General features: G+C 44.2%; 6 protein-coding genes and 2 pseudogenes across 14 annotated transcripts; 3 read left to right on the top strand and 5 right to left on the bottom strand.

Moving 5' to 3' along the window:
* Positions 1-590: 590 nt before the first annotated feature.
* Positions 591-24,882, bottom strand: LOC120978093 (annotated as a pseudogene).
* A 6,395-nt stretch (positions 24,883-31,277) lies between these two features.
* On the bottom strand, positions 31,278-55,723 carry LOC120978094 (annotated as a pseudogene).
* Positions 55,724-82,272: 26,549 nt separating this feature from the next.
* On the top strand, positions 82,273-105,268 carry PGRMC1 (progesterone receptor membrane component 1). 3 transcript variants are annotated; one of them, XM_040405780.1, is made up of 4 exons: positions 82,273-82,416; positions 82,610-82,934; positions 101,960-102,115; positions 104,397-105,268. In XM_040405780.1, the coding sequence occupies exons 2-4, from the start codon at positions 82,661-82,663 to the stop codon at positions 104,501-104,503; spliced, it is 537 nt and encodes a 178-aa protein (XP_040261714.1). In that variant the 5' UTR covers positions 82,273-82,416; positions 82,610-82,660; the 3' UTR covers positions 104,504-105,268. The 3 variants fall into 3 exon arrangements, with proteins under 3 accessions (XP_040261714.1, XP_040261715.1, XP_040261713.1); XM_040405781.1 differs by having other exon boundaries at positions 82,330-82,477; positions 82,609-82,934; XM_040405779.1 differs by having other exon boundaries at positions 82,377-82,534.
* Positions 105,269-119,268: 14,000 nt separating this feature from the next.
* LOC120977764 (A-kinase anchor protein 17B) lies at positions 119,269-178,627 on the bottom strand. Of its 3 annotated transcripts, none has more exons than XM_040405856.1 (5): positions 178,533-178,627; positions 131,848-132,614; positions 129,582-129,706; positions 122,699-122,939; positions 119,269-121,618 (listed from the first exon to the last, which is right to left on the bottom strand). In XM_040405856.1, the coding sequence occupies exons 2-5, from the start codon at positions 132,598-132,600 to the stop codon at positions 120,014-120,016; spliced, it is 2,724 nt and encodes a 907-aa protein (XP_040261790.1). In that variant the 5' UTR covers positions 132,601-132,614; positions 178,533-178,627; the 3' UTR covers positions 119,269-120,013. The 3 variants fall into 3 exon arrangements, with proteins under 3 accessions (XP_040261790.1, XP_040261789.1, XP_040261791.1); XM_040405855.1 differs by lacking the exon at positions 178,533-178,627 and adding an exon at positions 152,699-152,754; XM_040405857.1 differs by lacking the exon at positions 178,533-178,627 and having other exon boundaries at positions 129,582-129,677; positions 131,848-132,015.
* A 14,370-nt stretch (positions 178,628-192,997) lies between these two features.
* Positions 192,998-330,531, top strand: KIAA1210 (KIAA1210 ortholog). Of its 4 annotated transcripts, XM_040442579.1 has the most exons (14): positions 192,998-193,115; positions 224,477-224,530; positions 289,826-289,902; positions 302,418-302,586; positions 304,031-304,154; positions 304,502-304,660; positions 305,741-305,806; positions 319,101-319,310; positions 320,094-320,153; positions 320,312-320,396; positions 323,331-324,788; positions 325,242-325,345; positions 326,427-326,517; positions 330,089-330,530. In XM_040442579.1, exons 3-14 carry the CDS (start codon positions 289,836-289,838, stop codon positions 330,229-330,231), a joined length of 2,736 nt encoding a protein of 911 aa, XP_040298513.1. In that variant the 5' UTR covers positions 192,998-193,115; positions 224,477-224,530; positions 289,826-289,835; the 3' UTR covers positions 330,232-330,530. The 4 variants fall into 4 exon arrangements, with proteins under 4 accessions (XP_040298513.1, XP_040298512.1, XP_040298514.1 ...); XM_040442578.1 differs by lacking the exons at positions 192,998-193,115; positions 224,477-224,530 and adding an exon at positions 253,026-253,219; XM_040442580.1 differs by lacking the exons at positions 192,998-193,115; positions 224,477-224,530 and adding an exon at positions 253,026-253,212.
* Positions 330,532-422,855: 92,324 nt separating this feature from the next.
* LONRF3 (LON peptidase N-terminal domain and ring finger 3) lies at positions 422,856-454,895 on the bottom strand. 2 transcript variants are annotated; one of them, XM_040404760.1, is made up of 12 exons: positions 454,184-454,895; positions 442,679-442,797; positions 440,350-440,472; positions 439,877-440,026; positions 438,450-438,693; positions 437,210-437,297; positions 434,252-434,366; positions 433,127-433,248; positions 432,528-432,686; positions 427,352-427,514; positions 425,062-425,211; positions 422,856-423,318 (listed from the first exon to the last, which is right to left on the bottom strand). In XM_040404760.1, exons 1-12 carry the CDS (start codon positions 454,803-454,805, stop codon positions 423,160-423,162), a joined length of 2,214 nt encoding a protein of 737 aa, XP_040260694.1. In that variant the 5' UTR covers positions 454,806-454,895; the 3' UTR covers positions 422,856-423,159. The 2 variants fall into 2 exon arrangements, with proteins under 2 accessions (XP_040260694.1, XP_040260695.1); XM_040404761.1 differs by lacking the exon at positions 454,184-454,895 and adding an exon at positions 452,608-452,714.
* A 57,172-nt stretch (positions 454,896-512,067) lies between these two features.
* LOC121009576 (COMM domain-containing protein 5-like) lies at positions 512,068-535,936 on the bottom strand. The gene is made up of 7 exons (XM_040442795.1): positions 535,757-535,936; positions 519,242-519,396; positions 518,288-518,316; positions 517,137-517,187; positions 516,053-516,148; positions 515,449-515,524; positions 512,068-512,298 (listed from the first exon to the last, which is right to left on the bottom strand). The coding sequence occupies exons 1-7, from the start codon at positions 535,911-535,913 to the stop codon at positions 512,197-512,199; spliced, it is 666 nt and encodes a 221-aa protein (XP_040298729.1). The 5' UTR covers positions 535,914-535,936; the 3' UTR covers positions 512,068-512,196.
* Positions 535,937-542,901: 6,965 nt separating this feature from the next.
* On the top strand, positions 542,902-561,813 carry FAM199X (family with sequence similarity 199, X-linked). The gene is made up of 6 exons (XM_040405808.1): positions 542,902-543,219; positions 545,983-546,202; positions 547,449-547,598; positions 556,548-556,709; positions 556,999-557,259; positions 561,036-561,813. The coding sequence occupies exons 1-6, from the start codon at positions 543,053-543,055 to the stop codon at positions 561,204-561,206; spliced, it is 1,131 nt and encodes a 376-aa protein (XP_040261742.1). The 5' UTR covers positions 542,902-543,052; the 3' UTR covers positions 561,207-561,813.
* Positions 561,814-576,716: the final 14,903 nt, after the last annotated feature.

Consider the following 576,716-nt stretch of genomic DNA (forward strand, 5'->3'; position numbering starts at 1 on the left):
GGGATGCAAGCCCCGCCTACAAGGGGTGTGGCTAAGCTGTGTGAATGACATGTACTAGGTGTAAGGGTATGATAAAGGGGCACTCCTACTATGGACACTTATGGAACACCCACAGGATCTGCTGTATATGGCTGATAGGTGTGTGACCCAGAGGTGGGAGCTCCATCTGTGCGGCTGTACTCGCTGCTCCCTGGTCTTCTCTAGGTGTTGCATAGTGCTGACTGTGTACAGCATGTGCTGTGCAATGTCCGGTCACAATGCAGTGCGGGCCCAGAGAAGGACAGAGAGCGGGGAGCGGAGGAAGAGCGGCAGGATATGCTGAGGGGCAGCGCCGTCCAAAAAGGCAAGCTCATTTAGTTATTTTTGGACTGGTCTGAGGTCAGACGTGGGAGGTCCGATGAAAAGAAAATATTTTTTTTCTGATTTTCCTCCTCTAAACCCTAGGTGCGTCTTCTAAAGCGTAGAATAAGGTGCATGTTGGATTCTCCTAACATGTAAGTTCCCCTGTATCATCTATTAACTCTGAAATATGCTTCATTTGTTCAAAACTAAATCCATAAAATAAAAGGGAAAAAATAAATAAAAATCTTCTATTCCTCGACCCGACACCCCCTCCCATCAACTACCTGATCTTTATTGCAGCGTCTCAGGATGGCCTCCACCGGTCCTACTGGGTCAATCAACTGCTCAATTTTCACACAGTTCCGCAAAATCATGGCGGCATCGGATGTAGACGTCGCCATGACGATACCCGGGCAGTCCAGAAGTTTGATGTGCTTGTCTAGGTGAACCTCTTGCAGGCATCTGGTTGGAAAACAGGTTGGAGGCTTAGAAATAAATAATAATTTCAAATAATAAAATGCCCAAAAATAATATATTAATCCCTTAAGTACAGCGCTCATTTTTGGTTTTGCATTTTCGTTTTTTTCTGCCCACGTTGTTATTTTCTTTTTAAGCCGTCCATTCATATTCAGTGATTCACCACGTCCCAATAGCCATAACTTTTTTTTCCCTGTTCATATAGCCAAATTAGTTTTTTTTTTTGTTTTTTTTTACAGGACAAGCTATAGTTTTATTGGTACAATGTTTGTGGTATGTACAACTTGATCACCGTTTTCTTGAGAAAAATGGCACAATCTGTAAGTTTTCCCTGATCACGCCAGGTCTAACAAAGTGGGCACGGTGTCGGCATGCAGGCCCGTCTCTTTCATCATTTTCTACGCCTGTTTTAGGCGTAAAAAAAATAAATTATCTAAATGTAAAGACAGCATGGAAGCTGGCTTACATTTATACTGGAGGAGGATGCACCGAAGTTACAGATGCAAGAAAAAGTATGTGAACCCTTTGGGATGATATGGATTTCTGCACAAATTGCCTGTTTACATGGCGTGTTCAATAAAAACATGGTAACATTTAATTCTTTGTGTGTTATTAGTTTAAGCCGACTGTGATTGTCTATGGTTGTGACTTAGATGAAGATCAAATCACATTTTATGACCAATTTGTGCAGAAATCCATATAATTTCAAAGGGTTCACATACTTTTTCTTGCAACTGTATTTCTGCGGCAGATCCACCACCAGATATAGGGGTTCATTTAAAAAATAATAAAAATTTTTTTTATTAACTATTAGCCCCTTAGGATCTTTTGATCCCTTGTCATATTCAACCCATTAGGGTGAATAGGGTTTTTACACTGTCCCTGCTGAGCTGTGCTTTGTGCACAGCGCAGCAGGGAGGTTACCATGGCAGCCATCACAAGCGTCCAGGCTGCCATGGTAATCGATCAGGGCCCCACAATGTCACTGCAGGGGTTCTCATCGGAAGGCAGAGGGAGCCGCATTCCTCTGCCTAACTCCACACGTGTGGTGATCAGCATTGATCGCCGCACCTGAGGATTTAAAGGACGTGGTTCCCCATCATTGTGGCCAGGTACAGTACATTTGGTATCCTTACTTGGTGACTCCGGGCGTTGCTCCAACACTTCACGCTCGCGCCCTCTTCAGGCTGTTAATTAAACAGCTTTTTCCCACATTAGGAAAACCTGGAGAGAAGCGAATAGTTTGGGATAAAGAGACACATTTTCTTTCCGAGACCCCTCCCTGCCCCCCAATGAAAAAGCAGGTACGTGCTCCTCATGAGACTCCTAATGAACTTTTACTTAGGCAGGTTACCTTTATTGGACCCACTAGTCATAGCAAGTGAGGTCCCATACAAGCAGCAGATGGCGGACGATCAGCGACACCATATTTACCTCTGCCAGATGTCACAGGTCTGCACATTAGTCTAATGCATGAAGATAATGACGAGAGAACCGCCATAGACAGTCCACCCCTCTTCTATACCTAGACATGTATGTTAAAGGGGTTTTTCCCAATGATGGCGTGTCACTAGGATTAGGTCCGAGTAGGGGGGGTGCAACCATTGTAACCCCTGCCGATCACTAGATCAATGGGCATTAAGAAAGTGTTGTGCCCCTTTGGCTCTTCTAACTTGACCATAATGGGACAGCCATGGGATTCCTTCACAAGTGATTGGCAAAGGGTCTCCTTGTTAATAGGTTCTAATGTTTTGGAGTCTGCCAGAAAGAAGCGGGCACCCCTTTAAAGGGTAGTTGCAAAAATATTGGGGATGGTCGGGCATGCTAAAAGAATAAAAATCCCCATTAACCTGCTGGTGCTGTCCATGTTCCTGCAGGATGGCTCCAGGCCCCACCGGACTGGAAGTGTGATGTGTCGGTAAATGTGGAGACAGTGACGAATTTAACCAGAGTTTATCCATAAGGAAATCTTTCCGAAACCTAACGAATAATTTCCCAGCTTTGCCGTCTGTAAGCGACTGCCCGGGGCACTGCTTAGCTAAAGATGTACCCCATGGAAGATAACACTGGATGTCAATGTGCCACCTTATGGCCCAAGAGGGCAGGGAAAGAAAGATGGCAGCCAGGATCCAGTGACGATTTCTGCAGGGCTAAGGGTTTATGACATCAGATCACAGAAGACCACACCACGCACCTACAACCCCGACGGTTATGGACGTCTTGATGTCCTGATTTCTGCAGTAGTTTCCAAGAAGTTTCATAAGACAATCAGCTCCTATGCAGGCGCCTGAGCTAAGCAGGTCCTCCGATGCTTGGGTGACCGGTACTCTGCTTTGTTGCTACAACATACAGATAGAAAATGACTAGAACACTGCAGTATCATATACTACACTTCATGTAAAACTATGCAGTAAATATAATCTGCACCTCTCATGATGTCATCGGCCGTATAAGTACAAGTAGAAAAGTGGCGGCAGGTAACATGGCAGAGGGGGTGAGAGGTCCAGTTACTAAGGCAATGGTACAATGCCAGCCACTCAGTCTCTGGGGTTGAGTTTCCTACCATCGCTATATACAGGAGACAACGCAAGCAGTAGCACTGCTGACAGATGCCCTTTTAAGAGGGGAGTCCTGCACAAGTACTTGCCACTCAATTGAAAATAGGATGGAAGCAAGCTGGGCCCCTCTCTTCAAGGGCCCCATAGCAACTGCATTCCTAAGAAAGCGAGAGTACAACCCGGCGCGGCCACTAGACAATGATCGGAGCCTTCCGCTTGTAGCTCCGTCCGCTGTATAGTTTGCCGCACCAGCCCGAAGCGGCTGGTCAGCGGGGGGGGGGGGTGTCAGGTCAATACTAATCTGATATTGATGACCTCTCCTAAAGTCACCCCCAAAAAAAACTTTTTAAATCAGTGGTACCCAAGAGCTGTGAATGACCGACAAGAGGCAGCCACAAGGAGAAAGCTACCAATCAGTGGCAGGGGAGCCGCAGCTCATGAATACGAGGACTCCTGAGTGCGTGCATTACAGTGAGCAGAGTCCAGAGCGCCGGATCCGCTGGAGCCGCTCACCAGTCATCTGAAGAAAAGGACTTGGCAAAAAATACTACGTGACCCGGCGTTGTAAACAGGGTCTCTGTCACTAGTTTATGCCGCTTTTAGATAGTAACACTGGTGACAGGTTCCCTTTAAAGGGGCAGTCCACTGTAGCTTTGGCACCATAACTACATGGCTCTGTCTATTGTGCAGTGGATGGGAGGTGGTTTCTACAGCACGGTTTGCATTTTCTTCAGTGCAATAACCGATACACATTGGACAGAGCCGTGCCGTTCTGGTGCCAGAAAAGATGACCGACGAGGGTGCGCAGCGCCAGAGCTCCTGCCGATCATGTCATGGCCTAATTACTCATAAAAGAATGAACAGCCCCTTTAAGTATGGAGGAAAGCCTTCACATTGCAGAAAGCCAAGTACCAGGTTCTTATTCTGTTGCTGTGTAGACGCCTTGAACGCCACCGTAGGAAACTCATTCCGCAGGTACTTCAGCCATTTCTCCACTATAGGTTTGGACACAAGATCTGGAAAGAAATTAATGTATTTTTATAAACTGTCGATTAAACCCAGGCAACACGCAGAATGCCACCTTGTCCAGAATACTAACAACCATGATATATTAGAAGTTTATCTATATGTTGGGGTCCTGATGCCCGTCCCAGTACAGTGTACATAAAATCACGTTGGGCTGTGCACTGGCGTTACACCCATCAGCAGATTGCAGCCAACGGTTGACAGCAGCCCGTCAGCTGTTAACCACCTCAGCCCCCATAGCTTAAACACCCTGAAAGACCAGGCCACTTTTTACACTTCTGACCTACACTACTTTCACCGTTTATTGCTCGGTCATGCAACTTACCACCCAAATGAATTTTACCTCCTTTTCTTCTCACTAATAGAGCTTTCATTTGGTGGTATTTCATTGCTGCTGACATTTTTACTTTTTTTGTTATTAATCGAAATTTAACGATTTTTTTGCAAAAAAATGACATTTTTCACTTTCAGTTGTAAAATTTTGCAAAAAAAAACGACATCCATATATAAATTTTGCTCTAAATTTATTGTTCTACATGTCTTTGATTAAAAAAAAATGTTTGGGTAAAAAAAAAATGGTTTGGGTAAAAGTTATAGCGTTTACAAACTATGGTACAAAAATGTGAATTTCCGCTTTTTGAAGCAGCTCTGACTTTCTGAGCACCTGTCATGTTTCCTGAGGTTCTACAATGGCCAGACAGTACAAACACCCCACAAATGACCCCATTTCGGAAAATACACACCCTAAGGTATTCGCTGATGGGCATAGTGAGTTCATAGAACTTTTTATTTTTTGTCACAAGTTAGCGGAAAATGATGATTTTTTTCTTTTTTTTTTTTTTTCTTACAAAGTCTCATATTCCACTAACTTGTGACAAAAAATAAAAACTTCCATGAACTCACTATGCCCATCAGCGAATACCCTGGGGTCTCTTCTTTCCAAAATGGGGTCACTTGTGGGGTAGTTATACTGCCCTGGCATTCTAGGGGCCCAAATGTGTGGTAAGGAGTTTGAAATCAAATTCTGTAAAAATTGACGAGTGAAATCCGAAAGGTGCTCTTTGGAATGTGGGCCCCTTTGCCCACCTAGGCTGCAAAAAACTGTCACACATCTGGTATCTCCGTATTCAGTAGAAGTTGGGGAATGTGTTTTGGGGTGTCTTTTTACATATACCCATGCTGGGTGAGATAAATATCTTGGTCAAATGCCAACTTTGTATAAAAAAATGGGAAAAGTTGTCTTTTGCCAAGATATTTCTCTCACCCAGCATGGGTATATGTAAAAAGACACCCCAAAACACATTCCCCACCTTCTCCTGAGTACGGAGATACCAGATGTGTGACACTTTTTTGCAGCCTAGGTGGGCAAAGGGGCCCATATTCCAAAGAGCACCTTTCGGATTTCACTCGTCATTTTTTACAGAATTTGATTTCAAACTCCTTACCACACATTTGGGCCCCTAGAATGCCAGGGCAGTATAACTACCCCACAAGTGACCCCATTTTGGAAAGAATAGACCCCAGGGTATTCGCTGATGGGCATAGTGAGTTCATGGAAGTTTTTATTTTTTGTCACAAGTTAGTGGAATATGAGACTTTGTATGAAAAAAAATAAATAAATAAATAAAAATCATCATTTTCCACTAACTTGTGACAAAAAATAAAAAATTCTAGGAACTCGCCATGCCCCTCACGGAATACCTTGGGGTGTCTTCTTTCCAAAATGGGGTCACTTGTGGGGTAGTTATACTGCCCTGGCATTTTCCAGGGACCCTAATGTGTGGTAAGTAGGTAAATGACCAGTGAAATCCGAAAGGTGCTCTTTGGAATATGGGCCCCTTTGCCCACCTAGGCTGCAAAAAAGTGTCACACATCTGGTATCGCCGTATTCAGGAGACGTTGGGGAATGTGTTTTGGGGTGTCTTTTTACATATACCCATGCTGGGTGAGATAAATATCTTGGTCAAATGCCAACTTTGTATAAAAAAATGGGAAAAGTTGTCTTTTGCCAAGATATTTCTCTCACCCAGCATGGGTATATGTAAAATGACACCCCAAAACACATTCCCCACCTTCTCCTGAGTACGGAGATACCAGATGTGTGACACTTTTTTGCAGCCTAGGTGGGCAAAGGGGCCCATATTCCAAAGAGCACCTTTCGGATTTCACTCGTCATTTTTTACAGAATTTGATTTCAAACTCCTTACCACACATTTGGGCCCCTAGAATGCCAGGGCAGTATAACTACCCCACAAGTGACCCCATTTTGGAAAGAAGAGACCCCAGGGTATTCGCTGATGGGCATAGTGAGTTCATGGAAGTTTTTATTTTTTGTCACAAGTTAGTGGAATATGAGACTTTGTATGAAAAAAATAAATAAATAAAAAAATCATCATTTTCCACTAACTTGTGACAAAAAATAAAAAATTCTAGGAACTCGCCATGCCCCTCACGGAATACCTTGGGGTGTCTTCTTTCCAAAATGGGGTCACTTATGGGGTAGTTATACTGCCCTGGCATTTTCCAGGGGCCCTAATGTGTGGTAAGTAGGTAAATGACCAGTGAAATCCGAAAGGTGCTCTTTGGAATGTGGGCCCCTTTGCCCACCTAGGCTGCAAAAAAGTGTCACACATCTGGTATCGCCGTATTCAGGAGACGTTGGGGAATGTGTTTTGGGGTGTCTTTTTACATATACCCATGCTGGGTGAGAGAAATATCTTGGCAAAAGACAACTTTTTCCATTTTTTTATACAAAGTTGGCATTTGACCAAGATATTTATCTCACCCAGCATGGGTATATGTAAAATGACACCCCAAAACACATTGCCCAACTTCTCCTGAGTACGGCGATACCAGATGTGTGACACTTTCTTGCAGCCTAGATGCGCAAAGGGGCCCAAATTCCTTTTAGGAGGGCATTTTTAGACATTTGGATACCAGACTTCTTCTCACGCTTTGGGGCCCCTAGAATGCCAGGGCAGTATAAATACCCCACATGTGACCCCATTTTGGAAAGAAGACACCCCAAGGTATTCAATGAGGGGCATGGCGAGTTCATAGAAATTTTTTTTTTTTTGGCACAAGTTAGCGGAAATTGATATTTTTTATTTTTTTCTCACAAAGTCTCCCGTTCCGCTAACTTGGGACAAAAATTTCAATCTTTCATGGACTCAATATGCCCCTCACGGAATACCTGGGGGTGTCTTCTTTCCGAAATGGGGTCACATGTGGGGTATTTATACTGCCCTGGCATTCTAGGGGCCCTAAAGCGTGAGAAGAAGTCTGGAATATAAATGTCTAAAAAATTTTACACATTTGGATTCCGTGAGGGGTATGGTGAGTTCATGTGAGATTTTATTTTTTGTCACAAGTTAGTGGAATATGTGACTTTGTAAGAAAAAAAAAAAATTCCGCTAACTTGGGCCAAAAAAAAGACTGAATGCAGCCTTACAGTGGGGGGGGGGATCAATGACAGGGGGGTGATCAATGACAGGGGGGGTGATCAATGACAGGGGGGGTGATCAATGACAGGGGGGTGATCAGGGAGTCTATATGGGGTGATCACCCAACTGTCATTGATCACCCCCCTGTAAGGCTGCATTCAGACGTCCGTATGATTTTTACGGATCCGATCAGTCTATCAGTGGATCCGTAAAAATCATGCGGACATCTGAATGGAGCTTTACAGGGGGGTGATCAATGACAGAGGGGTAATCAATGACAGGGGGGTGATCAGGGAGTCTATATGGGGTGATCACCACAGTCATTGATCACTCCCCTGTAAGGCTGCATTCAGACGTCCGTATGATTTTTACGGATCCGATCAGTCTATCAGTGGATCCGTAAAAATCATGCGGACATCTGAATGGAGCTTTACAGGGGGGTGATCAATGACAGAGGGGTAATCAATGACAGGGGGGTGATCAGGGAGTCTATATGGGGTGATCACCTCCGTCATTGATCACTCCCCTGTAAGGCTGCATTCAGACGTCCGTATGATTTTTACGGATCCGATCAGTCTATCAGTGGATCCGTAAAAATCATGCGGACATCTGAATGGAGCTTTACAGGGGGGTGATCAATGACAGAGGGGTAATCAATGACAGGGGGGTGATCAGGGAGTCTATATGGGGTGATCACCACAGTCATTGATCACTCCCCTGTAAGGCTGCATTCAGACGTCCGTATGATTTTTACGGATCCGATCAGTCTATCAGTGGATCCGTAAAAATCATGCGGACATCTGAATGGAGCTTTACAGGGGGGTGATCAATGACAGGGGGGTAATCAATGACAGGGGGGTGATCAGGGAGTCTATATGGGGTGATCACCACAGTCATTGATCACTCCCCTGTAAGGCTGCATTCAGACGTCCGTATGATTTTTACGGATCCGATCAGTCTATCAGTGGATCCGTAAAAATCATGCGGACATCTGAATGGAGCTTTACAGGGGGGTGATCAATGACAGGGGGGTAATCAATGACAGGGGGGTGATCAGGGAGTCTATATGGGGTGATCAGGGGTGATCAAGGGCTAATAAGGGGTTAATAAGTGACGGGGGGGGGGGGGGTGTAGTGTAGTGGTGCTTGGTGCAACATATTACTGAGCTACCTGTGTCCTCTGGTGGTCGATCCAAACAAAGGGGACCACCAGAGGACCAGGTAGCAGGTATATTAGACGCTGTTATCAAAACAGCGTCTAATATACCTGTTAGGGGTTAAAAAAATCACATCTCCAGCCTGCCAGCGAACGATCGCCGCTGGCAGGCTGGAGATCCACTCGCTTACCTTCCGATCCTGTGAACGCGCGCGCCTGTGTGCGCGCGTTCACAGGAAATCTCGCGTCTCGCGAGAGGACGCACCGGCGCGTCCACCCAGAACAACAGGACCGCCGCAAAGACGCAATCCTGCGTACGGCGGTCCTGAGGAGGTTAAAGGGGTTTTCTAAGTGTTTTTGTTTTTTTTTACTGACGACCTTCCCCCTAAATAAGTAATCAGTTTCTGATCGGTGGGGGTCCGACACCCAGGACCCCTGCCGATTAGCTGTTTGAGAAGGCACTGGCACTCGCAGTAGCACCATAGCCTCCTCACAGCTTAGTCATGCGATGTCACGTTCATCGGTCACAAGGCCGAGGCGCAGCTCAGTCCCTTTCACTTCAATAAAGCTGAGCTGCGCCTAGGCCTTGTGAGCGATGAACGTGACGTTGCGTGACTTAGACTAAGCTGTGTGGAGGCCGCTGCGAGCTCAGCTTCATTGAAGTGAAAAAAGGCTGAGCTGCGATACCAAGCACAACCACTAGAAAATGGATGGCGCTGTGCTTGGTGGGTACATTTTCATATAACACATACCTATTTTGTTAAGAACTAAGACCAGCCTTTTGTGTGTACCGCTCTGCACCACAGCCTGCTCCACCTGTGGGCAGCGACAACCCAGTGGATCCCGGGCATCCAGGACTTCAAGGATAACGTCAGCTGCTTCCACAACCTACATGACAAGAGGGAAGAGGACGTCAGGTAGAGCCTCAGGTGGTCACATCAGAATTTCTAGATTACTGGATGCTAGATTAAAAGCATGTCATTGTCTTAAAGGGGTATCCTGTGACGGCTATGGTATGTCCGAGAGAAGATACAAGCGGCACTTCTGCTATCAGTGATGCGGTGCGCGCGTCCCGGGAAGAAGATCCACAGATAATTGTATAGAAAGGACCAGCACTCGCTTTAGTAGTAGTTTCAAAAGGATTTAATGGTCACATACAAGTGGTAAGTGACGCGTTTCGGCTACTGTGAGCCTTTGTCAAACATAGTGTATACAAGTTTACAAGCAATTTAAATAGCCCGTGGTGGAGCCGGAAATGACATCAGGTTACCATGACAGCATTGTAAACAAAGGGCACAACAATGCAGAGATAATGATTGAACAAGTGGATGAACAGATGACTGTCATTACTGGATAGGGCACCATGCTTAGCAGTGCTGCATACTGTAGATCATATTATTTTTGGGGTATAATATTACATACTAGATGCTAGATACTATAGCAAGCTAATTCAGAAGAAAAAAGAAGAAAAATAACATAATTAATTCTCGGTGCACCATGCTTTACAGTGCCACATTTTGCTAAATCTTACATAATAATGTCAAAGACTGAATGCAGCGGTGCTGCAATTATGCGTGGTACACTTACGCCCTGATCAAGCACTAAATGACATGGATTGGAGTCAAGTTCTCTGTGGAAGAAAGAAAGAGGGAACATGTTGAAAGGGTCACTGTACATTGTGGCTTATAAAAAACTATTTAAATCATAATCACGATTTAAACCCTTTGGTTCTAGGGTTTGGAGGCGATGAATCCAAAAAGCTTCTCTTTTTTTGAGCATCTTACACCTGTCTCCTCCTCTCCTGGGTAGTGATACGTGCTCTATTATCTGGAAGCGCAGCTGGGAAATGGCATGTCGGTGTTTCTCAAAATGATATGGGATGGGAAGTAGTACATTTTTCTTTCTAATGGTAGATTTATGTTTACAGAAATGGTCTTTCATCCTCATGGAGGTCTCACCGACATACACAAGACCGCAGGGACACTTCAAGAGATAGACCACGAAATTGCTGTTACAGGTAAAGAAGCCATTTATTTTAAATTTTTCCCCTGTGTATGGGTGGGTGAAGTGTTCTCCTTTAATGGCACTCGAGCAGTGTATGCATTGAAGGCATGGGTATGTCCCATTCTTAGGTGTTGAGAGGGTGGCCTGGCGCTGGGTATGTCTGTCACTACCTACATCAGCCCTGACTAGGATGTCTCGGATGTTTTTGCACCTTTTGTAGCATATCATAGGTGGAGATTGAAATTCCGTGACATTGGGGTAAGCTCTGCTGAGAATACTCCAATGTTTGTTGAGGATAGTCCTGCATTTATTGACCCAAGGGTGGTATTTCACCACGAAGGGAACTCGATGCACAACAGGCGAAACCACCTAAAGACAGCTCCACTACTAGTGAAAAACAGCCACGAGTTCCCTTCGTGGTGAAATACCACCCTTGGGTCAATAAATGCAGGACTATCCTCAACAAACATTGGAGTATTCTCAGTAGAGCTTACCCCAATGTCACAGAATTTTAATCTCCACCTATGATATGCTACAAAAGGTGCAAAAACATCCGAGACATCCTAGTCAGGGCTGATGTAGGTAGTGACAGACATACCCAGCGCCAGGCCACCCTCTCAACACCTAAGAATGGGACATACCCATGCCTTCAATGCATACACTGCTCGAGTGCCATTAAAGGAGAACACTTCACCCACCCATACACAGGGGAAAAATTTAAAATAAATGGCTTCTTTACCTGTAATAGCAATTTCGTGGTCTATCTCTTGAAGTGTCCCTGTGGTCTTGTGTATGTCGGTGAGACCTCCATGAGGATGAAAGACCATTTCTGCAAACATAAACCTACCATTAGAAAGAAAAATGTACTACTTCCCATCCCATATCATTTTGAGAAACACCGACATGCCATTTCCCAGCTGCGCTTCCAGATAATAGAGCGCGTATCACTGCCCGGAGAGGAGGAGACAGGTGTAAAATGCTCAAAAAAAGAGAAGCTTTTTGGATTCATCGCCTCCAAACCCTAGAACCAAAGGGTTTAAATCGTGATTATGATTTAAATAGTTTTTTATAAGCCACAATGTACAGTGACCCTTTCAACATGTTCCCTCTTTCTTTCTTCCACAGAGAACTTGACTCCAATCCATGTCATTTAGTGCTTGATCAGGGCGTAAGTGTACCACGCATAATTGCAGCACCGCTGCATTCAGTCTTTGACATTATTATGTAAGATTTAGCAAAATGTGGCACTGTAAAGCATGGTGCACGAGAATTAATTATGTTCTTTTTCTTCTTTTTTCTTCTGAATTAGCTTGCTATAGTATCTAGCATCTATTATGTAATATTACACCCCAAAAATAATATGATCTACAGTATGCAGCACTGCTAAGCATGGTGCCCTATCCAGTAATGACAGTCATCTGTTCATCCACTTGTTCAATCATTATCTCTGCATTGTTGTGCCCTTTGTTTACAATGCTGTCATGGTAACCTGATGTCATTTCCGGCTCCACCGCGGGCTATTTAAATTGCTTGTAAACTTGTATACACTATGTTTGACAAAGGCTCACAGTAGCCGAAACGCGTCACTTACCACTTGTATGTGACCATTAAATCCATTTGAAACTACTACTAAAGCGAGTGCTGGTCCTTTCTATACAATTATCTGTGGATCTTCCTCCCGGGACGCGCGCACCGCATCACTGATAGCAGAAGTGCCGCTTGTATCTTCTCTCGGATCTATTGCTATTTTACTAAGCGAGCACCTGCAAGACCAAGCTGATGAATTCCTCCAACTTCGCATACACCGAAGAACGGGCACGAGAAATAGTGTCCGGGATTACCGCGAATGCCGATTTTCTGAAGGTACCATCTGCTGAGTACAAGGGACACGAGTGGGAGAAGGAAGCAAGGAAACAGACAGCTTGGGAGCTGCACACTACTACGCTGGCTGAATACTGCAGACTTCAACGCATCCCACGAGGTCTCAGAGTAAACCTCAGACCAACATTCTTTTGTGACAATATAAACTATTGCACCCAATTTGCAAATATTCTGAATAAATGTTCTATGGACCTAATGGTCCTGACCATTGAATATCTGACCCAGGCTTTAGCGGAAAGCAGAGAGAAGATCTCCTCCATCGAATCCCAAATAAAGGATACCTTGTCCATCGATGAACTCACAGCCATTAAGTCCAAAGTTGACAAAGTCTGTGGCGACCTCAGGAAAGACATTGAGGTGACTAAACGCAATAAGTTCATCAGGGACTTTGAGGATTATGAGTCCAAAAGGGTTTACAGATGGCAGGACTTATCTGGAACCGCCACTCCACTAACAAGGAATACAACACGCCGATGGGACTCCCAGTCTTCTGGATCTGGCAGCGACTATACTCCTGGTGCCTGCCGCGCTCCTTTTTTAGGGAGAAATAAAACCCAAGCAGCAAAAAGAACACCAGAAGGGCAGGACGCCATCATAGGAGGAATCGACGCACCGAGGACCACGCGCTCACAGGTACAGACACATCTTTAGTCCTGAACATTTCATCTAAAATATTGAGTCCACTTCAAATGCAAGTGCTGCAGAAGGGTTTATCCTTCAGCCCCACTGGACATTTGGACACATTTGAACTGAAAATGGACTGACAAAGGTTTTTTCGTAACCTGCGGCTCAAAGCACACTTTGCTACTGAGACAAGATCACAATGTACCAATGAGACAATGGACGTTTCAAAACTATCCTTGCAACAATTTGGTTTAAGGACCAAAAGCAAATTTCAACCACCGAAAACGTACCACCCCATTGAAACGTTTATATCTCTGGTACAACGTGACATCTCCAAGAATATGCATGGTCTCCGGACAGGGGATTATCATATGTCACAAAATTTATCACCTCTAGAAAGGGATGCTCTTGTACAATTGTTGGAGGATAAATCTATAATAGTGAAACCTGCAGACAAAGGGGGAGCCCTGGTCGTGCTGGACAGAGAGTACTATGTGGGGGAGATTTTGCAACAGTTATCTGATGTTGATACATATCAGTCATTGACCTCTGACCCTGTATATACCATTAAAGCTAAACTACAGGCAATCACTAATGACTACATTAAAAACAATACCATTGATGTGAAAATGGGGGAATACATTATACATCAACATCCTACCACACCTGTATTTTATACATTGCCAAAGGTACATAAATCCCTCACCAGCCCCCCAGGACGTCCTATTGTTGCACTTACAGATTCCATCTTGTCAGCCCCAGCCATCATCCTAGAAAGGGCACTCACTCCACTCACCAAAAAGGCACCGTCATATCTTCTGGATACCAATGATTTCCTGAGACAAATACGTGATCTCCAACTCATGGAAAGTGATATATTGGCTACATTTGATGTATGTAGCCTCTATACATCCATCGGACATCAGAAAGGCATTAGGGCAGTGGAATGGTTATTGGCATTGTCTACCTACAATGAGAATGAAAAAAAATTCTTCCTAAGTTTGCTCACTACCATATTGCATGAAAATTACTTCCTGTTTCAGGATACCTTCTTTCGCCAGCAGCGGGGGACCGCCATGGGTTCGAATGCCGCACCGCCTTACGCAAATTGTTATATGTCATGGTTCGAAAAAGAATATATATACGGTGATACTCTATACAAGGACCACTGCATTTTCTGGAGACGATTTATCGATTATATATTTTGCGTGTGGCGGGGCGACATTTGAACCCTCGAACAATTCAGGCAGTACATCAACTCTGTATGGAAGGAACTGCAGTTCACCATGCACTCAGATATGTCTAAAATTAATTTCCTGGACACATGGGTTATAAAAGATGAGAAGGGACAGATACACACAGATCTGTACACCAAGAATACTCACCGTAACAGTCTACTGCACTTCACCAGCAACCATCCTCCTGCAGTCAAAAAATCACTTCCCTATTCACAATTACAGAGAGTGAACAGGATAGTGTCTGACACCAATATGAAAACAGCACGTCAGGAAGAAATGCTAGACCAATTTCGTGACAGAGGGTATCCGCGAGACCTATTAAATGCACAACAGGCGAAACCACCTAAAGACAGTACCACTACTAGTGGAAAAACAGCCACGAGTTCCCTTCGTGGTGAAATACCACCCTTGGGTCAATAAATGCAGGACTATCCTCAACAAACATTGGAGTATTCTCAGTAGAGCTTACCCCAATGTCACGGAATTTCAATCTCCACCTATGATATGCTACAAAAGGTGCAAAAACATCCGAGACATCCTAGTCAGGGCTGATGTAGGTAGTGACAGACATACCCAGCGCCAGGCCACCCTCTCAACACCTAAGAATGGGACATACCCATGCCTTCAATGCATACACTGCTCGACTGCCATTAAAGGAGAACACTTCACCCACCCATACACAGGGGAAAAATTTAAAATAAATGGCTTCTTTACCTGTAACAGCAATTTCGTGGTCTATCTCTTGAAGTGTCCCTGCGGTCTTGTGTATGTCGGTGAGACCTCCATGAGGATGAAAGACCGTTTCTGTAAACATAAACCTACCATTAGAAAGAAAAATTTACTACTTCCCATCCCATATCATTTTGAGAAACACCGACATGCCATCTCCCAGCTGCGCTTCCAGATAATAGAACACGTATCACTGCCCAGGAGAGGAGGAGACAGGTTGTTGAGGGAAGTGTCAAAAATATGTGTATATACAGGGAGTGCAGAATTATTAGGCATGTTGTATTTTTGAGGATTAATTTTATTATTGAACAACAACCATGTTCTCAATGAACCCAAAAAACTCATTAATATCAAAGCTGAATATTTTTGGAAGTAGTTTTTAGTTTGTTTTTAGTTTTAGCTATTTTAGGGGGATATCTGTGTGTGCAGGTGACTATTACTGTGCATAATTATTAGGCAAATTAACAAAAAACAAATATATACCCATTTCAATTATTTATTTTTACCAGTGAAACCAATATAACATCTCAACATTCACAAATATACATTTCTGACATTCAAAAACAAAACAAAAACAAATCAGTGACCAATATAGCCACCTTTCTTTGCAAGGACACTCAAAAGCCTGCCATCCATGGATTCTGTCAGTGTTTTGATCTGTTCACCATCAACATTGCGTGCAGCAGCAACCACAGCCTCCCAGACACTGTTCAGAGAGGTGTACTGTTTTCCCTCCTTGTAAATCTCACATTTGATGATGGACCACAGGTTCTCAATGGGGTTCAGATCAGGTGAACAAGGAGGCCATGTCATTAGATTTTCTTCTTTTATACCCTTTCTTGCCAGCCACGCTGTGGAGTACTTGGACGCGTGTGATAGAGCATTGTCCTGCATGAAAATCATGTTTTTCTTGAAGGATGCAGACTTCTTCCTGTACCACTGCTTGAAGAAGGTGTCTTCCAGAAACTGGCAGTAGGACTGGGAGTTGAGCTTGACTCCATCCTCAACCCGAAAAGGCCCCACAAGCTCATCTTTGATGATACCAGCCCAAACCAGTACTCCACCTCCACCTTGCTGGCGTCTGAGTCGGACTGGAGCTCTCTGCCCTTTACCAATCCAGCCACGGGCCCATCCATCTGGCCCATCAAGACTCACTCTCATTTCATCAGTCCATAAAACCTTAGAAAAATCAGTCTTGAGATATTTCTTGGCCCAGTCTTGACGTTTCAGCTTGTGTGTCTTGTTCAGTGGTGGTCGTCTTTCAGCCTTTCTTACCTTGGCCATGTCTCTGAGTATTGCACACCATGTGCTTTTGGGCACTCCAGTGATGTTGCAGCTCTGAAATATGGCCAAACTGGTGGCAAGTGGCATCTTGGCAGCTGCACGCTTGACTTTTCTCAGTTCATGGGCAGTTATTTTGCGCCTTGGTTTTTCCACACGCTTCTTGCGACCCTGTTGACTATTTTGAATGAAACGCTTGATTCTTCGATGATCACGCTTCAGAAGCTTTGCAATTTTAAGAGTGCTGCATCCCTCTGCAAGATATCTCACTATTTTTGACTTTTCTGAGCCTGTCAAGTCCTTCTTTTGACCCATTTTGCCTAATAATTATGCACACCTAATATAGGGTGTTGATGTCATTAGACCACACCCCTTCTCATTACAGAGATGCACATCACCTAATATGCTTAATTGGTAGTAGGCTTTCGAGCCTATACAGCTTGGAGTAAGACAACATGCATAAAGAGGATGATGTGGTCAAAATACTCATTTGCCTAATAATTCTGCACTCCCTGTATATATGTGTGCCCAGGCATATGTGCATATATATATGTATATATATGGGCCTTTTCTCTGGGCCCGTCTAGGTGGGTTGTGTATGCATACATAGAGATGTATGTATGCCCCCTTCTGGCAGCATACATCTCTTTGTATATAGCATATGACATATATATATATATATATATATATATATATATAGTATATTGTAATATAGGTGGGCTTACTTGCCCCCTATATGTATGCGTGTCCATTCATATATGTTTATGGATGTGCCTCAAGCATCCATAAACATATATGGCCGTTGCTCTGATGCCCCCAAATCCCCCGCTCAGATGCGGCTGCTGGGGGTGGTGGAGGAGACCGACAGTTGGACAATTATGTCCAGCGTCGGCCTCTACAAAGGACAGAGGATCAATAAGATCCTCTGCCCTTTGTCACCATCTCCGGCCGCGCTGGAGATGATGCTCCTAACAGAGACATGGGAACAAAGAGTTCCCATGCCCTTGTGAGTGGCTGACCTCCGGCGCTGTAATTACAGCGCCGGAGGTAGGCGTCCGCTTCACAGGCGGGAGGATCAAAGGAAGCCCCCTGGAAGTGCGCTCTGGGATCCTCGGGCCGGCGCGGTGACGTCATATCACCGCGCCGGCCCACGAGTTCAGGCCGGCGGTGCGCATGCACACGGCGGCAATGATGGGACTGCGAGCGGGCGCCGCCAAGTTTAAATAGGCCGGCGGCGCTCCTCTCAGCAGTCAAGAAGATGACCGGCAGGAAGAATCATCCCCTGGACCAACGAGCCCCCCTGGACAACGAGCATTAAACCCTAAGTATCCTCCTATATACCCCCCTGCTGATATATATCCCCCTGCTGATATATATCCCCCTGCTGATATATATCCCCCTGCTGATATATACCCCCCTGCTGATATATACCCCCCTGCTGATTTATCCCCCGCCTGCTGCTATATACCCCCCCTGCTGCTATATACCCCCCTGCTGCTCAATATACCCCCCTGCTGCTATATATATTCTATATATACTCCCCTGATACTCCCCTGCTCCTCTGATATTCCCCTGATCCCTGATTCTCCTATTCCCCTGCACTGTGTACCCCTATAGCCCTGCTCCCCTTGGTTTCCCCTCATACACCCTTACCCCTGTACCCTTGGTCCCCGCTACCCTGGTATTACCCCTGATACCCCTTCTGGCTGCTTTGTTTACCCCAGCTGCCGCAGTGTCTGTATTTACCCCTTGTAATTCCCCGTACGGATAGTATATTGCCAGGATTGGGTGGGCTCTGTATAAAGTGTATATATGAGATTGTAGATAAATTCTGGGGAGGAATTGGGACTGTGAGTGTAGTTAGGATCATATTAGTGTATTGTTATAGTATGTGTACTTATTGCTGTGTGCTGCTATAACTATATGTATCTATTCCCTTGATATAGATATATATGGTTATAAACATTTGTAGAAGCAAGGCACCACAGCAATAGTTTGTAGTGTATTGTTGGTACTATATGATTAGTGTATTACGTATGTTATATTCTGTAAGGATTAATAAATACTGTGTTATTTATACTTATTTTGTGACGTGTGGTTACTAGCGGTAGTCAGTAAGGCGCACGCAGCTAGTTTAGTGATTAGTGTAAGGCAATCAGTAGCGATTTGTTGTTAAGTAAGGCACAAATAGGCGGAGCTATCATAAGACGACTCACGCTTATTTATGAATATTAATTATTGAGATTTGCATAAATATCAATAAGTAATATCCCCTTTAACACAGGTGTAAAATGCTCAAAAAAAGAGAAGCTTTTTGGATTCATCGCCTCCAAACCCTAGAACCAAAGGGTTTAAATCGTGATTATGATTTAAATAGTTTTTTATAAGCCACAATGTACAGTGACCCTTTCAACATGTTCCCTCTTTCTTTCTTCCACAGAGAACTTGACTCCAATCCATGTCATTTAGTGCTTGATCAGGGCGTAAGTTTACCACAAAATCACTGTAGAATTGCAGTGGCCAATATGGCGGAGCTGCTCAGACCCCAAACACTGTAGCGTGTTTCTCATTGGGCGAGCAGTCCCATCGCATGTGAACCACAGAAATATCGTGGCAGATATGGAGGAGCTGCTCAAACCCCAAACACTGTAGCGTGTTTCTCATTGGGGGAGCAGTCCCACCGCATGTGGACCGCAGCAAACGACCATCCCGAGCAAATAATGCGTACAAAGGAGGACGCCAGCGCGGTCCACATGCACCACAGAAGCATCCTGCACAGGCAGAGCATTGTGCGGATGAAAATACAATTATATAAATCACTGAAGAAAATGCACCAAAAGGATATGTCACTGACTAAACTAGCTGGTCATACAAGCAGATATTAAAAGCTGAGACTTCCGCCAATATGTTCCTGTCAGGAAGATATCGGAGCCCATCATTGCACCACGTCACGGTCACTCAGCATGGCAAAGGGTCCTACCACTACGCTACCTATGGTGTGAACACGGTCTGAAGGTGATGTAATCCAGCTCACAGCCCAGCCTGCACACAAATGCCTAGCAGGACAGCCAGTGCAATGTGAACAAAGCAGGACCGCGAGCCCCACCCATATCAGACCATGTGATGAAGGATTCTACAGTGATTTTGTTTTATATGTCTTGAATGTGCCTTCATCTGGCAATTGAACATTCCTTTGCACCTGGAATCCTTCATCACATGGTCTGATATGGGTGGGGCTCACAGTCCTGCTTTGTTCACATTACACTGGCTGTCCTGCTAGGCATTTGTGTGGACTTGCCATGGACTGCTGGGATGGATCCTAAGGATATCAGTACGGGACCAGCTGATGCCACAAGGGCTACATTCTACTAAAATCTCCAAAATGTCGGAGCTCTACACACCTTCTGCTCAAACTCCCTCTGCCGCCTCAGTGCATCGTTCTGAAACGTGTCCAAGCTCCTTCTCTTCGCCAGTTCTTTCTGCCGGGCATCTTTTTGCTTTGCTTTCATCTCTTCTACCTGCGATGAAGAGAGATAGTCCATCAGCGCAAAATCTGCACCCGGGTGCTACACTTTTACCTTTGAAGGGGTTGTCTCATCTTGGACATTGGGGTCATATTGGTAGGATATGCCCCCAATGTCTGATAAGTGCTGGTCTCATACCTAAGCCTAAAATGGAGCCCGCAAAGTGACAGAGGGCGCACCCTGCATGTGCAGGCGCCATCCATTGATTTCTATGGGGGTGCTGAAAATAGCCCATATTCTCCACCACTCTATTGATTTCAATAGGACTTATGGCCGGCTCTCCCATAAAAATAAATGGAGGTCGCTCTCCGTCACTTTGTGGGCTCCAGTCTAAGGACAGATGGGACCCACACCTATCAGACACTGGGGGCATTTCCTAGCGATATGACCCCAATGTCCAAGACGGGACAACCCCTTTAAAATAGGCCAGTGAATGGAAAGAAAGCCTTGCGTGCACGGCCACCTCTCTGTTCTCCGCTATGGGACTGCCAGAAATAGCCGAGCCAGCGATCGGTTACTTTTGAAATTCACATAGCGGTGGATGCAGGGTGGGCGCTCTACCTTCACTTCAGAGGTCCCATTCTGGAGACAGGAGCGGGTCCTGCCATCTGATGTTGATGGCATATTCTATTGCAGGGATGTCCAACCTGCAGCAGTCCAGCTGTTGTAAAGCTACAACTCTCACCATGTCCTGCTGTAGCCAGTCTGGGCATGCTGGGAGTTGTAGTTTTGCAACAGCTGGAGTGCTGCAGGTTGGGCATCCCTGTCCTAGTGAATTGTTGAGATAAGACGACCCCGGGTGATGAGATCCCCATTATTTGGCACATAATACATCCGCACGGTGCTCTGCTATAACTGCCCTTATAGAATAACTGAGCTTCCATTATAAGATGTCAGAATCTCCCCAGGAGCCAATGATAATAATATTAATAAATTATTATTTATATAGCGCCAACGTATTCCGCAGCGCTTTACAATTCAGGGGTTCATGTACAGTCATAAATAACATAGCAACAGACAAGTCAATAATTAGAACAAGAAGAATGAGGGCCCTGTTCGCAAGAGCTCACAATCTATGAGAGGAAAGGGGTGACACAAAAGGTAAAAGTGCTTGTTTTGTGCAATGGATCTTTGGAAAACAGGGGAGTATATATAAAGCCGCATGAGCTGTCACCAGCCCATATCTGTAGTGCTTCAGGGTGCAGGGGAGAGTTTGGTGGAGGATCAGGTTTAGGAAATGATTATAAATGGTCAATATTTCGAGAGGAGTTTGGTTAGGGGATGTGAAAGGCCACCCTAAAAAGAGGTGTTTGTAGGGAGCGCCTTAAACTGTATATATTGTGATTTAACCTAATTGCTTGGGGGTAGGGCATTCCAGAGAAATGGTGCAGCTCTGGAGAAGTCTTGGAGCCGGGAGTGAGAGGTTCAGATTAAGGTGGATGTCAGTCGTAAGTCGTTTGCAGAGCGTAGAGCACGGGTAGACAGAAAAGAAGGAGGAGATGTAGGGGGGGGGGGGGGCAGTACTGTGGAGAGCTTTGTGGGTAAGGACTGTATGGGCAACCAGTGCAATGACTGGCACAGGGCGGAGGCATCGGAGTAGTGGTTGGACAGATAGGTGGCCCTGGCTGCTGCATTGAGGATAGATTGGAGAGGGGAAAGTCTGGTGACGGGGAGGCCAATTAATAGTGAGTTACAGTAATCGAGGCGGGAATGGATCAGGGCAACAATGAGAGGTTTTGATGTTTCCATAGTGAGGAAGGGGCGGATTCTAGAGATGTTTTTGAGGTGCGGGCGCAATAAACGGGCGAGAGATTGATATAGGTGGTGAAGGAAAGATCAGTGTCAAAAGTCACCCCGAGACAGCAGGCGTGCTGCCCATGAGTGATGATCGTGTCGCACGCTGAGATGGAGATAGCAGGTTTGGGTAGGTTAGTAGATGGAGAGAACAGAAGAAGTTCAGTTGCAGACGGAGAGAGGACATGAAGTTAGAGACGGCGGACAGACAGCCACTGGTGTTCTGTAATACAGCAAGGGTGATGTCGGGGGATGACGTGTATAGTTGTGCGTCATCAGCATAGAGATAGTCCTGGAAATCAAATCTGCTGATGGTCTGTCCAATTGGGGCTATGTAGAGAGAGAAAAGCAGAGGACCAAGGACTGAACCCTGAGGAACCCCAACTGCAAGAGAGCGAGGAGAAGAAGTGGAGCCAGCGAGTGATACACTGAAAGAGCAGTCAGAGAGATATGAAGAAAACATGGAGAGGGCAGTGTCCTTTAGGCTGATAGATTGGAGCAGGTGAGTAGGAGATGGTGGCCTACAGGGTCAAAAGCTGCAGAGAGGTCCAGGAGAATGAGCAGAGAGTAGTCACCATTGTATTTTGCTGTCAGGAGGTCGTCACTTTGGTGAGGGCAGTTTCTGTAGAATGTAGGGTGTGAAAACCTTATTGTAATGGATCAAGGAGAGAGTGAGCAGAGAGATAGCGGATGAGGCGAGAGAAGAGCAGACGCTCCAGGAGTTTTGGGATGAAGGGAAGATTGGAGACTGGTCTGTAGTTAGTTCTGCAGGACGGGTCAAGAGAAGGGTTTTTTAACAGTGGAGTAATGATTGAGTGTTTGACCCCCCCGGACCACCCCAAGTCCCTGTATACATGGTATGATAAGCGGCACACCGGACGGGAGTATCGCCCACATACAAAGCCTTAGCCTCACCCTCTTTTTCTTCTGCTCGGCCTCCCTTTTGACCTGCTCTTTGAAGTGGGAGAGGTTCAAGACGCCGGGATCTTTCTTGACATTTTTCCCAGCATTCAGTGGGTTCTTCCCCTGTCAAACCAAAACAACCAGAGAGAAGTGGACTGATGGGGGGGGGGAGGGGTCCAACACCTGGCACCCCCACTGGACGTACAGGGCTGTCCATTTGGATGACAGGTCACATGACCACTGAGACCAATCACTGCACGGTACAACATCATCAGGGTGGACAGCGATTGCCCGCCGTGATCATGTGTCAGGTCGTCCTGGCACACGTCTAATCATCATATACGCTTCTAAACATGGAGCGGTGGGCACAGGGTAACAGTGGTAGGTCGTTAAGGTAAGTGTATCAAAAATCTTGCCATTTTACACCCATAGGATCCTTGATTTACATTATAGAAAACCCCTTTAAAGAATAGCAAGCTCTGATACATCTTAAACTGGTCGCACACGGTTTACGGTAGTCCTGTGATGTCACTTTACTGTTTTTCTATGTGGGGAGGGGGGGGCGGAGTTAATGCTGTATATTTACTGTAACTAACAGCAACCCAAATGTCACCTTAGACCCCAGCCTTAAACACTTCCACTTTAAGACAGTAGGATGTTAGGAGTTGTAGTCTCAGAGCAGGCAGAGCTCTCCACACACAGCACACGTGCTTCCTTCCTCATGCCGGGATTTGTAGTTCCTGCTGCACTCTAAACACTTGAGCGAGCGGCTGGAGAAACTACATCTCCCGTCATGCCTCACTCCGCCACAGTGTTAAAGATGTGTGAATTTTATTCTATATTTTGTATATCTAGGACTGTAATGAGTTAAACTTTTTCTTCTCCAAGTGCCTCCCCCCCCACCCTTCTCTTTGTCTCAAGCAGGAGAGGAAGGGGGGCAAAGTGCTGCAGGCAGTGTCTGATTCCTCATCTTTCTGCAGGTGTCCCATGGAGTGTGGTGGAATGCGTAGACCAATCATATGACTTGATGATATGTATATATTATTCACTGCCTATAGAGAAGCACCTCTTTGAAGTGTCACATATGACGTATGCAGTATTATTGTTAGAATAGAAGCCATTACAAAATGGCGATGGTAACCAGATGTTTACATTAGTTCACATTCCAAAGTAGGGCCCAGTGCGCAGATGCAGGTGTATTATCTCCTCTCTCTTATCTCTTCTTCCTTTTTGACCAATGAAACAATGTTTTAGCCTCAGAGAGGACTGCCCTCTTCTGAAGATGTATATACGGCTTACCCCATGTAATAAAAGTTAGAGATTGCATTGACCATCTATGTGTCAGCGTCTAGTTTCTCAGCCACGCGTGGATATTAACCCCTGGGGGGGTACATTGATTCGGAACACCAGAGTGTATCTAAAATGCCCTAATTTAGGGCGTCTTTATCAAAATGGCGACCACGAAGGGACTCTGAGCGAATGTAGCATCAAACAGCTGACAAGACGGGCCCCTGAGCTTGACGAACGGCAGAGGGGAGAGGATTGCAACCTCAAAGAAAGGTGAGAAAACTTTTTATCTCATCTGCCTTTCTGCTATTTACTTCGTCATGCTCAGATAGCTCAGTCCGCTGTGGGGTGGTACTGATGTAAGTATAGTAGTCGGCTGTAATGCTGAAAGCTTAGAGTCTATTGAACCAATAGTCTGAAATCATAGATCACTCTGGTGTGTATATGTTTTGTGTGTGTCTATGATTTATGTGAGGAGTGAGTTGAGCACAGACGGTAAAACCACAGACAAAGGGAGGGGACAGTAACCTCCTGGTTTGGAAGGGGGCGCTGTAGCGCCGAGGTGTGGGACAAAGGAACTCCGGCTGACCTGACCAGGAAGATGGTAGTTCCACATGACTCATTGTTCTAAGGGAAGACTGCGGAGACTACCTGACCTGACCCTAGGAAGACGGTAGTTCCACATGACTCATTGATCAAAGGGAAGACTGCGGAGACTACCTGACCTGACCCCAGGAAGACGCGACGGAGCCCGTCTGACCCCTGGTTTTGGGGAAGACGTGCGGGGAGTCGCAGCTGACTAGACAGACGTGATAGTCAGATTTGAGCAAACCAGTGGGAGGGTGAATCCTTTGTCTGCGGAAGAAAGGGCTAAAGGTGCTGATCACTCCTCTGTTTTGTGTGTGTGTCATTTTTAAATACTGTTTTTAAGATGGGTCAGTCCCAGTATTATGAAGGAGAAAATACAGCCCCTAGCTAGTAGCGAGGAAAGAGGGAGATTATAGGATGTGATATGGAGAATTGAAAGTTAAAATGTGACAAAGAATGTTAGAGAAAGTGTGGCCCCGGACAGAAGGTCGCCCGGCTGGCAACAGGGATGAAAATCTGTAAGAAACTGTGAAGTTAGAGCTTACAGACTGAGGGCATCAGAACTCCGGTGATGTTGAAAGGGGAGAAAACAGAGCAGTGTCAGGATGATAATTGATGGCATTAGCAAGAAAGAAAGTGCCCCAGTGTCTGCAATCAGAAAGGCGCTTGTGTTAAATGTTCAGAAATGAACTGGTTAAATAGGGAAGATCCAAAAAAGATGGTCAGGAACTGTGAAATAGAGAAATTCATTCCCCCCCCCCCCCCACCTTCACACAGAAACATTCCTGAGATAAGAGGAGCAGGGAAAGGGTGGAGGGAATCATGGGGGCAGGGAATCATGCAGAGTAAGTGATGTTATATGTGTAATATTATTATAGAAGACAAAGAATTGTTCAATAATCTTCTTTCTTCTTTCCCAAGCAGTGTACTGTGGGAATCCAGCTTTTAACAAAATGACTGTATGATTATAACATGTATATTGTCTTACAGCGACAGACCATCAGCAATTCTGGGTGTGGTGTGGCTATCTGTTTCCAGAAAAGCTGTGTTTGTCTGTGCTGCAAGTTTTGGGATGAAACAATGTGGGTTGGAAGACATAAATGATTCAGTGGAATGTGAATGGGTGTGGCTTTGAGTTGTAATTGAGGCGAATATGTGTGAAGACTGATTATGAGCTGTTAATGAAAATGAGTACATGAAAATGTATATGAATGCGTATGGAGTACGGTATTTGTTTTTTTAAATAATATGCGCATTGAGAATTTTATTTTATTTTTCTTGGAAGTTTTTGTTTTTTATTGGTGCCAACAGCATTGATCAAGCTGTACATTTTTTTTATCAAAGTCAATGAAAAGTTTCTTATGGGCCCTTTGTGTGTTCATGTCTGTATTGTCAGATCTGTTTGTTTCAATGTTTGAAGTTACGTGTTACATTTAAAGTGTTGTGCTAAACATCAGAGCTCTGTTCTAATGGACAGCTGGCAGATTACTGATGGACAAAAGGGGGACCACAGCGTCCGACTGAAGGGGGTGGACTTAGATGACTCAGAGCGGAGGGAGGAGGATAGGGGTGGACGTTACAGACGACAGCCCTTGTGCCCATCCCCTAGTTATAAGACACTCCCATGGAAGATGAGAAGTCCTGTTTTGTTTTCCAGTCTATTAATTCCGCGATAGGGAAAGTTGGATACTTCTGTAAGCCAAAATGCAGAGTAACATCAAGCGGCATTGGGTGGTTCAGTGGTGCCAACCATAGGTAGTGTTCCTTTCGCATTGCTTCAGCCCTGATGCCAAACGCCTCATTGAAGTGAGGAAAAAGTAAGTCTGCCACCCTGTGATGGGCCTGCAGAGTCTGTGGGACCCAGATCCCAGAAGAGAGAGTGTTGTGCTGTGTGTGGTACTCCTCGTCCACACCACACAAGAGGATTGTATTCTATGTTGACCATGCCCGGATCACTGTCCGTCCCCACAGACACCCATGTTTTTTGTTATAAGAAGAACACAAAGACAGGTAAGGGAGGGGGGGAGTTAGATCAAGATTAGGAAACCGGAAATCCAGTATCGGCTCTACTTTTAAACATTTTTAGCAGATTCAGTCTGGCCCAATGATATCCCTCACTCTGGGTGATAAAGAAGTAGTCCCGTTTTTGATTGATACTGGAGCAGCCAAGACAGTTGTGCACAGCAAACATGGCCTCCCCTGATTTACTCTCCAAGGACACCAGTCTTTGGGTAGAAGTGGATGGGAAAGTAGTACTCTCCCTTCTCAACAGAAACCATCCATATTAGATTTGCCCCTGACCAAGATGCGCTTGCCCGTTTACTGGTCAGTGGTAACGCCCCTTGTTGCCTCCTGGGTGCAGATTTGCTTGCAAAAGAACATGCTGGTATCTCACATCAGGAGGACGGCACTGTGAAGCTTACAGGTGCCCTCAACGACCAGGAACTTTGTTTGTTGGCCATTAGTGATAAAATTCCCTGGTCCATGTTTGTATCAGTACTCCCAGAAGCTGAGAAAGCAAAACCACTCACCATTGGATGGTACATGACCTACATGCCGTTAATGAAGCCACAGTTTCTAACACCCTCATCGTGCCCAACACACACACCTTGTTGGCTCAGGTTCCCATTACCCCTACTCACTCCACTGTGATTGATTTGTCCTTTAGTCCCTACCGCCTCACAGATGAGGTGGTAGATGCTTTTTATGCCTAGAACTGGCAATTTTGTGTTCCCCCACAATGTACTATCAGATTATTACATTTAGATTGTATTGTTATGAAGTGAGTGGCCATGACTCAGCTGTCCTCACCCAACAGCATGGCCAGCAATAACGCCCCGTAGCATATTATTCAGTCAGACTTAATCCCGTGGCCAGAGGTGCCCCTTTCTGCATCAGAGCTGTAGTAGTTGTACTAGCTATGCTTGATGAAAGCTCGGAGATAGCTCTGAACCACAAAGTGATGGTGATATTACATCTATCCTCATGAACGTACAATCAAAAATGATTGTTTTGTTGCCCGTTATTTGAGAATGCAGTGTTCCATTTTGTTGCCTGACAATGTTGCTCTCTAAAGGTGTAATATTTTGGACCCAGCCACCCTGTTGCCTCTGGACCAAGGGGGGAGGGAAGAGTTAGGGCACCGCACTTTGAACTTTTCTTCCAGATTCAAAGGAAGAGGCTCCTGACTGTTTGCAGATGATATCACAAGAGGTAGTGGGATTTGGTAAATCAGCCATTAGGTTTTCTAGATCATGTGCTCTTTGTGGATGGATCAAGGTATGGCCAGGATGGCAGGTACTACACAGGTTGGGCACTGGTGATTAAACGTGAACTACCACACATGTCTGCTCAAGAAGTGGAGCTAAAAGACTCTGAAGATGGCTTGCAGATATGCAGATGGAAAAACAGACAACATTTACACTGATTCCAGGTGTGCTTTTGGGATAGCCCATGACTATGGGCCCACATGGAAAGCCAGAGACTCCTTGATCGCTTCAGGTAAACCCATCGAAAATGGGGAAGCAGTGAGGTCTCTGATGGAAGCCCTCTTGTCACTAACATGAGAGGTGATGATAGCAACACAAGGCCACTGTAAACAGATGCAGAGGAGGCAAAGGGGAAAGCCACGGCAGATCAGGCGGCAAAAATGGCTGCCAAATTACCTAAGCAGACCCCTGTCTTAAGTGGCCACAGTTCAGGTCCCTGAAATAACTCCTCCTGTCTCCCGAAAGTTCTTAAGACCTTACAGAACCAGATGGGGAAGGAGGAAAGGGACTGGTGGATGGGAAAGGGGGGACTACAAATAAGAAGGGAAAACTTTACCTTCCCAGGTCCTTCTACTCCACGATGGCACAGGCAACCCATGGAGTGATGCACCAGACAAAAACTGCTATGTGTGATTTAGTATGCAGCATATGGTACGCCCCAGGATTTAGCACTGTAACAGTCAGACATACTCAAGGATAAACGGTTGTGCCCACAACAAAGTGGGCAAGGTGGTTAAGGTACCCAAGAAACACTTCTTGCTTTTTGTATCTGTTTCAACGTTTGCAGACTACCTTAAATTACCCATGGTGGGCATGTATGAGTATGTATTGATATGTGATGACTTGTTTTCAGGATGGCCAAAACCGTACCTAAAGAAGTAAAGAAGATTATGGCCGAAGTTGTGTGCAGGTATGGGGTACCTTAGATCATTGAAAGTGACACAGGTGTTCACTTCACAGGTGAAGTGATGCAGGAGACGATGAAGGTTTTGGGTGTAGGACAGACCTTACATGCTTCGTACCATCCACAAAGCAGCAGTAGAGTAGGGAAAAGGAACTGAACGGGACACTAAGTTAAGATTCAAAAAGCCTTAGAGTGCCTGCTGGTAGCCCTCTTTTAGTAAGGTATACGCCTAACCGTGAGACAGGCCTTTGTCCCTATAAGGTCCTTTTTGGGTCAGCCCCTAGGATGGGATTTATTTCCCACAGCAGTTTCAGATGCAACATGGTTGTCTGGCAGATTATGTGATCAGTTTTGTACAAGCATTTGACTAAAGTACATTTTCGAGTTTTTGCTTCACTTCCAGGTTTTGATAAAGTACCAGGAACCCACCCAATTGTGTCTGGAGATTGGGTGGTAGAAAAAGACACATTAGAAAAGTCCTAAAACCCTGGTTTGATGGTCCATTCCGAGTGTTGTTGACCACAAGCACAGTGAAGCTCAAAGAAAGCATAATTGGATTGATTTCAAGGAAGTGTTGAGACTGGTTTTCCCTTGTGTGACTGTTGATCTTGACGCAAAAGAATATGGAAAAATTGTATTAAAACATTGATCCAGAAAATCAGAAGCACTGATGACCTCCAGTCTCCCCCATATAATGTCAACGCCAGTTAGGGAAAGATCATCTGACTTCCCCGTGCTCAAATCCAGTGTCACGGGAGGCTGTTCGCTAGGTATGGTTTGTCATGGAAGCTGGTGAAGAGGAGGCGGAGCATTGGGACAGATGTTTAGGTTTAGGGAGAGAATGAAATTCAAGGGGGGACTGTTAAAGAAGTGTGAATTTTATTCTATATTTTGTATCTCTAGGACTGTAATGAGTTAACTTTTTCTTTTCCAAGTGCCTTCCTTCCACCCCTCTCTTTGTTTCAAGACTGTAGAAGAGAGGGGGGGGGGGGGCAAAGAGCTGTGCCGTGAGAAGTGTCTGATTTCTCATCTTTCTACAGGTGTCCCATAGAGTGTGGTGGAATGCGTAAGCCAATCATATGGCTTGATGATATGTATATATTATCCACTGCCTATAGAGAAGCACCTCTTTGAAGTGTCACATATGACAGTTTGTAGTTTTGAAACAGCTGCAGGACCACAGGTTTGGCATCCCTGGCCCAGAACATGTGACCGATGAACGAGAGATCATTGGCCTAGGAAGAGGTTGTGATGCTCATGGAGGTCGGTGCAACTGTGGAGGTCTCGGGTGTCGGACCCCCCGCAGATCTGATATTGATGACCTACAATATTAATTACCAGATAACTACTTTAATGTAACTGGATTTTCAGAAGAGCAGCGTCCGGTAACCGCATTCCCCAGTAACCGATCCGTACATTGGGACAGTGACTATATTACGTACTTTCTGCTCCAGGTGCGTTATTCCTTGCTGGATCCCTGAAAACACCTCTAAAGGGGACCTCTGCCTAAATTTATACAAATAAAATAAATTCTCTTGGTTACAACTTCCTTAAAGGGGTTGTCTCACTTCAGCAGATGCCATTTATAACGAAGAGAAAGTTAATACAAGCCACTTACTAATGTATTGTGATTGTCCATATTACCTCCTTTGCTGGCTGGATTAATTTTTCCATCATATTATACACTGCTCGTTTCCATGGTTACGACCACACTTGATTGCAGCAGCTGTGGTCGTTCTTGCACACTATAGGAAAAAGCGCAGGTCTGTTGGATGGGACTGCAGGAGTGTCCATAGTCCAGCACTTTTTTCTTTAGTGTGAAAGCACGACCACCGCTGATGGATTACAGGGTGGTCGTAGCTCCTGGATATGACAAGTGTATAATGTGATGGAAAAATGAATCCAGCCAGCAAAGGAGACAATATGGAGAATCACCATACATTAGTAAGTGTCTTGTATTAACTTTCTCTACATGATAAATGCTATTTGCCGAAATGACACAACCCCTTTAAAAAGGGAGTCACCGCCAATACATGTTTTTATGGTCCGGCAGGTGCACCTCACCGCTATGTTTGATCCTCAGTGGGAATGCTACCGCCATATACGTGCCAACTTTAAGAGCTCAAACTCCTTGTTCATAGGGTTTGGAGACTGGACTGTGACGCAAATTGCCCCTGTAGCTTCATAAAGCCGAATGGGAGACTTGTAGTTTCCATCTGAGCAGTCAGACACCATCAGTCATACACCCTCTGCAGGAGAATCGGATTTTAATGGTCTTAGTGTCCTCATCACAGAGTGTTAATCTGCTGGGTGTCAGGGCGGCCAAATAACCCCTGGAGATTCAGTCATCGCCAAATCCGAAATTCATTGCTTGTGTTAATGTGTCCGACAACTTGATGGCGATTTTATCTGCGAGAAAACAGAGCAATGTTAGGTTTACCCCCAGTCATCCATCAAGTCATAGCTACTGGTTACAGTGGGAATTACTATCCAGTAACGTCTTACCGCAGTGTGAGGGCTCATGCACATAGCTGCCGGGCCTGTGCTGCAGACTACAAATTGCGGTCCGCAATGAACAGGCACTGACCGTGGGACCGCCGCATACGGACGCAGGACCCATTCACTTGAATAGGGTTCGCAATCCGCATCAGACGGTCCACACCACAAAACAGTAATGTATGCACTACTTTTTTTGCGGTGTGGAGGAACGGACAGAAAACCCACCGCACCTTCTGGATTGCAGACCCATTCACGTGCACAAACGTCCAGTCCCCGTAAATTGAGGAACCGCTGTTTGCAGGCTGCAATACGGGCACTGGCCGACAACAGCCGTGTGCATAAGCCCTAACTGTTAAAGATTTTTACGTTCCTTGAACCTGCGACTTTAGAACTAGACTTAATGGTACATGAAGAGGTTTTCCAGGAATCGGCAGGTCCCACAAATCCACCTTGGGGCTTGTTCACATCTGCGTTGGAGGCTCAGTTACAGATTCCGTCTAAAACAGAGGACCGATCCGTACATCGGGACAGTAACTATATTACATACTTTATTCTACAGGTCAGTGATTTCTTTTTGGATCTCGGAAAATCCCTCTAAAGGGGACCTCTGCCTAAATTTATCCAGGGTGCAATTTCCTTAAAGGGAGTCACCACCGATGCACGTTTTTAAAGGGGTTGTCCAAGTTATATTTATTGATCAGCTATCCTCAGGATAGGTCATCAATATCAGATCTACACCCGGCACCCCCGCCGATCAGCTGTTTGAAGAGAAGGCGCGCGCCGTGCCAGCGCCTCCTTCTCTTCACTGTTTACCTTCTCGCTGTTGCATCTGCAGCAGTGAGCCGGTATAATTACACCCAAGCCGTCCCTTTCATTTAAATGGTACAGATCGCTCCTATACAAGCGTATTGGAACTATCAGTCCCATTGAAATGAATGGGACGGTTAGGTGCAATTACACCTGCTCACCGCTGACTGAAACACTATGTGAATAGGGAGCTCCCTACTCTCCGCTGACTGATTTTGGGGGACAGAAGGATGGGGCTAAATTTGTTTTCATTCGATCCTTTTGTTCTCCCAGGAAATAAGCCGCCCCCAAAGAGTACGACTGCAGCTTTCCCCTCTCTCCAGATTGAATACACAAGCGCTTAGCCGTACGTATATGAGGATAGGGGGGGGGGGGGGGGGGGGGGGGGTGTAGCTGTCGGCTGATTGATCGTTTGCCCAAGTTACTAAATGTATGGCCAGCTGTAGGTCCCATGTATACGACCTACGTATCCTGGCCATGTGCATGCCACCTCTTTTTTTCTTTTTTTAATTCTGTAGAAATGTCCGATCCTGTAAAATGTACAGGAATAGGACATGTTCTATCTTTTTTGTGGAGCCGTGGAATGGACATAAAGATATGGACATTGAAATTAATAGGTCCACATCTGATACACAAAAAATGCGCAAAAGTTGTGTGCATAAGCCCTTAGTCTGAGCGTCTATGTATAAGGACCATGCAGACGGTCAGCCTCAGTTACCGCCGTACACATCACCAGTCCTGCAGCGGCCGGCCACTCACTTGCTCTTTTCTGCAGCTTCTTCCTCCTCTTGCTCGCCGCCTGTAGCGCCTGTCCTTGTTGCAGTGGATCCACCGACTGGATTTCCATCAAGCTGGGAGCTTTGGGGACTCGCTCCGTTTCCTCCTGGGACTTGCTTTTGGCGGCTTTAATCTCCACCGTCGGTTATACCATGTACACATCGGTTATACCATGTACAGTGCTGTGCTTGGTAAGCTCCTGGAAGGCCGCCGCGCTCCTGAAACAGCTGATTGTCAGGAGTGCCAGGACTCAGACCCTCACTGATGTAAGGATAGGTCATCAATATTATTTCCCGGATAACACCTTTAAAGTATAACTCCAAGCAAAATGGATACTGTATGATGCCTTGTTCTAACACTCCAGTACGCACCGATAAGTCCTGATAGTCATGAGCCCCGGCGTTCTCCGCCCCCTGCCAGCGTTTATTCCAACTGAATTTACAGAAGGGGGCGGAGAAAGCCAGAAGCTCATGAATATTTAGGACTCATCAGCATGCGCTGGAACTGTTCAATACAAATTTTAGCAAAACGGCTGAGCTAATTACAGAAAGTGACTCTGCATTCAGCCACCGGGATCTGTCAGTAGTTTATGGTGTCCTTAGTTAGGAGGCCATAACACTGGCGACAGATTCCCTTTAAGGGGGAGCGCATGACCTCTCTGAATCCCTCTGTCATGGCCGCCTCCTGCCCCCCACTTGACATGACACTGTCTGCTCCGCCTGGAATGCTGCCATGTCCTCCTATGCTTTGCTGAGCCCACTCCTCCAGATTGGGGAAAGGGGAGTCTACTGCCCCCCACATAACAAATGATCATTTATCCCGTCAGCAGGATCAACCCTATTATACCAGGCGTCCTGCCTGCTATGCATCCTGCTGATACAAATGATACCCGCAATGCATTTATGTAGATAAGGTCTCTGATGCACTGAGGGGGCGTGGCCAGCACTGCACTGCTGAGGTGCACTGAAGGGCTAGGCCCCACCCCTCAGTGCACTTAAGCTCTTATTTGCATAAAACAATAAAGTATTATTTCTTTGGACCACCGCCACTGATGTTCACAAGACTTTGTGATAAATGTTATCATTTTAATCAGCTGAATCAACCCTACCTACCTGGTTTGATCCTGCTGACAGATGCTCTTTCCAGTAATTATTTTTTATCAAGTGCCCGAAGCCTGCCTCCTGAAACCGAAGATTCCTACTTACCTGCTCCACTCCGTCCTCTGTCCTGACCCCGCTGTCTCCATCTTCCAGTCCCCGCGCTGTTTACATCTGGCTGGGGGCGTGTCACATGCATCACTCCAGCTGTAATGTGGCCACAAGCGGCACGCCCCCTTGAGGCCGGTCATTGGCTAGAGCGATGCCCAGCCGTATGTAAACCGTGCGGGGACTGGAAGATGGGGTCAGGACGAAGGAGCAGCACGGAGCAGGTAAGTAGGAATCTTCTGTTTCAGGGGGCGTACTGCAGGAAAAAAACTATTATTGGAAAACCCCTTCAAGATTTTTTGGGCCTACCTCGTCATTGTTGTCCTCTTCCATTGCAACGGGCGCTGCCTCGATATTTTCTGCAGAATACCGCCATTCTGTGTCCTCTGCCTCCCGCCCGGCCCCGGTTGTCAAATCTGAACTCTCCATCGCAATACCCTGAGGAGCAGACTGGACTTCTGTACGGGGAGAAGGAGCGGACATGAGATGTAGAATTGTACGACTATTAGGCTACTTTCACACTAGCGTTTTTACTGGATCCGGCAGGGTTCAGCAAAAACGCTTCCGTTACTGATAATACAACCATCTGCATCGGTTATGAACGGATCCGGTTGTATTATCTTTAACATTGCCAAGACGGATCCGTCATGAACTCCATTGAAAGTCAATGGGGGACGGATCAGTTTTCTATTGTGGCAGAGAAAATGGATCTGTCCCCATTGACTTGCATTGGGGATCATGCCGGATCCGTCTTGCTCCGCATCCCAGGATGGAAAGCAAATTACAACATGTTGTGGTTTGCTCTCCGGTATGGGAACGCAACTAAAGGGAACGCAACGGAAAATAATGCATTTTGGAGCACTCCGTTCTGTTCAGTTCAGTTTTATCCCCATTGACAATGAATGACCCCTATGACGGATCTCAATACCGGAAAACTAAAACGCTAGTGTGAAAGTAGCCTTACAGGACGGATCTAATGATGGAGGACGCAGAGAAGCTGGGCCCCAGGCCTCGTACTTACGTGACAAAGACTCATTATTATCCATCTCCAAGGCTTCGAAATCAAACGCCTTCCCCATTTCTGTGACTATCTCCGCACTGATGTGAGTTGGTAACGTGTGCGTCTCAGGAGGGTGCGTGAAGTAGCTGATTCTACCACTGCGGGTGAGACGGGCATTCATCATACAAGATGGCCGAACACTCCAGATGCCAGTCTACCCCTGGGTCTAGGGGAATAAGCAGTCTCCTATGTAAAGGCCCTTCTGAATCGGCCGATAAGGGACTGAACGAGTGTCATATAAGAGGCCATGTTCCTGGGAACCCCAACAATCGGTGGTTTAGGGTGGGTGCTGCGGCCCCTTCCTTGTCCTGTGACATCACATACATCGGTCAATGGGGCCTTTCTATGCTTTAGTCACATTCAAGTGAATAGGATTGGGCTGCAGTACCAAGCACGACCCCTATGCAATGTGTGGCGCTGTGCTGGGTACACTATGTAGAGACCACATTGCTCGTTTGAACTCGACAGCCCCTTCAAATAGGTGATCGGCAGGGGTGTCTGAGTAATCAGATATTCCTGGAAAACTCCTTTGATGCCTTTCCTTCCCGTGTCGGCACAGCCACAGGTGTCAGGAGATAATGGGAGTTGTGGTTTTGCAGCAGCAGGAGAGCCACCGATTGGGTAAGACTGCTATAGGCCACGACCTGTAAACCGCTGCTCCCTGTTCTCCAGGACTGTGAATGGGATCTCAGGATTAAAGCGCTCACCTGACCCAATCCGTTAGAACAGACTTGGCGGCTTTCTCGTGGTCTGGCATCCCGCCCTTCTTCAGCTTCCCTTGCCTTTTTGCCAACATGGCCAAGAACTCGGAGGTGTCCCTGAAATCTGTCACCTTGTAGTGCTGCAGGATCTGCGAGACAGGAAAGTCCTACATTAGTCTATTTACCCCTGAAACCTATGGACCTTACAAGGGTATGACCACACGGCGCCATCGTTTGGTATTGGGGCGCGGCCGCACTGCGATCAAGAACCGTGCAGCAGCTCTTGCCTAATAAAGCCGACGAGACTGTAATGTTAAAGCCGCTCTGCATTGTTAACGGTCGTGCGGTATTACCAGTAACAATGCAGACCGGCTACATACCGCAGCCTCGTTAGTATAATTAGGCCCTGCACGGCGGCGCGGTTCCCTCTCGGTACGACCACATGGCGCAGCTATGGGATGCAGCAGAGTTTTGTGCGGCCATACGAGCCGCATCTATTAACCAATTACGGCCGCAGTGTTTCCACGGTCTTCAGTAGTAATGGTGGTTTTGCGGATAGAAGAAACCATGTGGTTGTAACTGGCTAATAAGATGCAGCTGAGGGCTCCTATCTTTTGCGGTGCGGAGGAACGGACCCAAAAGCGTTTCTGAGCGATTCCGTGCGCTTCCGATCCGTGACTCTGCTCCGCAAAAGATATTTTGCTGTATCTTTTAGCCGGATCATGGATTCATTCAAGTCAATGGGCTCGCACCCGCAGTATGGAGGGCACACGGCTGGTGCCCGTGTATTGGGTACCCGCTGTATATAGTCCGCAATACAGGCACGGAGGCCTTGCGTTCTGTGAAAAAGACAGAAGACGGCACAGAAGGACCCGGTGAGGATATACTGTGCCAGCGGTGAGGGTGTGGGGGGGTTGTCCCGGAGGAGGACACTCATTTCCTGCTGCTCTGCCCCAAATACTCAGCAGTGAGGACGACTTCAGACACTTTCTAAACTCATCCCAGACTTAAGCCGCTGGGGAAGAAGAAACAAGTGCGGAGGTAGCCGCGGAATAGATTGACTGAGACACGCGCCCTTTATTATGCCCTCCATCATGAACACGGTGTGACTCTTGTTCACAGTTTTACCACAGCCAACGAAGGGTGTGACACACGGGGAGGGGGCTTGGCTTATGTCGTCACTCAATTATCTCCCAGGATACAGGGGGAGGAGTCATGTGCACTGTATAAACTGGGTGTGTGTGTGTGTGTCAATAAAGTTCAGTTCATGGTTTCCCCAGCAATAGGCCTCAGCTGATGTGTGGGATGATTTCACGCCTGACAGGATTATTTACGATCCGGGCAGGAAAAGGGCGACCCGTGACGGTGGGAGTTGACCAGACCGCCACACGCGCCTCTTAATAAATCTGGCGCCTGTTCTGACGGCTTGTGTGCAAAAAACTGAAATTTACACCAGTTTTTGTAATAAATGATAGTAAATCTGTAGGGCCACGGGAAGCCCAGCCCCTCACTGTTTTATCTACACTTTTAAAATGTTAAGAAAATGAAAAACGTGCAAATTATTATAGAAAATTGTAAAGGACAAAGCTGCCCCAATATACCTGACATCATGCCACCGACTGAGAGGGACTGAGCATCATGGGCTTCATCCCCCCATTACCCTGTTGTTCCTCTAGACCAGGGGTACTCAACAGGCGGACCGCGGTCCAAATACGGACCGCAGCCGCCAGTTGTCCGGACCCCGGCCATCCTTCAGAGCGCTCCTCCTCCTGCACACTGTACCGTACAGGAGGAGGAGCTTACCGGCGCACTTCCTCCTGTCCCACTCCCAGAGCGCTGAACGCAGTGAGACATGTAGCGCTCCTCCTCTCCTGCACACTCTGGTACGTGTAGGAGGAGGAGCTTACCGGCGCACTTCCTCCTGTCCCACTCCCAGGGCGCTGAACGCAGTGAGACATGTAGCGCTCCTCCTCTCCTGCACACTCTGGTACGTGCAGGAGGAGGAGCTTACCGGCGCACTTCCTCCTTCCCAGGGGCGCAGTGAGAGACGGCTCCCTCCACATGCAGGCACCAGCGCTTTCTCCCTCAGTGCGCTCACAGGTCCCTCCTCCCCCGCAGCAGCGGCAGCACGTAAGGGAGCTTCAAGCTCCAAAGGACACTTACGTGCTGCTGGAGAGGGGAGGGACATCACCGCTGCCACCAATGATATAAATGTCACATTTGGGGAGGAAGGGGGACGTGGAGAGGGCTACAGAGAGGCGGGAACACGTCACTGACTGCAGGAAAGGACTCCAGTCAGTGTCGTGTTCCCATCTCTCCTGGGCCATCTTCTTTAGGTAACCTGGATTAAATAAAGTGATTAAGCCCCATCAAACCATGATAGTTTTGTTCCGTATCCAATTCCCATTATTGGGGCATTGGATGCGGACCCCTTAGTTTCAATGGAGCGGAAAAAGATGCAGACAGCACACAGTGTGCTGTCTGCATCTCTTGTGGCCCCATTGTAATTAAGGGGCCGCATCCAATCCCCCAATAATGGGAATTGGATGCGGAACAAAACTATCATATGTCTGTTCTGTGGCTTGGGTTGCCACCCGGCCAGTAGTTCACCAGCAAGGCTGGTATTTTAGTTCCCTTGCCGGTGCCAGAATTTTCCTGTAAGGACTGTTAGGCTCCTTTCACACTTGCGGCAGGACGGATCCGACAGGCTGTTCACCCTGTCAGATCCGTCCTGCCGCTATTTCGCCGTCCTGCCACTCCCCATTGACTATAGCGGGAGTGGAGCTACGGCGCAGCATGGCAGTGCACGGCTTGAGGCCGCCAGACGAAAAAGTCGGACATGTAGTACTTTTAGTCTGGCGGCCTCTCACCGTGCTGCGCTGTAGCTCTGCCCCCATCCCCATTATAGTCGATGGGCACAGAGCAGCGGCACGGCGAAGTAGTGGCAAGATGGATCTGACAGGGTGAGCAGCCTGTCGGATCCGTCCTGCTGCAAGTGTGAAAGTACCCTTACTAATGAGCGCTTCCATCATGGAACGCCCATTAGTACAGCCTTTACCTCCACCGCTACTTGTGCTAGTAAAAAATTAAATAAAATTACGGTACCTCCACCTCCATTTGCTCACGCTGTGGAGAACACTCCCTGCTGACTAGAAGCTCAGGACAGGACCTACAAGACGTCATCACGTTGGAGCACCGGTCCTGAGCTTGCAGTCAGCAGCGAATGTTCACCGCAGCCAGGTGAATGCTAATTTTATTTTTTATTTTTTGCAAAAGCAGAGAAGAGGGGCACTAATGGGGGCATTACTCTTACTGGGGGCACTAATGGGGACATTATTCTTACTGGGGCACTAATGTGGCCATTACTAATTCTGGGACTTACCCGGGGCGCTCCACTATAACGTCAGAGCGCCCCACGCGCATGGATCACATGATCGCATGGATCACGTGATCCGTGCGACGTAGGGGCGTTGTGACATCATTGTGGAGCACCCCGGGAGGGGCACGGACGGTAAGTATCTTCTCCCCCAGCTCCCCACTACTTTACCATGGCAGCCGGGACTTTAGTAGCGTCCTGGCTGCCATGGTAACACTGAAAGCATTTTTAAGACTGATCAGTCTTCAAATGCTTTCAGGTGTGTGGCGTTGTGATGGATCCGGCGGGCATTTCCGGCGACGGAAGTGCATGCCGGATCCTCACAACGCCAATGTGAAAGAGGCCTTAGGGTACTTTCACAATGGCGTTTTTCCTTTCCGGCGTAGAGATCTGTCCTCGGGTCTCTATGCCGGAAAGAAACTGATCAGGATTATCCTAATGCATTCTGAATGGAGAGAAATCCGTTCAGGATGCATCAGGATGTCTTCAGTTCAGTCTTTTTGACATTTCAGGACGGAGATAATACCGCAGCATGGTGCGGTTTTATCTCCGTCCTGAAATGCCGGAACACATGACTGAACGCTGGATCCGGCATTAAGAAAAGACTGAAAGACGGATCCGTCCATCCGGTCTGCGCATGCACAGACCTTTAAAACTGTGAAAAAAAAATACAAGACGGACCCGTCTCTCCGCACGGCAAACGGCGAGACGGATCCGCGCTTGCAATGCATTTTTAGATGGATCCACAAGCCGGATCAGTCTACAAATGCTTTCAGTTGTCATGCGGTGTGACGGATCCAGCGGGACGGAACAGCCTGCCGGATCCTCACAACGCAAGTGTGAAAGCACCCTCAGTGCGTTTTTTTCCCTCACAGATTTTCATACGTATAAGCCACAGCGTAATACAGTACCACCAGAGTGTAAATGAGATTACTCAAATTTCATTTACACTCTGCTTTAGGTGCAGAAATTGACCTAATCTGCACCATGTCGAACCACATACAAACTAAAACAAAAAATTCCCCAAAACTGTAATAAACATCCTCGCCATTCACACAAGACTACATTAATATCAAAATGACCAACACAGAATAGGGAACCTATTTTAATTATGTATTATAGGGCACCTACACAAGTGGCAGATTTTGTGGCAGAAAATTCCGTGATTGAAAACCAGTTCCACCTGAAGTCATGGAAAAATCCATGTGCTTGCCGCCCCATTGAAATGAATGGAACTGATTTTCAGTCGCAAAATTTCCTGCCACAAAATCTGGCGAGTTAAAGCACTGTTAGTGTCAATTTGCAAGCTAAGGGTACTTTCACACCTTCGGCATGGCTAGCCGCCGGATCCGCCATGCCGCAATTAACCGTGCACTGCTGTGCTGCCGCTCCATCCCCATTAACTATAATGGGGTGGGGGCGGAGCTATGGCGCAGCACGGCAGTGATCGCCACACTAAAAAGTTGGACATGCAGGACTTTTAGACCAGCAATCTCTGGCCGTGCTGTGCCGTATAGCTCCGCCCCCTGCCCCTATTACAGTCAATGGGGACGGAGCGGCAGCAAACGGGCACTTGCGGCATGGTGGATCCGGCGAGCTGTTCACCTGCCAGAACAGCCTGCCGGATAGCCATGCCACAGGTGTGAAAATACTCTAAAAGACATTAAAAATTCTTTGGTCTTCCCCCCTGCAGGAAAAAAAAAAATCTGTGATAAAACTTAATAACAAAGAAAGTGTCACAGAAAATTGAGTCATGTAAAAATAAAAATAAAAATAAATCCAAAATTATTTTGGCATCCCAAAAAATAAAAGTGGCCCATTACACCACCAAATCGTTAAATCACAAAAAAGTGTCTGGCCATTAAATGGGGTGTTCAGTTTGAATAAGAAACCAGACAACACTTAGGAATAGGATGCAATAAAGAACAGAGCAGTACCTACCTACAAAATCCAGCACTGCTGTTCTGGTTCTCCCTACTAGGCTCTGTTTACTTGGGTGCAACAGCAACTTCACAAGTGACCGCTGCAGCCAAGAGGCCAGCTTGGCTGCAGTGATCACATGTTATGGACATGACATCACCATCGCAGCTGAGAAAACAGAACCCAGATTGGAAAACTTGAGCGGCAGTTCTAGAGTTGCAGGGTAAGTACCATCCTATTCTTTATTCAGGCTAATCTTCAGTGTTGTCCGGATACTTTCTGAAACTGGACAACCTTTTTTTATTTGGTTCATTGGAGATGTTTAAAATGCAGTATGCTCCAAGTCATACTTTTTGACATTTTTGACATATCCGTTGTAATAGAAATGTAAGAACATATAAAAAAAAACTAAAAAATTTGTGAAAAACACGTTAAATCCATGGGATTCGCGAACCAAAAATAAAAACCACTAGAAGCAAGTGTCTATTTTTAATGGAGACCTTAGTGTACTATTATCTCATTCTGTTGCAATATTTAAAGATCATCAAAATTTTATTTTTAGGTCATATCATCCAGCCCTAGGCTTATGAGGGAGAGAATGTAGCCTAAGATAGAACACCAACGCTCAGACAGAAGGAGCAGGAAAGTTTCAGAGTAGCACAGTGCTTCCAGAGGGAGCAGAAGAGTATCAGAGTGCTGCCAGAGCGAGCATCAGAGTGCTGCTAGGGGGAGTATCAGAGTGCTGCCAGAGCGAGCATCAGAGTGCTGCTAGGGGGAGTATCAGAGTGCTGCCAGAGCGAGCATCAAAGTGCTGCTAGGGGGAGTATCAGAGTGCTGCCAGAGTGAGCATCAGAGTGCTGCTAGGGGGAGTATCAGAGTGCTGCCAGAGCGAGCATCAGAGTGCTGCTAGGGGGAGTATCAAAGTGCTGCCAGAGCGAGCATCAGAGTGCTGCTAGGGGGGAGTATCAGAGTGCTGCCAGAGCGAGCATCAGAGTGCTGCTAGGGGGAGTATCAGAGTGCTGCCAGAGCGAGCATCAGAGTGCTGCTAGGGGGAGTATCAAAGTGCTGCCAGAGCGAGCATCAGAGTGCTGCTAGGGGGAGTATCAAAGTGCTGCCAGAGCGAGCATCAAAGTGCTGCTAGGGGGAGTATCAAAGTGCTGCCAGAGCGAGCATCAGAGTGCTGCTAGGGGGAGTATCAAAGTGCTGCCAGATCGAGCATCAGAGTGCTGCTAGGGGGAGTATCAAAGTGCTGCCAGGAGGAGCAACAGAGACAAGACAGCTCAGGAAACAACTTGAAAATCTAGCAGCAGGTCTGTAGGAGACAACAATTGTTGCCTAGTTGAGCCAAGCATTGCCCTACCAGTCAAGCCACACTCTGGCTGAGGAGACTGGTATCCTCCAGCCATACATCACTGCCCCAGGCAAGATAGACACCACATTTGTCCACTGTTACAAACACAATATAATAAGCCATGGCTAGCACATCAAAAAAAAAGAAAAGTAGACTCAGAAAATTGAGATTTCAAAGATGAATGGACTGCGAAATATTGTTTTATTCTTATGAATGTTGCCAACCCAAAGCCAATGTGTTTAATATGCAACGAAACAGTGGCCCTTATAAAATTAAGTAATGTAAAATGACATTATGAAACAAAACATAAAAGTTTTGAACAGAATTATCCAGAAAATTCTGAGATACGAAAAAAAGAAATTGCTTCGTTAACTGCATCATATCAAGCTTCTACTAAGCGTCTTGTTAGTTCAAGGTCCTAGCAGGAAAAAACAACTGAATCATCACTGAGGGTTGCTTGGATTTTAGGAAGACACAAAAAAACATTTTCAGATGCAGAGATTGTTAAAGAATGTATGGTAGAAGTTGTAGACGCCATGTTTGATGGTAAACAGAAGAAGAATTTCAAGGAAAAATCTAACAAATTCCCTTGTCTGATTCCACGCCAGCACGCCGAACTGAAATAATTTCAGAAGATCTGCTCTCCCAGTTTGAGGTGAAAATGAAAAAGGCAGATTGCCTTTCATTAGCTGTGGATGAATCGTGTGATGCAACTGATAATGCCCAGCTCATGGTATTTGTTAGATTTTATAACGACACACAAAAAGATTTTTGTGAAGATCTACTTGGCATGACTGCCCTCCATGCTCACACAAGAGGTGAAGATCTTTATGGAGCAATTACAGAAATGCTGAAGAAAAGGGACATTAACTTGAATTCAGTTATTTCAGTTGTAACGGATGGAGCTCCTGCTATGGTAGGAAAAGGGTTGGTGCCACGCTTGAAAGTGCTCAATCCTAGTTTGATTTCTTACCATTGGATAATACACCAGTCTATCTTGTGTGCTAACCTTGGAGAAAAACATGCAAATGTCATGGAAAATGTTATGAAGCTGATTCATTTTCTCCGGGCCTCTTCAGCACTTCAACATCGTCTGCTGAAAGACTTTTTAACTGATGTCAATGCTGCCTTCAGTGATCTACTTGTCCACAACAATGTAAGGTGGCTTCGTAAGGGCAGAGTTTTAGAACGCTTTTGGAGGATTCGGAAAGAGCTGGAAAAGTTTTTAGATGAACAGAAGACAGAAAAAGCATTTTTGTGATTTATGAGCAACAAAGACAAAATGGAAATCGTTGCTTTCCTGGCAGATATTACAAGTCATTTAAATGCTTTAAATATAAAACTACAAGGCAAAAATCAAACTATTTTTGACCTTGTGGAAGCAGTGAGGGCTTTTCAGAAGAAATTAGAAGTTTTTCAAAGTGATCTTAAAGAGAACTTGCTTCATTTTCCAAAGCTTGATGAATATAGCCAACAAGAAAATACCAAAGAAAGTGCATTCTCCAACCATGGGGACTTCATGCAAGGCCTAATTGACGCGAGGGCGGAGCTTGCCAATGGCGGAGTGAGCAGCACACTGCCTGAGCTCCTGAGCACCGCCGGCATTTACAGCCCCATATAGCATCCAGAAGCCCACAGATTTTTCATGGGTCGCAAGAGGGGCACAGCTAACACCCCGGCACCCGCATCACGAGAATCGGGGGACATCACAAAGTTCCTGTGCCCGTCCAGCCAGCCTGAAAGCCTGAGATCCGGCGCCACAACCTCCAAGATGGCGGAGCAGGCGCGGGAAACGAGCGCCTCTACTCCTCTGACTAGAGGGAAAACTGCGGCCCTCACCTCCAGGAACCAGGGGGAACATAGCACCGGAGGACCTCCGGTTTCATATGCAGCAGTGGCAGCAGCGGTGAGTCCTACCTTGGGGTCCGTCCCTTCATCGCCAGCCTCCAGGGGTTCAGAGGCCTATTCAGGCCCACAGCTCTCCCACCACAGCTCCCCTGCCTTGTCGGCTGCCTCCAGTAGATCGCCCACTGCCCTCTCCCATGAGGATGACTGGGACTGGAAGCTCCATTTAAAATCCCTTCCCACTACTGCTGAGGTAGATGCTTTGCTCAGCAGGATGGAAGCTTCCCACAAGCAAGATATTGCGGCCTTGCATCAGGATATCAGGCATGTGGGGCAGAGGGTAGAGGAGGTGGAGAACAAACAGGAGCAGATCTTTAATACTCTGGATTGTCACCGTGCAGTCATTAATGAGCACGCTGCTCAAATGCAGGACATTCTAACCCACATGGACGATATTGAAAACCGCAATAGGAGAAACAACCTCCGAATAAGGGGGGTCCCTGAATCTGTAGAAGATCTGCCATCCTGGGCGCAACGCCATTTTGCCTCACTTTTGGAAATTAATCCGGACAGGATCATTGAGATAGATCGGATCCATCGGGCGCTGGGCCCAAAATCAACGGACCTGAAACGTCCCAGGGACATTATTTGCCGTATTCACTTTTACAAGGAGAAGGAGTCCATCCTCAAAGCTGCTCGAGCTGCGGCTGGCCCTGAATCGGGCCCGAATACCATCCAGATCCTCCCGGACCTAGCACGCCGCACCTTACAACTTAGGAAGGCCTTGAAACCGCTTCTATCCACACTCAGGGACAATGAGATCCTGTATAGATGGGGGTATCCCTTCCAGCTCTCGGCCAAGAGAAACGGGAAGTCTGCTACGTTCAAATCTCTTGAAGACCTCCCCAGATTTCTGGCTACACTAGATCTCCCCGCGGTGGAGCTGCCTGACTGGCCCAGACCCCTCATGGTGCCGCCCGTTAGTGATCGTGAAGAATGGCAAGAGGCGATCCCGAAACCGCAGAGGCATCCCAGACGCCATTCCAGACCACCTGTTTGAGCCTAATTGGCTTTCGTGGGACTTCACATATTATCCCAATGCGCTGGTTCAGTGTATAGTATTCATGTTCTAATGTTTTATGCTATATGTTATATATCTTTGATATTCCTTTTTATATGCCGGGGTCAGTGGGGCTGCTGCCTTGCCCTTGACCTCTCCTCCCCTCGTTAGGGGTATCGACACCTGGTGTCGAACGTGACTATAGTCACTTACTAGTCTACCTCGGAGCCATAGTTTTTGGCTCTCTCTTATAGGAGGTTTTTCTTTTGTTTTGTTTTTTTTCTTTTCTTTTTCTTTGTTGTTTTATCTGCGTGTTGCTTGTTAGTCCTTGTCTCTTTCCTTTTGTTTGGATCCTCGTGTTCCCTCCCCCACTTAATCCAGTTTCCTCTCAGAGGTCGGTAAGATGTCCCCTCTCTCTTTTTGTACGTATAATGCCAGGGGCCTAAATAAACCAGAAAAACGTAGCCAGATTCTATATCGCTTTCACCGGAAGCGGGTCATGCTTATTATGTTCCAGGAGACCCACTTTAAGCTTGCCTCGGTTCCCAGGTGTGACCGTGGGTATTACACGACTTGGTTCCATAGTCCCAACCCCGTCAAAAAAGCAGGAGGTGTATCTATTGCATTCCATAAATCTTTTCGGCCTACGATTTTGGCTACAGATATTGATAGTAGGGGGCGCTATGTATTCCTCAAGCTGTCTGATGGTCCACGTGTATACACGGTTGCTAATGTCTATTTTCCCAACCAGGGGCAGATTCCATATGGCTCCAAGATTCTCAGGAAACTGGCTCGCTTTGCAGATGGATCCTCTATCATCCTGGGCGGTGATCTGAATATGGTGATGGACCCGGATCTGGATTCTTCGTCTGGTAGGTCAGCTATCTCTCCGACATCCCAGCGTTCCTTTAGGGAAATCCTGTCCTCTCTCCGCCTTGTAGATCTCTGGAGGGTGCTGCATCCGGGAGTCAGAGATTTCAGTTTTCATTCTTTAGCCCACAATAGCTATGCCAGACTAGACCATTTATTTATTTCACAATCTTTGCTTGAGGAGGATCCACTTAGCTCAACGGATGGCTTCCTTTGGTCTGACCACACTCCAGTGTATGGCCTACTGAGATTTCAGCAGACGCCTTCCCGTCCCTTCACGTGGAGATTGAATGACAATCTTCTTAACGACCTGGTGTGCATGTCAGACATTAGGAGGGCCATCTCTGAGTTTACAGTTAACCACCAAACAGACCCCTCTCCCCCGCCGATTAAATGGGAAGCCCTTAAGTGTGTGCTCAGGGGGATTTTCATATCTCATGGCGCTAGACTCAAAAAGGAGAAGTCCGCTAAACTCTCCTCCCTACTTTCACAACTCGACGGGAAAGAGACCTCAAATAAATTGACCCCCTCTGATCAGTTGAAAGCTGATATCTCGCTGCTCCGCCAACAAGTAATTCAAATTCTAGACCAAAGATCACTATGTTTGCGTGATAAGGTAAAATTTGGATTTTTTGAATATGGCGATAAAAGTGGGAAGTGGCTTGCCAGAGCTCTACATCCTAGGTTACCCCAGACCCAGATATCCTCACTTAACACATCCGACAAGGGAATTGTTTATGCTCCATCCGAAATCTCATCAGAATTCCGCACCTATTATAGCTCTCTTTATGACTTGAACACAGGGAGGGACTCAGCGTCTGCTTCCTTTACACAGGATACTAAAGATTATCTAGACCAATTCGGCCCTGAAAAGATTCCTAGCGTAGATTCTTTGGCGCTGGAAGATGACTTTTCATCCCCAGAAATTGCGGGAGTTATAAGAGATCTCAAAAATGGGAAAAGCCCAGGCCCAGATGGCCTTACCCCACGCTTTTATAAGCTTCTTATAGATGAGCTATCCCCCTTATTACTCGAATCTTTTAATTCCATAGCAGTGGGAACCCCCTTCCCTCCCCAAACTTTACAGGCCCATATAACGGTTATACCTAAACCTGATAAAGATCCCTCTTATTGCTCCAATTATAGGCCTATTTCTCTTTTAAACGTGGACCTAAAGGTGTACGCTAAATTACTAGCCTTACGATTACACCCCCTCATCCCGAAGTATATCCATCAGGAACAGGTGGGCTTTGTCCCGGGCAGGGAAGCTCGAGATAGTACCTTGAAGACCTTGGGCATCATAGCTAGAGCTAGGAATACTAGGTCTCCTCTGTGTTTACTTTCAGTGGATGCAGAGAAGGCCTTTGACAGGGTCAATTGGGGCTTCTTAACCTTAACCCTGGAGCATTTAGGACTCGGTTCTAAAATGATTAAACGTATTATGGCTCTCTACTCTTCTCCCTCAGCTCAGGTAAGGGCTAATGGCCTTTTATCCACACCTTTTGCTATCAAGAATGGTACACGCCAGGGTTGCCCCTTATCCCCCTTCCTATATATTCTGACCATGGAATCCTTAGCTAATGCGCTGCGCAATAATCAAGATATAAAGGGGGTGAGAGTTGGAACTAAGGAGCATAAACTTTCCCTTTTTGCCGATGATTTGCTTCTCTATCTCTCGGACCCCAGAATAGGCCTTCCTTCGGTCCTGCGGGAATTTGAGAGATTTGGGAGGCTTAGTAACTTCAAAGTTAATATCCAGAAATCTGAAATCTTGAATATTTCGTTACCACGCAGGGAAATTTCTCATGTTAAAGAAAGCTTCTCGTTTAAAGTAGCCTCGGACTCGATTCGCCACTTAGGCATTAACCTCCCAGCAAACCCCAATCTCCTCTTTCAAATGAACTACAAACCCTTATTTAGGAAGGTAGAGGCTTCTCTCCAGAAGTGGTCCCCCCTGCAGATTTCTTGGTTTGGTAGAATAAATGCCCTAAAGATGGATATCTTACCCAAATTCCTCTACCTGTTCCAGACTGCCCCGTGTATTATACCAAATAGTTTTTTTGCCCAATTGCGGTCATTAGCTTCTAGGTTTATCTGGAATGGCACTAAGGCCAGGGTGAGTTACAGAGTTTTATCCAGAGCGAAGAGTGTGGGGGGAGCTGGCCTTCCTGACTTCCAGGCATATTTTAGAGCTTCCATTTCTAATTGTGTTCTAGACCTTATACACAAACGATCTCTGAAACTTTGGGTAGACATAGAACACACCCTCGAGCCCCATATGGTACCTGGGATATTTTGGCTCCCTATAGCAACACTAAATAGCCTTCTACATACTCTTTGTTCTCCCCTACTTCAGATCCTGATCAAACTATGGAGTAGATTTGCCTCCAAAATCAAGTTAATCTCCGCACCGGGTCCTTTGACGCATATTGTGGCTCATCCTGGCCTCCCCTCACAGATCAAGAATCTCCCCTTCTTCCGCACAATTCCCCCGCCCCGGATCCTAATTAGGGACATCTTTAACAGCTCAGGGCTCCTACCTCTCGTGGATCTATCACACATATTCCAAAACTCCCCGAGCCGCTGGTTCCACTACTTTCAACTTCGTAGCTTCTTGGGCTCTCTGGCTCCCGGATCGCAGCTGTCTGCCCCTCTGACAAATTTTGAAAAGCTCTGTGTTGCCAACACAGGCCCAGATCATGGTATTTCTTTGATATATGGCTTGCTGGGTGCCGGTGGAGATGGGGACCTATCACTCGTTGAACAGATGAGAGGTGTTGGGTTTGCCTCTGGTTGGGAGAGTGAACTGACGTTCTCCCTGTCCTCTGAGCAATGGAATCGTTCCCTCTTATTTACGCATAAATCATCCAGGTCCTGTCGTTTACAGGAGTTGAACTATAAGATCCTTACTCGTTGGTATAGGACGCCGGTTAAGTTGCATCATTTTTATCCATCGGTCCCCAACACCTGTTGGCGGTGCCATTCAGAGGTTGGTTCCATGCTACATATCTGGTGGGACTGCCCTGGGGTCGCCCCTTTGTGGCAAGATGTTTTTTCTCTGTATAATGCACTTTACCGGTCTACTATATCTCCCTCCCCTTTGATTGCCCTGCTCTCTATATTCCCGGGTAGGATCAAACATGTCAAAAAGGGAGTACTTAAAACATTTGTCCTTTCTATGAGACAGATCATACCACGCCAGTGGAGATCCTCAGACAGTTTGCAGAGAATTACGTGGATACGTGCCCTGGATGCCTTATTCAGGATGGAAGAAATGGAAGCTGAGGCCTGTAACCAAGTCCAAACATTTGCACTAACCTGGGAACCTTGGAATCAATTTAGGAGCTCCTCTCGTTTTCAAACCTGGTTGGTCTCAGGTGACTGTACCTGGGATACGTGATATGATGTCTTGTCCTTTCCCCTTCCCCCCCGCCCCCCCTACTTTCCACCCCCCCTCCCTCCCCTGTCTTTTGTTTCGTCGTGTTTTGTTCTTGTCTGTCCCCCTGTCTCTCCTAGGTTAACGATTTAATCTGTTTCACTTAAGAGTTACATATTAGTAGCCCTTTGTTCAAAACGCCATCACTGAGTATCTCAGGATTGTGTCCTAAGTTCCTTTTGCCTTCCCTTTCAGTAGTCAAGGTTCTTCATATCGTACTGTATGTATCTAATATTGCTGAACCTCTCCTTTAGCATTTATTTGATGGCATTTGTTTTCTCTGGTCTTCATGGTTGCGTCCCAGAGAAATATGGTGGTCTCTGAATCCATCTGTGCACTTTATTTTATGTTTTACATGGTCTTGGAAATGGAATTGGAGATATACTTTTCATACAATGTCTTGGTTGCTATGTATGATTGTTGTGTTCTTTTTCTATTCAATAAAAATAGATTCAACACCAAGGCCTAATTGACAATTTTAAAAGTCGCTTCCAAGACTTCACAATTGGCCAAAAAGTTTTGCTATGTATTAAAAATCCATATCTGGTAAAAAACATTGGGCGTTTTGCTACTGAGGCCCATCATGCTTTTACCTGGGCAAATTCTGCTACCCTACAGATGGAGCTAATTGATCTGCAAGAAGATGCTGTTTTAAAAGTTCAGTTGAATGATTGTGACCCCGTTTTCTTCTGGACAAAACTGGTTATTCCAGCTAAATATCCACTTATACAAAAAATAGCAATCTATGTCCTTACTATGTTTGGTTCTACATACACTTGTGAATCTGCATTCTCCACTATGAGTCTGGTGAAGAACAGATACCGCACTCAGATCACAGATGAGCATTTGCACCAGTGTGTTCGAATGGCAGTCACCCCCTTTGTACCGAATTTCAAAGGGCTGGTGAAAGAGAAAAAATGCCAATTTTCACACTAAAAACAATTATAAATCTGAATGTAAATAGTTCTACAAAGTTTGCAAGACATTAAAAAGATGGCATCTTTACTGTTGGCGTTCAGCTCGGACCTTCACCTGACTGCAGACCCAGGTATGTGGACCTTTAATAAAACTAGTTGAGTACCCCTGCTCTAGACTACCGTCCACCCCCCATCAATACCCTATGTTCTGGTAAAGCTGTAAGGTTTTGCTCCTGCCAATAAAGTTTTTTCCAATAGTAGGAACATGTCAGGCTATGATGTCATAATGGCTCCTAGGACAACGCACTTCTAGAACCTGGCTGGCTGGACGGCTCTGCGGCCATTGCTGGTCTGCTCTTCTGTACGATCAGTGCTACTGCCACATTTTGGCGTTTTTTGGATATTTTTCCTGGTATTACCAGGACTTCTCTCTTGTCTTTCCTCATCCGAGGTCCAAGACTTATCGGGCCCTCCTCAATGGAGGTGCCGGAGCCCCTCAGGAGCTCCACTCCCTGCAGCACAAACCATCCGCGCTGCAGGAGAGCCTGTCTACTGGACATGGCAGAAAATTGCAAAAAAGATCTGCAAGAAAAGGTGAACACGCACATGACGGTGATCGCCCACTACGGCCCAGAGAGCCTCGGCGCCCTCCTCCGAGATATAAGCAAAAGTCTCCAGAACCTGGAAGATTATATGGGCCCAAAGGAAAGTGAAATGGAGGCTACAATAAAGTGGATGAAAGTGAGCGGCGATAAGATGATCAAGATGGGCAAAAACCTCCGAAACATGGACATCAGCGACTATGAAATTGATATAGAGCAATACATCGCTGCCAAAGAGGAAGAGGAGGCCGAAAGGGCGATGAAGGCCAAGCGTGTAATGGAGGAGGCCAAGGAGAAAGATCGGAACCTACAGAAACACAGACGCAACATCATCTCCTCCATGCGGCAGAGGATTAGAGCCGCCGTGAGAGCCGTGACCCAAAGGTTTACAAGCTGCATCCAATAAAGCGCCCACTAGTGGTGAAGATCAATCCCCCTGGTTGTGACTGGCCCCCCCCCCCGGCCTCCATCTAGAGACATCACTCCTCTGACTATACTGATGGTTAATAAATATACCATTTACATTTCTGTTTTGCTGCTTCTGCTCTGATAATTTTTTGATAGATTTGTGTCTGCCGTTAGTATGTAAATTAGGGGGATGCAAGCCCCGCCTACAAGGGGTGTGGCTAAGCTGTGTGAATGACATGTACTAGGTGTAAGGGTATGATAAAGGGGCACTCCTACTATGGACACTTATGGAACACCCACAGGATCTGCTGTATATGGCTGATAGGTGTGTGACCCAGAGGTGGGAGCTTCATCTGTGCGGCTGTACTCGCTGCTCCCTGGTCTTCTCTAGGTGTTGCATAGTGCTGACTGTGTACAGCATGTGCTGTGCAATGTCCGGTCACAATGCAGTGCGGGCCCAGAGAAGGACAGGGAGCGGTGAGTGGAGGAAGAGCGGCAGGATATGCTGAGGGGCAGCGCCGTCCAAAGAGGCAAGCTCATTTAGTTATTTTTGGACTGGTCTGAGGTCAGACGTGGGAGGTCCGATGAAAAGAAAATATTTTTTTTCTGATTTCCCTCCTCTAAACCCTAGGTGCGTCTTCTAAAGCGTAGAATAAGGTGCATGTTGGATTCTCCTAACATGTAAGTTCCCCTGTATCATCTATTAACTCTGAAATATGCTTCATTTGTTCAAAACTAAATCCATAAAATAAAGGGGAAAAATAAATAAAAATCTTCTATTCCTCTACCCAACACCCTCTCCCATCAACTACCTGATCTTTATTGCAGCGTCTCAGGATGGCCTCCACCGGTCCTACTGGGTCAATCAACTGCTCAATTTTCACACAGTTTCGCAAAATCATGGCGGCATCGGATGTAGACGTCGCCATGACGATACCCGGGCAGTCCAGAAGTTTGATGTGCTTGTCTAGGTGAACCTCTTGCAGGCATCTGGTTGGAAAACAGGTTGGAGGTTTAGAAATAAATAATAATTTCAAATAATAAAATGTCAAAAAATAATATATTAATCCCTTAAGTACAGCGCCCATTTTTGGTTTTGCATTTTCGTTTTTTTCTGCCCACGTTGTTATTTTCTTTTTAAGCCGTCCATTCATATTCAGTGATTCACCACGTCCCAATAGCCATAACTTTTTTTTCCCTGTTCATATAGCCAAATTTTTTATTTTTTTTTACAGGACAAACTATAGTTTTATTGGTACAATGTTTGTGGTATGTACAACTTGATCACCGTTTTCTTGTGAAAAATGGCACAATCTGTAAGTTTTCCCTGATCACGCCAGGTCTAACAAAGTGGGCACGGTGTCGGCATGCAGGCCCGTCTCTTTTATCATTTTCTACGCCTGTTTTAGGCGTAAATTTTTTTTAAATCTAAATGTAAGACAGCATGGAAGCTGGCTTACATTTATACTGGAGGAGGATGCACTGAAGTTACAGATGCAAGAAAAAGTATGTGAACCCTTTGGGATGATATGGATTTCTGCACAAATTGCCTGTTTACATGGTGTGTTCAATAAAAACATGGTAACATTTAATTCTTTGTGTGTTATTAGTTTAAGCCGACTGTGATTGTCTATGGTTGTGACTTAGATGAAGATCAAATCACATTTTATGACCAATTTGTGCAGAAATCCATATAATTTCAAAGGGTTCACATACTTTTTCTTGCAACTGTATTTCTGCGGCAGATCCACCACCAGATATAGGGGTTCATTTAAAAAATAATATATTTTTTTTTAATTAACTATTAGCCCCTTAGGATCTTTTGATCCCTTGTCATATTCAACCCATTAGAGATCTATTAGGGTGAATAGGGTTTTTACACTGTCCCTGCTGAGCTGTGCTTTGTGCACAGCGCAGCAGGGAGGTTACCATGGCAGCCATCACAAGCGTCCAGGCTGCCATGGTAATCGATCAGGGCCCCACAATGTCACTGCAGGGGTTCTGATCGGAAGGCAGTGGGACCCGCATTCCTCTGCCTAACTCCACACGTGCCGTGATCAGCATTGATCGCCGCACCTGAGGATTTAAAGGACGTGGTTCCCCATCATTGTGGCCAGGTACAGTACATTTGGTATCCTTACTTGGTGACTCCGGGCGTTGCTCCAACACTGCACGCTCGCGCCCTCTTCAGGCTGTTAATTAAACTGCTCTTTCCCACATTAGGAAAACCTGGAGAGAAGCGAATAGTTTGGGATAAAGAGACACATTTTCTTTCCGAGACCCCTCCCTGCCCCCCAATGAAAAAGCAGGTACGTGCTCCTCATGAGACTCCTAATGAACTTTTACTTAGGCAGGTTACCTTTCTTGGACCCACTAGTCATAGCAAGTGAGGTCCCATACAAGCAGCAGGTGGCGGACGATCAGCGACACCATATTTACCTCTGCCATATGTCACAGGTCTGCACATTAGTCTAATGCATGAAGATAATGACGAGAGAACCGCCATAGACAGTCCACCCCTCTTCTATACCTAGACATGTATGTTAAAGGGGTTTTTCCCAATGATGGCGTGTCACTAGGATTAGGTCCGAGTAGGGGGGGTGCAACTATTGTAACCCCTGCCGATCACTAGATCAATGGGCATTAAGAAAGTGTTGTGCCCCTTTGGCTCTTCTAACTTGACCATAATGGGACAGCCATGGGATTCCTTCACAAGTGATTGGCAAAGGGTCTCCTTGTTAATAGGTTCTAATGTTTTGGAGTCTGCCAGAAAGAAGCAGGCACCCCTTTAAAGGGTAGTTGCAAAAATATTGGGGATGGTCGGGCATGCTAAAAGAATAAAAATCCCCATTAACCTGCTGGTGCTGTCCATGTTCCTGCAGGATGGCTCCAGGCCCCACCGGACTGGAAGTATGATGTGTCGGTAAATGTGGAGACAGTGACGAATTTAACCAGAGTTTATCCATAAGGGAATCTTTCCGAAACCTAACGAATAATTTCCCAGCTTTTCCGTCTGTAAGCGACTGCCCGGGGCACTGCTTAGCTAAAGATGTACCCCATGGAAGATAACACTGGATGTCAATGTGCCACCTTATGGCCCAAGAGGGCAGGGAAAGAAAGATGGCAGCCAGGATCCAGTGCCGATTTCTGCAGGGCTAAGGGTTTATGACATCAGATCACAGAAGACCACACCACGCACCTACAACCCCGACGGTTATGGACGTCTTGATGTCCTAATTTCTGCAGTAGTTTCCAAGAAGTTTCATAAGACAATCAGCTCCTATGCAGGCGCCTGAGCTAAGCAGGTCCTCCGATGCTTGGGTGACCGGTACTCTGCTTTGTTGCTACAACATACAGATAGAAAATGACTAGAACACTGCAGTATCATATACTACACTTGATGTAAAACTATGCAATAAATATAATCTGCACCTCTCATGATGTCATCGGCCGTATAAGTACGAGTAGAAAAGTGGCGGCAGGTAACATGGCAGAGGGGGTGAGACTAGACCATTGTGCCACATAAGAGGACACTGGTATTATAGAAAATGAATGCAGGTCAAGCTACACCTCTGGCTGGAGGGAGGTGGCGCCATTTCAATTTCTGCCCCTGGCCATAAAGCACTGAGGGAAGGGGGGCACAAGCTGAACTCTTGCACCAAGGCCCATGGGCCTTTAGCTACACCCCTGGGAACAAAGATCAGCCTAAAAAGCCGGTGTTTGTGAATGGCCCGCAAAATATTACCTGAGAAAACAGGGTACACGATGGTGCCAATACTCTGCGATAAATGAAAGAACCAGCTGGTCCTACCTCATCCAGGGTGTCGCTGGCGTGATGTAAGTGATCAAACTGCCCAGACATGCCCTCAACCCTCTGCACCCGGGCCACACTTAGTCCTCCCACAATGTAGTTATGCCCCCTTACAGTAGTGCTGCCCCCTCACAATAATGTTGTTTCCCCCCTTAGTGACCCCCCCGTAGTGTTAATAATAATAAAAAAAAGTAATACATAAATCCTGTTCCCCCGATGATCGGTGAGCATCCTTCTCCCTCCATCAGGAGGTGCAATGTGGTGATGTCATCACGCCTGCTGAATTGGGCAGAGGGGCAATGATCCTCAGCCTGTGCACTCTTCTTCACAGCTCAGCAGGCGCGATGATGTCACTGAATCACACCTGCTGCTGGGGAGAGCACAGGCCGGTGAATGGTGGAGCGGTGAGCTGACGGCTCCCTGCTTCACTACTGTATTCAACTGTATCTGTGTCCTCAGTACGCAGATAACGTTAAAATCAGGACATACCTCAGCCAGCCCCGGACCGCAGGAGAGCCACCTAACTCTGGGACTGTCCCTCTGGATCCTGAACAGTTGGGAGGTATTCAACTGTGGCACAATATGGCAGTATATAAACACTTAAGAGGGTTGTCTGGTCATGAAATGGTGTAAAATAAAGAAATCACTAGTACTTACCCAATAAAGTGTATTCCGGTTGTCTGAAGTTATCCACTATCCACAGGATAGGGGATAACTATTAGATCGGTGGGGGTCCTACCGATCACGAGGTACAAATCTGCTGACAGGTGCCCTTTAAAATCCTGGACAACCCACCAGTTGTCTCCTATACAGAAGTGCTGTATGTATGCCATATTAGGATATGGATTTAGTAGTGGGGTTCCCCTATAAGTCAGAATGGAGGGCCGCCCTGGTGGACATAATGGGGGCCTTTATTATCTTGGTGTTTATTACCCCCTGTGCTGCCAGAGGATGCACCTAATTTATGACGAGGAGTGTGCGTCTGGAGTGAAATTACCTGAGTAGAGGGGGTTTTTGACAATTTTTACGTTTGGGAATGGAGTAAATGTTTGTGAATGTGTCGGGCAGATAGAAAGGATGGCGTAAAACCACCCATGAGACAAAATATTGGGGCACATTTTACATAAACATAGAAGAGGATTCTTTACGGTAAAGCCTCTTGCACACGAAGTACGGTCCCCAATGCACGGGTAACGTCCGTGCGGCGGCTGAGACGGACCGAGACCCATTCAACTTGAATGGGTCCGTGATCCATCCGCACCGCACAGACAGAAACACCACAGAAGCACTCCGTAGTGCTTCCGTGGGGTTCCGATTCGTGCTTCAGTTCCGCATCTCCGTGATTGCGGACCCATTCAAGTGAATGGGTCCGCATCCGTGATGCGGAGTGCACACGGGCAAAACACACAATGTTCGTGTGCAAGAGGCCTAAGAGCAATTAGACTATGGAGGGGCCTGGATGTATTTCTGGAGTGTAATAATATTACAGGCTATAGCTACTAGAGAGGGGTCGTTGATCCAGGGAGTTATTCCGATTGCCTGATTGGAGTCGGGAAGGAATTTTTTTCCCCTTAGGCCTCATGCACACGACCGTTGTGTGTTTTGTGGTCTGCAAGTTGCGGATCCGCAAAACACGGATGGCGTCCGTGTGCGCTCCGCAATTTGCGGAACGGCACAGCCAGCCATTGATATAACTGCCTATTCTTGTCCGCAAAACAAGACAAGACAAGAATAGGACAGGTTATATATTTTTTTGCGGCCCCACGGAACGGAGCAACAGATGCGGACAGCACACGGAGTGCTGTCCGCATCTTTTGCGGCCCCATTAAAGTGAATGGGTCCACATTCGAGCCGCAAAAACTGCAGCTTGGATGCGGACCAAAACAACAGTCGTGTGCATGAAGCCTTAAAGGGGTACTGCACTTTCATTTAACTGATGATCTATCCTCTGGATAGATCATCAGCTTCTGATCGGCGGGGGTCCGACACCCGGGACCCCCGCCGATCAGCTGTTTGAGAAGGCAGCGGCGCTCCAGCAGCGCCGCGGCCTTCTCACTGTTTACCGCTGGCCCAGTGACGTCACGACTAGTATCAACTAGCGTGGGCCGGGGCTAAGCTCTGTTCACTTGAATGGAGCTTAGCCCTCCCCACGCTAGTTGATACTAGTTGTGATGTCACTGGGCCGGCGGTAAACAGTGAGAAGGCCGCGGCGCTGCTGGAGTGCGACACCCGTGAACACACAGCCCTACACCAAGAGGGAGGGAATAAAGAGGTGCTGTCGTGGGGTCAGGAAAATCCGATTGCCGGTAAGTGTAATCATCATTTTTCCCCTCCCCCACGACAGCACCTTAGAGAGAGATTTCAGAGATCATCCCCAGGGTGGGAGACAGTACTCAAGACCTTTGTGCCAAAGAGAAGGTCAGAAATAGAGTCAAGCTGTAGCCTATAGTGCTTATAGAAAGTGGACGGAGAAGACCAGGTGGCAGCCCGACAGATCTGTTCAATGGAAACGCTGGCCCTCTCTGCCCAGGAAGTGGACACCACCCTCGTGGAGTGAGCCCTCACAGAAACAGGGGGAGAAACACCGGACACTGAATACGGCAAGGAAATAGCTTCTCTGATCCAGCGGGCAATAGATGCCTTAGAGCAGCGGTTCTCAACCTAGGGGTCGCGACCCCTTTGGGGGTCGATCGGCCCTTTCCGGGGGGTCGCCTGAGGCTTCCTATTGTGGGTCCAGGCCCGTCGCTAACAGACAGGCAAAACAAGCAATTGCTTTGGGCCCCGAGCTGGTTGGGGCCCCGAGCCAAGCAGAGCCGATGCTTGTTTTGCGGCTGAGTAACTCAGAAGATCCGATGGTATATTCTAACCCCCAGGCGTTCCCATGGTATATTCTAACCCCCAGGCGTTCCCATGGTGACAGGGACGCTTGCCTGGGGGTTAGAATATACAAGGGCCACGCCGCTCACAGCAGTATATTTATAAACTAATCAGTAACTACTTTAACTTTAATCATTGCTCATTGCTGAGCTCTTTACTTGGATTATAATTTATTTGGATATGGGATATCTTACTTTGTCTTAGCTCCGGTAATAGCAGGCAGTGCGGGGGGCGGCGCTCACTCACTGACGTCACGCGCCTGCTCCTCCCACTAGGCGGCGCAGGCGCGTGACGTCAGTGAGTGAGCGCCGCCCCCCGCACTGCCTGCTTTTACCGGAGCTAAGACAAAGTAAGATATCCCATATCCAAATAAATTATAATCCAAGTAAAGAGCTCATCAATGAGCAATGATTAAAGTTAAAGTAGTTACTGATTAGTTTATAAATATACTGCTGTGAGCGTCGGGGAGGGAGATCTGTGGATGGCACTGTAGGGGGATCTGTGGATGGCAGTGCCATCCACAGATCCGCCTACAGTGCCATCCACAGATCGCCCCTCCTCTAAACAGTGCCATCCACAGATCTCCCCCCTAAACAGTGCCATCCACAGATCCCCCCTAAACAGTGCCATCCACAGATCCCCCCTAAACAGTGCCATCCACAGATCCCCCCTCCCCTAAACAGTGCCATCAGATACTGCAAAATACACCTCCTGACTAGTGTTGAGCGAACTTCTGTTTTAAGTTCGGCGTCTAAAGTTCGGCTTCCGGTTAGCGGAGAATCCCGATATGGATTCCGAATTCCGTTGTGGTCCGTGGTAGCGGAATCAATAATGGCCGATTATTGATTCTGCTACCACGGACCACAACGAAATTCAGAATCCATATCGGGATTCTCCGCTAACCAGGAGCCGAACTTTAGACGCCGAACTTAAAACAGAAGTTCGCTCAACACTACTCCTGACATCAAGGGAATGCAGCTCCTTCTCACTGTCATCTTTTGGTTCTGAAAAGAAAGCTGGAAGAACTACCTCCTGAGACCTATTTGTCCTAGAAGGAACCTTCGGCATAAAACTGGGATCTGGTCTGAGAACTACCCTGTCTTCTCTGATGGACATAAAAGGGGGGTTAATGGAGAGGGCCTGAATCTCCCCAACCCTCCTGGCTGACGTTAAAGCTACCAGCAAAACTAGCTTAAGGGTAAGCAATTTAACTGAGCAAGAAACTAGAGGCTCAAAAGGATGTTTGGTTAGGGCATTTAACACTAAGTTAAGATCCCAGGGAGGAAATCTAGAGCCCGTCACTGGCGTAATTCTATCAACTGCCTTAAAAAACCTAATGACCCAAGGGTCCATGGCTAAACTCCTTCTCCCTAAGACCGACAATGCTGACACCTGCACCTTCAGTGTACTTTTTGCCAACCCGAGGGACAACCCTCTCTATAAAAAATCCAACACCTGAACCACTGAAAATTCTAATGGCCAGGAAACCCCTTCTGCGCCTATAAAGGACAGGAACTTTCTCCAGACTCGAGCATAGATAATGTTCGTCACCTCCTTCCTACTTTTCATTAGAGTGGAAATGACCTCCTTTGAGAATCCCTGACTAGCTAAAAATGACCTCTCAAATTCCACGCCAGAAGATGTAGAGACTCTACTTCCGGGTGGAACACTGGACCCTGCGACAACAGGTCCGGAATTCCTGGCAGGATCCACGGATCTGAAACTGACATGGCTCTTCGGCCAGAAGGGTGCTATCAGGATCACTCTTGCCCCCTCGTATCTGATCTTCCTTATCACTAGCGGAATCAACTGTAGAGGGGGAAAGGCATAACCTAGAGGGAAGTCCCATCTCTGTAGGAAGGCATCCACTCCAGATGGGAACTCCTCTGGACTGAGGGAAAATAATTTTTCTACCTTTCTGTTCTCCCTTGTGGCGAACATGTCTACTGATGGCAGACCCCATAAATCCACTATTTGGGAGAAAATAAAAAACCTCCCCCTGATGCAACTTGTGGCGACTCAAGAAGTCTGCTCGAGAATTCTCGACTCCTCTGATGTGAATGGCTGATAGATGAAGCACTCTCCCTTCTATCTCCTCGAAAATCCATTCTGTCTCTCTTTGTAAGGAATCTGACCTGGTTCCTCACTGATGATTGAGATATGAGACAACCGTCCGATTGTCGGACATCACTCTCACATGTTTGTTCTGGATCATTGGAAGAGCTGCTCTCAAGGCCAGCAAAACGGCTCGTAGCTCTTTCCGATTTGACGAAAACCATCTCTGACCCTGGGACCACTCTCCCTGAAAATTCTGATCTTCCACGTGAGCCCCCCATCCCCAGGGGCTGGCGTCTGTAGTTACTACTACTGGTTCCGGAAAGGACCAGGGAACTCCCTGAGTCAAATTCTCTACTTCCTTCCACCAGTCTAGGGATGAAAGAGTTACGTCTGATAATATTATAATCGACTCCAGGGACGTCCCTGCCCGTTTCGTGGCAGCCAGGATCTGTCGAGAGTGTCGTTGAGCCCACTGGACTGCTGGCATGCAGGATGTCAGAACTCCCAACAGTGACATAGCTTTCCTTATGGACAAGGCTTCTCCTGACTGAACCCTCTGAACTACTTCCTGAACCCCAGCTACCTTCTCCTCGGTGAGGAAAGTTTTCTCCAGCCTGGAATTTAAAACCAGACCCAAGAAAACCTGGCTTGTTGACGGCTGCATCCTGGACTTCTGGACGTTTAACAGCCACCCTATGGACTGAAGTTACCTCCATCACCCGATTCAGCGCCCTGACACACGCCTCCTGAGATTGGGCCACCACCAGAAAATCGTCCAGGTAAGGCATAAACGTGATGTTCTCCTTTCTGATGAAGGAAGCCATCTCCACCACTACCTTGGTAAAGATCCGAGGCGCCATGGAAAGGCCAAAGGGAAGCGCCTGGAACTGAAAGTGAAGAAGACCCGACTCGGTTCTTACTCGGTTCTTACAGCCACCCGGAGGAATCTCTGGTGATCTGGATGTATCGGAATATGATGGTAGGCATCTTTTAAATCCAGAACCGCCATATGACAGCCTGGAGATAAAAGATATATTGCTGACCTGATGGTTTCCATTTTGAATTTTCTGGCTTTCAGAAATTTGTTCAGGTATTTCAGATTTATTATTGTCCGGTATGACCCATCTGGTTTCTTCACTAGGAACAGGGTAGAATAGAAACCTTTCCCTAGCTCTGACTCTGGGACAGGAATTAACACCTTTTTGCTTGTAAATTTTTTTATTTCTTGCAACATTACGAGAGAAGATCTTGAAATCTTTCTGCGGGATATCTCAAGAATTCCAATCTTAGACCCTCCCGCAGAAGACCTACCAACCATTTTCCTGCCATCTTCTCCCAAACAGGAAAGAAGAATTTTAATCTTCCTCCTACTGGGATCATGGCGTCATTGCTTTCCTTGTTTTCCCGTACGGGCTGTGGCTGATCTAAACAAAAAACCTTTACTCCCAGATCCAGGCATTGCTCCCTGCTCTCTATCCCCCGTCTGCTTCTTATTCTGAAATCTTGACGGGTTCCGAAAGGGCCGTTTATACTGCTTGAACTGAGTGAAGGACTCCTGGGGAAGTTTTTTCTTCCTATCTGCCGCTTTTTCGAGTAAAGAATCTAGTTCAGACCCGAAAAGAAACTGGCCATCACAGGGAATGCTACATAGCCTCAGCTTGGACGGCATATCTCCCCCTTTCCAATTTTTAGGACACAAAGCCCGTCTTGCAGAATTGGAAAGGGATGCGGCTCTTGCTTCCAGCCTCACCACGTTCACTGAGGCATCCGCAATAAAGTCTGCGGCCTTTTGGAAAGTGGGTATGGATGCCAACAACTGCTCTCTAGGGCATTTATCCCTGATCTGCCCCTCCAGTCTATCTAACCACAGTGACATAGACCTCGCAACAACAGTGGCAGCTATACTAGGCCTAAAAGCAGCCGCAGAAGATTCCCACAAATTCTTAAGGGAAGAATCTATCCTCTTATCTAAAGGATCCCTTAAAAATCCCATATCCTCAAAAGGCAAGGAGGATCTCTTAGAAATCTTTGAAATGGCCACATCCAGTCTTGGGGCCTTGTCCCAAGATGTAGAAGCCTCTTCCTCAAAGGGGTACTTCTGTTTAAAGGTCTTAGAAATAAATGGCTTCTTATCTGGCTTTTACCACTCTCTCTATCACCGCCGAAATAGATCTATGAACAGGGAAACATCTACGCGTCCTTTCTCTAAGCCCCTCAAACACGGCATCTTCTACAGATCTGTCCTCCTTGGTATCCTCTAACTCCAAGGTAGATGGATAACTTTTAATAATTTGTCCGTATCCTCTGCTGGAAATAGGAACTTCCCTTCTCTTGTATTATTTTCAGAGGAGGAGGAACCATTAGAGTCCTTATCCCCGGAGAGAGATTCACTATCTTCTGCTTCCACGTCAGATTCCTGCCTCACCGCTCTTCTCCTCTTCCTACCGGCTTTCAGGGACATTTTAACTTCGGACATAATAGATTTTAAATCTTTCAGAAGACTCGGAGTCTCTTCAGACACCGTCTTCTCAATGCACTGCTGACAGAGCTTCTTAGTGTAAGAAGAAGACATCGAGCACTTGCAGATAGGGCATTCCTTGTTCTTTTTCTTGGCCACCACCTTCTTAGGCACCGTCTAAGAAAAGGGAACATACCCATATCTAAGGAAACAGCCTAAACCCTTTAAGGACCAACATTAGAACTCACAATACCGGCGGCAGGATTTCAATATCTGCACTTTCAGACCTCTTTTCTTCATCCATAATAGTAGGTAAACCTGCACTGATAAAAACATTGCCAAAGTTACCCTTCTGCCACCAAGTGCCCCTCTCACCTGAGAGATACACAGCTTCCTGCAGACCCACCACGCCACAGACACCACTGGGACAGAACTTCTGGCACCCCGATTCAGTAACAGGGGATCCGAACAACCCAGGACGCTGTCATACCTGAACAGAGCTTTTAAACTTGCCGGGATGCCGAACTTCCGGTCACCTTCTGCCCTCTGTGGACTACAATCCCCGCACCACCTTCCTGCTACCCAACACCTGTGGGCGAGGAAGGACTCAGGCAGGTACAAGCACGCAGCCGCTGACCCTCCGGCCAAACTGCAGGCTCCCGTACCAGGACAGGAAACCTCACTGAGGTGGGAGAGTTGCTCCACCTTTTTATGCTGCAGGTTTCCTGTCCTGGGGGCGGAGCCATCTCTCTAAGGTGCTGTCGTGGGGGAGGGGAAAATCAATAGTGATAAAAAAAAAAAAAAGTTAAGTTAAATGTCCCGCAGAGCTCTTGTATGACCTTATGAGGGACACAAAGTGTAAAATAAAAATAAAAAATAAATAAAGTTTTAACATGTAAAAAATCCCCCCCCCCCAATTAAAATGTTAAAAATAGTAAAAATTCATAAAATAGACATATTTGGTATCACCGCGTCCGTAACGACTGGCTCTATAAAAATATCACATCATCTACCCCATCAGGTGAACGTCGTAAAAAAAAAACACATTAATCTTACGTCAAAAAAGATTTTTACCTCACCTCCCAAAAAACATAATATCAATCAACCCAAAAGTTGTATTTACCCTAAAAATGGTAGCAATAAAAACATCACCTCATCTGGCAAAAAACAAGCCCTCACAAAAGACCATAGCCAGAAAAATGTAAAAGAAATATGGCTCTAAGAAAATGGCAACACAAAAACATGATTTTTTTTTCTAAAAATGTTCTTATTGTGTAAAACGTAAAAAAAAACAAAACCTAGACATAGTTGGCATTGTTGCGTCCATAACGGCCGGATCTATAAAAATTTCACATGCGCTACCCCATTAAGTGAACGGTGTAAAAAAAAATTATAAAATAGAAAAATTACATCGAACTGCTTTTTTGTGACTTCACCTCCCGAAAAATTTGATAAAAAGCTACCAGAAAGCCAAATTTACCCCAAAATGGTGCCAATAAAAACTACAGCTTGTCCCGCAGAAAATAAGCCCTTACACAGCTCAGCCAACCAAAAGATTTTAAAGTTATCACTCTTAAAAACCATGACAGAAAATTCTATGTTAGAAAATCCAGATGCCACTTCTTCCCTTCTGAACCCTGGCGTATCCCCGAATAACAGTTTACGACCACAATTGTGGTATTACTGTATTCAGGAGAAAGTGGGTAGCAAATTCTGGGGGGATATTCTCCTGTTATCTTTTGTGAAAAAGAAAGTTTGGGGCTAAAGCACCATTTTCTTGTAAAAAAAAAGAAGTAATTTTTTATTTTCACAGCCAAGTATTATAAATTCTATGAAACTCCTGTTGGGTCAAGTGCTTACTGCACCCTTTAAAAATTCCTTGGGTGGTGATTTTTACAAAATGTGGTCACTTTTTAGGGGTTTTCACTGTGGGGATACCTCAGGGTCTCTTCAAATGCATTCTCTCTATAGTCAATTTTCGGACCCTTTTAAAATATACTTTTTATTATTTATCTTTAAAATAAATGCCCCCTACTGGTGGTTTGATGTCATACAGAGAGTGCGAGCCTCCAGCCGGCTACTCTTATAGCATCTGCCACACTTATGACATACAAAATCAGACTTACACAGTGTACAATGTGGATTAGAAGGTCAACGGTTAGTATGGGAATTCTTTCCCTAGTACACACTTCTTCTAACCTTTGCCCAGGGGTCGCCCCTGATGGTGGGGTTCCCTGTCCGCGTACCTTCTCTCCTTTCCCTGTAACACCCTAACAGTGATAATGTAGTGTAAACAATTAACAAAAATATGATACTGCCACAACAGAGATGATTGTTGTACAATTGTCATGGTCTTACCTGCTTGCTGCTCTCCTTCGTTTGACATGTGCTGGCGGCCATCTTGGGTCCTGGGTTTCTTGTAGCCTTCCACCCTGCGGCTCCTCCTTCCCCTGGGAGGAGCTGGATGCCTAGCTCATATATATAGGAGGTCTGTGGCTTCAGTTCCTTGCTTGGTCCTCTTGTGCTCACATGCTTCTAAGACTGCTGCTGCTTCCTGGTTCCTGATCCTGGCTTCGTCTGACTACCCTGCTGGTTCCTGATCCTGGCTTCGTCTGACTACCCTGCTGGTTCCTGATCCTGGCTTCGTCTGACTACCCTGCTGGTTCCTGATCCTGGCTTCGTCTGACTACCCTTCTGGTTCCTGACCTCTGGCTTCGCAAAGACTCTGCTCGGTTTCACCATCCGTTTGGACTTTTGCTTTACAGCTTTATTTTCAATAAAGCCTTCTTATTTCCACTTATCTCTTGTTGTACGTCTGGTTCATGGTTCCGTGACATTAGGACCAAGCCATGAATTCTGACGGTACAGGGCCATCCTCGCTACCCACGCTGGTTGACAGACTTGATCAGCAGGATCACCTGTTGGGTCGGTTCGCTGTGGCGTTGCAAACCCTGCTTGAACGCACGGCTCATTTCGCTCCCGTTGCCGATGGGTCGGTTGTCGCTCCTGGGCTCGCTCCTACTGCCGCTCCGGTTGTTGCGCCAGAGTCTACCCCGACACCTGTTGTTGCGCCTGCGGTGTTTCGGGGTATGACCGGTTCTGCCCCTCTTCCACAGCGCTTTGGGGGAGAGCCAACTCAGTGCCGAGGTTTCCTTAACCAGGTGGGCATTTATTTCGAGTTGCTGCCACATGCCTTTCCTACTGAGAGATCAAAGGTGGGCTTCTTGATCTCGCTGCTCTCGGACAAGGCCTTGGCCTGGGCCAGCCCTTTATGGGAGAACAACAATCCGGTGGTTGCCGAGTTTTCCGGTTTTGTTGCTTCTCTTCGGAAGGTATTCGATGTGCCGGCTCGTGCTGCCTCTGCTGCGAAGCTCCTTATGTCCATCAGACAGGGTTCACGATCCGTAGCTGAATACGCCATTGAGTTTCGTACCCTGGCAGCAGAGGTGGGCTGGAATAATGAGGCTCTGGTCGCTGCTTTCTCTCATGGTCTCTCGGATGCCTTGAAGGATGAGGTTGCAGCTAAGGACCTACCAGTTGAGCTAGAGTCTCTTATTTCTTTCCTGATTTTGATTGACACCAGACTCAGGGAGAGACCTTCCTTTAAGGAGAACCTGCGGAGGTCTTCTAACAGATTGGTGCCTACGTTTGCTGTCCCACCCGTGCCTCCCTCTCCTCCCACGCCTCCTGGGGATGACTTGTCTGGGGGTGAACCCATGCAGCTGGGGTTTGCTCGCCTGTCCGAGGGGGAGAGGGCACTCCGGAGACGCGAGGGCCGATGCATGTACTGTGGTCTCGGTGGGCATTTTCGGTTGGCATGTCCGAACCGTCCGGGAAACGCTCGTACCCTGAGATCCTGTCGGGGGCAGATCTTGGGTGGAGTCTCCTCGTCCCCGGTTTCCCGTGTTGACAAACCACTGATCACTGTTGTCCTCTCCTGGGTCGGGGGCTCGGTGACGACCCAGGCGTTGGTGGACTCTGGTGCTGGTGGTTTGTTCATTGATAGTGTGTTCGCTGCCGCCAATTCCATTCCTCTGCAGGCTCGAGGTTCCCCACTGGCTCTTGAGGCGATAGATGGCAGACCCCTTCTGCCGCCACACGTGACTCATGAGACCCTTCCAGTGGGGATAGCCATTGGTGCCGTTCACAGAGAGTCGGTCTGCCTCCAGGTTATTTCGTCTCCACACTACTCGGTGGTCTTGGGGTACCCCTGGCTCCAGAAGCATAATCCGACTTTCGATTGGAGATCGGTCGAGATCCTCTCGTGGTCACCGCAGTGTGGGGCTAGTTGCATCCATGGGTCTGTCAAGTTGCTGTGTACTTCCTCGGACTCTCTGTTGCCTCCTGAATACGAGGAGTACCGGGATGTATTCGATAAGGTGCGCGCGGTTGCCCTACCTCCGCACCGCCCATACGATTGTGCCATAGAGTTACAATCTGGTGCCGTTCCTCCTCGTGGCAAAGTCTATCCACTGTCGGTAGCGGAGAATGAGGCCATGGAGGAGTACGTGAGGGAGGCGCTTTCACGCGGACACATTCGCAAATCTTCGTCCCCGGCAGGGGCTGGATTTTTCTTTGTGAAAAAGAAGGGCGGTGAGTTGAGGCCTTGCATCGATTACAGGGGTCTCAATCGCATCACGATCAAGAACGCTTACCCGATACCCTTGATTTCCGAGCTGTTCGATCGCCTTAAAGGGGCCACGGTCTTTACCAAACTCGACCTGAGGGCGGCATATAACCTGGTAAGGATCAAGGCGGGCGATGAGTGGAAGACCGCGTTTAACACCAGGACCGGTCATTACGAATCCTTGGTTATGCCCTTTGGGTTGTGCAATGCGCCCGCAGTCTTTCAGGAATTCATCAACGATGTTTTCCGTGACCTGTTGCAGCAGTGTGTGGTAGTCTATTTGGATGACATCTTGGTATATTCTGAATCCATGGAGGCCCACATTCTGGATGTCAGACGAGTGTTGCAACGGTTACGAGAGAACAAGCTGTTCGGTAAGCTTGAGAAATGCGAATTTCACCGATCCCAGGTAACCTTCTTAGGTTACATCATTTCCGCTGAGGGGTTCTCCATGGATCCTGAGAAGGTTTCGGCTGTCTTACAGTGGCCCCAGCCCAGTGGTCTTCGTTCCCTGCAGCGCTTTTTGGGCTTCGCCAATTATTATCGGAAGTTCATCAGGGACTTTTCCATGCTGGCCAAGCCTCTCACGGATCTGACCAGGAAGGGCAGTAATTCCCAGGTCTGGCCGCTCAAGGCCATCCGAGCTTTTGAGGCCCTAAAGTCCGCCTTTGTGTCGGCTCCGATTCTGTCGCATCCCAACCCTGGGTTGCCCTTTGTCCTCGAGGTGGACGCGTCTGAGACGGGAGTAGGCGCCCTTCTGTCTCAGCGTAGAACACCAGAGGGTCCTCTGCTTCCTTGTGGGTTTTACTCCCGGAAACTGTCTTCCGCGGAGTGCAACTATCAGATTGGTGACAGGGAGTTATTGGCCATCGTGCAGGCCCTTAAAGAATGGAGGCACTTGCTCGAGGGTTCGGTGGTTCCGGTTCTCATCCTGACGGACCACAAGAATCTGACCTACCTTTCTGAGGCCAAGAGATTGACACCACGTCAGGCCAGATGGGCTCTGTTCTTGTCACGTTTTAATTACGTGGTCTCCTACCTACCCGGTTCCAAGAACATCAGGGCGGATGCCTTATCACGGCAGTACTCCGAGCTGTCCAGGGAGGAGTCGATTCCGACTTCGGTCATACCTCCGAATCAGATCCTGGCCGCCATTCGCACCAGCCTGACCTCTCCCCTGGGTGAGCAGATTTTGGCGGCTCAATCTGGTGCTCCCTCTGGGAGACCCAACGGCAGATGTTTTGTGCCTGAGGAGTTGCGCACTCGGTTGTTGCGAACCTACCATAACTCCAAGACCGCGGGGCATCCTGGAAAGAATCAGCTGTCCTGGGCTGTTTCACGTCTGTTCTGGTGGCCTTCCCTACGTTCCGACATCGCCGCATATGTAGCGGCATGCTCCGTTTGTGCCCAGAGTAAGTCCCCTCGGCACCTTCCGTTGGGCCTTCTGCAACCCATAGCCACCGGGGAGCGCCCATGGTCACACCTGGGGATGGATTTCATTGTGGACCTCCCTGCATCCCGAGGCCATACGGTCATTCTCATGATTGTGGATCGGTTTTCCAAAATGTGCCACTGTGTTCCTCTCAAGAAGTTACCCTCTGCACAAGAGTTGGCCACGATTTTTGCCAGGGAGGTCTTCCGGTTGCACGGTTTGCCTAAGGAGATTGTGTCGGATCGGGGGAGTCAGTTTGTGTCCAGGTTCTGGCGCGCCTTTTGCTCCCAGTTGGGGATTCATCTCTCCTTCTCCTCGGCCTACCACCCTCAGTCCAATGGGGCCGCAGAACGATCCAATCAGGCCTTGGAGCAATTCCTTCGTTGCTATGTCTCCGATCACCAAGACAATTGGGTTGACCTCCTGCCTTGGGCTGAGTTTGCCAGGAACACGGCGGTGAACTCTTCCTCTGGGACGTCTCCCTTCATGGCCAATTATGGGTTCCAACCTGCCGTGTTACCGGAGGTATTCTCTCCGCAGGATATTCCGGCTGTGGAGGATCACCTTTCCGTCCTACGTGCTTCTTGGGTACAGATCCAGAAGTCCCTTGAGGTCTCTGCGCAGCGCCAGAGATTCCAGGCTGATCGCAGACGAGCGCCGGCTCCTTCCTACCAGGTCGGAGACCGTGTATGGTTGTCCACCCGCAACCTCAACCTTCGAGTGCCCACTACCAAGCTGGCGCCTCGCTTTGTTGGTCCCTTCCGAGTGCTTCGCAGGGTAAACCCGGTAGCCTATGCCCTTGCGCTTCCTCCTGGCATGCGGATCTCCAACGTGTTTCATGTCTCCCTGTTGAAACCACTGGTGTGTAATCGTTTCACTTCCTCGGTTCCTCGGCCTCGTCCGGTCCAAGTGGGCAATCGTGAGGAATATGAGGTGAGCAATATCCTGGACTCACGCCTGGTCCGCGGTCGGTTGCAGTTTTTGGTCCATTGGCGTGGTTATGGTCCAGAGGAGCGTTCCTGGGTTCCCTCCGCAGATGTCCATGCTCCTGCCTTGCTCCGAGCCTTCCACGCACGCTTCCCTCAGAGACCGTTTTGTGCTCCGCGGAGGAGGGGCCCTTGAGGGGGAGGTACTGTCATGGTCTTACCTGCTTGCTGCTCTCCTTCGTTTGACATGTGCTGGCGGCCATCTTGGGTCCTGGGTTTCTTGTAGCCTTCCACCCTGCGGCTCCTCCTTCCCCTGGGAGGAGCTGGATGCCTAGCTCATATATATAGGAGGTCTGTGGCTTCAGTTCCTTGCTTGGTCCTCTTGTGCTCACATGCTTCTAAGACTGCTGCTGCTTCCTGGTTCCTGATCCTGGCTTCGTCTGACTACCCTGCTGGTTCCTGATCCTGGCTTCGTCTGACTACCCTGCTGGTTCCTGATCCTGGCTTCGTCTGACTACCCTGCTGGTTCCTGATCCTGGCTTCGTCTGACTACCCTTCTGGTTCCTGACCTCTGGCTTCGCAAAGACTCTGCTCGGTTTCACCATCCGTTTGGACTTTTGCTTTACAGCTTTATTTTCAATAAAGCCTTCTTATTTCCACTTATCTCTTGTTGTACGTCTGGTTCATGGTTCCGTGACAACAATGCGATGCTCCAACGCGTTTCGCCCACTCAAGGGCTCCTCAGGGGGTCTCGGTTCCAGTAATACAGATAATATAGTAATACTTGTTACAGTGTCTATCTAGTGATACCACTTATTGCGGTGTCTAGATAGATGATATGATCATCGTATAAACATTAATCCATTTGTCGTCTAAAATGAATATTGCAGACGTCATAATCAACAATGGTACAACAGACCTTATCAGATGCGGGCTGGGTATCGCGCTAGCTCCTGTTTTGATAGTAGGGGCTGCTACCTGTAATCCAACATATATAATAAAAAAACAAGTACTGGATGCAAGTGGAGATATATACAGAGAGACCCTTAATCAAGGTCATACTCTTTGCTTCAACATCCAAGGACATTCAGGTACACTTACGGTTAAGCTCCCAGCTCCTATCGTGACTGCCTCCTCCCAGGGTCAATATGGCAGTGGCGTACATGGGAAATTCTGTGCTTTAAAAATCGGCGCTCCTCAGGCCCTTCCGGCTCGTGGAACGCACACCGCAACCTTACTTCCGGTTCTGCGGATCGCTAGGACACCGGCCTCTAGCGATTGCTAGGAATAAGGGTACTTTCACACTTGCGTCAGACTGATCCGGCAAGCAGTTCCGCCGACGGAATTGCCCGCCGGATCCGACAAAACGCACACCGCCGCACATTTTTAACGTATCCGTCGTTCCGTCAAGGACCATAAAAGCCGGATCCGTCGTTCAGTTTCATTCCGTCGTCAATTTTCGCCGGATCCGTCGTAAAAGCAGATCCGTCTATTCCGTTTTCTTCCGTTTTTAGACGGAAAGACGGATCCGGCGTTTAAATTTAGAGATAAAAAGATGCTATCTGTTAAGCAAATACCACAACTGGCTATAAAAGATAACAGAAGGTCACAAAAAGATGCAAGCTGTTAAAGCAAATACTACAACTGGCTATAAAAGACAACCGAAGGTCACTTACCACTCAGAAGTTCCTTCAGCAGAGTGCAAAGATGATGCCGGACCATATTTGTTTTGGATTTCAGGCTTTAATTCTGGTTTCACGCTGGAGAAGACGTCTTCGAGCCAGACGGCGTAGAAAGCGTCGCTATAGGGTGCATCCAATAACCTCTGCAAGAGTAAGAAGGGGAGTTTTTGAAACTCTGTTTCCTGAATTGAGGGATTATCCTGAAAAATTCTTTAACTACTTACGGATGACGGTAGAAAGTTTTGATGACCTTTTACAACGTGTGTCACCTCACATTCAAAGACAAGACACCACTTTCCGTCGCTGTGTTTCCCCAGCAGAACGCCTATTGTTGACCATAAGGTAAAGTACATACTTTATTACATATTGTACCAATATTTGGTCAAAATTTTTAAAAGCTGCTGTTTGATAGTGTGAAGCCCTAAATTTTTTAAGCAAAATTTGCTTACTTTTTCTGGGATCACTGTACAAAGTGTCTAATTTTGGCCCCAATTGATGCTCATCATTTTTTTTTAAATTGTACATCTTGTTTGGAAAAGTTTGAATCAATATACTCGTCATTGAAGATGTAGAATGAACTGTGATGAATATTGTTCGCCATGGAGAACAAACATTTATCGTTGAATTTTATTAAAAATTATATTGGCCACAGAAAAAATCTTGACCAAACTAATATATGTAGGGGTGCAATAAAATTGCGTCAGATTGATATACCTTGTATATTATGTTGTTTGGTAAAATTTTTAATACCCTTTTTTTTCTTTTAAAATTTAGGTTTTTGGCAAGTGAAGAAAGTTTCAGCTCACTCCATTTTCAATTTCGCCTTGGGATATCAACTGTCTCAATAATTGTCAAGGAGACATGCCGTGTTTTGTGGGAACAACTGCATGATGAATTCATCCCACATCCAACTCGACAGCATTGGACAAAAATATCTGAAAGATTTTGGGATGTTTGTCAGTTTCCCAACTGCATAGGTGCGGTAGACGGGAAACATATCCGTATTATCAAGCCCCACGGAACCGGATCTGAGTTTTTCAATTACAAGAAATATTTTTCAATAATACTAATGGCCATCGCAGATGCTCAATATCGTTTTGTTGCAGTGGACGTAGGGGCCTATGGACGCGCCAACGATTCCATGGTATTTAAAAATTCAAATATGGGCCGTAGTCTATATAACGGACAATTCGATTTTCCTCTCCCTCAACCACTGCCAGGTACTGATGGCCCACCCATGCCGTTTGTATTGGTTGGTGATGAGGCATTCCAAATGTGTGGAAATCGAATTAAACCATATTCCAGCCGCGGATTAGATTTAAAAAAACGCACATACAACTACCGCTTGACCAGGGCTCGAAGAATGGTTGAATGCACATTTGGAATTTTGGTCGCAAAATGGAGGATTTTCACTAAACCAATTCAGATGAAGGTTGAATCGGTCGACGAGGTTGTAAAGTCTGCTGTGGTGTTACACAACTACCTCCTTCAAAAAGAACCACTCAATTTGGAACAGGTACCGGAGGACAGCGAGATCGCAAGCATTCAAAGTTGTCGACATCGGTCAACTGTAGCGGTTGCACGGATGAGAGACTCGTTTGCGGATTATTTCTGCTCTGAAGCAGGAAGGGTGGACTGGCAGGACCGATTTGTATAAACATTTTGGGATTCATTTTCAAATAACCGTTAATTTATGTTTGTTGTCCCGTTGGTTGATGGTTACAGTGTGTTGTATTTGATTTCAATTGCATTTTGGGTTCAATAAATATTGTTTTTACGTAATTGAGATTTTATTTTAATATATTGATGTGCCCACGCTGGAGGAGCGACACATACTTCTGTCGCTCCACTGGCGCTGGTAGATTTAATCAGGCCTGTTATGGAGACTGAGGTTAAATCTGCCCACGCTGGAGGAGCGACAATTAGTTGTGTCGCTCCGCCAGTGCTGGGAGATTTTAATTTTATTAAAATTAAAAATATCTATCTTTATAAAAAAAAAAAAATTAAACAGTCCTTGGATTTAAAAAAAATAAATAAATAAGATTTATTATAAATAACAATAAAATAAATAATTACAAATTAAGGAAGGTATGGTGGGGGGTTGAGGGAAGTGATTGGTTTGGGTCCACTCTGTCCTGTTGTTCTTCTGCCACTGTGGACAACAAAGTGCGTGTTGATGCAAGTGGCACAGAGGGAGTATGAAGAGTGGATTGGGCAGGAGAAGGAGTTTCCCGAGCAACAGTAGAGGGAGTGGTGAAAGAGGTAGGAGCATAGTAAGAAGGAGGAGAAGAAAAGTGTTGAGAAAAGAGCTCGGGGGTTTGGGATGGGGGTGGGTTGTGGGAAGGGGGAGGGTGGGAATGCTGAGCCTGTTGCGGCTGTAAACTTGGATAGGTGTGGGATGGGGGATAGGTGAAGGATGGGGGATAGGTGTAGGATGGGGGATACGGCAGGGGTGGGGGAATGGATGTGGGGCGGTGTGCCAGTTGCCACAAAACGCTGTCCATTTGTCTTCTGGCCTCATACTGCTGGTTGGGTGATAAGCGTTCCAGCGCAGGTAACAACGACACAATATAGTGATGTATCGGACTCATTTGTGTCGTCAACACCGCCCCCTCCTGAAGACGACGCAAATGATCCTCCACAGATGCAACCCTATTTGTGATCCCCGCCAAGGACTCATACATGAGCCTTGTGAGGTCTTCGTAGTTAGCCTGGCAGCTCCTACCTGACCTCTGGCGACACATGAGGGCCTCAAAAAGTGGTGGCATCGTTGCCATAGTTGCGTCGCCAGAGGTCACAAGTAGGGGAACCTGGTGTTCCTGACCAGCAGTAGGAGCAGGGCGAGAGGGACCCGCGGCGGCTTGCTCTTCAGGGACCGCCTCCTGAGGAACTTCGGGCGCAAGAGTGCTGCTTGATGTTCTGTGAAGCAAAGGGAGAAACAGTGGGATAGAGGTGAGCAAAGAGACTTCAGAAGCTACATAGGCAGTGCTCCAGACTAAAAAAAATACCTAGTAGCCATTGGCTCCTGAACTGAAAAATTTAGGAGCCAAATCAAATTTTTAGTCGCCAAATCGAAACTGAATCAAAATTTTGCTATCGTGACAACGCTACGCTGATCAGATCGGCGTAGGGTTGTTTTGAAACCAAAATTTTAATTCGCTTTCGTCACCATAAAAAAGTATTGCGATACTCAATACCGCGCAAAAAAATAAAATAAAAAACACCAAAAAAAGCCGCGTGCATTTAGCATTTTATGAAACGTTCGGCCCATAATAGAACAGTCCTATGCTATTTTTTGGGGTGACAAGGTGACTAAAAAATGGCGAATGCTCACCGCATAGGAGATATTTTTTAATAATTTAATAGTTTGGACTTTTCGGACGCAGCGCTATGTAATATGTTTATTTAATGTTTATATATTTTATATGTAAAATTGGGAAAGGGGGGATTTAAACTTAATATTTTAGGGTACTTTCACACTAGCGTTTTTCTTTTCCGGCATAGAGTTCCGTCCTAGGGGCTCTATACCGGAAAGGAACTGATAGGGCATATCCCCATGCATTCTGAATGGAGAGAAATCCGTTCAGGATGCATCAGGACGTCTTCAGTTCAGTCATTCTGATCAGGCAAAAGATAAAACCACAGCATGCTATGGTTTTATCTCCGGCGAAAAAAACTGAAGACTTGCCTGAATGCCGGATCCAGCATTTTTCCCCATAGGAATGTATTAGTGCCGGATCCGGCATTCAGAATACCGGAATGCACCCGCACTGAATCCGGACCCATTCACTTCTATGGGGCTGTGCACATGAGCGGTGATTTTCACACATCACTTGTGCGTTGCGTGAGAATCGCAGCATGCTCTATATTCTGCGTTTTTCACGCAACGCAGGCCCCATAGAAGTTAATGGGGCTGCGTGAAAATCGCAAGCAAGTGCGGATGCGGTGCGATTTTCACGCACGGTTGCTAGGAGATGATTGGGATGGAGACCCGATGATTATTATTTTCCCTTATAACATGGTTATAAGGGGAAATAATAGCATTCTGAATACAGACTGCTAAGTAGAAGGTCAATATAATAAACATTGGTGGCGCAGTGCGCCCCCCCAACACCCCAATATAATAAACATTGGTGGCGCACTGTGCCCCCCCAACACTCCAGTATAATAAACATTGGTGGCGCAGTGCGCCCCCCAACACGCCAGTATAACAAACATTTGTGGCGCAGTGCGCCCCCCCAACACCCCAATATAATAAACATTGGTGGCGCAGTGCGCCCCCCAACACTCCAGTATAATAAACATTGGTGGCGCAGTGCGCCCCCCAACACTCCAGTATAATAAACATTGGTGGCGCAGTGCGCCCCCCCATATAATAAACATTGGTGGCGCAGTGCGCCCCCCCATCACCCCAATATAATAAACATTGGTGGCGCAGTGCGCCCCCCAACACTCCAGTATAATAAACATTGGTGGCGCAGTGCGCCCCCCAACACTGCAGTATAAAAAACATTGGTGGCGCAGTGCGCCCCCCCCCATATAATAAACATTGGTGGCGCAGTGCGCCCCCCACCCCCCTAATATAATAAACATTGGTGGCGCAGTGTGCCCCCCCATCACCCCAATATAATAAACATTGGTGGCGCAGTGCGCCCCCCCATATAATAAACATTGGTGGCGCAGTGTGCCCCCCCATATAATAAACATTGGTGGCGCAGTGTGCCCCCCCAACACTCCAGTATAATAAACATTGGTGGCGCAGTGCGCCCCCCCATCACCCCAATATAATAAACATTGGTGGCGCAGTGTGCCCCCCCCCCCAATATAATAAACATTGGTGGCGCAGTGGGAAGTGCCAATAAGGGTTAAAAAATAAATAGAAAATTTACTCACCTCCTCCAGTTGATCCGTAGCTGCCGGTCTCCTGTACTTACTTCTTTCTTCAGGACCTGTGGTGACATCACTGTGCTCATCACATGATTCATCACCATGGTAATGGGCCATGTGATGAGCTCAGTGACGTCACCACAGGTCCTGAAGAAAGAAGTAAGTACAGGAGACCGGCAGCTACGGATCAACTGGAGGAGGTGAGTAAATTTTCTTTTATTATTTTTAACCCTCATTGGCACTTCCCACTGAGCCACCAATGTTTATTATACTGGGAAGGGGGGGGGGGGGGGGGGCACTGTGCCACCAACGTTTCTTATACTGGGGAAGGGCACACTGTGCCACCAACGTTTCTTATACTGGGGGGGGGGGGGGGCGCACTGTGCCACCAACGTTTCTTATACTGGGGGGGGGGGGCGCACTGTGCCACCAACGTTTCTTATACAAATACAGGAGGCGGGTGCAGGTATCAAATAGCCGGCACCCGACCTTTGTGACAGGGGGCTGCGATCAGCTACAATTAACCCCTCAGGTACCGCACCTGAAGGGTTAACTCAACTGCAGCTGATCGCAGCTCCCTGTCACAGAGGTCGGGTGTCGGCTATTTGATACCGGCACCCACCTCCTGTATTTGTATTACAGGTCAGTTATCTTCATTGGTGGCGCAGTGGCCACAGCTCCTCCCCTCCTCCTCCTGTCTCTCTTCTTATTGGTGGAGGCGGCGGCAGCAGCAGCACAGGGGGGAGGGAGAGACTCCTCCTGCGCTGCTGAGAACGATCATCTCCTGTGCCGCCGCTGTATTGAGCAGAGCTGCGGCGGCGGGTCTAGTCGCAAATGGCGACAAGACTAAAAAGTCTTGTCGCCATTTGTAAATTCTAAGTCGCATTGGCGACCATTTTGGTCGCCATCTGGAGCCCTGCTGGTGCTGTTGAGGGCACTGTTAAAAGGGCGGGCGCTGTGGACGGAACTGTAGCTGGTCTCTACACTGCCCTGAATATTGTAGGCTTAGGTAAGTCCAAGACAGGCAGTTCTGTTAGTGTTAGGGACCCATCTGCGGAAGCCACCTTGACGCCTGGTAAATGGGCCCGACACACGATTGATCAAAAATGTGCGCGAAGAGCTTCTATTTTTTCATTTATAGTAGGTATAATACCACTTTATCTTAGAATTAGGGATCGACCGATTATCGGTTTGGCCGATATTATCGGCCGATATTGAGGATTTTGAACGTTATCGGTATCGGCATCTATTTTGCCGATATACCGATAACGTATTGGGAACACAGAACGCGCTGCTCTCAGCGCTCTCTGTGTTCCCTCCGCAGCACAGGGGAGAAGGAAGCAGTGTCTCCTCCCCCTGTGCTGCTGCTGCCGCTGCCGCCAATGACAGAAAAGAAGACAAGAGGAGGGGAGGGGCTGTGGCCGCTGCGCCACCAATGAAGATAAGCCTTTCATTCATTCATATACAGGAGGCGGGAGCTGGCTGCAGAATCACATAGCCGGCTCCCAGCATCTATGAGCGATAGCTGCGATCCGCGGTAGTTAACTCCTCAGGTGCCGAGGATCGCAGCTACCGCTCATAGAGGTCGGGAGCCGGCTATGGGATTCTGCAGCCAGCTCCCGCCTCCTGTATATGAATGAGAGACTTATCTTCATTGGTGGCGCAGTGCGCCCCCCCCCCCCCCCCCCCAAGCCCCCCAGTATTAATCATTGGTGGCGCAGTGCACCCCCACCCCAATCCCGGCCAATAGTAAAAACATTGGTGGCGCAGTGCGCCCCCCCCCACCCAGTATTACTCATTGGTGGCAGTGGCCACAGGATCCCCTCTCCCCTGCTCCTCCGATCGGAGCCCCAGCTGTGTAATCCTGGGGCTCCGATCGGTTACCATGGCAGCCAGGACGCTACTGAAGCCCTGGCTGCCATGGTAAGCTCCATTCTGCTGTGTGCACAAAGCACAGAGCAGCAGGGACAGTGTGAGATCCTATTCACCCTGATAGAGATCTATCAGGGGGAATAGGACAAGGGTTCTAGTCCCTAAGGGGGCTAAAAGTTAGTAAAAAAAAAAACACAAAAATATTAAGTATAAATGAAAAAGACTTATAAAAAAAAAAATACACATTAACAATAAACAAAAAAATACACATTAACAATAAACATATTAATTTTCAGCAGATTTGTGTAGGAATTTTTTTTTTTCTCAAAAATGAAAATTCCCAGAATATCGGTATAAATTATCGGCTATCGGCCTGAAAGTTCACAAATTATCGGTATCGGCCCTAAAAAATCAATATCGGTCAATCCCTACTTAGAATGATCCCCATTTCTTGGTTCTATTGTTTGCATGTGAAATGTTTTTATTAGGCTGCCGGAATAAATGTCGGACATGTCGTAGTTTTATTTCGGCAACCTCTTGCCGTGCCTCGCCGGAACTCAGCCCCCGCCCCCATTATAGTCAAAGGGGACGGAGCGGCAGTCCGGGGGCACACGGTCACTAGCGGCAGGACGGATCTGACAGGCTGGAGGTCCGTGCCGCTAGTGTGAAAGTAGCCTCAGTTCTCTGTATGCTTGCTTTATGAATATGCACCTGTGACCATGAATGTGCTAGTCTAAATTTTCTTGTAGCATTATTTCAGTGTCATCTAATACATTCCAGAACTGTAAAGCCCCTTTCACACGAGCGAGTTTTCCGTGCGGGTGCAATGCGTGACGTGAACGCATAGCACCCGCACTGAATCCTGACCCATTCATTTCAATGTGTCTGTGTATATCAGCATTGTTTTTCACGCATCAGTTCTGCGTTGCGTGAAAATCGCAGCATGTTCTATATTCTGCGTTTTTCATGCAGCCCTGGCCCCATAGAAGTGAATGGGGCTGCGTAAAAAACACATTGCATCCGCAAGCAAGTGCAGGTGTGATGCATTTTTCACTGATGGTTGCTAGGAGATGTTGTTTGTAAACCTTCAGTTTTTTAGCACGCGCGTGAAAAACGCATCAAAACGCATTGCACCCGCGCGGAAAAAACTGAACAACTGAACGCAATCGCAGACAAAACTGACTGAACTTGCTTGCAAAATAGTGCGAGTTTCACTGAACGCACCCGGACCTAATCCGTCACGCTCGTGTGAAAGGGGCCTTAGGCCCCTTTCACACGGGCGTTGCGGGAAAATGTGCGGATGCGTTGCGGGAACACCCGCGATTTTTCCGCGCGAGTGCAAAACATTGTAATGCGTTTTGCACTCGCGTGAGAAAAATCGCACATGTTTGGTACCCAAACCCGAACTTCTTCACAGAAGTTCGGGCTTGGGATCGGTGTTCTGTAGATTGTATTATTTTCCCTTATAACATGGTTATAAGGGAAAATAATAGCTTTCTAAATACAGAATGCATAGTAAAACAGCGCTGGAGGGGTTAAAAGAAATAATCATTTAACTCACCTTAATCCACTTGATCACGGCCCGGCATCTGCTTCTTTCCCCTTTACTGAATAGGACCTGTGGTGAGCATTAATTATAGTTCAAGGACCTGTGATGACGTCACTCCGGTCATCACATGGTACGTCACATGATCTTTGCCGGGCTACGCGATCAAGTGGATTAAGGTGAGTTAAATGATTATTTCTTTTTTCTTTAACCCCTCCAGCGCTGTTTTACTATGCAGTCTGTATTCAGAATGCTATTATTTTCCCTTATAACCATGTTATAAGGGAAAATAATAATGATCGGATCCCCATCCCGATTGTCTCCTAGCAACCATGCGTGAAAATCGCACCGCATCCGCACTTGCTTGCGGATGCTTTCGATTTTCACGGAACCCCATTCATTTCTATGGGGCCTGCGTTGCGTGAAAAACGCAGAATATAGAGCATGCTGCGATTTTCACGCAACGCACAAGTGATGCGTGAAAATCACCGCTCATGTGAACAGCCCCATAGAAATGAATGGGTCGGTATTCAGTGCGGGTGCAATGCGTTCAACTCACGCATCGCATCCACGCGGAATACTCGCCCGTGTGAAAGGGGCCTAAGGGTTACATAGCATCATAAATCAATATAATGCTAAGTGACCCCCGTCAGTGCTGGGAGCTGACACACGCTCGTCTGCAAGGGGCCTTAGAGGCGCGGCAGTGCAGAAAAAAATTGCCGCGGCGCACTCCTTTTCAAAAGTTGGGAGGTATGCCATCGTAAGAAGCTGATCTTAGGGTACTTTCACACTAGCGTTATTCTTTTCCGGCATAGAGTTCCTTCCTAGGGGCTCAATTCTGGAAAAGAACTGATCAGTTTTATCCTAATGCATTCTGAAAGGAGAGAAATCCGTTCAGGATGCATCAGTTCAGTCTTTTTGCCTTTTCGGGACGAAGATAATACCGCAGCATGCCTGAAGGCATTTTTTTCCATAGGCATGTATTAGTGCCGGATCCAGGCACATCCTTCTGCAGACCAAAAAAAATGAATGCTGGATCCGTTTTTCCGGATGACACTGGAAAGTCGGATCCGGTATTTCAATGCATTTGTAAGGCCTCTTTCACACTTGCGTTGTCCGGATCCGGCGTGTACTCCACTTGCCGGAATTACACTCCGGATCCGGAAAAACGCAAGTGTACTGAAAGCATTTGAAGACGGAACCGTCTTCCAAATGCTTTCAGTGTTACTATGGCACCCAGAACGCTATTAAAGTCCTGGTTGCCATAGTAGGAGCGGGGAGCGGTATACTTACAGTCCGTGCGGCTCCCGGGGCGCTCCAGAACGACGTCAGAGCGCCCCATGCGCATGGATGACGTGATCCATGCGATTGGGGCGCCCTGACGTCACTCTGGAGCGCCCGGGGAGCCGTACGGACGGTAAGTACACTGCTCCCCGCTCCCCGCTACACTTACCATGGCTGTCAGGACTTTAGCGTCCCGGCAGCCATGGTAACCACTCTGAAAAAGCTAAATGTCGGCTCCGGCAATGCCCCGAAACGACGTTTAGCTTAAGGCCGGATCCGGATCAATGCCTTCCAATGGGCATTAATTCCGGATCCGGCCTTGCGGCAAGTGTTCAGGATTTTTGGCCTGAGCAAAAAGCGCAGCATGCTGCGGTATTTTCTCCGGCCAACAAACGTTCCGTTCCGGAACTGAAGACATCCTGATGCATCCTGAACGGATTTCTCTCCATTCAGAATGCATTAGGATAATCCTGATCAGGATTCTTCCGGCATAGAGCCCCGACGACGGAACTCTATGCCGGAAGACAAGAACGCAAGTGTGAAAGAGCCCTAAGACGGTTCAGGATCCTGATCAGTCTAACAAATGCCATCAGTTGGCATATGTTTTGCCGAATCCGGGGACAGACCCACTTGCCGATCACTGTGCCACAAGTGTGAATGTAGCCCACGTAAACAAGCCCTATTTTCTGACAGGCGTTTAAAAAGTCACAAAAAAGGTGTCTTGCGACTAATTTTTATGTCAAAAACTGGCCTAAAAATGTTGGTAAATGAGCTCCAGTGAGTGCACACGCCTGACCATTGCTCCATACACAGTGCTGGTTGGGAGTAGTGTCTGGTGGTGTGGACTGTGGAGGAGAGGTAATGTCCACAGTGAGGAGGCGATGAGGCCGGAGGCTCCACATCAGTCCTGAACCACCAGACTGCTGCCGCGTGCGCCACTCTCTCTAGAACTGACATTTGACCTGGAACAGGAGGCGCGCAGAGCCCCGCCCCCTTCCTGCGTCACGCGCGGCGCAGGCCAATCCCGCCCGTGTGCGGACTGTGGTGCTGAGGGGCGGGGGAGGGAGCGCCAGTGTGCGGGACGTTACAGCGCTGGTGAGTAGTGCGGGCTGTGCGGTGTCTCCGGGGGATAGTGCGTGCAGTCCGCCAGCAGCGCGCTAAGGGAGTGTTCACACCTGGCGGATTTGTGGCGTTCCTTTAGGAATCCCCCCCTGTACGTACAGTGTGTTAGGTGAGTGAGTGTGTGGCGCAGGTCCCTGGGAACATGTCCGTCTTTGTCATCCTGCAGGTGTGCGGACCTTACTGAAGTGCCCCCAGACCACCTGTAGCACCAGCGACCATGGCTGAGGAGGGCATCCTGCAGGAGATCTTCACCTCCCCCCTCAATATCTGCCTCCTGTGCCTGTGCCTGTACCTGCTCTACAAGATCCTGAGGGGGGACAAGCCCCCGGAGTCGGAGGAGAGCCGGGAGGAGCGCCTGCCCAAAATGAAGAGGAGAGACTTCACAGTGGCCCAGCTGAAGGAGTACGATGGGGCCGAGAACCCCAGGATCCTCATGGCCATCAATGGCAAGGTGTTCGATGTCACCAGGGGCAAGAAGTTTTATGGGCCAGGTGAGACTTGGTGGGAAATATTCTGGATTCTCAGACCGCCATAGATCTGTCCGTGGTCTGGTGAGGCTGATCCCGCAGGAATGGTGGTAGTGCCCGGGCACAGGTGTTGTAGACGATCTGATAAGTGGTCTGTGCCCAGCTCCAGTCTGCCGCCAGTCCATGAGATGACCCCCCTGCGGCCAATGTTCACCCGCCATGGCCGTGAACCTTCACCCTTACCTCTGCCTGCAGTAAATGTTGGCTGAGTCATTGTAGATTAGGGAATGTCGGGTACTGGGGGAGGGAAGGGGGGCTGTATTCACACGTGCAGGTTTTGCCATGGTTCCGGTTTGGTTTTTCATACAGTTTTTGTACAGAAAACTTACTTGGCCATTTTACAAAAATCGTGGCAAAAGTACACACCTAACAAATTACATCAGAAAGCACTGTGCACGCAGGACGGCGCCTCACTAAGGCTGCCCTCACAGTTGCATTGGCCGGCAGACAAGCCGCATTTGTCTGGCTGAAACCTGGCATTTATAACAGAACCTGTCCGGATCCCATTAAAGTCAATGGGGATCTGGTGGTACACCGTTGTGTCCCGAAATACCAGATACGGTGAGCTCCAGTAGCCTGATCCTCTGACAACTGTGAACGAAGCCTAAGGGCTCATTCAGACGGCCGTAAGTGTTCTGCGGTCCGCAAATTGTGAAGGTACTTGATGGGGTCACTTACTATTACGGCTCCTGCACACGAACGTATTTTCTTTCCGCGTGCATTCCATTTCCGTGTTTCCGTTCTGCAAAAAAATAGAACCTGTCCTATTATGTCTGCATTACAGACAAGGATAGGACTGTTCTATCAGGGGCCAGCTGTTCCGTTCCACAAAATACGGAATGCGCACAGACGTCATCCGTATTTTTTGCGGACTGCATAATATATACGGTCGTGTGCATGAGCCCTTAGGGTCGTGAGCGCGCCATATGTCCCGGAGCAGCATACATCATGCGCACAGCATCATAAGTTACTATGATGTTGTGCTTATTGGGCCGCCCGCTGTGCTATTGTCCCGCACTCGTAAGATCATATGAGTGCGGGACAATATTCCCACGGACGGCCCGATTTGTACAGCATCATAGTAACCTATGATGCTGTGCGCACGATGTATGCCGCTCCGGGACATATGGCCCGCTCACAGACCGTATATGTGTCGGAGGGCATACGTTCGTGTGCAAGGGCCCTTTAATGTGAGGTACTAAAGTGATTACACCGTATCCTTCACATTAATGATAAGTGACCCCTATCATTTATCTCACATAATGGCAACACTGGGGTTAATGAGAGTTACATTAACCCCTGAATGTCCCTCTATGCTGCTGGCTCGGTCGTGCACCATCCCCCCCCCTTAGCCCACCATCTCAGCTTGGTATCAAAATGCTGACAACGACAGTATTGAACAGAACTGGGCATCAAAGTATCGAAAAAGTATCAATATTTCACTACCCGGTGCCTCAGAGGTTAATAGCCTGTGTCATCTGACTGGCTGCCGCAAGGGGAAGTTTTTGCATTTCTTGCCTACCCGGGGCGGTCATATGGGCATTCGTCAGGTGATCATATCTTACGGCTGGCACCTAGAACCATCCATTCTGGGCAGCAGATCATACAATGCAAACAGGGATCTGCTGCCCAGAAATACTCGGTGACGTGTGCAGATCTCAGTTACAGGTCCGTCCAGTTCTGACTTTCTCCCGTCAATTATATGACATTGTTAAATTAATTAGAAGCATCTTCTTTTTTTTTTTTTTTTAATGCTGACATCGTATCTGCCATTAACAGGGTATTGCCATGACAGACAATGGGGGCATATCGCTAGGATATGTTCCCCCTTGATGGGTGCCACCTCTGGGACCCGCACCTACCAGGAACCGCTTTTAGCAAATGAGGCAGTGGGAAAAATGGCCCATGGGTGATTGAAAGGGGTTTAGGCAGAAACCCTTCTGTCCTTTGTGGGGGGCCTGGTTTGATCCTTGCTATGGGGCCCTTACTTCTCTATGTACGCTGCTGCCACACATGTATTTACAAATAATAATGAGATCACCTCTAAGGTGTCCCACCCCCCTGCCCCCATATGTTGAACAAACCCAATTTAATGGTTCAGCCCTGAACCCGGACAAACCCATAATTTCACCCTAGCAGCCCCCCTGACTTGAGCATCGGAGTAGTTCATGCTCTTTTGTTTACAATCGCACACTGCCGGGCGGAAGCTTCCACCCGGCAGTGTGTTCGGTGATGTCACCGGCTGTGATGGGCGGGCTTTATCACTTCCCTAGCTGTTTTACTGGCTAGGGCAGCGCTAAAGCACGCCCATCAGTGCCGATACGTCACCAGATCTCCAAAAAATGCCTTTGCCCTGCGTGATTTAGCGCAGGGCAAAGGAGAGCATCGGAGCATGAGTCAGGGGGGCTGCCTGGGTGAAAATGGAGGTATTTCCGGGTTCAGCTCTGAACCTGGACAACACCTTTTAAGCCTTGGATACCTTCCATCCAATTTAATAATCTGGTCTCTCCTTTATAGCAGGGCTGGCCAACCTGCGGCTCTCCAGCTGTTGTAAAACTACAATTCCCACCATGCCCTGCTGTAGGCTGATAGCTGTAAGCAGTCTGGGCATGCTGGGAGTTGTAATTTTACAACAGCTGGAGGGCCGCAGGTTGGCCATTCCTGCTTTATAGTATGTGAGGCCCAAAACTGAATCCTATGTTCAAGATGTGGAAGGGGTAATATTGCAGTACATTGGGATCATGGATTTTTATCTTTACATACCCTAAATCATATTTTCTTTTGCAGCTGCTGCCTGACATTGAGTACTGATGCTTAAAGGGTTTTTTCGAAACTTAGAAACTGGTGAACTATCCAGAGGATAGCTCATCAATCTTAGATTGGTGGGGTTCTGACTCCCAGGACCTCCGCCAATCAGATGTTTGAGAAGGCAACGGCACTCATAGTAGCGCCACAGCCTTCTCGCTGGTTTCCCTAGGCCAGTGACGTCACGTTCATCGGTCACGTGGCCTAGGAACAGCTCAGAAGTGAATGCGTCTGAGCTCGATACCAAGCACAGCCGCTATACAGTGTACATCGCCGTGCCTGGTGAGCACAGAGAAGGCCGTGGCGCTCACAGAAGCATTGGTGGTCTCCCCCGCTCCCACTACAGGTCCGCGTGGTCTCCCCCGCTCCCACTACAGGTCCGCGTGGTCTCCCCCGCTCCCACTACAGGTCCGCGTGGTCTCCCCCGCTCCCACTACAGGTCCGCGTGGTCTCCCCCGCTCCCACTACAGGTCCGCGTGGTCTCCCCCGCTCCCACTACAGGTCCGCGTGGTCTCCCCCGCTCCCACTACAGGTCCGCGTGGTCTCCCCCGCTCCCACTACAGGTCCGCGTGGTCTCCCCCGCTCCCACTACAGGTCCGCGTGGTCTCCCCCGCTCCCACTACAGGTCCGCGTGGTCTCCCCCGCTCCCACTACAGGTCCGCGTGGTCTCCCCCGCTCCCACTACAGGTCCGCGTGGTCTCCCCCGCTCCCACTACAGGTCCGCGTGGTCTCCCCCGCTCCCACTACAGGTCCGCGTGGTCTCCCCCGCTCCCACTACAGGTCCGCGTGGTCTCCCCCGCTCCCGACTTTAGCCCATTTTGAGTATGTGCCATTTTACAATGACTGCTTTTTGCAAAATCCAGATTTATCACATCTGCTGCATGACCAGCATCCAGATTTGCACTAACCTCATTGAAACCCAGCATGTAGGATTGACACCAAGTGTTTTGCATTAATGTATGCTGGTTATTACTTATTCATTTACCGCTATATACTTTTTCAGCTCATCTCTAGAATACCTTCAGATATTTTACATACCACAGATGTCAAACTTTCCGATCGGTAGTTACATGATTCCACCTTTTTATCTTTCCTAAATATCTGTACCAAATCGTCCGTCCTCCAGTCCTGTGGCACTGACCCTGTTACAGAAGACGAAGATTCAATGATCTATCCGTTACTGACCTTAATACCCTCAATACCCCCTGGATTTATTTTACGTGCAGACTGCCATTTAGCAGGGGGTCAGTGCAGGCGCTCACTGATGGCGGCGGGTGAAGTGTAATACTTGAGAGCGCGAGGGGAGGAGCTAGGATTGATTGCAGTGGCGGGCTTGTGCACGTTGAAAAAAACTATGGCCACCGGGGCACTTATTGCCTCAAAGTGCCTTTCTGGGGAACAGAAACCGGTAAAGGGAAGAAAATGTATGGTTTACCGATATAAGTGCAGTGCACTAGTTACAATATATATACATTCTAGGTGACACTCCCTTTAACCACAAAGTGCAAATGATACTATAGGACAGGGCTGGCCAACCTGCGGCTCTCCAGCTGTTGTAAAACTACAACTCCCACCATGCCCTGCTGTAGGCAGACTGGAGAGCCGCAGGTTGGCCAGCCCTGTTATAGGAGCTTGTAAGCAACACTCCTGGTAAAGACTATTGTATGTCATTGAGATGGTTTGATGTTTTTAATCTTCAAGTTATTCTTTTATTTCCTAAGGCAAATACTGGTATAATCCTTCCAGCCATTATTTGTCGGTAGACACCCTACTACTCCAGAAATGCTTGCGTATCGTATTTCATAGTGCTCGCATAACTTGTTGAACCAGTTTAATTGTTATGTGCTATTAAAAATAATATAAAATAATATATATTATATATTAGGGCTGCACGATATGGGAATTTTGTGCGATTGTGATTAGGGCCCTAAAAATTGCGATAACGATATGCGATGCGATATTTTAAGGGAATTGTGCAAGAGGTCTATTTGCTTGGATTTTCAAGGCAAAAGCACACAGAAATTACTGATAATGCTGAAATGTAGTTATGCTTAACTCAAGAACTGAAATGCACAGTGTTTTTCAAAATAAAACATCTTTTACTAAATTAAATAACATATTTGTATTACTGCAAAAGTACAAAATACAAAACTTGCCATTTTCTTAATAGCACAGAACAGATAAACAGAATAAATAGAAGAACATTTATTCATTAAAATAACGACTTGCCTCCAGCCCCTCCTCCCTCCCCGCACTGTAACTGATGTATCGCCGGCCGCGCTGTGCAACATAGCGGCTGGCGATACATCCGTGTCAGCCACGTTAAAAGTCAACCATCGCTTTATAAGACGCACTGCCATTTTCCCCCCACTTTTGGGGGAAAAAAGTTTGTCTTAGGCCTCTTTCACACGACCGTATGGCTTTTTCAGTGTTTTGCGGTCCGTTTTAAACGGATCCGTTGTGTTTCCGTTTTTCCGTTCCGTTTTTCCGTATGGCATATACAGTAATTTAATAGAAAAAATTGGGCTGGGCATAACATTTTCAATAGATGGCTCCGCAAAAAACGGAACGGATAAGGAAGACATACGGATGCATTTCCGTATGTGTTCAGTTTTTTTTGCGGACCCATTCACTTGAATGGAGCCACGGAACGTGATTTGCGTTCAATAATAGGACATGTTCTATCTTTTAACGGAACAGAAAAACGGAAATACGGAAACGGAATGCATACGGAGTACATTCCGTTTTTTTTGCGGACCCATTGAAATGAATGGTACCGTATACGGAACGCAAAAAACGGCCCGCAAAACGGAAAAAATAAACGGTCGTGTGAAAGAGGCCTTATAAAGCGAAAAATATGGTAATATAATTGCAGCATTTTTGGGTCGGCCAATTGGCGATTGCGATATGGCGATTGATGGTGATATATTGTGCAGTGTGTATATGTAATATATATATATATATATATATATATATATATATATATATATATATATATATATATATATATATAATTTTTATTATTTTTTGTTCTATTTTTCATCTGCAGGCTGTTCTTTCTTGTTCAGAGCGAAATGATGGCTCGGTGTCCTGCTCCTGTCCTCCAGTGAATGATCTTCTAAACTAATTTGTGATTTCGTAAATCAGTTTTAGTAGTTTGTTCAGCAGAGGAGAGTTTAGCTGGCGACCGAGCCATCATTTCACTCTGCACGAAACAGAGCAGCCTGAAATGTATGTGCAAACATGCAGTCTGCAGACAAAAAAAACTAGCACGTTTTTGGAAAAATGTTTTCACACCAAAATAAGTAGTACCCAATTATAAAAAGCGGTATTCAAAGGCGTCTACAATTTTTAAACCATGTCATGAAAAGAAAACTAAGAGTGAGAGAAAAGCCACTAAATACACACACTCTTCATATTGCGTTACATAATTTCTTATTGGCTAAAACCTATATCACTATTTACTGTACCAGCATTTGGGGAATCTGGTTTTAACCCCTTCAAGACCAAGTTAGTTTTTACCTTCAGGGCCTGGCCATTTTTCACCTTTCTGCCCAGGCCATTTTTGGCAAATCTGACGTGTCAGTTTATGTGGTAATAACTACAAAACGCTTTTACTTATCCAGGCCGTTCTGAGATTGTTTTCTCGTCACATATTGTACTTCACGACAGTGGTAAAATGGAGTCAAAAAATTTCATTTTTATTTATAAATACCAAAAATTTATTTTTTAAATTTGCAAATTTCTATTTCTCTACTTTTATAATAGACAGAAATAACTCCAAAAATAGTTATTACTTTACATTCCCTATATGTCTACTTAATGTTTGGATCATTTTGTGAATGCCATTTTATTTTTTTTGGGACGTTAGAAGGCTTAGAAGTTTAAAAGCAAACCTTGAAATGTTTCTGAAAATTTCCAAAACCCACTTTTTAAGGACCAGTTCAGGTCTAAAGTCACTTTGAGGCTTACATAATAGAAACCACCCAAAAATGACCCCATTTTAGAAACTACACCCCTCGAGGTATTCAAAACTGATTTTACAAACTTTGTTAACCCTTTGGGTGTTCCACAAGAATTAATGGAAAATGGAGATGAAATTTCAGAATTTCACTTTTTTGGCAGATTTTCTATTTTAATCCATTTTTTTTTCCAGTAACAAAGCAAGGGTAAACAGACAATGAAAACGCAATATTTGTTACCCTGATTCTGTATATTACATCTGTACGCTTAAAGGGTTTCTATCACTTGGGATCACATAATTTGATGTCAGACACTAGCGATTTGCTAGTGTCTGCTCTTGCCAACCATCCTAATATAACAGCTTTTGGCCCTGCGGTTTTGATAGAAAACGAACTTTTATAAATATGCTAATGAGCCTCTAGGTGCTATGTGGGCGTCATTAGCACCTAGAGGCTCCGTCTACCTTCATACACAGCCGCCGCCCAGCTCGTCCCTCCAGCCCGCCCATGTCCTCCTCCGTGTGACGCAGCGGCCGAATTCTCGCGCATGCGCCGTGCGCGGCTGTATTCGGCGCATTTGAGATGTCTGAGCTCTGAGCGGTCAGACATTCAATGCGCATGCGCCGAATACAGCCGCGCACGGCGCATGCGCGGGAATTCGTACGCCGCGTCACACGGAGGATCGCATTCAGGAAGACATGGGCGGGCTGGAGGGACGCGCTGGGCGGTGGCTGTGTATGAAGGTAGACGGAGCCTCTAGGTGCTAATGACGCCCACATAGCACCTAGAGGCTCATTAGCATATTTATAAAAGTTCGTTTTCTATCAAAACCGCAGGGCCAAAAGCTGTTATATTAGGATGGTTGGCAAGAGCAGACACTAGCAAATCGCTAGTGTCTGACATCAAATTATGTGATCCCAAGTGATAGAAACCCTTTAAACAGCTGTACTGTCACACGGCAGGGCCATGTGACATTTGAAGACCCTCTGATGCACCCCTAGAGTAGAAACTCCAAAAAGTGACCCCATTTTGGAAACTACAGGATAAGGTGGCAGTTTTGTTTGTACTATTTTAGGGTACATATGATTTTTGGTTGCTTTTTATTTTTTGTTATTTGCAATGTTTATCTGACAGGTTAGATCATGTGGTATTTTTTTATGGAGCAGGTTGTTACGGACGCGACAATACCAAATATGACTACTTTTTTGGTTTGTTTCAGTTTTACATAATAAAGCATTTTTTAAGAAAAAAATAAGATTTTTAAGTGTCTCCATATTCTGAAAGCCATAGTTTTTATTTTTTTGGGCGACTGTCTTATGTAGGGTCTCCTTTTTTTGCAGGATGAGATGACTGTTTTATTGGTACAATTTTGGAGTGTGTATGACTTTTTGATCGCTTGGTATTACACTTTTTGTGATGTAAGGTGGCTTTTTTGACATACAGCGAAGGGGTAGGCAAGGGGGTGCGGTTACTGTGACTTGAAGCAAAGAGGCCGCTGCCCCCTTGACTTCAAGCCTGACAAGAAAATTGCGTGGGCAGGGGATAAAAGAAAGTTTTCAGAGCTTTTGCTGCATCGGCCTTCAGGAAGAAAATGATCGTCAGAAACGCGCTGCTGGCTACTCTCCTTTTAAATTATTTTTACCTTTTGACCTCACAGTACAAGTTAACGTTTTAGTATTTAAATTTACTAACTGGTGGTCACTCAGGACCTATTTACGTTTTTGGATCATGTACTGTTTATTAAATTAAAACTTCACTTTTATTTCATATTTTTAATATATATGTAGTATTTTTACGCTTGGAACATAACTACTAAACTATAGACGTTAAAACTCTCAGTGATGCGGTCTTACGCAATTTATTCCTACCTATATGCTCAATGATTCGCTGTTGTAGCTGGCTTGTATCAATGGACTAAACAGCAGGGGGGAAGGTAAGTGGAGACAGGGGGTGAGGGGTAGGGACATGTGACGGATAGTGAAGATAATTGAGGTACTTTATGAATAGGTTAGAGATGGTGTTGCTGTGTAGTAGCTTTATTATACGCTCCTATATACTCTGGAGCGTTAATCTACTGTGTGATAGATTTACTTCACTTTTGTTTGTAATTGTTTCAGCCTCTGCTGCTCTTATTTTTCCTCCTCCTGCTCAGCTGCTACTCATATTTCTCCTCTTCCCTCTCTGTTATATAACTTGTCCTATGTTATTTCTATTGCTGCCGCATGCTATATGACTCTGTAGATGTGCCCATATATTTGAGCATACTGCCGCTATTTCTTTGCCTAAAACCTAAACACTCCTACACTCTGCTTCCCGACATGTTTCGCTGTGTAACCAGCGTCTTCAGGGGATAAAGCATGTGTTATTCTCAGGTACTGCTGGCGGCTTGGGATGGTTTTTGGAGGTGACGGGTTCCCTTTAAAGGGAATATATCATTTTGCTGCACCCACAAAACCTATGTGGCAGATTGCAATGGCTGCGAGGCTTTCTGGCTGTGGCACAACTGGCCCATTTGTCCTTACCCTTAAAGGGAACCTGTCACCGGGATTTTTGTGTATAGAGCTGAGGACATGGGTTGCTAGATGGCTGCTAGTATATCCGCAATACCCAGTCCCCATAGCTCTGTGTGCTTTTATTGTGTCAAAAAAAAGATTTGTTACATATGCAAATTAACCTGAGATGTGTCCTGTCCCTGACTCATCTCACCTACAGGACTCATCTCAGGGTAATTTGCATATGTATCAAATTGGTTTTTTTACACAATAAAAGCACACAGAGCTATGGGGACTGGGTATTGCGGATGTGCTAGTGGCCATCTAGCAACCCATGTCCTCAGCTCTATGCACAAAATCCCGGCGACAGGTTCCTTTTAAGGGGTTATACCCATCTTGTATAGTGATGGATATGCCCATTAGCCTATGATGCCAGAGTCCGAACCCCTGCTGATACTCGGTTCCTCACTGAAGGTTGACCTTCACTGATTTGCATGCAGAAGAGCCATATGGTTTTACAGTATATGCAAAGGGAATGAGATTTTTAAGAGCTCTCATCCACCTGCTGCAAATGAAAATCGTATGGTGTCCTATGGTGCACATTTTAAATGTGTGGTGTCACGTGGCCAAGGCAGAGCTCAGTCCCACTCAAGTGAATGGACCTCAGCTGCAATACCAAGCACTGCCACTATACAATGGACGGCGCTGTGCTTGGTGAGCTGTGAGGAGGCCTCAGTGCTCATTGGACACCCACGATCTTATATTGATGACTTACCCTTCGGACAGGCAATCAATCTCGAAATCCCAGACAACCCCTTGACGTGCTGCAGATTTAACTCTGCAATACTCAATGTGAGATCTGTGGTAAATCCACAGCGTAAATTCAGTTGCAGAAAACCCATCCCATGTGGCGGTATCCTTAAAGGTGCTCTACTATAAAGGAGTTTGCTGTGTGTTATAGATCTAGCTTTTATTCATGTAACTCGTATATCTACATTGCTTCCAGGCATATACTGTAGGGTATGGCACGTGGCGTGACTTAGATCTGTGTCCCCGACTGCAGTGATAACAGCGGCGGTTTCATAATGTTTAGTTGGACATTGAAGTGATTTGCGAAACGATGAATGACAGAACTTAGACCTTTGTACTCTGTAATATAGCGGCACTTCAGGGATTATGTTGTGGCTTATCTGAGTAGTTTAGGTGGTTACTAGTTAGTTTAAACAAATAATCTCAGTTGTGATGGGCTTAATGCATTTTTAAAATGTTATTAGTCTGTATTAGGGTACTTGCACACATTGCGGATTAAGCGCAGTTTTTCTGTGCAGATTCTTGTGCAGAACAACCGCTGCATTACAACACATTACCGACAAAGCGTATGAGACTAGACAAATCTCATGTAAAATTTGCTCTGGCCAGAACTTGAACTTGCGTTCAGATTTTGAAACGCATAGATTATCCGTGAGGTTCTGTTGTCCGGATTTCACCCAATCTAAGGGTGAGATCTATGGCAAAACCACATCAAACCCGCAAGTAAGGACTCGTGCACAGAAAAGTATTTTTGTATATTTTCGTGTCCGTTGCACTTTTTTTGCGCACACTAATGCGGAATTATTCATTTCAATGGGTCTGCAAAAAAAATAGAAATGGAAGTTACTCCGTGTGTATTGCGTTTCCGTATGTCTGTATTTACGTTCCGCAAAAAAATATAACGTGTCCTATTATTGTCGACAAGGATAGGACTGTTCTATTAGGGGCCAGCTGTTCTGTTCTGCAAAATACGGGATGCACACAGACGTCATCTGTCTGCTCCGCTCACAGATGGTCGTAACGGGGGATAGGAAGTCCGGGTATTGTGGCCGACACGCACCTGTATAGCAGCTGCTTATAATCTCTTTGACTATAATCTCCTGCTTGCATTATGCTTTATGCAGCTGTATTTTGGTTCCTGTTCTGTCCTCATATTCAATAATGCAGGGGTCAGCAACCTTCTAAACTCCAGCTGCTGTGAAGCTACAACTCCCAGCATGCACCATTCACTTCTGTGTGAGTTTTGAGAACGGCCAAGCAAGAGTGCATGCTGGGGATTGTAGTTTCACCACAGCTGGAGTGCCAGAAGTTACCCATCCCATAATGGGTTTCAGAAGAGAAGATGAGGTTTTCGTCTCTTTGCTGGGTCGGTTCGTGCCTTTGACAGATCAGCATTCGGCCATTTGAATTTCCCCTCCGTCTAGTGTGAGACTGTTCTTCTGTTACACCTTGCATGAGCTCTCTAATCCCACCGTCAGCAACTGGATTGTGGATTTCATTTTTGTTCTTTGCACGTCATAAATAGTTAATGATAAGAAGAAAAAAAAACTTCTGAATAAGCATAAAGTCATTCTAGCTTATAGATTTGTAATGTATTGCGCAACCCCGGACATCGCAGCCGATAGTTTAAAAACCAAATATTTATTTATTTCACACTTATATAGCGCTACTATATTCCGCATCGCTTTACAGACATTAGCACCCAACTGTCCCCAGTGGGGCTCACAATCTAAGGACCCTATTAGTATGTCTTTGGAGTGTGGGAGGAAATCGGAAACCCAGGCAAACACGGGGAGAACATTCAAACTATTCTGCATGGAGTTTGTAAGGCGTGATAAAGAATGCCGACAGATACTGCATTAACCAGTTTATATATGAAATATGTATGAGGGTTGTTAAGCTGGGTGTGGCCCCCCAACACTGATGCCATAACCTCCCTCTACACCCCTCAGTCTATTAGGGTGCGACCACATGGTCGGGTTTCTTAGGCTACTTTCACACTAGCGTTCTGCTGTCTGCTCGTGAGCTCCGTTTGAAGGGGCTCACGAGCGGAGCAGAACGCTTCCGTCCAGCCCTGATGCAGTCTGAATGGATGCGGATCCGCTCAGACTGCATCAGTCTGGCGGCGTTCAGCCTCCGCTCCGCTCGCCTCCGCACGGCCAGGCGGACAGCTGAACGCTGCTTGCAGCGTTCGGGTGTCCGCCTGGCCGTGCGGAGGCGAGCGGATCCGTCCACACTTACAATGTAAGTCAATGGGGACGGATCCGCTTGAAGATGACACAATGTGGCTCAATCTTCAAGCGGATCCGTTCCCCATTGACTTTCAATGTAAAGTCTGAACGGATCCGCTCAGGCTACTTTTCCCTACGCCTCCACAACGGCAGTAAACATGGAGAGATTATCCCGCCTTCTCAGGGACAGGAAAACAGCTTTGTGGACCAGCCCATATAAGGCCCCCTCCCTCTTACCTCTCCAGTTGTTTTCCTGTCCCTCAGAAGGTCAGGACTTGCCGGAATGGATCAGTCACGCGCCCAGCCTTTTCGGTTTGTATCCCGGCTCTGGCCGGAGGGCTGAGGCAGGGGATAGGGTCGCGGAACTCTATAAAAGTTCCTCCTTCCCTGAGGTTTAAGCCCAGCGTTGCTGGCCACCCCGGGCTTTGGACCCGCGTCCAGTGCGGACCGGCCCTGTTCTGCGAGCCGGGGGAGCGTTCCTGGGCCTGGGATCGCTCCCCACTTCTTCCCCTATGCGCGCGCGCCGGCAGTTGGATTCTATGTGACGTCGGAAGGCCGGCGCGTGACGCGAGGGGGGGGCGGGGCATATGTCGTCATCAGTGGGAACCAGGAAGTAAAAGAGCGCGGCTGCCGGCGTCCAGATGCAGCTCCTGCGCTCTTCTCCTGAGAAAGATGTCCCAGCAAGCTGACGATTCGCCCAGGCGGCCCACAGATACCTCCAGGCCCTCTAGCCCGGTAAGCCTCCTCCCATTACTAAAATAACAGGGTGCTTATCCTGTATGGGGGTCTCCTTGGTGGTGGTTCTTTACCCTTCTCTTTTAGAGACTAAGGATAAAACTTTCCTCTCTAACTTTGTGTCTCTCAGGGTAAAGAATCCTCAAAAAAGGATCCGCCTTTGAAGAAAAAATGCGTAATGTGCAAGAAATCGCTGTCTGGTTCATACAAGAAATCATTGTGCCAAAAGTGTTGTGACAAGGTTGTGTCAGAGGAGACCCCATCCTTAATTGAAAGTCTGAAAACCATAATCAGAGAAGAAGTGGGTGCAGCTGTAGAAGCTAAGTTATCTACATTGCCTCCCAGACCATCTACCTCAGGAGCCATAGTCTCTAATATGCAGGACTCTGACCTGGATGAAGGTGAAATTTCCTCTGGGTCTGACTCTGATACTTCAGATCAAGCAGGCGGTAAACCTCTCTGTTCAGTTGAGGAGACGGATTCCCTTCTGAAAACTATTAGGGCTACAATAAACCTGGAAGAGCCCAGAGAACCCCTTTCAGTACAGGACCAATTGTTTGCTGGATTAGGGGACAGGAAAAAACGTGTTTTTCCCGTCCACCCTAACATCCGAGCGTTAATACACTCAGAATGGAGAGACCCTGAGAAAAAACAGTCCGCCTCTAAGTGGTTAAAGAGAAAATACCCTTTCGCGGAAGATGATTCTGTGGCCTGGGATAAGACCCCTAAAGTAGATGCCCCAGTAGCAAGAATCTCCAAAAAAACTGCCCTTCCATTTGAAGACCTCGGCCTTCTGAAAGATCCGATGGACAAAAGATGTGAAAGCCTCCTTAAAAAGATGTGGGAATCCTCTACGGCCACTCTAAGACCAGGGATCTCTGCAACTTATACAGCTAGAACCCTGGGCCTTTGGTTGGGACAGTTGGAGGAACATCTAGAGTCAGGCACTCCACGAGAAGACATCCTAGCTTCTATACCTATGCTAAAACAAGCCGCTAATTTTATGGCAGACGCGTCAGCAGACATAGTGAAGCTTTCAGCCAGATCTGCTGCCCTCTCTAACTCTGCTAGAAGAGCAGTATGGTTACGCACCTGGTCTGGTGACACAGCCTCTAAAAACAAGCTGTGCACTCTGCCATGTGAGGGAGATAGGGTGTTTGGTACGGCCTTGGACGACATTCTAGAGAAAGCTTCAGATAGAAAAAAGGGCTTTCCTACAGAATCAAAATTTTTTCAACAAAGACGGTCCTTTCGGTCCCAGAAACGAACAGGGCGGCACAAGAAGCCTGTCGCTAGCCCTGGTGGTGACAAAAATCTTCAGTTGGGCAGAAAAGAATATTCAGTCCCTTTCAGCAGCACATGTGAGAGGAAAAGAGAATCAGGTGGCGGACTTCCTCAGCCGGGACCAGCTAAACGCAGGAGAGTGGATGCTAAACCCTCAGGTATTCAAGCAGATCTGTTCCAGGTGGGGAACGCCGAAGATCGACCTGTTCGCCAGGAGAAAAAACAGACAGGTTCCGAATTTCTACTCTCTGGCGGTAGAAGATCAACCCTTAAAGGTGGATGCGCTCTCGGTACCCTGGCCGCCAATCCTGTTATATGCATTCCCACCATTCTCCCTCATACAGCGGGTCATAGCAAAGATTTTAGAAGAGAGAGTACGAATCATCCTGATCACTCCATTTTGGCCCCGCAGATCATGGTTTCCGATCCTGAAGATTCTGGCAGGAGAAGAATTCTGGATCCTCCCTCCTCGCCCAGACCTTCTACTTCAGGGTCCGGTCTCTCATCCTCAAGTCGCCCAACTCCGTCTGACGGCCTGGAGGCTGAAAGAAACATCCTGAGGAACAAAGGTTTCTCTAGGAAAGTGATCTCCACCTTACTTCTTAGTAGGAAACCAGTCACCTCGAAAATATATCTGAGGGCCTGGAAATCCTTTCTACTCTTCGGGGAGGATAAATACGACCCATCAGGAGAACCTCAGATGTCCCTCATACTGGACTTTCTCCAAGCAGGGTTGGATAAAGGCCTCGCAGTAAGTACTTTGAAGGTTCAGATAGCAGCCTTGAGTGTATTTATGGACTGTAAACTGGCTAACATGGAAATAATAAAAAGGTTTTTTAAGGCAGCCATCAGGATTCGCCCTAGGTTAAGATCCCTAGTGCCTCCCTGGGACTTAAGCTTGGTACTGTCCAAGCTTATGTACCCTCCATTTGAGCCTATTACAGATATACCCTTAAGAATTCTTACTCTTAAGACATCATTCCTGCTAGCCATCACTACGGCCAGAAGGGTAGGCGAAATACAAGCTTTTTCTATCCTGCCTCCATACCTTTCCGTTTCTGACGACAGGATCACACTAAAACATGCTCCTGAATTCCTCCCAAAAGTAGTCTCTAAATTCCACTGCCAACAGGAAATTATCCTTCCCTCCTTTTGTTCTCAGGCAAAGAACGAAAAAGAGAGACTTTTTCATAACCTGGACGTCAGGAGATGTGTCCTCCAATACCTGGAAGCCACTAAGGAGATTAGGAAGACTAATCAACTTCTAATTCAATACCTGGGCATGTTGAAGGGGAAAGCTGCCAGCAAAACTTCAATATCAAGATGGATCAAGTCCTGTATCTATCTAGCCTACCAGACAGAGGGTGTTCCTCCTCCACCGTTTCTCAAAGCTCACTCTACCAGGGCCCTAGCCACATCCTGGGCCGAGGGTGCTTCAGCTTCCTTAGAGGACATCTGCCGTGCAGCCACATGGTCCAATCCATGTACATTTTTTAGACATTACAAGTTAGATGTTTCTGCAAATAGGGATTTAGCCTTTGGGCGGAGAGTCCTATCTGCAGTTGTCCCACCCTAGGCTATTATCCTATGTTACTTCCTCCATGTTTACTGCCGTTGTGGAGGCGTAGGGAAAAGACTTACATTACTCTTACCGGTAATCGTTTTTTCCCTTTAGCCTCCACAACGGCAGGAGGATTTCCCCCCCAAAAAAAAAAAAAAAAAAATCTACTATATTTAGATATACATTATTTAATACGTATTCATACTTATATATTCTATTGATGAAATATATATGTTCTTCTAAGTTAGAGCAGACTGGCTCTGATATTTGTTACTTTTGTTCTTTATTAAACCTTCCTTGCATTTATCTCTGAGTACTAGGTTACTAACTGGAGAGGTAAGAGGGAGGGGGCCTTATATGGGCTGGTCCACAAAGCTGTTTTCCTGTCCCTGAGAAGGCGGGATAATCTCTCCATGTTTACTGCCGTTGTGGAGGCTAAAGGGAAAAAACGATTACCGGTAAGAGTAATGTAAGTCTTTCACACTTAGAAAATTTTCTAAGTTTTAATGCAGACGGATCCGTTCTGAACGGATGCGAACGTCTGCATTATCGGAGCGGATCCGTCTGATGAAACATCAGACGGATCCGCTCCGAACGCTAGTGTGAAAGTAGCCTTAATGCAGTTTTGGAAGCCAAAACCGGGAGTGAATTCAAAAAAGAGAAGCTGTATCTGTTCTTCTATAGTTTCTCTGCTTTTATGATCCACTCCTGATTTTTGGCTTCCAAAACTAGATCAGAAAACCTGATGGCTGCACCCTTACAGTTCTAATAGTATTTTATGCTGTCCATACTAACGGCAGAATAAAGTAGAGACAGGTGAGTTGATTTCAGTGGTCTGTCATTTATAACTTAAAAGTAAGTGGTTGCCGAGAACTAACATTGCAGACTGGGCCTGGAAAAGAGTCCCGGCCACCTGAGAAGAGTCCTGGTTATCCATGAATTCCTGCTCTCCCGCCCACCTGCTGATGGCTGACAGTCTTCTACCTAGATTTCTCCCTTTCTCTCTAGGAGAGAACTGCCAATCATCAGCAGATGGGATTATGAATAACCAGGACTCTTCTCAGGTAGATTTGACTCTTTTCAAGGCCTGGGCTGCAATGATTATGATGCTGATAATGATTATGGTTCTGAGCAACCACTTACTTTTAGGCTACTTTCACACCTGCGTTAGGTGCGGATCCGTCTGGTATCTGCACAGACGGATCCGCACCTATAATGCAAACGCTTAGATCCGTTCAGAACGGATCCGTTTGCATTACCATGAACAAAAAAAAATATATATATATTTTTTGTTTTGTTTTTTGTTCATGATAATGCAAACGGATCCGTTTTGACTTTACATTGAAAGTCAATGGGGGACGGATCCGTTTGAAAATTGAGCCATATTGTGTCATCTTCAAACGGATCCGTCCCCATTGACTTACATTGTAAGTCTGGACGGATCCGTTTGCCTCCGCACGGCCAGGCGGACACCCGAGCGCTGCAAGCTGCGTTCAGGGGTCCGCCTGCGGAGCGGAGGACAAACGGTGCCAAACTGATGCATTCTGAGCGGATCCGCATCCACTCAGAATGCATTAGGGCTGGACGGATCCGTTCGGGGCCGCTTGTGAGAGCCTTCAAACGGAACTCACAAGCGGAGCCCCGAACGCTAGTGTGAAAGTAGCCTTAGCTCATGAGTGACACACCGCTGAAATCAGCATTTCTGTCACTATATTATGCTGCCCTCAGTGAGGTCAAGATAAAGTTCCCTTTTAAAGGAAATTGTGTCACCAAAAACTATCTGCCAGTTAAAATCAGATAGTAAGTAACATGCTTTTTTTTTTTTTTTTTTTCTAATCTCTTTTGTGTTTTCTGATTACAGATTTTTTTAGTCTGATATCTGAACATGATTATGGGGTGGCCATCTTGCCTGAGCTGTTTGTAACATTTAGAAAGCATTATGGGCCATAGACACAATGGACAGGAGCGGACCTTATAAAGGGCTCATGCACACAAATTTTAGATTTTTATTTAATTTTTTTTACTTTTTCCTTCTCTGTTGGTTTTTTTGCAGCCCGTATGTGGAACCATTCACTCCAATGGGGCCACAAAAAAATGAAATGACTCCATGTCCGCATGTTCGTTCCGCAAAAAAAAAAAATTAGAACATGTCTTATTATTATCCACATTATATGGACAAGGATAGGACTGTTCTATTAGGGGCCAGCTGTTCCTTTAATGCAAAATGCACAGTATCCGTGTTTTGCAGACTGCAAAACATCCCATGGTCGTTTTCATGAGCCCTAACTCTTGTGGTAGAGATTTCTTGGCATGCTCTGTGACCTGTCGAGGTCATTGTACAATACGTTTGACAGTCGGTTGTGAGTGGTGGATCCTGTCTTATCTGACATTCTAATCCTGCCTGTACTGATATCACTGTGTAGATAAGCAGGTAACTGCAGTAAAGTGATCTGTTCAGAGAAAGAAGTGACGTCTGTTATTAGGCTTAGTGGTCAGTGTAAAAGCTGCAGGATTTTATGGTTTTTCGTTTAAATATTGAAATGGAAAATTAAAAAATAACTATCACAAAGTCTTTAAAAATAACATAAAAACATGATTTAAACAATAGTTCATGTTCTGATGGCACGTTCCCTTTGTAGATCAATCATGAGATAAAGAGTTAGTGTATGAGATGTTACTATCCATGTAGTAGTAGTAGTAAAATGTAAGGGACAAGGGAACGAACACGAGTTTCTGATATTTGGCCTGTGTAAAGTTGCGACTAAATAAAAAAAAATGCTTGTTCCTTGTGTGAATTTATCACTTATGCAGCACATTAAGTCGTCATTTCTGGGCAGTAGATTGTGCGGTGTGAACAGCGATCTGCTGCCCAGAAACAATGTGTCTGTATGAGGACAAGCGATGACAGTAGCCATTGCTTTTCCCCGTACAGTGGAGGTGATTGCTACATGTAAATGCAGCTCTTTCCTCCACTGACGAGACTTGGCTGCTCAGTTGGAGCATGTAAACGTGCCTTAAATGATATAGCCGGAGCCAAATATGACTGACCTCATATGACTTTCCCGATTGGCATGTTGGATTGCTTCAGGTGTAGTTCTTCTGTTTTCAGAGGGACCTTACGGTGTGTTTGCTGGCCGAGACGCCTCACGAGGTCTGGCCACCTTCTGCCTGGATAAAGAAGCCCTGACGGACACGTTCGATGATCTGTCAGACCTGACAGCTTCCCAGAAGGACACGCTAAGTGACTGGGAATCACAGTTTACCTGTAAGTTCAATATGTAGTTGTTGTTACCACTTTGTTCTGTGTGAAAATGAAAACTAGCCATAGACATAAGAATAGCCGAACATGTGAGGTTTCCATTTTTCATGGTTGGTGTTGATTATGTGATACAAACATAGGATTTCATGTAATATCAATATTGGTTATGTCCGTGTTAAGGCCGGTGTCCCAATGATTATTTCCTGTGGTCTATATAGCAGCACATTTCTTATTTCCTGTCCTGTAATAACACAGATCCTGACTGTTACAAACAGGGCTGTGGCGTCGGAGTCGGGGGAAATTTTGGGTACCTGGAGTCGGCAAACAATGCACCGACTCCTACTAAATTTAGATTGGAATAAAAAAAAAAAAAAGCAAGTTTAAATGTCCCAATTCACAAAAAGTTAGAATTAATGACTTCTCTACTGTAAGAATAAAGACCAATGCATGCAGTGCCTCACGTAACCACAAAACGAACCCGTTAAGTGACGGTGAAGAAGCATGCTTTTCATGTGCTTCACTAAATGGCACGCAACGCACAGTTAGGAGCTGCAATACCTATACTTTCCATAGTGTTGTGTTCTGCTTTTACAGGGAACGCAGCGTCCATGTGTAACCTAGCCTCTCACTGATAAGGGATTAAATAAATATGTTTTTTGCAGGACTAGAGAGTGAGACACTTGTATAAGTGAAGGGAATGGAGGGCCAATAGTTCAAGACTGAAGCTGTAAACCATTGGAAAAACTGCTGTCATTTAGCTAAGGCTATAAAAACTTGTAAACTCCGATTGTTAGCTTAAACTTTAAACATGACTATGGGATTCTCCTAGGAAAATCATGTTTTAGAATAAATGCCCCTTCCTGGATCCCCCCACTGCCCTATCTTCAGCAGCAGATAAGCACACAAAGGAGAAAGCAGCAGCCCAACTACCTCTCTGCTAGAAGAGCTTAGAAGAACTTGGTGGAACAGCTTCTTGGATTCAACTGCATATTCGCATATTAATACAGAGGAGTCGGAAGTACATAAAACTGAGGAGTCGGAGTCGGAACATTTATCTACCGACTCCACAGCCCTGGTTACAAACACGAGTGACACAGAACTGATTGGGATATTTTAAAAGTTATGTTTTTTTGCATCTGCATTTTCTTTTTGCGTTTTTCTGCAGTGAAGTGCCAGCTCCAGATGTTAGCTGAAGGTCTATGGGAAATATGAAACGCAGAAGACACAAGCAATTTTTTTATTTTATTTTTTGCTGCTGATTGTCCATTAGATGGCTTTTTAAATGTCTTTTTTATTTATTTTTTTGCATAAAAATGTTGCAAGTTCCGATTGTGCCACTTGTTAAATGCCTGTGTGCCTAAATTCAGGTGCATGCAGCATTTATACACTGCCCTCAAAACTGGGGAGGGCAATAATCAGCCCCCGTCAAATTCACTAACAATTACACCAATTTCCTGTAAATAATTGAAATCTACTTCAGTCAGGGGCTAGAGAAGATTCCGGATTAAGCGCATAGACTGGTGCCTGATGTCATAAATTTAGCTCAGCCTCCGGCAGTGCAGGAGATGTCAAAGACTGGTATAAAATGCCAGTCTTTAATAAATGACCCCCTTTGTGTGCAAAAAAAATTAATAAAAAAAACTTCAAACAATGGCACAAAAATGCCATGAAGAATACAGTAGTGGGCAAATAAACTGGGCAAAAAATGCCTTCAGAAAACACACGTGACCAAAGAAAATACATGCGGTTATTCTGGAGCTTTTAGGGTAAATGCACACGTTCAGGATTTATGTGCAGACAATCTGCACTGAAATCTGCAGGTGTTAGCAGGGAACTCCGTGCAGTCAATCCGCATCAATTGGTGCAGATTGTCCGCATGCGGATTTTGCTGTCCCCACTGGAGTGAATGGAGAAGATCTGCACCATAGGTCAAAATCCGCATCATGTGCATGAGCATTTCAAATTCTTATAGAATACAATGTGCATGACCTACAGTGCAGACGCATGCAATCCTGATCGTGTGCATTTAGCCTTACATCCCAAAATAATGCCAGGAAAAGTGTGTGTGTGTGTGTGTGTGTGTGTGTGTGTGTGTGTGTGTGTGTACCCTAATGAAAGATTATAAAAGTTACTGTAGTTATCAAGATCTGTTTGGGAGCAGTCCTTGTCTACTCCCAGTGCATGTAAATCTCTTCTGCCCATGTGAGGATCACACGATACAAGGCGGAGCTGTATGGGGCACTGTGACTTCTACACATAATATACTGTCTATTGCCCTGTTTTCCAGTTAAGTACCATCATGTCGGGAAGCTTCTGAGAGAGGGAGAGGAGCCCACAGAATATACTGATGAAGAGGACGTAAAAGATTCTTCAGATCAGAAGAAGATAAACTAAAGAAGCGAGTTTTAGTATGACCTCTACCATTCCAGAGCGCGCATTGTAATTGCTTCAACCATAGTCTACGATATGTGCACAAGTAGATGCCAGCAATGGTGATCCCGAATGTTATTGCAGCACCTTCTGTGCACCACCTTTCCTATTTCTCTCTTGCTAGGAGCAGTGTTTAATTGCAAGGCTCTCTATGATGCACTAAGAGCACCATATATAACACTAAATTCCTAATACTGTAAAATTCTAACATCTGCTAGAATGCGAGTCATTTTATTCTGTCTGAAACCGTCTAAAAGTTTGTGGGTGCGCAACCGGTGACCCCCAATGCCATTCTCTGTGGCCCCTAATTATCAGCCCTTTTGTTTTGTGTCCCACAGCTCAGGGAGAGGTAAGAGTGCTGTCATTATACAGCAGCTCTGTTCTCTCTTCCCTGCACTGATCTTGGATATCGGTGCGAGTCCTGGACGATACTTGTAAGCTGTGTGGTAGGCAACTTAAAGGGTTTTTTGAGATTCTTAAAAACATGGCTGCCTAAAATGAAGTAAAAATCCAGTAGTCACTTTTTTATGTTTTGCCACGCTCTGGTCCTGCAGTTATAGTGCAAGTAACCACTGCTGTCAATCATTGGTCTCAGCGGTCATGTGCTGTTCATGCACATGTGACTGCTGAGGCCGGTGATAGGCTGCAGCGGTCACGTGAACGCTGGATGTGACATCATTGCTGCGTGATAAGCTGGGACTGGAATTTGCTGCTGGAGTGGCGAGACATTTGAAAGTTAAAGCGGTTATCCCATGACTAATGTAAAAAATTAAAATCAAAGATCATATACATGACAATCTCTTTCTAACAAAGCCAGACCCAGCCCTGTACCTCACATGGATCCAGAGATCTCCACATTCATTGCTCTACTAGATTTAGATAAAGCTGACAGCTCAGGGGAGTGTCTTTTCTGCTGCAGCTTGGGGCGTGTCCATGATCTCCCTATCACAGCTCAGGAGGCAGTTGAAGTCTGAAACTGGGCATGTGCGGCCTTCTCAGTGAGCAGGTCAAATAAATAAGAAAGAAAAACAAACAAACAGCAGGTGGCGCTATACAGAAACATATTTAATAACTCGGCGTCTATACTATTTTTAATTAAGTTCAATTACAAAAGCATTCAGGTGCTGGTTTAAAAACTACAATATTTTTCAAGAGACAACCCCTTTAAGGGATTTTTCTTTATTGTACTGCCCCACTCTCAGCATTGTTTTATCAGTCTCAGAAAACCCTTTATACAAGTGGTTGAGGAAAAACTGTTATTGTGTTGGGCTGATATAAATATTTCACGGGTGGAGGGGGTCTATCTCTGGAAGAGGATTAGGGGACCACACATGCATGCTGCTCTTTCCTGGTTCAGTGTTCTGATAGGGGGGAAATCCCAACAAGTTGAACCCCCTTCTATGTCTTTAGCAGAAATGTCTCAGTTTTATTGTGGCCCTTGGGAATGGTACAAACTAATAATATGGCCCTCGGACCAGAATAGATTGTGCACCCCCTGATTTAGACAGTCTGATGCTCTCTTGTTAGCAGTAATCCGGGAAGTACCGGGCCATTTGCAGTGTTCATTAATATCTCTGAATTTATTTTGTTCAGTTTTTTTTATTTTTTATTCAGCAGATGTTCTATCTGTTTCTGGGAATAACAACCCGTGTAGGAGCTGTAAGGGCAGGGATTAGAGGTTGCCTCGCAGGTCCTTTTGACCTAGACATGGTTAGCAGTATGGTAGAAATCTTATATTTTACATTTATATAAGAGAATGTTATATGTTGCCTACATAATATGCTTGATATATTACTTAGAAGAGCTGCTGAATCTGCAGGAAATCTCAGAAATTCCATTTAAAGGCTATAATTGTAAAATGTGAAAGACACTTTGCTATGAATGGAGGGGAATTGCATCCAATATGAGGCCTAACATCCACCCAGGAAATGTCAGCAGTCAGTGTCGGTGTGCCTTTCTTCTCTTCTGGATGGGACCCTTGTTGGTCTCATACGTGATTTGTTCTGGAATGTAGTTTCTTTTACAGCTGTGAGCGAACATTATTACCGGCAGGTCTGATTAATATGATACTGCATAGTATTGGATCAGCCTGTATACAGTATAACAACAATTGGAGAAGGTTCAGTAATTGAACTGACCATGAAGAGCTCATTACACCCTCCCGCATTGGCCCTGTGCTGATCCCCAGTGTGTGTAGTCCCTGTGGCGGCAGTATTTCAGTCCATACAATGCAGATTACATGAGGCCTCATTCTTATACCAGTTTACCTGTTACATACATTTTGTTAATGTGGCAATATCAGTCTGCTGCCTAGGAACCAGTGACTTTGTAGAGACATGACAAACTTCAAATAGGCTTTCCAGGATCAGAAGAAAAAGATCCCCCTTTTTCAGAAACTGCACCATTTCAGTCCATGGCACGCTCTGATATTGCAGTTCATCCCCAGTTAAGTGAACAGGGCTTAAAGGGGTTATCCACCTTTGAAACAATTTTCGGCAGCTCCCCCAACCCACTGGATCTGTGGAGGGAAGCATACTTGGCTGCCCTCCACCGATTTAGCTCTGGCTCCTTTTGTTCACTGTACTCCGGTTTCCTGATTTCCAACTTTTGGAGTGGACGGGGTCATGTGCCACTGCAATCAATGACTGGCCGCAGTGGTGATGTGTCCTCCAAGCCGTATGTTGCTGGTCACATGCCTCTTGGGGGAGACATCATTGGCTGGAGCGGCACACATGACCCACTCTGGAAGTTGACCAGCAGGAAACCAGAGCATTGCAGACTGAAGGAGATGGAAATAAGCAACGGGAAGCAGGTCCCACATGTCCAGCAGGGAGAGGGGCTGCCTAAATAGTAGGAACGACCTCAAAAATCTGCTGAAAATAATCTAAACTTACCCTTAAAATGAACAACTACAGCCTCATAATGTGGACATGGGCCATGCATTTATTGTTTCTTCTACCTGGTTATAGGTGTGGCAGGCAAAACGACGCCTGTAATTGACACAATGTGATATTCAGAATACGATCATCCTGGCTGCAGTTGGGAGATCCATTCTTAGTTTTTTTTTTTTATATATATATACAATCCTTAACCAATGAAAATGGACACGGTTCCCTAATGGCCCGGCCACGCTGTCAGTTTTCCTCATGCGGCTTTGGAAGCCAAAATCAGGAGTGGATCATAACTGGATAGAAAGTAAAAGGATAGATACAACTTCTCCCCTTTTTTGAATTCTCTCCTGGTTTTGGTTTCCAAAACCTGACAGTGTGACACCACCCTTAGGAAGTTTAAGGATTTTTGCCTTCTGTTTTGTGCTAGGATGCATTCCTTTTGGTGAAAACTCATAAGCCTTACAGTTGTATACCAACATTTTTATTCTTAAAGGGGTTGTCCGGGTTCGGAGCTGAACCCGGACATACCCATATTTTCACCCAGGCAGCCCCCCTGATGCTAGCATCGGAGGATCTCCTGCTCTGATGGGCTCCCTAGCACTAGATCACGCAGGGAACGGCCTCTTTTGTTTGCAACAACACACTGCCGGGTGGAAGCTTCCGCCCGGCAGTGTGTTCGGTGACTTTACCGGCTCGAATGGGCGTGCTTTAGCGCTGCCCTAGCCGTTTTACTGGCTAGGGCAGTGCTAAAACCCGCCCATCAGTGCCTATGACGTCACCGGGTTTCCTGGCAGCCCCATGGAGAGCCCAGTTCATCACCGGAACACCTGAAAATGCCTTTGCTCTGCGTGATTTAGCGAAAGGCAAAGGAGATAATCGAAGCATGAAATGCTCCGATGCTCAAGTCAGAGGGTTGCCTGGGTGAAAATGGAGGTATGTCCGGGTTCAGCTCTGAACCCAGACAACCCCTTTAACATAATTTGGGGGACGTTTATTTTTCAGTACTTTTTATTGACTATTTTATACTGACCATGTTAGTATAAGTAGATGTATGTGTGTCTTCATATCATTCCAGTTAATATAATTACTTTAATCCAAAAATAGTCACTCCAGGAAGAGTTGACTTGAAATTGGGGTTCAGGTTTTCCTAGTTATATTTCGGAGCAGGGCGGGTGTAGCCTAAAGCAGACAACTCCTTTGAAACCTATCAGTCAGATGCTCGGGCTCCATTCAGATTAATCTGCTATGTGGCCTACACTTTTAGGAGTGTGATATATGTTCATATAAAAGATGCAGGAACGGAAATAAAAGATGAAAAGCACAATGTGTAAATTCTGTGCAGGTTTAGTTAATAAAATGCTCTTTCATAACTGTTTGGCATTTGCTTCACCAGAGATCTCCTGTATCAAGTTCCTTCTGACATCTACATTACACTTTGGGTATTGACAGCATTTTGTGCAGTTTTCTGGAATGCATCGTAACTCGGTGCAAATATTTCGGTCAAGAATGAGAGATTTGTATTTAAAGGGGTTTTATGAGAGTTTAGATGTTAGGGGTTTTATGAGAGTACTGATGACATGACCTCAGGATAGGTTATCAATATCTGATCTGTGGTGAGGGCCGACTCCCAGCTGTTTAAGAGGTTCTGGCGCTTTGGTGAGCACTGTGGTCTCTTCCTAGGCTAGGGACTTCACATTTGTCAGTCATATGGTCTATGCGCAGCTTAGCCCCATTCAAGTGAAGGGGCCTGGGCTGCAATACCAAGCACAGCCACTATGCAATGCACGGCACTGTGCTTGGTGAGGAGCAGAGCACTGTGTCCTCTTCAGACAACTGATCAGGAGGGGTGCAGGTGTCAGACCCCCACCAATCCGATAATGATCACCTATCCTGAGAAAAGGCCATCAATGTTACTCCTAGAAAACCCTTTTAACATATTTACAGAACAGCAAAGGGGTTGTCTCACCTTCAACTTGCTAGGATATGCCACCAATGTCAGATAGGTGTGGGTCCCTCTGGGACCCGCATCTATCTCTAGAACAGAGTGCACCGCGCATGCCAGCACTCAACTATTTTCGGCACTTTTGTAGAAATGAATGAAGGGCAGCTGTGCACCTTGTTCTAGAGAGAGACGCAGGTCCCACCTCTGGGACCTGCATCTATCTCACATTGGTGGTATATCCTAGCAATATGCCACCAATGTTGGAGGTGAGACAACACGTTTAATGAGAATTTTTGTCCATTTTCTGTGTTAGGGCATACTGATCTCATCAAGGGTACTTTCGCTCTGGACCTTCTTTATAAGCCAGAACAAAGAGGAGCTCTGTACGCTCAGTTCCAATTCTGTGGTCTCAAGCTGGTCCATGTTTTACATCGGTGACCTTTCATCTGAATGCTCATCTTGTAATACTACACTTGTCCGTGGCTTCTGGAGAAATCGACTGTTTGACAGGAGCAGGCTTTGGGGTGATCAGTTGCTGGTGGACCCAATTTGATAGAGGTTGTCTGTGATGGACAGATTCCAGAGAAAACGGTCTCCTGGTTTCCTCAATGGCTGAAGTACTGGTATGCCCACAACCCACTAGGGTGATCTCCGCTACTAAAAGTGCTTCTCAGCCAAATACAAAAAAAGTTAGTCCTTTCCCCCTGAAGTATTTGTCATATGTACTAGCCCTGGGACAAGAGAGACAAAATTGATGCCTTCTAGGGGAACATACATTAAGAGAGAAGAATCAAATAATTAGACAATAAATTGCCAATGTATTTGTATAATTTCTTTATATTTGCTCTTGGCCACCGCTCTACAGTTCTAAAAGCATTAGAGGGTAGTGATGCCCGGGTTATAATGACATTAGGGCTCGTGACACTTGATACATATCTAATATTTAAAGCACAAATAAAAGTAGCTACAAAGTCAATAAAAGGTTATCACATGCTAACATCATTTTATCTGTAAATATGTAACAAAGCCATGATCAAACACACGGCTTCCCCTGCAGCATTTTACTTGCGTTTGACGTTGAAGGCTGTAATACAGGGATCAGCACTCCTGATGCTCTGAAACTACAACTCCCAGCATGCACACTTGGCTGTTCTTGTAACTCCCTTAGTAGTGAAATAAGGATACTGGGAGTTGTAGTTTTAGGACAGCAGGAGTGCCCAAGGTTGCTGTAGCGCATAGCTGAACTAGAACAGCCAAAAACCACAGCGTCACAAAATATTCACACTATGGCCAAATGCTCTTATTTACACACTAATCTATCAGGGGGCAAACGTCCATGAGGTACATCTAGGGATTTAGGCGAAATTGTTAACTTTTAAAATTTTGCATGGACTCTGGGCAGTGCTGAGGCCCAGACATCACCTTGTTCAGGCTGATGACTAAGGCCTCTGCTCCGGGTGCGTTCAGTAAAACTCGCACCATTTTGCAAGCAAGTTAATTCAGTTGTCTGTGATTGCGTTCAGTTTTTTCTGCGTGGGCGCAATGCGTTTTTCATGCGCGTGATAAAAACTGAAGGTTTACAAACAACATCTCTCAGCAACCATCTGTGAAAAACACAATGTATCCACGCTTGCGGATGCAATGTGTTTTTCACTGAAGCCCCATTCACTTCTATGGGGCCAGGGCTGCGGGAAAAACACAGACTATAGAACATGCTGCGTTTTTCACGCAACGCAGAACTGTGTGGAAAACTCGCTCATGTGTAAGGGGCCTAAGGCGGATGCAATGCGATTTTCACGGATAGTTGCTCAGGAGATGATGTTAATAAATAGGGATGAGCCCCGGGACCCCATTAAAATCCATTTACTTTATTTTCCATTATAACATGGTTATAATGGAAAAAAATTTGCATTCTTTAATATAGAATGCTAAGTAAAATGTCCATTGAGGGTTAAAAATAATAATAAAAAAATTACTAACCTCATCCACTTGATCGCTCAGCCGTTATCGTTTTCTTTCTTCTTGCAGAATCGGCAAAAGGACCTGAGCTGACGTCACAGTGTTCACCATGTGGTGAGCGTGATGACGTCAGCGCAGGTCCTTTTGCTGGTCCTGCAAGAAGAAGAAGAAAGAAGACGATAACGGCTGAGCGATCAAGTGGATAAGGTTAGTAATTTTTTTTATTATTTATTTTTAACCCTCAATGGACATTTTACTTAGCATTCTTTAATACAAAATGCTATTATTTTCCTTTATAAACATGTTATAATGGAAAATAATAAAATCTACAGAACACCGAACCAAAACCTGAACTTCAGTGAAGACCAGGTTCGGGTCTGGGTACCAACATTCAGGTTTTTATCACGCACGTGCAAAACGCATTAAAACGCTTTGCACTCGCGTGGAAAAAACTGAACAACGCAATTGCAGACAAATTGCGTGCGAACTCGCGCAGGTTTCCCATGAACTTGCCCGCAACGCATCCGGACTGAATCCAGCCCGCTCGTCTGCAAGGGGCCTAAGGGTACAGCCACGCAGTCAGGTTTCCTGAGGCGGTTTTTAAAGCCAAAACCAAGAGTGGATTAAAAGAAATAAGTTGTATCTGTCCTTTTATACTTTCTTTCCTTTTATGATCCACTCCTGATTTTCGCTTAAAAAAACCTGAGCACGTAGCAGCACGCTAAAAATGTAGACTACCTGGATTATACAAATGAATGGGTGCTATTGAACTTCCCTCAGTAGCAATCCGCCCAGACCTGCGGCACAGGCTCCGGCCAATTTGCTGGCAGTGTTGTGTTCAGTCCATGAAATATGTTCCTTGTGACAGGTAAACCGCTCCTGTGACACAAACTCACGGCATTATAAGGCCTTGTTTACATTTCCGTGTTCATTTGACATCTATCGAAAATCTGTTCGTGTTTCAGCCATGACGACGTGCGTGGAGAATCCGTGTTTGGTCTGTATCATCTGTGTTCCACAGACACTGTTTGGCTGACAACTAGTTTCCAGAGCATCTCCTACCAATGGTCTGTGAAACACTGACAGAACATGGATGCCATCTGTGTTGTCAATGGTTTTTAACAGACCCATAGTCCATGAAAAATATAGTTGAATAGTAGTTTATTGCTGCTGCACCTCAACATCATGTCTGTTAGTGTAAACCCACACTACCACTGTTCTCTGTGCAAGTTGTTTTTTTTAGTTAACTTTATTAACAACTTGATAACATCACCTAGAGACAGTCATGTTACAAATCATCTACAAACAAGCAACCATCTAAATACATACACAGTGAAGTAGTTGTAATAGCCGCAATAAAAATCTGTTTCAACCATTAGTCGTCCTTAGTTATGATATTGATGCGTCCTGGGTGCTGTGACCCAGCACATATATATCAGGTAACCCTGTTGCTTTCTGAATGCCAGGGGCCACATTATGAAAACTAGATGCATACGTGGGTGATTTGCACTGGTAGAAAGTTACGTGAGCAGAATTTTAAATACATGTATTTTATAAATGGTGTTCTATAAAGACATAAAATAAATACTGGAATATCCATTTAAAGGGGCTGAACCCAGACATACCCTTATTTTCACCCAGGCAGCCCCCCCCCCCCCCCCTTTCCCGAGGCTAGCATCGGCCTCATCCACCGATGCACTCCATTGCCCTGCGCTAAATCAGCCCGGCAGTGTGTTCGGTGACGTCACCGGCTCTGATGGGTGGTCTTTAGCGCCTTCATCAATGCCGGTGACGTCACTGGGCTTCCTGGCAGCCCCATGGAGAGCCCCAGTAAGTCACCGGATCTCCAAAAAATGCCTTTGCCCTGCACGATTTAGCGCAGGGCAAAGGAAAGCATTGGAGCATGAACTGCTCCGATGCTTAAAGGGAACCTGTCCCCTGGATATAGCGCTGAGAAAATGGATTGCTAGCACATCCGCAATACCCAGTCCCCATAGCTCTGTGTGCTTTTATTGTGTATAAAAACCGATCTGATACATATGCAAATTAACCCGAGATGAGTCAGAGCTTGAAAATATGACTCTTCTCTGGTCACACGAGTAAGATATGACTTATGTTAATTTGCATAAAAAGCGGGAAGTACAAAAATGCATAATACTTATTGAATTCGTCTGCAAATGAAATTAAAAGTGTAATTTATATGTTTAGGGTAACACAATGAACATTTAGAAACGCTCAGTGAGGGTAGCATAGTAGAGGTGACAGGTTCCCTTTAAGTCAGGGGGGCTGCCGGGGTGAAAATGGAGGTCTGTCCAGGTTCAGATCTGAACCCAGACAACCCCTTTAAGTTCCAGAACCAAAAGCAACCAGTAACCACCAAATTTATAGTGCCACCATGAGTGTACTACAACCATCAAGCTTCTATTATTTTGTGAAGAAAAAAAGTCTTCTATTTAACCAATGTGTAATCATTTCTTAAAAGGGAACCGTAGATCACCTCTTACAAATTAGCTGGACATAAGTAGTATTCGGTCTCAGTCACATGCTGCCTGTTTCCCTGGGCAAGAAATGTGGAGGCCGGCAGAAGGGGTCTCCACAACAGTCCTCCACCCAGGCAATGAGGTCTGTTGGTTTTAATAAGATACAAAGAGTATATACCATACATGTATGTATACAGTATATAACACTATGGAGGAGAATTGGGTCAAACAAAAGGAGGAGTTCATCATGTGGCCCAAATTTAGTAGACGTTTTAAACCAGTATTTCTAAACCTTTTGATGCCATCATGTACCCCCTAGTGATGAAGCTGCAGCAGAGTACCCAAGGATGTGATTAATGATGAATTAAAAAAAAATATAAGGCTATACTCGCATTGCTGTCAGAGGCTATATGTTAAGCATCAGTCAACAATTCCTTCAGATTTGATGGAAAGAATAGCGCAGTAAGCACCGCAAATCTTCCTGCCAAAATGACAGACACCACATTTGGACCCACAATGGCTCACTATTACTTTTCATATTAAAACATTCAGGAGCGTGTATAACTACATATCTGTTAAATCTCCATTCTCTTTCCTCATCTTCTCCATTTGTCCCAGATTGCCAAGACAACTTATTCCAACCATTTCTTGTATCTGCAGAGTTTTCCACACAAACATCTTAGGTCCCTCCCCACAAGTTTCTTGTCCCGGGGTCCATACTGTGCTCCCCAAATACTATTCTGCAGAAACAGATAGTCCCCCTGAAAATACTTGTACCATACAGATACCCCCTTTGCCACAGTGTCCTAAATATTGTGCCTAGCACCCCTGACAGCAATAGTGCAAGAAACAGTCTGTTAAGCTGATACTGCACCTGTGTGCCACCCATTTTTACAGTGCTCCCAAAAGTTCACCAAGCGTAATAACTGTATCCTAGAGTGCCCTAGTTATTAGTAGTGCCCACTACAGTTCCCACAATAGTAATAATTCTCCACTAGAGTGTGCCATTATGAGTGATGCATAGCTTGCCCAATAATAAGAATTCCTCCCATAATGCCACAGTAGTAATAATGTCCTCTACAGTGTATAATAGCCACAATAACGCCCCTCATAATGCCTCATTGTGCCCCCAGTAGTAATAAACCCCCATAAATCCTCCAGTAGTTATAAATCTCCCTATAGTACCTCAATAGTAGCAATACTTTCTATAGTGCCCCCAGTAGTAATAAAGCCCTCAAAATGCCCTCTGTCATAAAGCCCCCATAGTGCCCACTAGTAGTATGCTTCTCCAAAGTGGAAAAAAATAATCACATACACATCTGACTCCTCTTCCCTGTGGCATCTGGGATGAAAGTGCAGAAGGCGCGGCCGATGCAGAGAGAGCAGAGCCTCTAGGTGGTGCTCCTAAAGGCTCATTTACATATATTAAAACATGATTTTTCTCAGCAATGCGGGCACCTATAAACGTGGGACCAACACGGATGTCTTCAGCCGACATTCACTCGTGAAACAGGTCAGCCAGTGTCATAGGTACAAATCTGCTGACAGATGCCCTTTAAACAGCAAATACCTTACCGACTGACCCCAATGCAAAAGGGTAACACCATTGGGGCTCTGGAGGGGGTAATGGTTGGCAGGAGGGTTGTAGGGGGACACATAGCCTGTACTAAAAGGCAGGCAGCAGCCTCTTAATCTCCTACACCTCTCTCCCACAGTAACTCTCAAAACGGAAGCACCGCAGAGAAATTCCCTCATGCAAACACTTCTGATCATGCAGAGGGAGGGATGCTGAACACTTCTCTTCCACTTCATTCACTTGCTATCGGCATTGACCAATCTCACGGCTAGGCTCCACCACACCCCTTGTAATGCTGCCACCTACTGGGCACAATAATTATCTCTCATCTAAAACAGAGGAAAGATCATTACAGCTGTCTGAGGCTGTTATTGTGCCTCCCGGGCCCCTGTGCAGTACTAGGAGTGGGTAGACTGAAGGTACAGCTCTTTTCTCTCCTATTAGGTCCTAGTTCAGCCTCTGGCACCTTGCTGCTCCTGTAAGGCACATGAGCATCAGCCCAAACCTGCAGTTCTGGTGCAGGCCCCTACTTCCCCCTTAGTGGTGAAGGCTCAGGGCATATGCCCCCAGGTACCCTGCCTTTAAACTTGCCCTGTGTATACATGTATGCCTACACGTACTACTTTGAAAAAATGCTATAAAACAGTGACAAAACCAAGATGTGCCAAGCAGTATGACTGGTCCATGCAGATAGCAAGAGAGAAGAACAGCCTAATACTTTCTACTCTACATGATCCAGAGAAAATTCACCATAGACAGATTTGCTTTAGGGCTCATGCCCACGAGCGTAAGCGCTCAGTGCCCGACCATGGGACAGCCACCTACAGATCGTGTACCCATCCACTTGAATGGGATCCGCACCGCCAAAAAAAATTGTGCATGCACTACTTTTTTGCGGAACAGAAGCACGGAATGGAACCCCACAGAATCACTCCGTAGTGCTTCCGTTCATCACCTCCGGATTTGTGGACCCAGTCAAGTGAATGGGTCCGCATCAGTGATGCGGAATGCACATGGCCGGTGTCCCGTGTATTGCGGACCTGCAATACGGCCACGGGGGACACACGGTCGTGTGCAAGAGGCCTTAGAGTGAAAAAAATCCTTCCTGAACCCCTCAAGCAGTTGAACCGATCCCCAGATCAATTCACACAAGCTTTTTTGGTCTGGGAAACACAATGTGTGTGACGGCCACATTTCCTCTGACGTGAACCCACAGCATCATACTGATGTAGGATGCTGCGAGATCCTGCCTGATTGTGGGTCTACTGTACCGTATTCACATAATGCTCCCATCTTCGGTCCAGGAAATGTGGATATGGAGTGCGCTTCCCCTATTGAACATTCTTGTGTGCAACTGACCTAATATCCATCTGGTTGGTGTGAATGAACCAGAGTGACTTACACAGGTAATATGCAAAGTAAAAATAAAACAAGCAATATATCAGGTAAATCCAAATTTATTTTATTTGTAGGATTTCCTGATGGTTTCTTGATACTGCTCCTATGAGAAGATTAGATACGGTTTTCTAACAGGTGATATAACATTATCCATGCTTTCTTTTACACGCTGTGTCCACTCTGCCCATAGTCTTGAAAAACGATACTGTTTTGTGTATACAGCTTGTATGCAGACCGATATGTCTCCAGGGTTACAGAATACAGACAAACCCTGCAGGTATGTGTACGCCTTCCCATCTATGCCCTCTTCTGCAGTGGTAGATTAGAAATAATGAGGGACATGGGAAGCAGAATAATACATAACTGCAGGGCAGGGGCGGACTAGGAACTCAAAGAAAAAGAAACAAAACATGGCCCCATGTTGTAGGTTGGTCAAAATTGACAGAAAATGGGGCAACACAAGTAGGCTGGGGCAACACAAGTAGGCAGGGACAGCACAAGTAGGCAGGGACACCACAAGTAGGCAGGGACACCACAAGTAGGCAGGGACACCACAAGTAGGCAGGGACAGCACAAGTAGGCAGGGACAGCACAAGTAGGCAGGGACAGCAGTACCATACAGCAGCACAGAATATCGTCCTAGCAGAACCAAATATCACAGTGCAGCATAAAATACTACCATTCGAAGGACACATGCGGCTATTGGTCAGGTGCATAAGTATGCTCCTAGCATAAATTAATGCTGATAGCATCAAATCATTATGTACCCGGCGGCCGTGAGGAGGGTTTGGGTGGCCCCCTGGGCATTGGCCCATAGAGAACTTTCCCTGTAGGGTCTATGGCCAATCTGCCCCTGCTTCAGGATTTATCTATAGTCAGGAGCGTAAGGGCTTATGGGACTCAATACAAAAAGGTCAGATTGAGCCCCCAGATCAATTGCTACTCACAGTTACTAGACGCAGCCCATCCACATGCATGGCCCACCGATGCTGCACTACGAACCAGTGTTTACAGTGCATTTACATCTCTGATTGTCAAACTCTGCAGATGCAGACGACTCCAAAGGAAAGTTGCTTTCACACCACATTGTGCTTTTTGTGCAATCCTATTCATGCACTTGTTCTCTGGTGTCAGCCAGTGCATGACTATCCAACTTTATTCTACTTGGGCTGTAGGTCCAGATATGGGCTTCTCATTAGTTAATGGATACTTCTACACACCACCACTACTCCACGTAGTTGTAGGGGAACAGTATAATCTCCTATACAGCTCAGTATCCTCTTCCATATAGACATGTGCTATGAGGCCACTGTAACCCCTACAACTGCCCATCTGCATTTTTCACTGCAGCTTCCCTTCCTTAACTAGATGCTGACACTCTGCTATGTTTGGCATTAAAACGTTAAAGGAGTTGTCAGAGTTATTTTTTTGTTCTATGTTCCTAACTGGGCAAATGTAACAGCTTTCCAATTAACTCACTTTATCTGCAGTGCCTGGTTTATCAGATTTCACTGAGGGTCACATGACCTGTGATGTCAGCTTCTCTCCCTGCTCTGATAAAGGTCGTTTACAAGCCTGTAAACGAGACGTCACTGTGCTGGCCATGCCCCCCTTCTCTGCCGGGCTGCTCTCTCCTAGGATTCTTAACCCCTTCAGCTGCACAGACTGGGTAGCTGCAGCAGGCAGTGAGGAGACAATTCTGGGCACTGGAGCTGACAGACTAGAGAGAGCATTGCACAAGAAGGTAGGGGAAAGATCCTGTGTGTATTAGCAGTGTCATTAAACAGCTGAGACTTGTAGTTCTACACTTACAAGTTGCTGTTGATTCTCCCAGCAGGCAGACATGTCACTCAGGGCAGCACTTGTATTCACTCCCTTAGCAGAGCGGGGGGAGGGGCAGAGATAGTTTTTATTGCATGTAAACAAAGGGCCAGAAAAGAACCAGGGAAATGAGGAAATAGATATTTTTATTTTTGCATAAAACTTGCTTAGCTTAGTTATATATTGCTGCCCATCAGATTTTCAGTGCTATATATTTTTTTTTTCATAACTCGGACAATCCCTTTAATGATCTTATTTCTGACAGTGGGGAATTTCTAACCATAAATCTTCCCCGTCTCCTCCAATCCAGGGTCTCAGATTTACCATACTTTGGATGCCAAATATCAAAGGAAATGAGAAAGGAGATCAAACAAGTAGTGTGGTGATGGGGCCTTCCTGGCTTAAGGGCCCCATTGCAACTTTGACTACTGCAACCCCTGTAGTTCTGCCATAGTCTATAATCATATTGGTATGCATAGATGTACAGTTTATATCAAGACTATTTGCAGAAGTGCATCTTTCTTCTTTTAGATACAATGGAGCAATAAAAGAAATGAAGTGCAAAAGTATACACACCCTTAAATTTTCAACAAACTGTGCAACTATAAACCATTAGTCAATGCATTACTATTTCCTGAAAATAAATATGTAATAAGGCACTAGAGAATAGTTCTTAAAGTGTAGTTGTCACTTCAATTTTTTTTAATATGTAGAGACAGTGGGTGTAAATATTTTTGCAATTTACTTCATAAGGAAAATGTGTTAATTTTTATTAGAAAACCATATGTAAAGTCTCCCATTAGCTGCCCTCTAAGTATATCCCTCAACTGAACACTAGACAGTGAATAATTGTAAGATACAGAGGCAGGTTTCTCAGCATGCCACTGGTCTCACAAGCCCAGCCTCCGCCTCCTTATATGTAAGTATACAATGTTTCTGTACATACACTGTTTGCGGCAGCCCTACTCCTCTCCCTTCCTGGAAAAATAGTGGGGGCTCTGCTGCCAGTGCTGATCGCTGGCAGGAGATAAACTGTCTGAAGGGAAGCATATCAAATCATTTTTAGTAACATATGTATAGGGAGGCAGAGGCTGTGGCAGGGAGACCAGAGGCAGGCTAAGAAGCCTGCCTCTGCATCACATAGTTATCTAGTGTCTTCAGAGTCCAGTAGATGCTGAAGATGGATTTTATTTATCAATCCTCTGTTAGAGAGTTTCTTAGTTGAGAATTTGCATACAGTTTTCATAAAATAATCAACATATTGCTAAAAATAAACGTATTTTTCTAATTAAGTGTGTTACAAAAACACAATCACTGTCCATACACATTAAAAATGAAATGATAGTTATACCCTAACATCAACTATGTGAAACATGATCCATTTTTTTTTTACAATATTTTCAAAATCTAATTTTTACATGTTTCCCCCTTGTAGAAGTGACGTTCCCAATCCCAGTAATCAGAGTATGAACTTTTTGCTTGACCTCCAGGCTGCTTTTTTTCTGCCATAAGATGACCTGAACCTAGACTACAGCTAGTTTGAGTTTCATCTGCATCCCATGGGGAGTCTTCATGTTCAACTGACTCATCAACTGAAACATCTTCTGCAAAGCACTTATCTGAAGGTCTCAAGGTTTTTTCCTCAGAACCTGAACCCACTTTCTTGTGTACCTTTCGTCTTGGCTTGCCATTATGGCGGTGTCGCAAGATGTCTCCTTTGTGCTGATCATCATCACTTGAGCTGCTCTCACTTTCTGAGCTTGAGTACATTTCTTTATTTACTTTTTTCTCTTCCAAAAGGCAGATGCGATTTTTTAACTTTGCCTTTTTTCTTTTCCATGTTGCTCGAAATTCAGCCTCCGTGTCAGAATCAGAGTCTGTTGTTTCAGAGTCATATTGTAAAGCTGCTTTCTTCCTGTGGGCATGAGCCACTTTGTGTCTTGAATGTTTTTTTAATTGGTGGTAATATGAATGCAACAGGCTATCCAAAATATCCTCATGGTGGCAGAACTGAGGATTGCCAGAAACATTGTAGTGTTTTAATTTTTTGAGTTGTTTAATTCTCCTTTGCTTTCTTGAAGTTCTTCTGATATTAGTTTGTTTACCTGAGATTCCACTGAGATCCTCGCTGAAGTATTCTGATGTGCTGCTTATCTCTTCCAGCACTTCTTTTAGTTCACTGTTGGGCACTGAGCTAAGGCTGTCATTATCATTATCATCCCATGTTTCTTTATATGACCTTTCACGAGTCTTTATCAAACGAGGCTTCACTGCTTTCGTAACTGGAACCTCATGTTCAGTCACAAGAAGCTTGTTACATTCAGTAGCATCTTTTCTTTGCTCTAGAGGAACTTGTGGTTTCACTTCTGACTGTTCAAGAGGGTCTTCCCATTTGCCACTATCTTCTTCGGATTCCTCCTCCAACTCAGGCATAAAGTTCATCTCTGCAAAATGCCCATTAAGGTTCTGAAGCTTTATCTGGAAGCTGTTTCCTTTCCAACGCACTACTCTCCGACACCATGGGTTGTTCTGACTTTCTTTGGTTTCCAAAAATAATCTGGCATACTCTGGATAATGGTAATAATTTAACAAGTAGTTAATAAATTCATCAGTTTCATAAATTTTCTTCTTTTTAGAAGATTTGTTTATGGGATCATCTTGAGATAGTTTAAAAATTCGTCGACTATGATAAGTAATTTTTGGGTCTTGCTCTTTACATGTTTCGTCTTCAAAGTAAGGCTCTTCATCAGCTAATTTCTGGTCATTGTTTTCAGTCATTGTGTCCTTTCTTTCTCCACACTCGTGCAACTGAGTATCTTCCTTGGATACTATAATTTCCGCTTCATCTTCAAAGCAAATATCCGTTTCATGGCGATTGCTTTTCTCCTCATCCGAAAAAGGCAAGGACATAACCTTACTGTTCTCAGAGTATGTGGACACAGAACAGTCACTGAATCCAGCAAATTCACAGTTCATTTGCTCTTCTTCAAGTTTATTGACTTGAACCAAATCCTTCAGAGACAAAACAAGGATGTTTAGCTACTTTGATACATTAATGGTGCATGAGGCTAACAATCTATGGGTAAGTATATCTGAGAACTATGGTAAAACAGACTTTTTAAAGGGATATTCTGTTAAAGTCATGGTATAAGCTGCATATTGCTAAAAATAACAATGACTAAGTTGATGGTGCTAAAGTGGTGATGTGCATCCCATACTTTTGGTATCCGTCTGTGCATTTCGGTTTGCAAGAAAATGAAGTTTGTGCTGTATGAAAATGAGGTACAAAGTGTCCAGCAGGACATTTCCAATCTTTCAAAGAGCCAAAACCCGCCTCTTCAAAGAGCCCAAGCTCGCTTCTCCTCCCATTCCCTGGGCCTCCACACTACAGAACATAATGTAGGCATCAGCCTTACTGGCGGCCATTCCACTTCTGGTGGTCCCACAGTGATGAAGCCAGTGTTGCTGCTTCATACCCACAGTGATGCCAATGCCCACAGTATGTAAATAGGTGTACAGGCCAAGGCAGACTTCCAGTATGCACCTGAGTGGGATGTTGACACAGCGGAGAGGTGACGTCATAGGTAGAGAGCACACAAAGGAAGTACTTTGAGTGGAAGAAGAAGCAGGCTTAGTCTCCATCATTGGTTGAAAATGCCCTGCTGGGCACTTTGTGCCTCATTTGCATTCAGTACAAACTTCATTTTCTTGCGATCAGATATGCACATGAAGATACCAAAAGGTATATTTTAAACCCTGTTTGAGTGCACAACAGCACCTTAGCAATGGACAGATACCCTTTAAAACAACACTTCCAGCATTTTGACCCCAGCATCCAATATCTCAAAAGGTTTGCCCACACCAGACAGCATCTTTGATCTGAGCAAGGGCACAGGGCCCTAGAGTTTTTCATTGCACTGCTGTTGAGTTAAACCTCATGCCTGGTGTAGCAACCTTTGAGGTATCATGATGCATCTGATCATTTCAGAACTCTTAGAGCAAACCACATGATATGTTTCATTAACAAACATCTGGATGAATCTTATCTGTTAACTGTCAGAGGCACCTGCAGAACTTGTGGCAAACACGTACATTAACTTTATCCAAGACAGCAGTAAGTAGCTTTATTGACTCAAGTCGCCTCTGAGCAAGGAGCATTTTCCTCTCCTGCCATTCTTCTGTGTCCTCTTCTTCTTCCTCAGGACAGTTCTCTTGCTGCTGCTGCTGCTGTTGCTGTGCCTTTTGCTCATTCTGCTTCTGTTTTAGCAGTTTCCTTTTCAGCCTGGCCCTTCTTTTCCTTGCTCTTGCCTTTCTCTCTGCAAGTTTTCTTTTTCTAGAGAAATAGAGAAACATTAGGTCTTCCTGAAATTTATGACAGGCTAGAACGCATAATAAATGGGCCATTGGATGCTTACAATATATATTACTAATATGCCTTACATAAATTACCACCAATATAGCGGTTATGTAGCTAAGTGTATCAAAAAAGTGGATTTAAACTGAAAATGTAAAATGATCATATATTGCAATATACTGTACATGCAATAAAATTGTTAGGTTCTTTATATACAACACATTTTATTCTCTGGCAGCGCCCCCTGCTGTTTTTCTTGTGGCCAAAATTCTGGTTCACCTTCTTTTGCACTTAGTGGTTGACCTACATGCTCAGTGGCTTCCCCACTTTCTTTCTAATCTTAGTGATGGTGTAGGGATCTCAAAGAGAAGGAGGTGAAGTGCCCAGACACCATTCATAATCGGCAAGGGTCATGGTAATCAGATCTGTACCAGATCGTAAAGATATGCAATATTTAATAGTACAGAACTCCTTTAAGGGACAATTCACACTTTGCTATAGTGGTGCTACAGAAAATCACATAAATCAGAAAATGTAACAATGGAAAAATGAGCGAGCACTCATACACTTGGCAACCAAATTGACATATGCAGAAAATATTTATTGTTAAATCCCCATAAAATTCAAGTAATAAAGAATTTTTGAATTTTATGGGGATTTAACAATAAATATTTTCCATTGTTACATTTACTTTTTAACAGAGGGTGGGGTGATTCCCTCTATATGAGCTTGCAGCACCACCCTGTAACTACTAAGGAGTGAGCCACTACAACCCACTACTATTTCCATAAATCAGAAAATGATGTTCATATATATGATCACTCGCATGAATCAAGAAAAAAAGGGAAGTGAATAGTGATCTGGACTATTTAAGACGCAACTTTTACTTCTTATATATTATAAAATATATCCCTCAAAATATAATGGAGGTTCAATGTGAATACGATTTTCCACGATCCCGCACACAGGGGGACTCCTTGGAAACAAAGACAACTGTGTCCACACTTATACATTCAGTGTGAGACACTATGGGGAAACAAGAGCCGGTATGCACTAGCACCTTAGGTGGACAAATATAAGGTAGCAATGACCGGTATGCACTGGCACCTTATGTACACAATTGAGCAATGATGTGGGAGATGACATATAACAGTATATACATAATGCACGGCGGCATCAAAGAAAAAAAAAAAACACACAATGATTAGGTGCAAGGGTTCACTATGCAAGAGAATGCACAGCTGCACCTGTATCATGAAGGTGCACGGCGGCACCAATGAAACCCAGTGTCCTACCCTACAGATGATGGACTCTTCAGACACCTTAGTTTCACGGTTTCTTGGCAGGGTGGTCCGGTTCGATGGTAGGAGGTCCTTGAGATATGAGGGAATCACAGGAAGATGCCCCTATATGTCCCTACAATAGTCCTATAGGTCTAACCACGGAGTGTCCCACTAATTGGGCCCCCATCCAGAACCTAACCCTGGAATTGCGTTCCCCATTTTGCCCTGAAAAGATTCCGACATGCACGTTTTTGAAGGCAGAAACAGTCCTCTCATCAGGGGAATATGAAAAGTGGGCTATAAATCATTCACTTGCCGGAGAAGATATTCACCACTAAGCGTTTGCTGGAGCAAATGCAAAAGCCACTGGGAAGGATAATTCCCAGTGGAGTAAAATGCACAGGTAGGTGCCAAAAAGAAAGGGAAAAAGGAAGAGGGACAGATGGAAGACCCCCTCCCCTAATTGCGGTACACAATTTGGGCCGCAGGCATAGATGTTACCTGGCTGTCTGCAGGGGCCCTCCAGTATTTGAAGTGTCGCATCCACCTGTGCGCACAGCGAGCAGCGTGATGACGTCAACAATCGCGAGATATGGCGGGCGCATGCACAGAAGGATTGCCAGGGACCGGAGTGTAGCGCGCATTTAAGGGCACTCACTGCGCCTGCGCCAATGGCAGAGATCGAAAGTAAGTCACCGCGCAGGCGCGCCAACTCCAATACACACGCTATAGCTTTTAGATACACTGCCGACATCGCCGAACATAACAACCCTCATGCCAATGTCGATGGCATGAGGGAAAACACCACAGTGTATAGGATACAAACACAAAGATGGCTGTCCACCATATATATATATATATATATATACTGTGGAAGCATATTTAGCATAAACAGGGCAAAATATAGATAAATAGATTGTCCATGAATATGGGCATCGATATAGGAGCACCATATTGGTGTGTTCTAATGGGCATCGGGATATATGCCCATATAGCCTACACCTGAACAGACCCAGATATGGGTATGTAATAGATAAGGAATGGTATTTGTGGTGGTTTGATGTTTTAATTTCCTGACCATGGGTAGAAGGAAGACTCAAGGGGGGTGGTGGGCACCATATGAGAAAGAGTCTGTTATAATGGAATATGCAGAAAATATCATTGGGACAAATTCCTTGTAGTACTTCAGGGTACGTGAAGGAATGGGCAAATCTCAATTGACACTTTTAATAGGTGCTAAAGGAAGCAACCAAAATGAAGTTGTTCATTTAAGCCTCTAGGGGATACCGTATCAAGTTTGAATGTCCAGCGTGCTTCCCGCTGTAGGAGGAGACGATCCCAATCACCACCACGTGTAGGCGGTGGGATTTTGTCAATGCCTATAGCCTTAATGCAATTTGAGTCCCCCCCCGTGGGTGTCATTCACATGCCGGGCCACTGGTGTATCGCGCTCATTCGCGATGTCGCCCAGGTGCTCCCCGAGGCGTCTCCGCAACTCTTTTAGTTTTACCTATATATATATTCAAGTCCGCACATGCATGTGATCTTATAGATCACACCCCGTGTGCGGCAATTGATGAAGTCCTAGATGGTAAGAGACTTCTGCAAATTCGAGCTGTAGAAGGTTTTACTGCTCTGTAGTATCTTGCATGCCACACAGCCACTGCACCTATAACAGCCATTCATCTTACAGTCCAACCAAGTGGTCCCTTGAGTGGCTGGGGTATAGTGGCTGTGGACAAACATATCTTTGAGGCTATTGCCTCTTCTAAAGGAGATCTGCGGATAACTGAAAATGGTCTCTTTAATCTCAGGGTCCATCAATAAGACGGGCCAATGTTGACGGAGGATATCCCCGATTTGTCCTGATGCCTCATCAAATGTTGCGATGAGGCGGATCTGTTTTCGGTATCCTCTTTAACCTTAGGTACCAGCAGATCAGACCGCTTTGCTGATAGAGCGGCCTGATATGCTAGTTTTAGAACACCATTGGGGTATCCTCTAGCAAGGAACCGCTTTTGTAGGACCCTTGCTTGATCGACGAACTCGGTCTTACTGGAGCAGTTGCGTCTTAGACGCAAATATTGGCTTTTTGGTATACCCCTTTTCTGAGAAAAGGGGTGGCCACTGTCCCAGTGTAGTACAGAGTTCGTTGAGGTGGGCTTCCTGTAGATTGTTGTGTCAAGCTCATTTGAGATGCCTCTAGATATTTTAATATCCAGAAACGCCAAGTTGTCCCTATTTGCTTCTGATGTGAAGCGTAATCCTATTTCATTGAAGTTAAGTTTGACCACAAACTCCAAAAAGGACTCTGTAGTGTCATTCCAGATGACAAAAATGTCATCTATGTACCGTGCGCACATTAAAATGGGCCCGGTACATGACGACATTGAATCACCAAAGACCATCAATTGATGATGTTTCCATTGAGGATAGCAGCATCCTGGGCAGTATTGATGTTGAGGCCCTGTACTCCTCCATTCCCCATGAGGCAGGACTCAGGGCAGTTGAGTATTATCTCAACATGAGAGGAATTCAGTACAGGGCACATCATCAATTTGTTTTGAAATTACTAAGGTTCCTTCTACAGCTCGAATTTGCAGAAGTCTTTAATATCTAGGACTTCATCAATTGCCGCACACGGGGTGTGATCTATAAGATCACATGCATGTGCGGACTTGAATATATAGGTAAAACTAAAAGAGTTGCGGAGACGCCTCGGGTAGCACCTGGGCGACATCGCGAATTAGCGCGATACAACAGTGGCCTGGCATGTGAATGACACCCACGGGGGGGGACGACTCAAATTGCATTAAGGCTATAGGCATTGACAAAATCTCACCGCCTACACGTGGTGGTGATTGGAATCATCTCCTCCTACAGCGGGAAGCACGCTGGACATTCAAACTTGATACGGTATCCCCTAGAGGCTTAAATGAACAACTTCATTTGGGTTGCTTCCTTTAGCACCTATTAAAAGTGTCAATTGAGATTTGCCCATTCCTTCGCGTACCCTGAAGTACTACAAGGAATTTGTCCCGATGATATTTTCTGCATATTCCATTATAACAGACTCTTTCTCATATGGTGCCCACCATCCCCCTTGAGTCGTCTTTCTAGCCATGGTCAGGAAATTAAAACCATCAAACCACCACAAATACCATTCCTTATCTATTACATACCCCTATCTGGGTCTGTTCAGGTGTAGGCTTTATGGGCATATATCCCGATGCCCATTAGAACACACCAATATGGTGCTCCTATATCGATGCCCATATTCATGGACAATCTATATTTTGCCCGCTTTATGCTAAATATGCTTCCACAGTATATATATGGTGGACAGCCATCTTTGTGTTTGTATCCTATACACTGTGGTGTTTTCCCTCATGCCATCGACATTGGCATGAGGGTTGTTATGTTCGGCGATGTCGGCAGTGTATCTAAAAGCTATAGCGTGTGTATTGGAGTTGGCGCACCTGCGCGGTGACTTACTTTCAATCCCAGCCATTGGCGCAGGCACAGTGAGTGCCCTTCAATGCGCGCTACACTCCGGTTCCTGGCAATCCTTCTGCGCATGCTCCCGCCATATCTCGCGATTGTTGACGTCATCACGCTGCGTGCTGTGCGCACAGGTGGACGCGACACTTCAAATACCGGAGGGCCCCTGCAGACAGCCAGGTAACATCTATGCCTGCGGCCCCAATTGCGTACCGCAATTAGGGGAGGGGGTCTTCCATCTGTCCCTCTTCCTTTTTCCCTTTCTTTTTGGCACCTACCTGTGCATTTTACTCCACTGGGAATTATCCTTCCCAGTGGCTTTTGCATTTGCTGGCAAGCATTTTCTCAAGGAAACGCTTGGTGGTGAATATCTTCTCCGGCAAGTGAATGATTTATAGCCCACTTTTCATATTCCCCAGATGAGAGGACTGTTTCTGCCTCAGAAACGTGCATGTCGGGATCTTTTCAGGGCAAAATAGGGAACGCAATTCCAGGGTTAGGTTCCGGACGGAGGCCCAATTAGTGGGACACTCCGTGGTTAGCCCTATAGGGTCATCCAGGGACATATAGGAGCATCTTTCTGTGATTCCCTCATATCACAAGGACCTCCTACCATCGAACCGGACCACCCTGCCAAGAAACAGTGAAACGAAGGTGTCTGAAGAGTCCATCATCTGTAGGGTAGGACACTGGGTTTCATTGGTGCCGCCGTGCACCTTCATGATACAGGTGCAGCTGTGCATTCTCTTGCATGGTGAACCCTTTGACCTAATCATTGTGTGATTTTTTCTTTGATGCCACCGTGCATTATGTATATACTGTTATATGTCATCTCCCACATCATTGCTCAATTGTGCACCTAAGGTGCCAGTGCATACCGGTCATTGCTACCTTATATTTGTGCACCTAAGGTGCTAGTGCATACCGGCTCTTGTTTCCCCATAGTGTCTCACACTGAATGTATAAGTGTGGACACAGTTGTCTTTGTTTCCAAGGAGTCCCCCTGTGTGCGGGATCGTGGAAAATCGTATTCACATTGAACCTCCATTATATTTTGAGGGATTTATTTTATAATGTATAAGAAGTAAAAGTTACGTCTTAAATAGTCCAGATCACTATTCACTTCCCTTTTTTTCTACAGAAAAATCACACTATCATACTGAGCTTGGGAGTAACTTTTGTAGTAAACTTTTATTTTATTTTTTTACTACAAAATGTATGAACATTCGCAAATGTAATGTAAATGTTTCAGAAGGTCCTCTGACCTGGGGATAGGTCAGGTAAAGCAGTGATGGTGGAGGCAGCCATTCCAGACTGCCTGTCAGTAATTCCATTGAATAATGTTATATTTGTAACTAACAGATTAGCAGATATAGGTACCACAACTGTTGATCCATCAACATTCAAAGGTGGGAAGGTGAATACAGATCATTTGAAGACCAAGGAAAGAAGGACAAGACACAGGGGACAATTTGGAAGTCCACATAATCTTAAACTTTCATGTTTTGATGGGGCTGTGCCATAGTCACTTGTTACAACCCTGACCATATCTAACCTGGTAGGCTTTAGACAAGGTATGCAAACTTTCAGGGGTTCTCCAGGATTTACATATTGATGGCTTATACTCAGGACTGAAGGTCTTCTCAAAGAGGTGGTCTACAGAGTACTATGATGAAGTTCTACAGACAGACAGTTCTGCTACCTTAATGGTAAATCAGGGGTCCTTCTGCACACTATGATGTCAACATCATCAAGAGATGACTCCACTCAGTGCAATATCAATCAGGATACAGAAATATTCATAAATGCATTATTCTATGGACATCATTAATCCCACCTCTCAGCCTCCTCCTCTTCCTTCTCCTGTTTCCGCTGCTGCTCCAGCTCTTGTAATTTGAGATGTTCAACGTTCCTCTTGTTTATGGCCTCCTCACTAAAGTGGTTGGTTTCATCAAAAGATATCTGATTAAACAAGTTATAATATAAAAATGTTATTGGAATTATTGCATGTCTGTGTAGCTTCTGAGCGTCCTTTATATCCACAATTACTACAATCTATAATTCATACTCCAGACAAGTAGGGATGTACTCTAATAACTCTTAATACTTATGTTCACATCACATTGTGACATATATTTAGAGCATATGGTGAGATAGCTCCCAACATAGATGCTAAACGTGTCAACAGGGTTAAATAAGCTTACCATGAGCCAAAAGACCAACCTTTCAGTTCCATCTGGCCATTGTATATCGTCTACCGCAAAAAAAGGCATGGTGTAGTAGCTTATGCTAGGACTTATACAATGGTGACCAGTAAAAAAGTATGCCGTGTGGTATACTCCTTTTAGGCTACTTTCACACCAGCGTTTTTGCTGGATCCGGCAAGGTTCAGCAAAAACGCTTCCGTTACTTATAATACAACCATCTGCATCTGTTATAAACGGATCCGGTTGTATTATCTTTAACATAGTCAAGACAGACCCGTCATGAACTCCATTGAAAGTCAATGGAGGACGGATCAGTTTTCTATTGTGTCAGAGAAAATGGATCCGTCCCTATTCACTTGCATTGTGGGTCATGACGGATCCGTCTTGCTCCTCATCCCAGGACGGAAAGCAAACCGCAGCATGCTGCAGTTTGCTCTCCTGTATGAGAACAGAATGCATTTTGGAGCATTCTTTTCAGTTACGTTTTGTCCCCATTGACAATGAATGGGGACAAAACGGAAGCATTTTTTTCCGGTATTGAGACGCTCTGACGGATCTCAATACCGGAAAATATTAACGCTAGTGTGAAAGTAGCCTTACATAAGGATCCTCAGTGTGATAGATCCGGCAAGGTTTCAAGGCACTCCGCTTAAAAAGGGGGCAGAGTCCCTTTAAATGTTGCAGGCACGGGTTCCACTCTTCATCCACCTCGTAGGTAACTTCTGCCTACTGCTGAATGGAGGAATGGACTTGCTTTAATTTGGTATGATACCTTTTTAATGATGTTCACACTATATGGATTTTATGTGGTAATACATAGATATTCATTCTGAAGTCCTTGTCTGGTGCATTTCTTGTTTTTAACTCTTTCTATGGAGTCCCATCACTCTGACATGATGGGGACGAACCCTGTTTATTTAACTTTTATTACGGTTGTGTTCTAGATTGTCTCCGTTAGATCCTGAACCCAGGACCTACTGAATGGGAAGGCAGAAACCTTACTGGTTAAGCCTCTGCGTCTGGAGGAAAGAAGGTTTGTACACAAACATAGAAGAGGATTCTTTACGGTAAGAGCAGTAAGACTATGGAACTCTCTGCCTGAGGAGGTGGTGATGGTGAGTACAATAAAGGAATTCAAGAGGGGCCTGGATGTATTTCTGGAGTGTAATAATATTACAGGCTATAGCTACTAGAGAGGGGTCGTTGATCCAGGGAGTTATTCCGATTGGAGTCGGGGAGGAAATTTTTCCCCCTTAAGTGGGGAAAATTGGCTTCTACCTCACAGGGTTTGTTTTTGCCTTCCTCTGGATCAACTTGCAGGATGACAGGCCGAACTGGATGGACAAATGTCTTTTTTTGGCTTTTTATACTATGTTACTATGTATTCTAAACTCAATATAAACCTCAATAGTATTATTCCCATGCATATACTGGTATGGGTGTTTAAAAGGATAACAGCAGCAATAGTATAATTTATTTAGTAATTACAAAAACCTTAATGGTGCAGAATAAATTACAATAACACACTGTGTATATATTTATTTGTGTGCACGATTTATTTTGCATCATTAAACTTTTATAATTACTAATGAAATTCTTTTGCTGTTATCTGGGGGGGGGGGGATTCTGATGTTCTGACCTTTGCTATGGGATCGTATGATTTGTGTGGAAGTAGTGTGCAAAATAGACTTAAAGTAAAAAACTAAAAAAGCTATTGAAGACAAAAACAGGTGCAATATCCCATAGTAACCAATCAGAATCCACTTTATATTTAATCTAAAGGAGTAATCTGATCATTTGCCATAAGGGGATCTGTCACATTTTGTCTGGTCTAGTTTCCATGCATACTAGTTTCTCTTTAGCCATCTACGGTAAATAACCATTGTATTATTTCACCTTAACATCACATGCCAGATATTTTCCATCCTCAGTGTTAAACATGAGCATCATCCCTTGTAGTGACCGCACTGCATCTATAGCACTTGACATATTTTGAAACTGGAGGAAAGCATCAAAAGGATGAAGACCACCAGTTCCCTGCTGGTTTCCACTCCCGTCTTCTCTATATGGATCCAGCATAGGTATGTCAATATTCACAATGCTTCCAAATTTTTCAAAAGTGCTTCTCAAAACCTCTTCACTTGGCTTTTCGGAGTTTGAATCCATTGCCAAGAACCATTTACTTGGCAAGCCCTCCAAATGAATGCACGATGGTGATGTAAAATTCTCTGCATTGTCCTCCGAATCTTCTTTTTCTGTAAGTAATTTCTTAGTGGTGTCATTGGCTGGAAGGTCAGCAGGCGCCTGAATTACTACCATGTTTAATGGTATAGGCAGGCAACTGATTGGCAAGCTTTGCCCGTTAAGCTTTTCAAAAAATTTGTTAGCCAGAAGTTTAGTGTCTGTTTCTCCTTCAATTCGAATACATTCTTTTGTTGTTCTTGAAACCCTAAGAGAACTAAATTTGTCTGGAGCAACCACATTTTTCAGCTCTTCCAAAATGTCCCAGTTTGATATTGGTCTGCATTCTTCTGTTTCATCCGGAAGTATAATCGAGATGATTAATTTTGCTTTGGGTTTAAGATACAGATGGTAAAGGGCACTTAGCTCCACGGCTTCAGAGTCATCGTATACTGGAGTAACTATCATTGTGCTAAGGCGATCTGCAACAAAGCAGAAGACAGTATATTAGAGACCACTACTTTGGACATACACAATAAGAGCTCATACACACAGCCATATTATAGCTCCATTTTGTATGACAACACAATAGGGCTTTCATCGAGGTGCATGAGAACCTCTGTATGCCACGGATTTCATACAGAGGCAATGCAATGTTTTGTTTTCTGTCAAATTAAGTGCAAATATGAGGAAACAAAACTATTGCAGTCCAATGGAGCTTTCCCTCTCTAGAGCGATTGCTGCTAGAATCAAATTTATTTTTACATGGGCCCACAGTTATTAATCAGTTTATGCTAGTTGTTGTAAGCTGAGCTACAAAATGGTACAATTTGTTTTAAAAAAAAATTCACGTTCTGTACCATTCTCACAAAAAAGGAAGGGTTAAGCTTTTAGATACATTTATAATATAAACACTAAAGCCATAAAATGGTGCAAATCTTGGTACCAAATCTAGACATAGAATTAATTTTCTGACCTTCAGACAGCCAAATTTATTAAGAGGCATTAACCCATTATTAAGTTTGGCGCAACTCGAAACACCAGACTTAATAAATCTGATAGAGCCTGTATGGCTCTGTAGTAAAAGAGCTGTACAGGCTCAGAAATAAAAGGGTCATACAGGGTCCATACACAGCTGTACAGATTCCTGAGCTCTGTGCACAAGCCCCTACTTACGGTATATAGAGAAGTTTAATAAAATTCACATATACTCTGTGTAAAGCCCGTTGCACATGAGCATATTCAGTTTGGGAAATACGGTGTGGCGGCCACATTTCCCAGACACGGGCCACTGTTCATCTGACCCAAACTCACTGTACCACAGTGTATTTTGTTGCTGCGAGTTCCTGCTTAACCACTGCTCTACTGTACTGTACTCACACACCGTCAGGGATGACCTGCCCATAGACCCTTCATAAAAAATTTCCCATGAGCCAATGCCCACCTGTGCCGTCCTCATAGCCACCAGCCAGGTAAATAATGATCTGACATTGCCCTCTTGACTCCGTAACTCAACTGTATTGCTATCTTGAGGCAACTGGAGTAGTAGGACACTCTGGCCACCACAGAGGGGCAGTTTTTGGGAAGGTATTTTGTGATGCACTGTGGTACTTGGCTCTGTTAGGGTGATATAATGTGCTGCATTATTGTATTGCTGGCCCTGCTTACTTGTGTTGGCCTTGCCTCATGTCAATTTGGACCCGACTGCAAAATGGGACAACTTTTAGGTTTTTCCCCAGGGGCACTTTAAGTTCCCAGTCAGCCCCTGCACAACGTGTTTCCTGGACTGAACATGCTCCTGTAAAACAGGCCTTTGAGTTTCAGGGACCTAGAAACTATGAATAATCTATGCAAGTGCAATTCATGTTATTAGTGCGAGTCCATTCATATGAAGATTTAAAGTCCCTTTACATGGGCCAGCACAGCAGGTAATTATCGGGAATGATCGGCTTGTTCCTGATAACTGCCTGCTCATCAGAGGTGGTTTTACATGCAGCAATCACCTCTGCCGTATGGAGATGAGGGATCACTGACGTAATTGCTCTTCCCCGTAGAGGAACTTTGTTTCTGAGCAGCACAGCTGTTTAGACACCATAATCAGCTGCCCAGAAATGATCATTTAGGTGATCACATCAGCAATGTTTTCATCTGATTGCATAATGGACAGCATCTTTACATAGGGCAATTATTGGGAACACTCCTTCAGGTATAAAGAGGCCTTTACGCATGGATTTCACCCATTTGAGTACATTAGGTCAAACGTACAGCAGCTTCTGCAATAGAGCAAACTGCAGATTTTGTTTTCAAAACATTTCCTAAGATCTGGGAGAATGTGTGCTCTACATATATAATGGTTTAGAAAAGCTCTGCATTTATTTTACCGTTGCTGAGGACTTAACAGTTAAAATCAAATCCCAATTCATTCTTACTCATCCTTCATCTAGCACTCCCTAATTGAAGGCAAACGATCTCTTGTGGATTTGTTTGCAGTATGAATATAGCAGTGCCCTTCCAGTGAAAGACGTGAATTGTGTAAACATGCTATTATGAAGGTCAACCGTTCCAGGCTGTTTAACAGCAAATTTTTCAAGTGTTTGGAGCTCATCATAGTGCCCCTTAGAGTACATTCACACGACCCTATGTATTTTGAGATCCACAAATGGCGGATCCGCAAAACACGGATACCAGTCGTGTGCGTTTCTTATGATAGCCCTATGATAGAAATGCCTATTGTCCACAATTTCGGACAAGAATACGACATGCTCTGTCTTTTTTTGCGGGGCTGTGGAACCATGTGCTGTCCACATCTTTTGCGGCCCCACTGAGATGAATGGGCCCGCATCTATTCCGCAAAATTAAGAAACTGATGCAGACCCATAAATATGGTTGTGTGACTGTACCCTTACTATGACTCTCTAGTCAATCTTTCATCTGTGGGATCTGAACTTTGATGCTCTTTTATTGAGGTATAGACCCCCTTGCCTAAAAGGACCCTTCTGCAGGTACACACAATGTACCAATGGTATGTCTGCCCCTGAACCATTCACTATGTGATAATTAAAGGGGTTATCCTATGATTCATGTAAAAAATAAATATCAAACATCCTATTGTACATGGCAATCTCTGTTTTAACAAAACTAGAACCAGCCCTGTACCTCACATGGTTCCAGAGCTCCCCCTGGAACTGAGCATGTGTGTCCCCCTCAGCAAGGTGGACAGAGAAATAAGTAAAAAAAAGCAAACCGCAGGTAGCGCTATAGAAATCCATTTTATTGAATAACTCAGAGTCTATACTAGTTTTTTAATTACATGCAATTACAAAAAGGTATTCAGATGCAGTTTTGAAAAATTTAGAATATTTTTCATAGGTCAACCCCTTTAAAAAGATGCACAGGAACACTAAACCCTTAGACCTCTTTTACTGACCGTCGGAAACTGTTCGGGAAAAAAATTATGGTTTTGCGATTGCATTCAGTGTCTTTTTTTTCTGTCCAGATTGTATGCATTTTTTACAAACGTGAGGAAAACTGAAGAACAACACTTAACATCTCCTAGCAACCATCAGTAAAAAAAAGACCTTGCATCCGGATGCCTTCCGTTTTTCATGCAGTTCCATTCATATCTATGGGACCACAGCTGCGTGAAAAACACACTATATAAAACATACTGTGATTTTTCATGAATGGAAAGATGATGCGTGAAAAACGACACTCGTGTACACAGACCTATTGAAGTGAATGGATCAGGATTCAGTCCGGATGCTGTGCGTTCGCAACACGCATTACATCCAGACAGCAAACTTGATCTTGTGAAAGGGCCATAAGCGTGCTCTTCAGGAAAAAGCGCAGCATGTTCTGTATTGTGCGTTTTTCCTGCAGCTATGGCTCCATTGAACTGAATGGGGCTTACGTGATAAACGGAAGGCATCCGGATGTAATGCGTTCTTCACTGATGGTTACAAGGAGATTGTTATTCTTTAGTTTTTCTTCACATGCGTGAAAAACGCATGCAATCTGGATACAGAATGCAGATTGAACTTGCATGCAAGACCATCAGTTTTTCCATGAACAGATCCCGACACAATCCGGATCGCTCATGTGAAAGAGGCCTTAATGCTGTATTACACAGCCCGACGGTAAGGCTAGAATCTCCGTAGCGATTTCAGATCTGGCATTCGGTAAAAGCAAGGTCATGCAGAGATACACAGCATTATAAATTGTTATCATGCCGCACACTCATGAAAATCAGCAGTGTCCATAATGGGAAATCACGCTCGCACACAGAGCATGATTCCCACACAGGACACGCTCGTCTGAAAGAGCCCTAAGGAAAAAATGCAGTTGAGTGGGAAATGTTTTCATAAGTGTGTATGGGTGTGTACACGAATCTGCTGTGAGGCCCATGAAGGGTGGATCAGGTTGGTGTAACTGTTGTCTGTGAGCTATGTCTGATATTGCGCTTTATCTTCTAAAAAAATGGTAGCCCCCCCCCCCCAAAAAAAACACCAAAACCTGCAAAACACCACAAAAGCACCAAAATAAAAAAACCCTATGTGCTCCGTACAGATTCTTTTCTGGTGTTTTTTTATTATTTTTTTTCTGTTATTATTATTAGAGATCAGCAAATTTCTCAAAAATTCGATTTGGCCGGTTCACCCAATTTTCCGAAAATATTAGATCCAAATTTATTAGCGGCAAATCACGTTAAAAAACAGCTATTTCCTGGTTGCAGAGAGCCTGTTCTATTAAACATTTATACAAGTAGAGCCCCCCTGACAGAGTGGAGAGGGTGTCAGCAGTAAGTTTGTGTTGACGTCACTGATTATTTTGCCCTTCCTCTGATCCGTCAGAACAATAACCCCCCAAAAAACTGATCCTGTCTGTTGAGCATCTGCCTTCACCCGATCAGTATTTGGTCAGTAATCCATCAGTATTGCTAATGCCAAAAAAAACAGGAGTGGATCCAAAACAGAGATGACACATGAATGGAATATTTGCATGTCTTCTGTGTTTTGTACCCACTCCTGCTTTTGGCTACCAAATCATAAGCCAATTCTGATGGGACCATACAGGCCTTACGGCTACTACACAGACAGGATCTGTCATGTGTCTAATTTTTCCTTCCTTCTGACAGATCAGAAGAAGGGTGAAATAAATGATGATGTCAACCAGGCCAAAAAGGCAAAATAGTGGCCCATTCATGGAGTGGGGAGGGTGGGAGAACAGCTTGAGAAGTCCACAGAGTGGCCCAATGACATAGTGTTGAAGTAGCAGCAACATGAGGAGACTACAGAGTGGCCCAGTGAAATAGTGTGGAGGTGGCAGCTGCATCAGCAGCATGAGGAGACCACAGAGTGGCCCATTTACATAGTGTTGAGTTGGCAGCAGCACGAGGAAGCCGCATAGTGGCCCAGTGACAGTGTTGATTTAGCAGCAGCATGAGGAGGCCACAGAGTGGCAAGGTGACATAGTATGGAGGTGGCAGCATCAGCAGCATAAGGAGGCCACATAGTGGCAAAGTGACATAGTGTAGAGGTAGCAGCAGCATGAGGAGGCCACAGAGTGGCACAATGACAGAGTGTGGAGGTGGCAGCAGCATCAGGAGACCACAGATTGACCCAGTGACAGAGTGGGGAAGTGGGTGGCAATAACAATACCTGCTGACGATGGTGGGTGTAAGAAGGAGCACATGTGTCATGCCCGGCTCTGACTATGTGCGGAGGTCGGACAGAAAAGCAGCACGTGTTTAGTGTTTGTTTTGGAGTCGTGCTGGATCCGCCTCCCATCAGGTGCACTGGGTGGGGTCATTAGTTTAAATGGCTCTCAATTAGGTTTACCCCAGCACCACAATCAAGGAATACTTCGACAAAAAAAATTCTTGACTCTAGCGCCACGAAGGAGAAAACGGGAACTGCAGGGAGCTTGCATACCTGCCTGCTCCACCACACCATTCACGCTACCAAGTGACAGGGAAGTTTTTTTTTCTCTCTTTTTCACTTCCACCTGCAGTTTAACATAAGGACAAGCAAAAATAAAATGACCACTCTTTCCACAAGAGTAACACAGTTTGTGCAATTTCCTAAAGTCTCTACTATTAGAATGGCAAGAAACCTGACCCAGCTGCATGGGTTCCTCCGCTATCCCAGAGTTACCTGTAACATCACCCGGGGAGGTAGTAGAGACGAAACCACTCGCAGAAGGGATCCCTTGCGCGGAGGGAGCCCTACACCTTTCTCTGATACGTCCATCTAACCGTACTGCTAAAGACATGGCATTCTCCAAAGAGTCTGGGTATTCATGAAAAGCAAGGGCATCCTTCAATCTCTCAGATAACCCTTGACAAAACTGACTACGTAACGCGGGATCATTCCACTCTGATTCCGTAGCCCATCTCCTAAACTCAACACAGTAAGCCTCTGCAGTATGTCTACCCTGAAATAAATTACATAACCTCGATTCAGCCATCGAGACCCGATCTGGGTCATCGTAGATTAATCCCAGAGCCTTAAAAAAATTCCTCCACCGAGAACCGGGTGGCAGAGAAAAGGCCCAGGATTGCGTGTCCCCTTTAAGCAGAGAAGTGATTATTCCTATCCTCTGACTCTCATCACCTGACGATGGACGCAGCCGAAAATACAATTTGCAGGATTCTCTAAAACGGATAAAGTCATCCGTACCCCCTGAAAATCGATCAGGAAGAGCCACTTTAGGCTCCACACAAATTTGACCTGCACCTGATGCCAGAGCATTCTGACACCGTTTGACCGAACCACGTAGCTCCGCAACCTCTAGGGATAGCCCCTGCATGCGGTCAACTAACGCTTCAATTGACGCCATCACAAAACCGCTGAGCAATGACAGTCAAAGTTTGGGCGGGTTATAATGTCACGGTGGACAAGCACTCAGACACACAGAAAAACCAACAACCAGGCTCTGAGCGAGAAGCAGGGGAAGGGTCACCTCCTAGCTATACCTGACCTCTCTCCCTGCACTGCTCAGCCCACAGGCAGACCTTGGTGGTAGGAATGCTGTGTCCTCGTGCCTGGGCTAATACACCCTAAATTCCCTGAGATGGTGAAAAGGGGAAATAGGAGCAGCCTGCTCGCACAGAACCTGGAAGGGAGAGATGACACAAACACCACTAAAACAGCAAACAACAAACAACAAAAACAGAAACCACACTTATCTTATCAAAGCTGGGACAGAAAACCTTCCTTCCTTCCTTCCTAGGCCAGACTGATTTCTATAACCCGCTCAGAGCACTGGAATTGAGAGCCATTTAACCCCCTAGTGACCACCCATAAGTGTTTTTACTGACGTAAACAAAGGGGGTTTTAGCTAAACGGCTGGCTTTAATCAATCATTACATGTACTTAAAATGGTGTATTAAAAACTAGAACTTGTCCTGCAAAAAATAAGACCTCCTATAAGTACATTTATGAAAAAACAAAAAAGTTCTAGCTCTTGGAATGCAATTTTTTAAAAATGTGCTTGGTCACTAAAGGGTTTTAAACTAATGACCCCACCCAGTGCACCTGATGGGAGGCGGATCCAGCACGACTCCAAAACAAACACTAAACACGTGCTGCTATTCTGGCCGACCTCCACACATAGTCAGAGCCGGGCATGACAACATGGCATCAGATGTGTGGCATCAGGCGCATGGCAGCATCAGAATAGTAGCTGAGGCAGGTAGCCAGAAGAAACCGGTCTCTTTTGTCAAGGTTTGGGTGAGGCAGCATGGATGATCTAATCTGATGCATCAGGCATTGGTGGGTGGAAATCCTGGCTGATCTATGCCTGATTCATCTTGACAAAAGGTCAGTCTTTTCACATTTTGGGTGGACAGGCGAGTTCACCTTGGGGGAACTATGGCCCCCGTCGCACTAAACACCCGCTCTGATGCCACACTACTGGCTGGGCAGGACAGCTTTTCCAGGGCAAACTCAGCCAGTTGCGGCCACAAATCCAGTTTGTCTGCCCAGTAGATCTTCAATGTAGGGTGGCAGGGTACTGTCCAAGTATGCCACCACCTACTGGTTCAGGTTCTGCTCCAGGTCTAGATGCTGCTGGTGAGTAGTTTCTTCACTAGGCAGATTAAGAAAGCTGCTCATTATTGACTCTGGACTTAGGCTACCTTCACACTTGCGTTTGGTGCGGATCAGTTATGGATCTGCACAGACGGATCCGTTCAGATAATACAAACATCTCCATCCGTTCAGAACGGATCCGTTTGTATTCTCTTTAACATAATCAAGACGGATTAGTCTTGAACACCATTGAAAGTCAATGGGGACGGATCAGTTTTCTATTGTGCCAGATTGTGTCATAGAAAATGGATCCATCCCCATTGACTTACATTGTGTGTCAGAACAGATCTGTTTGGCTCAGTTTCGTCAGACTGACACCAAAACGGTGCAAGCCTCTAAAGCGGAATGGAGACGGAACGGAGGAAAACTGATGCATTCTGAGCGGATCCTTTTCTATTCAGAATGCATTAGAGCAAAACTGATCCGCCAGTGTGAAAGTAGCCTTAAGCTGCTGCTGATGGAACTGGTACTGCTCCTACCCCCTTCCCCCTCCGTAGCCATGGCAGAGGAACGTGAGAGCAGAGGTGCCCCCTGGTCAGACTTGCGAGAGGATAGACATGTCGCAGATAGGCAGCAGTCAACTGACTACATAGGATGTCTCTATAGTAGTTCAGTTTGTCCTCCTCTCAGCGGGTGTAAAAAAAGGCCCCCATTTTGGACCGATAGTGAGGGTCCAACAAGGTGGATCGACAGAAGTCATCCCTCTGCCGAATGGTGACAATTCGGCTGTCACTACCCAAGCAAGTGAGCATGCATCGGGCCATTTGCGCAAGTGACTCAGAGGGACTCCCTGCCTCCATCTCCACTGCATACTGCCACGGTATGCCTGGGTCATCTGCCTCGTCTTCCTCATCTCCCTCTTGCTCCTCCTCTTCTGTCACCTATGTAGAAAAAACCCCCATTTCGCTAAACATTGCTAGTGCTCCAATGTCCTCCTTCTCATGTGGCACGTCTCCAGGCCCCCGACCAGCCAGATGTACCAGCATCTGTTCCAGGCTATGAAGCAGTGAAATGACAGTGTTCATCCCGTAGTCCTGGAGACTGACAAATAAAGTGGCATCCTCAAAGGGCCTGAGCAAATGGCAGGTGTCACGCATGAGCGGCCACTGGCTGACATCGAAGTTACACAGGGGAGTACTCCTGTCCGCTTGGATCATCAAGAAATCGTTTATGGCCTCTCTCTGTTCGTATAGTCGGTCCAACATTTTGAGGGGGAAATTCCAACGAGTGGAAATGTCGCATATCAGCCTATGTTGGGGGACCCCGTTCTGCCGCTGCAGCTCAAGGAGGCTGTGCTTGGTGGTGTACAAGTGGCTGAAGTGCATGCAAAGTTTCCTGACAATTTTTAGGATGTCTTGCAGATGGGTGGAAGACTTCAGGAACCGCTTGACAACCAGATTGAACACGTGTGCCATGCAGGGCGCATGCCTCAGCCCTCCTTGATGCAGCGCCGACACCATGTTCTTCCCGTTGTTGGTCAACATGGTTACGATTCTGAGTTGTCGCGGAGAAAGCCAGGATTCCATTTCCTGATGAAGGATACAGAGCAGTTCCTCCCCTGTATGACTCCGTTCGCCCAGGCAAACGAGGTGTAGAACAGTGTGACACCGCCATACCCTGCACATGTGGTATGCTGGAGGAGCACTGTGAATTGTCCCTGCAGTGGAGGATGAGGAGGCAGAGGTGGACATGGTCACAGGACCAATGGCATGAGAATGTGGAGGCGGCGTCACCTGGCCAAGTTGCTGGTTGCGGTCCACAGCATAGGCACGGCCAGCACACGTTTGTGTGCAAGAGGCCTAAGGGTACTTTCACACTTGCGGCAGAGGATTCCGGCTGGCTAACAAGTGGATTAAGGTGAGTTAAATTATTTTTATTTTATTTTTTTTAACTCCTCCATCCCTATTTTACTAAGCATTCTGTATTAAGAATGCTATCATTTTCCCTTATAACCATGTTATAAGGGAAAATAATAAAATCTACACAACACCTAACCCAAACCCGAACTTCTGTGAAGAAGTCCGGGTTCGGGTCTGGGTACCAAACATGCTGATTTTTCTCACGCACGTGCAAAACGCATTAAAACACTTTGCACTCGCGAAAATCGCACATTTTCCCGCGACGCACCCACATCTTATCGGACCCTCACACGTGACGGCCGTGTGAAAGAGGCCCAGGTCTTGGCAGTCTGTCAAAACACCAGAAAAATGCCAGAGATTTCATATGCTGTGTTTTAAAACAAATGCCAGAGATTCAAAAGATGCCACCTAAAAATACTTGTGTGTTCTGTGATTCATATTTCCCTTAGACATTCAGGTAACATCTGGACCTGGCAATTTTACAGTAAAAAAAAAAAAAAAAAAAATACAGAAAAAATCCTAGGTGCACCAGGTTTGGAATAGTCCACCAGAGGACCAGAGGTGCTTTCGGTGGCCCAGGCTTTGATACCTTAGTGGGCCCCCAAAGGACCAGAAGAAAAAAACCTTTGGAGCCAATCACTTGCCACTTCTTTGATTAAAACCAAGACTCTATAGAATATAGATGATATAAGGCCCCTTTCTCAAAAGCTTTCCGCGTGGGTGCGATGCGTGAAGTGAATGTATAGCACCCGCACTGAATCCTGACCCATTCATTTCAATGGGTCTGTGTACATGAGCATTTTTTTTCATGCATCAGTTTTTCAGGCAGCCCTGGCCCCATAGAAGTGAATGGGGCTTTAGTGAAAAACGGATTGCATCCGCAAGCAAGTGCGGATGCAATGCGTTTTTTAACTGATGGTTGCAAACAGATGTTTGAAAACCTTCAGTTTTTTTCACGCACGTGAAAAACGCATCAAAACGCATTGCACTCGCGCAGAAAAAAAAACAAACTTAAGAATTGAATGCAATCGCAGACAAAAAACTGTCTGAACTTGCTAAAATGGTGCGAGTTTCACTGAACGCAGCCTGAAAGCATCTGGAGCCAATCTGTATCGTTTGTGTGAAAAGGGCTGTCCGCATCCTTTGCTCAGTTTCGTGGTCCGCAAAAAAATATAACCTGTCCTATTCTTGTCGTTTTGCGGACAGGAATAGGCAGTTATATCAATGGCTATCCGTGCTGTTCCGCAAAACGTCTGTGTTTTTCAAACCGCAAAACACACAACGGTCATGTGCATGAGGCCTTATGATGAGGCGTGCGCATCTGTCGCTGTCCTTGCGCCTGACATAAAGACTATGTCAGCCCCAGGCTAGCATAGTTTTTCGCTAACATTTACACCTGTTTCCAGGTTTAAATGTTACAAAATCTGCCGGGGCGGGAGTCCCGACACGTCCCCGTCACATCTAAGTGGCGGACACAGCTTAAAACCAGGCGTGCGACTAAATAGTCACACGGCCAGGTAAAAAAAAGGGGACTTGCAACTATTTTACGCCTAAAATAGACGCAAGTCCGTAGTAAAGGCGCCCCATTTTCTTTGCTGGTACTGTATAACGCTGCAGATTTGCGCCACGAAAATCCACAACAGCAGAAAATCTTTGTGCTTTATGTATGGAAATGATTTTCTGAAATTTCAGCAACTTATTTTTGCTGCATTGAATCAAGTTTTGAAATACTTTTGCACTTATGATGGAGAAAGGGATGACAAAGATATTTGATACATGGTAAACAAGATACTGACAGGGATTTAATAGATCTCCAAGCACAGCAGCTAATAACAAAGACCGTGCAGGGGAGAGGTAATTATACAGCGCGGGCCTCAGAGGAGCAGGCGCAACATCTGGCACCCACTTTATTTTTCATCATATTCCTCTCATCGTCCTTATAAAGAAACCATTTCATATCTGTTGTGGATCAAATGTAATAAAATCTCTTACTGTAAATAAATAAAAAAACATTATAATTGACTGTAGATAATGATAGGACACCGCAGGGAATGGGAATATATATATATATATATATATATATATATATATATATATATATATATATACACACACATACACACACACACACACATACACAGAACATATGCAGACATAGGGGGCCCTTTACTAACATCATAAAAAATATATATATATTATCTCAAGACTTTTTTGCGACTTTTTAAACACCCATGCGACAATTTTATTGCACAGGCGTTTTTATGCCTTCCATACCTCTTGGTGGAGTGGTGGGGGCCAGGGCTTTGGCAAATTTACTAACATTTACGCTTGGAACCAGGCCTAAAAGAGGAGTGAAAACTGGCGTAGTTTTCACTCCAGGTGCACGGACTGCTGGAGGTGCGCCTCGTTATAAATTAGGTGCTTCCTCCGGCTGCGCAGGCGCTATCAAAGACAGGCATAAAAGGACGTTCTTTGATGAATGACCCCCCATAGAATGCACATTGGTGGTGGGGAGGCTATTTTAGTTGTAAATAAATAAATAAATAAAAAATAAAAAAGTCCCTTTTTTGACTGGCTGTGCGACAATATTTGCACAAGGCTGTTTTTATGCTGTGTTTGACAGTTGGGTGGGACGGGGGTGTATCTGGGGGGCCATGCTGGGGCCCCGGCAAATTTACTAACATTTATGTCAGGTGTAAATGTTGACGAAAAATTACTCCGGCCTGGGACTAGAGTAGTTTTCACATCAGGCGCACAGACTTCCCTAGATGCTCCTAATAAGGGCTCATGCCCACGGCCGTGGGGCAGCTGCATGAGGATCGTGGACCCATTCACTTAAATGGGCTCCGCACCGCAAAAAAGTAGTGCATGCACTCCTTTTTTGTGGTACGGAGGCACGGGCAGAGACACCATGGAAGCACACTCCGTAGTGCTTCTGTGGGGTTCTGATATGTGCCTCCTTTCCGCATCTCTGTGATTGCGGACCCATTGAAATGATTGGGTCCGCGATCAGTGGTGCACATGGCCAATGCCCGTGTATTGCGGACCCCCTGTATGCGGGCAGTAATACGGCAATGGCAGTGTGCATGAGCCCTAGGCCAAATGTTACAGCAGTGTGGGGGGAATCTAAGACTGGCATAAAAAGCCAGTCTTATGTCTCATTCACACGTCAGTGTTCGTTCAGTGATTTCCATCAGTGATTTTGAGCCATAACCAGGTGCGGCTCTAAACACAGAACAGGAGCAGATCTTTCCCTTATGTCTGTGGAGGCTCCAATCCTGGTTTTAACTCACAATCACTGATGAAAATCACTGACCGAACACTGACTGTGTGAATGAGGCTTTAGTAAATGACCACTAGAATGTCCTCAGATTGCTGGAGGCTAGATAATTGCAAGGAAGTCATTGGGGGAGATTTACCAAACTGGTGTAAAGGAAAACTGGTTTAGTTACCCATAGCAGCCAATCAGATTCCACCTTTCATTTTCCAAAGGAGCTCTGAAAAATGAAAGGTGGAATCTGATTGGTTGTTATGGGCAACTAAGGCTGAGTTCATACCTCAGTTATTGTGAGCCATAAACAAACAGGTGCAGATCTTGTCATTATACTTCATCTCTGTGTAGGTTTCACCCCTGGTTTTGGCTCACAATCACTGATCAAATAACTGAAGTGTGCCTAAGGGCCCTTGCACACGACCGTATGCCCTCTGAGACGTACGGTCCGTGAGCGGCATTGATCGTGTGCACAGGAGTACACAGCATTATAGATTACAATGATGCTGTGCACGTCGGGCTATTGTCCCGCACTCATATGATCTTATGAGTGCACAGCGCCATTGTAATCTATGATGCCGTGTGCTCCCGTGCGCACGATCAATGCATACATATGGCCCGCTCTCGGACCGTATGACTCGGAGGGCCTACGGTCGTGTGCAAGGGCCCCAAGTCAGTTTTCCTTTACACCATTTGTGATAAATCTACCCCTTTGTGGGATCAGCGAGATGCCCTCTCTACTACTGTGCACAGCCGCAATATTAAATGGGATCCACTTTATTTATATGACCACCCATAATGTCCCCTAGTTGCGCTGCTGACCCACAGATTTTACAGTAAGGAACCATCCGTCTTCTGTCATGTCACACTCGGCAGACTTGTTGCATACATGTCCCATCAGTTTCATCTGATTGGGCTTTGTAAAAATCCATGCACACGCTGCAGAAACAACCCCATTCAGATGTTTGGAACAGCCACAGAATGGTCAACAAAATAAATCTGCCATATGTGAACATACCCCAAGGCTACAGGCACACAACCGTGCGGAATACGCTGGCGCTACATAAATACAGATTAGCATTATTGCCAGTGCTTACTGTACACTTCACGGTCATTGTGGCTTTAACACGCATGTACTGTTAGGAAATGAAGCGGAAAACACATGAAGCGCTTGCACAGAGAAGCACACCGATACCAGCCGTGTAGAGCAGGCGGCACTACGGTTTATAGAGGTAGCAGCAGAAATACAGGAACTTGGAGTACACCAATTAGATACCACGTCTCATAAAGTCTGTGTGTTAACCCTGCTACATCCATACAAACCGCTACATCAGAAGTGTCAATCAAAATCCTATTTTTATACGATGGACTGGACGGTTTAGCAAACTTTTCTCCTTACCTTAGCTGCGAGCAGGGTGCAGCACGGCTCCAGGCAGAGATGGCAGGTGGAAGATGTGTGAGCGGCTTCCTGCTTCTGCAGAAAAGGATTCTAATCTTAGCTTCTGAAAAGCACAGGGGGTTTACCAAAGGCCGCTTACTGGCTCCTGTACTGCATCTGCCAATTAATTGACTATCTGCTGATAGGTCCTGCCTCCAACCTGAAAATCCCAGGGCATGTCACTGGAATGAGCTCATTTACCTTCCTCAATGGAAAGAGCGCTCTCTGTGAGGGCATGTTCACACCACTGATCAGCTACTAAATCCACATAACAGTTTCCCCATTGACTCTAATGGTAAAAACTTTACCTTGTGCACACAGTATAAGGGCTTGTTCACACGACCGTATGGCTTTTTCAGTGTTTTGCGGGCCGTTTTTAACGGATCCGTTTTTCCATTTTTTGTTTCAGTAGTGTTTCCGGTTTCATTCCGTTTTTCCGTTCCGTTTTTGCGTATGGCATATACAGTATACAGTAATTACATTGAAAAAATTGGGCTGGGCATAAAATTTTCAATAGATGGTTCTGCAAAAACGGAACGGATACGGAAGACATATGGAGTACATTCCATATGTGTTCCGTTTTTTTTGCGGACCCATTGACTTGAATGGAGCCACGGAATGTGATTTGCAGGCAATAATAGGACATGTTCTATCTTTGAACGGAACGGAAAAACGGAAATACAGAAACGGAATGCATACGGAGGAAATTTAGTTTTTCGGCGAACCATTGAAATGAATGGTTCCGTATACGAAAAAAAGCTACATTCACACGACCATATGTGTTTTGCGTTCTGCAGATGCGGACAGCACACAGTGGGCTGTCCGCATTTTTTGCAGACCCATTGAGATGAATGGCTCCTCATCCAATCCGCAAAAAGAATGGAACAGACACGGAAACAAAATACGGTAGTGTGAATGTAGCCTAAAAATGGTAGAGGTTTTCTCAGTAGCTGATTTGAAAAATGCCTCTTAGGCCTCATGCACATGACCGTATTTTTTGCAGATCTCACACGGACCTGTTCATTTTTAGGGGTCCCCGCAAAAAAAGATGGACAGCACAAGGATGCCATCCGTGTACTGTCCACATCTGTGCAGCTGGGCCGCAAATGATAGAACCTGTCCTATTCTTGTCCATTTTTAATAGGCTTTTTGAAAGTAGGCCCCATGAAAATTGAGGGATATGCAACGGGCGCCTCCCCCTAGGGCCCTCTATATAAAAACGCGTGACAAGGTTTAGGAATGCCGAGTGGTATAGTGTGGCCTAAAATGTCTCTCTCTGTGTGTCACGGTGCTCCTACATGGATACGGCTGGACCCCAGGCTTTGGTTCTGAAGAAATAAATAGTTGAGGGATTTGAAAGAAAGATTCAGTCCAGACCATGTATGTAGTTGAACGGCAGCTTAAGGCTACATGCACACAAACGTTGTTTGTTTCCGTGTCAGTTCAGTTTTTTTTGCGGATAGGATGCGGACCCATTAATTTCAATGGGTCCGCAAAAAATGCGGACAACACACCGTGTGCTGTCCGTATCAGTATGCCCTGAAAAAAAAATAGAACATGTCCTATTCTTGTCCGTTTTAGGCATTGTTATAATGGATCCGCAAAAAAAAAAACACGGATGGCATACGGATGTCAGCCGTTTTTTTTTGCGGACCACAAAACCTATATGGTCGTGTGCATGTAGCCTTATTTTGCATAAACATTTCTTCAAACTGTTTATAGGCTTTGTCTTGGTACCAGCAGGCTTTAGCATTAAAACTGGCAGGCAAACTCCACTCTGCTACATCTGTTTCTCTCTGGCTCTGTTGTACTGTACTGTATAACTCAGCTTTTTCTGTATGCTGCACTTCTCTTTGTATGGTCTGTCTCTAGATTAGGCCAGGGATACTTTCCTCCTGGCTCCTGAATTTCTAAGCTTTGGCCTCCATGGCCAGCAGAGCTGAGGGTGCTCTGGCTGGCTTGGGCACTTTCACACCTTCCCCTGGCAGGGGGTAAGCTAGACTAACTCTCCCTAATCCCCACCCTTCCTGCAGGAAGTGGTACTAGCCCACTCCTCCACAGAGGAGGGGTTAGAGGGGGGTTCTATTTAAGATAGCTCTGCCATTTTTGCTGCCACCTGCTGGTGAACCAGGCACATTACATTTGAACATAACAGTTGCATAACATTAGAAATGCACAGTGTGGTGAACCTCGAATAAATACACAAGATGACATTGTGTTAGACCATTAAAGAGAGTAGCAGGATGCAGTAGTGGTAACACTCTCTGGGGTGTAGATGCACACATCTGTATTTATCAGATCTGCGGATATGGCCGTATGCAGTAGGCCATAAAGCAGATTTGCAGATATGCATAGAAGTCAATGGGAAGCAGGGAAACCTCAACTCTTCTAAAACTCTCGAAAAAACGAATCTAAAACCACCACCAAATTACAAATCTGCAGTGGATTGGAGCTGTGTGAACATACCCTTATGCTACGTGCACACGGGTGAGGGTAAACATGCAGAAAATCCGCACCAAAACTGAATCAAAAGCCACATGTGTTGGTGTACCTGCACACATTGCAGATTTGTATGCAGAAAATGTGCATGAAAACCTCATAAAAAGGGTTCATTCACACAGCTGTATGAACGGTTCCGCACCCATTCCGCAATTTTGCGGAAGGTCTGCGGATCTATTTATTTCATTTGCTGTCCGCATCCATTATTCCGTACCGCTCCACAGAAAAGATAGAACATGTCCTATTCTTGTCCGCAATTGCGGACAAGAATAGGCATTTTCTATTGTGGTTGCAAATTGCGGATCCGCAAAGCACTATGGCCGTCTGAATGGGCCCAAACAGTGACAAAAACATACATAAATACACACTATTTAGGCTAGTTTCACACAAGCGGCAGCCTTCTCCGGCAGGCTGTTCCGGCGAGTGAACAGCCTACTGGATCCATGTCGTAGTTTTATTCCGGCCGCCTCTTGGCATGTTTGCCGTGCTGCCTCTGGAACTCCGGCCCGCCCCCATTATAATTAATGGGGCCGGAGCGGACCTCCGGTGGCACGCGTGCACTAGCGGACCCGGCAGGCTGTTCACCAGCCCGAACAGCCTGCCGGAGACGGCTGCCGCTACTAGCCTTATTGTGTTTTTTATGCATTTGTGTTTTTTATGCCATTTTTGTTGCAGATTTTCTGTTTATTTTAACAACCCATTGAAGCAGTGGTGTACATAGAGTAGTAAGGGCCCCATAGCAAGGATCAAAGCAGGCCCTCCACACAGGACAGGGGGGTTTCCGCCTAAACCTTTTTCAATCACCCTTGCACCATTTTTTTCCACTGCCTCGTTTGCTAAATGTTGTTTCTTTAGAGGGTAGAGTCCTGACCAAGTTTTCACCCCCAGTAGAAGAGGAGGAGATCTCAACTGAGCCCCCTCTTGCCCTGGGCCATAGCAGTTGCATGGTCTGCCGCTATGGTAGTTACGCCCCTGCATTGAAGTCTATGGAGAAAACCACAGGAGCCTCATTTCAGTCACAGATCCTCCTACATTACCTCAGATGCCCCCATTCCAGTCATAGATGCCTCTATAGTACTAGAAACTTCTGTCCCAATGTCAGGTCCCCTCAGAGTTCAAGTATCAGTCACATATACTCCTATTTCAGCCACAGATCCCTAACAATAGTAGACATCGATGCCCCCTGGAGACCAGACCTCACTTTCCTATTGCACCAAGGCTGGGTTTCTTCCTTCATATTATATGTGGTGCTCATGTCTGCATTTCAGACTGATGTTAGTACCGATGTCAGTCAAAGGCACCAGGGAAGCAGGTTGTGATCGATAAATTACATTTATTGGATCTTCCACAACTCTGCTAACTGTAATATACTGAACTCAATAAAACTGTACACAGAAGTCTCCTAAGCTCCCTCTAGTGGTGACTGTAAGAAGTCAGCATGTTATCGTCTAACTTCTTAACAACCAGCCCTGATAAGACATTAAACAGACACTCCTATCAAACTTTTAGTTTGTATTAACAACCTATATTAGTGTTGTGTGTCTTTTAAAAAAATTCTATATAATAAAATCCCTCTGTGCCTGCGCTGTGTCCGTGCATGTGTGCCGAAGTTAAATGCGCGATGCTCCAACCAATAGAATCGCAGTGCACCATACAGCCGTCCGGACCTCCCACATCATCGCGTTGCCAGCCAATAGAAACGCGGTGCACCTCAGGCATCCTGAACCGCCCACAGCAACAGTGCGGTAACATCAAAGCCGCCCCACACGCCGCAGGTACCGCCAACAATTGCGGCGGCCACCCAGACCGCCCACATTAGTACGCCGGCGGCCAATAAAAACACATTGCACCTCAGGCCTCCTGAACCGCCCACAGCTACAGCGCTGTCCTACATGCCGCCGGTACCGCCCACAATTGGGGTGGCCAATAAACACAGGGCTCACCACCCGCCGCTCGGACCGCCTACAGCAGCGCACCATTATTATGGTGTGCTGTGTCAGTTTGAGCGCCGCCATTAAATGAAGCAGAAGAGCCGCCATTACAGTCTTGTCAGACACAGATACAGCAGCTGCTGCTGCCATCAGTACTGGCCACCAGTTGCTGCCAGTGGTCTCAGCACCACCAGTCTGTGCCAGCCATCTCAGCCATCAGTCACAGTGCCCGTCGTCTCAGCCATCAGTCAGTGCCAGCCGTCTCAGCCATCAGTCAGTGCCACCAGCCACAGCCACCAGTCACGATCAACACCGCCCCCACACGCCATCCGCACGACCACACCCCGAGCGCCGGCTGCTCAACGCCGTCCCCCACGCCGTCCATGGAACGCGGTGTGATGATTGCTCTGCGCCCCGGCCAATTCTAGCGCCTGTTTTTGTAACGGGCATAATGTCTAGTTAGATATAATAGGGGATGGTTTTATGTCCTGGCTACTTAACTTCCTCTTTGTTTGGAATTGTAGCATGGCAAATAGCCCTCCTTAAAGGGGTTATCTGACTATTTGTAACTGATGACCCATCCTCTGGATATGTCATCAGTATCTGATCAGCGGGGATCCGCCGATCAGCTGTTTGAGAAGGCACGGTGCTTCAGTGAGTGCCGCAGCCTTCTTGCTGCTTACACTAGGCCGTGACGTCACAACTATTGTGAGACATGAGACAACCCCTTTAAAGCTATGTCCACATCTGCATTACAGTATTCACGTAGTCTGTTCCGGCAGAAGAGCAGACTACTAGAATTACCGTATCTGGCATAGATGGACACCACCAGGACCTGTCACCTCTCCCTTCCCTATAATGGAATCTGTCAGGTTTCCGGTATGAATGTTGGCTTTCTGCTGAAAAATATATGAATTAGGCATAAAGATTGTGTGGGTCTATGGCACATCAAACTCCACATCCGCAGCAGAAATCTGAGTATCAGCCTTGGATATCTACCATGGAGAGTCTAGTAAATACTTGTCAGATTTGTGTCAACATATCCCTATAATACAATCTGAAAAACTGGCATCTGAAGTCAAACAAAATACACTTGATATCCTCAGTGCTATTTACTACATCAGTCATCACAGACTAGCCCAGAAATCCGATCTGTAATACAGGTGAAACTCGTAAAATTAGAATATCGTGTAAAAGTCCATTTATTTCAGTAAGGTCTCATGCACACGACCGTTCCGTTTTTGCGGTCCGCTGTAAGCCATAATCATCCCAATTATACCAAATAAAGGCTTGAAACCTCTCGCTTTGCATGTAATGAGTCTATCTCATATGTTAGTTTCAGCTTTTAAGTTGCATTACTGAAATAAATGAACTTTGCACGTTATTCTAATTTTCCGAGTTTCACCTGTACAAGGAGCCACAGATAGTGGGCATTCTTACCCTCTGGTTAACCCGCTGTCAGGTGAGCACCCACTTACCTGCGGCAGCTGACGTTCTTATGCTTTGGAGATCTTCTCAATGTGACGGCTCACTGATGCATGGCTTATTAAATCGCTGCCTATTTTGTCCTCCAGTTACAGGCTTGGGAATCAGACTACAACCATCAGTATACTGCGATTTTCTTGTATATAATTGTCAGAAGACAAGTGGAGAAACACTCCCCCTGCTGGACAATATAGGAAATTTGCTCTAAAAAGAGGTGGAACGTCTGCAGCAGAGTGCAATAGCACACTCACAAAAAAAAGTGTCACTTTGCAGACGGTCTTCAGACAAATTTACAAAAGTGCACCAAATACACAAAATTGGCCATCTGTCAGCAGATTTGCACCTATGAAACTGGCTGACCTGTTAGGCTACTTTCACACTGGAGTTATGGTTTCCATTTGTGAGATCCGTTCAGGGCTCTCACAAGCGGTCCAAAACGCATCAGTTTTGCCCTAATGCATTCTGAATGGAAAAGGATACGCTCAGAATGCATCAGTTTGCCTCCGTTCCGTCTCCATTCTGCTTTGGAGGCGGACACGAAAAACATTGCTTGCAGCGTTTTGACGTCTGCCTGACGATGCGGAAGCAAACGGATCCGTCCTCAGTGCTCCAGACTAAAAAAAATACCTAGTAGCCATTGGCTGCTGAAAAATTTAGGAGCCAAATCAAATTTTTAGTCGAAACCGAATCAAAATTTTGGTATCGTGACAGCACTACGCCGATTAGATCGGCGTAGGGTTGTTTTGATACCAAAATTTTGATTCGCTTTCGTCACCATAAAAAAGTATTGTGATTCTCAATACCGCGCAAAAAAAAAACACACCAAAAAAAGCCGTGTGCATTTCGCATTTTATGAAACATTCGGCCCATAATAGAACAGTCCTATCCTATTTTTTGGGGTGACAAGGTGACTAAGAAATGGCGAATGCTCACCGCATAGGAGATATTTTTTAATAATTTAATAGTTTGGACAGCGCTATGTAATATGTTTATTTATTTATTGTTTATATACACTGCTCAAAAAAATAAAGGGAACACAAAAATAACACATCCTAGATCTGAATTAATTAAATATTCTTCTGAAATACTTTGTTCTTTACATAGTTGAATGTGCTGACAACAAAATCACACAAAAATAAAAAAAATGGAAATCTAATTTTTCAACCCATGGAGGTCTGGATTTGGAGTCACACTCAAAATTAAAGTGGAAAAACACACTACAGGCTGATCCAACTTTGATGTAATGTCCTAAAAACAAGTCAAAAAAAGGCTCAGTAGTGTGTGTGGCCTCCACGTGCCTGTATGACCTCCCTACAACGCCTGTGCATGCTCCTGATGAGGTGGCGGACGGTCTCCTGAGGGATCTCCTCCCAGACCTGGACTAAAGCATCTGCCAACTCCTGGACAGTCTGTGGTGCAACGTGACGTTGGTGGATAGAGTGAGACATGATGTCCCAGATGTGCTCAATTGGATTCAGGTCTGGGGAACGGGCGGGCCAGTCCATAGCATCAATGCCTTCGTCTTGCAGGAACTGCTGACACACTCCAGCCACATGAGGTCTAGCATTGTCTTGCATTAGGAGGAACCCAGGGCCAACCGCACCAGCATATGGTCTCACAAGGGGTCTGAGGATCTCATCTCGGTACTTAATGGCAGTCAGGCTACCTCTGGCGAGCACATGGAGGGCTGTGCGGCCCTCCAAAGAAATGCCACCCCACACCATTACTGACCCAATGCCAAACCGGTCATGCTGGAGGATGTTGCAGGCAGCAGAACGTTCTCCACAGCGTCTCCAGACTCTGTCACGTCTGTCACATGTGCTCAGTGTGAACCTGCTTTCATCTGTGAAGAGCACAGGGCGCCAGTGGCGAATTTGCCAATCTTGGTGTTCTCTGGCAAATGCCAAACGTCCTGCACGGTGTTGGGCTGTAAGCACAACCCCCACCTGTGGACGTCGGGCCCTCATATCACCCTCATGGAGTCTGTTTCTGACCGTTTGAGCAGACACATGCACATTTGTGGCCTGCTGGAGGTCATTTTGCAGGGCTCTGGCAGTGCTCCTCCTGTTCCTCCTTGCACAAAGGCAGAGGTAGCGGTCCTGCTGCTGGGTTGTTGCCCTCCTACGGCCTCCTCCACGTCTCCTGATGTACTGGCCTGTCTCCTGGTAGCGCCTCCATGCTCTGGACACTACTCTGACAGACACAGCAAACCTTCTTGCCACAGCTCGCATTGATGTGCCATCCTGGATAAGCTGCACTACCTGAGCCACTTGTGTGGGTTGTAGACTCAGTCTCATGCTACCACTGGAGTGAAAACACCGCCAGCATTCAAAAGTGACCAAAACATCAGCCAGGAAGCAGAGGAACTGAGAAGCGGTCTGTGGTCACCACCTGCAGAACCACTCCTTTATTGGGGGCGTCTTGCTAATTGCCTATAATTTCCACCTGTCTATCCCATTTGCACAACAGCATGTGAAATTGATTGTCACTCAGTGTTGCTTCCTAAGTGGACAGTTTGATTTCACAAAAGTGTGATTGACTTGGAGTTACATTGTGTTGTTTAAGTGTTCCCTTAATTTTTTTGAGCAGTGTATTTTATATGTAAAATTGGGAAAGGGGGGATTTAAACTTAATATTTTAGGGTACTTTCACACTAGCGTTTTTCTTTTCCGGCATAGAGTTCCGTCCTAGGGGCTCTATACCAGAAAAGAACTGATCAGGCATATCCCCATGCATTCTGAATGGAGAGCAATCCGTTCAGGATGCATCAGGATGTCTTCAGTTCAGTCATTTTGACTGATCAGGCAAAAGATAAAACCACAGCATGCTACGGTTTTATCTACGGCGAAAAAAACTGAAGATTTGCCTGAATGCCGGATCCAGCATTTTTCCCCATAGGAATGTATTAGTGGCAGATCTGGCATTCAAAATACCGGAATGCACCCGCACTAAATCCGGACCCATTCACTTCTATGGTGCTGTGCACATGAGCGGTGATTTTCACGCATCACTTGTGCGTTGCGTGAAAATCGCAGCAAGCTCTATGTTTTGCGTTTTTCACGCAACGCAGGCCCCATAGAAGTTAATGGGGCTGCGTGAAAATCGCAAGCAAGTGCAGATGCGGTGCGATTTTCACGCATGGTTGCTAGGATGAAAGTCTATTCACTGTATTATTTTCCCTTATAACATGGTTATAAGGGAAAATAATAGCACTCTTTAATACAGAATGCATAGTAGAAGGTCAATATAATAAACATTGGTGGCGCAGTGCGCCCCCCCAACACCCCAGTATGATAAACATTGGTGGCGCAGTGCGCCCCCCCAATATAATAAACATTGGTGGCGCAGTGCGCCCCCCCAACACCCCAGTATAATAAACATTGGTGGCGCAGTGCGCCCCCCCCAATATAATAAACATTGGCGCAGTTCGCCCCCCCCAATATAATAAACATTGGTGGTGCAGTGCGCCCCCCCAATATAATAAACATTGGTGGTGCAGTGCGCCCCCCAACACCCCAGTATAATAAACATTGGTGGCACAGTGCACCCCCCCAATATAATAAACATTGGCGGTGCAGTGCGCCCCCCAATATAATAAACATTGGTGGTGCAGTGCGCCCCCCAACACCCCAGTATAATAAACATTGGTGGCACAGTGCACCCCCCCAATATAATAAACATTGGTGGTGCAGTGTGCCCCCCCCAACACCCCAGTATAATAAACATTGGTGGCGCAGTGCGCCCCCCCAATATAACAAACATTGGTGGTGCAGTGCGCCCCCCAACACCCCAGTATAATAAACATTGGTGGCACAGTGCACCCCCCCAATATAATAAACATTGGTGGCGCAGTGCGCCCCCCCAACACCCCAGTATAATAAACATTGGTGGCGCAGTGCGCCCCCCCAATATAACAAACATTGGTGGCGCAGTGCGCCCCCCCCCCTCAATATAATAAACATTGGTGGCGCAGTGGTCAGTGCCAATGAGGGTTAAAAAATAAATTAAAAAAATTACCTCCCCTCCTCCAATTGATCGTCTCCTTTTCTTTCTTCAGGACCTGTCAAAGGACCTGTGGTGACATCACTGTGCTCATCACATGATACATCACATGATCCATCACCATGGTAATGGACCACGTGATGAGCTCAGTGACGTCACCACAGGTCCTGAAGAAAGAACAGGAGACCGGCAGCTACGCGATCAACTGGAGGAGGTGAGTTAATTTTTTTAACCCTCATTGGCACTTCCCACTGAGCCACCAATGTTTCTTATACTGGGGTGTTGGGGGGGCGCACTGTGCCACCAATGTTTCTTATACAAATACAGGAGGCGGGTGCCGGAATCAAATAGCCGGCACCCGACCTCTGTGACAGGGAGCTGCGATCAGCAACAGTTAACCCCTCAGGTACCGCACCTGAAGGGTTAACTCAACTGCAGCTGATCGCAGCTCCCTGTCACAAAGGTCGGGTGCCGGCTATTTGATTCCAGCACCCGCCTCCTGTATTTGTATTACAGGTCAGTTTTCTTCATTGGTGGCGCAGTGGCCACAGCTCCTCCCCTCCTCCTCCCATCTCTCTTCTTATTGACAGCGGCGGGGGCAGCAGCACAGGGGGAGGGAGACTCCTTCTCCACTGCGCTGCTGAGAAGAACATCGGCGGCGGAGCAGAGAACTATCATCTCCTGTGCCCGCCGCTGTATTCAACTGCAGAGCTGCGGTGGCGGATCTAGTCGCAAATGGCGACAAGACTAAAAAGTCTTGTCGCCATTTGTAAATTCTAAGTCGCATTGGCGACCATTTTGGTCGCCATCTGGAGCCCTGGTCCTGACACACAATGTAAGTCAATGGGGACGGATACCTTTTCACTGACACAATCTGGCACAATAGAAAACGGATCCGTCCCTCATTGACTTTCAATGGTGTTCAAGACGGATCCGTTTTGGCTATGTTAAAGATAATACAAACGGATCCGTTCTGAACGGATGAATGCGGTTGTATTATCTGAATAGACGGATCCGCACCAAACGCAAGTATGAAAGTAGCCTTAATCTATACAGCTCAGTAGAAACCCTTTATGATTTAGAAACAGTTAACCGGGATTGTGTTAGTAAATGTTGAAGCAGTATTGTTTTCATGTTAGCTGGAATGTAGTCCCGGGGATAGGTCTCTAGACACACCGTGAGGCCCCCAGGCTCATTGTCATGGCACTGATACCGAGGTGAATGTCATTGCTGCAGAGACAAAATTACGATTTATAAACCACAGTTTTGCATTTGTGACATTTCGGTTTTCGTGGATCCTCAGCAGAACAGACCAGCACTTGTTTTGTGGAAATGAGTCACAACAGTGTTAGGCCTCATGCACATGAATGTTGTTTGTTTCCATGTCCGTTCCGTTTTTTTTTGCGGATAGTATGCAGACACATTCATTTCAATGGGTCTGCAAAAAATGCAGACAGCACGCCGTGTGCTATCCGCATCTGTATGTCCGTTCCGTAGCCCCACAAAAAAAAGATAACTTAAGATGTCTTATCCTTGTCCGTTTTAGGCTTTGTTACAATGGATCCGCAAAAAAAAACTAAAAACGGATGGCATACGGATGTCATCCATTTTTTTGCGGATCCGCAATTTGCGGACCGCAAAACACATACGGTCGTGTGCATGTAGCCTTACACAAATCTTTATCCTCTAACCCTGATACAAGGAAGTGATCCCTTCCCTAAAATAAAAAAATAAAAAACTAGATATTTAGTGATGACTCCTCTAGGCGTCGGCCATGAAGCAATAGCAGAACTGAGACAGAACTGACAAGTAAAATGAAGATGAAAGCAGACATAGAATGGACAGAGCAGAGGAATGGACAGGACGTGACTGAGAGACCATTACCGTAGACATGAGATGTTTGTCAGCATCTGCTGTAATCTCCTGACTGGTGACAAATAGTGATCTGCTGACACCTGGCCTGCAACTTCAATTGCTGACCGCACTTTAGGGCTGTATTACACCCAAAAAACTGAAGTTACGTTGCTCAGACAGAAGGTCAGGATGTGTAACGCCCCCAAGTGGCATAACCACTCCTACACCCTGCTTCTGTCTGTATATGCCAGGGCTGGCCAACCTGCGGCTCTCCAGCTGTTGCAAAACTACAACTCCCAGCATGCCCAGACAGCCTACAACTATCAGCCTACAGCAGGGCATGGTGGGAATTGTAGTTTTACAACAGCTGGAGAGCCGCAGGTTAGCCATCCCTGGTATATGCAATAACCATTTCATCTTCTGTCTTTATTCCAGGTCCTCCACGTAGTGTGCATTTCTTCCTATGCATTTGTATTGTTCATGTAATAACCTGGTTCCCCAGCGGGTGGCAGCAGACTTGGCAGTGCTACTTTACAGAGGGTGGAACCTGGCTTTCCAGCTCTCTTAAAGGGTTTCTGTCATCAGAAAAATCGTTATGTGCTAATGTCAGCAGAACATAACTGTATGACTTATATCTCCCCGCCTGCCGCCGTTCCCTCAAAAGAAAGACTTTTATAATATGCTAATGAGCCTCTAGGTGCTAGTCGGGCGTTGCTGCAGCACCTAAAGGCTCCGTCTTCTCACCTTTTGGCCCGCCCATGTCCAGTTGATTGACGTCCTAGTTCTCCTCTGTGGCCATGAAATCCCGCGTCTGTGCTGTCCCGTTTAGTATTCGGCGCAGGCGCAGTGAGTGAAGGACGCTCTCCTGCTGCCGGCTTCACTCACTGCGCCTGCACCGAATGCTAAACGGGACGGCGCAGGTGCAATGAGCAGGACACTGGGTCAGTGGGCATGCTATGCAGTGGGTCAGTATATAAGTGTATAAGTTCGTGACCCCAGTTGCAGCTTGCGCAGGTACTATAGCAGGGCCTTTTAAGATGGTATGAGCTCACGTACTAGGTAAGGAATGCCAGAGGGGGAGATTGTCTCTGTATTGTGTCAACGGTGTCTCCTACCTGTAGTACGGCTGGACTCCTGTATCCTGGCTCACATACAACAAAATTGAGTGCTGTCAATAGGAGTAATGGATGAATGATGGAATTCCACACAGAAAATAGGGTCCAACTTGTCTTTACTTGATGCAATTATATGCAGCTTTAGATCCATACAATGTACAGCAGTAGTCTAGGATCCCAGCAGGTATTGGCAATATGTGGCAGGAATTATATATATATATATATATATATATATATTCTGCATCTGGTTCATACGCCTTTAAGAATCTGGCAGGTATCTATCTTCTGCTCTGTCTATGGTCTGCTTGATATGGGTCTGACTAGCTGTGGAGGTACTTATCTTCTCCTTGTTTTGGAATCTGTACTTACAGGACTACTCGCAGGGAATGGTGGTTTCTTCCTGGAGATCTGATAGTTCTGTGAAGGGCTGCTTTCTTGGTCTACCAGCTGAGGTAAGGGACTCAGGCTGGGAAGGTTGATCTTGGGCCTCAGCAGAGGCTTGAATCCTTGGTTGGGTTCCCTGTTTCTGGGAGCTCCTATTCACACAGCCTACCCCAACAGGGGGTGGCTGGTACACTGCCTAGAACTTTCTTTCCTCCCTCTGAAGTAGGATGTGGGAACATTCCACTCCTCCTCAGATAGGGGGAAGCTAGCCTGGAATGGTATATTCCAGTCTAGGTATACTAACTAACTGTAGACTGCCTACATATTGCTGCCACCTGCTGGTGTACATCAAGAATTACAGCATATACATATTTAACAGTCCCAGTAAATCCAGATAATATAAATGCAATGTCATATTACACAGGATGTTAACACATTTACACGTTAACATCATGAAGCAGGGGAACAGAGTTTTAGTGACATACTCTGGGATGTTACACAGGCGAGGGATTTTACGGGCACAGAGGAGAGCTCGGACGTCAATCAACTGGACATGGGCGTGCAAAACGGTGAGAAGACGGAGCAAGTAAACAGAAAAAAACAGTTCCGGCACTGTGCTTTTCATATGAACTTCCTCTTTATTCTTGTAACAAATATCCAAGTGCAGACAAATCCATACAGCAAGCGATAGTTTACGCGTTTCGGACAACAATGTTCTTAGTCGTAACAATGATGTCTACCGGACAGGGAAATTCAAAGCTCCACATCCCAACCCCCCATGAAATGGGAGGTGGAGACACAGAACTACAATTAACCCTCCAGCAGCAATCCACCTGTTGTCCCATACAATGTGAACTAAAAACTTTTATAGCCGAATCTATATACATTCTTTTTCAAGTTGTCCCGGCATCCTCATATATCCTCTTGTTAGAAACACAAGATCAATAATGTACATAGATATATCATAAAATATGGAAAAACAAACAAACAAGGAAACAAAGAAAAAACGCACAATGTGTACAGGGACAGACATGAGACAAGGCTATACATTTAAAACAAATAGGCAATAGAACCATATGCACTTCATCAGCAATCCATGATCCTGATCACTGATTTAAACCTGTAGGTACTCTGGTGTTAAGTCTAAAGATCGGTTGCGGACCTCAAAAAACGGCACGACCGTGTGCATGAGGCCTTACACATACAAAATTGCATGTTTTGCACAAATGATTACCGCACTTTGTAAAACCCTTATATTTAATCCAAGTAACCTGTGAATTTTTGTTCTTAGATATAAATAATGAGGGGGGGGGGGGGAAGAGAACTGGCAAGAGTGGGTGCTCTTCTAGACACTATTCTACAGCCGTTTTTTCAAAGTGTTGTACAGAATCTCGTCATCATATAATAATCCACGGATCCGCAAAACAAAGACACTGGCAATGTACGTTCCGCATTTTGCGGACGGCACATCGCCGGCACTAAATAGAATATGCCTAATCTTGTCCGCAATTGCGGATAAGAATAGGACATGTTCTATTTTTTTCGGGAACGGAAATGCGGACCCGGAAGTGCGGGTCTGCATTTCCGGATCCGGGCAGCACATCGTGTCGCCCCATAGAAATGAATGGGTCCGCAATTCCGTTCCGCAAAATGCGGAACAGAATAGCGGACGTGTGAATGGACCCTCATAGTGTATACTGGATGATGACTATTCGCACGTGAAATGGAATTGCCCACCATTTCTTTCCCATAGGTTTCTGTAAATACCACCTCATTTGAGAGACCACTCAGTTTTAGATCCAGAAAACAAATGTCATGTACATCAACCATGTATGTAAAACGCAGATTATATGCATTTTCATTTAAATATTGTCCATGTCCAAAATCTGATATGGCAGACACATCCCCGCGTCCATAATAACCTGCTCTATAAATATACCCCATGATCTAACCTGTCAGATGAATGTTGTAAATAACAAAAAATAAAAACGGTGCCAAAACAGCTATTTCATGTTACACCTTGCCTCACAAAAAGTGTAATATAGAGCAACCAAAAATCATATGTACCCTAAAATAGTACCAACAAAACTGCCACCCTATCCCGTAGTTTCCAAAATAGGGTCACTTTTTTGGAGTTTTATCTCTATTTTCCATTAATTCTTGTGGAACACCTAAAGGGTTAACAAAGTTTGTAAAATCAGTTTTGTATACCTTGAGGGGTGTAGTTTCTAAAATGGGGTCACTTTTTTGGAGTTTCTATTCTAGGGGTGCATCAGGGGGGCTTCAAATGGGACATGGTGTCAAAAAACCAGTCCAGCAAAATCTGCCTTCCAAAAACAGTATGGCATTCCTTTCCTTCTGTGCCCTGCCGTGTGCCCATACAGCAGTTTACGACCACATATGGGGTGTTTCTGTAAACTACAGAATCAGGGCCATAAATATTGAGTTTTGTTTGGCTGTTAACCCTTGCTTTGTAATGGGAAAAAATGTATTCAAATGGAAAATCTGCCAAAAAAGTGAAGTTTTGAAATTTTATCTCTATTTTCCATTAATTCTTGTGGAACACCAAAATGATCCAAACATAAAGTAGACATATGGGGTAAATTAATAACTATTTTTGGAGGTATTACTATGTATTATAGAAGTAGAGAAATTGAAACTTGGAAATTTGCAAATTTTTCAAAGTTTTTGGTAAATTTGGTATTTTTTTTATAAATAAAAATGAATTTTTTTGACTCCATTTTAGTGTCATGAAGTACAATATGGGACGAAAAAACAATTTCAAAATGGCCTGGATAAGTAAAAGCGTTTTAAAGTTATTCACACATAAAGTGACACCGGTCAGATTTGCAAAAAATGGCCTGGTCCTTAAGGTGAAAATGAGCCCGGTCCATAAGTGGTTAAAGAGGACCTTTCATCAGTTTTAACATAGGCTAATTATGGTATTACCTTGTAGGATGGCCCCCACTGATGCCATGCCATGGATGCTTTTTCTTCTTCCAAAATGCCCCCCCACCCCCTCCCTTCGCCCGCTGTTGTTCCCCGTTGATTTGGCGCCTTGTATTGTAATGAGCAGTATCATCGCAATGGGGCGGAGACGCAGTCTTCTGCTGTCGGCGTCTCCTTCTCCCTGTCTGTGAGAGCGATCCAATCAGAGCGGACTGCTCACAGCCAGAGAGAAGGAATCTCACGAGAACTTGATCTCCTTCTCCCTTGCTGTGAGCAGTCCTCTCTGATTGGATAGCGTTCACAGCCTGAAGGAGACGCCCACAGCAGAAGACTGCGTCTCCTCCTCATTGTGATGATACTGCTCATTAGAATACAAGGTGCCAAATCAACGGGGAGCAACAGCGGACGATTGGGGGGGGGGGCTTTTGAAAAAAAAAAAAACATCCATGGCATCAGTGGGGGCCACCCTACAAGGTAATACCATAATTAATTAGCCTATGTTAAAACTGATGAAAGGTCCTCTTTAAACACTCTCCTCCAAGGAGAAAGTACGTTCTGGTAAGAACCAGTTGGTTCCTGTACTCCATGCTGTACGGAGAAATGCAGACGCTCATCCCTGTGGGACTGAGCTCTCCATAAAATCCAGCCAGGACAAGAAGTTCCTAGGATGACAGTGAGAGACAGACTTAGAACAACAGCAACAAGCAGAAAGGAAAGCATTCCTATTTAATATTGCTGACATAGCAGAGCTGAGGGAGTACACTACAGATTCAGCAGAGAGAAGTTTGTTTGCCTGCCAAAGTCCTGCTAAAACCTGTTGGGAACCAAGACAAGTTCTGTGGATTGTTTGGATGATCGTTTATGCAAAGTAAAGCAACTGTTGAACTTTCATACAACCAAGTCTGGACTCAACTTTATTTCTACACTATCCAAGTTAACTACCCTTTTGCACTGCTTCGGACGGCCCCGCCTGGGATCCAACTGTATCCAGGTAAGGAGCACCGTGACACGTGCAACACAACATCTTCAGGGATATTGTGGCCACTTCTACACCTCCCTGGCAATCCTACCCCTGGGTACCAACATAACCATCTACAAAGGGTGCCGTTGCTTGACCGCAGCTGGCGTCACGTTTACTTGCTCTATAAGACGGACATATTTCGGAGAAACCTCCTAAGGGGCAAGGGATACCCCAAACTCTGAACCTGTCCGTTGCAGATGCTAACTTCAGTGTGGAGCAAGGTCTATGGAGCATGATGCTCTTTGTTCTAAATGCAAGTCGAATCTCCACCACAATCCACATAAATTCTAGTATTAAAGTAGGAGACAAAGTGTGGTTTTCTACTAGATTCATTGGTCATTTTAAGATACTTGTTTAACCCCTTAAGGACTCGGCCCTATTTCACCTTCTGGACTTGGCCATTTTTTGCAAATCTGACCAGTGTCACTTTAAGTGCTGATAACTTTAAAAAGCTTTGACTTATCCAGGCCATTCTGAGATTGTTTTTTCGTCACATATTGTAAAATGAAGTAAAAAAAAATCATTTAAAAAAATACAAAATTTACCAAACATTTGTACAAAATTGCAAATTTCCAAGTTTAAATTTCTCTACTTCTATAATACATAGTAATACCTCCAAAAATAGTTATTACTTTACATTCCCCATACAGTACAGACCAAAAGTTTGGACACACCTTCTCATTCAAAGAGTTTTCTTTATTTTCACGACTATGAAGGCATCAAAACTATGAATTAACACATGTGGAATTATATACATAACAAACAAGTGTGAAACAACTGAAAATATGTCATATTCTAGGTTCTTCAAAGTAGCCACCTTTTGCTTTGATTACTGCTTTGCACACTCTTGGCATTCTCTTGATGAGCTTCAAGAGGTAGTCCCCTGAAATGGTTTTCACTTCACAGGTGTGCCTTATAAATGGGGTTGGGACCATCAGTTGTGTTGAGTAGAAGTCAGGTGGATACACAGCTGATAGTCCTACTGAATAGACTGTTAGAATTTGTATTAGGCCTCATGCACACGACCGTTGTGTGTATCCGCGTCCGTGGTTCCGTTTTCCGTTTTTTTTCGCGGCTCCATTGACTTTCAATGGGTCCGTGGAAAAAATCGGAAAATGCACCGTTTGGCAGCCGCATCCGTGATCCGTGTTTCCTGGCCGTGAAAAAAATATGACCTGTCCTATTTTTTTCACGGTCAACGGTTCGCGGACCCATTCAAGTCAATGGGTCCGTGAAAAATCACGGATGCACACAAGATTGTCATCCGCGTCCGTGATCCGTGTCCGTGATCCGTGTCCGTTTTCCCTATCATTTTCAATGCAAACTTGACTTAGTTTTTTTTTTCACTTTTCATGTCCGTGGATCCTCCAAAAATCAAGGAAGACTCACGGACGAAAAAACGGTCACGGATCACAGACCAACGGAACACCGTTTTGCGGACCGTGAAAAAATACTGTCGTGTGCATGAGGCCTTATGGCAAGAAAAAAGCAGCTAAGTAAAGAAAAACGAGTGGCCATCATTACTTTAAGAAATGAAGGTCAGTCAGTCAGCCGAAAAATTGGGAAAACTTTGAAAGTAAGGGCTATTTGACCATGAAGGAGAGTGATGGGGTGCTGCACCAGATGACCTGGCCTCCACAGTCACCGGACCTGAACCCAATCGAGATGGTTTGGGGTGAGCTGGACCGCAGAGTGAAGGCAAAAGGGCCAACAAGTGCTAAGCATCTCTGGGAACTCCTTCAAGACTGTTGGAAGACCATTTCAGGGGACTACCTCTTGAAGCTCATCAAGAGAATGCCAAGAGTGTGCAAAGCAGTAATCAAAGCAAAAGGTGGCTACTTTGAAGAACCTAGAATATGACATATTTTCAGTTGTTTCACACTTGTTTGTTATGTATATAATTCCACATGTGTTAATTCATAGTTTTGATGCCTTCATAGTCATGAAAATAAAGAAAACTCTTTGAATGAGAAGGTGTGTCCAAACTTTTGGTCTGTACTGTATGTCTACTTCATGTTTGGATCATTTTGGGAATGATATTTTATTTTTTGGGGATGTTACAAGGCTTCGAAGTTTAGAAGCAAATCTTGAAATTTTCCAGAAATTTTCAAAAACCCAATTTTTAGGGACCAGTTCAGGTCTGAAGTCACTTTGCGAGGCTTACATAATAGAAACCACCTAAAAATGACCCCATTCTATAAACTACACCCCTCAAGGTATTCAAAACTGATTTTTATAAACTTTGTTAAACCTTTAGGTGTTCCACAAGAATTAATGGAAAATAGAGATACAATTTAAAAATTTCCCTTTTTTGGCAGATTTTCCATTTTAAGATTTTTTTTCCAGTTACAAAGCAAGGGTTAACAGCCAAACCAAACTCAATATTTATGGCCCTGATTCTGTAGTTTACAGAAACACCACATATGTGGTCGTAAACTACTGTACGGGCACACGGCAGGGCGCAGAAGGAAAGGAATGCCATACGGTTTTTGGAAGGCAGATTTTGCTGGACTGTTTTTTTTGACACCATGTCCCATTTGAAGCCCCCCTGATGCAACCCTAGAGTAGAAACTCCATAAAAGTGACCCCATCTAAGAAACTACACCTCTCAAGGTATTCAAAACAGATTTTACAAACGTCATTAACCCTTTAGGTGTTCCACAAGAGTTGTTGGCAAATGGAGATGAAATTTCAGAATTTCAATTTTTTGGCAAATTTTCCATTTTTCCCAGTAACAAAGCAAGGGTTAACAGCCAAACCAAACTCGATATTTATGGCCCTGATTCTGTAGTTTACAGAAACACCCCATATCTGGTCGTAAACAGCTGTTTACACTTTTTGTGAGGCAAGATAGAAAGAAATAGCTGTTTTGGCACCGTTTTTATTTGTTGTTATTTACAACATTCATCTGACAGGTTAGATCATTTGATATTTTTATAGACCAGGTTGTCACGGATGCGGCAATACCTAATATGTATACTTTTTTTTTATTTATGTAAGTTTTACACAATAATATTTTTGAAACCAAAAAAAATCATGTTTTAGTGTCTCCATATTCTGAGAGCCAAAGTTTTTTCAGTTTTTTGGCGATTATCTTAGGTAGGGTCTCATTTTTTGAGGGATGAGATGACGGTTTTATTGGCACTATTTTGGGGTGCATATGACATTTTGATCGCTTGCTATTACACTTTTTGTGATGTAAGGTGACAAAAAATGGTTTATTTAGCACAGTTTTAATTTTTTATTTTTTACGGTGTTCATCTGAGGGGTTAGGTCATGTGATATGTTTATAGAGCCGGTCAATACGAACGCGGCGATACCAAATATGTATACTTTTTTATTTATTTATGTAAGTTTTAAACAATAACAGCTTTTTTAAAACAAAAAAATGATGTTTTAGTGTCTCCATATTCTGAGCCATAGTTTTTTTATTTTTTCGGCGATTGTCTCAGATAGGGGCTCATTTTTTGCGGGACGAGGTGACGGTTAGATTGGTACTATTTTGGAGGGCAAATGCATTTTTGATCGCTTGCTGTTGTACTTTTTGTGATGTAAGGTGACAAAAAATTGTTTATTTAGCACAGTTTTTATTTTTTATTTACAGTGTTCATTCCCCTATTTTTTACCAATTTTTTTTAACTTTATTTGAGGAAAATGAAGTTTTTGTTTATTTTTACTTGAAACGTTTAATTTTTTGGGGGGAAAACTTTATTTTTTGTCCCACTTTGGGACTTGAACTTTTGGGGGTCTAATCCTTTACAATGCATTCCAATACTTCTGTATTGGAATGCATTGGCTGTATGAGTAATACTGTGTGTATTACTCATACAGTTTCCGGCCTGTGAGATCCAGGGGGCTGGATCTCACAGGCTCGTCACCGGAAGGCAGCGCAGATGCCTCAGGAAGGCATTGCGCTGCCTTCCATGCCATCGGGTCCCCCCCACAGCCCCATGGGGACCCGATGGCACCACCGCCGCTCCAGGTAAAAGCCGCAAACCGCAGGTCTGAATTGACCTGCGGTTTGCGGCGATCGCCGACACGGGGGTCACGGGACCCCCCGCGCATTTAGCCGAGGTGCCTGCTCAATGATTTGAGCAGGGACCTTGATCCGATCACCGCCCGCCGGGCGGCGGAGATCGGAACAGCACATGATGTACCGGTACATCATGGGTCCTTAAGGACTCGGGAACCTTGCCATACCGATACGTCATGTGTCCCTAAGGGGTTAAAGAAAAAGTCCAGCTCACGTCCACTGTAATGACTTGGTGCACGGATCCAAACCAGGTAAATTCAGTATGGGAGTAGAAATGATTAAAACGATCCAGCACTTTATAAAATCTTCATGCGCTTTATTGGCATCGTAGAAAATAATTCACAAGCAAAACACCTTCACCCAAACTGCAGTTGACGCGTTTCGAAGAGTAATGTTCTTAGGGTACTTTCACACTTGCGTTTTTCTTTTCCGGCATAGAGTTCAGTTCTTTTCCGGTATAGAGCCCCTAGGACGGATCAGTTTAATCCTAATGCATTCTGAATGGAGAGCAATCCGTTCAGGATGCATCAGGATGTCTTCAGTTCAGTCTTTTTGACTGATCAGGATGGAGATAATACCGCAGCATGCTACGGTTTTATCTCCGGCCAAAAAAACTGAAGACTTGCCTGAATTTTTTTTCCATAGGAATGTATTAGTGCCGGATCCGGCATTTAAAATACCGGAATGCCGGATCCGTCCTTCCAGTTTGCGCATGCGCAGAGCGGTAAAAATGTAAATTAAAAAAAATCAAAACGGATCTGTTTGTCTGTATGACAAACGGACAGACGGATCCGTTCTTGCAATGCATTTGTAAGAAGGATCAGGATCCTGATCAGTCTTAAAATGCAATCAGTTGGCATCCGTTTTGCCGGATCCGGCAGCCAGTCCCGGCAACGAAACTGCCTGCCGGATTCCTCTGCCGCAAGTGTGAAAGTAGCCTTAGTCGTTAGTTACGACTAAGGCTACTTTCACACTTGCGTTTTGTGCGGATCTGTTTGTATTATCTTTAACATAGCCAAGACGGATTCTTCTTGAACACCATTGAAAGTCAATGGAGGACAGATCAGTTTTCTATCGTTCCAGATTGTGTCAGTGAAAACGGATCCGTCCCCATTGACTTACATTGTGTGCCAGGACGGATCCGTTTGGCTCAGTTTCATCAGACATACACCAAAACGCTGCAAGCAGCGTTTTGGTGTCCGTCTCCAAAGCGGAATGGAGACTGAACTGATGCACTGATCCATTTTGGACAGCTTGTGAGAGCCCTGAATGGATCTCACAAATGGAAAGCCAAAACGCGAGTGTGAAAGTAGACTTAGAACATTACTGTTCGAAACGCGTCAACTGCAACTGCTGTTTGGGTGAAGGTGTCTTGCTTGTGAATTATTTGCTACGACATCAATAAAGCGCATGAAGATTTTATAAAGTTCTTTTAAGATACTAAAATAAATTCATCCAGTCTTGTGTATGTTGGACTTGCCTTGAAGCATTGTTCCCTTTTTAGGCCTGTGTCTCCTCTTAGAAGGTATGTCCATAGACCCAAACTGTTCTTGTCCATATTCAGCCTGAGTATGTGGTCCAGAATATCCTGGATGCTAAGTGTTGTGGCAGACAGCTCCATTATCATGTTGAATGTGCAATGAGCGCAGGATACGGTTATACGCACTGACACCAAATTATGCAATGACTGGGTCAGGTGTAGATGATAGTCTATGTTTTGTAGTTGCTTGTGACGCCAATTGCAGCGTGCGCAGGGTACTATCACAGGGCCCTCCCAAGGTGTTATATTGCACGTCCCAGGTTAGGAATGCCAGAATGGTGTAATGGCTTATAATGTCTCTATAAGGTGATAATGGTGTCAACGGTGTCTCCTACCTGGGTACGGCTGGACTTCTGGCTCACTTGCAATAAATTGAGTGTAGTGATAATAGGAGTAATAGAGGGATTTTGCAGCAGAAATTGATATCCAGACCTTTAGGTGAAGTTCAAACTTGTCTTTACTGAGAGTAACTTTCATCCAAGCAAGGTACAGCGTTGGTCTTAGGTACCAGCAGGCTTTCAGGAGTGGTTGGCAGGAATTAATCTTCTGCTCTAAAAACCTGGAGCTTGCAGGAAAGGACATCTGCTTGTTAGCTCTATACTGTGGCAGGAATTTGGCTTCTGCACTTCTCTATATCTTCTGCTTTATGGGGACTGACTAGCTGAGGAGGAATATGGCTTCTCCTAGGTCTCTGGACTTTACTCACAGATAAGCTCTCAGGGAATGCTTTCTTCCTGGAACTGGAGGTTGTCTGCTGTTTCTGTCATCCAGCTGAGGCTGCAGGGCTCATGCTGGGGATTGTGATCAATGTCTCAGCACGAGACTTGGTCCTGGCTTGGTTCCCTATATCAGGAGCTCCTAACACATACACCCTACCCCTAGCAGGGGGTGGGCTACACTCCTCTCTAACTTCCTTCTCCACCCAGGGTGTAGGATGTGGGAATAGTCCACACCTCCACAGAGGGGGAGCTAAGCTGGAATAAACAACTCCAGCCTAGATGTACTAAACTGTAATTAGTTCCTTACCAATCCATTGCTGCCACCTGCAGGTGAACATGGAAAATTACCAGACAATTTACATTTAACATAGTTTATGCACATTTGTGAATGACATAATGTAAAATCATATCAGGTGACAAGGTAAAGGCTCTTAGGAGACAGTAGCGGGGTAGTGGAGTATAGTAACACAATTCTGGGGTGTTACATTCCCCCTTACTTTGAGTTAAGCCGCCCTCGGCTTATGCTTAGGAGGGAAGGAACCAGCTCTGGGGTACCCAAATAAATTCAAAGTGCTGCATGTATTACACATAAAGACAAACAAAGACAAACATATAACGGCTACCCTGAGGTTCCTGCCCGCATGAGTAGGGTGTCCTAAGTAACAGTTTCCCTCTCGGTATAACCAGTGAACCAACGGTCTGCACAAATCACTCACTACTGACTGACTTTTGGAGTATTGTCCACCAATACCAAAGAAAGCATGGGGGTGTCTTTACTCTGTAGTCCCGCCATTATGTAATGAAATCCCCGCAAATGGAAGGGTGGCTTTATCCTGTATTCCCTTCCTTGCACCAAAGTCAAAATATAAGGCTTATAGCACGATCACTATGGTGATGGGTAGCTAAAAGTGTCTCTAAGGCTTGAGGTACCATACCTTAGGCAAAGGCACAGAAGGGGAGGTATTAGCTTTTCCATGCACTTCTGGCAGTCACAGGAGGAGGGTAAAGTAATCCCATGGAACTCCTGGAAGACACCTCAGGGTGGGAGCAATCCTGAACAAATAACAAACGGGAAGGAGGGGTCAAAAAATTCTAGCCATTCCCGAAGCAACGGGGCTACCCGTGTAGTTACTGGACCTGCCGGGACTTACCACTTGGTCCTACCCTGGGTACCTATGGGTATATAACACCGGGTGTAGGCCATTAGTAATAAGCATTCATATAGGCAGTCCGTATAAAGGGGGGAGAGAACAAGAGCTGTAAAGCAAGGCACACAAGAGTAAGGTGCTACTGTTCTGGCTAAGTACAAAAGTAAGTGCAATTTCACAATAAGTGCATAAAGGTCACATTGCCGCACCTAGAAAAGAATACACACAATGGGCATATGATACTTAAACGTTGCATAACCTGTAAACATTAATGCAAAAACATAGTGCATTTATTAGTGCAATAAGTAATCAATAGCATGCTCAAATATGACTTGAGTCCTTTTTCTTGAAGTGCTTGATGTAGAATCCTCTGGAAACAGGTAAAAGTCAATTGTAATCCACAGGAAACAAGAGAGTTAATTGTAATCCAATGAAAGGTATAAAATGTCACATAAAAGCACATAAAATAGCAGCATAATAAGAACCATAGTTCCATAAGGCTATCAAGTAACCTGAGAAAGGGGGTAAAACAATGTAAAACGTGGTTGCAAAGGGTTAAAGTAGTTGGGGGGGAGTTCTCACAAGAGTGGCCATCCAGCTGAGGCTGTAACTAGTGGCAACGGATTAAAACAGAACTGGCCAACAGTCTCTCAGTTTTCAAGACCAGTCCACGCTGTGGCTCCCTTAAGTTCTTTTTATTTTTAGTGAGAAGGGCATTTAGAGAAGGACGTCCAGGTCCTCCTCGCTGCTGGAGCTACTAAATCTCATTAGAGGGCGCTCCTGTTTCTGATAGCTCACTGTTGCAGCAGTTGTGGTGCGCCACTGCCCTCTAGTGGTGCCTTTTGGTAATGGCTGAGCAGTCAGCCTGGTGAATGCAGCTGTAACATGCTGTAAGCCGTGATCCCTAGCCGGTGCAGAGGTGGGCAAAACCTCTGGCTGAAGGGGTTCTGGCAGGCAAACTGGGGGTGCCTGTGGTAGCTTCCAGGGCAAAATGTAGGGGTGCACCCTGGGGTTAAAGGTCAGCACAGAATTGTTAATTTGGCCCACCCATAGTGTTGGTGGTGCGGCCAGGTCTGGGATGAGGGGCTCCGGCTCTGGCTGTTCTCTGAACCTCATCCTGCCGTCGGGGGTCCCTTGTAGGCAGCGGACTCTCCCTGCAGAGCCTGGGTCTTCCTGCCAGGTCTCTGGGGTTAATGCAGGGGACAATGGTTTGGCCAGTAAAGTCACACCAGCAGGGAAAGGGCCTTGGATAGAGCGCATTGAGGTGTATTCTACTTGGTCACCCACATACAGGTTGTGGCGGGCCTGCGGCAAGTAGTGGCGCTTCACGGAGTGGTGGCGCACAAATATTTCGGCCCCTGAGTGATTGTCCTGGAGGAAGCCCACTCCTCTCTCCACAGCAAACCAGAGGACTGTCCCTGTGCGTCGGACGAGCTTTGGGTTACCTGGCCGGGGGTCATCTAGAACCTGCTTGACCCACTCCTCTATAGCTGTTTTGTACTCCCAAGAGGTCTGGGCGTGGGCTGTGATCTCGACCGGGACCTCCGGGTTAAGCCTCCCTGACTTGGGGGTTTCTTTTCTGGGCGGCAAAGTGGAAACTCCGGCCGCCTCCGCCGCACCAACAAGCGTGCGTAGCGGAGTCTGTTCAGGCCCGCTAGCAGTGGTGGGACCCACCGGGCGCGGTGCAGGGGCAGACACTGGCTGGATCGGGGTCTCAGGGAGCAGGGGTGCTACAACCTGTTGTTGCGGCTGGGTGGCCGGTTCCGGTGCCTCCTGCTAGCGCTTGGCGGTGGTCGCGGCCGTGTCTAGAGCTGTAAATGCCATCAGCGATGCAGGCATGTCTGCGTCCTGGGCGACTTGGTTGGCGGTGGCTTCCGCAGGGGCAGGTTCGTCGCTGGCGGCCATCTTGGGGGACGTCTTGCCTGTGTGTTCGGCCATCGCGGAGGGATCCACAGCCTCCGGGGTCTGTACTGCCAACACGACGTCATCATCCGTGGGAGCGGGTTCAGGAATGGCGGCTGTCTCGCCACCAGCTGGGGAACTCGCAGCCTCTGAGGCTACTCCAAAAGCGTTGGGGTCAGCTCTCTTCACAAGCTGGGAGACCCAGATCTCTGGTAGGTGAGTCACATAAACGGGTACTCCTCATACGGACATCTGGTTCCACTTAGGTGATGGGAGCGCCATCTTTCTTGCGCCTCCTCTCTCACTCGGTACAGGGAATGAGGGTGGAGCCCAGAGGGAGGAGTCTTCACTCCCTTGGCTCACATTGCAAAATTCTTGGTGGGCAGGCTTGAGAGTTCCCGCTTCTAGGGGGGCGTATTCAGCATTTTTGCGCTCCTGAGAGGGCGTTCTTGAGTTTTCCGGCTTCTGAAGGGCATGAAGAAGTGGCGCCATTACACGAATATGGCGAATTAACCCTTGGAGTGCTGGTGCGCACTTTGTAGCGCTTTCTGGCACAGCAATAAAGTCAATTTTTAGGGTTTTGGCACAATTCTTAGGCCTTGTAGCAGTGTTAAACATGCAGTTTGCTCCTGATGAGGCACACAATTCGACCTGATCCTGTTGGCACACAGTTGGATCATGTTATGGCAGGGATAGGCACACAATCTGATCCTGTTGGCACACAACTCGATCCTGTTCCAGTGACGCCAAAAATGCAATGAGCGCAGGACACGGTTATACGCACTGACGCCAAATTATGCAATGACTGGGTCTGGTGTAGATGATAGTCTATGTTTTGTAGTTGTTCGTGACGCCAATTGCAGCTTGTGCAGGGTACTATCACAGAGCCCTCCCAAGGTGTTATAATGCACGTCCCAGGTTAGGAATGCTAGAGTGTTGTGATTGCCTATAATGTCTCTTTATGGTGACGATGATGGTGTCAACGGTGTCTCCTACCTGGGTACGGCCGGACTCCTGGCTCACTTGCAATAAATTGAGTGTAGTGATAGTAGGAGTAATAGAGGGATTTTGGAGCAGAAATTGATATCCAGACCTTTAGGTGAAGTTCAAACTTGTCTTTACTGAGAGTAACTTTCATCCAAGCAAGGTACAGCTTTGGTCTTAGGTCCCAGCAGGCTTTCAGCAATGGTTGGCAGGAATTAATCTTCTGCTCTATGTAACTGTCATGAACACACACAGACAGGGGGGAGGGAGTGACCACTGCTCTCCACCCTCGCCCCTGACCCTGCCTACTTGCCTCGCTAGTCCTGATGACTAGGGACAACTGGACGGCAGTCCCTAACTTGGTGTAAGTGCAGGGAGGATAAACAGACAACAAACAGAATGAATACTGACCGAGTCAAAACCAGGAAGGCAGCGCAGTACAAAGGAACAAGCAGAGAATGGTCAGGAGAAAGCCAAGGTCGTTTACCAGGAGCAGCTAGAAGTACCAAAGGAGTAACCAGGGATTGTCTGGAGCAGGCCGGGATCAGGAACCAGGAAGGCAATACAGCACGGTGGGAACAGACAGGGAGACGTCGGATAAACAGGAGGTAAATACACCAGAAATCCAAGACACAGGTGGAACCTGAATAACAGGCAATCTGTGGCCAGCAGATTGCCTGTTTAAATAGGGAGCCAGAGGGGTCATGTGACGTGGCCAGCGTCACATGACTCCACACAGACTACACAGCCGAGCGATCAGCTTGGCGCTCAGCCCTAAAACCATTCGCATGAATGCGCATAGACGTGCGGGGGGCACGCATAGTATTATCAGCAGCACGGGCGACGCCAGACGCGCTGATGATGCGCGCACGCTCCGGACGTGTCTGCCTCCTAGACCGTGCCGTGACAGTACCCCCCCTTTTACGCTGGGCCACCGGACCCAAGGACTCAGGTGACGGTTTCTCGGGATGATCCTGATGAAATTTCTTAACCAGTCTAGGGGCATGAACCTCCCTAGCTGATACCCAAGACTTCTCCTAGGGTCCATAGCTCTTCCAATGCACCAGATACTGCAAGGAATTACGCACTCTCCTGACATCCACAATTTTAGATACCATATACTCCACAGAATCCTTAACCAGAACAGGCAGAGGCGCGGCTTGTGACGGTACAACAGGTTCGATGTATTTTTTTAGTAGGGACTTGTGAAATACATCGTGAATGTGGAACGAGTCGGGCAATTCTAACCTAAATGATACAGGATTAATCACCTCTACGATTTCGTACGGCCCAATAAAGCGAGGAGCAAACTTTTTTCAAGCAACTTTGAGTGAAAGATTTTTAGAGGACAGCCACACCTGAAAGTTCACCCCCGTGGAACGTCTCCTATTGGCCTTGACTCTTTGAGAATTTTGAACTTTTTCTAGGTTCGATTGAACCCGAGCCCATACTGTGCACAGTTTTGAGGAGATCTTATCCGCCTCGGGATTACACGAGGAGACGGATGACCCAGAAAGAAAATGAGGATGAAAGCCATAGTTACAAAAAAAAGGAGAGACCCCAGCAGAGGAATTAACACGGTTATTCAGAGCAAACTCAGCTAACGGAAGGTATTTTACCCACAACTGTTGATCATCTGCAACATATGCCCTGAGAAATTGTTCCACCCACTGATTGAGGCGCTCAGTCTGTCCATTACTTTCAGTGTGATAAGCAGATGAAAAGGACAGAGAAATCTGGCATCTCAGACAAAGGCCCTCCTTGGACACAAACTGCACACCCCTGTCAGATACAATATTTTCTGGAATGCCATGTAAACGTACAATTTGTTCCACAAACAAAGATGCTAGGGTCTTCGCACTCTGGAGTTTAGGCAGGGGAATAAAGTGAGCCATCTTGCTGAATCTATCGGCCACTACCCAATCCACAGTCTTACCCTCCGCAGGTGGCAGATCAGTGATAAAATCCATTGAGATATGACACCAGGGTCTACTGGGAAGGGGTAAGGGTCGTAGGTCTCCAGCCGGGCGAGTCCTAGGGGTCTTAGACCTCGCACAAACCTCACAGGCCAACACATAAGACTTGACGTCTCTAGTTAAAGTAGGCCACCAGAATGATCTGGAAACCAGCTCTTTAGTGCCCTCAATGCCTGGATGTCCACAAAAAACAGAGTCATGACACTCACCCAGCAGTTGGAGACGAAACTGTATGGGAACAAACAACTTATCTGTAGGAGTGGATGACGGAGCTAGGTGTTGTTCATCCTTGATGAGAGTCGTGATGTCCTGAGACAAGGCTGCTATCAAGACCATAGCTGGTAAAATGGTTTCAGGTGGAGTCTCTGTAGGCTGGTACGCACAGAAACTCAGCGATTGTGCGTCGGCCTTCACGTTTCTACTTCCTGGTCTGAAAGTGATGGAAAAATTAAAGCGTGTAAAAAACAATGCCCATCTAGCCTGACGGGGATTTAACCTTTTAGCCAACTCGAGAAACATTAGGTTCTTATGATCGTTAACAACAGTAACACAATGTTTTGCCCCCTCAAGAAAATGTCTCCATTCTTCAAATGCCCACTTAATGGCCAGTAACTCACGATTCCCTATGTCATAATTTCTCTCAGAGGGGGAAAACTTTCTGGAAAAAAAGGCACAAGGTCTCAGGTTAGTGAGGGTAGCAGGACCTTGCGATAGGACTGCTCCTGCCCCGTCCTCAGAAGCATCCACCTCCACGATAAAAGTTTTTTCCTGATCTGGCTAGGTTAGAACGGGAGCACTACTGAAAGCCTCCTTTAGGGTTTCAAATGAATCTAAGGCCTCAGTAGAACAATTTTCCAGATCCGCCCCTTTTTTAGTGAGGTCGGTCAGTGGTCTAGCGATTACCGAGAAATTCTTTATGAACTTACGGTAGTAGTTAGCGAATCCAAGGAAACATAATGCCTTGAAGGATGATGGTCTTACCCATCCCTTAATCACTAAAAGCTTGCTAGAATCCATCTATATGGCGTGGGGTGTCAGAACATGTCCAAGAAATATAATCTCCTGCACCCCAAAGACACAATTTTCCTGTTTAGCAGATAATTGGTTCTCTCTCCACACCTCCAACACCTGTCTAACATGAAACACATGACTCTCAAAATCAGGGGAAAATATCAAAATGTTGTAGAGATATACAATGACGAATTTTCCCAAGAACTCCCTAAGAATATCGTTCATGAAATTTTGGAACACAGCCGGGGCATTGCTGAGTCCAAAAGGCATAATAAGATATTCAAAGTGACCAGCCGGGGTATTGAACGCTGTCTTCCACTCGCCCCCCTCCTTGATTCTGATTAAATTGTATGCTCCTCTTAAATCAATCTTAGAAAACCAGGCCGCCCCTAATACCTGGTTAAATAAATCTGGAATCAATGGGAGGGAGTAAGTATTCCGGATAGTGATCTTGTTTAATTTCCGGTAATCTATACAGGGTCTAAGATCACCATCCTTCTTCTTAACAAAGAAAACCCCCGCCCCCATAGGAGAAAACGAGGGTCTAATGTGCTCCTTAATGAGACTCTCCTTAATGTAATCTTCCATGGCCTCACGTTCAGGTTTAGAAAGATTGTATATACTCCCCTTAGGAATCCTTGCCCCCTTCTCCAGGACTATGGCGCAATCATAAGGTCTATGGGGAGGAAGATCCTCCGGGGATGACGACGAGAACACATCAGCATATTCCTTTATGACTGCGGGTAATACCTCAGACTCCAGAGAACCCAACCCGTACTCTAGACAAACACGAGCCGCACTCAGATCCCCAACTCACCAGTTCCCCTCTGGTCCAATCAATCGCTGGATTGTGTAATTGGAGCCACGGCATCCCGAATACCACCTCGACTGGTAAGTTCTCCAGGACTAACAGGGAACATTTCTCTAAGTGGCACACTCCCACAGCTAAGGAAATCTCTGAGGTACATGAACTCACAGTACCCCCCACCAGGGGAGTGGAGTCAATGGCCATGATATGGATGGGCATAGGTAAAACAAAAATTGGAATACCCTGTCTAGTAGCATACCCATGGTCAATAAAGCTGGCCGCTGAGCCCGAATCTATAAAGGCCTGACCCGACCACTTATTAGAACCCAGAGAAATGGTTATAGGAACTAAAAGCTTACTCTTAGTAATAACTGGGAGTACCTGGTCCCTTGGCAGTCTGGTCTTGGAAGCCTTATCAGAAAGGATCCTCTTTGGACACTGATTGATCCAATGGTCAGGATTTCCGCAGTAGAAACAGACCCCACGTCTGCGGCGCTGATCCGCTCTGGTCATGCCAATCTGCATAGGTTCTTCAGAGGGGACTTCAACACCACTCCTGGAACAAAACGCAGACTGGACCAACACCTGAGAAGAGAACTGTCGTTCCTGTCGTCTTTCTCTCACACGTCGGTCGAGTCGGACTGCTAGGGTCATAGTCTCCTCAAGAGTCTCTGGGAGCTGATTACTCACTAGTAGGTCTTTTAGATTATCAGATAGGCCTGACCTGAATTGACACTTATGAACTGGCTCATTCCACCTTGAGGGAACACACCACCTTCTAAATTGGGTGAAATACTCCTCTGCAAAGAGGTTGCCTTGAACCAATGCTTTCAGCGCGGTTTCGGCTACCAGGGCCCTGTCTGGTTCATCATACAGGGTACCCAGAGCCTGAAAAAAACCTCTACTGTGGTCAAACAACTAGCATCAGGGGGTAAAAAAAAGGCCCACTCCTGGGGATCCCCCTGTAAGCGGGAAATAACAATGCCCACAATGCCGACCCGGAAGACAAGGGGCGTAAACTAAAATATAGTTTACAGCTCTCCTTAAAGGAGTGAAACTTCCTCCGATCTCCAGAGAAGGGTTCTGGAAGCTTGATCGGTGGCTCCATATGAGGGCTCAAGTTCGGACCAGAGGCCTAAGGAGCAGCGGCGTCTTGTCCTATTTCTAGGCAACAAATCTTCTCCCCTACCTCCTGCACCATTTGCGTCAGGTTTGACACATGCTCAGTCAGGGTCACTAGAGGATTTATGCTACAGTGGTTTCAGTAGGCCTGTTATTCTGTAATGGTCATGAACACACACACACACAGGCAGGGGGGAGGCCGTGACCACTGCGCTCCACCCTCGCCCCTGCCTACTTGCTTTGCTAGTCCTGATGATTAGGGACAACTGGACGGCAGTCCCTAACTTGGTGTAAGTGCAGGGAGGACAAACAGACAACAAGCAGAACGAATATGGACAGAGTCAAAACCAGGAAGGCAGCGCAGTACAAAGGAACAAGCAGAGAATGGTCAGGAGAAACCCGAGGTCGTTTACCAGGAGCAGCTAGAAGTACCAAAGGAGTAACCAGGGATTGTCTGGAGCAGGCCAGGATCAGGAACCAGGAAGGCGGACTCGGTGTCCCATCAGCCGCAGACCTGATGCATAGCTAAATTACCCGATCGGTTTTCGGGTGACCGCCAAAGTTTTTTAGCTTTCAAGGAAAGCTGTAAACTTTATTTTCGACTACGTCCTCACTCCTTTGGTCCTGATCCACAGAGGGTTGGTATTATCATCTCCCTGCTTCAAGGGGACCCCCAGGAATGGGCCTTTTCTTTGCCTCCCCTTGTCTAAATTCTGTGGACCTTTTTTTCCAGGCGTTAGGGGTTCTTTATGATGAACCAGACCGAGCCTCTGTGGCAGAATCCAATCTTAAGGTCCTTACTCAGGGGAATCGTCCCGTGGAGGATTATTGTACGCAGTTCCGCAAGTGGTGCGTTCCCTCGGGTTTGAACGAACCAGCGCTCAAATGTCAATTTAGGGCAGGCTTGACTGAGAAGTTAAAAGACATGTTGGTTTGTTATCCCTGTCCTGACTCTTTAGAGGAGACCATGACGCTAGCCATCAGACTAGATAGACGGATCAGAGAGAGACAGCGAGAGCATTTGTTTTCTCCTCATACCCTTCTTCCAAGATGGAGGCCCACTCGGACGAGCCCATGCAACTCGGGATGATGCGAAGAGAGCTACGCCGCCGTCGGGGCTCTTGTTTTTATTGTGGGGATCCCGACCACTGGATCCATCAGTGTCCTAAAGCTCTGCCTTCTGGAAAGTCATCCAAGTCTGAAGTATCGAAGGACAAGGTTCTCCCGGAGGTGGTAAGAAGTAAATTATTGTTGCCGGTTTCCATTGCCTTTGGGGTCTTAAAGGGGTCAGGAAATGCCTTTATGGATTCAGGGTCAGCTTTTAGTTTTATTGATTACAAATTTGTTGAACAAATGGGAATTCCTATACTAGAATTGTCCACCCCGATCCAGGCTGTTGGCATCGATTCTAACCCCATTGCTAGGGAGCACGGTAAAACTCTGTACCCTGGAGGTTACCCTGTCTGTGGGGGTCTGCCACTCAGAGGAATGCTCTTTATTTGTTTTAGAAAATCTTCCTGTTCAGCTAGTCCTTGGTATGCCCTGGCTTTAACAACACAATCCGGTCATTAACTGGAGTTCGGGCGAGTTAGAGAGATGGGGGCCTAACTGTAGTTCTTGCTTAACCATAGTTCAAGCTGGGGTTTCATCAGATATTATTCCTCATTTTATTTCTGATTATTCAGATGTTTTTTCCACCACTGAGACAGATACTCTCCCTCCCTATAGGTCTTATGACTGTGTTATCGACTTGGTACCCGATTCCAGGACCGGATTTATAATCTTTCCGGTCCTGAGCGCAGGGCCATGAAAGACTATATCTAGGAGAGTCTCAAGAAGGCACATATTAGGCCCTCCACCTCTCCCCTGGGAGCAGGATTCTTTTTCGTTAAAAAGAAGGACGGTGGTCTCAGGCCCTGCATTGACTATAGAAATTTGAATAAAATCACTATTAGGAATCAGTATTCCATCCCGTTGATTCCTGATTTGTTTAACCATATTTTGGGTGCTTCGTGGTTTTCTAAATTTGATTTGAGAGGAGCGTATAACCTAGTTCGTATTAAAGAGGGAGATGAGTGGAAAACTGCTTTTAATACTCCAGAGGGACACTTTGAGTATCTTGTTATGCCATTCGGTCTTTGCAATGCCCCAGCTGTGTTTCAGAATTTCATGAACGACATTTTTAGAGAACTCATCGGCAAAGTTATGATTGTTTATTTTTATGATATTCTTGTCTTTTCACCTGACTGGGATTCTCATGTGTCTCACATCAGATTGGTTCTTAAAATCCTCAGGGAGAATCATCTGTCCGTTAAATTAGAGAAATGTTTGTTTGGAGTTCAAGAGATTCCTTATCTCGGCTATATTCTTAGTCCTCATTCATTTAAAATGGATCCCAGTAAGGTTCAGGCTATCCAAGACTGGGTAAGACCATCCTCCTTAAAGGAACTTCAACGCTTTTTAGGATTCGCCAATTTTTACCGTAAATTCATAAAGAATAAGAATTTAACTAAAAAAGGTTCTGATCTGGTTAACTGGTTGTTGGAGGCCTGTCGGGCCTTTGATACCCTTAAAAATTGTTTCAGATGGCTCCAGTCTTAGTTCAGCCCGATACCGAGGAACCTTTTGTGGTGGAGGTTGATGCCTCAGAGGATGGTGTGGGGCCCCTCCTTTCTCAGGGGTCTTCTAACCTCACTAATTTAAGGCCATGCACCTTCTTCTCTCGTAAGTTCTCTCCTTCGGAGAGAAATTACGATATTGGAAACCGCGAATTACTGGCCATAAAATGGGCATTTGAGGAATGGAGGCATTTTTTAGAAGGGGCTAGACACTGTATTACTGTCCTCACCGATCATAAGAACTTAGTGTTTCTTGAGGCGGCCAAACGCCTTAATCCTAGACAACGCAGATGGGCCCTGTTTTTTACTCGTTTTAATTTTTCTGTTACTTTCAGACCAGGTAGTAAAAATATTAAGGCAGATGCCATATCCCGGAGTTTTAATGCCGTCCAACCTCCTGACACCCCCCCGGAACCCATCTTGCCGGCAAGCATGTTTGTGGCAGCAATTTCTGCGGATCTTTCCTCTGACATTCAACGGGCTCAGCAACTTGCTCCTCCACAAACACCGGCAGATATGTTATTTGTTCCTGAGTGCTTTCGTTTTCAATTATTGGGTGAATGTCATGACTCCGTGCTCTCTGGTCATCCAGGTATTGCTGCCACTAAGGAATTGCTGCTGAGGTCTTTCTGGTGGCCCACTTTGTCTAAGGATGTACGGTCTTATGTTTTGGCTTGCGATGTTTGTGCCAGGTCTAAGACCCTGAGAACACTTCCCGCTGGTGAACTTCAACCACTACCCATTCCCTGCAAGCCATGGTCTCACATTTCCATGGATTTTATTTCTGATCTGCCCCCTTCTGAGGGAAAATCAGTGGTGTGGGTAGTGGTTGACCGTTTTAGCAAGATGGTGCACTTTGTTCCTTGAAGTAAGCTCCCTGATGCGAAGACCTTAGCATCCTTGTTCATTGAACATGTGGTACGTCTGCATTGGGTCCCTGAGAATATCGTCTCTGATAGAGGGGTTCAGTTTGTTTCTGGTTTCTGGAGGGCTTTTAGTCGAAGATGCGACATCTCTTTATCCTTTTCGTCTGCTTTCCATCCACAGACCAATGGGCAGACGGAACGGTTAAATCAGGCAGTGGAGCTGTTTCTAAGGTGCTATGTATCACATAACCAACTCTTATGGGTGAAATACCTCCTGTTGGCAGAATTCGCTATTAACAATCGAGTTAATTCTTCCACGGGGGTGTCTCCTTTTTTTTGTAACAGTGGTTTGCATCCTCGCTTTTGTTCTAGTCCCTCTGTATCCTCACTCAACCCGCAGGCAGATTCTTTTACCTCTAGATTGTGCCCAGTCTGGGCACAGGTTCAAACGAACCTGGAAAAGACCCAGGAAACCCAGTGTAAACATGCCAATAAGAGACGTTCCAAGGGGGTAAATCTGGTACTCGGCGATAAGGTGTGGTTGTCGACTAAGAATCTTTCTTTGAAACAGGGTTCTAGGAAATTCTCTCCGCGTTTCATTGGACCATACAATATTATTGAAGTTGTTAACCCAGTGTCCTTTAGACTTAAGCTACCCGACTCCTTTCGTATTCATGATGTGTTTCATAAGTCGTTGCTTAAGGCTACTTTCACACTACCGTTCAGAGCGGATCCGTCTGATGTTTCATCAGACGGATCCGCTCCTATAATGCAGACGTTTGCATCCGTTCAGAACGGATCCGTCTGCATTATAACTTAGAAAAATTTCTAAGTGTGAAAGTAGCCTGAGCGGATCCGTCCAGACTTTACATTGAAAGTCAATGGGGGGCGGATCCGTTTGAAGATTGAGCCATATTGTGTCATCTTCAAACGGATCCGTCCCCATTGACTTACATTGTAAGTCTGGACGGATCCGCTCGCCTCCGCACGGCCAGGCGGACACCCGAACGCTGCTTGCAGCGTTCAGGGCTGAATGCTGGCAGACGGATGCATTCTCAGTGGATCCGCCTCCACTGAGAATGCATTAGGGCCGGACGGCTGCGTTCAGGGCCGCTTGTGAGCGCCTTCAAACGGAGCTCACGAGCGGACACCCGAACGCAGGTGTGAAAGTAGCCTAAGAGATATGTGTCACCAGTGGTTCCGGTTAAAAAACCTCCTCCACCTGTGGAGGTTGAAGGTCAGGAGGAATTCATAATCTCTAGAATTATTGACGTTAGAAAGGTTAGGAACTCCTTTCAATACCTGGTCCACTGGAAAGGCTATGGACCCACGCCCCGAGGCTCCACGCGCCGAGGCTCATCAAGAAGTTTCATAATGAGCACCCTGGGAGATTTGTACCCAAGGGCTTGGGTCCGGTGGCCCCTCGTAAAAGGGGGGGTACTGTAACGGGGTGCCGAAGGCGCACTCGGTCTCCCATCAGCCGCAGACCTGCTGCTTAGCTCCGGGAGCGAGGATCTGTGTTCAGCCTCGTTCCCAGGGCGGCTTTTGCTAGCTGGGAGGCTCCCTGCTCCTAGGTCTGCCTTGAGTGCCGAGCTGATCACTCGGTGCTCGACTTGTTTGTTTGTCTGTCGGTCATGTGACGCTGGCCACGTCACATGACCCTCACTCACCACTATAAATACAGGCAACCTGCTGGCTACAGGTTGCCTGTGACTTTGGTCCCTTAGGCTGTGTATTATTATTGTTATTTAGCTTACCTTTGGATTTGACCCTTGATCTGCTTCCTGACACCTCTTCTGCCTGCTCCCTGAACCTTGACGCTACCTCTCGTATTTTGACCTCGGCTTGCTTTTGGATTTTGTCTTTGCCTCTTCTCTTGTACTGACGTGACCTCCTGGACTGACCCTGGCTAGTTGACCCGCCTCGCCCTTCCGTTTTTGGTGGTACCTTGCTTGTTCCACCTCTCTGTCCGCTCTAGTGCTACCTCTCATTGGCTGTCCGCTTCCCTGCTGTCTCTATCTCTCTGCTTGCACTTACTCAGGTAAGGGACTGTCGCCCGGTTGCGCCCCGTCACCTAGGGCGGGCTGTGCAAGTAGGCAGGGACAGGGGACCGGGTGGCAGCTCAGGGGGTACACCTCCGCTCTATCTTTATACCCGCGACTCTACCCCGTGACAGCAATACAGCACAGCGGGAACAGACAGGGAGACGTCGGATAAACAGGAGGTAAATACACCAGGAATTCAAGGAGACACAATGGAACCTGAAGAACAGGCATTCTGTGGCCAGCAGATTGCCTGTTTAAATAGGGAGCCAGAAGGGTCATGTGACATGGCCAGCGTCACATGACTCCACACAGACTACACAGCCGAGCGCTCAGATCGGTGCTCAGCCCTAAAACCATTCGCATGAATGCGCATAGACGCGTGTGGGCGTATTATCAGGAGCGCTGGCGACGCCGGATGTGCCCGCCTCCTAGACCGCGCCGTGACACTTTATAAACCTGGAGCTTGCAGGAAAGAACGTCTGCTTGTTAGCTCTATACTGTGGCAGGAATTTGGCTTCTGCACTTCTCTATATCTTCTGCTTTATGGGGACTGACTAGCTGAGGAGGAATATGGCTTCTCCTAGGTCTCTGGACTTTACTCACAGATAAGCTCTCAGGGAATGCTTTCTTCCTGGAACTGGAGGTTGTCTGCTGTTCCTGTCATCCAGCTGAGGCTGCTGGGATTGTGATCAATGTCTCAGCACGAGACTTGGTCCTGGCTTGGTTCTCTATATCAGGAACTCCTAACGCACACACCCTACCCCTAGCAGGGGGTGGGCTACACTCCTCTCTAACTCCCTCTCCACCCAGGGTGTAGGATGTGGGAATAGTCCACACCTCCACAGAGCGGGAGCTAAGCTGGAATGAACCATTCCAGCCTAGATGTACTAAACTGTAACTAGTTCCTTACCAATCCATTGCTGCCACCTGCTGGTGAACATGGAAAATTACCAGGCAATTTACATTTAACATAGTTTATGCACATTTGTGAATGACATAATGTAAAATCATATCAGATGACAAGGTAAAGGCTCTTAGGAGACAGTAGCAGGGTAGTGGAGTGTAGTAACACAACTCTGGGGTGTTACAAATGGCAGGATTATGGCCCAGAACAAAGGTCCTGACTCCTGAGAACTGGCTAGGAACATCCATACTGATAAATTGTTAAGAGTCTTTCATGCAGCCACTCCAGGCAGACCCTGAATTAAAGAGGTTATCCCATGATTAATGTTAAAAATTGAGATCAGATACCATATAGTACATGACAACAGCAGGTGGCACTATACTGATACATTTTATTGAATAAGGGCTCATGCACACGACCGTGTGCTAGCCAGGCCTGTGCTGCGGACCATAGTGCTTCTGTGGGCTTCCGATCCGTGCTTCCGTTCTGCACCACACCTCCTGGATTGCCAACTCATTCAAGTGAATGGGTCCGCATCCATTAAGCCGGGTGTACACGGCCGGTGCCTGTGTATTGCGGACCCACTGTATGCGGGCCGCAATATGGCCACGGCCGGGCAACAGCCTTGTGCATCAGCCCTTACTCAGTGTCTAGGATACATTTTTAATTACGCAAAGAAAAGGGGGTTAGTCAGCACCTCCCAATGCGCAGGTGCACGCTGCCATGGCTGAAAACAGAGAAAAAAGGGAGTAATGTAGCAGCATCCTGCAAACCAGATAAACTTCAATAATGCCATAGTCACAAAAAATATTGTACAGTTTTTAAACAAGGACCTGGAACTGAAGGATTTTGTAATTAAAAATGTGAGGAAAAAAAGGGGGGAATGCAGCAGCACCCTGCAAACCAGATAAAGTTCAATAATGCCATAGTCACAAAAAATATTATAGTGCTAATGCCCGGCAGACGGGCTCAGATGATTTTGTACAAAATGCATTTGCCAAGCATCTCACTTTATAAATAAGCGTAGCATTAGCACTATAATATTTTTGGTGACTATGGCATTATTGAACTTTATCTGGTTTGCAGAGTGCTGCTGCATTCCCCCCTTTTTTTCTCACATTTTTTATTACAACATCCTTCAGTTCCAGGTCCTTGTTTAAAAACTGTACAATATTTTTTGTGGGATAACCCTTTAAGGGCTCTTCAGACACCAAAAAGTGGTGGAATTTGGCGCATCAAGGGTTTCTATAGTGGGGAAATTAAGGAGAGGATTGTGGAACATCTAAAATCCCATGGATTGAAAGATGAAAAACAGCATGGGTTTACTTCAGGGAGATCACGTCAAACTAATCTTATTGATTTTTTTTGACTGGGTGACTAAAATAGATGGTGGAGGTGCAGTAGACATCGCTTATCTAGACTTTAGAAAGGCTTTTGATACTGTCCCACATAGAAGGCTTATCAATAAATTGCAGTCTTTGGGCTTGGACTCCCATATTGTTGAATGGATTAGGCAGTGGCTGAGGGACAGACAACAGAGGGTTGTAGTCATTGGAGTATATTCAGACCATGGTCTTGTTACCAGTGGGGTACCTCAGGGATCTGTTCTGGGACCCATATTGTTTAATATCTTTATCAGCGAAATTGCAGAAGGCCTCAATGGTAAGGTGTGTCTTTTTGCTGATGACACAAAGATTTGTAACAGGGTTGATGTTCCTGGAGGGATACACCAAATGGAAAAGGATTTAGGAAAACTAGAGGAATGGTCAAAAATCTGGCAACTAAAATGTTGATAAGTGCAAGATAATGCACCTGGGGCGTAAAAACCCAAGAGCAGAATATAAAATCAGTGATACAGTCCTAACCTCAGTATCTGAGGAAAGGGATTTAGGGATCATTATTTCAGAAGACTTAAAGGTAGGCAGACAATGTCATAGAGCAGCAGGAAATGCTAGCAGAATGCTTGGGTGTATAGGGAGAGGCATTACCAGTAGAAAGAGGGAGGTGCTCATGCCGCTCTACAGAGCACTAGTGAGACCTCATCTGGAGTATTGTGCGCAGTACTGGAGACCATATCTCCAGAAGGATATTGATACTTTGGAGAGAGTTCAGAGAAGAGCTACTAAACTAGTACATGGATTGCAGGATAAAACTTACCAGGAAAGATTAAAGGACCTTAACATGTATAGCTTGGAAGAAAGACGAGTAGATAGAGGTAAAAAATGAACCTTATATAAAGCGGCGCTGCTGCAGAAGACAGGACTCAAGTAGGTAAAATAAAGCGGGTCTTTATTTGTATATTTATTTGTATTTGTTTATTTATATAAGGTTCATTTTTTTACCTCTATCTACTATTCTCTATACCCCGGACACCGTACTCCACGGCCACGGGTAAGAACCTGGGCAGCAGCAGCAGTCACCCCCGCAAGCTGGACGGGCTTTTACCAGCACAAGTGATCCAAAGGAGTTGTGACTCATCACAACCCGATACGGTAAGCGCAATCAGTGCATTGCTTTTTCTAAAATATCATACGGTTTTACACACGAGGCGCTGCCTCCTGTCTCTTTCTTTTTATCTATATTGGAAGAAAGACGAGACAGAGAGGATATGATAGAAACTTTTAAATACATAAAGGGAATCACCAAGGTAAAAGAGGAGAGACTATTTAAAAGAAGAAAAACTGCTACAAGAGGACATAGTTTTAAATTAGAGGGGCAAAGGTTTAAAAGTAATATCAGGAAGTATTACTTTACTGAGAGAGTAGTGGATGCATGGAATAGCCTTCCTGCAGAAGTGGTAGCTGCAAATACAGTGAAGGAGTTTAAGCATGTATGGGATAGGCATAATGCCATCCTTCATATAAGATAGGGCCGGGGGCTATTCATAGTATTCAGTATATTGGGCAGACTAGATGGGCCAAATGGTTCTTATCTGCCGACACATTCTATCTTTCTATACTTTTTTCTGACTTGCTCCACAAGGGGGGCGGGGGGGCTTATCAGAAAGGGTTGGACCTTTGTGGGAAATGGTGCCAGGCCTAAGATGCACCATTGTGTGCCAAAATTACGCCACAATTCTGGCTTAAAATTCTGTCTCAAAGTAAACAAACCAAAGTTGGTGTAGAGTCAGAGAAAAGCGTCTATCCCTGCACCAGATTTAACATCCAGCCTGAGCTCCTGGTGCAGGTCTAGACACCCTATGTAAGTTTATACTATCCTATCTATAGGATTAGTAAATCGAGGCCTGTGTGTCTTACCACTAGATTGTTCTTTATGGTTCCCTTTTAGGCCTCTTTCACACGAACAATACGGATTGGCTCAGGGTGCGTTCAGGGAAACTCGCACCATTTTGCAAACAAGTTCAGTCAGTTTTGTCTGCGATTGCGTTCAGTTGTTCAGTTTTTTCCGCGTGGGTACAATGCGTTTTTCACACGTGTGATAAAAAACGGAAGGTTTACAAACAACATCTTTTGACAACCATCGGTGAAAAACGCATTGCATCTGCACTTGCTTCCGGATGCAATACTTTTTTCACTGAAGCCCCATTCACTTCTATGGGGCCAGGGCTGCGTGAAAAACACAGAATATAGAACATGCTGAGATTTTCACGCAACGCAGAACTGATGCGTGAAAAAAAACCACTCATGTACACAGACCCATTGAAATGAATGGGTCAGGATTCAGTGGGGTTGCTATATGCGTTCACGTCACGCATTGCACCCGTGCGGAAAAATCGCTCGTGTGAAAGAGGTCTTAGAGAAGGTTTTGTCAAAATGCCAGACAAAGCACCAAGACCTACAACATGCTGCGTTTTTGAAAAGCCAGAAAGACAAAAAAAAAAATGCGTGTGTCCTGCATTTTATATATCCCATAGACCAGGGCTGGCCAAGCTGCGGCTCTCCAGCTGTTGCAAAACTACAACTCCCAGCATGCCCAGTCTGCCTACAGCAGGGAATGGTGGGAGTTGTAGTTTTACAACAGCTGGAGAGCCGCAGGTTGGCCAGCCCTGCCATAGACATTGAGCTAAAAGTTTCAGTGTGCAAAATGCGAGCCAAAACCTGTGTGACAGTACCCTGAAGGCATCTGCATAGTGGCACACAGAGTTCCTGTGGTCTGTGGCTACAGCCATGGGCAGTTGATGTGCTGCTGTATGCTTCTCTATAAGGCACTATATTGTCACCCTAGAAATATATACTGTATACAAACATTCAAGTTGAATGGGTCTCGATCCGTCCCGGCCGCCGCATGGATGTTACCCATGCATTGGGGACCGCAAATTGCAGTCCCCAATGCACGGAACGGCCGCACAACGGCCGTGTGCATGAGGCCTCAGTGTTTGATCAGTGATTGTGATTAGTGTTTTTTTTTTTCAGCCCGTATGCAGAACCATTCACTTCAATGGGGCTGCAAAAAAACTGAAAATTACTTCATTTGCATTCTGTTTCCGTTTGTCCACATGGTCGTTACTCAAAAAATAGAACATGTCCTATTATTGTCTGCGTTACGGACAAGTATAGGACTTTTCTATTAGGGGCCATCTGTTCCGTTCTGTGGAATGCACATGGCCGGTATCCGTGTTTTGAGGATTCACAATTTGCAGCCGGCAAAACAACAATGGTCGTGGGCCTGACCCCTTAGGCTACTTTCACACCAGCGTTTTTGCTGGATCCGTCAGGGATCAGCAAAAACGCTTCCATCATAATAATACAACCATATGCATCCGTTATGAACGGATCCGGTTGTATTTCCTTTAGGCCTTATTCACACGTCCGTTGTTTCTTTCCTGATCTGTTCCGTTTTTTGCGGAACAGATCTGGACCAGATCTGGACCCATTCATTTTCAATGGGTCCTGAAAAAAAATCAGACATTGAGCTGTCCGTTTTTTTTCAGGACCCATTGAAAATGAATGGGTCCAAATCTGGTCCAGATCTGTTCCGCAAAAAACGGAACAGATCAGGAAAGAAACAACGGACGTGTGAATGGACCCTAAACATAGCAATGACGGATCCGTCTCTAAAACCATTAAAACCATTGTAAGTCAATGGGGGACGGATCCGTTTTCTTTTGTGTCAGAGAAAACTTATCCGTCCCAATTGACTTACATTGTGAGTCATGACAGATCCGTCTTGCAGCGTTATTCTGTCCGCGATGGGGATGCAACCAAACGGAACGGAATGCATTTTGGTGCACTCTGTTTAGTTTAGTTTTGTCCCCGTTGACAACGAATGTGGACAAAACGGAAGCGTTTTTCTGTGGTATTTAGATCCGGAAAGGGAAAGCGCAGATGTGAAAGTAGCCTTAGGCCTCATTCACACATACGTGAAAACCCATCCTGCCGTCCTGCTGAGTGCACTGCGTCATTGGTTGCTATGACGCCGTGCGCTTCGTGCCGCCACCGCTGTACAGTAATACACTCTGTATTACTGTACAGCGGCACGAAGCGCACGGCGTCATAGCAACCAATGACGCTGTGCGCTCGCGCACTCAGCAGGACAGGTTTTCACGGACCGTGGTCCACGTATGTGTGAATGAGGCCTTATTCAGTGTTTGATCAGTGATTTCCATCAGTGATTGTGAGCCATAACCAGCAGTGAAGCCTAAACAGAGTGTGCTGCCCGTTGCCATATTGCGGACCGGATTTGTGGATCCGCAATACACAGGCGCCGTTCCGTGGGCATTCCACATCACAGATGCAGACCCATTCACTTCAATGGGTCCACAAATCCGGAGATGCGGAAGCACGGAGCGGAAGCACTACGGGGTGCTTCTGTGGGGTTTCGTCCCGTACTTCCGTTCTGCAAAAATATAGAACATGTCCTATGTTTTTGCGGAACGGGCGGATCGTGGACCCATTAAAGTGAATGGTTCCGCGATCCACTGCGGCTGCCCCACGGACGGTGTTCGTGCATTGCAGCCCGCATTTTGCGGGCCACAGCACGACCACGGGGCGCACACGTTCGTGTGCAGGAGGCCTAATGGAAAGATATGCTCCAGTTCAGTGTTTAGAGCTGCACCTGGCTTTGGCTAACAATCACTGTCCAAGCACTGATATGTGAATAAGGCCTTATGCCAAAAAAAGGTTGCATGACCCCTTTTTCTAACACATGTGTTTCTATACCGTCCTCGCCACTTGGAAGTGGCGGTGCGACGTAACATTGGCCCTGGCAAATTTACTAAAATTTACACCTGGGAACATGCGTGGAGTCGTTTTTCACTCCTGTTGCAAGATGCACCTAATTCATGACGAGGAGCATGCCTCATCATAAATTATGCTCATCCATTAGCATCGCTGGGGGCGCTTAAACTGGCATAAGGATGTTAAGTCAATGACCCCCATAATCTGCCACATGTGAAGGCACCCTAAGGTTATGGCTAGAGATGAGTGAAACGAGCTTCGGATGCTACATCCAAAGCTGCTTCGCTAAAAAAATCTTTATAACACTGTACGGAGATTCGTCTCCGTACAGTATTGGAATGTATGGGCTCAGATTAGCTAAAGTAAGTTATTCATGAAGTCGTGCAAGACTTCGGTAATTGATTATTACAGTGAAAAACCACTTCAAAATGTGGAACCGAACTTGGCTCTATACTGATACACTTTATTGAATGAGGGCTCATGCACACGACCGTGTGCTGGCCGAGCGCTTACCGAAGTTATTTAACAAAGTCTCGTGCGACTTCGTGAATTTCTTACTTCGGCTCATCGGAGCCCATACATTCTAATACTGTACGGAGACGAGTCTCCGTACAGTATTATAACTCATTTTTTTTAGAGAAGTGACTTCGGATGTAGCACCCGAAGTCGCTTCACTCATCTCTTGTTACGGACGCCCAGTCAGGTTTCCTGATGCAGTTTCAGAACCCAAAACCAGGAATGAATATATAAAAAAATAAAAAAAAATAAAAAAAAAGAGAAGTGGTATCTGTCCTATATACTAGGGAAGCCCAACCTGCGTCCCTCCAGCTGTTGCAAAACTACAACTCCCAGCATGCCTGGACAGCCTACAGAAGGCATGCTCAACCTGCGGCCCTCTAGCTGTTGTAAAACTACAACTCCCACCATGCCCTGCTGTATTCTGTTCGGGCATGCTGGGAGTTGTAGTTTTGCAACAGCCGGAGGGCCGCAGGTCGAGCATCCCTGATTTATACGTGCTCTACTTTTATGATCCACTTCTGATTTTGGCTTCCAAAACTGCATGCAGAAACCTGAGCGTGGGGCCGCACACTAAAGAGGTGGATGTGCGGGAATGAGTGCACACAGGGATTCCACCCCCAGCAGGCTGCAGATCCCTGGGTGCTGCGCTCACTCTGGGCGGTGACACTGGCTGGAGAGGAAACTGTGGATGGAGCAGCAGCACGTCAGCTCAAGGAGGAAGGAAGGGAAGGCACAAGACCTGGGCTGCAGCTTGTAAGTAACCATCAGCTATCCTACCACTGTATGGGGGGCTCGTGATCTTGGGGGGTTAGTGGTGGCCCAAGTGGGGCACTTACCATTCATTCATTTGTGCTAAGTTTACCACTTAACAAAGTCTATGTGGAAGCTTGAAGGAACACAGGCTATCTGCCTGAACATGCTGTCGGCTATAATTGAAGGCGTCTGTAAATAATTATCTGCTGATTGTCTTGTGAGCGATGAAGTCTGGTTAGAAGATGTCCTCAGCTAACCAAATGGAAGAAATGGAATATATTTACACATAGGCAATGCCCATGTCCCGTTAGTAATGTCTGCTTAGTTATCTCTAATACGGCTCAAATGGAATCATTGTGATTTTAAATAATATAGTAAGGCTATTTTCACATCTGCGTTTTTGCTGTATCCGGCAGAGGATCCGCCAACACGCATCCGGTCAATAATGCAACTGTCTTCTTTCGTTCAGAGCAGATCCGGTTGTATTATCTCCATGTTCTGAACATGATCCGACACTAAAACCGTTGTAAGTCAAGGGGCGCCGGTTAATTTTTTTTTTTTTATGTCTGAAAAAACGGATCCGGCGTTATTGACTTCCATTAAAGGTTAAGCGAACTTCTGTTTTCAAGTTTGGTGTACAAGGTTCGGGATATCTACCCGATAACTTATGGTCCGTGGTAGCGGAATCCATAACAGAATTCTTGGATAACCCGAACCTTGTACGCCAAACTTGAAAACAGAAGGTTCGCCCATCCCTACTTACATTGTGTTTCACGCCGGATCCGTCTTGATCAGTATCCCATGCCGCACACGGTTTTGTGTCTGGCATGGGAACGCACTCCATTCTGGTTTGTTCAGTTTTTTCCCCATTGACAATGAATAGGGACAAAACTGATGCTTTTTCCTCCGGTTTTGAGATCCTCTGCCAGATCTCAAAATCAAAATGGAAGACGCAGATGTGAAAGCAGCCTTAGGCCTCATGCACACAAACGTTTATTCTTTCCATGTCCGTTCAGTTTTTTTTTTTTGCGGACCGTATACGGAACCATTCATTTCAATGGGTCCACAAAAAAAAAAGAAAGTTACTCCGTGTGCATTCCGTTTCCGTATTTCCGTTCCGCAAAAAAATAGAACATGTCCTATTATGTCTGCATTACGGACAAGGATAGTACTGTTCTATTAGGGGCCAGCTGTTCCGTTCTGCAAAATACGTAATGCACACGGACGTCATTCGTATTCTTTGCGGACCGTAAATACATACGGTCGTGTGCATGAGGCCTTATTTGTATTATTCTATTCTTTATTTTTATTATTAGTTTCTATCTGTGCAAAAAGTCCCTTGATTACTTCTCTTTGTTAGGGCGCATTCACTCGAACATGGTTTGGTTCCGCATCCGAGATGCATTTTTTGCGGCTTGGATGAGGACCCATTCACTGCAATGGGGCTGCAAAAGATGCGGACAGCACTCCGCGTGCTGTCCGCATCCGTTGCTCTGTTCCGTGGCCTCGTAAAAGTTATAGATCATGTCCTATTCTTGTCTGTTTTGCACACAAGAATAGGCATTTCTATAATGGGCTGCCCGTTCCGCCAATTTTTTTTGCATTTGCATTTTTTTTTGCCTGTAATTTGCGGGACAGATACATGGATGACATCCGTGTGCTGTCTGTATTTTTGCGGTCCCATAGAAATGATTGGGTCGTACACGGACTAAAAATATGGTTGTGTGCATGAGGCCATAAGGGGATCAGCTGTCTGAAACCTGGAAAGCTTTAGGGTCCATTCACACATCTGTATGTGTTTTACAAATTGTGGATCTGAAAAACATGGACACCGGCAATGTGCGTTCCGCATTTTGCGGACCGCACATCGCCGGCACGCTCATAGAAAATGCCCTTTCTTGCCCGCCATTGCGGACAAGAATAGGACATGTTCTATTTTTGTGCGGATCCGCAAATGAATGGGTACGCACCTGTTCCACAAAATTGCGGAATGGATGCGGACCCATTTTGCGGACGTGTGAATGGACCTTTCTTCTATTGCTCTGTGGTGCCACGATGGAGCACTCTGTTGTGGAGATATTCTCCCCTAGAAGTAATACTTCTGTAACACAGCATTTCGTGGTACATGTACCATTTCTTTTTTGTTGTTGTGTGGATTGCATAAGAATTCAACTGACAGTCTCCATATGAATTCAGGGGTATATGGAGTTACAGTAGAGCCTCAAAGAAGTCTAGGGTGTTGCGTTAAAGGGGTTATCCGATCTTAGACAATGGGGGGATATCGCTAGGATATGCCCCCATTGTCTGATAGGTGCGGGTCGCACCTACAAGGAGAACGGAGTCTGGGAGAGTTGTGGCTGGAGGACCATGGATTTCCCAGGGTCCGTCCACCACCAGGCGCAGCTCCCCGCCTCTCCCATTGAAGTGAATGGGAGCGCATCGGGCATGCGCGGCCGCAGCTCCCATTCATTTCTATGGGGACGACGCTCGGCTATTTTCGGCGGCTCCATAGAAATAAATGGAGGGCGGCTGCGCATGCGCAGTGCGCCCTCTTTGAGTTTCTCCGCTACGTTCTCCTTGTAAGTGTGGGTCCCAGAGGTAGGACCCGCACCTATCAGACAATGAGGGCATATCCTAGCGATATGCCCCCATTGTCTCAGATGGGATAACCCCTTTAAGGATTATCCTAATGAGGGCCCTTGCACACGACCATATGCCCTCCGAGACATACGGTCTGTGAGCGGGCCATATGTCCAGGACCGGCATTGATCGTGCGCACGGGAGTACACAACGTCATAGATTACAATGATGCTGTGCACTGATAAGATCATATGAGTGCGGGACAAAAGCCCCGCTGGCGGCCCGACGTGCACAGCATCATTGTAATCTATAATGCTGTGCGCTCCCGTGCACACGATCAATGCCCTGACCCTGACTTAGACCGTCTGCACACGGGTGCTGGTGAACACACATAAGATCCACATGAATTCCGTGCAGATTCATGTGCATTTTTGCACCATGTGCACACCAAAATCTAATAATGGATTTTGGTGCAGATTAGGGCTCATGCACACGGCTGTAGCCTGTTTTGCGGTCTGCAGATTGTGGATCCACAAAACATGAATAGCGGCCATGTGCTTTCCGCATTTTACAGAACGTCCAGCCCCCCTAATAGAACAGTCCTATCCTTGTGCGTAGGACATGTTCTATATTTTTGCGGATGCCACGGAATGGACATATGAATGCGGACAGCACTTCATGGAAGTGAATGGGTCCGCATCCGACCCACAAAAAATACGGATGGGATGCGGGTCGTATGTATGGGCCCTTAGATGCAGTTTTGCTACAGACCCCTTCATTAGAAAAGTGTGAAATCCGCAGCTAAAACCACAAGCATAATTGACATGCTGTGGGTTTGGAAATCTCATACACTTTGCTGGTACTGTCCTACGCAATGTTTTTTTTCGCGTGGGGAAATAAACGCACGTATTCTGCAATGTGTGCAGGTGGCCTAATATGGCTGTGTGCACGAGCCCTAAAGTCAACTACTTTCCATGTCCAAATTATTGCCTCTTTGGGTAGACCCACATGCAGTGCATTTTTCTCCCACAAATCCCTGGCATATTCGTGACAAAGTCTGCATGTGTAACATGAATTTTTCTGCGGATCCACAGTGGATTTCATCCCCGCTACATTAAAAGGGGTGAGAATGCACAACAGAATTTGACATACTGCAGGTTTCAATATCTAAACCACAGTTCAAGTTGCTTGTTAGATGAAATCCGTAAAATCTCATCCACTTGCCTGTTACTGTATTCTGCTGCAGGTTCCGCAGTAAAATCAGTAGTAATTTCCGGTATGTGTTAACCTATCTTAGAATAGAGCTCAATATCAATTGGCTTCTTGTCACGCTCAGTTGGAGATGTCCAGGTCAGCTAAACACCTTTATTAGGACAGGGCGGGAATCTGCGATGCAGTGATTTAGCAGTTTTTGGTACTTTTATTTTACTTTTTTGTAGGCAAAAAATGCCAGTTCCAGATGCTGCATGGAAGTCTAAGGCTATTTTCACAGTTGCGGCAGTGTTATCCGGCAAGCAGTTCCATTGTCGTAACTGTCTGTCGGATCCGCCGATCTGGATGTAACTGAAAGCATGCGCAAACCGGAAGGACAGATCTGGCATTCCGGTATTTTGAATGCCGGATCCGGCACTAATACATTCCTATGGGGAAAAATGCCGGCATTCAGGCAAGTCTTCAGTTTTTTTCGCCGGAGATAAAACCGTAGCATGCTACGGTTTTCTCTTTTGCCTGATCAGTCAAAATGACTGAACTGAAGACATCCTGATGCATCCTGAACGGATTACTCTCTATTCATAATGCATGGGGATATACCTGATCAGTTCTTTTCCGGTATAGAGCCCCTGTGACAGAACTCTATGCCGGAAAAGAAAAACGCTAGTGTGAAAGTACCCTAAGGCCCCTTTCACACGGGCGAGTATTCCGCGCGAATGCGATGCGTGAGTTGAAGGCTGTGCACACGAGCGGTGATTTTCACGCATCACTTGTGCGTTGCGTGAAAATCGCAGCATGCTCTATATTCTGCGGTTTTCACGCAACACAGGCCCCGTAGAAGTGAATGGGGCCGCGTGAAAATCGCAAGCACCCGCAAGCAAGTGCGGATGCGGTGCGATTTTCACGCATGGTTGCTAGGTGACGATCGGGCTGGGGACCCGATCTGTATTATTTTCCCTTATAACATGGTTATAAGGGAAAATAATAGCATTCTGAATACAGCATGCAAAGTAAAATAGTGATGGAGGGGTTAAAAATAAAAAAAATTAACTCACTGAGTCCACTTGATCGCGTAGTTGCGGATCTCTGTCTTCTTCTGTAATGTTGAGCTGCCGGCTAAGGACCTGTGGTGACGTCACATCACATGATCCAATCACATGGTCCCTCACCATGGTGATGAGCACAGTGACGTCATCAAAGGTCCTATTCCTGTGCACAGAAGAGAAGCCGGGCTGCGCGATCAAGTGGATTAAGGTGAGTTAAATTATTATTATTTTTTTTTTTAACACCTCCAGCCTTATTGTACTATGCATTCTGTATTAAGAATGCTATTATTAAGAAAAGCGCTATTAAAAATATAGGTAATCAAACATACTATATGGACAAAAACACCTCAAAACACCTTAAAAATGCTATTAAAAAAAACAATGAGCAACTCAGACTTTTTTTTAGCCCAAAAGAATGACCGTAACAAAAAAACTGTGTGAAGCAACCTTTACAGCAGGGATCTGCAACGTCCGGCATGTCACCTATTCAGAAACTACAACTCTCAGAATTCTCCATTTACTTCTATATAAATAACAAGAAGAGCCAGGCAAGTGTGCATGCTGGGAGTTGTAGTTTCCCAGCAGCTGGAGTGCAGGAGGTGGCTGGCCTCTGCTTTACAGCTATGCTTTCTTTATCCTTGCTGTGTCCAGTAGGTGTCCTCGCAGTCTTTTACTGATCCTTTCCAATCCTATGTTCATACATTGTGGCGACTTTTGTAGAAAGCTGTGATCTGGAGCAATCACATAGAATATACTGTTTTACCGGAGACCACACACATTTGATTGTTGCCACAGAGCTTTATAGTATTAGTATAAAGAACTGACATGCCTCCTCCCAGTCCTGTACCTATCCATGCTTTAAATTGACCATTCATTATGTAACTATGTGTGATTCACTGCCACATGTTACAACATCATGTGACCTCAACTTCTCTTTACTATGTACTAATAATTTACTGTATTTTGCCTCTTTATATGAATCTTCGTTCTGTAATATATCTGTCTAGGTTTATACCAGGCCGTGATCAAGGTATATTGTTGACCAAAACGTTGGCCAATGCCTAAATATTATTTTCTTTATGGATAAAAAAGACTAAAAAAATCCCCAAATTTTTCTTTTCTAATAAGAATAAAAATAAGCATTTGACGCAACAGCAACCAGAGTGCCGTGGTCTTCTCTTTTTAATTTAAAGAACAGACAGACACACAGACGTCGGGACAGACAGACAGAAACTGAGAAGAGTCATGGTTATTCATGAATGCCTGCTCTCCCTGCCCACCTGCTGATGATCTTCTACCTAGTTTTCTCCCTTTTGGCCTCTTTCACACGGGCGTCATGTTTTTTGCCCGGATAAGATGCTGGTGCGTTGCGGGAAAATGCGCGATTTTTTCGCGTGAGTGCAAAACATTGTAATACGTTTTGCACGCGCGTGAGAAAAATCAGCATGTTTGGTACCCAGACCCGAACTTCTTCATAGAAGTTCGGGTTTGGGTTAGGTGTTCTGTAGATTGTATTATTTTCCCTTATAACATGGTTATAAGAATACAATTTAACTCGCCTTAATCCACTTGATCGCGCAGCCGGCATCTCTTCTGTCTTCTTCTTTGCTGTGCACAGGAATAGGACCTTTGATGACATCACTGTGCTCATCACATGGTCCAATCACATGGTTCATCACCATGGTGAGGGACCATGTGATTGGATCATGTGATCTGACATCACCGCAGGTCCTTATCTGGCAGAATATAGAGCATTCTGCGATTTTCACGCAACGCACAAGTGATGCGTGAAAATCACAGCTCATGTGCACAGCCCCATAGAAATGAATGGGTCAGGATTCAGTGCTGATGCAATGCGTTCAACTCGCGCATTGCACCCGCGCGGAAATCTCGCCCATGTGAAAGGGGCCTTTGTCTCTAAGAGAGAACTGCCAACCATCAGCAGATGGGCGGGAGAGCAGGAGAGTATGAATAACCAGGACTCTTCTCAGGTAGATTGGACTCTTTTCAAGGCCTGGGCTGCAATGATTATGATGCTGGTTCTCGGCAACCACTTACTTTTAGCTCATGTGACACATCGCTGAAATCAGCATTTCTGTCATTATTTTATGCTGCCCTCAGTGAGATCAGCATAAAGTTGATGACAGGTTCCCTTTAATGAGATTGCAGTTTGCTTTTCGTCATAGATACTGATGATACTGTTAGTTTGGTTCAGGCTGGGGCACTCATCCGTAATACTGCACAAAAATATGTCTGTCACTTAGTTATATGATGCTGCAGTTCAAAACTAATGGAGCATATGTGGGGTAAATGCTAGAGATTTTCTGCAGTGGAATGACATGTGCAGCGCACTGGGTTTGCCAAGGGGTCATGGAATCCCTTTAAGAGGGAGAAATTTAAATAGTCTCTTGTTTGTCGTGATGCCAGTTGCAATGAAGCAACAAGGGCACAGGGCCCCTTTTTAGTGATATAGTAGGTTGTGGTACCCAGGGTAGGAAATGACAGAGTGGTGTAGGGTGGCCTAAATGTCCCTTATTAATGTTGCACGTGTTACGGTGCTCCTACCTGGATTCGCCGTCGCAGGTGTTGTCATGCGAAGCAGAGCAAAGGGAGTAGTTGATGAAGGGGATGAAGAAATAAATGGAGTCCAGACCTTCTATATAGTTGAACAGCAACTTTACTTGAATAAACCTTTATCCAAAAGGATTACAGGCTTTGTCTTGGTTTCCAGCAGGTTTTGGCATTGACGGTGACAAGCAAACTCCTTTCTGCTACGTCAAACTCTGGCTCTGCTGTGCTAACAGGATTAAATGGGAATCCTTTCCTTTCTGCTGTACTCTACTTTCTGTAGTCTGGTCTGTCTCTAACTTTATCCAGGGAACTTCACTCCTGGCTTCAGAGGCTTTTAGCTTTGGCCTCTATGTCCAGCAGAGCTAAAGGTGCACAGCCTTCCCCTAGCAGGGGGTACTCTATTCTGACTCCTAACTAGCTAAACTCCTCCCTAGAGGGGGAAAATGGAATGAAACGAAGGTTCCATTCTAGGTAAAATAGTTCTGCCATTTATGCCACCATCTATTGGTGAACCAGGCACATTACACTTTAACAGTTACATAACATTATTACAGATACACATTTTGCAGGATCTGGAAATAAATACATGTGATGACATTAGGTTAACCATAGGAGATAATAGAGGGGTGCAGAAGGTGGTAATCCACCTCATCCACACTCTGGAAAGGGCATCAATATCTGATCATGAGGGTCTGACACCCTGCACCCTCGCCCATCACCTGTTCTGTAGTAGCAGCACAGCTCCTTCCACGCCGTCACTAGACCAGTGATGTCACGTGCATTGGTCACATGGCCTAAGTGCAGCTCTGTCCCATTCAAGTGAAGCCTCCCCACCGATTAAATACTGATGACCTATTGAGAAGATAGATCATCAGTTAAAAAGTTTCAGAAAACCCCTTTAATTCAAGTGTTCAAACTTCATAAAAGCAAGTTTGAAGGGGTTGTTTATCATCTATGGGTCTTTTGTCAGAACCCCCATTGTTGCCGGACCTGTAGAGGGAAGCATACTTACCTGCTCCTCACCACTATCAGTTCCTACCAAAGGATGAGAGGGGTCCAATGTCCGCCCCAGAGGGGGATTGGACAGTGGAGCCCTCTCATCCTTAGGGCTTGTTCACACGACCGTGTGAAGCCCGTGCCCGTGCTGTGGACCACAAATTGCGGTCTGCAATGCACGGACACCGTCCGTGGGGCAGCCGCATGGGGATCGCAGACCCATTCACTTGAATGGGTCCGCGATCCGTCCGTTCCGCAAAAAGATAGAGCAAGTTCCAGCTTTTTGCGGTGCGGAGGCACGGAACGGAACCCCAGAAAGCACTCTGTAGTGTTCCGTTCCGTGCTTCTGTTCCGCACCGTTCCGCTTCTCCGGATTTGCGGACCCATTAAAGTGAATGGGTCCGCATCCGTGATGCGGAATGCACACTGAACGGTGCCCGTGTATTGCGGATCCGCAAATGCTGTCCGCAATACGGCAAACGAGCAGCACACGTTCGTGTGAATGAGCCCTTATTATGGGTATGCATTGATATTGATAGTTTGTTTTCTGTCTGATATCTTGGAGTTTTGTGGATGTGATGTGCACACCTTTGTGCTTTATTACGTATTACTTCAGATATCAGCAATATAACTTTTTTTTTGGAGGGATTTATTTTTAATGCAGCTTTTTATCAGTATGAATTCAATAAAGATTATATATTTTTAAACCTTAAGGTTGATAGTGCTTGCGACACATTTTTGTTGTATAGGTGAACTACTGTATACTTTGCTGTAGTGGTATAATGCAGCCTGTAGTCAATGGCGTTGTGATGAGTAAGGGTATGTTCAGACATATGGCTTCAATCCGACACTTATTTACTAGAGGATCCGCCCTGACGCTTGGATGCCCCTGGGGATGTACAGTTTGAAATCCTGAGAATCTACACGAGGATTAGTCCTATTGTCTTTCAGTGGGGTTAAATAGAAAGTGAAGCAGATTCTGTGCAGGATCCGTGTCCAGAGTTCCCATAAGAATCAACTGGTAGGCTAAAATCTGCGCCAAAAACTGCATCAAACCCACACCACACACCTTGTGGGAATAATGGCTCAAAAACATGTGAAATTTTTAAGCATATTCTCCATTGGATTTTTTCCAACGAAGAAAATACTCCTCAGAAACATTATATGGCCCATATTTCTTCAGTATGGCCTGGTATCAAGTGTTGCCTGTCCGGACCTTACTGTGGGTGTGCTCCTTTTTGTTACATATTATTACAAAATATCCCTTTCTGGTCTCAAAGGGATATGAAGTATTATTTCCTGTGTTTGACCAATTCCCTCTGAAAACCTAAATATGTCAGATGCGCACAAAAAGTTCAGCTCAGAACTGATCGTAGGGGCTCCGTATGCGAAAGCAGGACCCCTTCACTTGAATGGAGACCGCGATCCGCACCGCAATAAAGTAGCGCATGCATTACTTTTTTGCTGTGCGAAGGCATGGAGAGAAAACTATGGCGTGCTCCCATGAGGTTCTGTGCCTCTGTTCTGCACCGCACCTTCCGACGGGTACCTTGGAACTGAAGCCCAGTTCAGTGTCAAGTTTTAAAGTGGTTTTCCACTTAAAAATTCTATTACTGAAGTTATTTAAAAAGTCACCCGTAACGTTGCGAATAACTAACTTCGGCTCATCGGAGCCCATACATTTGAATGCTATACGGAGACGGATCTCCGTACAGTATTAATCCGAAGCTTTGAACAAAGCGACTTGGGATGTAGCATCGGAAGCTCGCTTCGCTCATCACTACTACAGCCAAGGTCCAGCAGCAACACATTATTATAAATCTTTTTAATGCCATGAGTTCGTGTGACAGGAGAAGAGTTCAGTATGGGAAATACTGCTGTCACACGTAGCGTATTTCATGGACTAACTATGCTTGTGTGAAATTGCCCTAAAAGTTGTTCAGAATGGTTGATTTCAACCAAAACAAATGTTTGGCCGCTGAAATTTAAACGGGTTCTCCAGGATTTTGATATTGATGGCCTATCCTAAGGACAGGTCATCAATATGAGATTGGTGGGGGCCAAAACTGCGGCTCGGATGCAGACCAAAACAACGTCAGCAGCGCGCTCATGTTCTGTGATAGCGCGCTGGACGCATTATCGGCAAGGTTAGATGCTGATACCGATAACTTTGAAAATCATGAATATCGGCCGACAATATCAGTAACTCCGATAATTAGTCGATCCTTAATATATATATATATACACACACACACTAGCCTGATATTGCAGCCTGTGTGGTCCCAAAGTGACCCTCATGGTGAGCAATTATCTGAGTGATGTGAATGGAGTCCTTTCTTGTTGATTGCGTTGTTTTCAGCAGGAGCCTTTCTGCACGGGTTGGTTAAAAAAATATCTCACCTGGAGCCCTATAAACCACACCACATGTCCATAGCATCCATTTCCTGACTAGACCAGGTTAAAGGTCTCCACGAAAAAATAAACTATGAAGGTCATATTACTATGTCAATAGGGGAGGCTAAATAAATATCTGTAAACCTTTTGTAGGAAGGTTGACTAGAACACTCCCTACCATTTATTACCTGACTTTCTAAGCTACTAGTATTTATGGGGAAACAGTTACCATCATCACACATGGCTTGTCTCCAATGCAAAACCTGCATGGCAATTGTATGTGATCCACCCAGCTAAATCACAATTTACAGTGCCTTGGAAAGTATTCATACCCCTTGAACTTTTCCTCATTTTTTTTCACGTTACACCCACAAACTTAAATGTATTTTATTGAGCTTTTATGTGATAGATCAACACAAAGTAGCAAGTATGTGTGAAGTGAAAAGAAAATGATACATGGTCTTCAACATTTTTTAATAAATTCCGCACCCCTGAGTCAATAGTTTGTATGCAGGGGCGTAGCTATGGGGCTGCAGAGGTAGCAGTCGCTACCGGACCCAGGAGCCTGAGGGGCCCAAAGACCCTTGTGCTGCATAAGAAGACACTGGTATCGTAGAAAGTGTATGCTGGTCAAGTTACACCTCTGGCTGGAGTGAAGGGGGTAGGTCAAAAATTTGGTGTGGGGGGGGGGGGGTTGCTGTTTCTATTTTTGCCTGACGCAGCATGAAGGTGCTTTCCTGGCCACAAAGCACTGAGGGAAAGTGGGGGGGGGGGGGATTTTTGTCCATTCTGTTTTGCAAAATAGCTCAAGCCCAGTCACATTGGATGGAGAGCGTCTGTGAACAGCAATTTTTAAGTCTTGCAACAGATTTTCAATTCTACCATTCCATTGCAGCTTTGGCTTTTAGGGTCGTTGTCCTGCTGGAAGGTGAACCTCTGCCCCAGTCTCAAAGGTTTTGCAGCCTCTACAGGATTGCCCTGTCCATTCATCCATCTTCACATCAACTCTAACCATTCCCTGTCCCTGCTGAAGAAAAACTGGTGTATTCAGGGTGATGTACATTGTTAGTTTTCCACCACACATAGGGGGAGAATTATCAAACCGGTCTAAAGTAGAACTGGCTTAGGGTACTTTCACACTAGCGTCATTCTTTTCCGGCATTGAGTTCCGTCCTAGGGGCCCAATACCGGAAAAAAACTGATCATTTGTATCCTAATGCATTCTGAATGGAGAGCAATCTGTTCAGGATGCATCAGGATGTCTTCAGTTCAGTCACTGTACGGTTTTTGGACAGCTTTGATTTCCATCCAAAATTCCGGAACACTTGCCGGAATGCCGTATCCGTCATTATTTTCCATTGAAATGCATAAATGCCAGATCCGGCCCCAAGTGTTCCGGAAACACTGATCCGGTTTTGCGGTCTGTGCATGCGCAGACCTTTAAAAATGTGAAAAAGATAAATACCGGATCCGTTTTTCCGGATGACAACCGGAGACACTGATCCGGTATTGCAATGCATTTTTGAGACAGAGCCGCACCCGGATCTGTCTACAAATGGTACGCGTTTGCATACAGATTGCCGGATCCGGCAGGCAGCTCCAGCGACGGAACTGCCTGCCGGAATCCAACAACGCAAATGTGAAAGTACCCTTAGTTGCCCATTGCAACCAATCAGATTTCACCTTTCATTTTCCAAAGGAGCTGTGAGTAATGAAAGGTAGAATCTGATTGGTTGCTATGGGCAACTAAGCCAGTTCTACTTTACACCAGTTTGCTAAACCTCCCCCATTTCTTTTATTTTTTTATTTAGGCCAAAAAGTTCACCTTTGGTCACATCTGACCAGAGCACTTTCTTACACGTTTGCTGTGTCCCCTACATGGCTTGTGGCAAACTGCAAATGGAATTTCTTATGGCCTGCATTAAAAAATGGCTTTCTTCTTGCCACTTTTCCATAAAGACTAGATTTGTGGAGTACATGACTAATAGTTGTCCTGTGGACAGATTCTTCCACCTGAGCTGTGGATCTCTGCAGCTTCTCCAGAGTGACCATGGGCCTCTTGGCTGCTTCTCTAGTGTTCTCCTTGCCTGGGCTGTCAGTTTAGGTGGACGGCTATGTTGTGGTAGGTTTGCAGTTGAGCGAATTTTCAGATGATGGCTTGAACAGTTCTCCTTGAGCTTAAGATATTTTTTATAACCTAACCCTGCTTTACACTTGAATTCCTTGGTTTTCATGATGCTGTTTGATCACTAATGTCCTCTAACAAACCTCTGAGGCCTTCACAGAACAGCTGTAGTAATACAGAGAATAAATTACACACAGGTGGACTTTATTTACTAATTAGATGACTTCTGAAGTCAATTGGTCACACTGGATTTTATTTAGGGGTATCAGAGTACGGGGGGCTGAATACAAATGCACACCACACTTTTCAGATTTTTTTAAAAATGTTTTGAAAACCATGTCTCATTTTCTTTTCACTTTACACATACCTGCTACTTTGTATTGGTCTATCACATAAAATGCCAATAAAATACCGTATTTTTTGGGACTGAAAGTCAGACTTTTCTAGCCCCCCCCAAAAGTGAGGGAAAAGTGGCAGTGCGTCTTATAGTCTGAATGCTAATGACCGCTTCAATTATGGAAGCAGTCTTCAGCATGGTAGAGGTGTGGTGAGCGAAGCACTGCACAGCTGTACTTGCCCTCCCTTTGTCTTCTTCCGAGCCCTGCTCTGCATTGTGTCCTGATGGCATACAGCATCAGGACATATTGCACGTAGGCGCGCAGTATGACCTAATGCTGTGCGACGTCAGGTCACAGTGCAGTGCGGGCCGGAAGAGGTTTTCCTCCAGGATTGCCCTGTCCATTCATCCATCTTTACATCAACTCTAACCATTCCATGTCCCTGCTGACGAAAAGCATCAGCAACAGATTTTCAATTCTACCATTCCATTGCAGCTTTGGCTTTTAGGGTCGTTGTCCTGCTGGAAGGTGAACCTCTGCCCCAGTCTCAAAAGTTTTGCAGCCTCTACAGGTTTTCCTCCAGGATTGCCCTGTCCATTCATCCATCTTCACATCAACTCTAACCATTCCCTGTCCCTGCTGAAGAAAAGCATCCCCACAGCATGATGCTGCCACCACCATGTTTTTCACAGTGGGGATGGTGTATTCAGGGTGATGTGCGAGGTAAGTTTATATTTTTTTAATGTCTGATGGGGATCCTATCTGAGACTGATGGGAGATTGATCTGAGGCTGATGGAGGTTGGAGGGGTCTGATCTGAGGTCTGATGGGGGTCTGATCTGAGACTGATGGGAGACTGATTTGAGTCTGATGGAGGTTGGAGGGGTCTGATTTGAGGCTGATGGGGGGGTCTGATCTAAGAATGATGGCTAGTTTGATGTGTCTTATAGTCCGAAAAATACAGTACATTTAAGTTTTTGGGTGTAACGTGAAAAAGTTCAAGGGGTATAAATACTTTTTCAAGGCACTGTAGGTGGTGTGGTTTTTTTCCATAAGTATAAATGCCCTTGTCAAAATTTTTAGGTTTGGTAGCTATTGAACACCGATCCACCCACTTTTTTTTTTTTATTGTATTTTTATTTAAATACACTACAGATGCTACTTTTCTGGGCCCATGTATATAGCTGCTCACTCCCCCCGCCCCCCAAGTGGCAGTATGGGGTATTGGAGTTGGACCGCCAACAGTAAATTTACAATAAACACCATGATGCCGGGTGTCTGCTGTTTTAAACTGTGCCCTGTCTTTTGTGTCTCCTGACAGAAGCTGTTAATAGTAAAAAAAAAAAAAGCTTAGGGCTCTGACGAGCACAATATTCTTTGCACTGTAGTGATGATTGCTTATGGACCCCCACCCATGAGGACCTCTGATATTTCTTAAGGAAGCATCAGAAGCTCTTTGACTTTATACATTTTACACTTCATCTTGGAAGTATGTTCCAGTTCCTCAAAGCCCAGTGGCGTCGCCAGGGGGAGGGGGGGGCGCCCAGAGGGGGCCATGGCCCCCCCTACATCACGCTGTGCCCCCCCATGTGCTCCCCCAACTGAGCGGCTGCAGCCAGGCACAACAGGGAGATGAGCGCTTCCATTGCGCTCATCTCCATAGTCATCTGCCTGTGTTGCGGCGGGGGAGGGAGAGGCGTGTCTCTTCCCCTTCCCCTGATAGGCTGCAGGCACTAGGCCGGCAGCCTATCAGAGGCTGGCGCGATGACGTCATCGCGCCGCCTAAGCCATACAGCGCGGGACACAGGCCGGAAGAGGCCTGCATCGCATCGCTGACATGGAGGTAAGTATAAGTGTGTTTTTTTTTTGTTTTTTTTTAACAATAGTTTTACTGGCACATGATGGGGGGCTCTTGTTACTGGCACATGATGGGGGGCTCTTGTTACTGGCACATGATGGGGGGGCTCTTGTTACTGGCACATGATGGGGGGGCTCTTGTTACTGGCACATGATGGGGGGGCTCTTGTTACTGGCACATGATGGGGGGGGCTCTTGTTACTGGCACATGATGGGGGGGCTCTTGTTACTGGCACATGATGGGGGGGGCTCTTGTTACTGGCACATGATGGGGGGGGCTCTTGTTACTGGCACATGATGGGGGGGGCTCTTGTTACTGGCACATGATGGGGGGGGCTCTTGTTACTGGCACATGATGGGGGGGCTCTTGTTACTGGCACATGATGGGGGGGGCTCTTGTTACTGGCACATGATGGGGGGGGCTCTTGTTACTGGCACATGATGGGGGGGCTCTTGTTACTGGCACATGATGGGGGGGGCTCTTGTTACTGGCACATGATGGGGGGGCTCTTGTTACTGGCACATGATGGGGGGGCTCTTGTTACTGGCACATGATGGGGGGGGCTCTTGTTACTGGCGGGCACTATAGGGGCATCTATTGAGGCCACAAAGGAGGGGTATCTTATATGGGGGGCTCTGTACAGTAGCATTTTATACTGGGACACATGATGGTGGGTACTATGGGGAAGGGGGGAGAGGAGTACTATGGAGTCATCTATGGGGGGCACTAAGAAGGGGAATTTTATACTTGCAAATTATGGGGGACACTGAGGGCATCTACTGGGGCACGATATATGGGGCATTTTATACTAGTACATTATGGGGGCATTTACTGGGGGCACTATATAGGGGTATTTTATACTGGCACATTATGGGGACATTAGCTCAACTGGAGGCATTACAAGGGGGTATTTTTTGCACTGTCACATTATAAGGAGAATTATTTCTACTGGGGGGCATTATGGTGGGCTTTATTACTCCCCCATGGTATGACCCCCTAGTAGCAGCACCAGCCTCTCTCTGCTCTGCTATCCCTCTGCCCCTTCTCTAAATGCTTATTATGAAATCTTTCTCATTAGGATAAACACAACATCAGCTCTGCCGAGCCCCCGACCAAAGTGTTGAAGTGGTGTCCGAGATCCCCAAGGGTCAAGCCAAGTAATTGTAAGTTTTCATGTGAAATACGTTTGTTATACACATATAGCATACACTGTGACTCACAATATACAGTATACCTTTACACTGTGCCACACAATATACAGTATACCTCTATACTGTGCCACACAATATACAGTATACCTCTACACTGTGTAGTCTGTTCTATAAGCACCCTTGTTCTGTGGCGGCGGACAGAAAATAATCTGGAAGTGCCCCTCCCGAGACCAGGCTCTGGATCCGCCACTGGTCTGGACCGCTCACAGGAGTGTACATTTTCTTCTAAACTGTAATCCGTATCCTCTGATCTGCAGAAATCAGCTCGGTAACAACTAACAGGCAGTACCTGTAGGCCCTGTTACCGAAGCTAGCCGAGTGGTGTAAGGTTTAAGGTACTAGCAGAGATAAGTGGCCGCTGAATCCTGATTTAAAGTTAGTTACTACAGGATATGGATTACAGTTTAGAAATGTCAAATGTACACTCCTGTGAGAGGCGTGGAGGGGGATCTGTGGATGACACTTTTATAGGGAGGGGGATCTGTGGATGACACTGTTATGGAGGGGGAAATGGGGATGACACTGCTATGGGGTGGACCTGTGGATGACACATATAGCATAAGATGATATATACGGTATGTGTCATCCACAGACCCCCCCCCCCCCATAGCAGTGTCATCCACAGACCCCCCCCCCCCCATAGCAGTATCATCCACAGATCCCCCTCCCTATAAAAGTGTCATCCACAGGCAACTAGGACATGTTGAAATCTGAGTGATTGTTTTTGGGGGTTTTTTAAACCACAGACAGCAGGACTTTTCTTCCCTGTTGCGGTTTTAGGTATTGGGTAAAGTATTGCAGCATTTCTAAACATACTTGTGTAAATGTATCGTTGTTATAGCTGCCCCCCCTACTTTTGTCCTTGCCCCCAGTGTGCCCCCCCAAAATTTGAAAGCTAGAGACGCCACAGTCAAAGCCTGCTCTGAAATGGAACCATGAAATCATTTAATAGAAATGGTGTTCCTCAGTAAGTGGCCGCCATCATGTCTACTGAACAGTGAGTGACCCTGTGAGATCTCTACAAGAACATGGACATGTTTTGTCTCAGATGCTAATTAGTGATCTGGACGCATAACTGATTGGCAAACATCTTGGCTAAAAATATTTTCAATAGCGAGTTTGAAATCCTATGAAGTATGCAAAATGGACATGGCCGTATACATAATTTCCAGGCAAATATTAAAAAATCTAAATTAAAATTGTAAATAGACCTGTCAATTTCCCTGACAACCAATACGATCAGGTTTCCAGCTACTCCACAGGTGGGAACTTGTCACATTGAACATGGTGTCTCAGGTGCAGATGGCATGTTATAGAGCAGGAGGAGTTGAGCAGACTGATCTATAGTTTTATGAGATAAGATACAGTAAAACTTATCATATATACATTTATAATAGGAACCTGCCACATTGAACATGGTGTCTGATGCAGTATATAGTTTAATGGGGAAAGATTAATTATAACTTGTAATTTCTTTCTTTATATCTATGCTCATTCTGGGCTTTGAAGACAAGGAGGCGGACCTATCAGTGATTGACAGCTATCTCTGTATACACAGTCATAGAGGGAAGGCTGTCAATCACTGATAGGACCGCCTCCTGGACTTAAAATCCCAGAATGAGCTGGAATTTAAATGAATGAAATACAAATAATACTGAATCTTTTCCCACAAAACTATATATCAGTGTGCTCAGCTCCTCCTGCTCTATAACAGGCTGCCTGCAGCTCAAACACCATGTTCAACCTGACAGGTTTCCTATAATTCATATAGTAATATATTGAAATTCTGCCATTAAAAGGGATGCCCGCTGCTCAGGATAGGCCATCAATATGTGATTGTTGAGGCTCTGACACCACGCTTCCTGCCAGTCAGTTGTTCTGATTAGTGTTGAGCGAATCGAAGTTCACAAAGTGGACATCGATCCAAATTTCAGGAAAAAATAGATTTGTCGCAAAGCCGAATTTCCTTGTGTTTCGTGGCAACAAGTCAATTTCCCTAAAATGGCAGTAAGAATAAAAAAAATCGTACTTGCCTCATACACATGTGTGCGAAGAGGCCGCCACAGCCATCTTGCTTGAAGATTGCGCTCGATCGTGTGCGGTGAGAGATTTTGCGCTGGATCTTCTTCTTTGCGATCAAATGGAAGAGGAAAGTACAATTAAAATTTTTTTTTATTGCAAACCCTAAAATGCTTTAATATGGATCTCGGATGCCGCGATCAACGATGAACACGGCATCCGAGGGGTTCAATGATGGGGGTGGCACATTTGCCGCTCCCTGTCATTGCACCTGCTATTTACTAAGAAATGTTAGGCAGCCGAATCGAATTTTAGAGAACTTTGCTCATCTCTAATTCTGATTGGTGCCCAGACTACACAGCTCTGTCCATTTCTGTATTCAGCAGAGGTGGTTACTGCAGTACTACTCCAGTTCTCTTCAATGAGAACCATATTTTCTGACACTGGAGCAACAGAAGAACAGCTGATTTGTGGGGTGCTGGGTATGTACTATGGCTGGTACTATGTATATTCTACATCTGGTACTATTGATACTGTGGCTGACAACAGTAACAAATCTATTTTGTACTAGTACTAACTAGGAGATTCCTTCCAACAAAATGGCCATGCTCACTGTATAGACAAAAATTATCCAGACTAAACACAAACCCCTCCTCCTAAAATTCCTGGCTCACGTGCAGCAGCATCAGAGGGAAGAGAGTGGGGAAGAAGGCATGGCTGCAGCCTAAGAGAACAATACATTGCTTTCCTATTTTATTCTATATCATCTGCAAATGTAATATCCTAGAAAACATGAGCAAAAGAGCATATAACAAGTGATACATAATGAGATTATGTAAGGACTTGTTAGTTGGTCTTGTTCCGGGTTTAGTATCCCTTTAAGAAGAGCATTAGATGTCTCTCAGATTTTTCAGCCTCCATATCTCACCTTCCACTACAGCTTCGAACGTGAGACTACCATCATTTTATAGACCATCATCTTGGCTATCTCATCCATAAATTGGACTTGAAACTATTTAGCATTAGATAAGTTATGCAGATTATTGTAACTGCAAGGGTTGTGACCGGTCCTGACCACGAGATCCCAAGATGCCAGACAGCCACTCCTGCTGCGCTTAGTAGCAAATGTGGCCAAAAAACCAAGATGTGAACAGTGACTGACATAGCAGTGGGTACCAGCCATATAAACAGAGCAAAGAAAAAAACCTTTTATATTTATTTTTGGGGTATATGGATGTTGTAGATGGAGGTTTGACAGCCACAGTGTCTGGCTGGCCATGGCTTCCTCCGTCAAAATTTACTGTTTACCTGTCACCGCCAGTTCTGTGAGAAGGTCTGTTAGACCTTCTTCTCTACCTCTTGCATGAGGTTCTTTGTTTTGGTTTCACTTTGTCATCTCCTTTCCTTCTCCCAGCTGTCACCTATTTACACTAATTGTCTCCCTTTATATTCCCTCCCATACTGCCTCATTTTGCGGTTTATACTTCTTCCTGGATAAGTTGTTCACTGCTGGAGGCTGCTACTGCTGATTCCTCAGATAAGTCCTTTTCCTTTTATTTGTGTTTCCTTGCTGGCTTGATTCTAGGTGACCCTGACTCCGTCCGTATTAAGTGCAGGGAGCTGGTGGTCGTGTCCCCTCACTATTATAGGGTTTTCAGGTGTCACACAGTATAAGGTACGTGGGCATGCAATCGTCTACCATAAAGACCTTTGCATGGGCATAGCAGTCAGGGAGAGCTCTAGGGGTTTTATAGGGCTCACCCATATGCTCATTAGTTTGTGATCAAGCCAGTCGGATGTTTATTTATAAGTTCCAGCTTTCTGCAACACCATCCGTGACATTACCATGAGTGGCTCCAATCTGAAAGGAGTTGTCTTAGATGAGACCTTGCCTTTAAGGCTCCATAGTGCGTCTGATAATTGGGGTTATCCTGGCATGGGATTCAGCCAGTTCACTCCAGTTCTCCAGATCCGTTTGTTAAAATAACAACTGAATCAGAGAACCATGTTACTAGCTGAGTCCCGATCCGGTGCTCTGGCGGTGGCAGGGCAGCTGGAGATGTTCACTTCCATTGCTTTGCACGCCGCTCATAGTTTAGCTCCTTAGTAGGGTGGTATGTGTGTGCAGTGTATATATGGTGTATTTATCCATGTGTACCATGTATATGGCGTATTTATGTGTATGTGTGTTGCATATATATGGTATATGTAAACATGTGTCGTGACGCCACGTGTCCGCGGTTGAGTAGGGAACCTGTTGTTAAAAATTTGAATCCCACCCCTGGGGTTATCTGAATGGCAAGCAAAAATAACCGTGAAGGATGTTATCTGGGGCAGTAAATGTTGGTACTGATGTGGTCTTTATCTTCCACCTTGGATGGCATGTTGTATCAAATGCCTTAACTTAATCTACATTTGCTATGCAATTTTTGGATGTCTGCTTAGTACATTAGCCTGGTCACCATGCCAAATTTGCCACAAGAGGTTTAGATCTATGATCTGCTACTTTGCTGCAACGGGCGACCACTGTACATGAACAAATACATTTTATGGTTTAAGATGAATACATATGCATTAGGGCTTATTCAGACGACTGCACCGTGTTTTGCAATCTGCAAATTGCGGATCTGCAAAACACGGATCCCGCCCATGTGCGTTCCGCAATTTGTGAAACGGAACGGGCAGCCCATTATAGAAATGCCTATTCTCGTCTGCAAAATGGACAAGAATAGGACATGTTCTATCTTTTTTGCGGGTCCATGGAACGTAGCAACGGATGCGGACAGCACATGGTGTGCTGTTCGCATCTTTTGCGGCCCCATTGAAATGAATAGGTTAACACCCGTTTTGCAAAATTGCAGAACGGATGCGGACCCATTTATACGGTCGTGTGGATGAGCTCTTAGTAACACTATATTAAACGGATCCTGTGCTCCAGAATTCAATTGAGGCAATCTGAAATTACTAGTATTTTGTGTCAACAGGCAGTAGTAACATTAGGACTCAACTTTAAAGAGTGCCAACACCATTCCTCTTTTGTTCCCCCTAGAAATTTCTAAATTAACATCTGGTGTCACCATTCCTCTTGCCAAAGGGGTGTTCTGACTCTGGTAGCACTGACTGGACAGTGCAGTACTATGTAAGGACACATCCTCAACTGGTAACACTCCGTTGTCAATTTATTCATAACTTTCTTGGAGGAACAACAGAGGAACAGCATAATGTAGAGATGTAACAAAATATTCTCTAGAGGTTGTCTATATACCCTATTAGGGACCTCTTCTATAAGCTAGGACAGAGAGCGGGTTTGTACAACCAGCACCCGTTAAGGCGGACTAGAGCTGTCCTTCTATATCATCTCAACGGTCGCAGTGCAGTCCTGAATGGCTTTCTCTGGCAACATCCGCTTTTTACTGTGGGAATTGCACTTCAAATCAAACAGAGGTTCTCTTTGTGAGACAACGGGACATGTCAGTTCCAGTGGTCATACCTCACATTTGAAGACATGGGAGAAGACAAATTTCATTACATTACAGGATACGCCCTTCTCTGCCTGGGAAGCCAGAATTAGAGCTGTGTGGTGTGCATCTGGCCATAACAAGCCATTAACCCCTTCAGTACCGGGCCACTTTTCACCCTAAATCCCAGGCCGATTTTTGCAAATCTGACGTGTCACTTTATGTGGTAATAACTTTAGAACGCTTTTACTTATCCAAGTCGTTCAGAGATTGTTTTCTCGTGACACATTATACTTCAGGACAGTGGTAAATTTGAGTCGATATATTTCACCTTTTATTTATAAAATAATCCAAAATTTACAAAAAACTTGGAAGAATTCTCAATTTTCTAAATGAGAAATTCTCTACTTTTAAGACAGATTGTAATACCTCATAACATGGTTATCAATCAACATTCCCCATATGTCTGCTTTATGATGGCATTATTTTGTAAATGTCATTTTATATTTTTAGGACGTTAGAAGGCTTAGAAGTTTAGAAGCAATTTTTTTAAATTTTCAGCAAAATTTCCAAAACCATTTTATTAAGCACCAATTCAGTTCTAAAGTGATTTTGAGGGGCTTGCGTAACCACCCATAAATGTCCCCATTTTAGAAACTACACCTCTCAAATTATTCAAAACTGATGTTACAAACTTTGTTAACCCTTGAGATGTTCCACAAGAATTAAAGGAAAATGCGGGTGAAATTTAAAAACTTCACTTTTTTTGGTAGATTTCTTGTTAATCAATTTTTTTTCTTGCAACACAGCAAGGGTTAACAGCAAAATAAAACTCAATATATATTACTATGATTCTGCAGTTTACAGAAATACCCAATATGTGGTGGTAAACCGCTCTATGGGCACGTGGCAGTGGTCAGAAGGAAAGTAGCACCATTTGGATTTTGGAGGTAGATTTCGCTAGAATGGTTTTTAGGCACCATTTTGTATTTGAAGAGACCCTGACGTACCCTTACAGTGGAAACCCTCAAAAAGTGACCCTATTTTGCAAACTACACCCCTTAAATAATATATATTAAGGTGGGTACTGAGCACTTTGACCCCCTAATCTTTTTTTGGAATTTGGAAACGCTTGGCTGTAAAAATGAAAAGTTTTGTTTATTCCCAAAATTTTTTCCTTTAGCCCCAAATTTTTCATTTTCACAAGGGATAACAGGCGAAAAAGCACCCTATAATTTGTTACCCATTTTCTCCTGAATACGGCAACTCCTCATATGTGGTGGTGAACTGCTGTGGGGGCACATGGCAGGACTCAGAAAGGAAGGAGCGCCATATGGCATTTGCAGTGCAGATTTTGATGGGGATCTGATCCCCTTTACAATGCATTACAATACTTCTGTATTGTAATGCATTGGTTGTAAGTGTATTACTCACTGTAATACACTTACAGCTTCCTGCCTGTGAGATCCAGGGGGCTGGATCTCACAGGCTCTCACGGAAGGCAGCCACGATGCCTAAGGAAGGCATCGGGTTGCCTTCCCTGCCATCGGGTCCCTGTCACATCAGCGTGGGGACCCAATGGATACCTCGCACCCAGCAGGATACCACACGTGCCATGTCAGCGCTGACCGCGGCAGTGCAAGAGTTAATGCCGATGCCAGCGCATACAGCAGGGGTGCGGCTATCAGTGACTGCAGGACCCCTGCAGCTGATTGGGCGGGCGCAGATCCTGCGCCCGCCCGATCAGGGCGCCGTAGCTGTACAGTGCTGGGATTTCTGTCCCAGTTTCCAGCACCGTACATGCACGGTGCTGGTATCCTACGGGTTAAGAATTAAAAAAAACTAAAAAAACTTTTTATTAGGGTCTGGTCCTTTCTTGTCAAGAAAATAAGATCTACATGAAAACCTTTATAAGAAGCAACAAGGAGCGGCTGGGAATGTTGTACATTTTGTGTCTTTCCATTATGTATTTATAAATCTGAATCTCATTTTACTTGGGGTAAATGTCCTCTCCAGCATCCGACAAAATAGTTTTCTGGAAATGATTATTATTTTTCATTTAGCCAGTAATTTATTGCAGACGTGAGCCATGTTTTCTAAGAGTTCAAAGCCCAAAACATTGCTTTGCTGTAAAGGATGTTTACAACAAATAAATCGTACTGTATGCTGTCATTAATGCTGCCTGGTAGCTCAGTAATGCCGCTACAACATTGTATTCTAAGGACCAATATGTTTGTATGTAGGGATTATTCACTTAAAGGGGTTGTCTAACTTCAGTAAATGGCATTTAGCGTGTGGAAAAAGTAAATACAAGGCTCTTAATAATGTATTGTGATTGTCCGTATAGCTTCCTTTGCTGGCTGGATTCATTTATCCATTACTTTATACACTTTTTGCTTCCAGGGGTTATGGCCACCCTCCAATCCAGCAGCGGTTGTCCTGCTTGCACACTCTTGGAAAAAGTGCTGGCCTCTCTGGTGCAGCACAGACATAAGGTGGCTGGGACAGGAACTTTTTCCTATAGTGTGCAAGCACGACCACTGCTGCTGGATTCCACGGTGGTCGTAACCCCTGTATATGAGCAATGTATAATGTGATGAAAAATAAATCAAGCCAGCAAAGGAAGAAATATGGACAATCGCAATACATTATTAAGTGCCTTGTGTTAACTTTCTCTACATGATAAATGCCATTTGCTAAATTGAGACACCTTTTAACCACCTCAGCTCCCCTAGCTTAAACCCCCTTAATTACCAGACCACTTTTTACAATTCTGCACTACACTACTTTCACGGTTTATTGCTCGGTCATACAACTTACCACCCAAATGAATTTTACCTCCTTTTCTTCTCACTAATAGAGCTTTCATTTGGTGGTATTTCATTGCTGCCGACATTTTAACTTTTTTTGATATTAATCAAAATTTACTGAAATTTTTCACTTTCTGTAAAATTTTTCAAATAAAACTACATTTCTATATAAATTTTTCTCAAAATTTATTGTTCTACATGTCTTTGATAAAAAAAAATGCAATAAGTGTATATTTATTAGTTTGGGTAAAAGTTATAGCGTTTACAAACTATGGTGCAAAAAAATTAATTTACGCACTTTGACTTTCTGAGCACCTGTCATGTTTCCTGAGGTTCTACAATGCCCAGACAGTAGAAACACCCGACAAATGACCCCATTTCGGAAAGTAGACACCCTAAGGTATTCGCTGTTGGGCATAGTGAGTTCATGGAAGTTTTTATTTTTTGTCACAAGTTAAGGGAAAATGATTTTTATTTTTTTATTTTTTTCTTACAAAGTCTCATATTCCACTAACTTGTGACAAAATTTTTTTTTTTTACATGAACTCGCCATGCCCCTCACGAAATGCCTTGGGGTGTCTTCTTTCCAAAATGGGGTCACTTGTGAGGTATTTATACTGCCCTGGCATTTTAGGGGACCTAAAGCGTGAGAAGTAGTTTGGAATCCAAATGCGTAAAAAATGCCCTGTGAAATCGTAAAGGTACTCATGGGAATTTGGGCCCTTTTGCACACCTAGGCTGCAAAAAAGTGTCACACATGTGGTATCGCCGTACTCAGGAGAAGTAGGGCAATGTGTTTTGGGGTGTATTTTTACATACAGTACAGACCAAAAGTTTGGACACACCTTCTCATTCAAAGAGTTTTTTCTTTATTTTCATGACTATGAAAATTGTAGATTCACCCTGAAGGCATCAAAACTATGAATTAACACATGTGGAATTATATACATAACAACAAACAAGTGTGAAACAACTGAAAATGTCATATTCTAGGTTCTTCAAAGTAGCCACCTTTTGCTTTGATTACTGCTTTGCACACTCTTGGCATTCTCTTGATGAGCTTCAAGAGGTAGTCCCCTGAAATGGTTTTCACTTCACAGGTGTGCCCTGTCAGGTTTAATAAGTGGGATTTCTTGCCTTATAAATGGGGTTGGGACCATCAGTTGCGTTGAGGAGAAGTCAGGTGGATACACAGCTGATAGTCCTACTGAATAGACTGTTAGAATTTGTATTATGGCAAGAAAAAAGCAGCTAAGTAAAGAAAAACGAGTGGCCATCATTACTTTAAGAAATGAAGGTCAGTCAGTCAGCCGAAAAATTGGGAAAACTTTGAAAGTAAGGGCTATTTGACCATGAAGGAGAGTGATGGGGTGATGCGCCAGATGACCTGGCCTCCACAGTCACCGGACCTGAACCCAGTCGAGATGGTTTGGGGTGAGCTGGACCGCAGAGTGAAGGCAAAAGGGCCAACAAGTGCTAAGAATCTCTGGGAACTCCTTCAAGACTGTTGGAAGACCATTTCAGGGGACTACCTCTTGAAGCTCATCAAGAGAATGCCAAGAGTGTGCAAAGCAGTAATTAAAGCAAAAGGTGGCTACTTTGAAGAACCTAGAATATGACATATTTTCAGTTGTTTCACACTTTTTGTTATGTATATAATTCCACATGTGTTAATTCATAGTTTTGATGCCTTCATAGTCATGAAAATAAAGAAAACTCTTTGAATGAGAAGGTGTGTCCAAAATTTTGGTCTGTACTGTATACCCATGCTGGGTGAGATAAATATCTCTGTAAAAGACAACTTTTCCCATATTTTTTTTATACAAAGTTGTCATTTTACAGAGATATTTCTCTCACCCAGCATGGGTATATGTAAAAAGACACCCCAAAACACATTGCCCTACTTCTCCTGAGTGCGGCGATACCACATGTGTGACACTTTTTTGCAGCCAAGATGCGCAAAGGGGCCGAAAGTCCAACGAGTACCTTTTTAGGAGGGCATTTTTAGGCATTTGGATTCCAGACTTCTTCTCACTTTTTAGGGCCCCTAAAATGCCAGGGCAGTATAAATACCCCACAAGTGACCCCATTTTGGAAAGAAGACACCCCAAGGTATTCCGTGAGGGTCATGGCGAGTTCATAGAAGATTTTTTTTTTTTTTTGGCACAAGTTAGCGGAAATCGATTTTTTTTTTTATTTTTTTTTTTCTCACAAAGTCTCCCTTTCCGCTAACTTGTGACAAAAAGTTCAATCTTTCATGGACTCAATATGCCCCTCAGCGAATACCTTGGGGTGTCTTCTTTCCAAAATGGGGTTATTTGTGGGGTGTTTGTACTGCCCTGGCACTTGAGGGTCTCCGCATTAGGAGTTTCTGCTATTCTCCTTAGGCCTCATGCACACGACCGTTGTTTGGGTCCGCATCCGAGCCGCCGTTTTGGCGGCTCGGATCCGGACCCATTCATTTCAAAGGGGCCGCAAAAGATGCGGACAGCACTCCGTGTGCTGTCCGCATCCGTGGCTCCGTTCCGCGGCCCCGCTAAAAAAATATAACATGTCCTATTCTTGTCCGCGCTTAGCGGACAAGAATAGGCATTTATATTGCCGGCGCCCGTTCCGTTCCGCAAATTGCGGAAGTCAACACGGGCGCCTTCCATTTTTTGCGCATCCGCGGTTTGCGGACCGCAAAAAACGGCACGGTCGTGTGCATGAGGCCTTTTATTGAGCATACGGGTAATGAGATTTATTTTTTTCGTTCAGCCTCTGGGCTGAAAGAAAAAATGAACGGCACAGATTTCTTCATTCGCATCGATCAATGTGGATGAAAAAATCTCTGCCAAAAAATGTGCAAAAAAAAAAAAAGCTGCGATCGCTAATAAAGATCCAAAAAGCTCAAAAGTGATCTTTATAGCGCCGCAGCGATTTTACGGTGTTTTTGCAGTGATCAGAAAAAAAAACATTTTAGTCACTGCGGTGGGGCGGACTGAACACAAGTGTGCGCACAAGATCAGGCCTGATCGGGCGAACACTACGTTTTTTGTAGAGCCTAAGGTGACCCTAATGTACTGATATAGATCTGATTGCGATCAGTCTTGATCACTGACAGATACTATATAGTACTAGTGCTGATTAGCGACAGCGATGACGCTAATCAGTGACTGCGGTGCGGTGGGCGCTAACTACCTAACAAGTGGCTAACTAACTGGCTGTGATAAGGGACCCTTAGGCCCCATTCACACGTCCGCAATTCTGTTACGCATTTTGCGGAACGGAATTGTGGACCCATTCATTTCTATGGGGACAGACTTTGTCCCGCTTGGATCCGGAATTGCGGATCTGCACTTCCGGGTCCGCACTTCCGTTCCGCAAAAATATAGAACATGTCCTATTCTTGTCCGCAATTGCGGACAAGAAAAGGCATTTTCTTTATAGTTCTGGCAATGTGCGGATCCGCTAAATGCGGAAAGCACATTGCCGGTGTCCGTGTTTTGCGGATCCGCAAAACGCATACGGACGTCTGAATGGAGCCTTACAGGGGGGTGATCAGGGAGTCTATATGGGGTGATAAGGGGTTAATAAGTGACAGGGGGGGGGGGTGTAGTGTAGTGTGGTGCTTGGTGCTACTTACAGAGCTGCCTGTGTCCTCTGGTGGTCGATCCAAGCAAAAGGGACCACCAGAGGACCAGGTAGCAGGTATATCAGAAAGTCAATGGGTCCGCAGAAAATCACGGAAAACGGAACAACGGACACGGATGCACACAACGGTCGTGTGCATGAGGCCTAAGTATGACTATTCATGGTCCCATTGCTGAGAAATTTGCATTTTTATAAATTTTCAAATGACCTACCTAGAGCACCGAGGAGCCAGCCAGAGCCCTCAGGGCACCAGTCCTTCATCTATAGTCCCTGCTCCCTTCCCCTGGATTGACAGGGCTAGGCATCTTGTGTAGGCCTGTATTCTTGAGCCTGATGCTCTTCAAGCACTGACACCTGTCACCTCTTGTCTTCACTGTATCTTTCAGTCTCGAAGCTTGCTCAGTGTATCGCCTGATGTGCTCCAAGCAGCGCAATTTCCAAATGAGCAAGCGATAAGACCTGTCATCTTGTGCCTGTGCTGTCTTTTAAGATCAGGTGTAACAAACATGCTGACAGATGCTTTTTAAATGTATCTTTAAAAAATCTGATTAATAACAGCCTGAGATGGTGACTGGTCAGACTTTTCTACTGCCAAGCTGCTTTTTGCCTTTGATGTTAAAGAGATTTTCATGGAGTAAAATATTGATGACCTACCCTCAGGGTAGATCTTCAGTATCTGATTGGTGGGAGCATGTCTCCAGGCACCCCAATGAATCAGCTGTTTGAAGAGACCGTGGTGTTCCCATGAGCTCTGCAGCCTCTTCCTTGGCCAGTGATGTTGCATTTGTTGACCTCTTGGCCTGTGTGTAGCTCAGTCTCATTACAATAAATGGGCCTGTGCCGCAATACCAAACACCACCCCTTTTAGGTTACACATTATTAGGTTGTACATTTGGGAAAGCCTGGATCTTAGTGGTGTTGTATTATGTATAATAAAGCACAACCGAAATCAACCACAATTCTGTTGCTTTGAGTTCTGGAAATGTTTGACCCAAGTTCAGGTGACTTTGAGAGTACAGCAGCCCCGGATGACATATTACCTGACCTCCACTGATGTTACTTCTAGGTGTGTCAATATATAACTGAAGATAGAAAAGCCCTTTAAATAAAATACCCCAGCCTTTGCTAAAACTTATCAGTGATGACCTACACAGCTCTGGTTTTGTATAGCTGTCACGGTGGTTATATATAAAATATGAATGTGTTTTATATTAGTGGGTGGCAGTCGTGCCTTGCTCACTTATCTTCTGTAGTCTGTTCCTATATACGGTATAGGTGTCACCAAAAATTGAACCATAATCTTCACAACGTGAAAATCGAAAAGCTTTATTGATAATATATAATAAATACATACATAATAATAAAAGGCAGCACAAAGGTGTAACACAAAGATGAGGAACAGGACCCAAGGAGGGGCCGAGAGGTCAGCACACCAAAAGGCAGGGAATCCCCGGAAGAAGCCAGGTCACTGGCGAAACGGCGTTGGGTCAGGAGTTGGCTGAGATCGACACACCATCCAGGGTATGCTTATTTCTTTCTATCACCAAGTCTTTTTATCCTCATATTTGCCTCCATTGCAGCCGTGCTTGGGGCTTATTGTCCAGAGGTGCCTTGGTGTTTTCCATCTTACATTCTTTTCCCTGCCTTTTGGTGTGCTGACCTCTCGGCCCCTCCTTGGGTCCTGTTCCTCATCTTTGTGTTCCACCTTTGTGCTGCCTTTTTATTATTATGTATGTATTTATTATATATTATCAATAAAGCTTTTCAATTTTCACGTTGTGAAGATTATGGTTCAATTTTTGGTGACATTTATGGCTCCTTGTGGGTCGGTTTTTTCGTGATTTATTTCTGTCCGGTAATAATTGGGTGGCTATATACGGTATAGAGCTAGAGGTTGATTTACATCACCGACAGGTAATTTTAGGCATATTATTAGCCAGAAGGGAAGTAGTTCTAAAAGTGTACTTACTATTTATATATTTGACTACAATTTAGTCAAAGGATGTCATTTACAAAAGATTTTGGAATTACAAAATAAAAATTTAAAATTTGGCGCATTTTGTGCAAAAATTTCGATACTTTTTGTGTTTTCGCCCAGTCTTGCCACCTTTTTGAAAGAAATAAAAAATGGGGACTACATTGGCATAACACATTTACTGAAATCTGGTGTAAATTATAATATTATAATTATCTGCTCCGAGCTAGAGAAGTTGCAGCAAATTTATTAGGAATCATAAATTAGTTGATTCTTCCTCCAGCCAGGATTTTACTAAGAATGGCGTGTGAAATGCCAAGTTTTTAGTAAATGATCCCCACGTATACTCATTTGGTTTTCCAGTCTGATTCTGTTTTCTTCAGGTAGTTACTTGTTAATGGAGTTGTCCCATCTTCACAAGGGTGTCTTCTACTGTGGCAGCCTCAACACAAGCATTACATGGTTGTCCATCCATTCTATTGGGAGCTGAATAATACAACATCTCTCCTGCAGCGACCACTTCAGGGGAAACAAGTGGATAAACAGTGGTTCCCTGTGTTTGTCAATGAAAAAAAGACGAAGAAGCTGCCCAATGATCTGATGATTTCTACAGGTCTGGCTCTTCTAACCGCCAGTGGTCTATTCAGAGAGTAAATGTATCACACTTTTATGGATGAGATATACAGTAGATACATAGACAACACACCTGCCCAACTCATTGCAGTTATGGAGATCAATGTGAAATTGAGATTGTGTAAGGATGTTAAGGTTGCTGTACACATTAGGTTATTGTTGGCCAAACCCAGCATTTTCAGCTGGACCGGGCAGTATAGGGAGCTCCCAACTGATAATGTCAGATCTTTTGTTCTCCCGGGAGATAGTGGTGACAGACAGAGGCTTTCTTCTTTCTACCCATTGAAAACATATACACGCTTGGCCAAGCTGAGGGTGAATGCATATGAGGGAGGTGGGAGAGATGCCTGTCAGGTGAATGAGCGTTGGCCCAACAGTTACTGAAGATAGTAGGTTTTTAGATGTTTATGTATTTGGAGAGAACTCCTCTGACGTATATTCATGTGTTTTATTACTGCCCATTTACACCTTGTATTCTTATGTTTTTTGTTTGTTTTTTACAGACTGATGTATTGAACGTCCCCCAGCATGGACTGTATGTGACGACTGAACTTCAGGTGAGTACAAAAAATAGTGGTAGGTTGTGGTGGCTCACTAGCAAGTATATACCACAATACAGGATCTTCTCCAAAAATTAGCATATTGTGATAAAGTTCATTATTTTCTGTAATGTACTGATAAACATTAGACTTTCATATATTTTAGATTCATTACACACAACTGAAGTAGTTCAAGCCTTTTCTTGTTTTAATATTGATGATTTTTGCATACAGCTCATGAAAACCCAAAATTCCTATCTCAAAAAATTAGCATATCATGAAAAGGTTCTCTAAACTAGCTATTAACCTAATCATCTGAATCAACTAATTAACTCTAAACACCTGCAAAAGATTCCTGAGGCTTTTAAAAACTCCCAGCCTGGTTCATTACTCAAAACCGCAATCATGGGTAAGACTGCCGACCTGCCTGCTGTCCAGAAGGCCATCATTGACACCCTCAAGCAAGAGGGTAAGACACAGAAATTTCTGAACGAATAGGCTGTTCCCAGAGTGCTGTATCAAGGCACCTCTGTGGGAAGTCTGTGGGAAGGAAAAAGTGTGGCAGAAAACGCTGCACAACGAGAAGAGGTGACCGGACCCTGAGGAAGATTGTGGAGAAGGACCGATTCCAGACCTTGGGGGACCTGCGGAAGCAGTGGACTGAGTCTGGAGTAGAAACATCCAGAGCCACCGTGTACAGGCGTGTGCAGGAAATGGGCTACAGGTGCCGCATTCCCCAGGTCAAGCCACTTTTGAACCAGAAACAGCGGCACAAGCGCCAGACCTGGGCTACAGAGAAGCAGCACTGGACTGTTGCTCAGTGGTCCAAAGTACTTTTTTCGGATGAAAGCAAATTTTGCATGTCATTCAGAAATCAAGGTGCCAGAGTCTGGAGGAAGACTGGGGAGAGGGAAATGCCAAAATGCCTGAAGTCCAGTGTCAAGTACCCACAGTCAGTGATGGTCTGGGGTGCCATGTCAGCTGCTGGTGTTGGTCCACTGTGGTTTATCAAGGGCAGGGTCAATGCAGCTAGCCATCAGGAGATTTTGGAGCACTTCATGCTTCCATCTGCTGAAAAGCTTTATGTAGATGAAGATTTAATTTTTCAGCACGACCTGGCACCTGCTCACAGTGCCAAAACCACTGGTAAATGTTTACTGACCATGGTATTACTGTGCTCAATTGGCCTGCCAACTCTCCTGACCTGAACCCCATAGAGAATCTGTGGGATATTGGGAAGAGAAAGTTGAGAGACGCAAGACCCAACACTCTGGATGAGCTTAAGGCCGCTATCGAAGCATCCTGGGCCTCCATAACACCTCAGCAGTGCCTTAGGCTGATTGCCTCCATGCCACGCCGCATTGAAGCAGTCATTTCTGCAAAAGGATTCCCGACCAAGTATTGAGTGCATAACTGAACTTAATTATTTGAAGGTTGACTTTTTTTTGTATTAAAAACACTTTTCTTTTATTGGTCGGATGAAATATGCTAATTTTTTGAGATAGGAATTTTGGGTTTTCATGAGTTGTATGCCAAAATCATCAATATTAAAACAAGAAAAGGCTTGAACTACTTCAGTTGTGTGTAATGAATCTAAAATATATGAAAGTCTAATGTTTATCAGTACATTACAGAAAATAATGAACTTTATCACAATATGCTAATTTTTTGAGAAGATCCTGTATATGTGACTGTAATGTTGTATATTATTGCTACATTGTTCTTATAAATTTTATTACTTGTATTTTATGGGGATTTAATAAATATTTTCTGCACATGTCAATTTGGTTGCCAAGTGTATGAGTGCTCGCTCATTTTCCTATTACTGAACTTCAGGTGAGTAGCTGCCCTTCATGCACTTGCTGATTCAAGTAAAAAAAAAACACTAAGGAAGCGCCCTAAATTTGGGGCAGAACTATTTTTTCCGGTTTCCAGTAGAGATGGGCAAAGTTTTAAAAAATTTGATTGGGCAACTTCACCAAAGTTAGCCTAGAAATTCGACTTTGTTCCGAATTAATTTGTCACGAATTGCTACAAATCGGGTATACCCAGGCCACTCTGCCTTAGGGAACAGCCACACAGAGCGGCCATGCTGCGGTGAAGAACCATGCTGCAAATTAGGCCGCAGGTCTTCATTGTTAATGGCCGCGTGGCACCTTTGAAGCACTTTTAAACAGGGGCTTTTGCTGGTACAGAGTTTGGCTGGTTAGGCAGGGGACAATATGCATATCATTGCTGTTCTGGCCTGCAATCTCCTAAAGTTTGACAGTAAACACAGAATATTAATCAGCTCTGGCATACCCATTTCTCCAAATCCAGCACTCTCCTGCCCTACAGATGGGTGCCTTCTGCCATCTGCTTTTCCTCCTTTTCCACATCATCTAATATCGATGAGAATATGTCATCAGGAACATCCAGCTCCTCCTCTCTCTGCATCTTGCTGACTTTTCTAAGACATGGAGACTTTGAAGGATGATTTGGAAGAAATAACGCCAGCAAAAGAGGAGGATGGTCATCATTAAGACCTGGCCCCCCTAAGGGGAGCAGACTGGATGTTTGGTTGACATGCTGGCAGTGGAATAATAAAGGCGTCCATCTTATTGGTATTGAATTACATATCTCAGTTCACGGCTGACGTAGGAATAAATAAATAAAACTGATGCAGAATAGGTCTTCCTGCAGTCTCTCTGCACTCTCCCTGCAGTCTCTCTGCACTCTCCCTGCAGTCTCTCTGCACTCTCCCTGCAGTCTCTCTGCACTCTCCCTGCAGTCTCTCTGCACTCTCCCTGCAGTCTCCCTCTCCAATATTCTTCTATTAATCATTTTCAGCAACACTGTCCCTACAGCATGAGTGCTTGTCACATCTCTCCCTATGCTCAGCTCACATGACGATGGTGGATACTGTGTGGGATGAGGGTTTTATAGGGGGTGGCTATCTGCTAATTGACTGTCGGCACAGCATTATGGGTGATCTTGCGTTCCCTTGGTTCTTACTTTCACTTTGTAGCAGCCGCCATTTTATGAAAAAACTGGTTACCACGAAGCGTGAGCAAATTCAGATTTGTTTGCAAATCAAAGTTTTCTTAAACTTGCGGACGAATTCCGCTTCTAATGCTTCGCTTCACTCAACGCTAGTTTCCAGAGATAAATCTTCAGACAAAATAATATTTGATTTTACAGTACGGTATTTAACCTGGAACCTCTGAAACTTAGTAAACTAGAGACATATGTCATAAATAACGCTGAAGATTTCCTAGCCGGCATGAATGCTGTCTTCATCCGCAGTATTCCTCATGTTTTCTAACAAGGGAGCCATAGTTTAATGATATATTAAATTTTTGGCTGCTGCTGCTACTCCACAGGAAATACCAAACCTTACACTGTCCAATATTCATTGACATCCCACTTCGCAGCCCACAAAAATGTCCAGCTTCTCAGCATTTGGTTTGTAAATTAAAGTCTCCCTGACACTGACACCAGCTGTGTCTGCACTTTCTCACATGTCATATAGTTTGTTACTTTCTGCTGTGTTTCTTCTAGTCCTCCCTTTGGCCCCATGCACACGACCGTATTTATGGTTCGCATTCGATCCGCATTTTTGCTGACCGCATACGAACTCGTTAATTTCTATGGGTCCTCAAAAAATGCAGACTGCACACAGATGTCATGTGGCTGTACCGCAAATTATAGAACATGTCCTATTCTTGTCTGTTTTGTGGATGAGAATAGGCATTTCGACAATGGGTCCCATGGTAAATGGCCACTCACCAGCATCCGCATTTTGCAGACTGATAAAACCGATGCAGTCTTGTGCATGAGGCCTTTAGTGATGAGAGAATCTTGGGTTTAATCAGCTATCGAGACTGGCAGATTTTTATTTTCCTTAATAAGTGGCAAGCGATGATTTGGCGAACTGCGTTCAAAAGACATCCAAGTGATGAAACAATAGTCTCTAAATATATTTTGTTGTTTGGTCGTTATTGCTCTTTCACCCTACAGCTTTTACCCCAGCAGATATGAGATTAGACAATAGGATGTGGCGCTGGCTGATGATAATATTTTGGTCAGATGTATGTATTTATTTATTTTTTTGCTTTGTGGTTTTGGGGGGTAGATACTGTACTACTGAAACACTATGTAGGGTGCGCTGTAATTACTGGAGGTACTAGAGGGTAGCATCTTCACTAATAGGGGTATATTTTATGTACTTGGGGCACTGTGGGGGCCATTATACTTACTGGGGGCACTACAAGGGGGGCATTATAACTACTGGGAGTACTGGAGGGGGTATTATAACTACTGGAGGGGGAATTGTAACTACTGGGAATACTGAAGAGGACACTATAGGAGGCATTAAAACTACTAAGAACTCTACAGGGAGGTCTTAAGGAAGAGCCTGGGGACAGTATGGGGAATTTTTGCTACACTGGTTCTGTGTAAGTGTTGTTATTGGGCACAATATGGAGCGTACTACTACTAACAGGGGCACTCTCAAGAAAAAGTATCACTGTAGGAGACACTATTACTAATAAGGGCCCTCTGGGAGAGAAGTATTACTATTGGTGGGACTTCTGAAACATTATTACTATGAGGGGGACTATCTGTATGGCATTATTTTTTTTCTGCACAATAGCATTTGGGGACACATTGTGTTGGTGGACACAGTAGTGGGCATAGCAACAGGATAACACTGTTAGGGCACTAGGAGGAGGATAGAAAAGTGAGGAACCAAAGATGTCTGTGCGGAAAAACTCTGCAGAGACGAGCTGAAAGAAGTCATCATGGCCATCTGGGCTGACTAGAAAAGACCTGGAAAGAGAACATCTATATCAGAGGAGACATGTTTTGAGAGCCTAGCCATGCTTCTGGTCGGTGGAACAAAAAGCCTGTTGAATAAGAAACTACACTGTCAACGTCCGAAAAGTATTCCTCTTGGGGGCAGATGCCTTCTCTTTCTTCTGACCTGTAAAATGGCAGCAGCCATTTTGAGCAAATTGTGCAGGATGAATCCCAAAAGTTTCAGATCGCCAAAATCCAGATGTTTTGGGGAAATTAGCACATTTTATTTGTGTGAATCATTTCACTCTATCTCTAATAATATCTAAATGAGACATCGCGATAAACAGCTTCATTAATAAAAAAAACAACTGTTTAGCCTTTCGATTACTGTATGACTAACAAATTGTACTTAAAATCTTGGCCTCTGCATGGGCTGCTAGTTGTAAATCATGCTGTAGTATATCTGTTTTTATTAGTCACTATTGTAATGTAACTACCATTTACACTACTCACAAAAAGTAAGGGATATGTCGCTTGTGGGTGAAATGTCAGGATGAACCTAAAATGCACTGCAACCTTTACAGTTGAACTTAATGTGACCTTCTCTAAACTTTTAAATGCATATATCCAACTGTTAAATGTTTTGGTACTTTATGCACAACTTGCTGTTCTTTAAAAAGGATCTTAATGGCAAAATTCACAACAGGTGTTTGATCCATGAATCGCCCAATAAATTTCCTGGTTTAATTAGAATTGGTATTTCAACAGTTCTCCTCATTATGCTGTTCACATTTTGACATCATGAGACCAAGATGACGCCTAGCACTTGATCAACAGTACGTCACCATTGCGAGGCTTCAAGCAGGATGTTCTCAGACGGAAGTGACCACTGCGCTTAGAGTGTCATCAACAGGTTAGAACAGAGATTCTGTGACTCTTCCAGTCTCTCTGTAAGGCATAGAAGTAGACGTCCTTTGGCCACATCCCATACTGATGACAGCTTCATTGTGAACAATGCCCTGCAGAACTGGATGATGAATGCCGCACAACTCCAGGCACATTTAAGAGAGGCACCCAAGTGTCACATCAGACCATTCAAAACCGTTTACATCAGCATGGTCTGCGTGCTAGACGACCTGCAAGGTTGCCTGACCACAGGCATCATTGTCTTGCATGGGCCAGGGAGCATGTACGCTGGACGAGGGAACAGTGGGCCTTGTTCACTGATGAAAGTCAATTTACACTGAGCAGAAATAATGGCCGCCAACGATGACTGAGACGTGAAGGAGAGCGTTATGTATGCATCAGCCTCAGATGATCCTTTGGAGGTGGTGGTGTAACAGTGTGGGCAGGTGTGTCTAATGAATACAGAACTGCCCTACACTTTGTAAATGGTACAGTGACAAGCCCATACTTCTTGAATATACTATTTACAGATGCCCAACTGGGCAATAGAACCTGTCTTGACCCAGGTACAAATTAATACTTCACTTTTATTATAATTCGCTAAAAATTGAACTGTACTGAGCATGTGTGCAATTATACTCTTTAATTGAAATAGGACAAGACCAAGAAATTATAAATTAAAAACACAATGCACCTCTACACTGTAAGTGGCAAGCAGTGCACAGTGAAAGTGTGAGAGATGTGCACTATCTCCCACCTTGTATAGTTATGCACAAATTGCTACTAGTAATTCTACCAAGAGTTGACACTACCACAGCACCAAGTGTGGCTCACTTGTAACAAGCAGTATGGTTGTAATGACAACTTAATAAACTAGTAGGGGAGTAGTGATTACTCCCTCTACATACAAAGGGCTTTGCTGATAGGAGGAAGCAGTAACGTTAGGAACCGTTACAGCCAACTCAGTGGCCAGCAGTAGTCGCCCTGTTGATTTAACAGTGAGACCGACACAACGCTATCAGTGTCTGGCCGCTAGGTGCTGATACAGTGGGGAGGCGCAGAGCAATTTAAAATCTACAGCTGTCCCCCGACATGTTTCGCCAGACTTCTGGCTTCTTCAGGGGCAATGGACAGCAATGAGTGGCCGCAGCCACCTGGAGGTTTAAATAGTGTATGTGTAGGTATTGACACAATGAACTGCCTATCCAGCGCGCCGCTCGTGACCGGAGCGGGACCAATGGGAGCCGTGTACTAGAAATCAACCAGTGGAGAGCCTGCAGCATCACCTCACTAACATCGTCAGCGGTGACGTGTTACATCCACAGCGGCTGCGCAGAGGGCAAGAACAGTCCCATAGAGGCCGACGCCTACTTACGTCACCAAATGGCCTCGTCATCCACTACTACCATACTGGATGACCCGCGCATGCCCACAGGACTCCCCAGTAAGCAGCCGCTGCGCATGTACTGCGCATCTCGAAGTGCGCACGGACTTACACATCGGTGGATGGTAACCCGCCTGCGCAGGTGAATGATGCGCAGGAACTTAGGAGAAAATCCCATAGTAAGTGAGCCGACAGTGTCCATTACCGCTGGAGACTGCAGGGTCCACTACTAGACGATCGCCACTCAAAAGGTGGCTGCTATCCAATCGTATTAGAACAGCAGGATCAGGTTAGCGTCTAGAGCCAAAAGGCTTATTGATAATGATACAGTTAGGGGTATATTTATGCCACTATTCACAACCAAGCAGCCTGAAGCTGTCATAAAGGCATAGAACCTAATCTATAGCTCATGCGCTGCATTAGTGGTTGATTATGTGACTTTTACACTAATAGCTGTAAATATGTTATATTATTGGGCAGTTACTACTTAAAACCTAGGACAGACCTTGTCCTTTCAGGTGGATGAGGTGCACCCACAAAAATCCTGGGCTTGAATCAAACCACTAACGTAAACATTGGCAAGTATACAGATATACAAAAATTTTTTATTATATAAACAAATTTTTTTTTGTTGGGATAGAACACAAACGGGAAATTTCAAAAATTCTCCTTTTTTTTGATTTTTATTGTCATCAAAGGAATGCAGTGAAGGCAAATCCTTCATTGAGCCCTTTGGGACTCAAACTATCAAGTCGATAAATCCACCTGGTTTCTTCCTGCAGGAGGATGGAATCCAGGTCACCTTTCCTGGCACCCAGGTTTTTTTTGCGAAACATGTCGGGGGACAGCTGTAGATTTTAAATTGCTCTGCGCCTCCCCACTGTATCAGCACCTAGCGGCCAGACACTGATAGCGTTGTGTCGGTCTCACTGTTAAATCAACAGGGCGACTACTGCTGGCCACTGAGTTGGCTGTAACGGTTCCTAACGTTACTGCTTCCTCCTATCAGCAAAGCCCTTTGTATGTAGAGGGAGTAATCACTACTCCCCTACTAGTTTATTAAGTTGTCATTACAACCATACTGCTTGTTACAAGTGAGCCACACTTGGTGCTGTGGTAGTGTCAACTCTTGGTAGAATTACTAGTAGCAATTTGTGCATAACTATACAAGGTGGGAGATAGTGCACATCTCTCACACTTTCACTGTGCACTGCTTGCCACTTACAGTGTAGAGGTGCATTGTGTTTTTAATTTATAATTTCTTGGTCTTGTCCTATTTCAATTAAAGAGTATAATTGCACACATGCTCAGTACAGTTCAATTTTTAGCGAATTATAATAAAAGTGAAGTATTAATTTGTACCTGGGTCAAGACAGGTTCTATTGCCCAGTTGGGCATCTGTAAATAGTATAGTTAAATAACCTTACCCAGGTCTGTCCCAAATTAAAATAGAATACGTATACTTCTTGAATAACATCATTAATCCAGTCATTGTGCCTCTGCATGAACAACACAGGCCTAATTTCATCTTCGTGGACGACAATGCACCAGCTTATCGAGGTCGCATCATTAGGGAACGGCTGCTGGAGACTGGGTACCTAAAATGGAGTGGCCTGCACTTTCTCCAGACCTGACTCCCAGTGAAAACCTATAGGATCAGCTGAGTCGCCGTGTAGAGGCTCGTAACTCTGTACCCCAGAACCTCAATGACCTGAGGGACCGCCCTTCAAGAACAGTGGGATGCCATGCTTCAGAAGACCATAAGTCGACTTGTGAATAGGAGACGTCATTGTCAAGCTGTAATTGATGCTCAAGGCCACATGACAAGTTATTGAGACATTGACATTTTTGTGGGGGTATAACTACTACTGGTGTTGGCTTTTGTTTCAATAAATTGTTTGAGGTGAGGAAATCGCCATTGCATGCTTCTACTTAACTGCCCTACTTTCTTGATATAATATCACTGAAGTGGGAACTTTTTACTGTTTCCATAAATTTCACCCAAAAGCCAAATATCCCTAACTTTTTGTGAGTAGTGTATCTACTCAGAAAAATCGAATATGGTAGATAATTGACTGATATGTCAGTTGTTTTTTTCAGATTCTGAAAATTTAAAACTTAGGTTGTCCAGGCTTTTTCTATTGATGACCTATCCTCAGGATAGGTCATTAATATCAGATCGGCGGGGGTCCGACACCCGCTGGTCAGCTGTTTGAGGAGACGGTGCGCATGTGCCATCTCCCTTCTCTCTTCCTGCTCGCTGGTGTATGTCTATGGGACAGCAGCAGCGGACAGGAAGAGAGAAGGGAGATGGCACGTGCACACTGTGTGTGTCCTCTCCTCAAACAGCGTGTTGGACTCCCGCCGATCTGATATTGATGACCTTTCCTGAGGATAGGTCATTAATAGAAAAAGCCCAAACAACCCCTTTAAAACATATTACATCTGAGCCTCCTTTTATAAAAACAAATTCTCACTGGATAATGATTTTATTTTTCAGCCTGAGAGAAAGGAAATCTCTCTTCTGTAGAAGTCTTGGGAACCACTCCCATATTCTCTCACTGAAAGATAAAATCCAGGTCACTGTGGCCATATGGATTTTGTCATCTAAAGACTGCGCTCAGAATTTATTTTCTAATAGTTTTGAAGCAGAATCGCCTCCCAATGCACTTTATAATAAGCACTCTGGACTACACCATGGACTGAGTGCTCTGCTAGACTCCACTTACTGTTCTCATACTCCTTCTTTATGTCTGACACAAAAATAGAAAGATTTCATATACAAAAATTGTGCAGACATGCTCAGTCTATTTGAAGATATTGATATTTTCCTTTTACACAATGTGCTTGGTAGTATGGAAGAGCACATCTGGCATCACCTAGTTCTAATTATCTCTAGAAATGTTTACATGTGTATGTTCTTGTCACTGGTAGGACTTTTACGTATGGGAGGTACCGTATATACATAGATACATACATACAGTGTTCCCTCAAGTTGCAATATTAAGTGGTTCCAGGATGACCATTGTAACTAGAGTTCATAGCTGTATGGAAAACTAGTAATTGGTTCCAACTTCCAAAGACCAGAAATGACATCCCAAAATAAGAAAAAGTAAAGTTTTAAGAAAAATCAGCAGATGATATAGATGAATAAAGCAAGTCCTAATGTAAACCATACAGGAATAAATGCTGGAAGCTGTAAATCACTTTCTATGGTGATGGGAGGAACTTCTTCAGGGTCTTGCAGAGTACATACACTATGTGTACCAAAACAATTAAATAAAGCTGAAGCTCACCTGGTGTCCAAAGGAGCGGCTCATCCTGCCACAGACAGGGCAGTACAAAACATGTAGTACCACAGAGGAGGCACTAGATGGCTAATACAGGTGTCCATGAAATGGCCATGTTGATTAGTTGGATCTCAGTCTGAGGCGTTGTATGTTGAGTCTGGTTTCAACTTACTTCTCAATATTGTTGAAAATATTGTATCCTGAGACCATTGTATATTGAGGAATTGGATGCTCTGCTTTCCCGCTCCCTCTGGCCTTTAGGCTGCATTCACACAACGGTTATTTTATTTTCAGAGCCAATAAAGTCTGAGGCTACTCACATGGCAGTGAAAAGCAGCCAACAAAAAATAGGACGTGTCCTATTTTTGCCTATTTTTGCAGCCAAACAGATCCCATTGAAATCAATGGACCAATTTTTAACTGCCATTTAGACAAGTGTGCACCCGTCCGGCTGTTAGAAATGGGTACATTATTTTTAAAAAAAGGTCTTACACAAGTTAAAATAAGAAAAAATACTCACCTCATCCACTTGCACAGGAGGGAACATTTGCTCCATACTGGAGACAGCTGGACTTGACGCTCCGAGTCACAACACTGGGTGTGTTAGGTCCTGATGTTTCCAGTGCAGAGCAAGAGTTCCCTCCTGTGCAAGTGGATGAGGAAAGTCATTTAAGGATCTGTCAGCATTACCCGGGAGGGGGGGATGGGGCATTATACATATGGGGCAATATGGAAGGGGGGGCATTGGGGGCATTATGTATACTGAGGGCACTGCTTTTTGGGGTTTGGCTTTTATTTTTTTATGAATTAAATCTGTTTTAGTGGCTGTTTTTAATGGCTGTTAAAATGGATGAAAAATGGATACACACATAAATGCAAAATGGAAAACTCTATCTTTTTTCAATGGCTCTTTTTTTTTTTTTTTTCGTGTGAATGTAGTCTTAAATAGTTAAATGTCTAGAGATTTAACCCCTTCTACCCCGGGCGAGTTTTCGCCCTCCTGCCCAGACCATTTTTTGAAAATCCGACATGTATCACTTTATGTGGTAATAACTCTGGAACACTTTTATTTATCCAAGCCATTCTGAGATTGTTTTCTCGTGACACATTGTACTTCATGACAGTCATGAATTTGAGTTAATATATTTCCTCTTTATTTATGAAAAAATCCCAAATTTACCCCAAAAAATTTAAAATGAGCAATTTTCAAAATTTCAATCTCTCAGAAAGTGAAACCACATAAAATATTTATTACTTAACATTCCCCATATGTCTACTTTTATGTTGCATCATTTAGTAAATGTCATTTTATTTTTTTAGGACTTTAGAAGGCTTAGAATTTTAGAAGAAATTCTTAAAATTTTTGAGAATTTCAAAAACCCACTTTTTAAGGACCAGTTCAGGTCTGAAGTCACTTTGTGGGGCTTGCATCAATGACCCCATTGTAGAAACTACACCCCTCAAGTTACTCAAAACTGATTTTGCAAACTTTTTTTAACCTTTAGGTGTTCCACAAGAATTAAAGGAAGATGGAGAAGAAATAAAAAAATTACACTTTTTTTGGCAAATTTTCCATTATTAATTCAGATTTCTTTAACACATCGAAGGTTAACAGCCAAACAAAACTCAATATTTATTACTCTGGTTCAGCGGTTTACAGAAACGCCCCATATGTGGTTGTAAACTTATATAAGGGCACACGGCAGGGCGCAGAAGAAAAGGTGCGCTGTATGGTTTTTGGAAGGCAGATTTTGCTGGACTGGTTTTTAGACACCATGTCTCATTTGAAGCCCCCCTGATGCACCCTTAGGCTGGGTTCACACGAGCGTGTCCGGATTAGTTCCGGATGCGTCCCGGTGTGTTGCGGCAAACCCGCGCGAGTAGGAATGCAATTGCAGTCAGTTTTGACTGCGATTGCGTTCCGATGTTCAGTTTTTATCGTGCGTGTGCAATGTGTTTTGCACGCTCGTGATAAAAAACCGACTGTGGTACCCAGACCCGAACTTCTTCACAGAAGTTCAGGTTTGGGTTCGGTGTTGTGTAGATGTTATTATTTTCCCTTATAACATGGTTATAAGGGAAAATAATAGCATTCTGAAAACAGAATGCATAGTAAGTGATCAGTTGAGGGTTAAAAAAAATAAAAAAAATTAACCCCCCTTCTCCTGTTGTTCGCGTAGTTCTCCCGGTCTTTAGTTCTTTAAAAGATAAACTATGGGCTAAAGGACCTTTGGTGACGTCAGATCACATGCTCCAATCACATGGTCCATCACCGCGGTGATGGACCATGTGATTGGAGCATGTGATCTTACGTCACCAAAGGTCCTTTAGCCCATAGTTCATCTTTTGAGAAGTAAAGAAGAGACCGGGACTTACGCGAACAAACGGAGAAGGTGAGTTAATTTATTTTATTTTTTTTAACCCTCAACTGATCACTTACTATGCATTCTGTTTTCAGAATGCTATTATTTTCCCTTATAACCATGTTATAAGGGAAAATAATACAGTGAATAGACTGTCACCTAGCAACCATGCGTGAAAATCGCACAGCATCCGCACTTGCTTGCGGATGCTTGCGATTTTCACGCAACCCCATTCACTTCTATGGGGCCTGCGTTGCGTGAAAAATGCAGAATATAGAGCATGCTGCGATTTTCACGCAACGCACAAGTGACGCGTGAAAATCACCGCTCATCTGAACAGCCCCATAGAAATGAATGGGTCAGGATTCAGTGCGGGTGCAATACGTTCACCTACCGCATTGCACCCGCGCGGAATACTCGCCCGTGTGAACGCAGCCTTACAGTAGAAACTCCCAAAAGTGACCCCATTTTGGAAACTACGGGATAAGGTGACAGTTTTATGGGTACTATTTTGGGGTACACCTGATTTTGCTGTTTTGGCACAGTTTTTTGTTTTTTACAACGTTTATCTGACAGGTTAGATCATGTACTATTTTTATACAGCAGGTTGTTACGGACGCAGTGATATCAAATATGTCTACTTTGTTTCATCTGTATTGTAATGCATTGCCTGTTAGTGTATTACACAGAGTAATACACTAACAGGTTGCCTAGGAGACGGGCCTGGGGCTGGATCTCCTCGGCCCCCATAGAAGGAAGGCCCCCATGCCATGCAAGGCAATGGGCAGCCTCTGCACTGCATCGGGCTGCTTTGTCACCCATCGGGTCCCCGCCACAACCGCCGCAAACCCCTTCTATGCCGCTGTCAGCAGGGGCCCGGCTATCAGTGACTGCTGGGCCCCTGCAGTGATCGGGCGCGCACCGCTCAAGTGCCTGCCCGATCACCATAACGTAATAGTATGTCCAAATGCGGGAAGTCACTTGCAGCACTTATATGAACACTGCCTTCTCTTCAATCAACTGATCCGCATGCCAGGAGTCGGACCCCTGCCGATCTGATATTGATGACCTATCCTGAGCATAGGTTATCAACAGTAAAAAGTGGACAACCCCTTTAAGTTAGTTGGCATGAAATATATTTTCTCAGAATCTCATTTCCCCTTTAACGTGAAGGTAGTCTGACAGCATTTGTAAAGTAAACAGCGGCTGGGTAAACTATCATCTGCCAGTCGCTGAACATTCAGAGTTTTTGGAAGGAATTGTAGGATGTTAGGATAAAATATACACTGTCTTTTTCTCTGCCGGTTTCCACTCCAAGCTCACAGTGTTACATTTACCTCTTCAAAGGCGTATTCTGTGAGCGCTGAGACGTCTAGTGTCATGTTTCATGTTGCTGGTCTGCCCTGCAAGATGTTTAACATAGGACTTGTAGTAAAGTGGAAATGATACTTATTCAGGTTACATTTAACAGGGTTTTCTTTGTGTCTTCTTATATGTGTTGGCTTTTTCATGACCTTCTGAAATTTTTACTACACCCACTGATCTCCCATTTTCCAAACACCTTTTTCCCTGGTAGTTTTTATTGCCTACATATATGCAACGTAGCATCTCAGGCCTTTCAGACTGTATCACAGAGCTCGGTAACCAGTACGTAGTGCCAGGAAAAAAATCTAAGCTGAAGCGCTCAGTGTGCCGTACAAAGTCATATAACACAAACATGTGACATAAACCAGGTATTTACTGGCAACATCCCAAAATTCTCAACAAGTGCCTGATCTGCATGGCTTAAAGGAGTTTACAACTTTTTATTTAAAAAAATGCCTATCACTGCTAATCTAAATCCGCCTAAGGGACCAATATATGGGGGACCCCCTCACCAACCATGCACTTAAGGTACATTCACACGACCGTCTGAGTTTTGCTGTCTTCAAATTGCGGATCCGCAAAATACGGATACCGGCCGTGTGTGTTACGCATTTTGTGGAATGCACGCAGCCAGTCCTATGATAGAAATGCCTATTCTTGTCCGCAATTGTGGACAAGAATAGAACATGTTCTATATTTTTTGCGGGCCACAGAATAGAAGTACAGATGCTGACAGTACACGGTGTCCTGTCTGCATCTTTTGCGCCCCCATTGAAATGAATGGGTCTGCATCCGTTCCGCACTGACAGTGGGGAAGAGCAGTCCTTACTCATTGTAGCTGACTGAGGGCTGCCATCCCCACTACTGTCTGCCATACACTGGTGCCCATATACTGGGTCAGCCCCAAAATAATAACAATCAGAGCTCACTCCCATGCACCAATCACATCCAGATCTCAATCTCCACCCCCAAAGTAGTCAAAAATCTTATCCCCCATCCCCTCAGCAATCGTTTTTACAACCCCCCCCCCAATATCCCAAAGTAGTCAGAAAGCTAGTTTACAATCATCACCAGCCCCTACCCCCCCCCCCCCCCCATCCCCACCAACTGTCAGAAATAAGGACCACCTTATCCCTAGTTATTATAATGTTTGCTGTGATATTATATCTTTTATGGTTATATGTCGTAGTGTAACATATTCCGGTGTGATTCACATATATATATACATACACATACAGTGTGTATTTATGTATTTGTATTACAAGGCCAGCAGCCATTTATGAATTGGTTTAAGAGACTCGAGCTGCTCCCCGGGATGTAGTTAGCACAGAGCTGCAAACGAGAATGGGCCCGTTTGCTTGTCACATCTCAGGACAGGGGACTGTAGACTCTCCGGCACCTTTTGTCAGCAAGCAGGGCCGGTTCTAGGTGAAATGGGGCCCTGCGGTGAAAAACAATAAGGCCCCCCCCCCCCTCCATGACACTTGCTGACTTTAACATCCTGTATTGACTCTGGAGATTTAATTTGTGGACGTTCATACAGAAGAAACTGTATATTGTGGGGCACAGTGTATGCTATATGTGTATAACAAACCTATTTCACATGAAAACTTACAGTTACTTGGCTTGGCCCTTGGGGATCTCGGACGCCACTTCAACACTTTGGTCGGGGGCTCGGCGGAGCTGATGTTGTTGTGTTTTATCCTAATGAGAAAGATTTCATAATAAGGATTTGGAGAAGGGGCAGAGGGATAGCAGAGCAGAGAGAGGCTGGTGCTGCTACTAGGGGGTCATACCATGGGGGAGTAATAAAGCCCACCATAATGACCCCCCAGTAGTAATAATTCTCCTTTATAATGTGACAGTGCAAAAAATACCCCTTTGTAATGCCCCCAGTTGAGCTAATGTCCCCATAGTGCCCCCATAATGTGCCAGTATAAAATACTCCTATATAGTGCCCCCAGTAAATGCCCCCATAGTGCTCCTCTCCCCCCTCCCTCCTAGTGACCCCCATAGTGTACCAGTATAAAATGCCCCACATATAGTGCCCCAGTAGATGCCCTCAGTGTCCCCCATAATTTGTAAGTATAAAATAACACTTCTTAGTGCCCCCGTAGATGACCCCATAGTATTCCTTTCCCCCCTTCCCTATAGTACCCACCATAATGTGTCACAGTATAAAATGCTACTGTACAGAGCCCCCATATAAAATACCCGTTCTTTGTGGCCTCAGTAGATGCCCCTATAGTGCCCACCAATAATGTGTCAGTAAAATGTGCCCCCATAGATGCCACCCAATCATGTGCCAGTAATAATAGCCCCCACCATCTTGTGCCAGTAGCCAGAGGCCCCCCCATATTATGTGCCAGTAGCCAGAGGCCCCCCCATATCATGTGCCAGTAGCCAGAGCCCCCCCATATCATGTGCCAGTAGCCAGAGCCCCATGTGTCAGTAGCCAGAGGCCCCCATCATGTGTCAGTAGCCAGAGGCCCCCATCATGTGTCAGTAGCCAGAGGCCCCCATCATGTGTCAGTAGCCAGAGGCCCCCATCATGTGTCAGTAGCCAGAGGCCCCCATCATGTGTCAGTAGCCAGAGGCCCCCATCATGTGTCAGTAGCCAGAGGCCCCCATCATGTGTCAGTAGCCAGAGGCCCCCATCATGTCTCAGTAGCCAGAGACCCCCCATATCATGTGTCAGTAGCCAGAGACCCCCCATATCATGTGCCAGTAGCCAGAGACCCCCCATATCATGTGCCAGTAGCCAGAGACCCCCCATATCATGTGCCAGTAGCCAGAGACCCCCCATATCATGTGCCAGTAGCCAGAGACCCCCCATATCATGTGCCAGTAGCCAGAGACCCCCCATATCATGTGCCAGTAGCCAGAGACCCCCCATATCATGTGCCAGTAGCCAGAGGCCCCCCATATCATGTGCCAGTAGCCAGAGACCCCCCATATCATGTGCCAGTAGCCAGAGACCCCCCATATCATGTGCCAGTAGCCAGAGACCCCCCATATCATGTGCCAGTAGCCAGAGACCCCCCATATCATGTGCCAGTAGCCAGAGACCCCCCATATCATGTGCCAGTAGCCAGAGACCCCCCATATCATGTGCCAGTAGCCAGAGACCCCCCATATCATGTGCCAGTAGCCAGAGACCCCCCATATCATGTGCCAGTAGCCAGAGACCCCCCATATCATGTGCCAGTAGCCAGAGACCCCCCATATCATGTGCCAGTAGCCAGAGACCCCCCATATCATGTGCCAGTAGCCAGAGACCCCCCATATCATGTGCCAGTAGCCAGAGACCCCCCATATCATGTGCCAGTAGCCAGAGACCCCCCATATCATGTGCCAGTAGCCAGAGACCCCCCATATCATGTGCCAGTAGCCAGAGACCCCCCATATCATGTGCCAGTAGCCAGAGACCCCCCATATCATGTGCCAGTAGCCAAAGACCCCCATATCATGTGCCAGTAGCCAGAGGCCCCCCCCATATCATGTGCCAGTAGCCAGAGGCCCCCCCCATATCATGTGCCAGTAGCCAGAGGCCCCCCCCCATATCATGTGCCAGTAGCCAGAGGCCCCCCCCATATCATGTGCCAGTAGCCAGAGGCCCCCCCCATATCATGTGCCAGTAGCCAGAGGCCCCCCCATATCATGTGCCAGTAGCCAGAGGCCCCCCCATATCATGTGCCAGTAGCCAGAGGCCCCCCCATATCAGTAGCCGCTAGTATTGTACACATATAAAAAACAAACACATACTTACCTCCATGTCAGCGATGTGATGCAGGCCTCTTCCGGCCTGTGTCCCGCGCTTTACGGCTCAGGCAGCGTGATGACGTCGGCCTAGTTTGATATGCTAGGACTCGGAACGGTGAGATATGAATTATGAAGAAGGGCTGGGGTCTGTATCTTCACCAGGGCAACTGGGAAAATATATTTTGGATATTTTCATACCTGTTCCCTAGATGGCCAGTGGGCCGGCTGCATGGGTAATGAAGCCCAGCCCAGAGGGGCTGAGTTAGAGGTGGGAGGGAAAATCCCCCTCAGGCCTGCCCCTTTTTATTTTACAATTGTTTGCCATTTATGTACAGTCAGGTCCATAAATATTGGGACATCGACACAATTTTAAAATTTTTGTCTCTTTACACCATCACAATGGATTTGAAATTAAACAAACAAGATGTGCTTTAACTGCAGACTGTCAGCTTTAATTTGAGAGTATTTACATCTAAATCAGGTGAACGGTGTAGGAATTACAACAGTTTGCATATGTGCCTCCCACTTGTTAAGAAACCAAAAGTAATGGGACAATTTGCTTCTCAGCTGTTCCTTGGCCAGGTGTGTGTTATCCCCTCATTATCCCAATTACAATGAGCAGATAAAAGGTCCAGAGTTCATTCCAAGTCTGCTATTTGCATTTGGAATCTGTTGCTGTAAACTCTCAAGATGATATCCAAAGAGCTGTCACTATCAGTGAAGCAAGCCATCATTAGGCTGAAAAAACAAAACAAACCCATCAGAGAGATCGCAAAAACATTAGGTGTGGCCAAAACAACTGTTTGGAACATTCTTAAAATGAAGAAACGCACCGGTGAGCTCAGCAACACCAAAAGACCCGGAAGACCACAGAAAACAACTGTGGTGGATGACCAAAGAATTCTTTCCCTGGTAAAGAAAACACCCTTTACAACAGTTGGCCAGATCAAGAACACTCTCCAGGAGGTAGGTGTATGTGTGTCAAAGTCAACAATCAAGAGAAGACTTCACCAGAGTGAATACAGAGGGTTCGCCACAAGATGTAAACCATTGGTGAGTCTCAAAAACAGGAAGGCCAGATTACAGTTTGCCAAACGACATCTAAAAAAGCCTTCACAGTTCTAGAACAATATCCTATGGACAGATGAGGCCAAGATCAACTTGTACCAGAGTGATGGGAAGAGAAGAGTATGGAGAAGGAAAGGAACTGCTCATGATCCTAAGCATACCACCTCATCAGTGAAGCATGGTGGTGGTATTGTCATGGCGTGGGCATGTATGGCTGCCAATGGAACTGGTTCTCTTGTATTTATTGATGATGTGACTGCTGACAAAAGCAGCAGGATGAATTCTGAAGTGTTTGGGGCAATATTATCTGCTCATATTCAGCCAAATGCTTCAGAACTCATTGGACGGCGCTTCACAGTGCAGATGGACAATGACCCAAAGCATACTGCAAAAGCAACCAAAGAGTTTTTTAAGGGAAAGAAGTGAAATGTTATGCAATGGCCAAGTCAATCACCTGACCTGAATCCGATTGAGCATGCATTTCACTTGCTGAAGACAAAACTGAAGGGAAAATGCCCCAAGAACAAGCAGGAACTGAAGACAGTTGCAGTAGAGGCCTGGCAGAGAATCACCAGTGATTTAACCCAGCGTCTGGTGATGTCTATGCGTTCCAGACTTCAGGCTGTAATTGACTGCAAAGGATTTGCAACCAAGTGTTAAAAAGTGAAAGTTTGATTTATGATTATTATTCTGTCCCATTACTTTTGGTCCTGTAGCAAGTGGGAGGCACATATGCAAACTGTTGTAATTCCTACACCGTTCACCTAATTTTAACGTAAATACCCTCAAATTAAAGCTGACAGTCTGCAGTTCAAGCACATCTTGGTCGTTTCATTTCAAATCCATTGTGGTGGTGTATACTGCCAAAAATGTTAGAATTGTGTCGATGTCCCAATATTTATGGACCTGACTGTATGTCTCTTGTTAATCATTATTTTGTAACCAAGTGTTGTCCATTTTTCATACATTAAACCTAAAAGTTTTATGGTTTGTCTTGTAACCTTAAGAACCTGTTCGCTCCATGAAGAGTGTGTGTGCAGTCTGAGGCTGTATGTTGTTTTTCCGTGAGGCTTGCTATTGTGTGTGTGTGTGTGTCTGCTTGCGAGAGGAACACTCAGGGTTGTCCTGTCGACCTTATAACGGGCAGGTGGTGGCGGCAAAAGTTTTGTGTTATTGCGTGGGTGTGCTTGCAGGCTTCAGGCTTTATGCTCGAATTACAGCCTGGTGCAGGGCGTAACAATGTGTGAGGTGAATCGGCCCGAAGGGCTTGGGCAACCCTTGTCACGTGACGCGGTGGGATGGTCTGATCCCAGGTACGTGACACCAACAATTACATTCAGGCTCACCATCCTCCTGCCACCTCCAAGTAGTCAAAAACCTTGCCTTCCTTCATCCCTGCAATAGGAAGAAAAAAGGGGAAAAAAAGGGAAGTTTATTCAACCACTCAAGGATCTGGAACAATCCCCAGAGTGTGTGAAAGTAGGCGCCGACAGTGGTGGTACAGTAGGTCCGAGTAGCGCAAGGAAGGCAGCTAAAGAAGTGTCCAATGAAGGCACTCTATGTAAAAATGAGATACACAAGGGAGAAGGTCAATTGAACGGAGTTCAACTGACCAAGGGAGATGGAGAAACGTACGAAAGCGCCAATCTAAGCTGAGAGTGGGTGCAGAATGTAATGTCTCGTGGTACAGTAGTACACAATAAAAAAATAATAATACAGGGAAGATTAAAACAGACAGACAGACAAAGGTCACTTCCCGCAACGGTATCAGCAGGAGATTAAAAACACGAGGTTAAAAACAAGAAATAAAAGCATGAGATAAAATGGATGGGAACCATCCAGTGAGGCACTTACTTCACTGGAGGGTCGTCAGCAGGATAAGCACATGACACCTGTGACTGTTCCCCCCTGGCCAGGATCGTGTGTAGAATCTCAGTGAATGATGGCAGCGAGGTACAGCGCTTCTGATCAAATCACCTTTAATGTACAATATATGGCTCAACGCGTTTCGGGGATCAAGGTTTCCCCTTCATCAGGAGCAAGAAAGATACAGTGGTACTGTTGGCATGTCAGGTCTATAAATACACAGATCAATTACGAATTTGGCGCAAAAAAGACCGAAATTGGAAGTTGTCCACCGAGACATTACATTCTCCACCCACTCTCAGCTTGGATTGGCGCTTTCGTATGGTTCTCCATCTCCCTTGGTATCTCATCTTCCTTCATCCCCCCCCCAGCAATTACACGTGGCTCACCATCCACCCCCATACTAGTCACAGTGATCATTCCCCCATCTCATCTCCCCCCCCATCCCCAAAAAACTCACCATGCTTGTTCCTGTATTTTCCCAAGTTCACCATCCTCTCCCCACCCCTGAACTATTCATAGTGCTCAATATGATTTCAGCATGACCTTGTGTGGAGAGGGGAGGAGGGGCATCTAAATCAAATTTTGGGGTCTGGTCAGGGGTCTAAGTTTATTTTTGGATCTGTCTGGGGCATTATTCAATTTGGATTTGTGTCAGGGGTTATAATTTATTAAGGGAACTGCTCTGGGGTGTCAACTAATTTAGGGGTCCTCTCCCCACCAGCAAACTAGTCACAGTGATTGTGCTCCATTGTCATGCCCCCCTCCAAACCAAGGCTACTTTCACACCAGCGTTTTTACTGGATCCGGAAGGGTTCAGCAAAAACGCTTCCGTTACTGATAATACAACCATCTGCATCCGTTATGAACGGATCCGGTTATATTATCTTTAACATACCCAAGAATGATCCGTCATGAACTCCATTGAAAGTCAATGGAGGATGGATCAGTTTTCTATTGTGGCAGAGAAAATGGATCCATCCCCATTGACTTGCATTGGGGGTCATGCCTGATCCGTCTTGCTCCTCATCCCAGGATGGAAAGCATGTTGCGGTTTGCTCTCCGGTATGGGAATGCAACTAAACGGAAATGGAATGCATTTTGGAGCATTCCGTTCTGTTCAGTTCAGTTCAGTTTTGTCCCCATTGACAATGAACGGGGACAAAACTGAAGCATTTTTTTCTGGTATTGAACCCATATGACGGATCTCAATACCGGAAAACTAAAATGCTAATGTAAAAGTAGCCTAACCCTCCCCTATCACTGCCACTAAAACACCCAGCTAGTTACATAGACACTCCCCTATCACTGCCCCTAACCCCCAGCTATTTTATAGCTCCTCCCACCAGCTAGTTACATAGACACTCTCCCTATCCCCTCACCTATCAACACCCAGCTAGTTTATAGCCCCTCCCACCAGCTAATTACATAGACACTCCCCTGTCACTGCCCCATCCATGGACATAATTTCACCGGAAATAAGAAAGAGCTGCATGGACATGGTCATGTGAACACAGCAGGAGATAGGAGCAATAAAGGTAAAAGGACTATATTACAAATTACAGGTCCCTCAAAAATGATTAGGATGTTGATCCAAACTGGAAAACCCATTAAATCATTGCAATAGAAACACAGCCAATCAAGGTTTTTACCAATAAAGGAAGAGAGGAGAATTTCACACTTTTTCACTGTACATCAGAAAAGAAACCCAGAAATACAACTTTTACTCCCTCCCCCCCCCACCACCACCATTAAAATAACAGACGGACAACGGTTCGGATTGAATCGGCCACAGCAGCCGTTTTATTAAGTAACAAATAAACATCCAACATAATATAACTTAACCCTGAGTAAATGACGAGGGAGATCCTACAAGCCCCAAGAACCACTGCACCCAAATAAACTGGCAACTCCATCTCGCCCCCAGCCAATGAACGCCAGCTCAGAGGCACCAACTGATGGACGCCTAATTCCTCTGTTCCAATTCAACCATGAGTCCAGCCCCACACGTGGGGCCCTCCCATTCTCAACTACCACCATACTCACCAACTTCGAGGACCTCCCACTGCCGCGACAACTACCCGAAACGAACCCTTCCACCTTTTTTTTTAAAGTATAAAATACATGCCCTTCTCTTTGTTTTTTTGTTTTTTATATATATAACCAAACTATTGATACTTCCTATAATCATTAACCCCCTCACTCACCAAACCATCGTCAGTTCTGCGCCCCTAGTCCAGCCCCACTTTCTCCACTGGAGTCCTGGGTTCGAATCTGGCCCAGGTCAGCATCTGAATGGAATTTGTAGACCCGCATGGCTTTTGACCATGATCTCTGCTCTCCACACTTCTGATAGGTTAAATGTCTTGCTGAGAATTTAACCGTCATCTGTGTCTGAGACAGGGAAATGTAGTTGTGAGCCTAGATGGGGACTGGCATGAATAATAAAAATCGCTGTGCAGTATGTTGCCCTTATATAAGCAAAATACTACTGTTGCACAAGTTAGGAATCACTTGACGAGGTTATCTGGGCTACAGATATTGCTGAACTATCCTCAAGACTGGACATCGATATCAAATCGGTCTGACACCCGGCACCCCCACCGATCAGCCGTTTGTTAGAGTGCTGCATCCTGTTTAGTGTTTTCCTGCATGCCGTCTCCCGTGTAGGAACGATGCAGTGTCCTTATAATTGCTTGTCCCATTGCAGTCAAGAGGAGAAGAAGCTGTAATTACACTGCACTGGCGCTACAACAGAAACAACGTGCAGGTAAACATTGAAGAAGCCACGGTGCTCATGTACTGTGTCCTCCTCTAACAGCTGAACGGTGCGGTGCAGAGAGTCAGACCCACACTAATCTGATGTTGCTCTACCCTGGGTCTTGACGCTACCCTCCGTAAGGAATAAATATATATTTATATTGTTTGATTTTGGGCCTGATTTAAATTGTGGACCTGGTCTAAGGTCTGATATTTATATGGGAAGTCTTTAATCTGAATATATTTAGGGGGTCTGACATTAGTATAGGGGTTTGATCTGGGGTCTGAAATTAATTTAGTGGTATGGTCTGGGGTCTGAAATTAAATTAGCAGTATGTGCATTGACTCGCAGGAGAGGTGAGGAAGGGAGAGAGTTATAGTGGTTATAATGGTGGTAGTCAGATTGACCATAGACCCCACAGGGAACTTTTCCGGTGGGCCGATACCTACGAGGGCCACCTAAGCCCTCCTAATGGCCACCAGTTGGGTTCATAATGATCTGAATGTCTGTTATGCAGATGGGCAGCAGCTGCAGGTGCCCTCCTGAATTCAACTGTATTGAGACCATTCCTACAGACACCATCCGGCAAGAATGCCGGATGTCGGCCAGACCACAAACCACTGCATGCAATGGTTTTAGTTTGGTCGAAACCAAAAAACAGGGATGTGAACGAAGTCTTATTTTGAACCTCAGTTATGATCACTTTATGTCACTTCCATCAGAGATCAAAAAAAGTACTGCAAAAAAAGTACTCCCTTCAAAAATAAATGATCACTGACAGAAGTGACGCACACTGATGATAACTGATGCTCCAAAAAATGGATTCGTTATTTTTCATTTTTCTGTTCTTCTGACGGATCACAAGAACAGAAGGCTAAACGCTGATGTGAAAGAGACCTAACCATATATTTCCCATACATTGTTATTAGGTATACACAGTGCATAAAGAAATAAGGAGGCGGTCCTATCAGTGATTGACAGCTACCTCTGTATACACAGTCATAGAGGGAAGACTGTCAATCACTGCTAGGACCACCTCCTGGACTCCATCCTCAGGGATGAGCAGGAATTTACACGAATGAGATACAGATTATATTGAATATTTTCCCCAGCTCCTCCTGTTCTATAATTTGCTGCTTGCAGCTCAGACACCATGTTCAATGTGACAGGTTCCCTTTAATAATAGGGGTCTGGAGTCTGAATATATTTAGCCACACTGTTCTATGTAAACCACATGCCTGAAAAGGGCCATTTCCATTTTTGCCACAATCCGCAGTTCGAGCATCACCCTGTGAGGGCTCTTTCGAGCTGATATTGCATTTGCCACATGAATTTCGTTCAGAATATTATTCTCATGGAATTTTTTTAAAATTTTTTTTTGTGCATTTGCGCAATCGTGGATTATTTCCCTGCAGACTTTCAGACTGAGTCAAGAAGGTGTCTGCTGCAGCTTCCCACCATGTGAACTTAGCCCTAGACAGGATTAGTAAATTAGTGAGTGCAAGTGCCGACAGGGATTACCTTCCAGTCTGTTAATTTTTTGAGGTACGCAGCATCAAGGAGGTGACACATCAGCACTTCTCATTGGTATGCCAGGTGCCCAACACCACATCTTGGGGCTTGTTATTGGGGGCAGATATCTCTACGCTCTCTCTTTATTAGACTGTGCTTGCGGTGTTACCGCAAATTGCAGCAAAAAGAAAACGCACTGTGGCAGCAACGTGTGAACATGGCCCTAAAGCAGGGGTGGCCAACTTTACAGACACATAGAACAAAAAAAGAAAAAAAGTATGACTACCAGGAGCCACAAGCATTTACACACGAGTCACTGTATTTTTCGCCCTACAAGATGCACCTAGGTTTTAACAAAGAAAAATAAGAGAAAAAAAATATTTTTCATCAGACCTCAGATCAGACTCCTAAATCAGATCCCCAATCCTCATCTGACCTAAAATAAGATCGCCAAACCTAATCGGACCCCCAAAATAAGACCCCCAATGCTCGGATCAGGCAACACAAATCAGACTCCCAGTGTCAGACCCTCAGTGCTCAGATCTCCCCCCCCCCCATGCTCAGATATCCCCCCTTAGATCTAACCCGCATGCAGTGGCCTGCCTAGGCTGTTTGGCACCCGGGGCCGGTCCTTTCTCTGGCAACCCCCCCCAAATACTTAAAAAAAATCACAGTAGTATTGCCCTCATTGTACAACCTTCACAGTAGTTTTGTACAGATGTGTGCCCACTCACAGTAGTTATGCCCACATTGTGCCCTCTCTGTGCCCCTTTCACAGTTGTAATGCCCTCTTTGTGTCCCCTTCACAGTAATAATCCCCATTGTGCCCCCTTCACAGTAATAATGCCCATTGTGCCCCCTTCACAGTAATAATGCCCATTGTGCCCCTTCACAGTAATAATGCCCATTGTGCCCCCTTCACAGTAATAATGCCCATTGTGCCCCCTTCACAGTAATAATGCCCATTGTGCCCCCTTCACAGTAATAATGCCCACTGTGCCCCCTTCACAGTAATAATGCCCACTGTGCCCCCTTCACAGTAATAATGCCCATTGTGCCCCATTCACAGTAATAATGCCCATTGTGCCCCTTCAAAGTAATAATGCCCATTGTGCCCCCTTCAGAGTAATAATGCCCATTGTATTCCTTCACAGTAATAATGCCCTCTGTGCCCCCTTCACAGTAATAATGCCCACTGTGCCCCCTTCATTGTAGTAATGCCCTCTGGCTCTGTGCCCCCTCCATAGTAGAAATGCCCATTGTGCCTCCTTCACAGTAGTAATGCCCTCTGTACCCCCTCCATAGTAGTAATGCCCTCTGTGCCCCCAGCTGTTTGAAGAGAGGGCAGCGCTCATATGAGAGCTGCTTTCTCTGCTCTGTTCACCTGCTCGCCGTAGCAATTGCAGTGATGAGCAGGTGAACAGAGCAGAGAAGGCTGCACTCGTATGAAAAAAAAAGCAGACAACCCCTTTTAAAGACATACTTGGAAAATATTACATACAGCGCTACAGAACATACAGGGTCATACAGCGCCACATATGTACCTCTTACATCCAGTGGCGTCTCCTCTCTGATGTAGATATTCTCTTTCCTTTTCTTCTCCTGTTAGACCAGACCACCATGGTGACTTCTTTCAGCCGCGCCTCGTCTCTGCAGAGTTTAACAAACAGACATCTTATTTTCTTACTTTTCCATCATCCTCCCACCTTTCAACACCCCATCCTGCCACCCCCAATACTGTCCACTGTGCCCCCCAATACTTTTCTGCAGAAACAGTCCCCCTGAAAATACTGGTACCACACAACCCTTTATTTTGTTTGCTAGTACAAAAAAAATACCCTCTTCCTTTCAGATCAGACCCCCATATAAAACCCTAAATGAGATCCCCCCATTTTAGACCACACCCCCTTTAGACCTCTATGTCAGACTCCATATAAGACCCCATTTTTAAACCCCAGATCAGACCCCCATTAGACCTCCATGTAAGACCCCGACCTAATATCAGACCTCGGATAAGACCCCCACTAGATTTCCAGACCACCATTAGACCTCCAGACCCCCCAGTCAGACCTCCAGATCCCCAATCAGACCTCCAGACCCCCATTAGACTACTCCTGACCCTCCAGACCCCCCCAGTAAGACCTCCAGACCCCCATTAGATCTCTCCAAACCCCCATTAGACCTCTCCAGACCCCCCATTAGACCTCCATATCAGACCTCAGATCAGACTGTAAAATAATAGTCACTTACCTCTCCTGCAGCCACTCTCCCTGTTCTGGCTGTCTTCTCTTCTCAGGACCCGCGCTTCAGTCACCAGCGTCAGGTTAGAGTGCGCTCTGTACGTCCTGATGCTGCAGACAGCCAGGACACAGCAGCGCGGGCCCTGAGAAGAGCGAGCAGGAGGAGGGGTAAGTACTGTACAGGGCTCACAGCGCTTCACTCCCCCTCCTCCTGCAGACTAGTGAGCGCTTCCATTATGGAAGCGCTCACTAGTATTCCCTTTCATCTGTGACCTGATGAGCACAATGTCAGGTCGTAGTGCGTGTCTCCACGTACTAGGTTCTCACACTGTGTGCATCAGGACGTAGTGGAGAGTGAGCTGGAGCTGCAAAGTGGCAACAGTGCCCGATCAGGAAAAGAGATCTGAGCATGGGGTGGAGAGTGAGCCGGCCTGACTGCTTCCCGGCTCCACAGCTAGAGCCGCATGCGGCCCAAGAGCCACGGGTTGGCCACCCCTGCCCTAGAGCATTTTTATAAATGACATAAGAATAAGACAGTATCAATATCCTTTAATTGCGGTGGGGTTAATAAACTATTCCAATTCCGCAAAACACGGATACCGGCCACGTGTGTTCGGCATTTTGCGGCATGGAACGGCCATCCCTATGATAGAAATGCCTATTCTTGTTTGCAATTGCGGGACAACAATAGGACGTGTTCTATCTTTTTGCGGGACCATGGAACGGAAATACCGATGTTGACAGCACGCGGAGTACTGTCCGTATCTTTTGCGGCCCTATTGAAATGAATGGGTCCTCATACGTTCCGGACGCAAATGGATGCGGACACAAGTATACAGTCGTGTGAATGGGTTCTTACAATGAGACTTCTTTCTAAATGAAAGATGAGTTTTCACCGCTCACCGTCACTGCTGTGCAGACGTGTCATTATTATCATATGTTTGCAATTCCAAAAACTTTTTTTTTTTTTTATTAAAATCCATGTGTTGAAAAAGTCATAAAATCTCTCCATTGTTGCAGAACTCCCTTTTTCTTCAGATTACCTCAAGGATACTTGCCCGGAGGCCGGGCTGTCAAGCTGTGTCTGGTGCTGTGCACTTGGGATATGGTTTTCCCAGCAGAGTGAGAAGGAATGAGAAGGAAAAGGGGAGGCCGCTGGGATTCTCCATGTATGGCATAAGCACAGCCTCCTCACTCCCAGCCGAGGAGATCATGGTCTGCCTGCTAGCTGGGACTGGTGCCTCTGCACATACTAGGTGCTGGATGTGTGGCTATTTACACTATTGGACCCTCAGGACTTTGTACTGCTTCTTCCAGCCGGAGGTCAAGACATCGCAGGATAGGCAATGCAATAAGTGGATTTTAGCCATCAGACGATGTCTGCATTGTATAGTTGTCTGAAAGGTAAAAAGTAAGTCATCCCTGCATTCTTTGTTCCTTTGTTGCTGCCGTCTTTAGGTGCTGCCTTCCACAAAACTGAGGCTAGAAGAAAAGCTGGTTTAAGTAATAGGATCAAGTGATGTGAATGGTATTCATCATTTAGAAGAGGAATGTATGTATGTTGTACGACGTGGAGCCGAAAAGTGACTGCGCCTGTTCACATTTCAGCCGGTTTTTCTCAATAACTTTTCATTTAAGGGAGCACACCTCTATCGAATGGTTTGTAATTTACCGCTAGAGCATCTGTCCGACTCTGGTTCTTGGTGTCAAGGGTTGCGATTGATGGTTTTCCAGGGAATGGCTGAATGACCAGATAGACATCGACAGGGATGCCAACCTGATTTGCTTTATTTTTTTCGGACAGCTTCTTCAAAAATCACAGCGAACCTTTTTAAAGGGGTGGTCTCACTTCAGCAAATTGCATTTATCACGTGGACAAAGTTAATCCAAGGCACTTAGGCTACTTTCACAGCTGCGTTTTTGCTGGATCAGTCATGGATCAGCAAAAAAAACGGGTACCATTAGGATAATACGTTATGAACGGATCCGGTTGTATTATCTCTCAAATAGCAATGACGGACCTGTCTCTAAAACCATTGTAAGTCAATGGGTGATGGATCCGTTTTCTTTTGGGTCCGAGAAAACTGATCCAGCACAATTGACTTGCATTGAGCGTCGCTGCGGATCCATCTTTCTCCGCATCCCCAGGACGCACTCCAAAATCGCTGCTTGTGTTATGGTCACCGCTGCAGCGCATATATGAGGTAGACGGGAACTGCTGCGCATGAGAGGCTGTATAAGCATGACCGCCAATGCTGTATTGCAGGCTGGTCGTAACCATGGAAACGTGCAGTGTATAATGTGATGGAAAAATGAATCCAGCCAGCAAAGGAGGCAATATGGACAATCACAATACATTAGTAAGTGCCGTGTATTAACTTTCTCTACATGATAAATCCCATTTGCTGAAGGGAGAGAACACCTTTAATGAACATGTTGGAAAACCATAATGAATGATAGAGAATAGAAGTAGTATAGAAGACCTTTTATCATTTCTTTGTCATTGTTATCACAGTTATTAAGTGCTGCATGCCTCTTAATATTGTTTTTCACATCTTTACAGGTCCGTGCGCTAAGATGCAGCTCGACACCAGCAAGTGAGCTGGTGTAGACTTACGCTATATTCTATGCCACGTTCCTGGCATAGATTATAGTAAATGTGAAGAGGCCGGCTACACTGCCCCACACCGCCCGCTACTTTGAAAAGTGGCCAGCGGTTTCTGAAATCTCCAAAAAGTTGCTAAATTTTGCGGAACTACAACATGAGCTGAACCTTGCGACTTTTTGACGCACAGGAGATGATAGAAAGGTCCCCTTGTATGTCTATAGTTTAGAATATCAAACTGAGCACCATAGAAGTTGATCTGGGAAATGATGAGAAAAGGGCTCATTTAGACGGCCGTATGCTGTTCGCAAAAATACTGAATGCTATCCGTTTTTTTGCGGATCCACAAAAAAACGGATAGCATTTAGTATTTTTGCGGATCCATAGACTTCAATGGGGCCATGTCCTGATTTTCACAGACAAGTATATGACATGTTTCATTTGTTTTGCGGAACCGTGGAACAGAAAAGGGCCCCATAGAAGTGAATGGGTCAGCATCTAATCCGCAAAAAAACGGATCCGCATTTTTGCGGATAGCATACGGCCGTCTAAATGAGCCCTTACTATCACAATACCCTGCACAGTCTCGTCCAGCTTCATAAAATATGACGCACTCATCTTTATAATGGAAACTTCCAAAATATCTCAAGAATATTATTTTTACGGACCATCTAGGAATTTATGGCTGTTTGGCAAACCTAGACATTCATCTGTTGGAACAGTAAATCCAATTACTACATGTTTCTTGCACCTTTTATTTATTTATTTATATATATATATATATATATATATATATATATATATATATATATATATAGTGATGGCTGAACTTCATGAGTATTCATTTTGAGATATATTGTAAAATCATATAACCACTTCCAAGTGGAATAAGTCTTGCGATACATAGTTTTCACGTGACTATGACCCAGGTGGTGGGTTCCAAGTTTTCGTCCCTTCACTCTCCCTATGTCCTCTGAAGCATCAGAATAGGCATAATAGTTTACAATTGCTTTTTGAATTCAGATGCTAAGAAATTCTTGGCTAAAAGCTAATGCTCACATGTGCTATTAGAGGGGGATATCTGAGTGGAGTGCTAGCCTCGAGGTTCTAACAGTGAATTAATGGGTTTCCCGTCATGTTTGCAAACAAACCCTTATTCTGCTGCTGCAGATTTCTCCAAGCCCATGGCTCATATTCCTTCCTCTTCCTTAGTCTTTCATAATTTAGTCTTTGTAAGATGTTGTATGGGTCTTGAGAATTGTAGACTTTATAAGTTTGCAGTCTATTCACTTTTACTTGGCATGGATCTAGAGTTGCAGATTAAAGAAAGATAGAAAAAAGTTTTACATAATTTGCACACCTTACCCTTCTAGGCTGAATGTTATTAACCAAAAAAATGTTGGCAGGAAACATCTGCGGCCTGATAATTTGGAACAGATCCACTCCTGGTCTTCTGGGATTGGTTGAGAAGGTGAATTTCTGCCCAAGTGAAAGTATGTAAACTTTGCTTCAAGAAGGGAGGGTTCCTGTAGGTGTCTTCATAAAATCTGCCAACATTAAGGAAGCTGACTGTAAAGGTAGAATATCCTCTGAAGTGGCTAGCGTGCCAAACGCCAACTACAGCCTAGAGCCTATAATTCATTTAGATGTTAGAATACAGGGCTACTTGTAGATGGTTGTGTATTCTCCTATGTTAATGTTCTTTTATAGTGACCTTTAAAGGGGTTGGCCCATCTCAGACTTTGGTGGCATATCCTACTTCTGGAGTCTGCTTCCTTCTCCAGAATGGGGCCCCCGAAGGAGAGCACAGCACATGGGTTCTCTCCATCCACTGCTATGGAAGTTCTGTAAATGGCTAAGCAAGATCGCTCTGCTATTTTCGGAACTCTAATAGCAGTGAACGGAGAACGCACTGCGCATACATGGCCACCTCTCCATTCTCCTAGTGATATGCCATGATTGTCTGAAATAAGAATACCCCTTTAAGGCTATGTTCACATCTGCATCTGAGCCTCCGATGCAAAGTCGTATTATATCTATATTATTATTTGTATTTTTATTTTTTTGTTTGTATTTGACTTTTGGTTCTGTTTCTCGTGTATAGACTAGAGCACTATCTCTGTTTCCACCTGCGGTTAGTTTAAAGTGGTTGTCCGGTTTCATGATATTGAAAGAAACAGCATGCAGGCTACACTCTAGACTGCATGCAGGTAAACATTGAAGAGCACAGCAGCCCTTTTCAACAGCTGATTGGTGGGGGTGCTGGGTGTCAGAGCCCCATCAATCTGATACTGATGACTAGGCTTGAGTGAATCGACCATCGGAATATAGTTCCGAGGTCGATTCGTTCAAATACCAGCTGGTACCAAAGCCCACTTTGGATTGCTATTTTAAATTGTTTTTAAATACACATATATGAATGCAGTAGTCATTCACCAAAGTCTCGCATGACTTCAGGCAAGACAAACTTTGGCTCCACGGAGCCAATACATTTTAATGCTCTACGGAAACAACATTAAAATCGAAGTATATGAACAAAACCACTTTGGATCTATGATCCGAAGGTTGATTCGCTCAAGCTGTCACCGCCAGTTCTGTGAGAAGGTCTGACAGACGTTCTTCTCTACCTCTTGTATGACGTTCTTTGTTTTGGTTTCACTTTGTCATCTCCTTTCCTTCTGCCAGGTGTCACTTATTTAGACTTCCTTTATATTCCCTCCCATACTGCCTCACTTACGGTTTATACTAGTTCCTGGATGAAGTGTTCACTGCTGGAGGCTGCTGCTGCTGTTTGCTCAGATAAGTCTTTTCCTTTATTGTGTTAACTTGCTGGCTTGATTCTAGGTGACCCTGACTCCGTCCGTATTAAGTGCAGGGAGCCGGTGGTCGTGTCCCCTCACTATTATAGGGTTTTCAGGTGTCACACAGTCTTAGGTATGTGGGCATGCAATCGTCTACCATTGAGACCCTTGCATATGCATAGCAGTCAGGGAGAGCTCTTAGGGTTTTAAAGGGCTCACCTATATGCTCCTTAGTTTGGGATCAAGTCAGTCAGTCGTTTATTTGTAAGTTCCAGCTATATGCAACTTCACCCGTGACATTATAAACCGCCAAAACCGTCTTTAGCATGGATACGGTTTCAGCCTTGATTGACTGCATGCCAGTTCTTTCACTGGAGGTAGCAGATCTCCGTAAAACTGTGTCTGTTTCAGGTGACCGGTTCTGCTGGAGTTCATGGAGTTTGTTCCGAGCCTAAGATCTCGCTTCCGGATACATTCTCCGGGGGTAGTGAGAATTTTGTTCGCTTTAGAGAGGCTTGCAAACTCCATTTTCGCCTACTTCCCCATTCCTCTGGTGATGGGGAGCAGAGGGTAGGGATCATCATCTCGCTGCTCAGGGATAACGATCAGTCTTGGGCCTTTTCGCTGCCGGTGGGGGCACGGCCCCTCCGATCGGTGGATGAATTTTTTGTAGCCCTGGGGCAGATATATGATTACCCGGATCGTATTGCTCTGGTTGAATCTAAATTGCGTCTTTTATGCCAGGGTAAACAGTATGCAGAGATATATTGTTCTGAATTTCGGAGATGGGCAGCTGATACTGGTTGGAATGATGCTGCACTCCGAAGTCAATTTTGCCATGGTCTTTCGGAAAGATTGAAAAATGCATTTTGCTTTTCATGAGAGACCAGCCATGTCTCTAGCGGTTCATATTGACAGGCGTCTTGGAGAGAGAGAGGAGACTACTCTTTCCTGTCAAATTCAGCCCAAGGACAGTGGGGCTGTCTCATTCAGTGCGCAGGGGTCTCAGTCTCTCTCAATCCCCTCTGAGCAGGAGGCCATGCAGCTGGGTTTGCTTGCCTCTGATAGTAGAGGATTCGGCTCTCAGAGGAGGGCTTGTTTCTGTTGTGGGGGTATAAATCATTTGGCTAATGTTTGCCCCTCTAGGAGGTTCATGGAGTTTTCTGAGGGTAATTAAAAAAAAAAAAAACTCTAAAAACTTTCCATTTGTTACTATTGGCAAGGTTGATGCGGAAATTGAAGGTTTGCCGTTTGCTTGTAGTTCCCGTTTTCTCCTACCTGCCAGGGTGGCGCTAGACAGCAAGAACATTGTTTGTGAGATTTTTGTAGATAGTGGAGCAGCTGTCAATCTCATTGATAATCAATTTGCAACAACGCATGGTTTCCAGGTGTGCACTTTGGAAAAGGATATACCTGTTTTTGCTATCGATTTCGCTCCACTTTCTTAAAGATCGTTAAAGGGCATAGTTCACAATATCCGTTTGACTGTGGGTGACGCTCATGTTGAGGATATGTCATGTTTCGTCTTAAGCGCATTACCTACTCCTCTAGTGTTAGGGCTGCCCTGGCTCACTAAAACATAATCCCACCATTGATTGGCAAGCAAGGCAAATAAATGGTTGGAGTGAGTTTTGCAGAGAGAATTGCCTCACGGCGTCTCTTTCAGAGGTTTCTACCAAGACTGTGCCATCTTTTCTCTCAGAATTTTCTGATGTGTTTTCCAAGAGTGGTGTCCAGGAGTTGCCCCCTCACCGGGAGTACGACTGTCCTATTAATCTTATCCCAGACGCCAAGCTGCCAAAATCACGATTATACAATCTCTCCCAACCTGAAAGAGTCGCTATGCATACTTATATCTCTGAGAGCCTGAGAAAGGGACACATCCGACCCTCGAAGTCACCTGTTGCCGCTGTTTTTTTTTTGTTTAAGAAAAAAGATGCTTCTTTAAGACCTTGTCTGGATTTCAGGGAGCTTAACCGTATCACGATTCGTGACCCATATCCGCTTCCTCTGATCCCGGACCTGTTTAACCAGATTGTTGGGGCTAAAGTTTTTTCTAAGTTGGATTTAAGAGGGGCATACAACCTAGTCAGGGTCAGGGAAGGGGACGAATGGAAGACGGCCTTCAATACCCCTGAGGGTCATTTCGAGAATTTGGTTATGCCCTTTGGTTTGATGAATGCTCCGGCCGTCTTCCAACATTTTGTGAACAGCATTTTTTTATCATTTAATGGGGAAATTTGTACTGGTGTATCTAGATGACATTTTGATTTTTTTTTTTCTCCTGATTTCAAGACTCATCGGGACCACCTATGTCAGGTCTTGCTGATTCTGCGGGAGAATAAATTATACGCTAAACTGGAAAAATGTGTGTTTGCAGTTCCGGAGATTCAATTTCTTTGTTTTCTTCTCTCCACTTCTGTTTTTCGGATGGACCCTGAGAAGGTCCGCGCTGTGCTTGATTGGGAGCTTCCTGAGAATCAGAAGGCGCTGATGCGGTTTTTGGGTTTTGCCAATTATTACAGAAAGTTAATTTTGAATTATTCCTCTGTTGTTAAGCCACTCACTGATATGACTAAAAAGGGGGTAGATTTTTCCTCGTGGTCGGTAGATGCGCTTAAAGCCTTTTCTAGTATTAAAGAGAGTTTTGCTTCCGCTCCCATTTTGGTACAACCTGATGTCTCTCTACCTTTTTATTGTTGAGGTGGACGCTTCTGAGGTGGGTGTAGGTGCGGTCTTATCTCAGGGTCCCTCTCCTGCCAAATGGCGACCGTGTGCCTTTTTCTCAAGGAAACTCTCCTCTGCAGAGAGAAATTACGATGTGGGAGATAGGGAGTTGTTGGCCATCAAATTAGCTTTTGAGAAATGGCTCCATTGGTTAGAGGGAGCGAGACACCCTATTACCGTGTTTACCGACCATAAGAATCTGGCCTACTTGGAATCGGCCAAGCGTCTGAACCCGAGACAGGCCAGATGGTCTTTGTTCTTTTCTAGGTTTAATTTTGTTGTTATGTTCCGCCCTGGGGTTAAAAATGTGAAGGCGGATGCCCTGTCATGTTGTTTTCCGGGAGGGGGGAACTTTGAAGACCCGGGTGCCATTTTGGCTGATGGGGTGGTCGTCTCTGCTCTTTATCCTGATTTGGAGGCAGAGGTTCAGGCAGCCCAGGCAGAGGCTCCTGATCTTTGTCCTCCTGGGAGGTTGTTTGTGCCTCTCGCTTTACGACACAAGGTTTTTAAGGAGCACCACGATACTGTCCTTGCTGGGCACCCGTGGAGTAGAGCCACAGTGGATCTCATTGCTCGGAGATTCTGGTGGCCGGCTCTTCGTAAGACGGTTGAGGGTTTTGTGGCAGCCTGCGAGACCTGCGCTCGTGCCAAGGTACCTCATTTACGGCCATTGGGTTCTCTCCTCCCGTTACCCATTCCTTCCCGTCCTTGGATGCATCTGTCCATGGACTTCATTACGGACCTGCCTCGTTCCTCGGGGAAGACTGTGATTCTGGTGGTAGTGGACCGTTTTAGCAAAATGGCGCATTTCATTCCCTTTCCTGGGTTACCCAATGCTAAGACGCTGGCGCAAGCGTTTGTTGATCACATTGTTAAATTGCATGGCATTCCTTCAGACATCGTTTCTGATAGGGGCACGCAATTTGTTTCCAGATTCTAGGAGGTTTTCTGTTCTCGCTTGGGGGGTTCGGTTGTCATTCTCCTTCTTTTCACCCGCAGTCGAATGGTCAGACTAAACGCGTCAATCAGAATCTGGAGACATATCTGTGCTGTTTTGTGGCGGAGAATCAGGAGGATTGGTATTCTTTTTTGTCCCTTGCTGAGTTTGCTTTAAATAACCGTCGCCAGGAGTCCTCTGATAAGTCACCATTTTTTGGTGCATATGGGTTTCATCCGCAGTTTGGGACATTCTCTGGAGAGGGGTCTTCTGGTTTACCTGATGAGGAGAGATTTTCCTCGTCTTTGTCATTTATTTGGCAAAAGATTTAGGGTAATCTGAAGAGGATGAGTGAGAGATATAAGCGTGTGGCGGATAAGAGACGTGTGCCTGGTCCGGACCTGAATGTGGGTGATCTGGTGTTGTCTACAAAGAATATCAAACTTAAGGTTCCCTCCTGGAAGTTGGGACCTAAGTTTATTGGGCCTTACAAGATCTTGTCCGTCATCAATCCCGTTGCCTTCCCTCTTGATCTTCCTCAGACTTGGAAGATCCATAATGTTTTTCACAGGTCCCTTATGTCCAACCCACTGTACCCTCCTCTTTGCCTCCTCCTCCGATTTTTTGTTGATGGTAATCTTAAATTTCAGGTCTCTAGGATTGTGGATTCTCGCATTATCCGCGGTTCTCTTCAGTACCTCGTTCATTGGGAGGGTTATGGTCCTGAGGAGAGGATGTGGGTCCCAGTGGCGGACATTAAGGCCACTTGTCTCATCAGGGCTTTCCATAGGTCTCATCCTGAGAAGGTGGGCTCTGAGTGTCCGGAGTCCACCCGTAGAGGGAGGGGTACTGTCACCGCCAGTTCTGTGAGAAGGTCTGACAGACGTTCTTCTCTACCTCTTGTATGACGTTCCTTGTTTTGGTTTCACTTTGTCATCTCCTTTCTTTCTGCCAGGTGTCACTTATTTAGACTAATCGTCTTCCTTTATATTCCCTCCCATGCTGCCTCACTTTGCGGTTTATACTAGTTCCTGAATGAAGTGTTCACTGCTGGAGGCTGCTGCTTGCTCAGATAAGTCTTTTCCTTTATTGTGTTTCCTTGCTGGATTAATTCTAGGTGACCCTGATTCCGTCCGTATTAAGTGCAGGGAGTCGTTGGTCGTGTCACCTCACTATTATAGGGTTTTCAGGTGTCACAGAGTCTTAGGTACGTGGGCATGCAATCGTCTACCATTGAGACCCTTGCATGTGCATAGCAGTCAGAGAGAGCTCTTAGGGTTTTATAGGGCTCACCTATATGCTCCTTAGTTTGGGATCAAGCCAGTCAGTCGTTTATTTATAAGTTCCAGCTATATGCAACTTCACCCGTGACACAAGCCTATTGATGACCAATCAATATCATAAAACTAGAAACTCCTTTAAGCAGGCCATACAAATTAGATATATGTCAACTGAACCCACTGATTTAACAGAGATTGGACAACCATCTAATTTGTTTAGGGGCCTCTCGACTATCCCCTAATGGCAGATGATGGGGAGAGAAGGGTCAACTTTGGCTGGTCAGAGTGTGCATGTATATGGCATGAATATGTAGGCATTGGGAGAAAACTGTCAGCTGAGCGTTTGGCCCACAAGTTGTCTCATATATGGCTATCCTAAAGGGGTATTCCAGTATGTTTATATTCATGACTTATCTTCAGGATAGGTGATCAATATTTGATCTGTGGAGGTCTGACACCCAACACCCCCACTGATCAGCTGTTCTGCAGTAGCTCTGGTGCTGGAATTCTGCACCAGAACTACACAGCATAGTGGATGGAGCTGGTTACTGCAGTGCTGTTCCCACTGACAGGAATGGGAGCAGCACTGCAGTAACCAGTTCCATCAACTACACAATGGGCTGAGCTTGGTGCTTACTTCCGGTTTTGGAACTGCTCTGCAGATCAGCTGATTGGCGAGGGTGTTGAGTGTTGGACCCCCATTGATCAAATATTCATGGCCTATCCTGAGGATAGGCCATGAATATATAAGTAGTGGACAACCCCTTTAGGCTACTTTCACACTTGCGTTTGGAGCGGATCCGTCTGGTGTCTGCACAGACGGATCCGCTCCTATAATGCAAACGCTTGCATCCGTTCAGAAGGGATCCGTCTGCATAACTGGTTTTTACAGATCTGATTTTTCACTTCACTCAGATCCGACAGTATATTCTAACACAGAGGCGTTCCCATGTGTACATGACTGCTGCCTGGCAGCACCCGATCTCTTACAGGGGGCTGTGATCCGCACAAATATTGTGCGAATCATAGCCCCCTGTAAGAGATCAGGTGCTGCCAGGCAGGAGGGGGCAGACCCCCTCCCTCCCCTGTATTAAATGTGACCAGTGCGGCCCCCCTCCCTCTATATTCATTGGTGGCCAGTGCGGCCCCCCCTCCCTCCCTCCCCAGTATTAAATTTGACCAGTGCAGCCCCCCGCCCTCTATATTCATTGGTGGCCAGTGCGGATTCCCAGTATTAAATGTGACCAGTGCGGCCTCAACTCTCCCCCCCCCCCCCCGCAATTAAAATCACCCCCCAGTGGCAGCGGAGAGTTCCGATCGGAGTCCCAGTTTAATCGCTGGCCACCAATAAATATAGAGGGAGGGGGGCCGCACTGGTCACATTTAATACTGGGGAGGGAGGGGGGGCCGCACTGGCCACCAATGAGTTAAATACAGGGGGGGAGGGCAGCAGGGGGCAGTCATGTACACAGTTCTCAGTATATTCTAACTTGAAGCGTCCCCATCACCATGGGAACGCCTCTGTGTTAGAATATACTGTCGGATCTGAGTTTCACGATCTAACTCAAATCCGATGGTATATTCTAACATAGAGGCGTTCCCATGGTGATGGGGACGCTTCAAGTTAAAATATACCATCGGATTGGAGAAAACTCCGATCTGATGGTATATTAATAGGGGACTCCTGACTTTACATTGAAAGTCAATGAGGGACGGATCCGTTTGAAATTGCACCATATTGTGTCAACGTCAAACGGATCCGTCCCCATTGACTTGCATTGTAAGTCTGGACGGATCCGTTTGGCTCCGCACGGCCAGGCGGACACAAAAACGCTGCAAGCTGCGTTCGGGTGTCCGCCTGCTGAGCGGAACGGAGGCCAAACAGTGCCAAACTGATGCATTCTGAGCGGATCCGCATCCACTCAGAATGCATTGGGGCAGTACGGATCCGTTCGGGGCCGCTTGTGAGAGCCTTCAAACGGAGCTCAAAAGCGGAACCCCGAACGCTAGTGTGAAAGTAGCCTTAAACTGACTGATTTACAGTTCCAATAATTTCTTGGTTAGTGCAATTAATAGAATATATAGGAAACGCTGTGATGGTACAGCACTTGGTAGTCCTTGAGCTAGATATCCTACAATCAATGTGATCATCATTGCTGACTTGTCAAGAGAGATAAAGGTGCACATACTCTTAATTTCCTGTGCTGCCTCTTATGTCAGTGTCCTATATGTATTTTCAGTTATAACCCAAATTGGTTTATGGCCCATATTGACATGAATAATAGCCATAAAAAAATCTGTGTACCAACTGAATACAGATAACAAGGCAGGTGGAGGCGTTTGTGCAAGAAAATATACAGCTGCTGACCAGAGAATTGTTCTCCCTGTAAAAAAAAAAACAGCAACAGTTAATAAACTATATTGGACAGATGTGGGTTAACCATGCTGGTGTGAATATGTGCACTTTTGGAGCTCCGAGGCCATGGGTGTATCTGTTACCTCAAATCCTTTGTCTGGTTGAGCAGACACCAAAAGGAGAGTCATAGAACCTCACGGTCCCACTCCTGTTGTGCAGACTGTAACAGAAGAATGCATTGCCCGATGAGGAACTCTGCCACCTACTCTGACTCTGAAGATATGGTAAGTGTAAAAACATTAGATTGAAGAACCTTTCTGGGCATATTACTTAAGATGAACTTTGCAATTCTGTGCCTGCAATTTTTAAAAAAGTCTTTATTGAGATACTTTAGCTTTAGATGGGCTTCTAAATCTTTTATATATCCCACACAATATCTTTAAGGTTAATTTGCTACCCTTATTGAAATTTTGAAATTGAGTATTATTTAAGGTTAGCTTAGTGTGGCCCTGTGAAATTTTCAAGATGGTATAGAATTCCTTCTCACTTGCATGCCATCTTCCCATCAACATCTATTGGAGGTGTGGAGTGCAAGAGAGGGCCTTTAACCATATCTTGGGTCCAGTAGGATTCTTTCTCCTTCTGGGAAAAGATGCAACAGGTAATATATTACACAGCAGATGTGGATACACTGGGGGAGATTTATCAAACTGGTGTAAAGTAGAACTGGCCTAGTTGCCCATAGCAACCAATCAGATTCCACCTTTCATTTGCCAAAGGAGCTGTGAGTAATGAAAGGTGGAATCTGAACCAGTTCTACTTTACACCAGTTTGATATATCTCCCCCACTGTGTCTACTGAACAGATTTAACTTGGTGCTACTATTAAAGGCTTTATCTAAGGGCCCCCCTTCCCCCACAGTCTTCACCCTTTAACCCCTATACAGGGATCTGGACTCTGCTGCAGGGAAATCATCGGGCCACAACGTCTTGGAGTAATCTGTGTTCAGTAGACTGCTTAACCACAGGGGGTGGGGATGGGGGTTCAATAGACATGGGAGTGAAACACTGAGGGGTCAGACAAAACAGTAATCAGAGATATACTGAGGTCAGGGCAGGCAGAGATTATGCAAATTTAAAATCAGTCAGCTCATGGTCAGTATGGAGATCAGGCAGGCAATAAAGGGTCAAATCCAGAGACAGGCAGAAGTCGATACCCAGGAGAACAATCAACCCAAGTAGCACACCTTTGCAGGAAACTAGAAAACTTGAACCTATTGCTCAGGCATCTTCCCACCCTGTCTAAGCTGTGACTGATTAGGCTTTGCCTGCTGGCCCTTTAAGAGACAGGGAGACAGCCCACACACACGCTACGGGTAGCAAGAAAGCATAGGCTACAACCTGCGTGGAGTGGACAAGCAGTGCTATGGAGATGCACTGGGAATAAGCAGGGGTTCACTGGCGGCCCAAGGGAAACACAGAGCACAAGATAGGATAAGCATTCTGGTGGTCATGCCAGCTTGGAGGAGGGAGGTAACATTGGGCACAGACTGCTGATTTAACAATTTAGAAAGCTATTGATTTCACAATGGACCTTTACCTGGTTCCTTTGATATCCCTGCAATATCTCTGTCCAGGCCAACAAATGTTCTTTGCTTTGTTTCCTGGTCATTTTGGATTTTGGCCAGGGCTTGCATTCCTCTGTTGTGGAAAAAGATTAACCCCCCCCCCCCCCCTTTGTGTCCCTCTGATTTTCAAAAATGATTGATCTTATGCACATGGAGAATCTCGTATATACACTCCATGATTCATTTGATAGATATCATAAAGCTTGGTTTTATTGGATGGAATTTAAGAAAACTTCTGAATATGGCGAGTTCCTTCTGGATTCAGGATGAAGGACTGGTTGCCTTGTCTGAGGGTAGTTTATCTCAAGACATCTCTTGGTACCCTATTCCCTCCCCTGGATCTTCCCCTCCTCTTTTTCTTCTCTCCTCTCTTCTGCTGTTTTCTTTCTTCTTAGCTCTCTATCTTCTTTCTTCTTTTTTTTTCTATTTTCTTATATTTTATGGGTGTTCTTATGAAGACTGAGTAGTGGACATGAAGACAAGGCTATAATGCTTCCTTTTATTTGTAATTTTTCCTGGTTACTACGTAAAAATTTTACACTATTTGCTAATCATACAGGGTGTCTTTTTTTTTTATTTTTTTATTTTTATTAATAGCCTTCTATGGGGCTAGGGCACAGGGCTTGATCCTTCTTCCTGTGTTAATATTGCCTTACTTATAAACATAATTTAAAAAAAAAAACTGTAGTGCTGACTTTTTAACAGGAAGTTCTGATTTTCATTTTTTTAAAGACAGGAAGCTATTAAAGCAGTAATAATAAAAAAAAAAAGATATATTCTCTACCCTACTGCTACAGTCATCCACCACTGGTTGTCGTTTTCATGACTGTAGCAGTTACGTACCTGTATTCTGTATGTGATCCCTGCAGCCAATCGGCAGCATAATCAGTCTTGTGCCATATACATCATGACTGTGTAGCAGTGAGGAGGATTGGGGCAGCAGCACTGGAATAGAAGGAGTATAAACCTTTTTTGGAGAGTATTCTTTATTAGAGCTTCCAGCCATGTAAAGCCAAGTTTGCAGTAAATTAATTATACATTATAGAAATCCCAAGTTACATTGCAGTATTTTTCTCTTTTCTCTGGGGCTTGAGCAGCATTAGACTTGGGTTTCTGGAGACAACTATGGAGAACATGTACATCTTTACTTTTATTTTCTGTCAAATATCTATTCATTGACACGTGTACAGATGTCATATCAAGCAGACATTCATTACACGTATGTAAGTAAATATAGGCAATGTATAAACCCATAAAATATTCACCAACAATACAATTAGTCATGTCAATTTTCAGCATTGCTTAAGATGACAATTCCTATGTTTTAGTAGTATTATCGTCAAAATTAAACTGAGATTACTGTCAAGGCACTTTAAAAGCTTAGTGAAAGTGCAAGAAAAGCAATGAAAATATATCTGTGCTAGCCAGAGGGATTGTTTATCACCCCCAGACTGGATGTGAACTGGTTGTGTATGATTAGTCAAATTTTTTAAAAATTCAATACAGTATGTGTCTGAATTGGCCTGAAAATTAGTATATGACACTCAGAGGTCTCCTCATTTTTTTTCTTTATCTTTTTTTTTTTTCTCTTCCCCACTCCCTTTTAAGCTCTTTAACACAATGACAGCTATAGCAAATAATTGCTATGGTTATGGTTGATGGTGTGAACAAAAAACAGCAGGTTTAAAAACACATTGTGCCATCACATTTATTATGCTTTTTAAAATTAAGAGGTTCCAAAAACTGCCACTTATTGGGGGAAAATGGTGTCTAAACACATACAATGTTATCGGAAACAGTGTCTTGTTCTCAACAAGCCTTCCAAGGATGATGTTTTGAGCTTGGACTGGCCGAGGATTTGTGACGAGACTTTCTGATTTCCTCCACTTTGGATACTGGATTTTCCCTGTCTTCATTCCAAAAATGATATCTTAAAGGGGGCAGATGCCTGCCCCTGTTTATACACACACAATGTTAGTGTGTCAGAAGAAACGGGATTGTTTGAGCTTGGAAAAATTCTCCCTTTTAATTGGGAGCAGCAGCAGTACAGTGTGGATGTGAAACGGGTAGGGCAATAGTAGCATATGGCTGCAATAGTAGTGACAGCAGTAGCAACACAGCATGAAACATATATTGTGGTGCCTGTGTAGGGTTAATGGTAGTGGCAGTAGAAAGAGTAGTAAATGGTGGCGGCAGCAGAAACAACAGCCATACAATATGGAACATTGTTGGCAGACAGTGGCAATGGCATGATGGGGCTGGTGATCAATAGCAACCGTTAACAATGGCAGATCCATTAATTGACCTCATTTGGAAGTGTGCGAAAATCCTCACTGATCCATGCCTTGTTCATTTTGACAAAAGTGATGTTTTGTACATTGGGGGAGGACAGGTTTGTCTGTGTGTGACGCCATTTGCCGCCCTGAAGGTGAGGTTCCACCCCACCACGACCACGTTCAGAAAAACTTATGATTGGCTTCCCTAGTGCACTGGGCTAATTTGACCCAGTGAGCCATGAAAGACATTTACTGTCCCTGTTCTTAACAGTTACTCCAGGTGTCTCTACGGTGGCGTGCGCCTTACCAGACAGCGACAATTGCAAGGAGCAAGCCACTTTCTCCACCACGTGACAGTACAATGCAAGGATGGTATTTTATTTAATTTTTTAGAAATAATGGCGGCTATGCACCCTTAGTTGCTTATAGGCCGCTGATTCTGCACCACCAGCAACTTGGTCAGGTGGGAGTTGAACTTACACACAAGATAATTGCTGGTCGCAAACAGTTTTCACATTCCGTTATAGATGTCTCTTAATGGAGTAGAAAATGAGGAGGAGGAGTTTGAGCAGGAGAAGAAGCTGATGATGATTGTAGATTGTAAGCCCTCGCGGGCAGGGCCCTCTATCCTTCTATACCAGTTTGTAACTCGTCTTGTTAATGCTTATTGAAATTGTCTGTTTTATGTATGTATACCCCTTCTCATATGTACAGCGCCAATGAATGAATGGCATTTTATTAATAAATAATAGTAATAATGATGACACAGACACTGTACTGCTTGGGGATGTGGCCTGGCTGCTATAATGCATTCCGGGAGAAGGAGGACAAACTTTTGATTTGGAATGCTGGCCAGTTTGGTTTTTCCAAAGGATCTGCCTTTTCTGGTGCAATAGAGCCCTGGTACCTATGTTTGTGTTTGAATGCCCACGGTTTATTTTAATCCTGTGGATCTTGCACGCATAAGTGGTTTTGTGTGCCAGACTTGTGGAGAAAAACCTCTGTACAGGAAATACTCGCACAGAGCTAGCAGCAGCAGAGCTTGGCCTGGGTCTGGCACCTTTTGAACCTGTGCCCACAGTATCAGAATCCTTACTAGTTTCTGAGGTGACCACAATAGAAGCAAGCAGATCTGGCCCTGTCACTCCTTTTTTGGAGGTTTGAGATAAATGTTGCCTTTGCTCCTTATTGCCACCACAGCCACCAACTTCCTCCTGATGTCACCTCAGCACCCCGATCCAGCTCCCAGCTCCTGTCAAACACACAATGATCTTCATAGTCCTTACCCTCCTCACCACTTTTATCAGACTGTGATATATCTGTCACCACCAGACATCTGAGAAGCTCTGACAGACGTCCTTCAGAACCTCCTCCTTGAGGTTCCTTTTTGTTTTGCTTTCATTTTCTCATCTTGTTAGCCTCTCTCAGCTGTCATGTAGTTGCACTGATTGCATCCCTTTAAATCCCTTCCCATACTGCATCACTTTGCAGTTTATACAACTTCCTGGAGTATATGCATGCTGGATGCTACTACTGAGTCTTCTACAGATAAGTTTTGTTTATTCATTTGTATTTTCCTGTTTGCTGGATCCCAGGAGACCCTGACTCCTTCCGTATGAAGTGTAGGGAGCCGGTGGTCATGTCCCCTCACTATTATAGGGTGTTCAGGGATTATTCAGTTGAAGTACGAGGATATGCGATCTTCTACCATTGAGAATTTTGCATAGGCTGAGCAGTTTAGGGAGAGAGCCAGGTCTGTTGCAGGGCTATCCCTTTGGTTCCTTAGTTTTGGATCCAGTCAGCCGGATCTTCCTTTTGTGTCTTCTAGTTTGCTGTACACCTTCCGTGACAATATCATTGTGTGCTTCTTGGCCCCCTCCTGATTCCCTCCTTGTATTTGCCCCAAGTGCCAAAACCGTGGCTACAAGTGCCACTAGAACTACTACCACCACCTCCAACACAGCTATTCATGGGGTCTCTACCCCTTCTGAACCATCTCCTCATGGCAGTCCAAACGCTGAAGTTGACCCTTCTTACACGAGTTATCAACAGGAAATCTATCTTAAGTATCTGCCATAGCACATAGGGTTTTGTTGCCTTAGATAAAAAAAAGAAGGCACCCCCCTCCCTCAGGTGGGGGCAGTGAAGATAGATGCTGAAAGTGAGGCTTTTCTAGGGGCACAAAGAAGGGGAGCAGGAGGAATGCTGTAATCCCTGGTCCAAAGCACAGTGTCTGTCTCAGAGGTGATATCCACATCATCCTGTGGAGACTGAGCGGAGAAGTGAGCCATCCAGTCTACAATATCATCTTCTTTATCCTCCAAAATCATGTGGCACCTATCGGAAACAAGGCAGAGGTATGGCTTGCTGCTATTACTATTACTGGACAGTTTTTAGAAAAAAAAGGAGGGGGGGAACAATGGCTCAGCATCTGCAGCAGAATGGATGCTATTAATGCTGGAGGTGCTGGCAATAAGCCTATGAACTGTAGAAACTTGAGGTTTTTGCAAAAAAAAAAGGCTGGCTGGCTGCCCATATACAGAAAAATAAAGGGTTTGCAGGATTTTGTAGTGCAGAACTTGCCAGCAGCTGTATGAAACTCACAGCTCTGAGTGACCAGTCCCTCACTCTCTATGCTTTTCCTGGTAAAACCACAAATCTGCTTAATTATCTCCCTTTACTCCTCCCTATCACACTTTTATTGCTAACTTGCGTCTGTAATTACTTTTTGGTAGACGCAGCCAGGCCCAACACACATGCTATCAAATAGCAAGGTAGACTAAGAATGGTGTTTCTTCCTTCTGAGCAAAAGGAGCTGCTAGAAAGGAGCTCCCAAGTGTCATGTAATCCTTCAGCCTCATCCTCCCTCCTGTTTTCCCTGCTAATTTTCACAGTAAAGTGGTGCTGGTGACGTTTTTTTGTGTGATTTTTGTCTGAAAAGAATCGCCAAAACTTCTGATTTGTTTGGCAGGTTAAAATTTTGTAAAGATTGTAACGAATCAAATTAGTTCAGAATTGATACGTTCATCTTTAGTTAAGGGCTCGTTCAGATGACGGTATCCGCAAATTGAGGATCCACAAAACATGGATACCGGCTATGTGCGTTCTGCAGTTAGCGGAGCAGAACAGCCAGCCCTATGATAGAAATGCCTATTCTTGTACGCAATTGAGGACAAGAATAGGATGTTCTATCTTTTTTGCGGAGCCACGAAACTGAAGTAAACATTGTGTGCTGTCCGCATCTTTAGCGGCCCCATTGAAATGAATGGGCCCGCATCCGTTCAGCAAAATTGTGGAATAGATGCGGACATAAATATACAGTCGTGTGACTGAGCCCTTAGACTGTAGAAAATCATGCCAATGTTGCCATATGTGGCGGAATTTTTGAGGTGAGCATTGCTCAAAATGCAAAGGTTCCTCCGGTACAGATGTCTGGAACTTTATGTAGCCACTTGTTTGCCCAGTACATTTCCTTTTAATTTCATTGCACACACAGGACATATCATTGGTGAGGTCTAATTGGCTATTTGTGAATCAACCAATAAGAAATAGAACCTAGTGGCAAGTGATTGGCTCAAAATAGGGTTATCCACTTAACCTTTGGGGTCTTATTATTTTGGTCCCCCGTTATGAAGCCTGGGCCTACTGGAGGATCTTGGAGTGTATTTTATATTGTGGTACAGCTCATTTACTCACTAGTGATGTAGCTATAGTGAAGATGCTGCACAAACAGCAGCTCTGTGCAGAAATGTTAAAGCTCATCCACTCGTCAGGTCCTTCTATGAGTGTTTTCCATCTCCATAATCACAATAAAGATGCCCAGTTTTCCAAAAATTATTAAAAAAAATTGTGGAATAAGTATGGTGTAAGACACGTTTTGGTCCAAGACTCTTTAGTCACACCTGGGTAACATTCTCTTAGGTCACGTACGTTTTAATAGTTCTGACCGACCATCCTCTTTACCCCAGGTTTATACATTCATTCATTGCTATGCAGTTACAGTCCATAACTAGGCCGAATTATGTCACTGAGACCCTTTGAAAAATATGGTCACAACATACTGTTTTTCTATTCGTACTTGCTACCAATCATTTATATCTGTGTAGAAGATGTGGTGTTTGTACCTGGGGAGGCGGATTTGTATTGTCACTAAAGAGAACCTGTAACCTCTCCTGACATGTCTTGCATTTCCTTCGTAATAAAATTTCTGGAGGATCTATTCTTATGACCCTATGGTGTGCCATTCCTTTATTATTCCTGCTAGAAATGATGCATTGCTAGCAGTTTCCAATGAACGTCCAGATGGGTGTTACCAGTGGGAGATGTGTCCCTGAAGAGTCTCGCACTATCCAATCAATGCTGCCACTGTCAGACTGTGGACGGATATGCCCCATCTGGTAACTCTAGCAATTCATTCATGATTTCTAGAAAGAATAACAGAGGAATGATATAACACAGCATCAACACAAATAATAGATGCTCCAGAATTGTTAGTACACCAGGGAATGCAAGTAGTTACTAAAACAGAAATGTCAGGAGAAGGGAGAGGTCCTCTTTAATAGGCAAAACATGGTAGCATTATAGCTTTGGGTGCGCTTGAGGGTACTTGTCTTGGGTATCTTGAGAAACTTTGGTGAGACCAGGATAACACAGGTAAACAGTGATGATTTCACATGAGGGGACAGTTCAGAAAAGGTTCTATTAATGATTCATTATTGTAAATGTAATTATTATTAGAACTCATTGGTTGGTCTTCCACCTACAGGTGAAACTCGAAAAATTTAAATACCGTGCAAAAGTCCATTCATTTCAGTAATGCAACTTAAAATTTGAATTTTGTTAAAAGGTTCAATATTCTAGGCTCAAAGTGTCACACTCTAGTCAGCTAATTAATCCATACCCCCTGAGCAAAGGGTATCACAAAATTTAGACTTTGTGGTTTTCATAAACTGTTAGCCATAATCATCCAAATTTATAACAAATAAAGGCTTGAAATATCTCGCTTTGCATGTAATGAGTCTATCTCATATACAGTATTAGTTTCACCTTTTAAGTTGCATTACTGAAATAAATGAACTTTGCACAATATTCTAATTTTTCACGTTTCACCTGTATATAATATATGGCTTTTAGCGAGTGTACCTTTTGGAAACAACCTCTCCATGGAACTAGATATGGACCTTGGGTGCAGTGCATATTTTTTCATTTCATCTGCAAATAGTGGATTGGACTTGGTAATGCTGGTCTTTGTTATTTTTGGTGCATTTCATTCCAGAAAAGGGAGCTTGATCCAGGAAATCTGGCCAGCTTTACTTGTCCTGGAAATGACTGCTTGTTTATGAAGCTACCAGGGGGCACATTTAACACTGGCAGCAAGTCTAGCCGGGGGCCAGTCTGAATATGTGAGCGTTTATCACTTGTATCCTCTTTACTAATGTTTGTGTACTAGTTGTTTGCATGAACTGTGGTCTGGAGCATCACATTTTGGGGAAATACTTTTGTTCTCTATTGATTTGTTTTCCGCTCCATTTATTTACTGTGTTCTCCGTTTCTAATTCACTTAGTTTGCATAGTTGTCAAGTTTTATGTGTGAATCAGTTATTATGAGGCAAATCTAATTTTCGTGTCAGGACAATTCAGTCTATTGTCTGCCACTTACAGTGCTGTCATAATACCTCTCCTGAAGCCTGACTCACTAGTATTTAATGCCGGAGATTGCTTTTACAAGCCATTCTAATTCAGAAAGCCAGTTGGATAAATAGTGAAAAGTCCAGTTGCTCAGACTTATTCAGCCAGGTCATGATATATCAGTAGTAATGAGAACCTTCACAAACAAGTCAGTCCAAGTATTTTCATTGTCCTGGTTTCCAGACTATAGTTTAGTTGGTCTGCAGTTTTTCAGTACTATGTCATAGTGTGTCACTGGTTACGCAGAGACTCTCTCTGCCACCTTTTGTGCCAGGACAGCCTAGCAGTGCTGTCATTGACAAGCTGATGACACCAGGGACTTCTCTATGTAAGCTCAGCACTGGCCATGGACTTCATGTCTGGCTCAAAGAAAAAGTGGACTATTGACCCATACTAATCAATCAAGTTAGGTTTGGGGTTGACACTGCAAGATATTTGGCTCCCATATCCAATGTGACCACCTTCCTATTTGCTGGCAATTTTTTATATCTTTGAGGAAGACTACAAGACTAATGGATTCTGAAAATCTCCATAGAAGTTGCTAGTTTTGAACCTTTGTGACAAAGACAGGTGTACTGTCTGGATAGGATAGCCCGGATGAGCGGACAATGAAAAGCAGAAACTTGCAGGAAGTTTTTATAGGTGTGGGTGGGTCACGGGAAAGGAAGTGATAAAGTTCTGCATTGCTTTCAGTCTTTTGATGTTGGATCCACCATGCTGACTGCTACCTGCTGAGTCAGAAACCTACTCAATGTTTCCTGTACTTGGCAGCTTTTTTTTCTGCTGTCATTTTGTCCTGTCTAATACTTACCAACTTTGCGGCTTTTTATGTTTTTCCTTTTCTTCAAAGCCATTGTTATAATTATCAGTCTTACAGTGACTTGTTCCTGCTGTTCTGTACAGGAGAGATTCCAACATTTGCAGCTCATGTGTGATGCTGGCAGCAGATGACATTCCTTATACAATAAAATTCCTTTGATCTTGCATTACAACAATGGAGCGGCCCTGAGTTCTCAAATCTACAGGATTATTGGACAATTGTATGATATTTTAAAAAAACCAACATATTATATTTGAATTATTAGTCAATATCCCCTCCAGGAGCCTAAACCTTCTATGACACAATTTTCTCTGCTTGCTATCAGTGTGTTAAGGGTCCAATGCTAATAGATCCCGATGAAGCAGTGGTAATGTGGAACCACTGTGCCAAATAACCAGTTATACGTTGGACCAAACCCTAAGGGCATTATTCTGGCACCTCTCCGGTATTCACCCTTTAACCTAATACAGGGATGTGGACTTCGCTGTGGACTAGCGACCAGACCACTACCTACTGGGATGGTCCCGGTATACTTGGCAGCTGACCCCGAACTCGGGGACACTGGTGCAAAGCACCAGGAGCACAGACATGGCATGATAGGCAACCAGAATACAGGCAAATAACAGATCATGGATCCAGACACGGACTACATGCCCTAGGAGACGAGGACTACCAGAAGAGACTACCGGAATTAGGACTCTGTAAAGACAAAACAGACGTCAGGCAAAACTACAGACAAGTCGGGCACGGACTGGACAGGTTACGTGCTGCAAGGCTCAGAATGGACTGAACAGATTCAGACAGACTGGACAGGCTCAGAAGCAGTTATGCACAGCAAGGCTTAGAACAGTTTTGGATCATTTTTTATTGCATGTTTTATGGGCTAACCAGCTCTTCTAAGCTGAATTATAATTAAGGGGTTCTCTGGGATATTGATATTGATGGCCTATCCTCAGGATAGGTTATCAATATCTGATCGGTGGGGGTCCAACTACTGGCACTCCTGCCGATCAGCTGTATGAAGAGGCCACAGCACTCTATGAGTACTTTAGGCCTTTTCTGAGGCCTCTTTCACATGAACGATAGGGATTGTGTCAGGGTGCGTTCAGTGAAACTCCCACCATTTTTCAAGCAAGTTCAGTCAGTTTTGTCTGCGATTGCGTTCAGTTATTCATTTTTTTCCGCGTGAGTGCAATGCGTTTTGATGCATTTTTCACATGCGTGAAAAAAACCTGAAGGTTTACAAACTACATGTCCCAGCAACCATCAGTGAAAAACGCATCGCACCCGGATTACATTCGGATGCAATGCGTTTTTTCACTGAAGCCTCATTCACTTCTACGGGGCCAGGGTTGTGTGAAAAACGCTGAATATAGAACATGGTGCGATTCTCACACAACGCAGAACTGATGCATGAAAAAAAAAAACGCTTATGTACACAGACCCATTGAAATGTTTACTTCACGCATTACACCCGTGCGGAAATCTCGCCTGAAAGAGGCCTTAGGCCATGTGACGTATCGTTCATCTGTCACATGGCCTAGGCGCAGCTCAGTCTCATTCAAGGGCATAGGGTTGAGCTGCGATACCAAGGATAGCCACTGTCCAGTGGAAGGTGCTGTGCTGGTAAGCTGCGAGGAGGCCACGGCACTCGCCAGAGCTTCTGTGAGCTACTGCTTCCTCAAACAGCTGATCAGCGTGGGGTGCCAGGAGTTTGACCCCCGCCAACCTCATATTGATCACCTATCCTGAGGACAGGTCATCCATATGAAAATCCCAGAGAACCCCTTTAAAGTTGATTTGAAATTCAGCTTATATCTGTGCTCAGGAGAACATGGGAAGGGCTGGACACCAAGCCTTCAGAAAACTTGTCTGGCAAATGGTACTCGGCATAATCAAACAACTTGCTGTAATACTGTATATGCAAGCTGCAGAAGACAAATAGTTAAAAAGTTTTAATTGCCCATAATACATGCAATTCTGTAAAAAAAAAAAAAAAAAATTAATGTGTCCATGGGTTTGTCCCATGAAAAATATTCTACAGTTTTCAAACCAGCACCTGGATCTAAAGACTTTTGTAATTGCATGTAATTAAAAATGTATTATAGCTACTAAGTTAGGCTGTATGCAAGGGGTATTCCCATCTTAGACAATGGGGGCATATCGCTAGGATATGCCCCTATTGTCTGATAGGTGCTGGTCCCACCGCTTGGACCTGCACCTATATCGAGAACGGAGCGGGGAGCGCTGTGGCTGGAGGACCCCAGATTTCCCGGGGTCCGTACACCACCAAGCGCTAATCCCCGCCTCTCCCACAGAAGTGAATAGGAGCGTGCTGCGCATGCGCGGCCCATGCTCCCATTCATTTCTATGGGGCAGACGGCAATAGCCAAGCCAGCGCTCGGCTATTTACGGCGGCCCCATAGAAATTAATGGAGGGCGGCTGCGCATGCGCAGTGAGCTCTCCTTCACTTTCGGGCCTCCGTTCTCGATATAGGTGCGGGTCTCAGCAGTAGCACCTATAAGACAATGGGGGCATATCCTAGCGATATACCCCCATAGTCTGAGATGAGAAAACCCCTTTAACTGCTGGCATTTGTCGGAAAGGAAGTGTTCCTTCCTGGCAATCGCCTGCTCGCTAGCGGAGGAGACCGCTGCTATTACATGCAGCAATCTCCTCCACAGCATGATTTGCCCGACTATGGCCAGGCTTTACTCCCCTTTTGTAGCGCCACCTGCTGTTTGCTCTTTTTCTGATTTCTCTGTTCTGCACACTGAGACGGAAGCACATGCTCAGTTCAAGCCTTCAACTGCCACCAGCTGCAGCCGAAAGGACACACCTTTGAGAAAGGACATGCCCCCTAAACTGACAGCTTGAAATAAATCTAGTAGAACAAGTGGAGCAATGAATGAGGAGATCTCTGGATCCATGTGAGTTACAGGGCTGGTTGTAGCTTTGTTAGAAAGAGGTTGTCATGTACTAAATTCTGTATGATTTAGATTTTTTTACGTTCTTCATGGGATAACCCCTTTAAATACAAGCTGAATCTGTGCTATTGAAAGGGGGAATTCTGATTTAAATCTTCACGTTTGCAAATCTGGATAATCCTGTGTGAACAAAACAAAATAGCACAATAGATTATTACACTGTATCTCTGTAAATAAAATGTACCACCTTGGGAGTCCAGGCTTTAACCATTCTAGAGTAAAGTTTAGGTTTTGTAAAGTTTCAAGGAGAGAGCGCTTGTTCTTAATTGAATTTTCAGTTTTTACAAGAGTGTCTGCTTAAACGTATGTATTCTGAGGACAAGGATATCCATGCGAATCAATGCAATGACGCCCCTGTAGTAAGAAAGCTTCTCTCCTGCTAATTCGAATGAAAGTATGTGGAGCTGGTCAATTAGGTCAGCTCTATTGTTGTGTTAGAGGACCTGCTTTCTAAAGCTGTAAAGTGCGTCATTAGAGGTTTCTATATTAGTGGAGTCATTCGCATGGCCTGTTTTAAACCATGTCCTGGACTGGTGAAGAACACAGTTGTCCCTTGTAAGTATGTGTTTTTTTTTCCCTTTTCTGTGTAATTACAGACTGGACGTGACCCTTTACACCAAAGGCATTTCCTCTCCTTACATTTTTTGAAAAACAATTCATCCCAACCAGCTGCTCTCCATTACAACTAGACAGAGGAGCTGGAGGAAATATTGTAGTGTTTTAACACTTTCTGGCAAATGTAACTTGTAGAATTGGAAAAAAACATCTGAACATAGTGGGAAGTGAACGTCTGTCCTTGTGATGTAAGTGTTTGTTTTATTCATTGTTTTTAGGAAAAAATGTGTTTTTGCTGTGTTTTCCTGGTATCATTTTGTTGTTGTTCTTTATGCTGTGGCCAGATGTTAGGTTATAGCCATTATTTGAAAATATATAAAATGCACCACTAATGATGCGTTTTTATGTGTTTTTTAATAGGCTGTTGGCATTTTTTTTTTTTTTTAAACTGTAGAATGGTGTGGCATTTGCCCATGTGCTTCTGTATAGGACCCAAAAATAGCTGGTAAAAAATATGCAGAAAATGTTTTATTAGAAAAAGAGTGCCACAAATAAACTGTGTGAATAAAGCTTTAAAGGACTCTTTTACTCCCACTACTCAAATCGTCACCGTCATGTGAAAATCTGGCATTATTTGTCATATTTATTACTATGACTTGTGGTGATAGTAGCACTTTTGTGTTCTTGGGTCAGCTGGAAGCAGAAGTTGTTTTAGTTTTTTTTGTGTAGTAGTGTTTGTATGAGGGGAAGATAAGTGAAGCGGCGATCAGTGGGGATCTGTATCGTGTTACCTGAATAATCTGAAATGAACTGTGTAAAGATTTATCAGTGAATATTTACTTACCTCAGTTGTGCCACTGCTATATCTTGTTTTCTTCTGCTCTTTTTGCTTGGCATCTACCTCAAGGTAATACAATCCGGTTAAATTCTCACAACACTATCCCATTTGACATAAATTTGCTTAATAAAAAAAAATGGTCTTTGGTCATCATGCTTTGTAAATACAACCCAAGACCAGTTTTCTAAGAAGCTACTTGAAGTGTCCACCTTTGTACCCCAGTTAAAGATTCACATCTAGAATGATACCTCATGTATGTGGCTGAGGACTATAGGGCAGCACAAGAGATCCTGTACAAAAGTATGTGTAGAGCCATACAATGCTCCATCAGGTACCATACTATAGATAGGGGCAGATTAGTAATTTCTGGAACTCCATGCAAAGTTTTGTCTGGGGGTCTCCATCAGATCACAAAGCTATGCTCTATCATACCACTAAGCTCTATCTCCATTGGCCTGCTAAGCCACACCCTCGGCTTGCTCTGAACTTGGCTGTAAAGCCCGGGCACCTCTGCTACTGCTCTATAGCTGGGAAGACCACTGAACCAAGTTCTGTATGTCAGTCCCTTTTTTGTGGCCAGCAGGGCCCCCCAGATCTCTGTGGCCCCAAGCATTTGCTTGGTTTGCATAATGGTAAAATCTGCCCCTAACTATATACAGTGCATTCAAAAAGTCTTCACAACCTTTTGATTTTTTTTTCTCATTTTGTTGTTGCAACCTTATGCAAAAAAATAAGTCTTTTGCCGTCATTCTGCACTCGGTACCCCAAAACAGAATGTTCAAAATTGTTGCTAATTTATTGAAAAGGAAAAATTAAAATATTGCATTGACATAAGTAATCAGACCCTTCACTCAGTACTCAGTTGAAGCACCTTTGGCAGCAATTGCAGCCTCCAGTCTTCTTGGGTATGATGCCACACTGTTTGCACATCTGGATTTGGGGATTTTCTGCCATTCTTCTCTACAGAACCTCTCAAGCTTTGTCACGTTGAATGGGAACTGTCAGTGGACAACCATTTTCAGGTCTCTCCAGAGATATTCAATTGGGTTCAAGTCAGGGATCTGGCTGGGCCACTCAAGGACATTCACAGAGTTGTCCCTAAGCCACTCCTGTGTTGACTGTGAGCTTAGGGGTCAGTGTATTGTTAGAAGGTGAACCTTCAGCCCCGTCTAAGGACCAGAGCTCTCTGGATCAGGTTTTCATTAAGAATATACACTGCCTGTCCAAAAAAAAAAGTCGCCACCTGGATTTAATTAAGCAAATAGTTATGAGTCTCCTATTGGATAATTACTGCACGGGCGATTATCTTTCAGCTGGCAACAAGTTATTTAACCCCAACTGGGCCAATGAGTTGCTTCTCATTTCTTAAATAACCATGTCGAAAGACACATCTCGTGGTCGTGTAAAAGATGTTAGTCTGTTTGAGAAGGGTCAAATCATTGGCATGCATCAAACATACTGAATGACCAGGTTATTCCATCAATGGATTTTTTCTTCCCTGGTGGCACGGGCATATTCCCACATGACAATGCCAGGATTCATCGGGCTCATATTGTGAAAGAGTGGTTCAGGGAGCATGAGACATAATTTTCACACATAGATTGGCCACCACAGAGTCCAGAACTTAACCCCATTGAAAATCTTTGGGATGTGCTGGAGAAGGCATTGCGCAGCAGTCAGACTCTACCATCATCAATGCAAGATCTTGGTGAAAAATGAATGCAACACTGGATGGAAATAAATCTTGTGACATTGCAGAAGCTTATCAAAACAATGCCACAGCGAATGTGTGCTGTAATCAAAGCTAAAGGTGGTCCAAACGAAATATTAGAGTGTGACTTTGTTTTGTTTTGGTGGCGACTTTTTTTTTTTTTTTGGACAGGTAGTGTATAATTTGCTCCATTTCCTCAAGTCTCCCTATCTCAGTTGAAAAACACCCCCACAGCATGATGATGCCACCACTATGCTTTACTCTGTTGGGCAGGTGATGAGCAGTTCCTTCGTTTCATCCAGACATGACACTTAGAATTGAGGCCTACAAGCTCAATATTTGTTTCATCAGACCAGAAAATGTTGTTTCTCAAAGTCCTTTAGGTGCTTTTTTGTAAACTCCAGGTGGGCTTTCATGTGCTTTTTACTGAGGAGAGGCTTCTTCCTGGGCACTCTACAATAAAGCCCAGATTGGTGGAGTGATGCCCTTCTGTAAGTTTTTCCTGTTTGCACACGGAATCTTTGGAGCTCAGACCTAGTGACCATTGGGTTCTTTATCATCATCTCCTCCAATTTCTTAGTTTGGTGGAGGGCCAGCTCTAGGAAGCTTCCTGTTTGTTCCAAACGTCTTCCATTTAAGAATTATAGATGCCACTGTGCTCTTAGAAACTTTCAGTGCAGCAGACCTTTTTGGTACCCTTCAATCCTGTCGCTGAACTCTGTAGGCAGTTTTTTCCTCCTTATGGCTTGGTTTTTGCTCTGATATGCATTTTCAGCTGTGAGACCTTATATAGACGTCTCCAAATCACATCCGATCAGCTAAATTTAACACAGGTGGCCTCCAATCAAGATGTAGAAACATCTCAAAGAAGATCAAAAGATGGAAAGGAAGGTCCCCAAAGCTAATTTTTAAGTGTCTGAAACTATGTGAAATGTTGGTCTTTTCTTTTTAATAAATTTGCAAAAATTTCTAAAATTCTGTTTTTACTTTTATCATTGTGGGGTATTGAGTTCAGATTGAAGGGGGAAAACTTGATTTTTATTTTTTATTTTAGCACAATGCCGCAACATAAAATGTGAAAAAAAGTGAACGGGACTTAAGACTTTCGGAATGCACTGTATATGTAGTTATGCTTCTAAAGAAGAAAAACTCCATACGTGTGACATTCAATGAAGTGTTCCATGCTTTTTTTCTGTGTTATAGACCACAGCTGCATTCTGGAAATCTCTCCTGTCAAAAAGAGTATCCAGACACACTATATACAGTTTTTCCCCCCCTGGAATGGAGGCAATGGCAACAGTTTTTTTCAGTATACAGTATATCTACCATATGGCAAAAACTGATGTGATTATTGGAACCACATACACAGAACGCCTATAGATCTGTCAGTTTTATTTTTAGAAGGAAGCCCATACATTTATTCACAAAGCGGGAGAACGTACACATTTCATTAAGTGTTCTTGCATGGCAAGACCACTTACTGTTGTCTTACATATATATATTCTTATTATTATAGCCAAATTTACCACCCTAACTCCTCCCACAGTTTTTATACGACATAGACCGTAATATAACGAAACTTGCAGATTGTTCCAGTGTGCTATTACTTTGTGGAACATTTCGCCGAATGGTTCACAAAATATCGGCGTTTTTGTGGCGACATTTGTCCCATAGGAATGAATGGCGGAATGTTCAAAACTAGTGGGAGCTGACAAAAGCTAGAGTGTGAGCTGAAAAATTAGCACATGATTTCTAAACTGCCACCACTCCCTCATTTTCAAACCCACCTACACAAATCTTACATCAAAACGTTCAGCTATCCCTGCTGCCACTAAAAAACGACTGAGCCATAGTCCTGATAGCTTTCACAATATGACCATTTGTTTGCAACTCACGCCGCCAATTGACAATCATTGAAACTCCACTCTAGCCACCTCAAATTTGAAGGGCAATTTCTAAACTGCGTCTGTGTCTTCATTTTTAATATTTCAGAGACATACTATGCATCAAAATGTAGGTCTGGGTCTTGTGATTCTCAATATAAAGCTCTTCGCTGTAGGATTTATAATTTTTAAACTACAACCATTTGAAGATGGCAACCGCCAGTGAAGTGAGCAAGTTGGAGCAGTTTGTTTTTAACCGCTCTTCTCTGCCCTTGCTGTAGAGTGAGTTACCATAGGAACCCAGGTGTGTGAGCAGCCAGCAGAGTGACAAAAGCTAGAGTGTGAGCTGAAAAATCAGGACATGATTTCTAAACTGACACCACTCCCTCATTTTCAAGCCCACCTACACAAATCGGCTGCTAATGTTTTTATAAATGTATGTTTTAATGTAACTGTGAAGCACTTTGGGCAACAACATTGCAATTAAATGTGCTATATAAAGAAATAAAAGTTGAAATGCATTTCTCACTCTATCAAGCCTGCCATGTGCACTTTTTAAATTTGATCAATCAATTGGTTAGTGTAATGTTTACTATCTTTACTCACTCCAAACACTCCACACAGTTACTCTGCCCACTCCATAAAGTTACTCTGCCCAGTCCAACCTTTCCACAGTTACTCCAGCCACTCCAACCACACAACAGTTACTCAAGCCACTCCACCCAGTTACTCCGCCCACTCCAGTTGTAGACTACTGGTGGAGGCAAGAACACTTCACACAATTTCCCCAGAAATTGTAGCTTTTCTAGGTCAGATTCTCTTCCCATTGAAATCATCAAAAAAAATGAAGGTGTTTTCATGTAAACAGTACATTTTAAGAATACATGTATATAATTAGAATCTAATTGTTTTAAATAAATTAAATGTAAGAGTCCATGCAGACCGCAAAGTCATATGCATAGTGGTGCAAGAGTGCCTGTGGTTCTGTCATAGGCCCCCCTTGTGTCACCATGGGGTTCTAAGAGAGAATACCCCCAAGTTATGAGATGGGATGCAGCTTTGACCCAATCTTTTTCATAGTTTTATTCATGTGTTTCTATTGTAGAAAAAAATAAAAAAAGATCCAGCACGGGAACTATGGATAAAATCCAGTTTCTTTATTGTAATCTTTTTAAAATTCCATAGGCTGATCGGAGTGTGTTGTGGTCTATGCATTTCGACAATCTGTCTTACTCATGACCATAATGTGTATCTAAGTTCACTGGTTTTAAAACCCTCACTCACTTGAGACACACCTACCTCTCCATGTGTTGAATAATAATTAAATCAGGGTGTCAAGTGACCTCATAAAATACAAGACTACATGCAAAAACAACATCATACAACAGGGAATTTGAATTAATATTCAAAGATGAGGTCATGTCTATTATTCATACCTCCTGGAATTCTAGCGTGTAGTAAGAAGACCCAAAGAGATTCTCGGTTATAGCGCAATCTGTTCAGATCCCCTCCTCTCACTGGTTTCTTAACCCTTTCGATGCCCATTACTTCCAAGTCTGTTGTATCCCCTCCATGTATGTCTCTAAAATGTCGAGACAACATAGAGACATTCACAACTTTCAAATTTGAAATATCCGAGATGTGTTTCCTCATTCGCATTTTCAAGCTGCTAGAGGTACAACCCACATATTTACCGTCACAGCTGCTACATGTGGCCAGGTAAATCATATTACTTGTGTTACAGTTAATATACAATTAAATTTTGAACTCCTCCCCTTTAACACTAGATTTAAATATTTTGCTTACTTTTTATAAAGCGACAGGTTTTACAGATATTATGTCCACATTTATAGCAGCCAGTGACATCCAACCATGTGTTCCCATTCAGGCCTGATCTCTGTAAAAAACAGGCTAGGAAACAGAACGGTAGATATAGTAGGTGCTTGTTTACTCACTATTTGGATGCCCTGTTCTAATATCCGTTGTAAATTGTCATCCTGGTTTTAAAATGGGTAAATACCTCGTAATAATATTATGTATTTTATTAAATTGCCTACTAAAGGTGGTTACTACTCAAACACAGAGTCCTCTGAACAATTACGATGGACTCTTAGGCCTCTTTCACACGGGCGTTGCGGGAAAAGGTGCGGGTGCGTTGAAGGGAAACACACACGGTTTTTCCGCGCAAGTGCAAAACATTGTAATGCGTTTTGCACTCGCGTGAGAAAAATCGAGCATGTTTGGTACCCAAACCCGAACTTCTTCACAGAAGTTCGGGCTTGGGATTTGTGTTCTGTAGATTGTATTATTTTCCCTTATAACATGGTTATAGGGGGAAAATAATAGCATTCTTAATACAGAATGCATAGTACAATAGGGCTGGAGGGGTTAAAAAAAAATTAAACTCACCTTAATCCACTTGCTTGCGCAGCCCGGCATCTCTTCTGTCTTCTTTTTTGCTGTGTGCAGGAAAAGGACCTGTGGTGACGTCACTCCGGTCATCACATGGTCCATCACATGATCCATCACCATGGTAAAAGATCATGTGACGGACCATGTGATGACCGGAGTGATGTCACCCCAGGTCTTTTTCCTGCACACAGCAATAAAGAAGACAGAAGAGAAGCTGGGCTGCGCGAGCAAGTGGATTAAGGTGAGTTTAATTTTTTTAATTCATTTTTTTAACCCCTCCAGCCCTATTTTACTATACAGTGAAGGAGGAGGAATAAGTAGCGGCACTCACCAGTGTGATGTAACAAAACAGGTACTTTATTCCAGGTAGCAGGGGGCAGAAAATTCTTATGCACGCATGTGGAGAGCGACGGACATTTCGCTCTAGCAAGCGCTTCCTCAGGCTCTGCGTCGGCGCATGTATTGTGCGTCACCCTTTTAAATAGCGGCACTGATGGTAGTCAGAGCAATCGACAACACAGCTGTGCCTTCATTCAAAGTCGATATAAAGATACATGCAACCAAAAAACAACAAATAACAGGCGGTACAGTTCTGTATTCAGAATGCTATTATTTTCCCTTATAACCATGTTATAAGGGAAAATAATAATGATCGGGTCCCCATCCCGATCGTCTCCTAGCAACCGTGCGTGAAAATCGCACCGCATCCGCACTTGCTTGCGGATGCTTGCAATTTTCACGCAACCCCATTCATTTCTATGGGGCCTGCGTTACATGAAAAACGTACAAAGAGGAGCATGCTGCAATTTTCACGCAACGCACAAGTGATGCGTGAAAATCACCGCTCGTGTGCACAGCCCCATAGAAATGAATGGGTCCGGATTCAGTGCGGGTGCAATGAGTTAAACTCACGCATCGCATCCGCGCTGAATACTCGCCCGTGTGAAAGGGGCCTTATGGTTTCACCATAAGGGATCCCATATGATATTATTCTGGTTTGGAACTCCACAGAAGATTATTTCTCAAATTGTGTGAGGTAAATGAATAAAAATGAAATTAATCTTCAGTTTACCCACACAATAGCAGCCAAGGATATTTAATTTCTTGATGTCAAATTCTCAAATAAAGGGAATGAGGTAGTCAGCAGCTAATACAGGAAAGATACAAGTAGAAATACTTTGCTGTTGGCATCCTCATGTCACCCTAAACATGTAATCAATGAGATCCCTTATGGTGAAACCATAAGAGTCCATCGTAATTGTTCAGAGGACTCTGTGTTTTAGTTAGAGAATGCAGCATTACATAGAACACTCAGAGCAAGGGGTTATAGTGAAGATCTACTAAAACAGGCAGAAAAGTAGGTGAAACTCATAGACAGAATTTTTTTTATTACTTCTAAAATAAAAAAGAGAAAAAGTGAAGTAGAAGTACATAAACAACTGAGAGTAGTAACCACTACTATATGTTTATACGATATTGGACATGTGTTTCTATATAAAATGAGACACACTGACTTGCAGTGTGGCCTCATTTTAGGCTATTAAGCCTTTGGCAAAATGTACAGGTAAAAGTTGTCTTAGGGGTAGTATCCCTTGAAGTGTTGATAACAAAGCTTTGGTGGTCATTTATTTAGATTCAATAGAAATTGGCTGAAAATTTATTAGGTATCCTTTATAAATGCTACACTGTACATTTAAAGGGATACGTCTATCCTAAGATGGATATTTCTTAAACTCAGTATTCATAGAAAACACTTCAGTTTTTTTTTACCACTTCGGCAGTACTGTACTATTAAAAATTAGGGGCACATTTATTAAGACCAGCGTTTTAGACGCCGGTCTTAATAAAGGCCCATAGCTGGCGGTGGAATCTCCAGAGTTATGTAGAGGCGCCGGCCTCTCCGTAACTTAGGCACATCCACCGACAGTTCTAAATGTAAGACCGCTTCCTGTCTGAAATATGCCTAATTTCAAATCGGTAAATTACCCTCTAAATCCAAAATATTGTTCTTCTGTAGCAGTAATCACAGAGATAAAACTCCTATATAAATAGGTAACCCATTTTTAGTTTTCAGCTGCTGTGAAAGATTTTATCTGCTAGTATAATAGTAGATAAGCAGAATTAGGATAACAATATGACAGCTCTATTGTTCTCTTGATAGGCCTAGATAAAGATGTCCACAGGGGATGCTCTGAATCTCTCCCCCCCCCCCCCTCCCTTTCTGACAGCAGTGATGGTCTGATGGAGAAAGTCAAGCAATGATGCCATGATAAAAGTCCAAACAAAGGGGGACGTTAAAGAGCCAGGCCAGGAAGTATGGAATGACTTAAAAAAAACTATGTCAAGAAATCCATCTACAATTTTTTTTTGTAAAAAACAAAAAAATAATATTCACATATAAGCTATTAGTATGTACATAACATCACGGGAGTGTCCCTTTAATAATAATAGCCCACAATTCATATGGAGCATTGAGAACATTGCGGAAAAACTTTCAGTACTAGATAAATTATCCCAGTGAAGGACATTAAGACCCTAGCTTTATGGAATAAATGCACAGATAGAGGTCTGACTCATGTCCTATGTGTAGTACCTCCTGGTTTATATCAAGTTCACTACAGACCTCATTAACGTAAAAGCACAGCGTCTTGGTGGGTCACCTCCGAAACTGGACTGTAGCTGCATACTGTATCTGTACTGCATCTGTTTTAAGCGCAGAACAGATGTGACAAATCTGCTCTGGTGACAACTCCATAACTGCCCACATGGAATAAGGAGGACTGCCGACTGTAAGGATTTGCTGTCACAGCGTTCCCTGTTATAACAGCTGGTTATCCTATACATAGGGCCAAGTGTCTGCAAAATACTTCTAGCTTGCTGGTTTCTTAGATTTTGTGGACGGCATGAATATGTTTGTGTCCTAGAGATATACAGTATAATAGCAGTACTCTAGTACAATGCGTTTTATCTGGAGCATTCTCTTTAGCCATAACAATGATCTAACGACCTGTAGGACTGTGTTCACAACTGCACTAGGAGCCTTCATCACCTATTACATCAAACATGCCATGCATGATAGCACAGTATGCTGCACTATTCTGTCTAATAAAGTGACAGACCCCACGACTGAAGCCCGAAGGACCTCATTATATTCCAGTAGGTCCATCTGGCTCCGTTGGTGATGGTCATGTGATGTATCCAGCACTTCCGTCATTTTTGTTCTGTTCTATTATAGGAGCAGATGTGAATAAGCCCTGAGGAATGTAACCTTCTATGCTACTCTCAGATCTTCCAGGAGACTTGCACTGATTTACTATAACGTGTGTCCTTTGATAGCTGTAAATTGCAGCCTGATCTGATGGGTTTGCTGGGCAATTATGTGGAGTTTAAAATTTCCCTTAGCTGTTTTGGATGTTATTCCCGTCCTGCAGCTAAAAGGAACAAATCTAGTGAGAACACTATTGTGTTAACCTTATTTTACAGAATTGAAGATGCTTGAGGTTGTGTGAAATATATTTGAAAATCTATTTGGGAAATGTGGCAAAAGTCCCTTTTCACATTATATATCCCCAATTAGTTTTAAAGGGCTGCCCAAGATTTTAATACTGATACCCTATCCTCAGGATAGGTCATCAGTATCTGACTGGTTGGGGGTGGGTGGGGGTCCGACATCCACCCAACTGATTATCTGTCATTCCTGTGAGCATTGTGGTCTTCTCACAGCTTACCGTACAGTGTATGGTGCCTGTGCTTGGTATTGCACTCTGCCCCATTCACTTAAATGGGTAGAGCTGCACCTATGCCATGTAACGGGACGTCACTGGCCTACGGAAAGACCTCACCAGTATTAAAATCTCGGCAGACCCCTTTAATGTATAAAAATTAACTGGAACAAAAACCACTTTAAGACAGGGGTAATTTTAATCTCCTGGGCCCCCATGCAAAATCCGTAACTGATCTGCAATGATCACATAGTACTGGTCTCATATGGGAGAGAGGGACTTTTTGGACATCCTAAGGCTCTAGAGCTCTTGTGCCAATGTAAATTCACCCACTACAATTAAGCTCCTGGTTCAAAATACCTAGGAAAATGTGTTTACTGCCCTCACTACCATAGTTTGGTCTATTAACATAATGAAATATACTTGCCAATTTGTGACGGTATAAAAGGTGGTTTGTGGATGGCGTAAACTTAGGCTGTCTAGACCTGCACCAGATTTATCACAGGGGCTTAAGCTGGATGATAAATCTGGTGCAGGGATAGACTCTATATGAACTATTGGTAGGCTTAGTTTGAGACAGAACTTTACTCAAGGATTGTGGGGTAATTTGGTAGCTAAAGAATGCATAATAGGTCATATCTCTTTCCCGTGAAAACCCACCATTTGGCACAATTGGCAACATTGTGTACTGAACTTAATAAGTGTGGGCAATGTACTGAAGAGCATTTCTGAGAGAGACTTTTCTTAAAGCAAAAATCGATACCTTTAAATGTTTTCTTTCTTCCTAATAGTGATGCAATTATGGCTGCAAACACTTCGGAAGGAGCACAGACTGTGATGCTTGAAGAGCCTCATGAAGAATGTTCTGGTAAGTGACTTTTTTAAAACATTTCTTAGAAAAAGATTCTTGTGGCTTTGGAAAATCATTTGCCATTTACATCTACTATAGAATGTCTGTCTTGATTTAAGGGTCTTGTTTATGAATCTGTAACCCTTTAAGAATCCTACAACATTTCTGCTCATTCATCAGTAAAATATTGATGACCTATCCTCAGGACATGTCAGGACATGTGGCTCACCCAGTCTGAATGTGGATAATAGTGGTCCAGATGGGGAAACCTATTACATTTATACACTGCCTGGCCAAAAAAAAGGTCACCACCTGGATTTAAAGAGGACCTTTCACCGATCCTGACACTGTGAACTAAGTATCATGACATATACAGCGGCGCCCAGGGATCTCACTGCACTTACTATTATCCTTGGGCGCCGCTCCGTTCTCCCGTTATGTCCTCCGGTATGTTTGGGGACTTGGTTATAGTAGGCGGAGTCTGCCCTTGTTCTGCTGGGCGTCTCCTTCTCCTAGGCTGTAGCGCTGGCCAATCGCATCGCAGAGCTCACAGCCTGGGAGAAAAAAACTCCCAGGCTGTGAGCTCTGCGCTGCGATTGGCCAGCGCTACAGCCTAGGAGAAGGAGACGCCCAGCAGAACAAGGGCAGACTCCGCCTACTCCCCTAAGTCTCCGCCTACTATAACCATGTCCCCGAACATACCGGAGGACATAACGGGAGAATGGAGCGGAGCCCAGGGATAATAGTAAGTGCAGTGAGATCCCTGGGCACCGCTGTATATGTCATGATACTTAGTTCACAATGTCAGGATCGGTGAAAGGTCCTCTTTAAATTAGCAGATAGGTAAGAGCCTTCCAGTTGGTCAGGTCTAGGTTCAGCAACATTATGTGTCGAAAGAATGAGGTCAGCTGACTACCTAAATATACTGAATGACCAGGTTATTCCATTCAATGGATTTTTTCTTCCTTGATGGCACGGGCAAATGCAAAGTTGACAATGCCAGGATTCATTGGGCTCAAATTGTGAAAGAGTGGCTCAGGAAGAAAGAGACATAATTTTCATACATGGATTGGCCAGAGGGGCTCCTCCAATCCAGCACACTCATCTAATAGGAAAGAGTGGATAGCCCATTGATCTCTACAGGCACCATTTCTTCTAGGGTGATGCTCCAGGGAAACTGATTAATTATCTTCTGTTTGGGTCCACCATAGATTACAGCTGATTGTTCAAAGTCCCAATAGAAGGATACTTTGACAATTTATTTCTTATCAAAGAGTTCCGCAACGATAAGCTGATCAAAAACCCCTGTAAGTTAAAGTACAGCAGAGAAAGCAGGTACACATCAATTCTGAGTGTGTTTTAGGGCTTTTCTGGTATTTAATTACTGATGATCTATCTTCAGGCTCTGGCATTTAGTATCTGAATGGTGGGGGGTGGACACACTGCGCCTCGCCAACCAGCTGTCCTGCACCAGATGTAGGAGCTGGAACTACACAACGCCATCCAATTCTGAAGTGGATGGACCTGCTTACTCCAGCACTGCTCCCATTGAAGTGAATGCAGTAACCAGCGCTGCAGTATCCTTCGGCTAGTAAAATCGCAGATGCAGAATACATATAAATTCCTGCCACATATTGCCAAAACCTGCTGGGATCCTAGACTAAAGCTGTAACTTGTATGGATCAAAGCTGCATATCATAACACCAGGTAAAGACAAGTTGGACCCTATTTTCTGTGTTGAATCCCATCATTCCTCAATTACTCCTATTAACAGCACTCAATTTTGTTGCATGTGAGCCGGGATACAGGAGTCCAGCCGTACCAAGGTAGGAGACACCGTTGACACTACCATATCTGCTATACAGAGACAATATCCCCCTCTGGCATTCCTCACCTGGTACGTGAGCTTATAACATCTTAAAGGGCGCTGCTACAGTACCTGCGCAAGCTGCCACTGGCGTCACGAACTTATACACATATAAATTGACCCACTGCATAGCATCCCCACTGACCCAGTGTCCTGCTCATTGCATATGTACCAGACTGGCGGCTGTGAGGGCTTGGGTTGCCCCCGGGACATCAGCCAACCAGGAAATTTCCCTGTAGGGTCTATGGCCAGTCCACTGTACTCAGTTGCATAGGTTTGATTTGAGAATCATACTGTCCTGATGTAATCTGAAAATGGAACCTGTATAAAGTTATCAGAATAAAACCGAGGGTTTAGATATTTGCTCTGTGTTTTCTGGCCTTGTGTAAACAGTTGTTGGGTCTGCTACCTTTTTTAGTGCTGAGTTTTCTGACACAGAAGACAGATGCCAGAACCGCAGTACACTTTACCAGCACAGACCCTGAAGATGGTCCGACAGGACACAAGTACTGCTCGACTGTCATCCATCAGCTATGTTATTTACTTCTGGCTGTTTATTCCAAGTCCTGTACTTAGAAGAATGCGGTATATAAACTCACTTCAAATGCTGCGGCTGCCTTGTAAATGTCCATGCCTTACTCCCCACTAAACTACCATATATCACGCTTTTATGTTACCCTGCCCAAACACATGAGACTAAATGGGAATATGTCTGCAGAACAGCTTGTGTTAGATGCAAGACAGGACCAGGCTGAAAGTTCAGCACTTGTTTATGTCGAGCTTCAAATTATGGCTCTTTACAAGCTGACATGTTAAATTAAAGCAAAAAATGGCCAAAGAGAAGAGGTGCTTGTAGGGTAAATGCACAGAAGCACGATTTCCCTCAAGGGGATATATATTCTGCTCACCTGTTGGTGTTGTGCAAAGATGGGCACAACTCCAGTGAACGCCGTGAAGGGCAAAGACTGAGGCTGGTGCGGCCGGTGCTATCTGGGTCTCCAGAGGCAGGAGCCAGTCAACCAAAGGAGCAAAAGGAGAAAAGCAGGTGGACTACTTGTGTCTCACTTTTAGGCGATAGCTGGCACGCGCAAAACCACGACTGGAAGGTGACAGGCTGTAAAACCTTTATTGAGTGTCTTTACATAGACAACGCGTTTCGAGGTGCTCAGGACCCCTTTATCAAGTCTATGCAATGTATCTGTCTCAGAGATCCTGTTACGTCCCTTGATTATCCCCTTTTTCCCTTCTACTACCTGGGGCTTAAATGATATGCTCCAGTCAAAACTGGGCAGTCCTGTAAGTCCAATGGCAAGTGCTGTCTCTAGCATGAAAGGTTTAGCAGTCCCAGGTTGTAGTTAGTGACATCATTAACGTCAGCAAGGAGGGCATTCTGAGGTACGGGAGCAATTAACTTGATTTGTCCAGTCTTCAGTGCAGTATTCTACTATCTACTAACCAAATGCATGTAGTGAACCTTGATCCAGGGTTGGATCAAGCACTTCTCCTCCAAAGTCCATACAATGTAGAAAAAACAACAGCATTCAGAAAAGGTTCCTCAAATTATTCACTACATGCATTTAGATACCGGGTCTATACAAGTGGTCTTCAGCATATTATCATGCTGCAGACTGTACAATGATTAAAGGGAACCTGTCACCGGGATTTTGTGTATAGAGCTGAGGGCATGGGTTGCTAGATGGCCGCTAGCACATCCGCAATACCCAGTCCCCATAGCTCTGTGTGCTTTTATTGTGTATAAAAACCGATTTGATACATATGCAAATTAACCTGAGATGAGTCAGAGCTTGAAAATATGACTCTTCTCTGGTCACACAAGTAAGATATGACTCTTTTATGTTAATTTGCATATGTATCAAATAGTTTTTTTTTACACACTAAAAGCACACAGAGCTATGGGGACTGGGTATTGCGGATGTGCTAGCGGCCATCTAGCAACCCATGTCCTCAGCTCTATACCCAAAATCCTGGTGACAGGTTCCCTTTAAATACAGCCAGAGACAGAATACATAAAGAGAAGACAACAGTTACCTCCAGTAGCTCACAGTTGACTTCTCTGATTGGAATTGTTCTTTTTCTTCTACATACAGCCCAGGCTGTCATGATGATTTCTCCTGACAACTTAAGCGTTCGATGCTTCTAAAAAATTGGCTCCTCACTTTTGCAGCCATCGTCAGTCAAAAATAATGTTTTAATATATGCAAACGAGTCTCTAGGAGCAATGGGGGCTTTGCTGTTACACCTAGAGGCTCTGCTCTCTCTCCAACTGCCACGGCATCTTGGCACTTTAATTGACATGGCCAGGCAGTGAAAACCTCATAACTCCTTGTCAATCAAAGTCCAGGGGGCAAGGCAGTTGCAGAGAGAGCAGAGCCTTTAGGTGTAATAACAACGCCTCATTGCTCCTAGAGGCTAATTTACATATATTAAAACATAATTTTTCTCAGCAATGGGGGCACATATGAACATGGGACCATCACAGATGTCTTCAGCTGCCAAGAGCACATGTAACAGGTCAGCCAGTGTCATAGGTACAAATCTGCTGACAGATGTCCTAATAGGTGTATGCATTGGGACTGTAATAAAATCTGTATTAGGAGTGGAATACTCTGCACTCTTTTATTGTGTACAAGAGTGTGGTCACTCCAAAAAGCTTTATCTCTGCTGTATTAGTCACACAACTTTGTGCACTTTTAAAGTTCATGTCTTGACAATTGCCAGCTGATACAGTAATTTTATACTCAAATATTTAATGGAATTCAAGGTGCCATATATGCACAGATGGCACCCCCTTTTTAAAGAGTTTATGTAAAGATAAAACAATATACTGTTCTGAATTACTAATACGTACTGTTAGAATTTGGTACCTATTCCTCATAAGGTGTCTATATAGGATATGATGGTGGTGGGGTTATCTACGTGATACTCCCCATACATGAGATTTTGAAAGTTTTAAAGGTGTTTTGCTGTGGCTTAATATTGAAGACCTATCTTTAGGCTAAGCCATCAATATCATATTGTTGAGGGGCCAACTTTCAGCACCCCAGCCAATCATCTGTTTCAAGAGATAGTGGCGCTTGTGCAAGTTTACCTGTGAGTCATCTCCTTTCCTTCGGCACAACCTGTTTAGCTGTATCCTATCTATACAGATGTTTGTTAGGGTGACTTCTATGTATGTAAATAGTTCCCTTTGTAGCAATGGTAGTCTATAGATTCTCTGCTGGCAGAGGCAGACTGGCCATAGACCCTACATGGAAATCTACTAGTGGGCTGATGCCCAGGGGGCTGCCTAAGCCCTCCTCATGGCCGCCAGCCAGGTACATAAAGATCTGATGCTGTCAACTAGGGCTGAAACGATTACTCGATTTGAATTGAGTAATTCGACACAAAAAATCCTCAATTTTTTGCATAGAGGATTTGTTTGTTTCATGTGACAATGGAGCTGGAGTGAAGCGCTTGCTATTACTCACTGCTCCGTGGTCACCTGCTGGTCCGCACCACGCTGCACTTTCCTACTGACACATGGTCAGGACATAGTGCACGTAAGGACGAGAAGAAGATGGACGAGCTGTGAAGCGACGCCCCCTACAGGAGAGGTAAGTATTTTATTTCACTGGAGCTCGGGACATGGCTAGGAGGGGGAGATGGTGGCACTAAGGGGCAAGCTGGTGGCACTGGGGGGCAAGCTGGTGGGACTTTGGGGAAATCTAGTGGCACTGGGGGGGCAAGCTGATGGCACTGGGGGGCAAGCTGATGGCACTGGGGGGGGGAGCCTGATGTCACTGGGTGGAAGCTGATGGCACTGGGGGGCAGCTGATGGTACTGAGGGGGGTCCTGATGGCATGCGAGAACCTGATGGCATGGGGGAAAGGCTGATGAGTTTTTATAAAGAAAAACGTTCTTTTAATTTGTTTTTTGTTATTAGAGTACTCGATTAATCGTTGGATTAATCGATAGAATACTCGATTACAAAATTAGTTGATAGCTGCAGCCCTACTGCCAACATTAATTAATGTAGGAACTTCAGGCACTTATGCACCTGGACAGCGGCTGCAGGTGCCCCCGGAATTAAATTGTATTGCCATTATCAGGATGATGATAGTTTCATACTGTGGAGCAGGTGACAGTATTTTGTGCTGCATTGTGGTATTTGGTTCTGCTGGGGTGGTGTTTTGTTCTGCACTACGGTAATGCTGTCCCTGCCTACATGTGTTGGTCCTGCCTACTTGCGTTGTCACTTTGGACCCTCCTACAGCATCGTTTTTTTTTTTCAAGGGGCACTTTATGTTCCCAGTCCACCCCTGTCTGCTAGTGACACATGATCATCTTGGGAAATATTGCTTTTGGGAAGCCTTCACTTTTCCTTTTCCCTACTGTGAATTTATTCAGCTGTGTTATGTGAGAATAGTGAGAGAGGGAAATTATTACTGACTACACATACAGACTAAAAAGTAATTCCGGTAGGACAGTCTATGGTGACCAGCCATCAAAGGTTGTTTGGGGGCTCCTCTTTTCTTTTTTTTTTCTTTTTTTTAATTGATGTAATACTGTCATCTGCAAAATCTGCTAGTATGGGGCCCCTCTCTGTTATATTCTGTGGAAGTTGCACAAGGGTGAGCACTGTTTGCTCAGCCAGGGGTTGTTCCTTAACTGCCATAGACTTTAGTGTAGAGGGCCACACCAAGCATGGCTCTTCTCTACTGACTGCGCTGGAGGCACCAGCTGTGCAGAATTGGTGAACAGGATTAATGAGATCCCCATTCTCCTGATATGGGTCCTAGAGGATATACCTGTCGATACGCCATAAATATATATGGTGATAATTATGCTTTTATTTTTAATTCAGAGAGACACAAAAACCGCAGATTTCCTATTCAGATATAATAATAAAATGTTTACTAAAACCAGAAGGTACCGAGGAAGCATTGAAAAAATATAAGAACAAAAATAGAATATGTAAAAGACAAATAATAGCAGCCAAACTGGAGACTGAGAGATTTATTGCAAGAAACAGTAAAACTAACCCTAAAATGTTCTTCAGTTATATAAATGTAAAAAAATGTAAACCTAAAAGTGTTAGCCCTTTACAGAGTGATTTTAAAATAGGAATCCGAAGTCGGCTTTGGTGCAAAGGTACCCGCCAGTACCAAAGCCAACTTCGGATTCCTATTTTAAAATGTTTTCAAATACGCAGATAGAAATACTGAAGTCATTTACTGAAGACTCGCGCAACTTTGGCCGAAGTATTAGACCCTATTCTCAATACACTGCGTGCAGAATTATTAGGCAAATGAGTATTTTGACCACATCATCCTCTTTATGCATGTTGTCTTACTCCAAGCTGTATAGGCTCGAAAGCCTACTACCAATTAAGCATATTAGGTGATGTGCATCTCTGTAATGAGAAGGGGTGTGGTCTAATGACATCAACACCCTATATTAGGTGTGCATAATTATTAGGCAACTTCCTTTCCTTTGGCAAAATGGGTCAAAAGACAGACTTGACAGGCTCAGAAAAGTCAAAAATAGTGAGATATCTTGCAGAGGGATGCAGCACTCTTAAAATTGCAAAGCTTCTGAAGCGTGATCATCGAACAATCAAGCGTTTTATTCAAAATAGTCAACAGGGTCGCAAGAAGCCTGTGGAAAAACCAAGGCGCAAAATAACTGCCCATGAACTGAGAAAAGTCAAGCGTGCAGCTGCCAAGATGCCACTTGCCACCAGTTTGGCCATATTTCAGAGCTGCAACATCACTGGAGTGCCCAAAAGCACAAGGTGTGCAATACTCAGAGACATGGCCAAGGTAAGAAAGGCTGAAAGACGACCACCACTGAACAAGACACACAAGCTGAAACGTCAAGACTGGGCCAAGAAATATCTCAAGACTGATTTTTCTAAGGTTTTATGGACTGATGAAATGAGAGTGAGTCTTGATGGGCCAGATGGATGGGCCCGTGGCTGGATTGGTAAAGGGCAGAGAGCTCCAGTCCGACTCAGATGCCAGCAAGGTGGAGGTGGAGTACTGGTTTGGGCTGGTATCATCAAAGATGAGCTTGTGGGGCCTTTTCGGGTTGAGGATGGAGTCAAGCTCAACTCCCAGTCCTACTGCCAGTTTCTGGAAGACACCTTCTTCAAGCAGTGGTACAGGAAGAAGTCTGCATCCTTCAAGAAAAACATGATTTTCATGCAGGACAATGCTCCATCACACGCGTCCAAGTACTCCACAGCGTGGCTGGCAAGAAAGGGTATAAAAGAAGAAAATCCAATGACATGGCCTCCTTGTTCACCTGATCTGAACCCCATTGAGAACCTGTGGTCCATCATCAAATGTGAGATTTACAAGGAGGGAAAACAGTACACCTCTCTGAACAGTGTCTGGGAGGCTGTGGTTGCTGCTGCACGCAATGTTGATGGTGAACAGATCAAAACACTGACAGAATCCATGGATGGCAGGCTTTTGAGTGTCCTTGCAAAGAAAGGTGGCTATATTGGTCACTGATTTGTTTTTGTTTTGTTTTTGAATGTCAGAAATGTATATTTGTGAATGTTGAGATGTTATATTGGTTTCACTGGTAAAAATAAATAATTGAAATGGGTATATATTTGTTTTTTGTTAAGTTGCCTAATAATTATACACAGTAATAGTCACCTGCACACACAGATATCCCCCTAAAATAGCTAAAACTAAAAACAAACTAAAAACTACTTCCAAAAATATTCAGCTTTGATATTAATAAGTTTTTTGGGTTCATTGAGAACATGGTTGTTGTTTAATAATAAAATTAATCCTCAAAAATACAACTTGCCTAATAATTCTGCACTCCCTGTATATTTATTAATGATCTTGTAGAAGGCTTGCACAGTAAAATATAATTTTTTGCAGGTGACTCTAAACTGTGTAAAGTAATAAACATGGAAGTATACTGCTACAGATGGATCTGGATAGATTGGAAGCTTGGGCAGAAAAGAGGCAGATGAAGTTTAACAATGACAAATGTAAGGTTATGCACATGGGAAGGAATAATGCAAGTCACCAGTACATACTAAATGGTAAAACACTGGGTAACACTGACATGGAAAAGCACTTTTAGTGTACAGGCCAATAATATAATGGATGCATCTAAAGGGGCATAGATGCCCCTGATGAGAACATAGTCCTACCACTTTACAAATCACTAGTCAGACCACACATGGAGTACCGTGTACAGTTCTGGGCTCCTGTGAACAAGGCAGACATAGCAGAGCTGGAGAGGGTTCAGAGGAGGGAAACTAACGTAATAACTGGAATGGGGCAACTACAGTACCCTGAAATATTATCAAAATTAGGATTATTTAGTTTAGAAAAAAGACGACTAAGGGGCGATCTAATAACCATGTATAAATATATTAGGAGGCAGTACAGAGATCTCTCCCATCATCTATTTATATCCTGGGGACATCCTCTGCATCTAGAGGAAAGAAGGTTTTTACACATAGAAGAGGATTATTTACAGTAAGAGCAGTGAGACTATGGAAATCTCTGCCTGAGGAGGTGGTGATGGTGAGTTCACTAAAAGAGTTCAACAGGGGCCTGGATGTACACTGCTCAAAAAAATAAAGGGAACACTTAAACAACACAATGTAACTCCAAGTCAATCACACTTCTGTGAAATCAAACTGTCCACTTAGGAAGCAACACTGAGTGACAATCAATTTCACATGCTGTTGTGCAAATGGGCTAGACAACAGGTAGAAATTATAGGCAATTAGCAAGACACCCCCAATAAAGGAGTGGTTCTGCAGATGGTCACCACAGACCACTTCTCAGTTCCTATGCTTCCTGGCTGATGTTTTGGTCACTTTTGAATGCTGGCGGTGCTTTCACTCTAGTGATAGCATGAGACGGAGTCTACAACCCACACAAGTGGCTCAGGTAGTGCAACTTATCCAGGATGGCACATCAATGCGAGCTGTGGCAAGAAGGTTTGCTGTGTCTGTCAGCGTAGTGTCCAGAGCATGGAGGCGCTACCAGGAGACAGGCCAGTACATCAGGAGACGTGGAGGAGGCCGTAGGAGGGCAACAACCCAGCAGCAGGACCGCTACCTCCACCTTTGTGCAAGGAGGAACAGGAGGAGCACTGCCAGAGCCCTGCAAAATGACATCCAGCAGGCCACAAATGTGCATGTGTCTGCTCAAACGGTCAGAAACAGACTCCATGAGGGTGATACGAGGGCCCGACGTCCACAGGCGGGGGTTGTGCTTACAGCCCAACACCGTGCAGGACGTTTGGCATTTGCCAGAGAACACCAAGATTGGCAAATTCGCCACTGGCGCCTTGTGCTCTTCACAGATGAAAGCAGGTTCACACTGAGCACATGTGACAGACGTGACAGAGTCTGGAGACGCCGTGGAGAACGTTCTGCTGCCTGCAACATCCTCCAGCATGACCGGTTTGGCATTGGGTCAGTAATGGTGTGGGGTGGCATTTCTTTGGAGGGCCGCACAGCCCTCCATGTGCTCGCCAGAGGTAGCCTGACTGCCATTAGGTACCGAGATGAGATCCTCAGACCCCTTGTGAGACCATATGCTGGTGCGGTTGGCCCTGGGTTTCTCCTAATGCAAGACAATGCTAGACCTCATGTGGCTGGAGTGTGTCAGCAGTTCCTGCAAGACGAAGGCATTGATGCTATGGACTGGCCCGCCTGTTCCCCAGACCTGAATCCAATTGAGCACATCTGGGACATCATGTCTCGCTCTATCCACCAACGTCACGTTGCACCACAGACTGTCCAGGAGTTGGCAGATGCTTTAGTCCAGGTCTGGGAGGAGATCCCTCAGGAGACCGTCCGCCACCTCATCAGGAGCATGCACAGGCGTTGTAGGGAGGTCATACAGGCACGTGGAAGCCACACACACTACTGAGCCTCATTTTGACTTGTTTTAAGGACATTACATCAAAGTTGGATCAGCCTGTAGTGTGTTTTTCCACTTTAATTTTGAGTGTGACTCCAAATCCAGACCTCCATGGGTTGAAAAATTTGATTTCCATTTTTTTATTTTTGTGTGATTTTGTTGTCAGCACATTCAAAGAACAAAGTATTTCAGAAGAATATTTAATTAACTCAGATCTAGGATGTGTTATTTTTGTGTTCCCTTTATTTATTTGAGCAGTGTATTTCTGGAGGGTAATAATATTACAGGTTATAGCTAATAGAGATTGGTGGATGATCCAGGGAGTTATTCTGATTGCCTGATTGGAGTCGGGAAGGATTTTTTTTCCTTAAATTAGGAAAATTGGTTTCTAGATCAGGGGTATTTTTTTTTTTTGCCTTCTTCTGGATCAACTTGCAGGATAACAGGCTGGACTGGATGGACAGATGTATTTTTTTGGCCTAACAAGCTGTTACAATGTGTCACCGCCGGCCCTGGGAGAGATCTTAGAAGTTCAAATAGACTGAAGACTCAGGAGTCTATTTGACAGATCTCTTGTTTTCATTGTTGCTGACAGGTTTCCACCCCTTTGCTGATGCCCCTCATTATCATCAGGTGGCTCTTTATATGTTCCGCCTCTCTCTTGATTCCTTGCGGCTGATAGCTCTTCTGTGGAGTGCTCTGCTTGTGTGGTGGTTCTCCTGTTACAGTTACATCTCAAGCGAAGTCCTTTCCCTTTTCTTGGAGTGTCTGTCCTGACTAGGCCTTAGGGAGACACTAGCTCCTTCAGTTTGGAAGGAGCCGGTTGCCTCTTTCCCTGTTCCCTAAGCTGAGGGTTTAGTGCAGTGTTTCAGCAGTCTCAAGTTCCTTCTACCATTGAGATTTGCACATGTTGTTAGCAGCTTAGGGAGAGTATCAGGGAATGCTAGCAGGTGACCTCTTTATTTCCTAGGTTTGGGGCCTAGTCTGTCGTTGTTTAGCTGTGGTTCACTTTGGTTGTCTTTCCTTCCCCATACTTCCCATGACACTATGACTCTAGCAAATAAATCGGCCCTTCTGTAAAGAGTAGAATTTTTACAGATGTGTGTTAGGGTAAGTAGTACTGACTATCCCTAAGGAGACCAGCTGTCTACGGAGACTTAGTTGCAATGGTCCTGGGAAAATAATATGCAAAGAGGTTTCTCACAGAAAAAATTTATTGGAAGTGGCCCCCCATAGTCTGTGTTCGACTCTTTAACATGCCTTGGAAAATGCGAAGGGAAATGGCTGTCTGAAAAGTATATATGGTTTGGCTGTTCAAAGGCATATTCAAAAGCCTAACACTGACTCATAGGGAGCCACTTCCAGAAGGTGGCTCTTGCCACACAGTTCTTTTTCTGGGAGATATGACTTTGCATACAGATGTGTGAAATTTGCCTAACTATTTTTCCTTCATCACCACTCTCTCTTTATTCCAAGAAAATTTATTTTGTGAACTAAAAATTTAAATTTAGGATTATAATCAAAATCTTCAAAGACTTTTGTCCAGGATTAGATGAAAACAGCAGTTTTCTTCTGTAAACTGTGCCACACTTCTCCTCAGGTTGTATGTGGTATTGCAGCTTTGCCCCAGTCACTTCAACAGAACTGACCTGTAATACCAAATACAACCCATGGACAGGTGTGGCACTGTTTCTGAATAAAATAGGACCTTTTTTAAACCTGTACATCCCCTTTAATATATTTTTTTCTTATAGGAAAAAAGAAATCAAAGTTCCAGGCTTTCAAAAAATTATTTGTCAAAAAGAAAAGGAAAGAATCTACAGCACCTATTAAAGAAAGCAATCTAAAACCCAGTCAGTCCAGTAGCGATGTCAGTGGATCTGGAGCCAACACAACTGCTTTTGATGCTGACCAAGAATCAGTGTAAGAATATATTTGTATGCTTTGTGTGCATATTGCCATTGTCTTGTGTAATGCTACACATACTGTAGCATTTTTAACTACATACCTATATGTGAAAGGGCAAAATGATCAGTGTAAGCTTATAAATTCTGTAAGATCATATTTACTAAATGGGCAGTTCGGAAAATTGTTCATTTAATGGTAACGGGACATTGTAAGGGCACAATCTACATTTGTAAACCAAGGTGAATCCACATAAAACCAAGGAAAGGAAAAAATTCCTTACACAAATTAACCAGGACAAAGTTTGAAGATTAGAGATTTTAGTAGAATTTGTAGATGTGGTAAACACAAGGACGACATTATCTAGTGCAACATTCACCAATAGGGTGCATGTCTGGTTTATGAATATTGCAGAAGCTTAAAGAGGTTCTTTGGGATTTACATATTGATGGGCTATCCTCAGGATCAGATCTGCAGAGATCCGACTTCCAGGACCCCTGCCGATCAGCTGTATGAAGAGGCCATGGCATTCTGTGAGCACTTAAGCCTCTTCGTAGACCAGTGTCATCACGTTCATTGGTCACTTGGCCTAGACTCAGCTCAGCCCCATTCAAGTGAATGGGGCTGAGTTGCGATACCAAGCACAGCCACTATAAAATAGATGGCGCTATGCCGTGGCTTTCGCTGGAGGTCTGGAGAGTTCCACGGCTACCTCAAACAGCTGATCTGTGAGGACGGGAGGAGTAAGACCTCCACCAATCTTATATTGAAGACCTCAAGATAATTGAACAAACGTGGGGGAAATCCCCCCCTTACCAGCTCCAACAAAGGACCGAGGTATATAATGGTGTAGTCGGCGTGTCACGGTGAGTAGAGACTCCTGCGAATAGATATACAAAATCCAGCACTGCCGCTCTTCAAAGTGGATCTTTCTACTTTGAAGAGCAGCGGTGCTGGATTTTGTATATCTATCCTCAGGATAGGTCATCAATATGTAAATCTTGAAGAACCCCTTTAAATTAGATAATAACAACCACAGCATCTAGGTGTTTAGACAGCAGGGGGGCGGGGTACTCTGTCATATTGGTGGGCACCAGTGGGTTGGCACTGTAGCCAGAGCCTTACAAAGACCCCAAGCCTACCATGGCTGTATACGTAGTAAACCATGACAAAGGTTTCTGACCACTGGGTCCCCCCATATGACCACACAAAATTACCTTGAAAAGTAGTCGTTGGGGAGGGGAGCTCTTCTCAAAGAGGATATGTGGTATGCATAATCTGTCAAAAGAAATCTGGTCTGGATAAGGAATTGGTCTTCTCAAAGAGGTGGTCATGTGGAAAGTTTCATTGTAGCATGAATTCCAATCACTATAGTCTGATATACCAGCAGTCTCTAGGCCCAATGATAAATCCGCTCCATTGGGTGTAACAAAAAAAATTTTTTACCCGTTAATTTTTAAAGGTCCAAGGGAAATATGGGGAGCAAGGCAGTATCTCACGACAGTGTATTTATTTCTGAGATGGAGAGCTCCGTGAAGGAAGATATCTCTCAGGAGTGCACCCCCGGGAAAGTGAAAGCATTACAGGTATAACCATAAAAAAATATTGCAGTTTGCCTTTCAAACATCTTCTTTTATGTGAAGGACGATTTTCTAATTTGTAGCATAGCCGTACATGTTCTCAACCCCTTTACACACAATGTCCTCCTAACGTTCCAAACACATAGTCTTGTCCATTGATACTTCTGAGAAATAATAGTAGTTGCTAAATAAATAATTATGACTTTCATCAAATGTGCAGGTCAATTATTTACAAATTATCTGGTCTCTTGTGTCACTGCTCTTCTATAGTCTCTTTCACCCTGACAGCAGAAACTAATGATCTCCCTGTTATATCTGAGCTGGAACTAACAATGTGCTGTTTTCTTGGTTAGCTGCAGCTCCAGCAGAACATCCGGATAGGGTCTCCACCACAGGGTATTGTCCCCAAGAAACTTGAGGATTCTGGGACGCTTTCAGAAGATGATGGTTTACCGAGAAGTCCCCCAGAAATAACTTCATTGCATGAGATTCTTGCCCGCTCATCAGGGAAGGTAAGTTTCTGGGCATTTATTAGATATTTTATTTTGTATCTATTGAGTTGGGCAATACATGACTGCCCACTAGGTTTGTGAAAATGTTTAATTAAAGATCTATAAAGTAGTGACACCACTTCCAACTAGAATCCAGCTCAATTCTAGGTATAAGGTAACAGTATACAATTTATTGACATTTATTAAAAGACTAGTAAGAGTCAAATTGTTGTGCAGATACATCCAGTGAAGAGAAGATCCACTTTGTCAAAACTTGGACGCTGTTGTATTCTAGCTGAACTTGGACTTAAAGGGGATGTGCAGGCAGTATATAGTGATGAGCTTTCCTCAGGACAGGTCATCAATATCTAACAGGCGGTTTAAAGTGGAGTCAGCGCTTCATGCGACAAGTGCTTCCTCTTCATTACACTACACGTGGTTTCCCTTGCAGCGGCGCCATAGTGTCATTAAAAGTACTTGTTCCATTCAAGTGAATGGAATAAGTATAGTTACACTTGCTTCCGAGATGACGGGTAGTGTAATGAAGAGGAAGCAGCGCTTGCATGGAGAACCGCCTCCTCTTCAAACAGCTGATTGGTGGGGTTGCCGGGTGTTGGACTCCCACCGGTCTGATATTGATGACCTATTCTGAGCAGAACTTCAAATGGGGCCCTGCGGAGCAATAACCAATATTAGTAGAAAGTTAATTTTGCAAATGGAAATGTAATAAGTATACATTCATGTCCCTCTAGAGATCTCTCAGCAGTCACTTGCACATAATTTGTACATTTTTCATGCAATCACCAATCATATCTACTGTATGAGGTTCTTTGTAACTATGGCAGTTGTCCCCTTTAAAAGCTGGGCCCCACAATAGCTTTTATACCTGCTATCAGCGTACATACAGTCGTATAGATGTTCTTCTGACGTTATTCAAGTATGTCAGTCTCTCACATTTTTGTGTTGGTGCGATAGTTTGTTGTACTGTATCCTGCTGAATATTAGCTCACACTACTGATGTTTCTTCTTCTGCTGGATCCACAATAATTGTTCTGGAAACTAAACAAGGATACCAGTCCTGATTATTTTTACTCTTCTCAGTCTCCAAACAGTGCACAGAGACGCAATTCTATAAGTTTAGGAGGAACAGACAGTGAAGACGAACCGGTACGTATACTTCTGTATGATGCTTTAAAAGTATGTTTTAGATGTGATCTATTTAATACATTGATGAAATGCTTCATAATTACGTTTATGTAAATTGATGGATTTCCACTTCATTGATGGTGTTTGCATGGAATTGGTTCTATTATTGGATTAAGCTGGCTATACACATGAAATGACTTCTCTTTAAATATCCCTAATACACCTGCATGCTTGGTTTTGATTTAGACCACACCTTCATATCATTGGCGTACCTTGACATTCCTGGACTCCAATGCACAACCTGCAACAGGGCCGCTAAATTCTATGGGCTGTTTATTATAATGGTGTCGTCTTATAGGAGCAGTTGGGTCACCTTCAGGCACCAGGGTTTGTGTGTGACTGCTACCTCTTCAACCCCATATAGCTATACAACAGCTTCCAATTGTTGTAACGTGAATTCTGAGATCCAGGAATAAGATAAGCTTAACACAGTCTAAGTGAATAAAATTTTTACTAGTAGTGATAAAGATATATACGGACAGAGAAATCAGATGCACAGTAAAAACAATCACTTTGACCTGTGTTAACTGGGCAGGCTCCTGTTGGCCGTCCTGGTGGTCACAGGCAATTAGCCAACACCCAGACATGGCGGCATACACAAGAAGTCTCAGACATTCTTCCTTACGGACGCTTCATTGGAACTTAAACCTCTTTGTCCTATGCATAGAACTTTTTAGTTCAGGGCCCTCCCCCTGAGATGTTTCTAGTATGCATGACCATTGAACTCATCACTTAGGTATTTGGCCTACACTGAACAATGTTTTTTTTTTTTTATATATATATTACCTAGCTAATTAAGTTGCTACATTAAAGGGGTTCTCTGGGAATTAAGAAAATTAAAATACTTAAATATTACTCTATTAGAAATATATTCCTAAATACCTTTCATTAGTTATAAAGGCTTGTTTTGTTTGGGGAGCAATCAGGGGAAATAAAATGGCCGCTGTCCTATTAGTTCACACAAAACCTGTCCTAATCACACAGGAGGACAAGTTACTTCACAACACTGAGGTAAAGAGCTGCCTCATCCTCCTCTCTACTCTACTCAGGGATAATGATCATGAATACAGCTGATAGGATCTTCAGCTGAATCTCTGTAGGAATGGAGTTCATGAGGAGACATGAAGTACAGAGAGGAAGGACAGGACAGACTGTGCTAATGGAGACTGCATACAAGAGGTGCTACTCATTACCCCCACCCTCCTCTCTGTACATCGTGTCTCCTCATGAACTCCGTTCCTACAGAGATTCAGTTGAAGATCCTATCAGCTGTATTCAGGATCATTATCCCCGACAAGTAGGAGAGAGGATGAGGCAGCTCTTTGCCTCAGTGTTGTGAAGTAACTTGTCCTCTTGTGTGATTAGGACAGGTTTTGTGTGTACAAATAGGACAGCGGCCATTTTATTTCTTCTAATAATTGGTCCCCAAACAAAATGAAAGGTATTTTGGAATATATCTATAATAAAGTAATATTTAAGTATTTTCATTTTCTCAATTCCCGGAGAACCCCTTTAACAAGTAGTTAAAGTAAGTCAACAGTTATCACTACATTAATGTTTTAATTAAAGGTACTAATTAAAAGTAATAACAAGTAATAATTAAAGGGATAGAATCAAGAAATAAACCTTGCAACACACGAGTATTAACAATTAGGGTATTTTGATCATATAGCGGTGAGTTTTCTCTCTCTCTACTAACTATAGGAGAATTGCAATATAGCTTATGGCATTTGAGATGTGTGTCATCTATTCAAAACAACTGGTATCTTGATTATCTTCAGTAGAGTTTTAGGTAAATTAATATTTGCTCCCAAGCCATGCAAACGTTGGCAGTGGGACTGGCTGTGTAATAGGTGTAGGCAGTGTAATAAAGGTTTGTCCCTTTGACAGTAATGTGCTGCTGAGAGTACACACTGTACCCACTGCTGAACTTTGTAATATATAAAGGATACTTTTCTGTTTATGTAGAATTTGCTATTTTATTTAGCATGCGTGTATTCCCTTCCATGGAATGAACTAAGCACTGCCTGTTACACAGTATTTATATTTCTAGTAAGAGTCTTGTTTTCTTTAAACTTACGTAATTGAGGTTATTTCATAGCAGGAAATTATGTGGTTATTATCATACAGATGGACTTTAAAACGATTTATATAAAATTGAATTGGTAAGAAGGCTCCATGGAAATATTTTCTGGTGATGTTCTTAAACATAATCATTTAGTAAAAGGGTCATGGAAATGTCTCATCAGAAAATAATATTTTAAAACTTTTTTTTTTTTCATTTCCATGTCATTATAATAAAATGTATATAATCCTTCTATTTTCACACTGGCCACTAGGTCTATTAATAGGTTATGATTTCCTATTCTGTACAGGTAACTTTTCAGTAGCTATTATCATTATTATTACCACAGGCAGAATTACAATGAAAGGTAAAGGGCCCTTTACACAGGCTGAGAATTGAACAGATCATCGCTAATGAGTGTTCATAGTAATGCTTGTTAGCGATGATCTGGTAGTGTAAATGCACCACCGGTTACCCAATGAAAAAGCGAAACGTGCAGCACAAAAAATCCTTGTTCCCTGGTGGCAGATTGTGCTGTGTAAACATGATCTGCTGCTGGGAAACAACGAGATAGTATGGAGAAGAGCGATTACATTATCGTTCGCTCCTCCCCATCTGGAGGAACTGGAGGAGATCGGTGCATGTAAATGCACCGGTCACCCTCCGCTATCGATCAGCAGAAGAGTTCCATAGTCTCACTGCTCTTACCGTAAAGAATCCTCTTCTATGTTTGTGTACAAATCTTCTTTCCTCCAGATGCAGAGGATGTCCCCTCGTCACAGTCACAGTCCTGGGGATAAATAGATGATGGGAGACATCTCTGTACTGACCCCTGATATATTTATACATAGTAATTAGATCTCCCCTCAGTCGTCTTTTTTCTAAAGTGAATAACCCCAATGTTGATAATCTTTTGGGGTGCTGTAGTCCCCCCATTCCAGTTATTACTTTAGTTGCCCTCCTCTGAACCCTCTCCAGCTCTGCTATGTCTGTCTTGTTCACAGGAGCCTAGAACTGTACACAGTACTCCATGTGTGGTCTAACTAGTGATTTGTAAAGTGGTAGGACTATGTTCTCATCACGGGCATCTATGCCCCTTTTGATGCAATCCATTATCTTATTGGCCTTGGCAGCAGCTGCCTGACACTGGTTTCTACAGTTTAGTTTGCTGTTCACTAAAATTCCTAAGTCCTTTTCCATGTCAGTGTTACCCAGTGTTTTACCATTTAGTATGTATGGGTGACTTGCATTATTTCTTCCCATGTGCATAACCTTACATTTGTCAGTGTTAAACCTCATCTGCTAATTTTCTGCCAAATCCTCCAATCTATCCAGATCCCTCTGTAGTAGTATACTGTCCTCTTCCGTGTTAATTACTTTACATGGTTTAGTGTCATCTACAAAAATTTTAATTTTACTGTGCAAGCCTTCTACAAGATCATTAATAAATACAGTATATTGAAGAGAATAGAGCCCAATACTGACCCCTGAGGTACCCCACTAGTGCCAGTGGCCCAATCTGAGTGTCTACCATTAATAACCACCCTCTGTTTTCTATTACTGAGCCAGTTACTTACCCACATACAGTACCCACACATTTGTTTTGTTCTTTTTACTTAATGATTGGCTCTGTGTGTGTAGATTGTTGAAAGAGTTATCCATGGAAATGTTTATCACCTATCCACAGGAGAGGTGATTAATATTGGATCACAAGGGTTTGACCACTGGGACCCCTGGGAATTCTCAAAACAAGAGGGTTCCCCAGTCTTATGGCAGCACTCCATGCCTTCCGCTATTCTGCCGGCCATTGCATGCACAGGTGTCGTATCTCTCACCCTTCTCTGGTTGCTCCTGCCGAGGTCTCCATGCTCCAGTTCAGCAGGACATTTCCTACTCCTGCCAACAAGGTCCCTCCCCTCTCTGTCCTTAGGATGCATGCTCTTGCTTACTTTTAAAGGAAGGACCACTGAACGCTCACAAACTTGCTCTAATCCTATAGCTGGCCATCCATGGGTATTTTTGGCACCTTCCACTGGCGCTTGCTAGTTTACCAATGAGGGCAAGCTATCCTAATTATCTGCCCATGTACCGTACCTCTGCCTGTCTACTGATTATGACCCTCTGCTGCCTGTCCTGACCATTTCCTGTTTACAGTACTGACCCTCTGCTGCCTGCCCTTGGACATTGGATTTAGTTTGCCGGATTTGAACGAACTCTGCATGCCCTGACCTAGGTCTCTTACCTGTCTATGATTACTGCCTGTTCCCTTGGTGCTTTGCACCTGTGTTTCTGACTCACATGGATCAGCAGCAAACCACACCTGAACTATTCCAAGAGGTAGTGGCAGAGGAATTTCCTCTGCAGTGAAGACTAGATCCCTTTATAGGGGTTAAAGGGTGAAAACCAGGTCACTGCCAGGACAACGCCCTTAGGACTAGTCCAAAGTCAAACCGATAGGTTGTTGTGAGATTGTGAAACAGCTATTTCTGCATAATGTCTGTACATGAACTGTCATTTGGCATTCCGGGCACTAGAGGCCACTGTTTTGGAGCTACAGCCAGCACACTTTGAGATTTGAATATGCAAAACAGATGATGACTCATGCTGATGTCTCATGCTGCTGCCTGTGAGTGAACCAGGAAGTGTTAATCTGGCATGGTGGAAGGATTGTGCTGTGTCTGGCAGTTAATGGACACTCAGAAGAAGGAGAGTAGCTGTTATACCCTGACTGAATCCAGCTCTTTTGAAAGAGAGGTTGTCCCAGGAAGACCAGTTCAGTGTGTGGACAGAAGGCCTCATCATCAAGCAAGGCCGCACGGTTGCTATGAGGTTGGTGGCCATCCCTGGTAGGCTGCATCCTCGGGCCCAGAACGGACGCAGGTCAGTACACCTGGTTACTGATTGTTATATTGTGTGGCGCCTGAAGTTACAGAGACTAGCCTAGGCCTAGCAGTAGTTAGTTAGTTAGTTAGGATTAGACCGTTTTGCTAGGCTGTACTGTACTGGACTGCAGCGCAGTTATTGACTTGCAGGCTCTGCTGCGTTTGCCATCGGCTAGGGGTGTCCTCTGTAGCGGCACAGCACGACTTGCAGGCTCTGCTGTGTCCGCCATCGGCTAGGCCTGTCCAGTGGGCAGGGACATTGACTGTGGGTCCGGGAATATAGCGTTTTCCATCCAAGTAAAGTTTCTGTTCTTGCATAGTAAGCTGGTGTCAGTGTCGCTTTCCTTGTCTGTGACTTCGCTGTATTCTGGGGAGCCCACCCCGGTACACGGCTTACATTGTCACAGTGGATCCAGAGCCACTGACCATTATGCCACCTACCCTCTGTAAATGGAACAGTAGTACTCCACTGCTCCCATAATTGTTATTGGACTGATGGAGGACTGCCTACATCAGTCCCAGGGAAGTAAATGAAGCATTGGACCAACATGTGCACTACCACTTTGTTCAGTCAAGAACCTCTCATTCTTTACTTGCCAGGTGTCTCAGTGGCCGGACCACCTGCAATCCAATATTAATCAGCTAACCTGTGGATAGGTGATAAATCCTTTTCTATTCTAATGTTAATCTAATTTTGAGCTACTTTTAAGAAAAATGTATGAAACATCAAATCTAAATAGCAATTTGCTAAGTAGAACATTTAAAGGGTTGATTTGTGCAGAGGATAAAACATTTTTTGTTCAGAGTAGGGATCTCCAACCAGATGGATTGGTTTACATGGTGAAAACAGGTCAGGAGAGCCCAAATTGGAAAAAAAATTAGGAAGATGTAAAGACTGAGGTAAAGACTATGTGAACATATCTGTTCAAAACCATAGTAATCCCTTTAGGTTACAGGCCACAGATACCTCCTCTCAGCTCCTTTCTTCAGCTGTACAGATTATGTACAGAAAGGTAATTGTATTCCTCAAGGCAGGTAAAGAGATTGTCTTGGGGAACAAAAATATTTTAGCGAGGGTCAATATAGGTTAAAAATAATCATTATTCACCTCACCAAATCTCCAAGCTCCCCACTTCCTGGTCTTGGCTGGAAACACCTGATCAGTCATTCCCTGGCTGAGGTGGGTCAAAGTGAAGGTCAACAATATCGAGAAACTTGGAGAACCCCTTTAACAAAAGCATAGAGTAGCTCTGCAGAGCCGTTAAAGTGAAAATGTGTAATATTGTGTGTGTGTGTGTGTGTGTGTGTATGTATATTGTAAGAAGGTACAAGGAATCATCGTGGATGATGGGTTCGTGTCACCGAGGTTCCTGGTTGCTGTTTGACACCTTGATACTTAGTATGGCAGTAATAGCTGATCCGGGACAGCTCTTACTTGGAGTAGTCAAAGTGCTTGGTGGGTGACTAGTCCCCATGTTCCAGGCCGGGTTTTGCCAGACATAAAAACCAGCCAGCACTGCCAGGGGGAGAGGATTACCTCCGTCTGACAGTGGAGCTCAGGAGGTCTGCGTGCGGTGATCTGAGGGCTGTGTTGAGATCCGCGGCTTGAGCCGGGCTGGAAGGCTCAGACCCCTGTGAGGGTGAACAGGCCACCTAACGCCTGCCTGTAGACTTGACAAAGCAGAACTTTCAACAGGGTGTGAAGTAACACCTAGGAGAAAAGGTGACTGTTTTGTATATGAACTTTTCATATGTGTGAACGATCACCAAGCAACTTGCGTTTTTGTTTTTGCTTTCACATGTGAATAAACACGGATGTTTTGAACCAAGAACTTTTTCTGTGCTGCACCCACTAATCCTAACTACTAGAGCGAATCCCCACACTATATATATCAGTTTAAAAAAGCAAACTGCAGCACTCACCTGTGTTTCCTCCTTTTCTCCTGGGAAGCATGGAGACTGCCTGGACACCGCCGTGCAAACACTTTTTGAACAAATTGAAAAATCCAGCTTCCCATAAAAGGCCTTTTATGGGAAGCTGGATTTTTTCAATTTGTTAAAAAATAAAATAAAATAAAAATATTCGAATTCAGCAATATTCAAATTCGTGAAATTTCATGAATATTTTGTAGAATATTCGTCATATATTCGCAAATTCGAGAATTCGCGATTATTTTCTTGATTGCTAAAATCGACAATGTAATATTCGCATAATGCGTGCGCAATACAGGCGTGGGTCACTTTTGCTACATTTTCCAAGCTGCTAGAAGTTTCCTGAGACTAGAGAAAATGATTGGCACGGCAGAACATTAAAATGGGCAGCACGGTGGCTCAGTGGTAAGCACTGGTGCCTTGCAGCGCTGGGGTCCTGGGTTCGAATCCGAATCCGACTAAGGACAACATTTATATGCAGATAGTGCTCCAAAATATTCGCGATTGCGCTAATCAGCAATAATGATGCAAATATTTTGGTGCAATACGTGAAACTTCTCATTTTAGCAGGTCTGACTACATATTACTGATTGGTGCACTAAGTATTGTTGTGACATCACAGCACTATGTCTGTAGCATGCATGTATGGACAGCAGAACCTATCACACTACCGAACACCCTGCACTGGAACCTCAGCTACACTATATCAGGATCTAACCTACACTGACTATCTCCCACTAACTATCTGTAATATATATATATATATATATATATATATATATAAACTAACTAACTATCTAATGTAATGACACAGCAAAGCACAGAGCACAGCAATGACACTGCTGTGTCTCTCTCAGAACTGCAAAAAACTGTAGAAAATGGCTGCTGGGGAGGTTCTTATATAGTAAGGGGTAGGCAACTTTCTTATTGGTTGCTAGGGATGTTGCTAAGCTCAGACAAAGACATTGCAGCCTTCTCATTGGCCCACAAGCAAGAAGCAGGGAGGGATCATGGGTTCAGATAAAAAAAAATCTAGAATATTTGAAAATACGAATATATATCACTATATTCTAAATATTCACGAATTCTCGAAGTGCCGATATTCGCAATTCGAATATTCGCACCCAACACTAGTGTTGATCTCAAAGGTGAACTTTGTGACTGTGACCTTTATGCCTGTAAACAGGCAGTAAGTTTATGTCTGGAGGGATACCTCCATCATTACCGTGTCAAGCTGAAAGAAGAAGCTCCAAGAAGGAATTTCTGGCCTGTGTCTTACAGGGGAATTCTGGTTGTGAGACGTTATTCCCTATCCACTGTTAGATCAGTGGGGGTCCTACTGCTGGAACCCCAACTGATGACGAGAAGTGGGGTTCACCTACCGAAATAAATGGAGCGGCAGGTCAGGCATGAGCCCTACCACTCCATTCATCTCTATGGGAGCTCTGTAAATAGCTAAGCGCTGTACGTGGCTGTCTGTGGAACTCCTTTTGAGATGAATGGAACGGCAGTGCACATGCTAGACCTGCCACTCTGTTCATTTTGGGGGAGCAATGGGTTGCCAGTTCTCGTGATCAGTGAGTGAGGGTCCCAGCGGTAGGACCCCCAACAATCTAATCATTATTCTCTCTTTAAGGACTGTCTGAGAAGTAAAGCATACATGACTCGACTATGTTTAAAGGTGGCTTAGACTGTGGCCACACTTAGCTGCACCAGTTCATTGAGAGAGATGCATAGTTGTCATTATTCATTAGCTTTTTTTGTCAGGCCATTATGTCTTGTATCATGTTGTACACATCTTCCGTAGTGCTCGACCTCAGTCATATTCACAATATAATCTGGTTAGAACCGATTGATTATGCTGCTTTCTTCTACCATCCCCAGCAACCATCTTAATAGTGTTAAGACAAACTCTAAGGCTGGGTTCACACTTGAGCGTTTTACAGCGCGTTCAAACGCGCTGTAAAACGCTCAACACATGAAAACCAATGCTTCCCTATGGCCCTGGTTCTCACTTGAGCGTTTTACAGCGCGTTTGAACGCGCTGAAAAACGCCCTACGCTCAAACAAGTTCTTGAGCTTCTTTGGGGCGTATTATAAGTTATACCAGCAAGAATTAGTCTTTATGTAGAAAACTATGATTTAAATCAAGCCTTCCTGACTAGTGATTTAAATAAAATTCACCCTGCAGCAAAGCATTTTAATTTTCATTCTTAAAAAGTGATCCTCAAATTTTTAGTCCAAATATTGAAAATGTAGTAGGATAGGAATCTGGTTCACACTCCTAATATCTTATTCATTTTCTTGTTCGCTTTTAGGCTGGGTTCACACTTGAGCGCATTTTATATGCGCGTTTAACGCGCGTTTTTGTCGCGCGTTTTTATGCGCATTTTTTGCAATAGTAAACGCGCGTTTGACGCGCGTTTGTGTGATTGACTGCAGTGTCTTATGGCCACAAACGCGAATAACAACTTTTCATATTACTTTGATTAGGTTGATTCTGCATTCATAGGTTTGTAGAAGTTAGGATTAAGGTATTTTTCTCAACTCTGTTCATGTTATAACATTTTTGCTGTGAAGAAGAGGCATGTGATCTCTGCTCAGTCAAATTCAGTTTTGAGAACTGCAAAAGTAAACCAAGCATCTGTGATAATATCTTGTAGGCAGAGAAACTGCCCAATAATCTTACAAAAACCTCTAAAGGGCATGACATTGTGAATGGATTAATGGAATTTATTTACCAAAAAATTACACATATAGAAACATAGAATGTGTCGGCAGATAAGAACCATTTGGCCGATCTAGTCTGCCCAATATACTGAATACTATGAATAGCCCCTGGCCCTATTATATATGAAGGATGGCCTTATGCCTATCCCATGCATGCTTAAACTCCTCCACTGTATTTGCAGCTACCACTTCTGCAGGAAGGCTATTCCATGCATCCACTACTCTCTCAGTAAAGTAATACTTCCTGATATTACTTTTAAACCTTTGCCCCTCTAATTTAAAACTATGTCCTCTTGTAGCAGTTTTTCTTCTTTTAAATATTCTCTCCTCTTTTACCTTGTTGATTCCCTTTATGTATTTAAAAGTTTCTATCATATCCCCTCTGTCTCGACTTTCTTCCAAGCTATACATGTTAAGGTCCTTTAATCTTTCCTGGTAAGTTTTATCCTGCAATCCATGTACCAGGTTAGTAGCTCTTCTCTGAACTCTCTCCAAAGTATTAATATCCTTCTGGAGATATGGTCTCCAGTACTGCGCACAATACTCCAAATGAGGTCTCACTAGTGCTCTGTAGAGCGGCATGAGCACCTCCCTCTTTCTGCTGGTAATCTCCCTATACACCCAAGCATTCTGCTAGCACTTCCTGCTGCTCTATGACATTGTCTGCCTACCTTTAAGTCTTCTGAAATAAAGACCCCTAAATCCCTTTCCTCAGATACTGAGGTTAGGACTGTATCACTGATTGTATATTCTGCTCTTGGGTTTTTACGCCCCAGGTGCATTATCTTGCACTTATCAACATTAAATTTTAGTTGCCAGATTTTTGACCATTCCTCTAGTTTTCCTAAATCCTTTTCCATTTGGTGTATCCCTCCAGGAACATCAACCCTGTTACAAATCTTTGTGTCATCAGCAAAAAGACAAACCTTACCATCGAGGCCTTCTGTTATTTTGCTGATAAAAATATTGAACAATATGGGTCCCAGAACAGATCCCTGAGGTACCCCACTGGTAACAAGACCTTGGTCTGAATATACTCCATTGACTACAACCCTCTGTTGTCTGTCCCTCAGCCACTGCCTAATCCATTCAACAATATGGGAGTCCACGTACAGCCTTATTCTACATAATTTAAAAAAAACTAATATTTATTTCATGATGGAATAACATTTGAATGGTAATATATTTTCATCAAAAAGCATTTTATATAAAAAAAAATCTGATTTAAATAAAAAAAAATCCGATATTTATTTATTTTTTTAAACAAAAAATCATTGATTTTTATCCACCCTGCTTTTCTGTATGGCGTTGGCATGTTGCTCAGTTTGTTCTCCTTATGGGGATTGACTTTTATACCTCTGAAGGCGCCTTAGTGCATACTCTGTACAGGTATTTTATTCCATGGGGTATGCAGCATATAATACAGTGTTGGGAACTGTTTAGAGGTGCCATTTATCATGGTTGTGCTGAGCACAGAAATTGGAGCAGTCGTAGCCGGATACATGAAATACACAGGCCAGCCGGAGTATATATTACAGACCTATTTTAGTCTTAGAGTTTAGAAAGAGCATATCTAAAGCCATGATTTACACTTTTGGTCTGCCTGAAAAACATAATTATAGATGAAAAATGACATGGCAGAGGGAATAATAAAACAACTCGGCTCCATAATTGTGGGTTATGCTGGCTTTTTATATATGTCTCTTGGCCCGTCCTCGGAATCCCAGTTTTATGAAGTTAAACATAATAAGTGGATGCCCAGCTTGTGATTAAGCACCATTTAGACACTATTATCAGGCAGATGGTGCATGCAGAGTTTGTCTTGTGGATGATCCTGGAAAGAAGGAAGATTAATGGCATGTAGTAACTCAGCACAAATGCTAAACATCGGAGCCAGATGTTCTCTGCAGATTATGTCCATTCTAACAAAATGTAAAACACTAATAATCACTTTTCTGTTTTGTTTGCTTCTTGACATGTAATTAAATGCCCTTGTGCTGTCCGGATTGTCAGATGACTTTGTCCTAAAATATTGTCTCTATACAATACAGTGAATCCTATACATTCCATATTGCGGTCAGGTCAGGGAACCTGTCATCAACTTTATGCCGGCCTCACTGATGGCACCATTCAGTAGTCACAGATAAGCTAAATTCAGAGTTGCGTCACTTATTCATAGATTGTAAGCTCTTGCGTGCAGGGCCCTTATTCCTCTTGTTTTAATTTGACTCTGTACATGAACCCCCTGATTGTAAAGCAATTGTTGGCGCTATGTAAACAAAGATTATGAGTAGGGACGAGCGAACTTGTGTTTTCAAGTTCGACGTACCAGGTTCGGGTTATGTAAGAATTCCGTTATGGATTCCGTTACCACGGACCATAACATATGGTCCGTAATAGCGGAATCCATAACTGAATTCTTACATAACCCGAAACTGAACCTGGTACGCCGAACTTGCCCTAATTATGAGCTATGAGTGAGTGCTTGGGCCTGGAAAAAGAGTCATGGCTGCCTGAGAGGAGTCATGGTTATGCATGAGCTCCTGCCTTCCCCGTCCACCTGCTGATGATTGACGTTTTTCTCCTTGGTTTGCTTCCTAGGAGAAATTGTCAGTTGATGGTTGGGGAAAGCAGGAGATCGGGAATAACTATGACTCTTGTCGTGCAGCCATGACTCTTTCCCAGCAGGCTGTTCTCTGCCGGAGTTCTCTGGATCCAGCATTGCTGGATGTTACCCGAAGGCCTGCCTTCCTATAATGGGGTCTGGCCGAGATCTGCCCGCTCCCCAGCAAATATGTTGGGGTTCGCCTGGAAAAAAAATAAAATGCTGCACGCAACGTTTTTTGTCTAGCCGTTTCCCGGCATTCCACGCCGCAACAGCTACAAATGTGAAAGAAGCCTAATACTGCACCTAATGGTTCAAGATCGTGGTGGCAGATTTCCATGAATTTTTCTAGTTCCGTTAACAAGATGAAAGTAAAAATAAGTTTGTCCCTGTTTATAACTTTGAGCTCTCTTGGGAGAATCATTATAATGCCTTGTGATCCTGTCAGAGGAGCAGCGTTCAGGACGAGCGAGTTTCTCAGATTAAACTGGATTGTGTGTCTGGCCTAACTCATGACTCACATTTTTGAAATACTAATAAAGAAACTTTTATATGGAACTTCTAGGAGTACTTTAACACTAAAATATAAGCAGGTACAGATGGATTGGCGGGAACAATACTTTGTTAATGGTTGATGTTGCGTTTTTTACCAATTTGAGAGCTTTTCTTTAAATATCTTTTGATATTCTTTTTTCCAGCCAAGGGAACTAATCACATGACACATCACCTATGAGATCTGATGACGATATTGTGTTGATGACTTGTGGTAGACCTCATTGCATGCTCAGACTTGGGCCCATGGACAATGGATGATTGCCCCATTCTAGGGGTTGGTCCAGTCTCTGCTGCTCTCCACTTCTTGCCCCGGCTTGACATGCAAGAAGTCACAGGAAAGGTCCTGCCATTTCAACTTGTCAATCTGGGACAGGAAGCAGAGAGCAGTGAGGAATGCATCTTTGTTATTTTCAATCCTTTCTGTCTTTTTACTTTTTTTTTCTATTTAAACCTCATTAAATAGCTTTTAATCTATTCTGTATGTAGGAATCTTCTGAACTGTCTTCACGTCCCACCAGTCCATCGCACTCCAATGTCCTTTTGTGTCCTACCTCTCCAGTCAGCCATTTCCCTCTAGCAGATTTTACATCTCCAGCAAGTTCTGTGAGCTGTCTGGATAATTCTGCAGCAAAGCACAAGATATTAGTTAAGCCAAAGAAACGGAGACCACCAATCATGAATGTGAAACCAACACAGGTACGTGTTTGTAGCATTACTTTACTTTTTCTAAGGCTAAGGTTTCACACTAACATTAAAACCGTCCGGCAGGCTGTTCCAGCAGAGGAACAGCCTGCTGGAGTTCATCACATGTGGCATAGCCGGAAAGACTGGAGCACCGTCAGGCCTCACTGACTATAATGGGACCCGGTAAGGATTTGCCATAAGTGCCGGGATTAGGCCGCACAAAAAATCTGACTGTTTTTTGTCCAGCCGAATCCCTGCACTCATGACGGAAACAAGCCGAATCCCAACTGGGTCCCATGAACTCTGCTGGAACAGCCTGCCAGATGGTTTTAAGGCTAGTGTGAAACTACCCTTAACATGACAGCTCTTTAACTAGTCAATAAACTTCCTTTTTTAGGGGTAGGAGCTCAGTTTTTCTGAGGCAGAGGTCCAAGTGCGTTATTCCCCTACACATAGCTAAGAAAGTCCTGTTTAAGACTACAAAACAAGGTTGCTTTCTCCACAATGAATGACACCTGTCAATCAGCTGTGTCTGGTATTACAGTTTAGCTTCATGAACTTCATTGTACTTCATCTGCTATGACAGACCCAACCCAAGCACAAGAATAGTGGAGTTTCTGGGACAATACAGCCATGGTTCCAATAAAACCCTTTTAAATGATGGACATTCTTGCTGCTTCCACCCTCCACTATCTGAATACATCTAATTATGTACCTGGTCCATGAAAAAAGATGTTGTGCACAAAATAACTTGCACAGAAGTGTGATATGTTAGGTCATTGTTTTTTTTTCAAGGGTACTAATAGGACTAACAAGCCAGTACAAATTAAAAGGGGAGAAGAGAACGATAACATGGTAAACAACTGTGACATAATTTGGAAACATAGCATGCAGTAATTGTGGGGTCTCTATAGGCTGGGTCCAAAAATGTTCATCATAGCACTTGAAATGTTGCAGCCCTGTCTTCTACACACATAATATAAAAAAGTGCTTTTTAATATATCTTTTTAAAGGTTGAAGAGCAACTATTTGAAATCCCAGACTTGGACAAATGTTCTGTACACGAGGCATCAAGTGAAGTTGTCAAAATCGCAGAAGGTATTTGGCTATTCCATTAGGAACATCATATCATTTTTAACATTACTGTTCATGGCAGTCAATGGTCCATCATCCATGGAAATTAACTTGAGTAATCTTGGTAATCTAGAATTTTGATATTAGATAGATTAGAAAAAAGTGGTGGATAATATAGCAGCTATAATCTTTGCAGAGAGAGCCATTAAATTGATTTTAAACGATTATTCAAGTTTTTTTTGTTATCGATGGCCTATCGTCCGTCCATTGTGTAGTGAAGGGAGCTTTTTCTTGTATTGCTGCTCCCATTGACTTCACTGTTTCAGTGTAACTTCCAGCACTGTAGCTACACTGAAACAGCTGATTGGCAAGAGTGCAGGTGTCGGACCCCCACCAATTAGATACTGATGGCTCTCTTGAGAACAGGTAATTTAAGACAAAATTCTGGAATTCCCCTTTAAAGTACAGTATTGAACAGATGAAATGATGTATGGAAATGCATCAATCATACTTATGTTTTCTGCAGATGATTACTGCTATATTGATAGGGTTTAGCAATGATCATTTAGAATTTAGCTTATGCTTTTTTTATTGGAATTCTAAAAATATGAATATTATTTATTGATAAAATTGTGTCTAAAATTATGAAAACAAAAAAAAAATGCTATTAGATGAGGACGGGTTTGTGTTTTTGGTAACATTGTTAACATTGTTTAAAATAGTTGTCATAAAGACTGATATAATAAGCCAAGAGGTTTTAGTCTTGTTCACCAGCTGTACTTTATGCACAGATCTGTCCGCTATTATATAGCTTAGTTATCTATAGAAGGCTGATGTTTGTCAGTTTACACAGTTAATGCATGACAAGAGATTGAGGCTCATTAAAGCAGTTATCCAACCCCTATAATGCCCCCCAAAATGCCCAGGTCCCTCATACTGGTCATACTTACCCCACTCCCTGGCACCCTTGTCACTTCTGATCCCCGCTTGGCCACAGCTGCATCTCCCCGTCACGAGGATCATAAAATTCGGTTAAGGCCTCTTTCACACGGGTGTTGCGGGAAAAGGTGCGGGTGCGTTGCGGGAACATGCCCGATTTTTCCGCGCGAGTGCAAAACATTGTAATGCGTTTTGCACTCGCGTGAGAAAAATCGCGCATGTTTGGTACCCAAATTTGAACTTATTCACAGAAGTTCGGGCTTGGGATCGGTGTTCTGTAGATTGTATTATTTTCCCTTATAACATGGTTATAAGGGAAAATAATAGCATTCTGAATACAGAATGCATAGTAAAATATGGCTGGAGGGGTTAAAAAAAAATATATAATAATTAAACTCACCTTAATTCACTTGCTTGTGCAGCCGGCATCTCTTCTGTCTCCTTCTTTGCTGATTGCAGGAAAAGGACCTGTGGTGACGTCACTCCGGTCATCACATGGTCCATCACATGATCCATCACCATGGTAAAAGATCATGTGACGAACCAAGTAAAGACCGGAGTGACATCACCACAGGTCCTTTTCCTGCACACAGCAAAAAAGAAGACAGAAGAGAAGCCGGGCTGCGCGAGCAAGTGGATTAAGGTGAGTTTAATTATTATTATTATTTTTTTAACCCGTCCAGCCCTATTGTACTATGCATTCTGTATTCAGAATGCTTTTAATTTCCCTTATAACCATGTTATAAGGGAAAATAATAATGATCGGGTCCCCATCCCGATCGTCTCCTAGCAACCGTGCGTGAAAATCGCACCGCATCCGCACTTGCTTGCGGATGCTTGCGATTTTCACGCAACCCCATTCATTTCTATGGGGCCTGCGTAACATGAAAAACGCACAAAGAGGAACATGCTGCGATTTTCACGCAAAGCACAAGTGATGCGTGAAAATCACCGCTCGTGTGCACAGCCCCATAGAAATGAATGGGTTGGGATTCAGTGCGGGTGAAATGTGTTCAACTCGCGCATCTCATCCGCGCGGAATACTCGCCCGTGTGAAAGGGGCCTAAGGAGTTAGGGGTAGGAGCATCCAGTCGGAGGCTGCAAAGGGGACGAGCCTCCCTAGCATTGCGGGTAATGCAAGGGACTATCGTTCCTGTCGTGGCCTGCTATAGGCTAGCCCCCTCGGCCGGGGAGAGGGGTAAGTATGACCAGTATGAGGGGCCCGGGCATTTTGGGGGGCATTATAGGGGTTGGATAACCCCTTTAAGAGGCTCAAACCAAGGCTGTACACAATTTAGAGTTCTGGTGATGGTGACAAAAGGGTTATGGAAAATAGCACTTGCTGTATGTCCAGCAGCTCAAAGATATATGATGGGTTTTGAGTAGAAGAGGGTGGTGAATGGTAGGGAAATGTGAAGGACCTGATTAGAGGAGGGATAGAGTTAAAGGAATTAAGAGTCAGGTGAAAAAAACATATATCGCTCTTCTGCCCTGTGTTGTTGGAAGGTCGTGTAAGGTACGGATCTCGACACTTCACCTACACTGAGTGAGGCTCAAAGGGACATGATGAGTAAACCATAGGCTGCAGCTGATGACCACCTGTCTGTGGGAAATGTGCTAGTATGGCAGTTTCCCACTGGTTGGCCCATGATGGTCATGAAAGTTAGTTGGAATGATCAGTGATGTCCCAGAGGTCAGCTTGGAGCAAGTGGGCCCAAGTTGTCTTCTGCAGGTTGACAGTCAGGACAGACAAGCCCAACTACAAGTAAAGTAGGTTGGGAGGCAGTGAGTGCTGGGTGTAATATTGTCAGGCTAACTGCTTGTTATGTGATTGTTAAATGTATCAAATAAAAGTGGCTTTCATCATGTTTCTGCTAAACAACTGTGTTTGTGGGAGTGTACTGTCCCTTAAGGTTTTCTTGTTAGAGTTCTGTGGATATCATAATTTCTATAATTCATATTTTGTCACATAACCTGAAATTAAACATGGCAAACATAACCAAATTTTTACTTTTTTAGATGTTCTGCAGAAACCAGAGGAAGATATTGTTGTGTCTGTTTGTGAACCACAAATGGATGTTTCCAAAAAGGACAATACACCTTTGATTTTGGAAGTCCCTCTGCTTGAAAACCAGATAGTATCATTTCAAAATGAAGCTGTATGTAGTGAAACTGATGTGGATTTCAATGAAACTCTTGTATCTATAGGAGATCGGGTGGACATAGCTGAAGAATTGGAAAGTGATGAAGTTACTACTTCACCACAGACCTATGATTTCCAACCTACACATGAAAATAATGAGATTACAATTACAGTTATACCTTCTGAAATCAGTAGTGTTGAAACTCCTGAAGGTAACACTGTTCAAATAGAAAATCCTAATTTAAACACCAGCCAAGACTTGGTTTGTGGATCAATAGGAAATTATGAGCCAAATCTGGAAGAAGCAGTAGCAACTGCAGTGAGTGTAATATCACATGAAGAATACAACGAACTTGGCACAGTATTACCAGACATACAAAATGATTTATTAAATGTGTCCAAAAGTGATTTAGTTGAAACTGATACCTTAGAAAACCGTATGTTATCAATACAAACAGTCACTTCCATGATAAAGGATGACGTTCAAGAGGTTCAGGTTGCTTGTGAATGTGATAGATCACATGAAAGTAATGAAAAACATCTAGATACAGTAGAAATACAAAATACAGAGGCCATCCTAGAAGTATCCGATCAACTGGTTGCAAACAATGAGGGTAAAAATGAGCAACTGCCTTCTGAACAAAAGACAGAAACCTCCGATCTGAGTATTACTGAGGTTAAGGATGACCAGTGTGATGTAGATAATGTACCTGATAGCAAAGCGCCTGTGATAACAAATGCAAATGACTCTAGCTACACAAAAGTCACCACCAATGCCCATGATTTTGGTATTTTTGCAAATAGTGAAACTTCAGCAGAAATAGTCAAAGAAATTAAATCAGCAGAGCCAATTCCAGACAGTAACATTAAAGGATCCAACAAACCAATAAGATTTACTGTAGCCCCTGCATGGCAAAGAGTGCATTCAAGTGGATCTAGTGTGAAAGACAGCCCCTTCATCAAGAATGCCATAGGTAATATTGTCAGGTCTGGATCATTAGATAGTGCAGATGAGTCTGTAGTACAAAGTAGTAGTGAGAAGAAGAATGTTCAAAAAGACCAAGAGGAATCCTGTGGTCATTTTGGTGTCAGGTTAAGGCGGACTTCATCTTCCATAAAATATAATGAAGACCATCAAGAAGATTTTTCCACAGAAGACTTATCTCCTGTGGATAGCTCATCCTTACTTCCAGGGAAAAGCCTGCAAACCCCTAAAAGGACAACGTTTAATATTGACTGTGCAAAAATGTCTTCTAATGATGAGGAAAAAGTCACTCCAGAAGTTAGAAGTCAACCAAAACCAAAAGCAGATCATTCACCACCAGAAAACACAGGTACTTTTCAATGGCTTTATCCATTCTAATCATTTGGCTGTACCAAATGTATTTATTACTATGGTTCCAAAAGTAAGGTGCCAGTAGAAACCTAGGAAATGTTTGCTTGCAATTCCTCAACTAGACTAGAAAAAGGGTAATGCAAATCTGGTTGGTCTGTATATACCTTGTCACATGTCATACATTTCTACTGTTATTTCTATGTTTTTGGTCAGCCCACACTTGGAACAAAATTAAACAGCCTATTCTAATCTTGATGGATCTTACACTGCTATGCCCATAGGGCAATATACTCGAGGGATGAATTTTATGCAGTTATGACTCGCCGAAGTGTGATTCAGTTCTTTCTTAAGAACATGAGTGTGGAAGCAGACAAATGGATACAACCCTCTACAAACATCATATATATACCTGAATAAAAATGTATGTGCAATAATATTTTTTTCTTTTTAGAACCTGCATGGATTACAATGGCAAAACTGAAACAAAAGGGGTTTCAGGAGCATCCACTTGCCAGAGAACAGAGTAGCGCAACTGAAAAAAATGAGAAAGTTAAGGTATTGAATGATAAAGTTCAGTTGGTTAATAAAACATCTATTTGTCATCCTATACAGAATGCATTGCATTTTGCAACTCCTTCAAGAGAAACAATATTAGGGTCACAGTGATTTATTATGATTCATTTATCACTTTCTATTTCTTTTAAAATGCTAAATGACCTATACTGTTTCTTCTACATGTGCTTAGATGTAAAAGGTGAAATTAAATTTAAATGCATAAAAGTATGTCATCATCCCTGTAACATTACCATCTGTATGATGTCACCACATTTGCTGGTGCCCTGTTGAAGATGCACCAGCCCATGTAACTAACATTTCGTAGTGATGTCATTCCCTGTAGAATCATGACTCCCTGATCAATTTTTAGGACTGGTACTATTTTATAATTTCATGGCCTGCTGCACCCTGAACTTTGCCAAGACCACCCATTCTAGGACCTAACTGGGCATGTCAGGCATTGTCACTGATATTGAGCTTTATGATGCCATCAAAAATACCACTATCCATATGAGGTCATAACATGCACTGGTACCCCACACACCAGTCTCTGACAATTCCCCTGATGATGTCATCAGTGGTCATCCAGTGTGAAATTTTATAGGAGACTTACAATGTCCCTGTGTCACCCCTGCATACAGTTGCAGCTGCGGCAGCTGTGGATCCAGTCAGCTAGTTTATAGGGCCTGAAACCCTTGTGATGTCACCGCCCACCATGAGGGGACATGCCCTCGTCAACGGGACATGTCTGGCAATGTCACTAATATTGCCCATTATGACATCACCACAAGTCTCGTGCACTGGTGCATTACAGGGGACCCACCAGCCCAAGGGTATGATAGCACCCCCAGTGACTTCACTCAGATAGACAAGACGGAGAAAACTGTTTTTTGGGCATGTTTGTGTTAGAAATGTGATGCAGGGGCTTTGTAGATATGGCTTATTATTCAGTGTATTTAATGTCTTCTAGTGTGATCCCAGTGGATACTTACTCCATCCCATAATAATCAGTTTCATTATTACAAAAATCTTATAATGCCAGAAAACAATCATATTATTACAGTGTTGTGGTCCTTTCTAGGAAACAGAATGTATCCAGAAAAAATATATAGTCACAAGTCCCCAAGTAGTAGAAGAAAAGAGGTCTGAACAAGCAGCTGCTGACAGTCCAGGTATTGCTTTGAATCTGTCATACTATATTGTATGTTATACTGCTTATAGCAAGAGCTGCTTATATTACTAATGAAAGCTCCACAATCTGTAGAATAAAGTGACAGCAGCAACCTTTTTATTGTATCATAAATACCCTGTTGCAGGTCTGTGTGCTTGTGGTGGGGTTAGCAAGGACCGACTCACAGATTTATGAGCTTAAAAAGTACAAACAACTTTTATTTTCGTCCAAACAACATTAGTCACTTTTCAGCATCCACATGTATGTGACATAAAAATAAATCACTTTGCCCATCTGGGCGCTAAACTATACATTAGGTTACCTGACCTAGGTACTTCAAATCCAACACAGGGGGATCAGACTTTGCACAGTCACCACAGGTCCTGTAGCTTCCAGGCTCTGACGATGAATGAACATTTCAGCCCTGTATTTCTCCCCACAGTAATGAGCCCAGCATATTCACCTGGGATTACTTCAGGCTTGGGGAAAATGTTGTATTGGAGTGAGAGGGAATGGCAGGTCCCTCTACCAACCTACCCACCATTCCATAAAACACTTTAAAGAAAAGTGCCTAAGCAAACTACATTTTGCTGGAGCCAGTCAGCATTCCTGGATTTTTTTACCTCATCTATCTGAGGCTACTTTCACACTTGCGTTTGGTGCGGATCCGTCATGGATCTGCACAGATGGATCCGTTCAGATAATAAAACAATCTGCATCTGTTCTGAACAGATCCATTTGTATTATCTGTAACATAGCCAAGATGGATCCGTCTTGGACACCATTGAAAGTCAGTGAAGGACGGATCCATTTTCTATTGTGCCAGATTGTGTCATAGAAAACGGATCCGTCCCCATTGACTTACATTGTGTGTCAGAACGGATCCGTTTGGCTCAGTTTCGACAGACAGACACCAAAACGCTGCAAGCACAGTTTTTTTTAAACATGTTTTTATTTAGAATTTTCCACATAATGGACATCAGTCATATCATCTTTTGACAGAAATATGTGAAATCTTTACAAACAATAAAGATATAGAACCCTCCCCCCACCCAACCCTGCATCATCTCAGAGTCATAGTTCCTTATTCATTTGGCATCATGGATTTAGTATGACACATCCTCCCAAGAAATATGACTTATATCTAAGAGCGCCCTGAGAAATGAAATGAGCCTTTTCAAAACATTCGTTTTCTAGCTTTTGTTTTTGTCTGTTTCTGAAACAATTGGTACCATGGGTCTGAAGGCCCCAATTTGGCAAACCATTCTGTATAAGCGAACGGGGAGATTGTTTCTACTATCTCCTGGTTAGTAAAGAATGCATTCATAAATGGTCTCCATTTCCTGAAGAAAGGAGCTGTTTTTTTTTTTGGATCTACACCCTTCAGCCTCTATATGCTCCAAAGACAGACAATTCACCGAATGCTGAATGACTTCTTTCATAACTGGCGTATCTGGTTTAAGCCCGTGTTTTAAAATCCACCTTTTGGCAGCCAGTAACATCACATGAATTGCATCTTTGACTTTGGGACGTTTTTTTTCCCCTCCTACATGGAATAATAAAAGCTCCGGATCCATTTGTATCTGTGCGTGAAATTTGGTGTTAATCATGGATATAAAAGACTGCCAAAAAGACTGAGACTTTGTACATGACCACAAACCATGTGTGATATCGGTGTTGGGTAAATTACACTTTGGACAGTGCGTAATTCTGTCCGCTATGAGTTTGACAGGATTTCTAGATAAATAAAAGCCATATATAGCTCTATGCATTATTTTAAAGTATGACTGCAAGCAGCGTTTTGGTGTCCACCTCCAAAGCGGAATGGAGACGGAACGGAGGCAAACTGATGCATTCTGAGCGGATCCTTTTCTATTCAGAATGCATTAGGGCATTTGGACCGCTTGTAAGAGCCTTGAACGGATCTCCGAAACGGAAAGCCAGAACGCCAGTGTGAAAGTAGCCTTAGCCTTCAGAGTGAGATATACACTCACCTAAAGAATTATTAGGAACACCTGTTCTATTTCTCATTTGCCTTCAGAACTCCCTTAATTCTACGTGGCATTGATTCAACAAGGTGCTGATAGCATTCTTTAGAAATATTGGCCCATATTGATAGGATAGCATCTTGCAGTTGATAGAGATTTGAGGGATGCACATCCAGGGCACGAAGCTCCCGTTCCACCACATCCCAAAGATGCTCTATTGGAATGAGATCTGGTGACTGTGGGGGCCATTTTAGTACAGTTAACTCATTGTCATGTTCAAGAAACCAATTTGAAATAATTCGAGCTTTGTGACATGGTGCATTATCCTGCTGGAAGTAGCCATCAGAGGATGGGTACATGGTGGTCATGAAGGGATGGACATGGTCAGAAACAATGCTCAGGTAGCCCGTGGCATTTAAACGATGCCCAATTGGCACTAAGGGGCCTAAAGTGTGCCCAGAAAACATCCCCCACACCATTACACCACCACCACCAGCCTGCACAGTGGTAACAAGGCATGATGGACACATGTTCTCATTCTGTTTACGCCAAATTCGGACTCTACCATTTGAATGTCTCAACAGAAATCGAGACTCATCAGACCAGGCAACATTTTTCCAGTCTTCGACAGTCCAATTTTGGTGAGCTCGTGCAAATTGTAGCCTCTTTTTCCTATTTGTAGTGGAGATGAGTGGTACCCGGTGGGGTCTTCTGCTGTTGTAGCCCATCCGCCTCAAGGTTGTGCGTGTTGTGGCTACACAAATGCTTTGCTGCATACCTCGGTTGTAACGAGTGGTTATTTCAGTCAACATTGCTCTTCTATCAGCTTGAATCAGTCGGCCCATTCTCCTCTGACCTCTAGCATCCACAAGGCATTTTTGCCCGCAGGACTGCCGCATACTGGATGTTTTTCCCTTTTCACACCATTCTTTGTAAACCCTAGAAATGGTTGTGCGTGAAAATCCCAGTAACTGAGCAGATTGTGAAATACTCAGACCGGCCCGTCTGGCACCAACAACCATGCCACACTCAAAATTGCTTAAATCACCTTTCTTTCCCATTCTGACATTCAGTTTGGAGTTCAGGAGATTGTCTTGACCAGGACCACACTCCTAAATGCATTGAAGCAACTGCCATGTGATTGGTTGACTAGATAATTGCATTACTGAGAAATAGAACAGGTGTTCCTAATAATTCTTTAGGTAAGTGTACATCCCGTCCAGTACTTTACCATACACATTTTTACAACTCATATGACTGTGTTTGGTACTGCAGCTCAGCTCATTGAAATGACCTGGACTGAGCTGCGGTACCACACAGTGACATGAGTATGCACCTCACTTTGTCAGGTAGTGAAAGGTTCTGGTACTTCACTGAGCGCTACTGTGCCTTCGTTCTGCTCATCAGTAAGTGATCACACTCTTATCACCTAGACTGAAGAAAGGCCAGCATATTCCTAGAAAACTGTGCACAGTATATGTGAGGGATAATGCTTGGTTTTTGTAAGGATAGTTTCAGTGACCTCTTAACAAAAAAACTACTTTATACTTGCTATTTGAATATTGAATCTTTGTTTGCTTATAGCTGCACCAGAGGTGGCACAACCAGATTCTGAGAAGAGCACCCCCTCTACACAACCACAAAACCCAGAGGAACCGCCATGGTTTGTACTTGCCAAAAAGAAGGCAAAAGCATGGAGTGAGATGCCTAAAATTGTGCAGCAGTGATAAATATACGTCTCAAGTCTCATTTTTGTGTGTCTTTATTAACTGTGAGACATCAGCCAACGATCCAAGGTTCTTCTCTATGTATTCATGTTCTCTGCCTTGACATAAGGAAACCAGTATTTTTTATTTTATAAAAGTCTTAAAGGAAACTCCCTTTTTTTTATACTCTAAAAGGGCTTAATGGCCAGATAAGTGCACATTTTTTTTTTTGGTTGCGTCATATCATGACGTTTTTGTGCAAATTAATCAGGTGCAGTGCAAGATCTAAATAGTTATTCTCCCTGCTGTATACCATTGCAGCACGCAGAAATAATATCTTCCAGAATGATGTTTATGGCTATTTGGTAAACTGCACTAAATTTAGTTTTTTGGGCAATTCAAAAGTAGCCCAGACTATGAGACTTGGGCAGCCTGAATTTCCTGACATTTTTTGTATAATTTTGTTAACGGAGATGCTTACAATGTTCTAGATAAAGCACTATCAAGGCTGGCCTAAGGAAATATTTTCCATTTCAATTACCCGCTGGGACTGGAGGGTCCACGGATTTCTGGATGACCATGAATAGGCTGAGGTTGGGCTAGACAGGAGCACCAAGGGCCCACATCGTCCCTCAGCCAGCCCTGAGCATCTTTTTGCTGACTACCATTAATAGATATTTACACATTTGATGTTGTGTTCCTAAATATCTGTATGGCCTTATTTTGATAGGTGAGCCCACAGGAAAAAACTCTGTATGATGTTTAGAAGTTTTTTGGGGGAATTTTCAAGAACGCATGTAAGCCACTTGGACTGAACCATCTGTTTGCTGTAGCATGACGAGCCGCAGATTACACAGTTAAAATATTAGCCTTTCTTCTCATTGGTGTTAAAGCTTCTGCTTCTGGCTGATTCTTTTAGGGCTCTTTCAGACGAGCGTGTCCTGTGTTGAAATCACACTCTGTGAAGGAGCGGACTGGCCATAGGACCCTATACTAACAGCATTATGTCATGCAGAGACACACAGCATTATAAATCATCATAATGCCATGCGCTCCTGCAAAATGTGCAGTGTCCGTATCGGGGAGCCTGATTTCCACTTGCCTGAAAGAGCACTTATAGTGGATTTAAATAGAAACCTAATTGATTCATTTGCCTTTAATAGAATCCTACAGTTTTCAATTTTTTGTTAGTTTTTTTAATCAGTTAGAATGTGTAGCAGACTATGCTATGCTGTCCATCAAAAGCAATGAAATCCTGACAGAATAATCTGCAATGTATCCCACTTGAGTTACAGAGAACCTTTTACTGTTTGGAGTAAAAAATGCCAGTATGAATAAGGCCTTATATATGCACTTGTTGATCTTCTAGGTAAAAGATACTTTACTATCTTGTTTTCTTTCCTAAGCGATATGCCCATTTATTTTTCACAACATGACATTATTATTATTATTATTTTTTTTTTACTAAATGAATTAATGGTTTTAATTTCTTGAATATTAAATAAAAGTTGTTACAAAAGAAAGTCTTTTAACTTAAGAAAATTGTGGAAAACATGAAAAAAAAAAGTTATGTTTTCTAGTAATATGACATTTATGGCAGAACAAGGCTGATGCGTTGAACCAAAAGTATTTTGGTGACTTTACAGTGATCTCTAACCTGTGGCTCTCCAGCTTTTGCAGAACTACAACTCCCATCATGCTCTGATAGCCGTAGCTGAAGGGCCACAGGTTGGGAAACACTGCTTTAAAGACTCTTCATAAAATGCTTGCAATCATATTAACACTGTAATAATGAACTTTGCAAAACTGTACCTGTAGCCACTGCCTTAGCTTTCCTGCAGCATTCTAGGTATATGCAGAGTATTATATTGTTTCTAGTGTTCTACTGGATGTTCATATTTTGTTAAATAAGGGGAAGTTCACTTTTGACAGCCAGAGCCAATTAGACTGTGAACATAAAGTATTTAAAGTCTCTCACAGTGAGACTTCTGAGACCACCTTAAAGTAAACCTGTCACCTTGAAAATGCTATGTAAGCTGCAGGCAGCATGTTATAGAGCAGGAGGAGCCAGCAGATTGATATATTGTTTTGTGGGAAAAGATTCAGCAGAACTTATAATTTATTCAAGTAAATTCCTGCTCATTCTGGGTTTTGACATCCAGGAGGCGGTCCTATCAGTGATTGACAGCTATCTCTGTATACACAGTCATAGAGGGAAGGCTGTCAATCACTGATAGGACCGCCTCCTGGGCTTCAAAGGCCAGAATGAGCAAGAATTTAAATGTATAAATTGCAAGTTTTACTTAATGTTTTCCAACAAAACTATATAGAAATCTGCTCAGCTCCTCCTGCTCTGTAAAATGCTGCTTTCAGCTCATACACCATGTTCAACATGACAGGTTCCCTTTACATAGACTGTAGTTGATAAAGGGGTGGCATGAGTCTAGAAAAAAATCTTTTTTTTCCCCCCAGAGACAGAGCCTTTTATGTCCATGGCGTTCAAGTGAATGGTGCAATACTGGACAGAGAAAGCAGTTTTTCTAAACTTGTAAAACATTCAATTTGCTATAATGTAATCTGGCTACATCACGCTCTACTGTGGGGCACATTACGGTTTTAGAAGCCATTCCAAAAAGCTCATTAAATAATCGAATAATCGGCGCTGTCAAACAAAGCAGCCGTGACTCTTCATGTATATCTACAAGAGTTCAAATGAACGATGCACTTTTACAAACCGTATGATACATTGTTTTACTGGATATTTCTCTTGTATATATGATATATAAACGTGTTTATACCCTATGATACCTGCTTTCCTATAATGTCTTCTATATCTATGTACCAATCTTGCACTGTGTCCTCTTCCATGTGTTTGTCTCATGGTATTTTTGTAGTCTTCTTTATTGGAAATGCATCATTTATATCAATTTGTTCACAAGTGTTTATTAAATGATCCAATTTATTATTTATGCTGTCCATTTCTCGTTCATAATTTTGTACATATATGGCATCAATCATAGTGTCCAATTATCCAAGGGTTACAATCACTCTTACATCCAGCAGCGGTGCCCGTGCTTGCACACTATGGTAAAAAGTGCTGGCCTCTGTGTTGGCTAGGACTGTGGGAGCGCACATAGGCACGGGTGCGCAGCAGCTTCCATCCTGGCCACCTTGTATCTGCACCGCAGCGGTGGTGATGGAAAACTGAGTCAAGCCAGCAAAGGAGGCAATATGGACAATCACAATATATTAGTAAGTGCCTTGTATTTACTTTCTCTACATGATAAATGCCATTTGCTGAAATGAGACAACCCCTTTAAGTCTCCCAAGGGGACTTTAACATTGCAGCCTATAGGAGATTCAGTGCATTCTTATCAAGGCCTGACACAGTCAGTGCCTGATAGGGACTTTGCTAAAGCAGGCCTCAAAGACTTAAAAGTGCATTAGAAGAATTTTGATATCTCTGACTTTTTAGTCTAACCAGACTGTCTGTTACTCTGTAATTCCTCTAGAGCCGTTCTATGGAAGCAGTAGGTTAAAAGAGCACACCAAATGCTTGAAAGAACTTCTTTATTAACTTCCACTTTTCTTCATATAACACTGCTGCCTCCACAGCAGATAGTCCATGTACAAAACACACGTTTCATAAAGAATTATAAAATGGCGGTATGCATAAGATGGTGGTTCAACTGTTCAATCTTGTCATTCAACATAAAATGGTGGATATATTTCTCTCTTGAGTATCTGTACTCTCACTTTGTTATTTAAGCACTTTATGATCTCTCTGAGAGGTGTATCTGAGGTCTAACTAATAGTTCTACTTGCTGAATTTGGTCGCAATTTGCAGTTAGCAGTAACTATTTGCAGATTGGTTGAGTATGATCTGGTATGGTTGAATGCAATTTAGATTGCAATATGGAATTTGAATTTGCAATTGGTATGCAATTTAGTTTAACTATTTTGGCCTCTCTGCTTCCATAAAACACAGTTCTTAGTGGAGTGTATGTCTGTTCAGCTCCTCTCTCTGGTTAATAATGATTCCAGCAGCTCCTGCTAGGGGAATTTCCCAGACAGGCTGTGTGTGAGGTTGGCTGTGATTGGTCAAAACTCCTGCTGTGTGTGAGGCTGGCTGTAATTGGTCTAGACTCCTGCTCAGCAACAACAGTTTAACTCTATGCTTTCTGTTGTTTCTGCTGTGTCATTGAGCGTACCTTGCATCCATATAATGAATCTTAAAGGCATATTATCTTTTCTGATTCTGTGAACACAATATAAAACCGTTATATGACATCCAAATATGAAGTCACTGTAAATAACTCTGCTTTTGTCTTTAACACACAAACATAGGAACTGTATTAAGGTTATTTGGCAGGTCTAGCTGTATAAACACACAAGCTATATTAGCAACCTAGAACAGGTCTTAGCTGACCAGCTACATTAACCCCCCCCCCTTCTCTCCACATATTAAAAATAAAAATCATTAGCACTGCCATGTCCCAAAATGCCCAAACTGTTAAAATATTAAATCATTTATCACGTACAGTGAACAGCGTAATGTAAAAAAAAAAAAAAATGTCCAAATCGTAATTTTTTGGGTTACTTCATCTTGCAACAAATTGCACAAAAAGTTAAAGATATTCACATCAAAATGTATCCATAAAAACTACAGCTCCTTAGACATAAATATAAAGAAGATAGAGGGTCAGGCTATGCAAAGTAAAAAAATTATTTTTTTAAAGTTATTGAAACAATAAAAATCACTGTAATGGTACTGATCTGGAGAATGACATTAAAGGGTCAGTTATACCAAATAGGGAACGCCATGAAAAACGAGAACAATAAAACTATGGCGGAATTTTTTCCCCAATACAGCCCCTTTCAAATTTTTTATTCTCTCTGCATTGTATGCAATATAAAATAGTGTTATTAGAAAGTGAACAGAAAATTTAAGTGTTATTTCCCCCATGTCACAACAGCACCACCAGAGAGAGATGGACTCCTCCCCCAGGGACAGGAAACCTAGAGTACAAAAGGAAGTACCTCCCTCCTATACATCAGTGGTTTCCTGTCCCTAGGAAGCCTGGAGTGATCCATAGCCTGGTGGCTGTGTTGAGTATATGGCTGGGGGACCTGGGAGGCAGGAAATTCCTGTGGTTCAGGGTGGCTGGGTCCACTTTATGGCTTCCGGTGTGGAGTCGGTTCCTTCACCACCAGCAGCAGGTCCTAGTACTTGTCGCCCGCCCCCTCCGGCCGCTCCTTTCCACTGCCGCGGCCCATTCGTGGTTCCGAGGGAGACCGCAGCAGTTAAGGTAAGCTCACCTGTTTTCAGATGGGGCTCCTATGAGAAACTGGAGGCCGGTGGAGTTAGGAGAGGGTCCGGAGCTCCAGCGTGGTTGCACGGGGAGCTCCAGTGGTCGCCATCTTGAGGCGCGGTCAGAGTCAAATGATGACGGCTGGGAGGAGGGGCAAAGAGCCCGGCGCAGAATTATGATGTCAGACGCCGTGTCTCCCGGGGCTCTCAGCGGCAGATATAAAAGTAAGTCCTTTTGCTGCAGTCAGCCTCCGTGTGTGAAGTGAACAGCCATTAGGTGTGATCTGCTTTCAGGAGGGGGTGCTGTGTCTAAAATGAGTGCTTCCAGCAAAGATACGAGATCCAAGAAGGTTCGCTCGGAATCTTCTTCCAAGGTCCCATCTGCAGATGTGGTTTCCAGAAAATCTAAAAGGTCTAGAAGTAAGGAGTGCACCATGTGCGGAGTCGGTCTTGCTGCTGACTATAGCAAACCTAATTGTATCAGTTGTACTAATAAGGTTATGGCACAAGAAACTCCTTGACTCCTGCTGGAGATGGTCAAAAATCAGCTGGAGGCCTCCTTAAGAGGTTTACGGTCAGCGCCTGTAACATTTACACCTCAGCCGTCGGTTGCTCCCTCTGTCGCAGTACCATTCGAGGTTGAAGAAGACGTTTAATTATGGTTCATTCACACTCAGAAGAGGGGTCTGACGGGTCTGAGGATGATTTATTAGGGAGACCGTTATTTCCGTGTGAAGATACGGATCAGTTGGTCAAGGCAGTAAGATCAGCTATGGGGCTAGAAGACGCTAGGGAACAGAGGTCTATCCAGGACATCATGTTTGAAGGACTCGAGATAAAGAAAAGGAAAGTCTTTCCTATTCACTGGACTGTATCCCAGCTTATTAAATCAGAATGGGAGAACCCAGACAGGAAGTTGTTTATCCCCAGGGCCATCAAAAGGAAATATCCCTTTGATGAGATGGAGACCAAAACTTGGGATCGTCCACCTAAAATTGATGTGGCTATAGCCAACATTTCTAGAAAGGTTTCCTTGCCTTTTGAAGACTTGGGACTCTTAAAGAGCCCATGGATAAGAAGGCGGAAGGGTTCCTTAAGAGAGCTTGGGAGACCGCTGGGGCAGCTCTTAAACCAAGCATAGCGGGTACCTCAGTGGCTAAGTCCATGATGTGGATTGATCAGCTCTCAGCAGACATCCAAAATAATGTGCCTGGGGATCAGCTGCTGGCCTCCCTCCCTGAAATTAAGAAGGCAGCCGCTTTTCTGGCAGATTCCTCATCTGATACCTTGAGACTGTCAGCTAGGGCTGCGGCCTTAACGAACTCTGCTAGACGAGCTCTCTGGGTGAACAGCTGGTCAGGGGATCTCAGCTCCATGAATAAATTATGCTCTATTCCATGTGAGGGCGAGTTCCTTTTTGGTTCCGTACTCACTGATTTATTGGAGAAAGCAGGAGATAAAAAGAAAGGATTCCCTGTCCTGCAGTCCTCTAGACAGTATCAGCCCTTTCGTGCTAAGGGAAGGGGGGGGGGGGTCAGGCTAGAGGCAGACGCCAAGCAGGCAACAGATGGAGCGGGTCACATAAAGGTAGTGGCCTTATGTTCAACCATCCCTCCTCCACCTTCAAGAAACCCAGTTCCTAATGACGAGGTCTTGCGGGTGGGTGGAAGACTGAAAAACTTCTTTGCAGAGTGGTTGATATCAGGAAGTTCGTGGGTTCTAGAGACCATATAAGAGGTTCTCTGTCTCGAGTTCATCAGTCTGCCACCTACCCGTTACATAGTCACAAAATGCTCTTCGGGGCCCTCAGGTCAGTCTTCTCTGGAGTCTGAGGTGTTGTCCCTGATAGAAAAGGGGGTGCTGGTTCCAGTTCCAGTAGAGGAAATGAGTCAAGGTTTTTATTCCACTCTTTTCCTTGTAAAAATCCAAATGGAACGTTCAGAGTCATTATAAACCTAAAACCTCTGAATCAGTTTCTTGTTTACCATCGGTTTAAAATGAAGTCCCTAAGGTCAGCAATAAATCTATTGACAAAGGACTGTTATATGGCGTCTCTAGACTTAAGAGACACTTATTTTCATGTACCCACCCACAAAGACTTCCAAAAGTTCCGGAGGTTAGCAGTTCATATAAATTCCCATCTGATGCACCTACAATATTGTGCCGTGCCATTTGGGATTGCTGTCGCTCCGAGAGTCTTCACAAAGATCATAGCTGAGATGGTGGCTCATATCAGGGAAGGAGACAGCATCGTTATCCTGTACTTGGACGATTTTTTGCTGGTGGCAGGATCCAAGGAAAAGGTACAAAATTTCCTAGTTCATGCCCATCGAATTGTAGAAAAGCTGGGTTGGGTAATCAACTGGGAAAATTCTTCTCCTCTCCATTCCCTACAAAACAAAAGTTTTTTTGGGGAATCTTATTAGATTCTGTGGCTCAGAAGTCCTTCCTTCCCAGGCAGAAAATTAAAAACATTTTTTTCTTTAATTCAGGAAGTTTCCTCTGCCCCCTTTTATTACTATTAGTAAAGGATGTCTCTGTTGGGTCTTTTTACCGCCGCTTTCCCTGTGGTTCCATGGGGTGAGCTGCATTCTAGGAGTTTGAAATTAGAATTGTTAAATACCTGGGTTGGTACTCAGTTAGACCTGGATAGGGAAATTAGGTTGTCTAATGAAGAAATCTCGTCCTTAGATTGGCGGTTACAGGAAGAAAATGTATTCAGGAGTCTTGATTGGAGCCCCCAGTGATGCTAGCCCCTGTGGTTGGGGGGCGTACATGGGCAGTTTAGATTGCCAGGGGTCCTGGGAACCAGAGGTTCGAGCTAGATCCTCAAATTACAAAGAAACCCTTGCAGTTTTTAGGGCCCTTCAGTCCTTAGCCCCTTCTATCCAGGGAAAAGATGTAAGGATTTTGTCCGATAATACCACTACAGATTCCCTGATCAACAGACAAGGAACTACCAGGTGTCCAAGTCTAATGTCGTTGTCTTTTAGTTTTTTCTCCTGGCAAAATCCCAGCTAAACTCAATATCAGCGACCTACTTAAAAGGAGATCTGAACTTCAGGGCGGACTATCTCAGCAGACATCTGATCCATCAAGGAGAGTGGCAGTTAAATCCAGAACTGTCCCGGAAGATCTCGGCCTTATGGGGCAGGCCTCAAGTGAATCTTTTCGCAACAAGGATAAACAGACAGGTCAGCAATTTCTACTCCCTATCGCCAGCAGACAGGCCTCTAGCAGTGGACGCTCTATCTCAAAGTTGTAATCTCAGGGTAATCAAGAAGATAAAGGAAGAGAGAGCAAGAGTCATCCTGGTGGCTCCCTTCTGGCCGCGGAGGGCTAGGTTCTCCTGTCTGAGGGTCATGTCTCTAGGGGATCCCTGGGTCCTTCCGGAGCTTCCCAATCTACTCATGCAGGGCCCAATATGTAAACCAGAGGTACGAAATCTCCATTTGACTGCTTGGCTTTTTAAAGTTGACTTTAAGGGCTAAAGGGTTGTCTGATGCTGTTCTCTCTACTTTACAAGCCAGTAAGAAAGATGTTACGTCTAAAATTTACTTTAGAATTTGGAAAAAAAAATTCGATGATAAATCTTGCTTCCTTTGACCTAGACAGACCTAACATGGCGGACATCTTGGACTTTCTGGAGAAGGGATTGAAAGGGGCCACACTCAAAGTTAATGTGTCAGCCTTAGGGGCAGTGGCGTAGCTATCAGGGAAGCAGGGGAAGCAGCTGCTTCGGGGCCCGAGCTCAGAAGGGGCCCGGGAGCAGTCACTATACTTTGTCACCCCGGACCCCTGTCAGAGCATCTGACTTCTCCTGCATGGGGTCCAGAGTCCTGCACTTGCACCTCTGTCACTGACCTGACATCAGTGACATTGCTCCGCCTCTCCCTCTCCTCAATTCTGATGATGGACAGTGAACAGCATCAGGACAGTCTGATGAGGGCGGAGCTAGAATAGCCCCGCCCCCTTTTCTACCCGCGATTCCTGCAGCCTGAACCTTCCATGCCCAGCATGCTGAACATCAGTTGCATTGCCACAACTGCGCCAGTGATGTGAATAGCAGGGGAACTGCGGTTATATTCAGCTTTCCCAGACTGTGCATATGTGATCTGCAGTACAGTAGGAAAGCTGGGTGAATTATATCATGAAATGTCATCCAGCTTCCCTGCTATCCTGCATGGCACAAGTGCAAAGGCATTAGAGTATGGGGGAGAGGCACTGTAGGAAAGCTGGGTGTCTATATATGTGTATTGTATATGTGTGCGTCCATGTATGTGGTGACTGTGTGTATGAGTGCACCCATGTATGTGAAGAGTGTATGTATGAGTGCGTCTATGTATGTGGAGAGTGTGTGTATGAGTGCATCTATGTATATGGTGAGCGCATGTATGAGTGCGTCCATGTATTTGGGGAGTGTGTGTATGACTGCGTCCATGTACGTGGAGAGTGCGTGTATGAGTGCGTCCATATATGTGGAGAGTGCGTCTATGAGTGCATCTATGTATATGTTGAGTGTGTGTATGAGTGCGTCCATGTATGTGGAGAGTGTGTGTATGACTGTGTCCATGGCTTCAGTATGAAAGGTACAGAGGCTAAAATACTTGTGGATATGTAGAGGTAAATCAGACATGTCTATTACAATTGCAGCGCAGGTTTTAAAGGGTTTGAGTTGGATATAAACTGTCAGCAACTGTAAATGTTAAAAAAAACAATAAAGTTGTGCTAAAAATGACAGGCAAATAAATAAATAAATACAGTAAATAGTCACAAAATAGCCATATGAGAGGGGTTTGCACAGGAGGAGGGGGTTTGTGAATAAGTGTGTAAGTGTGTGTGGGGGGCACTGTACAAAAATTTGCTGTGGGGCCCAGTCAGTTCTAGCTACGCCTCTGCTTAGGGGCATTGTTTGGCTAGATAATCAGATTACTTAAGTCTGCCAAGAGACTGCAGTTATCCGTACCAATGCGTTCTCCATCTTGGGACCTTTCAGTTGTTCTCCAGTCCTTATGTATCGTTCCCTTTGAGCCCTTATCTGATATAACCCTCAAAGTGTTGGCTCAGGAAACTGCCCTGTTAGTTGCAATAACATCATCACGTAGGGTAGGGGAGTTAGCAGCCTTATCCGTTAGGGAGCCCTATACCCAGTTTTTAGAGGACAGAAGTATCCTTAAGCTGGATCCAGCATTTCTACCCAAAGTGGTCGACACCTTCCATATGTCTCAAGAGGTTGTGCTGCCCTCTTTGTGTGCTAATCCCTCTTCTGACGGAGAAAGGAAATTTCATATGTTGGATGTACGCAGATGTGTTCTGGAGTACATAGACAGGACTGAAGACTTCAGGAAATCTGATAGACCAAATAAAAAGGATAAAGTAAGGGGAGATACCATCTCTAGATGTATCAGGCAGGGTATTTCTGATGCTTATGTTTCTGCAGGTTTATGTCCCCCGGATAATCTGAAAGCCCATTCAACACGGGCGGTGGCTACTTCCTGGGCAGAAAGGAGAGGTGCCTCCATTGATCAGATTTGTAAGGCGGCTACTTGGTCGTCTCCACACACTTTATTTGTCACTATAGATTTGATGTGGGCTCTTTTTCTTCCTTAGCTCTTGGGCGTAAGGTGCTTCAGGCCGTGGTCCCACCCTAAATTTCTTCTCTTGTATTCTCTCTGGTGGTGCTGTCGTGACATGGGGGTAATTTACTCACAGGTAATTCTGTTTCCTCATGGTCACAACAGCACCACGGCTTCCCACCCTTTCTACCTTGGCTGTAACAATTGGTGTTCACGGGGGGTTGCAAAAAAAAAAGAAAAAGATGTTTGTTATGTTCTTGTCTTGCTTAAGTTGTATTATTTCAGATGCTAACTAACTGGAAGGCTTCCTAAAACTCTGTAATTCACTGATGTATAGGAGGGAGGTACTTCCTTTTGTACTCTAGGTTTCCTGTCCCTTGAGGAGGAGTCCATCTCTCTCTGGTAGTGCTGTCGTGATCATGAGGAAAAATAATTACCGGCTTTCTCTGGGAAGACAGGGAGTTAAAAAAATGAAAATGCAAAAATTTAAATTGCCTGGGTCCTTAAAGGGGTTCTGCCATGATTGATGTAAAAAATAAAAATCAGATATTATATGGCGCATGACAATCTCTAACAAAGCTAGAACCAGCCCTGTACCTCACATGGATTCAGAGAGCTCCCCATTTATTGCTCCAATTGTTCTGCTAGATTTTTTTGGGGCTCAGGGGGTGTGCCCTTTCTCAGCTCTTTTCCTGTAACTGTCGCAGCATCTAACAGAAGATGTGGCTGGTGGCAGTTGAAGATTTAAACTGAGTGTGTGTGTGTGTGTGTGTGACCACCTCAGTAAGATGGACAGAGAAATGAGAAAAAGAACAAACAGCAGGTGGCGCTATACAGGTAAATTTCATTGACTAGCTCAGTGGCTATACTGAATTAATTAATTTTAATTACATGCAATTACAAAAGTATTCAGATCCAGGTGCTGGATTGAAAATTGTAGAATATTTTTCACGGCACAAACCCTTTAAAGAGTTAAACCTTTGTTTTTTTAGTTAGGATGGATGCATTGGATTTAATTGCCCTTAGGGCTAATTGTATATAAAAATAAAGAGGGAAATTTATCATTTCCTCCACACCAGTTTTCCGGTGTTAAAAAAGTTTGAAATACAGTGTTTTCGAAGTTTTTTTTTTTTTTACTCCATTTGTGCCAATTTTTTTGTGCAAGTGGCATTTCTCCACTGCCCCTCTCCCTGGCATATTTATCTTTTTTTTTACAATGGTTTTCTGGCGTAAAGGAAGACTGAAATCTGTGGCAGTTAGGGGCTGGCGTAGATTTCAGTTTAGGTGCACAGGCTCTCCCTACTGATATCATAGACCAGTGTAAAACACTGGTCTATGATGGACTCCTCCCAAAGTGTCTTGCATCTGCAAAACACCTACAGGGTCGCTTTGTAGACAGTATTTGGAAGACACCAGTAATACATTATAAATGGGACATTAGGGCCTTGTTACAAATTTTGCAGTGAGGCCCAGGGGCTTAGAATTACACGTTTGGTTCGATGAATATCATTTGCAAGTAATACTGCATGAATGGCTGCAATTCAGAGGGGTATAGAGTAAGCTTATGGGGAAAAAAGTGATTTATTTGTGCACATTGTACCTTTGCTTGAGTTTCTATTCTCTAGGGTCCAGACGTAAATTAAGAAAAAAAAAAAAAAGTTCCACAGAAACTTTACAGCGTAATTATAAGAAATCATGTGGAGTGACGCCAATTCTATACAAACATTTAAGTCTGGACATAAGTTATATTTCCTGGAGAAGTCTGAACTTGCTGACACTGAACATTTTTCAATATAATCTAAAACAGATTTCCTTTTAAGAGATATCTATAGAACAGTCACAAATATGCAAAGAATGCAGACTTTTTTTTACTTTTACATTTGACTGTGGGAATTTATTTTTATTTTTATACTGTATATATGCAGCAGATATTTTCTGTGTAAAGCTGATTGTGGGCATATTACTTTCAAAGACTGATCGAGGCCAGACGCCAATTTCAACAAACAAAAGTATTTCTTTTTTTATGGCATTTAAAGGGTTTTTCTCACAAACTTAAATTTAAACATCTAAATCAATAAAGGTGACATCAATCTCTTGTACGTGGGGCCCAATCTGTTGTTATTGCATATAGAAAACATTGACACAAGGACTATTATTCACACTCCTTAGTTTATGGTCCTGTGCACGATAACAACATAAGAAAGATGTAGTAAAAAGTATAAATCAAGTCAAAATGAAATGACATGAAAAATATTGTTTAATACTGTAATTAGAGGCCAATATTATAAACATTTTTTGTGTTTAAACTTCTTTAAAAAATGCTGATTATCCCCAAATGGTCCAGGAATAATGTTAGTGCCACCTGCTGTTCCTAATGAATGGCCTTTCTGGCTCCACCTCAGTACACACATGCTCAGTTTTGCCCCTTCGGGATGCAGAGGGATGCCTGGTGTGGTGAGCCTGTGGCTTCTGAAGCTGCAGCATCTTCTCTGCGTGTAGAAGGACATGCTGAGCAAGTGAGACAACATTACTACAGTTATTGAGGTGGACACAGAAAGGCTGTTCAATAGAAACAGCAGGTGGTGCTATTCTAAAATTATTTTTAAAATATTTGGGAATATAAGCATTTTTCTAGTATAAATGCAAAAACAGTTTATAACACTGGCCTGGATTTAACTAATGAATAAACAATTTTTTCATGGGACAACCCTTTTAAAGACCTATTTCGCATCTGCAATGGAGGCTCTGTTGCAGATTCCATAAAAAAAAAAAACCTGGACAAGATATTGCAGCATGCTGCTCAATTTTGTCATGTAAAATGCTGGGCTTCCTGATGGAAATTCCACGGATCACATTAGAATCAGTGGGGACTGTCAAGTTATGATTGTGTGCATCATGTAATGGACCTGGCACTTCCAAGCATAGCAGAGCTTTCATTTCTAATTCTGCACCTGAAAAACATGTTAAAAGGGTTTTCTGAAATTTTGATACTGATGACCTATCCTCAGTATAGCAATAAACAAAGTGTAGAAGCCGCACCACTCGGTCCTTGTTGATGTATCCTAATAGATGCAACAGCCTCACCAATGGCCCTGGATCCAACGGCCGGAATATATGGATAAATGCAGACGGTATCAGCAGCATCTCACATCATCGACTTAAGTCGATGATGCGAGATGCTGCTGATACCGTCTGCATTTTTCCTATCCTCAGGATAGGTCATCAGTATCTGATTGAGTATCTGATCTGATCGAGGTCTAACACCCAGGACCAGTGATGGTCAGTTCGCAGTGTTCGCCAGCGAACACATGTGAGCTGCTATCTTGACTTACCCGTCCAGCGATGCACAGGTGGGCCCTTACCTGTGCCTATGCCGGGAGCCGGTCTGAAATCAAATGCAGTCACCAGGAGCAGGCAGTTCCGAGAACAGCCGCCGGGGGCCTTCATTGGGCTGTTCTGTAAGGGCTTACCTGTGCATCGCCGGACGGGTGAGTCAAGATGGCAGCCTGCATGTGTTCGTTGGCGAACACTGCAAACTGACCATCACTGCCCAGGACCCCTGCTGATCAGTGGTTTGATAAGGCACTGGTGCTTCTGTGAGTGCCGCGGCCTTCTCTATGCTTACCAAACCTAGCCCCATACATTGTATAGCAGCTGTTCTTGGTATTGCGCTCAGCCCCATTCACTCACGGTTACTCTTGCTGAAACAGGGCATAAGCTATATGTTATAGCTAAGACCTAGTTGCTACCTGATCTGTACACTGCTGGCCAGGCCAGTATTTGTGTCAGCAGGCCCGTGTAGGTGCTTTATTTTTATGGGCCTGGTAATTTCTCTGCTCTCATTGGCAAGGGTCCGACTCTGCCAACCCTGTCAATCAGTTCTTTAAAGGGGTAGCGGTGATCGTGGAAGTGCTGCTTCCTCTTCGTAATTAAGTGCGCATTGTCTCCCTTGTAGCAGCAGTGCAGTGTAATTACAACTGCTTGTACTATTTAAATGAATGTGAAACATAGCACCACCCCTACAAAGGAGACGACGTGCAGCTAATTTTGAAACTGAAGCAGCACATGAATGGGCCAAAAGGCAGTCTTTATAAAAGGCATGTCAATCTCCGGGGGGAAAAAAATCATGCCAGAGAACCTGCACTGGAAGAGTTGGCAAGTATGGATTAAAAGAAGGTATCCCTTCCTTACAAAGACTTGCACTGAGACTGTGTTGGCTACTCTGTTGTGCATAGTACCGTGTGATATGCACACTGAGCATCCGTATGTAGTCAGGCATCAGTAAAATGCAGTAGCCATGGACAGGGCAGTTTCTAGGGAATTTTACCAACAGAGTGAACATTAAAAAAGAGCCCCCCCCCCCCCCCCCCCCCCCCAACATCAAAGAACACTGACTTAAAAAATGTTGCATAGCATACACAGCACAGAAAAGGTTTTGTCTGTCCATGGGCTGTGTCTGGTATTGCAGCTTAGCTCACTTCTGGATGGAACAGAGTTACAATCACATCCATATCTCATCATAGGTAAGGGTGGTGGAGTTTCTAATCATAGACAACCATTTCATGTATTTCTTTAAAAAGTGTCTGTAGCAACACTTATGCAATAGATTATTTTCATACTGTGCAGTTGTAGTCCAGTTGATGTCGTTCAGATGGTGCAATCCAGTTGATGTTCTTCCGATGATGCCGTCCAGTTGGTGTAGTTCAGATGGTGCTGTCCAGTTGGTGTAGTTCAGATGGTGCTGTCCAGTTGGTGTAGTTCAGATGGTGCTGTCCAGTTGGTGTAGTTCAGATGGTGCCGTCCAGTTGGTGTAGTTCAGATGGTGCCGTCCAGTTGGTGTAGTTCAGATGGTGCTGTCCAGTTGGTGTAGTTAAGTTGCTGCAGATCTGTGTTTCCACGTCTGATGCAGAACAAGCAAGAACCTGTGAATATAGGACAGAAGCCACCATGTAAAAATGCTTCCCATAGACTGAGTTTCAGCTAACACCAACTCTCCTTTCCAGAAAAGATTTGGTCTGTCCATGGGCTGTGCCTGGTATTGCAGCTTAGCTCACTTCTGTTGAATGTAAGTCTGATACAATCACATCCATATCTCTTTATAGGTAAGGATGGTGGTGTTGTTTCTAATCGTGGACAACCATTTTAGGTATTTTGGTCAAAATTTGGAGCAAAACTTATTCAAAAGACATTTTCTTACTGTGCAGTTGTAGTCCAGTTGGTGTAGTTCAGATGGTGCAGGGTAGTTGGTGTCATTCAGTGGCTGCAGTCCAGTTTAATGGTCTGGGATATCTACTCCTGATGCAGAACAAGCAAGAACCTATGAATAAAGGAAAGATCATGACACCATGTAAAAATGCTTCCTGTAGACTGAACTTCAGCAAAGACAAATGCAAATGATATGTCTCTTACCGTTATCTTTATTATGTTGATCTTCAAGATATCTAGTTTTAAACAAAATTCACTTTTCTTGACTTAGCTACTGCAAAGGCATCTATTGCTGCAGAATAATCTGTATTTTCTGCCATCTCACTTTCAATAGATAGGATTGCTAGAGCCGATAGCCTGTCTTCAGACATAGTAGAACGCAAGTATGTTTTATTTTAAAGCTCCTTTCACAACTTGCATCTGTCACTGGAATAGTTAATAAAATTCTCATTGCAATAAATATATTTGAGAATTGGGTATCTTGTATGTGTTGCGAAACTTCAAGTGGTCTAATAGAATCTTTGCTTATAGTTGGTTGGATATGCTGTGGCTCCAAACAGCTGGATGCAATTTATATCATGTTGCAGTCTACCATCTTCAGCAGTGTTGCTTAATATTTGCTCCAAGTCCTTACATAGACCTAGAATCCATTCTTTTGGACTGGGGTCAAATAACTTACAGCAAAAGCAGTCAATTCTGTTAGTAGACAAAGAATATTGAACCCATCGCCTAGGCACCTGCTCCTTGTTTGGCAAAACTAAAAAGCCATGGAAAGTGGAAAAATGCTGCTTATTATGATCTTTTGGGTAAACAAAATTAGCAGGGGGCAGATGCTGTGGTCCTTGTAATACAATAAGGTCTCTAATCTACTGTTGATTGTCTTTGGCCATAGTCCTACATCTTGATATGTGGTCACACTATCCAAATGGGCAGTGTTCCCAGCAACGGGGGTGTCTGACTCTTCACTAGTTTCCTGCACACCCTCAGAATGGCCTTGAGACTGTGAAACCTGAGGGCTTTCTGTAGATGTTGTAGGCTGTATTATGACCGTGTCTGTGGTTTCCTCTTCAGATTGTAAAACAACAGAACAACCTTCTTTGTGTTGGGCAAGAATGTTTATAGTAAATTCTTGCTGAATAGGCAGATCTTCAGTTGATGTACAGTGTACATCTGTAGTTGATAATTCTGCATCTTTTTAAAAAAAAAACGTAGCCATTGTTTTTGCAGCTTTTTCATCTTCAAATTTTTGTTGTTTTCTTTTCTTTCTGTTTTGTGCTCCTGAAAGTTTTGGTGGGGCCATTTGTGTTGCTTTTGAAGAAAACAAAGTGTTGGTAACTAAAGTTGCCCATGCCCTTTTGTTTTAACAATAAAAAGGCCAATTTCTGAAAATCTGTGTTTGGTCAGTAATTTCCATCAGCGATTGTGAGCCAAAATTAGGAGTGGGTCAAAAACATAGAACAGGAGCAAATTGTTTTATTATACACCTTATCTCTGTGTAACCTTCATTCCTGGTTTTGGCTCACAGTCACTGACCAAAAACAGACTGGGTGAAAGCAGCCTAATCGTATACGATTGTAATTTCATTGCTATCTTTATTGTGGTACAAATATCATATTTGCTGCTGCTAGTTGCAGTGTGTAAATCCACTTTGTGCAATAGATTGTTTTCTTACTGTGAAGTTGTAGTCCAGTTGGCGTAGTTCAGAATGTGCCGTCCAGTTGGCATAGTTCAGAATGTGCCGTCCAGTTGGCATAGTTCAGAATGTGCCGTCCAGTTGGCGTAGTTCCGAATGTGCCGTCCAGTTGGCGTAGTTAAGTTGCTGCAGATCTGTGTTTCCACTCCTGATGCACAACAAGAAAGAACCTGTGAATATAGGACAGAAGACACCATATAAAAATGCTTCCGCCCATCCTCTCATCGTAGCTAAGGGTGGTGGTGGTGTTCCTAATCGTGGACAACCCTTTTAAGTTTTTTGGTTCTTATTTAAAAAGTTTCTGTAGCAACACTTAAGCAATAGATTGTTTTCCTACTGTGCAGTTGTAGTAGGTGTAGTTCAAATGATGCCGTCCAATTGGCGTAGTTCAGAATGTGCCGTCCAGTTGGCGTAGTTAAGTTGCTGCAAATCTTCCACTTTCCACTCCTGATACAGAACAAGAAAGGACCCGTGGCTATGGAAATGCTTCCCATAGACTGAGTTTCAGCTAACACCAACTCTCTCTCCCACCGCTGAACTATACAGTCCAGTACCCTCCACTATGATCAGTGTTATAAAAAAAATATATGAAAAGTGATTGTCTAGGATTAGAAAGAAACACATGCTTTTGCCCAGATTTTGTCTGTCCATGGGCTTTAACCTGGTATTGCAGCTTAGCTCACTTCTGAAGAATAGAACGGAGCTGTGTGAGGGCTTGATTTTTGTGTGACGCCTTGTGGTTTTCATTTTGGGATACATAGCGCTTTTTGATTGCTTTTTGTTCCCTTTTTTTGATGGTGAATAAACAAAAAGCAGAAATTCTGGCAATTTTTTTAAGCCATTGTTCACTGTGGCAGTAACGCAGCCAGCTGCTCTGGCATGAATGCTTGCCGTTGGCCAGGCTAAAAATGCTGCAATATTCATGCTGTCTAACCAGCACCTTGATGTGCCACACCTGTGAAGTGGGATGGATTATCTCGGCAAAGGAGAAGTGCTCACTTAATAGAGTTGAGCGGACACCTGGATGTTAGGGTTCGGCCGAACTTCAGAAAAAAGTTTGCGTTCGTGACCCGAACTTGACCCCCAACGCGAACCCCATTGAAGTCAACGGGGACCCGAACTTTTGAGCACTAAAATGGCTGTAAAAATGTTATGGAAAGGGCTAGAGGGCTGCAAATGGCATCAAAATGTGGTTAAGAGCATGGCAAGTGCTGTGCAAACAAATGTGGATAGGGAAATGAATTTAAATAACATAAAATACATAAAAATAAAAAATAATAATCTTGATCTAGGAGGACGAGGTCCATATGAAGTAGGAGGTTGAGGAGGCGGTGGATGTGGTGGTGTAGGTGGAGGAGGAGGTAGCCTACACTGGTTTTTGGTTTTAAATTTTATTTTTAAAATTAGGGTACACCCCAAAACATTGAGAAATATAACCTGTGATAATCCCCTCCAGTCGTGCTAAACACACGTTCAGACAATGCACCGGCTGCAGGGCAGGCCAGCACCTCCAATGGGTAAAGTGCAAGCTCAGGCCATGTGCCCAATTTGGAGACCCAGAAGTTGAAGGGGCTGACCCCTGTCAGTCAGTTCGTGTAGGCGTGTGCACACTTACTGCCCCACCATGTCGCACGTCCCCGTGATGTTCACGATCCAATTTGATATCTGCTCTATCAACTTTTTATGCGCCTACCATGGTGATCACGGGTGGCGGGGAATCAGGGTTCCAGGCCGGAGAGGGTGCCACATGCAAGGGAGGTGAATGGATGAAATTAAATGTAATCGAGCGGAAATGTGGGACAAAGCATTGAAGTATAAGCTTCCAAGTTAAGGAGGGGGCACGCAGCAATTACCCACTCCCGACTCGGGAGGTAGTGACTATAAATAACAATACAAGACTCTTAAGATGCCCTGTTATTGGAATGATTAATCAAAAATTATAGGGAATGTCACTGTGGTATTTTTGATTTTTAAACGTTAGCCAGGAGAGGCCCTGCTGCCGCTGTGTTGACTCTAGCTAACTTCTGCCTGATCGCACGTCCCTGTGACGTCCACCATCCATTTGGATATCTTCTCTATTAACTTTCGATGTTCTTTTCTAAGCCTACCATGTTGATCACAGTTATCGGCGAATCAGGGTTCCATGCCGGAGAGGGAGCGTGAGAAAGAGAGACCACATCCAAGGGAGGTCAATGGATGCAATGGGATGAAGCGGAAATGTGGGAGAAATTATTAAAGCATAAGGATCGAAGGAAAGGGCCAGTTAAAGATGAATTTTAGAAATTTAAGTCCCTGTCACCTATGCAGAGCAGGGGTTTCTATCCAGCAAAATTTGAAAAATGTCACCTGACAATGTAATTGACGATTTTTTTTTTAATTTCTGTTCCTGTCACCTATGTAGAGGTGCCCCAGTGACATCCACCATCCATTTGGATATCTGCTCTATCAACTTTCGATGTTCTTTTCTGCGCCTACCATGGTGATCACGGGTGGCGGGGAATCAGGGTTCCGCGCCTGAGAGGGAGCGTGAGAAAGAGAGACCACATCCAAGGGAGGATTAATTTTTTCAAATTTATAATTATAGAGTTGAAATATGGGAGAAATTATTAAAGCATAAAAGTGTGACAACTTTTTAAAGTTTAAGCATTGAATGAAAGGATGTGGCGCGCATTAATTACTGAATAATGTATTAAATTTTATTCCCTGTCACCTATGTATAGCAGGTGTTAATTCACGTCTAAAATTGTATAATGTCAACCCAAGAATGTAACAGAAAAATTATTGAAATTTATTAAGCTGTCAACTAGGTAGAGGAGGGGTATATTACACCCAAAAATTACACACATATGGAGTAGGAGTTTGAGGAGGTGGAGGAGATAGCCAACACAGGTTTTTGGTTTTAATTTAATTTTTTAAAATTAGGGTACACTCTAAAAGAGTGTGAAATATCAAAAATACCAGAATGAGCAATTGCGCTGCAGGATAACAATGGCTGGTTAGTGCCGGTATACATGTCTATTCTGCACAAGGTACGGACAATGCCTGGTTCATTTTAATGAATGTGAGCTTGTCCACATTGGCTGTGGACAGGTGGCTGCGCTTGTCTGTGATGACGCCCCCTGCCGTGCTAAACACACATTCAGATAATACACTGGCTGCAGGGCAGGCCAGCACCTCCAAGGCATAAAGGGCAAGCTCAGGCCATGTGCCCAATTTGGAGACCCAGAAGTTGAAGGGGGCAGACCCGTCATTCAGTACGTGTAGGCGTGGGCTCACATACTGCTCCACCATGTTGGTGAAATGCTGCCTTCTGCTAAGACGTTCCATATCAGCTGGTGGTGCTGGTTGTTGTGGTGTGCTGACAAAGCTTTTCCACATTTCGTCCATGCTAACCCTGCCTTCTGAGGTGCTGGCGGTGCCCCAGCTGCGTTAGTGACCTCTTCCTCGTCCTCTGCCTTCGCCTTGTGCTTCCACTGTGCCCCCTCTGTCTGGTGGGAATGCAGCGCGTCTACCAGCGTGCGCTTGTACTCGCGCATCTTACGATCACACTCCAGTGACGGAATTAAGGACGGTACGTTATCCTTGTAACGGGGATCCAGCAGCGTGGCCACCCAGTAATCAGCACAAGTTAAAATGTGGGCAACTCGGCGGTCGTTGCGGAGACACTGCAGCATGTAATTGCTCATGTGTGCCAGGCTGCCCAGAGGCAACAAAAAGCTGTCCTCTGTGGGAGGTGTATCGTCTGTGTCCTCTGTATCCCCCCATCCACGCACCAGTGATGGCCATGAGCTGGTCTGGGTGCCACCCTGCTGTGAACATGGTTCCTCCTCCTCCTCAATCGCCTCCTCCTCATCCTCCACCTCATCATCCTCCAGAACTGTGCCCTGGCTGGACAATTGTGTACCTGGTGTTTGTCGGTGCAGGAACCCACCCTCGGAGTCACTTGGGAATGACTGGCCGGAAACCCTACGAAATGATCCCTCTTCCTCCTCCTCCTCCTGTGCTACATCCTCTTCCATCATCGCCAGCAGCGTTTTAGAAGTGGGATAGTTACGCTGAAAATGGCGTTATCGGCACTGGCCATGTTGGTGAAGTACTCGAAACAGCGCAACAAGGAACACAGGTCTTGCATGGAGGCCCAGTCATTGGTGGTGAAGTGGTGCTGTTCCGCCGAGCGACTCACCCGTGCGTGCTGCAGCTGAAACTCCACTATCGCCTGCTGCTGCTCGCACAGTCTGGCCAGCATGTGCAAGGTGGAGTTCCACCTTGTGGGCATGTCACATATGAGGCGGTGAGCGGGAAGGCCGAAGTTACGCTGCAGCGCTGACAGGCGAGCAGCAGCAGGGTGAGAACGCCGACAGCGCGCACAGACAGCCCGCACTTTATGCAGCAACTCTGACATATCGGAGTAATTTTTAAGAAATCTCTGCACCACCAAATTCAGCACATGCGCCCGGCTAGTCCCAGAGCTGCTACGAGATATCGCCCATTATCTCACACCACCAGGCCGGGATTGAGGCTCACTGGCACCAACCACTCATCGGTCTGTTGTTCAAGTCCGTCCACAGCTCCTGCGCGGTGTGGGGTTTGTCCCCCAAACAGAAGTTTTAAAACTGCCTGCTGTCGTTTACCCCTGGCTGTGCTAAAGTTGATGGTGAAGGTGTTAGGCTGACCGGATGAGGAGCTGGTAGAGGATGAGGAAGCTGAGTAGGAGGAGGAAGCATCAGGAGGCAAACTGAAACGCCCTGCTATCCACCTCAGGCCCAGCCACCATTGCATTTACTCAGTGTGCTGTTATGGAGATATAACATCCCTGACCGTGCTTACTGGTCCACGTATCCGTAGTGAGGTGCACCTTGCCACAGATGGAGTTGCGCAGTGTACACCTGATTTTGTCCCCTACTTGGTTGTGCAGGGAAGGGATGGCTCTCCTGGAAAAGTAGTGGCGGCTGGGCACGACGTACTGTGGAACAGCCACCGCCAAAAGGCCTTTAAAACTATCTGTCTCCACCAGACGGAATGACAGCATTTCAAAAGCCAATAATTTAGAAATGCTGGCATTCAGGGCTAGGGATCGCGGGTGGGTAGGGGGGTACTTCCTCTTCCTCTCCAGCGTTTGGGAGATGGAGAGCTGAACGCTTCCGTGGGACATTGTGGAGATGCTTGGTGACCCAGGTGTTGGTGTTGCTGGCAGATCCTCTGTTTGCGGGGGGGCAGGTGGCACTGTCACTCCAGAGGTGGATGAAGAGGCCGAGACTGCAGCAGAAGAGGAAGCAGGAGGAGCCAGAGACCTTTCTTGGTTTTTGAGGTGTCTACTCCACTGCAGCTCGTGCTTTGCACTTAGATGCCTGGTAATGCAGGTTGTGCTCAGGTTGAGAACGTTTATGCCTCGCTTCAGGCTCTGATTGCACAGCGTGCAAACCACCCGTGTCTTGTCGTCAGCACATTGTCTGAAGAACTGCCACGCCAGGGAACTCCTTGGAGCTGGCTTTGGTGTGCTTAGTCCCTTGCGGCAGTGGGCAGTAGCAGGCGTACTGTCTAGAGGCGGCCGCTCCGCTTTTGCACCCTGCTCCCTCTTCTGCTGTGCTGGTGGCTCTGTGCGACCACCGCCTCTTCCTCCGAACTACATAGGTCACTCGCATGACCTTGATTCCATGTGGGGTCGAGGACCTCATCGTCCTCCACATCATCTTCCACCCAGTCTTCACCCCTGCCTTCCTTGTCGGTCTGCACACTTTCGAAAGCCCCAGCAGTTGGCACCTATGTTTTGTCATCATCCGAGACGTGCTGCGATAGTCCTCCCATGTACTCATCTTGAAAGATAAGTGGTTGGGCATCGGTGCACTCAATCTTCCACTTCTGGGGCAGGGCTAGGTGGATGGCCCTGGGAAACCCTGCTAACAGAGTCATCAAAAAGCAGAAGAGACTGCTGCATGACTTGGGGCTCAGACTGCTTGGCTGATTTGCAAGGGGGTGAGGTGAAAGACTGATGGACATCGGCTGCAGGTGCCAACTGTGGTCTTTCAGCAGGAGACTGGTTGGGAGACAATGTGAAGGAACTGGATCCACTGTCAGCAACCCAATCTACTATCGCCTGTACTTGTTCAGGCCTCACAATTCGTAGAGCCGCATTAGGCCCGACCAAATACCGCTGCAGGTTTTGTTGCCTACTCGCACCTGAGGAAGAGTTTTCACTTGTGCGTGTAGCTGGCACAGATCGACCACGTCTTCTCCCTGCAACAGGAGCTCCACCAGCAGCACCACGACCTGGGCCACGTCCCTTATCTCCTCATATTTCTTGAATTTAGGATCTTGCCCTAAATAGGTGTTTAATAGTAAAATAGATCGACAGTATGTAAAGGGTGTATTTCACACGGCCTGAAACAGACTTGGCCTCAATTATAGATTTGTTTGCCCAAAATGGCTGTATTTCAAATGCCTGGATCAAACCCCTGTATTTAAAGGGTGTATCTCACACGGCCTGACCCACAGTAGACCTCAATTAAAGATTTGTTTGCCCAAAATGGCTGTATTTCAAATGCCTGAATCAAACCCCTGTATTTAAAGGGTGTATCTCACACGGCCTGACCCACAGTAGGCCTCAATTAAAGATTTGTGCACCAAATGGCGGTATTTCAAATTTCTGAATCAAACCCCTGTATGTAAAGGGTGTATCTCACACGGCCTGACCCACAGTAGGCCTCAATTAAAGATTTGTGCACCAAATGGTGGTATTTCAAATATCTGAATCAAACCCTTGTATTTAAAGTGTGTATCTCACATGGCCTGATCCACACTAGGACGCTATCAAAGAATTGTGCCCAAAATGGCTTTATTTCAAATAACTGAATAGAAAGACAGTATGTAAAGGCGGTATCTCACAATCACATCTGCAGCAAAGGCTGCCAACTAATATTTTTTTTTGCCCAAATGGGTGTTCGTTTAATAACTGAATTTGACAGCAGTATATAACCCTGTAATTTCACACGTGCTGATGCTGCAAGGCCTGAAAATAGTGTTTTTTGGCAAAAAAGTGTGTTTTTAAAACCCAAGAAATTGATGGGTGTATTTCTAGCTTAAATTGCACACTGACTAATCCAGATGTTGTAGATTGTCAAAAAAGTGTTTTTTTGGTAACAGAATATGAAAGCTGTATATATTAAACTTGAATTTAACACTTGCAGATCTGGAAAATAGTGTTTTTTTTGCACAAAAAGTGTGTTTTTAAAACCCCAGAAAACGATGGCTGTATTTCTAGCTTAAATTGCACACTGACTAAGCCTGCAAATGCACCAGATGTTGTAAATTGCCCAAAAAATTGAATTTTCAATGTCCCAAAAGCTCAGATGCAGTGCTGGTGCTCTGAGCTTGCATAAAATGTCCGCCGCCGCAGCCCACCTAACTGACTTATTAAAGTTTTTTTTTTTCGGTCACTGGGCTCAGGGCAGGATAAAAAAGTTGTGCCCTGCACCCACACAACACAATGTATGTAGATCGCTGAGTTAGATACAGAATTTGAGCAGATTCTCTCCTATTCTCTCCCTGAAATCACCAGCAGCTTCTTCTCTCTACACTAAGCAAAGCAGAGTGACATGCAGCGCTACATGACTCCAGCTTATATAGAGGCTGGGTCACATGCTGCACTGGCCAATCACAGCCATGCCATTAGTAGGCATGGCTGTGATGGCTTCTAAGGTCAGACAGTTAAACGCTTGTTGATTTTTTTACTGAAATGTTCGGGTCCGGGGTCCAAAAATCCTTAAGTTCGGTACAAACCCGAACTTTACAGTTCGGGTTTGCTCAACCCTACTCACTAACACAGATTTAGATAGATTTGTGAACAATATTTGAGAGTAATGGGTCTCTTGTGTATGTAGAAAATGTTTCAGATCTTTGAGTTCAGCTCATGCAAAATGGGAGCAAAACCGAAAGTGTTGCGTTTATATTTTTGTTCAGTGTGTATGTGTGTGTATATGTGTATGTGTGTGTATATATATATATATATATATATATATATAGTATTCTGCATAGCTGATACATATATTTATTAATGTGACAATATATGTGTCCACTATGCAGCATCCATGTGTATGTATGTGTGTGTGTGTGTGTGTATATATATATATATCAGGCTTATACAGCTGCATAGTACATATGTACAATTATGCTCAGCAATGTAACTGTACATATAAATTATAATTATACTCAGTATATTATCTATAGTATTATCTGAGACTGAGTAGAATTATATATACAGCAATAGCACTGAGCATAATTATATATATATGTACATGTACTATGCAGCTGTATACCGTATGCCTGCTATACTGTATTTTTAACTTAATACTGCTTTAACTTTGACTGTCTGTACCTAACCTGGGGCCTGGGCTAGTGCCACTTCCTGACTGAATCTGCTGGTGGAGGATCGGAGGCTAACTCTGAGACCCTGGATTCTGTGCCAGTGGGTGAGCAGACAGATACTAAGAAAATGGCACCTGCCACACTCTTCTGCTCCCAAGTTCATTCTTCTGCTCCCGCCTAAAGTAACCGACGCACGCAGCAGCGCTGTGACGTCACCTCGCACAGCGCACTGGGCGTTACGGACATGCTGCTGCCAGGCCCTTCGCCCCCCTCTTCTTGCTTGAGGCAAGCGCCCCATGCGATCGCACCCCTCGCCCGGCTATAGAAACGGCCCTGGCCATGGAGGCACAGGATAACATCATATTACGTAGCTATTGCACCCCTGAAAGTGGTGGGGAAAGTTGTGGTAGTGTATAGCCTTCCAGAGACCCACATGATCAGGATGGTAGGAAGGCCATTATATACTTTGGGCACAACCTGATTCTGGTGAACCTGTGTTGAGCATTGCAAGGACCACTCAGTATTCATTTCACTATGAAGGTGGGGAAGTACATACTCCCTAAATGTGCTGCCCACGTTGCAAATCCAAGTGGTATGGCTCCTCATCACCAGTAGAAGTTGAAACTGGGCTCTTTGTTCAAAAGGTTAAATTGACTTTAGTGGCTCAAACTGGCCATTAGATGAAGCTATTGTACCACTAATGGAGGTGTAAAACTGCTGTCTTGTGGGAAAGAGAGCAGTGCAGACCGCCAGCCTCTATTTCTATATTACAGACAAAGCAGCTAGCGCATCCCTACTCGGAAAGAAGAGGCGAGTCCTGTTACAAGCACAGGCCTGGTGCCATCATGCACAGAGCGGCGCAGGCCAATTTTCTTTCTTTAACCCTCTGCCGGAGGTACAGGCTGTTGAAAGGCCTGTTGCAGCAGGAAAATACCAGGAGGCTGCTCCATGCCCAAAGGAGCAGCCTTCCTAGTAGAAGTAGCACCAAACACAGGGCCCATCCCCAATCTGTGCTGCCCTGAATAAGCCAGTAGCCCCAAACGCAGTGCACATCCCCATCTGTGAGTGTGCCGAATAAGCCAGGCCTGAATTGCTGAGTCAACTGCAGATGTGTCATGGTGAAAACAACTGGGACTGGGACCAGACCTATAATGAGGCCCAATGTCAATAACAGAGATGTCAGATGACAGCTGGGACCCCTTAAGAAGAGGCAGGAGTAGGAGGGTAAGTGCCGCCAGGCTGAAGAGAAGCCAGTGCCCTGGTCCATGTATCAGCCCCTGGAAACGCTTGATGGTGACTCCTTGCCAGTACCAATATAAGTGAGTGATACCTGGGGCCTAGCAGTATAACATTGCCCGTGTAGCAAGGACGTCGCCCATGGGACTATCATTATAGACAGTATATACATTCCACAACATTGAAATTGCAACACCAACAAGGGCATGCCGTAAGGTTATCCAAATCAAGGAAGTAGCAGGTGTCACTAACATCTACAAATGATCAAATTGTAAAGCACCTAGCTCCAATATGTGGCATGAGTAAGGGGCCTAAAATCCAAATTGAAAGCAAAGTTTTTTAGCCACATTAAACTTCACAAATCAGATCCAGTCATCTGGGGATGATTGTGCGATGCCTCCTGTTCATCGACATGTCACTTATCACCGCTTGTCACAAACTGAGAAGGACAGAATCCTTGAACTGAGAGACCTTGGTTTATCACTCCAGTAGATCACTACGCACCTAGGTCGAGATGTCGGCACTGCTCAAGGTTGTATGTCCTCAAGGGTGGGAGAACGACGACAAACTGGAATGACAGCAACAGGTACACAGAGGTGAACCTCTGCATCGCCTGTTGAGAAGAATGGTACATAGTGATCCATTCTGTACCGCAAGTGAAATTAGATGTCACATCCTAAGCCTATGGCGGAAAACAGTGCCTACACAAACCATCAGAAGGCATTTGCATGACATTGGGTTACGGGCCAGACATCCAGCTACAGATGTTCCATTGACCTCATGCCACTGTTCTCAAAGGTTATCATGGTCCACAGTAAATTGGCAAGGAGGCTGTAATGGAGATCTGTGCTCTTCAGAGATGAGTCCTGCTTTTGTCTCAGACATACAGGTTCTTCTCAAAAAATTAGCATATTGTGATAAAGTTCATTATTTTCTGTAATGTACTGATAAACATTAGACTTTCATATATTTTAGATTCATTACACACAACTGAAGTAGTTCAAGCCTTTTCTTGTTTTAATATTGATGATTTTGGCATACAGCTCATGAAAACCCAAAATTCCTATCTCCAAAAATTTGCATATTTCATCCGACCAATAAAAGAAAAGTGTTTTTAATACAAAAAAAGTCAACCTTCAAATAATTAAGTTCAGTTATGCACTCAATACTTGATCGGGAATCCTTTTGCAGAAATGACTGCTTCAATGCGGCGTGGCATGGAGGCAATCAGCATGTGGCACTGCTGAGGTGTTATGGAGGCCCAGGATGCATCGATAGCGGCCTTAAGCTCATCCAGAGTGTTGGGTCTTGCGTCTCTCAACTTTCTCTTCCCAATATCCCACAGATTCTCTATGGGGTTCAGGTCAGGAGAGTTGGCAGGCCAATTGAGCACAGTAATACCATGGTCAGTAAACCATTTACCAGTGGTTTTGGCACTGTGAGCAGGTGCCAGGTCGTGCTGAAAAATGAAATCTTCATCTCCATAAAGCTTTTCAGCAGATGGAAGCATGAAGTGCTCCAAAATCTCCTGATAGCTAGCTGCATTGACCCTGCCCTTGATAAAACACAGTGGACCAACACCAGCAGCTGACATGGCACCCCAGACCATCACTGACTGTGGGTACTTGACACTGGACTTCAGGCATTTTGGCATTTCCCTCTCCCCAGTCTTCCTCCAGACTCTGGCACCTTGATTTCCGAATGACATGCAAAATTTGCTTTCATCCGAAAAAAGTACTTTGGACCACTGAGCAACAGTCCAGTGCTGCTTCTCTGTAGCCCAGGTCAGGCGCTTCTGCCGCTGTTTCTGGTTCAAAAGTGGCTTGACCTGGGGAATGCGGCACCTGTAGCCCATTTCCTGCACACACCTGTACACGGTGGCTCTGGATGTTTCTACTCCAGACTCAGTCCAGTGCTTCCGCAGGTCCCCTCAAGGTCTGGAATCGGTCCTTCTCCACAATCTTCCTCAGAGTCCGGTCACCTCTTCTCGTTGTGCAGCGTTTTCTGCCACACTTTTTCCTTCCCACAGACTTCCCACTGAGGTGCCTTGATACAGCACTCTGGGAACAGCCTATTTGTTCAGAAATTTCTTTCTGTGTCTTACCCTCTTGCTTGAGGGTGTCAATGATGGCCTTCTGGACAGCAGTCAGGTTGGCAGTCTTACCCATGATTGCGGTTTTGAGTAATGAACCAGGTTGGGAGTTTTTAAAAGCCTCAGGAATCTTTTGCAGGTGTTTAGAGTTAATTAGTTGATTCAGATGATTAGGTTAATAGCTCGTTTAGAGAGCCTTTTCATGATATGCTAATTTTTTGAGATAGGAATTTTGGTTTTTCATGAGCTGTATGCCCAAATCATTAATATTAAAGCAAGAAAAGGCTTGAACTACTTAAGTTGTGTGTAATGAATCTAAAATATATGAAAGTCTAATGTTTATCAGTACATTACAGAAAATAATGAACTTTATCACAATATGCTAATTTTTTGAGAAGAACCTGTACTGATAGCTGGAGATTGATCTGGAGATCATATGGACAAAATTATGAAGAGGCCTTCACAAGAGAACGTCACACTGGTCCTACTCCTGGGATTATGATGTGGAGTGGCATAATATATGGGAGCTGTAGTCTTTATTCCAGCTACACTAACAGCTCGGCATTACATTGATTTGGTTGTGGAACCAGTGGTATGGCCATTTCTCCAAAGTGTCCCAGGAGCTGTTTTTTTTTAACAGGAAAACACAGAGTTGCATGTTAATCTCGCTACTATGAGCAGCCTGAGTGGCCTAAACATATGACATGGCCTGCAGCATCTGAGGAGTTATCTCCTATCGAGCGTATCTACGACATAACTGGTCAGTAATTACAAATGGAGCTGCCAACAGCAAATCTTGATGATCTGTGTGCCCAAGTGCATTCAGAGCAGCAAAGCATTCCTCAGACAACCATTAATAACCTCACTGACAGCATGCCAAGGTAAGTGTGTGTATTTCTGCGCGTGACGCTTATACTCAATACTGAATAAACGGAGATGTTTAGAATATTTTGTTTCCATTTTTTATCATTTTCATATAATAAACATGTCGATCGATTCTGTGATTTCCATAATTCCATTACATTTCCTTCTTGCTGCTACAATTTCAATGTTGAGGAGTGTAGTTTAAAGGGGTATTCCGGTTACATTAAGGTATCCCCTATCCACATGATAGAGGGATAACTATTATAACGGTGGGGGTCCTACTGCTGGGGCCCCCACCAATTACAAAAATGGGGGCCCCATTTCCCGTGCAGCCCTCTGAAATTAACGGAACGACCATGGTCGGGCATGGGTGGCTGCTCCATTTCTATGGGAGTATAGCCATAGAAATTCATAGAGCAGCCACATGCATGCAATTTTAGAGGGCTGCAGGGGAAATGGTGCCCCCATTCTTGTGATCAGTGGGGGTCCCAGCGGTTGGACCCCCAATGATCTAATAGTGGATAACTTAATGTAACTGGAATACCCCTTTAAGGACCCCTTGTTTAAGTGCAAAAGATCTACTGCATTCCATGTAGGACCCCTTATACGTGCGCCCCCATCTGCATAACCATAGACATGAACCTAAAATCCTGGGTCTTCTCCTGCACTGGCTCCTGTCCATTTTTGTTCCATCTGAAAGTTGTCAGGTGTGGCAGCGGCTTCCAAGCCAGTTTTGAAACCTGCAGCCCAAGTATTTAAGGGTGAGGTTAATGCATTGAGAAGTTGCTCATACTCCCTCCCTGCAGCCATGTATGTGCGGGGACTGGTTGTAAGAAGAAGACATGTACAGACTACTACATGATACACACAATAGTAATAACACCGCACGATGCATCATGTCCTTGTAATGGACTCTACCAACCACTAGAGGTCACTGTAATCCCAGCAACATTTCTGTAGCAAAACGTCTGTGACGTGAGTTCAGCAGATTCGTCATTGTTTGCAGCAAATCGAATGCAATAATTAACAGTTTCCGTGGGAAGGAGAAGGGGGAGGGGGTTGGAAAAAACAAAACAAAAAAAACACTCCTAATTTTCATAGTTATTATTTAACAGAAAAAAAAACAAAAGTGGAGAATGATGAAAGTGCGGGACCTCGCTGCATCCTGTGGTTGCTGTAGAGATGGTGGCTGTGTACTGGTGCAGGAAGAGGCTGTACTGGTGAGACTGGAGCTGGCCCTGGTGGGTAGTTACTTACTGCAGATACCTTTGTTGTAGATAATTATCAGCATTTGTAGTTTTGTATGGATCTGGATGCGTTTCTATGGATACAATTAATGTTTGTGTATAAACTAAATAATATGTAAGAGATGAGAGTTTGAAAGACCCAGGACTGGTGTCTCTTGAGGAGGTGTTTTCAGCAGACCCCTCTGGCGGTGACTTATCTCCCTGAGATCAGACAGATTGGGCTAGAGATGAGCGAATCCATCTATCGTTTAGGAATTCACCCTGAATTTTCAAGAATATTTGGATTTTATCAGACTTGAATTTCTCGTGATTTCTTTTTCTCTCTCTCTCAGGAGCCCCCCATGCACATTAGTTGGGTGGTCTCATAACAGTATGTTTATTTCCCAGCGTATACACTGAATGTATGAAGTTGCCATTTACTTCCATTTACAGGAAACCTTTTTATAATGCCTTTGTATTGTAAATAGAGATGAGCAAATTTCATATTTTGAAATTTGTTTGCGATTCATTTACTGGTAAAAGCAGAATTGCGTGATGGATTCCGTTACCACGGACCATATCGCAATTCTATGACTGAATGCACAACGGAACGCCTTTAGAGCCATTCCATTATTTATTCCGTCATAATAGAAGTCTATGGGCCGCATAACGGATCCGTCCCGTTTCGGTTATGCAGGGAAATCCTCTGTTGCATAACGGAAATGAGACGGATCCGTTATGCGGCCCATAGACTTCTATTATGACGGAATAAATAATGGAATGCCTCTAAAGTCATAGAATTGCGTTATGGTCCGTGGTAACGGAATCCATAAACACAATTCTGCTTTTACCAGTAAACGAAGCGTGAACGAATTTCATAAGCGGAAATTCTCTCATCTCTAATTGTAAAGTCTGGTCCTCTATGCTTTCCAATATAGTTAAAGGGGTTATCCGAGGCTGGAAATGCTGCTCACACTGATTCTACTTACCTGGCTTCCCTCTCCCTGCGCCGCTCCTGGTCCCTGCTTGGTCAACGGGGCTTCTCCCCGTGTGCGGATGAAAACATCTGGTATTGGGGGTGACCGGCCTCCGTAGCGTCCCCGTCACCACCTGCCATTGGCTGTCCCCGACACCGGACGTTTTCATCCGCACACGGGGAGAAGCAGCGGCGGCCGTGCGGGAGCCAGGTAAGTAGAATCAGTGTGAGGAGCCCGGGCATTTAGGGGGCATTTCCAGGCTCGGATAACCCCTTTGAAAAAAAAAAAAAAGGAATTGCCGTGTGTATATTTGCCAATGGTATGTAAAAGGGACATTTGCATACGTGGGCCCAGTATAGTTCTCAGATGAGACATAGATTACTAGTAAGGCTGTATGTCCATTTTCTTTTATAGCCCCTTAACAAGAAATGCTGTACATGTATGGCATTTGCATGCTGGGAATGTATGAAGTGGACACACAAACATGCGGCGGGTGCTCGCTGTATAATACAGAAAACACCCAGTCGCAATGACTTGGATTGGAGAAACCGATCCTGGTCATTAAATGTCAAGGTTAATAGCGACAACAGTATCTGATCGGTTGGGGGCTCACAGGCACCGCGTGATAGGCAGCCAGTAAAAATCCCATACATGCATGTTTGGTTCCCACACACAGTGTGAAACGGGTGCCAGTGGAGGACGACTCCGGAAGATAATCCACGACACTCACATTTGCCCTCTACCTGACCAGGCCTAATTTTGCAAATCTTACATGTGGTAATAACTTATCCAAGCCATTCACAGATTGTTTTCTTGTGACACATTGTACTTCATGTTAATGGTAAATTTGAGTCAATATGTTTTACCTTTATTTATTAAAAAAAAATCAATCAGTTAACGAAAATTTAAAAAAAATCACTGTTTTCTAAATTTGAATCTCTCTGCTGTTAAATGGAGTCAGTCACCACATTTCAGCATATTAGACCGATCAAATAGGGTTATATGATCCACCTAGAACTTAAAAACGGTACCTTTGTTGTAGAAAACAGACTTTTCTTTTAGCCGAAAATGAACTTATAAGGTTATGTTAATGAGCCCTCTCAAGTGCCCAGGGCGGTCTCTCAATCCTCGGAGCCCCAGGCAGCACCTCCTAAACGGCTCATAACCCCGCCCTCCGTGCGCCTCTGCCCGCCTGTTTACTCCCCTCCCCTGTCCTTTTCCACTGCGGCTGTGCGGTCCAAATCGTAGCGGGCGCATGCGCAGTAGGTATTGCGATGCCCTGCCAGGAGCGGGCATCGCATTGCGCATGCGCCCGCTACGATTTGGACCGCACAGCCGCAGTGGAAAAGGACAGGGGAGGGGAGTAAACGGGCGGGCAGAGGCGCACGGAGGGCGGGGTTATGAGCCGTTTAGGAGGTGCTGCCTGGGGCTCCGAGGATTGAGAGACCGCCCTGGGCACTTGAGAGGGCTCATTAACATAACCTTATAAGTTCATTTTCGGCTAAAAGAAAAGTCTGTTTTCTACAACAAAGGTACCGTTTTTAAGTTCTGGGTGGATCATATAACCCTATTTGATCGGTCTAATATGCTGAAATGTGGTGACAGACTCCCTTTAATACCTCATAAAATATTCATTAATTAACATTCACCTATGTCTACTTTATGTTGGCATAATTTTGGCAATGTAATTTTATTTTTTTAGGACGTTAGAAGTTTAAGAAAATTTCCAGTCAGCTTTTCTAAGGACCAGTTCAGTTCTGAAGTCACTTTTTGCGGCTTACATACTAGAACCAACCCATAAATGACCCCATTTTAGAAACAACACCCCTCAAACTATTCAAAACTGGTTTTAGAAATGTTGTTAAACCTTTAGGTATTCCACAGGAATTAAAGCAAAATAGAGGTGAAATTAATAAATTTCACTTTTTTGCAGATTTTCCAATTTAATCAATTTTTTCCTGGAACACATCAAGGGTTAACAACAAAACAAACCTCAATTTTTATTACCCTGATTCTGCCGTTTACAGAAACATTGCATATGTGGTTGTATACCACTGTATGGGCACACGGCAGGGCTCAGAAGGCAAGGAGCGCCATATGGTTTTTGGAGGGCAGATTTTGCTGGAATGGTCTTTTGGCACTATGTTGCATTTGAAGAGACCCTGATGTACCCCCACAGTGAAACCCCCCAAAAAGTGACCACATTTTGTAAACTACACCACCCAAGGAATTTTTAAGGGGTGTAGCCAAGCACTTAACTCAACAGGTGTTTCATAGAATTTTTAATACTTAGGTGTGAAAATGAAAAAAAAATATATTTTTTTTTAACAAGAAAATTGTGCTTTAGGCACAAACTTTCTTTTTCACAAAAGATAACAGGAGAATATCTACCCCCCCCCCCCAAATGTGCTACCCATTTTCTCCTGAATATAGTAAGACCCCAACTGTGGTCATGAACTGTTATTTGGGGATACGCCAGGGCTCAGAACGGAAGGAGCGGCATATGGATTTTCTAACATGGAATTTTCTGTCATGGTTTTTAAGAGCGATAACACTTTTAATTTTTGTTTAATGAGCTGCGTGATGGCTTATTTTGTTCGGGACAAGCTGTAGTTTTTATTGCCACTATTTTGGGGTACATTTGGCTTTCTGGTTGCTTTTTATCTCATTTTTTTGGCAGGTGAAGTCACAAAAAAAAGCAGTTTTGTGTCATTTCTCTATTTGTTTGTTACACCGTTTACTGGATGGGGTAGATCATGTGATATTTTTATAGATCCGGTCATTACGGACGCAACGATACGTCATATGTCTAGTTTTTTATTTTTACGTTTTACACAATAAAAACATTCTTAGAAAAAAAATCATGTTTTTATGTTGCTACTTTCTTAGAGCCATATTTTATTAAATTTTTTATTTTTCTGGCTAGTCTTGTGTGAGGGCTTGTTTTTTGCGGGACAAGGTGACATTTTTATTGCTACTATTTTGGGGTACGTACGACTTTTAGATTTATTGATATGTTTTTTTGTGAGGTGACAAAAAAAAAAGCTGTTTTGGCATATTTTTTTTTTTTTACACCGTTCACTTGATGGGGTAGATCGTGTGATATTTTTGTAGGGCGAATTGTTACGGATGCGGCGATACCAAATGTCTTTTTTTTTTTTTTACGCTTTACACAATAAGAGCATTTTTAGAAAAAAAAAAAAAATTGGTGTATTTTTCTGGTTATGGTCTTGTGTGGGGGCTAATTTTTTAAGAGATGAGGTGAAGTTTTTATTGATTGATTAACATTATGTTTTTTGGGAGGTGAGCAAACTGTTTTGGCGCAATGTTTATCATGTGATATTATTATAGAGCCGGTCGTTGCGGCCAAGGTGATACCAAATATCTCTATTTTATTTTTTTTTCTTCTATTTTTAATGTTGGATTTTTTTTAATTTTTTTTTTATGTGAAACTTTTTTTTTCTCCTCATAACACTTTATTTTTTTTACACTTTGTGTCCCCCATGAAGTCATACAAGACCTCTGGGGGACATTTAACTTAATTTTTAATTTTTTTAACTATTGATTTCTCCTGTAATTGGGGCTGACATAGTAGCCCCAGTTACAGGGGAAATACAGCCCCCAGAGAGGCTGTACAGCCTCAGTGCAGGGCTGATCGAGGTCTATGGAAGACCCGACAGCTCCTGCACTCTTCCGGCCCCGGCGGTCACATGATCACCGGGCCGGGACAGGAAGAGGCAGATCGCTTCCTCAGCTGTATACACAGCACTCGTTGAGCGCTGTGTATACAGCGATCTAGAAGGCAGGGACACACAGGAACGGTCCCTGCCTTCTCTCTGGGTTGCCCTGCTGTCACTGACAGCGGGCCCCCAGCAAAACAGCTGCACAATTAGCGTGCAGCTGCAATCTCTGATTGGACATTCCAAAATGTCCATTCATAGATAAACCCGACCGCCCAGAACGTTTATAGTCAATGGGTGGTCGGGAAGTGGTTAAGGCTGTGCTCACATTTCCTTTTTTTCCACGGACAGCACACATACCCGTTGATGCTTGTTAACACCTGATTATTTTTTGTACTGACAGTGGGTCAGTGAAAAAATCACAGAGACATTCACTACTTTGGTCCGTAATGCCCATTATAGTCTAAGGGTCCGTGAAAAAACACGGATGCAACACAGATGGCAGTGTCCGTGGAATATGGATGAGACCTGAAGGGCAAAAAACTGACATCTTCACAGATGAAACACATACAAATTTTTTCACGCACATCAAATGGAAATAACCTCTAATGGGCTCCTCCATGTTTATTCCTACCTGGGCTAATTAGCGCAACTGGCTGACGAAGGTCTAAGGACTGAACCGTCCAACAATTGAGCCCTGTACTGTACTTCCCTTTGTTATTTCCATTGTTGGAAAAAAAAAGTCATATTTGGTGTCGCCAAATAATAAAAAAAATGTACATATTTTGTATCGCTGCATCTGTAATGACCGGCTCTATAAAAATATCAAATTATCTACCCTGTCAGATGAACACCATAAAAAATAAAAACAATATCAGAACAGCCATTTTTTTGGTCACCTTGCCTCCCAAAAAATCATAATATCAAGCGATCAAAAGTCATGTGTACCCCAAAATGGTACCAGTGGAAATGTCAATTCATCCTGTAAAAAGGAAGCCCTCAAACCATCATTAAAATGTTTTTTTCACAAAATAGCCACACAAAAACATGATTAAAAAAATGCTTTTATTGTGTAACACTGAAAAAAAAATAAAAAGAAATAGACATACCATATTTGGTATTGCCGCATCCACCACAACCTGCTCTATAAAAAATATTACCGTATATCTTCTATCCCATCAGGTAAAAAGTGAAATAAGTAAAAAAAAAATACATAAATACATAAAAAACACAAATATATAAAAGTTTAAAACACCTCCCTTTCCCAGATTTACATTTAAAAAAATATAAACAATAAAAAAAAATAAACATTTATTCCCGTGCGGTGAACAAGGTAACGAAAAAAACAAACAAAAAAAAACACACGGTTCACCGTTTTTTTTGTCATCTTGTTCCCCCCAAAAAATTTTATAGCGATGATTGATTAACCCCTTAAGGACTCATCCCTATTTCCTTGGCCATTGTTTGCAAATCTGACCAGTGTCACTTTAAGTGCTGATAACTTTAAAACGCTTTTACTTACCCAGGCCGTTCTGAGATTGTTTTTCCGTCACATATTGTACTTCATGACACTGCTAAAATTGGGTCAAAAAGTTAATTTATTTACATTAAAAAAAAAAAATTACCAAAAATTTTGAAAAATTAGCAAATTTCAAAGTTTCAATTTCTCTACTTCTGTAATACATAGTAATACCCCCAAAAATTATGATGACTTTACATTCCCAATATGTCTACTTCATGTTTGTATCATTTGGGGAATGTTATTTTTATTTTTTGGGGATGTTACATAGCTTAGAAGTTTAATTTTTCAGAAATTTTCCAAATCCCACTTTTTTGAAGTCACTTTGTGAGGCTTACGTAATGGAAACCATCAAATAGTGACCCCATTTTAGAAACTACACCCCTCAAGGTATTCAAGACTGATTTTACAAACTTTGTTAACCCTTTAGTTTCCACAAGACTTCATGGCAAATGGAAATAAAATTTAAGAATTTCGATTTTTTGGGGGAAAATTTTCCAATATAATAAATTTTTTCCAGGAACAAAGCAAGGGTTAACTGCCAAACAAAACTCAATATGGGTTGCCCTGATTCTGTAGTTTGCAGAAACACCCCATATGTGGTCGTAAACTACTGTTTGGCCAAACGGGAGGACATAGAAGGAGGGGAACGCCATATGGGTTTTGGAAGGCAGATTTTGCAGGACTGGTTTTGTTTATACCATGTCCCTTTCAAGCCCCCCGTTGCACCCCTAGAATAGAAATTCCAAAAAAGTGACTCCATCTAAGAAAGTACACCCTTAAGGTATTCAAAACTGGGTTTACAAACTTTGTTAACCCTTTAGGTATTCCACAAGAGTTAACGGCAGATGGAGAAACAATTTTGGAATTAAAATTTTTGGGAATATTTTCAATTTTAACCCATTTTTTCCAGTAATAAAGTAAGGGTTAACTGCCAAACAAAACTCAATATGGGTTGCCCTGATTCTGTAGTTTGCAAAAACACCCCATATGTGGTCGTAAACTACTATTTGGCTAAACAGCAGGACATAGAAGAAGGGGAACGCCATATTGTTTTTGGAAGGCAGATTTTGCTGGACTGGTTTATTTACACCATGTACCCTTTCAAGCCCCCCTGGTGCACCCCTAGAGTAGAAACTCCATAAAAGTGACCCCATCTAGGAAACTACGGGATAAGGTGGTTGTTGTTTTGGGACTATTTTAGGGTAAATATGATTTTTGGTTGCTCTATATTACACTTTTTTGAGGCAAGGTAACAAAAAATTAAAATTCAAAAATTGTTTCTACATTCGCTATTTTTAGTTTTGTGGAACACCTAAAGGGTTAACAAAGTTTATAAAGTAACTTTTGAATACCTTGAGGGTTGTAGTTTCTTAGATGGGGTCACTTTTTAGGAGTTTCTAGAATAGGCTACATCAGGGGGGGCTTCTAATGGGACATGGTGTAAATAAACCAGTCCATCAAAATCTGCCGTCCAGAAACCTTATGGAGTTCCCTTCGTTCTATGCCCTGCCGTGTGGCTATATAGCCATTTACGACCACATATGGGGTGTTTCTGCAAACTACAGAATCAGGGCAATAAATATTTAGTTTTGTTTGGCAGTTAACTCTTGCTTTATTACCGGAAAAAAAGGATTCAAATGGAAATTTTGCCAAAAAATTTGTGTTTTGGCACCGTTTTTATTTTATATTTTTAACGCTGTTCATCCGAGGGGTTTGGTCAAATGTTATTTTTATAGGGCAGATTCTTACGGACGCGGCGATTTCTATTATGTCTACATTTTAAAATTTATTTAGATTTTACACTATATTATCATTTTAGGAACCCAAAAAAATTATTTTAGTATCTCCATAGCCTGGGAGCTACAGATTTTTTTTTTTTTTGTTGGGCGACTATCTAATGTAGGGGCTCATTTTTTGCGGGATGAGATGGCGGTTTTATTGGCACTAATTGGGGGGTGCATATGACATTTTGATCGCTCGCTATTACACTTTTTGTGATGTTAGGTGACAAAAAATAGCGTTTTTTTTCTTAACGCTGTTCATCCGGGGGGGCTGGGTTACATGTTATTTTTATAGAGAAGATTTTTACGGACGCGGTGATGCCCAATATGTATGGCTCTCAGACTTTGGAGACACTAAGCAGGCATCCTCAAACTGTGGCCCTCCAGATGTAAAACTACAATTCCCACCATGCCCTGCTGATGGCTGTGTGGTTGTCTGGGCATGCTGGGAGTTATAGTTTTACAACATCTGGAGGGCCACAGTTTGAGGATGCCTGCACTAAAACTAAAATTTTTGGGGAAAAAATTGTTTCCATGTCTCCAAAGTCTGAAAGCCATAATTTTTTATGTTCTCTAGGGGACTGTTGGGGATTATAAAAATTTTGTACTCAATGGAAGTGTAATACTCCCTGAAGCAATCGATAACGCAGAGGCCCGGATGATCGGGGCAAGTGTCACATTGAGTGGTGGTGTCCTTCCGTATCCCCCTCCTGTGACACACTCTGCATCTTTTTTGGGTTCGTCCCTTCTTTCCAGTATGGGGGACCACACCTAGAAAATGTTGGCCAGGGACGATCCGGGCGTGCGTGTAAAACTTTATTGTATGTGCGTGTGTGTGGGGGCACGGGTGTTCACGTACTAAAAAGTAAAAAAAAAAAAATGGACAAGTGTTAGGGAAAAAAAAAAAGTTCAAACTTGCTGATCAGCGGTACAACGCTGATCGGCGGTGGGGCGGGCGATGCGCTAACAGTGGCCGGATGCTAAGAGTGCCGGCCAGTCAGCGCACGCAAGTGCAAGTGGCAGGGGGGGTCTAGGGTCAGGGTCTCAAAGCTAGAAAAGAATAAATTTAGATAAAGTGTTTTTTTTTTTCCTAACTGACTTTTCCCTTCTACCCCTGCCTAACGGTGCCTCTCCCTCACTGACCCTAACCTACCTGGAGGGTGATGGGTGCAGGAGGGTGATGGGTGCCGACGGGGGGGATCGCAGGAGCGTGGTAAGGACGGTGCTGTACGGTGCAGGTGCTGAAACAGGAAGAGGAGGGGAGAGAGGAGCGCCGGGAAATTGAATCTCCCGCCTCTCTCCAGCATCAATCAGCACCCTGGACAGCAGACATCAGCACCACGGCCAGCACCGCCTCTCCCAAATGCTCGGACTGTCATTGGTGGTGTGTAATCACACCAACGATCACAGTCTTTTTCCGGTTTATCGGGTCACCGGAGACCCGAATAGACCGGAAACGCAGCAAACCGCAGGTCTGAATTGACCTGCGGTTTTCTGCGATCGCCAACACGGGGGGGTCACATGACCCCCCCCCCCCCGGCGTTGTGACAGGATGCCCGCTGAATGATTTCAGCGGACATCCTGTTCCGATTAACCCCCGCCGCGCCGCAATCGTGTTTTAAACCCATGACGTACCGGTACGTCATGGGTCCTTAAGGACTTGGAAACATGCCGTACCGGTACGTCATGCGTCCCTAAGGGGTTAAAAAGTCATACATACCACAAAAATGTTACCAATAAAAAAAGACAGTTTGTTATGCAAAAAAACAAGCCCTCATGCAGCTCTGTAGACCGAAATATAAAAAAGTTTTGGCTGTCAGAATATGGCAATGCAAAGAATTTTTTTTTTCAAAGGTTTTTATTTTGTTAAAAGTGGTAAGAGCGGCAGAATATGGGTAAATATTTTTAGCGCACAGTAAACGCTATGATGTCAAAACCCTTGGTGGAATTATGTTTTTTTTCAATTTTATCACACACTGCTGAATTTTTTCCTACTTTCCAATATACGATAAATTAAATGGTAGCATTAAATGCATCTTGTCCTGCAAAAAATATGCCCTCCATATAGCTATGTGAACGAAAAAAAAAAAAAGTTACGGTTATTGGAAAGTGGGGAGGAAAAATCCAAAATGCAAAAATGAAAATTGGCCTGGTCTTTAAGGGGTTAAAAGGGTCACCGGGATTTTGTGTATAGAGCTGAGGACATGGGTTGCTAGATGGCCGCTAGCACATCCGCAATACCCAGTCCCCATAGCTCTGTGTGCTTTTATTGTGTAAAAAATACGATTTGATACATATGCAAATTAACCTGAGATGAGTCCTGTCCCTGACTCATCTCACGTACAGGACTCATCTCAGGTTAATTTGCATATGTATCAAATCGGTTTTTTTTACACAATAAAAGCACACAGAGCTATGGGGACTGGGTATTGCGGATGTGCTAGCGGCCATCTAGCAACCCATGCCCTCAGCTCTATACACAAAATCCCGGTGACAGGTTCCCTTTAAATTGGTTGAAAAGGCCAACACTGGACTTTTTACTAAGACCGGGGTATAAAATGCTGCTGTTTAGTAAAATAAATCTTGTAGTATTATAACTACAGAGAGGATTTGCTTGATAGTCCTAGTGGAGTGTAGATATGAAGATCACAATGAATGAATGATATATCCAGGTCTGATTCCTTGTCCAGTTACTCACCATTTCTGTTTGTACACAGCTCCCAGGAATGCCAGCAGTGGTTTGACCATAAACTCCATTGTACAACTGTTCACAAAACAATGGAAGACGCTTGTCATCCACAATCGGAGAGTTACGCTATAATAAAACTAAAAAACAAAAATGGAAGATCTGAACTCAAAGTATCAAAGAGTGAATGTGGGGAAGAAACCTTCCTGTTTCTGTGCAGTCATCTAAGAATTCCCCCAGAGAAGATAAGACTGGTCTGTAGAGGAAAAATCGTGACCAAGGACAACCTGTCCTCTTTTATTGCCAACGGAGCCGTTTTTCAGGCATTTGGGGAAGAAGCGGAAGATGAAACCGGCTTGGATGTCAGAGACATTGAGGTGCTGATGGATCAGTTATCAGTGGAGAGGAACGTGGCTGTGAAAGCTTTGAGGAAGACTGGAGATCTTATTGATGCCATCTTGTATGTTTCTGAGAACTTGTAGGATATTTTCTCATGTAACATTATAAATAAATATTCCTTATATTTGTAACATCTCGCAGGTTCTGACATTGTTACACTTGTTTTCATGTGGCTCTTAGATCGATGTAGTCCTGTTCCCGAACCACTGGCTCAGGAATCACAGGTTTCTCTAGAACTCTCTACATGTAGTTTCTTTAGATATTGACAGATGGAGAGTTTATTGGCAACTTGTGGGTGTTTGCTACGAACGGATGTACTGCTACTGGTGATGTGTGAGCATGGACTTAACTTTACATGTGAAGAAGTCATCTAAGGTACTAGCAGTAGTAAACAGCCTCCTCATGATATATTCACAGCAGCCCTTACTTCTACTAGTGTCCCCCTCCATTTACACAGTAGTCACAGCAGGACACACCTCTCAAGCTCTTTCCAGTAGTAACAGCATGACTACCCCCTCCTAGTAGAGATAAAAAGGCCTCCGCACCCGTCCACCACAGGTTTCTACCTGAAGATGTTCATCTGATACACCTTATGCAGGTAGAATGCTATATACAGCAGCCTATTGTATGCAGCTGTCTGCATCTTGTATAATGGGATGGCTCAAAAGATCGCCTTCTTCTGGGGTTGACGGGCCCGGGGCAAGAGACACACTAAGATGTTCAGTCTGAAGCAGATGGTGTAACGGAACGCCTAGCACCCCGACCGGGTACCTCCGTCGATATATGCTCCTAGTGCTTCCAGAGGACTCAAAGCACTCCACTTGACACCGTACGCACTGCAGACCCCACGAACTGCCGCAGCTTGGTTGGGGTCTCACCGTCCTCCACCCACGCTGGATCCAAGACTGGGCTTCAGCTTCCAGTGGGTGAACCTCTCCTACATCCAGAGAGCAGGAACCATGAACAAGCTCTGACAAGAGCTTATACTCAGGGGAGTATTTTGATATAGCAATCCCCAAGAGTGTAGTTATCGCATTCCCCAAACATGAGCCAAAACTTCATGAAGGTATAAAAAGCAACCACTTTATTCTAACACACAAGCATTTTATACACATCTTCCAACAAGGCCACCACCCACAGGGTTTTGTAAAAACAGCCAATCACATGCATTTACAGTATTCAAACCTCCCCAGCAATTGTACACAAAATCCCCTTCCCTCTGTCTGTAACGCAATAAACAAAATACAATGAGCATTGTCTGAGACGCAATTAACTAACACAATGAGCATTGTCTGAGACGCAATCCACAAAATACAATTACCAAACGTAATGGACTAACTTGAACCCTTGTCTAATTCGTGGGGGTGAGAGTTCAAGTTAGTCCAAGTCCTTTGTGAACAAATGAGGCCTGGCTGATGAGAGGGCCCATAATCCTGGGGCAAGAGGCTAGTAGCCAGGCCCCTCCAAAACCCAGTGGCGAGGTTGGTTTCGCCACAGATGGTTTTCGTTTAAACTATTGTCAGCCAACTTTATTTAATTCTCAATCAAGATAATTATGTACAGAATAGAAAAGAGAATCCTTCGCCATCTGGCCACTAACTATACAATATTGCCTTACCAGCTTTTAGGCCTATTTCTTAACACCTCCAACAACACACATGTCATGACTCCCAAAGGCTGACATCACCTATTCTTCCCCAGTTTGGGTGCCATCTTTCTTAAAGAGCCATCTCGTCTGGCACCATAATGAAGGTTGATAGATATTCCAAACACTGGACTGTCGTAAATGATCAAGTGGACTCTTTTCTTCCCACTCCTACAACAAAGTCCTTTTCCGTTTTTTGTTTTTTTAAGGAAGAATACATCCTAGTTGCCTGCTATATGACACTTTGCAATATAAATCCTCTTTCAGGATATTCATGTAACCTGCTGATGCTAGAGGGCAAAGCAATGTCAGTCTATCACAACCACTAAGTACTCTCTCTGCACAGCTGGAGCAATGCTTAAAGGCTATGTATACCTAAATATTTTTAATAAAGAATGGAAAAAAATGAGTGAAACGCAAAAATGCTCCCAAAGGTGATCATAGCCTTTAAAGGGGTTGTCCGAGTTATGGAAAAAATATATATAGCACAGAAAATCTGATGGGAAGCAATATATAACTAAGCTAAGCAAGTTTTATGCAAAAATATATATATATTTCCTCATTTCCCTGTTTCTTTTCTGGCCCTTTGTTTACATGCAAGGAAAACTCTCTCTGCCCCTCCCCCTGCACTGCTAAGGGAGTGGATACAAGAGCTGCCCTGAGTGACATGTCTGCCTGCTGGGAGACTCTGCAGCAACTTGTAAGTGTGGCAGCTGTTTAATGACACTGCTAATACACACAGGATCTTTCCCCTACCTTCTTGTGCAATGCTCTCTCTAGTCTGTCAGCTCCTATGCCCAGAATTGTCACTGCTGCAGCTACCCAGTCTGTGCAGCTGAAGGGGTTAAGAATCCTAGGAGAGAGCAGCCCGGCAGAGAAGGGGGGCGTGGCCAGCACAGTGACGTCTCGTTTACAGGCTTGTAAACGACCTTTATCAGAGCAGGGAGAGAAGCTGACATCACAGGTCATGTGACCCTCAGTGAACTCTGAGAAACCAGCAACTGGAGATAAAGTGAGTTAATTGGAAAGCTGTTACATTTGCCCAGTTAGGAACATAGAAAGAACAAAAAAATAACTCTGACAACTCCTTTAACTCTGCTACCAAAGTCCTGATAGGAGGCCAAACCCGATGTCCAGTACCGACTTGATGGCTGCCACGATGAGCAGGTTTTGTCCAGCTATTCACTTCAGCAAGTACATAACTGGCAGCACAGGGTCATTGCACAAGTACTTGAACCTAAGACCCGACAAGTGATAGGAAACTCAATTTAGCATCACTGCCGCTTGGTATAAGAGAAATTTAGTTGTATGATTTTCTCTTACTATTTGGTTGTAACTTTTTATAATCTGTTGTAACTTAATGTTGGCTTGTACTGAACATTTTGGGGAGCTTTTTGTTCTTTTAAGTAAAATAAGTTCTGTAGACCTGTTTTAGTTTAGAATTTTTGAAAGGAGCAAGGTCAGAAATAAATCTCTCTCAGATGCTCCTTTGATTCAGTCTAAAAACCAATAAAAACAATGTTCAGAGGTGTTCTCCAGCACCAGGCTAGGGCCACAGGACAAATTCAAGGTATACTTGCACCACTCCAGAGGAGGATGGACAAGATAAGCTCAATACACTTGCTACTTACCCTCTTAGGGCAGATTCACACTTCAGATGTCAGTCCCAATGTGATCTAAGAATAGGCAACGGATTCTTCTCAGTGGGATCAAGATTTATTCGAATAGAATGCAACGCCCTTCATCAGGATAAGGAAAACACATCATTAGCAACATAGTTACTTACTGGGCTTCCATGGGCCGACCCAACATTTACAGGTGCACTTGCACATTAAGGCCTGCTCTCATCATTGCAGGTCACATCAGTAAGTGTAGTCGCCTCAAAAGAGTAGTAGACTCCGCTCCAAACTCTACTTTAGCTTGGTTTTTTATTTGTTGGGCCCTTATGAAAAATGGTGTAACAGGCTCTAAACATGTGTCCATTGAAGGATTCTCAATTTTAGTGAGTCAATCAAATCCTGTGTTAGATTGAGGCCTGTAGTGTTATTGTGATCGGTGTCATATTGAACTGCATGTAAAGAACTGTGAATGTAGTGTCAAGCATGTGAATGGGTCAGTTTGGGAAATACTTTCCTGATCTCCCACTGTCACGGCAGTGCTCTGTGCCCTCCGCTGTCTTGCCACCTGGGATGGGCACAAGTGCCACTTTAGTCACCTAGCTCAGCAGCCAATCCCAGCTTTTCTCTGCATTCTTGTAGCAGGGATGGGCGCCATACTCCTGTGTCCCACTAGGCTGCATGGCCTCTTTCTGTCTGCCTTAAGGCGTGCACACACATCTCCTAGCTCTTAAAGGGCCAGTGTCCCAATTGTTTCAAATCTCTGCCAGCCAATGGATGGACATCTATGGGTATTTATGACAGCTTCCCCTGGAGAAAGGTGCCAAAGCTTTAGGTTCCTAGTTTACTAATTTTCCAGGGAAGGTACACTATTCGGATTGTCTGCCCATGTACCGAATTTTGTCTGTTTACCGACCATGCTACAGATGTAGCAGGGTTAACACTCAAACTCTTAACTCAAATTTCTTAACTTATCGTGTTATCTTAAAACAAAAGTCATTGAAAAGCAATTAAAGGTGTTTGCCTAACGTATTTAGTTTAGATAGCACATCTCATAAAGCACGAGTGTTAACTCTACTACATCTGTACTCCACTACCTGCCCTGACCTTAGCCTGTCTAGCATACCAACCCTTTGCTGCCCACCCTGCTTTCAGACTAGTTTCACGGAATTGCATGAAATCTGCCTGCCCTGACATCTGCCTCTTTACTGACCCCTTGGAGCTTTGCACTGGTGTTTCTGACCCCTGTGGATCAACTACACCAGGACTATTCCAAGAGGATGCGGCCTGGTGGGTACCCTGCACACCGAATGCCTATATAGAGGTTAAAGGGTAAAAGCCAGAGGACTGCAGTATAACCTCCTAGCCCACAGTCAAACCGGTTAGTTGGTACAAAGGGTCCACCCCCACTGCCCCTTACACCCAAGATGAGATCAGATCCTGTCCTTGGCACTAAGTCTACAGTATGGATCGGTATTAGAGCCATGTGCACAGAGCTTAGGTATGGAGTTCATATGTTCTCCACAAGCTTGGATGAATGTGAGCAATTGTCATAGATGTGTACCGTGCTGGATCTAAATAAGACATTTGTCTGAAAGGGAGCCATGCTAAAATTTCTGTCCAAGACTATTAACTTACACCGTGGTACAGAACTGCGTCGATTACATGTAACAAAACTAATATTTCTTTGTGGAAAATAAATGTAAAAATTGTGATTCATCGACCTAATTATGAATCATTCCCTGGAACATCTGTGACCTACTTCCCATTAGAGAAGAATGTTTACTACAAGAAAATGGCAAGTATCTTGATACATTTTCTCATCATATCTAGATAACACAATAGAATAGCAGGACTGTCTCCTGTAATTGTAGCTTACACAACATCTCCGCAGCAAGGGTCTGACAATGTACAGGGAGATGCAATGTAAGGCTATGTTCACATCTGCGTTAGAGGCTCTCAGGAGTGTCTATCGCAGATTCCATTACTTTTGATGGGCGCAATAGCGTTGTATGCATCACCGTTTCTCCAGTTGGCTGCTGTCAGTATCCAGAATGTGATGAATCCAGAGCTGCATCATTGTTTACCAGGATGCAGATGTGAACAGAGCCTAATGCCCTTTTTTTGGCTGTGGATGTTTTTGGAAACAAGCCATTTTAAAGGGGTCATCCTATAACTAATATAGAAAATGAAAATCGGAGACCTTATAGTACATGACAATCTCATTCTAACAAAGCTAGAGCCAGCACATGGACCCAGACATCTCCCCATTTATTGCTTTGCTATATTTATATCAAGCTGATAGCTCAAGGGAGTGTCTTTTCTGCTGCATCTAAGGGGGCGTGTCCATGCTCTCCCTATCACAACTCAGGAGGCAGTTGAAAGATGAAACTGAGCATGTGCGGCCTTCTCAGTGAGCCAGACAAAGAAATAAAAAAAAGAAGAAACAGCAGGTGGCGCTATACAGATATATTTCATTGAATAACTCAGTGGCTATGGTAAATTTTTAATGACATGCAATTACAAAAGAATTCAGCTCCAGGAGCTAGTTTGAAAACTGTAGAATATTTTTTGTGGGACAAACCCTTTAAGTTTGCTTTTTGGCCTACCGTAACTTAAATGAGGTAATTACTTTTGACAACCCTTTTTTGTTAGAAGGATCCCATGAAACCGCACTGATCACAAGGTGTGCCTCTGCTGGGACCCACAGTGACCAGCTAATCTGTTGAGGAATCTGGCAGCGAGTGTTCAGTACAATCAATGGGCTGTCCATGTAGTACAGGCACATGCTGGGTCCTCCAGCACCAGAGACTCTTTATAGCTAATTAATGGACATTCCAAATGAGAGAGTGCCATCTTCTGATTTAGATTGTCCTAAATTTTTCAAACCAGCACCTGAGTCTGAATACTTTTGTATTTGCATGTATGTAATTAAACATTTAGTACAGCCACAGAATCTATCTGTATAGCGCCACCTGCTGTTTGCTCTTTTTCTAAATTCTCTGTCCAGCTCACAGACGTTGACGTACATACTCAGTTCCATCCTTCAACTGCCTCCAGCTGCAGCAGAAAGGACACACTCCCTGAGAAAGTACATGCCCCCTAGGCTGCCAGCTTGAAATAAATCTAGCAGAGCAATTAATGGAGAGATCTCTGGATCCATGTGAGGTACAGGGCTGATTCTAAAGTTTGTTAGATTTGTTAGAAAGAGACTGTCATGTACTATATGATATATTAATTTTTTATGTTAATCATGGGATAACCCCTTTAAAGGAAATCACTTGGCAAAATTACAAAAAGGTTTTGCCCCAGTTAGTGTCATTCTCTCACACCATGCTCCCCTGAGATCTAGGAGTTTGTTCCTGACTCCTTCTGCCAGTTGTCAGCATGTATATAATGTTGTCAAGATCCACAAGCTTATTTATATAGGGTAACTTCATAGTTTGACTGCTGGGTTATGTACTAATAAGCACATGGAGTATTTATATGTACAGAAGACTGGCTTGATAATGCTAACGGACAATTTGTAATTCTACATCAGAGTACGCAGGTTAGTGTAAGAAAATGTACTTGTATTTGGGTAGACAGTTCATTTTTAAGTTTTGATTTTTACATATGATACATTTATAATACACTGGCAGAAGGCCCCTGCTTTGCACGGGTATATTTCATCTATTTCATTTAATGTTTGTGTGTGTCGTTAAATGATATCGACAGTATCCCCCATAACAGTGACCTTTACAGCACACAGTCCCCCACCCCTTAACACTGACTCCCACACAGTGCCCCGCCACTTTAAAATGGGACCTCCACAGCAGCCCATCCCCTTAACTTTGACCTTCACAGCAGCCCGCCCCTTTAACAGTGAGTTTCACAGCACCCCACTCCCTTGACAGTGACCTCCTCAGGGGCCCACCCCCTTAATAGTGACCTCCACATTACCCCGCTGCCTTAACAGAGTCCTCATAGTACCCTGCTGCCTTAACAGTGACCTCCACAGCAGTTGCCCCTTTAATAGTGGCCTCTGCCCCATTAACAGTGACCTCCACAGTGTCCGCCCCTTTAACAGTGACCTCCACAGCGGCCTGCCCCTTAACAGTAACATCCACAGTGAACGCCTCTTTAACAGTGACCTCCACAGCACCCTGCCCCTCTAATGCTAGGGCTACACGATGACGTGTCTCACAACATTTTGTCTCAACAATTTTTATAATGATAGGCTATGGTGTCGCACTGCGACATGTGACGTACTGCGACACGACAGTTGCAAAAAATCCATTTAAGATGTATTTTTCTGCGACTGTCGTGTCACAGTCACAGCATGTCACATGTCGCAGTGCAACACCATAGACTATCATTATAAAAGTTGTCGCGCGACATATGGAGCAGTGTAGTTGTGCCCTATGTGTCGTGCAACTTATTGTCGTCGTGTAGCCCTAGCCTAAAGCTGACCTACAGCAGTGAAGAAAAATGGCTGGGTTGTTATGGAAACCTTGAGTAAAACTGTGTGTATGTGGAGACTAAGGGCCTGCGAGCTTCTACTGGCTGATAAGGGACATGTGACCGTGTGTATGGCAGTTGGGATATGAAGAGTAAGACTTGCAGGCCTGTATTGGCTAATGCAGGTCATTTTTTGGGAATATCTCAGAAACAGTACGTCCTAGAGAGCTGTGACCCCCCCACAAGATTTCTTTCCAGGTAGCAAAGGATGTGTATACAAAGTTTCGTTGAAATCGATGGTTGTGTTTTTGAGTGATCGCGGAACATACATACATGGGTCCTTTATATATATATATATATATATATATAAATAGAGAGAGAGAGATTTTTTTACTTTTACGAGTGGCAGCCACACCAAAGGCATGGCCGTGTGGAACTGCTGCAGCTGTAGGGAATCTTTCCATTGCTACAGGTAATACAACTGGAAGGCCTACTGAAGGAGCTGTCATGTCCTTGCCTAAGCGCTTGAGTGTTGTAGCCCCTGTAAACAGCCTTAAAGGATAACTGTCGTATATTTTTTTTTTGGAGTATTGAATTGTGGTGATTAATATCACCTTGGTGGCCCTATTTCAACTTTTCACTGTGTGTTCAATTACCCCTTAATTCCACATTTTTGTTCCCTGTACTGCCTTTTTTTACCTGTGCTTAAAATAAGGTTGCTAGGCATGGTCCGTCTATCTGTTGAAGGACGGAGCACGCAGCATGCAGGCTCACATTACTGACAGCCAGGGACTGTAAGTAAATGATTAAAGCCAGGTCCTCCCCAGCAGCTGATAACAGTGCCTGGGCTGTGTGCACTTCTCCCTGTTCCCTGCGCTTGGCAGACGTTCCCTCACTCAGCAGAGCTGGAGAATGTAGAGTTAGTGCAGCGCAGACCAGGGAAGGGAGATCTGCTGTCTGCTCAGTGTATAAATGAAAGCAACATGTGGAAAGAGGACCCCTCTGTGCTGCAGGAGATTAACCCTTTAGGGGGGAGGGCTCTGGTTACTGACACTTTTGGGGGGCTATTGTTACTGGCTAGTGAGGGCAGGCGGGATTAGCCTCAGGTTGAGGGCAGTGGCGGCCATCTTAACTGAATAGTGATTTTTTTTTTTTTTGCAGACTGGTTGCTAAGGGCTGAATCTTATTAAATATGGGGTAAGTCAGTCTAATAGTAACTGATTCTGGAATATTATGTTATTAGTAACTACATATAGGAAAATTGAAATTAGGGTCTAAATGTGACAGTTATTCTTTAAGTCGACCCACCAATCTAATATTAATGGGTTGAGATACCAGAAATCTTTAGTCCCCTTTGTATTAAAGTATTACCCCAAGTGACACAATCATATTATCCCGTTGCTTAGACCCCCAGCAATAAGCAGTTAATTATGGAAAACATTAATACGTTTTTAATTACTTTGCAGCCAGTAGGAAAATGAACAGGGGACCGCATGCAGTAATCAAAACTTGTCCGCCTGCACATAACCGTATCCATATTTCAGTCCACAATCACAGATCCCTATATTCTATAGAAACTGACCTTACCAAAGTGACTAACGACCTGCTGACAGCTAAATGCAACGACGACTACTCTTTACTAATTCTCCTTGATCTCTCTGCAGTATTTAACATTGTGGACCACCATCTCCTCCTCACCATGCTCCAATCTATCAGCCTTAAGGACACCATCTTCTCTTGGTTTTCTTCCTATCTCTATTGCTGGCTCTACTTCTTGTCCTCTCCCTCTTGCTGTTGAGGTTCCTCAAAGTTCAGTCCTAGGTCTTCTCCTCTTCTTCTCTCTTCATAGCCCCGATCGCACAGACTATCAGCATATTTGGTTTTCAGTACCATTTCTATGCCGATGATACCCAACTATACACTTCAAACGGTGACATCAACCGCGCAGTACTACAGAACACCAATGACTGTCCACTGTCTCTAACATCATGTCCTCTCTCTATCTGAAACTGAATCTTTCAAAAACGTGACTACTTGTATTTTCTAGATCTACTAACCTACCTAAATCTGATATCTCCATCTCAGTGTGTGTCACTATCATCATGCCTAGGCAGCACGCCTACTGTCTCGGTGTAATATTTGACACAAATCTTTCCTTCACCTCCTATATTCATTCTCCCACCCGCTCATGCCGCCTGCACCTCAAAACATCTCTAGAATCTGACCCTTTCTTACTGTGGAAACAACAAGAACTCTCATTGTTGTTCTGATCCATTCCCATCTTGATTTCTGTAACTAATTACTAATTGGCCTCCCCCTCATCAGACTTCCCTCAACGCAGCATCCAGGCTCATCTCTGTGTCTAGCTGCTACTACGATGCCTCCGCCCTGCGCCAGTCATTGCACTGGTTGTCCATACAGTACAGGATTCAATTTAAAGCCCTCATTCTTACCCACAATGCTCTCCACCATGCTGCACCCCTACACCTCCTCCCTCATCTCTGTCTACCATCCTACATGTGCTCTCCCTTCAGCCAATGACTTACAACTGACATCCATCATAATCCGAATACCCTCTCTAAGACTTCTCCCGAGCTGCGCCAGTTCTCTGGAATTAGGTTAATTCACAACATCCACAGTTCCCTAAAAACACAGCTTTGCTTATTACATCCCCTAATCTAACTCTTCTCCATTCTATCCCCCCCCCCCCCCCCCCAATCATCATTCTTCTGAACCGGATACATCATCAGATATCCACACCGCATGCACTCAGAACCAGTATAGATATCTGCTGGTGGCGGCTCATGCAGCTTTGTATCTATTCCCCTATTGCGTTAAGATGGCCGGACCACTGTACAAAACAAGAAATCACGAGATGATCACGGCACTCTATCTAAGGCTGATTTAGGGTGCGCGTCTAAGTGCGTTCCTTGCTCCACCTCTCGGAACTAGTAAGTAATAGAATAATTTAGACAGCACTCCAGTATTAGATTAATGCTTTTTATTTGCCGGACATAGAGGTCCTTTTTGGGACTGAGGCAACGTTTCGGGCAAAAAGCATGCCCTTCATCAGGCTGATGTAAAAAGAAAAAAGAAAAGAAGAAAAAAATAAAATAAATAATGTATGAATACATACAATATTTACAATTGACATGATTACAAAGTTCTGTGAGTACATGATTCAAACAAGTAATTAGTTGAAATACAATAAAGAAAACAAATAAATATGTATGAATACAATATTTATAATTGCCATGATTACAAAATTAGAAGGTTCTGTGAGTACATGATGCAAACAAATAATTAGTTGCAATACAATCATAAATAACATGATTCAAGAAACATGGTTCAAAAAAGGGGGGGGGGAGGAGGGAAGAGTTTATATGTTCCCCATGAGACGGGTATCCAGCCATATAGCTGACAAACATCATGTACTAAAAATATGCAGTATTAATTACATCAGGCATTAGAGCAAAAATGGACCACTAGAATAAAGTGCACAACAAATAGAGTAGGGAGAAAAGATAAGAGTGTAAGGAATAGGGCCAGAGTGTATATACACATTATATGCTAAATGCGTATATATGTGTATAGGGGAATGTTCCCTCTGGAGATAAAGTAACAGCACAGTCAGAAACGTAGTATAGAGTAATTGAGGAGAGAAGTATCTACTCCTGTTTAGCTTACCTAGTTGCGTGAGCGGATGCATGGAGGGCCGGCATATCTGAAGTATGTTTGGGAGTGCTTTAAATAGGCGGGTTCCCGCCTTTTGGGTAGCGCTCGTGATCTCGCGATATTGAGGAGGTCATAGCTGGGCGCCGGCCAGGTAAAATGACGTGTTGTCTCTATATGCGCATGCGCACAGAGGCCGAAAGGTACGCGCATGCGCACAAGGGCCGGGAGGTAGAGTTCGGCCATTTTAGTTGAGGTAATGTTTCAAATGTAGGCGCATGCACGTCGGGGATAGACGACAAGGAACGGTCATTAAGATATGCTCATAATGTGCGTGTACTCAAGGGTCAAATGACCGGTGGCGACTATATTACAATCGGAGGATAGTTTATGGTAGTATATGCTGAAATGTCAACATGTAACACTAATAAAAAGTGTAATGAAGAGAGCAAGTATGTGATCATTTGATTGGCCATTATGTATTTAAGGGCACATATCATAAATCCTTAAAAATATGGGAGAAATTATATTAAAGAATAGGATCGAAATGACACAAGAGATGCTTCTACCTATGTATATGTGGAGCCCTAGTAGGAGATCAGTGGATATATGTCATGCATGTTGCAAGAACGTGACGTCACAAATTAATAATGGGTTGGATACAGTATAATGACTAAAGCATAGATATCACATAGGACATATACCAACGGCTAGGGCGTGCTTCACGGGTGTCGCCACCCGTTATTAGACGGCTCTGGCCCTGAAAGAAAAACATAGAGAAGGATTAACATAGAAGAATTAACAAAAAAGAAGAAGAGGATGATTTATTAGTCAAAGACATAATCTCTATTAAGACCATGAGGTTCAAGAGTGTTAAGGCGTCGGATCCAAGACATCTCTCTCTCCTGTAACAGCAGCTCACGGTTACCTCCTCGTCTTGGTGGTGATATCCAGTCGATGACTTGGAATCGAAGCTGACTAACTGAATGACCATATTTGGTAAAGTGTTGGACAAGGGGTGCTTCTAATTTGGTAGTGCGTATATTCGACTTATGTTGAGATATTCGTTCTTTTATTTTTTGAATGGTTTCCCCAACATATCCTAATCCACATGGACATTTAATTAACACTACATAGTTGGAAACACAGGAGTAGTGGCCATTGATGTTAAATTTCTTCCCGGTGGATGGGTGGGTGAAAGTGGAGCCTTTTGTAACATTCCCGCATTGAGCGCAGGATAGGCAGGGATATGTTCCTTTAATGGAGGAACCAGTAATTGTACTTTGTATGCTGTGTGCCTTGTTGGAACCAAGATCAGACCGTACAATATTATCCCTAATATTTTTGGCTCTTTTGTATGACATAAGGGGTTTGTCTTGGAAGATGTTGGGGAAATTATTTGATAAAACGGACCAGTGTTTGTATATGATCCGTTTGATGTCTGGACTTAAATGGGAAAATGTGGTGACACACGGGATGCGTTTCTGTATGGATCTAGGATGTTTAGGTTTGAGTTAAGTCAGTTCTGGACAGATGAGTGGTTTTTTCAATATGCTCTTCCAGAACATGTTTAGGGAAACCTCTGCTGAGGAATTTATTCGACATTTCTATGAGTCGGGAATTAATGGTATCCGGATCTGACACAATACGTTTAACTCGCATGAGTTGTGAGCAAGGTAAAGAGTGAATGAGCCCAGGAGGATGGAATGAGTTGTGTCTGAGAAGACTGTTCCTATCTGTGGGCTTAGTATAGAGGTCAGTTTGCAGTATATTGTTGCTTACCCTTACTAAGACATCCAGAAACGAAATCTCAGTGTTGCTGCAGGTCAAGGAGAGAGAGATTGAGTCTGTGGCCGAGTCGATTGTTCTATGGAATGTGTATAGGTCTTCCACTGGACCCTGCCAAACGCAAAAGATATCATCAATGTATCTATACCAACATTTCACATGATTAGAAAATAGTTTGTTCGTGTATACAAAGGAGTCTTCAAAGTGGTTCATGTAAAGAACTGCAAAAGTTGGTGCTACGTTACAGCCCATGGCTGTCTCGGAGATTTGAAAGTAAAATTGATCTTCAAACAGAAAATAATTCCTTTTAAGTACAAATGTTAGAAGGGAAATGATAAATTCTTGTTCTGGGATAGAGAATTCCGCTTGTTGGCGGATAATTTCTCTAACACATTCTATGCCGCCAAAAAGATATTTTCACCCTCCAAGTTCAGGCATTGGATCTTATTAAGAAAGTCAGTGGTGTCCTGGATAAAGGAGGCACCCTGTTGCGCGTAGATCCTTAAGAGGTTATCTAGCATTTTGGCTGCTAGTTGGAAAACAGACTCGCAACCAGAGACTATTGGTCTGCATGATTGTATTGCAACTAATTACTTGTTTGTATCATGTACTCACAGAACCTTCTAATTTTGTAATCATGTCAATTATAAATATTGTATTCATACATATTTGTTTTCTTTATTGTATTTCAACTAATTACTTGTTTGAATCATGTACTCACAGAACTTTGTAATCATGTCAATTGTAAATATTGGATGTATTCATACATTATTTATTATTATTTTTTTCTTCTTTCTTCTTTTCTTTTTTCTTTTTACATCAGCCTGATGAAGGGCATGCTTTTTGCCCGAAACGTTGCCTCAGTCCCAAAAAGGACCTCCTATGTCCGGCAAATAAAAAGCATTAATCTAATACTGGAGTGCTGTCTAAATTATTCTATTACTGTACAAAACAAGCACCTGTTTCCTTATGTGTCACCCTTATCTCCTCATTGATTGTAAGCTCTTACGAGCAGGGCCCTCATTTCTTTTGTTGCAATTATTGACTTGTTTGTTGCTATGTTATTTAGGACTCTGTACTTCTAAAGCGCTGTGGAATATGTTGGTGCTACATCAATAAATATTATTATCCCTAAAATACACATACCTTTTGTGTGCATTCCGTATTTTGCGTAACTGAACATCCAGCCCATAATAGAGCAGTCCTATCCTTGTCCGTAATGCGAACAATAATAGGACATGTCCTTTTATTTATTTTTTTGCGGTACAGATTTTTTCTTTCTTTAATCCTTTGTATTATCCATTTCTGGGTTTCAGCTAAGAGTGCACACAGCCTGCACTGAAGAGCACGTGGCAGTCTTAGAGATGAACTGGCTCGCCCCTTGCTTTCATTTATGTAACTAACCTCTGTGTTCTGGACTCACTGCTATTAGTGTTGATCGAGCATGCTGCAGGTAAGTACTGCCACTCACTGTAATGCCGTAGCCATGCTGGTTACTGGCATTACAGTGATTGGCTGGCCGGAACGCGTCATCAGGTGCTATAAAGCACCAGATGACACGTGGTTCGGCCAGTCTTAGTCAGGGAGAGCTGTGCTGTAGAAGAGAAAAATAGTGTAGGGAATTAAATTAAATTTTTTTGTTAGGCAGGGTTGGTGATAGAGACCCAAAAGTCCTTTTAAGAACGATTGTTGTATCTGGCAGCAATGTATATTTTTAGCGCCACCTGCGCTAAATAGCTTGCAATTGTTTGGCCGCTGCAGACAGCGACATTATCTGCGCTACATCTCCTGTGTAACGTGTGCGCAGCCTAAAAATATCTGTGACATCCAGTGTACTTTTTCCGTAGACGGTGTCCGCTGCAGACAGTTACATTACTAGCACTCCATCTCCTGTATAATGTTTGCGCATTCCAAATAGCTGTGACATTCCCTGTAATTTTTTTATTAGCCGCTGATGACAGCAGGAACATTACTTGCACTACATCTCCTGTATAACATTTGCGCATCATAAATATTAGTTACATTCCCTGTAATTTTTTACTAGCCGCTGGTGACAGCAGCGACATTACCTGTGCTACATCTCTGTGTAACGTTTGTGCATCCTAAATATCAGTGACATTCAGTCAAATTTTTTCACTGCTGGTGGCAGCGACATTACCTGCGCTACATCTCCTGTATAACGTTTGCACATCCTAAATATCAGTGACTGATGGTGCACGCAGAGGCCGTGGCCCTGGGCGCGGTGAAACTGCGCCTGCTGCCAGAGCACAAGAAACACACTCATCCATGATACCTATCTTCATGTCCCAGTTTGCAGGGCGGCGCAGGACACCACTCTCGAAGTCAGACCAGTGCGATCAGGTCGGTTGGATTGCAGCAGATAATGCTTCCAGTCGGTTAAGCACCAGCCTGTCTTCCACAAAGTCCAGTCTCAGTAGCCAAGAGTCTGGTCAACAGAATCCTCACCCTGATCCTCCTTCCTCCCACCATGGAGAGTCTTGGCAAACAAGTGATCCCACACTCGGATATTCCGAGGAGCTCTTTTCATCGCCATTCCTTGATTTGGGCCTTTCGCCAAGCCCGCTTGAAGAGGGACATGAGGAGATCGTGTGCACCGATGCCCAAACTCTTGAGCATCCACAGTCACAAGAAGATGACGGTGGGGAACGGCAGAGTTTCACGAGGTGGATGATAATGATGAGACACAGTTGCCAATAAGTCAACGGCAATTAGTGTCTCAAGAGGCTGATGATGAGGATGAGACACAGTTGTCAATAAGTGATGTTGTTGTTAGGTCAACAAGTCAGGAGGATGACCAGAGTGAGGAAGTGGAAGAGGAGGTGGTGGATGAAGAAATCCCTGACCAAACCTGGGAAGGTGGCAAGCCGAGCAAGAACAGCAGTACAGAGGAGGAGGGATCCGCAGCACCACCACAGGCTGGAAGAGGCAGTGGGGTGGCAAAAGGGAGAAGGCAGGCCACACCAAACAGGCCTGCAACTGTTTCCCAGAGCACCCCCTTGCAGCAATCTCCCTTGCCAAGGGGTAGGTGTTCCACAGTATAGCGCTTTTTGAGGAAAGTGCGGACGATAAAATAATTGTCATTTGCAACCTGTGCCGTACCAAAATTAGCAGGGGCGTGAACACTGGCAACCTCACCAACACCAGCATGATCCGCCGCATGGCATCAAAAGCACCCTAATAGGTAGGCCGAACGCCTGGGTCCACAATCAGTGTCTGCGGGTCACACCACTGCCTCCTCTTCCTCTGTGTTACGTGCTGGCCAGTCCCCTGTCCAAGACGCAGGCCCGGATGCCTTCCTCCCTGCACCTGGACCTTCGCAAGCACCATTAGCTAGCACATCCACTTCTGTGTCCCAGCGCAGCGTACAGATGTCCATACCCCAGGCCTTAGAATGAAAGCGCAAATACCCAGCCACCCAGCCACAGGCCATAGCACTAAATGCTCACCTTTCCAAATTGCTGGCCCTGGAAATGTTGCCATTTAGGCTTGTGGACACTGAGGCTTTCAGTAGCCTGATGGCGGCGGCTGTCCCGCGGTACTCTGTCCCCAGCCACCACTATTTTTCCCGGTATGTCGTCCCATCACCCTTGCCCTGACCAACGCAGTTATTGGTAAGGTCCACTTAATGACTGACACATGGACAAGTGCTTGTGGCCAGGGACGCTATATTTCCCTAACTGCACACTGAGTGAACATTGTGGAGGCCGGGAGCGAGTTTGTACCCTGGGATGGACTTCCATCCAGATTTCCGCCACTACCTACATTAGTGGCTGCAACCCCCCCTTCTCCTCCTCCACCTTCTTCTCCACTTCCACCTCTGAATTCTCATCTTGCAGCACCAGTCAGCAATCAGTCAGTTGCTGGAAGCAGTGTAGCACTGCAGTGGGGAAGCGGCAACAGGCCGTGTTGAAACTAATATGTGAGGTGACAAACAGCACACAGTCGCATAGCTGTGGCAGGGTATAAGGGACCAGACTGAGCTGTGGCTCTCGCCACTCAACCTACAACCAGGCATGGTTGTGTCTGATAATGACCGTAACTTGGAGGCGGCTTTGGAGCTCGGCAAGCTCACACACATACCATGCCTAGCCCACGTGTTCAACTTAGTGGTTCAGCGGTTTCTCAAAACCTACCCTATTTTGCCTGAGCTACTGGTGAAGGTGCGCTGCGTGTTTGCCCATTTCCGAAAGTCATCTACAGCTGCCGCCGGTCTGGCAACGCTGCAGCAGCGCTTGCAATTGCCAGCTCACCGACTGTTGTGCGACGTGAGCATGCGCTGGAACTCCACGTTCCACATGTTGGCCAGGATTTGTGAGCAGCAGAGGGCAGTAGTGGAATACCAGCTGCAACATGGTCGTCGCCTTTCCAGTCAGCTTCCGCTCTTCAAAAGCGTTGAGTGGTCATGGATGTCTGACCTCTGTGAGGTTTTGCGCAACTTTGAGGAATCAACACAGATGGTGAGCGGCGATGCCGCTATTATCAGCGTAACCATCCCACTTCTGTGTCTACTGAAATGCTTGCTGCTCACAATGAAGGCAAACGCTTTGCATGTGGAAGAGTTGGAAATAGGGGAAGACAGTACACAGGGTGATAGCCAGGCCACCCTCAGTTCGTCTTCTCAGTGCAAATTGGATGATGAGGAGGAGGAGGAGCAGGAGACGGTTGCCTCCGCTACAGAGGGAAGTACCCACAACAGGTTTATTCCATCTGTTCAGCGTGGATGGGTCGAAGAGGAGGAAGAGGGATGAGGAGAGCGAAATGTCTTGTCTGTTCGGACTCACTTTCCTGTGACCCTCGCATTATTCGCATTTTGGCCAACACCGATTACTGGTTGTTCACCCGTCTCTCATTCCTGTGGTGGAGAGGACTAGCAAAATGGTGCAATACCAGAAGGTCCTTGTGGAAAAATTGCTCCAAAAATTTTGAGCTGACAACGCTGGCAGAAGAGTACGTAGTTCCTTGGGCAACCGAGGAGGGGAGACGAGGGGAACACACAGCAGTTCTAAAAGAGGCAAGGAAACATTTTCCAAGGCCTGGGACAGTTTCATGACACCCCGCCAGCAACCTCACCCTGGTGCGCGGCCTAGTGTCACAAGGGGAGAAAAGTTTTGGAAGATGGTGGAGTACATAGCAGACCGTGTCAGCATCCTCAATGATCCCTCTCTGCCTTACAACTATTAAGTGTCCAAGCTGGACATGTGGCACAAACTGGCGCTCTACGCCTTGGAAGTGCTGGCCTGTCCTGCCGCCAGCGTTTTATCAGAGCGGGTATTTAGTGCTGCTGGGGGCATAATAACTGCTAAGCGTATCCGCCTGTCAACTGAAAATGCTGACAGGTTGACTCTTATCAAAATGAACAAGGCCTTGATTGCCCCTGAATTCTCTACTCCCCCAGAGGAAAGCGGCTGAACATAAAGGCACTTTAAATGTGGCTTTTATGGTGTATTGAATACACTGTATTCCCATGCACCCCTTCAGCCACAAAAAAGGGTACCGTATATGGTTCAACCTTCCTTTTCTCGTCCTCCTCCTCAATCATATCAACATGCTTATTAGGCTGCCTTCGCTCCTAATGTTTTAGAGGCTCAGCTCAGCAGCAGGCCCTCAACCATAATTTTTTCGATGGTCAGCTCAGCAGCAGGCCCTCAACCATAATTTTTTCGATGGTCAGCTTAGCAGCAGGCCCTCAACCATAATTTTTTCGATGGTCAGCTCAGCAGCAGGGCCTCAACCATAATTTTTTTCAATGGTCAGCTCAGCAGCAGGCCCTCAACCATAATTTATTCCATGGTCAGATCAGCAGCAGGCCCTCAACCATAATTTTTTCCATGGTCAGATCAGCAGCAGGCCCACGCCCTTAATGTTTTAGAGAGTCAGCTCACCAGCAGACCCTCAACCATAATTTTTTTTATGGTCCGCTTAGCAGCAGGCCCTCACCCCTAATGTTTTAGATGGTCAGCTCAGCAGCAGACCCTCACCCCTAATGTTTTAGATGGTCAGATCAGCAGCAGGCCCTTGCTCCTAATGTTTTTTAAGGTCAACAGCAGGCCATCAATCATAATTTTTCAAGGGTGTGTATGATGCCCTCCTATTCTCCCATTGACTTCCATTGTGCCGAGCACCCGAGCATCCCGAGGTGTTCAAACCTACTAATGTCCCTAGGACCAACTTACACCTTTTAATCCTGCACCTCCTTAATCCTAAAACTTAACTTTTAATCAATAGTTGTTCTAATAAATTAATTAAGGATACTTTTAAAATTGCCAGTTCGTCTCTGCACTTGTGGATAATGACTATACTTCCTATTAGTGATCTCCTAACTAGGAATACACATTGTTGCCTTACTGGCTGCGCGCTGCCAGTATTTGCTATAGGTACAATGTATCATATGTCTCATACTAGTATTTTGCCAGAGACTATACTGAATTAAAACATGAGATCAACGCTGCCCCCGACATGTTTCGCCGAGTGCCGACGTCTTCAGGGGTTAGGGCAGAATGTGAGCGTGTTCCCGCTCGGCTTGATATAACCTCTGTTTATCACGTCATCACTAGAGGGCTGTCCAATCGCCAGTGAGCCTCAACACATGGTGTCGTCACCTATTCAGACTATTCGTTCTGGTTGGTGGCGGTCATGCCATGTCATCAGTATGCGCGATGCATGTTTTGCGGGCTTAGATTTTTTCCCAGCAAACCGTGCCAGTGCGCATGTCATGGGACTTAGTTTTCGGCACTTCCATATCTAGGTCCTGCGTCTGCGCATGTGTCAATACTTAGTTGCCTGTGCAGACCTTCATCACCAGAGCGCATATCACTGGACTTAGTTTCTTTGTTTACTCTTTCTGCCCCTCCAGGTCTATATCATGCACCTGCGCATGCGTGAGTACTTGGTTACCTATGCTGTCATTTGAGACCAAAGCGCCTGTCACTGAACATAGGCTCTTTTTTGCTGTTTTTAGCACTTACTATGTATTACGCTTGCGTCGTCACTTAGTGTGATCCTCTATCACTTCTATATCTTTACCATATAACTGCACCTACGTTAATATTATCCTTAAGTAATTTATTAGAACAACTATTGATTAAAAGTTACGTTTTAGGATTAAGGAGGTGCAGGATTAAAAGGTGTAAGTTGGTCCTAGGGACATTAGTAGCTTTGATTTATATAGTAAAACACTGCATCCTGACACCATAAGGGAAAACTTAGGAAGTTGTCAGTCAAAATTGGGGATAATCCTCCCTGCATATTTCCCTATTACCTGGGGGCGAATGGCTACAGGAGGGACGAAAGCGTAGTAATAATCTAAAATCGAATGAACCATAGGTGATGGCAGGCTTTCTCTCTAATCAAACTACTACACAGATGCTTCTGGCTGAAGCTGGGAGAGTTTTCTCTACCGAAAATGTACCTATCGACTCCCTAGATGTTGCTCAAGCATTCAAAGAAATCAATAAAACATACAAACAATATATTCGTGCAGTCTGGGAAACAGCTAGTCTGGACACATATATCCAACAAAAGATAGTGTACAGAGGAATGAGAATTAACATCACACCTAACTCCCATCAGGAGGACAGTGGCTTTATAAAGGGGTGGGAAGCACTCCTAACTGAAAACTCCCTACGCATGCAAGTGTACCTTTTGGATTAAGAACAAAAATCACTGGTGAAAATTACATCACAATTACAAAAAGAGATTCAGGAGATTCAGATATTCAGAACAAAACCAGAGTTTGTAGACTACAAACTAAGACTACAAAAAAACGTAGAGAGCCTTCAGGGGAAAATTAAAGAACGCAAACATAGAAAATACAATAGAGACCAAAAAGATTTCGATACAGGTAACATATATCAAAGGAAACAGGGGGGACAGTTCCCATATAAGACAAAGGGAAATTGGAGGGAATATACGGATATATCAGAATCAGAGGTATCAGAAGTGGAAAGTAACCACACGCAATCTAAAGCAAGCACAAAAAGTAGAGTAGAAAATAGATTACCCTATCCACCGAGGAAAAATCCCCCCAAAAATCCCCCCTCAAATATAAATCCCAATCCTATTGAGAATTCAAAATGCATAAGGAATCAAGAACCATCATCAAGTATGCCAGTACAATATTCACAATTTCCACAATTATCCTCCTTGGCTATACCACCAGCAACAAATACTATTCAACCACCCTTAAATATGACATTAGCGAGTTTTTTAGGGATGGGAGTACAGTTGAGAGACAGGGACAAGTGGGGCTACAATCAAAAGATCTGAACCTAATACAACTTAAAGATCTGAACCAAAAAAAAAATCAATCACATGATGAGAATACTGGGGGAGCAATGCAGATCATTAATAAAACTGATATAGAACTAAAGCCTGAACACATAAGTTTGATACATAAAGGCTGATCATTTACACCAGCGCCACAGTTCAGCTGTTTCCTATGGGTTAAGGACATAAACTTGTTCGCCAGAAAATTAGCTTTACATAAAGAATTTAAAGCCAGAGAATATGAAATAGAAACAATACAAAAACGTGAGAGAGAAGCGGTTGGGACACTTGAACTCCTGATGAGGGAAAGTGAAGGAGAAATAGTTGCCCCAAGCCCTCCCTTCAGTACACTGACCCCCAAATCCAAATTGACTCCACCATTTTGAAAATACGCGAACATTCAGACTTTTGTGGATGTGGTTACGAGGGACCTACAAAGAATTAAAGTACATAAAAACAACACATACTGTAACCTGACTATAGAAGAACAAGCAGCTATGAAAGATCTAGTAGAAAACGAGAATCTCATTATTAAGCCCTCGGATAAAGGGGGGAACATTGTTCTATTAGAAAGAGAATATTATGAACAGATAGTAATGACACTTCTAAAAGAAAAAAGCACGTATAAAGAGCTGAGTGCTGACCCAACTGAAAAATATGTTCTAGATCTAAAGAAACTGCTAAAAAGTGCCAAAGATGGGAACCTAATCACAAAGGAAGAATTTAGTGTACTGTTTAGACATCGTCCTACCATAGCCACCTTCTATGCTATTCCTAAAATCCATAAACAAAGGGAACCCATTCCGGGTAGACCCATTGTCTCAGGAAACCAGAGTTTATGTGAGGGTATTAGTGAATACGTAGAACAAGTTATCTCTCCATTTGTCAAATCACTACCGTCATATCTCAAAGACACCAAGGATACTGTCATCAGGTTGCAAGAGGTCCAAGTAAACCCACAAACGTTTATAGCAAGCCTGGATGTTGAGGCTTTGTATACCAGAATTCAGCACCACTTGGTAATACAGGCAGTTGAGTATTATCTCAGCACTAAAGGGGTTTAATATCACAAGCACAATTGTTTTGTTATTGCACTTTTGAAGTTTTTGTTGGAGCACAATTATTTTATATTTAATGGCAAATATTATTTACAGACAACTGGTACCGCTATGGGTACGATTTGTGCACCTAGTTTTGCTAACCTTTTTTTAGGGTGGTGGGAAGACCGTATAGTTTTCACAGACACATATAATAAGTACACGCAACACATTTTATTTTGGGGTCGATATATCGATGATATATTGATATTTTGGGATGACACAGAAGCATTTTTTCATGAATTTGTTTGTCACCTTAATGACAACCAAATTGGAATGAAATTTACAGCAGAAATACACAAAAGCACATAAAATTTTCTGGATCTCAAGATACTATTGCAGCCTGACTGCAGTATCCAAAGGGAAATATACCGCAAACCAACGTCTACCAATAATTTTCTGCACTGGCGAAGCTTCCATCCTGAACCCCTCAAAAAGGGAATCCCAGTGGGGCAGTATTTAAGAGCTAGGCGGAACTGCTCTACAGAGGAAGCATTTGAAAGAGAATGCAGTACACTGTATTCACGCTTTTACAGTAGGGGCTACTCTAAGAAATGCCTACATAGAGCATACAATAAAGCAAGAAAGATGGGAAGATTGCAACTACTAGCAGGAAGAACTCAAAAAAGAGGAGAAAAAATGATACGCTGTATAGGTACATATGATATTGAGCACAGTATCGTAAAACAGATTTTGAGACGTCATTGGCATATCTTACAAGCAGATATTGACATACAGGAAGTGATACCACGATACCCCACGATAACTTACAGAAGGGGAAGAAATATGAGAGAAATGTTAGTTCATAGCCACTACCAACCCCATAAAAAAGCATATAAAACAACTTGGCTAAATCACAAGGGATCATACCCATGTGGGGACTGTACTTTTTGTGGTCAAATGAATATCACAAAAACTTTTGAAAATCCGGTGGATGGGAGGAATTATGAAATAAGAAACTACATAAATTGTAAAACGAAAGGAGTGGTGTACATCATTAAATGTGACTGTCCCAGACTGTACGTAAGAAAAACTACTCAAGAACTAAGAAGACGGATTTCTAGACACTTGAGCAGCATCAATACGGGAAAAGACACAAGTCTAGCCAGACACATGAGAGAAAAACACAAAGGAAACAGTATGGATTTCAAATTTTGGGGAGTAACTAAGATAAAATCAGGCCCACGCAAAGGAGACATAGACAGAAGGCTTCAGCAAGAAGAAACCAAATGGATTTACCTGCTAAACAGCCTATCCCCAAGAGGCCTAAATGAAGGTTTCACATATTCGTCCTTCCTGTAGCCCGGACCCCCTCCTAGGAGAAAAACAAAAATAGAATTATTTAGTAAACTGAAAAGAAGGAAATATTATAATAAAATACGAATTGTAAACAGAGTAACTGTTTGGCAAAAATAACGCAAAGAGTAGAACAAATGAAGGCATAGAAAGAATCAATAAGGACATACTTACCCATGTCTGGAGAACAATGTCTTGCGACATGTGGAATAGTCAGAATGAGAATCGTATTCACTATGTGCAGGCGAAAGCATAGCATATAGGACACATGAATGAGCAAGAGAAACTAAATAGCGACAAGTGGACTAAGCCCATGGATATGCACCTTAGCACTAACGCTACTAACCAAATATTAACGTAGGCGCAGTTATATGGTAAAGATATAGAAGCGATAGAGGATCACACTAAGTGAAGACGCAAGCGTAATACATAGTAAGTGCTAAAAACAGCAAAAAAGAGCCTATGTTCAGTGACATGCGCTTTGGTCTCAAATGACAGCATAGGTAACCAAGTACTCACGCATGCGCAGGTGCATGATATAGACATGGAGGCGAAGAAAGAGTAAACAAAGAGACTAAGTCCAGTGATATGCGTTCTGGTGATGAAGGTCTGCACAGGCAACTAAGTATTGACACATGCGCAGACGCAGGACCTAGATATGGAAGTGCCGAAAACTAAGTCCCATGACATGCTCACTGGCACGGTTTGCTGGGAAAAAAATCTAAGTCCACAAAACATGCGTCGCGCGTACTGATGACATGGCATGACCGCCACCAACCAGAACGAATAGTCTTAATAGGTGTCGACACCATGTGTTGAGGCTCACTGGCGATTGGACAGCCCTCTAGTGATGACAGGATAAACAGAGGTTATATAATCAAGCTGAGCGGGAACACGCTCACACTCTGCCCTAACCCCTGAAGACGCCGGTACTCAGCGAAACATGTCGGGGGGCAGCGTTGATCTCATGTTTTAATTCAGTATAGTCTCTGGCAAAATACTAGTATGAGACATATGATACATTGTACCTATAGCAAATACTGGCAGCGCGCAGCCAGTAAGGCAACAATGTGTATTCCTAGTTAGGAGATCACTAATAGGAAGTATAGTCATTATCCACAAGTGCAGAGACGAACTGGCAATTTAAAAAGTATCCTTAAAGGGTTTCTATCACTTCGTATGCCATAATTAGCTCTCAGACACTAGCGATCCGCTAGTGTCTGCTCTGGCCAACCATCCTAATATAAGAGCTTTTTGGGCAGCCGTTTTGCTAAAAAAAATAACTTTTATAAATATGCTAATGAGCCTCTAGGTGCTATGTGGGCGTCATTAGCACCTTGAGGCTCCGTCTACCTTCATACACAGCCACCGCCCAGCGCGTCCCTCCAGCCCGCCCATCTCCTGCTGAATGCGATCCTCCGTGTGACGCAGCGGACGAATTCTCGCGCATGCGCCGTGCGCGGCTGTATTCGGCGCATGCGCAGTGAATGTCTGACAGCTTCCCTGCTCAGACATCTCCACTGCGTCTGCGCCGATGACGTCATAGTGCTCCAAGGAACAGGCGCAGTGGAGATGTCTGAGCAGGGAAGCTGTCAGACATTCTCTGCACATGCGCCGAATACAGCCGCGCACGGCGCATGCGCGAGAATTCGTCCGTTGCGTCACACGGAGGATCGCATTCATCAGGAGATGGGCGGGCTGGAGGGACGCGCTGGGCGGTGGCTGTGTATGAAGGTAGACGGAGCCTCTAGGTGCTAATGACGCCCACATAGCACCTAGAGGCTCATTAGCATATTTATAAAAGTTATTTTTTTAGCAAAACGGCTGCCCAAAAAGCTCTTATATTAGGATGGTTGGCCAGAGCAGACACTAGCGGATCGCTAGTGTCTGAGAGCTAATTATGGCATACGAAGTGATAGAAACCCTTTAAGTAATTTATTAGAACAACTATTGATTAAAAGTTAAGTTTTAGGATTAAGGAGGTGCAGGATTAAAAGGTGTAAGTTGGTCCTAGGGATATTAGTAGGTTTGATTTATATAGTAAAACACCGCATCTTGACACCATAAGGGAAAACTTAGGAAGTTGTCCGTCCTGAGGTGTTCTACTCGAGCACCCAAGCACCCGAGCACTTTGGTGCTCGATCAACACTAACTGCTATGTTACAGTACAGTTTCTGTACAGAATGTCTCTTTCTTTCTGTGTGTCATGTCAGTGCGGCACACTGCTGGTAACTGATGCCTGTGGTCTACAATTTCTTTTTTGTGTTCTTAAAATCTTTGTATTTAACTTTTTAGCCTGGTATATTTGCAACGTGCCGGTCTGCAGGGGAGAACACGTGAGATTCATGGTGGGCCGACAGGTGCAACAGTTCATCGGTTACTCACGGTTTAGCAGACGCCTCCCTGGGCCAGCAGTGCAGTGAAGGGGAGGACAGCACTGGATTCTCCAGGGCGCACTCTATTACAGGGGACACCGGCCAGGTGGGGATCGAGGTGCCCTTGATGGTGATTGGATTTTCTGGGTGCTTGTGCCGCTGGGCCCCTGACTTAGTTAAATGTCGTGACGCTAGCACCTTGATGGTGCAAAATGATGATAGTGGTTGTAGTATGGAGATAGAAGAATGAGGCAGGTTTAAATCCAACTAGGAACTTTACTGTAACCAGGATCTTGACAGCAATTTACATCCAGTTATAAAACAGTCTCTTATGAACATGTAGGTTGGATGTGACAAATCCCAGTAACAGGCTGTATATGTGGCTATATCTCAGGCTACATAAAGAAGTTGTGTACTCACTAGTATTCAGCTCTTTGCCTTGCTCCAATCTCAGTAAAGGGGGTTCAAGTCCTTATCTTTTACACACAAGTGATGTAACAGCTGACCTATCTGTCCTTGAAGTAACGGTGAGGCTGCCGGAAGCTAATAAACCTTCACCTTATTACAAAGGCGCCTAGAATAATGGCTATTGTCCTTCCTTTGTCTTTCCACAATAAACTTAGTAAAATCCACTTGGCACTCCGGAAGAGTAGACGGTAGAATAAAGACTTCACCTCTGTCTATTTTCCTTGCTTGACACTGAGACCATGAATTGGCTCCTCTAGTCCGTGGAGCCTAAGAGAGAGCTGAGAGGAGGGGGTCCTCTCCTTCCCCCTCACTCTATCTCCTCCTGCTTCCACACACTAACTCCAACTCCCTCACTAGGCCTGAACTGTTTTATATATACTGTGGTGAATGTGTGTAGTGCACCTAACTGCCTGGTAACAGGGATTCTATATAAGAATGAAATACAGCATGATATAACATATGGCATACACTAGTGGGACGCTGCATATCTTATATCAGTTTATTGTCATTTAGAGCCCGCAGTGAATTGAAGATTGTGTAAGAGGTACATTCTGTTGTCTCACCATTTTGTGAAACAACGTTGGCCGACGCTCTGGTTTTCTGGAGTTGTAACTAGGGATGAGCGAATCGACTCCGGATGAAACATCCAAAGTTGATTTGCATAAAACTTTGTTCTAATACTTTATGGAGCAGGAGCTCCGTACAGTATTAGAATGTATTGGCTCAGATAAGCCGAAGTACCACTTGGAACTGAATCCGAGTTCGGGAAATGTTTTTTTACAGTACAAATTAATTTATGAAGTTATTACCTGAAGTCTCACGAGACTTCGTGAAGCAATAACTTCGGTTCATTGGAGCCAATACATTCTAGCCTTAGGCTACTTTCACATTCGCATTTTGTGCGGATCCGTCATGGACGGATCCGTTCAGATAATGCAGCCGTCTGCATCCGTTCAGAACGGATCCGTTTGTATTATCTTTAACATAGCCAAGACGGATCCGTCTTGAACACCATTGAAAGTCAATGGAGGACGGATCCGTTTTCTATTGTGCCAGATTGTGTCAGTGAAAACTGATCCTTCCCCATTGACTTACATTGTGTGCAAGGACGGATCCGTTTGCAAGCAGCGTTTTGGTTTCCGTCTCCAAAGCGGAATGGAGACTGAACTGATGCAAAGTGATGCATTCTGAGCAGATCTTTTTCCATTCAGAATGCATTAGAATGCAAACTGATCCGTTTTGGACCGCTTGTGAGAGTCATGAACGGATCTCACAAATGGAAAGTTAAAACACGAGTGTGAAAGTAGACTAATACTGTACGGAGCTGCTGCTCTGTACAGTATTAGAATGAAGTTTTATGCGAATCGACATCGGATGTTTCATCGATTCGCTCATCCCTAGTTGTAACTATTGTTGACTTTTGAGCTTAATTATTCTTAGGTTGCTTATATAGCCTGTGTTGTTTAGACTGTTTTACATCTTTTTCTGTATCTTGTTTTTGTATCCTTCTAGTTTAAGATGACCTGACATCTTGATGTTCACCTTTTCATTTTGCCCTTTATTCTTTCTCTCATGCGGTTTCCAATGGTGTCCTTTAGGCCTCTTGCACACGAGCGTGACGGATTAGGTCCGGATGCGTTCAGGGTGCATTCAGTGATAATCGCACGATTTTGCTTGCGTGTGCTGTCCGTTTTGTATGTGATTGCGTTGCGTTATTGCGGGTTTTTTTTCGTGCAGGTGACATGCAAATTGCATGCGTTTTTAAAGTGTGTGAAAAAAACGGATCCATCCTCTAGATGCACCTGTTACTGCAAACACATATAAACACCCCCAGCATGCTTAGGTTTTTTGGACAGCTCCATTTTTTTTTGTGGAGATTTGATTGTTTGGCTGGTTTGTGTGTTTGGTTTTTGGATTTTCCTTTGCAGTATGTCTACTTTCACCTTATCATCCACTGACCATGTGTTCTTGCACTGGGCACTGGTCCTCCGTTGTTTTTGAGATTGGCCAGAAATGATAGAGGAGGAACCGCGGAAGAAGCGGATGTGGGTGCATCCTATCATTTCACAGAGGGCCAGCAAAGGTCAATTTGTTGGTTTGTACTCTGACCTCCGTGCGCACCTTGTTAAGTTCTTTAATTATTGCAGCATGTCGATGGCTACCTTTGATCGGCTGTTGGGGGAGTTGCAGCCTGCCTTGACTTTCCAGGACACCAACATGTGGCGGAGTGTGTCACCTGAAGAACGTCTCATTATTACTTTAAGGTAAGATGATATTATCAGACTCATACATGAATGACCCACTGTTTGCCAATACATAGCTGTTTGGTCTCTGGCCTCTGTATTCTGAACATTACCTGTTCTATGTATAAGTACTTAATAGTAGTACACATGTATTGTATATTGTACATTTACAGTAAGAAACTGTGTGTGCTTTTCCTACGGCCACTTTTTATAGTGTAATTTGGTGTACTAACAAGTAATTTATTAGTCAGACCAGATTACAGTTCCACAGGGTTTTTTGTTTTGTAATCCTGGCTGTGATGATGAGGATACGTCACCTGTGTGTATATGGTAATGGTCTTGAAGTTGATGTAGCTAAACGGTTTTCCTTACTTTAAAGTGTATTTGAATATAAAGCATTGAGTCCTAATCTTGTTGTATAGTATCAGTTAATTTAAACTTGCCAGTCACATTGCCATGAAATACTTATAAAGTAATGTTGAATTTTGTTAAGCATGTGATATTTTGGGTATTAATGGTGCTAATTATTTTAGTTTTTCTTTTCAGATATCTGGCGACTGGCAACTTTTTCTTCCTTACATTTTGAGTTTAGAAATGGGGACCTCCACAATTGCTGGCGTGGTACGGGCTACATGTGCCACCATTTGGTTGAGACTGAAAGCTTTAGTGCTGCCATCCAACCAGGCAGCATTGGCTTGATATAGCCCAGGGCTTCTTGGAGAGGGCGCAATTCCCAAATTGTATTAATGCCCCTGACGGGAAGCACATACTGTTGTGCATTTTCATAAGTATACAGTATTATCTAATGATATTATAGCCAAAATGAATGCTCATTGCCTTTAACCCCTTAAGGACACAGCCATATTTCACCTTAAGGACCAGGCAATTTTTTGCAAATCTGACCAGTGTCACTTTATGTGGTAATAACATAGTAACATAGTACATAAGGCTGAAAAAAGACATTTGTCCATCCAGTTCGGCCTGTTATCCTGCAAGTCGATCCAGAGGAAGTGAAAAAAAAAACCTGTGAGGTAGAAGCCAATTTTCCCCACTTTAGGGGAATAAAAAATTCCTTCCCGACTCCAATCAGGCAATCAGAACTTTAAACCGCTTTTACTTATCCAGGTTATTCTGAGGTTGTTTTTAGTTACATATTGTACTTCATGACACTGGTAAAATGGAGTAAAAAAATAAACATTTTTATTTATTAAAAAAATACCAAATTTACCAAAAATTTTGAAAGATTTCCAAATTTCAATTTCTCTACTTTTATAATAGATAGTAATACCTCCAAAAATAGTTATTATTTTACATTCCCCATATGTCTACTTAATGTTTGGATCATTTTGGGAATGCCATTTTTTTTTGGGGGGGGCGGGGGGGGGAATTACAAGGCTTAGAAGTTTAGAAGCAAATCTTGAAAATTTCTAAAACCCACTTTTTCAGGACCAGTTCAGTTCAGGACCAGTTGAGGCTTGCATAATAGAAACCACCCAAAAAAGACCCAATTTTGCAAACTACACCCCTCAAGGTATTAAAAACTGATTTTACAAACGTCGTTAACCCTTTAGGTGTTCCACAAGAATTAATTGAATATAGAGATAAAAAATTTAAATTACACTTTTTTGGCAGATTTTCCATTTGAATCCATTTTTTTCAGTTACAAAGCAAGGGTTAACAGCCAAACAAAACTCTATATCTATGGCCTTGATTCTGTAGTTTACAGAAACACCCCATATGTGGTCATAAACTGCTGTACGGGCACACGGCAGGGCGCAGAAAGAAAGGAATGCCATACGGTTTTTGGAAGGCAGGTTTTGCTGGACTGGTTTTTTGACACCATGTCCCATTTGAAGTCCCCCTGATGCACCCCTAGAGTAGAAACTCCATAAAAGTGACCCCATCTAAGAAACTACACCCCTCAAGGTATTCAAAACTGATTTTACAAACTTTGTTAACCCTTTAGGTGTTTCACAAGAATTAATGGAAAATAGAGATGAAATTTCAGAATTTCACTTTTTTGGCAGATTTTCCATTTTAATAATTTTTTTCCAGTTACAAAAGAAGGGTTAACAGCCAAACAAAACTCAATATTTATGGCCCTGATTCTGTAGTTTACAGAAACACCCCATATGTGGTTGTAAACTGCTGTAAGGACACACGGCATCGCACAGAACGAAAGGAATGCCATATGGTTTTTTGGAAAGCAGATTTCACAGGGATAATTTTAAGCTGCCATGTCCCATTTGAAGCCCCCCTGATGCACCCCTAGAGTAGAAACTCCAAAAAAGTGACCCCATTTTAGAAACTACACCCCTCAAGGTATTTAAAACTAATTTTATAAACTTTGTTTACCCTTTAGGTGTTCCACAAGAATTAATGGAATATAGAGATGAAATTTCAGAATTTCACTTTTTTGGCAGATTTTCCATTTTAATAATTTTTTTCCAGTTACAAAGCAAGGGTTAACAGCCAAACAAAACTCAATATTTATGGCCCTGGTTTCTGTAGTTTACAGAAACACCCCATATGTCAGGCATGGCCAACCTGCGGCTCTCCAGCTGTTGTAAAACTACAACTCCCACCATGCCCTGCTGTAGGCTAATGGCTGTAGGCAGTCTGGGCATGCTGGGAGTTGTAGTTTTGCAACAGCTGGAGAGCCTCAGGTTGGCCATCCCTGCCATATGTGGTCGTAAACTGCTGTACGGGCACACGGCAGGGCGCAGAAGGAAAGGAATGCCATACGGTTTTTGGAAGGCAAATTTTGCTGGACTGGTTTTTTGACACCATGTCCCATTTGAAGACCCCCTGATGCACCCCTAGAGTAGAAACTCAAAAAAAGTGACCCCATTTTGGAAACTATGGGATAGGGTGGCAGTTTTGTTGGTACTATTTTAGGGTACATATGATTTTTGTTGCTCTATATTACACTTTTTGTGAGGCAAGGTAACAATAGCTGTTTTGGCACCGTTTTTATTTTTTGTTATTTACAACATTCATCTGACAGGTTAGATCATGTGGTATTTTTATAGACCAGGTTGTCACGGACGCGGCGATACCTAATATGTATACTTTTTTTATTTATGTAAGTTTTACACTATGGTTTATTTTTTTAAACAAAAAAAAAATCATGTTTTAGTGTTTCCATAGTCTGAGAGCCATAATTTTTTCAGTTTTTAAGCGATTACCTTGGGTAGGGTATGATTTTTGCGGGATGAGATGCCGGTTTTATTGGCACTATTTTGGGGTGTGTGTGACTTTTTGATCGCTTGCTATTACACTTTTTGTAATGTAAGGTGACAAAGAATGGCTTTTTTTACACCGTTTTTTTAAAAAAAAAATTACGGTATTCACCTGAGGGTTGTTTATTTAGCACAGTTTTTTTTTTTTTTTTACAGTGTTCATCTGAGGGGTTAGGTCATGTGATATGTTTATAGAGCCGGTAGATACGGACACGGCGATACCTAGTATGTATACTTTTTCCCCCTATTTTCTACCAATTTTATTTTACTTTATTTGGGGAAAATGACGTTTTTGTTTATTTTTACTTGAAACTTTTAATTTTTTGGGGGGGGACTTTATTTTTTCAACTTTTTTTTCACTTTTTTTTTCCACTTTGGGACTTGAACTTTTGGGGGTCTAATCCCTTTACAGTGCATTCCAATACTTCTGTATTGGAATGCATTGGCTGTATGAGTAATACAGTGAGTATTACTCATACAGCTTCCGGCCTGTGAGATCCAGGGGGCTGGATCTCACAGGCACGTCACAGCAAGGCAGCGGCGATGCCTCAGGAAGGCATCGCGCTGCCTTCCATGCCATCGGGTCTCCCCTACAGCCCCATGGGGACCCGATGGCACCGCCGCCAGCCGCCACAACCGCAGGTAAAAGCCACAAACCGCAGGTCTGAATTGACACGGGGGGTCACGGGACCCCCCCGCGCATTTATCCAAGGTGACTGCTCAATGAATTGAGCAGGCACCGGGTTCCGATCACCGCCCGCCAGGCGGCGGTGATCGGAAATACACATGACGTACCGGTATGTGACCATGTGTCCTTAAGTACCAGGACAACATGCCGTACCGGTACGTCATGTGTCCTGAAGAGGTTAAAAGTCTGATGATACAATAGTGCCATCTGGAGGCAGATGGACAATATTATATTATTTTACCAATTTTTTATACTATGTCAAGGGTTAATATAACATCATTGTGTAATTAGCATACGAATAAACCCACCTTACCTGATTGGAAATCCCTAATCCAGAAGGGGATGATTCTTAGATAAGGTGGGAAATCATTACTCGTGTGCAGAGCATCAGGAGGGACCATAAAGAAAAACTCACAAAGGAAACTGACCACAAGAAAGATATGCCAAAAGAAACTTGGATTATATTTTGACTACTAGGAAAGTTCTTGAGAACTGGATCCATCTGAAACTCTATCTATCTTTGACCCGGTAACGTATACTGTACTTATTGCTCGTGATATTACTGAGATATTTCTCTCTGTATATAGCCAAAAGTTCCCATACTGTGGGTATATACAGTCAGGTCTATAAATATTGGGACATCGACACAATTCTAAGATTTGTGGCTCTGTACACCACCACAATGGATTTGAAATGAAACAAACAAGATGTGCTTTAACTGCAGACTGTCAGCTTTAATTTGAGGGTATTTACATCCAAATCAGGTGAACGGAGTAAGAATTACAACAGTTTGCATATTTGCCTCCCACTTGTTAAGGGACCAAAAGTAATGGGACATAATAATAATCATAAATCAAACTTTCACTTTTTAATACTTGGTTGCAAATCCTTTGCAGTCAATTACAGCCTGAAGTCTGGAACGCATAGACATCACCAGACGCTGGGTTTCATCCCTGGTGATGCTCTGCCAGGCCTCTACTGCAACTGTCTTCAGGTCCTGCTTGTTCTTGGGGCATTTTCCCTTCAGTTTTGTCTTCAGCAAGTGAAATGCATGCTCAATCAGATTCAGGTCAGGTGATGGACTTGGCCATTGCATAACATTCCACTTCTTTCCCTTAAAAAACTCTTTGGTTGCTTTTGCAGTATGCTTTGGGTCATTGTCCATCTGTACTGTGAAGCGGTGGTGTATAGAGCCAAAAATGTTAGAATTGTGTCGATGTCCCAATATTTATGGACTTGACTGTATAGTGTTAGGCGCCTCCATAATGCTGATTATTCTCTTAGCAAAGCTGCATGTTGCTAATGGAAGATCTGACATTATTTGAAAAGAGGACTAAAACCTTGGGAAGTTATATTCCGTAGTCTGATTGCCGAGCTGGATGATTTGTCATATTAATATCATATATTTTTGATTGGTCATAGGGAAATAGAGTCAAGGGATAACATTTATTTTTCCTGTATTAATCTGTGTTTTGTTATAGCCTGTTTGGTAAACAGAAGATCCTAAGTTTCTCCTGGTATATAAATTATTGGTCTGCTTAAAAGTATAGCATTGGCATTTTGTCTTAAAGGGGTTCTGCACTTTCATTTAACTGATGATCTATCCTCTGGATAGATCATCAGCTTATGATCAGCGGGGGTCCGACACCCGGGACCCCCGCCGATCAGCTGTTTGAGAAGGCAGCGGCGCTCCAGCAGCGCCGCGGCCTTCTCACTGTTTACCGCCGGCCCAGTGACGTCATGACTAGTATCAACTAGCGTGGGCGCGGCTAAGCTCCATTCATTTATTATCATAAATATCATTATGCACTGTATATAATAAAATGCATGAAAACAAAACACAGTTTATTTCAGCACAGAGTATTAAACTTGACTGCTGTAATAACATAAACAATAAATACAAAAGAAAAATTACTAATTAATACAACGCTCAGGTGGTGATGGTGGACCCTGAAACTGAGGGCCATTTTCACGCACGGTTGCTAGGAGGCGATCGGGATGGGGACCACCCGATCATTATTATTTTCCCTTATAACATGGTTATAAGGGAAAATAATAGCATTCTGAATACAGAATGCATAGTAAAATAGCGCTGGAGGGGTTAAAAAAAAAAATTAAACTCACCTTAGTCCACTTGATCGCGCAGCCCGGCTTCTCTTCTGTCTCCTTCTTTGCTGATTGCAGGAAAAGGACCTGTGGTGACGTCACTCCGGTCATTACATGATCCATCACATGATCTTTTACCATGGTGATGGATCATGTGATGGACCATGTGATGACCGGAGTGACGTCACCACAATTATAATTATTATTATGAATTTTTTAACCCCTCCAGCGCTATTGTATTATGCATTCTGTATTCAGAATGCTATTATTTTCCCTTATAACCATGTTATAAGGGAAAATAATACAATCTACAGAACACCGATCCCAAACCCGAACTTCTGTGAAAAAATTTGGGTTTGGGTACCAAACATGCATGATTTTTCTCACGCGAGTGCAAAACGCATTACAATGTTTTGCACTCGCGCGGAAAAATCGTGCATGTTCCCGCAACGCACCCGCACCTTTTCCCGCAACACCCGTGTGAAAGAGGCCTTTCTCCCTGTGAAAGTATTCTAGTTCGTTTAAGGCTACATGCACACGACCGTGTCGTTTTTTGCGGTCCGCAAACCGCGGATCCGCAAAAAACGGAAGCCGCCTGTTTGCCTTCCGCAATTTGCGGAACGGGTGGCCCATTGTAGATATGCCTATTCTTGTCCGCAAAACGGACAAGAATAGGACATGCTATATTTTTTTTGCGGGGCCTCGGAATGGAGCAACGGATCCGGACAGCACACAGCACACAGCAAAAACTGCGGCTCGGATGCGGACCCGAAAAACGGTGGTGTGCATGAGGCCTAATACACATATAGTTTTCCCTGTATACTCCCCTTATACCATGTATCCTATCTCACTACTATCTTTGCTCTTTATGCTCTCACCTTACTGCTCATACCTCTACTCCTGATCCACCAATACTTCATGCCCTGTGATATTATTTCAGCCCTCTAGCTATATATTATCTAAACCTTATTGCCCATTGGACCTTGCTTCTTATTTCCCTGGACTTATACCTTATTTACATGATTTTTATGATTTAGTTTACCTTTATCTTCCTCCTTACTACGGTACGTATACCTATAATTTACTACCAATTCTTATTACTAATATATTTTTATACTATTTTGTTTATTACAGCAATGCTTTGATAAAGGTCTAACGGACTGAAACGTCTCCCCCAGTCATCGCAATATAGAGTTTTTTTTATTTTATTACTTTTATTTTTGATAAAAAAATTATTTTCCTTTTATGTATTTTGAGATATGTACCTGGTTTGGTATAAAGGAGCATTACATTAAACCTACCTTTGCATATCATTTTGAGAGTGCGTGGTTTCATTCATATTGAGGGAGGACAATGTATGACATGTGCTATGCTAGGGAGGACAGCAAGGATCACACATATATAGATTGGCTACTTACCCAAACTATGGTGACTCTGGCCTTTTGTTTTGTCCCATATACTGGCAAATAACTTCCTGGGTAATTTCAACCCATGCAGCATATTTTTTGTATCGGTCGTGATACTCCCCCGACCAGGGGCGTAGCTATAGGGGGTGCAGAGGTAGCAGTCGCTACCGGGCCCAGGAGCATGAGGGAGCCCAAAGACCCTTGTGCCACCTAAGACACTGGCATTATAGAAAGTGCATGCTGGTCAATTTACACCTCTGGCTGGAGGGAAGGGGTTAGGTCAAGAATTTGGCATGAGGGGGTGCCCTTTCAATGTTTGCCTTAGGCAGCAGGAAGGCTACATGCTCCCCTGCCCCTTTCCAACAAGCACTGAGGGAAGAGGGGCACAAGCTGAACTCTTGCACTAGGGCCCATGAGCTTTTAGCTACGCCTCTGCCTCCGACCTTGTGTCCCAAATGCAGGGCCTCTCCTGGACAAGGACAATGAGCCTATCTACATCCAACGATTTGGGTGGCTTTGGCATGGTAAAAATAGGTCCGCAAGGGCAGAAGACTCTCCAACAAACAATCCTCTCTCTCTCACTGCACTGCCTGGAGCCAGACGCTGAGAAACTCAACTTCCTGTAGAAAATCCCTTCACTGTTGCTAGGTTAATTGCATTTACAACGCAGTGCAATGCATTGCATCCGGATGCAATGCGTTTTTCACGCAGCCCCATTCCCTTCTATGGGGCCAGGGCTGCATGAAAAACACAGACTATAGAACATGCCGGCTATAAAACAACCCTCATGTACAGAGACCCATTGAAATGAATAGGTCAGGATTCAGTAGGGGTGCAATGCGTTCACGTCACGCATTGCACCCGCGCGGAAAACTTGATCGTCTGAAAGAGGCTTTAGTGTTGAGCGAATCGAAGTCCCTGAAGTGGACTTCAATCCAAATTTCAGGATAAATTTGATTCGCTGCAAAGCCGAATTTCTTGCTTCGTGGTAGGGAATCGATTTAACCTGAAATAGTGTAAAAAGCAAAAAAAAAATCATACCTGATCCATTAGCTGCTGATGGGCCGGCCGCCGCCATCTTGCTTGAAGATCTTGCACGGAATCCTATGCGCCGTGAAGTATGACGTCACCACAGGCCGCGCAAGATTTCGCTCCAGATCTTTAAGCAAGATGGCAGCGGCCAGCCCATTGCCAGCTAATGGATCAGGTAAGTATGAGTTTAAGAAAAATTTTTTATCAGCTATGAACGCAGAATCTGAGGGGTACGATGATGGGGAGCGGCGTAATCGCTGCTCCCTGTCATTGCACCCACTACTTACAAAGAAATGCACTTTGTGACAAAGTAATTTGTCATGAAGCTAATATTTTTGTATAATTCGGCAAAGCAGCCGAAACAAATTTTCCAATATTTTGCTCATCTCTAGTGTTCTTATACCACTTGGTTGTTTGCTGGATGATGAGAAAAACTGCTTCAATGATTCTGCTCTTTTTAAAAATTTCTGTCCAGCACACTAAGGTTGACGTACATGCTTTGTTCCGTCCTTCAACTGCCACCAACTGCAGCAGAAAGGAAACACCCCTAAGCTGCCAGCTTGAAATAAATCTAGCAGAGTAATTGGAGCACTGAACGGGGAGATCTCTGAAAGCGTGAGATACAGGGCTGGTTCTGAGTTTGGTAGAAAGAGATTTACATGTACTATATAATATTTGATTTTCATTTTTTACATTAATCATGAGATAACGCCTTTAAAGGAAATCATATGGAAAAATTCCAAAAAGATTTTTACCAGCATTTCTGTGGTATGTGAATACGCTTTTCCAGGTCATCCCTTATGACAGCACAACAGGAGCATGTTCCCCTTTGACCTTCTTGGGACAGGAAGCAGAGAGGTTTAAAGGTCCCTCCCACCTTCACCCACCAGTGTTCTTCCTGTCCCTGCAGAGGATAGACGCAGAGAGGTTCCCTGCTCTAGGGTTGAAGAGATTCTACAAGAACGTTTAGGGCCTAAGGCTTGGACTAGGATCGAGGGGTGTCTGGCCTCTCCTTACAGGTCTCTAATAGCCTTGCTAACACCTCTTGGAGTAGAGGTCCGTTAGCAGCCCAGAACCCACCTGGCAGGGTCCGAGCCTATAGGTGGATTCTCTGATGGCCTGGGTTCAATCGTTGGGTTCATCCTCATCCTTCCTACCCTATAAGTGGCCGCGCCAGTATCTCTTATGTGGAGGTCCCCTGGCTTGCTCCTAACCCGGATGAAGTGGGTAATGCAGCTGGTGGTTACCTCACTAAAAAAGCGTATAGGTGGCTTCTCTGATATTCTGGGTTTGATCATTGGGTTCATCCTCATCCTTCCTACCCTATAAGTGGCTGTGCCAGTACCTCTTATGTGGAGGTCCCCTGGCTTGCTCCTAACCCGGATGAAGTGGGTCACTAGGGACGGCTATGGTTTTATGGAGCTTAGATCCGCTGTTTCTTAATGGAGTTCAGCAGAATCACGCCTCAGTACGCCTGAAACAGTCAGCAGCTGGAATGGGGCCTTTTCTCCTCTTCTTATTAATGCTCTGTATACAAGTGTTGGCAGAAGCTGCATGACAATATTGGTGCTTGCTTTGGCAGCACATACGCCAAGATTGGTAAGTAAGCCATGCAAACTATTTGTCAGGTAAGTAAATCATGCATGTGTTTAACCAGCTGGATTGCCTCAACAGTTCTAAATACTTTTATTGAGAATCTGTGTGTAGATCTAAATGAGAACTCAGATGATAGTAGTATCAACTGTTTCTTTAATGAGGACTGAATGTGGAGTTAAAGTTTTCAGGCTGCATTCAATTAACGAGGTTGCAGACTTAAATCTTTCAGGTCTAGCGACCTGGCTTAGTTATGTCTGACTTGATTCCTTTATCTAGGAAAAATGTATACTGTGGTGCCCGGCGTGCCGCCTCAGGGCCTCTATGCCCGACGTGCCGCCTCATGGCCTCTGTGCCCGACGTGCCGCCTCTGTGAACGGCGTGCCGCCTCATGGGCTCTGTGCCCGGCGTTCCGCCTCATGGCCTCTGTGCCCGGCGTGCCGCCTCATGAGCTCTGTGCCCGGCGTGCTGCATCATGGGCTCTGTGTCCGGCGTGCCACCTCATGGCCTCTGTGCCCGGCGTGCTGCCTCGTGGCTTCCGTGTCTGTCTTGTTGCTTCTGTGTCTGTGCATGGCCTGCCTCTGTGCATTGCCTGCTGCCACTTGCCTCTTTGCGTGGCCTGATGCCACTTGCCTCTGTGCGTGGCCTGCTGCCATTTGCCTCTGTGCAGGGCCTGCTGCCACGTGCCTCTGTGCAGGGCCTGCTGCCACGTGCCTCTGTGCAGGGCCTGCTGCCACTTGCCTCCTCCGTGTAGGGCCTGCTGCCACTTGCTGCCTCCGTGCAGGGCCTGCTGCCACTTGCTGCCTCCGTGCAGGGCCTGCTGCCACTTGCTGTCTCCATGCAGGGCCTGCTGCCACTTGCTGCCTCCGTGCAGGGCCTGCTGCCACTTGCTGCCTCCTTGTAGGGCCTGCTGCCTCCTTGTAGGGCCTGCTGCCACTTGCTGCCTCCTTGTAGGGCCTGCTGCCACTTGCTGCCTCCTTGTAGGGCCTTCTGCCACTTGCCTCCTTGTAGGGCCTGCTGCCACTTGCTGCCTCCGTGTATGGCCTGTTGCCACTTGCTGCGTCCGTGTATGGCCTGTTGCCACTTGCTGCCTCCGCTCATGGCCTGCTGCCACTTGCCTACTACTGGTGCACTCACACATAAAAGTAACAAGGTAGGAGGCAGAAAAGTAAATTAAAGCTAAAGGGGTCCTAAGGTGAAGACCTCGGGTAAGGACCCAGTGTGACCGAAAGATTAGGGAAAGCCTAGTGGAGATGAGTGGTAGTTCAATCTATGGACTCTACTAGCATTTGGTGAGTGGAGTAGCCTACAGTGCCCATTCACGATCTACAGTTTAGTGCAAGCTGTATTTGGAGCCACATTCCTCCATGGACAATGTGGACAATATTAATAGAAATTGTATGTAATTCAAGGAGTGCAAGACATATATATGTACCGGCAATGTGAATTATAGGGTACAGTATACTCTGTATACACCTGGAGATAGTATTGGTCAGCCTGAAGTTAAAGTAACATTAGTGTGACCAGAGCACTGAAATTTAGTAAAGATCCTAGCCAGACCTGTTTTATAATGGGAGGCAGCACCATCCTGGCTGGGAATTCTTCTTGTATAGATTACATATATTCCTTCTATGGCAATAAATTGGTATATCTACCTCAAGACTAGTGATTTTGAGTAAATGTCAACTTATGCCCAACTAAACTCTTCTCTGTTATTCTATCTATTTGCACCTAAGGGTGCTGATGTCACAAATATTAGGGACCCTGCCTTCATTGCACCTTATACCCATAACCTCAAGGGCACCTCTGTCGCCTCCGGGAAGGAGACTCCCCTCACGCCAACCAAGGGAGCTACAAATCGGCAATAGAGACTGTGCATTCCTCTGTCCACATTCACATTTACAGCCATGCTCACACATATAAGCTGCGGCTATGTACGCTGCAGATCCTGTAACCCTTTGCCACTCCTCAGTCCCTGTGTCTCCTTGCTAGTGCCATGTAAAGATCTTGTGAAACCCTCAAGACTACCTCTGACCTTGAAGCTATGCGGGCAGGTGGGTTCTCGGTTGGCCTGGTTTCGTCTGGAAGGTTCTTTCTCCTTTCTTCTTCCTTGAGTTCATACCAACACCTCCTGGTACGGGATCCCACGCTTGTCCTGGACCGGTATGAAATTAATGGTACAGTTTCGGTTAGCTCATCTTTGATGTCCATGCCTGCCATGTGCCAGTGCTGTCAGCTTGGCTCGGTTTCTTACATATACCTTGTAGACATTCCGGAGTTAAATAGTGGTAGGTTGTGGTGGCTCACTAGCAAGTAGTTATGGTATGGTGCTACAAGCTCATATAGAGGGAATCATGAACGGGCACTCATACACTTGGCAACCAAATTGACATATGCAGAAAATATTTATTAAATCCCCATAAAATACAAGTAATAAAATTTATAAGAACAATGTAGCAATAATATACAACATTACAGTCACATATATTGTGGTAGATATAATCGATATTATATTCGATAAAAGTATATTCGATAAAAATATTCGATAGATTGAATGGTAGAAAATTCAATGTTGGAATATTCGATACCACTCAATAATATATATCACACCAGAAACTTCAAGTATTGTCCAGATCTTATATATGCTGTTATTTGGGAAAGAGAAGGTATTTGCTTCTAGCGCTCTATCCCAATTTGGGAAACTAAATGTCACTGAAAATGTTGCAGGTGTATTCACTGGGGGCGCAATATGTTCATAAAGTGTCCACAGGAATCCTGATAATGGTACAATATCAGAGCAGGAACTGGATTTCATTTTGGGCATGCAGAGGAGGCTACCATGCTTCTACTGCCTGCCCAAAGTGCATAAAAATCCGAATGATCCCCCAGGACGCCCTATCGTCTCAGGGATTGGATCTATTACATCCAACCTGTCCAAATATATAGACGTACAGTTACAGCCAATAGTTAAGAAAACCAATTCCTATATCAAGGATACTACCCAAATCATACAGATTTTGGAAAACCTAGATGTCCAGTCTGGATGGATTATGGGTACACTTGATATTCAATCACTTTATATTGTGATTGATCATCAGCAAGGAATTGATGCTGTAAAAATGCAATTATTAAGAGATGGCTCGTATGTAGCAATACAAAAAGAATTTATAACGAAAGGAATAGAGTATATCCTGATCCACAACTACTTCTTTTTTGAGGGGGAATTCTTCTTGCAGAAGCGGGGTACTGCCATGGGGACCAGATTCACCCCCAGCTATGCTAATTTGTTCTTGGCTGAGTGGGAGTACAACCTCATCAAGCCGAGGCTGGGGACGGATCTGGCCCTGTGGCGCCGTTATATAGATGATGTGATCTTCACCTGGAAACAGAGTAAAGAAGAATTGGAAAAATTCCTAGAAACAATTAATATTAATAATTTAAATCTGGTCTTTACCTCAAACATACAGGAGAGCACCGAATTCTTGGATTTATTAATTACACAATCTGGTAATAAATATATATGTGAGACATTTCGTAAACCCACAGCTAGAAATAGTTATATTGATTTCTCTAGCTGTCACCTGCCGAAATGGCTGACAAATGTTCCCTCTGGTCAGTTCCGTAGGATAAAGCGGAACTGCACAGAGGGACACACTTTTGAAATGGAAGCCATCGAGATGAAAAGACAATTTATTGAGAAGGAATATCCTGAAAACTTAGTGGAGGAGTCACTCAACCAAATTAGGAAATTGGATAGGAGAGAGTTCTTTAATAAGGAGGACAATAAAGATAAAAATGAGATAGATAAAACACAAAATAAAAAAGAAGCCATGAGAGTTGTTCTTCCATTTAATGAGAATTATAGGAAGATTCAGAAAATTATTAAAACCCATTGGCACCATGTGTTGAATGACAAAATTGTGGGACACTTACTTCCGACTGTTCCGACGATTACCTTCACTAGGGCACCCAATCTAGGTATTAAGGTGGCCCCTACCGTAAAACCGTGGAAACAGAATAAGTTGAGTTTTTCAGGAACTTGGCTGAGTCTGAAGGGTTTTTATAAATGTGGAAGGTGTATGGGTTGTAGAATGAATAAAAAACCCCGCCTGACGACTAATGTTCCCTCGACTCAGAACGACTTTAATTGGGAGATAGAAGATTGTCTTACATGTGACTCCAGTGGAGTTATCTACCTTCTCCAATGCCCCTGCAACAGACAGTATATAGGACGTACTAAGAGGCCATTCAAAAAAAGAGTGGCCGAACATATTGCCAACATCAGGAAGGGGTACGATAAACATTCCCTATCTAAACATTATAAAGAGATGCATAATCAGGATCCATCGAGCCTGGTGTTTACGGCACTGGAGAAGGTGGAGAAACACTGGAGAGGCGGGGATTTTATCAGACAAATGTCTAGGATAGAATCCAGACGCATTTATGAATTTGGATCTCTACAACCGAAAGGCCTTAATTCAGAGTTGGAAATTTTTGGATTTATGTAGGTTGGGTGTCTCGTGGCCGACGGCACGTCGCATGCTAGGCCGTCTATCGGCGCTGCGACGTGTCCTTGGCCCCTAGATACCCACCCTTCTTTCTCTATCAAATCTGAATAATTGTATCAAACTTTAGGATTCTATGAAACCTTCAAGATTCCTCACATTTATTATTTATTGTTTTATATTCTTATATTGATATTTTAATCTTGAAATTTTTTAATTTTTTTTTTACAAAAAGTCATTTTATAAGTGTTAGCAATTAGATATCAAGTTTATATTTCACACAATGACATATCACACCAATTGGGATATCTGGGCCAAAAAACGCATGTGTCCCCAAAAAAAAACGCATGGAAACCGCAAGTAAGAATAAGACACAAAAAAAATAATAAAAAAAATCAAGGCTGTATAGAATTATCCCCTGATTATGTGGGAGGATTCCCTGGCCAACTGGGAGTAGCATGAACAACAGGTGTCCGAGACATGGGAAGCAATTAAGGAATGGATAAAAATGGAGGCAGAGCAGGCAGACACTTGACCACTGAGGAAGGGAGAGTGAATCTACCCGAAACGGGTATGGTGAAACAAGTGATGTACCTGCAATGAAAAACCTCCGATAATACTGTATGGCCATACAGAAGAAAATTTCTACAGTAAAGGATTAATTATTCTTATCGTCGAAAGCTACACCGAAGGAAATTGCGGAACAGAGTGGCAACTCCCGCGATCTTTGGAACTCCCGCGAAATTTAAACCAGCTTGCTGTATGGAGCGACTGAATAAGCTGGCAAATATTTAAAGCTCCATTGAAGCAATAGGGAGATAGCAGACGCTAGACGGTAAGCCAAATATCGATTTATTCTTCGATTCAAAGCTTATATCGACCTTAAAAGGATATGCTATAAGAGACTTTTCACATTATCAGGATTCCTGTGGACACTTTATGAACATATTGCGCTCCCAGTGAATACACCTACAGCATTTTCAGTGACATTTAGTTTCCTAAATGGGGATAGAGCTCTAGAAGCAAATACCTTCTCTTTCCCAAATAACAGCATATATAAGATCTGGACAATACTTGAAGTTTCTGGTGTGATATATATTATTGAGTGGTATCGAATATTCTATCGAATATTCCAACATTGCATTTTCTACCATTCAATCTATCGAATATTTTTATTGAATATACTTTTATCGATTATATCTACCTCAATATATGTGATTGTAATGTTGTATATTATTGCTACATTGTTCTTATAAATTTTATTACTTGTATTTTATGGGGATTTAATAAATATTTTCTGCATATGTCAATTTGGTTGCCAAGTGTATGAGTGCCCGCTCATTATTCCGGAGTTAGTTGTTTATCATATTATAACAATAAAGCTCTTGGGAATAAACTGCAATGGGGGTCTACAGTAGATTTTTTTATATATGATGTTACAATAAATTTATTTGGTTTAGAGCAAGTAGCTTTTACACAATGGTACTTACCATATAGACTAGGCTTAGAGGTAAAGGGCATCCTATTTATGGTCGATGTCTAATAAGACAATTTATTCTTCCTCTAATTAAGTATTTAAAGGGGTTGTCCGGGTTCAGAGCTGTCATGAGGAAGGATCGCTATTGTCTCTGATCCGAAACATGTAGACTGGACTGTAACTGGCTTTTATCTGCACTTAAAAATAAAGGTAACATTTTAACCGAGCTGGACCTTTTTCTCTTTTTACTTAAGTGAACCCGGACATACCCTTATTTTCACCCAGGCAGCCCCCCTGAGGCTAGCATCGGAGCATCTCATGTTCAGATGCGCTCCCTTGCCCTGCACTAAATCGCGCAGGGCACAGGCTCTTTTGTTTATCATAACACACTGCCGGGTGTAAACTTCCACCCAGCAGTGTGTTCGGTGACATCACCGGCTCTGATAGGCGTGCTTTAGCGCTGCCCTAGCCATTTTACTGGCTAGGGCAGCACCAAAGCCCGCCCATCAGTGTTGGTGACGTCACCGGGTTTCCTGGCAAGCCCTATGGAGAGCCCTGGTACGTCGCCGGATCTCCAAAAAATGCCTTTGCCCTGCGCGATTTAGCACAGGGCAAAGGAGAGCATCGGAGCATGAACTGCTCCGATGCTCAAGTCAGGGGGGCTGCCGGGGTGAAAATGGAGGTATGTCCGGGTTCAGCTCTGAACCTGGACAACCCCTTTAAGTCTATAAACAGAGGTAGGTCTGTTGATCAAGGATGCAGATAAAGAAACATTTCAGAGTTACGAATGGGTTCACAAATTCTGTCATCAAGATTTAGTTTTCTTCCAGAATCAAAAAGTTGCTGTCTCAGGTTTATTCCTGATTCTATGAAATGGTATTTTTATCTAATGGTAAATATCTGAGATATGTTGTCCTTAGACTTGGTTCCCCCCTAAATTATAATTTGGTACGTCTCCTGTTGTGCTGTCATAAGGGATGACCTGGAAAATAGGAATTAGAGGGCATCTCTGGAAACCAAATTACCGGTAAGTCTAATTCCTATTTTTGAAGTCAAGGAGGTCTGATCTTTTGAACTCCAAGCCTGCATTTCAGGTTTTCTTCGCAACCCAATGTTTTTAGGTCACACAGGCGGGTTATAAAGTCACAAAGGTTGGTGGTAGTCTTGTCAGATTATTAATACTTAATTTTTAATTAAATTAAAAGATAAACCCCACAAAATTATTAAATACATGTGTGCAATATAATACAGTGCAGAAAATTATTCCAGTGCTCTTACTGCTTCTTGTGTGCCCGTTTTGTGGAAGCAAGCAGTAAAAGATGTAGGATGCATGGGTCCACCATACAGAGCCAGGTGGCTTTCTCTAGAGTGCCCCTACTTGGCCTGAGCTATGCTTTAAACTCAGGTAGAGGAGCACTCACCATGATAAGGATGACCCCTCTGAGCCGTCCCGTTGCTTCCTAGGCCTCCCTGCTGTCCCCTAAAATGGCAGGATCCAAGCTCTGTGAAGGGATCAAGACAGGGGAAACACTGCAGTCTAGTCCTGAGTGTCAAGTTGTGTCCCAACGTGTTTCCTTGGGCTGTTTAACCCAAATCATCAGGGAACCTTGGGGAAGTGAAGTGAAGTAAAGTCCTGTTATGGTGATAAACCCGGAGCTATAGACACACCTACGAGCGCACTGGTGCATGCAGCTAAGGAGGATAGGAGCCGCAGCGTGTATGGCACCTACACACAGACAGGTTACTTAGACGAGCCTTCAACAAAAGGATCCTACCTGATTATTAAGGTGGTTCAGCTTTACTGCTATGCATCATTTGGTTGGACTTGGTATTGTGGTACTATAGATGGCTTCTGTGTTACATTAGACTTACTTGTAGCTATTCTGTTATAGTCTGACACTATCCAGTCAGGGCTGCCAGTGCAGGGATACATTACTACCCCAAGTGGTAACACCCAGTTGGTCCTTTATTACAAACTGCTGGTAACTCATTCAAAACCTTTTAGTAGGGATAATAGAAGAATGGCACAACATAGAACTATATGAAAAGATTCACCCAAATTGTTATTATGTGGAGAATGCAAGTAGCTACTAAAACATGCATTTCAGGAGATATTATAGGTACCATTGAACATCAATCCATATTACCTTATTTGAAGCACAAATTCCAAACTTCCTCGCACCTCTCTAATTCAGGCCATAAATATCACTTTCCTTTCCTCCTTGGTACACACCTTAGTGCAGCAGCCTCTGAAACTACAACTCTCAGAATCCTCCTCACTTCTTTGAGAGTTACATAAACAGCTGTGTAAGTGTGCATACTGAGAATTGTAGTTTCACAGCAGTTGGAGTGCTGACGGTTGCTGATCCCTGGTCTAGAGCCTTTAACTTCAGGGAAGGCGATAACTGGACCGCCTCAGAGTCACTTTAGTCCATAGGTAAACCCAATCCCCTTGAAGACTGGAGATTTTGCCCTTTGTGCCATTTCCTCGCCATACTGCCTCCCAGAAACACATTCACATGAAATACAATTGAAGGAAATGTTAACAGTCTTCAGAGTACAAGAATCTCTTATGAGTAGCTACCTGATCGATGTCACCTGGTGCCGCCTACCTTATATCTTCCCCTCCTGAACTGACCAATCACTCCATTCTGCACCCCACCAATCTATCTCTCCCTTCTTACCCCCTTTATTTCATTCTACTTCTGCCTCTACAATATAATGAGTGTTCATAAGCTGTTAGTAGTTCAGAGATAAAAGTTATCAGATGATGGCACAAAGTGAAAGTGAAGGGAAGATGCTCATAGCTAGGCTAAAACTTAAACCTTTATGACAATTTATTTTTTATAAAGACAAATAAAAAAAAACATTCTTAGCCCAAAATGGGTAAAATGCAATTTTGCCCCAAAGGTGTTCATAGCCTTTAAGGTACCACTGTGGCTTTCATCATTGGATTCTGTAATAGGCATGGGGAGTTGTTATAACAATGGGGTTTGCCATGTTTGCCCATGTTCAGATAATTTTAGAAAGTTACTGTATTTTTCGCTTTATAAGACGCACTTTTTCCCCCCAAAAGTGGGGGGGGGGGGGGAAGAAAACGGTTGTGCGTCTTATAAAGCTTATACTAGTGAGCCCTGCCATTATGGAAGCACTCACTAGTATACATTAGGTGCCGGGAGAGGGGAGTGAAGTGCTGCGAGCGCTTCCTGTACTCACCCTCCCTGGGGCCGTGGGCGGACTGTCCTGACCGCATACAGCGCCAGGACGTAGTGAGCACACTATGACCCGACGCTGCATGAAGTCAGGTGACTGTGCAGCACGGGCCAGAGAAGACAGGGGAGTGCGACTTCTAAAGAGACCGCCGGACTCAAAGTGGAGCCGCGGCGCAGGAGAGGTAAGAGAAGTTTTTTATTTTAGGGTCTGATCTGAGGTCTGAAATGGAGGGCTGATATGAGGTCTGAAGAAGGTCTGATGAGGGTCTGATATAAAGGTCTCATGTAATGTCCTGTTATGGGGGTGTGATGTAATGTCTTGGGGTCTGATCTGAGGATCTGATATGAGGTGTGATGAAATTTTTTTTTTTCTTATTTCCCTCCTTTAAAACCTGGGGTGCGTCTAAGGCTACTTTCACACGAGCGTTCGGGTGTCCGCTCGTGCGCTCCGTTTGAAGGGGCTCACGAGCGGCCCCGAACGCATCCGTCTGGCCCTAATGCATTCTCAGTGGAGGCGGATCCACTGAGAATGCATCCGCCTGGCAGCGCTCAGCCTCCGCTCCGCTCAGTGAGCGGACACCTGAACGCTGCTTGCAGCGTTCGGGTGTCCGCCTGGCCGTGCGGAGGCGAGCGGATCCGTCCAGACTTATAATGGAAGTCAATGGGGACGGATCCGCTTGAAGATGACACTATATGGCTCAATCTTCAAGCGGATCCGTTCCCCATTGACTTTCAATGTAAAGTCTGAACGGATCCGCTCAGGCTACTTTCTGACTTAGAAAATTTTCTAAGTAATAATGCAGACGGATCTGTTCTGAACGGATGCAAACGTCTGCATTATCGGAGCGGATCCGTCTGATGAAACATCAGACGGATCCGCTCCGAACGCTCGTGTGAAAGTAGCCTTAGGCTACTTTCACGCTGGCGTTTTTGCTTTCTGTTTGTGAGATCCGTTCAGGGCTCTCACAAGCGGTCCAAAACGGATCAGTTTTGCCCTAATGCATTCTGAAAGGAAAAGGATCCGCTCAGAATGCTTCCGTTTGGCTCCGTTCCGTATCCATTTTGCTTTGGTGTCCGTCTGACGAAACTGAGCCAAACTGATCCGTTCTGACACACAATGTAAGCCAATGGGGACGAATCAGTTTTCACTGACAGAATCTGTCACAACAGAAAACTGATACGTCTTCCATTGACTTTCAGTGGTGTTCAAGACGAATCCGTCTTTGCTATGTTAAAGATAATTCAAACGGATCCGTTCTGAACGGATGCAAATGGTTGCATTATCTGAACGGATCCGTCTGTGCAGATCCATGATGGATCCGCACCAAACACGAGTGTGAAAGTAGCCTTATCAGCAGGTGCGTCTTATAAAGCGAAAAATACGGTAATCTCTCGGGTTTATTGATTGCGTTGGTTATTCCCATGTATTGTAGCTGGAAGCCCAGACCAGGACACAGATCACAGCAGAGATTAATTAGTGCTTTGTCTTTTTTTTTTTTTTTTTAAAGAGGTTGTCCAGAGGGGAAATGTTTTTAGAAAAATATTCAGAAAGGTGTAAAAAAAAAATAAAAAATGAATAGAAGGATTGATACTCAATCCAAAAATCAATTGACCACTTATTTTTGCGGAGAGTTATTCTAGTGCAAATATTCAGACAGCACCATAGACTTATCCTGACTTCTTGCACTGTCCTTCCTTACAAAATGAATAAAGCGCACAAAGTGAATGTAACTGGAGAAGTGTTTCTTTTTTTTTTTTTTTTTTCTTAAATTATAACAAATCTCCAACAACAGGAAATAAATATAGCGATTAACATTTTTCACCGTTAATGAAGCACATCAAGCAGGAGAAATGGTAATGAAAAAATAAATTATTAAACATAATGATGATCACAAATCTGTACATCTCTGTAAAAACTTTGATTTTGTATAACAAAACTTTATCAAAATTTGGAGTTCCAAAGAAAATATCTGTATACTGCATTTGATATAAAAGGCGTCCAGGCTTAACACTGTTCTCATTCATCAGTTGGAAAAATTTTTTGCAAATAAGTTAACTTGATGGTCTGTAGTCCTTGCAATTTGTAATGTGACATACATTTCCGGCATGTACAATATGTATGCACTTGATGGAATGTAATTAAATACAATGGGTTATCGTGTTCGTGTACGACACATAAAGAGTAGGACACGCCGGATGCTGGTTAAGCGATCCTTCAGTGATGTCATAGCAAGAAAAGGGAGCTGTGCTCTGCTCTCAAGAGGAAGAACAGCCAGAATCCACCAGCACCATGCAGGACCATTGGGGTTTGCCTGGAAAAGACAAGGATATGAAAAGATATGAATGTGATTATTTTCTGCAATCTACATAATATGAACTATGGTATTAAATGACCACTTTCCCAGCTGGTAATATCTGAAACCAAACATTCTGTGATCAGTTTAAGTTAACTGATTATAACAAAGATATTACTCAGATTGCTGAGAGGTATAAAAAAAAGTGAATGGTAATTGCAGAATGGTCACACAGAGTGTTTAAAAGGGGTTATCTGAGAAATAATATTGGTATCAATATCACTTGAGCAGGGGCCCGAGTCCCAGCACTCCTGCTGATCAGCTGTGGTAAGTGCGGCAGCCTCCGGGGCACTTACCAAGTACAGCGCTGTACATTATATAGCAGCTGTGCTTAGCGTTGCAGCGCAGCTGACTTGACTAGGCCATGTGACAGATGTACAGTGACATCACATGGCCTAGGAAGAGGCCGCAGCGCTCATGGACCGCTGGCCTCTTCTAACAGCTGATCGGTGGTGGTCCCTGGAGTCGGATGCTCACTGATCTGATACTAATGACCTATCCTCACGATAGGTAATTAATATTAATTACTGGATAACCCTTTTAATATGACACATAATGGGGAAATAACGTGACCTAACTTTGACCATGGAATGACTTGAGGGTGAACCTCTGGGGCGGGCAGAAGGAGAACCCCAGCACTTGTGAATTGTTCTAAATCAAAAGTTGTTAAAGGGGGTTTTCTGGGAGTAAAATATTGCTGACTTATCCTCAGGATAGGTCATCAATATCTGATTAGTGGGGGTCTGAGTCCTGGCTCCCCTGCCAATCAATTGTGTGTTTGAAGAGGCTGCGGCGCTCCGGTGAGCAATGCAGACACTTTCTAAGCCAGTTACGTCACAATCATTGGTCAAATGGCATATGTGCAGCTCAGTTCCATTTAGTTAAATAGGTCTAGCCTTGACATACTAAGCACCACTGCTATACAATGTACGCGCTGTGATTGGCAGGCTGTGAAGAGGCTAAATTACTCAGCGGAGCCTCTTCATACAGCTTATCAGCAGTTGTGACACCCAAGATTAGATATTGATGACCTATCCTGAGGACAAGTCATCAATATTGTAGTCCAGGTTCCTGCATAGTCACGTCGTCTGGCCCTCTAAATCAAGAAGGAGAGTTGAGGAAGCAGGAGGAGCAAGAGTACATAGAGTGGCTTGGACCCACCCTCAGGGCACTTAACTGCTCATTTACATATGGATTGAAGGGACTTTTTTTCCCCCAAAATGAAGCAACGAATCCCTAACTGAAAAGTATTACAAGGCATTGTGTCTGGTTTAACAGTGAATTTCTTGGTAACAGATCCCTTTAAAATTGTCAAAGGGTGGATTAAGACAGCCTGGATGTCGGGCTGATTATTGGGAAGGAACGTTCCTACAGACACTCATTCCCGATAATCGGCCTGTCTAAAGGTGCCACAGATCACCTGATGAACGTGTGCTGTCTGCATTTTTTGAGGCCCCACAAAATGAATAAGCCAGAGTGCAAATAACGCGAAACAGTAACAGTTGATGCGGTCTTCTATGTTGCCCCTGACCAGCCCACACAGAACCCAGGTGGTCAATGCCATACCAAATAAAATGGAAGTAATAGGCTTCCCTACTTGTGTATTGCTGCTGGTGCACAGATGATGCATTTTTCATATCTCATTCACTTAGAAACGGTTTTACACTGAGAAAGTATCAGCATCTTATTTTACCCGTTTACCTGTAAATCATTTTCCTTAGCAGGTATAGGACCAAAATGACTCAAAATGCGACTTCTTAGTGCTGGTTTCAGTGTAGTAAACCAAGTATAAGCTTGATCGTACACAGAATTATGCAACGCAAGCAGTTCTGCATAATGTTCTCCCTGTACCTGCAAGATATGAAGTATGGGAGCATTAATCACGGTAGATCACAAAATAGTGTAACAAAAATATGAACATAGGACCATTTTGGATACTAATAGTCAGTAACAAATAGTGACATTAGCTGGTAACAGAATCGGTGTTGCCCAAGGAATAGCTGTTGTTCCCTATCTTGTTACGAACTTCCCCCGCATAGAGAGAAAAGCTTAAAAACTGTGTTCCCAAAGCACTGGTATGTAATCCTTTTGTTTTAGGAGTACTGTCAATGAACTAGCGTCATCACCAAGTCATGAACATCGATTACTGATGAATTAATAGGCTTTTATGTACCATAAGGCCGCATGCACACGACCATATTCGTTTTGCGGTCCGCAAATCGCAGATCAGCAAAATACGGAAGCAGTCCATGTTGCATCCGCATTTTTTGCTGAGCCATTGACTTTATTGGGTCCCCATTTTGAGGGCAGGTATAGGAAATGCTCTATCCTTTTGCGGAATGGACAGAAGGATGCAGAAAGCATGCAGATCATCTGTGTGCTTTCCGCATCCGTATGTCTGTTCCGCAAAAAGATAGATTATGGGGGGAATTTACCATTAGGGGAATATTTGAAGTCAGTTTTGCTTGAGTCTGTGTTGTCGTACTTTATGCTACAATTATCAAATGCCACATGTTGTTTGAAAGAATTTTCTTATCCTTAAACCTGACACTTTTGTCTACAGAATCTACTCCAGTTTTCCTACTCCACCCTCCTCCTGGAGTGAGATTGCGACTTTTTAAAAAAGTCTAAATTATAAGTTTGGAGTAAAACTAATTAACATAGCTAACCACGCCCACTTTTCCACCCACATTACAAAACTGGAATGTGTGGTTTAAAAAAAGTAGCAAATTTTTGCGCAAGTGAGAATTCTGGAGTGAAGGCAGGGTCTATGTCTTAAAACTGCGGACCATGAACCCTTTGAAAACAATAGGTCTGCAAATAATAAAATGAGGATGGCACACAGATCACACGCGTATTTTCCGTTGTGTGCATGTTGCCTTAAACTCAACTAGGCTTGCAAAAGAAAAAAGTCTCCAGTACACCCATCGTGTAAAATTACCGTAAATGGGCAATGCAAATGTAAAACCTTCACACTCTAGGTCATTCAAAAAGCAGGCAAAAGATCAAATGTACATGCACAATAAAAGGCTCTTATCACGAGGTATTATATGAATACATTCAGCGTATGTGCTGGAAAGCTGCCAAAGTGGTTTTTAAACTCTTCTAAATTGATACATTTTGTAATATATTTTATTGATGAATTATGTTGTTTTGCAACTTTAAAAGTTAACCAAAGTTCATGATAGTACCGCTTCTTAAAATCATCATTCCCGTACAGCACTGGCTTGTCAGCACTGTACGGTGTACAGATTTCTGCTGCTGTAGAAAACTCTGCACAGGAGGGAGCACAGATCGCTGTCCTGCCTGTGCTCCCCCCCAAGCTAAGTCTGGCACAGCACATCGGTGCCCTGTACCAATGTGCCCTGCCAGGTTTTAGCTGTGGGCTCCTGTCTGTGTGTGCATTCCTCTCAGCTCAAGGCTCTCGTACCGATGTGGTATAGAAAGCTTTGAGCTGAGAGGAGCACAGGCACAGACAGGAGCCCGCTCCGATCAGCTTCCTCGCACCAAGATCGGGGGGAGCTGTTCGGTTGCTGTGGCAGCCTTGGTCCCTCTGAAGCAGCCTGACACAGCAATGTTCCTATGGAGCCCTGCCAGACTGCAATGGTAAATTAGGGCAATCTGTGGGAGAAGCAATCAGATGATCGCATGTCAAAATCCCTTAGGGGGACTTAAATAGAAAATGAACAAACTGGATCCCTTTTTTTTTTTTTTTCTATACAGCCGCATCCGAGTAAGAGACAAATTAAGGAGAACTTGTGACAAGATGTGAAATACAAGTGGTGACCCACCACAGCCAGTGATTGGCCGAGCAGGCATTTCCAGTCTGTCAAGACAGGAAGTAAAGACAAGAGGGGATCCAGGCAGTGGTAATGAATCCTTTTTTTTTTTTTTAAATACCATTGCCACCAATTTTTTTCCCACTAGAAAATCCCTTAAATGTATAAAATACACTTGCTGCCCTATGTCTAAAGGTATATACAGTACTTACTTTTTCATCTTCTATATACTCTATGTCAGCTGTGTTATATCCATCTCGTTGACTGTGTCGAATGACCTTAAATCTCCTTTTACCAATACTATCCACTACAGAACGGCCATCAGCAAAGAACTCTACATTCCTGATCTCCAATATGCAGCCATAATCCGCAAACCTATAAACGGGAAGATTAACACAGTAATGAAAAGTGTCTCTAGAAAGTGTTGTGCTCCATTGTATAGCCGTATAAACAGTTCACATCACAGAGCAGCAGGGGAGATGCTTATACACCTCTAAGAATGAAGCCTTAGCCTAATAGTTGAAGAAGGGGTCTTCTGAGACTTTTATACTGATGACCTTTGCTCTAGACAGGTCATCAGTATCTGATTGGTGTGGGACCACTGTTTGAGAAGGCACTGGTGCTCGCAGTAGCGCCACGGCCTTCTCTCAACTCACCAGGCACAGCGCCGTACATGTATAGTGACTGTGCTTGGTATCGTTCTCAGCCCCATTCACTGAGCTGTGTTAAGGCTATGTGACTGATGAAAGTGACGTCACATGGCCTAACGAAAGCTGCGGAAAGACCACAACACTGCTGCCAGCACCTTCTCCAGCCGCTGATCGAAGGGGGTCGCAGGTGTCGGACCCCCACCGATCAGATACGGGTGACCTATCCAAAGGGTGGGTCGACTCGACCCCTAGAAAAGTCTCAGAAAACCCCTTCAAACAACAGATTAATAACTGTAATATTGATCCTAGGCAAATAAAAGTGACAACTGCTTGCACCACAGTGTTGTGGATTATATTTCTAAGGAACTGATTATGGTCAAATGCCTTGCTCAGTATCTCAAGACTCTTGACTACGGGGTTGAGTTTATAATCTCCCTGTCCCTGGCATAAAAAAAAAGTTTCAAACCTTGTGTTTAAACGCCACTTGTGACAAATTTTGTCGCAAGTGGCGTTTCTGCTCCGCCCTTGCCGCTTTTTGAAAAAGGGGGCAGGGGCAGTGGGTCCATCACATTTATCCTCACTTGCACCTGTTTTCTGAGCTTCCTTAAATGTCATCCTGGAGCAAGGAAAGCCAGAGGATGTGCCTAATCTATGACAAGGCCTGTGCCTCATCACAAATTAGTCACCTCCTCCGGTAGCGGAGGGGATATCAAAGACCATTGTGAAATGTGGGTCTTTGAAGAATCTCCCCCTAGGTGTCTTGAAAATTCATTACCAGATATACGTAAAATTTTAGCGTGAAGCCATGCCATCCACATTTTGTGAGCACTGATGATACCAAGTGCTGCTTAAGTTATTATGTCATACTCTATATACATTTAAGTGACATAGTGAGCAGGGCAGGGTCACAGAGGAGACAAATGTGTTGTAATATAGGGGCATTGTACTGTAGCTGCCAATGCCATCTGTTTTAGCACAATGGGAAAATTGCTGGAAAAAGCAAAAATCTCAAAAGAATGCTTTGAGACCAACTGGAGTAGACGAGATTGGAGGAGGGGGTGAAAAAATTAAAGTTATTTAGCCTTATTCAGCTAGGCCAGGAGTATACTGTACTCACAACTATTGTAACAAAGATGTAAGTTGGGTATAACCATATAACGGAAAACTAGAAGGAACAGATGCCAGCACTTTACTTCCCAGAATGACAACTTATCATCTGTCTACGCCATGGGAAAGGTGATAAGTGTGTGACTGCTGACATCTTTACCAATCACGAACATCTCCATAGTTCACAAGAAGAGGTTTTTGTTCCCCTACTTGAGTGAAGCAATGATCGAGCATGTGCATTGCTGCTCCATTCTAAGTCTATAGGATTTCTGGAGGTAGCCAAGCTTGGCTACGTTCTGCAGTCCCATGGACTGTATAGGTCTTTATTCTGGAGCAACCCTTTTAAAGTGTAACAGTCATTCTTTTTTTTATTTTTGTAATATATAGGGGCAGTAATACTATAAAGAAATAAATATATCACCAGTCCGCAATAATGCTATGCAGCAGGTCCGAAAAGTGATGTGGGTTCAATCACGGTATAAACAGGTACAATATATAGGGTTCGGACCGCGCTTCTGGTCCAGGTCAGTATGCAAGTTCTTTAATCCTTCTCACTTCCTCGTTTGCAGAGAGAGCCTGAGGGCTGCAAATATCCCTCAAGTAGATATCCTGCAACCAATGGAATTATAATAGTGTAAATCCGTATGTAACAATAACCTGCATTGCACTGATTGTACTCACACACTGCGTATCACACAAGGCGTAAATGTAATCTCTCTGTGGTAGGTTGCTCTTATTCTGTCGAAACAGCCACGTTTCCATACAATCTGGTTCAGTACCCACACGGACTCAAATGGTATATACCACAGACAAATCTGTATTTCTTTTCTTCAGATTCCTGGAAGTATTCTGTGGACAAGAATGGCTTCTGCAATAGTGAAGCTCCGTAATACTTCTTTAAAACTTTTGATTTGTCCATACTCACAAGACAACTTTCTTAAAACAGCTTTTAAAACACATAAAATTCCCAGCGTCTGCTGCTTCTGCCCGACCCGGGTTTCACTCCTAGAGCTTCATCAGGGACAAATAAAAAGTTTTAAAGAAGTATTACGGAGCTTCACTATTGCAGAAGCCATTCTTGTCCACAGAATACTTCCAGGAATCTGAAGAAAAGAAATACAGATTTGTCTGTGGTATATACCATTTGAGTCCGTGTGGGTACTGAACCAGATTGTATGGAAACGTGGCTGTTTCGACAGAATAAGAGCAACCTACCACGGAGAGATTACATTTACGCCTTGTGTGATACGCAGTGTGTGAGTACAATCAGTGCAATGCAGGTTATTGTTACATACGGATTTACACTATTATAATTCCATTGGTTGCAGGATATCTACTTGAGGGATATTTGCAGCCCTCAGGCTCTCTCTGCAAACGAGGAAGTGAGAAGGATTAAAGAACTTGCAGTAATACTAACCATTTTTTTTTATATACTTTAATTACTGAAATCGTATATTTCTGTCAGAAAAATAGCTCTAAAGTGGCCCATATGAGCCTTAGAAACGCTCCTCTGTCTTCTGTTTACATATGGAGACTTCCTTAACACCGACTGTTACTTTAGAGCTATTTTTCTAATAGAAATCTACTATTTCAGTAATTAAAGTATATTACAAAAATGGTTAATATTACTATCTCTATACATTACAAAAATAAAAAAAAAGGATGACAGTTACACTTTATGCAGGAATATAAATAAATGATAAATTCTTATGAATAAGGTGCTAACATTTAATGGAAGCGGAGGTGCACAACCTTTGTGTTTTTTGGTTCGAGGGCCACATTGTTGGATTGTTGTACTCATAGTGGCTGAAATACAATGGTAACATTTTACTGTTCAGATATAAGAATCTTATCTGTATACATTTTACAACTCCTTTAGGTCTACAATGGAGTACTGAGGGAGCTTCCAGGGTGGCTGCAGACAGGACACAGTACCAGACAGCCTTAGGTTTAGTGGTACTGGTGCTGCCACCACCTCTTGCTGCCCGCTTCTTAGTCCTGCTCCTCTATTACATATTAAGCAATGCTGCAATTACTGCTCCGCACTAGTTTTGGTTTTATAAGCTAGACCAACATATACTTTGCCAAAAACCACTGGTCAGAAATATCAGATTTCTGGTGAATCAGAATAAATATTCTTGAGCTGATTCAAAAGGCAGCAGGCCTATTACAGGGGTTCTCCAGTATGTTTTTAAAAATGGATAGAGGGCAGGGGACTGTATAGATATAGATATATATATATATATATATATATATATAAAAACACACTCAGTCACCACTTAAATGTCCCACCACCCTGGCCCCCCGCATTGATCCCTGCTGGGCCCGCCAGTGGTCAAGTGCTGTTCATTATTCATGTGGCCACTGCAGCCAATCACTGGCCTCAGCAGTCACGTTGCATTCATGCACAAGTGACCTTCTGAGGACAGCGATTGGCTGCATCAGCTGCATGAGCTGTGGAGACAGGAGTGGCAGGAACAGAAACCAACAATGCCATTCTTCATTGGCCATGGCGGGCAGAGCAGACAAGATGCGCATGTGTGTGGCATTATTTGTTGAAATTTCCATGCAGCTGTACTATCCCTGCACTACACCAACTGCGCCATCACCATTATCATATATCTGATTTCTGTTCCAAGATTGGTTCCATCCTATGTCCAGGTTTCTGACGCCAAAATGGGCAGTCCAGCGGCACTGGCTGCATTCCTATCGAAGAATACATTTCCCAGGTGCACACTGCACCTCTTAGTTTTTGCAATGGAAAGCCATGGGGGAAAGAAAGAGGAAGAGTCTGAACATGGTTTATATTGGAGGGAATGGAATATCTTATATATATATATATTAAGAATGCAGTGTCTGCATTGAAGACCGAGGCTACCGACAATGCACAGGGCTGTATAATGGGGCTGAATGATGAAACCGCACATGCTCTCCCTCTTTTCTTAAGGACAGGGTAACAGATTTAGGATTTCTGACACCGCTATTGGAGATGAAAAGGGCACTGGGTTTACTCATCTGGTAAAACGAGAACTACTACAGTGTACTCCTTTAAAACTTAGCACCTAGATACCACAGAGGATAGTCACTTTGTGTACTGAAAATTTCTCCTACCACAGGCTGCACATACAAATGGCAAGCTGCATAGAGTTCAAGTGCTGACTGTAAATATCAGACACAACACAAAAGTACCAGTTTCCAAAAAAAAGCTGTGATGGGTAAAATCTGACACCCAGAAGCTCATCCATAGGTTTTTGGATTTTGTGTAGGCAAAGCTATGTGCACGGAGCGTCTGTGGAGTCACACAGTGTCCCTACAGTCTCACAGTACAGCTCAGTACCGTATCCTCTCCTTCAAGCAATTCTTCTGGGGGAGAATGTCTCCACAAAATTGCACAGAAGTACAGTATCTGCCCATAGATGTCATAATACAGATCCATACAACACAGATGTACGCAAAGCCTAAGGAAATAGATACTGGATTCACAAAAGCAGGCATAATACACCGGTTCCATACACCAGGTACCTTACTTCTTTGTATTGGAATCATGACACTTAACATGCAGCCTATTACACAATGGTAGCAGGTATAGCTGACAAAAAGACAGTTGAAAACCTAAAATCCATTTGCTTACCCTTTAATAGAGTCTCCAATACACATGCCAAACTGCTTGGTACCAGTTTCCATGCACCTTCGAATCATCAGACGATAACAAGGTTCAAATATGTGCAGAGGACATGGGACTGTAGGGTAGGCCATGGTACACACAAATATGGGCACATTTGTGTTCAAGCTTGAAGAGAACAAGACAAGGACAATTGAGGTCAGATGAAATCACCATAAAATCTAAAAGGCTACAAAAAGGTGGATTACCCTGATGGAAAGTCATAATGAGCTATGTATTATAGGCAGACACAACCCGATGGGAGATTTCCCCTTAAAAGGTTGAAAATTTTGAATGCAACTTGTAATGATAATTTGTATAATACAGATGTAGCAAGCGCCATCCACACAAACGGTGCTCTACTCTATTCACTTAGTATTGGACTGCCGTGCTATGCAAATAGCATAGTGCACCATTGAGCAGCACTACATCTCTGCAGGTTGTATCTAATGTATTTACCATGATCACTCAGCTTATGTAAGCTGTAAAGGCAAAGGTGCACATAATTCGTTCACACCAGCTAGCGCACAGTTTTGTGGAAATATAGCTTTCTTTCTTCATGGACTTACTTGGAAAGTTCTGCTATTTCCTCTTCATAGACTATCTTCCGCTCTTTGAGTTCTTCAGGAAAGTATTTGGCAATGAGCTCTTCTAACATGTCTGTTTTACAAAACGTTCTTACGGCCAGGTACTGAAAATGAACAAGGAATTATAAAAAAAAATTGAAATGATTTGTAATCTGCAAAAGTTGTGAATTTGAGAAATACTGAAGGAGCATTCGAGCATGTCTTCAATCTGGTTTAATGGAACATTACTACAACAGAAATTTCTATAAAGGAGTTTATGTTCACACCTGTGGCATATTTTATGTTTTTCTGTTCCAGTCTAGGAAGAGAAAAGTGAGGAGCACTGGATAAGGCAAAAGACAGACATCAACTGTGCCCAATATAATGAGGTTGTCAGGCTTTCATTATGGCGCCCACCATAGTTTCCATCTTTCTGACAGAGAAAATAGTTCAGCGCAGAGTTGCCAGACTCTTTAACTGAAGCTTCTAATGGAACCTCCATCTTAGATGTGAACCCAGCCTTAAGCAACAAATTCACTTGAGAGTACACAAAACATTCCCGTGTTGAAAAAGCCTCTTTCTCCACTTATCAGCTTAAAAAAAGCAGCAGTATGAAACACAGCAGCACTAAGCAGTGTAGCTGTTAATCTAGAGAAGGGGTGCAATCGAAAACTTACTAGAACCTTCAGCAGTACTTCTGTGGCTCTCTCTGCCTTCTCCTCCCCTCCCTCCCCATAGCCTTCTATTGGCAGCATGTTGCCTGATCACTCAGTGAAGCTGAAGAATTATTTTATCAATAAACTCAGAGTGAATTAACACTTTACGAGGCCAGGAGCCTGATAAGTGGAGAAAGAGGCATTTTCTCTAATAAGATATATTACAAAGTTTCTTATAGTTGCTTGTACTATTGGTTTATAAAAGGTTGTTTATAATCAGAGCTATAGTGATCAGGTTCCACACTGAAATAAGGTAATCAATACTTCTTCTTTTCTGACTTGCACCAGTCCCGTGCACTTCCCCATGTAGTCACTATGTCTGACTGCTCATAACTGTATCTATTTGGTTTAGTAATGTGACATTTGCCAGTTGTTTAGCATTCACAATGCTTAAAAGTTCAAAGCAACAAACCTCACACAGGTCTTCTTTACACAATGGACACTTGGGGTTGTGGTCAAGGCATCGCTCAAGACACTTGAGGCAATATGTGTGTCCACACGGAGTAGTAACTGGTTCATATAACAACCTGAAATCAAAAGAGAAAAAAGAGAAAACAACAATATCTTGCAACAATAGGATAGGTGTGTGTGTCTTCTCTGCAGCAAAGTATAGGTCATTACTGAAAGGGATTCCTATGGATCAGTCCTAGAACCTTGCTCTGGCAGGAAAGCCAAGAACATATACACCATATACTCAGAGCTGAATATCAAGTACATCTATAGCAATGTTAGGTGCTATTAAGGGGGTCATAGTCACGACTACAGCACAGACAGCATCGGTAACCATTTTACCTTAAAACTCTTCTTGGTCTGAATGTGAAAGTTTTTTTTGTTGCCTGAAAAGTAGAACTGGGTTAATTCCAGCTTGTTTTGTGGACTGGACACTGGGGCATTGGTTAATCCAGGGAAAAAGAGCACAATCTGCCCTTTTTAATATAAGAAACAGCCTATGATAAGTAAGATTACATAAACTGTCTGTGAATAAGGCAGACTCCCAGTGTCTGAGTGTGCCATGAACATAGAAGCTCCTCTCTGCTCTACTTTCATAAACGTCTATATTTTAACTGAAGTGTTTGTGGACTTTCCAAATACCTGTAATAAAGATATTAAAACCCCTAAATGCTATAACATATATACCATCACCTAAAGAATTATTAGGAACACCATACTAATACGGTGCTGGACCCCCTTTTGCCTTCAGAACTGCCTTAATTCTACGTGGCATTGATTCAACAAGGTGCTGATAGCATTCTTTAGAAATGTTTGCCCATATTGATAGGATAGCATCTTGCAGTTGATGGAGATTTGAGGGATGCACATCCAGGGCACGAAGCTCCCGTTCCACCACATCCCAAAGATGCTCTATTGGGTTGAGATCTGGTGACTGTGGGGGCCATTTTAGTACAGTGAACTCATTGTCATGTTCAAGAAAACAATTTGAATTGATTCGAGCTTTGTGACATGGTGCATTATCCTGCTGGAAGTAGCCATCAGAGGATGGATACATGTTCTCATTTTGTTTACGCCAAATTCGGACTCTACCATTTGAATGTCTTAACAGAAATCGAGACTTCAACAGTCCAATTTTGGTGAGCTTGTGCAAATTGTAGCCTCTTTTTCCTATTTGTAGTGGAAATGAGTGGTACCCGGTGGGGTCTTCTGCTGTTGTAGCCCATCCGCCTCAAGGTTGTGCGTTTTGTGGCTTCACAAATGCTTTGCTGCATACCTCGGTTGTAACGAGTGGTTATTTCAGTCAACGTTGCTCTTCTATCAGCTTGAATCAGTCGGCCCATTCTCCTCTGACCTCTAGCATCCACAAGGCATTTTTGCCCACAGGACTGCCGCATACTGGATGTTTTTCACTTTTCACACCATTCTTTTTAAACCCTAGAAATGGTTGTGCGTAAAAATCCCAGTAACCGAGCAGATTGTGAAATACTCGGTCCGTCTGGCACCAACAACCATGCCACGCTCAAAATTGCTTAAATCACCTTTCTTTCCCATTCTGACATTCAGTTTGGAGTTCAGGAGATTGTCTTGACCAGGACCACAACCCCTAAATGCATTGAAGCAACTGCCATGTGATTGGTTGACTAGATAATTGCATTAATGAGAAATAGAACAGGTGTTCCTAATAATTCTTTAGGTGAGTGTATATATAAGGTGTTAAACAGAAATACATGTGTACTCATTACTGATCATGATGACTGTCCATAGTTCAATTATATCATCATCTTTCACTGTTAAATAATATAAGAAAGGGTGGCTTTACATGGGCAAATTTCTCACAAGCACTCACCAGTCAGTAAGAAATCTGCCCACTCTCAGCCCCACGTGTCACTGGCATATATTTGGACAGATCCCTGTGAAATTAACATTGTGGCTGCATAGACCTAGATTTAATGGGAACCTGTCATTAGTTTTCACTCCCATCAACTGCCCCCTGACTGCTATACTTGACATGTAGGTGATTCTAAAGATGTCCATGTAGGATATAAGTCATTAACCCTACTTTAAGGCCTCCATACACATGTAATAGCTGTCTGCGAAGAGCTCTCCCGACTCCCTACCGGCTCCCCCGTACACATACAGGTTCAGCTTGGCCAAACGTGTATTCAGTGGGGAGGGTGTAGAAAGCTGCTTCTATTTCCGGGGAGAACAAAAAATATTCATTTCGCCTGATCCTTCTCTCCCAGACATGATCTGTTGGGGAGAGTTGAGAGCTCCCCATGCGCATTAGAGTGTTGGCCAAACATGCTGTTCTCGGCAGGTTTGGACAACAATACACTAATGTGTATGGGGGCCATTGAAAAAAGAAGTTTTAATGTTTTGTGCATTGTATGCAAATTGGCAGCTGGGAGTAGCCACAATGCAGAAGAGTCCTTCACTCCAGTCCCTAAACAGGCCTGCTCAAAATCTGGCTCTGTTTGCTATACTCCTGGCACTTGTGAAGTAGAAGTGAACCGTACTATTGCTTGACAGGCCCACAAGAAGAGGCACATGCGGGATGAAGCCGGTGAATAGTAGAGTTCACTGCGCAGGTGCTGGGAGTAGGGTGTACAGAGCATCTGAACCAGACTTGACTGGATGTAGCATGGAATGACACATGTCAATCAAACCCAGAAGGGTGTGTTTAGGGACTGATTGAAGAACTGTGGCTATGCCAAGTGGACATTCCTCAGCAAATTTGCACACCTCAATGTCTTTTTCTTAGGTAAGTTTCATCAGGTATATCTTAAACGAGGATCTTTAGAATCATTCAGCAGCCACTAGAGGGAGCTTACTGCATACTGTTATACATTGAACTCAGTAATAAATTATCATCCCAGGAGGTCATTTTGGGAACATTGCCAGAAGAAAGACACCTTACCTCATACAGAGAGAACAGTCCAGATCTGATAAGTCAATGTAAAAGACAGACGAGTCTTGGTCCCCACTATTAGCAGACATTGTTACATCTAGAAAGAATGAAATGAAAACCTGAATTTAGTGAAGTGAATTTCCACACTAGCTTGATATATGCCCTCTTCAGTCTCAGGTAGTGCTGATTCTATCCATGATTCGTAAAAATAAGTACTTGTATTGGTATCAATCGGAAAAGTTGATGTATGCTCCTTGAGATGCCATCTCACTGAGGCATAATATTAAAAGTTGACTCAACTGGAATTGTCGAGCTAATCGTAGATAGCAAGCGGCGCAGTACACAACCAGATGTAGGTATCAAGTAAAATCCATTTATTTTTAGTTCAAATGAGTTTTGGGGTACACGGGACCCCTTTATGAAGTCTGTGTATCTGGCACGGACGCCAGAGGATGAGCTGCTGGAGGGCACAATCCGGCTAAGGTGCAGAAGCACAAGCAGCGTCCGGGATTGTCAGTGCTCAGCTGCCCACCAGCAGCTCATCCTCTGGCGTCCGTGCCAGATACTGTACACAGACTTGATAAAGGGGTCCCTTGTACCCCGAAATACATTTGAACTAAAAATAAAAAACAGATTTTACTTCATACCTACATTTTACTTTCTACAATTAGCTCGACAATTCCAGTCGAGCTAACTTCCAATATTACTCTTCACCCCACCGGCGGTTTGGCTCCTGCCCCAAGGGTTCTCGATAGTTCCGGCTGCACCGACCAGCAACTTTTCCTTCTTTCGCTCTTACTGGCGTTGTGCCCAGGACAGCACAATGCAAACAGGTCAGCACACTACATCCTCCTGTGAGGAGCACATCCTACCGTATTCACCCTATGAGCGCCTTTCTCTCTTCAGCCACATATCACTGAGGCATCCTCCCCTAGAAGCATACAGCAGCACCCCGAGTGCCCACAGCTTTATAATGCAGAGCTATGGGAGATCTGTGTGCCTCCGGACAGGTGTCTTAAGGTCTATTTATACTGCGGTTGCAGTGTATGTTGGAGGCATGGTTGGGAGGAATCTCCCACATATACTTCTGACATTGACCATAGGCAAAAAAAAAAAAAAAAACATTACAAACCCCAAAATCTTAACTATAGACACCTATTAGTTGAAAAAAAAATGTATATTGTGCCATGTACATTTTTTGGGGGTACTATGCTAGTCTATTCTATCCCATACATTATGAAGGCCTCACCTTTTTTCAGAATCTTGCAGGGCCCCTCTGTAATTTTACCCTCACTTGCATCATCTGAAGACAGCTTCCTCTTTAACGTATTGGACATTAGAGCCGGCTTTAGAGACGTTTCTGTTGATGAGGTCTTCTTGTTCTCTACATCAGTTTTATGTTCTGGATGCTGCATTAACTTCCATGAGGTTTTACATCCAGTTGGGCCAACTTCTTCTGGAAATATTATGGACTTTTTATACTCCACATTAGCCTGGTCATAAAGAGGTAAATTATTAATTTATTTGGCTTCAACACACATAAAACATTACAATTTCATGTTCAAATGGCTTTCTCGACCACCACCAATCACTAGAACTCGGGAAATCAGTTCCTTCACACCTGGCCATCACTGAATAGCGGATAGGTGTCTGATCAGTGGATTTCTGACCGCTGGAGACCCTAATAATCACAAGAACTAGGGCTCTGTGTGCACTGCGTCTCCATTCAACTCTATGGGACTGCTGGAGAACAGTGCCCCACCTTGAATGGGGAGCACACCACGCATCTTATCGATATGCCACAAATGTCTAGATGGGACAACCCTTCTACCAATAAACTTGTTTTGTTTGGACTGTTAAGGCTCTATTTGACTGCCCGATTTTCGGGCCAATTATTGGGGACTAGCGTTCATATGAGTGCCCGTTCCCAATAATTGGCAGCCAATCACCTGATCAACAAGCAAACGCTTATTCACCAGGTGATGGGCATCTTTCATAAGGATGAAAGATGCCCGATTATCGGCAGCACATCGATAGATGAATAAGGGGGGGTGGGGGGGGGGGGACCAGTCCTCCCGCATTGTTTGCATCATCCTGTGTAATCACTGCCAGTATGTTGGGTAGTGTAATATAGCCGGCATTGTTCTGTCACTCTTTGAAATCCAAGGGTGCCTACTGCTTTCTAAGCCTTTACTTAGAAAGCGGTGGGCACCCCTGGATGTCAGAGTGACAGAACAATGCCTGCTGCTTTTGGAAGAACCTTCTTTCAATCTTTTAGACTTTACGCTGCATGTAATGTGCTGGTTCTCCTAAGGACATGATCTCAGCATAATGAGATGAATTGTCACATTGTGACTCATTGCTTTTCCTAGCTCAGTGAGCTCATCTCCTTACAGTCTCTACTGCTGTGGATGTCTTGTTGATCTGCCTGTGAGTGATATAAAACCTCTGGGATATACCAATGATCTCACCTCCTAATAATAGTTAAGAAGCCAAGCAAGAAGACTGGGTGCAGTAGAGAGAAAACCCTAGTCCTGAGCCTGTAATCTCCCACTTACTGATCTACAGCGCTACAGAAGGTGTTGGCGCTATGTGTATATAGATTAATAACATATTATTCTGCAAGAAACAACATATGAAAAAAAGACAATAATGAATGCAAATCTTGTTACTCACCCTATATAAACTCTGGGTGTTACTGCTGTAGTCTGAGGTGCTTTGTGAATTCATAAGACTTCCCTTCGTCCGTGATGGATGTGGCATCATCTGCAGGATATCTGGAAAGTCTCCCTGACTGTGTCCAGGACTTAACATGTTAAGCAGCAGCTGTGGGAAGGATTAGATAATAATGCATTTATTAAAATGAACATTTACATAAATATGTGTGCACCTATTGGGAATGTAGGATACAGCAGTAATCTCTTATTAGGCACCATTCACACAAATCCGTCACATATTCCATGGTGGAAATCCCTCCGGTTTTGCAGACCCACTGAATAGAGCTAAATGGTGGCAGAGCTACTGCAGAAGAGCTGATTGGTGGGGGTGCAGGATGTCGGACCCCCAAAGACAAGATAGTGATGGCCTATCATATTATTAGTGGAGTTTACTGACAATGTGTATGGGTAGAAACATCATTCTTACATTACCTTCTGTGCTTCTAATTTTGCCCTCTTGTTCCCAGAATCAAGTACGAGACAATAAAGGAATTCTTTTAAAGCATCTTCAGGTTTTCCCAGGTTGACCAGTGCTTGTGCTATCCTCAGATGCCCCTATATTTAATAAAAAAAGAAAAAGAAAAAAAGAAAGAAAGAACTATGGATTACAATTTGACAGATCTATGTGAAAGTACATGCTATCACTGCACTCATGAGAAAATTTAAAGGGGGTTCCTAGCACCCTGAGGGTATGTCCACAAGGCAAATTCAGAGGCAGAACGATCACTAGCAGATTACTATCTGAAAACTGGTTGGTTTTAGTGGCAGATTTCTAATTTGGTGGAGTTTTTAGGCCACCTGCAGACGAGTGCAGGTCAGTGCACATAAGATTGGCACAAATTTCGGTGCGGATTAGATGTGGTTTGGCCGCAGATCTCACTCTATTGAAACGGCTGAAATCCACAGCTATAATCACAACCATAAAGGACATGCTGCGGATTTGGAAATTTGCGTAATGTCATAGACTTTGATCGTACTGTACTATACTGTGGTTTTTCCGCATGGGAAAACTGCATGTATTCCACAACGTGTGCAGACGGTCTTAGAGGAGTTTTTACAAGAGTATTAGAAGAACATTAGGTTGAGGTTCCTCTGCTTAGTCATTGACTCCTATAAAATCCTCAATTAAATCTGCTTCCAAGCATGATTCTTCTCAAGTGTTTAAAATCAGCTACTGAAAAAACCTTTACCATTTCACACGATGTGCACAAGGTGGAGTTTTTAACACTAAAGTCAATGGGGAAACTGTTGGGGAGTTTTGAATGTGGATTTAGCAGCTGCAAAACCCATTTTCCGCTGCTGAATCAGTGGCAGATTAGTGGCAGATTTCAGCCATGTGAACATACCCTGAAACTCACTGCAGTTCAGAGCTGAATGTAAAGAGGTTGTCTAATCAGAGATTCAATTTACCAAGGTCCCGCTCCTAGCAATTCCAGAAATCAGCTTATTTTGCAGAGAGAAGGATCAAAAGGATCACATGCATGACCTCTCTCTACTGGCTGCTGGAGGCAGACAGGATTTCACTGACTATGGCTATGCAGGGTCATCGCTAACGCTGGGGGTCAGGCGAACAAGCCCACCACCTCGGATTTCCGGGCAAACGCCTCTTTCAACTAAATCTGCATCCTCAGGATGCAGACAGGGGCGGATTGGCCATAGACCTTACAGGGAAATTTCCTGGTGGGCCAATGCCCAGGAGGCCGCCCAAACTGCTATGATCTGCATCTCACCTCCGAAGCCCACTTCTCCAAATCTTATTCAGACAACTGGAGGAGAAGGAGGAGACAGATGGGACAGTATTTTGCCCTGCCTTTTGTCAATTTGGACCCCGCTACAACATAAGGCTACTTTTAGTTTTTTTTTGTCCAGGGCCACTTTAAGTTCCCAGTCTGTCCCTGGATGCAGATGCTGCTGGATACAGTTGGATAGTATGGTGGAGCAGGGTGCCATCAGATTCTTGCTCTCCCATTCTATCTCACAGGCTACAGACCACTTTAAACGGGTTCTCCAGGAATTAAGAAAATCAAAATACTTAAATATTACTTTATTATAAATATATTCCTAAATATCTTTAATTAGTTATAATGGTTCATTTTTTCTAGGGAGCAATCAGGGAAAATAAAATGGCCGCCGTCCTTTTAGTACACACAACCTGTCTTGATCACACATGAGGACAAGTTACTTCACAGCACTGAGCTAGAGAGCTGTCTCATCCTCCTCTCTGCTCGTCAGGGATTATGATCCTGAATACAGATGATAAGACCTTTAGCTGAATCTCTGTAGGAATAGAGTTCATGAGGAGACATGAAGTACAGAGAGGAGGTGGGGATGTGGCTAATGAGGAGCAGCTCTTGTTATGCAGTCTGCATTACCACAGCCCCACATTACTCCAGTCTGTCCTTTCCATAACTATTCATGTATCATGAATATCAACACTAATACCTTCACCACTCTAGACCACCAAAGATCACACATATTAACCTCTAAGTCACTCTGACCCCAGGCATATTACAGGAGTACTATCCACCTGCCTACTCTAAAAATGTTGGGGACATAAAAGAAGTTGGCCAAGTGAGTATAATACATTTTCCATCTTCCTGGCACCATTGCACTTTAAAAATGAAGTGTTAGCCCCCAGTATTATGTTGTATTGTATACCAAACCTTGATATGGTCTAATGTTGTTTAGCAGTAGAAATTATCAGTTTCTGCCCTTAATAGTATGCATGTGATTATAGAAATGAAGTTTCCCGAGTACTTACTTTTAGCCAATGTGGCTGCAGCTTGCAAGCAATTTCAGCATCATTCAGTGCCAGCTCATAGGACTTCAGACTGAGGTGAATCATAGAACGGTTGCTATACAGTAAATGGTCAAGTGAAACTGCAACAAAAAGCAACAGCAAAATCTGACGTTAATGGGAGCGAACACGGGACCGGAGTTGCTGCACTATTAGAATAATTGTATATTAGATTTTATTATTTTATTATTTAAATGAGTTATTCTTTATCCTGAAATATTTCTTGCATGTCCTAACATGGAGTACAATCATCTCGAAAGCTGATAAAGCCCAACTGTTAACCTTACTCATGCTAAAACACAAGGCCACCAGACAGAAAAATGTGGATTAATAGACTTCGATTTGTCTGGTTTGGAAAAAACAATTCTTAAATACCCTATTAGAGAATTCTGCATTCAAGTAATAAGCATTTATGGCACTGGACTCCTGCTCTCCAAAAAGTTCTCCGACTTGACCTGTAGGCAGGATAAATTATGTTCGGTTTATAATTTTATGATCCTCCTAACAAATAAGGTTGTCCATAATAGACATCCACTTCAACTTGTCTTTACCTCCTGACCAACAATATTTGGACGGTCAACTCTATACAAAATTTTCTGTTCAGCATTAGATAGATTGCTCACATAGTCTTTTAAAAGCCAGGATCTTGCTGGCGGCATCGAGAAGTGCTGGCTGATCACTTTTTTCCAGGCCATTTAGCACTTTAAAAGCAAAAAAACCTAAAAGTTGAAAGATTATAATGAGAGTTGCTGATATCATTCGCTTACTGTATATGAATGTTTCTGCAAAAACTCTCAGCGATTAGCTATTATCAAATGCCCAATAACAGATTTACATCTTGGACCAGATTTAAATGGAAGGCCATCATGGTTTAATTGCTAAGACTTCTCTAGCGCATTTTAATAATCTGTTAACCAGAATAAGTGCCCTCAGGTGGTCGGAAGATTTCATATACATACCCAAGTATATCAAAGTGGCTAGATCAGTAACGATGTTAACAGAAAGGAAGCTCATTAAGTTCCAATTAGCATGTTTCCATTACAGTATATGTTCCAGCAGAGTAGTCATTTGGGAAGGAAAGTCCATTTACAATTTATAAAATTAAGTGGGTCTTCATAGTGTCTATGTCATGTGTCTCAGAACAAGTGAAGTGAACGCTAGTCAGAGGACAGGAATTGGTCCACACTGGGGCTCCTTAAATCTCAACCTTCTTTATCCTCAAGGAAGTTATGTTCTCAGTATGCATGGATGAGAACTCAAAGTAGGTCAAAAATTTGGATTTAAAAACTTTCATTGAACAGCAAGACAGGAGTGAATTAAACTTGTATTCTTTATATAACTTACGGCGCAGTGCTAACCTGAAACTTTTAAAAATGAGCCATCTTCTCAGTGCTACCCCAATGTTCCATCTTGGATGGAGCTTCCAAAAGTAACACCTAAGGCTGGGTTTACATGGAGAATTTCTGAAGCAGTTTTGAGCCATCAGAAAAAATGCGCTGGAAAAGCTGCATGTGTTTTTACTACTGCGTTACCAGCTGATGCGTTTTCAAAACATAAAACCTCTATCACCACTGGCACAAAAAAATTGTGGTTGGGGACGCAAAAGGAAAAACGCATGAAGTTTTTCAAATGACTCAAAAAATTCCTATCTAAACCCAGCCTAAGGCTACATGCACACGACCGTATGTGTTTTGCGGTCCGCAAATTGTGGATCCGCAAAAAAAACTGATGACGTTCCGTATGGCAGAAAAAAATAGGACATGCACTATTTTTTTTGCGGGGCAACGGAAAGGACATACTGATGCGGACAGCACACGGTGTTGAAATGAATGGGTCCGCATCCTATCCTCCAAAAAAACGGAACGGACACGGAAACAAAACACGGTCGTCTGCATGAGGCCTAAGGGCTCATGCACATGACTGTGGTTTTGGTCCACTTTTTTGCGGATTGGATGCGGACCCATTCACTTCAATGGGGCCGCAAAAAAATGTGGGCAGCATGCCTTGTGCTGTCCGCATCTGTATGTCCATTCCATTTGCAGACAAGGATAGGGCAGTTTTACAGACGGTAGGAAGTTCTGTTCTGCAAAAAGCGGAATGCACACAGTCAGTATCGGTGTTTTGTGGACCGCAAAAATGCCTACGCCATTTGTATGAGCCCTAACTGAGAAGCAGAAAGAGGTTCCCTTTAGGAAACATCTGTGAAGGGTTGGACGGTACTCTCCTCAATTGTTGGGCTGTGATAAAAAGCTGGTCAAGTCATGCTGCAGTCAAGCCACCACTGAACCAAGTCGTTGTGGCAGGGGAAAGAAGAGGCAAGTTGCTCTCATGATTGTCTTTAGACACAGGCAGTTTTAGGGTCCATTCACACGTCCGTAGAATGGGTCCGTATTCGCTCCGCTACATTGCGGAACGAATCCAGACATATTCATTCTCTATGGGGCCGGAAGAGATGCGGACAGCACACAGTGTGCTGTCCGCATCTGCATTTCCGGAGCGCGGCCCTGATCTTCCGGTCCACGGCTCCCGAAAAAAATAGAACATGTTCTGTTCTTGTCCGCAATAGGCAGTTCTATCGGGGTGCCGCCAGGTGTATTGCGGATCCGCAATACATTACGGACGTGTGAATTGACCCTTACTATGTACATAGTTTATTACTTGCAGCCCTCCCCGGAGCTCTGGATGCTCTGCGGCCAGAATACAAATCCTTAGTATAGGAATGAACAGCAGCCTGGTTCTAGGCTGATGAACATGGGAGCAGCGTACACTGTTGCACGCACTGCTTTTTGTCTGGCTGAAAACTGGTGCTTATGCTGGAAACAGGCTGAATCCCCATTATAGTCAATGGGCTCCGACAGTGCACGGCTCTATCTGACTGGGCTGGATATGGTGAACTCCGCCAGACTGTTCCTCTACTGTTACAGCCTGCTAGATAGCTTTAGTGCATATGTGATAAGAAGCCTAAGCTATAAGGCAGAATTCAGATGGAAACCAGTCCGTGTTCCAGATGGGTTTTAAACGGACTGTCTATGGACGGCGTCTGCGTGCAGTCCATTTTTCTCACACTTGAATGAATGAGTCTTGTGGTAAATTCGGAGCAGAAGGGTGCAGGCTGCCATGTTCTCAGAATGGACTGATGGTCCAGGAAAACTGCTCAGTGTACACTGATAGCCCCTGGGCGGTAATATCGTTCCTCTGCATGATTACTCGCTATGGCACTCTCCTAATATTGCCAATAGTTTCTATATAGTAGCTCTCTGTGGCATCATTTGTCACTTCAATGTAAAATTAGCTCCAGCTGGAAAATAACTGTTTGTTAAGTGCCTTTTCACACTAACAGAAGTCAACAAAGTGTGTTTCCACGGCAACCGGATTGTAATGGATGAAACATAATAGTAAAGTATTCATCTGCTTCTTCCTCACATTGCGCTGTCACTACCTTCATTCATAGGAATGAAAACTTAAACCAAACAATAATTCAAAAAAAGAGAATTCGATCGCACATCCACAAGCTTAGCTTTTAATCTATAACTGCTTCTCAAAAAAATTCACATCGCTTCTCAGCGCAATAATTACTGTACGGCCCCCTATACTGCATGCTATATAATAGGCATTAGTGTACTTTTTGATTAAAAGGCGTAAGCCACTCACCGCGCCAAGGTTGCCTCTTGGAGTGGGACCTACTCAAAATTTGGTGCGGCACTGCCTGGCGACCGCCGGCACCACAGCTCTGCACCAGCAGGTGGCGGGATACAGCCGCCAAACAGCACCCCTGCTGCCTGGCAATGCCACCCTGGCACAGGGTCCCACCAACCCACCACGCAGCGCCACAGCAACAACAGCCGCCACCCAGCACCGCACTGTGTGAACAGTTGTCAAATTTAGAGTAGGCCCCACTCCAAGAGGCAACCTTGGCGCGGTGAGTGGGCTTATGCCTTTTGATCAAAAAGTACACTAATGTCTCTTATATAATATGCAGTATAGGGGGCCGTACGCTAATTATTGCGCTGAGAAGCGATCTTAATTTTGCTGAGAAGCAGTTGCAGATTAAAGCTACGCTTGTGGATGTGCGATCTTATTCTCTTTTGAATCATTAACCAAACAATACGCGAGTGAGTGCCCGCTTTTACTGAATCTGTGCTTGTATGGGAGGCTGTAACATCTTTAATAATTCCCTCATTTACCATCTAAAATCTGAATGACTCAATTTATGACAGAAATGATTCAGGGGGATCAACGTCCCTGTAGCTGCAGGGAACACAGACATTTGCAAATTGCGGATCCGCAAAACACGGACACCAACCAAGATCCTGCCTTTTTTTTTTTACTCCTTCAGAAATGTCCTATCCTTGTCCGCAAAATGGACAAGAATAGGACATGCTCTATTTTTTTGCGGTGCTGCGGAACGGACTGCATTGAGATGTGAACGAAAACCACCGTCGTGTGCATGAGCCCTTAGGCCTTATGCAAAGGACGGTATTTTTCATCCATGTGCCATCTGCATTTTTTTTGGGATAGCACACGGTCCCATTTTTTGGTGCACCCATGTGGCCAGGGTTGTCAACTGTCCAGAAATTTTGGGACAGTCCGTAAAAATAAGTGACTGTGATTTTTTTGAGGCTGGTGGTACTTGACTGGCTTATTTTGTGGTAATGATCATCATTTTATAGCTCGCCAGTATAGTGAGCTACAGACATGTATCAATCTTTATCTTTCATTATGGTTTTCCAATTTGTCCATAAAAAACATTGTCTGTCTGTGATTTTGGGATAAGTTGTCCAGAACAAACAAAAATTCTGGTTGGCAACCCTGCGTGTGGCTGTTCTCCAAATTATAGAACATGCCCGAATCTGGTCCTTATTGCAGACAATAAAAGTTATTTCAATTGATGGGACTGATAAAAATGCAGAATGCATGCATGAGTTATCTATATTTTGCAGATCCCTTGTCTCCGGACTGAAGATCTGACACGGCCTTGTGCATGACGGCTTAGACCATAATATAGGCACACTTTACAGTGTATATTACACCTGGGCCCATCAGTTCCACCACCGCACAATTCTGCTAAACTGGACTTAGCTCACATCTGTACTAGTTTCCTCAGCCTTTTGGAGGATTCCCAAAGAGCCGAAGTATTGTAACGATACTAGCCTTGTCTTAAATCGCGAGGGTCCGATATATGGATGATATTATCTTAAAAGGATTATCCCATGATTAATGCAAAAAATTAAAATCAGATTGCATGTATAACATGACAATTTCTTTCTTACAAATCTAAAATCAGTCCTGTACCCCACATGGATGCAGAGATCTCCCCATTCATTGCTGCAACTGCTCTGCTAAATATATTTCAAGTGGACCGCTCAGTGGGTGTGTCCTTTCTGCTGCGGCTGGTGGCAGTTGAAGGATGAAACTGAGCATGTGTGTCCACCTCAGCGAGGCAGACAAAGAAGTTAGAAAAAGAACAAACAGCAGGTGGCAATATACTGACAGACTGGAGCTATAATACATTTTAATTACATGCAATTACAAAACTATTCAGATGCAGGTTCTGTTTTTAAAAATACAGAATATTTTTAATGGGACAACGCCTTAAACCAATATCTGATTTACACGAGCTTGTAGTCATATATTTAACCATGTTATAAGGGAAAATAATAATGATCGGGTCTCCATCCCGATCGTCACCTAGCAACCGTGCAAGAAAATCGCACCGCATCCGCACTTGCTTGCGGATGCTTGCGATTTTCACGCAACCCCATTCATTTCTATGGGGCCTGCGTTACGTGAAAAACGCACAAAGAGGAGCATGCTGCGATTTTCACGCAACGCACAAGTGATGCGTGAAAATCACTGCTCATGTGCACAGCCCCATAGAAATGAATGGGTCCGGATTCAGTGCGGGTGCAATGCGTTTACCTCACGAATTGCACCCGCGCGGAAAACTCGCCCGTGTGAAAGAGGCCTAATAGTAAGTAAAAAAAAAACACAAACACTAAAATAATAAGTTTAAATCCCCCCTTTCCCAATTTTACATATAAAATATATAAACAATAAATAAATAAACATATTACATAGCGCTGCGTCCGAAAAGGCCAAACTATTAAATTATTAAAAAATATCTCCTATGCGGTAAATGGCATAACAGAAATGAATAAATAAAAACCATGCGATTTGCCATTTTTTTGTCACCTCGTCACCCCAAAAAATAGGATCGGACTGTTCTATTATGTGCCGAACATTTCATAAAATGCGGAATGCACATGGCTTTTTTCAGTTTTTTTTCGCGTGGTATTGAGTATCGCAATACTTTTTTATGGTGTCGAAACTGAATCAAAATTTCGGTATCGAAACAACCCTATCACGATACCAAAATTTTTATTCGGTTTCAATTTGGCAACTAAAAATTTTATTTGGCTCCTAAATTTTTCAGTTCAGGAACCAATGGCTACTAGGTATTTTTTTTAGTCTGGAGCACTGCAGTCCCATAGCAGTGAATGGGAGGTATTTTTGCTTTCATAGCTTGCTCTCCATTTACCGCTGTGGGATTTCCAAAAACAACCATTCCCGTTTGCTCAGCTGTATTCGGAAGTCCAGTAGCAGTGAAAGAAAGAGTACCACACATGTGCGGAGTGCTCTTCTTCATATCACGGGCCCCATTCTGGAGACAGGAGTGGGTCCTAGAAGTGGGACCCACGTGTACCTGACATTTGTGGCATTCCCTAGCAATAAGCCATAAATGTTGAGATGGGAATACCCTTTAAATCCTGAATGTGGCCTCAGGCCAGACACCAGCGAGTTGAATGTGATAAACTCGATAAACTTACAGCGTGTGTCAAAGTGAGGTCCCGTTCTGACCTCTGCTCCTCTGACAGGGTTGCACAGTATTATAATGAATTATAATGCTGTGTGACCCCGAGAGTCCTGGAATCCACTGCATTAGGGCTCGTTCACACAAACGTATTTTGCGTTCCGTATATGGGCTGTTTTCTGTGTTCCGCATACGGTCCGTATACGGAACCATTCATTTCAATAGGTCCGCAAAAGATGCGGACAGCAATCTGTGTGCTGTCTGCATCCGTTGCTCCGTTCCGTGGCCCCGCAAAAATTATAATTTTTTCCTATTCTTGTCCGTTTTGCGGACAATAGGCATTTCTATAATAGGCCTCCTGTTCCGTTCCGCAAATTGCGGAAGGCACATGGGCGCCATCAGTGTTTTGCGGATCGCAAAAAAAACGGCACGGTCATGTGAACGAGCCCTTACACTAACAGCGTTAGGTCAGTGTAATTCAGTAGTTTTAACAGCATTATAAAGGCTCATGCACACAAACGTATTATTTGTCTGTGTCTGTTCAGTTTTTTTTGCGGCCCATATGCGGAGCCATTCATTTCAATGGGGCCGCAAAAAAAACGTATGTATTTCCGCAATAAAATAGAACATGTGCAAAACGGATGTAACATGGACGTCACTTTTTTTTTTTTTTTTTGCGGATCCATGATTTGCGGACCGCAAAATACAAAAGTCATATGCATGAGCCCTAATGCTGTGCGATCCTGACAGGAAGGGGCCAGAATGGGACCTCACTGACACACTGTGCGTTCTTCGCATTTAACTCGCTCATGTGTGTCCGGCCTTAAAGGGAAAGTGTCATCAGAAAATGACATTGTATAAATCATGTTTTTAAAGAATCGAAAAAGAGGGACACCCGCTCTATCCAGAGCATAGGTCATCAGTAGAAAAGTCTCGGAAGACCCCATTAATGGAGGCACCACTGTGAATTATAGACAGAATGGCAGGGATGTCACTGTAGAATAGGAGACCTGGATTGCTCACATTGCTCAGTTTCGGAGGCTCCTGTGAGGGCTGCCAGTCGGCTGCATTGTCTGTTCCAGCTCCAGATAAGCTCAGTAACGTCGCACGCTCAGTTTTACACAATCTAAGTCCATTCTGATAGTTCCATTGTACAATATGTACACAGTAATTCAGCAATCGAGTTAAATTACACTTATTGTTGGAAAAGGTTGAAAATGTTTGACCCAGTTCTTTGTTACCTCACTGGTTATGCAAGCAGAGAAGAGAGAGGAGGGGCAGGAGAGCTGGCAGACAGTAGATTCTTCATGGTTATGTAACGCTGCTCTCCTGCCCTACTTTCTCAACATAGCTCCACTTCCAAAGAACAAACCGGTCATGCTTCTTATGAAGAGCCTGTGGTGCACCCGCGAGTCTGCGGCACATGTGCCAGCTCAACAACATGCAGGACTACCAGGCGAAAGTCAACACTCAAGTCCTCCGCAGTAACAATTCTGGAGCACTCATCTGTACTTGTGACTTCGACTGTTGTGCCATTCCTAAATTATTCCTGCGAGAGGTAGATGAGTGGATTGTCAGCAGTCTGCTGTCCCTGCACAGTCTAACACTGGCAGCACTGATTGGATAGTGTCAGACAGTATGGATATTTATTGCAGACTGCTGGAAATGCATTCATAAACTACTAGTAGGAATAACAGAGGGATGGCACATCATGAAGTCATAGGAATAAATGTTCTGGAAGTTATTACATGGAGAATGCAAGTAGTTATTAAAACAGACGTGTCAGGGCAGGGGACAGGTCCGATGTCTTATACACCAGTAGGTGATTCTATGCCATAAATGTCTACAGAGTTATATCCGACACGCAGTTCCCCTATATATTTAGCTGCTGTATCTAAGAATATGTTCACGTGCTACGGCTATTTGCTGACAAATTCTGCCAGCATACTATCCTCATTGGAAGGCCTCATGCACACAACCATAAGTACTTTGCGGCCTGCAAATTACGGATCCACAAAATACCGTCCGTGTTCCAGCCGCACTTTTTGTGGACCCACCGACTTCAATGGGTCCATGGTCCACATTTTGCAGCCAAGTATGGGACGTTCTATGACAGATCATCTGTGTGCTTTCCACATCCGTACGTCTGTTCCACAAAAAGAAAAAATGTGTCACAATGTGGACCACGGACCCATTAAACTCAATGGTTTTGCAAAAAAAATAAAAAATGTGGCCGGCGCACAGACCGCATCTGTATTTTCCTGACCTCAAAATGGACACGGCGGTGTACAGGAGGCCTGGATCTGAATGGCTTTTTTTATGTGCAGATTTTTAACTTTAATTGCAATGGGTAAAATCTGCAATATTTTATAAAATCAGTTTGGAATGGGTATTGGTGGTAAATATTTACGCCATATTCCTGATGTGAACGTGGCCTTATTCATTTGGATATTGAATGTAAAAAAAAATACGAACGCTATGAATACTGCCTGTTCTATGATCTTCTATCTTCATTCAGCAGGACCTGCGCTGACGTCACCGCGATCACCACGATTATGTCATCAAAGGTCCTTTGGCAGGTCCTGAAAGAAGAAGAAAGAAGACGATGCCGGCTGCGCGAACAAGAGGATGAGGCGAGTTCAAAAAAAAATGTAACCCCTCAAGCCACATTTTAGTAAGCATTCTGTATTAAGAATGCTATTACTTTCCTTTATACCCATGTTATAAGGGAAAATAATAAAATGAATAGAACACCTAACCCAAAACCTTTCAGTGAAAAAGTCCGGGTTCGGGTCTGGGTACCACATTCAGTTTTTTCTCACGCGCGTACAAAACGCATTGCACTCGCGCGAAAAAAAAAAAAGAACATCGTAACGCAATTGCAGTCAAAACTGACTTCAATTGCATGCCTACACGCGCGGGTTTCCCGAAATGCACACACGACGGATACGGAGCAAATCCGAGACGCCCGTGTGAAAGAGGCCTAAGCGTGGCTGATGCATTACTATGTGGGCACAAGGCTTTACCTGCAACCTGGTTGAATCACACTGCTATATGGTAGATACACAATAGTCCTTCTTACCTAAAGCATAAAATCTCATACACAGTACCGTTACTAGAAAGCTGCAAGTGTTAGCAAGGATACAGCAGAGCATTGCACTTAGGTCATATAACCGCGCTCTGGGTCGTTTGTTTCCAGACGCTCTGTATCAAGGTGAAAGGTTTCTGACTCTTTTGTGCGGACTGTTAATATTATACAGATGCTCTCTCTAGAATCAGACATGTACCAATTGGTCATAGGTCCTACCATGGGATTACGCCTGATAACCGGACAACACTTATGTACACCAAAAATGAGTTACAGTACTTTTGGAACATCCACATTCATTAACCTTCTCAAACAGCTGATCGGACCACCACTGATCAAATACTCATGACCTATCCAGAGGATAGGTCATCAGTTAAAAAAAATCTTGGAAAACCCTTTTCAAGCTCTGAACCCGGACATATCCCCTTCTTCCCCGTGTTTCATGCTCCGATGCTCTCCCATGCCCTGCGCTGTATCGCGCAGGGTAAGGGCTTTTTCTGGAGATTCGGTGACGTACCGGGCTTCCACCTAGCAGTGAGCCCGGTGACGTCACCGGCACTAATAGGCGGACTACTGCCCTAGCCTGTAAAACGGCTAGGGCAGCACAAAAACCAGCCCATTACTGCCGGTGACGGCACTGGAAATACTGTTAGGTGGAAGCCTCCGCCTAGATTACCCATGGAGAGCCCGGTACATCACCGGATCTCCAGAAAAAGCCCTTGCGCGATACAGCGCAGGGCAAGGGAGAGCGTCGGAGCATGAAACAGTCCGATGCTCATGTCAGAGGGGCTGAGTGGGGGAAGAAGGGGATATGTCCGGGTTCAGCTCTGAACCCAGACAACCCCTTTAACTGTATGGCAAAATTTCAGTGGCACAGATGGACAACAAAGGTCACCGTTTTAGTCAATACTCTTGCATTTCTAAATGAGGCAGAAACCAGGAATTTATGCCAGAAAACGGCCGGGTCCCATTATGGTCCGGCGGTAAATGCCGCATCCGGTAACTCCAACAGGCTGCCGCATCTCAGAACATACCTTTAGGGTCCATTCACACGTCCGTAACGTGTTTTGCGGATCCACGTATCCGCAAAACACGGACACGGCAATGTGCGTTCTGCATTTTGCGGACCGCACGCACATCGCTGGCACTAATAGAATATGCCTATTCTTGTCCGCAATTGCGGACAAGAATAGGACATGTTCCATTTTTTTCGGGAAAGGAATTGCGGACCCGGAAGTGCGGGTCCACAATTCCATATCAGGGCAGCACATCGTGCTGCCCCATAGAAATTAATGGGTCCACAATTCCGTTCCGCAAAATGCGGAATGAAATTGCGGACGTGTTAATGGGGCCTAACACAGTCAGCGTTTGGTCAGTGGTTTCCATCAGTGATTGTGAGCCAAAACCAGAAGCGGAGCCTCCACAGAGATAAGGTATAATGGAGAGATCGGTACCTGTTCTGTGTTTAGACCCGCACCCGGTTTTGGCTCGCTGGGTTCATGCCAGGCTATCACTGAGAACCGTCACTCTCACAGTGTTGGATCAGCACACCACAAGACCCTCTTCTTACCTAAGGAGATTGCTTCGTTGTATCTGGAGAGGGCATCTTGTAACTTGCCGTCTCCGAGGAGGGCATTGCCTTCATGCCTGAGCTTGGCAGCTTGGACCTCACAGGGGAACCCCTTTGCCATGATGTTACTGAGGAGCACATTGACTCTGTGAGGATGCTGGGTGCCCTCCTGGGTCACCGGGCACATTTTACACTGGCTCCTACCCCTCTGGTTCTCTAGGCACTTCTTACAGAAGGTGTGCCCACATGGCAGGGTCACAGGCTGGTACAGGAAGCCCTGGCACTCCAAACAGGTCACGATCCCCCACTGTGGACTCAGGGGCAGCGCTTCTCTTCCTCTCAGCTGGTCTGCCAGGCAGGATACCAGGGGCTCCAGCTGCTCCACACACAGCTTCTTGTGGGCAGCCGCTTCCTGATACAGAGGGAGAGCGTCCTGCAGTTTCCCCGAGTATGCCAGGCAGTCTGCCCTCCTGAGCAGCAGCCCCCAGTCCGCCACCCCCAACTGCTGCCCCTGCAGCTGCCTCTCATAGATCTCACACGCCAGCTGGAAGTTTTTGGTTTGAAAGGCTTGTGCGGCAAACTCCAGCATCAGGCTGGCACTGCCTCCCTCCTGGGTGCCCATGCTGCCCCCTGGCCGGACTCTCACTTCACCCCCGGGCTCTCCTCTCGCTCCATTCCTGCAATACGGCTAAATAAGAATTCTCCCAGCCAAGCGTTATATAAAAAGCCCGTCACGTGACGCCCAGCAGCGCCTCCCATTGGCCGCTCGTCTTCAAATTGTTATAAAACCTCACTGGGTTTTGTAACAAGGTTGGAGTTGTCATTGTCAATGACCGAATGTGAAAGAAAACTGATGATGAAGCCCTCACAGCCTGGTACTTCATATATAATATACCTCACAGTCTGGTACTTCATATATAATATACCTCACAGCCTGGTACTTCATATATAATATACCTCACAGTCTGGTACTTCATATATAATATACCTCACAGCCTGGTACTTCATATATAATATACCTCACAGTCTGGTACTTCATATATAATATACCTCACAGCCGGGTACTTCATATATAATATACCTCACAGTCTGGTACTTCATATATAATATACCTCACAGCCTGGTACTTCATATATAATATACCTCACAGTCTGGTAGACTTCATATATAATATACCTCACAGCCTGGTACTTCATATATAATATACCTCACAGTCTGGTACTTCATATATAATATACCTCACAGTCTGGTACTTCATATATAATATACCTCACAGCCTGGTACTTCATATATAATATACCTCACAGCCTGGTACTTCATATATAATATACCTCACAGCCTGGTACTTCATATATAATATACCTCACAGCCGGGTACTTCATATATAATATACCTCACAGTCTGGTACTTCATATATAATATACCTCACAGTCTGGTACTTCATATATAATATACCTCACAGCCTGGTACTTCATATATAATATACCTCACAGTCTGGTACTTCATATATAATATACCTCACAGCCTGGTACTTCATATATAATATACCTCACAGCCTGGTACTTCATATATAATATACCTCACAGCCTGGTACTTCATATATAATATACCTCACAGTCTGGTACTTCATACATAATATAACTTACAGCCTGGTACTTCATATATAATATACCTCACAGCCTGGTACTTCATATATAATATACCTCACAGCCTGGTACTTCATATATAATATACCTCACAGCCTGGGACTTCATATATAATATACCTCACAGCCTGGGACTTCATATATAATATACCTCACAGTCTGGTACTTCATATATAATATACCTCACAGCCTGGTACTTCATATATAATATACCTCACAGCCTGGTACTTCATATATAATATACCTCACAGCCTGGTACTTCATATATAATATACCTCACAGCCTGGTACTTCATATATAATATACCTCACAGCCTGGTACTTCATATATAATATACCTCACAGTCTGGTACTTCATATATAATATACCTCACAGTCTGGTACTTCATATATAATATACCTCACAGTCTGGTACTTCATATATAATATACCTCACAGCCTGGTACTTCATATATAATATACCTCACAGCCTGGGACTTCATATATAATATACCTCACAGCCTGGGACTTCATATATAATATACCTCACAGTCTGGTACTTCATATATAATATACCTCACAGCCTGGTACTTCATATATAATATACCTCACAGCCTGGTACTTCATATATAATATACTTCACAGCCGGGTACTTCATATATAATATACCTCACAGCCTGGTACTTCATATATAATATATCTCACAGTCTGGTACTTCATATATAATATAACTCACAGTCTGGTACTTCATATATAATATACCTCACAGCCGGGTACTTCATATATAATATACCTCACAGTCTGGTACTTCATATATAATATACCTCACAGCCTGGGACTTCATATATAATATACCTCACAGTCTGGTAGACTTCATATATAATATACCTCACAGTCTGGTAGACTTCATATATAATATACCTCACAGTCTGGTACTTCATATATAATATACCTCACAGCCTGGTACTTCATATATAATATACCTCACAGTCTGGTAGACTTCATATATAATATACCTCACAGCCTGGTACTTCATATATAATATACCTCACAGTCTGGTACTTCATATATAATATACCTCACAGTCTGGTACTTCATATATAATATACCTCACAGTCTGGTACTTCATATATAATATACCTCACAGCCTGGTACTTCATATATAATATACCTCACAGCCTGGTACTTCATATATAATATACCTCACAGCCTGGTACTTCATATATAATATACCTCACAGCCTGGTACTTCATATATAATATACCTCACAGCCGGGTACTTCATATATAATATACCTCACAGTCTGGTACTTCATATATAATATACCTCACAGTCTGGTACTTCATATATAATATACCTCACAGCCTGGTACTTCATATATAATATACCTCACAGTCTGGTACTTCATATATAATATACCTCACAGCCTGGTACTTCATATATAATATACCTCACAGCCTGGTACTTCATATATAATATACCTCACAGCCTGGTACTTCATATATAATATACCTCACAGTCTGGTACTTCATACATAATATAACTTACAGCCTGGTACTTCATATATAATATACCTCACAGCCTGGTACTTCATATATAATATACCTCACAGCCTGGTACTTCATATATAATATACCTCACAGCCTGGGACTTCATATATAATATACCTCACAGCCTGGGACTTCATATATAATATACCTCACAGTCTGGTACTTCATATATAATATACCTCACAGCCTGGTACTTCATATATAATATACCTCACAGCCTGGTACTTCATATATAATATACCTCACAGCCGGGTACTTCATATATAATATACCTCACAGCCTGGTACTTCATATATAATATACCTCACAGCCTGGTACTTCATATATAATATACCTCACAGTCTGGTACTTCATATATAATATACCTCACAGTCTGGTACTTCATATATAATATACCTCACAGTCTGGTACTTCATATATAATATACCTCACAGCCTGGTACTTCATATATAATATACCTCACAGCCTGGTACTTCATATATAATATACCTCACAGTCTGGTAGACTTCATATATAATATACCTCACAGCCTGGTACTTCATATATAATATACCTCACAGTCTGGTACTTCATATATAATATACCTCACAGTCTGGTACTTCATATATAATATACCTCACAGTCTGGTACTTCATATATAATATACCTCACAGCCTGGTACTTCATATATAATATACCTCACAGCCTGGTACTTCATATATAATATACCTCACAGCCTGGTACTTCATATATAATATACCTCACAGCCTGGTACTTCATATATAATATACCTCACAGCCGGGTACTTCATATATAATATACCTCACAGTCTGGTACTTCATATATAATATACCTCACAGTCTGGTACTTCATATATAATATACCTCACAGCCTGGTACTTCATATATAATATACCTCACAGTCTGGTACTTCATATATAATATACCTCACAGCCTGGTACTTCATATATAATATACCTCACAGCCTGGTACTTCATATATAATATACCTCACAGCCTGGTACTTCATATATAATATACCTCACAGTCTGGTACTTCATACATAATATAACTTACAGCCTGGTACTTCATATATAATATACCTCACAGCCTGGTACTTCATATATAATATACCTCACAGCCTGGTACTTCATATATAATATACCTCACAGCCTGGGACTTCATATATAATATACCTCACAGCATGGGACTTCATATATAATATACCTCACAGTCTGGTACTTCATATATAATATACCTCACAGCCTGGTACTTCATATATAATATACCTCACAGCCTGGTACTTCATATATAATATACCTCACAGCCGGGTACTTCATATATAATATACCTCACAGCCTGGTACTTCATATATAATATACCTCACAGCCTGGTACTTCATATATAATATACCTCACAGTCTGGTACTTCATATATAATATACCTCACAGTCTGGTACTTCATATATAATATACCTCACAGTCTGGTACTTCATATATAATATACCTCACAGCCTGGTACTTCATATATAATATACCTCACAGCCTGGGACTTCATATATAATATACCTCACAGCCTGGGACTTCATATATAATATACCTCACAGTCTGGTACTTCATATATAATATACCTCACAGCCTGGTACTTCATATATAATATACCTCACAGCCTGGTACTTCATATATAATATACTTCACAGCCGGGTACTTCATATATAATATACCTCACAGCCTGGTACTTCATATATAATATATCTCACAGTCTGGTACTTCATATATAATATAACTCACAGTCTGGTACTTCATATATAATATACCTCACAGCCGGGTACTTCATATATAATATACCTCACAGTCTGGTACTTCATATATAATATACCTCACAGCCTGGGACTTCATATATAATATACCTCACAGTCTGGTAGACTTCATATATAATATACCTCACAGTCTGGTAGACTTCATATATAATATACCTCACAGTCTGGTACTTCATATATAATATACCTCACAGCCTGGTAGACTTCATATATAATATACCTCACAGTCTGGTACTTCATATATAATATACCTCACAGCCTGGTACTTCTTATATAATATACCTCACAGCCTGGTACTTCATATATAATATACCTCACAGCCTGGTACTTCATATATAATATACCTCACAGCCTGGTACTTCATATATAATATACCTCACAGCCTGGTACTTCATATATAATATACCTCACAGTCTGGTACTTCATATATAATATACCTCACAGCCGGGTACTTCATATATAATATACCTCACAGCCTGGTAGACTTCATATATAATATACCTCACAGCCTGGTACTTCATATATAATATACCTCACAGCCTGGTAGACTTCATATATAATATACCTCACAGCCTGGTACTTCATATATAATATACCTCACAGTCTGGTACTTCATATATAATATACCTCACAGTCTGGTACTTCATATATAATATACCTCACAGTCTGGTACTTCATATATAATATACCTCACAGCCTGGTACTTCATATATAATATACCTCACAGCCTGGTACTTCATATATAATATACCTCACAGCCTGGGACTTCATATATAATATACCTCACAGCCTGGGACTTCATATATAATATACCTCACAGCCTAGACAAAGGACCCAAAAGCTTCACATAAAATATATATCTCCCAGCCAGGACAAGAGACCCAAAAGCTTTATATATACACTGCTCAAAAAAATAAAGGGAACACTTAAACAACACAATGTAACTCCAAGTCAATCACACTTCTGTGAAATCAAACTGTCCACTTAGGAAGCAACACTGAGTGACAATCAATTTCACATGCTGTTGTGCAAATGGGATCGACAACAGGTGGAAATTATAGGCAATTAGCAAGACACCCCCAATAAAGGAGTGGCTCTGCAGGTGGTGACCACAGACCACTTCTCAGTTCCTATGCTTCCTGGCTGATGTTTTGGTCACTTTTGAATGCTGGCGGTGCTTTCACTCTGAGGGCCCGACGTCCACAGGTGGGGGTTGAGCTTACAGCCCAACACCGTGCAGGACGTTTGGCATTTGCCAGAGAACACCAAGATTGGCAAATTCGCCACTGGCGCCCTGTGCTCTTCACAGATGAAAGCAGGTTCACACTGAGCACATGTGACAGACATGACAGAGTCTTGAGACGCCGTGGAGAACGTTCTGCTGCCTGCAACATCCTTCAGCATGACCGGTTTGGCATTGGGTCAGTTATGGTGTGGGGTGGCATTTCTTTGGAGGGCCGCACAGCCCTCCATGTGCTCGCCAGAGGTAGCCTGACTGCCATTAGGTACCGAGATGAGATCCTCAGACCCCTTGTGAGACCATATGCTGGTGCGGTTGGCCCTGGGTTCCTCCTAATGCAAGACAATGCTAGACCTCATGTGGCTGGAGTGTGTCAGCAGTTCCTGCAAGACGAAGGCATTGATGCTATGGACTGGCCCGCCCGTTCCCCAGACCTGAATCCAATTGAGCACATCTGGGACATCATGTCTCGCTCTATCCACCAACGTCACGTTGCACCACAGACTGTCCAGGAGTTGGCAGATGCTTTAGTCCAGGTCTGGGAGGAGATCCCTCAAGAGACCGTCCACCACCTCATCAGGAGCATGCACAGGCGTTGTAGGGAGGTCATACAGGCACGTGGAGGCCACACACACTACTGAGCCTCATTTTGACTTGTTTTAAGGACATTACATTAAAGTTGGATCAGCCTGTAGTGTGTTTTTCCACTTTAATTTTGAGTGTGACTCCAAATCCAGACCTCCATGGGTTGAAAAATTGGATTTCCTTTTTTTTTTTTTGTGATTTTGTTGTCAGCACATTCAACTATGTAAAGAACAAAGTATTTCAGAAGATTTATTTTTTTGAGCAGTGTATATATATATATATATATATATATATATATATATATATATAAAATACTACATATAATATGTAGTATAATTAGTGTTGAGAGAATCGAACTTCAGAACATAGTCGTGCGGATTCCGAATTTGAAATGTTTTTAAAGATGTAGAACTAAATACCAAATTCATTCACACCGAAGTCTTGTGCGACTTCAGGTGAAATGAATGTAGCCTCCAGGTCTCCATACAGCATCAAAACGAAAGTCGACTATGATTTATATATATATATATATATATATATATATATATATATATATATATATATTATACATATAAAAATAATAGAGGTCAGCAAGAAGATCTGTAAACGGTATAGCTGCACTTGGCTTCCATCTTATTCCTTTATCAGGTCAAAGACCTCCTTGGTGACTAGTTATATTACTATAATTTGCAGTAAGGGAAGCCTAATCCCACATACTGCCTTTCCAGCCCAGTCTTATAATGGGGTCTGCTGGGTTTCCATCAGAGAACCCAGTGCTTTACCAGAAAAAAAATGGCACAGCATGATGTGCTTTTTTTAAGGCCATGATGGAACCTTCAACGCAGATATGAACAAGACCTTAGATTTTTACATTTTAAAGTACCACATGTTGAGCGCGGTGAGGTCAGCACAGGTTCTGCTGCATGAAGATAGAAGGTCCTTTTGCAGGTCCTCAAAGAAGAAGAAGAAAGAAGACGATGCCGGCTGTGCGATCAAGTGGATGAGGTGAGTTAATTTTTTATATTTTTTAACCTCTCAAGCAACATTTTACTAAGTATTCTGTATTAAGAATGCTATTATTTATAACCATGTTAAAACGCATTGCACCCGCGCGATAAAAATTGAACAACGCAACGCAATCGAAGTCAAAACCGACTGAAATTGTGTGCACACTCGCGCTGGTTTCCCGCAATGCACCCGGAACGCATCCGGAGAAAATCCGGGACACCTGTCTGAAAGAGGCCTTAATGTCTCTCCTAGGAGTCCTGCGAGGATTTACTCACATATCTTGCTCCAAATCACATAAACCTATATATTAATGAGCTCAGCTTCTCACTCTTTATCATAGCTTATTCTCAGATAGTGATGGACGAACATCTGCCGGGACGGTTCATCAACGCGATCGCGCGAACGTGATCAAATGTTCGCGAACCGCAAGTTCGCGGCAGGTCCCATTCATTTTAATGGCAGGCAAACCTGAAAAACCTTCAGCTCATATTTGCAGCCAAGAAATAATTACTAGAAGTGCACAAATAGTCCCACAACATGGACAGTGACATACCAGATGTATTATTCGAATTTGCGATCTCTATAAATTATTTTTTTAAATGCGAAATATCATCAATATAATTTTCACGTACGTGCATGCGCACACCAGTTATAATTATTTTCCAATACCGTTTGTCACTGTGTGTAGCCGAGGGAAAGCAGCAAAACAGCAAACAAATGCTGCAGTACCCAAATGCACTATATAGAAAGTGTATTATTGGTATATAACACCCCGCTTCTATCAGTTTCTTTGGGGGGCGACTGGTAAATCACACCAGTTATAATTATTTTTTCTAATTGCGTTTGTCACTCTGTGTAACTGCAGTATCGCTGTAGAACCGCTCACCACTGCTGCACAATGCAAATCTACTTTAATATACTTTTTATGTTAGAAAGTATATTATAAGTGTATTACACCCCTCTGTACTGCACACCAATCAATAGAACACCTATACTAGTCCTTAAAAGGACTTTTGTGGACCTATTTGATAGTGTTTTTGTCCCTAACAGTCTGTCCCTCCTCCACACAGCAACCTCTCCCTACACTGACAAAACACTGAATGTAAAATGGCGGCCAGATCAGGTCTATTTATAAGGTAGGGGGTATGTCCATGTGCTAAAACGTCTCAATTGGCTGTCCTGTACCACCTGATGGATGTGTCATGGGTCAAAGTTCTTCACAATGTAAAAGAATATGGCAGACGCGAATATCGCCATATGTTCGCATGTTTGGCGAATCGCGAACAGGCAAAGTTTGCCGCGAACCGACCGCCGGGCGAACCGCAAGGCCATCACTACTCTCAGATAGGGCAGCAGAAATCACTTGACAGGTTTGCTTTAAATAGTATTTTACTTTTCAACATCATTTCAGTTTACATATTATTAAATTGCATTACATGTATTTTTTCAATCCTGAGTTATTGTATTATAGACCAGAGCTGCATTAACAATTTGGTAGGCTCCAGAGCTGAAATCTTCCAACATTCCCACAAACAGTTCCACTTCATTATAGGAGTTCATCTAAGGCTACTTTCACACTCTCGTTTTGTGTGGATCCGTTCAGATAATACAACCGTCTGCATCCGTTCAGAACTGATCCGTTTGTATTATCTGTAACATAGCCAAAATGGATCCGTCTTGAACACCATTGAAAGTCAATGGAGGACGGATCCGTTTTCCATTGTGCCAGATTGTGTCAGTGAAAACTGATCCGTCCCCATTGACTTACATTGTGTGCAAGGACGGATCCGTTTGCAAGCAGCGTTGTGGTGTCCGCCTCCAAAGCGGAATGTACACTAAACTGAGGCAAACTGATGCATTCTGAGCGGATCCTTTTCCATTCAGAATGCATTAGAATGCAAACGGATCAGTTTTGGACCGCTTGTGAGAGCCCTGAACGGATCTCACAAACGGAAAGCCAAAACGCGAGTGTGACGGTTAGTAGCTTGTTGACTGTTTCTAATGATGACGGTCAGAACTGTAAATGATATGTAATGCAGTTGAATGTATGATATTGTATATATCTGCTTTGCAGTAGTGCACTGTGAGAGGCCAGTGTTCAGCCCAGCACACTGTCATTTCATGCACCACATGAGGTTGGCAAAAAAATCAATACACCGAGTCTGGAGAAAGTTATTTTTACAATTCCTTGAAACCAACAGGGAACATTCATAAAAAGTTTCAGAGAAGAAGCTATTGAAAGATGTTAGGACAAATAAAAAATAAAAAATCATTGCACCACAAATAGGAAGGTGGCACTTTTTTATTTAACCCTTTCAAGACCAGGTGTTTTGCCGTTTTTGTTTTTTAATCTCAGCCCTTCCAAAGCCATAACTTTTTTTTATATTTTCATTCACATAGCCCTGTGATGGCTAACCTCTGGCACTTCAGCTGTGGTAAAACTACAACTCCCAAGATGCAGATATGCTGGGAGTCGTAGTTTCACCACAGCTGGAGAGGCAGATGTTAGCCATCACTGACACAGCCGTATGAGGGCTTGTTGTTTGTGGGACAAGATGCACTTTCTAATGGCACCATTTACAGTTGCATACAATGTGGTGGGAACAGGGGCGGACTGGGAACTTAAAGTGGCCCTGGAAAAAATACTAAGTGACCCCATTTTGTAGTGAGGTAGAAATTGATGGAAGGCAGAGCCAGCAATACCATATTGTGGCACATTATACCACCCCAACAGAGCCAAATACCACAGTTCATCACAAAAAGCTGCCGCCAGCAGCACAGAATACATCCACAAAAACTTCCACTGGCCGGCTGTGAGGAGGGCCTAGGCAGTCCCCTGGGCATCGGCCCATTGGGAAATTTCCTTGTAAGTAGGGTTGAGCGAACCCGAACTGTAAAGTTCGGGTTCGTACCAAACTTTAGGATTTTTGGAACCCGAACATTTCAGTAAAAGTTCGGGTTCGGTGATTTCTTGGCGCTTTTTGAAAGGCTGCAGAGCAGCCAATCTACAAGCGTTTAACTCTGTGCCCTTAGAAGCCATCACAGCCTTTCCTACTAATGGCATGGCTGTGATTGGCCAGTGTAGCATGTGACCCAGACTCTATATAAGCTGGAGTCACGTAGCGCTGCACGTCACTCTGCTCTGATTAGTGTAGGGAGAGGATGCTGCTGGTGATTTCAGGGAGAGAATAGGAGAGAATCTTTGCTCAAAACGTGAATATAACACAGCGATCTACATACATTGTGTTGTGTGGGTGCAGGGCACAATTTTTTTATCCTGTCCTGAGCCCAGTGACGGAAAAAAAATAACTTCTATAAGTCAGTTAGGTGGACGGCGGCGGCGGCCATTTTATGCAAGCTCAGTGCACCAGCACTGCATCTGAGCTTTTGGGACATTGAAAATCACAATTTTTTTGGCAATTTATAACATCTGGTGCATTTGCAGGCTTAGTCAGTGTGCAATTTAAGCTAGAAATACAGCCATCATTTTCTGGGTTTTTAAAAACACACTTTTTTGCCAAAAACCACTATTTTCCAGATCTGCAAGTGTTAAATTCAAGTTTAATATATACAGGGGTTCTATTCAGGTATTTGAAATACAGCCATTTTGGGCAAACAAAATTAAAAGAAGGCCTAGTCTGGTTCAGGGCGTGTGAGATACACCCTTTAAATACAGGGCTTCTATTCAGGTATTTGAAATACAGCCATTTTGGGCAAACAAATTTAATTGAGTCCTAGTCTGGTTCATCCCGTGTGAGATACACCCTGTACATACTGTCGTTCTATTCTACTATTAATTAAACACCCATTTAGGGCAAGATCCTAAATTCGACAAATATGAGGAGAGCGTCAAATAAGGGACGTGGCCCAGGTCGTGGTGCTGCTGGTGGAGCTACTGTTGCAGGGAGAGGACGTGGTTGATCTGTGCCAGCTACACGCAAAAGTGAAACCCCTTCCTCAGGTGCGAGTAGGCGACAGAACCTGCAGCGGTATTTGGTCGGGCCTAATGCGGCTCTACGAATGGTGAGGCCTGAACAAGTACAGGGGATAGTAGATTGGGCTGACAGTGGATCCAGTTCCTTCACATTGTCTCCCAACCAGTCTCCTGCTGAAAGACCATAGTTGACACCTGCAGCCGATGTCCATCAGTCTTTCACCTCACCCCCTTGCAAATCAGCCAAGCAGTCTGAGCCCCAAGTCATGCAGCAGTCTCTTCTGCTTTTTGATGACTCTGTTAGCAGGGTTTCCCAGGGCCATCCACCTAGCCCTGCCCCAGAAGTGGAAGAGATTGAGTGCACCGATGCCCAACCACTTATCTTTCAAGATGAGTACATGGGAGGACCACTGCAGCACGTCTCGGATGATGACGAAACACAGGTGCCAACTGCTGGGGCTTTCGAAAGTGTGCAGACCTACAAGGAAGGCAGGGGTGAAGACTGGGTGGAATATGATGTAGAGGACGATGAGGTCCTCGACCCCACATGGAATCAAGGTCATGTGAGTTACCTGTGTAGTTCGGAGGAAGAGGTGGTGGTCGCACAGAGCCACCAGCACAGCAGAAGAGGGAGTAGGGTGCAAAAGCGGAGCGGCCGTCCTCTAGACAGTACGCCTGCTACTGTAGGAGAGGATTGCGCTGCAGGAAAGAAATTTTTTTTGTGGATAAAAGTTCCCTTTTGAAAGTCTTCAACCAATGGGATCACAAACCAACCTCACAATCCTTCACTGGTATGGAAACCTGTGGTATAAAGAAAAACGCACTATGGTGTAGCGAGTTCAGACACCTGACGCACCATGTGAATAGGATATACTCACAAGATTCCAGATAGGTAAGTGCACGTAGAGATCTAAAAAGTGTCTCCTATAGGGCTCTGCTGAAAGAAGAAAACTATAGTGTAGTATGTAAAGACACGGTGCACGCCTGCAAACAGATTGTACTCACAGAACTTCACTGGAAAAGTGCATGAAAGGATCCTGACAAAATCTTCACAGACAGCTGGGCAGATCGAACAAGTGGAGGTCCAGGGGCGTCGGTATAGGAAATCCCAAATATCAATCGACAGATTGAATACCTCTACACCTGGATGGCATCGAATCACAGCTTTCAAAAAGATCTCAGTGGAGGAATCGCAGATGTAATACGCACCAAAGGGTCAGATAAAAATATATTTAATAAAAACAAAAATTACAGCTAAAAACCGTATTAAAATATCTCTGTAAAGCCGACCCGGGTTTCGCCGTGATGCTTCGTCTGGGGCATTGATAGGTAATAAGATACCGCTGGGTTTAAATTAGCAGGAAAACCTCCCCCATCCCACGTCATAGGCATCCAAAAAAACAGGGCATGGAACAGACATACACAAACAGACTAAAATTGAACAAATAAAAATGCAGCAAAGAGACAGAACCTAATAAGCTGGCGGAAAATAAACATCAAAATAAGCAAGCATTAACGTCGCACTCAATATTTAACCCTTGGGGTTGAATGGTGTCCAAAAGGAACATCCATTCCACCTCTTTTTTATTTATTAAGGCAATAAAATCCCCTCCTCGAATAGGGGTATGTACTAATTCTAATCCAAAAAACCGCAGACCTTTAGGATTTTTATTGTGATTAATCTTAAAATGTAATGAGACACTGTGGGTCTCAAGACCCTTTTTAATGTTACGAATGTGCTCCTGCACCCGAGTTTTGAGACTCCGTGTGGTCCTACCGACATATTGGAGCCCACAAGGGCATTCCAACAAATAAATTACACCAACATTGTTGCAGGAAAAACGGCCTCTAATTTTCAGGGTAGTGTATTTTGTTTTTTTGGTTGTGATGGTATCTACAGATCTTGCTCGGTCTTTTAAGTTGCGGTTTTTGCATGGTAAGCAAAAGCCGCACCATGTGAACCTGCCTTTATTAGTACTAATATGTTTTTTACTAGTGGCAAGACTGGCACTACGAACCAATTTGTTGGTGAGATTGTCGGCTCTTTTAAAAACTACAGGAGGCCTTACTGGCAAGTCTTTACTCAGAACAGGATCATTCTGAAGAATATGCCAATTTTTTTGAATCATATTTTTAATACAGCCCATTTTGCTGTTATATTGGGTCAGAAATGTATATCTAAAATCCTTAATAAATTCTTTTTTATTATTGGTTGTCTGTGGTTTAGTATTGGTGCGTCTTTGTTCTATCTCATCCTTACAGTGATCTAAAAATTCTTTTTCGTATCCTTTTTCCAGAAATCTATTTTTGACCATCTGTCCCTGTTCTCTATAGTCCTCTACCTTACTACAGTTTTTTGAGATGCGCTGGAATTGGCTTTTGGGAATATTTTTAAGCCATGATGGATGATGACAACTATTAAGCTCAATATACGTGTTCACATCCACGCTTTTTAAGAAGGTCTTAGTCTTGAATCTGCCATCTTCCACAAAGATGGCCAAATCGAGGAAATCTACAGAAGTAGCACTAATACTGCTGGTGAATTTTAAATTAAAATTATTAACGTTAATGCCCGCTATAAAGGCATCTAGACCCTCCCTCTCACCTGACCAGATGAGAAGGCAGTCGTCTATATACCTTCGCCACACTAAAAGGTGCCCCCCTTCTAAATCTTTTTTGAGGATCTGGTCAATATTCTCCCTCTCCCACATAGTCATAAAAAGGTTGGCGAGGCTTGGGGCGAAATTCGCCCCCATCGCCACGCCAGAGTGCTGCAGATAAAAAATATCTTTGTAAAGAAAATAATTGTGAGTAAGACAAAAAACTACACACTCCAAAATAAAACTTTTTTGATCTGACCCCATATCTGGAACTTTATCCAATGCTTCCTGGACCCCTCTGATACCCAAAATCTGAGGGATGCAGGTATAGAGAGATGAAACATCAACTGTGGCCAACCACACTGGTCCATGTACCTCACCAATGTCATCTATTAGATCAATGACATCGGTGGAATTTTTGAGGTAAGAGGGAGCCACTGTCACGTATTTTTGCAAAAAGAAATCGATATACTCGGACACCCTACTGTTCAGGGAATTAATCCCTGAAACAATAGGTCTCCCTGGTGGATTGATGGGATCCTTATGCATTTTTGGCAAAAAATAGATGACAGGAGTAACAGGGCATTTGAGGAAAAGATATTCAAATTCTTTCTTGTTTAACACTTCCTTCTCCAAACCCTTCTTTAGGATAACCTCCAGTTGTCCCTTGAACAGAACAAGTGGGTTATTCTTCAAAACTAAATAGGTGTCTCCATCAGAAAGCAGTCTATCCATTTCCCTAGTATATTGGTCAACATCCATTATGACAACTCCTCCCCCCTTGTCAGCCGGTTTAATCACTATCGTATCATTCCTTTCCAACTGTTTTAATGCCTCCTTTTCCCCCCTAGAGAGATTCTGTTTTTTAGGTTTATAATCTATCTTCTCTAATTCGTTTAGGAGGCTACGTTTGAAAGCATCAATGCACTCGTTATTTTTATTTTTTGGGCAAAATTTAGATCTACTTCGCAGATCAGTATGCACGACCCCTGTAGTAGTCACAATATTTGCCGGCAGGGATGGTTGTAAATTCAAATGATACTTGGCTATATTCAATTTTCTAATGTATCTATGTATATCAAGAAATAAACTGAACTTATTGATGCCATTACTGGGTGCAAATTTTAATCCTTTCTGTAAGACCAATTTTTCTTCTTTAGATAACGGATGTCTGCTTAGGTTGAAAATTCCTATTGGCTCCCCTTGCTTTTCTTCCCCCCTGGGATGGGATTTCCGTCCCCTACCTCTATATCCTCGATGTAGCTTCTTTTTTGGGGCGTTCTGGTTGTCTCTTTGATTGTTCTCTCCTGGGAGGGGTCCCTCTGTATCCCCCGCATACTTTGATGGGGAAAATTTTGACTCAGATCTCTCTCATGTGAATCTACTATAACCAATGGCTTATCCTTACCATCCTCCATCCCCATTTGTTCAAAGGTATTCTGCCGTACACTAGTATCCCTCCCAACCAATTCTGGAAGAATAGCTTGGTCTGGTTTGGAGGTATTACCTCCACTAATCTTTTTATTTTTTAAATTTTTTATAGGACTCCTACAGTTTTTTTTTACTAGTGGCAAGACTGGCACTACGAACCAATTTGTTGGTGAGATTGTCGGCTCTTTTAAAAACTACAGGAGGCCTTACTGGCAAGTCTTTACTCAGAACAGGATCATTCTGAAGAATATGCCAATTTTTTTGAATCATATTTTTAATACAGCTCATTTTGCTGTTATATTGGGTTTTTAGCTGTAATTTTTGTTTTTATTAAATATATTTTTATCTGACCCTTTGGTGCGTATTACATCTGCGATTCCTCCACTGAGATCTTTTTGAAAGCTGTGATTCGATGCCATCCAGGTGTAGAGGTATTCAATCTGTCGATTGATATTTGGGATTTCCTATACCGACGCCCCTGGACCTCCACTTGTTCGATCTGCCCAGCTGTCTGTGAAGATTTTGTCAGGATCCTTTCATGCACTTTTCCAGTGAAGTTCTGTGAGTACAATCTGTTTGCAGGCGTGCACCGTGTCTTTACATACTACACTATAGTTTTCTCCTTTCAGCAGAGCCCTATAGGAGACACCTTTTAGATCTCTACGTGCACTTACCTATCTGGAATCTTGTAAGTATATCCTATTCACATGGTGCGTCAGGTGTCTGAACTCGCTACACCATAGTGCGTTTTTCTTTATACCACAGGTTTCCATACCAGTGAAGGATTGTGAGGTTGGTTTGTGATCCCATTGGTTGAAGACTTTCAAAAGGGAACTTTTATCCACAAAAAAGATTTCTTTCCTGCAGCGCAATCCTCTCCTACATTTACTCACATAGCGGACTTTTCCCACATTGTCTTTTGGATTTGCAGCGCTAGAGAGGACAAGTATTTTCAATAGAGACTTTATCCTTTTATTTCTGAGTACGCCTGCTACTGCCCACCGCAGCAAGGGACCGAGCACACCAAAGCCAGCTTCAAGGAGTTCCCTGGCGTGGCAGTTCTTCAGACAATGTGCTGACGACAAGACACTAGTGGTTTGCATACTGTGCAATCAGAACCTGAAGAAAGGCATAAACGTTCTCAACCCGAGCACAACCTGCATGACCAGGCATTTAAGTGCAAAGCACGAGCTGCAGTGGAGTAGACACCTCAAAAAACAAGAAAGGTCTCTGGCTCCTCCTGCTTCCTCTTCTGCTGCAGTCTCGGCCTCTTCATCCACCTCTGGAGTGACAGTGCCACCTGCCACCCCGCAAACAGAGGATCTGCCAGCAACACCAACACCTGGGTCACCAAGCATCTCCACAATGTCCCACGAAGCGTTCAGCTCTCCATCTCCCAAAAAAAGGAAGTACCCCCCTACCCACCCGCGATCCCTAGCCCTGAATGCCAGTATTTCGTAATTACTGGCCTTTGAAATGCTGTCATTCCGTCTGGTGGAGACGGATAGTTTTAAAGGCCTTATGGAGGTGGCTGTCCCACAGTACGTCGTGCCCAGCCGCCACTACTTTTCCGGTAGACAGGTTAAAAAAATTATAATTGTCAGTTACATTTTCAGTTGAAATTCAACAATTTTTCGGTGTGATGTACCACTGCTATACCTAGTAGACAGGTTTAAAAAAATTATAATTTGTCAGTTAAATTTTCTGGTGAAATTCACCAATTTTTGGATGTGATGTACCACTGCTAAACCAAGTAGACAGGTGAAAAAAAAAAAAATTGGTCTGTTAAATTTTTTGGTGAAATTCACCAATTTTTGGGTGTAATATACCCCTCCCTCTACCTAGTTGACAGCTTAATAAATTTAAATAATTTTTCTTTAACATTTTCGGGTGACAATAAACATTTTTTTTCTGTCATAGACCCCTGCTCTATCAAGTAGACAGGTTAATAAATTTAACTAATTTTTCTGTTACATTCTTGGGTTGACATTATACAATTTTAGACGTGAATAAACCCCTGCTCTGCACAGGTGACAGGGAATAAAATGTACGAAATTCTTCAGTAATTAATCCGTGCCACATCCTTTCATTCAATGCTTAAACTTTAAAAAGTTGTCACACTTTTATGCTTTAATAATTTCTCAAAAAAATCCACAGAAAACACTAAGATAAAAACATCCTGCACGATATGATATACAAATGTGCGGATGTCCCTGGCCATATTATTGAAGAAAACCACAGAAATAAGATAATAATGCACTTAGTAAAGTAGATGCAAACATTATACATGGACAAAGTCCTCACTCTGATATGATAATATCTGAGACACTTAGTCAATATATTTTGATCAAAACACATCTAAGCCCGCCTACCAAGCGCCAAGGTGGTCTCAGGTCAGGCGGGTTCTACGCTAAACCTACCTAAGCCATTGGGCTTCTATGTTCAGGAGCGCAGACGCCGCACATATGGTGTGCTGCTCCTAGTCACCTCCATGTGCATAAAGCAACCAATGGGAGGAGGAGCCAGCACACCCATATGTACCACCTAATCAAGGCGCTCTATTGGATAGGAAGGGCATAAGTGCAGAGGAATGCTACTCCCAAGATAAAATAGGTGCGCATTCACACTTGAAGGTGCCACTTTTCACCTTAAGGACTTTTTGCAAATCTGACCAGTGTCATTTTAAGTGCTGATAACTTTAAAACACTTTGACTTATCCAGGCTATTCTGAGATAGTTTTTTCGTCACATATTGTACTTCATGACACTGGTAAAATGAAGTCAAAATTATTATTTTTTATTTATAAAAAAATACTAAATTTACCAAAAATTTGTAAAAAATTGCAAATTTCCAAGTTTAAATTTCTCTACTTCTATAATACATAGTAATACCTCCAAAAATAGTTATTACTTTACATTCCCCATATGTCTACTTAATGTTTGGATCATTTTGGGAATGATATTTTATTTTCTGGGGATGTTACAAAGCTTAGAAGTTTAGAAGCAAATCTTGAAATTTTTCAGAAATTTTTAAAAACCCAATTTTTAGGCACCAGTTCAGGTCTGAAGTCACTTTGCGAGGCTTACATAATAGAAACTGTGGCGAAACTAACCTCGCCACTGGGTTTTGGAGGGGCCTGGTTGCCAGCCTCTTGCCCCAGGATTATGGGCCCTCTCATCAGCCCATCCTAAACTAAAACCCCATGGCGATTTAACTGTGTTTGTGGCATCTGAGCGCTGTTTGGATATTTTGAGCGCTCAGATCCAAGCCATCTGGGGATATGTTAAATGTCTATGTTACTGTAATGGTTGGGACATTGTATATTTAAATAGTGATGTCTGTCCTATTGTCCCCACGTGTGTATTGGCGATTTCCTTTTGTCCTGAGAGATAATTGAATTACTCCTCGGTTGTCTCCAGGACAGAAGACATTGTGTATTCTCCTGCCTGTGATAATTACATCAACCCATTGTGTAAGGTAATTGTATCACAGGCAGAGGGGAGGATTTTGTGTGGGAGTGTTTTACTGTATTGTACGTGTTTATTGGTTGTTTTTTACAAAACTCTGTGGGTGGTACTAGTGTGTAACAATGTTATATAAGATCAATAAACGCACAGCTCTGGGTGACCACTGCTTGACCCTCAACACGGAGCCTCGTCTCGTTCTTGGGGGGATTCACTGTATGCTGTTAGAGACTGATTGCTAGGAGTGTAAGCCGCTTGGGTGTGTTTCCTATTCGTCTGTTAGCAGCTATTCGTGAGGTTCCGTTCGGAGTTTGGAGCATTCCCTTGTATGCTGTTACAGAAATCACCCAAAAATGACCCCATTCTATAAACTACACCCCTCAAGGTATTCAAAACTGATTTTACAAACTTTGTTAACCCTTTAGGTGTTCCACAAGAATTAATGGAAAATAGAGATACAATTTTAAAAAAAAATTCCGGTTACAAAGCAAGGGTTAACAGCCAAACCAAACTCAATATTTATGGCCCTGATTCTGTAGTTTACAGAAACACCCCATATGAGGTCGTAAACCGCTGTACGGGCACGCGGCAGGGCACAGAAGCAAAGGAATGCCATACGGTTTTTGGAAGGCAGGTTTTGCTGGACTGTTTTTTTTTGACACCATGTCCCATTTGAAGCCCCCCTGATGCACCCCCAGAGTAGAAACTCCATAAAAGTGACCCCATCTAAGAAACTACACCCCTCAAGGTATTCAAAACAGATTTTACAAACGTCGTTAACCCTTTAGGTGTTCGACAAGAGTTATTGGCAAATGGAGATGAAGTTTCAGAATTTAAATTTTTTGGCAAATTTTCCATTTTAATCCATTTTTCCCAGTAACAAAGCAAGGGTTAACAGCCAAACAAAACTCAATATTTATGGCCCTGATTCTGTAGTTTACAGAAACACCATATATGTGGTTGTAAACAGCTGTACGGGCACACGGCAGGGCGCAGAAGGAAAGGAATGCCATACGGTTTTTGGAAGGCAGATTTTGCTGGACTGTTTTTTTTGACACCATGTCCCATTTGAAGCCCCCCTGATGCACGCCTAGAGTAGAAACTCCAAAAAAGTGGCCCCATTCTACGGGATATGGTGGCAGTATTGTTGGTAACTAGTTTAGGGTACATATGATTTTTGGTTGCTCTATATTACACTTTTTGTGAGGCAAGATAACAAGAAATAGCTGTTTTGGCACCGTTTTTTTTGTTATTTACAACATTCATCTGACAGGTTAGATCATGTGATATTTTTATAGACCAGGTTGTCACGGATGCGGCGATACCTAATATGTATACTTTTTTTTTATTTATGTAAGTTTTACACAATGATTTCATTTTTGAAGCCAAAAAAATCATGTTTTAGTGTTTCCATAGCCTGAGAGCCATAATTTTTTCAGTTTTTGGGCGATTACCTTGGGTAGGGTATGATTTTTGCGGGATGAGATGACGGTTTTATTGGCACTATTTTGGGGTGCATATGACTTTTTGATTGCTTGCAATTACACTTTTTGTGATGTAAGGTGACAAAAAATGGTTTATTTAGCACAGTTTTTATTTTTTACGGTGTTCATTTGAGAGGTTATATCATGTGATATTTCTATAGAGCCGGTCGATACGAACGCGGCGATACCAAATATGTATACTTTTTTTTTATTTAAGTAAGTTTTACACAATAACAGCTTTTTAAAAAAAATAAAATAAATGATGTTTCAGTGTCTCCATATTCTGAGCCACAGTTTTTTTTATTTTTTGGGCGATTGTTTCAGGTAGGGGCTAATTTTTTGCGGGATGAGGTGACGGTTAGATTGGTACTATTTTGGTGGGCAAACGCCTTTTTTATCGCTTGCTGTTGTACTTTTTGTGATGTAAGGTGACAAAAAAATGGTTTATTTAGCACAGTTTTTATTTTTTATTTTTTATGGTGTTCATCTGAGGGATTAGGTCATGTGATATGTTTATAGAGCCGGTCGATACGGACGCGGCAATACCTAATATGTATACTCCCCCCCCCCCCTATTTTTTACCAATTTTTTTTAACTTTATTTGGGGAAAATGACGTTTTTGTTTATTTTTACTTGAAACTTAAAAATTTTTGGGGGGAAAACTTTATTTTTTAAACTTTTTTTTTCACTTTATTTTTTGTCCTACTTTGGGACTTGAACTTTTGGGGGTATATTCCTTTACAATGCATTCCAATACTTCTGTATTGGAATGCATTGGCTGTATGAGTAATACTGTGTGTATTACTCATACAGCTTCCGGGGCCTGTGAGATCCAGGGGGCTGGATCTCACAGGCTCTTCACCGGAAGGCATCGCGCTGCCTTCCATGCCATCGGGTCCCCCCCACAGCCCCATGGGGACCCGATGGCACTGCTGCCGCCCGCACCATAAAAAGCCGCAAACCGCAGGTCTGAATTGACCTGCGGTTTGCGGCGATCGCCGACACAAGGGGGTCACGGGACCCCCCCCCCACGCATTTAGCCGAGGTGCCTGCTCAATGATTTGATCAGGCACCTTGTTCAGATCACCGCCCGCCCGCCGGGCGGCGGTGATCGGAACAACACATGACGTACCGGTACGTCATGTGTCCTTAAGGACTCGGGAAACATGCCGTACCGGTACGTCATGTGTCCGTAAGGGGTTAAGCTAATTACATCAAGGTATCCCCACGGGCTATGATAATATATTCTGCTGCCTATTAAAAGCACAGTGTGCAGAGACTCATGAGACACTATCTCTCTACTACAAGCCAGAGAGTTATAGTTAAAGGGGTTTTCCGAGACTGAAATACTGATGACCTATCCTTTTGACCCCCACAGACCAGCTGTTTGAGAAGGCAGTGGCACTCACAGTAGCACCATGACCCTTTCACAGCTTTCCCTAGGCCAAGTGATGACACATTCATCGGGCACGTGGCGCAGCTCAGCGCCATAGAAGTGAATGTGGCTGGGCTGTGATACCAGGCACAGCGGCTGTATAATGTACGGCACTGCGCCTGGTGAGCAGGGAAAAGGCTGCGGCACTAACAGGAGCTCCGGTGCCTTCTCCAACAGCTGATCGGCGGGGGTCCCAGGTGTTGGATGCCCACCAATCAGATACTGATGACCTCTCTAGATGATAGCTCATAGTATTTAAATCTCGGTAAACTGTTTTACCTATTTACTGCCCATACATAACCATTAGGGATACACAGTGCATAGAAAAGGGAACTTTAACAACAAATCACAACATTTAACTTCTTAGCATTGAATTATAACCCTTTGCAGTGATCCACTTGGTCACTGCAAGTGCTAGTACCTTCTCAAGACATGGCATATATCCTGTGGGTTCCATGTATCACAGGCTGAGAACCTAGGATCTATACAGTAGTGGTAGGTCATAAGTGCTTGGACTCATATAGGTAACCAGCAGTCACTGGTTGAAGCTATAGGCCGGAAGGCTTGAAAGCCAGAGGGATGGGATACCACTGATTGAAGGCACACTTGTATTCACTTTCACAATTTATGGGCACATACTTCTGGTTTTATAATCCTTCCCAGATTCATGAGTAACAATTGCATCTCTGAGGTTACAATTGATATCCTTTCTCCTCTTAAAGGGGTGCTTCCAATTTACACATTTATGGCATGATATAACATAAATGTCTGATAGAGATGAACCTCTGGGACTCTGGGACCACATCCAGGAGTACAGTAAATGTAGAGTTGACGACACATGTCACTCTTGTCAGTGGTCTGTTGACACCTCCCTAGGAGGAACCCCCACCCCCCTTTCTACAGATGGGTGCAGATCCCAGAGTTAGACATTTATGATACAGTATATACTGTGAAGTATAGTGTAAGTGTGTACTTATTTTTTCCCATCTGGTTTCTTCATGTTGGTTTACTTTTTGACTACATATTAACCCGTTCCACCTGTATGTATTTGCCCTTAATGACTAAACAATTTTTTTTATTGTCACATTCCAAGAGCTATAATTATTTATTTTTTTCCGTCGAAGTATTCGTATAAGGGCTTTTTTTTTTTTAAGGCAAGTTGTAATTTTTAAAAAGTTGTAGTTTTGCAGAACAGGGTAACTACAAAATGCTAATTGTTGTAATGTATCGCTAAGTAAAATCTTTTGATTTACTGTATTTCTAAAGCTGCAGTAATATTACTGTATGGACAGCTAAGGGTTAAGTCTTTGGCTCATCCCCTTAGGCTGTCAGGAGGCCCCATTGAAATGAATGGTTCCGCATAAAAAAAGGAACGGACGAAAAATACGTTTGTGTGCATGAACCCTAAAGTTGATGAAATCAGAAGATTTCTAACGAACGAACAAGAGCGATCATTTTAGCCGACTGATGATAGAGCATTATTGTTTAAAAAGAAGTTGGCCGTGTTTAATATTTTGTCAGTTTGTTGATGAAAGAACTTTTGTTCAAACAAAGATCGTTATGAACAAAAGATCTTTCTTTCAAAGAACGTTTCTAGAAAGATCTTTTGTCCATCTCCCCTTTTTCATTGAATGTTTATGGGCAATTTGAACAACTGGAACGCTGAATATTGTTTAAATGTGTATAGCCATGTCCGTGAAAGGAACGTTGACCAAATGTTTGTTTGTTCAACTACTCTTCAACCATCAATAAACTTCTATCTAATGTGTATGACCACCCTAAGATTCTGCAGAGAGACTTTAGAGAGAGAGGAGTACTATAATCCCCATCATTGGTGTTGTCCATGCATTGCTACTGGGGAAGGATTTGTACTGTAATCCACTTTGGAACTGTGCTTTGTCATTGTCGGATGTACTACTTCTCCTCTTCTGCACTTTAGTAAAGAAAGACTTATTTATTTACACAAATTGGCCTGGTTACTAACTCCACCATTCACTGGCCATTGCACCTGCCCTCTTGGCTTGCACTCAGGAGAAGACAACACCAAGGGCCCCCCAATTACCACCAGGCAGGAGCTCCAACATCAGGGTATACCCCAATAGAAGAAATAGCCCTCCAGTCACAGCACAGCCCCAGGGAGAGGCAGTGGAGAGATTGCCATTGTGATTGGTGAGCACAACAACCATCCTCCTGCCCACAACTACCACTCCTATCCTCTGCTCCCCTTTCCCGATATGCCTGTGACACATAACTCATTCATTAACTTTTATTAACTCTTTTGCTACATTCACTTTACAGCGTAAATAACATAACTTTATTCTCAGACAGTACCATTACAGCAATACCAAATATATATATAGTTTTTTCGCTTTTACTACTTTTACATAATAACCCCCCCACCTTTCTTTTAAAGGGCTTGATGACTTGTAGCTTTCATTAGTACCATTCTGGAGTATATAACATTTTTGAAAAAAAATTATAAATTTTTTTGGTAGCAAGTAAGCAAAAAAACAAAGATAAAACCCCCCCAGCAACTCTGCCATTTTTTCTTTTAACTGCGTTCACCGTGTGGGATAAATCACTGTATGTGTTAATTATATAGTGCAGGTTGTTATGGACACAGATATATTTTATTTTTGCACGTTATTTCATTGAAAAGCATTTTTTTTATGCATACAAGTGTATTTTTTAATTTAGGAGATTTTTTATTCATTTTTTAATTAACGGTAATTCTTTTTTTTTTACATGTATCAGTCCCACAAGGGGACTGTCACGGCTGTATGTGAGCAACAATAGTATACACAGTAAAGAGCTACTGACCGGACCCAAACTAGGGAGGATAAAGGATGACCCCTGTCCAACCATCAAAGCTCTCCCTATGCTGCTAAAGCACATGCCCGGATCCAAATGGCGGAACGAGGCATGCCCACGTGCCTAAGACTGATGACCACTGTAACCCCTACAATAGTGGAAGGGGCACGGCCACCGGTGCCCTACTCAGTATATGGAGGGAACCGTGGCCACCTCAGATCCAGTCAGAAAATAATCAGGTACACAACAATGTCTGTACACTTAGCTGAAGGTGTTGCAGCCGCAGAGAAGACGGATCCAAGGACAGCTGGCAATATCCGGAGTGCTTGCTGCAGCAGAACACAGGTCCAGTGAACTATAATCCACGCCCTACAATAGGAGGAGGGGTGATATAAAGAGAGGGAAATCAAACGCATGAGGAACAGCTGGGAGGAAGGAAACCAAAAGTAAACAGAGCAGTGAGAACTCCTCCCAGCTCTAGTAGGGAAATCATCACAGGGGTGGAGAAACAGAGCTGTGAGAACGTCCCAAAGCTCTGGTAGTGACAGTACCCCCCCCCCTCTACGGGTGGACTCCGGACACCCAGGACCCACCTTCTCAGGATGAGCCCTATGAAATGCCCTGATGAGGCGAGTGGCTTTAATGTCCGACACCGGAACCCACATCCTCTCCTCAGGACCATAACCCTTCCAATGAACGAGGTACTGAAGAGAACCGCGGACAATGCGAGAGTCCACAATTCTGGAAACCTCAAACTCCAGATTGCCATCAAGGGTACCGTGGGCTGGACATATGGTTTTAAGAGAGATCTGTGAAATACATTATGTATCTTCCAAACCCGTGGAAGATCAAGACGGAAGGCAACAGGATTGATGACTGACAAGATTTTATAAGGCCCAATAAACTTGGGACCCAATTTCCAGGAGGGAACCTTCAGTTTAATGTTTCTTGTAGACAACCACACCAGATCACCCACATTCAGGTCCGGACCAGGCACACGTCTCTTATCAGCCACACGCCTATACCTCTCACTCATTTTTTTAAGATTACTCTGAATCTTTTGCCAAATGGTAGACAAAGACGAGGAAAATCTCTCCTCCTCAGGTAAACCAGAAAGAGCCCCTCCCGAGAATGTCCCAAACTGCGGATGGAACCCATATGCACCAAAGAATGGTGACTTATCAGAAGATTCCTGACGACGGTTGTTCAGAGCAAACTCAGCAAGAGGGAGAAATGAACACCAATCCTCCTGGTTCTCTGCCACAAAACAGCGCAAATATGTCTCCAGATTCTGATTGAGGCGCTCAGTCTGACCATTCGACTGCGGGTGAAAAGCAGAAGAGAAGGACATCCGAACCCCCAGGCGAGAACAGAAAGCCTTCCAGAACCTGGACACAAACTGCGTGCCTCTATCGGAAACAATATCAGAGGGAATGCCGTGCAATTTAACAATATGGTCGACAAAAGCTTGCGCCAACATTTTAGCATTGGGTAAACCAGGGAAAGGTACGAAATGAGCCATCTTGCTAAAACGGTCCACCACCACCAGGATCACCGACTTCCCTGAGGAACGAGGAAGATCCGTGATAAAGTCCATGGACAGGTGTGTCCAAGGACGGGAAGGTATGGGTAACGGGAGAAGGGAACCTGAAGGCCGTGAACGAGGGACCTTAGCGCGAGCGCACGTCTCACAAGCAGCCACAAAACCCTCCACCGACTTACGAAGAGCCGGCCACTAAAATCTCCGAGCAATGAGATCTACCGTGGCTCTACTCCCGGGGTGACCAGCAAGAACCGTATCATGATGCTCCTTAAAGAGTTTGTGACGTAGCTCAGGAGGCACGAACAACTTCCCAGAAGGACAACGGGCAGGTGCCTCAGTCTGGGCAGCCTGGACCTCGGCCTCCAAATCAGAATATAGAGCAGAAACAACTACCCCCTCCGCCAAAATGGGACCCGGGTCCTCGGAGTTTCCTCCTCCCGGAAAACAGCGAGAGAGAGCATCAGCCTTCACATTTTTTATCCCAGGTCGGAATGTAACAACAAAATTGAATCTGGAGAAGAACAGAGACCATCTGGCGTGTCTCGGATTCATACGCCTGGCCGACTCCAAGTATGCCAGATTCTTATGGTCGGTAAAAACGGTGATAGGGTGCCTGGCCCCCCTCCAACCAATGGCGCCATTCCTCGAAAGCCAACTTGATGGCCAACAACTCCCTATCTCCCACATCATAGTTTCTCTCTGCCGGGGAGAGTTTTTTAGAGAAGGGTCGCCATTTGGCAGGAGAAGGGCCCTGGGACAAAACCGCACCCACACCCACCTCGGAAGCATCCACCTCAACAATAAAAGGTAAGGAAACATCGGGATGCACCAAGATGGGAGCAGACGCAAAACTCTCTTTAATCTTAGAAAAGGCTGCAAGCGCCTCCTCCGACCAAGAGGAAAAATCCGCCCCCTTTTTTGTCATGTCAGTGAGGGGTTTGACAACAGAGGAATAATTCAAAATGAACTTTCTGTAATAGTTCGCAAAACCCAGAAAGCGCATCAATGCCTTCTGATTCTCAGGAAGCTCCCACTCAAGTACAGCACGGACCTTCTCCGGATCCATGCGAAAACCAGAAGCAGAGAGGAGAAAACCCAGAAATTGAATCTCCGATACCATAAAAAGAAATTTTTCCAGCTTGGCGTACAATTTATTTTCCCGCAGAATCTGCAGAACCTGAAAAAGATGATCCTGATGGGTCTGAACATCAGGGGAAAAAATCTAAATATCATCAAGATACACCAATACAAATTTCCCCATTAAATGGTAGAAAATACTATTAACAAAATGCTGAAAGACGGCCGGAGCATTCATCAGGCCGAAAGGCATAACGAGATTCTCGAAATGCCCGTTAGGGGTATTAAAGGCCGTTTTCCATTCATCCCCCTCTCTGACCCTGACCAGGTTGTACGCGCCTCTCAAATCCAATTTGGAAAACACCTTGGCCCCAACAATTTGGTTGAAGAGGTCCGGGATCAGAGGAAGGGGATAGGGATCGCGAATCGTGATACAGTTCAGCTCCCTAAAATCTAGGCAAGGTCTCAGAGAGCCATCTTTTTTTTTAACAAAAAAAAAAACCCGCGGCCACAGGTGACTTTGAGGGACGAATATGCCCCTTCTCGAGACTCTCGGAGATATAAGTTCGCATTGTGATTCTTTCCGGTTGTGAGAGATTGTAGAGGCGTGCTTTTGGCAGCTTGGCGCCGGGAATGAGGTTAATGGGACAGTCAAACTCCCGGTGAGGAGGTAGCTCCTGAACACCGCTCTCGGAAAACACGTCCGAGAAATCAGAAAGAAATGATGGCACAGTTTTAGTAGACACCTCTGCAAAAGTCGCTGTGAGACAATTCTCTCTACAAAAGTCACTCCACTCATTTATTTGCCTTCCTTGCCAATCAATAGTGGGGTTATGTCTAGTGAGCCAGGGTAACCCCAAAACTAGAGGAGAAGGCAATCCGTTAAGGACAAAACAAGATATATCCTCCACATGAGTGTCACCTACAGCTAGCCGGATATTGTGAACAATGCCCTTCAGAGATCTCTGTGAGAGTGGAGCAGAGTCAATAGCAAAAACAGGTATATCCTTTTCTAATGTGCAAACCTGAAAACCATGCATGGCTACAAATTGAGTGTCAATAAGATTGACGGCCGCTCCACTATCGACAAAAATCTCACAAGAAATGACTTTGCTCTCTAGCGCCACCCTGGCAGACAGGAGAAAACAGGAACTGCAGGTCAGAGGAAAAGCATCAATTCCTACATCAACTTTGCCCAAAGTAGCAGATGAAGCAGAACTTGATGATTTACCTTTTGAGGTTTTTCTCTTATTATCGCTCTTAGTACAGTTCAAGAATCTCCTAGACGGACAAACATTTGCCAAATGACCTATGCCCCCACAACAAAAACACACCATACTCTGAGGACTAAATCCTCTTTTATCAGGGGCAAGTCGACCTAGCTGCATGGGCTCCTCCTCAGAGGGGAGCGAGACAGGATGAGGCCCCTGCACACTGAATGAGTCCGCACCACTGGCCCTAGACTGACAATGGCTGGACAGAGAGGTCTCGTTTCTTTCTCTTAGATGCCTGTCAAGGTGTACCGCCAATGACATGGCAGACTCTAAGGACGTTGGTCTCTCATGGAAAGCAAACGCATCTTTCAATCTCTCTGAGAGACCATGACAGAACTGACTCCGGAGTGCAGCATCATTCCAACCCGAATCAGCTGCCCATCTCCGAAATTCAGAACAATAAAGCTCCGCAGACAGTTTGTTCTGGCATAAAACACGTAAGTTAGATTCGGCCAGAGCAACACGATCCGGGTCATCATAAATCTGCCCCAGGGCCACAAAAAATCTTTCCACGGATCGAAGGGAGGGATCCCCTGATGGCAGCGAAAAAGCCCAAGTCTGAGCATTACCCCTGAGCAGGGAGATGACAATCCTCACCCTCTGCTCCTGATTACCAGAGGAGTGGGGACACAAGCAAAAATGGAGTTTGCATGCCTCTCTGAAGCGAACAAAATTCTCACTGCCCCCGGAGAACGTTTCCGGAAGTGAGACCTTTGGCTCGCAACAGACTCCATGAGCCGGAGCAGAGCCCAATGCTTGAAGCTGAGTCATAGATTGACGGAGATCCGCTACTTCCAAAGAAAGACCCTGCATGCGGTCAACCAGGCCAGAAAGCGGATCCATGTCAAAAAAGGACGGTTTTGGTGGATTATAATGTCACGGCTGTATGTGAGCAACAATAGTATACACAGTAAAGAGCTACTGACCGGACCCAAACTAGGGAGGATAAAGGGTGACCCCTGTCCGACCCTCAAAGCTCTCCCTATGCTGCTAAAGCACATGCCCGGATCCAAATGGCGGAACGAGGCATGCCCACGTGCCTAAGACTGATGACCACTGTAACCCCTACAATAGTGGAAGGGGCACGGCCACCGGTGCCCTACTCAGTATATGGAGGGAACCGTGGCCACCTCAGATCCAGTCAGAAAATAATCAGGTACACAACAATGTCTGTACACTTAGCTGAAGGTGTTGCAGCCGCAGAGAAGACGGATCCAAGGACAGCTGGCAATATCCGGAGTGCTTGCTGCAGCAGAACACAGGTCCAGTGAACTGATAGCTACAAGTGAAGATACTAAAGCAAGAGCTACAACAGAAATGAGAACTATAATCCACGCCCTACAATAGGAGGAGGGGTGATATAAAGAGAGGGAAATAAAATGCATGAGGAACAGCTGGGAGGAAGGAAACCAAAAGTAAACAGTGCAGTGAGAACTCCTCCCAGCTCTAGTAGTGAAATCATCACAGGGGTGGAGAAACAGAGCTGTGAGAACGTCCCAAAGCTCTGGTAGTGACAGGGACTTTGACAGGCGATATTCTATTGCTTCTATAATACAGTGTGCTGCTTATGTAGTACAGTGTATTATACTGTAGGTACTATACTGACAGGCACCATTAAGCCATGTCAGAGATGCACAGGCTGATAGGGCATAAGCTGAGGGCAGGATTGAGAACCTGCATTAGGCTGCAGGCTGCCATGCTAAGACATCAGCACCTCGTGATCTCATTTGCAGGGTGCTGATGCTTGACAGAGGGAGCCCCCTCCCTCTAAACCACTTACACATATTTGGTGTATCCGTGCTGTTGCTAATGACCACAACATCTACAGGGTGAAAAGGCCCAGATCATCCCTCCTGCCTGTCTGGGCTGTTAGAGCAGGAGCCTGGCTGTCAGGTAGAAATGCAGTGCTTTAAAATAAAGCCCAGTAATGACCACCATAGAAACCCGGTCATTAAGGTGTTAAATCCTCCTTGAAGACAGATAAAAGGACATATATTTGACTGATTTTTATTAATATTTACATATTAAACACATTGTCAGCAGAGGTTATGCTCTATTCACATCTGCACTGGAGGCTCCATAAGGACCCACTTGTTACAGATTCTATAAAAAAAATGTCAGACAAAATAGTGCTGCATTCATATTTCTTATCCAGCAAAACAACTGACATCCCAAAGGAAAACCAGCGGACCACATTGGCGGCAGCCCCATTGGTGTCATGTGACAGATCCGACATGGCTTATGACACAGCGGAACAAAGCAGATGAGAACGTCCTGCGCAGCTAACTACAGACCTGTCTCTAATCTCCCCTTCATCTCTAAACTCCTGGAGTGACTGGTCTACTCTCGCCTCATCCGCTATGGCTTTGTTAACTCTATCCTTGATCCACTACAATCTGATTTTCGCACCATACATTCTACAGAAACTGCCCTCACCAAAGTGACCAATGACCCCTGACAGCAAAATACAACAGTGACTACTCTTTACTAATTCTCCTGGATCTCTCTGCAGCATTCTACACTGTAGACCACCATTTACTCCTCCCAATGCTCCTATCTATCAGCCTCAAGAACACTGCTCTCTCTTGGTTTTCTTCCTATCGCTCAGACCGCTCTTTCAGTGTATAATTCTATGGCTCTACTTATTTTCCTCTTAGGCCTCATGCACATGGCCGTTCCGTTTTTTGCGGTCCGCAAACCGCCGATCCACAAAAAACGGAAGCCGCCCGTGTGCCTTCTGCAATTTGCGGAACAGAACGGGCGTCCGTCAATATAAATGCCTATTCTTGTCCGCAAAGCGCGGACAAGAATAGGACATGTTATATTTTTTTAGCAGGGCCACGGAACGGAGCAACGGATGCGGACAGCACACGGAGTGCTGTCCGCATCTTTTGCGGCCCCATTCAAGTGAATGGGTCCGCCCCCGAGCCGCCAAAACAGCGGCTCGGATGCGGACCCAAACAGCGGCCGTGTGCATGAGGCATAACTCTTGCTGTTGGGGTTCTTCAGGGTTCAGTCCTTGGTCCTCTCCTCTTTTCTTTCTACGCAGCCTCTGTAGGACAGACTACTATCAGCAGATTTGGTCTCCAGTACCATCTCTATGCTGATGACACCCAACGTTATACTTCATTGCGTGATATCAACCCCGCTGTACTACAGAACACCAGTGACTATCATGTCCTCTCTATCTGAAACTGAATCTTTCAAAAACTCAACTACTGGTGTTTTCTCTATCTACTAAACTACCTAAACCTGATATTCCCACCTCAGTGTGTGCCACTACCATCACTCCTAGGCAGCACGCCCACTTTCTCAGTGTCTTAACCACCTATATTCAATCTCTTGCCCGCTCATGCTGCCTGCACCCCAAAACAACTCTAGAATACACCCGTTTCTTAGGGAAACAACTCTCATTGTTGCCGTGATCTATTCCCGCCTCAAATATTGCAACTCATTACTAATTGGCCTCCCACTCAGCAGACTCTCCCCTCTCCAATCTATCCTGAATGCAGCAGTCAGGCTCATCTAGCTTTCTAACTGTTACTCTGACGCCTCTGGCCTGTGCCAGTCACTGCACTGGTTGCCCATACAGTACAGTATAGTACAGTGCTGCACCCCTACACCTCCTCCCTCATTTCTGTCTCCCATCCTACCCGTGCTCTCCATTCTCCTAATGACTTACGACTGACATCCCTCCAGTTCTCTGGAATTCCCTACCCCAAACAATTAGGTTAATTCACAACATCCACAGTTTCGGGTGCTTCCTAAAAACACATCTTTTTGGGTTAGCCTATCACATCCCCTGATCTAACTATTCTCCATTAACCCCCCTCTTCAGAATTACTCAGCCGAACATGATTTATCAGCATCCACCACACCCCATGCATCCAGAAGCACTACAAATATCGGCTGGTGACTGGTTCATGTAGCCTTATATCTACTCCTCTAATGTGCTAAGATGGCTGGACCATTGTACAAAACAAGCACTTCCACCTTTTGTCTCACCCCCATCTCCTCATAGATTGTAAGCTCTTGCGACCAGGGCCTTCATTCCTCTTATTGTAATTGTTGACCTGTTTGTTGCTATGTTATTTATGACTCTGTCTGTACTTAAACCCCCTGATTGTAAAGTGCTGCAGAATATGATGGCGCAATATAAATAAAGATAATTATTATTATTAACCGAGCCTTACAGTATTTGATTGCTTGTAGAGGTTACCGTATTTTTCGCCCAATAAGACACATTTTTTCCCCGCTGCGTCTTATGGGGCGAATACTAATGAGCGCTTCCATTATGGGAGCGCTCATTAGTACCAGAGGACCAGCGGTGTCCAGAGCAGTAAAGGTAAGTGTTTTTTTAATTTTTATTCCATATGGGGCCTGATGGGGCCTGTTATATAACGCTGCTGGGGGTTGATGAGAGGCAATGGGGGCTGATATAAGGCTACTGGAGGCTGAAGAGAGGCATGGGGCAATTGCGGACAAGAATAGGACATGTTCTATTTTTTTGCAGAGCCGCGGCCCGTAAGTTCGGTGCCGCACTCCGGAAATGCGGATGCGGAGAGCACATAGTTTGCTCTCTCCACATCTCTTCCGGCCCCATAGAGAATGAATGGGTCCGCACCCGTTCCCGATACTGCAAAACGGATGTGGACCCATTTGCGGATGTGTGAATGGACCTGTAAGTGGACACCATGTCCCGTTGCTGGAAGGCAACTGGCGTCACGCTAAGCTATATTACAGAGGGACATATAATCGTAAATACTTCGTAGAGGGCAACCCCAGACACAGGACGGGCGCTGCAATTGGTGCCATTCCACCGGCTGGACATCGCACTTGCAAACAGCAGATTGATAGGTAAGAAAAAATCTAATGTGGCAGAAAAAAACTGATACAAATTTCAGCTGATTATCTTAATTGGTCACTTCTGCTAAAGAACATGACCAATTAATGACAGATCATGGTTAAGGCTACTTTTACACCAGCGTTTTTGTTGGATCCGTCATGGATCAGCAAAAATGCTTCTGTCATGATTAGAGATGAACGAATTTCTCAAAAATTCGATTTGGCCGGTTTGCCGATTTTGATCCGAATTTATTTGCGGCGAATTACGTTAAAAAATTGCTATTTCCAGGCTGCAGAGAGCCTTTATAGGGGTGTAGAACACTGTGCCTTGTAGTAACACGCATAGGGAGTCTGCTAGTGGTAGTGAAATAATACTGTGAGTCAGTATGACATGCAGATGACAGGCGTGGCTCTTAGAATCACTGTGAGGAGGACTATGACATAGTGGGAATAACTGAGACATGGCTGGATGATAGCTATGACTGGGCAGTTAATGTACAGGGCTACAGTCTGTTTAGAAAGGATCGTCAAAACCGGAGAGGGGGAGGGGTTTGCCTTTATGTAAAGTCTTGTCTAAAGCCCACACTCCGTGAAGATATAAGTGAGGGACATGAACATGTGGAGTCACTGTGGGTAGAGATACATGGAGCTAAAAACAACAATAAATTACTAATAGGAGTTTACTATAAACCACCTAATATATCAGAGTCCACAGAAAATCTACTACTAAATGAGATAGACAAGACGGCAAATCATAATGAGGTGGTTATTATGGCGGACTTCAACTACCCAGTTATAGACTGGGAAACTGAAACTTGTATATCTCATAAAGGAAACTGGTTCTTGGCAATAACCAAAGACAATTACTTCTCCCAACTGGTTCAGGACCCGACTAGAGGGACGGCCATACTGGACTTAGTATTAACCAATAGAGCTGACAGAAACAACATACGTGCAAGTTGGGGGACACCGGGGAAATAGTGACCATAAAGTAATAACCTTCCAATTATCATTCAAAAGAGCGTTTCTACAGGGAGGAACAAAAATACCAAACTTCAAAAAAGCTAAATTTAGCCAACTAAGAGAGGCCATAGGCCTAACTAAATGGGATAAAGTCCTCACAAATAAAAATACAGCCACAAAATGGGATATCTTTAAAAGCATCCTAAAAGCTCATTGTGAGAGGTACATACAGTATGGGAATAAAAGGTTAAGGAACAAAAAGAAACCAATGTGGATAAACAGAACTGTAAAGAAAGCAATAAATGACAACAAGAAAGCATATAAAACACTAAAACAGGAGGGTAGCATGGAAGCACTGAAAAACTATAAGGAAAAAAATAGAACATGTAAAAAACTAATAAAAGCGGACAAACTAGAGACCGAGAGATTAATTGCCAAAGAGAGTAAAACTAACCCTAAAATATTCTTCAATTATATAAATGTTAAAAAGTATAAATCTGAAGGTGTCGGCCCTTTAAAGAGTAATGAGGGGGGAGTCGCAGAGAGCGACGAGGAGAAAACAAAGCTGTTAAATATTTTTTTCTCCAATGTATTCACTGAGGAAAATAAACAGTCAGATGAAATGCTGAATGTTGAAATAAATTCCCCATTAAAAGTGTCCAGTCAGACCCAGGAAGAAGTACAACAGCGACTTAAAAAGATTAAAATAGACAAATCGCCAGGACCGGATGGCATACACCCCCGTATCCTAAGGGAATTAAGTAATGTCATAGCCAGACCCTTATTTCTGATATTTGCGGACTCTATACTGACAGGGAATGTCCCACAGGATTGGCGCATGGAAAATGTGGTGCCAATATTCAAAAAGGGTCCAAAAACAGAGCCTTTAAACCATAGGCCGGTAAGTTTAACATCTGTTGTGGGTAAACTGTTTGAAGGTTTTCTGAGAGATGCTATGTTAGAGCATCTTAACAGAAATAAGCAAATAACGCCATATCAGCATGGCTTCGTGAGGGATCGGTCATGTCAAACTAATTTAATCAGTTTCTATGAGGAGGTAAGTTCTAGACTTGACAGCGGCGAATCAATGGATGTCGTGTATCTGGACTTCTCCAAAGCATTTGACACTGTACCACATAAAAGGTTAGTATATAAAATGAGAATGCTCGGACTGGGAGAAAACGTCTGTAAGTGGGTAAGTAACTGGCTCAATGATAGAAAACAGAGGGTGGTTATTAACGGTACATACTCAGATTGGGTCACTGTCACTAGTGGAGTACCTCAGGGGTCAGTATTGGGCCCTATTCTCTTCAATATATTTATTAATGATCTTGTAGAAGGCTTGCATAGTAAAATATCAATTTTCGCAGATGACACTAAACTGTGTAAAATGTAAAGTAAAGTAATTAACACTGAAGAGGACAGTATACTACTACAGAGGGATCTGGATAGATTGCAGGCTTGGGCAGATAAGTAGCAGATGAGGTTTAACACTGACAAATGTAAAGTTATGCACATGGGAAGGAATAATGCAAGTCACCCGTACATACTAAATGGTAAAACACTCGGTAACACTGACATGAAAAAGGATCTAGGAATTTTAATAAACAGCAAACTAAGCTGCAAAAAACAGTGTCAGGCAGCTGCTGCCAAGGCCAATAAGATAATGGGTTGCATCAAAAGGGGCATAGATGCCCGTGATGAGAACATATTCCTACTACTTTACAAATCATTAGTCAGACCACACATGGAGTACTGTGTACAGTTCTGGGCTCCAGTGAACAAGGCAGACATAGCAGAGCTGGAGAGGGTCCAGAGGAGGGCAACTAAAGTAATAACTGGAATGGGGCAACTACAGTACCCTGAAAGATTATCAAAATTAGGGTTATTCACGTTAGAAAAAAGACGACTGAGGGCAGATCTAATTACTATGTATAAATATATCAGGGGTCAGTATAGAGATCTATCCCATCATCTATTTATCCCTAGGACTGTGACGGTGACGAGGGGACATCCTCTGCGTTTGGAGGAAAGAAGGTTTGTACACAAACATAGAAAAGGATTCTTTACGGTAAGAGCAGTGAGACTATGGAACTCTCTGCCTGAGGAGGTGGTGATGGTGAGTACAATAAAGGAATTCAAGAGGGGCCTGGATGTATTTCTGGAGTGTAATAATATTACAGGATATAGCTACTAGAGAGGGGTCGTTGATCCAGGGAGATATTCTGATTGCCTGATTGGAGTCGGGAAGGAATTTTTTATTCCCCTAAAGTGAGGAAAATTGGCTTCTACCTCACAGGTTTTTTTTGCCTTCCTCTGGATCAACTTGCAGGATGACAGGCCGAACTGGATGGACAAATGTCTTTTTTCGGCCTTATGTACTATGTTACTGCACACTTCACTTATTTGGGCAGTTACGGAGCCAAAACTGACCCAATAACTGAAGTATCAACTCAGCCTTACAGGTCGATGTTAGCGTCAAGAAGAAGCGCACTCCTTTTACACTGTCGTCAGCTGATTCCACATAGATGTCTACAGAACCTGTTCTATTAAACACTTATACAAGTAGAGCCCCCCTGACAGAGTGGAGAGGGTGTCAGCAGTAAGTTTGTGTTTACGTCACTGATTAATTTGCTGATCCATCAAAACAATAACCCCCAAAAAACGGATCCTGTCTGTGGACCATACGCCTTCACTCGGTCAGCCTTTACTCAATAGGGTACTTTCACACTTGCGTTTTTCTTTTCCGGCATAGAGTTCCGTCCTAGGGGCTCTATACCGGAAAAGAACTGATCAGTTTTATCCCCATGCATTCTGAATAGAGAGCATTCCATTCAGGATGCATCAGGATGTCTTCAGTTCAGTCTTTTTGACTGATCAGGCAAAAGATAAAACCGCAGCATGCTACGGTTCTATCTTCGGCCAAAAAAAACAGAAGACTTGCCTGAATGCCGGATCCGGCATTTTTTTCCATAGGAATGTATTAGTGCCGGATCAAAATACCAGAATGCCGGATCCGTCCTGCAGACCGAAAAAAAGGTGAAAAAAAAATAAAAATGCCTGATCCGTTTTGCCAGATGACACCGGAAAGAAGGATCCGGCATTTCAATGCATTTTTCTGGCTGATCAGACATTTTTCAGACTGATCAGGATCCTGATCAGTCTTACTAATGCCATCAGTTGGCATACGTTTTGCCGGATTCGGCAGGCAGTTCCGGCGACGGAACTGCTTGCCGGATCACTCTGCTGCAAGTGTGAAAGTAGCCTAATCCATCAGTATTGCTAATGCCAAAAAAAACAGGAGTGGATCCAAAACAGAGATGACACGTGAATAGAATATTTGCATGTCTTCTGTGTTTTGTACCCACTCCTGCTTTTGGCTACCAAATCATAAGCCAATTCTGATGGGACCATGCAGGCCTTACAGCTGCTACACAGACAGGATCCATTGTGCGTTTCATTTTTCCTTCCTTCTGACAGATCAGAAGTAAGGTCAAATGAATGATGATGTCAGCCAGGCCGAAAGGCAAAATAGTGGATCACTCATGAAGTGGTGAGGGTGGGAACAGCATGAGAAGTCCACAGAGTGGACCTATGACATAGTGGTGAGGTAGGAGCAGCATGAAGAGACCACAGAGTGGCCCAATGACACGGTCTGGAGGTGGAAGCAGTATGAAGAGGCCACCGAGTGGCACACAGGCAGTCTGGAGGTGGTAGCAGTATGAGGAGGCCACGAGTGGCACAATGACTGAGTATGGAGTTGGCAGCATCAGGAGAAGGCCACTGAGTGGCACAATAACGAGTATGGAGTTGGCAGTATCAGGAGAAGGCCACCGAGTGGCACAATGACCGAGTCTGGAGGTGGTGGCGGCAGCAGCAGCTGCATCAGCAGAAGGCCACTCTGTGGCACAATGACCAAGTATGGAGTTGGCAGCAGTATGAGGAGGCCACCGAGTGGCACAATGACCAAGTCTGGAAGTGGCGGCAGCAGCAGCTGTATCAGGAGAAGGCCACTAAATGGCACAATGATTGAGTATGGAGTTGGCAGCTGTGTGAGGAGGGTACCGAGTGGCACAAAGACAGAGTCTGGAGGTGGCGGCAGCAGCATCAGGAGAAGGGCACAATGAACGAGTCTGGAGGTGGCGGCAGCAGCAGAAGTATCAAGAGAAGGCCACCGAGTGGCACAATGACCGAGTCTGGAGTTGGCAGTAGTATGAGGAGGCCACCGAGTGGCACAATGACCGAGTCTTGAGGTGGCGGCAGCAGCATCAGGAGAAGGCCACCGAATGGCACAATGACCGAGTCTGGAGGTGATACCACAGAGTGGCAAGGTGACATAGTGTGGATATGGCAGCAGCAGCATCAGGATACCACAGAGTGGCAAGGTGACATATGTCAAGATGGCAGCAGCAGCATCAGGATACCACAGAGTGGCAAGGTGACATAGTGCGGATATGGCAGCAGCAGCATCAGGATGCCACAGAGTGGCAAGGTGACATAGTGTGGAGATGGCAGCAACAGCATCAGGATACCACAGAGTGGCAAGGTGACATAGTGTGGAGATGGCAGAAGCATCAGGATACCGCAAAGTGGCAAGATGACATAGTGTGGCAATGGCAGCAGCAGCATCAGGAGACCACAAAGTGACCCGGTGACAGAGTGGGGCGGTGGGTGGCAATACCAGTACCCGCTGACGAAGGAGCACTTGGCATCAGATTTGTGTGGCATCAGGCGGGTGGCAGCATCAGAGTAGTAGCTGAGGCAGGTAGCAAGAAGAAACCATTCCCTTTTGCCAAGGTTTGGCTGAGGCGGCATGGATGATCTAATCAGTTGCATCAGGCATTGGTGGGTGGAAATCCTGGCTGATCCACTCCTGATTCCTCTTAACAAAGGTTAGTCTCTCCACATTTCGGGTGGAAAGGCGAGTTCTCCTTGGGATAACTATGGCCCCCGCCGCACTAAACACCCGCTCTGATGCCACAATACTGGCCTGGCAGGCCAGCTTTTCCAGGGCAAACTCTGCAAGTTGCGGCCGCAAATCAAGTTTGGCTGCCCAGTAGTCCAGCGGATATTCAATGTTGGTTAGTAGGGTGCTGTCCAAGTATGCCACCACCTGCTGCTGCTGGTTAGTAGTTTCTTCACTATGCGGGTGACGAAAGCTACTCATCAGCGACTGTAGACTCAGGCTGCTGCTGATGGAGCTGGTACTGCTCCTGCCACCCCACCCCTCCCCAGCAGCCATGGCAGTGGAACGTGAGCGCAGAGGGCCCCCCGGTCAGACCTGCGAGAGGATGGACGATGGCGCAGATAGGCAGTTGCCAACTGACTACATAGGATGTCTCTGTAGTAGTTCAGTTTGTACTCCTTCTTAGTGGGTGTAAAAAAGGCCCCCACTTTGGACCGATAGCGAGGGTACAACAAGGTGGAGAGCCAGAAGCCATCCATATGCAGAATGGTGACAATTCATCTGTCACTACGCAAGCAAGTAAGCATGCATCGGGCCATTTGTGCAAGTGACTCGGAGGGACTCCCTGTCTCCATCTCCACTACATACTGCCATGGTGTGTCTGGGTCCTCTGTCTCGTCTTCCTCATCGCCCTGTAGCTCCTCTGGCTGCTCCTGCTCCTCCTCTCCTGTCACCTGAGTAGAAAAAACACCCATTTTGCTACACATTGCTTGTGCATTAATGTCCTCCTCCAGTTCAGCCCCCACAGGGCTCATGTGGCCGTGAGATCTAGGCGCCATGTCTCCAGTGCCCTGACCAGCCATTGCTACCAGCATCTGTTCCAGGACATGAAGCAGTGGAATGACGTAGTTCATCCCGTAGTCCTGGTGACTGACAAATAACGTGTCACGCATGAGCTGCCACTGGCTGACATCGAAGTTACACAGGGTAGTACTCCTATCCGCTTGCATCATGAAGAAATCATTGATAGCCTTTCTCTGTTCGTATAGTAGGTCCAACATATGGAGGATGGAATTCCAACGGGTGGAAACGTCGCATATCAGCCTATGTTGGGGGATGCCGAGACTTCAGGAACCGCTTGACAACCAGATTGAACACGTGTGCCATGCAGGGCGCATGGCTCAGCCTTCCTTGACGCAGCGCCAACACCATGTTCTTCCTGTTGTCGGTCACCATGGTTCCTATTTTCAGTTGTCGCAGAGAAAGACAGGATTCGATTTATTGATGCATCACACAGAGCAGTTCCTCCCCTTTGTGACTCAGTTTGTCAAGGCAAACCAGGTGCAGAACAGCGTGACACCGCCGAGCCCTGCACATGTGGTATGCTGGAGAGGCACTGTGACTTGTCCCTGTAGTGGAGGCTGAGGACATGGTGGAGGATGAGGAGGCAGAAACGGACATTGCCGCTGGATCAACGGCATGACAATGTGGAGGCGGAAGCGGCGTGACCTGGCCAAGTTGCTGGTGTGGCTGTGTAGGAACCACATTCACCCAGTGGGCCGTAAAGGACATGTATCGTCTCTGACCGTAGTTACAGGTCCACACGTCGGCACTGCCATGCACTTTGGCAAACACCGACAGGCTCAAGGACTGACCCACCTTCTGTTCTACATGTTTGTGCAGGGCTGGTACTGCCTTTTTCTAAAAGAAATGAGGGCTTGGGACTCTCCACATCGGCTTGGCACAAGCCATTAGTTCTCTGAAAGGTGCAGAGTCCACCACTTGGAAAGGGAGGGACTCCAGCACCAGCAGCTTGGCCAGGAGCACGTTCAGCTTCTGCGCCTTTGGATGCGTGCACGCATACTGTTGTCTCTTGGCAATCGCTTCGGTGATCGATTGCTGACGGAATGACTTACGAGGAGTATGACGAGCAGGAGCATCATGAGCAGCAGAAGATGAGAACGACAGACAGCTCCCTTCGGCTGAGGTGGTGGAGCCTTGACTTCCTCAAATCTGGTGTGGGGTGCCACTGGGTGATGCAGCAGTTGCTTTGGCAGGCTGGGCCACCACATTGGAGCCACGGTTCTCCCAGGCCACTTTATGGAAACGCTCCATATGTTGACACAGGGCCGTGGTGCCAGCATTGGCACCCTGGCCACGCTTCACCTTCTGCCCACATATTCTACAGTACATATGCCATGTTGACCTCCTCCGGCGGCTTCACAAAAAACTGCCACACCGCCAAGTACCTGATTTTCCCCCCAAAACTACTTACTGGCTGACTGCTACTGCCGCTGCTTCCGTGAACCCGTGCACCACTCCTTTCTCGGGCTCAGACATGTCCTCCACAGTAGGATATGTTGGCTAATCTCTCAATTTTAACATCAGTATGAGGGTTTAGTACGACCGCAGAGTGCACCTGTCTTTGCAAATGTTATTATATCACTAAACGCTTTTATCACATATAACTGCAGAAGTGAACTGAGAATCTATTTTTATTGTTGTTCTGAAATAGGCCACTATACGCTTTCACCACAAATAACAGCAGAAGTAAACTGATATATATTTCTTGTAGCACTGAAATACGCCCCTATACGCTTTCACCAGAAATAACTGCAACGGTGCAGTATGTATATATTTTTCTTGTTGTACTGAAATACGCCCCTATATGCTTTCACCAGAAATAACTGCAACAGTGCAGTGCGTATATATTTTTCTTGTAGTACTGAAATACGCCCCTATACGCTTTCACAAGAAATAACTGCAACAGTGCAGTGCGTATATATTTTTCTTGTAGTACTGAAATATACCCCTATACGCTTTCAACATAAATAACTGCAACAGTGCAGTGCGTATATATTTTCCTTTTTTTACTGAAATACGCCCCTATACAGTTTCACCAGAAAAAAATTAAACAGTGCAGTGCGTAAATATATATATATTTCTTGTAGTACTGAAATACGCCCCTATATGCTTTCACCAGAAAAAAATTTAAGTCAAGTGCGTATATATATTTCTTGTAGTACTGAAATATGCCCCTATACGCTTTCACCAGAAATAACTGCAACAGTGCAGTGCGTATAGATTTTTCTTTTTTTTACTGAAATACGCCCCTATACGCTTTCACCAGAAAAAACTGCAGCAGTGAAGTGCGTATATTTTTTTCTTTTTCCACAGATATAAGCCACTAAAGGCTTTTCAACATAGCACTTGCACCCCAAGAACAAATAGCTGGAATGACAGAGCTGTATAATGGCTATTTGGATTCCCAAATAATCTTTCCCTGCACTTGCAAATCGCTTTTCCTATCACTGTCCCTATAATGTCTCCCTGTACTAAGATGCTGTGAAATGATTCCTCCCTATTCTTTCCCTGCACTTATAAATCGTTTTTTCAGGGGTTTTTTTACAATCAAGTTTTTCCAATTGCTGTCCCTAGCGCCTTCTCACGTCTGTCCCTGCACTCAGAACGCTGGAAAATGGCAGAATCTAAAATGGCTTCCGTATTTATAGGGCTGTGACATCACAGGGCTGGCTGGCTGCATGCATGCATGCATGCATATCAATCTGGGTGATCTCGCCTTCCCAGAGTTCCTTGCCCCATGTCCTCAGTCCTCACACGTTCAGCTGCCATTTTAGGAAAAATGTGATTTGTTACCACGAAGAGCGAGGAAATTCGCATTAGTTGCAAATCGAATTTTTCCTGAAATTCGAATCGAATTCCACTTCATCAGCTTCGATTCGCTCATCTTTAGTCATGATAATACAACCGTCTGCATCCGTTATGAACGGATCCGGTTGTATTATCTTTATTTTTTATATTATCTTTATTCATATATCAAAACAGATTACAGTGAACTTTGAGTAAACACTCTGCATATTTAATAGCTTTTTTCCCCCCTTATCCCTGTTCCCCCACCCTTCTAATTGTATATTCGGACAATCCGGTTGTATTATCTTTAACATAGCAATGACAGATCCGTCTCTAAAACCATTGTACGTCAATGGGGGACAGATCAGTTTTCTTTTGTGTCAGAGAAAACTGATCTGTCTCCATTGACTTACATTGTGAGTCATGACAGATCCGTCTTGCTCCGCATCCCAGGACCCACAGGACGCTGCCTGCTGTGCTTTTGTTTGCGTCATGGGAACACAATGAAACGTTCATTCAATGCATTCTGGTGCACTCCGGTCCCTTCAGTTCAGTTTTATTCCCATTGACAATGAATGGGGACAAAACTGAAGCGTTTTCCTCCTCTAAAGACTGTAAGAGATCGCTCTATCACAGGGGGTCGCAATCACAGACCTCCTCCATAGTCCAAATGGTGCTTTATTTTGGCACTTTAGCACCAGCACAAACATAAATCCAAATCAAGGGCAGCCGAGGTGCATGGCTGCTTGAAGTAAGAGCTCCAGCACCCAGCGACATTAAAACTATCTTCTCAGGAGAAGTATATCAAGATACAGACAACCACCTCTCCGCATGATGACCAGGGGGAAGAGATCCCAGCAGCAGCAGAGCAAACTGGATTTCTATTTTGAAGGGGAGAAGCAAAACAAAGTCTCAGACCCTCTATCCCCGGCGTCCATGTCGAGTTCCTAGAGCTCAGCCTCCCCGTAACACAACTAATCCCCGGCAATGGCTGGAAGTCTGATTACAACACCGGAGAAGGACCTACTGCCTTCCCCGCTGACTAAAGAAGGACAACAGCAAAGGTTTCCCGAGCACAGCGCATCTCGTCCGGGTAGGCAAAGAAGTACCGCGTCACCGAATTCACCCACGTGGTCGACGCCATCTTTGCCCTCTACCCATAGCCCGGAAAAATGGAGGCCGCGGCTTCAGGAATCCTCCGTTCCTTTTATAATAGTAAGTGGAAATGCTGTCTCCGCAAAATCACCTCACCCAGCCCCAAACCTGGAGCAGTTTCAGACATCTAGTCAACCTTTAGGTACTTTACTTAAAAAAAATGCGCCTAGAGGTTAGTAAGTCCCTCCATGCAGACATACAATCCATGATATCCCCTATACAGTCCACCATACAAGGTCCTATTCCCAGGATCTCCCACATTTAGAGAAAAAATGGGAGAATTTGCATCTTCCCACAATAATCTTGCTGATGCCCACAACGCTCAATTAGAAGAGCTAGAGAAAATTAAGGCTAAACTAAACTACCTTGAGGACAGATCCCGCAGGAATAATATTACATTTAGGGGTATTCCTGAAGACATTCCTAATGGAGACCTCAAGCAATATATCTGTTCACTTTTCCAAGCCCTGTTGCCATCTCTTACAGCTCAAGATATGACCACTGATAGAGTTCAGAGTTCCTAGGCCATTGCATTTTCCCACTACCGTTCCAAGAGATGTTCTGGCGCAGATACACTTCTTCCATGTTAAAGAGCTAATTCTGGAGACATCCAGAAAAAGGGGAACTCTCCCAGCTCCATACCATTCCATTAAGTTATTCGCTGATCTCTCTGCTACTAATCTGAAACAACGACGCCAGATGGCTCCAGTCACTCTAGCTTTACGAGATCACAAAATTGCCTACCGCTGGGGATTCCCGGTGAAGATATTAATTAATAAAGATAGAAATCTGCATGTCATTAGCTCAGTGGAAATGGGAAAGGCACTCTTATCCTCCTGGAACATTGACCTTGCAGACTACCAGAAAGATAAATTATTGATTTCACAACACCTTTCCCAATGGAAGTGGAATCTAGGAGAGGCACTAAGCATTGAAGATTACAGATCCCACATCTAGGGTGCTAGTAGTAGTAGTAATTGAAGATTCTGCAATATTGAAAATTCTGCCATGCTCCTTAGCATTTCAGAGTTGATATTACGCAATAGGTTGCGGCAGCCCAGTGTGCTGCTTAGGTTCTACAGTTTTTGCTGGTTTTACCAGTTCCTTTTATGTTCCTTTTTTTGCTTTTCAGTTTATACCCACTCACTCTCAAATGTATGATAATACTTGCAATCTCCAAATGATCCTTCACTTCTGCACGTTATCACAAAATGTTCGCTATAAGCAGAATGATTATGTAACGTTATAGAACATTTCAGAATATCCTCATCCCTTATATGCAAGAGGCCTTACAGAAAGGTTTTTCAACTGGTACCTTCCCAACCGAGATGCTCCCAGCAATTACTGTCACTATCCCAAAATCGGGGAAACCTCCAGACTCTCCTCAAAATTTCAGGCCTATCTCGCTACTTAATACGGACCTGAAAGTTTATGCTAAAATATTGGCCAATCGTTTAGCTCACATCATACCCACTTTAATAGATTGTGATCAATCAGGCTTTATCAAGGGAAGACAAATCATTGGCAATACTAGAAGAGTCATGAATATACCGTAGTGGATTATCTAGAGAAGTCCATAGTAGAGGCGGTGTTAGTTACTCTTGACGCAGAAAAAGCTTTTGACCGTATTAATTAGTCGTTTGCCATCTCAGTGATGCAGAAAATGGGAATATGCGGTCCTTTCCTGGGAGCAGTAAAAGCATTATATAGTAACCCCTCAGCAAAAGTATTTATAAATAACACCCTATCCTCCGCATTCACAATTACTAATGGCACCCGACAAGGGTGTCCCCTTTCCCCTCTTATATTCATCCTGTCAATTGAACCCCTTGCCCAAGCCATTCACCTCTCAGACCAAGTTAAAGGGATCAAAATTGGAGATAGAGAACATAAACTATCACTATACGCGGATGACGTCATACTTACTTCTGAGCTCTCCCAATCTCTCTATGCCCGTAGTAATGCAGATCATCCGCCAATTCGGCTACTTCTCTCTCTACAAAGTGAATGAGAAAAAGTCCCAAGCCTTGCCTATTAATATACAGCAGTCTTCCCTGCTGAATCTACAAGCAAGATTTCACTTAGATTTGCAAAAAGAGAATGTCCCAAACTTAGGCACAAAAGTGATCAGTAAGATTAAATTCCTTTACAGACTTAAAGAGGACCTTTCATTACAATAAAAAAATCTAAACTAAGCATACAGACAGCAGCGCTATGGCCTGAGGGAGGCTATGGCCTGAGGGAGAAAAAAACCTCTCAGGCTATGAGCGGAGCGCTGCGATTGGCCAGCGCTACAGCCTGGGAGGAGACGCCCAGGAGAACTAGAGCAGGCTCCTCCCAGTTGACCCGAAAATCTGAAGATACCGGAGCCTATACCGGGAGAACGGAGCGGCGCCCAGGGATAATAGTAAGTGCAGGTAGATCCCTGGGCGCCGCTCTCCATGTCTGTATGCTTAGTTTGGATTTTGTATTGTAATGAAAGGTCCTCTTTAACTACCTGCCTCTATTAGAAGAGGTGGAAAAAGATCTGAGCCAATATAGCAAACAAGAGATTTCCTGGGTAGGCCGCATAGCAACATTCCAGATATTAACCCTTCCAAAAATCCTATATAAATTTAGAACAGTCCCGATATCCCTACCGAAATCCTTTTCCTCCCGCATAAACAAATTGCTCCATACATTTATATGGACTCCTAGACGCCCTTGCATAGCTCATAGATTGTTAAACAAACATAGAAAGGCAGGAGGCTTGGGTCTCCCCAATATTTACGAATACTATCTCGCTAGACATCCGAGTTTCCTAAAAGAATGGTGGGAACATACAACACCATTGGATACACATAGAGACCACTATCTCTCCTGGACATAACCTAAAGGCCTTACTTATTGCCGCTCTTGACTCATCACTTTCTTTCAAAACCCTACCAAGTTTTCTTTCTACCTCAATTACACTATGGAAGACTTTTCATTCTAAAGGCACCCAAAACCCAATTAGAGGGAACTCCAATCACAAGTCCCATTGGAGACTTTAAGTCTCTTTATACCAGACTTTGATCGAAAAACTTGGATCACCAAAGGCCTATCCTCAGTATCTCTACTGTTTGAGTCCTCACAACTTAAACAGTTTTCCTCCTTACATGAGCAATACCAAATTCCCCATAAGGAATTCTATAAGTATCTTAGAATCCGACATCTTCTCCATACTAAGAACCCTTTTAATGTCTTAGCCTGTAAGGAGATTTTTGATATCTGGAACACCAAGAGACCCTCATTGAAAGGGTTAAGGCATGTATATTCCATTCTAGGATCTAAACAAGACTTTGTTAAGTCTACACCATTTATTGCATGGGAAAAAGAACTAGGTAGAGAATATCCGGTTTCTAGCTGGTCTTCAGCTCTTTCAATTATATCTAAGCCATTTACCTCTGTATCAAACTATGAGGCTGCTATAAAAACTATGCTCAGATGGTACCTCATACCTGACAGGTTGAGCCACATTTATCCGGGAACTCCCCATCTATGTTGGAGAGGATGTAGGGGTAGAAGAACTTTGTTCTACATTCTCTGGTCCTGCCCAAGGATCCAAAATGTCTGGAGGGAATGTTTTGACTTCCTCTCCTCTATCACAGGGAGACACATATCTCCCTCCCCAGACATTGCCTTACTTTTTCTCAATATGCACAAAACTAGTCTTAACGAGATACTGGAAAACCCCAAATATTACAAAACTACAAGAAGTCGTGGACATGGTAAATACCTCTTGTGTTTATGAAAAAATGATTGCATACATGAATCATACTTACCTTAGATTTGAAACTGCATTGGCAGGTGTGGATATCCTCTCCTTCTGCGACCATTCCCTGCAAGTAGAGTTCACTAAAACGCTGAGCGTGAATGTTCTGTTTTATAGGGTTGATGTTACCTTTTGTTTTATTGGTACATACATAAATAGCTCTATATGAATGGAGTGGTACCTTAGTGTTGGACTGTGTCCGGTGCATATGTATTACTCCCTATACATTGGTATTCAGAATTGTTACTATCAAAATATAATACAGTACAATGTTCTGATTTTTGGAAGACATAAATGTACAGTGATATTCTGTATTCGATCAACCTTACAAAAACCCATTAAAAATCATTTGTTGTAAATAAATCCAAACCAAAATAAACACCTGCCCATCTGGGCCCTAGCTAATGCAGAGGTCTCCTCCCTGACTCACCTCTAAAGCGCAGTTTATCCACAAGGTCTCAGGCTCCAACCCTTAGCAGGTCAGCTCACCAAACATAAGTCCAGGGGTGAGATCCGGCTTCACTAAGCCGTACTGTCTAGCAGCCCAACAAGCCTCTTAGGCTTCCCTCTCTGTAGGGTCGCTTCCTTCCAAGTCCTCTTTCTCCCCAGACTCCTATGCAGAGGGTTGTTTTATCCTTCCTTGAATATACCAGCTGGCCTCACCTGGGGCTAGGGAACCTGTAATGGACTAGGGGTGTGGACTGAGAGACTCCCACTACCAACCTGTCTCCCAGTCCAAAGAAATCCAGCCCATACAACTTTAAACAAAACAATCTCCAGCAAGCTATGCCTTGCTGAAGCAGCACCATTTCTGGATTTCAGTTATCTCACCCAGTTAAACTGAAAAACCTGGCGAGATCCACACCCCCAACACACCTGTACACTTTACGACAAGACATCATATGACGTATCTCAATAGCGGAAAGGGAAAACGCTGGTGTGAAAGTTGGTGACCTAAAAGGGGTTGGGCAAAGCTACCTCCTGGGAAGACCTGCAAAGAAAGCATACTTACCTGCTCAGAAAGCATACTTACCTGCTCCTCACCGCTGGGTCCTGGCTCCTTTGCTTCCCGGCCTCGGCTACCTCGTTCGGGTCCTTAGTTGTCAACATCCGCTTTAACGCGGTGACCTTCTCCTGTTGCATCACATCTACTGGTCATTTGACATTCAGAGGGCAAGTCACCACTGCAGCTAGTCATTGGCTGCAGCAGCATCAAAGTAGATGTTGACAGTGGGGGATCCGAGTGAGGCAGCTGAGGACGAGGAGGTATTGCTTTTACTCACTTTTAGGGCTCATGCACACAACCATATGTTTTTTGCGGGCCGCAAAAACCGGATCTGCAAAAAATACAGATGACATCCGTGTGCATTCCGTATTTTGCGGAATGAAACAGCTGGCCCTTCATAGAACAGTACTATCCTTGTCCATAATTCGGACAATAATAGGACATTTTTTTGTGGAACGGAAATACAGACATACGGAAACGGAATGCACACGGAGTAACTTCCATTTTTTTTTGCAGACCCATTGAAGTGAATGGTTCCAATAGGGGTCCACAAAACAAACCCGGAACAGACACGGAAAGAAAGTACGTTTGTGTGCATGAGCCCTTATAGCACTGACATAGGCAAGTATGCTTCGTTATGCAGGTCTGGCCAGGAGGGGGGTTTTTGGCAAAAGGTGGCCCGCCCCTTTGAAAGTTAATCTTCTCATTTTTAATGAGATTTGAACTTCAGAGCAGGAGTTTCTGGTTTCATTTGAGGCTGAGACTAGGGCAGCTTTATGCAATCTGTTGTCAGGTTAAGAAAGAATTAGGTGACTGGTTACATAGGAGCGGTGACTTATTACATGATCATCCTGCTTTATGTAGTCATGTGCACTGATGGGTTATTATTATTATTATCTACTTATACAATAGGTTTATACAATCAGTTTAATGTAGTTATACAATCATACTTTACCAAAGGGGATGGCCTGTTTTTTTTTTTAATTATGCATTAGAAATAATAAGCCATTTAAAAATGTATTTATCAATGTATTATTAAAATTCAGATTTGCTAATTAATCAAACCATTTAAACAAATCAGAAAAGCAAATCATCAACTATATCATTCAAATACAGATGAAACTCGAAAAATTAGAATATCAGGCAAAGTTCATTTATTTCAGTAATGCAACTCAATTACTTTTAATTTGCATTACTGAAATAAATATACTTTTGCACGATATTGTAATTTTTCGAGTTTCACCTGTATATGTATTAAAACCAAGCATTTTAGGAAAAAGGTAATACTGCATGTGGATTATAGTGCAGAATCGTGTGTTTTCATGATAATGGAAATGTTCCCATAACTGCTCTCAAATAAAGATGCAACTACAACAGAATATAAAATACACATGCAGTATGAAAAAAAAAAAAATTATAATAATAATAATATATATATAGAGAGAGAGATGAAAAACGGACAGCACTCCAGATAAAAAGCAATGGTGTTTATTCACCCATGTGGAAGGCCTTCCACATGGGTGAATAAACACCATTGCTTTTTATCTGGAGTGCTGTCCGTTTTTCATCTCTATCCATACGGGGTAAGCAGCTACATCCCTGGACCTAGCACCCATCACTGCTTGTTTTTCCAGTGCCGCCATCGTTTTCCTTTTTTATATACACTGCTCAAAAAAATAAAGGGAACACAAAAATAACACATCCTAGATCTGAGTTAATTAAATATTCTTCTGAAATACTTTGTTCTTTACATAGTTGAATGTGCTGACAACAAAATCACACAAAAATTAAAAAATGGAAATCAAATTTTTCAACCCATGGAGGTCTGGATTTGGAGTCACACTCAAAATTAAAGTGGAAAAACACACTACAGGCTGATCCAACTTTGATGTAATGTCCTTAAAACAAGTCAAAATGAGGCTCAGTAGTGTGTGTGGCCTCCACGTGCCTGTATGACCTCCCTACAACGCCTGTGCATGCTCCTGATGAGGTGGCGGACGGTCTCCTGAGGGATCTCCTCCCAGACCTGGACTAAAGCATCTGACAACTCCTGGACAGTCTGTGGTGCAACGTGACGTTGGTGGATAGAGCGAGACATGATGTCCCAGATGTGCTCAATTAGATTTAGGTCTGGGGAATGGGCGGGCCAGTCCATAGCATCAATGCCTACGTCTTGCAGGAACTGCTGACACACTCCAGCCACATGAGGTCTAGCATTAGGAGGAACCCAGGGCCAACCGCACCAGCATATGGTCTCACAAGGGGTCTGAGGATCTCATCTCGGTACCTAATGGCAGTCAGGCTACCTCTGGCGAGCACATGGAGGGCTGTGCGGCCCTCCAAAGAAATGCCACCCCACACCATTACTGACCCAATGCCAAACCGGTCATGCTGGAGGATTTTGCAGGCAGCAGAACGTTCTCCACAGCGTCTCCAGACTCTGTCACGTCTGTCACATGGTCTCAGTGTGAACCTGCTTTCATCTGTGAAAAGCACAGGGCGCCAGTGGCGAATTTGCCAATCTTGGTGTTTTCTGGCAAATGCCAAACGTCCTGCACGGTGTTGGGCTGTAAGCACAACCCCCACCTGTGGACGTCGGGCCCTCATATCACCCTCATGGAGTCTGTTTCTGACCGTTTGAGCAGACACATGCACATTTGTGGCCTGCTGGAGGTCATTTTGCAGGGCTCTGGCAGTGCTCCTCCTGTTCCTCCTTGCACAAAGGCGGAGGTAGCGGTCCTGCTGCTGGGTTGTTGCCCTCCTACGGCCTCCTCCACGTCTCCTGGTAGCGCTTCCATGCTCTGGACACTACGCTGACAGACACAGCAAACCTTCTTGCCACAGCTCGCATTGATGTGCCATCCTGGATAAGCTTGTATTTTACATTTAGTCGTTAGACTATTGATTGCCTACTCTTGACGTGCGCTTGTTTATTTAGTGATCTTTATTTTGGTAAAAATTTACTTTTATTTTATTAGGTTTAATATATGGTGAAAACTTTTAGCTAGCCTACTTAAATTATAGATTTAAAACTCTCACCAGTGGGCCTTGGTTGGTGCTACACTAGATATATTGGTCTACTGACAGCCGTTTGGCAATGGCAACTGTAGCTTTATTCAGCTGGCTGTTTGCCTCTTTATATGCTGAAATGGATATCAGTATCCGCTATTTTGCAACATTGTTTGCAACATTGTCAGCAGGCTGTTCAGTATTGGTGCCAATTGGCACTGTATTATAACGTAGGTAATGATGCAAGTGCTGCAGTAGCTGCCTGCTGCCTATCCTATGACCTAGATTCATTCAGTGGCGTTCTGATTGCAGCACAGTCCCTCGCTGTGCTGCCTAAATGGCGGCGCAGTGACTTGCTGAACTATAGACTTGCTATTCTGTAGCTAGCACCCTCATAATAGGTCCACTGTGATCTAAAATCTTAGACGCTGCCCCCCGACATGTTTAGCCATAGATATGGCGTCCTCAGGGGATCGGGCAGTCTGTGGGGAGAGTGGCGTTGCCGGGTGTATTTGAAAACTCCCACTGGTATGACGCGATATTTTTCAAGCAATAGTCTTGCTCCTTACTGAGCCCATTCCTATTGCTTCTATCGTGATCATTGATAGTATCGCCCATCTCTGACGTCAGTGCTCGCGCGATCCCGCTCAGTTCCCGCGCATGTCTCCATACTTAGAACTTTTGCGGCTCCGATCTGCTGACTGGTCTGCCTACATTAGATTATTCGCCGATCCTTTGGTATTGTTAGGATGTATAGGGCGAGCTTGAGAAGGTACTGCGCATGTCTCTATACTTGGAAATTTTACTGGGCTTCTTATTTCTCTGCGCATGTCTCTATACTTAGGTATTTTTGCCTATTCCCTTTTCCTGCTTTTGCTTCTTTTGGCACTTCTCTCAATACTTAGATGGTTCTCTGCCTCCTTTAGATCCTTTTATTAAGAATGTGGTGTATGATACCTACTTTCTGTTGATATTGATTTAGCACTTATGTGCTAAAATCGTCTATCTTGATTTCTTTTATGTATTTCATTTAGGTATTTTTAACTATATGGTTATTGTTTGCATTATTTTCTATGTAGATATATTTCATTAGGTTTTGTTTACTTATTTCTCCTGTTTTTCCTACAGGTTCAATCGGCATTATCTGGATCTTTTGGAAGGTGATGTACCCATTATTATTTCTATTTTATCAAAGTATTGGTTTTGGTTATTATTGATTATTGTTTCTCATTTATTCAGCAGACCTGTCAGCAGCGGTGGATCAACCAGTAGGTAATACGTTGTATAGACTATTTGGAGTATTTTGATTATAATTTTTGAAATTTGTATTTTATTTTTATTATTTTCCACTCTCTCAGTTATTTAATTCAAGAAGGTCTGATTTCTTTTGTTTCATTTGTATTTTTCCCTATTGGTTTTTATTGTAGTAATTTTTACAAACAGGATGCATAAGTGAACCCTTCATTTAGGCCTAGGGGTGAGAGACTTCTGAGTCTGTATATCCAGCGGGTTTCTTCCTGCTGTAATTTTTTATCTATGTCCCCCTGTCTCAGGCCTGCTTTGATTTTGGTTATCCCCCATATTTTCAAACTTGTGTGGGTTGTAGACTCCGTCTCATGCTACCACTAGAGTGAAAGCACCTCCAGCATTCAAAAGTGACCAAAACATCAGCCAGGAAGCATAGGAACTGAGAAGTGGTCTGTGATCACCACCTGCAGAACCACTCCTTTATTGGGGGTGTCTTGCTAATTGCCTATAATTGCCACCTGTTGTCTATCCCATTTGCACAACAGCATGTGAAATTGATTGTCACTCAGTGTTGCTTCCTAAGTGGACAGTTTGATTTCACAGAAGTGTGATTGACTTGGAGTTACATTGTGTTGTTTAAGTGTACCCTTTATTTTTTTTGAGCAGTGTATATATATATCACACACACACACACACACCGCCAAGTATTGAGCATATCGAGCCACAGAAAACCCGCCAGGTATTGAGCATATTGAGTCTCAGTTCACAACCACAACTGACAGCCAACTATAGCCATAAAGCTATGTTCACATGTGGCAGATTTGTTGCAAAGAATTTCTGCACTGAAAAATCCATTCCATTAATCATGATCAGTGGGTGTGGAACCACTGCATCAACCAACTGGTTTGACTTAAAAGGGCATCTGTCACCAGGTATGTACCTATGACACTGGCTGACCTGTTACATGTGCACTTGGCAGCTGAAGACATCTGTTTTTGTCTTATGTTCATATGTGTTCACATTGCTGAGAAAAATGATGCTTTAATATATGCAAATGAGCTTCTAGGGGCAACGGGGGCGTTGTCATTACACTTAGAGGATCTGCTCTCTGGAACTGCCGCACCCTCTGTACTTTGATTGACTTTAGAAGAAATTAGAGGCAAGTGTAATGACCTTTCCATTGCCTGGCCCAGTCAAAGTGCGGCAGTTGTAGATTGCTGATCCTCTAGGCGTGATGGCAACGCCCCCGTTGCTCCTAGAGGCTCATTTGCATATATTAAAACATTACGTCAGTGCAGGTCCTGCTGAATGAAGATAGAAAGACCTTCTATCTTCATTCAGCAGGACCTGCGCTGACTTTACCGCGCTCACCACGGGGTTAGCACGATGACGTCAGCGAAGGTCCTTTTGCAGGTCCTTCAAGAAGAACAAAGAAGAGGATCCGGGCTGCGCGATCAAGTGGATGAGGCGAGTAATGTTTTTATTATTTTTCAACCCTCAATTGACATTGGGCTTTGCATGCTGTGTTAATGAATGCTATTATTTTCCATTATAACCATGTTATAATGGAAAATAATAAAATCTACAGAACACCGATCCCAAACTTCAGTAAAGAAGTCCGGGTTCAGGTCTGGGTATGCATTGCACTCGCGCAGCAAAAAACTGAACGAAACGCAAATCGCAGACAAAACTGACTGAAATTGCGTGCCTACTCGCGGGTTTCCCGTAATGCACCTTGAACGCATCCGCCCCGCACCCGCGTTAAAGAGGCCTTAAACAGCTAATTGGTGGGGTTCCCAAATGTTGGACTACATACTGATGACCTAGCCTGAGGATAGATCAGTATAAGAAAAAGTTTGAAAACTCCATTAACTCTGCTCAGTATAACAATTTTTTTTTAAAAAGGGGTGGGGGTGTAGGCTCCATAGCTTTCTCTGGGTAAACGTCCATTTGAAAAGTTTCTGCAAGACATCTGTTTGACAGTAGTTTTTTGTAGAAATAGTGACCAGGACTGAGCTGCAGCTTAACTAAAACAGCATTCAGACATTTCAGTTTTGTTGCAATATACACTGTAAATCAATGGCAAGCAAAAAAATGCCTGACACCTAGGAGCGTGTGAACAAAGCTGCTAAGACAGAACAGAATCATCTTTAGGTATAACACACAACTTTAATATTAAACCATGAATTTAAGGAAAATAAGTTCATTATATAAAAGAGCCGCACCTGCAAAACGAGGTATACCTTCATAAAGGCTAAACCCACCAGGTAGGAGTAGAAAGTTAGTGCAGGACATCACGTTTTGGGGTTTGAAGGCTAATGTGGAATAGTGTGGTTTTCTTCGTAGGGCACAAGTGATGTCGCGTTGACCCAGTACTGACATTTTATACTTCGTGTAAATCCATAAACCACATTTTTTCAAGAAATTAAGATTAAATCAGATGAAAACTTCCTGTCCAGCCTGCTAGATTTATAAATTCTCTATTTACTAGTGAGATGTTGAGATTTATTAGGATGTGGGCTGATGCTAGGCTTTCCTGGTCTTGTCATTCTGGTCATCATTATATCAGATGATTGTGTTTTCTTTCATCTTAATGTTTTTGCAGACTAGATAGACAGACTATATTACATGTGAAATACAAGGATGCTAACTAAAAGATCTTCAAACAGCATTTCATACTACACAAAATATCTTGTAAAAATGAGGAATGAATGAAAAGTGCATAAAAACATATATATTTTTTTTTATATATATAAAGATACCAATAGCAACCAAAATATATTTACATGTACTGATAATTACAGATTGAGAGCTTAAAGGGGTCCTCAGCCTATAAGAAATAGTTAAATGAAACAAGCACATCATATCCTCCTGACTAGTAATGTACATTGGCTCCTGGGATTCTCTAGACTTCTAGCGTCGCGTGTCAACATCCGGTATGGAGGGGTAGGGGAGAAGATGGGCCGCTGCAGCTGTGGTGCATCTCCCAAAGCGGCACAGCACTGGTCATGTGACTTCTGTCTGTACCGGATGGGGAATTTTAAAAGTTAATATAGAGTTGGGCAACCCCTTTAAGGTTTAAAACAAACCTTCCTTATTAATCATCTGGACCACAACTATAAAGACATAATACATCATAACGGGCGTCTGTCAGCAGATTTGTTCCTATAAAACTGGCTGACCTGTTACATGTGCGCTTATCAGCTGAAGACATCTGTGTTGGTCCCATGTTCACATGTGCCCACATTGCTTTAGGAGCAATGGGGGCGTTCCCATTACACTCTGCAACTGCAGTAACCTCTCCCCTTTGATCGGCAGGTCCAGACGGTGTAAACATCATCACACCTGGCCCTGTCAATCAAAGTACAGAGGGTGCGGCAGTTGCAGAGAGAGAAGAGCCTCTACGTGTAATGGCAGCGCCCCCGTTGCTCCTAGAGGCTCATTTGCATACATTAAAAGATCATTTTTCTCAACTATACGGGCACATATAAACACGGGGCCAACACAGATGACTTCAGCTGTCAAGCGCACATGTAACAGGTTAACCAGTGTCATAAGTACAAATCTTCTGACAGATGCCCTTTAATGTCTGGGTTTACACGCTGCGATTCTGTAATGACCCAGCGTGTAACTGGCAACATACTTTTTTAACGTCAGATTACATTGAATTGTCAACTGGAAACAATCATTACAGATCAATAAAATACAGAAAGGACTTCTAGTTGTGATTGAAATTAGTCAGTTCACACAAAATATGGTGGTGCGTAAACCCTCCCAGATAAGATACCTGTAGGCCAAATGATTGTTCGGCTGACAGCTATCATCCCTCAACTACTCCATAAAGAGGACTGTTCAGCTGAGCTAAACAAGCATGTAATGTCTATGGGGAAAAGCAGCTGCCAGATGTCTCTGATGCCGATTATCTATCAAAACTAACCATCGACAAGTTCCAACCTGTCTGACCCTTATGTGCACCCAAAGGAGACATCAGGGGGCGGCCTCGTATGCAAAGATATTATTGGAGCGAAGTGAATGATGAGTTCAGGAGATGAGAACCATCACACTAGACCCTGTTGTAAGGTTGCACCAGGCCTTCCCTGCAGTTCCATAGTACAGATGCATGATGCTCCATGGTGCCCAGAGATATGGAATGATTTGGATCATGCTATAAATCTTTTTTGTTGTACTGGTAGAGAATCAGCCAGAGACCTGTGTGGGCACAGAGAGACTGAAATGGCACAGACAAGATCTTATGTTAGGCCTCATGCACACAAACGTATTTTCATTCAGTGTCTTTTTTTGTGGACCGTATACGGAACCAATTCATTTCAAGGGGTCGACAAAAAACGGAAGGTACTACGTGTGCATTCAGTTTCTGTATTTCCGTTCCGCAAAAAAAAATAGAACATGTCCTATTATTGTTCGCATTACGGACAACGATAGTACTGTTCTATTAGGGGCCAGCTGTTACGTTCCGCAAAATACGGAATGCACACGGACATCATCCGTATTTTTCACAGATCCGTTTTTGAGGACAGCAAAATACACAAAGTCGTGTGCATGAGGCCTAATTCACATGTGGTCAGTCCTGGATTTTTAGGATGTTCTTCTTCTCAAGGTCATTCATTTCCTTCAACAGCAGAGCAACATTATACCGCAGCTCTTGGAATTTAGCAACGGGAACCTGGAAAATGACAAAGGTACACACATTATGAATATAAAGAAAATACTAATACCCAAGTCTGTGTGATAACAAGCAGCATAGAAAACATGAAATCAAAAATGCTGTACAATAGAAGAATTCCTAGATAAAGAAATTTGTGATAAATATTCAACATCTCAGTAGGGTGAAGGGATTGTTTTATCCTGCTCTGCATATTAAACATCCCTCCACTCCCCAAATTTCCCTAGAAAGTGATAAAATATGGCTCGTCTTGGTGGATTCATGTTTTAGTTGGTTGGACCAATCCGAATTTACACCAGAAAATAAATCGCTCTTTCTTTTGTGTACTTAATGTGTGCACTTCAATATCTGATGGATCTGAAATGCCCATTTGGGTGCTGCCACACTACGGGGAAGGTTTATCAAAACTGGTGCCAAAGAAAACTAGCTCCAAAGGAGCTCTGGAAAATAAAAAGTGGAGTCTGATTGGTTACTATGGGCAACTAAGCCAATTTTCCCTTTACACCAGTCTCATATATTTTTGTTGCTGCTGTTCGTCTTTTTTTTATTTTTTTAAAAGAGCTTTAACCCATAGGATCCCAGCGCCATACATGTGCAGCGCTCTAATCGGGAGGATGCAGGAGCGACGCCCGCTCGATCAGCAACAGGGGTCTGGCTGTTCCTGACTATTTACACTGACACAGCACTGACTGCGGTATACACAGGGTTTGCGAAGGGTAGGGGCTCCCTCTACATTGGGTCCCAGGAATGGCAGCCCGATGCCTAACACAGGTTCTATGGAAGCCTGTGAGACCCAGCCCCCTGGGTCTCACAGGCAGGCAGGCTGTCAGTGGATTACACTGGTAATACGCTGACAGTCAATGCATTACAATACACTATGTATTGTAATGCATTGTAGAGGGGATCAGAGTGGAACAAAAAAAAAAAGTTAAAAAAAAAGTGTTTTTCATAATAATAAAAAAAAAAGGATCAAGTAGAAAAAAAACAAAAAAACACCCCTTTCCCATAATAAAGATGTATAAGGCTCTATTCACACGTCCGCGAATGGGTCCGCATCCGTTCCGCAATTTTGCAGAACGGATGCGGACCCATTCATTCTCTATGGGGACGGAATGGATGCGGACAGTGTGCTGTCCGCATTTGCGGAGCGCGGCCCCGATCTTCAGGTCCGCAGCCCTGCAAAAGATAGAACATGTCCTATTCTTGTCCGCAGCTGCGGACAAGAATAGGCATTTCTATAGGGGTGTCGGGCGGGTGTGTTGCGGATCCGCAACACACCACGGACGTGTGAATGGAGCCTAAAAGTGTAAAAAAAAAAATAGGAAAAAAAAACCCAAAACAAACAAAAAAAACAGACATATTGGGTATCGCTGTGTCCGTAACAACCGTCTCTAAAAAAATATCACATAAACCACCCAGTCAGGTATAGGCCATTAAAAAAATTAAAAAAATACTCTGCCAAAACCATTTTCTCGTCACCAATGGGTTTTGGAAATTTTCTAAAAAATCTTAAGAATTGCTTCAAAAATTCTAATCCTTCTAATGTCCTAAAAAATAAAAGGTCATTTTCAAAATGATGCCAACATAAAGTAGACATATGGGAAATGTAAAGTAATAAGTATTTTGTGAGGTATCACTACCTGCCTTAAAAAAATAGAAAAATTAAAATTTTGGATTTTTTTTTTTTATAAATAAAGGTAAAATATAATGACTCAAATTTACCACTAACATGAAGTACAATGTGTCACGAGAAAACATTCTCAGAATGGCTTGGATGAGTAAAAGCGTTCCAGTTATTACCACGTAAAGTGACACGTCAGATTTGCAAAAATAGGCCTGGGATTTAAAGGGGTATTCCGGTTACCATAAATATAACTTATATTTTTGAGTAATTCATCATCAATAATTACCTAATAAAATGTAAATTTCACATATTTACCGTTCAGTAGTTATAAAAGTAGTTTTCTTCCTCTGCTACCCACGGTGTTTCCTCCATGGCATCGACCTGTAGTTCTGAGCCTTTGTTAGGTCGAGCATGCTCAGTGTGTTGCTATCAATTCTCTAGCTAAATGTCTTGTGCTGTTAATGTGCTGGTGATTACTGAGTAGAGGGGGCGTGACCGGACTGTACATCAGGCAGCCAATCAGTAAACATCAACACTCACCGTAGGAAAGCTAGGGATTGTGGGGATTGTAGTTTTGTGAGGGAAGATCAGGCGCCATGATGACCCCAGTGTGTTGCAGGCTCACACAGGAGATGGACAAATGGATTGCAAGGTAAAATTAAGCTTTGGTAACATGTATAGGTATGGGTTCAGGTTGGGTCACAGCTTGCAGCCTTAATGCAGTTTTTCAAAAATTATGTTATTTTACCGGAATACCCCTTTAAAGTGAAAAGTGGCTTGGTACTGAAGGGGTTAAAGCTTTTTTTTTTTTTTCCTGGGATGGAGCTTTTTAATCACTTGTTTTTCATGCATTTTTTTCAGACTTTTTTTCATATACAGAAGTCTATTGGAATATGTCTGAAAACTGTTAATCCCAGAGCATGCTGCAATTTAAAAAAAACTGTTATGTTATAATTTCTTACGGCCAGCATATAAGATCTGTCCACGAACCACAAAAAAAATGCTGTCAAAAAACTGAGCAACTTGCAATGGCAAATTTATTTTTATCCCATAATACAACCGATTCAGTAAAAAAAAAAATAATAATAAACACAAACAAACCAAGCAAAATGCACCAAAGGCATATATATGGGTTGATCTTGTCTCCCTCCCTAAGCTTGCACTCAAAGAATCCTTGCACTAAAGTTTTTTTGTGAAGTATAAGAATGGATAAGAGCAGGGCTGCACATATCAAAGTTGGGGTATTACTTTTTGTGGGGTTTAGAAACAATTCTGCATGAGGGGATGCTCTTTTTATGGGGGGGGGGGGGGGGGGGGGGGTAATTAATTCTTATTAACATTTTTGCCACTGTAGTGACAAAGTAAATTATTTCTTCAGTTTCTTTTCATGATCAGGTCGTCACCATGACCTAGCTAATAAAAAGAATTCTATAAAAAAAAAAATAACAAATATAACCGGCAGGAAGTTTCCATACCCATAATCCAAAATCACATAGAGGAATTTTATTAAAAAACAAAAAACTTACATCAAAACGATGGGACTCTCCATTAGAAAGCTTCATCTGCATTAGAATGGACGGCTGCAGCGCCCGGGAAAGAGAGCTGAGAATATTGGACATTTTTAACATAATTTTAAAAACTGTTTAAACACGATGCAAAAACAAAAACACATACATACACATTATATATATATATATATATATATATATATATATATATATATTTTTTTTTTTAAAAGAAGACAAAATTTTAATAATTTATAATACAGTCACACAAACCAATTTCACAATGACATATAGGAGGAAGTCAACTGCCTGTGCGCTGGTAGTAAAGCTTCGGATGACGACTGGATTGAAATAAACTTCAGGCGGACGTTAAATATATTGCCAATAACTGGCTGTTGGGTCCGTTCAAAGTATAGGTGCAGGTCCCAGAAGTGGGACCTGCACCTATCAAACATTGGGGGGCGTATCTTAGCGATATGTCCCCAATGTCCAAGATGGGATTACCCCTTTAAGTTCTGTCAGCACCAGGTACGGCATCTACTCTTCACCAGCAATGACGTTCTCCAGTATGTGAGTCCTTCTAAATAATGCTATAATATAATGCATAGTCTAAATACATTATTACCTGGTGGAAATCGCAACATCAACTCTCCATCTCATATCCTCCACTGTTGGCAATCTAATGCTTTGTTTCAAAGCAGCTTCTTCAAGTAGTGGTCGTCTACAGGGAGAGCGAACCATGAGGTTGGTGCATTCACATAAAACTATACAGATATGCTTATGTTGGCATAAAACAAGTTACTTACTAATTCGGTGTTTAAAATTTGGGCTCCAACTCCCCTTTCTGCCCACAGTCACATAAGTGAGTGACTGGCCACCTTGGTAGCCAGATCTCTGCCCCATTGAGAATGTCTGGGGCTGGATAGGGGGATGGATCTCCCATGCACTGCAGCCAACAACCACCTTGGCTGAACTGCAGGTCCATGGTATAAAAGCTTGGACTGACATACCACAGGAGGATATCCAGCATCTGTATGACGTTATCATGCCTGAGTGTCAGCCTATATCGCAGCAAGGAGAGATACCACCCAATATTAATGTGACCCTGCCTCAATCTATACTCCACTGAACCCAAAATAAAGGGTGCACCACCCTGGATTTGTGATCATTGACCAAGCACCACTAGTGGTTTATACTTTCGTCAATCTCAGCAAATTCACATTAAAGTGATTGTCCGGGCTTTTAATATTGATAATCTACCCTCAGGATAGGTCAACAATTTCAGATCGGCGGGGGTCCAACACCCGGCGCCCCCGCCAATCAGGTGTATGAGGAGACGGCACGCGCAGTGTGCACGTGCCGTCTCCAGTCTCTCTTCCTGCTTCTATGTCTATGGCAAAGCAGCAGCAGAGCAGGAAAAGAGAAGGGAGACGGTAGGTGCGCACTGCGCGCGCCGTCTCCTAATACAGGTGCCGGGAGTCGGACGACCGCCGATTTGATATAGAAGACCTATCCTGAGGATAGGTCACCAATAGTAAAAGCCCGGACAACCCCTTTAAGTTTTCCACGTATTATTTCTTCATTTTCCGGTACTGTATAATGGAGCTGTGTGGTCATTTGTAGAAATGAATGAAATGAAGATTCATTTTCAATAATTCTAATATATATGGTGATATGATATGTACATACTCACATAGGAGGACACTGACCTGTTTCCATACACGATATTAGCATAGTCCTCTATAAAATCATCTGGAATTCTACAACACAAAGAAAATACGTTAGTCTTGAAGGAAGTTCTCTAAGATTTAACAATAGATTATCCTCAGGATAGGTCATCGATATATCAGATCAGCAGGATTCGGACAGCCCGCACCCCAGCCGGTCAGCTTTCAGGAGTAGGTCCAGAACTACACAGCTCCATTCATTGTGTAGTGGACAGAGCTGTAGCGCTGATTGGGAGGAGCACTGTATTAACCTGATCCATCTACACAATAGACAGAGATCTGTAGTTTCAGAACCTATTCCTGGAGCCAAATCTATTCTTGAACAGCTGATAAGTGGTGGTATGGGGTGTCAGACCACAACTGATCTGATATTAAATGATCTATTCTAGAGAAATGTTAAATACTGCAGAACCCCTTGCATAAATTTCCCCAATAGTTCAATATATACATACATTATATGTGTAAGGGTAGGTTCACATTTCCATTTAACCGATGCCGCAGGCTGTTACGACAGAGAACAGCCTACCGGAGTTCACTGGATACTGCCGTTTACCTCTGGACGCCATTGGCTTTATTGGAATCCATTTGTTTTTGTGCGGCTGAAACCCAGCATTTTGCCGGAAAGCTGCCAGATCCCACTATAGTCAATAGGGTCCGGTGTTGAACAGCAGTATCTGGCTAGCCTGGATCCGGTAAACTCTGGCCGGCTGTTTCGGCTGGAACTGCCTGCCAGATCTATCAAATGCAAATGTGAACCTACCCTTACTTAGGATCCGAATGAGCAAACAGTGAATAATACAGACTGAGCTAATTGGTCACCAGAACAGACCTCTTAAACAGATGCCCTAGTCGAAAGATTCCCTTTAAGTAACCCTTCGGATCTGCCAATCATTATGTAGTAGACAAAATCTGGGATATGCACAATCTGTATGTTCACTGCAGCGAGTGGCAATTATAAATACACCTTTCCAGACCAGCTTTGGAGTAGGAGCCAGAAGGCAGCAACTTTTCAACTATAAAGAGGATCTACTACAGTTGCAGCCATCCGATCCAGACTGGTCAGCCAAGAAGAGCTCAATCTCTAGCACCCGTGAATGGGAACTGCACCCATGACAGATCACACAGAGACGTACCTGAGCTCCTTCAAATCTTCTTTAAAAACCTATAAATGAGACAAGACAGAGATTAATAACAGAGTATCTGATTGGCGGGAGCCCTGCCGATCAGCTGTTCAAGAATGCAGAGGCGCTTGCAGCAGCATCGGGGCCTTCTCGTACAATGTATGGCGCTATGCTTGGTAAGCTGAGAGAAGGCTGTGGCACTCACGGGAGCGCCAGTGCCTTCTGAAACAGCTGATGGGCGGGGGTCCAGGATATCGGACCCCCACTGATCAGATACTGATGACCTATCCAGAGGTCTTTATTAGGACTTCACAGCATACAAAAAAAATCAGCAAAATCAGCAACGTTTCGGCTTGACAAAGGCTGTTGTACAGCCGAAACGTTGCTGATTTTGCTGATTTTTTGTATGCTGTGAAGTCCTAATAAAGATGGAATGATGGGAGATGCTGCCACCGCTATTTGATTTTCACGTATTCTCTGGCTGATGGATCCGCGGCTGGTGCGGAGCTGTTGCAACTCCCTACAACAAGGACGGACCGTTGAGTGCTGCTCCTGCACAATTGTTTCTACTATCCAGAGGATAGGTCATCAATATTTAAATCTTGGAAAACCCCTTTAAAAAGTGCATTGGAGATTGCAAGTTCCAATGTAGATTCAGTCATTAAAGGGGTTGTCCAATTACAACTACTTATCCCCTATCAGGATAGGGGATAAGTGTCTGCTCGAAGGGATTGCGTTGGCTGGACCCCTGCCGATCAGTACAATGGGGGCTTGTGTGCCCTTGTTTAAATGGAGAGGCGCACATACACATGCCGAAGATAGCCACGCTGTACTGTGCAGCATGCATGCTTGACTGCCGCTCCATTCACACGGCACAACATAGGTCCCCAGTGCTCTGACCCCCATCAGAAAAGTCTCCTCTGTCCTGTGGATAGGGAACACAGTACATAATTCATCTGTCCTCACCTCCTGTTTAAGAGCTGAGAGTCTGAAGGCCACACGTAGGAGTGTATATGAGCCAGAGATGACAAAACTGAGCAGCTCTTCGGATACCGAGGTCGTTTCCTGTATGGCCTTCACAGATTCAGAGCTGTCTTTGCCCTCAAGAGCACCCACCACAGCTAGAAGAAAGAAGCAGAGCATCAATTTTATGTCCTGCCACTATGCCACTCCATTACCCAAATCAAGAGCCACCGAGATGCATGAAGGAACGAGGAGCGGTCATGGAGACCTCTTCCAAGACGCTGACCAGACTGATGATCAGCAGGTTTATTGAGCACCGACATGTATTCCTGAGGCAGCCATGGTGATGTCAGACTGGCACTTCCCTCCAGTGGCCTGAAAATAAATGGAGGAGGTGGGCACAGCTGGTGACCTCATTCACCAGTGCCAGGCTGCCCCCTCCAGAAAAGGAGCCGCAGAGGAACAATATCTATGTGAGTACATAATATGTTATTAAAGGGGTTCCGGGAGTTTAATAAGATAGACTAACATTTCTTAGTAAAAAAAATAAATAAATATGTGCTTTCCAAGTTAGCATTAGTTGTTAAAGTTACAAAATGTCTCAACAGGTGTACAGTGCCGAGGAGGCATGGGTTTAAAAATTCCTTGGGGGTGTAGTTTCCAAAATGGGGTTTCCACAGTAGGGGTATTTCAGGGTGTTCTCAATTGCGACATGGCACCTGAAAATTATTCCAGTGAAATCTGCCCTCCAGAAGCCATATCGTGCTCCATCTGTTCTAAGCTCTGCCGTACGCCCATATAGCAGTCGACAATCACATGTGGGGTTTTTCTGTACACTGCAGAATCAGGGTAATAGATATTGAGTTTAGTTTGGCTGTTAACCCTTGCTGTGTTACAGGAAAAAAATTAAATCAAAATCGAAAATCTGCCAGAAATTGTAAAATTTGGAAATTTCCTTTAATTCTTGTGGAACACCTAAAGGGTTAACAAAGTTTGCAAACATTTTTTGGGTGGTTTTTTATTATGTAAGGCCCACAAAGTGACTTCATAACTGAACCGGTCCTTAAAAAGTGGGTTTTGGAAAAAAAAAAAATTTAAGAATTGCTTCTAAAATTCTAATCCTTCTAACGTCCTAAAAAAACAAAATGACATTTTCAACATGATGCCAACATAAAGTAGACATATGGGAAAGGTAAAGTAATAACTACACTGCTCAAAAAAATAAAGGGAACACAAAAATAACACATCCTAGATCTGAATTAATTAAATATTCTTCTGAAATACTTTGTTCTTTACATAGTTGAATGTGCTGACAACAAAATCACACAAAAATTAAAAAATGGAAATCAAATTTTTAAACCCATGGAGGTCTGGATTTGGAGTCACCCTCAAAATTAAAGTGGAAAAACACACTACAGGCTGATCCAACTTTGATGTAATGTCCTTAAAACAAGTCAAAATGAGGCTCAGTAGTGTGTGTGGCCTCCACGTGCCTGTATGACCTCCCTACAACGCCTGTGCATGCTCCCGATGAGGTGGCGGACGGTCTCCTGAGGGATCTCCTCCCAGACCTGGACTAAAGCATCTTCCAACTCCTGGACAGTCTGTGGTGCAACGTGACGTTGGTGGATAGAGCGAGACATGATGTCCCAGATGTGCTCAATTGGATTCAGGTCTGGGGAACGGGCGGGCCAGTCCATAGCATCAATGCCTTCGTCTTGCAGGAACTGCTGACACACTCCAGCCACATGAGGTCTAGCATTGTTTTGCATTAGGAGGAACCCAGGGCCAACCGCACCAGCATATGGTCTCACAAGGGGTCTGAGGATCTCATCTCGGTACCTAATGGCAGTCAGGCTACCTCTGGCGAGCACATGGAGGGCTGTGCGGCCCTCCAAAGAAATGCCACCCCACACCATTACTGACCCAATGCCAAACCGGTCATGCTGCAGGCAGCAGAACGTTCTCCACGGCGTCTCCAGACTCTGTCACGTCTGTCACATGTGCTCAGTGTGAACCTGCTTTCATCTGTGAAGAGTACAGGGCGCCAGTGGCGAATTTGCCAATCTTGGTGTTCTCTGGCAAATGCCAAACATCCTGCACGGTGTTGGGCTGTAAGCACAACCCCCACCTGTGGACGTCGGGCCCTCATATCACCCTCATGGAGTCTGTTTCTGACCGTTTGAGCAGACACATGCACATTTGTGGCCTGCTGGAGGTCATTTTGCAGGGCTCTGGCAGTGCTCCTCCTGTTCCTCCTTGCACAAAGGCGGAGGTAGCGGTCCTGCTGCTGGGTTGTTGCCCTCCTACAGCCTCCTCCACGTCTCCTGATGTACTGGCCTGTCTCCTGGTAGCGCCTCCATGCTCTGGACACTACGCTGACAGACACAGCAAACCTTCTTGCCACAGCTCGCATTGATGTGCCATCCTGGATAAGCTGCACTACCTGAGCCACTTGTGTGGGTTGTAGACTCCGTCTCATGCTACCACTAGAGTGAAAGCACCGGCAGCATTCAAAAGTGACCAAAACATCAGCCAGGAAGCATAGGAACTGAGAAGTGGTCTGTGGTCACCACCTGCAGAACCACTCCTTTATTGGGGGTGTCTTGCTAATTGCCTATAATTTCCACCTGTTGTCTATCCCATTTGCACAACAGCATGTGAAATTGATTGTCACTCAGTGTTGCTTCCTAAGTGGACAGTTTGATTTCACAGAAGTGTGATTGACTTGGAGTTACATTGTGTTGTTTAAGTGTTCCCTTTATTTTTTTGAGCAGTGTATTTTGTGAAGTATCACTATCTGCCTTAAAAGCAGAGAAATTCAAATTTAGAAAATTACAAATTTTTCCAAATTTTCTGTAAATTTGGGATTTTTTTTATAACTAAAGGTGAAACATATTGACTCAAATTTACCACGAACATGAAGTACGATGTGTCAGAAGAAAACAATCTCAGAATGGCTTGGATAAGTAAAAGTGTTCCAAAGTTATTCCCACATAAAGTGACACGTGAGATTTGCAAAAGTCAGTCTGGTCACGAAGGTGCAAAATGGCCTGGTTAATTAAGGGGTTAAGGGCTCATGCACACAAACATACTTTCTTTCCGTATCTGTTCCGGTTTTTTTGTGGACCGTATGCAGAACCAGTTATTTCAATGGGTCCGCAAAAAAAAAATGGAAGTTACTCCATGTGCATTCCATTTCCATATGTCTGTTCCACAAAACAATAGAACATGTCCTATTTTTGTCCACATTACGGACAAGGATAGGACTGTTCTATTAGGGGCCGGCTGTTCCGTTCCGCAAAATATGGAATGCACACGGTCGTGTGCATGAGCCCTAATAGGCAGACACCTAAGACGCACCTAGGGACCCCCGTCTCCATCAGAATCCCATGACCACACCAATGGGATGACCGTTTGAGCTCCCTCTCACTATCAAACACTTTAGATAGTGTTGGTTCTATGAGGTAAGGACCTTAGATACTGCGGTTATTATTGACTGCAGCATCTAAAGGGTTAAATCGCCAGGATCAGAGTTTTCGCTGATCCCAGCAAGAGAAGTGCTGGGTAAGTGGTTTTCCATGGCTCAAATGCCATAGAAACAGCTTGCATTTTTTTTCCCCCACACCGCCATGCGTTTTTTCTGCCATTTTTAACAGGATTTTTTCTAAATAATATGTGCACAACATTTTTTCCTGCTGTTTTCCCCCTGTAGAGATGTAAAAAAAAAAAAAAAAAAAAAAAAATTCAGAATGCTGATCTAATTACCAAAAAAGGTCAGTAGCAAAAAACAAACAAATGAAAAAAAAAAAAATGAAAAAAAGAAAAAACACATGCTCGTCTTGCATTACACATTTCCTATAGAAAAAACACCATCAAAAACCTACATTTGTGAGAATACAGCTCCGCTCCTGCCGCTGATCTTGGAGGTGAGATCACTCTGACGGAAATGCACATCATGGAGCGGAAACACAGCTGCTCATAAAGGGTTAACTTAGGCTACTTTCACACCAGCGTTTTTGCTGGATCCGGCAGGGTTCAGTAAAAACGCTTCCGTTACTGATAATAGAACCGTCTGCAGCCGTTATGAACGGATCCGTTTGTATTATCTTTAACATAGACAAGACAGATCCGTCATGAACTCCATTGAAAGTCAATGGAGGGGGGCGGAGCCTAGCGGCGCATGGAGTAGGACGCACGCCGCACTAGCTCCGGCAAGAATCCTGTCTAAATACATCTACAACGGTGGCGATATACCTTTAACCACCTCAGCCCCCAGTGCTTAAACACCCTGAAAGACCAGGCCACTTTTTACACTTCTGACCTACACTACTTTCACCGTTTATTGCTCGGTCATGCAACTTACCACCCAAATGAATTTTACCTCCTTTTCTTCTCACTAATAGAGCTTTCATTTGGTGGTATTTCATTGCTGCTGACATTTTTACTTTTTTTGTTATTAATCGAAATTTAACGATTTTTTTGCAAAAAAATGACATTTTTCACTTTCAGTTGTAAAATTTTGCAAAAAAAACGACATCCATATAGAAATTTTGCTCTAAATTTATAGTTCTACATGTCTTTGATAAAAAAAAAATGTTTGGGTAGAAAAAAAATGGTTTGGGTAAAAGTTATAGCGTTTACAAACTATGGTACAAAAATGTGAATTTCCGCTTTTTGAAGCAGCTCTGACTTTCTGAGCACCTGTCATGTTTCCTGAGGTTCTACAATGCCCAGACAGTACAAACACCCCACAAATGACCCCATTTCTGAAAGTACACACCCTAAGGTATTCGCTGATGGGCATAGTGAGTTCATAGAACTTTTTATTTTTTGTCACAAGTTAGCGGAAAATGATGATTTTTTTTTTTTTTTTTTTTTTTCTTACAAAGTCTCATATTCCACTAACTTGTGACAAAAAATAAAAAGTTCTATGAACTCACTATGCCCATCACGAAATACCTTGGGGTCTCTTCTTTCCAAAATGGGGTCACTTGTGGGGTAGTTATACTGCCCTGGCATTCTAGGGGCCCAAATGTGTGGTAAGGAGTTTGAAATCAAATTCAGTAAAAAATGACCTGTGAAATCCGAAAGGTGCTCTTTGGAATATGGGCCCCTTTGCCCACCTAGGCTGCAAAAAAGTGTCACACATCTGGTATTGCCGTACTCAGGAGAAGTTGAGGAATGTGTTTTGGGGTGTCTTTTTACATATACCCATGCTGGGTGAGATAAATATCTTGGTCAAATGACAACTTTGTATAAAAAAATGGGAAAAGTTGTCTTTTGCCAAGATATTTCTCTCACCCAGCATGGGTATATATAAAATGACACCCCAAAACACATTCCCCACCTTCTCCTGAGTACGGAGATACCAGATGTGTGACACTTTTTTGCAGCCTAGGTGGGCAAAGGGGCCCATATTCCAAAGAGCACCTTTCGGATTTCACTCGTCATTTTTTACTGAATTTGATTTCAAACTCCTTACCACACATTTGGGCCCCTAGAATGCCAGGGCAGTATAACTACCCCACAAGTGACCCCATTTTGGAAAGAAGACACCCCAAGGTATTCCGTAAGGGGCATGGCGAGTTCCTAGAATTTTTTATTTTTTGTCACAAGTTAGTGGAAAATGATGATTTTTTTTTTTTTTTTTTTTTTTTTCATACAAAGTCTCATATTCCACTAACTTGTGACAAAAAATAAAAACTTCCATGAACTCACTATGCCCATCAGCGAATACCTTGGGGTCTCTTCTTTCCAAAATGGGGTCACTTGTGGGGTAGTTATACTGCCCTGGCATTCTAGGGGCCCAAATGTGTGGTAAGGAGTTTGAAATCAAATTCTGTAAAAATTGACCTGTGAAATCCGAAAGGTGCTCTTTGGAATATGGGCCCCTTTGCCCACCTAGGCTGCAAAAAAGTGTCACACATCTGGTATCTCCGTATTCAGTAGAAGTTGGGGAATGTGTTTTGGGGTGTCTTTTTACATATACCCATGCTGGGTGAGAGAAATATCTTGGTCAAATGCCAACTTTGTATAAAAAAATGGGAAAAGTTGTCTTTTGCCAAGATATTTCTCTCACCCAGCAGGGGTATATGTAAAATGACACCCCAAAACACATTCCCCACCTTCTCCTGAGTACGGAGATACCAGATGTGTGACACTTTTTTGCAGCCTAGGTGGGCAAAGGGGCCCATATTCCAAAGAGCACCTTTCGGATTTCACAGGTCATTTATTACAGAATTTGATTTCAAACTCCTTACCACACATTTGGGCCACTAGAATGCCAGGGCAGTATAACTACCCCACAAGTGACCCCATTTTGGAAAGAAGACACCCCAAGGTATTCGCTGATGGACATAGTGAGTTCATGGAAGTTTTTATTTTTTGTCACAAGTTAGTGGAATATGAGACTTTGTATAAAAAAAAAAAAAAAAAAAAAAAAATCAGCATTTTCCACTAACTTGTGACAAAAAATAAAAAATTCTAGGAACTCGCCATGCCCCTCACGGAATACCTTGGGGTGTCTTCTTTCCAAAATGGGGTCACTTGTGGGGTAGTTATACTGCCCTGGCATTTTCCAGGGGCCCTAATGTGTGGTAAGTAGGTAAATGACCTGTGAAATCCTAAAGGTGCTCTTTGGAATATGGGCCCCTTTGCCCACCTAGGCTGCAAAAAAGTGTCACACATGTGGTATCGCCGTATTCAGGAGAAGTTGGGGAATGTGTTTTGGGGTGTCATTTTACATATACCCTTGCTGGGTGAGAGAAATATCTTGGCAAAAGACAACTTTTCCCATTTTTTTATACAAAGTTGGCATTTGACCAAGATATTTCTCTCACCCAGCATGGGTATATGTAAAATGACACCCCAAAACACATTCCCCAACTTCTCCTGAGTACGGCGATACCAGATGTGTGACACTTTTTTGCAGCCTAGATGCGCAAAGGTGCCCAAATTCCTTTTAGGAGGGCATTTTTAGACATTTGGATACCAGACTTCTTCTCACGCTTTGGGGCCCCTAGAATGCCAGGGCAGTATAAATACCCCACATGTGACCCCATTTTGGAAAGAAGACACCCCAAGGTATTCAATGAGGGGCATGGCGAGTTCATAGAAAAAAAAAATTTTTGGCACAAGTTAGCGGAAATTGATATTTTTAATTTTTTTCTCACAAAGTCTCCCGTTCCGCTAACTTGGGACAAAAATTTCAATCTTTCATGGACTCAATATGCCCCTCACGGAATACCTGGGGGTGTCTTCTTTCCGAAATGGGGTCACATGTGGGGTATTTATACTGCCCTGGCATTCTAGGGGCCCTAAAGCGTGAGAAGAAGTCTGGAATATAAATGTCTAAAAAATTTTACGCATTTGGATTCCGTGAGGGGTATGATGAGTTCATGTGAGATTTTATTTTTTGACACAAGTTAGTGGAATATGAGACTTTGTAAGAAAAAAAAAAAATAATTCCGCTAACTTGGGCCAAAAAAATGTCTGAATGGAGCCTTACAGAGGGGTGATCAATGACAGGGGGGTGATCAATGACAGGGGGGGTGATCAATGACAGGGGGGGTGATCAATGACAGGGGGGGTGATCAATGACAGGGGGGGTGATCAATGACAGGGGGGGTGATCAATGACAGGGGGGGTGATCAATGACAGGGGGGTGATCAATGACAGGGGGGGTGATCAATGACAGGGGGGGTGATCAATGACAGGGGGGGTGATCAATGACAGGGGGGGTGATCAATGACAGGGGGGGTGATCAATGACAGGGGGGTGATCACCACAGTCATTGATCATGCCCCTGTAAGGCTTCATTCAGACGTCCGGATGCGTTTTGCGGATCCGATCCATCTATCAGTGGATCCGTAAAAATCATGCGGACGTCTGAATGGAGCTTTACAGGGGTGTAATCAATGACAGGGGGGTGATCAGGGAGTCTATATGGGGTGATCACCACAGTCATTGATCACGCCCCTGTAAGGCTTCATTCAGACGTCCGGATGCGTTTTGCGGATCGGATCCATCTATTAGTGCATCCGTAAAAATCATGCGGACATCTGAATGGAGCTTTACAGGGGGGTGATCAGGGAGTCTATATGGGGTGATCACCACAGTCATTGATCATGCCCCTGTAAGGCTTCATTCAGACGTCCGGATGCGTTTTGCGGATCGGATCCATCTATCAGTGCATCCGTAAAAATCATGCGGACATCTGAATGGAGCTTTACAGGGGGGTGATCAGGGAGTCTATATGGGGTGATCACCACAGTCATTGATCATGCCCCTGTAAGGCTTCATTCAGACGTCCGGATGCGTTTTGCGGATCCGATCCATCTATCAGTGCATCCGTAAAAATCATGCGGACGTCTGAATGGAGCTTTACAGGGGGGTGATCAATGACAGGGGTGTGATCAATGACAGGGGGGTGATCAGGGAGTCTATATGGGGTGATAACCACAGTCATTGATCACGCCCCTGTAAGGCTTCATTCAGACGTCCGGATGCGTTTTGCGGATCCGATCCATCTATCAGTGGATCCGTAAAAATCATGCGGACGTCTGAATGGAGCTTTACAGGGGGGAAATCAATGACAGGGGTGTAATCAATGACAGGGGGGTGATCAGGGAGTCTATATGGGGTGATAACCACAGTCATTGATCACGCCCCTGTAAGGCTTCATTCAGACGTCCGGATGCGTTTTGCGGATCCGATCCATCTATCAGTGGATCCGTAAAAATCATGCGGACGTCTGAATGGAGCTTTACAGGGGGTTGATCAATGACAGGGGGGTAATCAATGACAGGGGGGTGATCAGGGAGTCTATATGGGGTGATCAGGTGCTAATAAGGGGTTAATAAGTGACGGGGGGGGGTGTAGTGTAGTGTAGTGGTGCTTGGTGCTACTTTACTGAGCTACCTGTGTCCTCTGGTGGTCGATCCAAACAAAGGGGACCACCAGAGGACCAGGTAGCAGGTATATTAGACGCTGTTATCAAAACAGCGTCTAATATACCTGTTAGGGGTTAAAAAAATCACATCTCCAGCCTGCCAGCGAACGATCGCCGCTGGCAGGCTGGAGATCAACTCTCTTACCTTCCGTTCCTGTGAGCGCGCGCGCCTGTGTGCGCGCGTTCACAGGAAATCTCGCGTCTCGCGAGATGACGCACGGATGCGTCCAGGAGGAATGAATCAACCACCTTCCGGACGCATCCGTGCGTTAGGCGGTCGGGAGGTGGTTAAAACATCCGTAGGAGCGGGGGACATAGCCAGGAAGCGGTCCGGTGGAAGGAAAAAACATCATGCCTGCAAAGAGAGGCAAAACGCCGAGTCGGCAGGACAGAGAAGCACGATCCCAAGATGGCGCTGAGGAGGAAGAGTGGCCTGACCTGAGGGCGGCGGTGAGTCAGGGAGCGGCAGCGCGGCTAGAGCGCTTCGCTCACAAGTCACACCAGTCCCCCAGTCATGTATGGGGAGAAGGAGAGGGCACCCTGGCACAAGTGGAGGAAGGCTTAGGGGAGCAAGATGGCCCCTGTAATGATGATCAGCAATCCCCAGTTCAGCAGGAGGGGGGGGCGAGTGCTAACCTGTGCAGCACTGAAAAATGTCTGCCAGTGGTCAATGCCCCTGAGCCCACCTTGAAAGATGTGATGGCAGCTATTGCTAGCTGTAACGCCACCCTCCAGAATATGAATATTAATATTGGAAGTCTAAAAGCGGACATGTCCATTATCCGTCATGACCTGCATAAGGTGGCTGAACGCACCTCAGAAGTCGAGAGGAGGGTCTCGGATCTGGAAGATGGAGCTGTTACCCTACAGAGAGAGAGCCGGGCTGCGTCAAAGGATATAGCGGCGCTTTATGCTAAAACCGACGACCTTGAAAACCGCTCTCGCCGCAATAATATTAGGCTGGTGGGCATCCCTGAGAAATCTGAGGGCCCAGAGGCTACTGATTTTATCGAAAAATGGCTTGCGGAAAAATTCTGTGATAGTGGACTCTCTGCACTGTATGCTGTGGAACGAGCACATAGGGTCCCCACCAGGCCTTTTCCGCCAGGACGTCCGCCACGTCCAATACTGGCTAAAATCCTGCATTATCGAGACAGAGACACTATACTGACGGCTGCAAGATCTCATCCTGATTTAAAAATCAATGGGGTTCAGGTGTCTCTGTTCCCTGACTATTCGTCGGATGTACAGAAAAAAAGAGCTCGCTTTGTGGAGATTAAAAGGAGGCTGAGTGATTTGCAAGTACAGTACTCCATGATGTTCCCGGCCAGGCTCAGAGTGGTGGCGTTTGGATCCGCGGTGTTCTTTGAGGACTCGGACGCTGCGGTCAAGTGGCTGGATCAAAATGAGCGTCGCCTTAGGATTCCATCAACAGACACCTGAGACTGTTGGACATTCCTGCTCCTGATTGAAGTTCTGATGTCCACTGGACCGTCCACCCACCGTTGTGGACATTTTCTTTTTTCTTTAGCCGGTTGCTAAAGAAATTTTGTGGGTAGAGCATACGCCCAAGGTTGCTCCCCACCTTCCTAAGGTGCCTGCGTACGGTATCGTGCTGGATGCTGTGCTGCTTCAGGCGCTGTTGGGCCTGGTTCACAATGTTGGCCCCAAGTTCAGTACTGATGCTAATTATGCTGCATATGTTTATTGTCTGGGGAGGGATAGTTGGGTGGGGGGGGGGGGGGGGGGGGGGGGGGGTGGGGTTAGTGGGGGTTATTATCGTCAAAGGTGCTAATGATGGCAATTCTAAAATGCTGAAACGTACAGTCCTGGTATATTTTGTCCGGGGGGGGGGAAAAGGGAAGAGATGGGAATCTGTAATCCGGTATTTAAAATTGTTTTTCCCTGCGGCTGCTGGGAGATGGAAAGTTGTAGATCTCAAATGTACTTTTATATATGTAAGCATTCTTATGGGACCTGCTACGAGAATACTTAGCTGGAATGTGAGGGGAATGGCGGATGCTACAAAGAGACACGGTCTGTTCCGTTACCTATCTAGATATCAGCCAGCAATAATATGCTTGCAAGAAACGCATATGACCAAACAATCTATACATGTCATGCAAAAGCCGTGGTTGGGTTATTCGGTGCACTCCGTCTTCTCCTCGCATTCCAGGGGGGTTAGTATCCTGGTTCATAAGAATATCATATTTGAATGCCTGAGGGTATGTGTGGATGAAGAGGGAAGGTTTATAGGAATGCATTGTGTGGTCCAAGGGATGAGAATGGTGTTAGCAACAATCTATATACCCCCACCATTTTCCTCGGTACCTTTAAGGAAGCTGATAGAATTCATGGCAGAGTTTTCTGAACTTCCAATGTTAATAGTGGGAGATTTTAATAATGTACTTGACAGTTCGCTTGATAGATGCCAGATCACACCTAGTGGTAGTAGTACGGGTGAAACCTCGTTTGCAAGAATACTGAGGGAAGTAGGTCTGATGGATGTATGGAGAGAGACCCACCCCCTGGACAGGAAGTACTCGTGTTGCTCCTCGACATATGGCTCCCTGTCGCGTATAGATCTGGGTCTGGTAAATGCTCATATGTTCCCGTTTGTACAGACCTCAGAGTATCTTTCTAGGACCCTATCTGACCATTCCTTATTTAGCATCACCCTTGATATCTCTGTGACAGCCAGGCCGGGGGTTAGATACTGGCGACTAAATGCCTTTTGGTTAAAACTGATGGGGGACCCGTCCGACATGCTTCAATCCCTTAGGGAATATTTTTGTATAAACGAAGGGACTGCGTCTCCGTTAGTCGTCTGGGAAGCGATGAAGGCCTTCCTCAGAGGATCCTTTATTAAAACAGTCAATCGGATTAAATCTAAATCTAGAGAGCTTGATCGGCAGAAACATGATAATATGAAGATAGCGGAGGAAGCTTTTGTGTTAAATCCTTCTATCATGACAAGCAATACCTTGAAGACTAGGCAGGAGGAGTTGAGGTGTCACCTCTTAGAGGTAGCAGAGAGGAAACGACTGTTTTACAAGCAGCAATTTTTTACTGAAGGCGAGAGTGTAGGCCATATGCTCTCTGTTATCGCAAAAGCGCAGCAAGGATCACAATGTATATCTGGCCTGTTAGATGCTGGCGGCGTCCTCAGGCGTGATACGGATAACATTTTAAATATACTAAATCATTTTTATTCCTCTCTGTATGCTTCCAGGGTGACATGCTCGGATGAAGAGATTGACACCTTTTTGGCCACATTAGATCTTCCTAAGCTTTCCAGGGAGGACAGTATGCGGTTAGAGGAGCCGATTGAGCTAGAAGAATTGAGGGCGGCATTGGCTGCTATGGCTAATGACAAGGCTCCGGGGTTGGATGGGCTTCCGGCGGAAGTATATAAGTCCTTTGCGGAAGTGTTGCTCCCGGAACTTCTGAAGGTATTCAATTGTTCCAAGGAGAGGGGGGTGCTACCTCCGTCTATGCAGGAGGCGGTAATAGTAGTCATTCCTAAGCCGGACAAGGATCACTCTCTCCCTGACTCATATAGACCGATATCGTTACTCTCCACTGATATTAAGTTGCTTGCAAGGGTCTTGGCCATGCGTCTGTCTAAGGTGATTTTGTCTATCATACACTCTGACCAGACTGGCTTCATGCCTCAGAAATCAACGTCAATTAATATTAGAAGAGTGTTTGCCAGTATTCAACTTCCAGCTGATAATGTTGGAGATAGAGCTATCCTTTCTTTGGATGCGGCCAAGGCCTTTGACAGCATTGAGTGGCGATTCTTGTGGAGAGTTATGGCGTATATGGGATTTGGAGATGAGTATATATCCTGGGTCGAGGTGCTATACTCTAAACCTGAGGCATGTATCAGGGCGAATGGAGGGGTGTCCCCCAAGTTCTGTCTGGGCCGGGGTACTAGACAGGGGTGCCCGTTGTCACCTCTGCTATTTGCAGTTGCGATTGAGCCATTAGCCGCGGCAATTCGTAAATCAATGGACATCCGGGGGTTTCAATATGGGACAGTTAATAATAAAGTGGCGATGTATGCAGATGACACCTTGCTTTTTCTGGGAGATACTGGTCCATCGTTGGAAGCGGCTATGAAAATCATTGATTGCTTCGGGGATCTGTCGGGTCTGACTATTAACTGGAGTAAGTCGGCGATTATGCTGCTTGACGGGCAAGTGCAATCACAGACAGTGAGAGACAGAAATATTCCATGTGTAGCGACCTTTAAGTATTTGGGTATCCATATATCTCCGAGAGTCCGAGACTTTGGGCGCCTTAACTTTGACCCGTTGGTTATCAAATTTCGTAATAAGACTAAGGCATGGTGTAAACTATATCTGTCGTTGGCGGGAAGAGCTAATCTCATTAAAATGGTGTTGATGCCCCAGCTACTCTATGTTCTACATAACTCCCCGGTCTGGCTGTCAAAATCCAAATTTGTTCCTATCAATGCTACTTTCAGGGAGCTCATATGGCGGAAGGGGCAACCGAGAATTAAGCTTGAAATGTTGCAATATCCTAAAACAGAAGGGGGCCTTGCAGTGCCAAACCCATGGGTGTACTTCCTGGCTGCACAATGCCAACATTTTAAGGGGTGGATGGAACTGGAGTCGAGTGAGATGTCGTGTCAGTTGTTTAAACATTGCCTGTCCTCTAATGACCTACTGCTGATCCTTGAGACTAGGGGGGCTGGAAAGAGTGGTCCGATGGGCGATCTGGGACACTTGATGCAGTCCGTATGGAATAAGGTCAAGCTCCTGAGGGGGGTTTTCGGCAATACGGAATACACTCCACTGTGGGGCAATCCTGTGCTGCCGGAATTCCTCTCCCTGTCTGAGTTTGGGGCATGGAAAAGGAAGGGTATTCTGAGGTTGGGGCATCTTTTGGAGGAAAAGAAGTTCATGTCATTTGCCAGATTTCAAGAGAAGTATGAGCTGCCTAGAACTCACTTTTATAAGTACCTTCAGGTGAGACATGCATACAACTCCACATTTAAAGGTACGACTGAGGTGGCAGGGAGAGATGCTGCATTGCACCAGATTCTGTCCAGGGGGGCGAGGAGAGGTATGATTTCCTGTATATACAAGCTGCTGCTTGATAAGTTTCTAATGTCACATCCGCTTACGGCTAAAAGTAAATGGGAGAAAGATGTTGGCGAATTAACTAATGACCAATGGTCTGACATACTGGAGGCGATACCTCTCTCTTCCTTGAGTGAAGGACGTAAACTCTCGCAGCTGTTTATTGTCCATAGGGTCTACAAAACACCGTTTTTTTGTTCCGTATAGGGTTCAGACCTACGGATGAGTGTCCAAGATGTTCTGTGGTGTCTGCAGATCTGTTGCATATGATGTGGACGTGCGAGAGGTTAGGGAGATACTGGGAGTTGGTACGTCAGACAACACAGGAAGTTTACAAAGTACGAATACCCTCTGATCCGAAAGTGTGTGTGTTAGGATATGTCTCTGAATTGGCCACTGGGCAGGTGCATAAAATAGCTATAGGTAGAATGTTATATGTCGCTAGGAAGTTAATAGCCCTACATTGGATACAGACAGCTCCGCCAATCCTAGGTGAATTCCTAAGTGCAGTTGACACAATGCTGAGCTATGAACGGATGGTGTACCAGAAGCGTGGATGCCCAGCGAAATTTGAAAAATTGTGGGATCCATGGCTGTCGTTTCGACGTTTGAATAGAAATGTTTAACAATGTGCCTTTGTATTTTGTAGGTTAGGGTGGGGTGGGATGGGGGGGGTTGGGGAGGTTGGATTGAAACTGGATTAATACACATAGTTTGGTGCCCTTTTTGTTATTAGTCCTACGGACAATATGTCTCTATGTCATCCTTGCATGTATTGTGAAAAAACGTGTATTTACACTGTAAAATGTTTAATAAAAATGATCTGATTTAAAAAAGAAAGTCAATGGAGGACGGATCAGTTTTCTATTGTGTCAGAGAAAACGGATCCGTCCCCATTGACTCGCATTGTGGGTCATGCCTGATCCGTTTGGCTCCGCATCCCAGGACGGAAAGCAAATGACAACATGTTGCGGTTTGCTCTCCGGTATGAGATCGGAATACATTTTGGAGCATTTCGTTCTGTTCAGTTCTGTTTTGTCCCCATTCACAATGAATGGGGACAAAACTGAAGCGTTTTTTTCCGGTATTGAGCCCCTATGACGGATCTCAATAACGGAAAACTAAAATGTTAGTGTGAAAGCAGCCTTACACAGTCTTTCAGATGCTGTAATAGCAGTAAGGGCGTGTACGCGCGGTCGTGTCTGTATATCAGTCTGCAAAATACGGATACCTTCTGTGTGCATTCCGTGTTATTCTCACCGGGCTATTCTCATCCGCAACATGGACCAGAATAGGACATCATCTATAATTTGCGGATGCGCACAAGTTGTGGATATGAACATGGCTCCATAAAAATGAATGGGTCAGTGTGCTAGCCACAAAAAATTCAGCACACCAATAAAAAACGTGTTTGTGTGCCCAAGGCCTTGGCTAGTCGGCACTGTTGCGTGCCCAGCATGCGGCCTGTGCTGTGATTGGACGAGGGAGGCGATGCACCTGGGCTAAAGGTGCCGTGAAGCCGGTCATGTTACCAGGGGAATGCACTGATAGAAAAACTGCTTGCACTTTCTTGCAGCGGACACCAGATGAGATTCCTTCACCCCAGAGCTGGCACTGCCTCCTGGTAGTTATCATCATGCAGTAGTCGGTGGAGTTCACCATTAACAACTGCGAGAAGAGTAGTTATTAGGTTCCTTCCAGGCAGAGGACTTCACCATCAGTGTACTGGGACTGGCAGGAGGCATCAGCGTACTGGGACTGGCGGGGGGCACCAGCGTGCTGGGACTGGCGGGGGGCACCAGCGTGCTGGGACTGGCGGGGGGCACCAGCGTGCTGGGACTGGCGGGGGGCACCAGCGTGCTGGGACTGGCGGGGGGCACCAGCGTGCTGGGACTGGCGGGGGGCACCAGCGTGCTGGGACTGGCGGGGGGCACCAGCGTGCTGGGACTGGCGGGGGGCACCAGCGTGCTGGGACTGGCGGGGGGCACCAGCGTGCTGGGACTGGCGGGGGGCACCAGCGTGCTGGGACTGGCGGGGGGCATCAGCGTGCTGGGACTGGCGGGGGGCATCAGCGTGCTGGGACTGGCGGGGGGCATCAGCGTGCTGGGACTGGCGGGGGGCATCAGCGTGCTGGGACTGGCGGGGGGCATCAGCGTGCTGGGACTGGCAGGGGGCATCAGCGTGCTGGGACTGGCAGGGGGCATCAGCGTGCTGGGACTGGCAGGGGGCATCAGCGTGCTGGGACTGGCAGGGGGCATCAGCGTGCTGGGACTGGCAGGGGGCATCAGCGTGCTGGGACTGGCAGGGGGCATCAGCGTGCTGGGACTGGCAGCGGGCATCAGCGTGCTGGGACTGGCAGCGGGCATCAGTGTACTGGGACTGGCAGCAAGCATCAGTGTACTGGGACTGGCAGCAAGCATCAGTGTACTGGGACTGGCAGCAAGCATCACTCACCCTTCAGAATCTTCCTAAAGACATCCTTGTCCAAGTCCTTGAGATGTTTCGCCATGCCCTCCACCTCCGGGGGAGTCCGGGCCCCCAGGTAGCCGGTCCGGTCATTACTGAGGACGGAGGAGGACGGATACGGGTGGACAGTCCTGACAGAAGTCATCCTCCACCTGGCAGCCTCCCTGTTCCCTGTCACGTGTTAAGGACGTCATGTGACCGCTGACGGAGCTGCTGACAGAGACGTTTGTCGGTCAGCGCCATCTGGAGGCCAACGGGATTATGGCAGGTAGAATTCCTATCTGGGACATAGCAGTGGGATTGTTACACTGAGCTTCGTGAATATAATTCATTACACTGGGCAGGGTCCTCATTAAATCATAATGAGGCTTCCATGGAGCACACAGCTCACAGGAAAATTATTTTAATTGTAGCAACTGGTAAATACTAGAAGGATATACAGGCTTGAAGGGGTTGTGTCACATCAGCAAATGGCATTTATCATGTAGAGAAAGTTACTACAAGGCGCTCACTAATGTATTGTGATTGTCCATATTGCCTCCTTTCCAGTCCGGTTTTCAGGCTCCCTGTCCTCCGTCCGACACAGGGATGTCCACCCTTTCAGAAGCTCACGCTCAGACAGCAGCACTGCGCTGTCTGAGAGTTAGCTGCAGCAACTGACCCCCAATCTCACCCCCAGTCAGTCACTAGAGCCGCAGACATGGCTCCCTGTGGCTGACTGAGGGGGAGAAAAACACCCCGACTACCCCCCGCTCACTTTCCCCTCGGAAACTTCTTCCCTCTCCTCCCCCCGTTTTTTCCCCAGCGGCGATGAGGGTGTGGCTTCACGGAGGCAGGCGTGGTTTATCGATTTGGGGGCGTGGCCGGTGAGGTCCGGCTTTCTTGGGTGAAGCCAGTGTCCACCCTATTTCCAGGCTGGATTCATTTTTTCAATGCTATAGTACCAGGATTATGGATGGCCATAATAACCCCTGTAAGCAGTGTATAATGTGATGGAAAAATGAAGCAAAGGAGACAATATGGTCAATTACAATACATTAGTAAGTGCCTTGTATTACCTTTCTCTACATAATAAATGTGTTAAAGAAGTATTCCGTTTCCTGCGACTTGAATATTATAAAGAGACTTTTTGTGTTTTAATTTCTGTGTGCGCAACGAGAAAATGGCGATGGCTAGTAGCTGAAAAACAATGTCAGCATCTGTGTGTTAAGATAAGATCAGCCGTGTGTACGTGCTAATAACCAAGTATGCATTTTGTAAGGAAAAAAAAGCCATAGTCTTAGCAATTAACCCGTTAGCAGAATATAGAAAGCTCATAAAATAGTAACCAATCAATAGATGTGTGTGAAGGTTCTCATTTATCCAGGTCATGGTATATCTGTAAAGAATAAATCAAGGCATTTATACTTTACAGATACAATCAATAGATGGATTCAGGTCTGACCAATTAGAAGTATTATTTGTGTACCAATCATGTCAATACTTTAAGAGGTTACACCCTTGGAAGGGGTATAAATAAAGGGCCTAGGACACTCCCTTTTTGGGATCCTGGTCATTTACCTGAACACGTGGCTCGATCCTCACGTGACTGACCCTTGGTCTGCCACAACAAATGCCATTCGCTGAAGTGACACAACCCCTTTAACTTCCATCCTAAAAAAGTGTGGCAGTTAAGTCAGAAGACTAGTGGTTCTTGCAAAACTTTAGGCCGTAATAAAGACGCAAAAATGTGCCCGTAACATACTCATGGGTGTCACAGCTGTCTTTCGCCTGCTGCCAGCTGTCTTCACTTCCGGGGAGCTCTGTGACGTATTCGAAGCAGGCGCAGTGAGGAAGCCGGCAGCAGGCGAGCGTCCTTCACTCACTGCGCCTGTGCCGAATACTAAACGGGACGGCGCAGGCGCGGGATTTTACTTTCAAGGCGCAGAGCAGAGATGTCCACCAAAGCAAAATGGGCGTGCCGAACGGTGAGGAGACGGAGCCTCCAGGTGCTGCAGCAACGCCCCAATAGCACCTAGAGGCTCATTTGCATATTTTAAAAGTTTGTTTTCTGGGCGAACGGCGGCATGTAGGCAGATAAAAGTCACAGTTATGTACTGTGCACATCGCTAATGTCAGCCAGCAACATAAAGAATTTTGTGATGACAGAAACCCTTTAACTATTTTTCTAACTGTGTGGCTGGTACTTTTTACTTTGTGTCGGGCATCTAATACAGTGGTCCCCAACCTTTTTTGCACCAAGGACCAGTTTCATGCAAGACCATTTTCGCAGGGACTGGGGGTGTGTGTGTGGGGGGGTGTGTTCTGGGGGCGGGGATTAAGGGGTTGGGTGGGGCTTAGGGGTGCTAGTTGGCGCTGACTGACTCACACACATAACAAAGCACAAGGTGCATATTAAAATAGATAACACTATACTATATAACGACTATATAAACTGACTATGGTCTCTGCTGCACTGTACCGTATTTTTTGCCCTATAAGATGCACTTAGGTTTTAGAGTAGAACAATAAGAAAAAAATATTTTTTATTACACCTCAGGTCAGACCAGCAATCAGACCCCCAATGTTAATCAGCCCCCCATGTCAGCCATCCATCAGCCCCCCATGTCAGCCATCAGCCCTTGTGTCAACCATCAGCCCCCCATGTCAGCCATCAGCCCTTGTGTCAACGATCAGCCCCTTATGTCAGCCCCCAGCCCTTATGCCCCCCATGTCAACCCCCCCCCTTATGTCAGCCATGAGCCCCCCATGTCCGCCATATGTCAGCCATCAGCCGTTATGTCAGCGCAAATAAAAAAAAACAAAAAAACACTTACCTCTCCTGCTCCTGGTCACCATCGCGATCCTCTTCTTCCTGCTGTCTGCTGTGTATCGCGGCGCACAGTGTGACCTCACGCTGTGCGCAGCCCTGCACAGCTGATAGCCGAGGACAAGGAAGCGGTGAGTACAGATCCTTCACCGCTTCCTTGTCCTCCTGTACTAATGAAGCGCTTCCATAATGGAAGCGCTTCATTAGTACCGCGATAAAGATGGCCCTGATCGCCGCGGCCCGGCTAACAATCTTTCACGGCCCGTTCCTGGGCCGCGGCCCGGCAGTTGGGGACCGCTGATCTAATAAACCTTATCTCTAAACTACTAAGAGATCATAAACACTTATTTAAGCCACATTTTCATCAGTAAGATAAGGATTGAGCTTTAATGAGTGTTTACAAGGTCAGAAATCAGGAGCCCGTCAGCTCCCTGCCTGACTGAACAGAGAGAAAATACAGATCCTGCTAGTAGATAAACTCAAAGCAATACAGGGAAAATGGCTCATCATTTTTAATAAAGACCAATGAAAAACATGATTTTAGCTCAAAATGAGTACAATGCAGTAATAAAAAAAATTGGCACCAAAGGTGTACATAGCCTTTAATAGTCCATTTATTGTACACACCAGAAAAGGTCTTGGTACATCTGTTAACTGGACCTATAGAAACCATTCACCAATGGACACCCAAAGAGCACCCTTTAGGACTCTGTTCGCAGTCATCCAGCAGGGTTTCTGTTCTGTTAGCTGCATGGTGTAGCGCTGCAGACTTCTCTATTTCATGTAGAGGCAATGGGGGTCATATATCAAAGGGCGGCATTTTACACCAGTCTCTGATATTCCCTGTGCTACCGGAAGATGCAGCTCTCGTCATAAATTAGGCGCATCCTCTGCTCACATCTACTAGTCATTTATGTCAGGAATCTGGAATAGATGTTAGTTGATTTGCTGGGGCTAATGCCCCCACCATTGCCGAGTGTCGGGGACAGTGTAAATACGCCATATGCGTTTAAGTTTAGGCACACAAGCATTCAAAAAGTTGCAAAATTGGGCCAGGTGACTTTTTTACACCACAAATTGGTGTGGGGAGTCATAGTAATTGACCCGCAGTGTGTAAAAAATGCAGTTAGACCAACCTATAAGAAAAAACCTCAAATTGGGTATATAAATACACTGGGGTCTAGTATGATCTACTGAGCCAACCAACAAAAAACAAACAAAAACAATAACCCCATATAGAATAAGAGAGCACACATATAAAATATATGTAGTTTATTAAAGACACATTAAATGACAATAAATATAACATAAAGGCACAAAGTAAAGGGGGTGGTAGTGCGCCCCATGTGGTGGGACCAAAATCAACCTCCCTCACATATACCGGACTAACAGGGAAAAGGGGGTCACAGACATAGGGTATAAAGCTGCATACTAATGGGAGAGCTGTAAGTTCACCCAAAGTAACCTATAACCATGTGTATGCTACATACAATAATACAAAAAAAGTCAATGTGGTCACACACAGCACACCTACCCCCCAATGGTAACATAGATGGCAATCCGATAAATGCGGATTACCAAATAGTAACACAATCAAGGGCAGAGCAGGAATGCTGTGTGTAAGCAATAAATCATACTGAATTAACAAAGTAACCATGCATGAAACAAAAACACAAATTACCCATTATATGCTGGAACCCAAGGTCTATGACCAGAGCTGCACCTCGACGCGCGTTTCGCCGAGAAAGGCTTTGTCAGGAGGTAAAGATAACAAACAGTGTCCATCTTTAAATAGTGTGGTCCACAGCTGGCACTTGATTAGCGCATACGCCCAGTGATGCAGAGCGTGACATCACAGAGGCGCGCCACCCACTCCCAGGTGAGGCCCGTCCAGCACGTCACATGACCGGGCAGGGAGGAGGGAGCCGCACCTACTGCGTGCAGTCACTCCCCCTTCCCGTCCGATCACATGACATAGGGGCGTGCGTCAGCCGGCTCACAGGGGACAGGTGTAGGAGCGCCACCGCGATGCCCCCCCCGCAGCGCACCGGTGCGATGCGCTATTGCCAGGTGGAGATAGCGACTGACCAGTACAACAGATCGCAATGTTTATCAGGATGTATTTTTATATTTTAATTTAGATTGTAATATTGAAAACGGGATCCGGCATACCCATGCAGCAATAAATGGACAACATAATGACAGGATACATCTCAGATACAATTTATATTCCAATACGATGCATATAAGAACGGAATCCCTATGTAACCCCCATGTTTACAAATCTCTAAAGCTGGAACAATCATATACATATATAACGTATGAAAAAGAACTAAAGTAGAAATAATGGCCCAGAACGTTAGGTCACCTATATGCCCCCATTATGATATGGCATAGTGGGCTATCTCATGAATAAAGAGCTAACACTATGAATCTCTTCTTCCTCTTTTATATACAGTACAGACCAAAAGTTTGGACACACCTTCTCATTCAAAGAGTTTTCTTTATTTTCATGACTATGAAGGCATCAAAACTATGAATTAACACATGTGGAATTATATACATAACAAACAAGTGTGAAACAACTGAAAATATGTCATATTCTAGGTTCTTCAAAGTAGCCACCTTTTGCTTTGATTACTGCTTTGCACACTCTTGGCATTCTCTTGATGAGCTTCAAGAGGTAGTCCCCTGAAATGGTCTTCCAACAGTCTTGAAGGAGTTCCCAGAGATGCTTAGCACTTGTTGGCCCTTTTGCCTTCACTCTGCGGTCCAGCTCACCCCAAACCATCTCGATTGGGTTCAGGTCTGGTGACTATGGAGGCCAGGTCATCTGGCGCAGCACCCCATCACTCTCCTTCATGGTCAAATAGCCCTTACTTTCAAAGTTTTCCCAATTTTTCGGCTGACTGACTGACCTTCATTTCTTAAAGTAATGATGGCCACTCGTTTTTCTTTACTTAGCTGCTTTTTTCTTGCCATAATACAAATTCTAACAGTCTATTCAGTAGGACTATCAGCTGTGTATCCACCTGACTTCTCCTCAACGCAACTGATGGTCCCAACCCCATTTATAAGGCAAGAAATCCCACTTATTAAACCTGACAGGGCACACCTGTGAAGTGAAAACCATTTCAGGGGACTACCTCTTGAAGCTCATCAAGAGAATGCCAAGAGTGTGCAAAGCAGTAATCAAAGCAAAAGGTGGCTACTTTGAAGAACCTAGAATATGACATATTTTCAGTTGTTTCACACTTGTTTGTTATGTATATAATTCCACATGTGTTAATTCATAGTTTTGATGCCTTCATAGTCATGAAAATAAAGAAAACTCTTTGAATGAGAAGGTGTGTCCAAACTTTTGGTCTGTACTGTGCATGATAGTGGTATAGTGATATACAGGAAAATAATAATATAATGGTAAAATAATGTGACCAAATAGTCAAAAACTGTGAGGATGATGCGCCGTCAGAGACATATCAATGTAAATAACGGTCCCACATCATTACTTACTAAGGCCCTGTGTAAACAGAGCAATTCATATAATCAATAATTCATAATAAGTGCATAGAAATGTGAAAAAAATATTAAAAAAATATAAATAAATAAAAATATTTAAAGAAAAAAGTGACACATAATAAATATACAAGTGACAATAATATCGCAAAAATTGATAAGGTGACTAAAATAGATGCTAGTAAATAGTAAGCTAATAGTAATAGTATGCTGTAAAAAATGCATACTGCACAATATGTTTTTTGGGGGGATGGAGGCCACTCAGTGGCATCCATTTTATGGGTCTGTGTAATGGATATGCCGGGGCATATGGTAAATGAGTTATTAAAGGGGTTGTCTAAGATGCAGAAAAATGTGCAGGGCGGCTGGGAAGGGCAGAATGTCCCAGAGGTGTAGTCAAGTTTTCCTTCACCCCGGACAGATTCAGTTGGCTGCTCTAGCCCTAGATCTAAATACCCTGGCAAAGGCTAGGGGCTTGTTGGCGCCCATGCCAACCCCATCCCCCTCACTATAGTACTTAAAGGTACTTAAATATGCCTTAGTTAAACCAAACATCCCCTTTAATAGGTTCTCATAGAATACAAACATAATATGATTTGCAGCGATCAGCAAGGCACAATCACCGCCATTATTTCTCCGGATATCTGTATACAGCTGGCAGTCTCCCTGCCATTACCCTCCACTGCTGTAGAGGGCGCTCCGCTGAGATAACAGGCTGCACTGTGAGGCGCTGCGGCGCTCTACGAATGGGAAGTTTCGCTGTTATCGCTCTCCTTCCCTGTAGGTGGCGCTGGACTTTTGGAGAGCACATCCTGTAGTAGTAGAAGAAGGGCCTAATTCCGGGAACAGGCTGCGACAGCTGGCGGCTTCGGTTCTGCTCGGTCGTTCGCAGTGGCGCTTGTGGTATGGGGGAGCGGTGACACATAGGGCTCCGCCGCCTGAACCTAGCGACCTGCATCATGTCCGAAGGCCTGTACGAGAAGTTCCTGGCCCCGGACGAGCCCTTCCCGCTCCTCTCCCAGCGGGGCAGCATCAGTGAGGAGGGCTGCCTGGACGTCAGTGACTTCGGCTGTCAGCTGTCCTCCTGCCACCGCACCGATCCCCTCCACCGATTCCACTCCAACAGGTAGGTGGCCGCGCCCTCATAGTACAGCAGTTCACGTGGATGGACTTACCTGTCCATGGCTGCAGTGGGCTGTTTCCCCAGGACACATAAGCGATTGCCGAGTTACCGATCTGATACTCAGATGCCATTAGAAAGTGTCTTCATAGTGGGCAGTTGTTAATGTCCATCTAATCTGTGGTCACGGGTTCAGATCCAGCAAGGACAGGCCGCAATCTGTATGGGGGTCCCACACTCCAGATATATCATCCATGTGTTGTCATGGCCTCACCGGTAACTGGAAAGGTTTGGGGCAATCTATTTTTCATTGGCTTGGCCGTATTATGGGCTAAAAGTGTATTTGCGGTTGTGAATACTGGCATACATGGTGACACTTCTGTATATGGTGATTAAAGCCGGTTTCCTCAGGATAGGTCATCAGTATCTGATCGGTGGGAGTCCGACACCCAGGACCCCCGATGGTCAGCTGTTTGACAATGCACCGATGCTTCTGTGAGCGCCGCGGCCTTCACGCAGCTCACCAAGCACAGAGCCGTACATTGTATAGCGGCTGCCGTACATTGTATAGCGGCTGTGCTTGGTATCGCACTCAGACCTGCACCGATCAGATACTGATGATCTGTCTGGAGGATAAGTAATCAGTATCAAAATCTCGGAAAGCCCCCTTTAATCACCATATACACAACTGCCAGTGTTCACACCGGGCAGGACGTAGATGCTGTATTTGCTGATTTGTATCCAAATTTCTTAATGACAATTCTCACCGGACAGAAATCAGGAGGGGACGTCTTGTGCCCATTAGGCTGCTTTCACATCTGCGCTTTTGCTCGCTGGTTTTTAGATCCGGCATGGGATCTCAGCGCCGCAGCAAAACGCTTATAATAATACAATCGGCTGCATCCGTTCAGAACGGATCCTGTTGTATTATATCTAAAATGAAGAGATCGGACCCGGCACCAATGACTTGGTGCTGGATCCAGATTCTTCAGTTTCCCATGTTATACACGAAAACGCTGCTTACAGCGGTTTTGTGTCCGGCATGGGAAGGCAACAAACCAGAATGGAACGCATTCTGGCGCACTCCGTCCCGGTTTGTTCAGTTTTGTCCCCATTGACAATAAATGGGGGCAAAACGAGGCGTTGTGCGCTGGGTTTTGAGAGCCAACGTAGATGGGAAAGTAGCCTAATTCTAGAGGGTTAAAGCTCCACACAGAAACCACAAAAAATTTAGTGTAGATGAGATGACCCCCCGCCCGCTCCGTACAGTATTCAAACAAAGTTTTATACGAATCGACTTGTAACTATACTAAACTGAGTGAGCTTTAATGAAAAATACTTAACTTTTTTTTATTTTTATAAATAAGTGAGACAAATTATAAAAAACTTCTGTACGCATTTCTTTTGTCAGGGGAGGGGGCTCCTTGACAAGTGACCCTATTTATCTGGTAGTTAGGTTGCGGTGGGGGTAGCTTGGTAGGGTGTAACTTGCTTGGAGTGCTCTCTGATCTCGGTTTTTCTGTCCCTCACCATCCGGTCTAGAGTGGGGATAAACTGACTGGCTGTAGTCGGAGCACTCGCCCTTAAAAGAGCGACCCCCAGCCGCTGGAACCTCGGTCCTGGTCTAGTATTCTCTCTCCTCCCTACAAGCACCATCCGATGTGTTTCACCATTATTAGATGGCTCATCAGGGAGTGATTTGTGCAATGCAGAGCGTTTGTTTATGCGAATCGACTTTGGATGTTTCATCCGAAGTCGATTCGCTCATCCCTAATGGATATATAAGAAGTGATGACCCACAATTATTTCATGGTGAATGGAAGTAGTTACTAATAGACATATGTGAGGAGAGGTAACAGGTCCACTTTAAAAGTTTTCCCAATTAAAGGGGTTATCCAAGACTATAAAAATGTCCCCCATATGCCAGGCCCCTCACGATATACTTACCTGGCTCCCCGCACCGCTGCTGCAGCTTCTCCCTGTGAGCGGGTGAAAACATCCGGTGTCGGGATGGGGACGAGCCTCCCTAGCATTGCAGGTGACACTAGGGAGGCTCGTCATTGGCTGCTCCACGACCCAGATATCTCCCCTGTCACCGGATGTTTTCTTCCGTGCACGGGGAGAAGCAGTGGTGGTGAACCAGGAGCGGAGCGGGGAGCCAGGTAAGTATATTCACTGTGAGGGGCCCGGCATATGGGAGACCTTTTTATAGTCTTGGATAACCCCTTTAACATATATTACCTATTCATAAGATAAGTGAGAAATGTTTGCCACCACTGGGACCCCCACCAACCATCAGACCGGGGTACCTAAGTACCCTTGTGATTATGACCACTGCTCTGGTCATCTCTGTGGGACTGCTGTGTGCAGGGCTTGACTGTCTCGGTCTGTCCCATAGAAATGAATGGAGTGGTGGTCACACAGGGGAGCTCCAGTGTCCCAGCAGTTAGACCCCAGTGTTTATACATTCATCTAGTAGATAATGATAGGTTTGGTTAGTGTGAAAAGCCCTTTAACCCCATGTCTGGACCTCTACTTATCCTTCCTTTAGTTGTACAGATTCTTGAACTCATTCACACTTTGCCATGTTGTACTCGGCTCTTGTGCACACACATAGCTGGAGAAATCAGTTTTCCAAGCCCACCGCCCGGGGGACTGATCCATAGTCAGCCTCCTAAGACTTCAGTGGGATTAATCAGAATCTGGGAAATATACGCCAAATAACATCTATAAAAATGGGTAATTCCCTTTGTGCTAATGTCATTCTAGGTGGAATCTAACGTCCTGTGGCACCAGCGTTGCAAGCTCTGAATGCAGTGAGGAATTGTTCTCTTCTGTCTCGGTCGGAGACCAGGACGACTGCTATTCCCTCCTGGACGACCAGGACTTCACCTCCTTTGACCTGTTTCCGGAGGGAAGCGTCTGCAGTGATGTTTCCTCATCTATCAGCACTTACTGGGACTGGTCTGACAGCGAGTTTGAGTGGCAGGTAAGGGTTAGAATTTGGACAGATTTTAATCTTCTAATGCCGGTTGTATAGTGATGTCAAATGCATCTTGTACAAGCAGATTTACAGGGATCCTTGTACAATACTAATCACTTTTCATTATACAATTAATAAGCTTGATAATAACAATAGCTCTTTCTGGCTAGAGTGACATTTTGTTAAACCATCACTTTAAAAGAAAAAAAATAAATAAATATATATATATTAGTGTCTAGTATTCACTATAGAACATTTTATATAGGTTTCATGTGCTTCTCATGTGTGACTTGTAATTATACTATGAAAATAAATATAGTACAGAATTTACAGATTCAATATTTACAGATTTAAAGGTGTTTTATAAGATTTGATGATACTGATGATCTATCCTCTGCATAAATTATTAGTATCTCTTTGGTGGGGTCTGACACCTGGGATCCCCGCCGATCTGTTTTTTGAGAAGGCACCGGCGCTCTTGGCACTGCCGCCTTCTCGCAGCTTTGCCTAGGCCATGTGATGTCAAGTTCATCGGTCGCATGGAAGTGAATGGGGCCGAGCTGCCAAGCACAGCCATCGTACAATGTACGGTGCTTGGTGAGCTGAGAGAAGGCCGCCGGGATCTTCGGTGTTGGACCCCCACCAATCAGATACTGATAAAAAATCTCGGAAAAACCTCTTTAATATTGATGGCCTTTCCTTAGGATAGGTCATCAATATCTGGTCGGTGGGGTACTGACACCCTGCTCCGTTCATTGTTTAGGTGATGGAGCTGCTAATTGCAGTTCGCCTCCTATCCACTTCAATGGGAGCAGCGATGCAGTTAATCCAGCGCCGTCCACTACACAATGAACAGAGCTATGTAGTTCTGAGACGGCTGATGGGTAGGGATGTGGGGTGCCAGAACCCCCTATGATCCGATATTGACAGCCTATTCTGAGGATAGGTGATAAATATCAGATTGCTTGGTGTCTGTCTCAGCCATCCTGAAGATCCCCTCGCTGAGTGCAGCAGCAGTGCACAATCCGGTTCACTGCAGTGGGACTGATGGAAAGCGGTCTATGGAATGGATCAATGGAACGACGTGCGCACCAATGCTCCAGTCAGTCAGGGGACCCTCTCACTGAGATCTGATATTTATTGCCTGCTTGTACCCCTTTAAACCCTTTGGGTGTATATCTGTACATAATCTGTTATAAATGATAAATGACATTTGTAGTGGACTTGCCTCATGTGTTTACTGCCTCTCTAGTTGCCCGGAAGTGATATTGCAAGCGGCAGTGATGTGCTATCAGACGTCATTCCCAGCATCCCTAGCTCTCCTTGCCTTCCCTCCAAGAAAAAGAACAAAAACAGGAATCTTGATGAGCTCCCTTGGAGTGCCATGACCAACGATGAGCAGGTAATGTTGCTGTGCTTATGGACTGGATGAGTGGTTTGTGAAGGTGGCCATACACTGGACTATTCATCTATTTCTAATAATGGTGGAACAGTGACAGGAGACACATTTACCTGGATAGGTGCATGTAACGAGGTGACCACATGCACCTCTACAGTTTATTCCAATGGTCAGCAGATGATACACTAAGGTTACTGGGAACTAACCAAAGCTATTAACCCCAAAGTTAGTGATCTTGACCCCTCCATTTCAGTAAACCACCAGGGAAGGTTTAATGAGGAGAAATGTTCATTTTCTCTTGTCTAAACCTCATCTTATAGTCCAATAAATGTTACGTAACTCGTTTCACAGATGACAAACATTTCAGTCCATCCAGACCTTTTTAATGGTAAATCTGTGCCATTCTTGAATGCCGAGCATATGTTAATAGACTTCATCACAGTTGATTTGGGCTAGTTTCACACTTTTAGGATAGTGGTGGCTCAACTAGCCTAGATCTATGGTATATGTGCACTCTCCTCGGCACACCTGATGTCGATTGTGTCAATATTTGGCGGGAGGACGGATCCGACAGGGTGAACAGCCAGTCGGATCCGTCCTGCCGCTAGTGTGAAAGTACCCTAATATGTCTACTTATTATTTATTTTAGTTTTAGGCCCCTTTCACACGTGAGTTGAACGCATTGCACCCGCACTGAATCCTGACCCAATCATTTCTATGGGGCTGTGCACACGAGCGGTGATTTTCACGCATCACTTGTGCGTTGTGTGAAAATCGCATCATGCTCCTCTTTGTGCATATTTCATGTAACGCAGGCCCCATAGAAATGAATGGAGTTGCGTGAAAATCGCAAGCAAGTGCGGATGCGGTGCGATTTTCACGCACGGTTGCTAGGAGACTATTGGGATGGAGACCCGATCATTAGTATTTTCCCTTATAACATGGTTATAAGGGAAAATAATAGCATTCTGAATACAGAACGCATAGTAAAATAGCACTGGAGGGGTTAAAAAAAAAAATTACAAATAATTAAACTCACCTTAGTCCACTTGATCGCGCAGCCCGGCTTCTCTTCTGTCTCCTTTGCTGATTGCAGGAAAAGGACCTGTGGTGACGTCACTCCGGTCATCACATGGTCCATCACATGATCTTTTACCATGGTGATGGATCATGTGATGGACCATGTGATGAACGGAGTGACGTCACTACAGGTCCTTTTCCTGCAATCCGCAAAGGAGACAGAAGAGATGCCGGCTGCGCGATCAAGTGGACTAAGGTGAGTTTAATTATTTGTAATTTTTTTTTTTTAACCCCTCCAGCGCTATTTTACTATGCATTCTGTATTCAGAATGCTATTATTTTCCCTCATAACCATGAAAAGTGGTGTTGCACTTTTAGTGATGTAAGGCGACAGTTTTAAATTTTTTATTTTTTTTTTATTTTTTTTTTAGCACAGTTTTTTTTTTTTTTTTTTTTTTTTTTGACGGTGTTCATCTGAGGGGTAATGTGATATTTTTATAGACCCGGTCGATACGTACGCGGCGATACCTAATATGTCTACTTTTCGATATAGATATATAGAGATAAAATGTAGAATATTCTTAACTCGCATGTAATAAAAACAAGAATAAAAAAGGTAATAAAATGCAATATATGGGGTACAGATTCAAGTAAATTGAATATATAATTGCTACTCAGTGCTGGATGGTAGTTCAGCCACTGATCAATTAGCAGATTCAATCTGGCAGAAATGACAATATGTCAGTACCCCTATATTACATTTGTGATCATGTCCATACCGCCATTCAATTAAAAAAGAGCCTTAAATACACAATGTTGCTAAATTGTCATCAAGGGACCCTCATATTCTCAGTCACAACTTAATGTCCAATATAGTTCATATACAATAATTCATCGCCAAAATATTGTCTCTCATAAGTCGACCCTGTATTTGCAGTTTGGCTCATATACTTTCTTTAATTGAGAGACTCCAATATAGCATGTATCATTGTATATAAAAATAAACTGGTAGGTGGATATCCCTTTTATAATTTGCTTCTTGTACGCAAAATCTGGAGGCGCTTAAGTGAAAAATCGGTGTAAGTATATGATATAACTAGGGTTGTTGCGATACCAAATTTTTTATTAGATTTCAATACCATAAAAAAATATTGCGATATTCGATACCACGTGAAAAAATAAACACAAAAAAGCCACGTGCATTCCGCATTTTAAAAAATGACGAATCGCGCAGTTTTTATTTTATTTTTTTCTGTTCCGGCGTTCACCGCTTAACTTTTTTAATTTTTTAAAATATTTTAATAGTTTGGACTTTTGGGTCGTGGCGATATGTTTATTTATTGTTTATATATTTTATATGTGAAATTGGGAAAGGGGGTGATTCATACTAAATATATATATTTTTATTATTTTTTATTTTTTCACTTTTTGTTTAATAATTATTTCCCCCCCTTAGGGGTAGAACCTGGGATCTTTTAATCCCTTGTCCTCTTCACCCTAATAGAGCGCTATTAGGGTGAATAGGATCTCACACTCCCCCTGGTGCTCTGTGCACACAGCATCAGGGATCCGACTATGGTAGTGTCCTGGCTGCCATGGTAACCGATCGGAGCCCCAGGCTTACACTGCTGGGGCTCCGATCAGAAGCTGCCACCAATGAAGAGGAGGGGACCCTGTGGCCACTGCCACCAATGATTTTAATACTGGGGGGGAGGGCACACTGTGCCACCAATGAATTTGAGGGTGGCACTGCGCCACCAATGATTACCCCTTAATCCAGGAGGCAGGTACTGGCAGCAGATAAGCGTCAGTTAACCCCTCAGCAGATGAGTGTGAATTATGAATATTCTATATTTTATTTTGTTAATAAACAACTATATATTAATACAACCATCTGTGTAGTTCTATGCAACACCAGATAACGGAGTGCCCTCCAATTTAGGCCTCCTGCACACGACCGTATTTTTTTGCGGTCCGCAAAAACGGGTCCCGTTTTTCCGTGACCGTTTTTTCGTCCGTGGGTCTTCCTTGATTTTTGAAGGATCCACGGACATGAAAAAAAAGTAGTTTTGGTGTCCGCCTGGCCGTGTGGAGCCAAACGGATCCGTCCTGAATTACAATGCAAGTCAATGGGGACGGATCCGTTTGACGTTGACACAATATGGTGCAATTTCAAACGGATCCGTCCCCCATTGACTTTCAATGTAAAGTCAGGAGTTAATATACCATAGGATCGGAGTTTTCTCCAATCCGATGGTATATTTTAACTTGAAGCGTCCCCATCACCATGGGAACGCCTCTATGTTAGAATCTACCGTCGGATTTGAGTTACATCGTGAAACTCAAATCCGAGGGGGGGCCACTGGCCACCAACGAGTTAACTACAGGGGAGGGAGGGGGGGCCATGGCAACCATGACCTGTCACTTACCAGTAGGAGGAGCTCCCGGCCGGACGCGGAGATCGCAGTTAAGTATAATGGTTCTACAAATTACTAAGTAACCATGGCAACCGGGACAGCAGTAGCGTCCTGGTTGCCATGGAGCCCCAGCGATTAAACTGGGACTCCGATCGGTACTCTCCGCTGCCACCAATGATAGGGGGGGAGATTTTAATTGGGAGGGGAGAGGGCCCACTGGCCACCAACGAGTTAACTACAGGGGAGGGAGGGGGGCCCACTGGCCACCAATGAGTTAACTACAGGGGGGGGCCCACTGGCCACCAATGAGTTAACTACAGGGGGGGGCCCACTGGCCACCAATGAGTTAACTACAGGGGGGGGCCCACTGGCCACCAATGAGTTAACTACAGGGGGGGGCCCACTGGCCACCAATGAGTTAACTACAGGGGGGGGCCCACTGGCCACCAATGAGTTAACTACAGGGGGGGGCCCACTGGCCACCAATGAGTTAACTACAGGGGGGGGCCCACTGGCCACCAATGAGTTAACTACAGGGGGGGGCCCACTGGCCACCAATGTGTTAACTACAGGGGGGGGCTGCTGCCTGGCAGCACCTGCCAGGCAGCAGGGGGCAGTCATGTACACAGTTCTTTTAGTATATTCAGTATATTCTAACACAGAGGCGTTCCCATGGTGATGGGGGACGCTTCAGGTTAGAATATACTAAAATAACTGTGTACATGACTGCCCCCTGTAGTTAACACATTGGTGGCCAGTGCGGCTGGCCCCCCCTCCCTCCCCTGTAGTTAACTCGTTGGTGGCCAGTGCGGCTGGCCCCCCCTCCCTCCCCTGTAGTTAACTCGTTGGTGGCCAGTGGCCCCCCCTCCCTCCCCTGTAGTTAACTCGTTGGTGGCCAGTGGCCCCCCCTCCCTCCCCTGTAGTTAACTCGTTGGTGGCCAGTGGCCCCCCCTCCCTCCCCTGTAGTTAACTCGTTGGTGGCCAGTGGCCCCCCCTCCCCCCCCTGTAGTTAACTCGTTGGTGGCCAGTGGCCCCCCCTCCCTCCCCTGTAGTTAACTCGTTGGTGGCCAGTGGCCCCCCCTCCCTCCCCTGTAGTTAACTCGTTGGTGGCCAGTGGCCCCCCCTCCCTCCCCTGTAGTTAACTCGTTGGTGGCCAGTGGCCCCCCCTCCCTCCCCTGTAGTTAACTCGTTGGTGGCCAGTGGCCCCCCCCCTCCCTCCCCTGTAGTTAACTCGTTGGTGGCCAGTGGGCCCTCTCCCCTCCCTCCCCCTCCTAATTAAAATCTTCCCCCCCCCCCCCCCCTATCATTGGTGGCAGCGGAGAGTACCGATCAGAGTCCCAGTTTAATCGCTGGGGCTCCGATCGGTAACCATGGCAACCAGGACGCTACTGCTGTCCCGGTTGCCATGGTTACTTAGCAATTTGTGCTAAGCAATTTGTAGAACTGGTAAGTGACATGACCTGTCACTTACCAGTAGGAGGAGCTCCCGGCCGGACGCAGAGATCGCAGTTAAGTATAATGGTTCTACAAATTACTAAGTAACCATGGCAACCGGGACAGCAGTAGCGTCCTGGTTGCCATGGAGCCCCAGCGATTAAACTGGGACTCCGATCGGTACTCTCCGCTGCCACCAATGATAGGGGGGGGGGGTTTTAATTAGGAGGGGGAGGGAGGGGAGAGGGCCCACTGGCCACCAACGAGTTAACTACAGGGGAGGGAGGGGGGCCCACTGGCCACCAATGTGTTAACTACAGGGGGGGGGCTGCTGCCTGGCAGCACCTGCCAGGCAGCAGGGGGCAGTCATGTACACAGTTCTTTTAGTATATTCTAACCTGAAGCGTCCCCATCACCATGGGGACGCCTCTGTGTTAGAATATACTGTCGGTTCTGAGTTTTCACGAAGTGAAAACTCAGCTATGAAAAAGCTTTTATGCAGACGGATCTTCGGATCCGTCTGTATAAAAAGTAACCTACGGATCACGGACACGGATGCCAATCTTGTGTGCATCCGTGTTCTTTCACGGACCCATTGACTTGAATGGGTCCGTGAACCGTTGGCCGTGAAAAAAATAGGACAGGTCATATTTTTTTCCCGGCCAGGAAACACGGATGCGGCTGCAAAACGGTGCATTTTCCGTTTTTTTTTTTTTTTTTTTTTTTTTTTTTTTTTCACGGACCCATTGAAAGTCAATGGGTCCGCGAAAAAAAAAACGGAAAACGGCACAACGGCCACGGGTGCACACAACGGTCGTGTGCAGGAGGCCTAAGGCCTCTTTCACACGGGCGTTGCGGAAAAATGTCCAGGTGCGTTGCGGGAACACCCGCGATTTTTCCGCGCGAGTGCAAAACCTTGTAATGCGTTTTGCACTCGCGTGAGAAAAATCACGCGTGTTTGGTACCCAAACCCGAACTTCTTCACAGAAGTTCGGGCTTGGGATCGGTGTTCTGTAAATAGTATTATTTTCCCTTATAACATGGTTATAAGGGAAAATAATAGCATTCTGAATACAAAATGCTAAGTAAAACAGGGCTGGAGGGGGTTAAAAAAAATAAAAAATCATTTAACTCCCCTTAATCCACTTGCTCGCGATGCCGGGCATCTCCGTCTGACTCTTTTACTGTCTAGGACCTGTGGAGAGCATTAACTATAGTTTAAGGACCTGGGATGACGTCACTCTGGTCATCACATGGTACGTCACATGATCTTTTACCATGGTGAATCACCATGGTAAAAGATCATGTGACGTACCATGTGATGACCGGAGTGACGTCATCCCAGGTCCTTAAACTATAGTTAATGCTCTCCACAGGTCCTAGACAGTAAAAGAGTCAGACGGAGATGCCGGCTACGCGAGCAAGTGGATAAAGGTGAGTTAAATGACTTTTTTTTTTTTTTTTTAACCCCTCCAGCCCTGTTTTACTTAGCATTCTGTATTCAGAATGCTATTATTTTCCCTTATAACCATGTTATAAGGGAAAATAATAAGGTTCGGGTCTCCATCCCGATCGTCTCCTAGCAACCGTGCGTGAAAATCGCACCGCATCCGCACTTGCTTGCGGATGCTTGCGATTTTCACGCAACCCCATTCATTTCTATAGGGCCTGCGTTACGTGAAAAACGCACAAAGAGGAGCATGCTGCGATTTTCACGCAACGCAAAAGTGATGCGTGAAAATCACCGCTCGTGTGCACAGCCCCATAGAAATGAATGGGTCAGTATTCAGTGCGGGTGCAATGCGTTCACCTCCCGCATCGCATCCGCGCGGAATACTCGCTCGTGTGAAAGGGGCCTTACTTGCACTTTTTAGCTTCACACTTTCCCAGCTGAAGCCCATTGACTATAATGGGACTCAGCCGGACAAAAACTTCCACTTGCAGCGGTATTTGTCCAGCCAAATCTCAGCACATGAGATACCCGCCAGGTCCCATTATAGTTATTAGGGCCTGGTGGTGCTCCAGCATTTTCCCGCTATGCTGGATGCGATCATCACCAGTAGGATCCTGGTGTGGCCTTACTACTGTATTTCTATGACTACCAAGTCCATAAATGGCACCACCATTTATCCTAAAGTGATGTGCACGTCACTTTTTTTTTTTTTAACTATTAAGATTAGGTGCTGACATGTCATACATTGGAATCTTAAATGAGAAGCACTGAAAAGTGAGTTTTTAGAACTAGGAATCTGTCAAAGCATCTATGTCAAAATGTCACTGAAATAAATTGCGCAACTTATCTGACATGTCTAGGAGATGTGTCAAAAGGTGGAATTGCCATTTAACACGTTCAGGACCTTGGACGAGAATGCTCGTCCTAACTTGCAGGCATTTAACGCACTAGGAGGAACAATTTCGTCCTGCAGTAAAACTGTCACTGAGTAAACACAGTTGATAAGAACTGATCTACTTGTAATTCTCCTTCTCTAGTGCTGAGGAGATCAAAGCTGTGGATTAGCCTGCCCTTCTTCCTCAGCTGCAGAGTTAACCCCTTCAGTACTCCTCTTACATCCATAGCGCTTCCTTAGTGCTATGTTTGGGGAGCTGTGTGACCAGTGAATGTCATTTCCAAAATGATCCAAACATGAAGTACACATATGGGAAGTGTAAAGTAAACTATTTTAGGAGGTATTACTATCTGTTTTAAAAGCAGAGAAATAGAAATTTAGAAAATTATGAATTTTTCTAAATTTTTGGTAAATATATATTTTTTTTTTTATAAATAAAATATTTAGACTCAAATTTACCACTGTCATGAAGTACAATGTGTGACGAGAAAACGGTCTCAGAATTGCTTGGATAAGTAAAAGCGTTCCAAAGTTATTACCATTTAAAGTGACACATGTCAGATTTGCAAAAAATGGCCAGGTCCTTAAGGTGAAAAATGGCAGGGTCCTTAAGCGGTTAAACACTAGCGTTTTTCTTTTCCGGTATAGAGTTCTGTCAAAAGGGCTCTATACCGGAAAATAACTGATCAGTTTTATCCCCATGCATTCTGAATTGAGAGTAATCCGTTCAGGATGTGTTCAGTTCAGTCATTTTAACTGATCAGGCAAAAAAGAAAACCGTAGCATGCTACGGTTTTATCTCCGGCGGAAAAAAACTGAAGGCTTGCCTGAATGCTGGATCCGGCATTTTTTCCCATAGAAATGTATTCGTGCAAAATACCAGAATGCCTGATCCGGTGAAAAAAGATAAATGCCTGATCCGTTTTGCCGGATGACACCGGAAAGACAGATCCGGCATTTCAATGCATTTTTTTTTTTTTGACCGGGCATTTTTAAGACTGATCAGGATCCTGATCAGTCTTAGGCCTCATGCACACGACCGTTGTTTTATTCCGTGTCCGTTGTTCCGTTTTTCGTGATTTTCTGCGGACCCATTGACTTTCAATGGGTTCGTTGAAAACTCGGCTAATGCACCATTTGTCATCTGCGTCCGTGGTTCCAGTATGTCAAAAAAATATAACCTGTCCTAATTTTTTTTCATGGAAAACGGTTCGCGGACCCATTCAAGTCAATGGGACCGTGAAAAAACGCGGAGGCACACAAGATTGTCATCCGTGTCTGTTTTTTTCCTATAATTTGCATGGCAAACTTGACTTAGACTTTTTTTTTTTACTCCATGTCTGGTGATCCTCCAAAAATAAAGGAAGACACACGGAAACAAAAACTAAAACGGAACAACGGAGCCCCATTTTGCGGAACGGAACACAACAATGGTCATGTGCATGAGGCCTTAGGCCGAATGCACACTGCCGTGTTCCGCGGCCGAGAGCGGTCCGTGGTATGCCGGGCTGGATTCCTGTTCAGAGCAGGAGCGTATGGCGTCATTGGTTGCTATGACGCCGTGCGCTTCATGTCGCCGCTGCACTACAGTAATACACTATACGAGTGTGCATTCGGCCTTACTAATGCCATCAGCGACTGAACTGCTTGCCGGATCACTCTGCCGCAAGGTATTGTATGTTGTGCTTTATACTTGGACAAATCATTTTACGTGATTTTCTTTTACCTTTTAGGTGGAATACATAGAGTACCTAAGTCGAAAGGTCAGCACAGAAATGGGACTTCGGGAACAGCTTGACATCATAAAAATCATTGATCCAACGGCGCAGATTTCCCCTACGGACAGCGAGTTTATCATTGAACTGAACTGCCTAACTGATGAAAAGCTCAAACAGGTTTGTCTGGGTGCTGATCACCTAGGCGGGATTGAAGAGGCGGAGGAGGAGTTGCTAAACTTTGCCTGGTCCTAGTACTGACAGAAGCAGGCCCAGAATCACTGAAATGGTCATGCCTACAATGCAGGGACATGCAGTGTTATGCGGAATAGACACTACATGCCAGTATTACATTCCAGTTACCAGACTGTACGTTTTCCATACAACTTACAATGCTCCTCTGTGTGTAAGGAGTCTATTTTCTCTTTTCAATAACGCCTGCCTCGTTTTTCCTTTCTCTAACTCTCAGGTCAGAAGCTATATCAAGGAGCATAGTCCACGTCAGCGATCCACACGAGAGAACTGGAAAAGGACCAGTTACAGCACGGCTAGTACAAGTGGAGTGAGCGGAGCCAGCGTGAGCAGCAGCAGCGCCAGTATGGTCAGCACAGCCAGCAGCAGCGGCTCTAGTGGGGGCAACTCTGCCTCCAACTCGAGTGCAAACATGAGTCGAACTCACAGTGACAGCAATCTGTCTGCAAGCGCAGCAGAAAGGATTAGGGATTCAAAGGTAAATGTGTGGCTGTACATTAAATGTACATGTGTAAAGTGTATGTTCTCTTGAAAGGTATACAGTAAGTTATAAACATTACTCTTATGGTAATCTTTTTAAACACCTCTGGTAATCTAGTATCTAATCTCATTAAACATAAGTGCTGTATGCAGTTTGATAGCTTCATACACTAGGCTACACCCTCCATTCTTTGAGTTTGGGGAAAGCAGGGGAACCAAATTCTGCTGCAGCCCTTGGCTTCCTCCCTGCTGGTGTCTGCCTCGGAAGCAGATGGATGGAGAGACAGAGAAGTGATGGGACCTCTGTAAGACGTGTTGACGTGTCTTCTTGCTCCTCAAGCCTGCCTATACGTTGAGAGATAACAGACCTATCAAGTAATAAATGTGTAGCCGCATGCACAAGGCCATTCATCTCAAAAGAGCTACAAAAGATGCGGACAGCACACCTGTGTGCTGTCCACATCTGTAAGTTCATTCCGCGGCCCCGCAAAAATTAGACCATTTCCTATGATCCGTTTTGCAAGAATAGGACTTTTCTGTAGATGGGGTGTTTTTGGCAGCTTTCTCACAGCTGAGATCCGTGATTTGCTGTGTGCATGAGGCCTTAGTAATATGTTATATCCAAGCAGTGAGTGGGATGCAAAAAATGAAATATATATATATATATATATATATATATATATATATATATATATATATATATATATATATATATATACATACATACATACATACATACATACATACATACATACATACATACATACCTCAAAAAAATAAAGGGAACACAAAAATAACACATCCTAGATCTGAATTAATTAAATATTCTTCTGAAATACTTTGTTCTTTACATAGTTGAATGTGCTGACAACAAAATCACACAAAAAAAAAAATGGAAATCAAATTTTTCAACCCATGGAGGTCTGGATTTGGAGTCACACTCAAAATTAAAGTGTAAAAACACACTACAGGCTGATCCAGCTTTGATGTAATGTCCTTAAAACAAGTCAAAATGAGGCTCAGTAGTGTGTGTGGCCTCCACGTGCCTGTATGACCTCCCTACAACGCCTGTGCATGCTCCTGATGAGGTGGCGGACGGTCTCCTGAGGAATCTCCTCCCAGACCTGGACTAAAGCATCTGCCAACTCCTGGACAGTCTGGTGCAACGTGACGTTGGTGGATAGAGCGAGACATGATGTCCCAGATGTGCTCAATTGGATTCAGGTCTGGGGAACGGGCGGGCCAGTCCATAGCATCAATGCCTTCGTCTTGCAGGAACTGCTGACACACTCCAGCCACATGAGGTCTAGCATTGTCTTGCATTAGGAGGAACCCAGGCCAACTGCACCAGCATATGGTCTCACAAGGGGTCTAAGGATCTCATCTCGGTACCGAATGGCAGTCAGGCTACCTCTGGCGAGCACATGGAGGGCTGTGCGGCCCTCCAAAGAAATGCCACCTCACACCATTACTGACCCAATGCCAAACCAGTCATGCTGGAGGATGTTGCAGGCAGCAGAATGTTCTCCACGGCGTCTCCAGACTCTGTCACGTCTGTCACATCTGCTCAGTGTGAACCTGCTTTCATCTGTAAAGAGCAGAGGGCGCCAGTGGCGAATTTGCCAATCTTTGTGTTCTCTGGCAAATGACAAACGTCCTGCACGGTGTTGGGCTGTAAGCCCAACCCCCATCTGTGGATGTCGGGCCCTCATATCACCCTCATGGAGTCTGTTTCTGACCGTTTGAGCAGACACATGCACATTTGTGGCCTGCTGGAGGTCATTTTGCAGGGCTCTGGCAGTGCTCCTCCTGTTCCTCCTTGCACAAAGGTGGAGGTAGCGGTCCTGCTGCTGGGTTGTTGCCCTCCTACGGCCTCCTCCACGTCTCCTGATGTACTGGCCTGTCTCCTGGTAGCGCCTCCATGCTCTGGACACTACGCTGACAGACACAGCAAACCTTCTTGCCACAGCTCGCATTGAGGTGCCATCCTGGATAAGCTGCACTACCTGAGCCACTTGTGTGGGTTGTAGACTCCGTCTCATGCTACCACTAGAGTGAAAGCACCGCCAGCATTCATAGGTGACTAAAACATCAGCCAGGAAGCATAGGAACTGAGAAGTGGTCTGTGGTCACCACCTGCAGAACCACTCCTTTATTGGGGGTGTCTTGCTAATTGCCTATAATTTCCACCTGTTGTCTATCCCATTTGCACAACAGCATGTGAAATTGTCACTCAGTGTTGCTTCCTAAGTGGACAGTTTGATTTCACAGAAGTGTGATTGACTTGTTGTTCACGTGTTCCCTTTATTTTTTTTGAGCAGTGTATATATATCTATCTATCGATCTATCTCCATTCCTATAGGAAGCAAATGAGGCAGGTGGTCCCCTTTAGCTTACAGTCAGCCTAGCTACCTCCACTGCTAGAAGTATGCTCTTACTTGAGTTCAGTATTTTTCCACTTTTCCCAGGCAAGTCCTCTGTGGTGTCCATCGGTTCTCAACATGGTAGTGTCTCCACCTCTACTATTGCAGGCGCTGAAAGTATTCAGTGCAGGCGGAGATCCCGGAGATTCTGTTATCTGTATATACTCCTATGCAGTAGAGGATGCAGCTGCCACCTTGGGAACCTTTGGTCACCACGGGGCAGATTTATTATGCCTTCACTCCAGAATTCTGGCTTTAAAAAGTTGGAAAATAGGGCTGTTTTTACGACTTTTTGCACTCGCATGTAGAAGAATGTTGTGTCTTTTTGCATTTTTACACCACAGACTACAGTTTTCCAACTTTTTTTTTTTAAAAGTCTCAATCTCACTCCAGTAGGAGGGTGGAGTAGGAAAACTGGAGGAGCTGTTCTAGACAATAGTGTTGAGTTTAAAAGGGTTTTCCAGGAGTTTACTAATGATGACCTGTGAGGGTCCGCTGTGCGGGACGCCCTCAGATCAGCTGTTTTTAAGAAGGCCTTCTTGCTCACCAAGTACAGTGCCGTACATTTTATAGCGGCTGTGCATGGTATCGCAGCGCAGCCCCATTCACTTCAATGGGGCTGAGCTGCTCCTAGGCCGCGTGAACAATGAACGTGTTGTCACTCGGCCTAGGAAAAGCAGTGGCGCAACCGCTGCCTTCTCGAACAGCTGATTGGCGGGTGTTGGACCCTCACCGATCAGATACTGATGACCTATCCAGAGCATAGGTCATCGGTATAAAAATCTCAGGAAACCCCTTTAAGGAAAGGACACATTTATCAAGCATGAGATATTTGATTGATGTTGCATAAAGTATGCCAACACAGACCCAAGCATACTGACTTCAAATATTCTCCTTATGATAAATCCCACCCATGTCTTGTTTAGAGGTGATGCCTATGGACACTGGGGAACGTCACAGGCAATACTAAGTCATGAATCATTTGCCATGCCATTATATAATGGTGCAGAGATGGCCAACCTGTGGCTCTCCAGCTGTTGTAAAACTACAATTCCCATCAAGCCCTGCTGTAGGCTGATGGCAGTCTAGGCATGCTGGGAGTTGTAGTTTTGCAACAGCTGGAGGGCCACAGGTTAGCCATCCCGGCAATAGTGTATGTGGCTTTCTGAAATTTGTTGGGAAAGTGGTCAACCCCTTTTAGTGTAACCACTAGGCAATACATGTGCTTCTAAAAAAAATTTGGGTTGAATTGCCCTTTAGTACATGTTTTAAGACGATAGAATAAAAAGCGTTGAGCTTGTAGAACGTGTGGTTTTCCTTACCTAAATGTAATGTGGTTTATTCAATTTAGAAAAGGTCAAAGCAAAGGAAACTGCAGCAGAAAGCCTTGCGGAAGAGACAGCTGAAGGAACAGAGGCAAGCGCGGAAGGAAAGACTCAGTGGCTTATTTCTAAACGAAGAAGTCCTATCTTTAAAAGTGAACGAAGAAGAGCACGAAGCCGAGGTGGATGTATTGATATGACGAGGGTGAAACTTGCAGTGTTCTTCATAAGCCTTAATAAGGCTACGTTATCGGAGACCATCTCGGAACGTAGATCTCCCGCGCTCTTGTAGCACCACTAACCACTAGGAGGTTATCCTTATGAAAATTAGACATTTTTGTGTCTTTGGTGGACAATAATATCATATTTCAGCAATCACTGGTCCCTTATTTGGTGATACAGCCACATCGAAGGCAAAGTAAATTCTTCAAGTACATAAAGACTAATTTTGGTTTGAAACCAGTTCTACACGGAGATGCCAACAAGGTTTCTCTAACCTGTCGGTAGCAGAGCCTGCGGTTCTGTGTATTTGTTAGAACACTAGTTATGCATATTTCATTCACATTTCCAAACGTGCATCCTATTCCTGACTGCAGTCCTGAATACTTGATTACAAAGTGCTAGTTGTAGGTCTTCAGTATGTATTTTTGCAGGTGACCGTGCAGCATTGTCTCCTGTTTCTTAGGTCTCTTGCACACGACCGTATTTTTTTTTTTTTCCGTTCTGTTTTTGCGGTTTCCATTTGTGGTCCGTATGCGGAACCATTCATTCCGTATATCCGTTCCTCTAAAAGATAGAACTTGTCCTATTATTGTCCGCAAATAACGTTCCGTCTCTCCATTCAAGTTAATGGGTCCGCAAAAAAATCCGGAGTGCATACGGAAGACATCCGTATGTCATCCGTATTTTGCAGATCCATGCCTACTTTGTCCATGTTTTTACTGTTTACAAACATTGCAGTAATAATTACAAATTTTATGTTTCAGTTTGCGATCCGCAAAAAAGTATCGCGTACGGAAGCCATACGCATGTTTTTGCAGAAATACGGAACAGAAACGGATCTGTGAAAAACGGACCGCAAAATACATATGGTCGTGTGCCAAAGGCCTTACTTGAATCTATTGCTAGGAAGTAGGCCATGGTTAAAAAAAAACTGAACAATTTTTATATACATATATATATATATATTATGAAAATTATATTATAGCTGAAAGTGCCATTACAATTTTGCCTGTTAATTTATTATGGTGAACCTGCATGATACCCTAGCAATTGTATAGTAAAATCTGGAATATGACACAATACTATAACCTTATACTACATAGTATTTATGCAGAAACGGGCAAGTGAAAATGGCGATCTTATATATCTATAGATCCCACTGCTGGGAGCCCATGATGGCTTTGGGGAATTGCTGTGGTTTTTGTTTTTGCAGATCCATTTTTCCATTCCACAAATGATAGAAAATGTCCTATTTTTGTCCGTCAGTTGATGGGAGTGAGAAAAATATGAAATGCACACAGAATTATCCGTATTTTGCGGATTTGTTGTTTGCGGACCATAATACTGACACGTACCTAACCTTTCAACGCATTTTGCATTAATCAATAGTACAGCATCTGTAAATAAGGAGTAACACTATTTCTGGTCATTTATATGGCTTGTATCTGGCATTTTTAGCAGATTTCTCCCCTGTATGTTAGATTATTAGTTTGCGGTTCTCCCAGATATGGTTAGCAGAGACTAGCTCCCACCCACTGCACACAGAAAATGCAGTGGAATCCGCTTCCTAACTTTCTCTGGTTCAAAAGCAACCCCAAGACCATGAAGGACATTACAGAGAAGTGCTGAGCTGTATGTATGTGAATGAAGCACTTGGGCTAAGACAGAAATGTTTATTTGGTTCAGTGTCTCTGAGCTCCTGCTCACTCCTTTCCCCTCACTTCACCATAGACTTGTATGGACTGATGTCAATTTCAATGAGAAAAGCATTCAGCAGGGGGGAAATGAGGTAAACAGCTGATAACAGGAGAACTAGACCTTTCTCTCTGTTAAGATATATTACAAAGTTTCTTATGGTCGCTTGTACTATTGATATATGCAAAGTCGTCTGAAAAGTTAGTGACCATATTATGTTTTTCAGTACATCATGGTAAAGAACACTATGGGGTTCACCTAGACAGAGGACAACCAACATTGAAATCTACTCCCATGTTCTCTGTTATTCAGACTACAACTTTGTAGTCTCCACTAGAATTGCCATCCTAACCATTTTTTTCATAACTTCTCAATTCTTTGTGATTTTCTAAAAAATTTTTCCCCTTCAACCACGCTGATGGCTACGTGTCTACTTCAGACTTGAGAAGAACACTGTAATTCTCTCTGCGGCTAACCGCACCCGGTGATAGAGATGAAAGCTTCTACCAACCTGCTTGTACTTGTACATGTGTATATACCAATATTTGTGCACTCCATCTTTGTACAACCTGCTGGTGATTAAAAGGGCCTGTGGCACTGTTACTGTATCATTACTGTGTATATTCTGCTACTTAAGAAATATGTGGAATTTGTTATCATAAGCATTAAGGGGTTTTCCAGGATTTTAATATTGATAACCTATCCTCGGCATAGGTAATATCAGATCAGCGGCGGTCTGATGAGATGGCTGCACTTTGTGCTGGCGCTGCCTTCTTTTCATTGTTTACCTGTTCGCCGTCGCAGGTCGACGGATAAGAACCATTTGGCCCATCTAGCCGTCCCACTCAAGTGTATAGGAACGAGCTGTCCCACAGAAGTGAATGGGATGTCTTGTAATTACACTGCTCCCTGCTGTGATGTCGACGGCGAGCAGGTAAAGCAGCACTGGCACGAGTGCAGCCTTCTCTTCAAACGGCTGATAATGTCATATTCATAACCTATCATCATCAATATTAAAATCCTGAAAACCCCATTTAAGCACTTTTTTTCTTGCTACAGTGCTAGGTTGTCAGAACTTGGCTTTGCTTAAAATTGCATAGATTGTCAGAAGTAGTTTTGGTGGGTTTTCTACTAAATTGTGTCCATCAAAAATAAGTTTTTTTTTTTTCTCTCTTGCTTAATAATGAGACTGTCATCGTAAACCGTACCTTGGCATGAGCTACTGTGCACATATATAAAACATACATGTATGACAAATGGCACCAGCTGTTTTTTTGTTTTTGTTTTTTTCTATTTTTATTAAGTGACAGGTTTTACAGCATTAGAAAGTGACTGTGCCTTTATGGGGAAAATTTTATGATGAGAGAGTCCTGGCTAGAAAATGAAAACCTTTATTTCATAGCTTGCTATGGGCAACTACAGTATCATATCCAAATAGTCTGAGATTGTCCATCTTGCCCGGGGCAACCATTTAATTTAATTTCATTGGAAAAATGAAATGTCGACAATGTACTTTAACGGCATCGATGACCTTTTTTTTTCACAAAGACAGTTCTGACAAGGATAAGGCTACTGTCACATTTGCGGCGCAACTCTCCGTCAGACTGTATCGGCCTAGAATGCTTGGAATCAGCCGGACAAAAAGCGTTGCATGCATCATTAGTTGTCTGGCTGGATCCCGGCATAGTTTCCGGGTAGCAACCGGATCTTCTCCGGACCCCATTAGAGTCAATGGGGCTGGCGGGCATTCCGGCAACGCCGGATCCAGAGGACTCTAGTAGGCTGTTCTCGGCTGCAGAACTGTGCCGCAAATGTGAAACTAGCCTAACTTAGGCTACCTGTACATGTGGCGGAAAAACCGCACCGTAATACAGGACCAGCAAAGTGAATGAGATTTGATAAATCTCATGTACACTTTGCTTTTTAATTGGAAATTGACCTGCCATGTGGATTTTGAAATCCTCAGCATACCAATTGTTTGTGCGATTCCGCACCTTTAGGTATAGTGGTTTTCCCCATAAACTTCAATTGGGTTATCAACATAAACAGAAAATCTCCACCAAGATCAGCAACAAAAAATACATAAAGATTTAAAAAATGCTCCAAAATGGCAATAAATATTGTGTATTTATATGTGGTTTTGGTGTGGATTTTCTGCATACAAATCTGCACCGTGTGCACGTACCCTAAGGGTACGGAATCTGCATCAGATTATTCTTTTTTTTTTTTTTTTTTTATCATTCCTGCCCATTTTCAATGGAAATTCTGGAGGCGGAATGTGTGTCAATAATGGACAGGACACTTAAAAACCGCAAGTAGAAAAAAAAAAACTTTTTATTTTTTTTAACATGCGGATTCCCTGTTATTGAAATCACTGGGGAACTTCTGTGTGGGTCTTTTGTGCGAAATCCACACCAAAAATCCTCTGTGTGAACATACCCTGAGGCCTAGTTTTCACACATCCGTGTTCGGTCAGTGATTGTGAGCCAAAAAGCGGGATTGGCGCCTCCACAGACATAAGGTTCTGTGTTTAGACCCACACCTGGTTCTGGCTCGCAATCACCGATCAAACACTGTGTGAATAAGGCCTAAGCCACACTTCTCCGGCTCTGTCTGTAGATCTATGGCCCCCGTTCCTGGTGGACAGGATACATGTCTGTGTATTTATACGGCTTTACGTTCTGGCAGTGCTAATGACTTGTCAGCTAATTATGACTCCAGTTGATATGGGGAAGAAAAATGGCTGCCTGTAAATATTTCTGGGGCTTGTGCTGTAAATGGCTGCTGTAATTGCTAATCATTCACTTTGCAATTCTCATAATAAATTAATTTAAAACGATAGATTAAGGATGTTTATATGTACAGACGCTGGATATCCTGTTCGGACTGTGGGTATCGCTCAGACAGATATAGTTTTTATTAAATTTTTTTGCTTGGAAACAATTGTGCATCCATTTTGTGTGTGGTCATGAAAATACAATATATGTTGTAGCCGCAAATCTGTACCTTTCTGCAATTTCTTTTTCTGTGTCCACAATCTGAATGCACTTCCATTGATATGGTTTCTGATCATTTAGTTTACGGCGGTCTTTCAGTAGAAGAATAAAATCGCAGCTTAATAAATACTGTTTTGCTAAAAATCATTCTTTGAATCCGTGTTCTTTCCCTATCTGCATGAGACAAGTTATCCCTCAAATGGCATTTATCATCTATCCGCAGGATAAGCAATACATGTTGTGACCTCCTTGAATAGAGCTGTAGTGTCCATGCTGGTCCAGTGCTCCATTCAGTTCTATGGTACAGGTGGAGTGTTGTCTGCATCAGTCCCATAGAAGTGAATGGAGCACTGAACCGACATTCACGACCGCTCCATTCAAACGGAGGGGGGGGGGGGGGCAATTTTCTGAATCGCTGCATGTTCCAACAGTCTGGACATTATTCACATATCTTGTGGATGTGTTATAAATGCTGGTTGTAGGTTAACCCTCTTCAGGTTTGCTACAAATGAACGTGGGATCGATCCATTTGTGTGCTGATGAGAAGGTTCATCAATTTTAGACAATTATTGTCACGATTTGCTCATTTCCAAGCAATGGCTAGAATTGCCGAGAAGGAATGTAAGAAAAGGTCTACGGTCTGGGTGTTGCACCCTTGTTCACTCACTGGAATGGAGCAAGGGTGCAAGACCTAAAAAACAGCTGCGTGATGCACATGGCCAGCAATACGTGTGCATGAGGCCTAATACACCACCAGCAAAGTGGATGAGATGAGATCAGACAAATCTCGTGGATACTTTGCTTTTTTTCTTAGGCCTCATGCACACGACCATTCCGTTTTTTGTGGTCCAGGCAGACCATTGTAGAAATGCCTATTCTTGTCCGCAAAACGGACAAGAATAGGACATGTTATACTGTTTTTGTGGGGCTACGGAATGGAGCAACGGATGCGGACCAGAACTCCGGCCGTGTGCCTGAGGCCTGAGGTGCAGAAATTGACCTGCTGTGCAGATTTAGAAATGCAGCCTGTTCATTGGGGTTTTCTTGTGCAGATTTTACCGTTTTGAATGGAAGGGGGAGATCTGTGGAAAATCCACACCAAAAACATAAATAGTGCGGATTTGGGGCAGATTTTCTGTGCACACACCTGCACGGTATGCAGGTACCTTTAAGCCACCTGCACATGAGATGCTCATGAAATTACATGCAGATTTATTTGTGTTTCTCCAGCATATCTGCACCAAAATCTGCAATGTCTTACAGCGGTTTTTGGTGCAAATTTGATGCGGTTTTGCTGCAGATCTTGCCTTCCATTGAAATCCACAGCTAAAACCGCAAACATAATTGACTTGATGCAGATTTTGAAATGCGCATTGCAGGTCAGTTTCTGCACGAAAAAAAAAAAATCTGCAAAGTGTACATGACATTAGTGTAATCTCGTAGACTTTGCTGGTACTGTAATACGCTGCAGTTTTTCGCACGGAAATCTGTGCGGAAAAACCACAACATGTGCTTTTACACATTGGCTTTTAGTGGCAGTTTTCTGCACTTTTTTTTTTTTTTTGCTGGTAAAAATGCCACCTCCAGATGTTCGCTGAAGGTCTGTGGAAAATATGAAATGCCGTTTTGTTCATTAGTGGTGTGTTTGGTCTTTCTGGCAGCATGCTACAGCTCGTGAGGTCTTTCAGGCGTTTTCAGAACACTGTCTCTATAGGGCAAAAAACGCCACACAGAAAACATTAGAAGTAAGACACACTGTGTGCAAAAAAAGCGCTTATTCCGTTTTTTAAATTTTTTTTTTTTAAATCTGGTAAAAAGAACATCAGAGCGAAACTGATGTGTGTGGTGACGCCTATACATCTGATTGGCAGGGTTGCCGAGAATCAGACCCCACTGATCCAATAGTGATGGCCTGTCCTGAGGATAGGACATCAATATTGGGGCTCTTGCACACGAACGTATTTTTCTGCCGTTTCCTCTCCGTTTTTTTTACAGGTCCGTATACAGAACCATTAATTTCAATGGGACTTTAAAAAAAACTGAAATGACTGTGTGCATTCCATGTCCGTTCCACACAAAAAACATAGCATATGTCCTATTCTTGTTTTTTTGTGGACTGCAAAATACATACGGTCATGAGCCCTTAGAAAGCTGAAAATATGATTAATTAAAGGGGCTGGACAGTTTATATCACTAGCTGCACATGTGCTGATGGCCAATAGTTTTATATGAATAATTCATGTTTAGGCTACATGGACACAAAGGTTTTTTGTTTCCCTGTCCGTTCTGTTTTTTTTTTTTGCGGATAGGATGTGGATCCATTCATTTCAATGGGTCCGCAAAAAATGCAGACAGCACACCGTGTGCTGTCCGCATCAGTATGTCTGTTCCGTAGCCCCGCAACAAAAAACGGTCGTGTGCATGTAGCCTTACACTTGCATGCTGGTGCTGTGCTGGGGACATGGCTGCTGATGGAGGATCCCATCCATCAGTGGCCTCTATTTACATAAGCTGGGGATGGACTGCGCATGCATTAGTTCCCCTGTCCGTCTCCGGTAAAAATGAATGGAGGCTGCCGATGGATGCAATCCTCCATCAGTGGCCATGGTCCCAGTGGCGCCGTCCCGCAGGTCTAAGGACCTTGATTGGAGCACGGCCACATCCTGAACACCATATGACTGTACTCTAATAGAAAAAAAATAAAATCTGATCTCGCATAAAAAATCTGCAAAGAATACAAGTGAATGGGGCTTTTAAAACCACCCCAAAGCCATCTATCTTGTGGATTGTGTGTGTACTTTTTTTTTTTTGTTCTGAAATTTTAGTAATGGAATCCACACTGTACAGTACAGAGATCAGCAAACCCCAGTTACTTACAGTGTAAGAGCTTGTTCACACGAACGTATGGGTTCCGTTCCATGCATTGGGGCTGCAATACATGGTTCGTGAGGCCTCCGGGACGCAACTTGAATGGGTCCGCATCCCTCCGTTCTGCAAAAAGATAGGACATGTTCTGTCTTTGTGCGGAACGAAAGTATGGAACAGAACTCTCTATTGTGCTTCTGTGGGTATCCGTTCCGTGCTTCCGTTCCGCACCGCATCTCCGGATTTGCGGACCCATTCAAGTCAACGGGTCCGCATCTGTGATGCGGAATGCACACAGAACGGTGTCCGTTTATTGGGGATCCGCATATGCGGTCCGCAATACTGCAACTGAACCCATACGTTCGTATGAACAAGACCTAAGGCTCGTGCACACAAATGTTTTTTTGTCCGTGTTCATATAATTTTTTTTACGGCCGGTATGCGGAACCATTCATTTCAATGGAGTGGCAAAAAACCAGAAATGACTCCATGTGCATTCTGTTTCCATATGTCCGCCAAAAAATTGATCATGTCCTAATCTTGTCCATTTTGCGGACAAGGACAGGCATTGTTACAATGGATCTACACTAAAAAACAAAAACAGATGTTGCACGTATATCATCCTTTTTTTTTTTGGATCTGTGTTTTGTGGACCACAAAATGTTTTTATGCATAAGCCCTAAAGAAAAAACTGCAGGTTTGAGGCGTGCTGTGGATTTTCAGATCTCCAGTTTGCCCCTGTCTGCGGAGATGCAGCAGAGAGACCCATTATTAGAGCTGATGCACACAAACGTATTTTTCTTCCGTTCCGTTTTTTTTTTTTTTTGCAAGTCCATATGCGGAACCATTCATTTCAATAGGGCTTGAAAAAACCTGAAATGATTTAGTGTGCATTCCGTGTCCATTTGTCTGAATGACCGTTCTGCAAAAAAATGTCCCATTCTTTTCCAGGACAGGCATTGTTACAATGGATGCAACATGGACATCATTGAGGACGCTGACACGGTCTGCTACATACTCTCCAAAATGTTTCCCTCCTTGTGACACTAGGCCGCACTTTAGGGTGAGGTTGCTGGCGGGGTGTCATGAAACTGTCCCAGGCCTTGGAAAGTGTTGCCTTGCCTCTGTTGGAACTGCTGTGTGTTTCCCTCGTCTTCCCTCCTCGGTTGCCCAAGGAACTACGTACTCTGATGCCAGCGTTGTCAGCTGGAAATTTTTGGAGCAATTTTTCCACAAGGACCTTCTGGTATTGCACCATTTTGCTAGTTCTCTCCACCACAGGAATGAGATATTAGAAGTTCTCTTTGTAGCGTGGGTTGAGAAGGGTGAACAACCAGTAATTGGTGTTGGCCAAAATGCGTATAATGCAAGGGTCACGGGAAAGGCAGCCCAACATATAGTCAGCCATGTGTGCCGGAGTCCCAACAGACAAGACATTTAGCTGTCCTCATCAGGAGGATGACTCTCAATCTCCTCATCCTCCTCTTCAGCAACCTTCTCCTGCTCCTCATCCTCCAATTTGCGCTGGGAAGATGAACGGAGGGTGGTCTGGCTATCACCCTGTGTACTGTCTTCCCCCATTTCCACCTCTTCCACATGCAAAGCGTCCGCCTTCATTGTGAGCAGCGAGCGTTTCAGTAGACACAGAAGTGGGATGGTTACGCTGATAATAGCGGCATCGCCGCTCACCATCTGTGTTGATTCCTCAAAGTTGTGTAAAACCTCACAGAGGTCAGACATCCATGCCCACTCCTCACTTGTGAAGAGCGGAAGCTGACTGGAAAGGCGAGGACCATGTTGCAGCTGGTATTCCACTACTGCCTTCTGCTGCTCATAAAGCTTGGCCAACATGTGGAATGTGGAGTTCCAGCGCATGCTCACGTCGCAAATCAGTCGGTGAGTTGGCAATTGCAAGCGCTGCTGCAGCGTTGCCAGACCGGAGGAAGCTGTAGATGACTTTCGGAAATGGGCAAACACGCAGCGCACGTTCACCAGTAGCTCAGGCAAATTGGGGTAGGTTTTGAGAAATCACTTAACCACTAAGTTGAACACGTGGGCTAGGCATGGTATGTGTGTGAGCTTGCCGAGCTCCAAAGCCGTCACCAAGTTATGGCCATTATCAGACACTACCATGCCTGGTTGTAGGTTGAGTGGCGAGAGCCACAGCTCAGTCTGGTCCCTTATACCCTGCCACAGCTCTGCGGCGGTGTGCTGTTTGTCACCTAAACATATTAGTTTCAGCACGGCCTGTTGCCGCTTCCCCACTGCAGTGTTACACTGCTTCCAGCTACTGACTGATGGCTGACTGGTGCTCCAAGATAAGAATTCAGAGGTGAAGGAGGAGAAGGGGGGTTGCAGCTACTAATGGTGGCGGAAATCCTGATGGAAGTAGGGCCCGCAATCCTTGGCGTCGGTAGCACCTGTGCCATCCCAGGGTACGAACTGGTGTTCGGCCGAGCATGTCGATCCACACTAGATATAAACACTGAAAAAATAATACCTGGTGTAATGTATAGACCCCCTAACATCACAGAGAAGATAGAAACGCAACTGTATAACCAAATAGAGCTGGCTGCACAGGCTGGTACAGTGGTCATAATGGGAGATTTTGACTTCCCAGATATTGACTAGGGTCATGATTCTGCCTCAACCGCAAAAGGGAGAAAATTCCTCAACTTGCTGCAGGACCACCTTATGGGCCAGTTTGTAGAAGCTCCCACTAGGGGCGATGCTCTGTTGGATCTGGTAATCTGTAAGGATGCAGAGCTTGTTGGAAATGTTACTGTCCGAGAAACACTAGGTAATAAAAGAAGAGAAACGACCTGATATCTGTGGTGCTGGGGCTGTTAGTACAGCCAGTGATATACTCAATTGGCTAACTGTAGATATGGTCCAAGATAAGTTAAATAAGATAAATGTGAACAAGGCTCTGGGTCCAGATGGATTACACCCAAGAGTGCTTAAAGAGCTCCGTTCAGTCATTTCTGTGCCCGTTTATAATTTTTAAAAATTCTCTAGGTACTGGCACAGTGCCAAGTGATTGGCACAAGGCAAATGTGGTGCCCATATTCAAAAAAGGATCTAGCACCTCCACAGGTAATTTTAGACCTATACAGTCGTGGCCAAAAGTTTTGAGAATAACAAAAATATTAGTTTTCACAAAGTTTGCTGCTAAACTGCTTTTAGATCTTTGTTTCTGTTGTTTCTGTGATGTAGTGAAATATAATTACACACACTTCATACGTTTCAAAGGCTTTTATCGACAATTACATGACATTTATGCAAAGAGTCAGTATTTGCAGTGTTGGCCCTTTTTTTTTCAGGACCTCTGCAATTCGACTGGGCATGCTCTCAATCAACTTCTGGGCCAATTCCTGACTGATAGCAACCCATTCTTTCATAATCACTTCTTGGAGTTTGTCAGAATTAGTGGGTTTTTGTTTGTCCACCCGCCTCTTGAGGATTGACCACAAGTTCTCAATGGGATTAAGATCTGGGGAGTTTCCAGGCCATGGACCCAAAATGTCAACGTTTTGGTCCCCGAGCCACTTAGTTATCACTTTTGCCTTATGGCACAGTGCTCCATCGTGCTGGAAAATGCATTGTTCTTCACCAAACTGTTGTTGGATTGTTGGAAGAAGTTGCTGTTGGAGGGTGTTTTGGTACCATTCTTTATTCATGGCTGTGTTTTTGGGCAAAATTGTGAGTGAGCCCACTCCCTTGGATGAGAGGCAACCCCACACATGAATGGTCTCAGGATGCTTTACTGTTGGTATGACACAAGACTGATGGTAGCGCTCACCTTTTCTTCTCCGGACAAGCCTTTTTCCAGATGCCCCAAACAATCGGAAAGAGGCTTCATCGGAGAATATGACTTTGCCCCAGTCCTCAGCAGTCCATTCACCATACTTTCTGCAGAAGATCAATCTGTCCCTGATGTTTTTTTTTGGAGAGAAGTGGCTTCTTTGCTGCCCTTCTTGACACCAGGCCATCTTCCAAAAGTCTTCGCCTCACTGTGCGTGCAGATACGCTCACACCTGCCTGCTGCCATTCCTGAGCAAGCTCTGCACTGATGGTACTCCTATCCCGCAGCTGAATCCTCTTTAGGAGACGATCCTGGCGCTTGCTGGACTTTCTTGGACGCCCTGAAGCCTTCTTAACAAGAACTGAACCTCTTTCCTTGAAGTTCTTGATGATCCTATAAATTGTTGATTGAGGTGCAATCTTAGTAGCCACAATATCCTTGCCTGTGAAGCCATTTTTATGCAACGCAATGATGGCTGCACGCGTTTCTTTGCAGGTCACCATGGTTAACAATGGAAGAACAATGATTTCAAGCATCACCCTACTTTTAACATGTCAAGTCTGCCTTTTTAACCCAATCAGCCTGACATAATGATCTCCAGCCTTGTGCTCGTCAACATTCTCACCTGAGTTAACAAGACGATTACTGAAATGATCTCAGCAGGTCCTTTAATGAGAGCAATGAAATGTAGTAGAAAGGTTTTTTGGGGATTAAGTTAATTTTCATGGCAAAGAAGGACTATGCAATTCATCTGATCACTCTTCATAACATTCTGGAGTATATGCAAATTGCTATTATAAAAACTTAAGCATCAACTTTTCCAATTTCCAATATTTATGTAATTCTCAAAACTTTTGGCCACGACTGTAGGCTTGGAAAGTATAGTTTGTAATTGGATTGAAAACTGGCTGAAGGACCGTGTCCAGACAGTTGTGGTCAATGATTCCTAGTCAGAATGGTCCCGGGTTATAAGTGGTGTACCCCAAGGTTCAGTGCTGGGTCCCCTATTATTTAATTTATTTATTAATGATATCGAGGACGGGATTAATAGCACCATTTCTATTTTTGCAGATGACACTAATCCGTGTAGAACTGTACAGTCTATGGAAGATGTCCATAAACTACAAGCTGACCTGAACACTCTGAGTGATTGGGCATCAACTTGGAAAATGAGGTTCAATATGGATAAATGTAAAGTTCTGCATCTTGGTAGTAATAATAATCTCTGTGCTTCATATGTCCTAGGTGATGTAGCACTGGGAGAGTCACTTATAGAGAAGGATTTGGGTGTCCTTGTAGATGGTAGATTAAATAACAGCATACAATGTCAATCAGCTGCTTCTAAGGCCACCAGGATATTGTCATGCATTAAACGAGGCATGGACTCGCGGGGCAGGGATGTAATACTACCACTTTACAAAGCGCTGGTGTGGCCTCATCTGGAATATGCAGTTCAGTACAGGGCTACAGCTGGAAAAAGTACAGAGGAGAGCGACTAAACTGATAAGGGGCATGGAGGGTCTTAGTTATGAAGAAAGATTAAAATAATTGAATTTATTTAGTCTTGAGAAGAGACGTCTAAGGGGGGACATGATTAACCTATACAAGTATATAAATGGGCCATACAAAAAATACAGTGAAAAACTGTTCCATGTAAAATGCCCTCAAAAGACAACGGGGCACTGCCTCCGACTGAAGAAGAAAAAGTTCAGTCTCCAGAAGCGTCAAAGCTTCTTTACTGTAAGAACTGTGACTCTGTGGAATAGACTTCCTCAGGACGTGGTCACAGCAGGAACAGTGGACAGTTTTAAAAAGGGTTTAGATGAATTATTAAAAGTAAACAACATTAATGCTTATGAAAACGTGTAGAAATCTGAGTCTCACTTCCTTCTGGGATTCGCATCCCCACCTATCCCTTGGTTGAACTTGATGGACTTATGTCTTTTTTCAACCGTATTAACTATGTAACTATTAAAATATTTAAAAAGTTAGCCCATAACTCATAATGGTGTAACAGAAAAAAATAAAATAAATGTCCGATTCATAATTTTTTCATCACTTTTTCATCACTTTATCTCCCCAAAAAATTGAATAAAAATGATCAAAAAGACACACACCCTAAAATGGTATTTTCAAAAACTACAGATCGTCCCACATAAAATGAGCCCCCAAACATCTCAGTAGACATAACTATAATAAAGTTATAGGGGTCAGAATATGGCAATGAAAAAAAAAATTTTTGCCCAAAGATTTCATTTTTTTCAGTATTAAAACGCAAGAAAAACTATACATGTGGTATTGCTGGATTCGTACTGACCTGGAAAATGAAGAGCACAAGTCGGTTTTACCGCATAATGAAGGCCGTAAACCCCCCGTAAAACTGTTGCAGAATTGCACTTTTTTTTTTGATCCAATTCAACCCATTTGGAATTTTTTTCCACTTCCCACTACATCCTATGTAATATTAAATAGTGGCATTAGAAAGTACAACTTGTCCCACAAAAAATAAGCCCTTGTAAGTAGTGTTGAGCGAACTTGTGTTTTAAGTTCGGCGTCTAAAGTTCGGGTTGGGGTTATTGAAGAATCGCGTTATGGATTCCGCTACCACGGACCATAACGGAATTTAGAATCCATAACGCGATTCTTCGATAACCCCAACCCGAACTTTAGACGCCACGTGTGGAAAGGGTTAACAAAAGCTGATTGCAATGCATCTTGGGAGATGTAGGTGCTTGATTATCTAATGTGAGGAGCTGCAGTTGCTGCCTTCAGAAAGGGAAGACAAGTCCTTCAGTCCAGATAAAGTGAGTAATAAGAGAAAAAAGGTGGAAATTACCCTGGACTGATATAGTTAAAATAACAGTGTGCATTGTGCCAGATATTTTAAACTTTTTAGTAAATTAGTGGGATAATCCTTTTAGAGTAAAACTGGGTGTCCACAAGATGGCGATCTAGTACAGCTCTTCAGAAATGAAGCCTTCTCAGCAAAAAGGTATAATTTAGGCCCCTTTCACACGGGCGAGAATTCCACGCGGGTGCAATGCATGAGGTGAACGCATTGCACCCGCACTGAATCCTGACCCATTCACTTCAATTGGGCTGTTCAGATGAGCGGTGATTTTGAGGCATCACTTGTGCGTTGCGTGAAAATTGCAGCATGTTCTATATTCTGCGTTTTTCACGCAATGCAGACCCCATAAAAATGAATGCGGCTGCGTGAAAATGGCAAGCATCCGCAAGCAAGTGCGGATGCAATGCGATTTTCACGCATGGTTGCTAGGAGATGATGTAAGTAAATTGATAAAAGTCAATTTACTGTATTATTTTCCCTTATAACATGGTTATAGGGGAAAATAATAGCATTCTTAATGCTTACTAAAATGTGGCTTTAGGGGTTAAAATAAATAAATAAATTAACTCACTTCATCCTCTTGTTCGCGCAGTCAGCATGGTCTTCTTTCTTCTTCTTTCGGGACCTGCAAAAGGACCTTTGATGACGTAATCTCAGCAGGACCTGCGCTGACGTCACTGCGCTCACCACGTGGTGATCGCGATTACGTCATCAAAGCTCCTGAAAGAAGAAGAAAGAGGATGAGGTGAGTTAATATTTATTTATTTTTTAACCCCTCAAGCCACATTTTAGTAAGCATTCTGTATTCAGAATGCTATTATTTTCCTTTAGAACCATGTTATAAGGGAAAATAATAAAATGAATAGACTGTCACCTAACCCAAACAAGAACTTCAGTGAAGAAGTCCGGGTTCAGGTCTGGGTACCACATTCCGTATTTTTTTCACGCATGTGCAAAACGCATTGCACTCGCGCGGAAAAAACTGAACATCGGAAAAACTGACTGCAATTGCGTGCCTACTCGCGCGGTTTTCCAACAATGCACACGTGACGCATCCGAAGCAAATCTGCGACACCCTTGTCAAAGAGGCCTTAAAGATATGCACCTATTCTGTGTTTTTGCCCCGCATCTGGTTTTGGCTCAATCACTGATGGAAATAACTGACCAAATAACTGAAGTGTGAACTCGGCCTAAGGCCTCATGCACACGACCGTTTTTTGGGTCCGCCTCCGAGCCGCAGTTTTTGCGGCTCGGTTGCGGACCCATTCACTTCAAT

The sequence above is a fragment of the Bufo bufo genome, chromosome 8 (genome assembly GCF_905171765.1).
Source record: "Bufo bufo chromosome 8, aBufBuf1.1, whole genome shotgun sequence".
Taxonomy (NCBI): Eukaryota; Metazoa; Chordata; class Amphibia; order Anura; family Bufonidae; genus Bufo; species Bufo bufo.

Excerpts from the sequence above, each read along its gene's own strand:
- PGRMC1 (XM_040405780.1), top strand. The coding sequence starts at position 82,661 with ATGGCTGAGGAGGGCATCCTGCAGGAGATCTTCACCTCCCCCCTCAAT. Across the intron at positions 82,935-101,959 it reads CAAGAAGTTTTATGGGCCAG|AGGGACCTTACGGTGTGTTT; the intron begins GTGAGACTTGGT and ends TTCTGTTTTCAG. Across the intron at positions 102,116-104,396 it reads CTGGGAATCACAGTTTACCT|TTAAGTACCATCATGTCGGG; the intron begins GTAAGTTCAATA and ends CCTGTTTTCCAG.
- LOC120977764 (XM_040405856.1), bottom strand. The coding sequence starts at position 132,600 with ATGATAGTTACTCCAGTATACGATGACTCTGAAGCCGTGGAGCTAAGT. Across the intron at positions 129,707-131,847 it reads ATCTGGCATGTGATGTTAAG|ATATCTTTTGATGAAACCAA; the intron begins GTGAAATAATAC and ends TTGTTTAATCAG. Across the intron at positions 122,940-129,581 it reads GAAGAGGAGGAGGCTGAGAG|AAAAAGAAAACTTGCAGAGA; the intron begins GTGGGATTAATG and ends CTATTTCTCTAG.
- KIAA1210 (XM_040442578.1), top strand. The coding sequence starts at position 253,185 with ATGTCTGCATTGTATAGTTGTCTGAAAGGTAAAAA. Across the intron at positions 305,807-319,100 it reads CAGACAGTGAAGACGAACCG|GAATCTTCTGAACTGTCTTC; the intron begins GTACGTATACTT and ends TTCTGTATGTAG. Across the intron at positions 319,311-320,093 it reads TGAATGTGAAACCAACACAG|GGTACTAATAGGACTAACAA; the intron begins GTACGTGTTTGT and ends TTTTTTTTCAAG.
- LONRF3 (XM_040404760.1), bottom strand. The coding sequence starts at position 454,805 with ATGGGCACCCAGGAGGGAGGCAGTGCCAGCCTGATGCTGGAGTTTGCC. Across the intron at positions 440,027-440,349 it reads CAAAATTAGAAGCACAGAAG|CTGCTGCTTAACATGTTAAG; the intron begins GTAATGTAAGAA and ends TCCTTCCCACAG. Across the intron at positions 438,694-439,876 it reads ACACCCAGAGTTTATATAGG|GCTAATGTGGAGTATAAAAA; the intron begins GTGAGTAACAAG and ends CTTTATGACCAG.
- LOC121009576 (XM_040442795.1), bottom strand. The coding sequence starts at position 535,913 with ATGACTTCTGTCAGGACTGTCCACCCGTATCCGTCCTCCTCCGTCCTC. Across the intron at positions 519,397-535,756 it reads CTTTAGGAAGATTCTGAAGG|CTGTGGTGGGTGCTCTTGAG; the intron begins GTGAGTGATGCT and ends TCTTTCTTCTAG. Across the intron at positions 515,525-516,052 it reads GATGTTGCGATTTCCACCAG|CTCTCTTTCCCGGGCGCTGC; the intron begins GTAATAATGTAT and ends CAATATTCTCAG.
- FAM199X (XM_040405808.1), top strand. The coding sequence starts at position 543,053 with ATGTCCGAAGGCCTGTACGAGAAGTTCCTGGCCCCGGACGAGCCCTTC. Across the intron at positions 543,220-545,982 it reads CACCGATTCCACTCCAACAG|GTGGAATCTAACGTCCTGTG; the intron begins GTAGGTGGCCGC and ends ATGTCATTCTAG. Across the intron at positions 556,710-556,998 it reads CTGATGAAAAGCTCAAACAG|GTCAGAAGCTATATCAAGGA; the intron begins GTTTGTCTGGGT and ends TCTAACTCTCAG.